Source organism: Homo sapiens, chromosome 13 (assembly GCF_000001405.40).
Source record: "Homo sapiens chromosome 13, GRCh38.p14 Primary Assembly".
Lineage (NCBI taxonomy): Eukaryota > Metazoa > Chordata > Mammalia > Primates > Hominidae > Homo > Homo sapiens.
This window is the reverse complement of record NC_000013.11, coordinates 37,492,168-37,929,706: the sequence shown is the minus strand read 5'-3', so window position 1 is coordinate 37,929,706 and position 437,539 is coordinate 37,492,168. Positions and strand designations below refer to the sequence as shown.

The 437,539-nt window shown below is 35.4% G+C and overlaps 2 protein-coding genes, 2 long non-coding RNA genes and 1 pseudogene across 27 annotated transcripts, besides 5 other annotated features; 3 read left to right on the top strand and 2 right to left on the bottom strand.

Annotated features, from left to right (window-relative positions):
• Positions 14,487-15,039: an enhancer, noted in NCBI's record as "OCT4-NANOG hESC enhancer chr13:38488805-38489357 (GRCh37/hg19 assembly coordinates)". NCBI's record gives its function as "activates a minimal SCP1, AML or CMV promoter by ChIP-STARR-seq in primed H9 embryonic stem cells {active_cell/tissue: H9 hESC(primed)}" and the evidence as "EXISTENCE:reporter gene assay evidence [ECO:0000049][PMID:30033119]".
• LOC124903160 (uncharacterized) lies at positions 55,808-60,564 on the bottom strand. The gene is made up of 2 exons (XR_007063762.1): positions 59,041-60,564; positions 55,808-57,502 (listed from the first exon to the last, which is right to left on the bottom strand). It is a non-coding gene; the product is annotated as an uncharacterized LOC124903160 (long non-coding RNA).
• Positions 59,935-297,644, top strand: TRPC4 (transient receptor potential cation channel subfamily C member 4). Of its 11 annotated transcripts, NM_001135955.3 has the most exons (12): positions 59,935-60,112; positions 146,347-146,751; positions 183,252-183,770; positions 237,372-237,708; positions 255,340-255,479; positions 265,978-266,291; positions 274,424-274,619; positions 278,248-278,442; positions 290,408-290,449; positions 290,578-290,667; positions 292,082-292,223; positions 292,476-297,644. In NM_001135955.3, exons 2-12 carry the CDS (start codon positions 146,374-146,376, stop codon positions 292,802-292,804), a joined length of 2,682 nt encoding a protein of 893 aa, NP_001129427.1. In that variant the 5' UTR covers positions 59,935-60,112; positions 146,347-146,373; the 3' UTR covers positions 292,805-297,644. The 11 variants fall into 11 exon arrangements, with proteins under 11 accessions (NP_001129427.1, NP_001358984.1, NP_001341728.1 ...); NM_001372055.1 differs by having other exon boundaries at positions 237,372-237,655; positions 292,082-297,644; NM_001354799.2 differs by having other exon boundaries at positions 237,372-237,697; positions 292,082-297,644.
• On the top strand, positions 74,737-74,855 carry RNA5SP26 (RNA, 5S ribosomal pseudogene 26; annotated as a pseudogene).
• Positions 175,601-175,895: a silencer, noted in NCBI's record as "tiled region #929; K562 Repressive non-DNase unmatched - State 24:Quies". NCBI's record gives its function as "represses a minimal TATA promoter and a strong SV40 promoter by Sharpr-MPRA in K562 cells {active_cell/tissue: K562}" and the evidence as "EXISTENCE:reporter gene assay evidence [ECO:0000049][PMID:27701403]".
• Positions 182,121-182,415: a silencer, noted in NCBI's record as "tiled region #14178; HepG2 Repressive non-DNase unmatched - State 24:Quies". NCBI's record gives its function as "represses a minimal TATA promoter and a strong SV40 promoter by Sharpr-MPRA in HepG2 cells {active_cell/tissue: HepG2}" and the evidence as "EXISTENCE:reporter gene assay evidence [ECO:0000049][PMID:27701403]".
• Positions 330,939-367,122, top strand: POSTN (periostin). Of its 14 annotated transcripts, NM_006475.3 has the most exons (23): positions 330,939-331,099; positions 332,425-332,523; positions 337,543-337,607; positions 339,178-339,335; positions 341,721-341,885; positions 342,779-342,925; positions 343,427-343,568; positions 344,779-344,991; positions 345,604-345,738; positions 347,193-347,341; positions 349,010-349,146; positions 349,716-349,846; positions 350,348-350,478; positions 350,586-350,688; positions 350,796-350,863; positions 351,909-351,954; positions 355,055-355,135; positions 358,249-358,338; positions 359,038-359,127; positions 359,886-359,963; positions 360,324-360,407; positions 365,147-365,188; positions 366,337-367,122. In NM_006475.3, the coding sequence occupies exons 1-23, from the start codon at positions 330,981-330,983 to the stop codon at positions 366,372-366,374; spliced, it is 2,511 nt and encodes an 836-aa protein (NP_006466.2). In that variant the 5' UTR covers positions 330,939-330,980; the 3' UTR covers positions 366,375-367,122. The 14 variants fall into 14 exon arrangements, with proteins under 14 accessions (NP_006466.2, NP_001273594.1, NP_001411101.1 ...); NM_001286665.2 differs by lacking the exon at positions 355,055-355,135; NM_001424172.1 differs by lacking the exon at positions 358,249-358,338.
• Positions 334,070-334,719: an enhancer, noted in NCBI's record as "OCT4-NANOG hESC enhancer chr13:38169125-38169774 (GRCh37/hg19 assembly coordinates)". NCBI's record gives its function as "activates a minimal SCP1, AML or CMV promoter by ChIP-STARR-seq in naive and primed H9 embryonic stem cells {active_cell/tissue: H9 hESC(naive and primed)}" and the evidence as "EXISTENCE:reporter gene assay evidence [ECO:0000049][PMID:30033119]".
• An 11,048-nt stretch (positions 367,123-378,170) lies between the features above and the next one.
• LINC00547 (long intergenic non-protein coding RNA 547) lies at positions 378,171-394,767 on the bottom strand. Its single transcript, NR_040244.1, has 5 exons — positions 394,743-394,767; positions 393,856-393,892; positions 381,803-381,873; positions 381,467-381,611; positions 378,171-381,206 (listed from the first exon to the last, which is right to left on the bottom strand). It is a non-coding gene; the product is annotated as a long intergenic non-protein coding RNA 547 (long non-coding RNA).
• Positions 382,937-383,437: an enhancer, noted in NCBI's record as "H3K27ac hESC enhancer chr13:38120407-38120907 (GRCh37/hg19 assembly coordinates)". NCBI's record gives its function as "activates a minimal SCP1, AML or CMV promoter by ChIP-STARR-seq in naive H9 embryonic stem cells {active_cell/tissue: H9 hESC(naive)}" and the evidence as "EXISTENCE:reporter gene assay evidence [ECO:0000049][PMID:30033119]".
• Positions 394,768-437,539: the final 42,772 nt, after the last annotated feature.

Below are 437,539 nucleotides of genomic sequence, written 5' to 3'. Positions count from 1 at the left end.
CCCTGCATGTTCATTTGGCCCTCATATTAGGGGTCAGCAGTTCAGTTCAGAGTGAACAGGATCTGAGAGCTCAAATGAATAGGATACAGCAATAGTCCTTAGGCGGTCATTCTCTAATCTTTGCTGGCAGAGCCTTTACAGACCGCTAGGAGAGTTAATTATGCAAATTAAATTGGTTGAATCTATTTATAGCATGGCAGAACTGGACAGAGCCCTGGGCATAAACATTTGCCTGGCGTCCCCTCCCGCAAGCAACTTGACACCACTACAGACCCTCTGTGATCTGGATATGTTTGTCCTGTAATTAATGAAGGACAAGAAAGTTTATCTGGAATATGAATCACAGATAACTTAAAACACTAGACAGAATCAAAAAGCAGTGAACCTTCTGTGTAATATTTAATGTTCGGTGAATGCCAGAAATATTTCTGAAGCTCTGAAATACTTTCATAAAATATATATACACATAAATGCATGCACAAACACAAAACACAAACACAAACTCACATCTGAGCTCATTAAATACAATTCAAAATATATACATATATTTGTATATGTACATGAACATGTATGCATATGTATATATGTTCTGTAAGCATTTATGATATATGTGTATGTAGAGAAAGAGACAGACCACACATTGTTGGTGCTAGTATAAATTTTTCAGTTATAATGTCTCTAAATTCTTTTTTTGGTGCATAATATTATATCTGTACATATTTTGAGGTACGTATGATAATTTAACACATCCATATAAATTTTAAAGATTGAATCAGTATAACTGGGATGCTCATTACCTTAAATATTTGTCTTTTCTTTATGCTAGAAACATTTGAATTGTTCTCTTCTAGCTATTTTAATATATACACTAGATTACTGCAAACTATAGTCACCCTACTGATCTATCAAACACAGGGTCTTATGTCTTCTATCTAACTGTATATTTATACCCATTTATCAAACTCTCTTCATCCCCCCTCCCAGTGCTAGCATAAATTGATCAACATATCTAGAAAGTGGCATGAAGTCATTCAGAGACTTTTTAAATGCTTATTTATTTTGGTAGTGTGTTCACACTTCTAGAACTCTATCTTAGAGAAACAGATGATCTACAAGGTAGTTATGCATCAATATCCATCATAATCCTATTTAAAAATTTCAATGTAAATGCCCATAATTGGAAAAAGGATAAAGAAGTCATAGTACATCCATAAACATAATAGAATGTAGGGTGTGTGTGTATGTGTGTGTGTGTGATCATGTGGGAAAGTTTTATAGCATATATTAAATAAAAGGTTATAGGAATATTAATTCTCATATATCCCCAGTACACGCATCCACATGTACATACACACAACACATAAATGGGGGAAAAGAATCTTCTTTAAATATTAGCAGTAGATTAATGGTTGCTTTTATTTTCCTACAATTACTTGTGTCTCAATTATTATACAATAAGCATATATCACTGTGTAATCAGAAAAACAACCATTATTTATAAAATAAGACTAAAAACCTAGTATCTTTCTGAAGTATTTGGGGTTTTTTGGATTGTTGGCTTGCTTGTTTCCAACATGAAATATCTTTTAAAGAAGGGTAAAATGGGAAATGTTTCCTTTGAGCTAAGAATGCACATATTAAAGTAAATAAAAGCATGAAGTTTTGAATAGCTATTGGCATTATTTTAGCAATTTAATCATCTTATTTTTTTAGCCAGTTATTTTTTCCTTTGAGATGGCTCAGAAATTAAATGACCTTTCTAACTAAACATACTCAGATATAATCACAGGTAATGATGATATTATGTAAGCTCAGTATCTACAGTATACCTTAAAACGTGCATTCTCTCAACTAGCAATTTTCCCAATCAGCTTTTCATTTTACTGTGCCACAGTCCTTTAAAACCCCAATCATGGAGGTGGCTCTGGAGAAAAAAACTGTTCTGTTTGAACTCAGTAGGTAATGAATGTTCAAGGACTGAATGTGCTTTTTGCTCTCGGGAGCTCAGTGTGATTTCACTGTTTTGCAGTCATTTTCTTCAATTCGATGCAAATACTTGTAATTTCCCCCAGAAATAAATGCTATTAAATACCCTATTTCTCTCTTATATGTCAGAAATATTATATCCCACAATACGCTGTATTTTTGTCAAAATTAAACATCTACATTCTAAGTCACAGATAGGCCCCAGATAACCAAAGTTGTCAGCTAGGAATAAATAAAACTTCCAGCATGCTGCAGGTAAATTAGTAATGACAAGTAGACATTTTTGTATGACAGCTACCATCCCCTTTCATCTCCACTGCTGTACCTGGCTGTTTTAATTTTTTATGTAAATAAATAGCTTACCAGTTATCACCAGAAGGAATCTAATGAAAACAAGTAATATGATCACTTTCTAAATTTTAATCTTGTGTAATTTGTGACAGCTTGTTCTAACCACATATGTGAAGGTAGAAAATACAGCTTCATCTGTAAAGGACTATTGCTCGGATTTCCTCTATTTCAGATTGAGTGAAAATTGCACAGTGATTACAGGAGGCCCTTGAAAATGCCTTGGGATTTTTTTATAGAGTATGAATCTATATTAGTTTAGGTGTTAACTGAATTAATACGTAGAGAAAGTCAAGAAACAACAGATTGAGAAACTGGTCCTAAATTAGAAATAATTACTTTTATAGTTATTTTAAAGTTCTTATTAATCTTCAGAAATGAATGTAGTGTGACATTCTGAGCTTAGGAACGATCATACACGTTTATACACATAACACATACAGGACTGGCAGCTCCAAGGTGAATGATCTTTCTAGGATCCCATCAACCAATGTATAGTAGATTTAGGAATGGCAATCTAGTTAGGAAGTTCCATATCCCAGATAATAAAACCACTATGTTGTTCATACTCCTCATTTCAAGAGACAATACGAATGAATTAAGAAAGACTTTTTCTTAAATGTCACTTTGATAAAACAACTTTAAATGCTTTGCAAATGTTAACTCGTTTAATTTTCATAACAACTTCCTATTAAAGAGGAGGAAACCAAGACATAAGAAGTTTAATAACTTAGGTGGTGTCAGGGACAATTAGAAAATAGCAAAGCTGGAGTTCAAAACCAGGCAATCTAGGTCCACAGAATCTAGCCATTCTCCCCACCTCTGTACCATGCCATGTCCTTCACACTGCCTGATGGTTTTTACATAGTTTCAGGGAGCCCAGCAGATGCCATCTCTGATTCTGTCATGGAATATCGCTTTCATTTGCTTTATATAATGGCTTCATTATATAAAGCACATACAATGATTAAAACATTGAAAATCATTATTTTACAAATTTATTTCTTTTTGAGAAACCCCAAACCCTACATTGCACGCATTAATTTGCACTCTAGCTAGCTATTTATAAGTACTACTAAATACAGGCTTTTGGCTGACTCTAGGAAAAGGGTAGGAGTGACGAATAGTGGAGGGATCCAAAATACCTTTTCATGATAGAATGCTCTTTTGTCCTTTAGATTGTTTTCGCAATTTTTTTATAGTGGTGTGGTTGAGGTATTTAGGGTTAGGAGGACTAAGGGAAGTTGGAAGACATTTGTATTTACTGGCTTTGCAGCCAAATGTCAAGCACTAGGTGTTGAGTCTGTGCAATGTCTCCCAACTGACGCCGACATGAATTTCCATGAAGATAAAACAGGAAGGAGAGGCTGTGTACACTTCATCCTTTTACGTCTGCTCTTGGATTTTCATTTTCACTACTTAATTTCTTTAGGTTTTGGTAGACTACCCATGTTTTACTTTTTGGCTGAATATAGAACTTTCTTAATCTATAGAGTATGTGGATTCAAAGAAAATGTATCTAATGTTTCTGATGTACACAGAAATATTTACATAAAATCTAGCTCTAGACACTTGTGAGGCTTCCCAGTAAGATTTTACCTTAATATATGACATTCTTCATCTAACAACCAGGCCTGAAAGTGGTTCATTTATATTATCATAGTATACGCTGTGTTGGGCATACTACAGAGTTGTCCAAATGGTTGTACAGAGAATGAGTGTTAATTTCGGTAAGAAAAAAAAAAGTTGTTTCAAAATAGCCTGTTTTGTAATTGCATACAAACAGAACTGCAGACTCATTTTCAAGATGTAATACTTTTTTTCTGTCACCAGAATTTCTTAAATAAACCACTAATTTAATATGCAGTTCAAGTTCAAATTATTTATTTTATAGCTAGATAACATAATGTTTCTCTTACAGTGCCCAATTTACTTCTGAAGAATAGATTGCCAGCTAATTTTTATTCCCATCAAGTCTAAAATTTACAAGGATGTTTATAGTTTTGAATCAGTGCTATTCTATCCAGGTTTGTATTTCTGAAAGGATGTTAGTAAAAGAGATCATTGCAAGTTCTTGAGACTACTCCACTATGCCAAATGTCAAAAACATATTGTTCTCTAATTACAGGTAATAACTATTTGGTAAGTAACAAACACATGAATAACCAAGTTAATATGCAATAAAAATATGACCCAGAAAAGAATAGAAGGTTATCACAGAAAAGTATGAATTCAATATTATATTTACAAAACTTAAATTAACAATAAGCTAGTAAATAACATGTACAAAGATAATGCGTGCAGCTGCTTACAGAGATTGCTTATTAAATGTTGAAAATGAAAGTAAGAAATCTTATTTCACTTGAAGTACCAATATATCCATCAGGTACAGAAGGGAAGAATGCCATGAACCACTGCCTAACTATATAAACTTAAACAAAACATAGCTATAGCAAAAGTTAAAGCCCAAGATAGGTAGCTCCTTCTTTCATAGTACTCACTGTCCTTCTGTGAATAGAATTTACCACTGGCAAAGGAAGAACATGCCAGCCACATGTTTCTTAAGCCACAAAACAATTGAAAAGAATCTTAAAATACAGCGGTTACCATTGTCATCCAATGTGTACTTTTGTTGAAAATATTTTTAGCCTACATAGCTTATTATAGCAAGTGCTACAATTAGGATAGCATTAAAATAATAGCTATCTATTTGTGGGAATTGTGTAATGATGCTCAAACTACTAGAACGTGATAACAGTCCTACTGGCTCTTGACCAAGATAGATCATAATATATACTGATAACTGAATACGACCATCTTGGTTTTCCCTGCATTGTGTATTTAAATGCTCAGAGAGAGCAAATAATCATCTCTCTGGCACCACTGGCTAATAAAGTCTTAAACTTAAGCAAGTTTCCCAGATAAGCCATGTATAATTCTTCAAGCCCTGATACTTGTCTGTTTAAAAATTACATTCACTTTTATTAAAATTTTCTCAGGTACATTTCATATTTTCATGAAATTTTTATTATCATATTGTTTCATATTATAGTCACACTTTTGGAAACTACTTATTTGGGGTAAAATAAAAACATTTCAGCCAGACTCTAAGGGCTTCAGTGTATTATAGCATTATAATTAAAATAGTTGGTAATATGATAACTTTGAATTATCAAGAAAATATTAAATTACAACATATGTGATCTTGTTAAGGAGCCATATAGTATGTAATTCATATTAGAAAGGCAAATATGCTTTCAGTAGCCTTTCTGATTTTTTTCTTTCTGCTGGTGGGTATTCAGTCATCACTGCTCCCTGCTGACAGAGCCCCGATATCCAATAGGTCCTCCCATTGTTCTAATCTTCAACTTCAACTCTTCCATGGGTCTAATATAAGACAATTAAAGTTGTTCTAAAAATCTTTCCTATGGAGTAAGTTATACAAACCAGAAAACACTAATTTTGCTTCCATTTTCAGTGGTCTTCTTGTTCCTTTTGGCATGTTAGGAACGGCTGGAAGGCCGAGGTGAGAGGAAGCCTGCACAATTAGGATCACAATTATGAATCCAGGTCATGGTAATGCTTCTGCTTCAGATACTAAGCTAGCTATATAATTAAAGAGGCACTGTACAAGCCAATGAGGATATATGTACAAGGATATATCTAAAAATGTTGATTCTGAGAAGTGTAAATTTGTAGATTGACATGATTATAAGTAAGTTTAAGAGTCAGGATGAGAATTAAAACAGGATTAAAGGACTGTCTAAGTACTTGAATGGCCAGATCAACTGTTCCAGGTCCCTTATATAGCAGAGCCAAGAGTCATTTTGAGAACTTAAATAGAAGCCCTAATTTGCAAAACAAACTATACTACAATTCTCAAAACTTACTATACCATAACATGCACAAAACCATAATAGGCAACAAAATTATCTAAGCTCAGACAGTTTTAACCACAGCTCACACTTTCAGATTCATGTTTTCCAAGATAAGACCAGAGGCAAACCCTGAATGATCTCATGTGCTCCAAAGTAAGACTACTGACTATTCCAACAGCTCACTGAGTTTACAAATTCTGACTTTCATGCCTAGACAGCACTTACTAGTTTCCATTCTGCAAAAGCTTCTGTAATTAATCCCAATTCCCAAACCTTAGGAAGATCCTTTTCTAACTTCCTCTTTTGAGATATATTGACTTCATCAAGATGATGTTCTTCTTACTTATACAGATTTACAGATTTCAGATTTGTGTGATCAGCAGGTCCTTTGGTAGCCTCTAAGGTCTTCGACTCTTCATTCGTTTATTTCTTTATTTAACTCTGTTGTATGAGATAAAGACTGAAAACGACTGTTGGATATAGCCACATAGATCTGATAAAGAAAGTTGACAAGCAGTTTCATTGACTAATGGGGAAATAGCCTCATTTTAACAGACTGAAGAGAGAATAAATAGTGAGAAATTGGAGAAATTGACCACAAATTATTTCAAAAGCTTTGCTACAAAATGAAGTAAAAAAAAAAAAAAATAAACAGAGAGAACTTGGTGGGGATGTAATTTAGCATGTTAGTGTTGTGACAGGAACAATTTAAAAAGAGAAAACAGTAATGCATGGGAGAAAAGGGAAAATCTGAGAAGCAAAGTACTTGAGAAGTTGAGAGAGACAAAGGTCAAATTGAGGTGCTACCGTTACAAAGGAGTATGAATTGTTCCCAGAATATATGGTTGTAAGTGTAGACAGGTTGGTTGCTTTGGTGCATTACTAAAGCAAGAAGTTTCTCTTCCAGAATTTTTTTCTGATTTGTAATATAAATAAAAATTTGTGAGTAAGAAAGGGAGGAAAAATAACTAGAAACAGAATGATGTAGTGGAAAGACTGGGGTTAGAAATTTAGGTTCAAAGCAGTATATCAAGGACATACCTGTACTCCTTGTTCATGTTTATTGCAGCACTATTCACAATAGCAAAGATACAGAATCAACCTAAATGTCCATCAACAGACTAATGGATAAAGAAAATGTACTATATATACACAATGTAATATTATTCAGCCATAAAAAAAATAAAATCCTTTCATTTGCAACAACATGGATGGGACCGGAGGTCATTATGTTAAGTGAAATAAGCCAACCACAGAAAGACAAATATGACTTGTTTTCACTCATATGTGGGAGCTAAAAAAGTTGATGTTGTGGACATAGAGAGTAGAATAACAGATACTAGAGGCTGGGAAACAGGGGTGGGAAGGAGAATGAAGAGAAGTAAATACAAACACACACGTAGATAAAAAGAATAAGTTCTAGTGTTCCACAGCAGAGTAGAATGACTATAGTTAACAATGTTGTATCGTATATTTCAAAGTAGCTGGAAGAAGGCTGGATGTGGTGCCTCACGCCTATAATCCCAGCACTTTGGGAGGCCGAGGTGGGCAGATCACTTGAGGTCAGCAGTTTGAGACAGCCTGGCAAACATAGTGAAACCCATCTCTATTAAAAATACAAGAATTAGGTGGATGTGGTGGACACCTCCTGTAATCCCAGCTACTCAGGAGGCTGAGGCAGGAGAATCGCTTGAACCCAGGAGGCAGAGGTTGCAGTGAGCCGAGATCTAGCCACCGCACTCCAGCCTGGGCAATAGAGTAGGACTCTGCCTCAAAGAAAAAAAAACGTAGCTAGAAGAGAGGACTAGAATTGTTCTCCACACATAGAAATCATAGATACTCAAAGTATCTATTGTTTTGAACAATACCCTGAATCAAATAAATACCTTGACTTTATCATTATACAGTCTATACATAGAACAAAATAGCACATGTACTCCAGAAATGTGTAAAAGATTATGTCAATTTAAAAAACTTTAGGTTCAAGCATCTCCTTTAATACTCAGTGGCTTCAAAAATATATAATCTTTCTAAATTTTAATTTCTCTCTACATAAAATGGAAATAATATTAATATCCATCCTAACTATTCTATCACCATAGTGTGCTACACTTCCTCTTTGCACATCATCTTCTATTTTACTTACCTCTTGGTTTTCTAATTTACTATTAATATATCTAACTCTCCACAATATACTCATTCTTGGAGAGTGATATTATGTGTGGATTATAACCATTTTCCTTTTAATTCTGAGCACTAACATATTAGCACACAGCTGATATCTAATAAATTTTAGTTGACTAATATTAGCAAAATGTATATAATATTTACCTTGTGCCAGGCACTGTTCAAAACATTATATATATATATATATATACGTGTGTGTGTGTGTGTGTGTGTATCACATGTACTCCATAAATGTGTAAAATATTATATTAATTTAAAATATATATATTATATATGTACGTATTCATGCCTCAAAACAAACCTATTGAGCAAGAACTATAAGCATCTTCACTTTAGAAGGAAGAGAACTGGCCGAGCCTGGTGGCTCACATCTGTAATCCCAGCACTTCGAGAGACCAAGACGGGCAGATCATTTGAGGTCAGGAGTTCAAAACCAGCCTGGCTGGTGAAACCCTGTCTCTACTAAAAATACAAAAGTTAGCCAGGCATGGTGATAGGTGCCTGTAATCCCAGCTACTCGGAAGGCTGAGGCAGGAGAATCACTTGAGCCCAGGAGGCAGAGGTTGCAGTGAGCAGAGATCGCACATTGCCCTCCAGCCTGGGCAATACAGCGAGACTCCATCTCATAAAATAAATAAATAAATAAAAGAACTGAGGCAAGAGAAAAGAGTAGTGTGAAAATGTGATATACATATATATACACTGGAATACTACTCGGCCACAAGAAGAATAAAATCATGTCTTTTGCAATAACATAGATGGAACTAGAGGACAGTATGTTAAGTGAAATAACTTAGAAACAGAAAGTTGAGTACCATATATTCTCACCTACAAGTGAGAGCTAAATAATGTGTACATATGGACATCGAGTGTGGAATAATAGACATTGGAGACTTGGAAGGGTGGGAGGGTGGAAGGGAGTGAGGGAGGAGAAATTACAATGTACATTTTTCAGGTGATGGGTACACTAAAAGCCCCGACCTCACCACTATGCAATATATCCATGGGACAAAACTGCACTGCCTTCCCAATTCACTTCTTATTTTGGAAAAAAAAAAAGTAGAGAAAATGATTGTTTTCAATCGTAGAACAGAAAGCAGGCAAAAACTTTACAAAGTTTTAATTTTAGTGTACATGGGGTGGGACATTCTCCTCTTCCTAGTCACTCAGGGACCTAGGCAGATGGAGGATCCACCTTGAGCCAAGCTTCCAGGATGACCACGGCAGGAAATGTGAGTAATCATGCACAGTCTCTCAAATGTGAAGCACCGCACCTCTGTTCACATTTCTTCAGCAAAATCAAATTATATTTTAAAAGGAAGTGAAAGAGCATACGTCTCCCATGTGCCAGGCTGGAGAAGCTGCAGAATATTCGCAAACAGCTGTAAGGACTACAACACCGGGACTGTAACCTGGCTCCAAACCACACAGCTGGCACCCCCTGTCCCACTTGGACTCCAGCATGTCTTTCCCTGATGCTCTGATTATACAAAACCAAGGGAGAGATGACAGCCTGTGGCTTTACCTTCCAAATATTATTTTCTTCATTGGAAAAATCTTAAAACATTTTTCATTTATTTGTTGTAGCTAATATATTTTAGCCCAGTGTTTTTAAAACTGTGGATTCAGCAATAAATAAGATTGAATCCCTGCCTGGTGAGCTTGAAAACTTAGAGGAAGAACACATATTTAACTAATAATTAGATTGAGGAGTCAAAACGTTATCATGGATGAGAGCCTCGCATGTTGGCTGTCACTGCCGCTCTCAGTATCTCTGCACCAGTATCCCTCTAGCCTCCTTTGTGTAGTTTATAATTACTCCTAAGCAACTATGAAATTGAACATCACGTTAAATTTTTATAATGAATCTATAGCTCCTTCAGCTGTGAATGAAAACCTGAGGACCTCCTTGTGCATAAATTTAAACATTCCTTTTTTTTTTTCTTACTTTCTACTTCTTGGTCAATTTTTAGAAGGGCAACGCTACAGAAAAGGGATCTCCCTCAAGAAAGAATTCAGGGCGAGTCCATAAAGTAAAGTGAAAGCAAGTTTATCAGGAAAGCAAAGGAATAAAAGAATGGCTACTCCATAGACAGAGCAGCCCCAAGGGCTGCTGGTTCCCCATTTTTATGGTTATTTCTTGATGATATGCTAAACAAAGGTGGATCATATAGGGTAACTTTCTGATGTTGCCATGGCATTTGTAAAGTGTCATGGCACTGGTGGGGAGTGTAGCAGTGAGGACAACCAGAGGTCACTTTCGTGGCTGTCTTGGCTTTGGTGGATTTTAGCTGGCTTCTTTACTGCAACCTGTTTTATCAGCAAGGTTTTTATGACTTGTATTTTGTGCCGACCTCCTATCTCATCCTGTGACTTAGAGTATCTTAACTACCTGGGAATGCAGCCCAGTAGGTTTCAGCCTGATTTTACCCAGCTCCTACTCAAGGTGGAGTTGTTCTGGTTCACATGCCTCTGACAGCAATATCGTTAATAAAATTTTCTCTGTATAAGAGAAGTATTCGTATTCTGTTTAAATTGTGTCTATTCACTTATGCTTTGTCTATGGAGAATAAAATGCAGACTTGAGGACAAATTAGTTGATTCGATGTTCATAACCAATGGAGTTCATTTATGTCCTAGGACAAAAATGTTTTACTCACATTTTCCACGTTGATTTTCTGCACTGAACAAAGGAGATAACCAAGACATCTCTTTAATTGGTGACAGATGTCTATGCAGTCAGAAATTCATTTAATTCACCAGTTACTGCTGTCAAAGAATATATGTCCAAAAAAAAAGAGGTAAAGCAAGCATTCTGCAGATATTTTTCAGTCATTGCCTGGGTGATTTTCCTTCTCAGCTAATGTGCTATTTATAGTGAGATGAAATTATTCAGTGTCGGTGGTCTGCATTTTCAAACCAGCACTGTTTCTTGCATTAGAAATGGATTGATCCCTTCTCATTGTTTGCTTTCTTCCCCCACCAACCACAGGTTGTGTGGGGGGTAATGTTTTAATCCTGCTAATGTTCTCTTTCAAAAGCAAATTAGTCTCAGTTCAAAAGAAAAAAAACATAAAAGTGAAAGAACTAGAGGCATGGCAGAGGCTTTTACATTTTGATTATACAACAGTTATCAAGTCCAAAATTCCCCTGTGCTTATCCTCATCAGGCTCCTCCTTGCTCCAGTGACCCCTGGAACTGCACTCAGGGTGCCTGAACTGTCTCTGCACTTTTTCTTAACCTTCTTAGAACCCATTCTCTCAAACCAGACTCGGGGGGAAAGGTAATGATATAAGAATTTCTGGAAAACAGATGGCCACAGCATTGGATACAAATTTACAAAATATCACTCCTATTATTCCTTTTTTATATAGCAAGTTTATAAAACAAACCACGGCAACATTTTCAGTAGTGTCTCTGAATGACCATGACACATGACAAGCTCATGAACTCTTAAATGAGTTTTAAATGATGGTGGTGGTAAGGAATTTAGGAGGACTAGGATGACGGTAGTGAAGAAAAAGAGAGTGTAACACCATCAATACTGACCTGACTTATTCATTTATTTGGTTGAACAGTCAATAATTCATTTAAAGAACAATGGATGAAGACATTAGATGCTGGGTGTTCAGTCTAGATTCCTTAACTTTCTCCTTTAACCTATCATCAATACACTTTATTATACAAACTCTATTCACATTATCAAAAGTGATTTGCTATGTGAAGTATATTAATGGATTACAGAAAGTGAAAAGAGATTTTTCTCTCTGTTGAGATTCAAAAGAGAAAAATTAGCTTGCTAGTCTACTTGAAGCTATCCTGGAAATGATAAATGGACTGAATAATAATTCTATATAACTCCTTGTGTTGTTATTCCATGATTTTAAGATAAACATTTTATTTTGTGATACTTGTAGGTTCACATACAGTTGTAAAAAATAATACATTGATAATCAGTTTACAGCGTGACAGTGTGAGGAACTTCCCTGACCTGCTTCCCAGTGAAACTGGTGAAAATCAATTGGAAAAACAACCGTTTTAAAGCTCTTGAAATGGACTTAAGGGCAAACTGCAAATCCAAAAAAAAAAAAAACAAAAGAAAGAAAGAAAAAGAAACTCCATTGGAGAAAATCTATGAAAAGTATTTCAAAAAGGCAAAAGTCTGTGGTATTTGAACAAAGACCACTCCTGCCCTTTCCTTTCCAGTTCAGTGTGACTGAAGCAACCAAGAACACAGGACTCACTAGCCCCTCCAGCTTTCAGTGCTGTGAAATATCTGCCTCTGGCTATCATCTCAAGAGGAATAGGACTTTCACATTTCTCATCCTGCCTTCAACTACTTGTTGCTCCAGCTAATGAAGTCAAAAGTTGAGGGCTGTCTTCTTCCATCCAGCTCCCGTTTGTGAAATGGAGGCTCTGTCTGGTGTCATACACCTTCAGAACACTGGGATCTGAATTAACATTGTCTCAGTTTGGCATGTGGAAGTTCCACACTAAAGGAGGCAACTCAGAGACCTCCGGGTGCTGCCTCTCTCAACATTGAGTGCTGAACCCTTTGAATAGGGGTATCACTCAGACAACACTTGCTATTGTCTTCCCCACCAGCCCCAGAGCCAGCTCATAGATTTTTGCTTTGGGAAAGAAGAAGGTCCTAAAATGGATACCTCTGAATCTCTTCCCCAAGGAAATTACTTTATTTGCAGTAGAGCATGAAGTTTAAACCTAGGAACACACATACAAAAAAGAAACAGTGGAGGTTATAGTGAAAGACAAAAGGAAGGAGATTGGTGGATTTAAAGAAGATATATCTTAGACTATAAGTGGACTATTTGCAAAGGAGCCCTTCTGGGGTCACAACAAATATCAAACACTGACCTTAGAAACAGTTCCTTCAAAGTAGCCACAATTTGATAGGATTTGTTTGTAGAGCTACTCAGGCTTCATGGAATTGTTGAAAATAATACAGCAATCAGCAAGCAATTAGTGGAGTTAAAAAGCTGAATGTAGCTATGAAAAGAGAATAAGAGAGCCTTACCAATGCTATTGTCTTCCCATAGAAACTGTTGACCCACTAAGAATAGTGTCTACCTAAGCAACAACATCAGTGGCCAAACACTGTGTGTATGTTGGGCAGTGGTTGGGGAGGGGGTGGGAAGATACTTTACTAAAATGATCCAGCTGTCACTAAATAAATAAACAAGCAAATGACAGTAACAATTCCTGTAAGAGAGGGAGAAGTAACCATAGTTGCTACAAATATATTGTCTAAGAAGTCTTAGAAAATTATGAGGCATAAAGCAAAATGAAAATATAACCTGTATGCCAGAAGAAGAAAAAATATTAAAAATCAGGCAACAGAAATTGCCTGTGAACATGACCAGATATCAGATTTAACAGAAAAGGACATAAAAATTGCCAATATAAATATGTTTACAGACCTAAAGGAAAGCATAATTAAAGAATAAAAAGAAATGATGATGACAATGCCACATCAAATAGAGAATATCAATAAAGGAATAAACATGATCAAAAAGAACCAAATGAAAATTCTGAAGTTAAAAAATATAATAAATTTAAAAATTACTACTAGATTGAGATCAACAGTAGATGTGAACTAACAGAAGAAAGAATTAACAACTTGAAGGTAGGCACACAGAGATTTTGCAAGCTGAAGGACAGAGAGAAAAATGAATGATGAAAAAGGAACACAGTCTCAGATAACTACGGAACACCAACATACACATAATAGTAAGAAAGAAAGAAGTAGGAAAAATATTTCGAGAAATAATGACTGAAACACTCCTGTATTTATAAAAAAAAAAAGAGTAAGCATCCAGAACACCATAAACTACAAGTGTGATAAATATGAGAGATCTACAATCAGAAAAATAGTAGTCAAAATTTTGATTATCAAAGATGAGAAATTCTTGAATGAAGCAAGAGAAAAATGACTCATACCTTACTGAGAGGGGAAAGGAAGAAACGAGTCAGGCAGGCAGTTAGGGTGGATCCTTGGAAGAATTCTTTCAAACCAAAGAATAGCCAACAGGCACAGATAAGGTAACTTGCACAGGGGGGTTTGCCTAGGATATGCCCACAGCCACAATATAAAAAAGGCTACACAAGTGATTTGCCCAGACATGCCCACTATGGAAAATTCCGTCCCCTGACACATGCACATTAAGAGGAACAAGGCAACATGGAGTAGCTCAAGCTAAGGGCCCACATATTCATTAGGAGGATGGAGTGGAGCTATAAGAAATTTGCACCTTATGCAAATGAGATGCCCAGGCTTCATCCATTTCCTGTAAAAGCTTTGCATTCAACTGTAAAGCAGCAACCCTCTTTCAGGGCCCCCTCTTCACCACAGGGAGCTTTTTTCTTTCACTTATTAAATTTTTGCTCCAGCCTCACCCTTTGTGTTCATGCTCCTTAATACTCTTGGTTGTGAGACAAAGAACTCCTGGTGATATCACACAATAAAAGACTGCTACATTGTGGTGCATTGGCAAGTCTGTAACATTACAAGGGAATCTCAGTAAGATTAACATCTAGCTTCTCAGAAGAAACAATGAAGGCCAGAAGGCAGGAGGATAACATATCAAAAGTGCTCAAATAAAGAAACTTTCCATGAAGAATCCTATATCCAGCAAAGCTTTCTTTTAAAAATGCAGACAGAAAAAAGGCTTTTCCAAATAAACAAAAACTGAGAGAATTGGTTGCTAGAAGATCTACCTTATGAGAAATACTAAAGGAAATTCTATAGGCTGAAAGTATCTGGCCCTGGTCCCAGATGGTAATCTGAATCCAAATGAAAAAATAAAGAATACTGGAAAAGGTAATTATGTAATTATAAAAGAGAGTAGAAATGTACATTTTTCCTCTCTTCATAACAGATTTTAAGAAGCAATTGTAGGTGAGGTGCAGTGGCTCACGCCTGTAATCCCAGCACTTTGGGAGGCCAAGGCAGGTGGATCACTAGAGGTCAAGAGTTTGAGACCAGCGTGACCAACATGGTGAAACACAGTCTCTACTAAAAATACAAAAGTTAGCTAGACGTTGTGGCACACACTTACTCAGGAGGCTAAGGTGGAAGAATTGGTTGAACCCAGAAGGCGAAGATTGCAATAAGCCAAAATCATGCCACTGCACTCAGCCTGGGTGACAGAGAAAGATTCCATCTCAAAAATAATATATGTATATGAGGTATTACTGAGTCCACAACATGTGAAAATGTAACATATGCATAATATTTGCCCCGAACAGCACAATAGATGTGAAAGGGTGTATTGGGCTAAGGAAATGACTGTAGGTGGTAAGTAATAATTATAATAATTTATTACTGAATTTATAACATTTATATATATAATATATATAGCATGTCACAAAAACTGTGGGGAGGGGAACAGAGCTATATAGGAGTAATGCTTCTATATATCATGGGATATAAACTAATATAAATCTGAAGCTAATTTTAATAAGCTAAAGTGTATACATTTATAAATATACATGCATAAAATGTAGAGTAACTCAAAATTTATAGTTAAAACATCATTATAAAATTAAAATGGTATATTAGGGAATATAGACTTAATGAATTAAAAAGAATAAGATGGGTAACAGAGGAAGAAAAAAGACATGAAAAATATAGGGAACAGAAAGGTAAAATGGCAGGTGTAAATCCAAATATATCAGTAATAACATTAAATGTGAAAAGGTTAACAGTCCCAGCCAAAAGGCAGAAACTTCCTAAGTGGTTTAGGAAAAAAAATAATCCAACTATATGCCTTATACAGGGAACATACTTTAGATAGAAAAAATATAAATTGAATGAAAGCAAAAGTATAGAATAATAATACAGTATGTAAAAAGCAACTACAAAAAATGGGAGTGTCTGTACTAATTTATACAAAATGGACTTTAAAACAAAAAATGTTCCTAGAGATAATGAGGGATATTTTATGATTATGAAAGAGTCAATCTATCAGAAAGATATAACAATTATACACATATATGTGCCTAAAAGCAAAGCATATAATACATGAAATAAAACTAATATAGGGGAGAAATTGGCAATTCCACAATAGTAGTTGGAGATTTTAATGCTGCATTGTCAATAGTAGAACAATAGAGAGAAGATAAGCAAGAAAACGATTCTTGAGCAACTCTATAAAACACCAAATTATATAACTTAGATGAAATGGACAAAATCCTACAGGCACAAACTACTGACTGCCTTAAAAAGAAATAAATACTCTGAATAGAGCTGTAACAAGTGAAGAGATTAAAATAGTAATTTAAAAAACTCACTAAGAAAAGCCTAATTCAGAGATCTTCATGAATAAATTCTACCAAGCATTTGAAATAATTAACACCAAATTTTCTCAAACTTTTCCTAAAAACAGAAGAGGAAAAAACACCTTAATTTATTTTATGAGATCAGTATTACTCTGTTACCAAAACCAGACAACACATCACAGTAAGAGAAAACTACAAACCAATATATCTTATGAATATGTACACAAAAATCCTCAACAAAATACTAGCAATCTAAATCCAATGACATATAAAAATAATTGTACAACATGACTAGGCTATGAAGTCAAATTTATCTAATATCAGTACTACCACTCCTGCTTGTTTTGACTAATGTTTGCATGCTATATCTTTTTCCTTTTCAATGTACCTTTATATTTGAGGTGAGTTTCTTGCAGACAACATAGAGTTTGGGGCTTTTAAAAATCCATTCTCCCAATCACTATATTTTAATATATGTATAAACTATTTATATAATATACTTTTTGATATAGGGCTTAAGTCTTCCATTTTATTTTTTGTCTTCTGTTTGTTTTCTTGTTTTGTTGTTGTTGTTGTTGTTGTCATCTCCCTGTTTTCCTTTCTCTACTTTCCTGTGTGTTTCTTGAAGATATTGTAGAATGCCATTTTGAGTTATCAAAAGTGTTTTTGAGTGTATGTTTTTGTCTAGTTTTTTTGGAGGGGGGGCATTTAGAACCAAGTCAGACTATATTATATATTTTTTTTGCTTCAAACATCAAAAATTATTTAGAAAATTCAGGAAGAGAAAAATTATACTGTATTTACCCATATTTTTACTATTTCTGTTGTTCTTTCTTTCCAATGTTCAAAGAATCTTTATGGTGTCCTTTTTGTTTAGAGGAGTTCCATTAACTAATCTTTTAGAGTAGATATGTTGGTGATAAGTTTTTCTTCATTTCTTTTCATCTGAGCATATCTTAACTTTTCCTTTATTCCTCAAGGATACAAGGGAAGGTGGAACAACCTTGGTAACTGCCTAGTAGTGATAGGGGTTCAGTTCCTCCACCCAGCATCCCCTAGTACTCAAAGATGATCTTATTACTGGTTGGATGTAGAGGTTTGGGGGAGTACCTTATTATCTCTTGGTGATGGTGAAAGCCTCATATTTCTGGCATCGCCACAGCCAAATATGGAGGGTGGTACCTTTTACAGCAGAGTAAGAGAATGGAAGTCCAGGCTTCCCTCCATGTGGTATCAACTGACAAAAGGATATCCTGGAAAGTTACTGCCATCCAGGGATGAAAGACCTTTCCCTTGCTCAGCAACAGGTATACTGGAGTGCCTTGGTACAGCTTCACTACGCTAGGAATCTAAGCTCCCCACTCGGCTTTTGCTGGCAGTGTTGGTAGTAAGGCTAGTTTTTCCCAAGATATTTGACTGAAGTAGAGTAGTTATCGTCTAAACGTTTTCTGTTTCGTTAGGCTACCCCTTTCCTGGTCCTTTTGCTAGAGGGAGCAGGCTTGTGTTAGGACTATTTTTGTCTGTACCTGTTGGCTTTTTCAGATTGCTGGCTTCTTCAGCTCCAAGTCTGGAATATATAAGACAAGAGGTAAACCCAAAAAACTCACAGTCATTTTATTCCTTGAGTACTGAAGTCCCTAGCTGATCTACCATATTCTTTCATCATCTTCTTACGTTTATTTTTCTTAATGTCCAGGTTTTTTAGTTATGCTTAGTGGAAGCAGAAGTCTACTTTATACTTTGTAAAAAAAATCACTTTACTACCTTGCTTAAATACCCTTAATGTCTTTAGAGTTTTCTTAAAATAAAGTCCAATGAAGTTGAATGATTTCTAGATCTGGCCATTACTTAATTTTACAGTCACATTTCTTCACTGTACCCTTTTATATTCTATGCTCCAAGTAACACTGTGCTCTCTTTTTCCCTTAGGCTGGTTCCTCTCTCTGAAATGTTTCTCTTACCCACTCTTAACCTGAAGATTATCTTTCTGGTTTCTGCTTAGTCACAGATCTTCCTTGACACATCAACCCAACCCCTCCAGCAAGCTTCCATAACGTCCTGTTCTTACTTTTCTCAAAGGCCTTTGCACTTACTGTGTTCCCTATTCAAAGTACTCTTTCCATAGCATTCTTGTTTGTGTCATTCAAGGATCAGCTAAAAAATAACCTTTTAGTGAGTTCTTGTCTGAATTTTAAAACTAACACAGACACCCAAACAGCCAGTTGTTAGTACATCAAACCAGTTTTTTACCTTAGTTAAAAAACCTAAAATTTTTAGATTTTATTTTATTATTGAAGACTACCTGAGGCACTGTTGACCTCAGTCTCTAGAATGTCAATTGCGTGAGGAAAGAGTCCATTATGTTCATTTCTGTGTTTCTAGTGACTATAAAAATGCTTGGCTCTCCATAGTAGACACATTTTTATTTATTAATGTCATATTAACTGACTTTTCATTATATGATAGGTGCTTGGGATGTATCAGTTAACAAAAACAGACAAATCTACCTGCTAATGTTGAGTTTACAGTCTGATTTTATATTTGAAGATGTTATATTCATAACATTCTTACATTTTACTATGAGAAGTAAGTAAATTATATTGTATATTAAACGATGGTAAATGCTTTGCAAAAAGTAGAGCAGATGACGTCAGGTGATATTAAAGATGGAGAATGTCTGTTTGTGCTGCTATAACAAAATATCACAGACTTGGTAAATTATAAATAATATAAATTTATTTCTCACAGTTCTGGAGGCTGGAAGGCCCAAGATCAAGATGCCAGCAGGTTCAGTTGTCTGGTGAGCACTGTTCTTTGCTTGCATCCAAGATGGCACCTCATTTCTGCAGCCTTCAAGGGAACAAACGTTGTATCTTCACATGGCAGAAGGGACAGAAAGGAGTACTTACTCCCTTATGCCCGTTATAAGGGCATTAATCCCATTCAAGAGGATTCTGCCCTCATGACTTATTCACTTCCTAAAGCCTCACCTCAATATTAACACACTGGCCATTAAGATTCTACAGATGAATTTTGGGGAACACATTCAGACTATAATAGAGAGCAATGTTTAATAAAAATATTTTCATTTAACTTTGTCACTTAAAGTATTTCATTCCAACAAAATAATTTAACCATCCAGAGTTGAATAAATGTAGACTAATTAATAATGTGAAACATCTTTTATTTGTATTTGATACAGATTTATTTTTCAACTTATTTAAATAAATTCTATTATAATTGTTTCCAAATTCCTTTTCCATTTATAAATAACTTCTCATATCGGTTCAAAATAAATCAATTTGATTTAATTGGCTATATAACACACTAAGACACTAATATTGACTCTTTGAACAATAATCATAATATCCAGAAAAACTATTTTCCAATATAAATACCTTATTATATTCTATTAAATTATTTTTTTCTTCTGTTATTATTCAATTCTCATCTCAGTGAGAGAATCTGACAGCATAGGTCAGAAACAATTACTCAAGAAACCTGACTTCATTTTTTTTTAATTATGAAAGTGAAAAATAAAAACACAAAGAAAAATTATCATTTGGGCACAGATGTCTCAGTCCTTTTTTCTTATATGATTACAGAGGCAGAGAAAAAAAAGATACGACACAGGAATTTTTAAATAATTGCTATGTAGATTTTAAAAAGTGCTTCTGTGGAAATTATCAGATTATTGGTATTAAATTATAAAAATCAGTGGTAAAGTTCTTTAACAGAAGCTGAGAAGAAACCACTGAAGGAACTTCCAAAAGGAATAGTGTTGGCCCAGGAGCATCTGGAAAAGCTCTTAAAACAATAAATTTTTTCATAAGACATAGGACTATGTTAAAACTTATAGTAATGCAGTAATCTAAAAATGTGGATACAATTGAGGAGACTCTGGGAGTAATCATAAAGGCAGAATATAAAATTTAATCTAGAAACCTTAATAATGATAGGATCAAGAGCCACAAGAATCATGAACTGTTATGATAAGAGGTAATCTAGGAAAGATATTGTGAAACTTCAAAATTATGATTAGTGTAAGCAGCAAATCAGCAATTGGCACCTTTCTTTAAAGCCATGTCCTTTAAAAAGGGACAATGAAGGGGGGATCTATTATTATAAAAAAAATTGCATGAATTAACAGTAACATTATATTTCAGTAAACATGTAGCTGCTAAAATCATAAATATATAGGAGAAAATAAAAAAGCAATAAGTAAACAAATGCACCACAGAAGTAACATTTTTATCAATGGGAAACTAGAATGAAGAAAAGACTGACTTTGAGATTGCCTTTGTTTCTAAACTTTATGTACAAATAAAAATAACTCACAAATTCAATCGATGTACGCCCAGTGGTTAATAAAACATACTGAGTTTATTCTATTTCCTAAGGCAATACAAACTGATTGTAGAACTTTTGAAAAAATATAAATGGCATGAAAAAGTTATCCCATCAAGCAGAATTAACAACTTTTCATATTAAGATTGGATTATGTTTACTGTATTAGTTTCCTATTGCTACTATAAAAAGTTACCACAAACTTAGTGACTTAAAACAACACAAATTTACTCCCTTATAGTTCTGGGGGTCAGAAGTCTGAAATCAGTTTCACTGGGCAAAAGTCAAGGTGTCAGTTTGGCTGGGTCCTTCTAGAGGCCCCAAGGGGTGAATCCATTTACTTACTTTTTTCAGCTTCTCGTAGATGCCCGTATTCCTTGACTGTGGCCCCCTTTTCACCTTCAAAGCATATCACCCCAATTTCCACTTCTGCCAACACATCACCTTCTTCTGACTCTGACCCTTCATGAGTCCTTCTTATAAAGATCTTTATAATTATATTGAGCCCATCTCAATAATCCAAGATAATCTTTCTATCTCAAAATCCTTCATTTGATCACAGTTATAACATCCTTTTTGCCATGTAAGGTAACCAGGGATTAGAACGTGGTCATATTTGAGGGCCATATCCAGCCTACCTCACTGACAATAATACTCTATAATATTTTACCTTGTAATGATATATCAGGAATGGTGAATTCCAGAAAATTTTATCTGCCAACAAAATAACACTAAGAACCATTAATATCCAAGAAATGAAGACATGCTTATATGTTTACTATAGTACTTGCATTTCTGAAAGAAGTAGGCAGATAATAAGTAACAGCTAAGAGGCTTTGTAAAGCCTTTTCAACCTGGGAAGTTTGCTCCATTTCTGTCATTTTTCAGTCTTGTACCTTTGTGTGTGTGTGTGTGTGTGTGTGTGTGTGTGTGTGTGTGTGTGCAAATTCTTTTACTATTCTTTTAATGAATTCAGTGTTACTGAATTTGTAGTGGGCATTTTGTTTTCTTAAGTATTTTAGAGAGAAAGTACGAGTGTTTGCTTCAGGGATCATTTGCTAAATGATAATTTACCCCGTATTTTTCAACTCCTAAATAATTGGGTTTGTTCTGACCTCTATAGTTTGAAAATTATTTCCTTTAAGAGCAATGTTGAAAAAAATGGTAGCTGTGCATTATCATCTTTCCTTTTTGTCATTAACTTATACTAGTTTGCTTAAGCAGTGGACATATCACAACCCAGTTTGTTTCTTTTCTGTTTGTTTTGTTTTTCTCCAAATACAACTGAAGACAGCTTTTGATTTTTACAAATCCTCAGGAGCCAAAATGCCAATGACTATACCTAAAAGGTCATAATCCATATCTACCTGTAAACAGAGCAGATAACTAAAGTGAATCTGTGGCTGTAGCCTTCTTCATAGTCCTTTGTTATATGTTTTAATTTGCTATTACTTTTAATATAATTAATATTGACTACTTAGTAATTGCTTGGAGCATTGCCATGTTTTGTGGAGTCTATAAAATTAACTCTACTTCCCACAAATCCTTTTGAAACTCATGCTTATCAGAGCTCTCCTTTTGCTGACATAATGGATTTATGTGTGTACGTATTTATGTTTATTTACTGAACACAATATACATCTTTTGAGCCTTATGACTGGGAGTTCTTACATTTCTTTTTTCTTAAATTCTTGTTGGGTGATATTATTTAGAGCCTGGCCATGAGCTTATTATATTTTCCAATAGCATATTTTTAAAGCCTTTTTTTATGAGGATTAGCCTCTATATATAACATTGCTTTCTCTTTCTAATTCTACTAACAAGATGGCACAGTCATTCCACTTGACCATCATGAACCTAAAAAAATACAAGCCTGTCTGTTTATTTATTTTTTCTGATTTGTGTGAGAAAAATTACCAAGACAAGTTCACAATTAATCAAATGTTTTCTTTTTAGTGGAATGACCTTTCCAACCGATGTGCAAATTTTCGAAAGTCAAAACAAAGCCTGATATGCTCCTTAAGGAGGTCAATTATAGTCTAAACCAGGGTGCTTCCTTCAAAGTTTTTATTTGGATCAACGGTCTATAGAACACTTCCATTATAATATTGATACCAAATCCCTTCCCCCAACTAGTCCTTTCCTTTTGAGTTCTGATGTTGAAATTGTAACTTGGAATCCAAGAGTCCATAAATATGTATGTTCTCCTTAAATACAGTATCCCTGGAAGCTCAATGCTCATCTGCATCTTCCTTCTGCTTGTCATGAGTTATCTTGTTGCTCTACTGAATTGTTGAGACCCCCTCTTATTTGCAAAATCTAGACTCTTACTTGATTTTGGATGTATTCTAGTTTGTGATCATTCCTTGCTCCATTCCTGCCACTGCTTGATCCAGGTTTCAAAGAATGATAGAATATGAGATTTCATTGGAACCAGGAATTATCAGATGCAACCGCAGTAGCCCATGCAAACTGTTTCCAATGTTTAGAAAAAAAAATCTTATAACACAAACAATTTTAACATAGAGCTAAGATTCTAAATGCTTTCATAATCAGAAAAATTTCCCTGCCTCACAGCCCAAAGAAATAGTGTAGAAATGGCTTATAAAAAGATGAGGAGTGGGTGATTCCATTGAAACCTTCCTCTCTTGTTCGTCTTAACTGCTTGCTTCTGACACTTTCTTTTGATGCCAACCACTGCTGCAGAAGGCAACAGTCAACTCCAGAAATATCCTGTGGTCTGAATTCCATCCAAAAGCAGACTTTGCCACTTCCTTTCTTTAAGTTTGTAGTGGGAAAAACTATTATTTCACATTTTTATGCTGAACTCTAAGCAATAAGAAATGACCAGCCTGAGTAGAATTGCTCCCTGCATATATGTCTTTGACTTTATCTCTTACTACTTTTCTTTCTCATGCGTTGCACCCTAGACGCATTGCCCTTCTTTTTTTCACTCAAATATTCAGAATTTTTTTCCTGGCTTAGAGCATTTGTTCTAATTCTTCCTGTTTCTGGAGTGCAATGCCTGTTTCATACTATTATACAGGCTCAAACTCACATCTTCAGACAGGCCTTCTCAGGCGTACCCTGTCTAAAGTAGTCTTTCACCACCTTGGTGACCCCCAATTTCAAGGCCCATTGTTAAAATAATTTTAAGCCTGTGTTTGCTTGCATATTCTGTCTATGGCTGTGAGCAAGTAAGTGCAATGAAGGCATGAATCTTATCTGGTTTGTCTAACATTTTTGACTGTAGTGCTAGAATAGCACTTGGTACAAAGTTACCTACTCAGTAAATGTTTGTAGAAGAAATTTGTAGCCACCAGCCCATACAGGACCATAAACAGGTATGAAGGTCTTTCATATAAATTTTTAATGCCATTGGTTTTCTTTCTTGCCAAAGTATAAATTGTAGGAATGTTTTTCATCATTTCTCCCTCAAAAACAAAAAGTATGAGATTTATGTGGTGGGTTGCCTGTGTGTTTCTTTCATTTTGTTTTACTTATCACAGTTTCTTCTGAGAAAAGAGCAAATTTCCTTCTACCATGCTGTCCATGTTTGATCTGACTCTATTATTTCAAGTCTTCACTGTTTAATTTCTTTTTCCTAAGGCAACAGGCTATCTGCTGGATCCAGTAACAATAATATCAGCTGTGACTTCTTTTTGTTTAAGCACACTGAGTGCACACCAGGTTTATAGCACGAACTTCAAATGTTACAGCTGGAGCTCAAAATGTTGATTTAATTGAGTCTCAGTGCTATGTGCTGGGAAGCCAATGCCTACAGATATAAGTGTTAGTGTCTGCTGTACCAAGAGGCAGGATACTACCCAAGGTCATGGAAAAGAGATGCCCTGCAGTGAATTGCTAATTGATGGTTTGCGTTCAGCTACACTATTAATTTGTTCTTTAGGAGTCCAAAAAAGAGCAGAATTCAGACATATGAAGATTTCCTAGGCTCAGCAACAAGGACCTCATCTTGTGGTTTGGAAGAAAATGGAATTGTTAAGAGAAACGAAGCAAAGTCTTAGTTATTGCATTTTTTAAAAGCATTTTATTCTTCTATGAATAAATTTTAATTATGAATTTAAGCCTTCATAATTAAAAATCAGTGCTAACACACTTATTTGTCTTACATAACCCACATTTGCCTATTTATTTATTTATTTATTTATTTATTTATTTTGAGGCGGAGTTTCGCTCTTGTTGCCCAGGCTGGAGTGCAGTGGCGCACTCTTGGCTCACGCAACTTCTGCCTCCAAGTTCAAGTGATTCTCCTGCCTCAGCCTCCCGAGTAGCTGGGTTTACAGGCATGTGCCACCACGCCTGGCTAATTTTGTATTTTTAGTAGAGACGGGGTTTCTCCATGTTGGTCAGGCTGGTCTCGAACTCCCAATCTCTGGTGATCTGCCCACCTCAGCCTCCCAAAGTGCTGGGATTACAGGCGTGAGCCACCGCACTCAGCCCACATTTGCCTATTTAACCCACATTTAAACTAATCCAGGTAGGGTGTCATCTTCCCACAGAACTCCTTCTACATCAACGTTCATTTCTACTCAGATGCCCATATATTGCCCTAATACCTACTCTTTTCTACAGCAACGCTTGTTGGCATAATGCTCCCATGGGATGCTTATACATTACAGATAATAATCAAAAAGCTAAAAGTGGCACTCTTATATTAATGACAGATTATTATTAAATATGTTACGATTTCCATAAAGCTTAAGGGCATTTTGGCAAAGACATTTAATGTGTCTTAATTCAAACCCTTAATCACTGTGACCATATAAGACTGGTCGGGAAGATGCTCTGGAGAAGAAAGACATTCCTCTCCTACTCCTCAAGTCACACAATGGCAGGATCATCAGCATTTTACTAAATTACTTGAAGAGAACAGGGAACCCTATCATTACTTAATTTTAAATATTTCACATATTGACGTAATATCTAGCACACTCTCTCTCCCTACCTCCCACTATCCACTTTACAAGTAGCAGTTAAGTAATATTAAAAATATACTCACACCATATCAAGTTTCCTACAGTCTTTCTTCATGACTTTCCTTCTGCCCATAAATCACTTTGTATACCCTTTCCAAGGCCCTTTCTTTTGGATCCACTCAGTTTAACAGCTGAGTCATCTCATCCAGGTCTTCTCCTTCAGGTGTCCTATGTCAAACTGCACAGATATTGACCATAACAGTTATCAGGTTGATTAAAATGATGCCTTTACACATCTTTACACAAGACGGGAAGCAATTGCATACGAGAGTATCCTTACTTTATCCATTGCTATAGCCTTTACAATTTGAAGAGCGTTGGGCAGATATAGTCTGTAGATATTTTTGAAACGTCTTTGGGTTTGTCCCATTTGGGGTTTGCTCAGCTTCTTGAATCTGTAGGTTTTGGGGATCCCCCACCCTGCAAATTTGGTGATATTTTAGCTCTTATTTCTTCAAGTGAACTTGAAATCCCACCCTGTTGGTTTTCTCCTTCTAAGACTCTGATGACGTGTATGTTAGCCTGTAGGTGTAGTCTCACGGGTCCCCAAGATTTTCGTTTCTGCTCTGTCTTTTCTCTGTTGCTCAAGTTGGGTAATTTCTATTTTTCTTTTTCTTTCTTTCTTTTTCTTTTTCTTTTTTTTTCTGAGATGGAGTCCCACTCTTTCAGCCAGGCTGGAGTGCAGTGGTGCCAGTCTTGGCCCACTGCAACCTCTGCTTCCCAGGTTCAAGCGATTCTTGTGCCTCAGCCTCCTGAGTAACTGAAATTACAGGCGTGTGCCGCTATGTCCAGCTAATTTTTGTATTTGTAGTAGAGACGGTATTTCACCATGTTGGCCAGGCTGTTCTCAAACTCTTGACCTCAAGTGATCTGCCCATCTCAGCTTCCCAAAGTGCCAGGATTACAGGTGTGAGCCACCAGGCCAGGCCAACTTCTATTTTTTTTTTTTTTTTGAAGTACAATAAGTACGATTTATTTCTTTTCTCTTTTTTTTGTATTTTTAAATTATACTTTAAGTTCTAGGGTATATGTGCAGAATGTGCAGGTTTCTTACGTAGGTATACATGTGACATGGTGGTTTGCTACACCCATCAAATTGTCATTTACATTAGGTGTTTCTCCTAATGCTATCCCTTCCCCAGCCCCCCACCCCACAACAGGCCCCGGTGTGTGATGTTCCCTACCCTGTGTCCAAGTGTTCTCACTGTTCAATTCTCACATATGAGTGAGAGCATGCAGTGTTTGATTTTCTGTCTTTGTGATAGTTTGCTCAGAATGATAGTTTCCAGTTTCATCCATGTCCCTGCAAAGGACATGAATTCATCCTTTTTTATGGCTGCATAGTATGCCATGGTGTATATGTGCCATATTTTCTTAATCCAGTCTATCACTGATGGACATTTCGGTTGGTTCCAAGTCTTTGCAATCATGAATAGTGCCACAATAAACATACATGTGCATGTGTCTTTATAGTAGCATGATTTATAATCCTTTGGGTATATATCTAGTAATGGGATCTCTGGGTCAAATAGTGTTTCTAGTTCTAGATCCTTGAGGAATCACCACACTGTCTTCCACAATGGTTGAACTAATTTACAATCCCACTAACAGTGTAAAAGCATTCCTATTTCTCCACATCCTCTCCAGCATCTGTTGTTTCCGGACTTTTTAATGATCACTATTCTAACAGGTGTGAGATGGTATCTCATTGTGGTTTTGATTTGCATTTCTCTGATGACCAGTGATGATGAGCATTTTTTCATGTGTCTGTTGGCTGCAGAAATGTCTTCTTTTGAGAAATGTCTATTCACATACTTTGCCCACTTTTTGTTGGGGTTGTTTGTTTTTTTCTTGTAAATTTGTTTAAGTTCTTTGTAGATTCTGGATATTAGGCCTCTGTCAGATGAGTAGATTGTGAAAATTTTCTCCCATTCTGTAGGTTGCCTGTTCACTCTGGTGGTAGTTTCTTTCACTATGCAGAAGCTCTTTAGTTTAATTAGATCCCATTTGTCAATTTTGGCTTTTGTTGCCATTGCTTTTGATGTTTTAGTCATGAAGTCCTTGCCCATGCCTATGTCCTGAATGGTATTGCCTTGGTTTTCTTCTAGGGTTGTTATGGTTTTAGGTCTAACATTTAAGTCTTTAATCCATCTTGAATTAATTTTTGTATAAGGTGTAAGGAAGAGATCCAGTTTCAGCTTTCTACATATGGCTAGCCAGTTTTCCTAGCACCATTTATTAAATAGGGAATCCTTTCCCCATTTCTTGTTTTTGTCAGGTTTGTCAAAGATCACATGGTTGTAGATGTGTGGTGTTATTTCTGAGATCTCTGTTCTGATCCATTGGTCTATATATCTATTTTGGTACCAGTACCGTGCTGTTTTGGTTACTGTAGCCTTGTAGTATAGTTCAAAGCCAGGTAGCGTGATGCCTCCAGCTTTGTTCTTTTTGCATAGGATTGCCTTGGCAATGTGGGCTCTTTTTTAGTTCCATATGAACTTTAAAGTAGTTTTTTCCAATTCTGTGAAGAAAGTCATTGGTAGCTTGATGGGAATGGCATTGAAGCTATAAATTACCTTGGGTAGTATGGCCATTTTCATGATATTGATTCTTCCTATCCATGAGCATGGAATGTTCTTCCATCTGTTTGTGTCCTCTTTTATTTCCTTGAGCAGTGGCTATAGTTCTCCATGAAGAGGTCCTTCACATCCCTTCTAAGTTGGATTCCTAGGTATTTTATTCTCTTTGTGGCAATTGTGAATGGGAGTTAACTCATGATTTGGCTCTGTGTTTGTCTATTATTGGTGTATAGGAATGCTTGTGATTTTTGCACATTGACTTTGTATCCTGAGACTTTGCTGAAGTTGCTTATCAGCTTAAGGAGATTTCAGGCTGAGATGATGGAGTTTTCTAAATATACAATCATGTCATCTGCAAACAGAGACAATTTGACTTCCTCTTTTCCAAATTGAATACCCTTTATTTCTTTCTCTTGCCTGATTGCCCTGGCCAGAACTTCCAACACTATGTTGAATAGGAGTGGTGAGACATGATATATGTGTGCCAATGGTGACAATAACAGCCAGCTCTTTTCTAGATAGAAGTCCTTTTGGACATAGTTTTATACTTGTGTGTAAAGTATAAATAAGTTATCATAAAGTAATAAGCATTTATCATGGCTGTATTAATTACTAGTGTACAAAAAGTGCTGCAGAAATAGTTTAGATAACAATATGTTTCTTGGAGGGGATTAAATGTTCCTTCAGCAAATGTGTTCACTTTCTAAATTGGTTAGTAAACTGTTTTATAGATACCAAGGTATACTTAATGCTGGTCATGGATTAGAGGGTCAAAATTGATAAGTTTGAAAAATTAAAAGACAAAAACAAATAAGGAAATCATGATGTTTTATCGTGGTGATTGTTTCTGGACTAACAGTGGTGAGAGAGGGCATCCCTGTCTTGTGCCAGTTTTCAAAGGAAATGCTTCCAGTTTGTGCCCATTCAATGATATTGGCTGTGGGTTTGTCATAAATAGCTCTTATTATTTTGAGATACGTTCCATCAATACCTAGTTTTTGAGAGGTTTGAGCATGAAGGGCTGTTGAATTTTGTCAGAGGCCTTTTCTGCCTCTATTGAGATCATCATGTGGTTTCTGTCTTCGGTTCTGTTTATGTGATGGATTACCCTGGTGGGAGGAGTCATCACCGTGGTACAGCCCCAAAGGGCAAAAGTCTAGGCTGTCTGCTCAGTCAGTGCTGACATTGTGGAGGAAGTGCTGCAGGTTTTTTCATTGGCAAATATTTGAAGCAGAAGGTTAATGTCTAAAAGTTTTATGTGTTGCTAGGCTACTTTTTCCTGGTCCTTTATCTAGAGACAGCGGAATTTTATTGATTTTGTTGTTGTTGTTAGATCTGCATCCATTGGCCTTTTTGGGTTTCTGGCTTCTTCTGCCCCAAGTGTGGGATATAAGAGGCAAAAATAAAACCCAAGGAAATGACCACTATGTTGTTTCACAGATCCTGTAACCACGGACCACTCTAGCTTTTTCCATTTTCTTATGTTTGTTTAAATATAATATCCATGGATTTTAGTTGTTCTGAATGGGAAAAATAGAGAAAAGTATGTCTCCTTTATGTTCCCAGAAGCAGGCTTTCCTGGTTTTTACAAATAAATGAAACACTTTAATTCTCAATATTACTAAAGTTTTAGATTATAATTTATTAAAAAATACCTGTTAATTTTTATTTCCCTCTGCATTTATAATGACAATAAGAAAGTTTTTAATGTACTGACAACAATTTTTAAAGGTCAGGGGACATTAATGATAATTAAGAGTGCTTTGCAGGGTGTTAGCATACAAAGACATTTTTACGGTTCCACATAACATTGCAAAATGAGTACTGCCAGTGTATATTGCTGGAATAAAATTTGCCTGAAATCAATCAATCAATTTTTTAAAATTTATGTTACCTTCTTATATACTTCTCATTTACACAATAATAAAGAATTGAAATTATTTCAGGGAAAATTATTCACACTTGGATTAAGTAACTCAAAAGTCAAATTAAGTTGTCCTGACATGAGTCTTTGAATAATTCCTTGTGATGTTGAAATCTTATTTCTCAAGTTTTCTGCATTTTCTTGCAAATAGTTTTGCAAGAAACAATTACTTAGATGACAAGAATTACTCATTATTTGGTAGAAATCAATTTGCACTCCTTACATTTCATAAGGAGATGCTTCAGACAGCCAAAAATACTAAATATGAATAGTTAAAGCTATTCCTGAAGTTGACTATTTTCTGAAGAAAACATTTTTATCAGCATATAATCTAAAATATCAAATACAATAATTCTGAAGTCATAATTTCCCGATTTTCCTGTCTACATTTACAAATTAACTTTATTTTCAATTTTATTTTGCAGTCTCAGACTGAATGTCCTCATCATGGATGAATTTATAATTTTAATGAGTTTTTCCCATAAATGCAAATTATAATGTTTTGTACTTCCTCTGGCCTGTAGTAAATAATTACTTTAGGAAAAGGAAAACAAAAAAAACAGGAAAAGAAAACATGATTGAGAAGTTAATCAGATGGATGGCTTAGAAGTGTTTTTATTTCGGGACAGAGGTTATACAGTAACAAGATCCAGTGTGACATATTAATACTTTTCTAGGAGGTGGGTTGGAAGAACAGGCTTAGGTACAGAAGAGTGAATGACCCTATACTAGGGGGGGAATGGGTTTGCATGAGTGGAGTGAAAGTAAAAATGATGGAATGGAATTAGTAATAATTATTAATCCATTTAATTCTCTCAAGATCACATGACGTAGGTACCACAGATGCTTTTGCAGTTGAGGAAACCTAGTCATGCAAAGGTCAAGCAAATTGCCAAAAAACATTCATTTAGTAAGGAGGGAAATCTAGATTTGAACAGAAACCTCTCAATTACAGTCCTTATGCTCAACTGCCTGATTTTCTGTGTTAAATTATATCTCTCTAACATCTTGCTGCAGGTTACACACCTAGTAGGTGACAGAGCAGGGGTTTAAATCAAAGCTGTCTGACTGAAGGGTCCATGCTACCAACATTTACATTGTTTGTTGCTGAAGTAGATATTATTCTACAATTTATTAGACATTATAGAATTTTCTAACAAATAAATATGAGGAATGATTTGAATATGGCAATTTTTTAAAAGTCTAACATTTTGGATTTTCAAAATTATGCACTAAGTGGCTCTTAGAACATATATTTGCCTGGGTGTGGTGCCTCATATCTGTAATGCCAGCGCTTTGGGAGGCCGAGGTGGGCAGGAGAATTGCTTGAACTCGGGAGGCGGAGGTTGCAGTGAGCCGAGATCTTGCCATTGCACTCCAGCCTGGGTGACAGAGTGGGACTCTGTCTCAATAAATAAATAAATAAATACAAACACGTATGTTCCACTAATTTGGTAGTCACAATATATCTACATGTCATAGATTTAGTTTTAATTGTGTACAGAATTAAGCAGGGTCTTCAGTTAATTAGAGAAAAGAAGTGTAACAATCTCATTGTTATCTTAATCCTGGACTAATATGAGTTTTTGCATGTGATGCTAATTTCACCTAGAAGGTACATTTTTAAAGGAATAAATGTGTTTCCTAGATCTAATAATGAACCGACCTCATTTTATGGCAGTCACTTAAGTTGATGAAAAGCTTATTCATGAGAAAGCGACATGGTCTGTTGCTTTAAAACTGATTGAGGAAAGATGGCTGTTTAGGCTTTAAGTGGCCTACAGCTCCTTCCTGGAGCATGCTACCACTCAAGCTCTTTAAACTTGCATGACCAGATTGTAACTCACATATCAAGTGCCCCTGAAGATCCCCTAATGCCTGCTTGCTTCCCTGGGTACCAGGAGAATCGCAGTGAGTCCAGTCTTCAGAATTTGGTCTTGCTTTGTTGTTCCCTAGTGGGAGTCATGTCATTATTTCTGTGCAAACTCTAGTCAAAAACAAAATGCATCACATTTAGTACATTTCCCTGATGTCTCATCATGAAATTTTCATTCCTAAAGAAATTAGAATATCTTGTAACTTCTTTTACTCAAGTATATCTTATAATCTATGACAGTAAAGATAGAGAGGCATGTCCACAGGTCCCTGCTGAACTCCCTCAAAAGGCTTCTTAAAAAATAATTTTTATAAAGCAGGGTTTTGAAAGTTAATCTTTAAAAGTCCTCATTTGTCTTTATCTCAGAATGAGATGTGAATTTGCAGTTGCTTTGCGGCACTGAGATTTACTTACAAGCCTGCATGCCAGCAAAAGTTACTATGAATGATTTATCTGTTGTTTACTCATTACAAAATATGATTTACATCACCTAAAATATTTATTATATTATATGTATATTAAAGAATTTAAGCTTGGCAATGCATTTGGGGAATTCGTTAAATAATATGTATTTTGAAAATTTTGTTCTATGAGATAAAATGATCCTCAGGATTTAGTTAAACATGAGATCTCTTAGTCCATTTGGGCTGCTGTAACAGAACCATAGACTGGGTATCTTATAAACAACAGAAATTTATTTCTTACAGTTCCGGAGGCCGGGAAGTCCAAAAGCAAGACAGCTTTCAGATTTGATGTCTAGTGAAGACCCACTTCCTAGCTCATAGACAGCTGTCTTCTTGCTATAACCTCACAAATCAGAAAAGAGGGAGGGAGTTCTCTAGGGTCTCTTTTTTAAGGGCACCAATCTCATCATGACTTAATCACCTCCCAAAAGTCCCCACCTCCTCATACCATCACATACAAGTTTTGGGGGCACATAAATATTTCATCTACAGCACTTATTTTGTAACTTAAGTTTAGAATAGGTAGTTCACTCAGGGATTCAAAGATCAAAAAGTACAAAAAGAGAAATTATGAAACGCTTTTTCCCATCCTTAACCCCAAGCGTCCAGTCCTTACATTGCCCCCAACCCAAACACATGTAACAACTGCTCTTGGTCTTTCTGTGTTCTTGAAGTTTATCTTGTAGTATTTCAGGGTTTCTCTATGCATATTCCCCCAAATATGGTTACATAGCTTCTCATGTTTTCCTCTTTCATATCTAACAATTTTCTTCCTATAGGTTTTGGTAATTTCTTTTCAGTTTATTCCTATTCTATCCTTTTCATTAATGTTTAAAATGAGTTTCCTCTTCCGTCATATCTTCTACTCAGATGTTATTTTATACATGAATGCTGCTCATTTCTGTACATCAATTCCATACCTTACTAATTCAATTCTGTTTTTTAAAATAGTTCTTTTAAGTGATTTTCTTTACTGTTCCTTGTACAATGACCATATCCTATACAAACAACATTTTGCCTTTTTAAAATTCTCTATACCCTTAATTTTTTCTTCTGCCAAATAGCACTGTTATCAATATCTATAAAACATGAAATAGTGAGATTCTGATCTTGTTGCTTATTTAAGTGTAACTATAATGTTTCTCTTAAAAACATAATTCTAGAACTTGGGGTGACTCTGGTGTGTTTTTATCATGTTTAGGTGTTACTTTTTGAAGTATGAGTATTTTATTTTTTCAAATGTTTTTAAATTCATAGGTCTATTAATATAGTGAATTAGTTTATTATGTTTTCTAATATTAAATAATTCATACGATACTAGAATAAACCCTATTTTATAACTTAAATTTTGTCCCTCCAAATTCCTATGTTGATGTCCTAACTTCCAGTACCTCTGACTGTGACATAATTTGGAAATAGGGTCATTTCATATATAATTAGTTAATATAAGGTCATACAGTAAGTAGGGTGAACCCCTAATCCAATGTGACTGGTGTCCTTATAAAAAGGGGAAATTTGAACACAGATATTCCCAAAGAGAGAGCAGCATGTGAAAGTAAAGTCAGAGATTAGAGTCATGCATTGACAAACCAAAGGAGGCCACAGATTGTCAGCAACCCACCGGAAGCTAGGACAGAGGCATAGAGTAGATTCTCCATGAGAGCTTCAGAAGGAACCCACCTTTGTCACACCTTGATCTCAAACTTCTAACCTCTAAAGCCATAAGACCATAAATTTCTGTTGATTAAGCCACTCAGTTTCTGATACTTTGTTATAGCAGTCTTAGGAAACTAACATTCAATAATTGATTATTGTATGATTAGTACGGTATTTGGATTATGTTGCCTGATATTTTATTTAGGAGTTTTCATCAATATTCTTGCACACATTTAGTGTGCTATTTGCTTGATTTATTTTGCTGTTTTTCGCTTCACAATCTCACTATATCCTGGTGTATATGTGTCCCGTGGTACCTTTTCATTTCTGCCTCCTCTGGGTCAATGCTGTGTCCATTCTCCCCAGAGCAGCTTCTGTGCTGGTCTTTGCCATGTTGGCCATCGTATGTCACAGAAGATATTTATCTCCTAGATTTGCTGAATAGTGAGGTTTTTTAAATATTAATTTAAAAGAAATGATATCTGAGAGAAAGAGGAAATTGCCGCCTTATATAGTCATTTTCATTCTGGTAATACTGGCCCAAACTTTTAAGCTTTTAGAATAATTTTTTTCCTGATAGAAAAAAACTTCCTAATCTCCATATGTACCACATAATTATGCTAGTGGGCCATATAACATGATAGCTAACAGTGTAGACCCTAATGTCAAATTGCCTTGATTCTATCGTTTATGTGTCTTGTGACTTTGAACAAGTTATTTAAGCTCTCTTAACAAATTTTCTCCTTCTAAGGAAAAAAAAAAAGTTTCCCCATCTGACAAATGGGCATGATCACCTACACTCTTCATCAGATAGTTGTGAGGAACAAAGTACATAAGGTGGGTGAGAAGTTTAGAATAGTGCCTGGCCAAAGGTGTGTGCTTCATAATTAATACTTGTCATTGTCATCCTTTGTCTGTGTTACTGTGTTATGGGACGGGTTACTGCTCCTGGAGCTTACTATGCTCTCATGTCACAAGAGAAGACTGGGATCTGGTGTGCATGGGACCTGGGCATGTTTCTGAAATTTCTAAACCTTTTTCTTGATCTTTAAAGTAGAGTCAGATGACTGACATGAGGGCTCAATTAAGAAACTGACTTGGGTATGTTGCATATAGGGGTGCTCCATTTACTTTCATTATTATGATGATTCATTATAATTTTATGTTGATTACTCTGCATGGAATACTTATATAGTTGCAACATTTTTACTTTTCAGGACCCAACTCAAATAGCACCTTCAATGTGAAACCCACTTTTATACAGAGTCACAATGTGCCACAGTAGTGGTCTCTTGGTATTTCAGCTGCATCACTGTTAATAGCATACTGAGTTGTCCATATGACTGCCCTTCCCACCAAAAAGTACATTGCTTGTGGGACAGGGCTAAGCTTACTGGATCAATTTCCGCGATCAGTTTTGAATGAGTGAAGCAGGGTGATAGCAACCTAGAGTTGCATTATATTCAATGTTGTTTGAAAGCTTGTTTTTTTTAGCTTCAGTTTAAAAAAATTTAAACAGAAAACATGTTTGCTATCAAGTCCACAGAATCTGTTAGGGAGGGCCAGTGAGTGGAAGTTTGTAAACTAAACAAAAATTAAATAGTTGCTAAGATTTATGTTACATATTTTATGACCATGGCAAAACATTGCATAAAACATTGGGTGAGTCTATTTTCCTGAAAGTTGTACTCAAATAGTAAATGTAACAGATTAAGTATTCCTCATATAACACTTTTAGTGGTTCTTCAATGTAGATGGCAAGTTGATGGCCAAGTTTTCAAAACACAGTCTGGCCTAGTTATAATGTGTAAAACAGCCAAATAGGAAAAATAAAATCTCCAAGGCAGTTTTTCTCAGTTTGTTCTATGAAAAACCATGATCTTGTGATTTCTTCAGTAGAACAGGTGGTCTTTGGAGGTTAACAACACACATTTATGTGTTAATTATAGCGTGAAGCCCTGACATAATGCAACTGGTCTAATTTTGTTTAACTTAAAATTTTCCAGACTTGTTTAACTATGAAACTTATTTTCCTGGTGGCACCTCATATTGTCCCACAGAAGTAGAATTTTAGGAAAATCACTTTGGGAAACATTCTACAGTGGGGTTGATTACAGCATCTTGACACTAGGAGCACCACAGCTTGATGATGGTTGCAAGCAAGATCTACCCAGTTCATTTATTTTTCTTTTATAAAGATAATATGAAGGATCAGTAGAGAACTCTTAAATTCACAATATGTAATAAACTACCCCAAACCAGTACATAAGTAGTGAACTGAAGCATTTATACACACACCGGCATATAAATGCTGTGTACATGAGAATAGGCAACATGGCGAAACAAAGAATACGAAACATTGGCCGGGCATGGTGGTATGCACCTGTGGTCCCAGCTACTCAGGAGGCTGAGGTGGAAGGATTGCTTGAGCCTAAAAGAGGGAGGTTGCAGCGAACCAAGATCATGCCACTGCAACTCCAGCCTGGATAACAGAGCCAGAGCCTGTCTTAAAAATAAATAAATAAATAAACTATACCCATGCAACAAGTATATGCACAGGCATATACAAAGCTTCAAAAACTACACATAATTACTCTTACTTCTGATTTTTCCTCACCATACAGATGGTTTTTCAACACCTCCCCCTATTAGGAAAACAGACTGTTCTTATCCTTTTGAGGTTATTCTTTTTGTAGGCAGCAGTGTAGTGAAAACTTCCTGAAGCCAGACTTTCTGAATTAAAATTCCAGCTCTGACAATTGCATGTTGTATGACCTCAGACCAGTCACTGTGCCTGAAGTCTCTGATCTAATGTAATAGTGCTTATAACAGAGATTTTTTGACAGATTTGGATACATTTACATTTATAATTTCACATGGCACGTAGTAAGTGTTATAAGAGTTTGCTGTTATTATTTTCTTTCTCTATAGTTTGCTTGTATATCGTCTGCTAGTCACCTTCAGTATCATCCATACAGGATTTGCTCTTCCTTCTTATCAAGATTTTTACTTTATTTGTAGAAAATTATCAGTATCTCCTTGGAATTGTTAATTTAATGCCTGCTATGTACCAGTCACTATGGTTAGTTCTTGGGATACACATTATGGTGAACATAAATGACCTTAAAAGAATGTGCAGTCTGGCAAAGGATACAAACAGGCACACAGATAACTGTCTTATGAAAGTCTTCATCAACGATGTGTATAGCTCTGGCCATCCATGTTCTTCATTAAATACTGGACAAATCAATGTATTTCTAAAAACACAGGAGTTTCGCTCTCTTTCATCTGCAAATTCCTTGCTGCCACAGCCTATTTCCTGAGAATGCCCTTGCAGAGGGGATGACATATGTAAACTGACTTAGTTTTGGAGAAGTACAGCTTCCAGGTTGTCATATCTGAAAAGGTCTTTCCACCTCTGAAGGAACTGTCACTTTGCTGGCTACTCCATGAAGTGTAGCAGAATGAGGTTTTATGATAAAAAGGATTTTAACCATTTGATGCCCACATAGTAATAGACATTACTGGCACATGGAGTATTCAGTAGTGCACCTTACATTTTGTCTTTATGGACTCCTTTCTGTGCCTCAATAACAGCACACCAGCCTATCTATTATATCTTAAAATTGAATAATCTTTAAAAACCTCTATTTTTTTATTTTCCTAGTTGGTGACTGCATTATTCTGCTTTCCATTTTATGTTTTTATCCCCACTAGGATATGGGTAAACCTAAATTTCTTTCTTTTTACTAAATCACTCAGAATAAAAGTAAAACCTGGTTTAAAATGAGATCTACATCCACTGGAATAAGGTAGCCCTTACATCTTTAAACGGGAAAAAAAACCTCATAGCTTTCCTATTAAATAGCATTAGGGCAAAGAAAAATACGTTGATTATCATCTCCACGATTCAAATGCAAATTTCCAAATGTAAAAAATGTCTTGCTTCTTTTTTGGTGATTAGTGGGAAATTAAATTCTGAAACTGGGGCAGGGGAAGGCATGTTTTTATATTCATAGGAGACAGCAATTTTTCCAGCAGAGAAGCAGAAGACAACAACTGCAACGAAGGTGCTACTACCACAATCAGGTAGTTCAAAGCTGCCATGACAGAGGAGCACTTAGAATGTTCCTGTGGTCCAAAGGCATGTTTTAGGCGTATATTCATAGAAAGGAAAACATGGCTCGGGGGCTAAAAATTGAGGCTGTGAGGTTAAGACGTCTGTGCAAAATAATGACGATGAAACAGATGCTGATTGACCAGGTTTGTTAATTTTACAAAGGAAAATTGGACATCAAGTAAAATATTGACCAGGATCACCAACTTCCTTTGTATTTATCTTTACCTTTTGTGAGGGATTCACTTGTAGGTTCATTGTTTGATGAGGGACAACTCAGTGAGAGTTTCATTTGGGAATATGAAATTATAGAACAAGGGAGAGACTGTGGCAGAAAGAGGTGTTTATGCACAGATTTGGGAACCATATGCTTGTTGGTGATAGATGAAGAATGCTATTCTCCAAGGAGTGAAGACATTGCGAGCTAAACCTTCAGAAACTGATGATGATCAAGGAAAAGAAAAGATAAATAAAAGAAGAAATCAGCAGAAGACAGATTTTTTTATTAGTTCTGTTTCTGCTCTTAATTTAGGATGTACATGAAAATAAGTCTTTTTGGTTTGTCATATAATTCTTCTCTAGTATGCTTCTATTAGTTAGTGTCTTGAATAATCTAGCACAATAGAACTACATAAACTAATTTCCTAATTATTTTACCACTTAACAAACCTGGGTAGAGACTTGTGGAATGTGCTAAAAGACATACATTTTTCTTAGCATTACTTTGTATAGAATTATGTTTTCAATTGAGTTAATTAGCTTTTATGATTGGAAAGAAACTTGAATTAAATATGTCTTTAAACACTTTTTATAAAGCTATATATTCAGGAAGTTCTCTATAATCTATGGTACAAAAGAAAAGCTCATTTGCTTCTATGTTAATTTAGTGGTGTAAACTATAAGCTGGGAAATTTAAAAAGACTCAACTGAATGAATACCCCAGGGTTTCTTTTAAATGTACATAAGTACACAATAAATCTTGACCATCTAAATGTTCTGACGTTTTTATTCAAAATAGTTTGCTGTAAGTCTTACGTTACGAAGCTTACTTATAGTGAGTTAGATAATCTCAAGACAATTATACTGGTCCAATTACTGCTGTGTGTATTGCTTCTGAATTGTTATTTAGAGACTGGCGATCAGACAAGGACCATTGCTTTATATGACAAGAACTAAGCCATTATCCAATAAAAATTTATCTCCTTATTTCCTATTTACTTTGCCTAGAATTGTTATTTATACCAAACCACTCTTCTCTTTTTTGAGTGTAAATGTAATTAGGTGACTATTAAAATATATAAAGAAGGGTTCATAGGTCTATTTATCTTAGCTGAAAATTCAGATCTATAAACTAGGAAGAAAGACAATTCGAAAATTCAGAGAGTAAATGATGTATACTACTGGACAAAGCAAAGTTAGGCTGGGCATGTGGCTATCACCAGCCCAGAAAGCTGTTTCACAATGAAAAGATTATTTAAGCTTTTGGTTTCTGTTTTTGAAAAATAACCACTTTTCTTTTATCCACCGTATAGAACTATAGCAATTATTTTAAGTGAAAAAATGAGTGACAGTCTGTAAAACAGACAAGGAAAAACAACCTTGAGTGGATCCATCTTACAAATTCTCCATGTATCCTTTGCGCAACACTCCATAGGAAGCCCAGTGGAGATACAGAGTTAAATGAAATAGTCCTTACTGTTAGACTTAAAAATCGAAACCAAAATTTAATTTGAGTCACACAGAGAGCAAAAACACTGACTCATTGGTCCAGGACAAACTTAGATTATGTTTCTTGTCCCTGCTTTGTTATTAGGACCACCCCCATTACACTCTCTCCTGTGTCCTGGTTTGGCTGGTTTGGCTGATAAATCAGGTGGCCACCCAAACACTTCTATGGCAATGGGGAATGCCTCTCAGGCTCCTTCCTTTCCCCAGCAAATGCTTCTGCTGATTATCTTCTAGATTATCTTCTAGATAAGATTTGCAAACCTGGGTGCGCACTGGCATCATCTACTGAGGTTTTGTGCTCAGACTCCAGCAACCAAGATTCCCATTGAATTGGTTGTAGGTGGGGACTTGTGAGAAGTGACTTTTTTCTTCTTCTTATGTTAAGCTCAGCAAGTGATTCAGATGTGCAGTCAGGACTGAGATCCACTCTTTGTGTTGAAGTAGCCCAGACAGATGGACAAGCAGAAGCTTCAGAATTAGAAAATCTGTACCAAGCACTAAGAGCTTCCACTGGGCTGCTCTGTGGCTTCAAGCTGATTCTGGAACTCTGAGCCTCAGTTGTCTGAACTGTCTGTAAAGTGAGAATGGGAGTATCCCTCCTCAGGACTATTCTTAGGTTTAAAGTAATGTGTGTATGATTGATGGGAAATAGGAGACATCAGTAAATCCCAGAACCATCCCAGATGGGAGCCTGGCCCCGTGCAGGAAAGGGGTAAAGCTCCTGTGGTCACAGAGTACTTCCAGAAGTGTGACTCCCATGTCCCTAATATGCAAAAAAAAAAAAGTCTTCTTTTTCCTGTACGATGACTTTTCTTGATATTCTTGACCTGGAAAGTGAGTTTGCATATATCTGACTGCCTCAGTTATTCAGGACTTCAGAGGAAAGGGAGTGTATTAGTCTGTTCTCATGCTGCTAATACAGACATACCAAAGACTGGTAATTTATAAAGGAAAGAATTCTAATGGACTCACAGTTCCACATGGCTTAGGAGGCCTCACAATCATGGCAGAAGATGAAGGAAGAACAAAGGGACATCTTACATGGTGGCAGGCAAGAGAGAGCTTGAGTACAGGAACTCCCGTTTATAAAACCATCAGATCTTGTGAGACTCATTCACTATCACAAGAATGGCACAGGAAAGACCTGCCCCTGTGATTCAATTACTCCCCACTGGGTCCCTCCTGCGACACATGGGAATTATGGGAGCTACAATTCAAGTTGAGATTTGGATGGGGACACAACCAAACCATATCAAGGAGATTTATTTAGGTTTTCCAGATATAAAGACTAGTAGAATTAGCATCACTTATCAACAATTGCTGAGGATGAGTGCATGATTAGATGTTAAGAGAAATTTTATCACTAACAAGTGGTGTAACTTAGAGACATTTAACTCTTCTCTGTCTGAGTTTCCTCATCAAACTTAGAGCCATATATTTTTTTTCCTTCTGGTGCTATATTTAAGTTTTTCTGTGTATTCATTGCTATGAACTAAGAAGAAAAATAGGACATAATACCCTCTGCAGACAAGAAATTTAAAACTAAAAAACCTTAAGTAGTTATAACAATAGGTAAAATAACAATAGTAGTAATAGAAATATACTCTAGAAGGATTAACAACATAGAATTGGTCTTTAGGGAAAATGACAAGTCCACACTGGTTTGGATGGATTTCCAGTTTCAGCTACTGGATGAGCTACAATCACTTATTTCGACATTTATTGTGATTTTGGGGGTATACTTTGTTGCCTATGGCAATTTGCTTTAGTCTTTAGACTATCAAACAAGTAACTCGCTGCAGAGTATAGAAAATTCATTTGCTGTTACCCAGTGTAGACAATTTCTTATTCATCGAAATTCCACCTATCTTGTTTTTAAAAGTCTTCTCTTTCTTGATTAACTTATACAAGGGTTTCACAAACAAGCTGCATTTGAGAAAGTAATATGGTGAGAGATAATTCATCTAGAATGACTCATTTTAGAAATATAACCTTAGGATCATATTAGCATGCTTCCTCATTTAATCACATTTTGTCTTTTACCTGTTGATATTGTACTTCGGGACATTTAGAGGGGACTAGAAGGGAGACTGAAAAGATGAAGAACATTAAATCCAGAATAGGGAATCTGATGAGGGGAATCCCTGTTAGAAACCTTGTCCCACACTTCCTCTCCCACTGTTCTGTGCTGTTTCCACACAATCAGATTGAAAAAGCAAAACAATCGCCTCTTCTCGAAAGTGTAGAGCACATAAACAGGAAGGAGAGCCAAGCTGACGCAAAGGCTGCTGTTTATTGCAGTTCTGTTTTATTGCAGTTATTAAACCATTAACAATTAGATAAATATTATAAGTGAAATATCATTCCTAAGTGTCACAGCTATCATTTACTCTAGGTTCACAAAATAGACTAATATTTCATTTATTGCATACATCTAGAAACATACCACAAACAACTATCCATTTTATTCACTTTTGACAGTGAACCTAATAGAAACCATTAGTAACAGTAACAACAAAAATTCTTGTTGAAATAAATAGAAGAATCCTTTTATAGTCTATAATAAATGTCACTAAATGGTGGGGATCAGAATACAAAAGGAAACGAATGAAAAAGCCAGGCTTTCTTAAGAGTCATAAAAGTGGGTCTCAAAGGCTCATTTTCTTAAAAGACATAAAGAGATCAAAACATCCAAAAAATAAAAATTATTGAGAAAAATATATTGTAGGCTTGTTGATTTTAAAAGATGGGCAGGATTATGAAAAGAATGAAATTATTTGGGGGGAAACTGGGCTTCACTTCTGCAAAAGATACTATAGATAGTTATTCTGTATGGAAGGGCTTTCTATTGCAAAGAATAACCGTTCTTCAAAAGCCTATCTATACCAAACCATGAAGCATTCTCACCAGGGTGGCCAGTAGCATCTCAGCAATCAATTCGTTCTTTCTTCGTCCTCCACAGCTCCTCCATTTTGAGCTCAGTATCGTGTCATAATGGGCTGAGGTAGGCTTTACAGTTTAGTTCAGAACAACTAGATACTCCTTCCCTCCTGCAAATTATATTGATTTTCTCAGAAAATATGTGAGAAAAAGTTTATCTCCATTTGGCTGATAAATGGACTGACATTGAGACAGAATAAATCACTCCTCCAACATCCATGCCAAAATGTACTAGAAGTGACAGTAGAACTGATATACTAATGGGTTTAGAGTCCTCATACGCCTTCTATTCCCTCTTTTTGTTCCTTGGTTAATCAGCACCCTATTTCTTTCAAGTGGTGAGACCCAACTCACAGTGGTTTAACAGAGGACAAAACCGAAATAAATCAACCAACACAAGGGCAATGCATTGAATTACCATCCCCGGAGAAAGGGCAGATGTGGAGCGGCTCTCAGGCTCAGCTGGTTCCAGGAACTCAGCTCCTGTCTCCAGCTCTCTCTTACTCTTCATCTTGATCTCTATCATACGTCTCTACCTCTGTTCATCTCTCTCCATCTCTTCTTCTTTGTATGCTGTTCCCAGTCTCTTCACTGATTATGGAGACAATTTCTTCTACTAAAGGGTCCATTGTTTTCTCTATAAAGTAGGAAATAGGGCTATCTGCAGCTTTAAGTGTAAATAATCTGAACCTGGAAGCTTCGAAGGACAGGGAGGTCACTTTTATGACCTATAAATCACAGGGAACAACTTTCCCAACTTGGGTCAGGGGTTACCTACTATTCTCTGTGTTGATACTCGTGGGTTTGGGTGAGTTTCTAGAGCTTGAAATGGGGAAGGGTGGCTTTCTTTGTAAGAAAAAGATAAATTGAGAAGGTAGAAAGAACAGTTGTTGACCTCAGCCCTTGATTTTCTTTTTAACTTAGTGATTTTAAACACTAAAACTAAAGACAGAATTTGTTTTTAAAAGTGACTGTTAGATATACTTTCTAAGCCCAAGAACCATGTTCTTGTTTTTCACTGGCACAATCAAATATATAGCAATAATCCAGAGAATGCAGTAAAATAAATGTACCGAATGGCATCCCACTCCACAATAAAACTAGAGTTTTGCTGAAACTCTGCCAAGTAGGAATTCTTCTTTACCGCTGTATAGCAATTTTATTTTCCAGACCTGTGTCCAGAATGCAAAAATTATTTACCAGAGGTTGAAATTCCTACTATAAAAAGGGAACATTTGGTTACTTGCAGTAAGTACAGGAGTAGGAGTGAGTGGAGAGTGATGTACCTACCGTTTCAGATAAAGAGGTTTGGTTAATGACGATATTAACCACTTTTTTTGCTCATTATCCCATTTATTCATCATTCCCATTCCTCATTCCCATTGTACCCTCTGTCCTTTTCTATTTCCCTGGATATATTTTTTCTCCGCTCACCAAATATTCTGTTCTTTTCTTTATCCTATGACATCTAAATTCCTTTACCCAGCTCATGTGCTTATCCTGGCTAAGTGACAATCAAGAAAGTCTGTGCCACTATGGATGATGTCATAGACTTTCACTGGAATGGAAATCTAGATTTCAAAAGAAAGCTTTATAATTATCAGACTTCTAAGAAGGAACAAAAGTGTATGTTGAAAAATGCATGTAGAAAAATGCTGATTTGTTGTATTTTTTTGTTTTGATACTTTTGACATTGAAAGGGGCTATTTAAAACAAGGAAAACAAGTAATGAAATAATTTTGGAAAACAGTAAAAGTCTGGACACTGTAGAGAAGGATCAAGCCTAGTGTTTTCTTAAAGGGAAAAGAACAGAAGTTAATAGACATGTCTCCTGCAGGAGAACCTCAACCGTATGTACTCATGAATCACCATGCTGATTCAAAAATAGAATAGATCGTGTTTGTCATAAATGGAAAACAACAAATGTAATAAGGAAAATGTAATTTTGTAAATAAGCAAATTAGTATCACTGAATTGTTTGTTAGTCGCATGTATTATTCTATAAAGCCAATGTTTCTCTCTTAAAATATTTCTAAAAGCCACTGGTAGTGGTGGGGGAAGTAGGCAGGCAGGGAGCAACTTATAATTATCCCAGGGAGCATACTAGATTCCTTTCATTTTTCTGGTTCTTATTCAAAATACACTCTTATTAAGGGGGTCATGATAATCCACCCTGGCTGCAGAATGGTTCTCTGTATCTCAGCAACATCCAACTTTCTCTTAATTGTGTTTTTTGATCTAGTATTCCCCAACAATAACTCACCAACTTAGTCTATTTGTTGCTACTTTTGCTCATGTATGCCCTTCCATTCAACATTTGCCAGCTGCTTTGTTTTTTTCAGTTACAGCAATGGCATCTGGGCCAACAAGTTTAATAATATAATCCTTAATGAGTGATTTCTTCTCAGTTTCTTCCCGGTAAAATCTAGAGATAAGGTTAATATTATAGAGCTGTTTCTAGCTGATAGATTATTCCAACTTAGTAATCTTAGTAATGTCTATCACTTTTTTTATGCCAGTGTGGAAAAATGGTGTTGGGACATAAAGATGGAAATTCGTGCCTTTTCTCCATAGCATCACATATGTCCATTGAGTCAATTATCATACTAGGCATTTCCACTACTTTCTTTCAGTGTTGGTTCACAATAAGGAACATTTTCTGTGGCCATTAATATTTTCTTATGTTTAACTCTGAAAATTAATAAGCAATTGACCTCAATAATAATGGCATGGATTGAACTTCTGAAATTAGAAAATTGTGACCTATTACTCTAGAACTTTCTTAAAAGAGAGCCAGGTATACAAAAATGTGCTTTTTATAAACAATGCAAAATAGTATCCCCAAATACTGTCTCTTTATAAACAGTGCTAAAGATTTTAAAATAAAATTACTTAGTTATAAAATCAAAATAATGTTAGTTCTTAAAACTAAATTGATTTACTCTTGATCATTCTCTTTTTTTCTGCCTTTTGGGGTTTAATTTGTGCTAAGTGATTAAATAGTAATCTCTCTTTTCTTGATATCAGTTATAATTTACAATGTTTTTTAACAGTTTCCACTTTCAAGAACATCTTAACATTTAGTGTAAAAATAAACAGATTTTTATATCTGTATTTTGTAATCCGATTCAGTAACTTTCCATTAGAAATTACTTTGCTTGACTAATGTGTATGTGTGTGTGTGTGTGTGTGTGTGTGTATTTCCAAATAACTCCTCAAATATTGCAATTTCAGTGAAGACAATTGAAAGCATTATATCTGACACTTCAGCAAATTCTCAATATTAAAAGCATTTTAATAGCATTAGTTTCCATATTTTCATGTTATCTATGAAAAGACAGCTCAGAGCTGAGAAAGAAAGAAGTTTTAGGTCACACTGGAAAGAGGCACTGAAAATTATTGAAACAGAAGAAAGGGGTTCTGGAATTTGGTACAGAGTGCAAGTTACATGCCCCATACGAAGTCATTAATAGCTGAGTGATTGCACCACACAGCTGGTATGCTAGATACTAATGTCACATTTACATGGATTGTTCTATTTGGAGCTGTTGAGGTTTGTTGCTTTTAGTCCTCAGGGCTAGCAATTTCGCCTAATCTTTTCTTACTTCAGTCTGTAACCTAATGAAGCACATATGCTTTCCACCTGAGAAATTGGAGGGCTCCATGAAGTAGGTACATATAACTTCCCTTCATTTCACAGCCTTTATAGCCTTGATCTCTATATAAACCATTGCTAGGTTTAATCACCTGCTCTCTTCCCTCATATAATTGATTTAAAAGATGTTTATAAATATTTGCCTACTGTGAATCCTTAAATATAAATCTTATGCTTCCTTTTCTTGTTGTCATGAATAAGAATTAATTAGTACTACTATAGGAGATATCTCATCTGAAAAAAACAAGCTTTTATCCACAAGTAGGGATTTTAGTATAAAAGCCTTTTAAGTTAGTTTTACTACAAATAATTTGAAAACTTTGAAATAAAATTTGATACAGTAAAAAAATCATGTGTTTAAATGAGATGTAAACATTTTAATGTAATATAGCTATGACATAATACATTAATGTATATCTTATAAGAATGTTTCACTTAAATAATCAAAATTTTGTTAGATGCTATTACTCCCAAGTTGTAGATGAGAAACCCAAGGGGGAGTAAATTTAGCAAACAGAACACTACCATATAGGTTTACTATACATGCCATAAACCAGACTTTGTCCATGCCAACTGACTTTATGGAAATAAACCCTTGGTGTCTTGATGATCATATTTTTTTCGGTTATTTAACAGACATTGGCACCCTGTTGAAAATCAACTGTTTTCCTGAAAGTCAAAACATCTCATCAGGTAAAGTAATCGTAACATCCTTATGCATAATGACATTAAATCCATCTCCAGAAAGACACAATTTCTCCTTTTGGAGATCAACTCTTTTGGCTATTCAAACATGTACTCCACCTCCTTCCAAACAGAACCAGCAAATTCTGCCTTTTAATGTATATAACCAAATTTATATTTTCTCATAAAAGGAAAAGATGCTTCAAAAGAAACACATACAAAAATATAACATTTTTCTTTCTAGAGAAGCTGAGGTGCTTTATTACATTGTGCTATGTCAAAAATTTACATCTTGGCAACAAGTAATTCCCTGATGGCACCAGGCTGTGACAAGACATGGCAGAGGTAATGTTTATTACAGCCAACTTGAACTTAACTCAAGGGACTTCTTGTTGAAAAGTGACACCATTGATCTGGAACCACTGTTACAGGGCCAAAGAATAAAAAAAAATGCATTAATTCATTGAGAAATGAGAATAGATTTTATCTGTTATATTCTTAAAGAGTTTCAGAGAGCTGGACTTACTAGGCAGGAGTAACTAATTCTAGGATACATACAGAGCAGGCATTTTCCTTCATCCTGTTCTCCCCGTCCTCTCTCTCTCTCTCCTTTTCTTTTTTCATAAGAACCAGGACTATTTGTTGCTGTATTTTCTATATTTTCTCCAAAATGAATATGAAAACTGGTGCAATCAGAATAACTCAAACTACCACTAAAAAGCACAACTTTGGCATTTAACCACTTTCATGTAACCCAACTAAATCTTTGTTTTGTTCCCATTAGTATCCCTAAATTACAACTCAGAAAAGATATAAATTTGTCAGTCAGAGTTCTTAAGTAGCTTTTTATATCATACAATGGAGGTACTATGCTCTGAATATGTCCCCCAGAATTCATGTGTTGAAAATGTAATCCCCAATGCCACAGTGTTGGAAAGTGGGACCTCATGGGAGGTGTTTAGCTGATGAAAGCTGTGCCCTGAATGGATTAATGTTGCAGGGTTCAAGTCACCACCTTGGAAGCAGAAACTCCAGGTTGTAACCTTCTAGCATCTAAATCTTGGATTTCCCAGCCTCCAGAGCTGTGAGAAATATATTTTCGTTATTTATATGTCACTCAGTATCAGGTATTCTGTTATGGCTGCACGAAACAAAGACGAGTGAGATTGGAGATTTTCTTAATAACCTCATTTTGATGAAAAATAGTGAAAAGTAACATTTAGCAGATGAAAATTCATCTTAAATAATCTCAATCAATGCAGCTCATGAATGCTGTAGAACTCACCAAGTTAAAGAGTCATCAGTGAGACCAGGCATGGTGGCTCATGCTTGCAATCCCAATACTTTGTAAGGCCAAGGTGGGAGGATTGCTTAAGCCCAAGAGTTTGAGACGAGCCTAGGTGACAAAGTACACCCCATCTCTACAAAAATTTAAGAAAGAATTAGCGAGGTGTGCTGGTGTGTACCTGTGGTCATAGCTACTTGGGAGGCTGAGGCAGGAGGATCACTTGATTCTCGGAGTTTGAGGCTGCAGTGAGACATGATCATGCCCCTGCACTGAAGGTTGGGTGACAGAATAAGTCCCTGTCTCAAGAAACAAAGAAATAAAAACAAATAGAAAACCAGAAGAAAAGGAGTTATCAGTGAAACAAAAAGACAAGAAATACAATACAGATGTGGTACTTATTTCTAGGAATATGGCTCATAATTTAAGTGCTCGATAACATTGTAAGTGTTAGCCTTGCATAATTAAAAAGCCTAATATATTTTTGTTTGTTTTGTGGAGATTAAGAGTATGGGATAAAAAGAATAAGAGAAAAAATCTTCCAATGCTATGTGATGGATTCTTGAGGCATAAGATAGACCTATTAATGATGGCATTATACACAGAATGCGTCGTGTTCAAAAATATATCTCCAAGAGTATGAATAAAAATAAAAATAAGGTTTTCTGTAAGCTATTTGATGATTCAAATAAAGGTTCCAATGACAACCAAGAAACTTATTTTGAAATTGCAAGTGAAGAGTTTGAAACAAGTTATTTCACAAAATATGAGACCAGAAGAAAGTGGCATTTCTAAATATTTTATATTATATGATTTGTAAATTTATTGACAGGTAAATTTATAAATTGAATATCATAAGTGAATACTTTTCAATTTTATCTATGTGGTTTACATTCTAGTTGACCAAAACAATTATTTTCTAACAGAAAAATCGAGTTTCAGATTGTATTTAAGATTGTGCACATGTACCCTAGAACTTAAAGTATAATAAAAAAAAAAATATATATATATATAAAATTGTCATGTATTTGGATCTCTATAATATTCTGGTCATATGTTTTTGAATACCTTTTTTTGCTAAATTGAGTTGGTAGACTGAGAATAATACTTGCTATAGTAGATATTCTTTTATAAATGAAAGACTAAATTTAAAGAACAATTAATTAAAATTCTTAAGCTGATGTAATTAGCAAGATTTGAATTTAGCACTACTGGCTTTAGCGTTCATGTAAAATAATTAATACATGTTTTCTTGACTTCTTGAAAAATTAACATCTATTGAGATGGTAAAACAATGACAAAATATGAACTCAGTAAATATCAAATGGATGGAAAAAGCTAAGCCTATTACATGGAAATTCAGAAGCAAAAGAAGCTATTTTAGTTTGGGGTCTGCCAACATGAACTAAATACATGGAGAGACAAATCTCCAAGCAAAGGGTTTAATTGGAATAATATATAAAAATTGCAATTCGGGACATACACACACAGAGACCAGAGTGGCTGCTGATGTGTCTGAAGAACAAAGGTAAATGCTGGCTTTTTATAGGAGAGGAGCGGATGGTTGTGCAAGCTAAGTTGTTTTGACAGAAAGTTTATTGGTGCCAGTAGTGTCTGGCAGGAGGTAGAGAGTTCTAATTGGTGAGTGGCAGCAGTTACTAGGTAAAACTTGCAATCTGAAAGTCATAGCAGGCCATTGTGATTTCCGATTGGGCTTGCATGACAGCTGCTGGAGTAGGTATTTGTACTTCAGTGCTTTTCCCTATGCCCCCACAACTCTATTTTAGTTGAGTAGGAGAAAAAAAATGATTCCATTTTGTATAATCAGTTTTCAAGGCTGTCAACAAAGATGTAAGAGGTCCAACTGTCCTGATTTACCCAGGACCCAGAAGTTTCCCCCATGCAGAAATTTCAGCCCTAACACCAGGAATCTGTTGGGAAAACTGGGATGAGATGTTGACTCTACAAAGAGGTGGAATCTTCATAATAATCATCATACAGCAGGGTGATGATTAAGTCAACAAGAATTTGAACATCTTTTTAAGGGAAAGAGCAGAGAAGTCTGTGTTGTAATTGGGATACTGAGAAGAGGATTTCATTCTTTGATGGTGTGTGTAATTGTCAGGAGGAATTTCATTGCTTTTGGGTCAGAAAGAATAAAACAACTGAGGACACTTAGATTTCACCATGGGAAGCAGGGTTGATACACACACATAAATAACACACATTATCGGGCCAGATACCAGGGTTGGCTTTAATGACAAATATTTGATGATTGCTTTAGAAACACTGTGAGCAGTTAACCTCCATAGCGTTATCATATGTTACAGAGAAATACTTAAATGTCCCTTTTATAAATAGAGCTTTTATTTTGCTTTGATTGGTTTTCTCTATTTTTAAAAAAAACATTTATGTTCACAGGAAAACTATACCAGTTGGGCTTATACATTGTGCTGTGGATATTGTCCTTTCAGAAGCTCTTAAAGCAAGTTTCCTGCACTGAGAAGAAGGAATAAAATTTATCTTTATTGAACTCTTATATTGTGTTTTATAAATACTACCAAGTGCAATGCTCATAACAATGAAAGAAATAAAATACTATAAATATGTCAATTTGCTAAACTAAGAATCTGAGTCACAGAATGGTTAAGTTACTCTTGCCCAAGGCCATTTTCATAGAAAGGGGTAAAGACAGGATTTGAACCCAGCTATTCCAATTATAGAGACCACGAATGTGGACACCATATAATGTCAAGTACCTGGGGAAAAAATGAATTAATTTAAAACACTACATGAGAAATAACTAGTAAAAGATATGGAAGTGTGTTACTTCTGAGGACAAATGTATATCTGTGTGTTAAAACCTCAAAATTATTTCTTGAATTAATTAAAAATTCAAAGCTCATTCTATGACATGATTTTCCCTGGTTGTGTGCTGCTGCCTACACAGTGGGAGAAGGCTTTCCAGGATAGTTTGGAAGAATAGACAATCCAGACAATCCAGGGCTGAATTGCTCTTGCAGCTCTGAGCTCTTTAAATTTGCTCTTTTCTCTGCTTAAATTCATGGATAAATTGCAGATCTCTATTCTACTTTGTTCTGCACTGATACATTGCAAAGATTCAACCAAAATAAGCTGTAACCTTCTTGAATAGACCACATTTTTATTAACATTTTGGGAAACATCCTTACCCTCTGTGAAAAATCAGAGTATGAACATATTTTGATGTAAAAGTAAAAATCAAAGGAACATATAGTCTTACCTTTATTTACACAGATTTCTATACCAATCCTATGAAGAAGGTACTATTATTATATTTTCCATTTTAGAAATGAATAAATTGAGGTATAGGGATAAAGCTTTGTGGCCAAAACCATATACCCCCAATAAGTGGCAAAAGTTGAATTCAAACCTAGGAAGTCTGGCTGTAGAATTTTTGTCCTTATCACTCTACTATAGTGCCCCATATCAGCTACTTTGAAAGTCATTTGATCAGTCAGATTTCATTTCCTGAAATACCATTTTATTTGATACTGTATGTAGATGAGAATCATTTCATTTAACATTTATTTATTTCCTTAGAAACTTATATAATCATTGTTTAAAAAATGCAGACCCAGATAAATAAAGACCTGCAATTGGTAAGAAGAAGGACTTTCTCTAAATAATAACATTATGCTTTTTTCTTTTTTGAGAATGGCCTGATTTTAAAAATTAGGTAACATGTTCCAGCCTAAAATGGCATCTGACTAGCAGCAGTTTTTCAAGTCCTCTTAAATTTCCACAAAATTCATGTCAGAAAAAAAGAGATTTCATAAAAAATGTTGCTATTTTGTAGATGTAACTGTTGCTGTATCACCAGAATATAGAAGGATTTCCACTAAGTTCAAATATAATGCAACATGGATTGTAAAATAAAATTGATGTTACACTAGTGGATTGCTTTAGGAATCACGCAAACCTGTCCTCCTATAATCAATAGGAAGGTCTGGTGACCATCTTCATTATCTACTTCCTTTTTCAAAATTAGTATGCGTCTACATTAGTATATATTCAAATCCACTGGGAAAGTGGTCTTCTGCACGTATACTAATTCTACCTTTAGAGGCAACTGAATATCTTTCTTTGGTCTTCTGATGGTACTTACTTCCACTTTAGATCTAGGAAGATATCACAACTTGTGGAAGACAGTAGTTAAAAGAAAGTAAATTGTATGCTATGAAATGTCTCCAGGTTGGAATGGAGAAGATATATGTTAAGATAAGTAGTCTGTATTCGGCATAGAAGTCTTCCTGTTGTACCTGACTGAGTTAGAGAAAATGCCACACTTTGAGACGAATTAAGAGTCAGTTTATTTAGCCGGCGGCCAAGAGATGGCTAATGCTCAAAGTTCTCTCGGCCCAGAAGAAGGGGCTAGATTTTCTTTTATACTTTGGTTTAGAATGGGGAAGGGGGGTCTAGTTAAAACAATTTTACAGAAGTAAAGTAGGCAAAAAAGTTAAAAGGATAAATGGTTACAGGAAAGTAAACAGTTCCAGGTGCAGGGGCTTTAAGACTATTACAAGGTGATAGACGCAGGGCTTTGTGCGTTATCAATCAGATGAATTCCTGGGAACTGCGGATATTGCTCACCACAGTATTTTATAAGTTAATTGCATTCTTGGATGTGCTGGGAGTCAGCTTGCATAAGTTAAGTCCTTGAGGAAGGGGCTGCCAGTGAAAGAGCCAAGATGGAGTCTGTCTGGCTCTCTTAGCGAAGGGAGGGTCAACTCAGGCGAAAACAAGGCTAGGTGATTAAAAGAAAGGGAGAGTTTGAGAACAGGGTTAGTAAAAACAAGGTTGGCCATTATATTCCTATAGCATGGATCACGAGAATGGGGTGAGTGGGTAAACAATTTTTCTATCCTGGGGCCAGCAGACCCTCATTCAACGTTAAGTACATATAATACTGACAGCAGGTAACATTTATTGAGCATAAATATGTGCTCATCCTTGTTGCAAGCACTTTACATGCATTAGCTCATTTCATCTTTGCAATAATGGCTCTCACTAGCTGTATCCAGTTAGACATTGGGAATTGACAAAGGTGCTGCCCAACCCCAGCCTTCCAGCTGTAGTGATTAGTAACTGGCCAACACCTAAAAGGACAGAGAAGGAAACAAATGCAATTTGGGGCCAATTCATAAAAATAAAGGAAGGTATCAGAGGTAAAGAATAGATAGCTTGCAAAGAGGCATTGGCAGAAGAATGTGGTTTATAATAAAGACATGATATCATCAATCAGTATGAAAATGAAGAATTAATTCATTATTTTCCAGTTGTAATAAACCGTACTGGTTTCCTATTTTGTAAAAGAGAAACAGTTAGATCATCACTAAATAATGCATGCTTAAGTTAGTTCCAAATATGTTGGAATTATATCTAATAATAATAATGAGGCAAAACTTACACATTGCGTATTTTGTTTTAATCACTTTTGTAAATGCTTTACCTACAAAAATGCTTTGGTCCTCATAACAAGCCTATGAGGTAGGAACAATTACTTCACTCTTTTACAGATGAGAAAACCAAGTCATGTGGAAGTTCAGTGATATTATCCAAGGTCACACAGCTTTTAAGTGTTCTTATAGCCATCTCAGACTTAATATGTCCGCACGTGAATTCCTAATCTTCTCCCTAAAACCAGTCCTAACTCCTATCTTCTCCATCTTACAATATCCTTTACTCAGAATCATCTGCGTGCTCAAGCCAAAAATCTCATAGCTATGCTTAACTCTTCTTATAGCCTGCATACAAACATTTTGGAAAATTCGGTTCAATCTATCTTCAGACTAGATCTTCAATCCACCTCTACTTTGCACAAATTGGTCAACACCGTATTTCCTGGTTTGTTTCAGTAGGTTCTTAACTGTTCTCCCTGCTTCCACCTTTGCTTCCCCAAGTCTATCCTCACTATAGCGGCAAGAAAAATACTTTACAACATAAATCAGCTCAGCCTACTCCTCAACCTGGAACACTGTTCACCAGGGAATCCCTACAGCCAGTTCTCTAACCTACAGATTGTTACTTAAATGTCTCCAGATTAAAGAAGACTCCCCTGACAACTGGTTAAAATTGCAACCCACCACCAATATCTGTCACCATCAGCATTTTTAGTCCCCATATCCTGTTCTTTTTTTTTTTTTTTTTTTTTTTTTTGGGACAAAGTCTCGCTATGTCGCCCAGGCTGGAGTACAGCGGCGCAATCTCGGCTCAGTGCAAGCTTCACCTCCCGGGTTCATGCCATTCTCCTGCCTCAGCCTCCAGAGTAGCTGGGATTACAGGCGCCCGCCACCACGCCCGGCTAATTTTTCTGTATTTTTAGTAGAGACAGGGTTTCACGGTGTTAGCCAGGATGTTCTCGATTCCTGACCTCGTGATCCACCCACCTAGGCCTCCCAAAGTGCTGGATTACAGGCTTGAGCCACCGTGCCCAGCCCCCATACCCTGTTCTTTTAATTGCCTTCTAATATAGTATGTAATTAACTTATTTAATATATTTATTATTTTTGTCTGTCCTCTTCAAAATATCAGTTCAGCAACGGCAGTATCTTATCTGTTTTGCTCACAGATGTATGGGAAGCACCTAGTACAATGCTTTGCACTCCATAAAATATTTAAACATAGACTCTGTAAATATTCGTTGAATGAATGTTGAGACTGGGATTTTAAATTTAGATAACATGATTCCAGGGTCTATGAAGTTAATGACTAAGCAATTGCCTTAAACATGAAATCATTTTTTAAAAGCTTGAAAAAATAAGTGAATATGAGAGGAAAAAGATATTAGGAGCATTAAAGCACTAAAATAAATTATCAGGGAAAATTTGATAGTTTAATGTTTGTAAGAATGAAACATCTTTAAAATAAATAACATTACCTCCAAATTTAACAAAGAATTAAAAACTGAGAAATATCTTCCATAAATATGGGAATGTACTAATGTTCAAATATTAAGAGTTATTATAAACCAAATGGGGGAATAGCAACAAAACCCCGTAAGTATTGAAAAAGTATGTAAACTCACAAAAAGAAACAAGTAGCAAAGTACACAAAATATAAAAGTCACCGTTTCTAGTTAACACAACTCATTGAGATACCATTTTCTTTCAAGTAGGAAATCAGTCAAAATAAAAAAAGAAAAGAAGAAAAAGGACCTTAAGGATGCCCCGTATTGATGAGGGTTCAATGCAACAAGCTCCCTTATAACATACAGCATGTACTTTAAAATATTTCTGCATCATGACACAGGGCTGTATTACTAGGAATCTATTCTGAGGACATAATTAGAGATACAGACAAAAATGCTTGTGTAACGGCTTTCAACAAAAGTATACCAGTAGGGAATAATAGTATAAAAACAATTACACTTTCAAGACCTGAAAAATACTTAAGTATTTCATAGAAATAAGTAGTGATTCATTAAAATTAACATTTTTGAATAACATTTTGATAACTTAGAAAATGTTAATTTTTTTAAAAAATAGGCAGGTAAAAGCTGTGTGTATAGCATGGCCATGTAGGTTAGATTGAAGCCTCATTACATTGATGACAGAACAGAGGATTCTAAAACCTGGAGCAGGAGCCAAATCCAAAAGTTAAGCTGAGGTGGAGCCCCTTCAGTGAGTTTGGGTGAGCCCTTGTGCAGTAGGAGGTAAAGGCCTGGTCACAAAGGTGGAAGACAGGTCACATGGGCATCAAAGACAATGATAACCTATTTCTTAATTTATCTTAGCATCAGAAAGGCCAATATCATATACTTCATGATGGCATCATACACAGATGCATTACTGGCACATAAAAATGCTGATGGTGACACATGTGCATGAATAAATTCTCCAAATACTTGTCTCTGTGACTTTGTCTCTATGTCTGAGGTATAACAGCTTTGAAACAGTGTTTCATACATGTTACATGTCAGCTCCTAAACAGAACAATAACCTTTAGGAGTAAAGTGAAAATTGTATTCCTAAAACAATTGTGATCCCAATTCTACAATATACTTTAGCTATAAATAGACATTACAGAGAATTGTTTTACTGCTATCATTTCTTGGGTCACTTGTCTCTTGCTAATTTGGAAACATGAGTGCTTTCTTGTTCTGTTTAATAAGGTACTAAAATAAATTCTAGATAGCATATAACATTTTATTGTAAATTTCTTTGACTTCAATGAATTGCATTTTATGTGGAGTGCAGGTTCGTAGAATGCTGCCAAACTCATATGTTTAAATTGTTAAAAATAAACTCTTTGGATTGCTAATGACTGTAGTATATGCAATTCACCAGATTGTTTAAACAGATTTCAAATAATTTTCCTGTAATTGCTAATCATTTTGTAGGAGACCTGAGACCAGCAATCAATAATCACATGAAACTGTTGAAAAGGAGGCTCAGTGATCAATACAAATTCTTCTTTCCGTGGGAATACAGCCTGCTCAGATGGTTGACATATATAGTGCTCTCCTTGGTGTTCTCTTCTGTTATGTATTTATTGCAGTTTCATAGGCACCTTTTTATGGAAAGAAATAACAAATTAGAAAAAATTGGTATAATATCTCTTTGCTGACATCATGACAGAGATAACATTTGCTACAAAGAACAAATCCTTAGAGGGCAGGAGCATCTAACTTGGTACAGATGCTAAGGTTGCAAAGTAAAGTTCATCACTTCTAAACAATGGACAAGTTTGTCACTGATCAGCTTTTCTCTTGCATGTATTTTAATATGCATTATAAAGACCTATACTCATTTCAGTATGTGGAATTCTATCTACCACGGGTTGATCTCAAAGATATAAACTCAAACACAGTATGTAGAATTTTGTTTTTCAGGCTAAGAAGAAACATTGTCAATAAATGTCACAAAAATACTTACAGTTCCATTAAATAAAATAGATTTCCATATATATGTTTACAGTCTCCCCTCCCTTGTTAGAAAGTGGACTTGAATTTATTATAAAGTTATTACCTTGTCTACTGATAGATACATTTTGCATATTTTTAAAAGCCTTCATTTAATGTTAAGAAAAGTAAAGAACTGTTTAAACATGTCAATATATTCTTCTTGTAGTAAAGAGTAAAAAGAGATTCAAGGAAGGAGAAAAGCCTTTTGTCGTTCTCTCCTTTGTTTACTGCAGTAGCATTGTAGAAACCAGGTTTATCTCAATGTATCTTAGTATTTTGGGAAGGACTTAGTATCTCAGAAATTTAGAATAGGGGTCTAGCTGAGCTGGGAACAAACCCATAGAGGAGCAGTTAGGCAGGGAGAAAGATAAATTAACAAATAAGAAAAGTGACTTAAAAAAAAAAAGCAGCATGCACAGTTACCCCAGCGTGATCTCTGGTAATATCCTCTTTACTCATGTGAAAACTATTTACAAAAACCTCAACTCATGTGAACTCTGAAGTGGGTAGGAAAGATAAAAAAGGAAATTCTTTAATTTTGTGCTTTAGAGTCTGAATATGGATGCCAGTTTGTCAGTTTATATTCCTTGGGAATATTCCATGGGAAGAAACTGGTCCGCCTTGCAGTCGGCACAGCACAGCTTCCCAGGTGTAACAACTTGGTTGGGATAGGAGAAAACGGTTGCTCCTAAGCTTTTGCGCAGACTGGAAGCTGAATCAGGCGTCTGCTGGGATACAATCAGAGACCAGCAGCTAACCTCAGGGCTTTCAGAAAATAACGGCAATCAGGTAGAAACAGAGTCTCGAGGAGGGTAATTGCCAGCTAGGATTCCTCAAGGGCTCCACTCTCTATCTTACACGTGAACTCTATCTTTCTCTGGGTCATGGGGTCACAACCAATTAAGACTTTCCGAGTGACAAGCTGGGAATCACCGTGTTGCAGTTACAGCAAGTGTTATTGCCAACTTTGCCAATAGTGTGTGTGTGGTTTGTGTGTGTGTGTATTCCTCTCTGTACTTTAATCTTATTTTCATATGTGAACACTAAAGAGATTGGACAAGAGATAACGTTTATCTTGAAATCTCACTCTCAGTAAGATGGTACCAGTATCGCACACACACACACTCGCACACACGCACATCACCTGCAGCCGCAGAACCTTGCACCCTTGGGCTGGCTCGCGTCTTAGGGTTTTGGTATATTTGGTGGAAACTTGCTGATTTCCTATGCCTTTTGGAAAGACCAAGCTGGATGAGGGTGGTTGGAACGCTGTGGCTCATCATTTATTCATTGCGACTGTTTTGATTGTTGACACTAGTGGCAAGCCGCATCCTCCAGCTCTTGCAAGGGAAGTCTGACACCTTGAGGACAGGAGAGGGGGTGCCAGTCGCCCAGAGAAGCGGGAGTGGGAGAAGCTTTGAGAGTTGCAGGGGACTACTTTTTTCCGGTCGGGCGGCGGGCCTCATGGGTGCTTGTTTACCGGGCTGGGAGCAGGGCATTCAAAAGCTGGGTGTCGGAGCGCACTGAAGTCCAACACGCCTGCAGAGACCGCCCTAAGCCTGGAGGTGTGTCTGGCTTGCATCCAGAACCACAGGGTGGATTCTCGCCACCGACTTGGCTGGATGACGGCTGGCTGGTGGTGAGCTCCCCTGCCCACTGGCTGACCTCAAGCAGTTGGCCCCGGTAGGTGGAGGCTATTCGAGGGGGACAAGCTGGGGACGCAGCGTCAGCTCCTGCCAGCGCGCGGGTCTCCTCCACCTCCAAGCAGTGTGGTGCGTGGGACGCGCATCTTCCCGGACTATCCCTTTCCAGCGCGGTCTGTGCGGACCCCGAGCCCGGCAGCCACCAGGGACGGAGGGCGGGGTGCCTTTCTCTGGGCTCATCCGCTGTCAGCCGTGGGAACTCTTAACTTTATCCAGAGGGATCTGTGCAGGCGGGGGTGGGAGAGGTTCTCCTCCCCTGGCGGTTACCTCCCCCTCCCGGGCCGCCCCTCCCCCGCCTCCCATGGCTTCGCTTTCAGAGCATCCTCACTCCGCCCAGTTCGGTGCCAGCTGCGTGGGCTCCAGCTTCGATCGTTTTCCTTGGAATGCTCCAAAACTCAGCAGCGACTAAGGGAATTCCATTGGAATTTGCCGGGCGTGCTCTCACCCCGCACGGCACCCGCGCCGTCAGTCCTCGGATCCCATCACTTCAGCCCGAAGATTGCAACTTTGCAGGTAAAGAGGATGTCGCCTCGGGGCTCCGTTCGACCGGAGCTACACCTCGCCTTCTTTCTGGGATCTCGGTTAAGTTTCCTAAGCTGCCTGGGAAGCCGGCTCTCTTCTGGGAGGCGGACATCCCTGCGGGGTTAGGAGTTCAAAAGGTTCTGGCTATGTGGTTTCTCTTCAAGGCTCAGGAAAAAAACCTGTGAAGCTTTCGGTGCTTGACTCGGGCTGAGCAGGAGTTTGGGGGTGCTCCTCAGTCTTCCGCCGCACTCGGCTTTAAAGCAGGGGAGAGGGCGAGGAGTGAACCCCCGGTGTGACTTATATGGTAAACAAAGGAGCTGCAGCCACGCCGTGGTGCTGGGGAATGTGGCCGTTTTTAGCCTTTTATGCATTTGGGGAAAATGGAGATCTCGGGGGCATCTGGGTGCATATAAGTGAGGCCTTAGCTCTCCGGCACTTAAAGTAGGGTAACGAAGGAAGGAGAGTGATCAATGTTCTACCGATCGATTACATTCTGCGTCGTTTTCATTCTCTGTCAAGAAACAGAAACACTTTTATCCGTGTTGCCCGACCCAGGCTAGTGATTCCTAGTTCGCCTGGCAACCGAGATTCCAATGAAGCCAATGAAGCCAATGACCCGGTTTGCTACTTGGTTAAATCACTGGGATTCACTGCACAACTTGTTGTTCCAGCTGTGAAGTCAGCTGTCTTTTGCGACTAGAGACAAGAGAATACTGGAAAGGCATCGAGGGTTTAGGAGAGCTGAGGAAAGGGATCTCTTATCTTGTCTGCCTGCATTCACTATGGTGTATCCACTATGGTGTATCCCTGTTCACATGGCTTCTTAGAGAGGCCCTTCCCAGTGAAATTCCATAGCTATAAAATGCAGCAAGTTGCTTAAGGAGTAAGCACCAAGCCAAAGGAGTAGGAAGAGACAGAAGGAAGCTTTAGTTGTTTTATTAAAAAAAAAAATAGACAGACTTGTAAAACTTTTTCAGTTTTAATAAAACACCGCCTCTCAGAGCTCATATAATTTCTGCCTTTCCTTTCACAGTACATAATCACAGCACAAAGAATATTACAAATTCTTTAAGCAAAAGGTTTACTGGAGGGTTTTTTGGTTTGGGGTGTTTTTGGTAAAACTCTAAATTAGACATTGAGAGTAAGAGTGGGTGGAGATGTTAAAATGTTGAAATCTTCATCATTGTGTTGGGTTTGCTATTTAAAGTTACATTTGTAGCGCCTACTTTCTTATTCACCTGGACACTATTGTCCAGAAAACATCCTCCTTAAATGTTTAAGGGGGGAAAAAAAACAATAAGATCAATTTCAATTTACTTGCTCACTGGTCATTCTGAAAGATATATGAGTTGGAATAGATTTTCATTACTTATAACCTTTAAAATTTTGTAATGGTTATATTATTTATTTTTCTGTTGCACTTATTTCCAAAAGGTCAAGATAAAACTGCATTAAAAAGTCTATGACAGAGTTAAAGTTCTCTTTGAATTTTATAGCTATTTTAATTATTAGACCAGTAAGAGACCAAATAACTTTTCATATAAAATAACCTTAATCGATTCATACTGTGTATTAATAGGAAATAACAGAAGCAATCTTTATATTCTTTCTCATTAGAGGAAATTTTAATGTCTTATTCTATACACACATTTCAAACTAACTTTCTAACTTATGCTCCATGGAGAACTACAGCCATCTATAGGACTGAAAAGTTACCTGTTTCAACATCCTCATTTAGGAATCCAAAGCTAAATAAATATTAAAAAACAACAACTTATGTTTATAAACTATTACATCATTTTAATTGGTAAGGAATCTGGAAGTTAGATTGGCTATTTTTCAATATTTGGATGGCTGTGTCTATCAATATTTTTGTGAACTAGATGTTGTTATAAACTTCACTGTAATAACTAAGCTTAGAAAAATTGCTGTTTCTGAACTGTAGATGAAAGATAGAAACAATGACAATCATTATTTTTAATTTTTCTTTTATGATTTCAAAGTTATAAACATCTGATCATCTAGTCAAATGCTATCAGCATACCCTGTGATAAAGACAATTACATTTGTATTGAAATATAATAACCCCCTTTAAGATGCACTGATTTTAACCCCACTGAATTAAAACTACTTTTAAGTGTATATTTTTGGAAATAGTCTGTTTTATTTTTATACCTGCATGTTTAATTGCCAGGATTATTTATAGCAATTCAGATGATCAGCATTATATTTAGCAGCTGAAAACTGAAATAATTTCTCTTTTCTGATCGATGCATATATTGGAACAAAAATAAAAATATGCACACATTTGTTCAATAGTAAGTATTGTAACTATCAGTGCTTAAAGTTAGTATAGATATATAAGTAAAGATAGATATATGAGAAATACTAAGCAGTAGCTAGAACTATAAAATTAGGGACTGAATATTTTATGAAAATATGATTGTTGTATTTTTGAAAATAATGTCAGGTAAAGGGAAAATACAATAAACTATTAAATTTTCCTTTTTCCAAAACCATCATTGCCATATAGCTTATGAAATCAAATTCTAATGTGCACTTTGACTTTAGAAATTGAATTGCCTAGACTCAATTGGAACCAGTGTTATTGACCTCTTTAATGCCTATGGAAACCCCACCATGATTATTTGGTTCTCATTAAAAATGAGGTTGAGGAGACAGCTCAAAATAAAAACTTTGCCTTTTCACCTAATTTATACCCTATACCCGCCCCCCCCCACAAAAAATAAACATTAAAACTGGTTCGACTCAACCCAAATTTAATTGGGAATTTGTTTCTATCTAGTTATAATGAAGAGTTGATTTAGAACTATCTCACTACTCATGTTTTCTATTTCTCACCCTTCCAGAGGCATTGACCCCGCAATATTTTAAGAGATTTGAGAATATTTTGATCAGGGATATAATATCATGGCTGTGTCTTTTTAATCAGCACAAATATAGACCTAATTTTTGAGAACATTAGTATTACCAAAATAACTTTATGATGCAAAAAATGCATTTAGGGAAAGACACCATTTGTTTGGGAAACTGAAAATTAAAGGCATGCGCATTGAAAATGTATTAATTCAAAACCTTGTGGTTTCATGAACTATTTAGCAAATTAAGTGCTGTATTTAAATGTTTAAAAAATATAAGTGACCCTCCTGAAAGTTGTTTAATTTTAATAGAATAAGAAAGAAATAGTTTCAGAACTTGATCTACTATTGTAACTAAACTGTATGTAATATCCTATTAATATTAGTGTATGTTTTATCTCTCTTTTTAAAAATATAGCAGTGTCATAGAATAATGACTTCTTGAGAGACACTAAGTGACACATGGACACAGTGTTACATATAAAATTAGAAATGTTAATTAAAACATTAATTTAAAAATATGCCTTGATAGCTTTATCTAGCACACTGCATTCTTTTTGAGAAATGACAGTGAAATTAAATGAATCAGATATTCATTAATTATATTCTGTCTGTGGTTTGCTGTTAGATTTTGAAATATGTTGAAAAATTACTTCAAGCAAATACTATCAAGAGTTCAAATTTACCTGAAACAGGACCTATTGTGAAAAAAGAAAAGAGGGAAAATGGGCCAATATTTATGAGAATTTAATGTACACTTGGCACTATGTGAGAAACTTTGAAAAAGAAAGCTATTTTTCATTGTTATCTTAACATCTACCTTGAAACTGAAGTATTATCACATTTTAACAACCTGAGAAAGATGAAATTTATGAAAATCACAAAATTGCTTTGTGGGAAGGCAGGATTTGAAGTATATCAAATTTTACTATCAGGTACTACGTCTACCTGATGGTAAAGACTACACTCTTTTTACTTAATTCCTGTGGTTTCTAAAATACAATCAATAATCTTTTAACAAGTTTCATAAATTCATTTTTTCAGCTATTTGTTTCTTGAATTTTAAAAATATTATAACATTGGAATATAAACAACTGTCCCCATCATGGGGATAGAATTTGAAACAATAGTCTGTTAAAGTTCCATCAGTTTTGAAGCAGAGCAAGAGATAAGCTACTTATCTTGAGCAGGATGATCTCAAAATGACTTCCTTTCTTATTCTTAAATATAAATCTAATACATGTAAAAAGAAAAAAAAAGTTTGTTTTTATGAACAAAGTTCAAGATTATAATTTTTTAGAAATACTCATGAGCTTATAATTTATAAATAAAAAGTTATCATGCTAACCTTTTGACCATCTGTAAGCTGGTAATAAAATGTCTTTATTAAAAAAAAGGTCATGCTAGGCCATGTTAGGTTTATACTACATCTTATCAATGTTATGTAAAATTTCTAGACAAGTGTATTTGTTTTAGTTTTCCCTGAAATTTTAATTTTCCAATTATTTTAATGTCCCTTGGTATTTGAGAGGAGCTCTCATTCATGCATCCCAAAAGACATCGATTAGCTGAATTTGTCATGATATTTACTAAACATATATATGCATTTGCGCTGACAGGATTGTGTCCAAAACCTATTGACATTGAGGTTGAAGGAATACTTTCTTTGAATATATGTACTACCATTACAAAAGTTATCACTAAAATCTTATCCATTCAGTAGATATTTGTTGAATATTAGTAAATGAATAATTGAATCAATAGATGAATGGCACATGCGTAAGCTTTTCATTTTTGTTGCATTTCCTGGCAAAGCTCCCTCTGTCTAGAATAACTTCTACCTTTTTGTTTCTGTAAAAATATTCTGCAGGCACTAAAGCCTAGTTAGTGCCTAGTTAGTGCCTAGTTTGTGCCTAGTTAAATCCAATATGACCGTATCCTTGAAAGTTTCCTTCATTTCTCCAGATGTCCCAAGTATAAATACAAGCAAAGAGCTTGTTATATTCTGTCTTGCAGGCTGGCAAAGATCTGTCTCCAGATCTAGACAGTAAACTTTTTAAAGAAAACCGGAGGATTTTCAAAACTGTGTGAGTTTGTAACTGAATTAGAGTGCCATAAATACTATGCTTCATAATTGACATAATTAATGTATTTTATACTTTCATAATATTGTACTTGGCTAAACTTTTAGCATATTTTTATATAATGATGCCAATTGTGATAATGTTGCACTTATACAATATATTGAGTACCATATTATTTCTTATGTTACAAAAATAATTTACCCACCATTATTCAATAAACTTAACTTTCAGTCAGCTACTTACTCTATAATGCTCATTTTTATAGGATTTATATAACCAGTTATTAATGTGTTTCAGTTTAAGTGGTACTGTGCCAGAATTCTTAAAGGAGGGCTTTTGTTCCATTACACTATGAGAGGAGTAGTTAGAGTTGAAAGAGGACAGATACAAGTGTTTCTCAGGAATGCTTACTGAACTAAAGAAAGCCAGAGACTTCTTTGGAGTGATATTTGGAAAGTAAGTTGAGAGTGCATTTCAAAGACTTGACAATACATGATGTTCCATTGTGGGTGGCATGAGGGATTTGTTTTAAATTATTTTCATTCTACTTCATTGACAATAGAGTTTTTACAAATCAGATTATGAAAAGTGTTCAGATACTCTGCCACATTTTTAATGCATTTCATCTCTAAATGATAGTGGAGAAGTAACACAATTTGCATACCGGGATCATAGTTCATAACACATTGTAATTTTTATTTTCACAGAATTAGTATAATAGTGCTGACTATGTGCTTTTTGAATAGATGAGTGAAATAAATGAATGCATAGATGATTGAATTGGTCTGTCATCAGCTGCTATGCTCAACCTCTTTAACACACTGTTCATTCAAGTAGCTGATCATACACCAATATGAATCTCCAAAAACACAATGGAGGGATGAGAGGACAGGCATAGTGTACATGGAGTGAAGAACAGAGAATCTATCATGATTTATGTACAATCATCTCCATCATTTATGACAGCATGAGTTTCTTTTTATGTAAAGATCCCTTTCATTCTAAGGTAAAGTGAAGCTGCATGCCCTGAATCACACTGAGGTCACACTTTAAATGAATGCTCTTTTGTGGTAGTTGCAGTTTGACAAGCAGAGTTGGGTCTTCTTTAATTTTATCTAGAGCCCAATATGTACAGGAATATAATATATATGTGTATACAACATACATATAAGTATATATGTGTAAACACACAAACATATATGTAATAACAGTAAATAACAAGTAATAAAGAGTGGGAGACTGCTTGAGTGTGAGACACAAATTATTATCAAATAGTATAGAGTAACCCATAAAGGACCACAGTATTTGTTTTTGAATATGTCAGTGTCCCTATAAAATGGTTAGATTTGCAATGAATGACTTGGAAGATCATCTTATTTAAAAGTATGTTTGTAAGTAGGCCCCCTAAATCTTTCTATATGATCATGCAGTCATACATCAAATACGTCCTGAGAAAGGCATCATTAGGCAATTTCATCATTGCACGAACATCATGGAGTGTACTTACACAAACCTAGATGGTAGAGCTTACTACATACCTAGGCTATATGGAATAGCCTATTTCTCCTAGGCTACAAACCTGTGTAGCATGCTACTGTAGTGAATACTGTGGGCAATTGTAAATATACAATGGTAGGTATTTGTGTATTTAAACATAGAAAAAGTACAGTAAAAATACAGTATTATAATCTTATGGGCCCACCGTCATGTATATAGTTCATTGTTGCCCAAAATGTTGTTATGTGATGCGTGACTGTGTATTTCTCTGTCTACACATACGCACACATACACACACACACGAGCACACACTTTACTGAGGTCTTAATACATAACAGTCACTCTGCTAGATTCTGAGGATACAGAGATGAACAAGACATATTTTCCTTTTTCTTTAATATTTTAAGCAAAGTTTGTTCATAAGCCTCTTATCACACTCCAGTGTCCTGTATTATCTAAAACATATTTGGCAACCTTATTTTCTCCTGATCCTTTCCCATGACAACTCTGAACTCATTAAATAAATAACATAAATTATATTACAATGAGTAGAGTCTATACTTGACATTTAAAAGACAAAACAAAACAAAACAAAAACTTTGGGCCATGGTGGAATCAATCTAAATATATCCTTTTTGCCACTAATTACTGTTTTCCGTAAGAGTAGGACTTAAGTTTTTTTACTGTAAATCCGTGTTAAATTTAAATAGCATTATTGACACTATTAAAAACAGTGTTTTCCTTTTATACATAGATATTACCAAATTACCATTCACAGGCTATGTATTGTAAGAGGTAAGTTGTTTTCCAAAGTCTGGTTGGATTTTTGGTGTTACAGTCACATGTTACCCTACCCCACATGGAACCAATGAAGCAAACCTAAGAAGGCACTTTTATAGTTAGGGATATAATGACCTGGATTCTCACCACCCTACCCCTTTCTCTAGAGACAGTAGAGACCTTGGCTTAAGAGATTCTTAGAAGGTCAGATCAAATTTAGAGAAATCTAGGAGTACTCAGGGCCCACTGTTAGTGTTTTCTTGTGGGCTCCTCTGTCTACAGCTACGTCTATCGAAAGCCTAGAAATAGACTACCTTTCTCATGGCCTTTAATCTTGAAAATGAAGAAGGGACTGGACTAGATACATTCCTCCTTTTTAAAAAAAACCATTATTGGAACCTGCATTCCTAGGTCTACCAATGGTACCAGAATGTTTTGCTTTCTGAGGGTTATCATGCAAAATAATTAGAGTGCCTACCTCTAAGCATCTGAGAGCCTCTAAAATAAAGGATAAAGAACATTTAAAGATATGTCCCTCTGCATGTGCTGTATAAAAAGAGATGCTGGCACTGGGGAAAGCGTTATTTGCTTATCTGGTTCATTTTAACCTCACAGCTTAACATTTTGATTTGTAATGTGCAAGCTACTTGGAGCTGAACTGCACATTTTTATTTAGCACTCCAGCACGTTCTTGGAACAAAGTGAACCAGCAAATGATTTTGCCCTTTCATGAATAAAAGAAGCTTTAATAAATAACATTTCATTATAACAGTATTTATGATAAATATTTTTCCATCATATAAAAATGTCAACAATTTTAACCTGAAGAATAAGAACTGCTTTGCATTCTATTGTATTTAGCAATGAACCACTAAAACCAGAACTTAAAGCAGAACTTGCTGGTATACTTAAGTACTTTCTTATCAGTTACTACATTGCTGTAATTGAAATATTGTATATAATTAAAAAATGAAAATTGCCCATTTTTAGATTAATAGTTAATGGCAATAATTATTGGCAACATCAAATGCAGAAGATCTGTTTTTAAATTAAACATTTTAGCCTCTGATTTTTTTAAAAATGTAAATATCTACAAAGTAAATATACAACCCAATTGAGAAAAAGTAAACAAATTGAACACTTGCAATGATCAATTTTTGAATAACTTAGTATATCTGAAGCATATAACCTAAATCATTTCAGTTTATCTAAATGAAGTTTTTTAAAAGATAATCTACTTTCTTATAATGCTTCTGGTTTTGAGAGTCACAATGAGATCTTTTCATCTTTGATATATAAAAGGATTATTGTCAAATATTTAATGTGATTAATGAGACTCTACTCATAAAATACACTGGAATTCAATTTATTTTAGAAGTGTTTCAGGTTCTGCCTGAAATTCATCTGGATTACTTTAAATATAATGAAATAGATACATAAGTAAACCGAAGACAGCGACTGCTCAAAGCGTTTCACATACCCTTTGTTTCTTCAATATTATACTCTGCTAGCACTCCATCAGTCCTACAAATGGGAATTTTCAATTGTCTAATTGGATCTAGGATTGGAGGCTTATGACAGAGGAGCTGCCGTATATGAATTCACATTCCCTGCTGCCTCAACCATAGTAGGGTACTTCCATATGTAGGTGGTGCATATGGTGAAAATCCATATTTATGCACATTTATAAAATTGTGGTAAGATTATGTTTTCATAGTGAGATGGAATTATAACCTTGATTGAATTATGCCTTCTGATGAAATCCAATTACTGATTTATTTGTTCTCCATAGGTTGGACATAGACATTTCTTCCTAGTCTATGTAAGAAAATTTTATATGAAGAAAGGCTTAAACAAAAAGGTTTTAAGAAAGGAGATTTCAGGTTATTACATTGTTCCTTTGTGTACAGAAAAGGCACATTGAATTTAGTCTGTTGTGCTTCAGAAAAATGATCTATTGTTCTCTCTATGGCATTATGAAGATAATATCATTACATGATTCGTGGTGGGTTTGAGTGTTTTACACTAAAATGAGTGCTCAATATAATCCTAAAGAAAAATATTAAAAATATTCACCATATGAATATTTTCAAATGTCCTGTCTAAAATAACAAAATACTTGATATATTACTGATGTTGTTAATCATTGTTAATAGTTTATTTTAAAAACAGTTTAACATTTTAATTTTAATTTATGCAATAAGTACTTTCAGTTCATTTTCCTAAACTCTTACCAGTATGGTATTTTGAAAGTGTTTGCTAGTTACCAGAAATATAAGTGTAACACAAAACAATGCAAAATATTTATCCATATGTTTGATGAGCTATTTTTGTCTTCTTACCCTAAAGTAAGTTGAAATACATCGGAGGATGGTATGTTTATCTTTTAAAATATATAATTTCTATGCACCAACACATGTGCATGGAGGTGGGGGTGGGGAGCCTGAGCTGGATAGATGATTTTTTATTTTTTCAGAAGTAATGATTAGTATGTTTTATTTTCTATTTTAGTTTTATTTTTAATTTTTATAATCACAGATATCACAGATGTTTTTCTAGATGACATCTATTCCTTCTAGTACCAACATGTATCTTGACAGATTAAGAGTTCTCTTTAGTACACATTTCATTGTATGTTGACTATGAATTTTTTATTTTTGTGTGATTGAAATGTTTTTGTTTTAACCTCACTTTTAAAGTTACTTTCATTAGCTAGAGTATTCTAGGTTGGAAATTCATTTCATTTCGGTACTTTCAAAATGCTGTTAAATTGACTTTCAACTTCTACCATTTCTGTTGAAAAGTCAGCTGTGAGTCTGATGATGCTCTTTGAGGTTAATGTGTGTTTTCTTTTTGCTGTTTTTATGTTTTCTCTTACTCTTTTATTATCAGCAGTCATCCAATTATGTGTCTAGATGGTGTCCTTTTATTTCTACTGTTTGACATTTGGACCATTTTCAAAGCATGGCTTCCTGTCTTTCATTACTTTCAGAAAAATTTTGGTCACTATCTCTTTAGATATAGCTTTGACCTTCATTTTTTCCTTCTTAAGACCTCCAAATAAAGATGTATGTAGCTTTTCACACTATGTCATGTTCTAGTAAACTGTACTTTTTCTTTTAATGCTTTTTCCATTTATTTTTGTTCTCTGTGTTGTAATCTGTATATTTTATTTACAGCTCTCTTCCCATTTATGAATCCTCTTTTTTCACCATGTCCTATCTGTAAACTGATTTATTTATTCATTTTGTATATTTTTTATTTTTAATTTTTTGTGTACATAGTAGGTGTATGTATTTATGGGGTACAAGAGATATTTTGATGCAGGCACGCAGTCAGTAATAATCACATCATGGAAAATGGGGTATCTGTTCACTTGACCATTTATCTTTTATGTTACAAACCATCCATTTATGCCCTTTTAGTTATTTTTAAATGTAAAGTTAAATGAGTTTGACTTTAGTCACAGTTGTGATATCAAATACTACATATTATTCATTCTTTCAAACTATTTTTTGTGCTCATTAACTGTCCCCACTCCCTCTCAACCCCCATTACCCATACCAGCCTCTGGTAATCATCCTTCTACTCTTTATCTCCATGTGTTCAATTGTTTTGATTTTTATATCCCACAAATAAGTAAGAACATATAATACTTGTCTTTCTGTGCTGTCTCTCTGTGTGTTCACTTAACATAATACCTCCAGTTCCATCCATGTTGTTGTAAGTAACAGGATCTCATTCTTTTTTATAGCTGAATAGTACTTCATTGTTTATATGTACCACATTTTCTTTATCCATTCATCTGTTGACGGATACTTAGGTTGCTTACAAATTTTGACTATTGTGAAAAGTACTAAGACAAACATGGGAGTGTAGATATCCCTTCGATATACTGATACGTTTTATTTTGGGTATATACCCTGCAGTGGGATTGCTGGAATTGCTGGATCATACAGCAGCTCCATTTTTAGTTGTTTGAGGCATCTCCAAACTGTTTTTCATTGTGGTTGTATTAATGTACATTCCCACCCACAATGTATGAGGGTTCCCCTTTCTCCATATCTTCTCTAGCATTTGTTATTGTCTGCCTTTTGAATAGAAGCCATTTTAACTGGGGTGAGGAGATATCTCATTGTAGTTTTGATTTGCATTTCTCTTATGGTCAATAATGTTGGGCACCTTCTTGTGTGCCTATTTTCCATTTGTATGTCTTCTTCTGAGAAATATCTATTCAAATCTTTTGCCTGTTTTTGATCAGATTATTAGATTTTTACCTATAGAGTTGTTTGAACTTCTTATATATACTAATTATTGAACCCTTGTCAGATGGGTAGTTTGAAGATATTTTCTCCCATTCTATGGGTTGCCTTTTTACTTTGTTGATTGTTTCTTTTGCTGTGCAGAAACTTTTTAACTTGATGTGATCCCATTTGTCCATTTCTGCTTTGGTTGTCTATGCTTGCGGGGTATTACTCAAAACCTTTTTTCCCAGACCAGTGTTCTGAAGCGTTTCTCCAAAGTTTTCTTGCAGTGGTTTTATAGTTTGAGGTCTCAGATTTAAATTTTTAAGCCACTTTGATTTGATTTTTGTATATGATGAGATTTAAAGATCTAGTTTCATTATTCTGCATATGGATATCCAGTTTCCCAGTATCATTATTGAAAAGACTGTCCTTTCTCCAGTGTGTGTTTTTGGCATCTTTGTTAGAAATTAGTTCACTGTGGGTGTGTAGATTTGTTACTGTGATCTCTATTCTATTCCATTTGTTTAAGTGTCTGTTTTTATGCCAAAATCATGTTGTTTTGGTTACTATAGCATTATAGTATAATTCAAAGTCAGTAATATGATTCCTCCAGTTCTGTTATTTTTGCTTAGGATAGCTTTGGCGATTCTGGGTCTTTGTGGTTGCATATACATTTTAGAATATTTTTTCAGTTTCTGTGAAGAATGTCATTGGTATTTTGAAAGAGATTGCATTGAATTTTTAGATTTCTTTGGGTAGTATGAACATTTTACCAGTATTGATTCTTCCAATCCATGAAAATGAAATATCTGTCCATTTTTGGTGTCCTTTTTAATTTTTTTCATCAGTGTTTTATAGTCTAAATTGTAGAGATCTTTCATTTCCTTGGTTATTTCATAGGTATTTATTTTTATGTGTGGCTATTGTAAATGGGATTACTTTTTATTTCTTTGTCAGATTGTTTACTGTTGGCATATAGAAATGCTACCAATTTTTGTACATTAATTTTGTATCTTGCAAGTTTATTGAATTTGTTTATCAATTCTAATAGTTTTATGGTGGAATCTTTAGGTACTATGTTGAATAAGAGTTATGAAAGCGGGCATCCTTGTCATGTTCCAGATCTTAGTAGAAACACTTTCAATTCTTCCCCATTTCTATGATACTAGATGTGGGTTTGTCATATATTGCTTTTATCATGTGAAGGTATATTGTTTCTATATGCAGTTTTTTGAGAGTTTTTATCATGAAGGATGTTGAATTTTATTAAATACTTTTTCAGAATCAATTGAAGTGATCATATGGTTTTTACCCTTTAGCATGGTTTAACCCTTTAGTTTATATGATGTATCACACTGATTGATTTGTGTATGTTGAACCATCCTTGCATTGCAGGGATAAATCCAACATGGTCATGATGAATGACCTTTCTAATGTATCATTTAATTCAGTTTGCTCATATTTTGTTGGGGATTTTTGTCTCAATATTCATCAGAGATATTGGCCTGCAGTTTTCTTTTTTTTTAATGTGTCTTTGTCTGGTCTTGGTATCAGGGTAATACTAGCCTTGTAGAATGAGTTTGGAGTTATTCCCTCCTCCTCAGTTTTTTGGAATAGTCTGAGTAGTATGGGTATCAGTTCTTCTTTAAATGTTTGGTAGAATTCAACAGCGAAGGCATCAGATCCTGGGCTTTTTTTTTTTTTTTTTACTAGGAGACTTTATTATTACAGCTTTGATCTCATTACTTATTATTGGTATAGTCAGGTTTTGGATTTGTTCATGGTTCAATTTTAGTAGGTTATATGTGTCCAGGAATTTGTCCATTTCTTCTAGATTTTAGAATTTATTGGCATGTAGTTGCTCATAACAGCCACTGATGATCCTTGGGATTTCTGCAATATCAATTGTAATGTCTTCTTTTCCATTTCTAAATACATTTATTTGGATCTTCTCTCTTAGTCAGGCCAGAGGTTTGTCAGTTTTGTATATCTTTTCAAAAAACAAACTTTTTGTTTCATTGATCTTTTGTATTTTTCTCTTAATTTCAATTTCATTTATCTTGTCTGATCTTTATTATTTCTTTTTTTCTACTAATTTTGGGTTTAGCTTGCTATTGCTTTTCTAGTTCTGTAAGAAGCATCCTTAAATCATTTATTTGAAGTTTTTCCTCTTTCTGATGTAGGCACTTACAGCTATAAACTTTCCTCTTAGTACTGCTTTAGCTGTATCCCATATGTTTTGGTATATTGTGTTTCCATTGTAATTTGTCTCAAGATATCTTTCAATTTCCTTCTTAATTACTTTATTGATGCACTGGTCATTGAGGAGCATATTATTTAATTTCCATGTGTTTGAATAGTTTCCAAAATTCCTCCTGTTATTGATTTGTAGTTTTATTCCATTGTGATGAAAGAAGATGCTTGCTATTACCTCAATTTTTTGAATGTTTTAAGACTTGTTTTGTGACTTAACTTATGGCCTGTTCCTGAGAATGATCCATGGGCTGAAGCAAGGAATGTATATTCTGCAGATTTTGGGTAAAATGTTCTATAAATATCTATTAAGCCTATTTGTCCTATAGCACAAGTTAAGTCTGATGTTTCTTTGTTGATATTCTGTCTGGGAGGTCTGTCCAGTGCCAAAAGTGGGATGTTGAAATCTCCAGCTGTGATTGTATTGAGGTCTATCTATCTCTTTAATAACATATGTTTTTCTATCTGGGTGCTTTAGAATTAGGTGCATATATATATATATATATATCTACATTGTATATATCTACATGTGTATATATATATATATATCTACATTGTATCCTGTTGCTGGATTGACTCCTTTGATATTATATAGTGACCTTCTTTATCTCTTCTTACAGTTTTTGTCTTGAAATCTATTTTGTTAGATATATGTGTAGCTACTCCTGCTTGCTTTTTTAAAATTTCCATTGGCATGTAATATCTTTTTCCAACCCTTTATTTTCAGTCTATGTGTATCTTTATAGTAGTGTGTTTCTTGTAGGCAAATAGAACATGGGGCTTTATTTTTTTATCCATTCAGCCATACTGTGTCTTTTGATTGAAAAGCTTATTCTATTTACATTCAAGGTTGTTATTGATAAATAGAGACTTACTCTACAGCCATGTGACCCTGAATTCACCCAATCTCATCTGATCTTGGAAGCTAAACAGGGTCAGGCTTGGTTAATACTTGGATGGGAGACTTACTCCTACCATTTTGTTGTTTTCTGATTGCTTTGTGGCCTTCTCTTCCTTTTTTACTGTCTTCTTTCCATGAAGGTAGTTTTCTATGGTGTTATGATTTAAGTTTTTGGTTTGTATTTTCAGGGTATCTGTTGTGTGATTTTCAATTCGAAGTTACCATGAGGCTTGCAAATATTATCTTATAATCTGGTATTTTAAATTGATGACAATACTGATTGCATAAACAAACACACAAAAGGAAAATTAATAAAAACTCCACACTTAGCTTTATTCCTCTGCTTTTTAACTTTCTATTGTTTCCCTTTATGTCATATTATACTGTCTACATAACAATTGCAGTGTTATGGTATTCTGTGTTTTACTGTGTGCTTACTATTACCAGTGAGTTTTTATCTTTAGATGATTCTTTTCTTGATCATCAACACCATTTTCTTTTAGATTGAAGAACTTTCTTTAACATTTCTTGTAGAACAGGTCTGGTATTGATGAAATCCCTCAGCTTTTGTTTGTCTGGGAAAGTCTTTACTTATCCTTCATGTTTGAAGGATAGTTTTGCTGGATATACTATTCTAGGATAATTTTATTTTTCGTTCGGCACTGTAAATATGTCATGCCACTCTCTCAGCCTGTAAGGTTTTCACTGAAAAGTCTGCTGCCAGACATACTGGGACTCACATGTATGTTATTTGTTTCTTTTCTCTTGCTGCTTTTAGGATAATTTCTTTATCCTTGACCTTTGGGAATTCAATATTAAATGTTTCAAGGTAGTTGTCTTTGGCTTAAATCTGCTAGGTGTTCTATAACCTTTTACTTGAATGTTGATATCTTTCTCTAGGATTGGGAAATTCTTGGATATTACCCCTTTGAATATACTTTCTATCCCTATCTCTTTCTCTACTTCCTCTTTAAGGCCAATATCCATTAGATTTACCCTTTTGAGGCTATTTTTTACATCTTATAAGCATACTTCATTTTTTTATTATTTTTTCTTCTGTCTCCTTTGACTGTGTATTTTCAAATAGCCTGTCTTTAACCTCACCAATTCTTCTGCTTGAGCAATTCTGCTATTAAGTTACTCTGATGCATTCTTCAACATGTGAATTACATTTTTCAACTCTAGAATTTCTGCTTGATTCTTTTCAGTTATTTTAATCTCTTTGTTAAATTTATATGATTGGATTCTGAACTCCTTCCCTGTGTTATCTGCAATTTCTTTGAGTTTCCTTAAAACAGCTATTTTGAGTTCTCTGTATGAAAGGTCACATGTCTCTGTTTCTCCAAGATTGGTCCCCAGTGACTTATTTATTTCATTTGTTGAAGTCATATATTTTCCTGCATATTCTTGATGCTTATAGGTGTTCTTTGCTGTCTGACCATTGAACAGTTAGGTGTTTATTGTAGTCTTCACAGTCCAGACTTGTTTTTGCCTATCCTTCTTGAGAAGGCTTTCCAGCTATTCACAGGGACTTGGGCCGCAAGCCCAATATCACTGAAATTTTTGCAGACTTGTAGGGGTCCTGCCTTGGTGGTCTTTAATAAGATCTGTAGTAATTCTCTGGATTACCAGGAAGAGACTGTTATTCATTTACCTCACTTTCAGGTAAACAAATAAGAGTCTCTTTCTTTCTGGGCTGACCCAGCTGGAACTAAGGGTATGGTTATGCAGGCACTTCTGTGGCCAGCAGCACTAGACTTTGTTGGGACTGACCTAAAGCCAGCACAGCACTGGGTCTTGCCCAAGGCCTGCTGTAACTGCCACCTGGCTACCACCTATGTTCACTCAAAGTCCTAGGCCTCCGCAATCGGCAGGCCAGGTTTTTATTCTTTTCCCCAGGGCAGTGAGATTCCCCAGGCTCTCGGTGACTCCAGAGATGGTTTCTGAAAGTCAGGGATTAGAGTCAAAAGTCTTAGGAATTTGCCTGATGTTCCATTCTACTGCAGCTAAGGTGAAAGTCAGACCACAATAGGAAGTCCTTCCCACTCTTCCTTCTCCTTTTCACAGGCAAAGGAGCTTCATCTGGTGGGCATCACCACCACTGGCCCATGGTGGAGTTCTGCCAGGCCACTGCTAGTGTTCACTTAATGCCCAAGAGTTCTTCAGACAGCTTGTGGTAAACGCTGCACAGCCTGGGACTCACCCTTCAAGGTAGCGGGCTCCCTTCTGGCCCAGGACAGGCCTAGAAATGCTAGGAGCCCGGGCCTGGACTCAGGGACCCCAAGTGCCTGCTTATTGCTCTGCCCCACTGTGTGCAAGCTGGTACCTAAGGTGCAAGAAAATTTCCCCTTTACTTTTCCCTCTGCTTTTCTCAAATGGAAGTCTTTTATAATAGCCACCATTGCTGGGAATCTTCTGGGTCACATCTGAAGCCAGCATGTCTCAGGGCCCAAGGCCCATTGTGTACTCTCTGGGGATCGTTGCAGGTTATTCAGTGCCCAAGAGCTCTTTAGACAGCAGGTGATGAATCTTGCCAGAACTGGATTGTTTCATAAAAGCAATGGATTTCCTTTTGGCCCAGAGTGTGTCTAGAAATGTTATCTGGAGCTAGGGCCTTGAATGCCTCTGCCCAGTACCCTCTCCTACTGTGGCTGAGTAGGTATCCACAATACAAGACAGAGTCGTCTTTACTCTTTACTCTCCACCCCCTAAGCAGAAGGAAGGGGACACTTTTGTTCCTGTGAGTTGCACTGCCTTGGGTTGGGGGAGGATGGCATAAGCTCTTCTTCAGCTGCCCCAGCTGATGTCTCCCCAGGTCACATGTCACCTTAGTCCTCTGGTTCTGAGTCCAGCCTAGCACTAGGAATTGTAGTCCTTGCATTCTAGACTGCCTTTCACATTTACCTAGGACCCCAGAGCACTTTGGCCCATGATGGCAAGACTTGTCCAGAAACTTGAGTTCTGACCACTGGGATAGGCAATTCCCACCTGGCTAGGTCTAGTTCAAATGCTCCCTCTGTGCACAGGCACTGGCTGAGTCCAGCAAGGCTTACTCTCCACTATTGCAGGGCAGCACTGAGTTCAAAGTAATGTCCACCTGTTGCTGTGCTCTCCCTCCTCCAAGTGCACAGACTTTCCTCATGTTTAGCCACTGCCATAGGATAGGGGAGGGGTGGTATCAGCAATTAAGACTGTCTCTCAGACCCTCCTCAATGCCTCTTTCAATGATATAACATTAAAACCAGGTACTGTGATTGCTCACCTGATTTTTGTGTCTTGTGATGGTACTTTTCTGTGTGCAGATAATTGTTATAATTTGGTGTTAGGAATATGAATGGTGTAGGCTTCTATTCCATCACCTTACTCCACCCTCTTAAACCAATTTATTGAATTAATAATTTCAGTTATTGAAATTTCCACTTCTAGTATTTCCATTTGATTTATTTTCTTATATTTTAGGTCTCATAAAATTTTTAAAATTTCTCATCTAATTTCTCAATATTCTTGAATATCATATTTAGTAGAAAGTCTGAGGCTGATAACTCCAATAACAGGGTTATGTGCTGGTCTGTTTGTTAAGAATTTTTAAATTAAAATGTCTCATACTTTTTTATTTAAAAGTGAAAAATGTGTATCAAGAATTGTAGAAGTTTTGTTATCTTCCTTTAGAGAGGATACATCCTGTCTACTGGAAAGCAAATAGGGTAAGAGTAAATCATCTAATCCAATCACAGGCTGGAATGACTGGAGACTAATTTTAAAATTTTACAAGACTCTATGTATTCCTTGTATGACCCTGTTCCTATGTTGTAGGACCTGTGGGGCCTGTGGGCCTTGACTTTTTAATAAGGTCTTTTCTTCCTGCAGAGTCCAGAATAATAAATTTTATCTTCTCATTTGTGTGTGTGAGATTGCTGAATATTCTGCCCTAATTTTCAGCAGCTTTCTGATAAGCATTTTACTTCTCTCTCTGCAAACAATAAGATTTTAACAAATGCCTTGGTGTGGCACATACTTTTATCTGTATGCCTTTTCACCAGGACGTGGGAATTACGTGTTCTTGTTGCCTTGACAAATGCCTTGAGAGCAAATATGGCTTGTACAAGGTCAATTCATTTCTGTGTGGTTTCCCTCTATCTGGGATGTTGGCTCCACAAGTCCTAGCTAGCTCTGCAACTCTTCTTTAAGAAAAGTTAATTTATTTTCATATTTATTTATATTTACTCAGCTTGTCTAATTGTTTTCAGAAGGAGTGTTAATTCACTACATATAATTTAATCACAGTCAAAAGCATAAGCTCTTCTTTTATATCTTAATTTTTATGTTGAAACATTTAGTCAAAATGTTTAAAAGAAAAAAATTATATTCTTATGGCACAGTAGAGATATATAATTGTACCCATAGAGAGATGAATATAGCAAAACAAAAATGTTTTAGAATCTTTAGCCAGTGCTTTTTTATTGTCACAGAAGTAATATTATTCTTGCCAAATTACCATCTTTCACATCAGGAATTAAACAACCATTTAAATCTATTTTGTATAAAATAACAAATTGTAGATAAAACTATTAATCTGGCACAAATTACTTGTAACTGAGTTCCAACTAAGAGCTCTTTCTTATTTAATAGCAAAAACATTATTAACTGAACAAGAAGTAGAGGCAGTAGCAATTTGACCTCTGCTTCATTGAGGTGACATTTTTCAGGCCTATGGTTTTCTGAGTAATCCCCATTTCTATTATTTCATGTCCATTATAAAAGGATTGGAAGGTGCTACAGCTCACTACTGCATGTGTTACAGTTTTCACTGTTTTCACTAAAATTGCCTATAAATCTTGATAGAATATATTTTATTAAAGATGCTCTGCAGATGTGGGAAACACTGTATTAGACCAGATCACATGATTTTAAGATATCATTCAAAACTGCCTGTGAGACATTGTTTCTGATTTAACCATCAGTATTGTTGCAGCTTATGGTTAATATATCGGGTAGTTTTCATATAATCCAAATTAGACACTATTTACTCTGTGAGATGTGGATTATTTGTCTTCTGTGTTGTTTCTAATGTGCACTGTAATTTTAATCTGTGCCAGATGATGCAGGAGTGAATGAGAGAAATGCCATCTTCCCAACACCGATGACCATGATTGGCTCCCAACACAGCACGGTCTCAGCTCCAGCCTGATCAAGTAAAAGTTAGGTTGTCAGTGCTGAACATTCTGAGGCTGGAGAATCCAAGTTTGTGTTTTTTGTTTTTGTTTTTGTTTTCCACAATCCCTTCCAGTTTAAGATCTGTTTTAGGCACAATGAGATCCTGTTGGACGGTCTGAGTGAAAATTCATTTAGGTTTGTTCAGAAGTTAGCGTGGATTTAGATAAAATTCTAGACTCAGTGGCTGCTTGGTCATGTCCAAGAAGGGAGGTTTCCATTTGTATTTTGGGCTGACATCCTTAATCTGTCCCTCAACCCAAAGTCTGATGACTTGGTTTTGACTTTGTTCCTCAACACTACATCTACCACCATGGGAAGGAGTTTATTGCATGGTCAAAAACAAGCTTCAGGAGAACGCACCTCACAGCCAGTCATCCTTTCCATTGGAATATCTTAGTCACAAGCACCTAGATTCATCCAAGTTGTTTTTTTGTATCAATAACTTATTATTGTTTATTGCTCAGTAGTATTTGATGGTATAGATGAATCACAGTTTCCATGTCAGTTGGGACAATGACATAATAAGCTAGATGGCATAGTAATCCAGAATCACATTTCACCTCTGAGATACCCTTCTATGAAGGGCGTGAGCCTCCATGGATGCATACCCAGCCTCCTTCCCAGGAAGCTCATAGATTTCATCTGACTGTGGGAATCTAGGTCCTGGCAATGGGCTGTAGTGGGACCTCAGCAAGTCTCTTGTCACATCTGGAGAAAAAGATAATCAAGCCTGCTTAACAGCTGTAGGGTACCATCTGCAGGACTTTAGGCATATTATCTATACTCAAGATAGTTTTGAAGGAAGAGAAGATGTTGAGAATCTCTTAAACTCAGCCCCAAAAGATCACCTCATTTCTACTTCATAGACCTACAAAAGCATGTTAGTTCTTAATTCTTTCAAACTTCAGTGCTTTCTTTACTCCCCACATACCTTTTATATTTGACAGAAAGGCATTATTCCACTTTTTCTTCATGAGTACTGATGACCAGGACCACCTTCTCACAGATTTCCCTGGTCTGCTTGAAGTTGTTCTTGATAATAATTTCAGTAACCTTTTGATCATCTCCTAACTAGGCTTGCGTTTCTCCAGATGATGGGATGAGGGTGTGTGTGTGTCATATTGGAGAGACCTACTTTGCTCCGATTCTGGTCTTCTCAGTGGAAACTTCAAGCTCACTTCTGTCTGCAACTTGATTTTCCCTCTATCTATGTGCTCTTACAAGCATCAAAAATGATTATGAATGAAGAAATAAGTCAGGAATCGGAATTCCTTCCCCTCCAGTTTTCCTTCACTGCCTGCTATCTCTTTTTGTCATAATGTTCTATGGATGGTGCTGTGATAGCAGTTGGTATACAATGGTTTTTATATTAAAGTTTTTTGATGGACAAAAAGATATACTGTACATTTTTACTATTGATATTATTTTTGATTGATAAATCATAATTTTATGCATTTAAGATATTTAATGTGATGTCTTGATATATGTATACAATGTATAATGTCTATGTTAAACTAATTAATATATTAATCACCTTATTTATCTATTTTCTTTATGGTGAAACATTTGAAATGTACTCTATTACAGATGCTCCTCAGCTTATGATGGGCTTATGTCCTGACAAACTCATTTAAGTTGAAAATATTGTAAATCTAAAAGGCAAACTCATGTAAAGTTGAAAAATCATAACTTGAACCATTGTAAGTTGTAGGCCATCTGTACTTTGAAATGTAGCATACATTATTATTAAGTATAATCACTCTTATGTGCAATAGATCCCAAAACCTTATCTCCTATCTATCTGAAACTTTGTACTGTTTGGTCACCACCTCCCCATTTCCTTCAGCTTCCCTGCTTATCCTCTGGTAACCATCATTCTACTCTATTTCTGTGAGTTCAACTTTATGAGTCCACTGTATATATTTGTGGACTTCATAAGGTCCACTTTATCCATCTATAAATGAGATCGTACAGTATTTGTCTTTCTTTGCTTGGCTTATTTCACTTAGCATAATGTTCTCCATGTTGTTGCAAATCTCCACTTCCCCTTTTTAAATATTTATTTTATTTTCATTAATCATTGAGGCAGAATTGTACATATTCATGGGGTGCATTGTGATGTTCTGATACATCTATAAATTTTATAATGATCAAATTAGGGAAATTAGGATATTCATCAACTTAGGACTGCCTTTGCTCCATTCCATAGGTTTAGCATGTTGTGTTTCCATTTTAATTTGTCTCAAGGTATTTTTAAATTTCCTTTTTGATTTACACTATGACCTGTTGGTTATTTAGGAGCATGTTGTCCAATTTCCACATGCTTGTGTATTTTCCTAGATTTTTTCCTATTATTGATTTCTAATTTTATATCATTGTGCTCTGAAAAACCGCTTGATATGATTTCAGTTCTCTTAAATTTGTTAAGATTTGTTTTGTGGCATAATATGTGATCTATCCTGGAGAATGTTCCATATGCACTTGAGAAGAATGTGAATCCTGTTGCTGTTGAGTAGAATATTGTAGATATTTCTGTCAGGTACGTGTGATCTAAAGTATAATTCAAGTCCATGTTCCCTTATTTATTTTCTGTCTAGATGCTCTATTTTTAAAAGTGGAGTATCGAGGCCCCCTATTATTATAGTATCTTTCTTTAGATAATTTAATAATTGCTTTATGTATTTATGTTCTCAGATGTTGGGTGCATATATATTTACAATTGTTATCTCTTCTTGGTGAATCAATTCCTTTATTATTATGTAATAACCTTTTTGTCTTTTAAAAATAACATTTGACTTAAAGTCTATTTTGTCTAAGTGTAACTACTCTTATTCTCTTAATTTCCATTTGTGGGAAATACTTTTTTCCAATCATTTCACTTTTAATCTGTGTGTATCTGTACTAGTAAAGTGAGTCTCTTATAAGAAAATATGGTTGGATCTTGTTTTTTAATCCATTCAGCCAATCTATGTCTTTTTATTGAAGAATTTAATCCATTTACACTTGAGGTAATTACTGGTACATAAAAACTTGTTGCTGGCATTTTTTAATTTGTTTTTTGATTATTTTATATGTTTTTTTTTCTTCCTCTCTTTCTGTCTTCATTTGTGGTTTGATGGTTTTCTGTGGCGGTATGCTTTGAACCCTTTCTTTGCATATTTTGTGCAACTACTGGGGGTTTTTGCTAAGTGGGTTACCAGGAAATATCCTGTAACAGACTACTTTAAGCTGGTAACAACTTGCTTTTAATTCCATATAAAGACTCTACACTTTCACAACCCCACACATACTTTTTATTAATTTAATGCCAAAATTTACATTCATTTTTGTAATTTGTATTTCTTAGCAATTTATTGTTGCTGCAATTATTTTTAATAATTTTGTCTTTTAATTCTCCTAGTAGAGATAAAGTTGCTTTACACACCACCCTTACAATATTAGAGAATTCTGAGTATGACCACATATTACTTCTACCATTGGGATTTATTTTTAATTTTAAAATGTTATTTTAATTATTCATTAGTAGCCTTTCATCTCACCTTAAAGAACTACTTTTAGCAATTCCTATAAATCACGCCTAGTGGTGATGTATGCTCTTAGCTTTTGTTTGTCTGGGAAAGTTTTTATTTCTTTCTCATTTCTGAAACATAGCTTTATTTGGTAAAGTATTCTTGGTTGGCCATTTCTTTTTATTCCTTCAGCACTATTAATATAGAATTTGCCTCTCTTCTGGCCTGAAGTGTTTCTGCTGACAAATCTGCCAAAAGCCATATTGTGCCTCCACTGAATGTGATGTTTCTTATCTTTTGCTGCTTTCAGTATTATTTCTTTGTATTTGATTTTTGATAATTTGATTATAATGTATCTTGGTGATGTCCTCTATGGGTTGAATTTGATTGGCAACCTGTGACTGAGATGCCTGTACCTGGATGTTGTTGTCTTTCCCCAGATTTGGGATATTTTTAGCTATTATTTTCTCAAATATGCTTTCTAGGCTTTTTTCTCTTTCTTTTTCTTCATGAATTCCTACTATGCAAAAGTTAGTTTGCTTTATGGTGTTCCATAATTCCTATAGACCCTCTTCATTCTTTTTCATTCTTATTTATTTATTTATTTATTTTTGCTCCTCTGATCGATTGGATAATTTCAAATGTCCTCTGAGCTCACTGATCTACTTGATCAAGTCTGCTATTGAAACTTTCTATTTAATTTTTTAGTTCACTTTTTGTATTCTTTAGCTCCAGAATTTATGGCTTCATAATTTTTTATTATTTATGTTTCTTTGCAAGCTTCTCATTTTGTTTATAACTTTTTCCCAAATTTTACTTGATTTTCTATCTATATTTTCTTGGAATTTCCTGAACTTCTTTGAGTAGTGTTCTGAATTTTTTGTTAGTCATTTTATAGATCTCCATTTCTTCTGGGTCCATCAGTAGAGCTTTATTAACTTCTTTTGGTGGTGCCATATTTCCCTAATTTTTCATCATCCTCATGTACTTACATTAATGCCTCCACATTTGAGGAGATGGCTATTTCTTCTAGCCTAGTCTAGCTTAAAAATTCTAGATGAGACAGCTTGTAGCGACCCCAAACAGACCTTAAGGTTGGGTTCTCTAATTAGACTGGGTGGATTCTTGTGCTCTGAATTTGAATGGTATTTCTAACTGTTCTCCATGGTTCAGTGAGGCTACTATCTGGACTCTGCCATCAAGTAGAGCTGCTGGCTGGGCTCTGCAGTCATCTCTGATCAGACAGGTTTGCAGGTTGTCTTCCATGGCTGGGTGGCACTGCTATTTGAAATCTGCAGTTGGGAAGGGCCATTTGCTGGGATCCAAGGCTGGTGAAGTACCTAGGATTGCTGCTTGGTCACAGAAGTAGGCAGAGCCAGAGGCTATGCTTTACAGATGTGCATGGACTTAGACTTGCCTGCTGGCTTAATGTGAGCTGAAGAAGAGTATCACGGTTTTGTGGAGTTACTGGTTTACATGCAGTTGCTGGTTTTTGGCAGTACTAGATGATCTATTCACGGGTACTCACTGACCTGCATTTGCCTCTCACCTAGAAAAAGCTTAACGAGAGCATCTGGGCTGGGTGGAAAAGCTGGCTAGGGATTCAAGCCTGAAAGATCCATGAACTGGCGTGGAGCAGTGGCTCACACCTGTAATCCCAGCACTTTGGGAGGCTGAGACAGGTGAATCGCCTGAGGTCAGGAGTTCGAGACCAGCCTGACCAACATGGCAAAACCCTGCCTATACTAAACATACAAAAATTAGCTGGGCATGGTGGTGCATGCCTGTAATCCCAGCTACTTGGGAGGCTGAGGCAGGATAATTGCTTGAACCTGGGAGATGGAGGTTGCAGTGAGCCGAGATTGTGCCATTGCACTCCAGCCTGGGCAACAAGAGTGAAACTCTGTCTCAAAAAATAAAGAAAGAAAAAAAAAAAGAAAGACCTGTGAACCATGTTTCCTGTAGTGTGATGCTGTCAGCTAGTCTCTCTGGTTTGACACCATTATCAGCCCAAATATAGAGTAACTACCAAGGTCTGCAAGCTGGTCACTATTAGCTCTATCTCTGTTCTTTGTTTCTAACTAAACTCAGGTAATCTAGCCATGCTGGCATTTCCAATGTTTCCCATGGGATGAGACAGATATCAGTCTCCTGAAAGGGTTCCAAAATTGTAGGGAAACTTAATGTTTGCTTCCAACTTATTTTTCCTACTGTAGAAACTGTGGGTTCAGGAAAAATCTTAGTGTGTGTTCCTGTGCCAGCTTGGGAGAGGGGTGGCACAATCAAGGAGAATCATTCATCTTACCATTGGGATCAAAATTTTCTCAGTGCTTTGGTCCAAAGAAAGGAGTGTCCTTGACTCACTTCCAAGGTGTGGGATATTCAGAATTATCTTCTTGCCTGCGGATAGTTGCTGGTTAGATTTCTGTGGTAGGTAGGAGAGAGTGAAGCTGGAGAACTCCTATTCTGCTGTCTTGCTAACACACTACTCTGTGTGTGCATGTGTGTATGTGTGCGTGTGTGTGTGTGTGTGTGTGTGTCACCAAACATCAGTTGAAGACATAGTTCTGTAACACTATACCTGGACACCCTCAGGACTGAAATCATTTTTGTGCCATTAAGCAGTTGATATATTAACACTACTGGGTTCAATTTTCTTGAGTATTTTGTAAAGAATCACATACTAAATGTAATATCTTTTCTGCAAACCTTCTTCTAGTCTCTAGTTTTGTGTTACTGCATTGAAACTTAAAGTCACATTACAATCCCCAAAATACATAATTGTCATGCTAAGTTGCTAACTGACTTTTAATGATTCTGTAATTCCAAATAGCTAAAAGCATGTGAAGTTTAAGGAGCTCCAATAATGGCTATAACTAGGTTTTCCAACTTTCTTCTGAAAATGGTAGCAAAGTAACAAAGTTAACATTTGATGAGTGACTAGTCTGTGGTTGGCCCTATGCTGAATGATTTACTTGCATTATTTTATATTATTACCCTCATAAAACATCATCATTCCTACTATACAGATGACAAAACTAGTTCTAGAATGGTTAAATAACTTTCTAAGGTCACACAATTAGTATGTAGTACAACCATAAATTCAACCCAAACTTCACAAATTCCAAAGCCAAGTTTATTAACCATTGTGCTATAATGCAAGTTTGAAGTCTGGAACATCTTCATGTACTCATATTAATCACTGAGCAGCCTTTGTTTTTCTTATCAGCCTTAGCAGGTATGATATCTTGTTTCCAAGCTTTTAAAAGCTTTATAGCATTTGCTAAAGTGTTCATTTTTGAAGGACTAGATTTAATTACAGCTGTACAGCGTCTAGGAAAATATAGCATCCTTACTCTTTTCGTTCCATTTCTCATCCTTATTTATCAATGTCTGGTTTCAAAAAGCTCTATGACCTGAATATTTCCCTCTAAAAATTTATATGCTGAAATCTTAACCCTGAAAGTGATGGTATTAGGAGGTGAGGCCTTTGGAAAGTTATTGGGTCATGAGGGGTCTACCCTTATGTGATTAGTGCCATTACAAAAGTTCCCTAGAGAGCTACCTGCTCCTTTCACCATGTGGGAACACAGCAAGAAGGTGCCATCTATGAACTAGAAAGTTGGGCCTCACCAGACTTGCCGCTACCTTAATCTTGAACTTCCCAGCTTTCATAGCTATGAGATAAAAATTTTGTGCCTTATAAGCCACTCAGTCTATAGTACCTATTTCAATACAACAGCTACAGAAACAAAGATAGGAAGAATCACCAACTCTTTCTTTTTCTTTTTAAGAATATTTGAATTGTGTTTATTCTAAGATCTGCCCCCGATTTATACTTTTCCTTTTCCTTTTTTTTTTTTTTTTTTTTTTTTTTTGGCTAGACGCTATCATTAATTGCTAGAAACCACTAATGTGTTTTCCATCTGTATAAGGTTTTTTTTTTTTTTTTGAGATTGAGTCTTGCTCTGTTGCCTAGGCTGGAGTGCAGTGGCGAGATCTCCACTAACTGCAACCTCTGCCTCCTGGGTTCATGCATTTCTCCTGCATCAGCCTCCCGAGTATCTGGGATTACAGGTGTATGCCACCACACCCAGCTAATTTTTGTATTTTTAGTGGTGATGGGGTTTCACCGTGTTGGCCAGGCTGGTCTCAAACCCCTGACCTCAAGTGATCCACCCACCTTGGCCTCCCAAAGTGCTGGGGTTACAGGCATGAGCCACTGTGCCTGGCCATAAGTTTTCTTTTTCTTTTTGAGACTGTAATATAAATAAAATTTTATGATTTTAAGATGTCTGTTTGAATGTAAGTCTTCATTTATCTGGGATACCTGTCCAGAGTATAATTTAATTGTTGAGTCACATGATAGTGGCATGCTTCATTTTTAAAGAAACTGTTTTTTAGAGCAGTTAGTTGTAACATTTTGCATACCTGCTAACAATGCATGAATGATTTAGTCTGTTCACCTCCTCACCAGCATTTAGTGTCATTACTATATCTTATTTTAGCCATTTTTATAGTAGTGATATCTCATTGTGGCATTATTTTGTATTTCTACAATGGCTAATGATGTTAAACATCTTTTCATGTGCTTATTTGTCATCTATAGATCACCTTTCAGTAAAGCTTCTCTTTCTGTTTTTTGAATATTTTCTAATTGTTTTTATTTAGTGTTAAAGTTTTATATTTCTTTATGCATCCTAGATATTAGCTATTTATTAGATATGGGATTTGTACATGTTTTCAAGTCTGTAGCTTGTCATTTCATCCTCTTAACTAGAAATGTTTAAATTTTAATGAAATCTAACATTGATATTTGTTCTTTTACACCACTTTTATTTTTAAAAAGGAAAAGGTAAGGAACCGAGAAAACAAGGATTTACCCAAATTTTTGCAGGAAAGAAAATCAGGTTTTTGCTTCATTAATTGCTTATAGTGAGGTGTTCAATAGATGGGTATGCCAACCATCTTTTCCCTATTAGCTTATCCCTAGACTATTCTTATTTCTGTTGATATACAGATTTAGCATAAAATATTTTCTTGTATAATCTTGATTAAATCCTTACTTGCTCATTGTGATCCTCTGTAAATCACCTGTTATTATTATAAACAAGCACAATTTCAACTACTTTTAAATTTTATTTTATATTATTACAAAAGTATTGAGAATGCATCAGTTTTAACCAATAATATAAAATTTTTGGCTTTGTGCTGATTAGAATTAGGTGGGTTTGTGTTGAATTCTATATTCAAAGTGAATTAATTACTTGAATAGCAAAAATAATACCATTAGGAATGACACTGAATTTGTAGAGAAGGAAATTGATTCCTAGACCAGAACTTGGCTCTGCAATGAACAATATTAATATGGTTATTTTAGTGTAATAAAATTTATTGTTTTCCGATGATAGACTCAAATCAACAAAAGATGGAAGGCCAACTTTTGGTGGCTGAACATGCTGGGAATGTTATAAACTTGAAAATGTAAAAATAAATTTATAGTTCACTAATGTTAGAAAGTAGCTGTTAAAATGAGACTAGAACATTAAACAGGAATTTATTAATCTTTTTAAATAATAATATTATAACATATATAACAGTTTGGAACATATAAAACTGCCTATATTTGATAATTTTGCCTATAAAAATGTTGACTTCATATGATTAAAGTTAATACTAAAATAATTATCAACATTAGAGGGAGGAGATAGAGAATGATGAGAAGGGATGGTATAAGTGAATGAAGTCTTCATGATTCTGGCAGGACATTGATATAAAAGGGTCTAAGGAATCATATTAAAAGAGTTTTCCTACAAAGATTATCCTTTATAGTTATTACATTTATTATACCAATTAAATTCAGTTTGTAACTGTCTAAATACTTTTAAACAAACTCTTTCAAACACATCTTTGAATAATAATTGTACTAAAGATTTTTCATTTTTTTATTACCCTCCTCATTTGCAGCATTGCCTTTCTACAGCCCATTGGCTGAAAAACCTAGAAAGTTGTGCCAGATACCTAACAAGAGAAACACTAAAGAAGGAGAATTAAATAATTGATGTGATTTATTCTGTAATCAACCTCTATTATATTCAATTTGATATATCTTCCTGGAGTTTCCACTGACATAACCAGTAAACAAATTTTCAGAGGAAAACACAAAAAATGCATATTATTTTCTGCTTGCAAAAATTCTGTTTAGAGTAAAATTTGTGTCTGAAAATTAATTATTGATGATCCAATAAAAGGATCATGTTTCAGACCCAAATGTGATTGTTTTTACAGTAAATTATGGCAGGAGGATAGAATACTTGGTTGATGGAATATTAGGGTTAACAGCATTTGAGAAAAATAATAGCATGATAATTTTTCTGTGACAGACACTTTCACAATGTCTTTCATTTGACTTGTCTGAAGCCACCCCAATTTTTCTAGGGGAGTTGATTAAAAGCCTCAGATTTGATGCTACATAGATTCCAGTTTGAATCTTGATCCTCATATTCAGGAGCTGAGTAACCTAGTATAAGTTACCTAATATCTGTAATCCCCAGGTTTCTCATCTATAAACTGAAACTAAGAATATCTATCTGACAGTGCAGTTGGTAAGATATAGAAAATAAATCACAATGCTTGGTACATAATGATCCCTCATTAAATGACAGGATAATATCTAATGATTTATTATTGAAACCGAATTATTAAAATTGAGTTAAAGCTCTCAGGTGGTTTCCAAATTGATTGACTGTAACTTTTTCATTGATATCATGTTCTCTTTAATGACTAGAGACATAGATTAACCCTGGATGTGCCTGTATTATAAAACAAGTAATGTCCTTGACTCTGACGATGGTATCTAAGCTTTAAAGAAAGAGATGTAATTAGAGTGCAAATTTGGAGGCCAGGAACTCATCACCTTTACTATAGTCCTTACTACCTGGTTTTCGGTAGAGCAAGGACTCCACAAAGGGGGAGAACAGAGGAAAAGCAGGCACATGATGGCTCTAGGAGGGAATGCGAATAGCTACAAGGTATCAAGGCATCCTGTTGGTAGAAATCCCTGGGAATTCCTCTTGGTACTGCCCTAGCAGTAATAAAATATCAATACTACTACTTGTCAATATTGATGGAGCATATACTATGTAGTCACTACGTTGAAATCTTTCTGAATATTATTTAATTCTCAGACTAACTTTATAAGATATATATAAGAGCATGATATCAGATGTACCAGAGTCCATCTCAGCTCTATCTCTTAGTAGCTGTGTCACCTTGGTAGATTATGTAACTCCTTGAGGACTCTTTTCTTCTTCTGTAAATGGGGAACTTTTCTTGATAATTATAATCGTGGACAGAAGTACTGAGGCTTAAGAAAGACTCAAGACCTCCCAGCAAAGCAAGTATATGCAAATGTAGAATATGGTTTTAGGTGTATATATATTCTTAACTTTCCTTTAATGCTTCTCTCTATACAAGAGTAAGAATATACCTAAAATATGGTACATAGAGAAGTGAATATTGTGTATATATTGATTAGAGTCAGGGCAAGTAAAAGGTAAATTTAGTACAATGGAATCATTTTGATACTTTTGATTTTAAAATAGGTAAAAGTTCTAAATTTTTACTTACTAAAAAAGAAATCATCTGAGTTATTTCATTCAAATGACATATTTTAGTAATTATTAAGTGCAAGACAGTATTTATATGGACTGTGTGAACAAGATCACTTATGAAAAAAAAATATCCTGTGGTCGACTTTAACTCTGCCTTTGTGACTTGTACTTCAGTGTGTCTGTTTTTATAAAAAGGTCTAGAATCAAAATCTGTTACTGTCAAACTAGAGTTCATCAGATTGCTAGGCTATGCCCCAAAGTGTTGGATTAGTGGGTGAGAGGTAGAGCATGTGAATTTGCATTCCTAATAAGTTCCCAGGTGACACAGATACTGCTGATCTGGAGACCACACACTAAGAACAGCTGGCTCAGATCAATGGTTCTCTATTTTAATGTTGCAGTATTTCCATGTGGTTGGATAAGAAGTTTGGAATATGTGTTAGTCCATTTTCACACTGCTGGTAAAGACATATCTGAGACTGGGCAATTTACAAAAGAAGTAGGTTTAATGGACTTACGGTTCCATGTGGCTGGGGAAGCCTCAAAATCATGGTGGAAGGCAAGGAGGAACAAGTCACGTCTTACATGGATGGCATCAGGCAAAGAGAGAGAATTCACTCAGGGAAACTCCTCCTTCTGAAACCATCAGCCCTCGTGAGACTTATCCACTGTCACAAGAATAGCATGGGAAAAATTTGCCCCCATGATTCAATTATCTCCCACTGGGTCCCTCCCACAACATGTGGGAATTCAAGATGAGATTTGAGTGGGGACACAGCCAAACCATATCATGCCACCCCTGGCTCGTCCCACATCTTATGACCTCACATTTCAAAACCAATCATGCCTTCCCAACAGTCCCCCAAAATCTTAACTCATTTCAGCATTAACTCAAAAGTCCACAGTGCAAAGTCTCATCCAAGATAAGACAAGTCCCTTCCACCTATGAGCCTGTAAAATCAAAAGCAGCTTAGTTATTTCCTAAATACAGTGGGAGTACAGACACTGGGTAAATACAGCCATTCCAAATGGGAGAAGTTGGCCAAAAAGAGGCTACAGGCCCCATGCAAGTCTGAAATCCAGTGGAGCAGTCAAATCTTAAAGCTCCAAAATGATCTCCTTTGACTCCAAGTCTCACATCCAGGTCATGCTGAGGTAAGAGGTGGGTTCCCATGGTCTTGGGCAGCCAAGCCTTTGCAGGGCACAGCTTCCCTCCTGGCTGCTTTCATGGGCTGGCATTGAGTATCCACAGCTTTTCCAGGCACATGGTGCAAGCTGTTGGTGGATACACCATTCTAGGGTCTGGAGGAAGGTGGCCCTCTTCTCACAGATCCACTAGGTGGTGCCCTGGTAGGGACTCTGTGTGGGGGATCTCACCCTACATTTTCCTTTTGCACTGCCCTAGCAGAGGTTCTCTATGAGGGCCCTGCCCCTGTAACAAACTTCTGCCTGGGCATCTGGGTGTTTCTATACATCTTCTGAAATCTAGGTGGAGATTTCCAAACCCCAATTCTTGACTTCTGTGCACTGGAAAGCTCAACACCATGTGGGAGCTGCCAAGGCTTGAGGCTTGCACCCTGTGAAGCCATGGCCTGAGCTCTATGTTGGCCCCATTCAGTCATGGCTGGAGTGGCTGGAACTAAAGTCACCAAGTCCCTAGGCTGCACACAGCACAGCGACTCTGGGCCTGGCCCATTAAACCACTTTTTCCTCCTAGGTCTCTGGGCCTGTGATGGGAGGGGCTGCCATGAAGACCTCTCACATGTGCTGGAGACATTTTCCGCATTGTCTTGGGGATTAACATTTGGCTCCTTGTTACTTATGCAAATTTCTGTAGCCAGCTTGAATTCCTCCCCAAACAATGGGATTTTCTTTTCTAACACATTGTCAGGCTACACATTTTCCAAACTTTTAGGCTCCATTTTCCTTTTAAAACTGAATGCCTTTAACAGCACCCAGTGCTTTGCTGCTTAGAAATTTCTTCCAGCAGATACCCTAAATCATCTCTCTCAAGTTCAAAGTTCCATAAATCTCTAGGGCAGGGGCTAAATGCCACCAGTCTCTTTGCTAAAACATAACAACGGTCACCTTTACTCCAGTTCCCAAAAATTTTCTCATCTCCATCTGAAACCACCTCAACCTGGATTTCATTGTCCATATCACTATCAGCATTTTGGGCAAAGCCATTCAACGAGCCTCTAGGGAGTTCCAAACTTTCCCATATTTTCCTGTATTCTGAGCCCCCCAAACTGTCCCAACCTCTTCCTGTTACCCAGTTCCAAAGTTGCTTCCACATTTTCAAGTACGTTTTCAGCAGTGTCTCATTCTTGGTACCAACTTACTGTATTATTTTGTTTTCATGCTGCTGATAAAAATATACCCGAGACTGGGCAATTTACAAAAGAAAGAGGTTTAATGGACTTACAGTTCCACATGGCTGGGGAAGCCTCACAATCAGGCAGAAGGCAAGGAGGAGGAAGTCACATCTTACATGGATGGCAGCAGGCAAAGAGAGAGAACTCGTGCAGGAGAACTCCTCTTTATGAAACCATCAGATCTCTTGAGACTTATTCACTATCATGAGAACAGCATGGGAAAGACTTGCCCCCATGATTCAATTACCTCCCACTGGGACCCTCCCACAATATGCAGGAATTTAAGATGAGATTTGTGTGGGGGCAGAGCCAAACCATTTCAGTACAAATAATTCATTATTAAATATAAACTAGAAATTTTGAGAAAAGAAGTAATTAAATGTTAGAGCATATTTGTATTTACCCTTGTTATATTGTTCCTGATGTATTAACCAATATATTGGGAATTGTGCATACGAGTATGCTGTACATACTAATGTCATGCACCTTATGTGTTGAATCTAAAAATAAGCTTGAGAATAGCTAGGATACAAAACATTTGTTATCTTCCTCTTTTTTTGGCTACTCACTTATACCTTTTATCTTTCTTTGTCACTGTCATGTCAAAGTTTCCAGTGACTTCTGCTACGTCACTGTCTGCACACGTCTTCCTTTCTCTACTACTCCTGTCAGTATCTTGGGTGTTCTCAGTAGCTAGTAAGACAGAGAAGGAGGAAAGACATGTGACAGGATATGCAAGAATAAAGAAACCCATGGTGTTTGTACAGCATCATAAAGATGCAAGAGCAAGAAAGATGCAAGTAGCAAGATGTTGGACAAGAGTGCAGGTAAAGCGTGTTGCCTTTAGCAGAAACAAGCATACATGAACCATTAATACCAGAGAGAGAAATGGCTGTGAATGGAGGACACTGGACATTCATAGGTCATATTTTACAATGAACGCCCTCAGAAGGAGGAAGTAGTAATTTTTTGAAGGCATGAAGTTAAAATGAAAAGTTATTAAGAGCCACCGAAGAGAATGAAACAGTCAGCCGACTGAAGCAAGTAAAACTGACTACCAACTTTGAAAGGATAATTGTTGCTAGAAAACAGGTTTCATATTGGCAAACATTCCAATGTGCTTTTATTTTGTTTTGTTTTGTTTTTCTTCCATCGACAATATGCAGGATTTAAAAAAAAAATTAAAAAAAAAAACAGGCTGGGCCTGCTGGTGGTTCATGCCTGTAATCCCAGCACTTTGGGAGGCCAATACAGGCAGATCACTTGAGGCCAGGAGTTCAAGACCAGCCTGGCCAACTTGGTGAAAACCCATCTCTACTCAAAATACAAAAGTTAGCCAGGCATGGTGGCACATGCCTGTACCCCCAGTTACTTGGGAGGCTGAGGCAGGAGACTCAAGAATCACTTGAACCCAGGAGGCAGAGATTACAGTGAGCCGAGATTGTGCTGCTGCACTCCAGCCTGGGGTGACAGAGCGAGACTCTGTCTCAAAAAAATGTAATAAATAAATAAATAAATGGAGAGTGAGATAAACTCAAGATTGATCCAAGTATGTTGGAGAAACCAGAGTGCATCTCATTTACTGTACTCATCTAAAGGTTCTGTCATGGAAACTATGTCAATGAGAAAACATAACACAATAAGTATGGCAAGAACATATTCTTGCATGTCAGAATTTAGTTGGGAATTTATGAGGAAAGTAATCTTTTTCAATGTGACAAGTGTTTGTGGTTTAGAGTTCATAGAAAATAATTTTGAAATAGCTTGATCATTTTTGACCCACTTTCAGTAATATAATTCACACGTAAACAAAAACCCAGTGGGCAAAGTTTTGATTCTTTAATGTATTAAGTAGGAACTTTCCTTAACTAAAAACATAAAATAGTCAAAATCAATTGAAAGTACATGTGACTTAAAGTATTCAAAAACAACACATAATTTAGGTTAGGAAACAATTAGAATTTGGAAGGATGCATAAGAGTGAAAAAATTAAATGTTTTGTCAATATTGTACTCAGAGTCTTGAAAAGAAGATAGCTATGTAGAACATTTATAAACAGTGTTTATGTTTTAAGTGAAATATGTGCCGAAATTTATGTAATATCTGGGACAGATAGACTATTGGCATGAACTCATATTGCAGTTTCTGAATATGTCACCTGATGAACTAAATTTATGTGAAAAATGCAAATATAGCATGAAGATAAATAGTATTCCAATGAATAAAAAATATTAAGGTATCATGATTTATTAGCTCAGTTATAGAAAATGCAAGTATAACCGCTACACTTGATAGCAGTTTCTTGTTTGAAGATAAAACTGTACTGTCAGACTACTCTTCTTAGCTAAAATACAAAGACAATAAAAAAATTTAAAAACTATATCCTCCATTTTTTTGTTAAAATTAGAAAACAGCTAAGATCCTGGAAAGCCAAATGGGTGGATGGTTTTGTGAAGGCTGAATGAAGACTGAGTAGGATGCATTGAGAAAAGGCCCCACAACCACAGATCTCCTAAGAGTCCAGCTAAATTATTCTTCTGACAGTTGAGGCGCAAAACCCCGAGATGCCAGAAATATCTTACTTCTTACCATAAAATTAGGTTTGCAGGTGCATCTGCAGGTGGCAGCTGATGTTCTAGACCCAAAGGCAAGGCTAAGTAAAGAACCACTCACAGGAAGCACAGTCTGTCTCTTTGACAGAGCAGGAGGAGAGTATCTTTTCATTTTTAAGATCGTCAGCTGCCCATCTTCACTAGTAGGAAAGACGTTAACAGCTAAGTGAATTAATGGGCAAAACTCTGTATCCTAAGAATATGCCCAGATGGTTGTGAAAGTCGTTGTGGTACTTTTCAATCAGGTGAATGCCGTATCAAATAGCTTGTCCAAGCAAAACTTCTTTTAGATAATTTTTTTTTCTATAACTGAGCTCATAAATCATGAGTTCAATGATGAGTTAAGAAAGAAAAAGTACAGAAGCTTTAGAAATATAATGCAGGAAAATAATCAGAAAAAATTGGCAGAAAATAAAATAGGAGATGAAGAATGCATGCCAGAAACATAGAATGAGAAGCAGAAGAAAATGGCATTTTACTATGAATTTTTAAAAATCTCTGTGAAGCAAAAGCACCAAATCAATAATGAAGGAGCTTAGGAAGAGATAAACAAGAAAAAAGAACTATGAACTGGCAGAGTGCAGCAAGGAAATGAAATAAATAAAATGAATCCAGGAAAAGAGAGAAATTATAAGAAGCAGGACTCGATACTGCTGAAAACAAAGTAATAGACATAGTAGGATAAATAAAAACACATCTAACATGAAAATAGTTTAGCATAAAGTTTTTAAAGGGTTTAGAGGTTAATCAATAGATACATACTGTAGTTTTCTATTGACTAGAGTTAGCATGGTGTGCCCTTTCCACCTTTTTACTTTTAACTGTTATCTTTACATTTAAAGCATATATTTTGTAAACAGTATATAGTTTGATCTTATTTTTTATTCAATATAAACATCTCTATCTTTTCCTTGGGTGTTTATAATTTTAAATTTTTGTAATTATTGATTTTAATATGTCCTGTTCGTTAGATTTAATTGAATCATCTAACTATTCGATTCCTATTTGTTTCATGTGTTCTTTATTTACTTGTTTTGGTCTTCTTTCAGATAAATTGAGTTTTTGTTGTTGTTGTTGTTGTTTTTGACGGAGTCTTGCTCTGTCACCTAGGCTGGAGTGCAGTGGCATGATCTCAGCTCACTGCAACCTCTGTCTCCCGGGTTCAAGAGATTCTACTGCCTCAGCCTCCTGAGTAGCTGGGGCTACAGGTGCACCGCCCAGCTAATTTTCTTTTTTATTTTTAGTAGAGTCAGGGTTTCACCATGTTGGTCAGGCTGGTCTTAAACTCCTGACCTCAAATGATCTGCCCGCCTCAGCCTCCCAAAGTGCTGGGATTACAGGCTACAGCGCGTGGCCAAATTGAGTATTTTTTAGTGATCTAATTTTCTCTCATTTGTTGGCTTAAAAACAACAATATCGTGTCATTTAAAAAATTATTTTACTGTAATTTACAAATAATGATTGCATATATTTGTGGGGTACAATGTAATGTTGTGTTACAAATATACCTTGCGGAATGTTTGAGCAGGCTAATCAATATATTTATTACCTCACCTACTTATCATTTCTTTTTGGTAAGACCATTTAAAATATATTCTTTTATTGATTTTGAAATATACAACACATTGTAAAATATAGTCAACATGTTATGCAATAGATCACTATAATCTATTCCTCCTGCCTTAACTGAAACCTTGAATCCTTTAGGTAACATCTCCCCTTTCCCCACTCCACCCTCCTGCCAGACTCTGGTAACCACCATTCTACTCTCTACTTCTCTGAGCTTGACTTTTTCAGGTTCCAGCTATAAGTCAGATCATGCAAGTATTTGTCTCTCTGTGCTCGGATTATTTCATTTAGCATAATGTCCTTCATATACATCTATGTTGTCACAAATGACAAGATTTACCTTTTTATAATGCTGAATGGTATTCTATTGTGTATGTATACAGCATTTTTTTCTTTATCCATTCATCCATTTATATACACTTAGGTTGATTCCATACCTTGACTATTGTGAATAATTCTGTAATGAACATGGGAAGGCAGGTGTCTCCTTGAAATACTGATTTCAGTTCCTTTGAGTGTATACCCAGGAGCAGTACTGCTGGATCTTATGGTGATTCCATTTTGTTTTTTCGAACCTCCATACTATATTCCAAAATGACTGTACCTATTTATATTCCCAACAACAGCGTATGAGGATTTCCTTTTCTCTACATCCTTGCCAATACTAGTTATCTTTCATCATTTTGATAATTGATATTCTAACAGATGGGAGGTGATACCTCATTGTAATTTTAATTTGCATTTCCCTGATATTAGTGATATTGAGCATTTTTCATACATCTACTGTTTATTTGTATGTCTTCTTTTGAGAAATGTCTATTCAAGCCTTTTGCCCAATTTTTATTAGGGTTGTTTGTTTTCCTATTATTGAATGTCTGGGCAATGATTTCTTGAATATGACCCCAAAAGCACAGGCAACAAAAGCAAAAATAGATGCATCAAATGTGAAAAAAAAATTCTTCTGTACAGCAAAAGAAACAACTAACAGAGCGAAGAGACAAGGCAAAATTGGGAGAAAATATTTGCAAATCTTATATCTAATAAGAGAAGAACATCTAAAATAGATAAGAAACTCAAACTATGATTTCATTTTTAAATTTTTACTTTAGTTTATATACTTTAACTTTTCACAGTCTGCCTTCATATGATATGATACTACTTCCTATATAGTAAAAGAAAGTTAAAACATTACGCTTACTTTTCTCCCCTTCTACACTTTATACTATTATATTATATATATATATATATACAAAAAATATATACTATATATTATATAAATGTTATTTATACCACCATAGATTTTTAAAATTATTTTTGCTTAAGCAGACTTTTTTTTTTTTAAAACGGAATTTCGCTCTGGTTGTCCTGGCTGGAATGCAATGGCATGATCTCGGCTCACTGCCACCTCTGCCTCCCAGGTTCAAGTGATTCTTGTGCCTCAGCCTCCTGAGTATCTGGGATTACAGGCATGCACCACCATGCCAGGCTAATTTTGTATTTTTAGTAGAGACGGGGTTTCACCATGTTGGTCAGGCTGGTCTTGATTGAACTCCTGACCTTAGGTTATCCGCCTGCCTCAGCCTCCCAAAATGCTGGGATTACAGGCGTCAGCCATCATGTCCAGCAAGCAATTCTCTTTAAAAAGAATTTAAATAATATTAAATAATAAATAATAACAACATGTTTATATTCATTCATGTACTTAACCATTTTAATGTTTTATTTATTTTTTCCTATAGATACATATTTCTGTGTGTTTTCTTTTTCTGTGTAAAAAACTTCCTTTAATATTTTTAATGGTGCAGCCAGCTGGAGGGAAATTTTACCACATTTATGTGCTGAAGCATGCTTATCTCAACTTTTTAAAAAATTAACATATCATTTTTAAATGATCAAAATATAATTCACATACCATAAGACTCACCCTTTTAAAATACACAATTTAATAGTTTTTAATATAGTCATCATGTTGCACAGACCTCTAATTTCAGAGCATTTTTGTCACCACAAGAAGAAACCCCATAGTCATTAGCAGTCACTCCCAATTCTTACCCACTGCACTCAGCCCCATCCAACCCCTGGCAATCACTGATCTACTTTCTTTTCCCATGGATTTACCTATTTTGTGTATTTCATATAAATGGAATAACATAACATGTGGTCTTTTGTGTCTGACTTCCCTAACTTAGAATAATGTCTTCAAGGTTCATCTGTGTTGTAGTACGAACTAGTGCTTCAAATTTTTATTGCTGAATGACAGTCTATTATATATATATATTTGATTTTACCATTCATCTGTTGATGGACTTTATGTTGGTTCCAACTTTTGGCTATTATGAACAGTGCTACTATAAACATTCACGTACAAATTTCTGTGTGACATATATTTTCATTTAATTTGAGTGTATATCTAGAAGTAGAATTGCTGGGTCATGTGGTAATTCTATGTTTAATTTTTTTGAGGAACCACTGAAGTGTTTCCCAAAGTGGCTGATCCAACTGGTTTTATTGGTTCCCAATCCAACCAGCAATGCACAAAGATTCCCATTTCGCCTCGTCCTTACCAACACTTGCTATTTTCTGGGTTGTTTTCTTTTTGTTTTTGTTTTAATTGAAGCTATCCCAGTGGGTGCAAAGTGGTATCTCATTGTGGTTTTGATTTATATTTCACTAATGACTTATGATATGGAGCATGTTTGCATGTGCTTAATAGCCATTTATAATCTTTAGAGAAATGTCTGTTTATATTCTTTGCACATTTTTTAAAAAATCTGAATATTTGCCTTTTTATATTTGAGGCTTAGTTGTTCTTTTTATATTCTGGACACAAGACCTTTGGTAGACATGATTTGCAAATTATTTTTCATTCTGTGTGTTGTCTTTTACTTTCTTGATAGTGTCCTTTTAAGGAAAAGCGTTTTAATTTTGATAACATCCAGCTTATCTATTTTTTCTTTGGTTGCTTGTGATTTATTGTCATATGTAAGAAATCATGGCAAAATCCAAGGTCTTCGGGATTTATACCTATGTTTTCAATAAGAATTGTATAGTTTTTAGCTCTTTTTAAATTTTTTTCTTAACTTTTATTTTAGTTTCAGGGGTACATGTGCAGATTGTTTATATAGGTAATTGTGTGTTGTGTGAGTCTGATGTACAGGTAATAAGCACAGCACCTGATAGGTAGTTTTTCAATCCTCACCCTAGTCCCACCAAACACCATCAAGTAGGCCCCAGTGTCTGTTTTTCCCTTCTTTGTTTCTGTATGTACTCCATGCTTAGCTCCCACTTACAAGGGAGAAGATGTGGTATTTGGTTTTCTGTTCCTGTGTTAGTTTGCTTAGGATAATGGCCTCCAGGCCTAACCATGTTGCTGCAAAGAACATAATCTCATTCTTTTTCATAGATATGTAGTATTCCATGGTGAATATGTACCACATTTTCTTTATCCAATCTATCATTATTGGGCATTTGTGTTGATTTCATGTTTTTGCTATTATGAATAGTGGTGTGATGAACATACACATGCATGTCTTTATGGTAGAATAATTTATATTCCTTTGGGTGTATGCCCAATAATGGAATGGGTGTGTTAAATGGTATTTTGATTTTAAGTTCTTTGAAAAATCTCCAAACTGCTTTCCACAATGCCGGAACTAATTATCATTCCAAACAACACCGTATAAGCATTCCCTTTTCTCCACAACCTCGCCAGCATCTGTTATTTTTTGGCTTTTTAAAAATAACCATTCTGGAGGGGGAGGAGCCAAGATGGCCGAATAGGAACAGCTCCGGTCTACAGCTCCCAGCGTGAGCAACGCAGAAGACGGGTGATTTCTGCATTTCCATCTGAGGTACCGGGTTCATCTCACTAGGGAGTGCCAGACAGTGGGTGCAGGTCAGTGGGTGCTCGCACCATGCGCCAGCCGAAGCAGGGCGAGGCATTGCCTCACTCGGGAAGCTCAAGGGGTCAGGGAGTTCCCTTTCCTAGTCAAAGAAAGGGGTGACGGACGGCACCTGGAAAATCGGGTCACTCCCACCCGAGTACTGCACTTTTCCGACGGGCTTAAAAAACGGCCCACCACGAGATTATATCCCGCACCTGGCTCGGAGGGTCCTACGCCCATGGAGTCTCGCTGATTGCTAGCACAGCAGTCTGAGATCAAACTGCAAGGCAGCAGCGAGGCTAGGGGAGGGGCACCCGCCATTGCCCAGGCTTGCTTAGGTAAACAAAGCAGCTGGGAAGCTGGAACTGGGTGGAGCCCACCACAGCTCAAGGAGGCCTGCCTGCCTCTGTAGGCTCCACCTCTGGGGGCAGGGCACAGACAAACAAAAAGACAGCAGTAACCTCTGCAGACTTAAATGTCCCTGTCTGACAGCTTTGAAGAGAGCAGTGGTTCTCCCAGTACGCAGCTGGAGATCTGAGAATGGGCAGACTGCCTCCTCAAGTGGGTCCCTGACCCCTGACCCCCGAGCAGCCTAACTGGGAGGCACCCCCCAGCAGGGGCACACTGACACCTCACACCGCAGGGTACTCCAACAGACCTGCAGCTGAGGGTCCTGTCTGTTAGAAGGAAAACTAACAAACAGAAAGGACACCCACACCAAAAACCCATCTGTACATCACCATCATCAAAGACCAAAAGTAGATAAAACCACAAGATAGGGAAAAAACAGAGCAGAAAAACTGGAAACTCTAAAAAGCAGAGCGCCTCTCCACCTCGAAAGGAATGCAGTTCCTCACCAGCAATGGAACAAAGCTGGATGGAGAATGACTTTGATGAGCTGAGAGAAGAAGGCTTCAGACGATCAAATTCCTCTGAGCTATGGGAGGACATTGAAACCAAAGTCAAAGAAGTTGAGAACTTTGAAAAAAAATTAGAAGAATGTATAACTAGAATAACCAATACAGAGAAGTGTTTAAAGGAGGTGATGGAGCTGAAAACCAAGGCTGGAGAACTACGTGAAGAATGCAGAAGCCTCAGGAGCCGATGCGATCAACTGGAAGAAAGGGTATCAGCAATGGAAGATGAAACGAATGAAATGAAGTGAGAAGGGAAGTTTAGAGAAAAAAGAATAAAAAGAAACAAGCAAAGCCTCCAAGAAATATGGGACTATGTGAAAAGACCAAATCTACGTCTGATTGGTGTACCTGAAAGTGGTGGAGAGAATGGAACCAAGTTGGAAAACACTCTGCAAGATATTATCCAGGAGAACTTCCCCAATCTAGCAAGGCAGGGCAACATTCAGATTCAGGAAATACAGAGAATGCCACAAAGATACTCCTCGAGAAGAGCAACTCCAAGACACATAATTGTCAGATTCAGTAAAGTTGAATGAAGGAAAAAATGTTAAGGGCAGCCAGAGAGAAAGGTCGGGTTACCCTCAAAGGGAAGCCCATCAGACTAACAGCGGATCTCTTGGCAGAAACCCTATAAGCCAGAAGAGAGTGGGGACCAATATTCAACATTCTTAAAGAGAAGAATTTTCAACCCAGAATTTCATATCCAGCCAAACTAAGCTTCATAAGTGAAGGAGAAATAAAATCCTTTACAGACAAGCAAATGCTGAGAGATTTTGTCACCACCAGGCCTGCCCTAAAAGAGCTCCTGAAGGAAGCGCTAAACATGGAAAGGAACAACCGGTACCAGCCGCTGCAAAATCATGCCAAAATGTAAAGACCATCGAGACTAGGAAGAAACTGCATCAACTAACGAGCAAAATCACCAGCTAACATCATAATGACAGGATCAAATTCACACATAACAATATTAACTTTAAATGTAAATGGACTAAATGCTCCAATTAAAAGACACAGACTGGCAAATTGGATAAAGAGTCAAGACCCATCAGTGTGCTGTATTCAGGAAACCCATCTCATGTGCAGAGACACACATAGGCTCAAAATAAAAGGATGGAGGAAGATCTACCAAGCAAACGGAAAACAAAAAAAGGCAGGGGTTGCAATCCTAGTCTCTGATAAAACAGACTTTAAGCCAACAAAGATCAAAAGAGACAAAGAAGGCCATTACATAATGGTAAAGGGATCAATTCAACAAGAAGAGCTAACTATCCTAAATATATATGCACCCAATACAGGAGCACCCAGATTCATAAAGCAAGTCCTGAGTGACCTACAAAGAGACTTTGACTCCCACACATTAATAATGGGAGACTTTAACACCCCACTGTCAACATTAGACAGATCAATGAGACAGAAAGTCAACAAGGATACCCAGGAATTAAACTCAGCTCTGCACCAAGTGGACCTAATAGACATCTACAGAACTCTCCACCCCAAATCAACAGAATATACATTTTTTTCAGCACCACACCACACCTATTCCAAAATTGACCACATACTTGGAAGTAAAGCTCTCCTCAGCAAATGTAAAAGAACAGAAATTATAACAAACTATCTCTCAGACCACAGTGCAATCAAACTAGAACTCAGGATTAAGAATCTCACTCAAAACCGCTGGACTACATGGAAACTGAACAACCTGCTCCTGAATGACTACTGGGTACATAACAAAATGAAGGCAGAAATAAAGATGTTCTTTGAAACCAATGAGAACAAAGACACAATATAACAGAATCTCTGGAACACATTCAAAGCAGTGTGTAGAGGGAAATTTATAGCACTAAATGCCCACAAGAGAAAGCAGGAAAGATCCAAAATTGACACCCTAACATCACAATTAAAAGAACTAGAAAAGCAAGAGCAAACACATTCAAAAGCTAGCAGAAGGCAAGAAATAACTAAAATCAGAGCAGACCTGAAGGAAATAGAGACACAAAAAACCCTTCAAAAAATTAATGAATCCAGGAGCTGGTTTTTTGAAAGGATCAACAAAATAGATAGACCACTAGCAAGACTACTAAAGAAAAAAAGAGAGAAGAATCAAATAGATGCAATAAAAAATGATAAAGGGGATATCACCACTGATCCCACAGAAATACAAACTACCATCAGAGAATACTACAAACACCTCTATGCAAATAAACTAGAAAATCTAGAAGAAATGGATAAATTCCCCGACACATACACTCTCCCAAGACTAAACCAGGAAGAAGTTGAATCTCTGAATAGACCAATAACAGGATCAGAAATTGTGGCAATAATCAATAGCTTACCAACCAAAAAGAGTCCAGGACCAGATGGATTCACAGCCGAATTCTGCCAGAGGTACAAGGAGGAACTGGTACCATTCCTTCTGAAACTATTCCAATCAATAGAAAAAGAGGGAATCCTCCCTAACTCATTTTATGAGGCCAGCATCATTCTGATACCAAAGCCTGGCAGAGACACAACCAAAAAGAGAATTTTAGACCAATATCCTCGATGAACATTGATGCAAAAATCCTCAATAAAATAATGGCAAACCGAATCCAGCAGCACATCAAAAAGCTTATCCACCATGGTCAAGTGGGCTTCATCCCTGGGATGCAAGGCTGGTTCAATATACGCAAATCAATAAATGTAATCCAGCATATAAACAGAACCAAAGACAAAAACCACATGATTATCTCAATAGATTCAGAAAAGGCCTTTGACAAAATTCAACAACCCTTCATGCTAAAAACTCTCAATAAATTAGGTATTGATGGGAAGTATTTCAAAACAATAAGAGCTATCTATGACAAACCCACAGCCAATATCATACTGAATGGGCAAAAACTGGAAGCATTCCCTTTGAAAACTGGCACAAGACAGGGATGCCCTCTCTCACCACTCCTATTCAACATAGTGTTGGAAGTTCTGGCCAGGGCAATTAGGCAGGAGAAGGAAATAAAGGGTATTCAATTAGGAAAAGAGGAAGTCAAATTGTCCCTGTTTGCAGATGACATGATTTTATATCTAGAAAACCCCATTGTCTCAGCCCAAAATCTCCTTAAGCTGATAAGCAACTTCAGCAAAGTCTCAGGATACAAAATCAATGTACAAAAATCACAAGCATTCTTATACACCAACAACAGACAAACAGAGAGCCAAATCATGAGGGAACTCCCATTCACAATTGCTTCAAAGAGAATAAAATACCTAGGAATCCAACTTACAAACGATGTGAAGGACCTCTTCAAGGAGAACTACAAACCACTGCTCAATGAAATAAAAGAGGATACAAACAAATGGAAGAACATTCCATGCTCATGAGTAGGAAGAATCAATATCATGAAAATGGCCATACTGCCCAAGGTAATTTACAGATTCAATGCCATCCCCATCAAGCTACCAATGACTTTCTTCACAGAATTGGAAAAAAACTACTTTAAAGTTCATATGGAACAAAAAAGAGCCCGCATCGCCAAGTCAATCCTAAGCCAAAAGAACAAAGCTGGAGGCATCACACTACCTGACTTCAAACTATACTACAAGGCTACAGTAACCAAAACAGCATGGTACTGGTACCAAAACAGAGATATAGATCAATGGAACAGAACAGAGCCCTCAGAAATAACGCCACATATCTACAAGTATTTGATCTTTGACAAACCTGAGAAAAACAAGCAATGGGGAAAGGATTCCCTATTTAATAAATGGTGCTGGGAAAACTGGCTAGCCATATGTAGAAAGCTGAAACTGGATCCCTTCCTTACACCTTATACAAAAATCAATTCAAGATGGATTAAAGACTTCAACGTTAGACCTAAAACCATAAAAACCCTAGAAGAAAACCTAGGCATTACCATTCAGGACATAGGCATGGGCAAGGACTTCATATCTAAAACACCAAAAGCAATGGCAACAAAAGCCAAAAATGACAAATGGGATCTAATTAAACTAAAGAGCTTCTGCACAGCAAAAGAAACTACCATCAGAGTGAACAGGCAACCTACAAAATGGGAGAAAATTTTCGCAACCTACTCATCTGACAAAGGGCTAATATCCAGAATCTACAATGAACTCCAACAAATTTACAAGAAAAAAACAAACAACCCCATCAAAAAGTGGGTGAAGGATATGAACAGACACTTCTCAAAAGAAGACATTTATGCAGCCAAAAAACACATGAAAAAATGCTCATCATCACTGGCCATCAGAGAAATGCAAATCAAAACCACAATGAGATACCATCTCACACCAGTTAGAATGGCAATCATTAAAAAGTCAGGAAACAACAGGTGCTGGAGAGGATGTGGAGAAATAGGAACACTTTTACACTGTTGGTGGGACTGTAAACTAGTTCAACAATTGTGGAAGTCAGTGTGGCGATTCCTCAGGGATCTAGAACTAGAAATACCATTTGACCCAGCCATCCCATTACTGGGTATATACCCAAAGTACTATAAATCATGCTGCTATAAAGACACATGCACACGTATGTTCATTGCGGCATTATTCACAATAGCAAAGACTTGGAACCAACCCAAATGTCCAACAATGATAGACTGGATGAAGAAAATGTGGCACATATACACCATGGAATACTATGCAGCCATAAAAAATGATGAGTTCATGTCCTTTGTAGGGACATGGATGAAATTGGAAATCATCATTCTTAGTAAACTATCACAAGAACAAAAAACCAAACACCGCATATTCTCACTCATAGATGGGAATCAAACAATGAGATCACATGGACACAGGAGGGGGAACATCACACTGTGGGGACTGTTGTGGGGTGGGGGGGGAGGGATAGCATTAGGAGATATACCTAATGCTAGATGACGAGTTAGTGGGTGCAGCGCACCAGCATGGCACATGTATACATATGTAACTAACCTGCACATTGTGCACATGTACCCTAAAACTTAAAGTATAATAATAAAAAAAAAACCATTCTGATTAATTTGAGATGGTATCTCATTGTGGTTTTGATTTGCATTTCTCTAATAATCTGTGATGTTGAGCCTTCTTTCACATGCCTATTGGCTTTGTGTATGTCTTCTTTGGAAAAGTGTCTGTTCATGTCCACTTTTTAATGGGGTTGTTTGTTTATTTCTTATAAATTTAAGTTACTTATATATTCTGGATATTAGACCTTTGTCAAATGCATTTTTTTCAAATATTTTCCCCATTCTGTAGGTTGTCTGTTTAATCTGTTAATAGTTTCTTTTCCTGTGTGAAGTTCTTTGGTTTAATTAGGTTTCATTTGTCAATTTTGTTTTTATTGTAATTGCTTTTGGCATCTTCATCACGAAATCTTTGCCAGGGCCTGTGTCTGGAATGGTATTTCCTAGGTTATCTTCCAGGATTTTTACAGTTTTGGGTTTTACATTTAAGTCTTTAATCTATCTTGAGCTGATTTTTGTATATTGTGTAAGGAAAGACCCAGTTTCAATCTTCCACGTATGACTAGCCAGTTATCCCAGCATCATTTATTGAATAGAGAGACCTTTCCCCATTGCTTGCTGTTGTTAACTTTATCAATGACCAGATGAATGTAGGCATGTGGCTTTATTTCTAGGCTTTCTATTTTGTTCCATTGCTCTATGTGTCTCTTTTTCTACCAGTTCAATGCTGTTTCAGTTACTGTAGCCTTGTAGTATAGTTTGAAGTCAAGCAATGTGATGCCTTCAGTTTTGTTCTTTTTGCTTAGGATTTCCTTGGCTATTTGGACTCTTCTTTGGTTCTATATGAATTTTAAAATAGTTTTTCTAATTCTTTGAAGAATGTCATTGGTAATTTGATAGGAATAGCATTGAATCTATAAATTGCTTTGGGCAGTATCCTATTTTAACAATATTGATTATTCCTATTCATGAACTTGGACTATTTTTCCATTCATTTGTGTCATCTCTGATTTCTTTGAGCAGTGTTTTGTAATTCTTATTGTAGAGATCTTTCACCTCCCTGGTCAGCTGTATTCCTAGGTATTTGTGTGTGTGTGTGTGTGTGTGTGTGTGTGTGTGTGTGTGTGGCTATTGTGAATGTGATTTCATTCATGATTTGGCTTTCAGTTTGGATGTTGCTTGTGTATAGGAATGCTATTGGTTTTTGTACAATAATTTAATATCCCAAAACTTTGCTGAAGTTGTTTATCAGATCAAGGAGCTTTTGTGCAGAGACTATGGGGCTTTCTACATATAGAATCATGTAATCTGCAAACAGAAATAGTTTGACTTTATCTTTTCCTATTTGGATTCATTTTATTTCTTTCTGTTGCCTGATTGCTTGGGCTAGGTCTTCCAGTACTATCTTCAGTAGGAGTGGTGAGAGAGGACATCCTTGTTTTGTTGCAGTTTTTAAGGGGAATGCTTCTAGCTTTTGCCCATTCAGTATAATGTTTGCTGTGAGTCTTTTTAGATGGCTGTTATTATTTTGAAGTATGTTCCTTCAATGCCTAGTTTGTTGAGGGTTCTGACTATGAAAGATGTTGAATTTCTTTGAAAGCCTTTTCTTCATCTATGGAGATAATCATGTGATTTTTATTTTTAGTTCCATTTATGTGGTGAAACACATTTGTTGATTTGAGCATGTTGAACCAATCTTGCATTGCAGGGATAAAGCCTACTTGATCATTTTGGATTTACGTTTTTATGTGCTGCTGGATTCAGTTGGCTAGTATTTGTTGACAATTTTTGCATCTATATTTGACAAGGATATTGAACTGAAGTTTTATTTTTTGGTTGTGTCTCCGTAAGGTTTGGGTGTCAGGAGGATTCTGGCGTCATAGAATGAGTAAGGGGGAGTCTCCTCTTCAATTATTGGGAATAGTTTTAGTAGGAATGGTACTATTTCTTTATATCTCTGGTAGAATTTCACTGTGAATTCATCATATCCTAGACATGTTCTGGTTGGTAGGATTTTTATTACTGATTCAATTTCCAAACTTGTTATTGGTCTGTTCAGGAATTCCATATCCTCCTGGTTCAATCTTGGGAGGTTGCGTGTTTCCAGGAATGTATCCATTTCTTCTAGGGTTTCTAGTTTGTATGCATAAAGCTGTTTAAAATAGACTCTAAGGAATTTTTTGTATTTCTGTGAGGTTGGTGGTAATATATCCTTTGTCATTTCTGATTGAGTTTATTTGGATCTTCTCTCTTTTATATCTTTGTCTAGCTAGTAGTCTATCAATCTTATTTTTTCTTTAAAAAACAAACTCCTGGATTTGTTGATCTTTTGTGTGGTTTTTTACATCTCAATTTCCTTTGGTTCATCTCTGATTTTGGTTGTTTATTGCCTTCTACTAGATTTGGGGTTGGCTGGCCCTTGTTTTTTTAGTTCCTCTAGGTGTGATGTTAGGTTGTTAATTTGACATCTTTTTTTGTTTTTTTTTTTAACTTTCATTTTAAGTTCAGAGGTACATGTGCAGGTTTACTATATAGGTAAATTTGTGTAATGAGGGTTCGTTGTACAGATTATTTTGTCACCCAAGTATTAAGCCTAGTACCCATTCATTGTTTTCCTGATCCTCTCCCTCTTCCAATCTTCCCCAATTTGATAGGTCTTAGTATGTGTTGTTCCCCTCTATGTGCCCATGTGTTCTTATCATTTGGCTCCCACTTATAAATGAGAACATGCAAAATTTGATTTCCTGTTCCTGCGTTAGTTTGCTAAAGATAATGGCCTCCAGCCCCATCCATGTCCCTGCAAGGGACATGATCTTGTTCTTTTCATGGCTACATAGTATTCCATGGTGTATCACATTTTCTTTATTTGGTCTATCATTGATGGGCATTTATGTTGATGCCATGTCTTTCCTATTATACATAGTGCTACAATAAACATACACATTCATGTGTCTTTTATTAGAATAATATGTATTCCTTTGAGTATATACCCAGTAATGGGATTGTTGGGTCAAATGGTGTTTCTGTCTTTAGATCTTTGAGAAATAGCCACACTGCTTTCCACAATGCATGAACTAATTTGCACTCCAACCAACAGTATATAAGCATTTCTTTTTCTCTACAACCTCACCAGCATCTGTAATTTTTTTGCTTTTTAATAATAGCCATTCTGATGGTGTAAGATGGTATCTCATTGTAGTTTTCATTTGCATGTCTCTAATGATCAGTGATATTAAGCTTTTTTTCATATGCCTCCTGGCCACAATTATGTCTTTTTTGAAAAGTGTCTGTTCATAACCTTTTCCTATTATTAATGGTTTTTAAAAATTTTTTTTCATATGCTTGTTGGCCACATGTATTTTTTTTAATTGTACTTTAAGTTTTGGGATATATATGCAGAACGTGCAGGTTTGTTACATAGGTATACGCGTGCCATGGTGGTTTGCTGCACCTATCAACCCATCATCTACATTAGGTATTTCTCCTAATGCTATCTCTTCAATGGCCCCCAATCCCCTGACAGGCCCTGGTATGTGATGTTCCCCTCCCTGTGTCCATGTGTTCTCATTGTTCAACTCCCACTTATGAGTGAGAACAAACAATGTTTGGTTTTCTGTTCCTGCATTAGTTTACTGAGAATGATGGTTTCCAGCTTCATCCATGTCCCTGCAAAGAACATGAACTCACCCCTTTTTATGGCTGCATAGTATTCCATGGTGTATATGTGCCATATTTTCTTTATCCAGTCTATCATTGATGAGCATTTGGGTTGGTTCCAAGTATTTGCTATTGTGAATAGTGCTGCAATAAACATACATGTGCATGTATCTTTATAGTAGTATGATTTATAATCCTTTGGGTGTATACCCAGTAATGGGATTGCGGGGTCAAATGGTATTTCTGGTTCTAGATCTTTGAGGAATCATCACACTGTCTTCCCCAATGGTTGAACTAATTTACACTCCCACCAACAGTGTAAAAGCATTCCTATTTCTCCACATCCTCTCCAGCATCTGTCATTTCCTGACTTTTTAATGATTGCCATTCTAACTGGTGTGAGATGGTATCTCATTGTAATTTTGATTTGCATTTTTTTAAAGTGCCTGTTTACATCCTTTGTGCACTTTTGGGGTTTTTATTTTTTTTCTTGAAATTTATTTAAGTTTCTTACAGATGCTGGATACTAGACTTTGTCTAGTATTCTCCCATTCTGTAGGCTGTCTGTTCACGCTATTAATCATTTTCTTTGCTATGCAAAAGCGCTTTAGTTTAATTAGGTCCCATTTGTCCATTTTTGCTTTTGTTGCAGTTGCTTTTGACATCTTCATCATAAAATCTTTGTACGTTCCTGTGTCCTAAATAGTATTACCTAGGTTGTCTTCCAGGGTTTTTACAGTTTTGATTATTACATTTAAGCCTTTAATTCATCATGAGTTGATTTTTCTATATGGTGTAAGGAAGGGGTCCAATGTCAATCTTCTGCATATGGCTAGCCTATTATCCTAGTGCCATTTATCAAATAGGACATTGTTCCCAATTGCATGTTTTTGTCTGATTTGTCAAAGATTGAATAGTTGTAGGTGTGCAGCCTTTTTTTTTGGTTCTTTATTCTGTTCCATTGTTCTATGTGTCTGCTTTTGTAGCAGTACTATGCTGTTTTGATTACCGTAACCCTGTAATATAGTTTGAAGTTAGGTAGCATGATGCCTCCTGCTTTGTTTGTTTGTTTGTTTGTTTTCCTTAGTATTGCCTTGGTTATTCATGCTCTTTTTTGGTCCCATGTAAATTTTAAAATAGTTCTCTCTACTACCCTGAAGAATCTCAATGGTAGTATAATAGGAATAGCATTGAATCTATAACTTGCTTTGGGCAATATCACCATTTTTAGGATATTGATTCTTCCTATCCATGAACATGGAATGTTTTTCCATTTGTTTGTGTCATCTGTGATTCCTTTGAGCTTTGTGCTTTGTAGCTCTCCTTGTAGAGGTCTTTCACCTCCATGGTTAGCTATATTCCTAGATATTTTATTCTTTTTGTGGCAATTGTGAATGGGATTACATTCCTGATTTTGCTCTCAGCTTGACTGTTGTTTGTTTATGGGAATGTTAGCAAATTTTGCCCATTGATTTTGTATCCTGAGACTTTGCGGAAGTTGTGTATCAGCTTAAGAAGCTTTTGTGCTGAGACTATGGAGTTTTCTAGTTAAAGGCTTATGTTGTCTGCAAACAGGGATAGTTTGACTTCCTCTCTTCCTATTTGGATGCCTTTTATTTCTTTCTCTTGCCTGATTGCTCTGTCCAGGATTTCCAATACTGTGTTGAATAAGAGTGGTGAGAGAAGGCATCCTTGTCTTGTGCTGGTTTTCAAGGGGCATGTTTCCAGCTTGTGCCATTTAGTAATATGTGGGTTATGGGTTTGTCAGAGATGGCTCTTTAATTTCGAGGTATTTTCCTTCAATATCTAGTTTATTGAGCATATTTAATATGAATGAGTGTTTAATTGTATTGAAAGCCTTTTCTGTGTCTATTGAGATAATTATGTGGTTTTTGTCTTTAGTTCTGTTTATGTGATGGATCATATTTATTGATTTGCATATGTACCAATCTTGCATCCTAGGGATAAAGCCTACTTGATCATGGTGGATTAGCTTTTTTTATGTGCTACTTTATTCTGTTTGTGACTATTTTCTTGAGGATTTTTGCATCAATGTTCTTCAAGGATATTGGCCTGAAATTGTTGTTGCTGTATTTCTGCCAGATTTTGGTATCAGGATGATGCTGGCCTCATTGAATGAGTTAGGGAGGAGTCTTTTCTCCTCAAATATTTGGAATAGTTTCAGCAGAAATGGCAGCATATGTGCCATGTCACGATGAGAAGAATGTATATCCTGTTGTTTTGGCTGGAGAGTTCTGTAGATATCTATCAGGTCCACTTGAATCAGTGCTGAGTTTGGGTCCTGAATATCTTTGTTAATTTTCTGCCTCAGTGATCTGTCTAATATTGTCAGTGTGTGTATCTAAGTCTCTTTGAAGGTCTCCAAGAACTTGCTTTATGAGTCTGGGTGCTCCTGTGTTGTGTGACTATTTAGGATAGTTAGCTCTTTTTGTTGACTTGAATCCTTTACTATTATATAATGCCCTTCCATGAATTCGACATATTTCTAACGTTTTGATGTGTGCTTTTAGTGCTGTAAATGTCTCTCTTAACAGTGTTTTATCTGTGTCCCAGAAATTCTGATATGTTGTATTTTGTTCTCATTAATTTCAAAGAATTTCTTGATTTCTGCCTTAATTTTACTGTTTATCCAAAAGTCATTCTTGAGTAGGTTGTTTAACTTGTATGTAATTGTATGATTTTATTACTATTGTTTTATATTTTTATTGTGCTGTGTTCTGAGAGTGTGTTTGGTATGATTTGATTTTTTTTTAATTTACTGAGATTGTTTCAGGTACAATTGGATTGTCAGTTTTAGAGTATGTATCACATGCATATGAGAAGAATGTATATTCTTTTGTTTTAGGGTAGAAAGTTCTGTAGATGTTTGTCAGGCCTGTTTGATCAACTGTCAAGTTCAGGTTCTGAATATCTTTGTTAGTTTTGTGCCTCAATGACCTGTCTAATACTGCCAGTGGGGTCTTGAAGTCTTCCACTTTTATTGCGTGGTTATCTAAGTCTCTTTGTAGGTTTCTAAGAACTCGTTTTATGAATCTGAGTGCCTCTTGTTAGGTGCATATATATTTAGAATAGTTAGGTCTTCTTATTGAATACATCCTTTACTATCATGTAATGCCCTTCTTTGTCTTTTTTGATCACTGTCGTTTAAAGTCTGTTTTGTCTGAAATTGAACTATCAATCCTTGCTTTTTTCAGTTTTCTGTTTGTTTGGTAGATTTTTCTCCATCTCTTTACTTAGAACCTATGGGTGTCATTGCATGTGAGATGGGTATCTTGTAGACAGCATACAGCTGGGTCTTTCTTCTTTATCTAACTTACCCCTCTTTGCCTTTTGAGTGAGACATTTAGCCTATTTAGTTTCAAGGTTAATATTGATATGTGCAGGTTTGATTGTATCAGTGTGTCATTAGCTAGTTATTATGTATAGTTTGAGCTCTTAACATTTAGATCTTTGATCCTTTTTGAATTGAATTTTCCATATTGTATGAAGTTTGGGTCCAACTTCATTCTTTTTCATGTTGATATATAGTCATCTCAGCACTGTTTATTGAAAGATCTTTTTTCCATTAAATTTTTCTTGACACCTTTGTAAAAAAAATCAACTGATCATAAGCATAAGGGTTTATTTTCTGACCCTCAAATCAATTTTATTGACCTTTATGTCTAATATTCCAGCACTACACATTCTTGATTACTGTAGTTTCTTAGTAAGTTTAGAAATCAGATAATGCAAGTCCTCCAAATTTTTTTCTGTTTTATCAGATTGTTTTGGCTTGTCTGGTTCCCTTGGATTAACTATACATTTGAGAATCAGCTTGTCAATTTCTTTTAAAAAGTAAGTTGGAATTTTGATAAGGATGGCATTAAATTTATAGATCAATTTGATGATTAGTGTCATTTTTACATTAAGATTTCCAATACATGAATACAAAATGCCATTCCATTTATTTGATCTCCTATAATTTCCTTCAATGACATTCTGCAGTTTTTGTGTACAAGTCATTCACTACAAGTGAAAGAATGCAAGACTACAAGTCTTTCACTTAAACATATACCTAAATATTTTAATCTTTTTGATGTTGTTTTACATGGAACTGTTTCTATAGTTTTGTTTTGGAATTATTCCTTATTTTATAAACATATAATTAATTTTATGTTCATGTTATATCCTATAAATTTACTGAATCCATTCATTAGTCTTTAATAGAATTTTTATGGATTACTTATTTTTGAAGATCATGTCATCTTGAAATAGATATAGTTATATTCATTTCTTTTCTACTTTGATACCTTTTTTTTCCCTTACCTAATTGCCCTGGTCAAAACCTCTAGTATATTGTTGACAAGAAATGGTGAGAGTGGGCATCTTTGTCTTGTTCACCATCTCAGGGATGAAATGCTCAGTATTTTCCAGTAAGTATGATTTTAGCTGTGTGTTTTCCTAGATGTCCTTTACAAGATTGAGGAAATCCCATTTGATTCCTAGATTTTGAGGATTTCTATAGTGAAATGATGTTGAATTTCTTTGAGAAATGTTGTTTCTGTGTCTATTGTTGTGATGATGTGGGTTTTTTTATTGTATTGATTTGTTGTATTATATTGGTTTTTCATCTGTTGAACTAAATTTGCAATCTAGAGTAACTCCACTAGGTCATAATATACAGTCATTTTTTAATACTGCTGGATTTGGTGTCTTTTTATTATCCTTAGGACTTTTTTTATTTCTATTCATAGATATACTGGCTTGTAGATTTTTCTTGTAATGTCTTTGTATTTGGTGTCAGGATAATTCTGCCTTCATAGAATGAGTTGTAAAGTGTTCCTTCTGTTTTTTGCTAGAGTTTGTGAATGATTGAAACATTTGGTAGAATTTATCTATGAAGACTTTTCTTGGTGAAGTTATTTTAAAAAATAATTTACTAATTTGATCTCTTTGTTACAAGTCTATGAAGAATTTCTATTTCTTCTTCAGTCTGTTTGGTAGCTTGTTTATTCCTAAAAATTTGTCTACTCATCTAGTTCATCTAATTTGTTGGCATACAGTTGTACACTTTTAATGTTTTTTAATTCTGTAACATCAGTAGTAGTGTTCCCTGTTTAAGTCTTAATTTTCATAATTTGCATCTTCTCTTTTTTTTCCCCTTGGTCTGTTTAGCTAAAGTTTCATCAGTTATATGGATTGCTTAAAATAATTGGTTTTGTTGATTCTTCCTATTGTTTCTCTGTTCTCTATTTTACTTATATCCACTGTAATATATATTATTTCTTCTGCTTGCTTTGATTTAATATTTTTACATTTATAATTTCTTAAGATAGAAGTTTATGATATTAATTTAAGATATATATCAAACAGGCATTCACAAATATAAATTTCCTTGTAAGCACTGCTTTTACATCCCATGAATTTTGGTATGCTATATTTTCACTTGTATTTATCTCATAAAATTAACTAATTTCTCTTATGATTTCTTCTTTGATTTATTGATTATTTTAGAGAATATCATTTAATTTCTAACTATTTGTGACTTTCCCAGATTTCTTCTTGTTATTGATTTATAATTTTATGCCTTTGTGGTTGGTTAGCCTTTGTTTGGAAAGATATTTTGGGTGGGTATAAAATTCTAGATTGACTTTTTTTTCAATATTTTAGAGTTGCTGTTCCACTGCTTTTTTCACTAGTGTTTTTCCAATGAGAAGTTAGTTGTCGTTGCTTATCTTTGTTTCTCTTTACGTGGCATGTCATTTTTTGTTTTCCAAGGGAAGGAGCAATTGTTGGCTGATTTAAGATTTGTTTCTTTGTCTATGATTTTAAGAAATTTGATTATCACATGACTTGCTGTAGTTTTCTTTATGTTTCTCGTGCTTGGGATTTATTAAACTTCTTGTATTTGTTAGTTAACAATTATTATCAAATTTGGAAAACATCTTTTTCATTATTTTTCAAATATTTTTAACCTTCTCTCTCTCAAGAGGCACTAATTAAATATATATTAGGGTGACTGACTGTGTTCCACAGCTTAATAATGCTCTTTTAATTTTTTCTCTTCATGTGTTCCATTTGGATACTTTCTATTGCTATGTCTTTAGGCTCAGTAATCTTTTTGGCAATATCTAATCTGCCATTGAGCATATCCAATGATCCAATATATTTTACTTCTCACATACTGTAGTTATCATTAATAAACTTTTAAGAACTGTCATAATGTAGCTTTTCTTGCTAATTTTAATATCTTTGTGAGTTCTAGGTGAGTTTAGATTCATTAAATTTTCTCCTCATAATGGTTTGTATTTTTTTTCATACTTATATGCTTGATAGTCTTTGATTAGATGATAGATACTATAAATTTTACTTTGTTGAGTGCTAGAAATGTTTGCATTTTTATAAATAATCTTGAGTTATGTTCTATCGCTCAGTTAATTTACTTGAAGCAATTAGATCTCCTGGTTTTTTTTTTTTTTTTTTTGATAGAGTCTCAGTCTGTTGCCTAGGCTGGAGTACAGTGGTGCTGTGTCAGCTCACTGCAACCTCTGCCTCCTGGGTTCAAGCAATGCTCCTGCCTCAGCCTCCCAAGTAGTTGGGACTACAGGTCCCAACTACAACTCCCAAGCACCATCACACCTGGATATTTTTTGTATTTTTAGTAGAGACGGTGTTTTGCCATGTTGGCCTGGCTGGTCTTGACCTCCTCACCTCAACTGATCTTCCTGCCTTGGCCTCCCAAAATGTTGGGATTACAGGCGTGAGCCACCACACCTGGCCAGGGTCTTGAATTAAATATTTATTTTCAGAACTAGAGCAGCAGTTTTTCCACAGCTAAGTATTTCTTACCACCAAAGCAGGACCCTCTGTGTAGTCTACCTAAAAGCTTCATAAATTATTTGGTTTTTCCGTTTTGGAAAGTGGGAATAGACTGTCCCTGACCCTGTGTATGTGCTAAGCATTCTTCCCTGTTATCTTCACAGATGATTTTCCCCTGGCCTCTGGTAATTCCTTATATGTATGTGGTAATGAGTACTCTGCTGAATACTAGACGAGAACATTCTAAGAATGTCTGAACCTTTGCACACTTCTCTCCTCTCTGGTACTTTGTCCTGTGAAGTCTAGCTGTGTTGCCTCTCCCCAGATTCTTAGTTCTGTATCCCCAAGTGAGGGAGTTTGAAAGGCTCCACCTGAATTTTCCCTCCCTGTATCACAACCTGCAAACTCTCTCAAGGCAGTATTTGGGATAATCATGTCTGTCTTTTTCCCTCTGTTGCTCAGGATCACTGTCCTGGGCTGATAATGTCCAGTGACTTTAAATCTGTTGTTTCATTTATTTTCCTATTTGTTGTTGTTTTTGTTATTTTAAGTGGGAGTGTATTCTCTTGGCTGGAATCATAGTTCTACAAACATATATTGATTTGTATTTTGGCATATGTTGCCAATTTTGTTATTGAGATTTTTGTTGTTATAAAATAGAGTTTTGATTTTATTATTAGCTTCTAAGATATCTTATTAAACCAAATAGTTAAATATCTATTAATAATTCAGTGCAACTAAAAAACTTTGTCACAGTAATGTAAGTAGAATAGATATAGGAATTTTAGATGACATTAACAATGTATTTGAAAGAAGATCTGGGAATATTAAATCTATTGTGCCTAAGAAAGCATGCGATTATAATAGTGTGAAAAAAGAGGAATGAGATAATATGTAGAATATTTTCAATAGAACATGTGCTATAACTAAAATACATAGAGTACAAAAAATTTCGAGATCAGTTTGTTGGAGAGATAAACTAGAGTAATATGTTTATGCTTTTTATAAAAACAACCAAGGTATATATTCATAGGCAAGTAAGATGGGTATAAGAAATAGGAATTAATTAAATATGTATGAATGTAAAAAATTTGAAAAGATATGGAAATATTACCAAAGAGCATCCCACAAATCAAAAGTATAAAGTTTAATTCATTTGTATGAGGATTTTAATTTTCAATTGTTGTCACTTATTCTTTAAAATCATTTGTTAACTAACTTCACAGTTCAAGATTTAGAGCAGAAAGTTGTCTTATGGAGCAACATATATATTTGTGTTTAACAAGAGTGAACTCTTCCATCCTGCCACACATGAGAATTTTGATTAAACCTTTGAACGATGGGTGTCTAATTGTTTTGATCTATAGCTGTTATCAGTTTTTAAATAGGTTATAATATAATATTTAGTATAGTATCAAGACAGTGAGAGATTTATCTTTTATGTCATAATGATATATGCCTATTAGCAATATGAAAAATCTACCAATTCTAAAATATCTTTAAAAACATTATAGAAAAGGATTATTAAAATACACAACTTCAATATAATTTTGGCTGTGTAATGGGAATAATAATAATCAAATAACATTGTATCTTAATTTATGAAATGTTTTTAAAGCATTTGGTTTTATCAAAATAGACTCAGGTGTAATAATATGGAATTCTGTATTTTTAACTTATCAAAGCAGAAATACTTCTAGCATGATTTAAATTTTACAAACCATCATTGTAAAATCCAGAATGAACATACTATTAACCTCAAGTAATTAATTGGATTTGTTTCTATTGTGCCATGTTTCCTTTGCAAGTCATGTCAAGAGACTGATAAGAAAACTCTTGAATTCATATGAATTCCAAAAGTTGTTAATTAATGCCCAATCATAGTCATTTTTTAGTTGTAAATCTAGAAGCCCTTGCTCAGAAATTGATATAGCCCTGAATATAAGGGCTGGAAGGTTTAGAACGAAAGGCCTGAATCTGATATACCAGGGTGAACCTTCAGAGTCTAACTTCATTCAGGCTATATAATAACATCAGTGCTCTAGGTTCTCATTTTCATTCCAGATTCATAGTGGACCCACAGTTCTGAATTTTTATTCATGAGTTTGGAGCCACAGGATCCTGCCTACATCTTTGTAATTGCTTTTATTTAGAGTTGTACTTACCTTTTGTTACCTTAATCTTTTAATGAGGTTCTGTTCAAATTATGAATTGGATCAGCATATAACCCCTGTCTTGAACATTCTGTGTCTACACTCTCTTGAGACATGTTATTTTTCCTGTCATCTTATGCCTGCAGTTTGAGATAGGTGGAATTACTCTGGTAGTATATTTTTTTAATAGCTTATAAGTCAGTTATTTAAAAAAAAAAAAACACAAAACCCGGGGACTTTGTTATGAAGGAAGCCTTTTGGTAATGATTTCCATCAAAATAAGATATCCAAAAGAGTCACTGCAAAAAAGTAAAACAACAACAACAACTACGGGATAAGGATATAAAATTAGAAAAGTAACAACTTAGGGAAAGAAAGTTTTCTATTTCTATTAGCTGTGTTAAGGACTCTAAACTCTTTATTTTGCTTATTCTAATTTTGATATTCACTGAAGTCAGTAAGGGTACACTCTCAACCTTCCAAGGATTGGAAGAGCATCCTACATTGACCTAATTTCCAACCCTACACACTGCTGGTGTGATTCTATTAGTTTACCACTTAGAGTTTGAGGAAAGTTGTCATTAAAATATTAAAACTTTTGCCAAAGATTCCTATTATATTTATTTAGTTGCATTTGGATAAACCTGTTTGCTGGTAACAGAAACAAATTATATAAATTGTAACACAGAAGTCAATCCCCTTTTGAAAGAAAAACTGAATGATATCCTTTTGTGAGTCTTACCACTATGATGTAGGAATTTCATGCCACTTAGATGGCGGTTTCAGGGGGCTTTCAGGCGGTTTCTCTATTGTACATACGGTGAGATGGAAGTTAGCATGCTGGGTATTTATTAAGGAATGCCTTTGGAATCTACATCTGTGGAAGGGAGAGAAAGGTAACAGGACTGGTAAGAGCAAGAGATTGAATTCTTGGTGATCATGATCCCAGAATAGAGTAACCTTGGCTGATCTCATACCATGCTTAGGTGCTAGCAGAGCCCTTTGTATTTCCCTTACTTGGAGCACAATGACTGGACTTTATATTCCTGCATCAACTAGTCATCGGATGTGCCCTACCCCAACTGGTGTAGCTTTGGATGGAGTTCCTGTAGTTCTACAAGACAATACCTGAAGGACTGGCAACTGAAGGATGTCTCTTGTCTGCACTCCTAATAGTTGAAGCAATCAAGTGTTTATGGAAGGGGGAGCTGGGTGGTACATCACAGTTCCATCAAAATGTATTTCCCAAACTTTTAGCTACAATTCTAAGGAGGTCTCCAGAATTACTTAATCATTAACGTGGGATACCCCTCTTTTTTCTACATTAGCCATTGCAGTAGGTACCACATCATCTACTCCCCCAAATTTAAAAATAAACATATACTAATGTACTTTTCTGAAACAGACCTGCCAAGACTATCATTTTCTTTTCAATTTCATTCCTTTTCAACTTCACTAAAGACCTTCTAAAGAACCATGGCTTTTTTTTGCTTCAGTGAACCATTTGAACATATCATAGGATAATAATTGGAAGCATACCTTTGAATGCACAGGCCATTATTTCCTTCATAGTTATGTTCATTTCTTTCTTTAAATTCTGAAGAAAGAGAGCAGGATCTTAGAAAAGTTCTGCTAAATAAGATATAGGAAAACAAAGGAAATAAATGTGAGAGGAACAAGGCCTTTTAGTACCTGTCAGACTGAAAGAGGTCCATAACTAGGAATGTCTGACATCTCCTATGACCACAAGGGTGTCAGAACCTGCTTTTGAAAATAAGTAAAATCACACTTAAAATTAACAATTTGCAAACCTAAATTTATATCTTTAATGGAAGATCTCAAAATATGACTACAGAGGATTTTCATTAATCACCTTTGGCTCGGTGCTTTTGTCTACTGTAAAACAATTTGTCATTTATTTCATCAGAATTGACACAAATTCTGGAAGGATGGAAACATTTTTAAGTCTGTGTTAGTTTCTCTTTGGAGAAACATGTCAGTGCAGTGGACTTCCATAGGTTAATTTATTCCCTTTATGCTTTAGAGTGGGTCCAGAGCACAGCCTTTTCTATAGCGAGGTGGAGGTGACAGAGGAACAGGAATTGAATGCCTTGCCCTCAACGAGTTTGTAATGTTTCATACTGCTGATTTATTTCTGTTAAAAAGATACTAAAATTCATGATTATGATTATGACCCAGATGTAATATGCTGGGGCTCTTGATTTTCAACTAAATTAAGCAACAATACTATTAATATCATTGTTTATTATTATTACTTTGCTGACAGGGACAGAGGCTAAAAGTGAATTCTGACACTTGTAAATATCCATATTTTAGGATACTGTTTAATTATGATCTATTTCTAATCCAAATGCTCCAGTGGAATGTTTGAATAAGAATCAGCAGCTCTTTATGGATATAAAGATCTAGTTATGAGCATTGATTGCAAGCAAGGGTTTTGAGGCCTGGTAAGAACTATTATATCATATCATAAACATATATGAGAGAGAAGAGAGAGAAAAAGAAATGTGTGCATCTGGCTCAATTTGAAGTCCTTATCAAATATAGAGAGAGGGCAGGGAAAGAAGTTGGCCATATAGTAAGTTCAATTTTTTAAGATGCCCCAGAAATCATTTTTCTATGTATTGATTCAAGCAATTTTCTAAAGATTTCTTCATGGACAGTATAATAGTTGGAGTTTTCATTAGACAGTTCTCTGGGAATAGAGATTAAAGTCCAGCCCTCTTGAAGAATAAAGTAGTAAATCTGAGTCACAGGAGGCTAACAGTGCAATACAGAGGCCAGGAGACAGCGCCCACTGTGGAGCAGTGTGTGAAGAGGCACTACAGCTTATGTTTGGACGTGACACTAGTAGAATGTGATCTTTCTTCCCCTCCTCCAATTATTCAGGTAAAACTGGAAGAGCAATAATTGTAATTATCCTGTTGACCTCTCAGTTTTGCTTCGAAGACTACTCAACCTAACTTAATTATGTTTACTTCCAAGCACAAAATCTTTCATGCCCCAACTTGAGGTCTTAATAAGGACAAAAGGAATATTTTTTCAGGTGCACTAATGTCATTGCAGTTGTCCATGGAGTTAGTGATTATTTGAGTTCTACATGCCCAGCATATATGGTTGCAACTGTATTTCTGGGCTTCTGTGGTATCGATAAGGGTTTGGTGAGATGCTAAAAGGTCCTTGGGAAATAGTAACATCAACAACAGCAAATGCATTTTAGCTAAGTTTTTCTTTTGTCTTTACCTAGACTCAGTAATTACCTTGTTCTGTACAGTACTATCAAGAGGCTACCTTTTTATTTGTTCCAAAATAGATATTAACAGATGGAACTCACACTGTGTAAAATAATTCTATTGACAATAGTTCGATGTATCAAAGATGAAGGTAAAGAAAAAAAGTGCACTGATGAACTCTGAGAGGTGATATTGTTAATTGTTTGATAGTCTTATATACTAGCAACTTTGTATGACTGACACCTCTGGTACTTTCTCCCGAATATTCCTGTATTTTGTTTTGAGAAGGTCTTTTGTCCAGAAAACATGTCCCTTGGGTTTGTAGCTGAACTCATCAAACTCAATAAAGGCATGCTTCTTTCTATTGAAATTCCTTTTCCCCAATGTTATGCTATGAACTTACTCCTCTTTCTCTGGGTTTATTTTGTTCTTACTTTATCCTGATTTTAATGACATCTCTGATTCTTCCCAATTCTGTTTAGAAACACATTACCTTAATCTCAAGAAAAATGTGTTTCTTTTTTTTCTCAATAAGACATTGTATAAACAGTGGAATTTTTCACAAGTAAAGACATCAAGAAAAACTCTTTACATAGAAACTAATTGAAATATTTTATCCTAAGGGAATTTTAGTTGACATTAGATCAGTTAATATTACTGACTTGCTATCATGATGTTCATTGTAAAATCTAAAGTACAAGGCCCTTGACAATAAATTTTAAGTCATAGGTTTTATAATTATGGGTGTATTTAGTAATGTCCAGAGTAGTTTACATCCAAGACAAAAAAGCATATTCTTCCAAATAGTGTGAAACATACCCTACAAAAGAAGAAAACCTCAGAGTCAGATAACATCAAGAGAAGAGTCCCTGTCCAATCAGGCACAAAGACATTGGGCCTTCTGAAGTCATTCTATGTGTTAGCATTCTTACTGTAAGTGGAAAAGAAAACATGGACTTATATCATGGAAAAGAAAATTATGAACTTATATTTAAAAGAGTAGGTTACTAATTCAAGACTTCCCCAGTGAAGGCATCACAGAAAGGAGACAGGGTATATATACAATGTGGAAACAGCAGTAAAGACATACTTTCTTTACTGTATAAGCAGTCATGTAATTTGTCATTGATAGAAATAAGTTGTCTGTGGCGTATTTGCATTGCAAAAATTCATATCATTAAATTATACACCATCCCAAAATAATAGATACTGCCTGTAAAACAGAAAGTATTCCTCTCTAATATTCATTACCTTATATAAAAAAATAGTATAAAACATTTTCAGCAGGAGATATGTTGGGAATCTGAGTTCTTTCACACAAAGAGAATTCCAAGGAGGTTAAAGAAAGAGGTCAATGTGTTACCTTCCACATCTGAAATTTTATCACCGATTTATGACATATTTATAATAATCTATGCCATATAAAAATAAAATATCAACCATTTGAGAATATCATGGCAATTTTGTTAATTAAGTATTAGATATAATTAACTTCTCATTCACAGTTTGTGAATACAATTATTAGTTGTTAAGACACATCCTTATGGAAATATTTTAATTATCTTTTATGTGTCTTTAAGTGTGGGATTACTTGGACATATTACTCCCCAATCTTTCCTCACCTCCAAAATGGATATCCTATACTTCCTCCTGGTGTTATAAGAAACAGTCACACATTTGAAAACACTTTAAAACAGTAACGCATTATGTACATGTTAGAATTATGTATGCATTTGTTATTGACCTTGTCTGTGATTAGCTTCTTAAAATTACCAAATTAATCTTATTTACTTCTAAGTACTTAAAAACACTTTGTTGTTATTATAGATTCACAAAGTGAGACATGAAAATAATACTTTCCAATCTATAAAATACAATAAAAACCTTTGTAGTTGAAACTATTTCTCTATAAAAGTAACACCTCTTTATAAATCAGTCATAATTTCTGTTTTTCTTCTTTTTATAAGAGCTGATATCCTCTTTCCATAGTTCTTCTCATTTCAGATTAAAAATCAAAACAGGGCAGGAAGGAAGCATGTGGAGTCTGGCGCCAGATTGCCTTGGTTCATATCACTTACTAGTTGTCTGACTTCAGGAAAATATCTTACTCTGTCAGTGCTTCAGTTTCCTCATCTATAAAGTACTTACAATAATGTTATGTCCTCCTGGAGCTGTGAGAATAAAATGAGATAACATAGACGAAGAACATGGCAGTGTGCCTAGGACATACCACCTACCCAGGGAATGTCAGCTTTCATTACGCTGATCCTTCTCTGGAAGTTTTGAACCAATTCCCATCTCCAATATTGTGCCTACTGTCTAACATATAAAGCGTTACTTAAAGATCCGGACCATCAAAAGACTTATTATCTGTATTTAACCTTCCAGACAGTTTTGATTTTGTGGCTTCTAGGCTGTCATCCTCCAGAGCCACAATTCAATTAGGTAGAAAATCTTAAATCTAACATTAACAGGGTGTATATATTGAGGGACTTTTTAATGCCTCACAATATACATACTCAGGTATTTCTCCCAGTGCTCCAGCAACACTGATCTTTATTCTGAACCTAGAATGGATCAAGCCAAGTTCCTTCCAGCCTTGGAGCCTTGGCTCTGCCTCTTTCCTTTGCCTGCATTGCTGTTCCTTCACATCTTTTCATGGCTCACTCATTTCAGCATTCAGATCCCTGTTAACCAGCCCCCTACCTCCAACACATTAATGGATCTTCATAGTTATCTATTTAAATTTCTTCTGTTTTTATGTCCCATCATGAGCTATTAATATAAGTTTAATAAAAGCAGTGGCCATATCTGACTTAGTCCCTAACTACAGCATTCTCAGTATACTACAGTGTCTGATATCTACTAACTATTCAATACATATTTATTGAATGGAGAAATGAAAACATGAATTGTTTATATGTTTACTCTTCACCCTGTAGTGATAGACTGGAGTTTTAAATATCAGAATGATTTTGTGTGTGTAAGGATGTGTGTGTGCACAAATAGATGGGAAAAAAAATAATGTGTCTCTATATGTGGGTGAGTTTACATGTATGTTTTTCTTAGCTCAGCCACTGTCTGCCTAGTCAGTGACATTCCAGTAGTAGCAAGCACACTTAGTATCCAGATATTGATTCCTAAACACCATGCTTCATTAAAAGGAAATTTGGCTCCCTTGAAAAAAGATTGCTTCCAGGGCTGGAGCAGGGAAAATGCAAGATGAGCCTGAAGCCTCTTGTAGTGACAGAAAGTGAATAAGTTCTCAATAAAATAAAAAATAAAAAGGATGAAAGCATGTCAAAAGAACACTCGTGCCAACCTGAAAAAGCTCCCAATGGACAAAGATGAGACAGTTTGGGCAATAAAAGAAACAATAATAGTATCAGGTTATAACTCAAAAATAAAATAAATATATATAAGTCCATAATGACATAAATAAATGATATGGATAAATAAATAAATGGACATAGAAGGGGACAATTTTTCCTTAAGAAATCAAAGTAATAATTGTAGAAGGAATGAGGGAAATAGAAAATCACCCTTAGAATACAACAGTAAGAAATGCTGCAGGCAAGATCCCCTGATGTATACCGAAATCAGTGGGCAAAACTGTAAGGAGAAAAAGGACTATTTATATCTTCCCAAAACATTTATTAATTATTTTGGTGGTTCTGACATATGTCTAAAAACTTTTTAATAAATTTCTCACTAGTAAGTTAGTTAATTTCTCTCATCTTGAGTATGAGCTGGACTTACTGACTTGCTTCTATTAGATAGAAGACCATGAACAAAGCTGGCAGACATGACCTTAACCAAGTGATCAAGGTTAATATCACCAGTATTAAGTCATGTTGGTATCATGCAGCAATACACTGAAATGGCCACATCACTTCTGTGGGACTGTCTCCAAATCCATAACCTCAGTTTAATCATGAGAAAAGTCAGGCAGACCTAAGTTGAGGGACATTCTATAGAATATCTGACCAGTAATCCTCAAAAGTACCAAGGTCATCAAAGACGAGGAACAACTCCGACATTGTCACAAAATTGGAGAATATTAAGGAGACATGATGACTAATGCAATGTGGTATCCTGAGATGGATCCTGAAAGAGAATAAAAATATTAGACAAAAATAAGGTGAAATCCTAATCAAGTCTGTGGTTCAGTTAGCAGTATTTACCAAAACTAATTTCCTAATTTTTTTAAAGAAACATGTTTATGTAAGATACTAGCATTAGCAGAAGCTAAAAGGCATAAGGAAACTCTCTGTATGGTTTTTGCAACAGTTCTGTAAGTTTGAAATCATTTTAAAATAAAAAGTTAAAGAAAACAGTGAAAGTATTTTAAACCCAGTTTCTAGTACAGATTAAGCATTCAACAAAGCTTTTTAAAATTAATTAGTGTGTTTGATAGTATTTTTTTACATAACTATAGAATTATCTTCATTGATTTATATGTAAGTCTAGAACTTCCCTCTAGTCAAACCATCTCCATTAAGTGTGCATGCAGTTTTCAAGGTTCTATTCTTTTGTTGATTCTCTCTTCCAAAAATGACCTTCGATTTTTGTTCCCTAGCTACATATTTTTCATCCTTCAAAATCCAGCTCAAATGTTACCTATCTGTGAGCCTTTTTGAGTGTCTATAAATCTTTCTAAATATCCTTACTTTAGTATTGATGATATTATGCTCGATGTCTTCTATGCCTTCCTTGCAACCTGAAAATAGGAACATTTCAGAAGGAAAAGCAGTATCTCTACAATTCGTAATACCCACTTAGTGCCCAAAGACAGTAGACATTCAATAAAGTGTTCATAGATTAATAAATGACAGAATGAATTACTAATTATTCTGTTTTAAGTATTTGGCTTGGTCATCATATTCAGTTATGTGATATTAGAATAAAAGATTTATAACCTTTTTTTATTTCTTAACTCTCCCAAACCCATAACAAAGGTTTATTTCATATATGCAAGCGACTGCCCTCACACCCAATTTAAACAGTTTGTTTAATGCTGCACAGTTATGATTCCCAGCTGTACCTAGAGTAGAGTGAAGAAGTGGAGTGAAGGATGATGCAGGAGAACATTGTTTATTTCATTCATTCTGGCTGTTTTGTGAGTAATGTTACACTGTCTTTCAAGATCACTTACATAGATTCTCTGCCAGAGGAGAGGGATGCTGACTTTTAAAAATATTTGCCATAATGAAATTATCTTCCTTATTTAGGAAAAACAATTTTAGAAAACTTTTATGTTACATTCCACAGTAACAATAAAATATGTTCACATTTTGGACATATTTTTTTATTTATGGCAAAAATAAGATGTAGACTGACTTCATGCTTTGATAAATATTCATTCAAATATTTCCTGTCAAAAGAAGCACAACAAAATGCTTGATTATTTTAAAATTAATGCCTTACAATTGTCTAGGTGATTTGTTAGTATTTATTACTCTTCATAAATTTGAAATATCGAAAATGTTTATTTTCTTTAAAATATTTTACTGATTTTCAGCTTAAAAACCGAAACCATTAAATATAAGGGAAATACTCTTGTGGGACTTTTTACTTGAAATATTTACTATAATAAAATTCATATTAATTTGTATCATAAAGTCTATAGCATCAATATTGTATTCATAATTTTATGGTTTATATCAGTTTATATTTTAGCTATTATTTTTATTTAGTGTCCTGTTAGTCCTATTCTATTCATATGATTGGTGATTGGTAAAAATGCATTTCTATACACATGTATATATTTTATCTTTAGTAGCTCATACAGCTATCTACATATACCTATATATTACATTTGGAGAATATTTCTAGTATCAGTAATACATTCATATTTTCATTAATTTTATAAAAAATCATACTTTTTCAATTTTATAAAACTAAAGCTGAAACAACTAAATACTAAATGCATACTATGGGAGTAGATTATTAGAAATTAGTCCTCTTGTAAACTATGAACCTAGCTGATCACTACCTCTCCAATAGTTTGGAAACTAATTTTATAAAATAAATGTAGATATTTCTTGCATTAACAATAAAACCGTCAGTCAGATGCAGTGGTGTGCACCTTTATTTCTAGCTACTCAGGAGGCTGAGGCAGGAGGATCACTTGAGCCCAGGAGTTCAAGACTGTGGAGGACCATGATTAATCATGTGAATAGCCACTGCACTCTAGCCTGGACAACATAGTAAGACCTATCTCTAAATAAATAAATAATACTGTCAATAATCATTACATTTTAATTATATCTGCCACAGAATATGTGCCAGTTTACATTCATCTAAATCACTTGACTTAAACAACATTTTAACAAATTATTCATATGCGCTTATATCTGGAAATGCACTGAGAGGTAATCAAAGTATCACCATTGATTGAATACCTATATATTAGCCACTTTGTAGATATTATATCGCATTTGCACTGCAACAACCCCGCCTATGGACATAATTATCTACTTTGACACACAGAGAGAGACTTAGAGGAAATGACCAGCCTAGGCTAAGTAGCAGAAGATTTCAAAAACACAATAATTTTGGCTCCAAAACCAACACATTTTTTCATTGTCAGTTTTGATGCTAGGAATGGTAAACATTTAGTATTGTATCCTTACATAGTATAAAATCACCTGAAGTCTTCAGATCGAACCTTCTTGGGTTGTGCATTTAGTTTTTGGATTACAATGTGATTGCAGTAAACCCCTGAACTTCCAAAATTACAGGAGTCAAAAGTCAGGGCTTTTAAAATAAAATAGTATTTGCTTTATGTCTTCTAGGACACAAACACCATGGTCCATTTAACAAATTGCATCTTAATTCTTTCACACAAGATTCTGAGATAGTCAGTGTTATCCCTTTTTTACATATGAGAAATCAGCTCTGAGTTAAGTAATTCTGCCCAAACCACAAAGGTATCAAAGTTGGGGTTCAAATAAGTTTTTGCTGACTACAAGTCTTGTGTTCCTTAAAAATAAAAAATGTAGACAGTCAAGAGGGTTTCTAGAATTTGACAAAAGAAGAGGCAGTAGAAGGAACAGAAAACAAAAAAAGAATTATCTAGTAGAAAAATCAGATCAGTCTTGAGGAAATTAGTAACGGGCAAGTTGGGCTCTACATGCATTGCTAGAGGCTAAGGGCACAGCATTGACCAGGTGTTGGTGTTAAAGATTACTTCCCTTTAGGCCGGGCGCAGTGGCTCACGCCTGTAATCCCAGCACTTTGGGAGGCCAAGGTGGGTGGATCATGAGGTCAGGAGATCGAGACCAACCTGGCTAGCACAGTGAAACCCTGTCTCTACTAAAAATACAAAAAAAAATTAGCTGGGCAAGGCGGTGGGCACCTTTAGTCCCAGCTACTTGGGAGGCTGAGGCAGGAGAATGGCGTGAACCCAGGAGGCAGAGGTTGCAGTGAGCGGAGATCACGCCACTGTATTCCAGCCTGGGCAACAGAGCCAGACTCTGTCTCAAAAAAAAAAAAAAAAGATTACCTCCCTTTATTGAGATGGTCTCTCACTATAATCACTCATTACAAAATACTAAAGAAGATAGCTATTAAAAATAATGTTTCACTAAAATATATTTCTAGTATAATATTTGTTACCTTCAGGACATAGAAAATAGATATAGAAAATGTGGAATTTGCATAACAATCATGATTTTACTTCCAAACACTTATATAGTTGGTTTCAGCAGGTTGTAATGAGAATACGTAATGAGATCTGGTTTAAAGTAAGAAAATAAAATATTTATAGACATCTCAGTGTCTGATACTATGTAGACAAAATATTTGATTGATATTTGGAAGTATTTTTTTCACTTTTCATCTAAATGTTCCATCATTGCATACCATGAGCCTATGAGGTTTTTAGTATCATGACACTTTGAGATTCTAATTTTGAATGGAAACTGGAAAACTCACTTGTAAAATATCAACCGTCAGCTTCCCCTGAGGAATAAATAATTTTATGATAATTTTGATGAATCAGTAATTGTTTATGAAGTTAATAAACCATTTTTTTTCTGAAGTGGTGTAGGATAATAACTGTTAGAGTAGATTTGGGTAATTTAATTCCTCAATTTTTAAGAAGGCAGCTGGATCATCAAGAAGCAGAGAAATAGCCGAGCTCTAGGAGCCAGAGTGAGAAAGGATGATTCTACTATGTAGTTCATAGCTCTTTCTTATATCTTAAATCAACACTTTAAATTACTTTATGCCACCTCCTAGAATGAGAGGAAACTTGAATTAAAGAACATACTTTCATTTAGTTAAAGCTTAAATGAAGATTTGATGGAAAATACACTATGCTATTTATGTGAATAATCTTATCATATCTGCTAAACACCCCAAGGCCTAGAGGTAATTGAATTTTAGAAAAATGCTAACGTGTCTGCTGATAAAAACTGCTTTAAGTGTAGTCTTCACTATCTAAGTGCCAATATGCTAAAGAAATAAACCTCTGGGATGAGTATTTAAGAGTCATAATGCAGCTTTATGTCATTAAAAAATGATCACAATGTCATAGGGTTGATGACTGTGCAGAATAACAAAATTCTCTAGACGGCAATCCATCATAAACTTGGAAAATAACCGAGTAACTTGTCAAAATTCCTTTGCCCAAAAAGTCTAGTCTTTTAAGTTGCTACGGTAATTACTACATTTGTTGGAGGTATTTAGGAGATGACAAATTCCTTGTGCATAATGAACCTTTATAAAGAGTATTCTAAGCATTCTAATTTTTTTAAGTTGCCTTTGATTTGCATAACTGATGTCTGAGTTCAGTGTAGAAATAAACTTGACTGGTAAATTCAAAGGACATGAGAAGACTGAGGAAAAAATTAAAAGTTCAAGACAAAAGGAAAGAATTGCCTTTTATAATATTTATATCTTCTACTTTTTTCGCTACTGTTTTCAGGATGTTAAATACTTAGTCTGAATTGCTATTCAGAGAACAGCAAAGGGAGTGAGAATCGTCATGTAGAACAATCCCACTGAGTTTAAACCTCCTGGTTTTAATTTATCATTGGGAATGAAACCATATTTAATTATTTATCATTGCGACATGTCATATGAGCAAAGGAATAAATTGTGCTACCATTTCTTAGTTGCATCCATAGTCAGTTGAACTAGATTCATTCACTGTCTGTAACTGGGGAGTTGTGGTGAGAACAGATTAGATACCTCTAACATGCCATGAGTCTATTTTATTTTATTTTTATTTTTAATTAATTTATTTTTTAAGACAGGTCTTGCTGTGTCACCCAGGCTGGAGTGCAGTGGTACGATCACAGCTTACTGTAGTCTGGACCTCCTGGGCTAAAGCAATCCTCCTGTGTCAGTCTCTCGAAGTGCTGGGATTACAAGCGTGAGCCACCATGCCCAGCTAATTCTTACTTGTATTTTATTTTATTTTACTTTACTTTACTTTACTTTACTTTACTTTACTTTATTTTATTTTATTTTATTTTATTTTATTTTATTTTATTTTTGTAGAGAGGAGTTTTGCTATGTTGTCCAGACTGGTCTCGAACTCCTGGGCTCAAGGAATCCTATTGCCTTGGCCTCTCAAAGTACTGGGATTACAGGCATGAGCCACTGACCCAGCCCTTAAGTCTTTTTTAGACACAAGTGAGCAGACAATTATGAGCCTGGAAATATTCCTTAATGAGGAGGAGAGCCAATGGGACAGTGACAAATAGGGCTAAGTCCATTACCTTGAGTATTACAGATCAACACTGCAGCCAGGATTCAATTTTCAAACAAGCTTCAGATCTGAGGTACTAATATTTAGGGGAGCTCCAGGAGTATTGGTGAGGACTCAAAAGAACTCCCTGAGAGCTGGTGATGAGAAAACAGGTTCAGAATCAGAAGACCCACTGCATGGGTGATCCCATCACTAGAGAATTGCAGAACATAATAAAAACCTAGCCACTGGGAAACTGAATGGCCATTCAGTAACAGAATAAAAGTCTAAATGTGTAATACAGGGTAATAAGGAAAACTGAGCATCAGGTAGCGAACATATTTACAAAGCCCACATGACCTTCGTCAAATAAATTAACCTCTGTATTCATTGCATGGGACACTAATAATAGTACTTACCCAAGAAGGTTTTCCTGAAGATTCATTGAGTTCATACAGGTGAAACTTAGAACAGTCCTTGTAAGTTTTCCGGAATTTTTGTTGTTGTTGTTGCTATTGTTATTATGTTGTTCTTGTTACAGGTGCCTGAAGTTAAAGTTGAGTCTTAAACTCTGGTTGTTTAAGCAATAAAGGCAAGAACAAAATTCTGAGACCAGCCTCACTCAGGAGCATCTCTGCTAGAACTCTTGCTCCTGCCTGCCATGACCAAAAATCGTCAGGAAATGTGGGGTCGAATTTAGCCTGAAGGTTTTTACCACATCTGACCCTGATTTCTCACTGAAACCATCAGCATTTTCATTGCTAATATTTTGCTGCATCTTCTGGATGCAACATTTAGTAGCTGTATGACCGTGAGGGAGTTATTAAACTTATCTGAGCCACAGAAATGTATTGCCTTCTCCTGTGACTTTGAATAGTGCTTTCATATTCCCAAATGTCTATAATCAGTAGAAAGTTCACCATTTGGTAAAAATAATAAGAGTCACTAAGTAAATTAGAAGAGGATTAAATGAAGTAACAAAAATTTTGAAAAGGTACAGCAGCAAAGTTGTTGTGTAATGGTAGGACTGGTTATGAAAAACAAAGGCAGTTATTTTAGGAGCAGAAACTAGCATAAAATGGGAATCTCTTTTGCATCTCCATTACTTTAAGAATCCTGCTTCCTCCTCCTAGAATTCCTTGCTTCTGTATAGTCATTGGGAAAATATCTGCTTATAGTTAAATACTTAGGTGAAGCTCCACCTCCTCCAGCAAGCATTTCTTACCCCCCTGATAGAGCTTGCTGCTTTCTCCTCTGAATCCTCCAAAAACATTGCTCATGTCTAAACTGAAGACCTTGCCACAAAGTGTCTACCATTGACTGTCAACAAGGCTCCTCCTCCACCTCATAATGTCCTCTCTTTGGTCAGGGTTTGGTGGTGGTGGTTGTCTTAACAGCTTTATTTGAGGTATAATTTACATATACACAAAATTTACCTGTTGGGATTGTATTTTATGTGACTTTACATCCTCAGCCTGCAAAATCATCCTGATCCAACACAGAATATGCCAGAACAAACCATTTTTGATGAATTATTTTATAACAAAGAAAAATACATGTGTGAATTTGTAAAACTGTATTCCTAGTAAGAAATTCTAAATCCAGCTTAATTGAACATATGTGTTTAATTCTTTTAAAAAATACATATTATCTAAAGAAAGATCATATTTTATATAACAGTAGTTATTTTTAGAAGTAAAAAATAGCCAAATTAATTGCATCTTATAAAACATGTTTAGACTGAAGGCTACATTAGAAAATTCTAACTGTATGATGTTCAAAAACTTCTTTTTTTAGTTATCATAAAATAAATACATTTGAAACTATGTCTCTTAATTGTGTTTATCTGAACAGTTACAGAATTCTGGAGATAGTTTCTTTGGAAACCTCATGGTATATACTGATGGGACACCCAGTCTATGAGGAAGAGCAGAAAAATCATGTATCAAAGCAGAACAATAGTACTTTTTTAATTAAGTAAAAAGTTATAGCTTGATTGAAGCATGGAGATCATTTAATATAACTAATGGAAAAGTAAAAGAGTGACAAAGTTAGTAAAGTGTTCAAGGTCACATGGTTTGTTGGCAGCGACAATGTTAAAAGCAGAGACGAATAGAATCACAGTGTTAATATTCACTGAAGATTATCCAGTTTAGCTACCCATCTGGTTATTGAATCCTCTCTCCCACATTCCTTTCAAGTTGTTGCTTCTATGTTTGAATACTGCCGGTAACAGGGAGTCATCTAGCCTCTGAGATAAAGTATTTAATCTTTGGATAAGTATTATACTATTAAAAGTTCACCTTTTGTTGAGAAGCAAGCTTTTCTTTGTAATTTCTACCTACTAGTCTTGATGTTAGCTTTCGAAGTCATCAAAAACAAGTCAAATATCTTTTAAATCGGAGAGACTTTGCTAGTTATTAAGGACAGATGATTGTTCCTTTTAACAAAATAAACTTTTATTTTGTGATGAATGTTTATTTTTTATCAAGATATATTATGTTCTCATTATTAAACAACAAAAAAAACCACCAATTACCCATATGTAACCTTTCTTAATTATAACTGTAGTTACCTCCTTTTTAGTGTAAGTTTTTTCATTGTTACAGATGCATTCTTACATTTAAAATTTTAACCATGACTACCACTTATCATAGTATGATTATTTTCCTGTGACAGTAAAATGCAATATGCATTATTTTAATACCTGAACATTTTTGTTAAATAAATATTCAGAACTTCATTGAATTACTTGACCATTATTAGCTTTTGAGTCTCTCTATTTTTTCCCAACAATTAATAGCAGAATTGTGTTTACTTTTATGCACATATTACCTGCCTTTTACCACACAACTCTAGCGTAAGTTCCTGGAAGGAGGTATTTCTAGGGTGAACAACTTGAACCTTTCAAAAGAGTGATACGCATATTTCCAATTTCCCTTCAGTTTAAGCCACCACCAGCAATTTATGAAGAAATTCCTTAACTGCATCATTTCTAGTATTGGGTTTTCTTTTGTCTGTAATCTGATCACATGGCACACAATAACTTTTATCTTATTGGTAGATTTCTAAGCTTTTAGAGGTCAGCAAAGTTGAATGCTTTGTCAAACATTTTCTACTTATATTTCCTTTTCTCCAAAGGGACTGTTCATTATACTCTTGGAATCTTAGTGGTTTTTCTTTTCTACTTAATAAACTCTTCTTTGTCATATGTATTTTGAATAATTTCCCTAGTTATTTTGTATTTTAATTTTGTGTGTTAGGTTGTAGTACTAAGCCCTGTTGTGGGGTAGGGGGAGGGGGGAGGGATAGCATTAGGAGATATACCTAATGTTAAATGACGAGTTAATAGGTGCAGCACACCAACATGGCACATGTATATATATGTAACAAACCTGCACATTGTGCACGTGTACCCTAAAACTTAAAGTATAATTTAAAAAAAGAATTTTTAAATGCTATGTATGCACAGGGTGCCTTCCACAGTCATTTCTCCAGTTTTTACTCTTCTCCATCAAAAGGATAGACTAATATTTATTTATATTTTCCTATCATTTTACGTGCTTTAATATTTAACTTTAAAATCTATTTAGAAAACATTCTCATGGTGCTACAAAATATTATTTTCAAAACTTCTAACCAGACGTCTCAACGTCACTTATTATTTTTCCATTCCTGACTCTAATTTGTCACGCTTCCCTGTTAATACACTACTCTGCAGTTTGTGTCTAATTACTTCTCTCGTCTCTGGCTTTTTCCCTCACACAGACACACAACACTACCACCACCACTGCAACAACAGCAAAAACAACGGCAATGCCTAAGCCACATAGTTTCTTTTCTTACATTTGCAATAATCTCCTAATTGGTATCAGTGATTTTATTAAAATAGAAGGATCACATATTTATCAAAAATTCTATATATGCATCCAAATTTAAGCATTTTGTCTTTTTTTTTGTTTGCACATCCACGTACACACACACACACACACACACACACACACACACACAAATTTAGAAGCCAGAGGTCAGTTACGGGCCACAGGATCTGATTGTGGTGGGAAACACTGAACATATTTTGCTGTTAAATAAGTCATTTGTGAAACAGGTGATTTTCCTTTCTTTGTCTAATCTTGTTAATGCTTATTTGTAAAATGTATTGCCACCCTCACCCACATTTCTTCTTAATATTGTTTTTCTTATGACAAGTTATGCCTTCATTGTAAACAAGACAAGTAGTGAGTCTTTAACACAGTGAAAGAAGTACAAGTGTTTCTGATGTAGTAATAACATTTATGCACGCGTTCTTGTTTTTACATCGTATATACATCTAAATATATTCCTAAAAACCTTCTAATTCTACAAATTATGCCAAATAATAGGGGCTAGGGGAAATAAGGATTAGAGCAAGATTACTCAAAATATGTTAAATCAGAGCACTAGTAAAAACATTAATAAACTAAAAAATGTGACATTTAAATTCCCATGAATATTGTGCTAGCATCAGAGTCTGTCATTATGGCATCTTAATCTTAGGGGTTAATATGTTAATGTGTCCACTTTCCTTGTAAACCCTTGATGAAACTCACTGGTTTATTGGCAGATGGTCTCTTAGTTTCCATGCTTGTATAATTGCTAATTAATCAGCAGTGAGAGTGATCTTTAAAATCAGAAATCAGATTATGTTATTACCTCACACAAAGCCCTTCTGTAACTTCCTATTATGCCTAGAATGAATTTCAAAGTCCTTGTCCTGAATCCTTTGGCTACAGTCTAGCTCTGCAGACTCATCTCTTCCGCTTTTTCCTTTAGTCATCGCACTCCTGCCAACTGGCCCTCTGTCATTCCCTAGATTGCATCCTGTTCCTCCTGCCTCAAAATTTTCTGGTTCCTTTAACATCATGATTTTTTCTGCACCTTTTCACATAGCTAGCATTTTATCATTTCTCATGTTTCAGGGAGACTATCCCTGTTCATCTGACCTCATGCAGGTCTTCATCTCTTCTCCTCCTGCAAATTTCTCCATCTCATCTTAAAACTTGTTTCCCTCATAGGATTTATAGAAATTTATAATTATTATGTTTGCTAATTTTCATTGGTTCCTTCCACTGGATCATAAACTCTGTGAGTGCAGGACATTGGTACTCATTCACCATGGTATTGCCAATGTTTGAAACACAAATCTTGACATACAGATATGTTCATTAAACATTTTACTCTATTACCCTTTCCTGAGCACCATGTATATTTCAGTGAGCAAAACAGACAAAAAAATCTCTTGACTATTTAAATAAGAGAAAACTTTTTCGTTTATCCTTTTTTTTTTTTTTTTTTTTATTGAGACAGAGTCTTGCTGTGTTGCCCAGGCTGGAGTGTAGTGGCACGATATCGGCTCACTGCAACCTCCACCTCCCAGGTTCAAGCGATTCTCCTGCCTCAGCCTCCCAAGTAGCTGGGACTACAGGTGCATGCCACTATGCCCGGCTAATTTTTTTTCATATTTTTAGTAGAGACAGGGTTTCACTATTTTGGCCAGGCTGGTCTTGAACTCCTGACCTTGTGATCTGCCCACCTAGGCCTCCCAAAGTGCTGGGATTACAGGTGTGAGCCACCATGACAGGCCTGTTTCATCTTCATACTTTCCTTATAGTGTACTTCTATGTCTAAACATGGTCTATAAGTAAAAAACTGAGGTCATATGCACTAGACTAATGTTATTCCTTCCTGCATTTAAATAATTTTAATAAGATATAAAATTACAGCTTCTGTTTTTTCTTCCCTATTTTTAAAGCAATACCTCTTTATATTATTGCCTCCAAATTTACTGTTATGAGGTATGATGTTAACCTGATTCTTTATATATTGAACTCACCAAATATGTCACCATACAAACTCCTACTAAAGCAAAGCTAAGTTCAATAGAACTTGCAACGGTAAAGAAGAGTGTCACCTGGACTGAATTTTACCATGTCACCAAAGGGGGGAGGATAATATACCGAGTTTTCTGGCCTGTGCTCAGTTGGTTTCAGGTTGATCTTTCAAGGCGGGAAAATGATTAGGATGAGGCAATTTTTGTGACCTAATAGTTTATGATTGGTGGATTTAGCAAAAAGAGACTTCTGAAGAGAGTCCTGATAAGTAACCTTATTTAATAAGGGAGCTGCTTGCCCAGGTAGGCAAATATTATCTCAGCTAAACAGACATGCAGAAATTTATTGATGTAAATAGTGATTATTTATATGCAAATAGTGGTTATTGGTTTACAATCTTATCTTTTCTGAGCAAAACTTTTAGGGAATAAACAACTAATTAATGTTGACATAGCTATTAATAAGTTGTGTGGTTGCAGTCTCATGGGGGATGTGCTATTTTCCCTCCTCCTTTAGAATATTTTCTGTCCCTAAGGGAGTTATTCTTACATGTCCAGTGTGACACTGTGAATTCTTTCTGATGTCTTATGCATCTTTTTATAACTATTAAAGTTGTTGGTCATTACTAATAAAAATAGTCCTTATACTCTATTATTTCATTTTTACTTTCTGCAACTACTATTTTATAGATATTGGCCCTTGTGTTTCTATTCTCTATTTCTATTAACTTTTATATTTTACAAACTGAGAGAGTTTCATGACCAGTTCACTGGTTAATTCTAGTGTTGTTCTACCAGCATCTGTGATTATTCTTAATGTTTTCTTATTCCTAAGTTTTTCTCCTATCCCTTTTTATAATTTTGTAGAGATTAATATGCATGTTTTATTCTCCTGTTATCTGGTACACTAATTCTACTTCTTCTGTTATAAGATACTCAAATTGCTTTCTAAGATGTCTTAATTTTTTCCCTCTGTGTTTATATTCCCCTGTAAACATCAGCAAATTACTAAAGTCTTGTGCCATTCTGAAGATTTTAGGAAGTAAAGATGAGAAACATGTTTCTGAGCCATGAGCTAGCCATGTGTTGATTTATACATTACAGTTATATTTCCTCATACAGCTGCCAAAAGCTTAGTAGTAAAGATGTGCAGAAAAGAAAAACAGGCAAAAAAAAAAAAGAAATAAAGTATTTTGCACAGGTGATTTGATAGCTTAACAGCTATTGACTGGAATTGCTAAAACAATTTTAGGCAAGTGGTTAAGACAATTTGACCCTATTTATTTAATCTAAAATGGCAGAGTAAAACTCTAAGAGTATAATCATTAATTCCTTGATTCACCTACAAATTTTGAATGCTGATGCAGAACTGTTTACTTCACAATCTCTTATATACACACCAGTAAGAAATGTTCTAAATCTAAGAGATCCACAGGGTTTATAAAGATGCATAAAAAAGGCTACATAACTGTGCATTGAGAGGAAGAAAAGAAACATCATCAGGGGCTATGATGCTTCAGAAAGATTTTAAAACCCGGCAGGAGTTGCTAAGTGCCCAAGGGAAGGAAAAGCACTCAGACTGTAAAGAGCAGTATAAGAGGCTTAGAGTTACAGTAGCCAAGTAGTTTGGTATTTTGGGCAGTGTAAAATAAACTTGCCTGGGACAGTCTTGGAAGCCAGATCATGGAGTAATCAGTATTCCATAATAAGTTTGTGTTTTACCTGTGAATGGTTATCAGCCTTTTAGAGACTATCAGTAAGAAAGTGATTTGATGAGATTTGCGTCTTAGAAAGATTAGGTATGTGGCACTGGGGAGGATAAACAGGAAGTATGCATGACTAAAATCAGTAACATCGTTTGGAAAGATATTGCTGTAGCTCGTGTAAAAGATGATGAACATCAACATTTTAGTGAGGGAATGCTACTGAGCCGTTGAAATCTTCCCAGTAAGACATAGAAATGATTGTTAATATTATTTAACTATAGTTAATTTACATTTAAATAGGCACATGTGACTAATGGCTACCATCTTGGATAGCAGAAGTCCAGATCTTAAGGGAGATGTGTGGTCTGGCAACGTAGATTTTATAGGATATTTTAAAACATATGTATGTTTTTCAGGGAACATTTTAAACAGCAAGTGATGATAAGAATAGGGAGAGTGATAGATAAAGGAAAGAGCCACAAGCAGGACCCTGGTCATATCAATATTTCAGCTTTAGACTGAAGAAAAGGAGTCTGTGGAAACCACTGAGAGAAGGGTCATGTTGAGGTAGGAGGTGGAGCATTAGGGAAGACTGGCAGGGAGCCCAAGGCAGGACCAGTTTCATTTCAGCAGGCTTGTCACCAGAACCTACTGAAAACTCGTAAGACTTGAAAAGAGCCAAATGTATTTGGCAACTAGGAGGACATGATTAAGAAAAATAAAATTTATCCATGATGAGGATAAACACCATGTTAGAGAGAATAAATGAGTAAATGGAAGATGAGCTTAAAGTTTATAAAATACAGAAAATCTGAGCTAGGACAGAAAGAATTACCAAAGATAATTACAATTTAAAAATAACAATGAGAATTAAGTAGATTTGTGACATGAAGGGAAGAAGGTTTGCAGAAAGGCTTTAGGTATGAAAGAGAGTGAAGGTTGGTATGAAATATTAGAGAAATGGGAATGGATGAAAGCTCAGACAGCAAGATTAGTAGCTAGAATGAGGAAAGAACATCTTTTCTTTTGAAATCAGAGGGAAAGAGTAATAGATTGATGCGTATTTTCTAACTCTCAGGGTGGAGTTTCAAACTTTGACTATTACACATTATTTTCTAAAAGATATGTTTTCTCAATCCCATGAGGTAAAAATCCAGCACAATAACATTGTTTGCCCTGCCTATACCATTCCCCTCGATATGTGTGTTTTAAAAATGGGAATATACCATTGCAAAGAAGATGAGAAAATAAAATTAAAAGGAAATTAAAATGGAGATAGCGCTTAGTTTTTTATGTGGTACTTGTTCAATCTAAGGGGCTTGAATTTTGAAAATAAGTATAATCTTGATTTCCATCTTTAAAATCCTAGGATAAAATGTCAAAATATTTTAGTAAAGTAGTTTTTGTTGTTGTTGTTGAGTAATGTAATCTTATCTTCATGGTTTACAGAAATGTCCCTACAACTTCTCAAAGAAATTTAGTAGTTCATTGCACTTTGACATCATGAAAACAAGAGAAAATTCATGTTAATTTTTGACTGGACTAAGTCACAAAACAGTTCAGTCATATGCAATATTTTTTATGTAACACTTGCAGCTACTGAAACGTATGTATTGTTTCTTGCCTAAGGAAATTAGAAAAAGATCTGGAATTCAGAGTGATAGCAAAAATCAGACCATTATGCTTTTATGTGGAGTATATGTTATGTGAAAGATTATTGAGATAATATATTAGAACAATATCAAGAAAAAATTCTAATCGGATTGCGTGTGAATGCACTATTTGGGGAAAAGTTATTTCATATTAGATTCCAGACAAAGTACAAATGCAACTTACATATGTGTGATAGTATCTTAATAACAAATAGGAGTTGTTTCTTACTGTGTCATGAGATTACATCCGTAAACATGTATCTTTTCACAGTCAACTAGGGAAGAAAATAAAATGTTGTTCAGGGAAATTCATTTCCTCTTTAGTAATACATACTAAAGAATGGAGATCTCTCTATATTAAATATTCCTTTCCTTTGTGTTCCTTGGAACTCAAATTCACTGTTCTTTCCACTATATAACTAAACTTATCCTTTAGGCAATATGCCTTCAGATACATATAAATATCTAAAATTTTTGGTTGTATATCTTTATGTTGCTTAGAAAACTGTAGTTTTCATACTTAGTGACGATTTTAATTTCTCTTTGGATCAATGTCAAGTTGTAGCTCTCTCTACCTTCTTGTTTCTTTTTAATCCTCAACACATTTAGGGGAAATAATTTTTATTTTTCATAAAAAATAACATCTCAGAAGTTGAATTATTTCCCCATCACTCCTCATCTCTTCCAAATCTTCTAAATATAATTTGACCAATCAGTCATTCCACTTCTGGTGTTATACAGGAGACATTGAAATGAAAGCATTCTTAAAATTCTGCAGTCTCATGGGGGAAGAAATCATTTCCCCTCCAAAGTTTATTCTAAAAGTGGAGGACCAGGAGCAATGTTTTATTTTGACATTATAGGTCAACATATTTGCAATACTGGGTCTCCTGTTCTTTAATAGCCTTTCTATCCAGTAGCAATTCCATAGATGATAAGTGTGTCAGCTCAGAGATTTCATCAGCCTTATCAGTGCCTGCTACTTGCTATTGCATTTATGTAGCACAGTTTTAAAATGTTAAACTTTATTGTTTTTGTCCTCCAGTTAGTATCCCCGCATCTCAAGTAATCAAGGACAAGCCCATGTGCTGAAAAATTATATGATCTTCCTTACTCCCTTATGTTAAGGTTTTAGCCATCAAAGTTGTTCTCTCTCTCTCTCTTTCTTCTCTACGTGTGTGTGTGTGTGTGTGTGTGTGTGTGTGTGTGTGTGTGTGTCTTTCTCCCTGTGAGTGTTTTTAGATTCCATTGTAAATATTTAAATTTTATTTATTAAATCTATTTACATTTTAAACATATTTAAAATCTGTCTAGACTTCCTAACATAAATTCTTATATACTTATTTCAAATCCAAGAGATTGAAAGAGGTCATAAAAGTTAACAAAAGATCTTTCTCAGCACCAATGCTTTCATTCTTAACTTCTCAGCCATTCCTTGGTAAGTGTTGATTTCATCACTTTGTGGATAGAGAAATAGATTACCTAATGCAAATATCCCTTACCTCCTCCATCTCTTAATTACAGTGCTGACTAAAATATGTCTCTTTTTTTGTGTAGTGTAACTCTTTTTAAAATGAACTTCTGTGGTTTACATTTGTGGAAGTTATCTGGATTAAATGAAATAGATATTAGTAAGCTTAATTTATTTTTATCTTCCCTCTTCCTCAAAGTTCTCCAGTAGCTTCTGTTTTGTCCACTAATCCCTATTGTCACTGACGTTCTGTACTTTGACAATGAGAAATAAAATGCTGTTCTCTACCTAATTCTTTATTTGATAGTATTATTAATAAAATTAACTAAATGAAAAAATAAAATAAATTAGTTTTTTCATTCTCTATCGTGAGTCTTAACCTTGATTGAATCATAATTCACCTGCAGAACTGATGTGTGCATGCATGTGTGTAAGTGCGTGTGTATTTTCATTTTAGCCTGTATTTTGGGTGAGCTACATTCAAACACCAGTCTCAAGCTAAAAATATTATTGGTAGGAAAACTTAAATTCAACTCTAAAATAAAAATTCATGTATTTTTCCAAGAATCATGGATAAGAAAGAACTGAGATAATAAAGGGTATGCATAATGCTGAAATTGAATATAAATACCAGTCATTATTATTATGAAACTTTTGGATGTCAGTCCTGATAAAATTACACTGTGAAGGTCATGGCATTGATCCCACACACTGTTATAGACTCTGACCTGGGAATGAGAAAAAAGGTGCCAAGGAAGGGAGTGTCAACCACCTTTCCAAGGCCAACATTGAATTGGCATCACTGATGCAAAAAATGGGGGCAATCAGGATCAGATAACTACAATGACATAGATAGAATCATAATCATCTTGCTTTAACTCAAGTTTTAGTGATATTGGGGGAATATTAAATTCTCCTTGATATTCTATAATATAAATGCTATTCCTGTTATTCTAGAGTGAGTTAAAGCATCCCCACAATACTAAAGTTATAATCAGCCCTCAAGCAAGTAAGTAATTTGCACGTCTAAAATTAATACATATTGAACACTCACTTTTTGCTTAGTCTGTGAAGGTAGCTTTACAAAATACTATGTTTAATATGCCAGAGAGATACCAGTTGTGAAATAATAGTTTTTCATATTAGCTCTTAAACACCTAGATACTTTAGAAATCATGATGAATTATCTGGATGTCAAAGGGTAAAAATTAATTCCTTGATAATTAAAATAATAAATTGAGGTAATATGCAAACAATGTAAAATTTCCCAAAATAAAAATATTATTAAATATAATCATATTTGTTAATGTAATTTATGTTTAATCTATGGTTAAAACATTATACAAATCAAATTCATTTACTCATAAAATGATTAGGGTTGAAAAGATCATTTAAAAAGAATATGCATGTTTAAGTACCTAGAACACCCTATTCATTTTAATTTTGCAGAGCAAACATATCCAAATAAATATGTGAGTTCAATTTCAATAACATAGAAAAGTAAAATAGGTTAGATAATAAGTATGCAAGAGGAACTAACAGCAACAAAGAAATCATACTCAAGATGTAATACTTTTTTTCTATGAATCTCTATCACTAGGACGATACCAGATCAATATAGCTTCCAGTACCTTTGTGAATTTATTGTAAGATGAGCTTTCATTTACTTGAATTAATTTTCTCATATTCAACTATATCCTTACTTTAACTTCTAAATAAAAAAATTATAATGAATACATTCCTGCCTTGTGGTTTATTGTTATTTTTTAAAGGCAGTAGAATGAAGAAAATAACATTTTTATAATAAATTCTCTCTCCATTTAATCCTTTCCAAATCTTCTTCTGGAAATTGAATTGCTTAGACTCATCTTGATGATTAATATTCTCAGTACATGTCTTTCCCCCTCAATGAACTCACAGAGAGAAAAAAATATAATTATGTTCATTGGGCTCAGTATATTTTATTGACATTAATGTTGTTAATTTACATTAACTTTGATGTCACTACTTACTAGCATTAAGTATAGAGGGCAGGGCACAGTGGCTCATGCCTGTAATTCCGGCACTTTGGGAGGCCAAGGCAGGTGGATCTCTTGAGCCCAGGAGTTCGAGACCAGCCTGGGCAACATGGCAAAACCCTGTCTCTACCAAAAAAAACAAAACAAAACAAAACAAAACAAAAAACAAATATATGACAAATTAACAATATTTTGCAAACATAATGGTATTACATAATCTCAATAGCGTTTCCACAATTAGAAAAATTGACAATGAATTATATATTTGAATATCCTTGGTCTAGTTTTGAGATCTCAAAAATATGGCCTCTGATACTCAAAGTGATTGAAAACTATATATAATTACGATAAACTTTGTAAATAATTTCCAAAACTATAAATGCATTCTCTGATAAAATTCACTTTCAGAGTAACTTTTTAAATAGTTTACCAAATGTTAATCTCTTTTTATTTATTTTAAAAGAAAACTTTGTTTCCACATAATTGAACAACTATTTAGTATTTATATTGTTGAAGAAAAAAAAAAACCTTAACTCTTAATAGTTACTAATAATGGTATTGTTGTTATTGATATCACTGTGAGTTGGAGAAGTATGATGCTTAACAATTTTAAAAGCATATTAACACTAATCTTTGTGTTTTTTGTTTCTACTTTCAGAGACGAAGAAATAGCATGGCATGAAACATGGCTCAGTTCTATTACAAAAGAAATGTTAATGCTCCCTATAGAGACCGCATCCCTCTAAGGATAGTAAGAGCAGAATCAGAACTCTCGCCATCAGAAAAAGCCTACTTGAATGCTGTGGAAAAGGGAGATTATGCCAGTGTCAAGAAATCCCTAGAGGAAGCTGAAATTTATTTTAAAATCAATATTAATTGCATTGATCCTCTCGGAAGAACTGCTCTCCTCATTGCAATTGAAAATGAGAACTTGGAGCTCATCGAACTACTCTTAAGCTTTAATGTCTATGTTGGAGATGCTCTATTACATGCTATCAGAAAAGAAGTCGTCGGAGCTGTTGAGCTGTTATTGAACCACAAAAAACCTAGTGGAGAAAAACAGGTACCTGCAAAAATACAGTTTTTAATTTATTTTACCTGCAGAAGGTTTTTTGTTTTTTCTTTTCTTTCTTTTTTTTTTTTTAGATTTTCAAATGCCCTGAAAATTTAAGAAATATAAGCTTCAAAATCTGAACTATATTATAACAGAAAACTACTATTAGGTACACCCTTCATGTCCTATGATAGTTACGTCCACTTGCATTTCCTGCCCTGGAAAATCATAAGTAATTGTGAAAGCTAAAGCAAAATAAAGTAATTTAAGTAGACTGCTCATAAATTGGAAACATTTCTATGTAATGCTCAACATAGGTTGCTCGTAACTTTATGTGTATGTGTGGGTGTTTTTCCTCTTGCCTTTCATTTTCTTAATTCTACCTTATCAGAGGGTGAATTATTTTGTTATTTTCCTATTTAACCTGCTTGCCTGTTCTGGGCTTCTGCAGCTTACTGCAAAAGTGAGTTGCACCATCTAATTTTGATATTATCCTTTAACAAACTCTAGTAGATTCTTTTAAATTGAGACTTAAAGAAAGAAACAAAAAGGATTACTATGAGATAGCTGAACTCTGACTGTGGGCTTAACTACATCAACTTTACTGATGGTGCAAATGTAGCTATACCTTATAGGTATCAACAGAAAATAAACTAAAATGGCACACAATTATAAATACAATGTGTGTTTTTCTCTTTCTCTCTGTCTTTTTCCACTAAGGAAGTGGAGACATCATAGACAGGAATGAATAAGGAGTCTGTTTTTGTCTGTCTGGACTCTTCCCTTTGTAACTGCCTTGTGTCTGAATTATCTATTTGATCCTTTTTCCTTTCACACTGTACTCGTCACTTCCTTGCATCAAGGCTAATTGACTAACTGCAAAGACACTGCAGATTCTGCAGCGGTTCAAAAATCTGTCTTTTAAAGTAAAATCTTATAAAATGGATGTTATTTTAGCTCTAGCAAATTCTAGCCTATTTGATAATATACACATCTCGGTCTCTGCAAACGCTAGACTGTTAGGAGGTGTGACATTTTTTTTACAAGCAAGCTCTCTTTGCTTTCCTAGAGGACTTTTATCAGAATCTTTGCCATTATTAGGAAAAGAACTTTATAGCTGAGTGTCCCTGTCTGCTGGGAAAAGCCTGTGTTTTTATGGTCCCTTTTTTATGTTTCATCCCCATTCAACCCTTCCCCTTACTTGAACTAAGACTTTGATAAAACAGCACTCCACAGCAACAATACTTTTCTGCTTGTTGCTTTGCTGGCATTTTGTTGTTTCTTTCATAAACGGTTGTTTGTGGATTACTCTCATTATATTGGTAAAAGTTTACTGCTACAAAAATTTGCTTGTTTCTTGTATTCTTTCAAACGTGAACAAGCCTTGATTGGGGTAGACAACTAATAGTAATATCCAAAGACACATTTCATGTTATATACCAGTCTTTCACCACTAAGGAGATACAGAACACAGACAGGAATGAGTAAGAGTCTGTTTTTAATCTGTGTAAGTTTAGGTGCTACTACTTAAGTCTCCTTGTGGTACTGAAATTCTTTCCACAGCTGTACCTCTCAAGTATTTGCATTTTCTAATAGCAATGATATTATATTGTACACTCTCTTATTTTATGTCTATATAGGCAACCATAAGACAGATGTTTTGGCTGTGATGTAAATCATTTTAGATTGCAGCAAGACTATAGAATGAAACTGCCATGGAACATGTTTTTGATGTTTATTACTAAAGAACCTTCTTAGTTCTATTTTCTAGAGAACACTGGCCATAAATTTCAGTGTCTCTTTAGTCAATGACATTTGTACTGACCAGAATAATTTTGTGTCTGGAGAAGATGTCTGCTATTATGAGAGTGTTTGTTGGAAGATGTTCAACTTCTGAACTAAACTCTAGCCTCACAAGTAGGTCCTGGCTCCTTATAGGCATTTGATCTGGATCCTGATTATTAATAAAAGGCAGTCAAGGTTTGCCATCTGCCAGGAGTCTGAAATTTCCCAGGCCATGTGTTTCTGGAAGATTTCTCTTATATCAGTCTGCTGGCCAAGAATTCCTTTTCTATTTGTACATTCTAGAATTCCTCTTCAGTGAAGGCACCGAGAATAAACAAAAATTGTATTATTTTGTTTGAACTTTATAATTTTGAAAGAGTAATTTCAATCTCCCTCAGAATTCTTGGTATCTTGCACAATGAAAACTGAAGTTTCAGCAACATGAAACGTGCATAGCACACAAAGATGGCCTCAGTGCTTGGGCCGTATCAAATCCCATTAGAGCCTGGCTGTTTATTTGTGATTTTCTTTGGTAATTCATTTCCTAAGGAAGGTCAACATCTTTTGGAATGACAGTTTTCATAAATCACTGTGTTGTAAGTAGCAAATATGTCCTTGATAGGACTTTTTTCTCTCATAAGGTGTAATTCCTCATTCTTGTGATCATTGAAAGCCATTTGTGTTTTATTTTAATTCACCTAATTTTCATACTCATGGTATGCCCAAAGATTCTGGGACACGTCATCATTCATTTTATTGAGGTCATTGAGGCCAAATGATAAAACCTGAAAACAACAATATCCAACTGAACAAAATAAATGTAACATCCTAAAATGAGTTAAGAAAGAGGTTCTAATAAAAAGAAAAAAAATCCAAATCTGATTTTTAGAACACTTAGTAGTTTTTAAATGTGAGAAATGCATATTCAAAATATACTCTTTCAGAAATTTGTCACATATTAACTTATTTCTCTGGAAAAAGAAAGATTTCATAGTCATCCTCAGGTCATGGGAGCTGTGAGATTTCAGATGAATTTGTCTACACTTAAAGGCTTTCACAGGGGAACAATTTCCAGATGCCTGCTCTGCCAGGCCTCGTCCTGGGCCCTGAGGAGGAGACACCGTTCCTTTTCTCGAGAGTCCTAAGGTCCGATTGTGAATACAGAAAAGAAAAGTATCATGGGAATATGAATAAAGGCTGTCAGAACTGAAGAGATGAAAATGAATCCTCAGAAAATGATGAAGTTAAATCATCTGGATTTGGCAAACACAAAATGTTAGTGGGTAGAGGGCTGGAGAAGGGCTTGAAGGAAAAAGGGGAAGAATGTTGATAGGTTTATACCTTGAAAAAATTAACACCATTAACTGAGATAAAGCCTATAAGAAAAGACTTATGAGACCAAATTGGACATGCGTAGTTTTTTGATTTGTTAGTATTAATACCTAGGAGTTAGTTAGAAATGTTGGATTTAAGAATGGGGTCTGGGATTGTTATGTAGATGATAAGGAGGACATTGAAGCAAATAAAATCACCTTATCTTCCTGCAGTTCTGACATTGGTTTTCTTTTTGACCTTATACATGTTTTACAGATTTGTGATTTTTAGTATATTAAATGATTTTCTCAATGCAGCATGTAATGAAAAGATGCAGGTCTTTCCAGATAAATAGATGGGTATAGATCATTAAATATTTTCTTTCATATTTAAGGTAGTCCTTCATAAATCAGGGTATTGAATTTAGTTGGGTTTTTTTTTTTAATGAGAAGAGTAATAGCTTATTTCTTTCCCATAGGAGACAGCACAGAGAGCCTCTGATTCTCTACACTAAGCAGGAATCATTGCACTGATAGTCTCTGATGAATTTACTGAACTTGGCTTTAACCTTCTTGATACCTTATTTCTCTAGAGGGAATAACTGAGAATGACTTCTTAACCCTCATTTCAGTCCATTGATTGGTAACTTGACTTTTCATTATTTTTAGCAGAGCTTAGATGTCTTCTAAGTCCAGATTTAATTTCAGTTTCAGCTGCTTCAGTAAATGTTTATCAGAAGCAGACCTTGCTTTTCAATTTTTTTGTTAGATCAGTGGTTGTCAATCTTTAGCATCGTCACTGGAAAGGCTTGTTACAACACAGACTACTAGGACCTACCTGCAGAGGTTCTGACACAGCAGGTCTGAAGTGAGGCCTTGGGATTTGTATTTCTAGTGAGTACCCCAGGTAATGCTAATGCTGCCAGTCTAGCAACAGTGCTTTGAGAACCACTGATTCAGAGGATGTTGCAGGTTGTAGAGAACCTACAGCTGTATATTTTATGTTAGATGTCTCATACTATACTATGCTAACCTGGTTTTCAGGAAATTTTGACTCATTCCCTTAAGTACTAGCTGTTAAGTGGTATTTAATATATGAGAGTTTCCCAATTTCAGTAACATCCTTATTATGTATTCCCACTTTGGAAAAAAAGACTTTGCTATACATTATAAACAGTGAAGATTCCAGAGTGATTAGCTGAAGAAATTTTGGTTTTAAAGTTCTACTAAAAATAATGCAGGGTATTTTATAATTGGGAGGATTCTTGGAGATCAACCTAATCAATCACCTCATTTTACAAAGGAGGGACAGGAAAGGGGACTCAATTGTGCAGTGGGTTGGCCAGACTGAAAAGACCTATAAATTAATAGCTAGCAACCAACCTTGATATAGTCTGGATAATAATAAAAATTGTATGACAAAAAATAACAACAATATTAATACTAGATGATATTCACTGAGTTTGTCACCATGCCAGTAACTGTGATTAGAATTTTACTTGTTTTATCTCACTTAATCTTTATATTATCCTATGAAAGTAGGTCCTATTGCTATCTCCACTTACAAATGGGGAAATGAAAGTATTAAAAGGCTTAAGTGACGTAATAATATGTCCCAGATCACAAAGCAAGGAAATACCAGTGCTGGAACTCAAGAGTCTCTGAAGACATATGCTGGTCTGGCTTTAGCCACTGCATCGATTTGAATGGGTGTCATTTAAATCATTAATTACTTATTTGAATTCAGGATATGAATTAGACAAATTTTAAGAAGTCTCTGGATGTACACATTCAGACTGTCTCTATCATGAATATTATAATGCCATTTATAATTTTGTTGCCCAATAAATATTAATTGTGACCCCAGACACTCCTTACCATGGTGTTGCACTAAGAAATAACAAAGTCATTAGAAGCTGTGAAGTGCTGGGAAAGAGCACAGAGTGAAGTGAAGTGACAGCAATGCTGGCTTCCAGTCCAGTTCACCACTTACTAATTGGACAAGTGTCTGAATCTCTCTGAGCCTTGGTTTTTTCTTGGCTGTTAATCAGGCCTGTGGTCTGAATCTTACCTACTTCTCAAAGTCTAGTGATGTTCAAATTCTGTAAAAGTGTTTTTATAAGGTATCATGTAATAATAGTGTTGGCATTATTACTGTGTTATGCCATTATCTCTGTCTTCCTATTGACAAACAAATGTACAAATAACACAAATATGTGAAAAGATTAAGCATCAGCAATTTACCCTCTAGAGTTCAAGACCTCTTTTTTCATTTGAAAAATGCCACCATTGTTGATATGGTGTGGCTCTGTGTCCCCACCCAAATCTCATGTTGAATTTAATCCCCAATATTAGAGGTGGGAGCTGGTGAAAAGTGATTGAATCATGGGGTGATTTCTAATGGTTTAGTACCATCTCCCTAGTGCTGTCCTGTGATAGACTTCTCACAAGATCTGGTTGTTTGAAAGTGTGTAGTAGCTCCCCCTTCACTCTCTTTCTCTCTCCCGCTGCCGTGTGAAGACATGCTTGCTTCCCCTTCACTCTTCTGCCATGATTGTAAGTTTTCTGAGCCCTCCCAGCCATGCCTCCTGTATAGCCTGTGGAACTGTGAGTCAATTAAACCTCTCTTCCTTATAAATTACCCAGTCTCAGGTAGTTCTTTATATCAATGTGAGAATGGACTAATACAATTGGAAACAGAAACCCAATTCAGGGAGAGCAAAAGAAAGTATATTTCAGTTTACTTATTTTCTTTCCACCTCAGTGCATATAGGAGATTTTTTTTGACATATGTAGTTTCAGTAGATTTGTTAATACAATTGTGTCTTTAGAAACATTGCCTGTTATGTGATCAGAAAATCAAACAGTCTGAAGTAAGATATTGGTACTAGCATGTTAATGCAAATATATAACCCAAAATATACACTGCTGAATAAAAATATAGAAGATTCTTAGTCGATATGGATTCCAGTAAATATATTACTGTCTACTGGACATAGAAATATGTTCTTTAGACAAATCTAAATTTTTTGGAATGAATCCACTTACTGGCTGTTTCAAGATTCAGTTACCCTGAAAAACTTCACTTTTAACTCTTGTATTCATTGGGTTTTCCACATTGGGCTTTGGAACAAGTCTGCAATCGCATGAACTTTATATGGTAATTATTAAATGACATTGTATACCAAGACAGTCTATAAACTAACTCATAGAGCCACCCTCTAAAGAATGAAAACATTTTAACTTCTTTGTGGTTAACCCAATTGAAATTACTCCTTTCTATTTGTTTTTATTATACCCTGTTTGAGGTCAAATCCTGGATATTGACAGTAAGTGAGCCTCAAGTGAGCCTCAATATATGTGTAACCATAACTTAGGTAACATCAAAATTCAGAGAGAGAGAGAGCTAAAGAGAGCAAAAGAATAAGAGTTATAGTATAGTATTAAAGACGCTCATTTCTCCCCATAAAATACTTATCCCATATTGAGACATAGCTAGATGAGTTATCAATTATGTTTCTTTATATATCGATTTATCAATAGGAAAGTTTCTTAGACTATTTTCTTATTCTGCCGTTAAGATTAAAAAGCTGAAAAGGATCCCCAAATTTGATATTTTCAATGTAGTCAATATAAACAAATACTTTGAATGTCTAAAAATTAAATTGAATCTTATTAGTCCACAGCAGGGAGTTTAAAGGCTGTTACAGAATAGAGCATAGATTGTGTTTAGTCAGCTGGCAAATGGCAGTCATAAGAGACCTGAAAAATTCTCTCCTGAAAGAAAGAATTCTTAAAAGATGGATCATGCTGCACTATTAGTATGATAAAGTGGTTTAAGCTACTTGGCTATTCTGACTCATATATTAATACATCATTTAACCTCCTTAGTCTCATTGACATGGTTTTTGTCTTGAAGACCAGCAAATTATAGGTAAATAATCGCTTTGAAACATGTTCTGTTGCTTTTTCCTCTCAGCACAACATACTATAAAAGCAAAAATATTAGATATATTTGGAACACACAGGAGTGAAAGGCATTTACCACTCTCAAAAAAAAAATCAGATAACACAAAACAAAAAAGCCACAAGTAATAAAACAAACCTCTAAGTGTTTAGGGATTTTTATTCCACAATATGAAAATACAGGATGAGGCTCTTCTTCTCTATGTTTAGGTAGAGAAACTGAGTCATGTAGTCTCTTTAGGTTGGCAGGAGTGAGAGAGAGAGAAAATGTTTAGAGAGAGAGTTTAGAGAGAGAAATATTTAGATATTAATCTTGTCTTATAATCTCAGAAAAATTATTTAGTCCTTTGAGCCTTGACTTTATCATCATGGATGCTGGGCTAATACCTAGGTGATGGGGTGATCTGTGTAGCAAACCACCGTGACACACGTTTACCTGTGTAACAAACCTGCACATGTACCCTTTAACTTAAAAGTTGGAAATTAAAAAAAAACAAATAAATAAAATAAATAGCAAAAAAATCTAAACAAAAGAAAAAGAAGGGGATTACGGCTGCCAGTCACCAGGTTCTATGCCTAGCATTGAAAGAGCATGGTAAATAGAAAACTCTGATACCATTTGAAAGTGATTATATTCTTACCCTAAAGCACTTTATATTATTATATTTGATTAAATTAATAATGCATGTGTGCATTGAAGAGGCTAAATATTCCTCAAAGCAAATACCCTGTGAAGTTTTAGTGCTAGTATAAAGAATGAGTTTACATTAAAATAAGAAAGAGACAAATGAATCTTTCATACGTGGGTTTTGTCGAAAAGATTTTGTGGGGTCATTTTATTAGAGCCCTCTAATCCATTATTAACATGATTAAATCTAAAGTTAATAGCATTATGTTTCAGTGAGCAGTATATTAATTGAATTTCATTAACCATAATACTGAAATATTAATCATTTAGGAATAATAGTAAGTCATATAAACACTGTAATTACTTGAATACATAACATGTTAATATAATTGGGAATTATGAAAATACATATTATGATTAGAAGGCTCAGTAACTGTTTTCAACATACCCTTTCTTTCTGCCTGCTATATTCACTTATTCCCTGATTACAGGCAAAATGAGTATCATTTTGTTATCAAAACACAAGCAAACAAGGATACAGGTAATGCAGAATTTTAAATGTTCTTTTTCTCATAGAGTAGAACGACACACACTGGGAAATATCGAAAAGTAGAGGGTGAGAGGAGGGACAGGATCAGGGAAAATAACCAATAGGTACTTGGTGTAATACATGGGTAATAAAATAATCTGCACAATAAACTCCCATGACACAAGTTTACCTATGTAATTATCTCCACTTGTACCCCAGAACATAAAAGTTTAAAAAATAAATAAATAAATGTTCTTTTCAAGAATGAGTTCTTCAAGCACCTAAAAAGAGTGTTCTTATTTTCATTATCACAATTTATGTTTTATACACTCGTTTTTTAATCAATTTCTAAATATGTCAAAGTTCCAAGTCTCTATTGTTTGAGTCATTTATTAGAATCCTTTGACAATAATTTTGTACTGTAAGCTTTGAGTATGTGAGAACTGACTTACAGAATACAGCTTTCTGAAGGAATGCTAAAACCCACCCAGAAGGAGTGGGTAAGAGAAATTTATAGTTGTAAATTTGTCAACTGGATGTATAATCTCTCTTCCCTTAAAAAAGGTGATAATACGTAAGTGGAGTGGGCTTAACTTTGCCTAATACTCATCTCCTTAATTGCAACATCCCTTTTTGATTTCTGGAGTCCCTGAGGGAAATTATATACATTCATTTGACTTGGAGATATAAGTTTAATCACTAAGCAACACTAGTACCATTATATATAAATGTGAATTTTTGACACATTAATATTTGGATGAGTAAAGTAAAAATTAGAAATAATTACACATTTATTTGGACTTTATATGTTATGTATTTCCCACTCTCCAAAATATCAGAGAATTCTCAATTAGCAATATATTGAATAATTTTCTTCAAAACATAATACATAATTTCAAAAAGCAAACAGACCAAAGTGAATTGTAAATATATTTCAATATTTTACCCTAGTCACCTTAGGTCACAATAATAAAAATTGCTACCAAAAAATTCAGTATTACAATTTATCAAGCATTCTCTTAAGATCATTCTAGATTGTTATCTTATTTAAACCTCATAACAACCCTTGTGGTAAGTTCTTTCATTATTGTCATTTTAAAAAGAGAGGTGGACTTCCCCAATGCCACTATAAGTAACTAAGTACTTCAACTGCCATTTTTCTCCCTCCAGCACCATGTGGGTACTGCTAAGGAGTTGCAGAGTTCATTCTTGTTGACCCTAGTAGCAGCCTTCGAATCTTTGTTGAACACTTGTTTAAGCAGTCACTACTAAGTAACAGGGGTTCAGTAAGTGAGGAATAAATGCATGTGCATGAGTGGGGAATACAGAAAATGTTTTCTTTGACTGTTTGGTATGTATTTTCACATTTATTTGGTAGATTCCTTCCACGTATATTGAACTGTTATGGATAAAAAAATTGCGGCTCAGAGAGATTAACTTGCTCAAGTGAGATTTGAGTGTAGGTTTCTCTGTTTTCCTGGCTTTTATTCTTATTTTGCCAAATTGCCTGGATATTTTGACCCTGACATGTCTAGAAACCTAAGCTCTTTTGAACAGGTCTAGAAGTAAAACTTGGCCACCAAGCAGTATAGAGAGTTCTTTCCATGCTTTTGATGGAGCAAGTGTCCTGAAATTCCTTCAGCCAGAGGCCCCTGACTGAATCTTTGCCCCTGACTGAAGCTTGAGTGCATTAAGTTACTGATTTAACAAAACTGGTTATCTGATTTTCTCAATTCCTCTTAGATTGTTGTAGGAAGAGACTGGCAGTAATAAGGGAGACACTGCTGGCACATTGAGAAATTTCTGGGAAGGGGGAGGCGAGAACAGCACATTCACGAGAGTGTAGGAGATTTAATGTCAAGCAATGCACATTTCAATATTACCCTGTTGGGCGGCCTGATGCAGCAAGTTGACAGACTCTGGGAGGGGCCCATTTCTAAACTGAAACCTGACAGCTGAGACTCTGCAGAAATAGATCCCGCCATCCATGTTGGAGGCAGTTATTTGGCAGATAACGTGAACCCTTTTTTGATATAAATTATAAAATATGACGTGATATGATATAAATGATGAAGTTAAACGTCCCTCTTCTTTACTACCATTATAATCATATCCTATACGCCTCCTCATACTCTTAGAATATTATGTTGAAAATATGTTTTACTTTCCTCCACTTTGTGAGCTTCACAATACCAGAGGGTATGTGTATATATGCATATACATACACAAATATATTTATATATATATACACATGCAGACACACATGAATATGTATGTATCTTACTGATTTATCCATCTGCAATGACATAGACTTGATTTATAGTAAAATTGCAATTCTTCATTTCCCTCCCTCTCCTCTCTTTAACGTTTGTTCATTGGGGTAGTCCTCTTAGGCTTTGCTTGGGCATGCTTTCCCCCAACTCTTTTTGACATTTGTTTATTGGGGTGGTCCTCTTAGGCTTTGTTTGGACATATTTTCCCTCCCACTCTTAGGTAATAGATGTAGTAGCCCCAATTCAAAGTTTTATCTTTTCCTTTCCATACACTAACTGTGTGTGTGAGAGAGAAAGATTTGGGAAGTGAAGAGAATCCAGTGAGAAGTTTAGGGGAAATGAGAATCCGTCAAGCATAGAGTTTCCAATTGCTGTTGTAGCTTTCAGGAAGTCCATGGTCCTGGTAAACCTCTCAGGCTTGATTTGACGTGCCTGGGCAGACAGTAATTTCTCTCTCCTCCTTGGGAACACAGCTGCCCCCTAGTCCAACTTCAGTTGTCTACAAAGAAATCCTCCTCACAAGTCCACCCTTACCTCTATTGTCTCCATGCTATATACTCTTGAAGCATTGTGAACTCTGGAATCTGTCATCAATTGTATCTGGTACCTGTAAAAATTTCAACTTTCATACTCTGTTATCTATATAAGGAGCTCTCACCTCTTTAACAAATGTTGGATTCCTTTTTTTCTTCTACATATACCCAACAGATTTCCTAATACATGGTATGTGCTCAGTAAATGTTGGCTAAATTTAATAACAAGGACTCGAGACTCCACAAAGACTTGCTGATGGTCTATTATTAATTTTTCTATTTCTTAGGTTATAAAATGAATCTTACCAATCAAAACTTGTTCTTTATATCTGCTTTCTTTCTGTAGCTCACACACACACACACACACACACACACACACTCATGCACACTATACCTTCATAAAAATAATGAAAAAATGAACTGCTTTTCTTAAAATCATAGATAGTTTCTTAGGTTTGGAGGAGATTCTAAAGGTTATCTGGAACAATCACACATACAGTGTCTATTATTCATGCTCAGCATTCTTGATATATTAATAGAATCACTCTCTTCTGCTCCCTCTTCAATTTTGCTATAGCAGAGCAGCAAGGGAACAACCTAAGATGAGAGAAGTAGGAAAGTGAGGACAAGGGTTTTGGTTAGCAAAGTTTCAATAAAGGATCATGTATTTTCTCATTTCTTCTTATAACTTTAAAATTTCCTTGGTTGCCTACTGTGATCAAAATCTTGTTAAAACATACTTACAAATGAGCTCCTGACCTCAAGGAATCTAATTAGCAATCAACTGCAGTTTTAGGGTAAATATAAGTAATTATGCTTAACATGCACCCTCACTTTTTTCTGTTTTCTATACAATATTGGTTTCCCAATTGTATTCACATCTATCTTTTGTGAGAGTAGGCTAATAGCACCTAATACCTAATAAATAGCCATATCAAATTTTGTAAGACACAGAAATTAAAGTAATTCAACATCAATAAAAGAAGATATAGACAAGTACCATTGTGTTTCTGTGAAGATGGTAAAATTGTATTAAAAATAAACTATTTCGTGGTTTGGGGAAAAGTGTAGTAGATTGTCATATTAGGCGGATAGTCCATTGCAGAATACGATACACGCTTCATCCTGAATGGAATCAATACGAAATATTTTATTATGCACATATATAACTATTAATTCTATCAATAAAATGCTTAAACTTTAAAAATGTGTATTCGATAAATTAATGTTAAATGTTGCTAATTCATATTTCTCTTGCATACTTTATCCTAGAACATCTGAACTCATTAATCCTTTATCATCTGAAGAGCTTTTGATTCCCCTGACCTCAACTTAAATTACCAGCCTTAAGAAAGTATAGATCTAGCTTATTCCATTTGGTGCTTTTATGCTAAATTTAATGCTTGGCTTGGTGGTAATATGCATTAAATCAAGGGTTTCAGAAGCACCTGTTTTGGATGAATTTTCTCTTTACTGTATCATGTTCTATTTATTCCCAACTTAGTCTGCCTGATTCTCTCAATCAAAAAGCAGAATCAATGTCTAACCTTAAAATCAGAGATAATTAAAGTGCATTTTGACATCACCTTTAATGTGATGTCACCCCATTCTCCTAATACAAAGTAACTCCTGGAGTCATCACCTTTTACAGATATGTGGAAAGTGAAGCTTAGAGAAGTTGAGGAAATTTACCAAGGACTACTGAGATTATTAGTCCTTGAGTCAGGCCTGAAATTCAGTCATATTTATCATATAAATTTTCAGTCATATTTGTCATATTTATCACTTTAGCCTCAATCATAAAGACTTTATGAAACAGGAAAAAATATAAATAAAACTAAATATTTTGAGGTTTGTTTTATATAAAAGGAAATATTTCAGGGTTGAAAATGATCAGGTTTGGAATCTAGAAAAATATGGATTCAAATCCTGGCTCCACGACTTACTATTTGTGTAACCTATTTAACCTGAAACAGAAAATGGCTATATTCCACAATTATTGTGAGTATTAGAAATTAGAAAAAATTCATGTAAAGTGCCTAGTATATTTAGATCTGGTTTAATGTTATTATCGTCATGATTATTAATTTCAGAACGAAGTACACCAGTTTGATCTATGTCTAAAGATTCACATTTGTGTCATGCTTTCAGGTTGTTAGGATCAGACTTAAAATATGCTGATGCAGAATATAAGAGACAAACTTGTTGCATTCTGGTGATGAAATCTCTGAGGATAGGCTTCTAGATACCTGCATAGTGGTTAGGAGGGTGTAAATCTGTGAATGATTCCCTGGAGCCAGGAAGCATGACCCTGAGCTAAAAGTTGTCTAAAAGTCAGGAAAAAGGAAATGCACCAGGATTATAAGACAGCAAAGTTTGAATAAACATAATCTAAACATATTATAAATCACCAAACAAAATGTAGCCTTTCTCTGAATAGAGAAAGAGAAGGAAAAAATCATGATAAAGGGAAATAATCAGAGTTAATCCCATAGAATAATATACAGGTTCCCTTAGGGATATTTTAGGAAGGATGTTTTCACCAAAGACAGAGCATTGAAATTCAGTATTGTCAATGTAAGTGTGGGATCGATGTTCACCTGTTGTCCTATCTTTTTTTAATAAATGAGGTAAAGCAGATAGCTTCCTTTGACCACAGTTAAGGAAAAGACTGCCACCTGGTGAATATTTGAGGCTTTCAAAAATATATGTATAGTTTCAAACATCTGGCTGGCAAAAACTTAAAAGTAATAAAAAATATTTTAAATTATTTTTCTTTACTTTTCAGTGGATTATAGTTTTTTCACTATGCAACACTAGCAGAGGTTTCGTTAAAATGCTATCAATAAAATTACAAGTTTCCATGAATTTTTGCACCATTTTATTAACTGCATCTTTTATAGGTCACTTAATTCATATTAAAAGTTACCCAAAAAATGTGAACCACCATGATCTATATTTCTTTGGGTTTCTTTTTGCTTAATTGTCTAGCAAAATGAATTTTAAAATTACATTGTAGGATGAAAATAATACTAATCAATTCCACTCACTGTATACCTGATCCAAAAAGCAGAAAGTAGGCAAAGGTTGTTTTTCAATGTACTGGCACTCTACTGGGAGTCTTTGCTTCTTCCTAGGATTTAGCTCCTTCAGTATATTTTCTGTGGGGCATGAGAGGTGAGAAATCAGTCCCTAATTTTTTTTCTTCTAGTAAAATGTTGCCCCCGACCACCTATCCTGATGTGTGTGTGTGTGTGTGTGTGTGCGTGTGTGTTCGTATGTGTGTATTTGCACATTAAAATAGAAGTTAAGAAGTCTCTTAATGTCTTAGCTGGTTGCTACAGAACTTGTAAATTGCTAAAATATTTCATTCTTGACTCTAAACACTTGAGTTCAATAGAGAAAAAAGTCCTTTTTCTTTCTCCTCCCATGAATTTATCAACATCAGTTCAAAAATCTGTATGATATTTTCTTTAGTTGTGAAAAAGGAAAGCCATCATTCCATCAGGAAGAGTAAGAATGTCCCTCCAACAGTTTTCTTTTGCCTGGAAAGCCCTGCTACATGGTAACATGGCTCTCCGCGTGTCTTTTTTAATTCCCTTCACACTGTCAATTCCTAGAATTTTTCCAAGTGTTATTTCTGTTATTTTTGTGCAATCTCAGAAGAGAAGAAATTTTTAAGACAATTTATTTTGGTAGCATTCCTTAGTTTTATAGCCATATTTTTAAACCTGAAGACTAAGTTTTTGTGGCTGCACCTTCCCTGAGATGCTTACCGATCAATACATCATGTGATATTGGTAGTTCACATTATTATCCTCATTTACCTTAATTTGTTAATTCTTCTTTATGGAGTTTTTCTCACTTTAGTTTGTTCCCTCCTATGATTACTTATATCTAAAATAATAAAACTCTTATTAGCTCTTGATGTTGCATTTGGGTCTTTTGAAATAAAACTATTTTTCAGTCCATTGAACTGTGATGGTCTTTTTAGATACTATTTATTTGCAAACTTAAGAATACCAGTCTATTCATTAGGCATAAATTACACTGTAAACAAAATCTTAGTCTTTTCTGTTTTCTTCCACTAGCTACATAATTCTATGTACATCCTAGGTACTAAGTAATAGTTTTGGGAGTGGAAAGGTAGATGGATGAATATGGTAGATTTAAAAAACCTTATAATTATTCATGAAAGTAAAATCTGGCAAAGTACAATCTGGCAAGATTAAGTCAAACATCAAAGGTCTTACAGGCTTTAGTTAAGGTAACAATTCTGATTTGGATCACTTCCAGAATGAAACCAAGATTATTAACACCTTTGTTAAGAAATTATGTGGGAATATATATATTTTTCTTCAATTTGACCTCTACTACAAGACAATGCTGCCTAATATTTTAAGTGGAGTACGGGGTTCTGAGGAGCCTTCCACACCTCGAAAAGTTAGTCCCATGTATAGCATGCAGTCTTCTTTGCAGAGATTGCAATATTCTATACAAGTCTGTATTTGCTAAAAATATATGTATATAAAGACTTGCTCCCAATTTTCTCTACAAAATACAGATATCTGTGTATATATAGATATATATATATATATATGCTGAATCTATATCTCTGGGGAGTGTGTTTTAGAGTGAATTTTATTTTCTCCTTTTTTCTTTTGACATTTTAAAAATCTTTAAGCAATAGAATATACAGCTTTTTTAGCAGGATAAAGTCAGTGCTGTCTCAAGGACTATACTGCTTGGACATACCACAAAAACAAAAGGCAATGAATGAGAAGGAAATTATTAAATACACTGGCAGTTTAAACATAAATATAGATATGTTTCTCAGAAAATCATTAATTATGCAGTGTTCAACTAAAGAGTCATAAAATGTAGAAATCTTACACCCACTCAATAGACTAGTTCTTTCAGTATTCATAATCTAAAATTTTATCTAATATTCTGAAATTTACTTTCTCATTAATAGAAAAATAAAAACAATCACAACCATTTTCTGTATCTTTATTTTTAATATCATTAGAGTAAAATTACTTTCTCCTCCTTACATTTATAAATCACTCTGCCACTGCCTAAGCACTTTCATCATATTAAGGTCACTTAGTCCTGTGAGTAGACAGTCAGTGACGTTTTCTCTAAAAGTGAAGCTAGCGAATGATGTGGTCAAGGCCATGTGGCTAGTTCGTGGATGAACCAAGATCATCTAATTCCTCAGTTTTATCTCAATTCCTTTTGAAATAAAAGACCCAGCCACATGTCTACTGTTAGCCAATCATAATAGCCAGGCATTCAGACTTCCTACCCTACACATGTATCTCTGACTTTGCTATTCCTCATTCATGAATCATTCTAGTTCCCATCCTAGCATTTTGGACCAGCACATTTTTTCACCAGGATATATTATCCATGTATTTCCTCTGCATTTCTTACTCCCAAAAAGGATCCATAGGAAGTTTTTGATTATTTTCTAAAATAATCAAATTTGGGAAAATCCCTGAGAGCCAATTTTCCCGGTTTAGCATAGATTTGTTTTTAAAAGTTTGCGTTAATTTCGTTGCAACAGTCTATTACCATAAAGAATTGCTGAGGCCTCATTCTCTATACATCCACATGCTCCATATTCTGCGTGTTCTACATTCAAAGTGGGTTAAGATGTGAGGATCCATGTAAATCTTTCCTACTTTCCTGCTGCATCCAATTTAGAGAATTCTCTTGTAATGTATTGTCAACAATTCTAGGAGTCTCAGGCCATTTGAAAATTACAGGAAAGCTTGATAGTATTTGTTTAAAATTAACATATACTAAGATGTATTTCACTGCATGTAGGCTTCATTAGAACCTTCAATCATAGGACTTAATTATATCAACTTTCATTCATTAATGTAAATCTACATTAATTCATGTGCTGCATGCTTTAAACAAACCTAATGAAGAAAAATGGAAAGTGGAAAAAAAATGATTCATCTTGGTGTGGTTTTAATCTCTAAAGGACTTGTTTTTATTTCAAAGTAAACTATGGAATTATTTGAGTACATGTTCGTTTGTGCATTTAAAAAAACATCAAATATATCTAGAAAAGAGAAATTTACAAAGCATATGATAAAATTAATCAAAATAATTCTATTTAACACTGAACAATAAATCAGCAAAAGACAATAAAGCACTTATGCAATCTTCTATATTTAATACAGATCAACAAACGCCCTTCATTTATATTGGAACTGAATCCTTTTGGAAAGCAATTTAGCAATGTTTAGTGAAAGGAAAACCAAAGAAAAAATTTATTCATATTCATACACTCATTCTCTCATACAGTCAAAATACAGGAGATTTTAATATACACTCTAAAATTCTAGGTGGTAACTAGCTAAATTACTGTGTATTTTAATTAAAATATTGTGTAACTATTATAATGATGTTCAAAAGACTTTAAAATCTATCAGGGGAGAAATACATGTCAAATAACAGCTGAATTCCACATGGATTAAAAGAGATCACACTGTAATCAATTTAACATATTGATGAACATTAAATCTTTTGCCAGTGTTACTGGTTTGGTTGCACATGAACAAGACTATAAAGCTTAAAGTAAGCAGATATTTAGCCTATTAAAAAACCCTGTGGACATGCTTTTAAGCCTAGTGTTCATTCTCATAGGTTGGTGCCCTATTTTAATGAATTAATACCTGGTCTACACTGAACAATATTGGGGGAAAAGACACTGATAGATTTGATAATCAAGATGAAAGTAATATTAACAATCTTTATAGTAAAACTCCACACAGAAATTAGAACCTGGCTAAAATATTTGAAATGAATATGATAGATCAAAAATATTAACATATTTAAGACATAATAAAAAATAGATAAGCCCTACCATTCAAGGAACATACTATTTCAATCTTTCACAAATATTTATAATGTTATAAATATGCCTTACCATCAAAGCCTGAAGAGGACAACATGAGAAAGAAAAAAAATATGCTCATCTCACTCAAAAATATAAGTGTAAAAATCTTAAGCAAAAATTAGAAAAATATAGTAATTTATTTCACTGCCTTAACAGATAAAGGTGAAAGAAACACATGATTCTCACTAGATGCAAAAAAAAAAAAAAAGCATTTGATAAAATTTATATCTATCAATGATAGGGGAAAACAAAACAAAACAAAAAAAACTTTAGCAAACCAAGAATGGAATAGACAAAAGATATTCCTTAACTTGATTAAAAGAATGTAACAAAAAATCTACAGTTTATATCATTCTGAAAAGTGAAATATTAAAAACATTCATGTTAATATCCGTAAAATGAGCTTTCTCATTATTACTTTTTATGCAACTCTACCGGAGGCCCTGGTTTGAACAAAACCAAACAAACAAAAAAGATATGAAGACTGAAAAAGCTTAAAAGTATGTTCAGATAATTTGTCTACATAAAAACAAAACATCATCTACAAATTATTGTAACCAATATGAAAGTTTATGAGTCATAACATAAAATATTAATATATAAAATTCAAATGAATTTTAGACACTAATCAAAGTTGGTCTATACATTATAAACACTAGCATCAGGAAATTATAATTTAAAATTATATACAAATGTATAATTATAGAAAAATGTATATAATATATACTTATAAAAAGAGAGTATTTCAACAGTAACAAACATTTGAGTTGTCTAACTGAACATTGTGTGGGAGTTTCAAGAGGAAAAATAGAAAACTTTATTGAAAGCCCCTTCATTTCTAGCTGAAATCTGAGTCTCCCTTGCAGGCATCCGTCACACCACTGGGCCTTGTTCATACTCAGCTGTTGCTTCTTTTTAATGTCTCCACCCCAGTAGTAATATTCTATGGAATCTCATTGCTTGGGGATTTTAGCATCAGATTTACTGTCATGCTCCTCAACAATGGTGTTATCCAGATTCTCTGGCTGTACACCTGGACAATGCTAGAATTACACTGGCCTCCTTAACCTACTTTCCTTCTTCCCAGACATTTATCTTTAACTTCATCATGCGTTAGTCACCTCCTACTATGGCCATACTTGGATTCGGTGTTATCATTAACTGTTCTACCTCCAACGTCAAAATTTCTTCCCTGCTCACTCTATCTAGCACCCACGCATACTCCAATATGTTCTGACCCTCATCCTTTGTGATGTTACTTCCCTGATTTAAAATTCAATGGTTCATCCTTGTGGTTTCCCACCTGAAGACAAGTTTGCCTCACTCATTTTGTAATATTATCTGGTAAAATTACATTTTTGGTTTAGTCCAATCTCTGCCTATTGTATGCTTGTACTCAGGTGGCCAGAGAGGGCTGAGGAAAGCATATAACCATTTCAGCTAGTTTTACTCTAAAGGCATGACCACTAATTTCAAGTGGGTGCTCAGTGGTGCCCAGCAATCTTACTACATTTCCTGGGTACCCTTCCACTTGCCTAGGGGATTCATTCATTTTTTTTCTATCTATCTTTTCTTCAACAAGCTCCCCAATTCTTTTCTCCTCTTCCTCAGGTGATGCCTCGTTTTCTATTTTACTAAGAAAATAGAACCAATCAGGGGAAAACTCCCATATGCTTCCACCACCATAGCTACCAACCTGCCTCAATATATGCCTTAGTACTTCCGGATTTCACACTCTCCTTCTTTTTTGCCTACTTTACCATCTATTTTCTCAATATCTTTTACTGGTCCTTCCTCATCTTCTCCATCTCTAAATTTCGAAATGTCAGACAGTTCAAATTTTCAACAAACAACATTTTATTTAAATGTCATTTAGTAGATTCCCCTTCAGTGTAATATATATACGTATATATTATATAGGTTTTTTTTAACCATTCATTAGCCTTTACTATTGCACAAAAATCCTGTTCAAGGCCAAATTTTACCCTTGCATTACTTTATTAATGTTAATCCAAATTTATTTAAATGAAACCTTATAAAGGATTCCATCTAATCTTAACCAATTTGACCATAAGGTGAAATCTTTACAAATCCTTTATAACCCCTTTTGCTAAAGGGCAGATTAGTGTCTTTTTTTTATTTTATTTTATTATTATTATACTTTAAGTTTTAGGGTACATGTGCACAATGTGCAGGTTAGTTACATATGTATACATGTGCCATGCTGGTGTGCTGCACCCATTAACTCATCATTTAGCATTAGGTATATCTCCTAATGCTATCCCTCCCCCCTCCCCCCACCCCACAACAGTCCCCAGAGTGTGATGTTCCCCTTCCTGTGTCCATGTGTTCTCATTGTTCAATTCCCACATGTGAGTGAGAATATGCGGTGTTTGGTTTTTTGTTCTTGCTATAGTTTACTGAGAATGATGATTTCCAATTTCATCCATGTCCATACAAAGGACATGAACTCATCATTTTTTATGGCTGCATAGTATTCCATGGTGTATATGTGCCACATTTTCTTAATCCAGTCTATCATTGTTGGACATTTGGGTTGGTTCCAAGTCTTCGCTATTGTGAATAGTGCCGCAATAAACATACGTGTGCATGTGTCTTTATAGCAGCATGATTTATAGTCCTTTGGGTATATAACCAGTAACGGGATGGCTGGGTCAAATGGTATTTCTAGTTCTAGATCCCTGAGGAATCGCCACACTGACTTCCACAATGGTTGAACAAAAAGTCAGGAAACAACAGGTGCTGGAGAGGATGTGGAGAAATAGGAACACTTTTACACTGTTGGTGGGACTGTAAACTAGTTCAACCATTGTAGAAGTCAGTATTATATAGTTTTGAAAAAGAAAAGTGAAGTCTGTCAACTAAACAATCTAAGAGTTAGTGATAATAACCCTCAAGTTCCTTTAGTGATTCATCCTAGTCCAACCTGCTGGTGATTTAAAGTTGCTATTTGTTTGATGTCTCCTTAAGAGTTGTAATATATTTCTCCAGTATTTACCTAAAATACAAATAATATTTAATTGTTATTCCTGATGTATATATAGCAGTACACAATAAAGAAGCAGATGCCATTTCAGGAGATACACAGCTTAAATTTTCAGCAACAAAAAGCATGCATTCTAAACCTTGACATCTACACTTACAAAATCGGCCCGCCAGGAAATTATTGTTCTACCTTTCAGATGAATCAAGCACTATAATTGGGACTGTGTTTATGTGAGGAGAAACAAATGAATCTGGTCAAACTGAACAAGACAGTTTTCTGGTCTTGCTCCTAACAATCCTAGTACTGTCACATAACACTAGTACCTCCATGTTATTTAGTGATTTATAGATTACAACATGCTTTCACATTTAATCTTCACCACAGCCCTATGGGAACTAACTTTGAGAAGGCTTTGATATATGTTTCTTCAGTTCTTGTTCCTTAATGAGAAATATTTTGAATAAATGACTACATTTGGAAATGAGAAAATAAAAAAGTGGGGAAGTTAACTGGCTTTGTCACAGCTAGAAATGGTTGAGGCAGGATTTAACGGACATTTTCCTACTCTCGCTACCTGAGCTGTTCCCACGATGTCGCAACTGCCTTACCTAGAAGACATAACATCTATTGGTGAAGAATTTAGACTCTGGAGTCAGGCTGCATGGATTTCTGTATGACCATGAGGAAGTTACTGAACTTCTCTGAGGCCTGTCATTCTCTTTTGTATAAAAAGGGTAATAATAATAGTACATGTAAACATTATTTTGAGGATTGACTGAGATGAGGTATAACAAGCTCCCCACACAGGGCATGGCACATGGCAAGTGTTTCATACAGGTTAGCTATTGCTTATGTTATCATCATTAGACTCCAAGTATATTTGCACTTACAACATCAATTAATTGAAGTAGTTTTAGCCAGATCCTTGTTCATTTGTATCAACACGTGTCCTTTTTCTAAGATAAATCTGTCATTCAATCATAGGATTGTATTTACTGTGTGCCCTATATACCTTTTCAAGTCAACTCTATAAGTCTTTGCTGGTATTTTTAATTCAAAGTAGACAGAAAATAGGCTTCCAATAAAGAATAGTCTGTGCAATTTCAAATGAATATTTGCTTTACAGGAAGTAAAAGTAGTTATTGATATTAAGTTATCATTATTTATACTGGATGCATCACTAACTAAAGCAGGATGTCTAATTGTTTGGCTTCCTTTGACCACATTGGAAGAAGAATGTCTTGGGCCACATATAAAATACACTAACACTCACAATAGCTGATGAGATTATTTTTAATTGCAAAAAAATCTCATAATGTTTTAGGAAAGTTTGCGAATTTGTGTTGGGCTGCATTCAAAGCTGTCCTGGGCCACATACAGCCTGTGGGCCATGGACTTGTACTAAAGCTTGGGTAAAGTTAGATGTATCTTGTAATAAGAGCCTTTGATGGGAAATAAGGGAATCTGCAATTGTGGAGTATGCACTCATCCTCCTTACTATTCTTAGAAACTCCTTTTCTGAAAATGGGTTCCTCTTGACTTGTAGGAAAGTTATAATAACTTCCCTTCCCCCTTCCTCCATTAAAGGCAAAAAAGCAGCCCAATGACAGTTCAATTTTACAAAAGGACGTTATAAAAATTATAATACTTAAGATGGGTTCTGAGTGGCAGAACTGGATAGGTGAGAGGGAAAAGGCAAACACCAATTTAAAAAGCTGTATGGAAAGTTTAATGGTGAAATGCTCAGACCATGGGAAGCATACTGAAGTGTAGTGCACAGTAGATTTTAATATAGAGATTGACCTAATTATAGAGGATTTTGCACATCAAATAAAGTAGTTCAGATAGAGATAATACTAAGGACAATGTCTGATAGAAAGTAGAATCTCAACTAATGTTTAAAGAGCCTAAAATAAGGAATCTTTATATAAATAATTATTCTACAACTCTCTAGCATGACAAAATGAAACTTCAGGAGCATCTCTCTGGAATGATACATACAACATTACTGCTAATTCAAATATTCAATGGCATCACAATATTTCACACAAGAATATGTTTCTACAATTTGTTCAAACTTTTCTCTTTTGAAAAACATTGAGGTGATGTCCAAATTTCCATCAGGACACAAATTGATGAAATAAATATAAGAAATATTCTCATTGTCCCTGCTTTTCTGTAGGAAGCATTTCCTGAGGTAAGACTTCTCGAAATTTGTATAAATACTGCATACTCTCCCATAAAGCTGTAATAATTTTATCCCTCTAGCTTTCAATGAATGGGGGAGCCTGTCTCCATAGCTTTTCAAACTTGACCATATGATGGACAAATATTTGTATTTCATTATTGTTTTTATTTGTTTTTCCTTGACTATTGAGAAAAATCATCATTTCTTATATTTCTGGCCCTTTGATTTTCTTCTTCTGTAAAATATCTGCTTATAACTGTTGATCCATTGGATTGCTTATAAGATTTTTTATTTACATTTTTTCTGTGTGTGATGTTAAGTATGTCTCATATGTTGCAAATGCATTTTATTGTAGTTTAGTAGCTTATTTTTTTAACTTTATGTATGTATGGTATCCTTGGCCATTCCACTCAAGAATTGTATAACAAAATATGTGGTTTTTCATTCTGTGTTTACAATCTTGCTTTAAGAGCTCTCAATCTCAGGGCAGACAATCTCAGGGCAGACAAAAAAAATTTTGTTGCCTTTTGTTTTTTACATTTAAATATTTACCCCATCTCAAATTTGTTGTTATGACAGGAGATGAATAGCCTAACTTTGCTTGGGTAGAAGATTGTTTTAGTGCCAGTTAGTAAATGAACTGCTTTTTCAAATAAATAAAAATTTAACTTTTCACATATAAACTTTAAATACATAATCAAAAGTAATTCTGGTCAAAATTCTGTTCAAGTGATTCATATCTCTCACTATATTCTTGAATTATAGTCTCAATTTTATAATTTTTTAGCCATTCTTGGATATATATTCCTTCATATCAATTAATATAACAATGTTATTAAGTTATAAATAAAACAATATAAACAAAAATATTCTAATGAAATGGTACTAAATGCATATATTTATTGTAAGAAAAATCAACATAATTCTGATATGAAGTCTTCTTTTCCACTAACGGAATAATTTTTCTATATTTCTGATTTTATTTTATGCCCTATAAGGTTTTATTTTTTCTATAATCTATTCACACTTATTATATCCATTGTCACTTAATAATGTCCAACTTTTTTCTTTCTGTATGTAATCAGCTCTGTTAATAACTTGTATTACTAATGTTAAGAAAAGTATAGATTTTTGTACTGCATACACATGTCGAATTAAGCTTTATTAATACTTCTAAACTTGAAGTCTCTTAGTTTTTCAAAATATATGACCATGTAATTTGCCAAACAGGAACAGGTTGTCTTGTTTCTTAATATTTTATTTTCTAATCTTATTGCATTATATAGAAACTCCAAAATAATGATGAGTAAGATAATAAGAATAAACATTTCCATCTTATTTCTAATTTTAATGAAAAAAGTTTTCACTCTTTATTGTGAGTTTTGCTACTGGTTTTGGTAAATAATCCTTATCATTTCTAGGAATAGTGATGAAATTCTTCAAACTCTGTTTCACATACAATATCATCACATTGAAAAATATTATTTACCATAATGAATGATAGCTAAAAATATCATAATTCCTTTGATACACTGTTGGATTCAACATACTAACAATTATTTTAGTGGTGTCCTTACCAGAAAATTTTACATTTTATTTTCTTTTTTGTTTGATCTTTGTTTATGTAGAATAGGATTTCTTACTTTGTTAGCAAACAAGCCTTTTGTTTATTACTCATTTAAAATACAAAACTAAAGCAGAGAACTGCAACAAATAAAAGTTGTTATATATACAATGATTTTAAAATAATATGGAAGCCAAAAGTCAGTAACTTACGTGAATACGCCAATTACCCCTAACTGAAATATACAGGCCCACATGTCAAGTAAATTAAGGAAGATCTATGTTGTACCTAAGAGACTCAGTAAAATAAAGTGCTATTTTTTAGAAAATTTCCAACCTTGAACCCTACCCACCAATTTGGGATTTCCCCAGAATATATTTAATCATACATAATTGTTTTCATTACTTTAACCAAATACCTGGTGAATACTATCAGTGCACAGACTCATCATTTGCTTAGAATAAGAAATTTCTCTGGTTGTTTATGCCTCACTTTTGACTTTTCTCCAGGTGTTCTTTATCTTTCAGTAACTTTTATTTACATTTTAGATCTTCTGGATCTTTCCCCAGATCTCCAGAATTTTTCTGCATGAAGTAAATATTTGTGTGTGTGTGTGTGTGTTGTGATTTATTTCTTCAACCTGATACTCTAGGACATCTATGATAATAGAACATTCTGGTTTCTTAATAAATATAAATGTAATTTTTTAAAAATTTCAAATATCATACATTCCTTTCCAGAAAGTCCTCCGAATTTTCCAATTACTTCTCCTAAAAAACAACTATCTGCTTTGTGCTTTCCAGTTAAAAATTGTATTTGTCTTCCAAGTCTAATTTACTTAGACTTAAGAGCTTCTTAACTTAGGGATGTGCTAGATAGAATTCAAAGATGTCTGTGAACTAAGATGGGAAAAATTATATCTTTAGTTTTACTGACTTCTAAATGGAATATGTAATTTCCTTCAATTATGAATGTAGGCCAAAAGTCAGTTTCCATAGCAGTGACTGTGTCTTTGTCAATAGTAGAAATCATAGATATTTTCCTATCGTATCACTATTACACTATATATCTGATATATGTTTATTATTTCAAAAGTAGTCTAATTATCTTCCAGTGTAACTTTTTATTTAATGTACTAATAGGCATTCATGTTACCACATTGCATATTTTTTAATGTATTTTACATATATTTAAATATATTTTTATGTATAATACTATGGATTTTGTTTAGAAATAGTATTCTTTCTGAATTAGGGTCCACAGGATGCTTCAGATCTCCAAAGAAATCCATGGCACACAAAAATTTAAAATCTCCTGATTTAGAGCCATATGTATGTAATCGTGCCGAATTTCTTTTAAGGTGTTTATTATAATTATTTTCTGGATCAATGTTTCATCAGACATCAAATCAAACTATTAGTGTATTTAGGCCAGTCACGGTGGCTCACGCCTGTAATCCCAGCACTTTGGGAGGCTGAGGCGGGTAGGTCTCCTGAGTTCAGGAGTTCAAGACCAGCCTGGCCAACATGGTGAAACCCCATATCTGCTAAGAATCCAAAAAATTAAGCCAGGTGTGGTGGTGCCTGCCTGTAATCCCAGCTACTCGGGAGGCTGAGGCAGGAGAATCGATTGAACCTGGGAGGCGGAGATTGCAGTGAGCCAAGATCATGCCATTACACTCCAACCTGGGTGACAGGGCAAGACTCTACCTCAGAAAAAAAAAAAAAGAAAAAAAAAAGCTATTAGTGTATTTAAAGTTGCAACCACTCTGAAGAAGTAAAAAGCACAAGTCTTTTCTCTTATCCACCAGTCTTCATAAACATTCTGGTAAATTATTAGCCCTAGGCTTAGACTAACAAATAATTTTTTGTCTGTATAAGTGCAAATTTGAATTCTGTTTAGTCTTTTAAAGCAGAAGTTTGAGCCTAAAATAATACTTTCGAGTTTGTTTAGATAAGATTGTAACCTAACTTATTCATCCATCCATCCATTCATCCATTCATCTATAGATTTCTTCATTCATATGACAACCACTTGCTTTTGTATAAGTAGTTTGTGTTCATGTGTGTGTATGTATGTGTGTGTGCACACATGTACATACATATACACACATATGTATATAAATTTAGGTTCTAAATTACTGTTGTCAAATAAATTTTTAAATATAACTCTATATAAAATTTTAAATATAACTAAGTTGAAATTTCTTGTGTTGATTTGAATTAGAAATCAAACAGTCTCTGTGTATGAAAGAGATAAATTTTATACTTATAATCCTGAGGGGTTTTTTTAAGTGTTGCTTTTGACTATGTTAGAGTAAAACAATGATGCTAAACACAAGGGGAAGCTAAAGAACTTAGCACATTTTTATTGAAGCCCTTGAAAAAACAAACACCTTTTTCATAAAGTTTCTATTATTTTACTATCAACCAGAACTTTAAAAAGGCATTTGAGTCACAGAAGTTTCGTGTTACAAGGGATATTCCTTTGCATATAACAAATGCCCCTTACTATCTTTAAGAGACTTTCACAAGATTATATAGCTAATTAAACATAGAGCCAGGTGGGTGCAGTGGCTCACGCCTGTAATCCCAGCACATTGGGAGGCTGAGGTAGGAGGATCATTTGAGCCTAGGAGTTTAAGACCAGCCTGGCCAATATAGTGAGATGCTGTCCCTACAAAAATATGATCTAGGCGTGGTGGTGCTATGCTTGTAGTCCGGCTACTTGGGAGGCTGAGGGGAGGTGGGATCACTTGAGCCTAGGAGTTTGAGACCAGCCTGGGCAATACAGTGAGACCCTGTCTCTACTAAAAATAAAAAAATAAAAAATAAAAAAATTATCCAGGTATGGTGGTGCTATGCCTGTAGTCCCAATTATTTGGGAGGCTGAGGGAGAGGATTGTTTGAGCCCAGGAAGGAGGTGATTGGTGTTCATGTCACTTTAGTTCAGCCTAGGCCACAGAGTGAGACCCTATTTCTTCTTTTTTTTTTTTTAAAGAGCCAGGTTAGGACATGTATCCATTTATTCTTAAAATCTAGTGTATGCCAAACAGTATTATGTCAGTAAATTGTTTTTACTCAATATAACTATTTTATAAAAACTGAATTTAATAGAATGAATACCCTTAAATTGTATGAATGTCACTTCAGAATGTATTTCTCTCCAAAAAATTTGACTTCAGTATTAATAATGGTTCAAACATGTATATTTTAGTGACAGAGATAAATTTCTATGAGGTTTTTGCCATTACTTTTAACGGCAAAAAACACAATTACTTTTGCACTAACTTAATACATTTGGGTAAAACATCAGGCTCTGGATTTTAAAATAGGTGCTTCACATTGGTGCTGAGTCACTTCAAGGTGAAATATGTAGATACATTTTAAGAATAGCAATCAGTTATAAGTTAATGGTTGCTTGTATATGTCAATAACATTTAATGCTGTGTGTTATCAAAATAATTCAGTTATTAATGTAACTAATCTTGCAGTAAAATTGAGAAAAATATTGAAGAGATACATTTATAAAGTTTGGACAGAATAAAAGCCAAAGCAACCTTATGGTTAGTTACACAATACAAAAAACAGGGGGATTTATTTGGTTTAATTTCAGGGTCTTCTTTTAATTGCCTCTTCTACTTTTGTTTTGGATTGCTGAGTGAAATTTGTGATTCAATAACTTGGAATTTATTTTTAAAAAGTAGTTTGTTTGGAGTATGTGGTTTGCTTCTTAGCAATGTGAGTATATAATTTAATGCCAATATGTTTTCCTGGGTGTAATGCCTTTATGTCTATAGATTTTACTTGAGCAAAATAAGTAAAACACAGTGTGATTTTCATCTGCAGGGTTATGTCCTTAAATATGCTAGATGGAAAACTTTATAAATTTGAGAAGAAAAGTTAATGGAAAAGTAGTAGTTATTGAGTGCCTACAATGACCTATTTATTTTATGTGTTAGGAAAATGTCCTCTTCACTTGTAACAATGGAACCACAAAAGGAAGGAGGAAGAGTTGCGTATGGGAGACATTGAATAAAGCAAAGGAGAGGGATTGAGATATAAAATAGACTGCGTTGAGAACGAAGCGTGAAAAGGGGCAGCAAGCCCATTTTCTGGGTTTTCTAAATGTTTGTGAGGTCAAATGACTTATATTTTAGACTTCCTTAAATTATTGAAACAGGTAGTAAAGTTGATAATTAACTGATAATTGCCTCAGCTGCAGTCAACCAGAGTCCCTGAGTCATAGCTTTTCGCTGCCCTCTCCATAGCTTCAGTATCGCCCATTCTCCATAGCGGGGGTGCTTTGAGGTGGCAGGCTCGGCTTCCCTGGAAAACCAGTAAGAAAAGCCTCTTTATCAACCCTTACTCATAGTCAGCTGAAAGACAGAAGAGAGAGGGAAGGGCCATTGGCCCTAATTGGATGCAAGGGTTCTCTGAAAGTGCCTTTCCAGTGCTAGAACGTGCAAATTTGCATTAGCAGCTTCTGCAATGCACTTGTGTTCACCTTTCCATCCCAGACAAGTGAACATTAGGGAAACAGAAATCTGAATTCAGAGGACTCTCAGGGCATCATCTGGATGAGATCTCTTCTTCTCTGATATGTTTGCTTTAAATTAATTCTACCTCATGTTTCTGTGTTCTCTTTCTTTCTTTCTCTCTCTCTCTCTCTCTCTCTCTCTCTCTCTTTCTCTCTCTCTCTCTTTCTTTCTCTGTCTCTCATCTTTCCTGTCTGGCAGGGTGCAATCATATCCTTTCCTTTTCCATGGCTACAAGTCTAATCCAAAATGTAATAGCTATCAGCCTTCTTTACCTGCCTCCAACCATTTCAATTTTAATGTATTCTTCAAAATATACTAGAATAATGTTACTACTTAGAAATTATTCCATTATTCTCCTGGCTAAATTCTTCTATAATGTCACCAATATTTATAAAATAATGCTATTCAAAAGCATCTCTAATCTTGCCCTAATCTACATTGAAGCATTTTAAAATTATTTAGCTTTCTTGACTTATACTATACTCTAAAGAAAGTATTTTTATAAATGTATCTCTCATGTCTTCTCTTTGATGCTGTCATTTTCTTATAACTGTTTTACATTGCTAGTTCCAACCAGTGTAAATATAAACACCTCCTCAAATCCTTTTCTGATTAAAAAAATCTCTAAATTAATTTCCCCTTTGTTTTATTCATACTCTTCTTAGAGCATTTACTGAGTTCTTACATTAAAATCATTTCTATAGTATTATACTGTGTGTGTGTGTGTGTGCGTGTGTGTGTGTGTGGAGGGAGAAAGAGAGGAATTTTCTGCTATGCTTCTAGAGGACAAAACACCTTTTTCCACCCAGCACATTGCCTTGCACATTGCTCATGTATAGTAATTATTTGTTGATTAAATGAAAGCCATTAAAGTGACTTGATTTATTGTTATAAGATTTAGTGAAGTTATCTTCTTTATTTTTTTTGTTTGTTTGAGCACCTGCGAATCTGTAATCCTAGGACATAACATCTGAAATAAGCTAAATGTACCAGCCATCTAGGGAAAAGGGGAATTTAAGTCTCTGTATACCCCAAAGACCATTTGTGTACAAATGAAAGGCTGTAACATTAGGACATTCTGAAAGAAGAGCTAGGAAAACTTAGCAAAGAAAAAGGGTGTGGGAGGGGGAGGGGGGCAGAAGTGGTATTTTGGTCTTTCTAGAGAGAGATTAGGTCCTGAGAGCAAAATCTTGAGGGGGTCACTTTAGCTTGCATTGTTTCACTATCTGTGACCGGCTCTTCCTTGTCGTCTGAGATTGACTCAGTCTCTAGTTGGAAGGCTTGGAACTCTGATTTAATGGCTTCGCCCTACAGAAATGGCAGTCACCTGTGTGCAGAATAAATCGATGTGTCATGTGTGGAATACCAACTATCCGCTAGGCACTTTGCCAAGTAGAAAAAGAATGGCAGCCGAATGTTCTAACGCTTCCAAAAGAACAGTTTGCATCTGCAGTTTTCTGCTCCAAGTATGTCAATTATTCGCTTCTTGCTAAGGAAAGTAAAATGTTGCACAGTACCGTATTCTTGTTAATACTGAACAAAAAAATTATAGTTAGCAAATAATTTTTATGTTCTAGGGCTCATAGCAGATTTTACAGTTATTATTGTATTCTAACTCTACCAGTCATATATATATATATATATATAGTTTTCTGCTTTATCAGGTTTTGGTATCAATGTGAAGCTTTCTGCTATATATAGCAGAAAAACTACCCTGAGATTTTGGAAAGTACTTGGCAAATTTTTAGAACTGAAAGTTTCAGATTAAAATTTGGTTATCATCTGATGTGACGCTGCAAATATTCATTTCTTATTTTTCTGTGTATTTCTCATGATAACTACCATGATGTTGGATTTGAAGTAAATGAACATTTGATTCACTTTGCTTGGGAGATACAGGAAATCTGTGCTCCAGTTTTCTGTCAAATACACAGTCATCTCTGTGAGGATATGAATTGCTTTATCTTCATTTTTCTTAATTCTCTACATCTAATGCAGTGCCAGACAATAGACTCAGTAAATATTTGTTGATTCAATATATGAATAAATTATTGAATCAATCAAAGTAATTATAAGCCGTTTTAAGAAAGGGAATTGCCTGAAGCTGTTGCTATATTAGAAAAATCGCATTTGCAGTAGTGGAGGGAAAGAACTGAAGATCCCGAAGACCCGTCCTTTTCTTTAGAATGGCTTACATTTTATATTAATAATTTTCTAGTAACCATAGGGTCCCCTTTTCCTTTATTAAAGCTTCTATTCTATTAGCTGGTTAACCATACAGTCTTTTGTCAGACCCTTCTCTCTCTTTCTTTCTCTCTCTCTCTCTCATTCTTTTCTCATTTCAAAACAAAAATAAAAGGTACATTTTCCTACATTTGTGTATATTTTGAATAGCATCTTCGAAAGTAAAAGCAAAAGAAGCAGGATTGGGAAGCGGAAGCCGTTAGACCCTGATGCAGAGCTGATGAATGTTCCCGCCACTGTAAACAGGAGCTCCGGAGGATACGGCTGCCTAGCAAGCCATGTCGTATGCTGAGTAGAAATAGCTGGGCCCTGTCCATCCTCTCTGCTTGCTCTTCCATTGTCCTGCATTTTAAAACTGAGGAAGAACCTGAACCGGTTAGCAGGTGGAGGCTGCTGGTAGACTACACTCTTGGTAGCCGGACAGCAAGTCCATTCTTGAAGGGGTTATGAATGCCACATCTCCATTTTCTATAGGAAGAAAGCATTCTTATTCTTTTAACGAAGAAAACTTCACATTGATACCAGAATCTGATAAAGACAGCACAGTGAAGATTAGAAATCCATCTCCCGTAGGAAAATCGATTCCAAAATATTTCTCATAAGTGGGAGTTGAACAATGAGAACACGTGGACACAGGGAGGGGTACATCACACACCGGGGCCTGTCGGAGGGTTGGGGGCTAGGGGAGGGATAGCATTAGGAAAAATACTTAATGTAGATGACGGGTTGATGGGTGCAGCAAACCACCATGGCACGTGTATACCTATGTAACAAACCTGCACATTCTGCACATGTACTCCAGAACTTAAAGTACAATAATAATTTTTTTAAAAATTGCCAAAGTAAAAACATTATGCATTTGACCACGTGGAATTCATTTCAGGAAAGTCAGAATGTTTCAATATTCCGAAACTTATTAATATAATTTGCCATACTTTTAGGACTAAGGAGGATAATTATATGATTATATCCATTGAAACAGAAAAGGCATTAGACAAAATTCAACACTCATTTTTGATAATAAATAAAAAAGTTATTTGCAAATGGCATAAATATAATAAATAAAACCAACGTAATTGCAGTGGGCAGACAAGTTGGTATCAGTGCTTAAGAAAACTGTGTGACACAAAAACTCTGTACCTAGAAACAAAATCAACATACATGTACGTTATTCCTTCATGTTCAAAACAGAAATAAAATCTTCATAAGAGCAATATTCTTAATGGCCCCAGACTGGAAACCATAAAAATGTCATTAACAATGAAATGAAATAAAATAGAAATTGAAATATTTCGCAGAATTGAAGCAACAGTTTTTGCTACTAACAAAGGAATATATTTCAAAGAGCTAAAGTTGAACAAAGAAAGCTAGACATAAAGAGTACATATTTTGTGATTCTATTTATATAAAATTTTCAAAGTGTGTGAAAGTTACTTATACTGATAACCATTAAATCTGTGAGTATATCTGAGAAAAGTAATAACTGAGAAGAGTAACAAGTGGGAGGCTTGTGAGGTGCAGGCACTCTCAGGTTTTAATCTGGGTTGTGTTACCTAAGCATGTTCAGATTTTTAAAAGTCATCAAGCTGTATATTAATATTTATGCATTTTACTATATGTATGTTATACTTTAATAACAAGTATAAAACGAATAGTGATAGCAATGAATCACAATATATTAAATAAAAGAAAGAATTCATGGGGTCATAGCAATATCCAACAACAAAAAGGAGAAGATGGAGAACTTTCATACACAGAAGAATGCAATATAATAAATGTAGAAGTGATGAGAGAATAAGAAAACCTCAGACTTTCAAAAACCATGTAATAATTGATGTAGGCATATAGTTAGTACTCCGTAACAGGCAATTATTTTCTTAAAACACTTTTGTTCTGTTTTTATTGTCTTCATGCAATCGGAGAGGACCCAAACCTGTCCCCTGAGACCTAGATAAACACTAATATTTTGCCTGCCTGGCTGAGTCAGGGTCCCAGCAGAGTCCCCCACGGAGTCCAGCTAAGACAATCAGTTCCTGATGTCTAACAATCTATGACCAGCTGGGTGCCAGGCAATTAATGGTAAAGACAACATATAATGTTAAATTTCGAATACATTTTAGAGTAAGAGTAAGCTCTAAAATAATTATAATTATGTAATTTAAAAATAGTTATTTACTGTATTAGTCCGTTTTCACTGTTCTATAAAGACACTACCTGAGACTGGGTAATTTATAAAGGAAAGAGGCTTAATTGACTCACAGTTCCATATAGCTGGGGAGCCCTCAAGAAACTTATAATCGTGGCAGAAGGCAAAATGGAAGCAAGGCACATCTTACATGGCAGCAGGAGAGAGAGAGAGCAAGAAAGGGGAAGTGCCAGACACTTATCAAACAGCCAGATATTGTGAGAACTCTCTATTACAAGAACAGCATGGGAGAAACCATCCCCATGATCCAGTCGCTGCTCACCAACTATATCCCTGTATACATGAGGAGTACAATTCAAGATGAGATTTGGGTGAGGACACAAAGCCAAACCATATCATTACTGACCAACCAATTGACCATTCAACAAACCAGTGCAATGGTTTATTGAGTATTAAAACTCAAACAGCAGATTTATTCTTGGTATATTCTCACATATTTTAATAAACTTACTGTATCTCTCTTTAATACTTTTACACTGTTATTTTTTGAAAAAAATGTATGCTATTCAGTATGGATATACTATACTTATTTTTAAAATAAAATTTTCTGCAATATTCTACAAAGATATATTTTATGGTTAATGAATTTGAAATTCTTAATGAGATTTGGGTGGAGACATAAAGCCAAGCCATATCATTACTGACCAATCAATTGACCATTCAACAAACCAATGCAATGGTTTATTGAGTATTAAAACTCAAACAGCAGATTTATTCTTGGTATATTCTCACATATTTTAATAAACTTACTATATCTCTCTTTAATACTTTCACACTGTTATTTTTTTGAAAAAAAATGTATGCCATTCTGTATGGATATATTATACTTATTTTTAAAATAAAATTTTCTGCAATATTCTATAAAGATATATTTTATGGTTAATAAATTTGAAATTCTTAACAGCTTAAAAAGCATAGAAATCCAAGATGAAATTGTACTGAATCCAGAAATTGCCTTCAAATTACATGTCACTTAAACATACATCTAATATAGGAAATTATTTAGTTACATTGTTTTGTCTTCCCTCATTGTCTGCCACAGAAAACACTAAAAGTACAGTAGTCTCCTCATATCCAAGGTTTTGCTTTCATCAGTTTCAGTTACCAATGCTTAACTGTGGTCCAAAAACATTAAATTGAAAATTCCAGAAATAATACATAAGTTGTAAATTTTGCACCATTCTGAACAGCACGATGAAATCTCACGTTGTCCCACTCCATCTCACCTGGGACGTAAATTCTCACTTTGTCAGGCAAATGCACACTGAAACCATTTCCCAAACCTTAGTCACTTAAGAGCCATCTTGGTTATCAGATTTACTGACACGAGATTGCAGTACTTGTGACCAAGGAAACTTTATTTACCTTCACAGTGGCCTCAAAGTGCACAAAAGTAAAACACTATCTTAACAGGCAGTGTGGTCACCCTAGTACTCATAAGCACATTTCAAAAAGTGTTTATTACCATCTTCACTATTAAATAATTGCATACCTCTGTAAAGGATATTTTAAATCGATAATTTCATTCCTATTATCTTTAGTGTTTCTCATGAAACCAATGGATATCCTATATGGCCAGATGACTTTAAAATGTGTGTAATTGTCCACATATAAAAATGTACCTATATTTAAAAGTAGCATTAATGAAGTGTCATCATGAGTGTCGTTTTTCTCCATATGGTTTTCCTCTGATCCTTTTGTGGTTTCCTTCATTTTTCCAGCAGCATATTTCAATGTGACGTGAGTCATCATTTTTTTTTGCCATGCCTGTTTAACTGCCCTTATGTAGCATTAACTTTTCATAAATGCCTCTATGGCTTTGTGCCAGCAAAAATAAATAAACTAAAAGTGCTAAAGCAACATAGTGCAGTGCAATTCACTCAGGGTTGGGTGTCAGACAGGTGAACCTGTGTTTATTATATAAGGTCTTTAAAGTATGTGGAAATTGCAGATCAGATTGTAGACCTTCCACTTACTCACTGAGGAACTACATCCATAAAATGTGAATAATAAAGGGTGAGGGTTAATGTACCTGGCAGATGCTTACTAAATGGCGGCTATTATTATTTTCATCATTACCATCCCTAGAGTATAACCCAAAGGAAATCGTGCATAAACACATTGGTGACCTGATTCAGTGGAATTCACACTGCTGACTCGACTCAATGCTTGCTTATTTCTAATAAAACAGTAATGCTAGTTATGGAGCACCTCTTGTCATCTGGAAAATATACCAGAAAAGCACAGATGAAAAGAGGAAGCATGAGGCCAGCCCACTTATTTTTGCTGCCACATTTAGTCACTAGGCTGAATGATAGGAAAGCAGAAGCTAAAACACAGTAAAAACAAACAAAAGACAAAACCTAATTGAGGAATTAAAGGACTTCTACTGCAGAGAAAGAGCTTGGGTTTAAAACAAATCATTAGCTGTTTTTGAGTGTATTTCTTGATTATTTTGGACCTCAACATCTCTGAGAAAGCAAAGAAAATAGTGTCAGCTGGAAAATAAGTTGGGCTTATTTAAAAGAAATAAAGACATTCATCAAGTAAAGAGTTTCCATAACCACCTATTTTAAGATGCTGTAAAATGTCATAATTCAGATTAAAAAAAGAATAATGCATCATATTGGAAAGTTTTTTTTTCCAATTTTGTCTGGTCTTTTTGTAGGGGAAAAGACCATATCTCTCCTACAAAAAAAAAAAAACCCGGCCAAGGACATATAAACCCTGTTCCATATTGCTATAGCATGGTGTATGAAATTCACAGACTTGAACAAAAGAATAAATATTCATCACCTCTGCCTTTTTTTTTTTTAGGTGCCTCCTATACTCCTTGATAAGCAGTTCTCTGAATTCACTCCAGACATTACACCAATCATTTTGGCAGCCCATACAAATAATTATGAGATAATAAAACTCTTGGTTCAGAAAGGAGTCTCAGTGCCTCGACCCCACGAGGTCCGCTGTAACTGTGTGGAATGCGTGTCCAGTTCAGATGTGGACAGCCTCCGTCACTCACGCTCCAGACTCAACATCTACAAGGCCTTGGCCAGTCCCTCTCTCATTGCACTGTCAAGCGAAGATCCTTTTCTCACAGCCTTTCAGTTAAGTTGGGAACTTCAGGAACTGAGCAAGGTGGAAAATGAATTCAAGTCGGAGTATGAAGAGCTGTCACGGCAGTGCAAACAATTTGCTAAGGACCTACTGGATCAGACGAGAAGTTCCAGAGAACTGGAAATCATTCTTAATTACCGAGATGACAATAGTCTCATAGAAGAACAAAGTGGAAATGATCTTGCAAGACTAAAATTGGCCATTAAGTACCGTCAAAAAGAGGTGAGTGTTGCCAGACTTGATCCATCAAAATGCCATAGAGTTTAATCACAGTGAAGCAAACTGCTACTCACAAAATTAGTTTTGGGTTTTAGAGCATTTTCTATTCAGCTGTAAGTGGATGACATTTATTGTCTACCGGATTAATAATTATGAATCACATTGAAGAGTGGTAATAAATGGTTTAATAATTGATGTTTTTGGCCTCTGTCTTAAAATGTACACATTGACTGTGGTATAATGGAAAAACTAATGAATTTTAGTATGTCCAGACTGAGATTTCTGGCTCTGCTATTTATAAGTCTTGTAACTTTAGGGGGTCACAGATAGATTTCCTTAAGCTTCAGTATTCTCACCTGCTGAATGGATTTAATATTTGAAATTATATATATATATATATACGTATATATACATATATACGTATATATATACATATATACGTATATATAAGTGTGTGTGTGTGTGTATATATATATATATATATATATATATATATATATATACGCATATATATATATAAATAATCAGCCTTCTGTATCTGCAGGTTCCGCATCCTTGGATTCAACCAAATGTGGATGGAAAATGCAGCATTCATAGGATGTGGAACATTCAGATATGGAAGGCTGATTTTTTCCTATCCATGGGTCCCGTAGGGCCAACTGCTGCAGGGCTAGAGCAGCCATGGATTTTGGTATCCACATGAGGTCCTGGAACCAATCCCCCACAGATGCTTGGGGACAACTGTATATATAGACAACATTTTCCTCACAGGTTTTTAGGAAGTGTAAAATATGTGGATGTGTGAAGACTCTTAGTAAATTATATGGTATTGTTTTATTTATATCAGTAAATACTTATTATAAAGTGTTAATAAAATAAAAGACTTTAGTACAATAGCAGATGTAAGTACTAAAACTTTTCTCATATCTTGCTCATTTTTTTGATTTGTCAGGAATAAGAAACCAAGTAAGTTCATCGCAAGGGAGTAATAAATTTCTTGTAAAATTTCCATATATTAAAAATGCTGTATTAAATAACAGAATCTCATACTTCTTACCCTTAATCAGCCAGCATAATTGCTTTGTGTTTGAGTGAGTTCTCAAAAGACTGTTTACATCTATCTGAAGAAAATATTGGTTCTCTGTTCACTCTTAAATGATAGTAATTATCTATTCCAGAACAATACTTGGAAATGCTATGTAAGATGAAAAGAGAAAGAGAAAAAGTGAAAGACTTCTGAATTGTAAAATGTACTCAGTTTCTTTTGAATTTGGCCTTAATGATCCCATATAAGCCCTGGCTGCTTTGTCTGTTGCTACTCACTAAATACTCAAGGTTCAAGATACCTGAACTTGCTTTCTCAATTTTTTCCTCTAGTTGTGTGATTAGTTAAGCTAATCTGGTTGTCATGGAAGCCTGAAACAAGGTGAAATGAACTTTTCCCTTAATACTGAAGTGAACAGCTTCTTTTGTGTCCATTCCCTCTAACTCTAAAATCACATTTGCTATTTTGAGTCCTTGTCAGCAGTATTAACTCATTTTCTTAGGTTTTTATGTTTTGGACTCAGAGATCTAATATTTTAAAGAAACTAGAGTAATTTTACTACACAATGATAAGATACATTGATGAAAGATGTTCAAAGTGGTAAATGGGAAGATAAGAAGTCATTGCAGGCTTTAGACTTGAAAGATATTGAAATATTGATATGGCCTAAATCTTCTTAAAGATCCATATTAGCACAGTAGTATGCTTTGCTTTCTTTAGTTTTTCTTTGGAGAAGGGGGTTTAAAGAATCGACACGATGATTGCAAAGATTTTCTCTTATGCCATAGCTGTTCACTGTTAATATTATCCTACAAATGTTGAATGGAGTAAAGTTCCCAAGATGTACAATTCATGAAATGAAACAGAGAATGCAGAAGCAGCCTGCTCTGCTCACCTGTTGCTCTTTAGGTCTCTCTGCAGCCAGTGAATGAACTCAGATTTATTTTTTGCCTGCACTCATTTTGGTCATGGCATTGAAGCTGATTTAACGTCATCTTTGGCCACAATAACTTTTGTGAAAGCCTGGGAACAAAGTACTCATAAACTCCTTTACCATATCCTCATAACAGAATGCTGTCAATGATATTGCATTAACTGAAGCTGCCAAATTCCTGTCAAAGAGTTGTTCGAGATAGAAATTGTAATTTGAATTTCTTGCATATTTATATTTATATTTTTACCTGCAAAGTAATTAATACACTTTGGTCATGCATTAATTTCCTTAATAACTGTTTCAACATATATTTCATAGAACACATTCCAGGAAATGCACGGGGCACTTGGGATTCCCAGGTGTCAGGTCTCTGCTCTCATAGAGCTTATAGCCTATTAGGAGAGACAATGAAACATTGAATATATATTCTCCATTTTGTTCCTGAACCACTAAAAATGTTCTTCCTTACTGAACGTGTTTTCTTTGCTTATGTTCTTCTGTATATGTTATAAATATAAAAAGTGGTTTCAATGTCAAAACCTATGAAAAAGCCATAACTCTAATCCCATCTTCAGTATCTAAGAAGCAAAGCAATGGAAGGCATTTAATAATTTCCAACACTTCTCTCAAGATGTTTGTATTCTTGCTAATATGAAGTTATGGAAGGGTGATAAAGCCTAATAATACAAGATAAAACATAACAAAAAACATATAGCATGTAACAAAAAAATAAGAATTGGTGCTATTTTTTAAAAGACACTTTTCTTGTAGATATGGGGTCTTGCTATGTTGCCCAGGCTGATCTCAAACTCCTGGGTTCAAGCAATCCTCCCCAAAAGATACAATTTTAAAAGACATTGTATTGGGATTTTTTTCCTTTCAAAATGTTTTGAGATTTCAATGGAGAAAAAAATGAAAACGAAATTCTTACAGAGTTGTTCTGGAGTATCTTGCATTTACTATCAAAGAGAATATTTTTCTCTGATTGAAGATTTTCCCAAAGCAAAATAACATTGGATAACTGATAGCATTATTTAAAAAATTCAGGAATAACATTTTACTTTCATATATACCTTTTAAAATCATAAGTTGTGTTTTACCGCATGTATTCTTAGGTTATTCAGAAATTATTAAATTCAAATATTAAAGGTTTTCTAGTAAGATCATGTGCCTTAAAGAAAATTCTGCTTTAGCATGTCTTGCTTCATATCTTTCTTACCAAAAGTTTTCCTTGGTTTGGTCTAAATAAGTCTGAGATTTATCTTTAGTCCATCTCTCAGGATTTGGAATGCTTTCTCATTAACCTTCATTCACATAGCTAAGTCCTGCACACTCTTTAAAGGTCATCTCACGTCTTGTCTCACCGCAGGAGCATTCTATGAAGCAAACCCCTCCATAGACTCTCTTGGATAAATGTCCTCATTATACACACCCTATATTGCATTGTGTTATTACTTTTCCATCTCCTCCTCTAGGCAGTGTCAGGAACACATCCATCTTACTCACCAGTCATACTGTAGCCCCTGACATACAGAAGGTGCTCAGTAATGAATGCACCTGAATGAAGTCACAGATGCTCTTAGATCTGGATGGTTCCCTGCATGTTTCTTTGCCTGAATAAATTGCACTATTTGGGTTAATCTCCTAATAACAGATTCCTTATGAATCAACATATTAAAACAATTAATGTTGGCAGGATTTGATTGCAGACTTGTTCTGGTACTTCTCTAATCTCATCCAAAGAGAAAGCTCTGTGTTAATTTCATGCCATAGATATTTTTACATTTTCATTTTATATATTCTTTCTAAGCAGCAGCATCATAGAAAGAAGAATTGTATTACTTCTATTAATTCTAGGCTAATGATGCTGCAATTGTACTGATCATATATTAGCAGAACAAACATCTTCTATCAATTCAAATGAATGTATTTTAGCAACTGGGTTAAGTTGTTTACATGGTTTATTATATTAAACCTCCAAATACACTTCTGAAGTATGAACTATTTGTTGCTGTTTTTTTTTTTTCATGAAAAAATCGGAGTCACAGAGGGTTATATAATGTGCAGTGTTACTCTGTTAAATATTGGGGCCAGATTGCAAATCCAGATCTTAACTACAAAAACTTGGCTCTAACCATCACACCATATTGCCTCCACCCAGACATCATCCTGCTGAACACTGGGTAAACCTGAGAAAACTGACGCTGCTAGCCTAGTTTTGTTGAGCACATGAATTTATTTCATGACTCAGCTCGCCCGTAATGAAAGCCTTGCATTTTGACATGAAGTTTTCTTTGCTTTCACGTTGTGATGAAGCACTTGATTTCTCCAAAGAGTGTGAAGCCTACTTTCCCTTTCTTTCTTACTCCACTTTTACGTTTCTGTGTCAAACAATAATCTTTCAAGTACCATTCTGCGATGGGACAGGTTTAAGGTTTAAGGTTGCTCCCTTGACCAAGCACTCCCATCCCGATGCCAATCATCTAAATGAATAATAACAAAGGAAACTGGAAACAAAAAGCATGTAGTCATACCCTTAAAACTGATTCTTGCCCTGTGTGTAACATAAAGGCGAGGACGACTGAGGACATGTCTTAGACAAAAAACTTGTCCCTTGGTTTCTGGCATGATTTTTGCAGATGCAGAGTCTGTGGCAGTTAAAATTACTTCCATGTAGTCATTCCTCTTGCCTAATATTTGTAAGATTACTAAATGTGAATTGGAAGCTTAATACATTTCTTAACTATTTTTTACAGCAAAGACCTTCCGTAGTTTTTGTTACATGATTGACAATATTGTGAAGTAAGTAATTAAAAGGTAGAGTAGCCTAGATGTCAAATAAAAATAAAAAGCAAGGAAATAGATTATTTGTCTAAAAACATTACAATTCAAACTCTCTATAGCTTTTCAATATATTTAATTTGCCTTTCCCTTTCATGAAGGTATTTCAGCAGCTTTGCAACATTAGCTTAAATTTTGGAACTAATTTGGGTTTCGTCCTACACATTAATGGGATTGTTAAAGGAGAAAAATCAACATTTGAACAGCCCGCTGCTCATGACCTCCTAACCTTCTGTTTATCCAGTCTTGGGGGAATGGAGAAAATGTGAAGAGATTCATGTCAATCAGACACTATCCATGGCATGGTAAACTAAATTGATTCAAAATGTTCCACAATTACAGCTCTTTAAAGCTCTCTTAATCTCAAGATTGTTGGTTCTGTTTCTTGATTTATTTCAAACCCCTTGATATGGAAGCAAGAAACAAGACTGCTGTGAGCAAGGAGACAGGGGAGGTGGGGAGAATGTAGGGACAGAGGAAACACATAGGGTGTAGCCTTAGTACAACCAAGGGACACCTCGGGTGAGAGTTACAGTGCATAGCAAGAGTGCTAAAGCAGTTAAATAACAAATAGAGCAGACACTGTGGATTGTGTCTTCTTAAAACTGCCTAGAACCCTACTTGTCTGTATATCATGGCCTTTATTTTATAAACTCTTTTTTGATAAGTGTATCACTCCAACAGGTTTTTAATTCAAATGTTATTTGAAAAAGGCAATAAATAATCATTTAAATCCAATCTTACTACAATATGAACTTCATGTTAAAAATCAATCAACAAACAAATTAAAAACACCACTCATGTTCTTGATTTACCTGATATCTGCATATCTGAGATCTATAGCAAGATGCCATTTTGTGCTTCTGTTAGTAGTTGAGGGACAGTAACATCTCTCTCTACATATTTTTTATTCTGAAATTACTAACCCTCAAGGTTGTACCCTACCCATCTTTAAAAAAAATCACACAGGTAAGTTAATGATAATGTTGCATCCTTGCTGTCTCATAAGGACCTTGGGTTGGTGTTGGGAAACAATGACTTTCTCCTCTTAGATCCAGTGGATTTTGGTGTCTGGTCAGCAGCCATGCTAGACCTTTGCACTTGCTACAAATTTGACGGCATAGCTGACCATTGTTAACCACTGACTGTCTTAGAATCTTTTGTTTTTCTCCATTACTCTTCTTTAATCTGGGATGTCTAAAATATACCTTTCCTATTTTATTATGCCTGTAAATGACATACCGGAGTATATAATTTGGGGAAAAATATTTCATGCTATGAAAATTTTTAAAAAATAAGTTTGAAAATCTCATGCTGGCCAGCTGCAGTGGCTCACACCTGTAATCCCAGCACTTTGGGAGGCCGAGGCAGGCAGGTCACAAGGTCAGGAGTTTGAGAGCAGCCTGTCCAACAAAGCGAAACCCTGTCTCTACTAAAAATACAAAAATTAGCTGGGCATGGTGGTGGGTGCCTGTAATCCCAGTTACTCAGGAGGCTGAGGCAGGAGAATTGCTTGAACCCAGGAAGCGGAGGTGGCAGTGAGCCGAGATCATACCACTGTACTCCAGCCTGGGCAACAGAAAGAGACTCCATCTCAAAAAAAAAAAAAAAAAAATCTCATGCTTTGGAGACTTTTTCTCATGGACATCAAATAACTCTTAGAGAAGGAGAGCAAAGAGATTACTGAGAGAAACATGAGAGAAAACACCATAGTCCTTATGGTGTTCCCCGTCATAACTGAGTCATTTATGTAAGTAAAGTTGGTAATGCCTTTTCCTTAGTTTGGTTTTCTTATTTAACACACTGGGTTATCTGAATGAGATTCAATTACCATGTCCTTTTCCCTTATGCTTCTTCTATGTTTAAACTGCTTTGAAAAGATTCATGTCCTCCAATGTCCCCTCAAATACCACTTTCTCTGAAAAACCTTCCCTTATATTATACCCAGGTTAAAATTAGTTATTGTTTTCTCTTTTGTATGGTAGAAACATTCCTTTATTGCAAATGTCGGTTTTTCTTTTCATTATTTGTTTTCACATTTTGCTTCTCCAGTTGAACACCTTGCCTCTAATATTAACCTCCTCCAAAACATTACTCACAACACTACTAAAGGTTTTTTGTTTTGTTTTATTTTTTGGAAAGGCAGATCTAGGAAAAACTTTCCCAGTTATACAATTGAAAATCCCAAGCCCGGGGAAACCCTCAGTTTGGGTCATCATAAATCTGAGCACAACTGTTAAGCATTGTAATGTCTATCACATAAAGTCCAACTGCCACAACAGTCTTATGTGGATTCTGCCTAAATTTTCAGTTTTACCTTTCTTAATGCCCACCGTCACTGCTTAGAGTCTGTATTTCAGCCAGGTGGGAACATTCATAACATTGTTGCAATATTTCCCCTTCTAGGCCTTTATATCAGGCATCTCTTGACGTTGGCCCTATTCCTTTGTTCATCTATTGCAATGGGTTTTATCTGGATCATATTAGAATCACCTGGGAAGTTTGTAAACACTACATTGCTGCATATATCCCACTTTCAAACTAGTTAAATCAGAACATCTGGGATGTTCACCACATCTTTGAAACTTTTTAAGTTTCAAACTCTCCAGAAAATTCTAATGTGCAATCAAGGCTGAGCACTACTTAAAATTATCGGTTAGGGTTTCACCTGTGACTTCAAGCTTCTGTAGATTTCCTTGACTCTCTCAGGGAGAGAAGACAATGGGTCCCAAATGTATCTGATTATCAAACTCGCCTGGACAGCTTTTAAACATAGCACTTTGCATGAAGAAATTTGGCTTCAATAAGTCCTTGCATTCATGACATCCCATGAAACTTATTTCAAATTTTTCCCATCTTTCTCCATGCCTCACTATCCACCCTGCCATTTCCTTATTCTATTATGGCTTCCCAGAACCAGAAGCCATCCTCTCTACCTACTGTACATCCTGCTCATTTCTCAGGACTCTCAGAGCTTTTATTTCTTTATTTCCCCTATCTTCAAAACAGAAGAGTCTGGTAGGAAATCAATATCCTATTTAAAATGGAGGAGTAGACCTGGGGAATGGAAAGACAACCAGGCAAGGAATTATCGATGGCTGTTGATCAGCACATAGAAGGAAAGGGATCATGCATTAACATTTTCCCTGCCCTGGAATAAGTAGCTTAGGGCATAGAGAAAGAAAACCTTTCCATTCCTAATACATATACCATAGACATATCTTCTTCCATGTAAATTTCTGATCATCTAAGGGTATAAGAACTGTGGGGAAAATGTTTTATTGGTATCAAGTAACTCATCTCTCTACCATTGAAATAAAATATTATATTAAAAGTAAAAGAACAAATTGGTTGTGGTGGCTCCTTCTTGAAATCACAACACTTTGGGAGGCCGAGGCAAGGCAGATCACTTGAGCCTTGGAGTTGGAGACCAGCTTGGGCAACATAGCAAAATTCTGTCTCTACAAAGAAAAGAAAATTTAGCTGGGCATGGTGGCATGTGCCTGTAGTCCCAGCTACTTGTGAAGCTGAGGTGGGAGGGTCACCTGAAGCCAGGCAGGTTGAGGCTGCAGTGAGCCAAGATTGTACCAGTGCATTCCAGCCTGCGGAACAGAATGAGACCCTGTCAAATTAATAAAATAAAATAGAATAAATAAATAAGTAAATAAGGTCTATGAATTGGATATAGTGCTCTTTTCTGCCCCTAACCAAGGATGTAGTGTTGGACAACTTATCCTTTGCATTTCTATTTTCTCTTCTCTAAAATATGTTGCCTTGTGAAGATGAAATGTAATAATGCAAGTACAGAACTTAGCATATTTCCTGGCATATTTGCTCATGAAAGAGTGGCTATCTATTATTATCAGCTATTATTATTATTATTATTATTATTACTATTTTTTGTCTGTTCCTGGGTCCCCAATATAAAAGGATAAGCATATGCAGAAAAATACAAGATTCCACTATATACTATGCAGCAGAAAGTGTAGGAAGTGTTAGCTTCATCATTTAACATTTTAATACTTGTTATAAACACTCATCTGTTTCTTGTGGGTTACATTACTATTTTGAATATCAAAAAGAAGTTGGCTGGGCGTGCTGGCTTACATCTGTAATCCCAGCACTTTGGGAGGCCAAGGCAGGCAGATCGCTTGAGTTCAGGAGTTTGAGACCAGCCTGGGCAACACGGTGCAACCTTGTCTCTACAAAAAAAAAAAAAAAAAATTAGCCAGGCATAGTGGTGTGTGTCTGTACTCGCAGCTACTTGGGAGCCTGAGATGGGAGGATCAATTGAGCCCAGGAGGTTGAGGCTGCAGTGAGCCATGATTGCGCCAGTACACTTCAGCCTGGGTGACAGAGTGAGACCCTGTCTCAAAAAGAAAAAGAAAAAAGTTTGTTTTTCTTAAGTCTATTGGTATAATCAGTACTCCAAACTATTTATATTAAGATATATATTGTCACCAAAAAAGTATAATATATACATTCATCCCAGCCCCTAATAACTCTTCCCATTATAGGCTTTCAAAACAACTTACATTGTATAGTACATACTTGGTATTAACTTGCCCATCTGAATTGCATTTTAAAATATATTTTAGGCGTTGGTTATGTATGCCCTTTGAACCTGACTGCTACACCTCAGAATCTTAGCTATACTCATAGAAAGGATTTTCATACGTGAGACTACACTGAGCGATGTGAATTGTGAAATCTGTAGAAAAAAGATATAAGGCAGAATTCCTGTAGCTAAGTTTTCTCTCCTGCTGTTCTGTAGAGCATGCTCAATGACCGATTGCTGAGCATCTGCCTCTCTTTTCTCCATGGTTGTGCACACACTTGCTGTTGCTAGGCAGAGGCAATATGGATCACAGAATCCCTAATGCTCTACCCCAGCCCCCTCCTAGGGACCAAACCTTTCAGTGCCTGCCACTCTGTAATGGCAGAAGCAAATGCCTATTCAGTACTTTTCAGACTGGCTCAGGAACCTATGACAAGTCATTAGGCATTTAATTTAACACTAGGCTTTTAGACCCTGGAATTCAATCCCCATGAGTTTCTTTACAGCTAATTAAGTTACATGTAATAACTGTCTTCTAATTCCTAACTGAAAGTGTTTTTTTCCCCCACAGTTAAATTTGAAATTGTGTGTGTCCAAAACATCGTATAAATTTGTCCTTTTAAACAACACTGTTCAAGAAGTAACAAGTGTGTCTTATAAAACATAAAACAGCAAATTGTAGTTTCAAATTAGATATAAAAACTTGTATTTGATACTGCTTTAAATAAATATTTTTAAATTTTATTTTCAAGGAAGTGTACTCTTCTAATTCACCTGAGAAAATGTACATAAGCAGCTCTTTATGATGCAGCTTTCATTTGGCAAAAACAAGAATCAAAAACATTAGGCTAATGATAATATCTTTGATAAACTACATTGTGTATTGGATACCTTCCCTTGGCCCTCAAATGAATTGTTTTTCAGCATAAAACGGGTACTTCTGACTCTGATGATTGACAAGAAAGTGCTAGCAATAAGATCATCAGGTTTCCATTATTCAGATACAATCATGTAGTTTGTCAATGATGGAGAAGGCTTTCTCTTGTTTCTGTTGTACAAATGTTCACATTTATACTTCAAGGTTATTTTCTCTTAGGCCATTATTTAGTGACTGATATTTTCTCTGTCATTCATCACAAAACACCAGAATTGCCAGCTTTTAGAGTTGCGGCCTTAACAGCTTATTCCATTCAATATATTTCCTGGAAAAATACAGAAAGCCAATAGATTGTCTTTTGGAAGTTTATGAAACTGAAACGTTATAGTTCGCAAGAAACTTTTGTTGATTTTGAGATATAAACTTCTGCTTGAGTTCTCATAAATTATGCATGTGAGAGGGAATGTTTTTACTTATTCCTCACCCTGTTAGACATAGTCATAATTTTTCTAAATAGAGGTTAATTATTTTATGTTTGAATTTTTAGAAACAAAAGACACACAGTAAAACTCTCTAGGATTGATAATGCCTGTGCTATAATTTGGCAGTTCATGATGCTGAAGCTGAATTGTGAAGCTGTGTGTTTACAAATGGCTTCTAGGTGGCATAGAACAGGGAAAGCGATCACATAGCTCTGTGGTTTTTGTTTCACACCCTATTCCCTTTCTCCTTTGGAGTGTTAGGGAACACGGAGTGGCATGCCCTCTGCATGCACAGAAGGAGCAAACTAAGCCCATCCTCCATGGTTCCTTGCTAGCTCCCTTCTTGTCTGTAAATGCTTGCTGGAAAAAAAAATTCTACACAACACTGATACAGTGTTAAATGATGGACATTGTTGTTATTTTTCTCCATGCCCTTATCTATGAACAGTGATTTTCCCAGGCAGCTCCGGGACATGTAGCCCTGAAACCTCTTTTTACCCTTTTCTTGATTCTCCTCTTTTTATCTTATTAATTGCCAATTAATAACTGTACTTATTCCTGGGGCACATAGTGATGTTTTGATACATAGAATGTATAGTGATCAGCTCAGGCTAATTAGCATATCCATCATCTCAAACACGTGGTCCTTCTCTTTGACCACTGGGGTGAAGCTGGAAATCTTGCTGGCAGCTAAGACAGAGAGCACATGAGGAGGCTAGCAGAGGGGATTGGAGCTCCCACCACAGAGATCTTCTCTCTGTCTCTAAACGCAATTCCATAAAAGGTGAATTTTTGGTGCCAAAGACTAAGAATGGCAAAATGAGAACACAGCAAGCCCTAGGCCAAGTTCAAATTTCTTTCAGAAGTTTCCTAAAACCTGGAATTTTGCTCTTGCTTAGATAATAAAATGAGATTTCCAAGAGCCACCTTATTGAAGCCCAGGAAAATATTTCTAACTTTGAGATTTTATGGGAGACTTTCCTAAAAATAAAACACCTTAATTGAGTTTCAGTGGAAAAATAGGATTTATTCAGACAAAGAAGTTAGAAAAGGTATATGGGGAAGAAATACTCTGTGCAGATTCATGGAGGCAAAGAAGAGCATGGAACATGGAGGCACATTCAGTGACCTTTCTGTCCTCATTCCAAACCCGTGGCCTCTACCCTCATTTTATCTCTGCTGGGCAAGTGTGAATGGCTCCTCTGTTGGGTCTCAGCTCATATTATCACCTTCTCAGTGAAGACTTCCAGAACACTTGATCTCATTGGTATCCTTTTCTCCTACCTATTATTCCCTTTTATATCACAATTTTATTATCTTTGCAACCTTTATAAAAATCCAAAATAATTTTATTTGTGTGTTTATTTATTGTCTATCGTCCTCCACCCGTATCTAAGTGTCACCTTATCTGATTTGATTATTAGTGCAGTTTCAATCCCTGAAACAGTGCTTAGAATATAGTAAGTGCAAAATAAATGATCATAAATCCGGGTGGGCAGAAGCTGAAATTAGGAAAAAACACAAAGACTAGGTCATAAAGACCTAGGATCGTCAATACCAAGGAACCTAGTTGTTATAAAATGCTGTGATATTTAATCATGATTAAATATGTAGATCAATATTATCTTTATTATTTTTTGAAACTCCTATTCTTCAAAGAAGAACTCATTGTCTTTCTCTTTAAGTCTGGTCCTTCTATCATCTCTGTTAAAGTAGGAGGCACTCCCGGTTATTCATGTTAGAAATCTGAGTCATCCTTGATTATTTTATATCCATCATCTCCAAAAGCTTGATGGGATAGATTAGAGATAAATGCAAATTGAGAGGTGCTGGCTAATTTCCCTTCTCTTGAATCAGAGCCTGCCTTGGCTACCTGCATGACCCATAGAATGCAACAGAAGTGACTTTATTCTTAGGCTCGCTGTGTTTTGGGACTGGGTCTCACTCTGTCATGCAAGCTGGAGCGCATTGGTGCTGTCTTGGTTCATTACAACCTCTGTCTCCTGGGCTCAAGTGATCTTCCCACCTCAGCCTCCCAGGTAGCTGGAACCACAGGTACATGCAACCACACGGGGCTAATTTTTGAATCTTTTGTAAAGACAAGGTTTTGCCATGTTGCCCAGGCTGGCCTGAAACTCCTGAGCTCAAGCAATCCACCCACCTTGGCATCCCAAAATGTTGGGATTACAGGATTGCTTTGATTATTTGGGCATTTTGTTTTGTTTTGTTTTGTTTTTCATTTCCTATGAATTTTACAATTGCTTTTTCTAATTTTGTGAAAAATGACATTGGTAGTTGAATCCGTAGTTGCTTCAGGCAGTAAGATCATTTTTAATTATATTAATTTTGATCTGTGAGCATGGCACGTTTCTCCATTTGTTTATGTCATCTACTATTTCTTTCATCAGTGCTTGGTAGTTTTCCTTGTAAAGATCTTTCACCTCCATGGTTAAATATATTCTTAGGTATTTTTTCTTGTACCTTTTGTAAATGAAATTGCCTTCTTGATTTTGTTCTCAGCTAGATTGTTATCAGCATGTAGAAGCGCTACTGATTTTTGTACATTGGCTTTGTATATACTGAAACTTTGTTGAATTCATTTATTCAAATCTAAGAGTTTTTTGTGAAGCCTTTATGGTTTTCTAGCTGTAAGACATGTCGTCGTTGAACAGGGTTAATTTTACTTCTTCTTTTCCAGTTTGGATACTTTTTATTTTTTTCTTTTGCCTAATTGCTCTTACTAGTACTTCCAGTACTGTGTTGAATAGGAGGGGTAAAAGTGGCACCCTTGTCTTGTTTTAGTTCTTAACAGGAATGCTGTCAACTTTTCCCAACTTATTATCTCATTGTTTCATTGGTTTGAAATAAAACAATTACCTCTGACTAGATCCTACTCTTTCTTCATGATGTTAAAACTGGGTCTTAATAAATTTCCCCTCATTTATCAGGTTAGACTGGTTCTCTCTCTTCTATATATAGAGCATGTACATTTACCACATTATGTTATAATTAATTGTTTTAGGTCTCTCCCCTTCATGAGACTCTGAGCTCCTTGAATCCAAGAACTGAAATCTTTATTTATTTTGCTATCTTTAGCAACTACAATGGCACTGGTACATTAGGTATGAGCTCAATACATGTTTGTGGAATTAATGCTACATTGTTTTTTCTTCAAGTCAAACAACCCATTTGTATAATACCTTGATGGCAGTTCTTCTAAGAGATTTTATGTTGAGGAATAACTTGACCATTGGTGAGGAAAAAATAACAAAGCTTCACATATAATTTTTGTTGACTGCCTTCTATGCATACAATGAAGGTAAATGCTATATGGGGAAAGAAAAAAGAAATAGTAGCTAGCTCCTTTGGAGGTGGGGAAAGGGACGTACTACTTCGATAATATTTAGGCAAACATATACAAAATAAAATCATTTTGTTTGATTTTAACTATTTTAATGAAAGGAATATTTGACATAAAACTTGATAAAACAATTTAAATAATATTGATTGATTGCATTTCATTTTTATCTCTTATACAGTTTGACATTCATCTGGTCCAACAAATATTTCCAAAAATATTATTCACATAGCACTGATTGTGTGATTAAAGTTCAAATGCCTAGGAAGCTGTACTAGTTATTAAAATATAATAGATATTGTTGTATTGAAGCATTTTAATTTTTTTAATGTATTTTTTCATCTTTTATCATTTTGGTTTTACTTATGTTTTATCATTTCTTCATTGACTATTGTTGCCAATATGTCTCTGTCTAGCACTTTAAACTCTAGAGGAAGAGTTTTAATTTTCACAGCTTCTTGTGTTAAGAAAAAATTATTAATATCTCAGGAAATAAAAGCAGCATCAGTCTTTGATGCCTCTGTGTGCTGACTGTGTGAATTGAGTGTTTTAGAATCTTGGCCATCCGTTTTCAGAAAAGACAATGAATGAATATGTAAGAAAGTCTGTCATCCAAGGAGATTGGGGATAAAATTAGTGCTAATAATAGATTATTTCGAACAGCTAAATTGTAAGTGCCAACATTTTCTTGCTTGTAATGTAATAAATTCTGATGAAAATCATTTGGCTAAAAATCTAACATGTTGTGTATTATCTCATTTTTATACAAAATATAATATATAGAATTTTTTTTCTTAATAACTCAGAACTTCAGAATAGACCCCAGTTATTATACTTTGACATCTGGTTGTAAGTTTAGGATTTTTAAACACTCATATTAATAGCATTTTTGGCCTGTATGAAAATTATGGCAGAAATCTTTTTATAGTTTTGAAGTCTTGTCCCTCACTATTTGCCTCTACTTGCTAATGTCAAAGAAGCTGCCATTTTATAGGTACTTATTCTGATCAATTTTCGACTGGGCAACCTGAAAACTACTCCAGGCTGAAGTGTGGGAAAATCAAAGTAAAAATTCTCTAAGTAAGAATGTGGGAATTCGTTTAGAAATACAATGCATATTTAATGCCTGAATACTGTGGCGTTTATTTTAATATCTTGGAGACCTTGTTTTACTTTCTTAAGCTTCAGAGAGATCAAGGTTGCCTACCAACTTATATGTGAGTATTTAAAATGAATCTGTGTGTGTGTGTGTATGTGTGTACAAAGAGCTTTGATAATATAAATGGAAATGTTCAGACTCTTGAAAATTAAAGTATAATTAATATAAACAATGAAGAACTACTTCTCTGGAGTTATAGGAAATTTACAGAAAAGACAGTTAATTTAACCAAACATTTAATTTTTTTGGAAATTATCAACATAGGAATTCATGAGGGAAGTGCTGCTAACATTTACTGAATAATTTAATTATAAACAAAACATAACAGCAGGGTTTTCAAGCTCTTGAAAAAGTATTATTATGTGATACTTATCATATATAAAAGAAAATACGTGATATATATATATGTAAGTAATAAAGCATAATAATAAACAACCTCCCCATCCCTGAAACTACCTCCTGAGGTAAAAATATACTAATGTGTTTTTTAAAATAGGCCTAATCTGCTACATTTTTAGAGATCCATTGCATTTTCAAAATATAAGACCTTTCTCACTTTAATGTTTTCGCTGGAAACCTGAATAGTCACAGGGGATTAGCCAGCTGTCTTTCTCTGTCGTAGTCTTTCTGAGTGGCCAGCCTCTGACTACTGTGCTTTGTTTTGTTCTGTTTTTAATTTTTCTATTCTGGTGAAATACAAATATAAAATTTACTATCTTAACCATTTTGTGTGTGTAGTTGAGTGGCATTAATTGCATTCATACCGTGCAACCATCACTACGATCCACTCTAGAACTGCTTCCATCTTCCAAAACTGGAAGGAAGGGGAAATGAGGAGTTAGTGTTTAATGAATATAGATATTCAGTCTCTGGCATCCACCATTCCAGTTTCTGCCTTTATAATTTTGACTAATTACCTCATAAAAATGGAATTATATATTTGCCTTTGTCTGATTGGCTTATTTCACTTAGCCTAATGTCCTCAAAGTTCATCTGTGTTGTTACAAATGCCAGATTTTTCCTTCCTTTTTAATGCTAAACAATATTCCATTGTATGTATTTACCACATTTGCCTATCCAGTCATCCACTGAAGGACACTTGGGTTGGTTACTTCCATATTTCAGCTATGGTGATCGTACTGCTATAGAAATGAGAATACAAATATTCTTCAACACCCTACTTTCAATTCTTTTGGGCATACCCCCAGAAGTGGAACTTCTGAATCATATAGTAATTGTATTTTTTTTAATTTTTGAGAAACCTCCACAAGTGTTTTTCACAGTGGCTTTACCATTTTACATTCCCACCAACACTGCATGAGGGTACCCATTTCTCCACATCCTCACCTACAATTGTTATCATCTGTTTTTGTAAACAGTGGCCATCCTAACGAGTGTGAGGGTGCATCTCATTGTAGTTTTGATATGCATTTCCCTCATGAGCAATGATGTCGAGCCTCTTTGCAAGTGCTTATTGGCTGTTGGTATATCTTCTTTGGAAAAACATCTACACAGGTTCTTTGCCCATTTTCTTTTTTCACCTGTGTGTTTGGTGTTAGATCTAAAAATTATTGCCAAGTCCAATATCGTGAAGTTTATGTTCTACTTATTTTTCTAAGAGTTGGAGAGTTTTAGGTCTATGTTTAGGTCTTTGATTCATTTTGAGTTAATTTTTGGTATGGCAAGGGTCCAACTTCATTCTTATTTATGTGTATATTCAGTTTTCCCAGCACCATTTGTTGAAAAAACTTTCTTTTCCCCTATTGAATGGTCTTGGCACCATCATCAGAAACAATTTGATCACATATGTGAGGGCTCATTTCTAGGCTCTCAACTATTTCACTGGTGATTATGTCTGGTTTTTTTTGCCAGTGCTAATGTTTTCATTACAGTAACTTAGCAATAAGTTTTGAAATCAGGAAGTATGAGACCTCAAGCTTTGTTCTTCTTTATCAAGATTATTTTGGCTCTCAGGGTCCCTTGAGATTCCATATGGATTTTAGGATAGATTTTCTATTTCTACAAAAAATATCACTGGGCTTTGTATAGGGATTGTGTTGAGTCTGTAAATTGCTTTGGGTAGTATTGACCTCTTAATACTATTAAGTCTTCCAATCCATGAATGTGGGACATCTTTCAATTTATGCATGTCTTCTTTAATTTCCTCCACCAATGTTTCATAGTTTTCATTGTATAGGTTTTTACATCCATGGTTAAGGTAATTCCTACATATTTTATACTTTTTGATTTTTTTATAAATTGAATTTCCTTAATTTCCTTTTAAAATTACTCTTTGATTATATATAGAAATGTAACTTATTTTTGTGAGTTGACTTTGTACTCTGCTACCTTGCTGATTTTGTTTATTAATTCTAACTATTCTTTTGTGGAATCTTCAGGGTTTTCTGCATATAAGACTACAACATATGTAAACAGATAATTTTACTTTTTTCTTCCTGGTGTTGACTTTTTTTTTTCTTTTTCACATAATTGCTCTGTCTAGAACTTCCAATACTATGTTGAATAGAAGCAGTGACAGCAGGCACCTCGCTTTGTTCCTAATCTTAGAGAAAAAGCTTTTAGTCTTTCACCATTGAGTATGATGTCCATTGTTGATTTTTCATATGTGGATTTACTTTGTTGCAAGAATTTCCTTCCATGCCTAATTTGCTGAGTGTTTTTATCATGAAAGGGTATTGAATTTTGTCAAATAATTTTCCTGAATCAATTGAGAAAATAGTATGATTTTTTAAATTCATTCAGTTAATATAGTATATTACATTGATTGATTTTATATGTTGAAAAATCAGCCCATTCCAAAAATAAATGCCATTTGATAATGATAGTCTTGGTAGGTTTTGTGTTTCCAAAAATTTGCTCATTTTATTTAAGTTATCCAATCTGTTGGCATGTGACTGTTCATATTCCTCTCCTATAATCCTTTTTCTTTCTTTAGAATTAGTAGTAGTGTTTTCATTTCTGATTTTAGTAAATTGAGTCTTCTCTATTTATTTTAGTCAGTCTCACTGAAAGTTTGTCAATTTTATTGATCATTTTGAAGAACCAGCTTTTTGGTCTCATTGATTGTCTCTGTTTTCTATTCTCTATTTTGTTTATCTCTGCTTTCATCTTATTTCCTTTCTTCTGTTAGCTTTGTGCTTGTCTTTTCCAATTTATTAAGTTGTAAAAATAAACTTTCAACTTGAGATCTTTCTGTTCTTTAATGTAAGTATTTATAGGCATAAATTTCCCCCTTAGCTCTGCTATCCTTGTGTCTCATAAATTTTGGTATGTTGTATTTTTATTTTCATTAATATTTATTTTCTAATTTTTCTTGTCTTTCTTCTTTGATCCGTTGGTTAAAAGTACGTTGTTTAATTTTCACAAATTTGTGATTTTTCCATTTTGCTTTTCATATTGACTTCCAACTTCATCCTCTTGTGTTCAGAAAAGATACTTTGTATGATATCAATATTTTTAAATTTATTAAGAATTAATTTGTGACCTAACACGTGGTCTACCCTGAAAATGTCCCATGTTCACTGGAGAAAAATGTGTATTCTGTTATTGTTGGGTAGAGTGCTCTGCATATGTCTGTTAGATCTAATTGGCTTATTGTGTTGCCCAGGTCCTCTATTTCATTACTTAAAGGAAGATTATTCTGTCTGCTCTTGAGAGAGGGTATTGAAGTCTCTAAATATTATTGTAGAATTTTTTACTTCTACCTGGAATTCTGTCAAAATTGATATATTTTCATGAACTATCATCAGGTGTGTCAATGTTTATAATAATTATATCTTCTTGTAATAAACCTTTTATTAATATATAATGTTCTTTTTTCACCTTTTTTATTTAAAATCTATTTTGTCTGATATTAGTATTGCCACTCTTTCTCCCTTTTGTTACTATTTTCATGTCATTGCCTTTTTTATTCTTTCACTTTCAAACTATTTACGTGTTTGAATTTAAGGTGAGTCTCTTGTAGAAAGCATATAGTTGAGCCATGTCTTATTCATTCCGTCAATTCCTGTCCGTTGAGTTGGAGAGTTTCATTCATTTACATTTAAAGTTATTGCTAATAAAGGATACTTACTTCTGTCATTTTGCCATTTGTTTTTGTTTACTTCCTGCATTACTATCTTCTTTCATGTATAGCTGTTTTTTGTAATTACCTTCTCATTTTCTTTTGTGTATATTCCATAGCTATTTTCTTTGTGGTTACCATGGGGATTACATTTAATGTTCTAATGTTATAACTTTCTAATTTAAATTCATACCATCTTAACTTCAATAACACACAAAAATACAGTTTCTTTTTAGCTCCATCTCCATGCTTTTCAGTGGTTGATATCACAAAATTATCTTTATACATTATATATGAAATATAATCTAATGATTTTTAAAATGCATTTGTCTCTTAAATTATGTAGAAAACAAAATGTGGAATTGTAAAACAAAGTAATAATAATACTAACTTTTTTTTTTGGGGGGGGACGGTGTCTCACTCTGTCGCCCAGGCTGGAGTGCAGTGGTACGATCTCGGCTCACTGCAACCTCCGCCTCCTGGGTTCAAGTGATTCTCCTACCTCAGCCTTCCGAGTAGCTGGGACAACAGGTGCCCACCACCAAGCCTGGTGAATTTTTATATTTTTAGTAGAGAAGGGGTTTCACCATATTGGCCATGCTGGTCTCCAACTCCTGACCTTGTGATCCGCCTGCCTCAGCCTCCCAAAGTGCTGGAATTACAGGTGTGAGCTGCCAATACTAACTTTTTAGTTATCTACATACTCACTTTTGCTGTGATCTTTATTTTCTCATACAGCTTTGTGCTACTGTCTAATGTCCTTTCATTTCAAACTGCAGAACTCAATTTAGCATTTCTTGCAGAGCTGGTCTAGAATGTATTTCTCCCTCACTTTGGAAGTACAGTTTTGCCAGATATAGGAATCTTTTTTATCCAAACTGCTTTCTTGAGGTATGATTGACATGGACAAAGCTATATATACTTAATGTATATAACTCAATGATTGTTGGTTGAGTTTTTTATTTCAGCTCCAGAATTTCTTTTTTGTTTCTTTTTTAATTTTGTAGTACATTAACTATATCAGCTTACTGCCTTCTGGTATCTAAAGTTTCTGATGAGAAATCTGTTGATAATCTTATTCAGGATTCCTTGTATGTAATGAGTGTCTTCTTTCATACTGCTTTCAAGATTCTCTCTTTGCCTTTGTCTTTTGATAATTGTATTATAATGTGTCTTGGTGTGGATCTCTTTGAGATTATAATACTTGGAGCTCATTGAGCTTCTTAGATGTTTATAGTCATGCTTTTCATCAAATTTGGGGAAATGTTGGCCATTATTTCCTCAAATATTCTCTCTGCCTCTTTCTCTCTTCTTCTGAGCCTCCACAATGTATATATTGGTCCACTTGATGGTGTCTCACAGGTTCTTTAGACTCTGTTCATCTTCTTTCATTTTTTCCCTCTGTTCCTCAAACTAGACAATTTCAATTGTCTTATCTTCAAGTTCACTAATTTTTTCTTCAGTCCGCCCAAATCTGCTTTCGAATCGACTGTTTTTTCACTTCAGCTCTAGAATTTATTTTTTGTTTCTTTTTTTAAAAAATTCTTTATTGATACTTCCTTTCTGTTCATACATAGTTTTTGTGATTTCTCCTTTAGTTCTTTAAGCACCTTCAAGACAGATGTTTTAAAGTCTTTGTTTAAAGTCTTTGTTATCAAGTATTTCTCAGAAACAACTTCTATTGATTTACAGTTAACGTTTTCTCCATCTATAATTCATTCATTCAGGCATTCACCAATTCAGCCTTTCAAGTACTCATTAAATAACAAATTATTTAACAAGAGATTATTGACTGCTTCCTATATTCTAGAGATTCTCAAATTAACTTGTTTGAAAAAGTGAAGCCACAGTTGGAATCTTGGGCCTTGCCAAAAAGATGTGAAAGGACCTTTTGGAACAAATAGACCAACACTTTTTACTCACAATAATGTTACCAACTACTTAGATTGTTTTACCTAATATCCTTATTATGGATGTGGAAGATTAAAGCAAACAAAAAAAACCGCTTATATAGTGTCTTTCTGATTTCAGGAAATATTTGCTAATCCTTCTTCCCTAGAACTTCATAATTATAATAACAATTCATCATAATATGATAATGTAAATAATTTAGAATTACAGAATACCTAACTACAAGCTCAATATACACAATTAAAATGATTTAAAGGCATGAAATAATAAAAGTTATAGACCCTTTTTACCATTTCTAATTCATTGCTCAAAGTTGGGAATTATTGTTGAATGTATTAGGGGAAATAGTCCCAGATGTTTTCCTGTGTACATCTCCAAAACCAGATATCTGCATCCACGTGCACACAAAACATACCTACACACTTATGGGCCTACACATTCACTGACACACCCACAGTTTTAAATTGTATATATAAATGGGATTATGTTATGTGTATGGCTGTGTTATTTATTTTTTCCTTTGAAAAATATGTCTTAGAGATTTTTAAAATATCAATAATTACATATTTACTTTATTATTTTGAAGTGATATATGGAATTCATAAATAATGAATGAATCATTATTTATAAAATTAATCCCTAATTTGCGGACATTTAAGTTTTCCCAATTTTTCCTATCATAAATGAGGCTTCAGTTAACTTTCTTGTAAAAGAATCTTTGCATTTATAAGCCAGTTTGTCTGCAGGATAGATTTTTAGAAAGGAATAGTTCCATCAATATAGGTATGTTTTATAAAATTTTATAGTTCTAATTTTTTCCGTATTAAAAAGATAACAGCCAGGTGTGGTGGCTCACACCTGTAATCCCAGTGCTTTGGGAGCCCGAGACAGGAGGATCACTTGAGTTTAGGAGTTCAAGACCAGCCTGGGCAACACAGCAAGACCTCATCTTCTCTACAAAGGAATTTTTAAAAATTAGCTGGGCATCGTAGTGTGTGCCTGTAGTTCCAGCTACTCAGAAGGCTGAGGCAGAGGATTGCTTAAGCTCAAGAAGTCAAAGCTGCAGTGAGCTGTGATAGCACCACTGTACTCCATCTGGGCAACAGAGTGACTCTGTCAAAAAAACAAAACAAAAAAACAATAATTTGCATCTCCACCAACAGTGGGTATCAATAGTATCAATTTTTCTTCACATCTGTCAGCATAGTACCATTCTTTTTAAATTTTACCAATCTAATAAGGGGAACAAAATATTAGCTTAATGAATAACATATATATTTTTTTCATTAGCCATTTGGAGTTTTGCGTTTTTTGTATGATTATATCTTGTCTATTTTTCTATTGGATTAGGTGTTTATTCTCATTGTTTTGTAGACAACCCTTATAGAGTATGAATATCAATGCTTTGTTTACATATTGTAGATTTTTTGTATGTTTTTTGTCTGGGCGTACAACATTTTACACTTTTCTGTGTTAATCATATGCTTTTGTTATTTTAAAATATCTCCCTTTTTTATAAAGGGCCTCCCTAAGGACAAGATTATAAAGATGTTCTCCTATATTTCCCCATGTGTGTGCATGTGTGCATTTGCGTGTTTATATGTTTGAAGAGAGAGAGAATCTGGCCACTGTGTATTTTTATGGGACTCATTTGGTACTAACTCAGTGTCGTAGCTCCCATTAAGTACTAGTCAACACTTCCTCCCCACCCGCTGTATGAGCTATCCCTTCTGTGTACACCTATATTACCTTGTGCTTATCCTTGTGATTCCCCATCCAAATATTTCACATATACTGATTTGGATTTTTACTCCCTCAGTGTGAGATTCTCGAGTATTGGGATTCTATCTTAGTCATGTTCATCTTTTTTTTTTCATGCAATAATTGCAATAATAGTAAGTGTTTATTTACTAATTAACATTAGAGCTGATAAAAATAAAATTGAAACAATAGTTGTTACTTGATCTTAATTAATGTATTTATCGCTTATGTGTAGAAATAAACTACATATTTTGAAACCTAAATGCTACTTCCCTATTTCCTTGGTTACTTTCTGAAACAAATAGAAACATCTTGTGTATGAAAACATTATAGAAAACAAGGTATTTGATGGCCCTGAGAGTTAAAACTTAAAAATAATCCAAGTGTTTGTTCTTCTAGTGTGATGTTAAAAAGACTGACCATTCAACAACTGTTTGGATTAAGTGGACCTTTCAAATACCTCATAAGGGATGTTTACCAGTACGGAGTCAGTGAGCACAAGAAATTTGAATGCTCTGATTACATCCAATTTAACCTAATCAAGCCTTTTTTGCCCTGCCAAATTATGTAATTAATCGAGCCAGTGGTGGAAGAAGGTTATTTTAAAAACTTTTCATATGTGATTGATTTGACTCCAGTGTGTCCAAGCATTGAACACCCAGGCTGATTGGGCTGATGTGGCTAGATAGTCGGGGAAGAGTAAAATATAATAGAGAGAATCCCAACAGCAAAACTCACCTGGGTCTAAATCACTTATCTGAGAGTTACTACTGTGTAACTTTAAACAAAGTATTTAACCTTCCTCAGTCTCTAGTTCCTTACCTGTGAAATAGACATTTTATTCTTACCTTTTACATATCTCCATATACTCCTTCTGAAATTGTTATATCAAAGAAGTTAATCCATAATCTTCTACAATATCTGAATAAATGCTAATAATGGTAATTCTTGAATAAGATTTTTTGTGCCTGAGGAGGGATGAATTAAAATAGGCCACAGGTGTGGTGGCTCACACCTGTCATCTCAGCATTTTGGGAGGCCAAGGTGGGAGGATCACATGAGCCCAGGATTTCAAGACCAGTCTGAGTAGCATAGCGAAACTCCATGTGTATACCCATAAAAATATTTTTAAAGTAAAAAAATAAATAAAATCGCCTATAAATCACCTTACTCTTACAGTAGGAGATTGAAATATAAAATGAGAAAATAAAATTTATTTAAATAAAATTCACTGGAAAAGTCTGTATTCTAAGTTATTTATAAATGAATCAGTTTAAAGATAAAGTTAAACAATCTTCGAACATTTAGTTTCACTTTTCAAAGGCAAAATTACAAGGTTTGCAATGTTCAGCCAAATCTACCTATCTGATTGGCTCCTCATTCTAAACTGCTTTATAATGTTCATGGATACATAGTAGGGCCAAGAGCAATGGGTAGAAACACCTTTGCAATATTCTACTAAAAATGGCATAGTATAAACCCTAAGATAGCCTCTTTGAAAGCCCTAAATTTTAACATTAGTGCTGAAATATATTTTGAATGCCACTTCACAACATCCCTTGGGAATAATTTTATTAACAATCTTTTGCATTTCAATAAATGACTTACTGGACAAGTGTTTTGAAATTAAAAATATAATAAATAATAAAATAAATTGAGCTTACTACTATATTTGCTAACTTTTCCAAGACATTATTGAAGGAAATAAAGAAACTAGAGGGTTTCTTTTTTCAATGTTCTTTAGCAGTGGACAACTATTTTCTAAATAAGCACTTATGAAAAATGGGAAGATGCAGCCTGTAAATGAACAAGGTCCTTCTCCTTTCTTTTCTAACTATTCATAGGCTGACTTTTGGGAAGCTTTGTGTATAGTCTGTGAGGTTATGAAGAAGCAGCTATTTGTTTGGAATGTGTCTCCTAATAGTTCTTTTCTTCAAATTCTTCCAAGTACTCATAATAAATATTTTGCCAGGCAGTGGCAAACATTTTTACACCAGCCTATGAGTCTGTTGTGTAAATCACTGACACACCATGTGTTTAGAGATTAGACTGCACCAATTGTTAAGTTGCATAAATATCCTGAGCTGTGTCTCTGTATATTATTAAATAAGTGTATCCCTAAAGAATTGAAAATGAAGTATATTCAGAATGTACCCAAGTGAAACTCCTGTTAACAAAATAGGAAATAGGTGTTCAAATGAAAAATGAAAAATAAATATACTCCTGAGTAAAACTTGTATAACAGTACAAGTGCAAAAGATTAGTTTTGCCAATATTTAGGTGTATCTGTCATTATCTGAGGTATTGAGAAATAAATATTTATTTGTAAAACACTTAAATACTGATTATTTTAGTATAAAATAAAATGACTATTTAAATCCATCCTCACTAGATAATTCAGAACACCAGAAACACAGAAAAGTTCAGAACGCAGAAAAAATGATTCTAGGAAAAAGCAAAATAATACTACTACTACTAATAATAACCTCATTGCTCGGTTTCTCATGTCCAAAACAACGGACAGACTTAGGCGTCCCATTACTAGGAATGGCAAGTATCTGGCATTCTCTTTCGTTCTAGGATCTGCCCTAGATAGCTATACCTTTTCACCTTATATTTTAGTGGTTGCTTTCAGAATTTCAATGTATACATTAATTAGTTTTCTCTTGCTGCTGTAACAGATTTTTGCATAGTGGCTCAAAGCAACACAACTTTATTATTTTATAGGGCAATATGTCAAAAATACGATGCAAGTCTCACTGAGCTAAAATTGAGATCTTGGCGTGGTTGCATTCCTTCTGGAAGCTCAGAGGATAATCATTTTCCTTGATCTTCCCATCTTTTCCTCTTCCTCCATCTTTAAAGCCAGCAATAGTAGCAGGTTGAGTCCTTCTCAGCAGCATCACCTTAGCCTCCTGCTGCCTCCTTCTTCCATCTTTTAAGAACACTTCTGACTACACCGAGCCCACTTAGATAATCCAGAATAATTTTTCTGTTAGAAATGTTTTAACATTTCTAAAACAGAATAATGTTTTAACATTAAAACATATTTTAATGTTAGCTGATTAGCAACCTTAATTCCATCTGCAACCTTCATTCCTGCTTGCCATGTAACATAGCATATCCACATGGACATCTTTGGAGGGAGGGCATTATTCTGTCTGCCACAATACCCTCAATTTTTCACAATCTACTTGGAGTTTATATTGTATACCTCATGCAATATGTAGAAGCTTTGCCACAGAAAAGGCCCATTTACCCCACATTGCTGTTCTTTATGCTGTAGTTGACATATACATTCCATACATTATAAACATCACAAGACAGTGTCTTAATTTTTGCTTTACACATTGGTATGCTTATTTTTCAAATAATAGAAAAAATGATCTTTTATATACCTATTTGCCTTTTCTAATGTTCTTCATTCCTTACTGATTTGAGTTTTTTTTCCAGTATCATTTCCTTTAAACCAGAAGAATCCTCTTTAGCATGTCTTGTAGTACATGTCTGTTGGCAACAAATATTTTTAGTGTTCTTTTATCTCATAATGTCTTTGTTTTACCTTCATTTTTTTCTTTTTATAAGACATGGTCTCACTCTGTCACCCAGGCTGGAGTGCAGTGGCATGATCCCGGCTCACTGCAGCCTCAACCTCCCAGACTCAGGTGATTCTCCCACCTCAGCCTCCAACGTAGCTGAGACTATAGGCATGTACCACTTATCTCCATTCTTGAAGAATGTTTTCATTCAGTATAAAATTCTGGATTGACAGTTTTTTGTCTTTCGTAGTCAGCATTTTAAAGATACTGCCCCATTCCCTTCTGGGCTCTATATTTCTGATGAAATGTCAGCAATAATTTTAATTGGTGTTCTCCTGCATATAATATGCCATTTTTCTCAGACTGCTTTTAAGATTTTTTTTTCTTTTTTGTTGTTTTAGAAGTTTGACTATAATGTGTTGTGGCATAGTTTTCTTCATTGTTATTCTGTTTGAGGTTTTCCTGAGCTTCTTGATTCCGTAAATTTATGTATTTCAACAATTTGGAGGAAACTTTATGCCATTATCTCCTCAAATATTCTTTTCCTGACTCATTCTCTTTCTGTTATTCTTCTGAGACTTCAAATACACCTTTTGATATTATCCCATGGATACTTAAGGTTCTATTAGCTTATTTTAATATTTCCTTCTCTTTTTTCCTTAGATTGGATAATTTCTCTTGATTTGTGTTTGGCTTGTCTTACTCTTTCCTCTGTCATATCTATTCTGCTGTTAAGCTCATTCAGTAATATTTTTATATTTTAGGTATTTTATTTTCAGTTCTGAACTTTCCACTTTGCTGTTTTATAATTTCTATTTCTCTGCTGAGATTTCTTATGTTTTCATTTATTATTACCATATTTTTTCATTTGCCATCTTGAGCTTAGTTATAATAACTAAAGTCTATGTCTGCTAAATCCATTATCTGGGTCATCTCAGGGTCAGTCTTCATTGATTGTCTTTTCTCTTGAGAATGGATCACATTTTCCTGCTTCTTTCTAGAAGGAGAAATTTTGCATTGTATCTTGGATGCTGTAAGTTGTTGTGGAGACTCTAGATTCTGTTATAATCATTTCAAGTTTTGTCTGTTTGTGTGTATGTGCGTGTGTGCGTTTTGTAGTTTAAAGTCAGTATACTTAAAATCTCAGTTCAGTACTTCTCTAAATCCCCTTTACCTAGACTGTCTGCAGTCTGCCCTACGTATGCATGGCTCAGGATTCTGCAGAGAATTTGGGAATCTTTTTTCTGACTCCCTCTTTTATGGAATTCTCTCTTCATTTTCTAGCAGTTGTGGTTGCCCTGAATACTGTCATATATTTTTGTAGGCCATTATTATTCATATTTTCAGAGTTCTTGCCACTCCACAATGTACCACAGTGGTAGCCTGCCCTCAGGCTACTAGCTATATACAAGCAAACAAATAAGTAAATAAGAAACTCATTGGCCTGGTCCTTTCTTCCAAGTTTTTACTGTCTTCCAGAATCTGCCTGTTTTTATTCATTTTTATAATTAAAGGTTAGTTTTTCATTGTGTTTTCTTCAAAGTTATAGCTGTTCTTTTCGGGGGGGTTGGTCTATATGTTAGTTCCCTAGGGCTTCCATAAGAAGGTACCCCTTACTGGGTAGCTTAAGCAACAGAAATTTATTTTCTCACAACTCTAGAGGCTAGAAGACTGAGAGCAACACATAGAGAGGGTTGGATTTTCCTGAGACCTCTCTCCTTGGCTTGAATATAACTCTCTTCTTTCTGCATTTACACCTGGTCTTCCCTCTATATTTCATTTTAACTTAATTACCTCTTTAAAGACTTTATCTCTAAATACTGTCACACTCTAAGGTTCTGGGGTTAGGACTTCAACATACTAATCTTGGGTAGAGGACACAATTGAGACCATAACAGCTCATAAAGAAATGTTTCAGCCACACCACAGCTGACAGAGATTCAGACAGGCTACTCCCTTTCAGTATACATTCTAGACCCACGTTGCTAATAAACTCATGTTGGTGTGTAAAATACAACCTATGTCCATTCCTCTTCCTACTATTAAGTAGCCAATAGCATTTAAAATGTAGACTTAAAATCTGTATGTTTCTAATGTAGAAATAGTCCTCTATTCTAAAACTATTTTCTGATATCGTCATCTATTAGCTGTTCACTCTGTGAAAAGCTTCAGTATAAATCTCTAAATCAATATAATTCACTGAGAATTATATCATTAAATTTTTGAAAATTGTTCTTGAAACTGATTTTCTCCCTTATAACTCCCTGTAAAATGTTGTGAATATGAAGTATTGTCATGGAAATAAGTTACTATCTTCTGGGCAGCCTCACTTCTGATGTTTTTGTTTTCCACCTACTTGTGTTATTACACACTTACTCTAGGTCGCCAGATCAAAGAGTGTGCGTTTGGTTATATAAACATGTATTCAGTCTATGATATTTTACCACCGTCCCCACCAGACTTCTCTCTTAGTCTCCTATATCAAACATGATAAAAAAACACTTTAAGAACTCAGACGTACACAAGAGAAGCAGCTATGAGGAAAATAAACTCACAAAGGACAATTTAAAAATAAAAATGTTTTTTTCCAGCTTCCTAGTTTAAAAATACCATGCTCGTTGAGACTTGTAACGATTAAAAATAGCCCTTGAGTAGAGAGAGTGCGTGGTTTTTTTTAAGATCTGTTTATCTGAAATTTTATGTTAAAAATATTTAAGAATCAACATTCATATTTTAGCAGTAATGTCTTTTATGTCCTCAGAATGACCTCCCCTCCCACCACATACACAAAGTACTAACCACTTCCTCAAGATACTATGTAGGTTCAGAGTTCAACTTTATTTTGAAAAAGAATAACTCAGCCTAGAAGTTTTCTTATACAAAACTTGACTAGATACTCAAAGCCAGTGCTCTCTTCATGAGCTACCCCGTATTGGCAAATGTATGGTAAAGAAACCTTTGCTAATGAACAGTTGGTATGAAATAGAAGTGCAAATTCAAGTGAGTAGTTTTAAAATTAATGTACTTATAATTTTAGGATTCAAAATTCTCCTCTAACAGAAGGTACCTCATCTTTAATGAATTTATTCGTCTCCTTACTTGTAATTCCCGTATATTTTAGTACTTAGAATTTTTTTGTACCTTGAAGGGTAAGGTGATTGCCAAAGCATTATTCCATCTAAGAAACTATGCAGGAAGTCACACCAACAACACATAACAAATTAAGATATGTTTTAAACAATATTTTCTCTTGGCTTTTGATTTGCAGCAAGGAGAAAAAAAAGTTTTCATGTTTCTCTTAGTCTGTAAAAATACAAACACTCAAAAACAACATATTACATTCTAACAAAGTTTTATCAGGTCTTGAGGCTCTTAAAAAGGACATGCAAAATGCCTATGTGTACGCCTTGGCTCCTAAAATGGAGTGGGGCACTGAGGCACATTCCCACGGTTCCTCTGAGTCACTTCGCTGTATCTGTCATAGGTTGGCAGGGATAATTCCTAGCAAGCAATTCAAACCTCCATATACAGTTACAAGAGGAGAGAGATAGACAATTTTTAATATAGGCCAATTCTGGATAATGACCAAGATCACATTTCAACTGGTAGATTTCGCAAGTGTCTTATCTGACAAAACAGCCTATGATGTTATGATCTAGTGAGTAATAATTCCTTATGAGGTCGGATGCGGTGTCCAGAAAAAGCAACATATGATTAAAGTTTGTGAACCCACTTATCTCACTGTAGTTGCAAGTAGATACAGCAATATTTCAAATTGTTTTAAGCTGTGTAATGTCCTCAATGCAAATATGTGCATTGGGATGGGACGGCAGGAAGAAGGAAAGAACTAATAATATTTTTGCACCTGGTACTGTAATAAGCTCTTCACATCCTTTATCTCATTTGATTCTTCCCCAAAAGGCAACTATTTTTATAATCTGCATTTTAAAGACAGATCTTTCTGGCTCTGGAGTCTGGACACTTCATATAATACATGCTTTTTCTGTAAAATAGAAAATTCTCTTATTCATTTACTACCATTCAACCTATGCAAAGATGCATTACTTTGTTGATTTCCTTGATTTCCTACAGGTCTATATGTTGACATAGAGATATGCATATCTGGCCTGCAAATGGCATTGTGCTCTTGGCTTTGGCAATATCACGTGGCTCATACTATACCTTCCAGCCATATCCAGCCTAAGATACAAGGAATAAGAAAGGTGGACAAGTCTGGAAGGTGGTCCTAGACAAGTGCTTTCAGCTCTCTTTAGACCATGAAACTCCTGCAAATTATTGGGATCACTCTGAACTATTCTAGGAGAGGTGCAATAAGTATCTCATTGCTTTCATCAATTTATTTATGCACACACATATGCATACATGCCTTTATTCTTCATTAAACAAATATTGTTTGTGTACCTATACGTATTAGGAATTGTTAGGCTTTGGTAATGCTGAGGTGAATAAGTAGAGTTCTTGCCCTTGTGTAACTAGCAGTCTAGTGGGAGAGATTATAAAAAATAATGGCTCAAATTAAAGTACTAGTGCAGTCTTTGAAAAGCATTATGAAGAAGGATATATGGAGCAATGTAACAATGCCAGAGGGAATCTGAACTGACTGAATAGGAGGAAAAAAGAAGTAAAGGAGCGGTGAGGGATTACAAATAGTAGACAAAGGGAGCATCATGTGGGGTGATACTTTGATGGCAGAAATCAGTGTGGCTGGAGCACAGAGAGCAAGGCTAGTGGGTGAGCTAACCCTAAAGAGTAGTAGGCAGAGGTGAGATTGGGCGTGTCCTCTTTAAGAATTTTAGTTTTTATCCTAAATGCTAAAAGCAGCTTTTAAAAGATTTTATGCAGCTATGTGTCATGATTAAATGTGTGATTTTGAAAAGATCAGTTTAGATGTTGTGTTTAGAATAGAGTGGGGCAAGTAACTGAAATATGTCAGATAAGAAATAGGCCCAGCACAGTGGCTTACGCCTGTAATCCCAGCGCTTTGGGAGGCCAAGGTGGATGGATCACCTGAGGTCAGGAGTTCGAGACCAGTCTTGTGAACGTGGTGAAACCCTGTCTCTACTGAAAATACAAAAATTAGCCGGGCATGGTGGCACATGACTGTAGTCCCAGCCGCTCAGGAGGCTGAGGCAGGAGAATCGTTTGAACCCAGGAGGCAGAGGTTGCAGTGAGCCAAGATCACACCACTGCACTCCAGCCTGGGCGACAGAGTAAGACAAAAAAAAGAGAGAGAAAAGAAAGGAAAGAGAGAGAGCGAAAGAGAAAAAAAAGAAAAGAAAAGAAAGGGAGAAAGGGAGGGAGGGAAGGAAGGAAGGAGGGAAGGAAGGAAGGAAGCAAGCTTGGGTGCAGTAATAAAAGCAGAGAGAGAAATGGAGGATTCAGGAAAAGTCGTGGAGTAAAGGAAGGGAATGCATAGGGATAAACCTAGGCAATTCCTATATAAAAGTTGAAATAGAAACAAAGAATGCACAGATTCCTCCTAAAAATATAGCCACTTCTTGGTCACTATGTGTATGACCTCTTCTTCCTGGACTCACCTCTCTTATAGCAGAGAACATTGATTTATTAATCCTTAGGATCAGTAAGTGATTCCTCTACTTGACCCTCTAGAATAAAAACTAAACTGCAAAACAAAACATCCATGGGTTTTTTGAGGGAGGTGGGAGTCCACCTTCTCCTTTTCTTTTCCATTATGTATGTTCAGATCACTATACCTGATCCTATGTAAAATTACTCTTCTTCCTCAGTTTTTTAAGACTGAAACGTTCTTTTAGTCCCTTTATAAAACACCAAGTAAGACATGGAAGACAGACAGTGGAAACAGCTATCTTTCTTTGAAGGGACTATGTTGGTTATTCAGATAATGAGAAACTGTCTACAACAATCCCAGGGACTCCATAAGATTAAAAGAAAGAAAAGAAAAGTTGTTAAATAAAGAGCCAGTACTTTATAACTGAAAGTTTAGCTTTTATTTCAGGCAATCTTTAGAGGTTGATTAAACCAGGATTACTTGTTTAATGCCTTTTATTATCTAGATAAAAGAATGTAAAATGGTACGTGGTCATGTAAGTAATACAGTTCCTTTGCAAATTCTGTAACTACTGACTTGGAATTGTAGTTATATAATCTTTAAATCATTTTGGGGTTGACTTAATCCCAAAACTCTTCTCCCTCACCCAGGAAGGCCCAATCAATACCACATCTATAAGGAGCTAACTCTGCTTCTGCTGCTAGTTTTGTGTCCCTGGAAATTCACCTGGCTTCCATGGTCGTCAGATTCCTGGTTGAAAAAACAAAAGGTTGAAAAATGAAATGCTTGATGATTTTTGAAGTGCCTTATACCTCTAACTTTCTAAGAACAACAAATCTTAGTTAGCCTGACATAGAGGGTGCTTGTGTGAGCATGCATGTGTTTTGTCTGTTCAACTTTTTTCAGTCATGTGCATCTTCAATGTTGGAAGTAAACCTCATGCATTTCTTTCTCTTTTGAGGAACAAATACAAATGCACAATAAGCAACTCATTTGCAGTGTTAAGATCTCAGGCACATGAGATATTTGCTAATATGCAGGTTGTATCTTTGGCCCCCCTGACATCTATTTCAGCCTCTCACCCTTCTCTAGACATGCTTTTTCCAGGTCATTAAGTTTTACAAAGCTCCTTTGGCAGAACCTCTCTCAAGCCAATCCATTAGTGAAATGCTCCCACATAAAAACTGACCAATTCTCCCATGCTCTTGAGGATAATATTAGCAAGGGGCAAAGTAATCTGATTTCCTATTCAAAAATATGCTATACAGAAACGTTACTGACTGATAAGCTGAACTACTTCAGTCCTATCTACTTTTCAAGATAGGAACTATTAACACCAGTGATCGCTCACTGATAGCGTGACAATGAAAAAATGCATGGGACTAGGTATCATTGCCTAGGCAGGGCTATCTGCTTCCAAAGTCCATCCTAGGAACAGAAATCGGTGACTGGACATCCCATTTCTAAAGTCTTGGAGATCTCCGTTATTGAATCTTCTTTTAGCACTATAAAAGGGGCTCTATAAGTGGGAGAGAGGAATGCAAATCCCCTGTACTATGTAGCATTGGGTAATAGTGAAAAGCAGTGTGGGGATCATCAGTTGACTGCCCACTTGTCAATCTTTGGAGAGAAAGGCAATCAAGGACATAACCACAATCCCTATCTTCTGGAATAGACCTGTTGAGGGTTCTTTTGAAATTTCTAAAGATATCCATCATCTATGACTTTAACAACACTTGGACTGCCTTTTCCAATATCGTAGCCACTAGCCACATGAGGCATTTAAGCACTCAAAATATAGTTTGTCAAAATGGAAATATGCTGAAAGCGTAAAATGCACACGAGATTTCAAAGGCTTGGTACAAAAAAGAAAGGAAAAGAATGCAAAATATCTCATTAATAAATGTTTATATTGCTTATATCCTACTATGAAATAATTTTAGATATGTTAAATGCCATTATTAAAATTAATTATTAAAATTAATTTTACCTATTTCTACTTTCTTTTCTGAAATATGTCTATTAGAACATTTTAAATTGCAAATATGGCTCACGTTTTATTTTGGGGGACAGCACTGTACCAGACTTATACATTAAATGTCTATAGTTTACTGGTCAAGGCAAACAAGCCAAGTATTAAAATAAAAAATTATGTAAAGAAATATAGAAAGATATTCACTTTAAATCTCTTTACAGATTACTGTATTTTTTTCTTAGATATCTTTGCTATATCTTACAGAGACTTATATCTTGAATGGTAGTGAAAATAATTAAAGTGAACTTCAAATTTATTCACATTTTGGTGATTCATTTATTCTGGGAGCACAGGGAATAAAACTTTAAATGTAACAGAATTCAGGAATCTTTAAACTGGAATCATGGATTTGTTTATTCCATTATTAATTAATAAATTACTTCACATTGAATACAGTTAAGATCTAATTGTCACAATATTTGTATCATACTTAACAATTTTCAAAGTACTATCATTGCTTATACCATAAACCCTTAGAAAATGTTGCAGAGAAGTTCTGTTTGAAATAACCATTTCTATGATCATCTATTTAATATGATGTTAAAATAATTCATGGAATATATTATCTTTAAACTCTGTTCCAAAAAGTTATTTGTGAATTTGTACAATGCAAACAAAAGGAAGCTTCAAAATGGGCAGCAATAATAGACCTCTAGTATAAAAACACAAATATTTTAAGCAAAAGGTATGTAGTACTATTTTATCTAAACACATTCTGCGTGACCTTTTAGATCATTGACTTAAGAATTAATATATTCACAACAGTAGACTTTGTTTTGTGGTTACTTTGTGAAGAAGATTTTTTAATGAAGTTTCATTTTAAAGTACAAAATCAGCCTTTGCCTGGTATAAGAGAGAATAACTAATTACAAATTATACAGCATCATATAGGCCCCAGAAGCTTATTTCTCAATTACCTTCATATAAAAGCAATAGTCTATCTTTCCATTCAAAAAATAATTGCTTTCATTCACTTTTTTCCCTTTCCTAATTGAAAATCTGTAACTGATAAAATCCATGGCCAGATATCTCTAGTCATACAGATTTTATACCTTAGAGACAAGACAGATTCAAGACCCATAAAGAAGATCATCAGCTAACATTTTTTTGAACAGAATAAGGGACAAATAATGTGTTTGGAAGTAGAAAGTATGTATTTAGTAATGTATTTTGCCAGGAAACAGTCATGTGTTACTTTATATTAATATTCCTAAGCTGTGTCTTTCTCTTTGATGTGAAAACCAATAATTTCCATACCAAACTTACAAAATGCATTCAACCATAGCTGAAAAATAGGAATGAGATAATCTCATGAAGTACTTTTTCTGTGTGGTGTAGGTAATAACACCCTCTTAAAATCTGAAAAATTTAAATAAACAACTCTTTTTAAAAGGAAGGAGTAGCAACCAAAAATAAATAAATAAACAAAGTTTTGTGCATTCCTCTATTTACTTTATCCTTCAAACTCTGTGTATTAAAACAGAGCCACAGCCAACATTTATTTTGTTTATACTTCAAGTCTTATGCTTAAGCCGGGGATCATTGATTAATCTCTTAATGTTTACCTAAACCAAGAGAGTAGAAGTCTGACAATCCATTAAGGGTTAGAAATTAGTAATTAATTTGCAGCAGAATTAAAGCAAACAGTTCTTTTTCTATATTTCATGATCATGTTTATTTGCTGAGAAAATAATATTCTTCCTAATGCTTCAGATAGACTATTTAAGCCAGTACTATAATGTGCTGTATATCTTTGACTTCTTTGACAAAGAATATCTTATTGCTTATTTGTCTTTCTTTTGTCATCTGTCCTATGTATAGGCACAGCCTCTCCTTCCATGATATGCAGCAATCTTAAAGCCATAAAATAACACAGGCACAATTTTGATAACAGTAGGTAAAATTTGTTTCTCTGCTGTTACTATTCATATGTTTATTCATTTATTCTAAAAAAATTTTCAAAAATATTCCTTGTACCAGAAATTCTGAATGGAATTTTAGATGCAGAGATAAATAATATCAAATTGGTATGCGAGTTTGCAGAGATAAATATGTAAATAGCTATAATGTTTTATATTATAGTTGATCCCATGATACATGCACATATAAAGAAAACCCATCACTGTGAAGGGTGTTTCAGGAAGGCTTTTTCAGAATGAGAGCCACTGGACAGAGAATAAAGTAGAGTGGTGATTGGACTGGTTAAATAAGGAAGAGAAAGTGTTGGGGAAAAGGGACTACTGGAGTTTTGAATGTGTGCATGAAGGAGGAAAGGTGAGTAATGAAAGAGGATGTGATTTATCATTCCCTATTTGTTTCAAATATAAAATTGTGCCCTTCCCATTAAATTAGTCATTCTACAATTATTGTTGATTATCAGTACTGTTATTGTTAAATATTAATTCTGTACTCTTCACTATTACAGCAAAATATTTTATGCTTGGTTAATATCCTTCCAATGTGAATTACACTTCCTCATGATGTTTTGGATTTTCTTAAAATCCAGGTATTGAACAGAAATCTGAATGCTGACAACATTTAGTACCAGAAGTTATCATTACCTCTTAGATAATGAGTTCCCATTCCTCAACTCAAAACATATTCTCAGTCTAAATACCAGACTATTTTTAAGGCTGATACTGCAGTGATATAGTGAAGAACTGCCTTAAATGTGACTCCTCAAGTTCATCCCCAGTGTTTTTCTGCCTCCACACTCTCCTAGGGTGGAAAACTTTGTCTTCTACTTAGCTTCAGTTAGAGGTGGATATTTCCTTCTCTGGGAAGACCTATAAATTGTACAGATATGACAGAAGATTATTGTGGTAAAAATAAAATAAAGAGAGTATGTAAATCTCAGGCAAGTATGTCATAAATGATCCTCTAGTCCTTTCTAAATGAGAAACCCATCTTCAACCTGCCGAGAAGGTAGAGATTAGTTAGATGTTGTTTATGTATACGGAGAAGGAAAAAGGAAGTATCTGACACTTTCTGGAACTTTTACTTTTTACTTTCAACTAGTGGAATACATGACTTACTAGAAATTAAGATTTTTAACTTAAATTATATATATACATATATAGTTATATATGTATATATAAACTATATATATAATTTAAGAATATGTGTGTGTATGTGTGTGTGTATATATATACATAATTTTAGACCATTGCCCACTGTTCTTAAATTCTAAGGGTAGATATGAAAACATTCCCTATTGTGACTTTTGAATTCCTTTGCGATCAGGGAACTAGGTGCCTACAGAAATGTCCAAGAATATATATCATTGTCTTCCTGAAATTAGGGAAGGAAAAAATGTTCACATTGTCTTCAACTTTCAACAATGTTTTGGGTAAAGTAAATTTATCCTGACAGAAATATAAGTAAATATTTTGACTACATTTAGCATATGTATGATGCACCAAAAATTGCATTGTAAAGTTTGGAGGTGGTTAAATAGTTACTCACATTTGGCAATAATATGTCTAGATGAAATGAAGCAGATAGGTTCTGCTTGCTATCAAATGGACTTTCCAGCACTAGAGAAGAGCTTAGCAAGAAATTCTTGAGCATTTTTAAATCTCCTTATAGCTTTTACTTATTTCCACAGAAAATCTAGCTACAAAAAGAAAAGAGGCACTTTGTTTAATTAGGATTATGTTTATTATTGCTAAGATTTTAATTCTATTTACTATCAAGTATGGAGGCCTATTTTCTGTTTGAACCAAGAAATACAATCTCTATTTTAGGAGAGAAAGAGTGCTGGCGTTGAAGCTGGAAGACATGAGGACTGTTAACTTTTCCTCCTCCCCCAGTCAGTAAAGGTCAGGAGACTCAGATCAAAGAGGTCCAAGAAGATGTCCAAAGTGAAAAGGCACAGTTCCTTCAGTTTTGGGACCTACATCTCTGGCTTTCACTGTCTTTTATCATTTCTTAAGTGAAAATGAAAGAGTAAGATGAATCAGTTAGCTGTAATTTTGTACGAATTCTTTCATCTCCTAATCACACCATTCCTAGCTAATATAAGGAGTTCTAGAAGCATAGTCTTGGTTCCACTGCAAAGAAAGTAGATATGAAATTTTGGGTATCCCAGAATTGCAAGAGGATTAAGAGTCACTGGATTACTGTCTATAGGACTGCCTGAATCATATTGCAGTAGTTATGGTGGTGGTAGGAAGGAGTTGGAATGGATATTAGTACTGACATAGGAAACTGTAAAACTGAACTTTTTCTATATAAGAGGCTTATTTTTAGAATTTGCCTTGGACTTTGTAATCAGATTGTATATACGTAACTAACTACTAAACACTCTGTTCATGTCTTGTGACTGTGACATTTAAAGATAATTATTGAAAGCCTTTTAGAGACAGTCCCTAAATTACAAACAGATTGTATTACAGAAGTTTATAACTTAGTGAAATGGAGTTTGAGGGTATATTTACATCTTGGAACAGAGTGATACTGAATATTGAAGTTTCCTACTCAAAACATACAAGTTGCTTTAGTCTATTCATATATGTTCTATGGTATATGTTCATGACAGCACAAGAGAATAAAACTTTGAATCTACTTTTGCAATGTTTCAAATTTTATATGAGTAGTGAATAATACTCGATAGAGACTAAGGATTATAAAAATGATAGTTCTTATATGTGTATTTTTAACATCAATATTTTCCTGCACAAGTCGAATGTTGATATTTCTTCCCAATGTTTAGACATCATTAATAGAATTATTCAAGGACACAGATTCTTTAATATTGGCTTGTCCTTTTTTTAGAAACTTCATTTTTTCATTAGACATGCATATGTCTGTTTACACAAGAAAAGCAAGGTGAGGAAAAATATCATTATTATATTTTAAATAGTATCAAGAGAATTGAAGAATATTGAATACCAGATTTGCCACTTCTGGGTCTTGCCCTTCTTTCATCAGTTCCTGTAGAATAAAAACACGTTACTCTGAAATGTATTTCCTTGATGACTATTTAAAATATTCTGACTTTCTGCTCCTTGTAAAGATGTACTTTCCAAGAAAAACTTGATTTCAGCAAACTATCGCAAGAACAAACAAACCAAACACCGCATGTTCTCACTCATAGGTGGGAATTGAACAATGAGAACACATGGACACAGGAAGGGGAACATCGCACACCGGGGCCTGTTGTGGGGTGGGGGTAGGGGGGAGGGGTAGCATTAGGAGATATACCTGATGCTAAATGATGAGTTAATGGGTGCAGCACACCAACATGGCACATGTATACATATGTAACAAACCTGCACATTGTGCACATGTACCCTAAAACTTAAAAGTATAATAATAAAAAAGAATAGCTTCTAAGCACTGACTTCTAACCTGGACTGAGGCAGCCTTCTTACCCTACCCTCAAGCAACCCAGTGATCTCCTGGGAAGCTGCCTAGACTATTTCACATTATGTTAAGAAGAGGCAGAGGAAGCTAATTATATGTGTAACTTCTAGAAATAGGCACAAGAATATAAAGCGTCCTTGTTGTTGAGGTTACTGACTTCAACCAGGGTTTTCTGTGGAACTTACATGAGCAGTTAATGCCTGACTAAATAAACCCATAAGCCTTCTGCTATGTTCAGCGGTTAATCCAATTGAGTAAATAGCCATTGACATCTCAGTGCCAGGCACTAGTGCTAGGGATTAAGTGATGAAAAGTGACAGACCTTCTTCAAATATCTCATTATAATTCCTAATTATAATGCTGGAGATATAGGGGATAGGTGCAATTGTAAATGTATGTTTAAGGTACAAAAACAGTACTTAGAACAATTAACTCTGGAAGTAATGAGGGGAATCTGAAGCGGAGTTGAAAGACCAATAGGAACTCATCATGAAAAATCAGGAGATGGTTAATTCCAGGCAAATGTATCAGTATACTATACACAAACCTGTAACGGTGAGGAAGGCCCAGGCATGGTTAAAGCACTTTGAGTGGTTTGTATGCCTGAAGTGTAACCGTGCAGGGCTAAGGGAAGGCAGAGAAAGTGTCGTACAGGAGCTATCTGGGGCTCTTTCCTGAGGACTATGAAATAGTTCAGAGTTTTAAATGAGAAAGATGCAGGTAAATATGCATGCTGGAAGGCCTACCATCTCAGCAGAATGGTCCATGGGTTAGAAGGAGAGGAACTCAAAGACTGATTTGAGTTAGGCCTAGAGTCATGCATACGATTTTCTTTTTGTAAAAGAGGTTCATTTCTTTTTTTAATTAAATAAAAACTGCATATATTTATTGATTACAATATAATATTTTGAAATGTGCATACATTATGCAATGGCTAAATTGAGCTAATTAACATATGCGTTACTTCATTTCCTTATCTTTTTTTGTGGTGATAACACTTAAAATATACTCTCAATGATCTTCAAGAATATAATACATTGTTATTAGCTATAGTCACCACATTATACAAAAAATGTCTTAAACTTATCTAACTGAAATGATGCGCCCTTTGACCAACATCTTCCTCAACTCCACCCCCACCATCCGGCCCCTGGTAATCATCATTCTACTCTCTGCATCTGTGAATTCAAACTTTTAAGATTCCACATATCAGTGAGATCATGCTGTAATTGCATTGCTATGTCTGGCTTATTTCACTTAACATAATGCCCTTCCGTTTCATCCATGTTGTCTCCAATGACAGAAATTCCATCTTTTCATAAAGCTTAATAATATTCTAGTGTATATCTATACCACAGCTTCTTTATCCTTTGATACATTGATAGACAGTTAGGTTGATTCCATATCTTGATTATTGTGAATACTGCTGCAAAAAACACAGAAGTGCAGATATCTCTTGGACATAATGATTTCACTTCTTATAGATATATGCCTAGTAGTGGGATTGCTGGACCATATGGTAGTTCTATTTTTACTTTTTTAAGACCCTCCATACTATTTTCCATAATGAATGTACTCATTTAAATTCCCATGCATCTGATGTTTTATTATGATGATATGCCATGATAATTAAGGGGGAATATTGAGACAAAATAAGGAGATGAACACAAGAGAAAGTAAAGAGGCTGACTTGATAATATTGGCAACAAATTGGAGGTTGATAATCCTCAATGTGCTTTTCATACCAGCAAAATAGGAACAGACTTGTTTTATTTATTTATTTATTTATTTATTTTTACTTAGAGACAGAGTCTTGCTCTGTTGCCCAGGCTGGAGGGCAGTGGCACGATCTCACCTCACTGCAACCTCTGCCTCCTGGGTTCAAGCAATTTCTGGCTACTTTTTGTATTTTTAGTAGAGATGGGGTCTCACCATATTGGCCAGGCTGGTCTCAAACTCCTGACCTTAAGTGATCTGCCTGCCTTGGCTTCCCAAAGTGCTGGGATTACAGGCATGAGCCACCATGCTCAGCCAGACTTATTTTATAGCAACTTTATTGAAGGAAAATTGACATACAATTAACTGCCCATATTTAAAGTGAGTACTTTGGTAAGTTTTTGTAAAATGTATACACCTGTGAAAACATAAACAAATTAAGATAGAGAACACATCCATCACCATCACAGGTTACCTTCTGCTCTTTTATAATTCTTCCTTGCACCCTCCCCATTCCCCCGTAGGCAACTGTTGATCTGCTGCCTGTCACTAGATTAGTTTTTATTTTCTAGAGTTTATATAAATGGGATTATACAGTATGTGTTCTTTTTTTCCTTTGGCTTCTTTCATTCTGCATAATTTAAAAAATATTCAACCATGTGTGTATATCAATACAACAGTTCATTCCTTTTCATTGCTGACTAATCTTCCATTATATGAATATACCATATTTTGCTTATCCAGTCCTGGGTTGGTGGACATTTGGCTTGTTCCAGTTTGAGGCTATTACAAAAAAGCTACTATGATATTTGTAGTCAAGTGTTTTTATGTATATAAATTTTTATTTTCTATTTTCTTTTTTATTTTCTATTTTATTTTGGATAAATGCCTAGAGTAAGAATGGATGTATCATTGGTAGATGTATATTTAATTTAAAAACAAACCAAACCAAACTGCAAACTCTTTTTAAAAAGCTATTTATATTTTGTTGTTCAATGTATGAAAGTTTAAGTGTCTGCAAACATGTATCAACATATGTTTTAATTAGATATTTTTTTTAATTTTAGTCATTCTAATAGGTATGCAGTGATACTTCATTGTGACTTTGATTTGCATTTCCCTAATGTGCAACAGATGTTGGGCATCTTTTCATGTGTTTATTTGCCATCTATATATCTTTTGATGCTGTCTCTTCAAATTTTAGTCCCCATTTTTTATTTGAGTTTTTTGTTTCCTCATTATTATATTTGGTTAATTATACTTGGTCAGGGAGAAGGTGAGTTACAAAACACTGGTTTTTTTTGGTGGTAGGAACTCTCTAAATCTTAAATTATGCTATGAATGGATGGAGAAGAGTTCATGTTGCATCTAGGTAGACGTTGTACCACTTATCAACACAATAAACATAGATGGGTAAACAGTGTTATGGTCCAAAATGTTAATTAAATTGTGAACTTATTGAATTTTATGTACCTGTGTGGCTTTCAAGTGGCAATTTTCCTAAAGAGGAGCTATGTGGATAATTCAACCTTAGGAACGTGATGAAACCAAGCGCAACTATACTAGTCAAACTTTTTCTTATATTGGAGAGTCCTAGCACATACAACTACCACCTTTCAGATGCTTTCTCTCAGATAATCCTTATACATGTATTTTCTCCTGCATCCCTGGAATTCTTTACTAAGGGTACAGTGCTGGACTACATTAAAGCTTTATGACCCTTCTTTTTTCCAACCTTCAATTTTTTTTCATCCCATTGCATAAAAAGCCCTATCTTCACTAGATGACAACTATGTACTAGTTGCTTAATTCCTCTTTTGTCTAAGCAATGTAATGTTTTATTCCAGCTAAAATATGCAAGTCTTCAGAAAGCTCTTAGGAAGATTTAATTGTAACAGAAGACTGATATGGGAGATGGTTTTATATATATGACCTTTTTCAGACCTTCGAAAATCGCATTATGTATATAGCTGACTGCCTATGTGTAGGGTCCCCTCATTTCATAAGGTTATTGATATTTTTCTCTTCCTTGTTTCTTTTATTTATTGCCATTTATTATCAATCCTTGTGACAAAATAAGAAAATTTTAAAATATGATATAAGAGGTAGAGGAAAACTGTATAGTTGGAAGACAGGGATCTAATGCCACAATTCACCACTGTGATATTTCTTCAATTTTTCCAGAACATTAATTTAGGCTAACAATCATATTTAATAAAACAGTGTTATAAACAAAGTTATCTGGTTTTTAAAATTATTTATGATCTTGAAATATATTTGGAATATTTGAAATATCAATTTTTATGTAAACTATAGAGTCAAAAACTATATACTAGACAACTACTAGAAAATGAGTAACTATGGATGTTATGGTTTAAATTGTATCTGGCAAAAAGACATGCTAATGTCCAAACCCCAAGTGCCTGCCTCAGAACGTGACTTTATTTGGAAACAGATCATTGCACAATAAATTACTGAAGATGAGGTCATTCTGGAGTGGGACAGACTCTTACTCCAATATGACTGGTTATCTTATAAAAAGAGAGAAGATGATGTGAAATGAGGCATACAGGGAGAATGCCACGTGATGGCAGAGGCAGAGATTGGAATGACACAGCTGTCAGGCCAAGGAATGCCTTGAATTCACAGTCGCTTACCAGAAGGTTGCTAAAGTCAAGGAAAGATTCTACCCAGAGTCTCAGAGAAAGCATGGCGCTGCCAACACTCTGGTTTTAGAATTCACATTTTCAGAACTATGAGAAAAAAAAAATATGTTGTTTTAAGCCACCTAATTTATGGTACTTTTTATGGCAGCCCTTAGGAACTAACACAATGAGCAAATAAATTTTAACAAAATCTCAATACCATATGGAGATATAGTTTATGTATAAAACATTTCAATATCCACAATAATAGCAGTACCTTGGGTCAGAAAATAATCAGTGAAGTCCTTATTCATACGCAGATTCTTTGGGTTGCAGTTTGAGTTTCTTTGAACTATTGATGGTTATAGGTCTGTTTTCAGTGACTAATATGCTCACGTACAGTAGTTTGTTCCTTATTTTCAGGTCATCCTTCACCCTGCCTCATGATTTGTCCTTACTTACTGGGATGTGCATTTTCTCAGGAAGCTAGCATGAAGGGCCACAGAGACCAGGATGGGAACAAGCAACACTTGCACGTGTGGCAAGTGGAAATGCTGGAAATGACAATGATGACGGAGAGGAAATGATACATGCCTCATTTTTAGGAACATAACTTAGGCTGTTTAAAAAAAGAATGAGAGAGGGAAGCTGATTACTCAATAATCCTTGTAAAAAATAAAAGACCTAGATGAGAGAGATGGCAGAGGAGCTGGAGAGATGGTGCAGCCGGGGAGGAACATCCCAGATGTTTGATCAGCAGGAATCATTGACAATTAGATGAGCCAATAAAGAATAAAAAATAAAATTACGCCAAAGAATAATTTCCATTCAACAGATACTTTACTCTTTATTCCTGTCTGCTTTGTGAAAATGATATCAAAGACTGACAGAATTATAGGGAACTATAACTCTTTTTGTCCCTTTTTCTCTTTTTTGGCTCTTTTATGTGTTGTTTTTGTGCAGTTGCCAGCTCTGTTGCCATACAAGTTGGAGCAAATAGCACAACCTGAGAGGTCGGTGACTGTGTTGCCTCTGCTGTTTCCAAAACACATAACTTTTTCTCTGTATATTATAGACTAATTTAATTCCAACCTCAATTAACAGATCATTAAAAAACAGAGTATTATTATTGTTATCTTTTTTAAGCCCAGAAAATCTGTCAGCCAAGATAGTCAGCAGAGCTTTTGTCAGGGAGACAGAAAAGAGATTAGAGAGCATAAAAGGAAGTGATCTTATTCTCAACCTTAAGGCTACAGTTTAAAAATTCTGCTTATAGGACCTAACACATTTGAAACAAATATAACCCTTCACATATATTATTTATATGTATAAATTAGATGGGTAGAGAAACAACTCCATTCTGTGATATCAACTTTTGATTCTGGAAAGAAGCTATGAAATGAGTTTCCTATTTTCTAAGGTCTGGAACAATTTAATTTTTTCTAAAACTATAGGTCTTGATATTATGTTAAAAGGAATAGAGAAGGGAAAAGCAAAGTGCGCTTATATCATTTTATTTCATAAGAACAACTAATATTCATTCCCATTCTGTCTCTTTTTTCCTTTCTGAATTCTTGACCTACTGGGAGATAGTAGAGCAGTGTTCATTCTTCAGTAGGAGTCTCTCCAGGAGACTTTGATTAAAAGTGAAACACCCATTCTGAACATGCCACTCCTCTGTGTGGAAAATGTCAGTGGCTCATTAGAGACTGGAGAACCAGCCCATTCATGGAAGGCCAGGATCTGAGCCTTCCTCACTGCTTTCCATCCACCATTTTCATCTATTACTCACCTACATGATTCAAAAGTCAAATGGTGCTTTCTTCAATACTGTATAATTTTCTGCCTCCACACCTCTATTCAAGTTTTAAGAAAGCATCTAGGTAGCTACCTAGAAATAACTAGCATTTTTAATCTATTTTCCATAATAGTTTGGAACAATGTATATGTGCTCTGAGAAGGGTATTGGTGAATAGAGGTAGACTTTGTACCAACTGCTACCCTTTGTGATTTTCAAAGAACGAACATTATTTATTGACTCGACCTTCCTACCACCTAAATTGGGTTTTGTTTGCTTGCTGTTTTGTTTGCTAAGTTCAACGTTGGGTTCATCACCCACACACATGCTTTATTTCCTTTGCCTTTCTCATTTTCAGCTTTCCATTACTGCTCACTCATTGTCTCAGATCAGTTGCCAAACCAATTTTAAATGTAGACTCAGGAATGGTTTCAGAAGTTTAATCAGCCTCTGCCTCACCAACACTATCATCATATGAAATTTAGTTATTGTCTTCCCTTCTGGTTATGTGACATCAAATGTCATGCCCCTGTAATATGCATTTAGCTCTTCCTTGAATCCTGATCTGCAAATCTGAATTTAACATGTATATTTAAGAAAACACTTAGGTGATTTTATGACTGGGTACGAAATTTTTGAACTTGACACTTGTTGGGCAAGAGAGTCTGCAGAGAATAGAATCTGTAGTTTATCAATTAGTCTTCTTCATTATTCTCAAGCATTTTAGCCAATGTTTCTCAGATTTGATTAAATCTCTATTGATTTTTTGCCTTTTAACAAGGCTGAAAAACTTAATTGGGCAACTAGTTATCTTATTGGTATTCCCTTATGCTTCAGTTATTATTATCTTCTGAATGTAATTTCCTTGCATAAATCTTTTAATTATTATTATTATGCTGAAAGTGAACACATATTACATACTTGTGTATATATGTCTATAAGTGATTGTATATGTATATGCACATACGTGTATATACATATATCCTTGTGTGTGTAAACCTGTGTTTATATGCAATAATGGTGATACCTAATATTTATTGAACATATACTATGACCTAGGAACTCATACTTTTCACATATTAATTCATCTAATTTTTCAATAACCCTATGAGATAAGTATTTCTACTATCCCCATTTTACAAATTGGGAAAAAGACACAATAAGAATTTAATAATTTATTAATACTCACACAATCAGGAAGCAGCAGATCCAAGATTCAAATCCCAATGGGATTTCTCTAAGGCTTATGTGCTCTTAATCCCTACAATATCCAAATATATAATACAAAGTACGGTAAATTTGCCATATAACTTTGGAGTCATGATGAAGGCATATGGTGGTGCATAGGGTAAATATCTGTGAGAAACTAGGTATAGGTATTTTCTTCCTTTTTTATCCAGGATCTTTATCACCTACTCATGTTTCTCATGCCCACTGAATCCCAGTCTGTTTAACACTGGTTTAAGTCCCCTATTGGCATCGTGCTTAATGGTGAATTAGCCAGCTAGCATCCTTTGCCTGCGATTACACTGTGTTCGGCTTTTCCACTTGCACAAGAGTTCAGTGATTTGGTGGAGATTATTGTTGAGATTTTTGTGTTTATTCCCGTAATTAGATATTATACTAAAACTACACCATAGAATATCTGCTTGTGTGACTTCTATGCAATTCCTTTTAAAGGAATCTTTACTGAGCTAAATTTGCTTGTTGATAACCTTAATAAGAAGGTTGACTTTAAATGAGGAAAGCAAAAAATAGGAAAATAGAAAACATTAGAAAAACTAGAAGACTGTCCCACATTATTCAAAGGTATTTCTGTAAGGCAGTGGTTATTAAAAGTTAGTCCTCCCAGCACTTTGTGAGGCTGAGGCAGGCGGATCACGAGGTCAGGAGATCGAGACCATCCTGGCTCACACAGTGAAACCCTGACTCTACTAAAAATACAAAAAATTAGTTGGGTGTGGTGGCGGGCACCTGTAGTCCCAGCTACCTCGGGAGGCTGAGACAGGAGAATGGCAAGAACCCGGGAGGCAGAGCTTGCAATGAGCTGAGATTGCGCTGCTGCACTCCAGCCTGGGCAACAGAGTGAGATTCCCACTCAAAAAAAAAAAGGTTAGTCCTTGGAGTAACCTTGAGAACTGGGCAAAAATGCAGAGTTTAGGGCCTCACCTTGTACCTACTGAATCAGATACTGGGGTGGGGCTCATGTGTTTTAACAGCCTCCAGGTGATCCTGCTGCTTGCTCAATTTTGAGAACCACCACTGTATGGCTTGTCCCTATCACTCAAGAACTCATGCACGCTCACACACATACACATATACCCACACAGACATTCCCAGAGTTTCAAGGTCAGCTGTATATTTCTTACTTTATAGACATTGGAATATATATTTACACTGAATTAAAACTACTCTTTGTATATTTATCAGATACAATGGAGCTATAGGTAATTTCGTTAGACATCAAATCCTTTAAACCAGCGTTTATCAAGTTTTAACATTCATAGGAATCATGCTATGCAGATTTTTATTCAGCAGATTTGAAGTGGGGCCTGATATTCTCCATCTCTAACAGCCTTCCTGTTGATTTCAATGTTACTGGACTCAGCCCACAATTTGAGTTGCAACAATTTAGACTCAAGCATGTCCTCAACAAACATTTTCATACATATCCCAAAATATGGCCACAGTTTTCCTTTACATTTCATCTCTACTATAACTACAATTGGTTACAACCTTCTAGCACAAGAGATTTCTCATCTGAGCACACTTATCTCTATCCCTGTGTTTTTAACATGAAATTCTTTTAATCTAACATAAAACACATTCACTTACGAAGCTGTCACTGTCGAAATCTATCTGTTATTTCAGGCTTAACTAACAAATTCCACTTCCTTTCTTAAATTTTCAGTTTATTTCATGTCGGACATACTCTTATATACCCTATACCTCTTTTTAACAAGTTATCTAATGCTCTGTATGAAGTTATCCAGTTACATAATTAGTCCCAATGTATTTTGAGTTCCCAGAAGACAGATTTATGTGGTTCTTACAGATCATGGCACTCCCCTCACTTATCTAGCCACTGTCTGACTCACATATGATGCTGAATGCTATTGGCTTAATTAGTGTTTCACCTGCCCTGGAAAGGCAGGTGAAAATAATGTTTTGATTAATGAAGTAGGTGGGTCTGATTAATCATGTGATATGACTATGCTCAGAGGGGCCAGAAGAATTGTTTAATGAAGAGCACGACCAGAGGTATCACCAGGAAGCAGAGAGAGACAGAGACATTTAAAAGCCATTAGTGACCATGAGGGATGTAGGAGATGAAATAAAAGATTTAAAAAAAAAAAAAAAAAGATGTTTCAGCTATGGAAAAAGTTAATTCCCTGAAGTTCTTCTGCCTGTAAATAATCCTTAGACCCTGCTATCGACATTATAAAATGAGTTTTTGAAAAGTATTCTGGACAGAGGAAATAACTCCTCCCCCATACAGATTATTTTTGAATTGCTGAAGAATACACAGTAATACCCAGAGCATACTGGTATGTATATGAATTTGTGGTCCTTTTAGAGCAAAGGAATCAGATTGCCCTTATGTAAATCACTATGATACAGCCAATCCAAAGTTTCAACTCTCTTTATAATCACCCGGCAGTCAGCTGAGACTTCCTTGTGACTCTCTGACGCAGTCAAGATAGATAAAGTAGCCAGGACGGTTGTTCCTAGAATTTGGATTTTCTTCCTATAGAGAATGACTACAGTCTGAACTTTGGGTACAATTTTTCAAACTAGAAAAATAAGTTGAAAAACTGAAAAGATGAAGACAGTAAATCTGATTCAAAGTTATTTTTGATTTATTTGTTTTATATATTTTAAATTATTTTCTGCTTACTTTGTCCATGTACAATTAATGTTTTAGTTCACTTTTCTAGATAGTTGATATGGTTTGGCTGTGTCCCCACCCAAATCTCATCTTGAATTGTAGCTCCCATAATTCCCACATGTTGTGGGAGAGACCCGGTGGGAGATAATTGAATCATGGGGGCAGGTCTTTCCCATGCTGTTTTCATGATGGTGAATAAGTCTCATGAGATCTGATGGTTTTAAAAAGGGGAGTTTCCCTGCACAAGCGCTCTTCTTTTGTCTGCCATCATGTGAGATGTGCCTCTTACCTACCACCACAACTGTGAGACCTCCCCAGCCACATGGGACTGTGAGTCCATTAAACCTCTTCTGTAAAGTGCCCAGTTTCGGGTATGTCTTTATCAGCGGTATAAAAACTGACTAATACAATGTAGTGAAGTTTCTTGTTTATTTGGTTTTGTTTTGTTTTTATATACTTTCCAGATTTAGCCTCCTTTTTGTAATTCTTTTCTTTGTTGCCATTGTGGCTTGGAGTTTTCATGTTTCGAGTAGTTAATTTTAAATCATTGATACTGGATCTCTCTTATTCTATTTGTAAAAATGAGATTAGATTCAATAGTTTTCATAGTGTCTTCAATATTTGGAATCCCATGACTCAGTGATTCTATAAATAATAATGAGATCAGACTTTTCAAACTTTTTAAAGTTTATTGAAAGAGATGGGACATCTTTAAAATTGTTTTCACAGCGTCTTTTATAAGTGCACAGCACAAATGTGAATTTGAAAGTTTTAGTGTTTTAATATGAATTTTAATGGGATGGCAGGAGTTGTGCTAGAATTGGCCAACAACTCTAGAGAAAGAACGGCTGTAATGAATTGTGTCTAAAAACAAACCTCGCTTCTCCCAGTCCTGGAATGGTGCGGAAGATGGTAGTTCCTCCTATGACTCATGGTGCAGTAGAAAGATGGAGTAGGAGGGGGGCTGTAGGCTCCCAGCACACTGCAGGCAATGTGATGGTCCACCTGGAGAGGGCATTGCTGGAATGTACTGGTGGCCACTGTCAAAGAATCAGGTGGCCCCTCACTGAGGGTGTCCTTCAGAGGGAGTTGGAGTAAAGCTGAGCATTACTCCAAGTAATCTAAGTAAACAGTGAGGGAGGCAACAGAGAGAAAAAGACACAGGGAGAGGAAGGGAGTGAGGGTGGGAGGAAGGAAGGAAGGAAAGAAGGGAAGAAGGAAGAGAGGGAGGTAGTCAGGCAGGGAGGGAAAGAGAGGCAAGAGATAATTGAAGTGATTTAATCTATGTTACAAATTAAAGACTGAAAAATCCCATAATATAAAATTTTAATTATTTCAATCCTTAATTTGATAACTGATTTAACCACCGAACCCATTTTTGCATGGAAAATCTATTAATTACTGGGATACAATTTAGGGAATGCTGGTGTAGACAAGTAAAGAGCATGTTTGGTCGAAAGGAGACATGAAATTACCACGAGAATATGTGGATTTACAATGATTCTCAGAATACTTTTTGGGTTATTTCAATCCTATGATTGGATCAAATACATAGCCAAATAACATCCACATTTGGGGAACTTTGTGTATTACACACACTCACTCCTGCTCTTCTTAGTCCTCTCCATAATTTTTACTTCTGCAAAAACCTCCCTGTGTCTGTGTTTAACGTAAAATTACGTATACTGTTCATTTACTAAGCACAGGTATATACTTTCAATAACTAAAGAAAGAAAAAGTACTTTTAAGAAAAAAAATAAATAAAAAATCATGGCTAACCTAGCACTTTGCAATGGCAACTTTTCTATGAGGATTAAATTCCTTGCTTTTTTTTAGGTAATTTTACAGAGTATATATGTGTGTATCCAGCAACAAAAATATTAATTCAAACAAACCTTAAATTCTCCTAAGAAAGTTCTTTGATTGTCCTCAGGTGCCCCATGCTGTAGTGAGATTTGACCAGGAAGAACAGAGTTTGAATCCAAGACCTCACTTAGACTGTAGTGAACAAAGTACATAACTTTCTTTTACTCGTTCTGCATGCACGGAATGAGTTACTTAGTACTTAGTCCCTTACAGTGTTTTGTCAATGTGTGACTACTGATAAGATGATGGCAACTGCTTGTTATATCTTGCATTTCCCATAGGTTTTCTTAACTCTCTTTTATCAAGACTTTTCAGCTGTCCTAAAGTTTAATACTATTAAAAATATTTTATTCCATGGGGAATTAAAAAAAGGAAAATAGTAGACTATGATTTCTTTATCAAATTCTGATGGGAAGGATTATACGGGGAAAAAATAAAACTCTTAAAGAGAACAGTGCTTGTTAATGATCTAAACCACTGTTTATCAATACTCTACAGTTATATAAGCAAAAACTCTATTTTGACTTTCAAATACCTGGCTTTGTCTAGAATAAAATTTAGCTTGACTGTTCATGGAGCTTGAAATTTCCTTAAGTAAGTGCCGTACAAGATAATGAGGATAGTCCCCCCTACCCCAGCCTTAAAACCATACTATTTTATCTGGTTTTATCTGTATTTACTGAACCCATTATTATAAACTTAATTCAATTGTTTGCATATTTATTTGCCCACTATATATATTGATGAGTAGATATGCAAGACAAGATGAAGAGAAACAGTTGCATGAAAAACCATTGTTCATCTAATCCAAATGGTTGAACACCTCAACTATTGGATTACTCTTTGAATGTCACCTCATCTCTTTCTTCATCCCCAAACACAGCATCCTTTCTGCATATCCAGAGACTGCTTGCTTGCTTACCATCAGAAAAAAGAAAGGAAAAAGTCTTGCTTCAAGGACAGCCATATGGCTTAGAACTAAAGAAGAAAGATGGGAAATGTGGAGTTGGGTGGAGAGTCCTGTAAAAGGAACAAGCACTAAGTTTGCTTATAGAGTAAGCCTATTTTATGATGTCAACAGAACTTCTCCAAGTCTCTTACAAGGAACTTACACTTCTCCTTCAATCAGAACTGTCCATAGGGCATCGTTTAATCCCACTGTACACTTTCTCACCAGGTTATGCTCTTGTTCTCCCAAGGTATCTTGCCGTGGATTACCCTCATCTTCTTTTTCTACTTATACAAATATGTCCCGGTGGAAGCATTCTTGAACTGTTCCATCTGAAAGATACAATTTTCTCTTAATTCATATATTGCTTAACTGACAATCCCAATGAGAAAGGTTGAGAAAAAAAATCTGAGAAATACTGAGAAAAAAAGAGATATTGAGAAAAAAATCCTGGACCAGATATTCAAACATCTCATAATTTGATAGATATGTAACCTTAACATACAGTAAGTAGTGTCCATGCTACATCACAAAAATGTTGTCAGGATAGAATGATGCCATGTCTGTGAAATGTTTTGTATAAGGCAATTAGGTATACTTAGGTAAGGTGTTTGCATTGTTTATACCGAATTAAGCTATGATGATTAACATTCTGGTGAATACTACTTTCTTTCATCTGTTTTTCATATTGCCTCAACCCAATTAAAAGTATATTTAGCTTGTACCTCATAAAGAAAAGTTCATTTGCTTTTCCTGATGATGAAAGTAATAAATATCTATTATAGAAAATTGTTAAAAGTACACACAAATATAAAAATAAAAATTAAGTGTAATGTTGTAACCAAGAGATAACAACTATATCAAAAAAGAGCCACACTTATATATTCTTATATATGTGTATATAGGTGTGTATCTTTATAAACTGCTTTGTTCACTTATCAGCGTATCTTTTGCATATTCGTATTCCCCAGTTCTATTTTTGCTTCCTCAAGTGCAGCCACAGTATTTTGACTTCAGTTATGTCTCACTAAGCATGTCATACTGTGCCTTGGGTAGAATAAATATTCAATACATTGGCTTTATTCACAGAATGACTTAAAGCCTTTTGATTGTTTAAATGTAAAATTATGTGAAACAGAATTTCTGTCTTTAAAGATCACAATTGTGTTCTTATTGATGAATTGAGGCCACTCCATGTAACTGTGACTTATTTTTCCTTTTCCTTTCCCTTCTGTTTAGTTTGTTGCCCAGCCCAATTGTCAACAGCTGCTGGCATCTCGCTGGTACGATGAGTTTCCAGGCTGGAGGAGAAGACACTGGGCAGTGAAGATGGTGACATGTTTCATAATAGGACTTCTTTTTCCTGTCTTCTCTGTGTGCTACCTGATAGCTCCCAAAAGCCCACTTGGACTGTTCATCAGGAAGCCATTTATCAAGTTTATCTGCCACACAGCCTCCTATTTGACTTTTTTGTTCCTGCTGCTGCTTGCCTCTCAGCACATCGACAGGTCAGACTTGAACAGGCAAGGTCCACCACCAACCATCGTCGAGTGGATGATATTACCGTGGGTCCTGGGTAAATGTGTTACTATAGAAAATATAATAAAAACATGTTACTGCCACGGAATTTCGTTGCTCAGAAAATATTCATTAATGTTTGGGACCTAGGAATGTTTAGAATAGGTTCTGACTATTGTAGCTCCAAGAACCTCACCCCCAAAGCCAAACAACTATTTTACAAGCTGCGGTGGACCCGCTTACAAAATCAGCTTAAGAAACGTAACCTTAAATTTTAGAATTACAGATTTTAATGACTTCATATTCCACGACTGACCCTCTGAGTTTTTTGTTTATTAAAACTTTTCAACATATCTCATTGACTATATGTAAATAATCATTCTAATATTCCTAATAGATAAGTCTTCTAAAAGTACATGCAGATTACTCTGAAGAATTAGTGATTCTATACATAAAGTAACTGAAACCTTTTGAAAAAATCAATCCATTCAAATTTATCTTTGAAATCTATATTAATTTAAAATAACAGGAAATTAAACAACAGGATATCCGCCACTCTCTTTTTGTTCTTGTCATAGAAAGTTGTATTGGGTCTGAAGCAAATCACTGTGAAGTAGAAAACCTTAAAGTAGCTAGTGAAAATCTTGTTTTCCCGCCGGGTGCAGTGGCTCATGCCTGTAATCCCAGCACTTTGGGAGGCCGAGGCGGGCGGATCACGAGGTCAGGAGATCGTAGCCATCCTAGCTAACACGGTGAAACCCCGTCTCTACTAAAAATTCAAAAAGAAATTAGCCGGGCGTGGTGGCGGGCGCCTGTAGTCCCAGCTACTCGGGAGGCTGAGGCAGGAGAATGACGTGAACCCGGGAGGCGGAGCTTGCAGTGATCCCAGATCACGCCACTGTAGTCCAGCCTGGGCGACAGAGTGAGACTCTGTCTCAAAAAAAAAGAAAGGAAAAAAATGTAGCTAGTGAAAACCTTGTTTTCCTTTCTCCTTGTTATTATAGCCATGGTTAAAATTTGCATTTTAATTATCCTTTTCTCTATCATACTATGGTTTGCTGAGAAATCACATTTTCTCAATTTAGCTCATTATTTTAAACCTCTCTGCTATAATATCTATCTCATCATTTGGCTATTAGAAAATATGTGACAAATTTCATGATTCAAAATCTCAGAATATCAGTTTGGGTTAACTCTCAAAACTGCTGAAGAAACTAAAATGACATCAAGGCAGAAAAAAAAAAGACAGCCTATTTGAGATAAATATGTTTTTCAGTTTTAAAAATTATAAAAACCATACTTTAAGTATTGTCAATAAGAAAAGTTAATAGGGACAAGATTTGATGTTTTACTTATATAACTAAACAAAATCCTCAGGTGAACTTTAAAATAGAGTAGGTTCTCATTAATCTAAAGTGGGTAAAATGTGATCTTGTTTAAATTAGAAAAAAGGGTCAGGCCGGGCAGGACACAGTGACTCATGCCTGTAATCCCAGCACTTTGGGAAGCCAAAGCGGGCGGATCGCTTGAGATCAGGAGTTGGAGTATCACCCATCTCTACTAAAAATGTGAAAATTAGCTGGGCATGGTGGCCACAGCCTGTAATCCCAGCTACCTGGGATGCTGAGGCAGGAGAATAGTTTGAGCCTGGGAGGCAGAGGTTGCGGTGAACCAAGATTACACCACTGCACTCCAGCCTGGGTGACAAAGTGAGACTCTGCCTCAAAAAATGAAAGAAAAGAAGAAAAATTAAAAAGGCTCACATAATCTATAAGTGTCCGAAGTGTCCTTTGGAATAAAATAATTTTCACATTGCAGTTGGTATTAAAGGTAAAATAACCCCCCCTGTTTCATTTAAATTAAATATATCTCATTAAGAATGTTTTTAAAGGAATTTTCTTCTTAGAAAATGTCTTTGGAACAATTCTTACAGAAGAGTTTAGGATGTTACATTTTCCATAATGGCTAACTTATATTGAATGTCTAAAAATTCTAGTTTCCCAAACGCAGAACATTTCATTTTGAAAAATACTATAGATACAATAAAATGTAAGCAGATAGAGTAGTCCTAATCTTTCCTTGATACCATCAATGAAAATGTGTCAAATACTTTCCAGGCAGAATGCACAGTGAAGGATGATAGTGATACAAAAGTAAGGCAACAAAGAGCCCTTCTGCTAATGAAGCTTAAATTTTACTGGGATAAATGGGTAATAAACAAATAGATTTGTGATATAATGTCATAAAATGGTAAATAATATTTAAAAAATAGGAGGTCCAACCTTCTAATTACTTGTCCAGTGAAAACAGTCATTGGCTGCCTGCTACACACCAAGCTTCTAACAGAATATTTCATGGAAGTTGGCTGGAAGAAACTAGACCCAACCACAGCTAAATGATTACATGAGGTATAGATTTATTTGTGAGTATTATAATTCCAGCTTAGAAAAATATCTGCTATAGGCAACATTGTCTCAAGATTTCCTGACTGTAGGGAGTTAATTTTTCTGAGAATTTTAGGATGAAAAGAGATTTCCTAGAATTAAAAAATGCGTGCAAATGATCATCTTGCTGAAATAATGGGGCATGAGGAAAAATGTTTATATATCAAAGAGATCTGTCAAACCATTATATTGTTCACCAAGTCTGGTGAATTGTGAGTGCCTCATATCCGAGACTGAGTTCTCAGTGCCTTGCTAGATCCATGATTATAAGGGGTGTGTGCTATGTTGTTGGGCTGTTCTGCAAAAGGCACTGGACTTAAATCCATGCCCAGGTTCTACCACTAGGAGACTATTAAATTATGGGTGGTCACAAGCTCTCAGGATTTTCAGTGTCTTCATCTACAAAATGAAAGATTTAGAGTGAATGACATCTAAAGTCCCCCTGTATCCTATCATCCTGTCTGCTAAGCTACCATTATTAAGGCAGAGAAAACTGATCCTTTCGGGGGAGGTATAGTGTTGAAGGGGAGAGCCAGGCTAAAGACATCAGAGTAGGAATGCGTTAATCTTTAACCAGAAGCGTAATATATATAAAAATGCACAGTCTGATTTGATGACTATATTAATGAATCCTCTATTCTCTTGTCCTGTCCTGCTGTCTGATAAAGTAAGTGGCCATGAGTCCCTTAGCAGAACATTTCATAGTTCATTGTTTGCAAGGTTCTAGATTTATAACATCAAGACTGAATGACTTACGGAAATGATGTGGCTTATAAGTGTGTCCCCTCATCATGTTAATTGTCTCAGTGGTAGACTGGAACTCTGTTTATGGTTTTTTCTCAAGTCTTCTTGAACTGACTTAGATTTTCAAACCAGATCACCTCTGTGAGCTGCTTGTTGTATAAAGTAATACTTTTTTATTTGTACTAAATTCACTTTTCTTCCGTTTTCAAAAGATCTTCCTCGCATTCATAATTTCTTGATGTATGAGAAATGATCACTTTATACCTCTCATTTGTTTATCCTAGCAAAACACTTTTGACTTATTTGTTTTATATATTTATATCATAAATGTCCATGTTTATCTAGGTAGGAAAGTTCTCTAACTTTAAAGCCTAACCTTTCAAACCAATTTCTTTTTCTTCTTAAGAATTATGGTTTTGCTTGGGAATTTCCATTATTTTATATATCTTGCAGTGTTTCAGCAATAAGAACTGTATTCAGCCTCATAGAACCAGTTGTCTTGTGTTTCAGTACAATGGCAGAATAAGGTTTCTGTTATTTCAGTATCTTTCTTGTTGAAGTTCAACATTGTTGACTATTTAAATCTATTGTGTTTTACATCTTTAGAAAGCAGTTCATAATCGCTCTTCTATCCCTCTGCCACGGTGTCAGCAATAAGTTGGAACTCACCGCCCAACAAAGCTTTCAGAATTATTTTTACTTCAGACTTGCTTGTATTTGAAGGTTATCGACTTTTCCTTTCTGCCATCAAACAGCCTCAAGAGATCTTCTTGCACATATTTGCTGTCAGGATGAACTTTATTATATAAGAAAGAAAGCCAAAAAGCTTTACAGGGACCAAACTTATGATGCTTGTCATTGTGATACAGTTCTAACTAATGCAGAAAACTAATCATGGATAATTCTGTTAGAACTCTCAATAGATGAGTAAATTCCAGACAGATGGACACCAATATCCTTCTCAGGCTGTCAAATTACCCACTTAAACTAGAGTAAAAAGTAAAACAGTTGTTTGATCAAGCATTCCTATGGGCCTGATAACAGAGCTATACTTTTCGGGTGTCTGGAGAAAAAGTTTCATTGGAAAGACTGAATGATGGATTAGAAAGAGCTCGAGGCTAGAAGATCAGAGACTTGGGTACTTTTACGTTCTCCATGACTCTGAGGCTCTTAACTTATTTAGGGTTTGATTTTTAATATACTGGGAATATGCAATGAATAGAATATGATAAATTTATTTTTATTAAAAAATTACATGAAAACTAGAGCATGTTATATGTGTAATGTGCATTATGAGAATTCATCAAAATTATGGCAAGAGTTTTATCTCAAAGAGAGGCATTTGTTTCTGAAGATAATACGTAGTAAGATATGGGAAAAACAAACTTTTGAATGCTGGTTGTCAGGCCTTCCTGAAACCCAGTTTGAATTTTCCCTCAGAATTCATTCTAACTCCGATTGTAACAAACAAATTTTGCTATAAATTATCCCTTTGCACAAAAAAGTATGGACATCTGTAAAATTTCCAGATGTAGACTTATGTAATTAGCTTAGTAAAATAAATTATAAAATGGATAACACTTTTCATGAAAGAAGTAGAACTTTGGGCTGGGTGTGGTGGCTCACACCTATAATCCCAGCACTTTGGGAGGCTGAGGTGGGTGGATCACGAGGTCAGGGGTTCGAGACCATACTGGCCAACATAGTGAAACCCTGTCTCTACTAAAAATACAAAAATCAGCCAGGCATGGTGGCAGGCACATGTAGTCCCAGCTACTCGGGAGGCTGAGACAGGAGAATCGCTTGAACCTGGGAGGCAGAGGTTGCAGTGAGCCGAGATTGTGCCACTGCACTCCAGTGTAGGTGACAGAGCAAGACTCCATCTCAAAAAAAAAAGAAAAGAAAAGAAAGAAAGAACTTTAATGAAGGCTATCATATGAATACAGCAGGAAATACTTTGCTCCTATGAGAAAACAAAATGGCTGCTGAAGCGACGTGACATTGTGAGCATGCCCCAGATTATGCCACAATTAAACAGTATGCAAATCTATGCACACTGAGCATGAGGAGAAAGGTGAACTGAGGAAAAGATGTAACATAGGAGGAGGTCTAAGCTCTGTTAAAAATAGCTTCTATTGAATTCCTAGGCATAAAGTAAGAATTGCTCATAATAGCCAGATTATGCAACTTGCCTATAACACTTTATTTAGCAAATTTTTAAACAAGATTGGTTTCTCATTTCCATAATTTATTTTACATTTTTATGTTTTAAAAGGTGGATATTAACAAATCTGAACATTTCAACAAGGCCTACCAAATTGAAGATGTAGAATGAAAAGTTGGTGATAACATTTTCATCTAGATAAATATTCATAGAGTCAAATAATACTATATGGATGTATATATATGTATATATATGTGTGTGTATACACACACACACACACACGTATACGTATAACCAGTTATGGTTTTTACACATATATGTATAATCAGTTATGTGTATATAGGTACATACAGACACATATATACACATACATATATATGTATGTATACATATAGACACATATACACACGTGTGTATATATACGTGTGTGTGCGTATATATATAATTCTTCCTGTCTTGTGACCATTTTTTCATCTTTTGTCTAAAGTCATTAAGATCAAATGGCTTCATATTTTCAGCCTCACCGCTGAATTTCCCATCCCCTCAAGCAGCTCCAAACAATATTCTCACAATTATAAGAAATATTCGTATTACTTTCCCCAGCTCCTCCCTTGTCGTGGTGCTCAAATAATCTTAGCAAACTAGCTTCAGACACACACAGACCCTCAAACACAAGCTGCAGACTACCCATTTATTAATTTAAAATGGATATTTTAATTTTTGAGGAAATCAGATAGTACAGTGCGACATATGACCCTCATTTTACTATTTATCAGTGGGAAAAAATATTTTAACATCATCTTCATGGAATTATAAAGACTAATGCAGTAATATCTCAAACAATGAGATATTAATGAAGATTTCAGTTATTGTGTGTGCCCCTATTAATGCTGAACACATGATTTCTTTATTGGAGGGAAATGAACTCTTTTTAGGCCATGACAGTGCAATATAAATTTGATACACAAAAATTGAAATTTACAGGCCTTCAGAGAATGTTTGAAAACATGGTTTAGATGGTTCAAGGGAAGAGGGGAAAAGACAGGAAAAGAGGAGTAGATACCAAGAAAGAAAGAGTCAAAGTTAAAAAAAAAAATGAGATTCTTGAATTAGTCTTCATTAGCACAGAGTAACAATAGTAGTAGTAGTAATCGTAGTAATAATAGTAGAAACTGAAAAAATTAGGCACTGTGCTGAGTAATTTAAATGCATTCTTTTGTTCGAACTTCACAGTAACTCTGTTCCACTTAATCATAATAAATGATGTTAATGTCTCATTTCACAGAGAGGAAACAGGCTTAGAGAATTTACATTCCTTGCAGGGATCAAGGGATCAAGGAGCTAACAAGTGATACTAGATTCAAATTCCAGTCAATGTAAGTCTAGATCTAGATTCTTTATCCTTTCTGAGACACTCACCCAAAAGTGTGAGAGGTAGAATTTGAAAAGGCAAAAACAGCTCAGAACGTGTGTCCGTACTTAAGACTTCTTCGCTTCTATTTGCCGGCTTAGATTTTTACACAGGTGAAATTTGAATGGACCATGTTTCTGCTTCATTAAAGGTGTAATGCTCTTTAAGATGCACATTTGATATGATTTACTATTGAATATTATGTTTACCAACATACCAAACTCACCACTACCACCACCCTCACATCACCACCAGTATCATCACTGCCTTTTTTCTAATCTAAAACATATTATGTGTGACTTTCTAGCACTAAAAGAAGCAATCCATTCCAAGAAAGAAAGAATAAGTCCTTTGATATGACCTAGAGATGTTTCCTTTTTTGCTTTCCATGTATTAGTTGCTATGTTCTAAAGTTAAATTTATTTTCTTCAAGGACATTATTATTTTTTAAATTTCTGTGTGTGTGTGTGTGTGTGTGTGTGTGTGTGTGTGTGTGTGTAAGGGGTACTCAGGAAAATCGAAAGAAATAAATATATTTCTTTGTGCATATTTATTTTTAAAATGTTCAGAAGTTTGTATTAAGTGGAAGGTGGTAATTTTCATAGTGAAAATATTAATATTCACTTATTCGAAACTATATATTAGGCAACTTCTGCTGCTTATTGAAAAGGTAATGAACAAGGAATTGGAGAAATATTTATTCCTTGTCTTCCTATCTACATAAGCATTCTACTTCTTAGTTTTCATGGAAAATTTTAAATTAAATTAGAATCCTATAAAAAGAATGCTCCTACACTGATAAAATGTCTCACTTGATTTTTAAGTAACTATTTTTAGGTGATAAGCTATCAGATGATCTGGAATTCTAAAGTTCTACACTTCACTCTTACTCTGAAACTAACATGGCATCCTTTCTTGGTAAACTTAAAAATGTGTACTTCCTTAATTATATATTCCTAGTTTTTTTTCTCAAAATGTTAAAATAATGGTGTCAAAACCCATAGTGGTTTAAGCATTTTTAGATGCCTTCCAACTAAGAATATTTAACATTCACTGTCTCTTTATGTCAGTGTTTTTTGAAGTATGGTCTGCTGACTAAAATTATGGTTACTGTAGATTCTTATGACAAATTCAGATTATGGTTGGCTGATTTAGAAATTCCAAAAGTATTTTAAACATTAAAGACTGAGAAACAATTCTGGAAGTCAAATTTCATAATCATATAATGGTTTTATTAAGGATCTTCAACATATTTGAATCTAGACATGAAATGGTTTTACTTCTTTCTATCACTCTCCTTGGCCACCTTATATCAAATATCCTTTCCTTGTTCCCGAATGATATCACTATCGGTTATCATAAATTTTCTGAAATTTCAAGTTATTTAAAAGTAGGCTATGTTCAGTTTAAAACTCAAATTTTATAAGCTTAAAGATCTTCTCTTCCCAATAAAGGCCTGACCCATGGCTTGAAGGATCTGGAATTGTCCATCTCTTACACATCCTTTAACTCCAACACTGGAATTCAAGGTGGGATATAGGCTCTTCATGCTTCCTCACTCCTGTTGCTTTAGGGACGATGGGGAATGGGAGAAGCTAAATGTCCTGACTTACCTGGCACCCTGGTCAGAGCTCTTTCTTGGTTGGTTGTCCTGCCTCTCTGGCTATTACTGAGCCACCTGTGTGATGCTGACCCTCCTGAGGGGTGCACGGCTGTTCTTTGAGAGCCCTGTTGTGCCTCCACACTGCATAGTTCTCTGAGTCAGAGATTCAACTCTTCCAGGAGTCTTCCAGTCCCTCCACTCCTGTAACCAGCAGTCAATCCCTAACGAGGTCCTGGAACCCTAACAAATCCCTCTTGAGTCCTGGCAAGAAGGCTCAAACCCAGCCTTTTCTTCTAATATGCACTTACCTCACAACAGCATCACAGAACCTTACCACATTAAAAGACAGAAGGCCAGACTGCCATGGGCTACCCTATGGCCAAACCTCACTGTTTTCCATTTTCTGTGATGAGCTGAACCCAGGGGGAGATGAGCAAGCCACCTGCCCAAACAGATGCCCCAGCAGGGGTGAGGTAGTAGTTCCTCCTTGTAGAAACTCCCAGACTTTATGAGGGATTTTCTTGGAGTCTCCCTTAGACTTGACTTAGGGAGGCAGTAGTATTGGTGAGGAAACACCCTTACCTGTCCTTCTGGTATTCCCTTTTAGCACAAAAACTGCACTGTCCTGGCTGGGCTGCCGACGCCTGTAATCCAAGCTCCCTCCTTGGAAGGCCAAGGTGGGGAGATTGCTTGATGCCAGGAGTTCAAGACCAGCCTGGCCAACATAGAGAGATTTCTTTTCTACCAAAAAAAAAAAAAAAAAAAAAAGATAGCTGGGCATGGTAACATGTGCCTCTAGTCCTTGCTCCTCTACCCAGGAGGCTGAGGTGGGAGCATTGCATGAGCTCAGGAGTTTGAGGATGCAGTGAGATATAATGCACCACTACACTGCAGCCTGGGAAACAGGGTGAGACTCTGTCTCTAAAAAATAACAACAACGACAAAAACAAAACAGAAACCTTGCACTCCCTGACCTCATGGCTCTCTCGCTATCTGTCTCCCCAGGTCTACCTCTGTTACAGATTACGGAAGGAGAGGGCTAGGTGGTTGGGAACAGATAGGGTCCTGATGCCTCCTAGTAGGCCCTGGAAGGAAAAGTTTGGCTACAATTTTCTGTAAACTCTTTTCAGAACATGGATGCTTGGGGTCCTTGTCCTCATCTTTGTTTGAGTTTTAAGTATACTGCTGAGAACAGGAGCTGCCCCTTAACTGAGTGCCTCTTAGAGGTCCAGAACAAGTGGGTTTCTACTGAATAAAAGACTTCCTTTAAATTTATCTTTGAACAGAAGCAGATTTTTGATGAGAGACTACTTTTATATTCCCTGATTTGAAAATCAAAAAACAAAACAATACAAAACTCCAGCAGGGAGGAAATTTTTGTGTTCTTTTATCTTCATTGATTTGATACCACAACATAAAGCTCAGTGTTCTGTGAAGAGACTTCCAAGGTCAGGCCCCCGACAGCTTTGCGGCTTAAATAAGAGACCCCTGGAGGTTGCCATAGGTGAAAAGGTGACTTGCTTTTTGTTTGGGGTTGTTTACTATTGGTGTAAGTACGGACAGTAAGAAAGGGAATGACAGGAGATCTATTTGCAGAGTTACACATTTGTCACATGTAATTGGTGCTGTTAAATGTGGCATCTGAGCATTGCCTACCCCATCACATCCTCACAGCCAGCTTCGCAGGACATAATAGAACATTCAAATAGCCCTGAGTGAAAACTGTTATGGGAAAGGTAGAAAAAAATAGTAAAAACTTCCAGACATCTACAAATATTTTTAAAAGGAAGTTCTCTGACTCATTTGCACTGTGATCTTTCCTTTGTTGGTCCCCACAGTCTTGACATCAATGCTTGTAATTAGGCCTCCATCACGACTCTGAGAAATCATGTCTTCTGTTTATAAACAGCAAAGAGCAATTTCGAAATGTTCCCATTGCGGGAACAGGATAAACATTTTGTGACAGAAGCTGTCTTAATCTTTGTTCTCTTCAGGCTTTTTAGTTACCATGGATAATTTACTAGCTGAATTCGTTTTTTATTTAGTTAATAGCACCCTCTGGTTTTTCTAAAGGCTTGTTTCTTCAAAAATTCAGTAAATGTTGCCAGAATAAATGAAACTGGCCATTTCGCTACCATGCTTATAACAAACATAAATCCACAGTCATCTGACAGGTATGTGGTGACTAGAACTATAAAAAGTGATATTCAATCTGGAACAATAACAAAAAAAAAAGATACCAACACATTACCACATTAGCCAACAGACATTGATTGGCAATCTTATCTATAGCTCAAGTTTAAACAAAATGATGACATGAGTTTCCAGTTTTATCAGGATCTCTGTTTTTCCCACACATTTGTGCCTTTCAAAGGTCAGAAGTGAAGTAAGATTTTGGGTGGTCAAGAAAATCAGATTTAATGTCTCCTCCTTGATCTCCAGAGGAATTGTAATATATCAGCATTGTGAGTTTTGCTTAGAGGTCATCTAGTCTAAACTTACAGTTGAAGTTTCATCTCCTTTAACCCATCGGACGAGAACAGAGTCTGCTCAGCTATGAAGGAAGTCGAAATAAAATGTTGACTTGTACTGAGCTCATAACTTCTTCTTTATACCTCCTTCCCAAAGCCTTTCTTCCTTTATGTAAATCCTCACAAAATATTTGAATTTCGCTATTTCGATGACTGTTAATAATCACATTTGACTTTCCAGTTTAGTAGCAGCAGGTATAAAGATAATAAAGTTTATCTGTCAGACATAATGAAATATAAATGCTCTGGTTAGCAAGTACTTTAAAATATATTTTATTTCATGATACATACAAATCTGAAAGCAACCGAATTATAAATTCATTAAGTTGGAATGAACTTTAAAGATTACGTAGATCAGTCTCCACTCGCTGCTAGAATTTCTCTGGCTTAAAGACAGCCTCTGGATTGGAATCTCTATGTCACAGGGTAATCCATTCCAGTTTTAGAGCAACTCTAATTGCCAGAATATTCTTCCTTACATTTGGCAAGAAGCTGCCTTTCTATGCTTTTCTTATCAAAGATCCAATTTCTGCTTTGTGGGGCAGACCAGAGCAAGTCTGTGCCCTCTTGTACAGGGCAGTTTTTCATCTCTCATGGCAGCGATTGTGATGACTGCTTTTGGTAAAATTGTCACAATCCTAATAGGAAGAAGCAATCGTTGGCAATTTATGCAGTTAGGATAAAATCATACTTTGTAAAAGCCATGTAATCCAAACCTCTGTTTTTTGAAGTGAACGGAAACCTAGAGAGGCTAAGCTAAGATTCTAAAGCTGATTGCTCGTTGAGTTGAGCCTGGCCGCTTGATCACCTAACGTAGACTAGCTCTTATCACTATGCCTTCTGGTGAAAAATTAACTTGAAATGCATTTGCTAAATCAATGATTGCATGCACATATCTAATATCTGGGAATTGGCAGTGTCAAGCAAGACAAAACAAATAAGCAACATTGTACCAAGCTCATAACTTCTTCTTTATACCTCCTTCCCAAAGTCCTCATTCTGTCTTCTGAAGCACATAACTCTGTGCCTTGTAAACTCTCAGGAATAAGAAAATGTTGTCCAAGTGCACTGCATTTAGGAGATTCTGATCCAGTCGTGCTTTCTTCATTAACTGGTGGCATCACATTCTTGTTTACGCTGCCTCTTTGGGCCTTAGTTTTCTCATGCAGGCTGTGGTTGTCTATTGAATTCTGCGTCTGTAGCCAGGTTAGTAGGAGAAAGCACCATAGGTATGGAAAAAAATGTGTGCCAAGCATTTTTTCGCACTGGATATTTTAAATTCTAAGTTTCCCACCAGCTCTAAAATGCAGTGCAGGCATCATATCTTACTTAGTTCTGATATACTCCTTTCTCCAATATGGAGGTAGTAAATATTATTATCATTTTCCCAATTATGTCCCAATTCTATCTGACCTCTCATGAGAGATTTATTTATGAAAGATGACTAAAACGGGAAACTAGGATGTAAATGCCGAATTTAGAATAAAGCAGTTGTCTACAGCCAACTTTAAAAATACACTATAATTAATTTATCTGAAATCAGCTCTCATGTGAGTTATAAATTTGAATATAACAAAATATAAAAACAAAACTTTATCAATAATTTTAAATAGTCATTGTTTATTTTCACTAATTAATGATAGACCATCATGTCTACTATGCTTTTATTTCATTCAACATTTTATTATGAAAAATTTCAAACATACAGAAAATGTAAAAAATTTATAGTTACTCATATATTACCTGTAATCAATGTATTACCATAATATTTTTAATTATTTTTTCTATCACTGTATTCATTCCTCAATATCAATTTTGTAATTTTGGCTACATTCAAATTAAGTTATAACACTAACTTTTTGGAGTTGAATGCAGAGATATAAAATGTTAAAACGCATACAGTCATGTAATAACCACCACAGGAGGCAGCAAACTACGGCCCTGATATCAGATTGTTTGCCAGTTTTTTTAATAGTTTCATTGGAACACATTCATGCCCATTTATTGCAAAGCCTAAATTATTTGTTCTCTGGCCCTTTACAGAAAAGTAGTTATAAATTTTTATAAATGCCCTTGATCAAATTAATAAATTTCCCTTTTATTCACACTTTACTGAAAGTTTTTATCATGAATGCATGTTAAATTTTGTCAAATGTTTATACTGCATCTATTGAAATGATCACATTTTTTCAAAAAGCTGTTGATGGGATAAATTATGCTGATTGATTTTTAAATATTGAAACAACCTTTCATTACCTGGAAAAACATTACTTGGCCATGATTTATTATTATTTTTATATATTGCTAACTTTTATTCACTACTATTTATTGAGGATTTTTGTGCATATTTATAAGGGCTATTGGTGTGTAGTTTTAAAGAGTTTTGTCTGATTGTTTATCAGTGTAATACTTGCCTCTTAAATGTTTCTTACTGTTGTTATCTTTGCAAGAGTGTGATTAGCACTAGTATTATTTTTTCTTGAAATGTTTGGGTGAATGCACCATGAAATCAACTGGACCTGAATTTTTTTGTTGTTGGAAGGATATTAACTACCAGTTCATTTCCTTTAATAACTATAGGACTATTCAGGTTGCTTTATGTCCTCTTGAGTGAGTTTTAAAGTTTATGTCTCAGGGAAAAAAGCTCATTTAAGTTGTGAAATGTATGAGCATCCAGGTATTCATTCTAGTTGCTTATTATTCTTATAATATCTATAAGATCTATATTGATGTTCCTTCTTTAATTTCTGATATTGATTATTTATATCATCTTTTTTTGTTAATCATTCTGGCTAGCGTTTTATCAATTTTATTGACCACTTAAGAAAACTAGATTTTGTTTTCATTGATTTATCTTTCATTTTATGTTTCAGATTTTATTGATTTTTGTTACCTTTGTTATTTTCTTCTTTCTGCTTGTTTTGGTTTAAACTTGCTCTTCTTTTTATACTGTCTTAATTGAAGGTGAAATCACTGAGATGAACCCCTCATTCTTTTTTGATAAAGCATTCAGAGCTGTATATTTCCTCTAAGCACTACTCTAGATGCCTCACAAAGAGTTTTTGGTTGTATCTTCATTTTCAATCATTTCAAAATATTTTTAACTCTTCTCATGTATTCCTATTTGAGCCGAAAGATAATAGAACTGTATTGTTTAGTTGAAAAATATTTGGGGATTTTCTAGGTACATTTAATTATTGATTGGTTGTTTATTTGTGTTGTAGTCATAGAACTTACTTAGTATGATTTCAACCTAAATAAATGTGCTGAGGTTTGTTTCATGGTCCACACTATGGCCTATCTTGGTGAATGTTCCATGTGCACGAGCAAGAAATGTGTATTCTGCTGTTCTCATGTTGTTGGTAGTGTTGTTCAGGTCTTCTATATCATTACTAAATTTCTGTCTACTGGTTCTGTTGGTTACAGAGAGAGGAATGCTGAAACCTCCACTTATAATTCTACTTTTCTTTGTTTCTTGTTTCAGTTTTAATAGTTATGACATCTTGTATTATAGGGTTCTTTTGTTAACTGCAAGCACACATAGAATTTTTATATCTTCTCAGCAAATTCGCCTTTTTATCTTTATGTTATATCCCTCTATATACCTAGTAACATTGCTTCTTCTGAAATACATCTACTTTTATATTAATGTAGCCACGGGAGCTTTCTTTTCATTATTGTTTTATGTTATATTTTTATTTTTCCTTTACTTCTATGGATGAATTGTGATAGAGTTATGCCTGTACTTTTTTCATATATGATCATCTCTTTATTTTCATTAGTGTGTTTAGATCATACATTTCATTGAGTATAATTATGATATGGGTAAACTGGAAACCTACCCCCATTGCTATCTGTTCTTCGTTGCGTTTTTCCTTTTATGCCTGTTATTGGATTAAATATTTGTATAACCCTAATTATTTACATGTATAGCTCTCTACTCATATATTTTAAAATATTTAAAAGGATGCCATAGTATTTACAATATAAAATATTAATTTATTACATTCTAACTTCAAAAATATTATTCTGCTTTATGTGTAGTATAAGAACCTTATGACGGGAGGCTTGTAATTCTCATCTTCTGTGCTAATGTCATTATACCTTTTACTTTTACCTATGTTGACAATTACAATATATTGCTACAGTTTTTACTTAGGCAGTCAATTATATGTTAGAAAACTTTTAAATAAAAATAAATATATGTATTTTATATGTATAACATATATATATATACACACACATTTCTGGACATAAATCTTCATTTTTAAAAATAAATCTAACTTTCTGTCCAATATTATACACCTTCTGCCTTAAAAATATCCTTTTAGTATGTCTTTTAGTGTAGATCTGACAGGAATAAATCGTCTCAGATTTTGATTGAAGAAAAAGTCTTTAGTAAGTATTTCTTAGAGCTATTTGTGTTGTATATAGAATCCTGGGTTAACTCTTATTCTTTTTCTTTCAGCACTTTAAAGATGTTACTCCAGGCCGGGCGCGGTGGCTCCTGCCTGTAATCCCAGCACTTTGGGAGGCCGAGGCGGGCGGATCACGAGGTTAGGAGATCGAGACCATCCTGGCCAACATGATGACACCCCGTCTCTACTAAAATACAAAAAATTAGCCGGATGGGGTAGTGCGTGCCTGTAGTCCCAGCTACTAGGGAGGCTGAGGCAGGGAAATCGCTTTAACCCAGGAGGCGGAGATTGTAGTGGGCGGAGATTGCGCTACTGCACTCCAGCCTGGCAACAAAGTGAGACTCCAACTAAAAAAAAAAAAAAGATGTTACTCCATTGCCTTGTATATATTTTTTACACCCAGAAGTTTGCTGTCAGTCTTACTTTTCTTCCTTTGTATGCAAAATGTCTCTCTTTTTTCCTTTTTTTTTTTTTCTTGGCTGCTTTCGGTATTTTTTCTTTATCTTTTGTTTTTGACGGTTTGAATATGATGCATCACGGTTTGGTGTGTGTGGGTACGTATGTGTACGTGTGTTTTGGAAAGTTATTCATTCCACCTATGCAGAAGACTAGCCACAGACGTACACAGCCTTTATGCCTGAAAGTGTACATGCCTCTTCTCTTCTAAGTTAGTGTAGAGGTTTGAGGCAATAAGTCAGGAGCTGAGTTGGGTTTGGGTTTTGTTGTTGCCACCGTCAGTTTCAGTGCATCATATGCCACAGCTTAGGGTGGAAAAGAAGATTATTCTCAGTGTTCCTTCTCCACCTACAGCTTTTGATCTTCCCTGTACATCTATGCCTCAGAGGCCCTTCCTCCAGTGGTTGTCAATTGCTGATTGTTCCCTGGTGTTTGTTGGCCTCGTGATGGAGGGCAGGAAAACTCTCTGATGTCCTCATCCAGGGTCAGACTTAGGCAGGCCTATATCTGACTGCTAGGGATGGAACTTTCTCCATGATCGATGCCCTCCTTTTCATGGCAAACATGGCAGCTTATGTACAGGAAAGTTTTTCCTGTCCCTGCTCTAATGGTATTGCTGTAAACCTGAGGCTCAGGAGTGCTTTCTGTCTCTTCCACAAGGCTAAAGTGTTTTGCTCCTTAGGTGAGAGGAGCCTGGAGAGGACACTGTGCCTCTCCCACAGAAGCAGCCTCTTTTCTCCCCAGGCTTGAACTATAATATTTCTCTTGAGCTGTGGATAGGGTCCATGAAGAAGAGCATGCAAGAGGGTAGAAATTTTCCTTGTAACTGTGGCTCCCAGGGATTCTAGTCTCTCCTGCTACCTCACAGTCAGCCGAGTCTCTTGGATGGTGCCAGTGTCTCTTCCTTGCATACTCTGCCGCAGGTGAGCTAAGTCTCACAACATGGTTGCTTTAGAGGAACGTGCATATATTTTAAAGTTTAGATTCCTTGATTTCTCGTCTCTCTGATGCATGCTTGGAAAATTATGATTTTTATAGTTAATTTCACTTTTTCTTGAGTCAGTGTAGGGATAATACTTTTCCAACTTTCTACATCCTAGGAAGATCTTCAACTCTAAATTTCATGTTTCAGAGTATTATCCTAAAAAATTCTCACTGTTTGCTTGTGTTAATGTAGTTATGACATCATATTTACCCTTTTAATATTTACTGAATCTAGATATTTTGACATCTCTCTCATCATTAGGCTCTAAATACGAAATTATAAAATTTTAATAAGATAATGGAAATAAAATAATAACCTACACTAATATTTTGTAAGTACTTCATAGAATTTGAAAATAAAGCATTTCCTATTAAAAATTAAAAATACATTTTTTCTGGATATAAAGTATTTTAATGAATTATCATGAATGCTATAACCATCATTTCTCAAGATTGAAGTCCGGTCTCTGAAGGCACTAACTGCTTAAAGAAACACAACAAGATACTCCACTAATTGTCTGAAACCAGTTATGATTGCTAGATACACTGATTTTCATGATCTTTGAGTAATTTTGACTTGGGAGAAAAATATATGTCAAGACATTTGCTTTTAAGAAAATGTTATTTTCCAAGGGAAATATATAGTTATAAAGGAGCTACAGTATAATTTAAAAACTACTTATCCTTATGAATTTATCGAATGGATAAAAGAAAGTGAGGCTGTCCTAACAACATCTTCCAGAATTAGCTTAGTATCTGAAAGTCTTAAAGTATGGCTGGGACTCAGTGTTATTACCTGTAAAAAATAGATGTTGCATTTAGTGTAACAATGTGGTCTCTTGTAGCTTCGAGATCTATAATTGTTAAATTGTATATTGCTTTTTTAGTGATTCTATTGAAATCATACTTACAATGAATCTTTCTATAATTGCAGGCTTCATATGGGGAGAAATTAAACAGATGTGGGATGGCGGACTTCAGGACTACATCCATGATTGGTGGAATCTAATGGACTTTGTAATGAACTCCTTATATTTAGCAACAATCTCCTTGAAAATTGTTGCATTTGTAAAGGTAACTATTATTTATGTTGTTGGTAAAGCATATGTTCTGATTATTAATGATATACTTTCAACTGATATTAATTTTATTAATAAAGTTACCTAGAGCTTTTTCCGGATGTCGTATTCATCAGCTCATGGTTTTATTGATAGATATATAGGGATAAAAATACATAAATAAATGCATAGCCTTTAATCACAAAACAAGTTTTTATAAGTAGAAGTTATCACCCAATTCCCTTGCATCTACTAAGTAGAATGATGTCTCAAAACTATTCACAGTAACTGCTCTAGTTTCTAATCCTTTCTATTTCTAATGAAATTGTGCTTCAAACACTGTTTAAATTTTGGCAACCCAAATCTATTTTCTTCAGTTATAACTAATAGATAAAATTTCATAGACAGATCAAAATATTACTCTTTCAAAGCATTGAAATTATTATTTCAGTATAAACTAATACAATTTGATATAATTAGAGCAGAATATAATTTCTTTCTCCTCATCCCATTCAACATGACAGTGCCTGAAATCTCACACACTCATTACTCCCCCAGATTTTGTACACCATCAATCTTATCCCAACCTCATAATTTGCATAAAACATTTTTGTTCTGTCATGACAATTGGGATTATTTTGTACTTTGTTGGGTTTCTTTCAACCCAGAGGATTATCTTCTCTCCTTCACTGATTTTCCTTTTCCCCCTTTCCTTTTCTCTTTAAAAAAATAAAAGTTTCAAAATAACTAGTTAATTGGTAAAAAAAAAAAAATAAAGAATATCTAATTGGGTGTGACATAAATAATGCATTCAATTTAATAATCTGAACTAGAAAATTCTAACATGTAGATAAACTTTTATTCATTTAGCCTAGTTCTTAAAATAATGCCTTCTGCTTCTGTGGGCAACCTTCAGGTATGACAGAAGCAAAATTGTCTGAAGTTGGATGCAGCCATAGAAAAGGATGAGTTCATGTCCTTTGTAGGGACATGGATGAAGCTGGAAACCATCATTCTGAGCAAACTATTGCAAGGACAGAAAACCAAACACCGCATGTTCTCACTCATAGGTGGGAATTGAACAATGAGAACACGTGGACACAGGGTGGGGAACATCACACACTGGGGCCTGTCGCGGGGTGGGGGGAGGGGGGAGGGATAGCACTAGGAGATATACCTCATGTAAATGATGAGTTAACGGGTGCAGCACACCAACACAGCACATGTATACCTATGTAACAAACCTGCACGTTGTGCACATGTACCCTAGAACTTAAAGTATAATAATAAAAAAAATTGTCTGAAGTTGGAAAGGCCATAGTTTTCTGTTAAAATGCTACCAGTGCTCACCGAAATACTAGGGGAAAGCAATTTCTATCAATTTTATGGAAAGCAAGTATATTTCAAAATGAAAACATAATTTGGTAATTTTATTAATGCATTGAGGTTAATGACCTTGAAAAGTTTAAGACAGCAGAAGGTACTCTTTTAACCAAAGGAGATTATGCATTTCTGTAAGAGGTAGGCAGTCTGTGATTAAGCGCCTAGCTCTCCAGTCCCCTTCTTCTGTCATGATTCTTAGATGTATACATAAAATTGTTTAGACCTACTTCTAAAAGTAATATATGTAGTTTTTTGTGGTTTTGTGCTGTCATGAAATTCTGGGATTATATCACAATACCAGTTCTTCTCAAATTTCTAAGTGGATAGGAATCATAAGGAGGGCTTGCCAAAACTCAGGTTCATTTTCTCCATCACCAGATTTAAGTTACATGTACTAAGACAAAGTCCAAATTTGCATTTCTAACAAACTCCCAGTTGATACTGATACAGTTGACCTAAGGAAGACACTGTGAAGAACATTGCATTGTATAGACCTGTTCTACAGCTCAGAGAACTGTGAGATTGGGTCCCAAAGAAACTGCTGTTATACATCTATTTAGACAATATTTAAACTAAGCTATATCATGTTTGTATTTATTACATTTGTGTGATGTTTATGTATAGTACATGTATTTTTTCATATATAAGAACTCTGGTACGTAGTGAGTATGCTTACATAGATTAATGGATATTTGTGGATGTTTTGCCTCAAGACTTTTAGATGTGGGATTTTAATTTAGTTAAAAAGTTGTAAATTCTACACTGGCAAAATCTATTTTACCATTAAAATCTAAACATTGTTCTTCATGTTTAGAATTAAACTCACTCACCCCAGTGATGAAAAGGAGGGGGCAGAGGGAGAAACGGTATGTGGAGCAGTACACAGTAATTACTGCAGATGAAGATGACCTAAGGAATGTGAAGTCTTCAAAAAATACATAGTTTGTTAATATATGGTCATAGGAGTTCAGCTACAATTGGAAATATAAACTACAACATGTCCTTTCTGAAGGATTTGCATTTAGCACAATGTATGTTTTTGAGTTGGGTTCATGTATTCATTGGCATGCACTGTGGAGTCACATTTTTGGTGCTCCTTTCCTCCATCACTTACTAGTTGGGTGACCTTGAGCCTGTTTCTTCACCTCTATTTGTCTCATCCATAAAATAAGAAAAATAATAATTTCTACCTTATGCTGTTGGCATGAGAAGTAAATGAGTTGATGTATTTAAAGTGCCTATTACAGAATAAGCACACTAAATTAGTTTTTTCTTTTTTTTTTTACTTTTGTCTTTGCTTTCTTTCTCATGTACTATGAGTCTACTAGACTTGCCTTTTGTAAGATCTTTAATGTGTCTCCTCATTTGTTTTATTTTAGTTTTAAAAGAGTTTGAGCTCTAGGTCCACACTTGCCTTCACCATGTTCAATCTGTATGGTATGGGACAAGTTATTGAATGTAGGTCTCAATTTTATTATCTGTAAGTTGATGATAATAATCAAAAGAGTACTCACTCTGGGGGCCTGTGATGTCACTCTGATTTTCTGATTTGTCCTTCCTTACCTTACATTTGTTCTATCATTCAATTTTTTTCAGGCTAATTTGTAATAACTTATAAATTATTATTTTAAGAGCAGGTAGGTAATTTGCATGAAAAAATAGAGGCTGATGTAGATAAAGCAAACAGCTATTATGTGAATCAAGAAGCTAATCAAATCAATAAGCATTTATTGGAGCACACTAAGAAACAGCTTTTGATCTGGTTGCTGAAAATGCAAATCTGCCCAAGAGGTAGCTCTTGCCTTCAAGTGGGTCACGGTCAGGTAGATGAAAGAGAAATGCATGTAAACAAGGATCTTACAATGTAATAAGGTCTATAAGAGGGGCTACTGTAACATGAGAGAAGGAACTGAACTTTTCTGTAATGACATGGAATTATACAGAGGACAGTACAAGTGGATATCTATCATGATCATGAACATGCATGAGCATTCAAGACAGAAAAGGCACAATATGCAAAAGTCAGAGTGTTTAACAAGCAGAGTTCACTATCTATTTTGGATGATCCTAAAAATGTGGGCAGGGAGAAGGTGAGAAGGACTTTCCACATCTTGCTATCGGGCTTTTATTTTACCCTATAAATTATAAGGATCCATTTAGGTCATTTATGCAGGGAATGGTTCAAATGATGATGATTGCCTGAAATAGAGCAGTGAACATAGGAGAAGATGATAGAAGATTGGACTTGAACAAATTTAGGTAGTAACATCTGGAAGATATGTGATTTAGTAATTATGAAATATGAGGTAGATTAAATCATGCTAATAATTCTCCGTAGTAAATAATAGATTCACCTCTTTTGCTTCAGACGGGATTACCGGTGTTATGACTAGGACCTCTGCTAGGATTGTATAGGTTCTACCTCCTATCTGAGGATTCCTGAACAGGAACAAAGTCCATTCATAGGTCCTTTTGGTTAAGTCATGGAACTGGACCAAAAAAAACTGTATCATCCTACAAAAAAAGAAAATCTTGTTATAATTGTTCTTTTCAGAAAAAGAACCTTTTAGAAACATCTGTCATAGGGGCCAGCCTTGTTTAATTTCTCCATTGTATTAGTCACCTCGGCTTGTCACAATAGAATACCATAGATTGGGTGGCTTAAACAACAGAAATTTATTTCTTGCAGTTACAGAGGCTGGAAGCCTGAGATCAAGGTTCCAGCATGGTTGGTTTCTGGTGAGGTCTCTCTCACTGACTTATAGAAGGTTGGTCACATTCACCTGGTGGGGGTGGGGCATAAGGGGTTGGGAGAGAATGCAAACTTTGGTGTGTCTCCTTATAAGGACACTAATCTCATCATGAAAGCCCACCCTCATGACCTCATATAAACCTAATTACCTCCCAAAAATACCATCTCCAAATACCATCACACTGGGGGGCTCAATCTGGGGAGATGCAATTCAGTTCATGACATTCATACTTTTGAAATCCATCTACTTGCAAGAAAGATCTTTATTTAAAATGCACACAAAACAGCCCTTCTAACCAAGGCCATGGAATTGCTGTGACTATGACTTATATCACTTCCTACCTATGTGATTTGGAGCAAGTTACTGAACCTGTGCCTCAAATTTCTCTGCTGTAAAACAATAATAACAATCAAACATAATAGAATGTTTCTGAAGATTAAATCAATAAACATTTAATTCCATAGAATAGAACCTAATATAAAAACGCAGTATTTGCTCTCAATTTTTATATACAATGCAACAGTATTATAATGTGCAAAGACAGAGCATAAAAATATGTATGACTTCAAGATTATCCATTTTACATGCAAAGTTTTGTGGTGTTTTCTTGAGTATCTTGATTTATTAGCATTTAAAGCTCATGGGTTATAAACTTTTAAAAAATTGCTCCTAACCCTCTAGAGGAAAGTTTGTCAATCATTTTCTCTTTTCACTGTGTATGAAGTATTAGTTAATCTGGAGTTTGTTGATGCCTGGGGACCACAGTTATAAAACGTTACTTCAGTTTCATTAGGGCTGGTTTATTTCTAAATATTATCCAGCCCCTTTTCTGTATGTAACACTTCTCATATTTATCTTCAACAGTTTGGCAGAAATGATTAGATTTTAATTCCTTTTTCGCTGTGTAATTTAAATAATATTTTCAAAAATCAAAATTTTTATTAATAAGAAGATTTGTTTTAACCATCATTGTGGCTTTTCTTTATAGCACCATTCTTCTAAATAGTTCTAACTGCATGTCTCATAGATCCCATTTCTTATTAACTAGAAAAGGGCCAAGTGTTTTTCCTATTTTATAAATGATGTAACTTTAGTCTGCTCCCCAAAGTGTGGGATTGTCTAAGGTATTCTTTAGTTTTATGGCAGAAAGCTATAAAGATTTGAATCTTAGTTGTTTAATCAGAATTATGTACTTGAAGAGAAAATAATATGCCAGTATAAACACTGGTCTTTTTGGTCTTTCACTACTTAATTATCTGATAAATTTCTAGAAAGGGAAAAGATTTCACCATGTAAAGCACACATTAAAACCAATATATGTTTCTTATTTAATCTCACTGACCAATATTTTTATTTCATATTAATTTAATTTTTACTCATTTCTATTTATTACTTGACATTCACAAGTATGCATCAGAGACTACAGAGGATATAAAGATAGCCTAACATATTTTCCTACATTCAATAAACTTCTGATCCAATATTATGATTCAGTTCATCTTTCTCTCTTAACACTGCTGCTAAACTCTTCATGACTTGGCTCCAACTCATCTCATCCTCTCATACTCATCTCACTGTTCCCAAATCCTCTGTGTTACATCTGTGTCAAGATACATTTATAAAAATGATCCATATTCTCTAACCACTTTGTTTTTTAATATGTCTATAATTCTTCTCCCCAGAGTGCTTTTTGAGTTCCTATCATATATAAAGCACTCTACTAGATGTCCAGCACCTAAAAATGCCTTAGACAAAGCTCCCTGCATAAGAATCTGACAAGTAATCCAAAAGTACCTCTCTATTATATAGGTCTGCAAAATAAGCAATTCTCTTTCAAAGGAATCTGAATAGAAATAAAGGCTTGGGGAAAAACCAAACTAGGGTACATACAGACTGAAAACAAATAATTGAGAGAAGGAGGAATACAGGAATTAATGATCCTAGAAAACCTATGTGTGTTTAAAGTAGTTCTTGATTTCTTCCTAAAGGATTACTTTACAACACGGAGCTGTCAGCTCTGATCAGCAGGATCCTAATGTCCATGCATCTGCAGTCGGGGTAAAGGATTAGCATGGCTTGATTAATGTATGACTTCACCATGTTGTAAACCCGTATGGCATCTTCCTTGATCAGTACCATGAACCCCGAAGACAGTGCCTGACACAGAGCAGGCACACTCATGTATACTTGATGAATGAATAACAAAATAATTGGAATTTAAATTCATTCTAGAGAAATGGTACAATGTTCATGGAAAAGCATTTTGGTAAGAATGTGTGACTAATTTGAGGAATTACCAGTAGTGAAAGTTTGAGCCAAAACATTAGGTGTCTAATTAGAGCCAAATGGCAGTTAAATCTTTAAAAGGAGTCAGAACATAGAGGCTTTATGTAGCAAGTTGAAAAATCAGAAGGTCATCTCAAGGACAATGTTGTGATTGAAGAACATTAAATAATATGTGACATGGGCTGGTTGGGTTCTTTAAAAGATTCTGGAGGAGGGCTGGGTGCCGTGGCTAATGCCTGTAATCCCAGCACTTTGTGAGGCCCAGGCGGGCAGACCACCTGAGATCAGGAGTTCAAGACCAGCCTGGCCAATTGTGGTGAAAGCCCGTCTCTACTAAAAATGTAAAAATTAGCTGGGCATGGTGGTGGGTGCCTGTAATCCCAGCTACTCAGGAGGCTGAGGTAGGAGAAGTGCTTGAACCCAAGAGATGGAGGTTGCAGTGAGCCGAGATTGCGGCACTGTACTCCAGCCTGGGCGACAGAGCAAGACTACGTCTCAAAAAACAAGATTCCTGAGGAGATACATAGATGATGGAGGACATAAGACTTAAGGCAGGGAGAGCAGTGAGGAAGGTGCTGCAGTTATATCTGAGAAATAAGAGGTACTATTTTAAAACAGTGAGGGTAGTGATGAAGAGAAGGAAGCAACCTACATAAGATTTGGGTTTAGATGCTGGGATTTTAGACAAAAAGATTCTAGGAGGAACCTCAAATTCTGACTTGGTGACCTGTTGCCATTCATAAGATCAGAAGGGGTAAATGGAGAAAGAGTTTCAGGATGCAAAGGTGGTGAGTTACACTTTCGATCTGTGAGTTTGAGATGCCTGTGAGACATCCCAGTGGAAAAGTCAACCAGACAGTACAATGCAGAATAGGGCTGTTAGGTGAGAAGTCTCAGCTGGAGATGTATAGTTGAGAATAGTCATTGAGAGTTGAAATCCTGGAAAACACCCAGGGAGAATTGGTAGAATGAGAAGAGAGGAAGCTTGAAAAATGAACTCAACTTTTAAGGGGCAGGTGAGATTGAGGAACTTCCCAAGGAGACTGAGAAGAGGCCACTCAAAGACAAACATGCGAAGATGAAAAGGGAAGGTAGGTTTTGTAAATTGCTCCTAAATAGCAGAGGCAAAGAAATTTTTTAAAATTCAAATTAATATTTTAATTCCTAAGAATAGGTGTGGAAAATTCATCGACTGATTGAAGAATTAAAATTATTCGCTACAAATTCAAAGAATATTACAATTTGTAATTATAAAAATCACTTTGTTAAATGATGACTATAGTTAAAAACTTAAGAAAATATCTATGTGAAGGATGGGATAAAAATTCAGCAAAATTTAAGAAGAATAAAATCAAGAGATAATTACTTCATATTTATATCTCTTAATCCGTGACAGGAAATGAGGTTTTTTGGATCAGAGAACAGACAAATTATTTACTTACATAGCAAACTTAGCACTGGTTCCCCATGCCCCAGTCCCCAGTGGGGGACCTAATAGCCAGATGTACCCTGTGTATACAGGGGTTTGTACCACAGGAGAGGAGCTTGGAAAATATGTGTCTCAGAACTCATACCGTGCAGCTGAGCCAGCTGCCTGTCTTTCCCCTGGAGAAGAAAAGAGAAAGACTTCAACTTTCTAAAGTAAATAAATTGTCTCTGGGGAGACAAAGGTCCCTAGGTTTATTATTCTGAGAGTGTAAGCACAATAGCTTCTGGGAAGAAGATCCTAAGTTTCTCAGGAGGTCTCCATCTTTAACTTCCAATGGTTGTTTCCCATTCAAACATCCTTTAACCCAGATGCCAGCAATGTTTTGCCTAAAGCCTTGACCTTGCATAAAGTGAATATATTCATGCAGCATTTTTTCCTGGCCATGACTAGAAGTGCTAGACTCTGAAATCAGCTTAAATAATCACACTGGGGCAGAATCTGTAAAAATGGAAAACCTTCCTCTTATGTATTTTTTTTTTTTTTTTTTTTTTTGTCTCAGCTGAGATAATTTACCAAGAAGGGCTCTTTTCAGAGTAGGTCCATAATAGAACTTGACCTAGTCATAATGTGATGATGGATCCACATCCAGCTGACCTGGATGTTAAACCTAAAGCAATGCATAGCATCTTTCCTAGATTTGAAGGATTTTTAAAGCTTTGACAATACATCATCTCTCACCATTCCTAGCCTCAGAAGCCCCAGACAGAATTAATCACTTCCTCTTCCCTATTCCCACCCCACTTTGTGTTAATCTCTTAGAGCATTTTTATTGTAATTAGTTGTGCCTGTCTGCCTCACCGGGCTATGAATACTTGACAGGAGAAAATATTTCTTGAGCACCCACGATATTCAGGGCATTTTGCTAAATGTTCTAAGAAGTTCAAGAAAATGATTGCATTATTAAGAATACTTCTTGTTTCATTTTTTGTGTATTTTAAAATATAGTCCTGAGCTATATTAGGTTAAATGAAGAGGAATTTAATTAGCTACCAACATAGGGGGATATTTCTCAAGTATAAATATTTATGAGCTAATTGTATCGCTGATAGAATTAGCTATCAATTATAGGGGGACAGCTATCAATAGTTACGGACTTAAATATGTGTGTCTTTTAAGAGAGAAGTGAGGAAAGGAAGGACAATGTGATCTTGGTCTTTGAAGGAAAAGGTGGCATCATACATAGCGAGACTAAGAGCAGAGAATTAGGTAATGTTTAGTATCCAAGTTTCACTCTGACACTTGTCATAATGAAAGAGAAAAACATCTTAACTTTTTTTTTTATATCTTCAGTAATTAGCTATTTTATGCGGAAGCTATGTGTGGGAATGTTCAAGAACATTTATCAAGATTTAAAGATAGAAAATAATTTTCTTCTAGTTCAAACTTGATTGTTTTACACTGCCAGTCAAGCAAGAGTCTGAGTGTTGAATAAGATCAGGAGCCTATAATACATTGTCTCCCCAGAGAGATTAAAAAATACTATCTATTAGTTTCAAGGAGAATTAATTGATTCACATTTGTAAAGCTCTTGGATGTAAAATGTGCTATAAAAAGAATAAAAAACATTATGTGGGACTCAGACAGAGTAGCACTAACTTTCTTTTCATTGGAAAAACATCTTGGTTGTCTAGATATATTTTTCAGTGATGTGTATGAAGCAAATAATTCAATTTATTATTCAGTTCTAATACAGATTTAATTACAGATTTTCATACTGCAATATCTAAAAGAGCATATTTGACCCTTTTTTTTTCTTTTGAGATGGAGTTTCACTCTTATTGCCCAGGATGGAGTGCAATGGCGTGATCTCAGCTCACCACAACCTCAGTCTCCCAAGTTCAAGTGATTCTCCTGCCTCAGCCTCCCTAATAGCTGGGATTACAGGTGCCCGCCACCACACCTGGCTATTTTTTGTATTTTTAGTAGAGACGGGGTTTCTCCATGTTGGTCAGGCTGGTCGCGAACTCCCAACCTCAGGTAATTCGCCAGCTTCGGCCTCCCAAAGTGCTGGGATTACAGGCATCAGCCACCGCGCCAGGCCTTGACCCTTTTTTAAAAGGGATACAAATTTACCTCGATAGTACACAGTTAAATTTTATTTTGCTTTTTATATGTTTTAATAGCAGGATAATTCAAATCTGACATTTTAATTAACCTGCTTACTTTTTAAATAATTGCTGGTCAAAGTTTACAGTAGCAATTTTTTTCTCAAATCATGTATTTTACCTACTTAAGGAGCATTCAGATAAATGTTATATTTCCTGCATATTAAATGTAAAAAGTTAGCAATTCAGCAACTGCCGGGACGATTTGTAAGTTAGGTTGTATTTACATTTAGGACATAGCAGAGAGGAAGCACTGATGGTTTTTGCCCATATTGGTCATTTCTGTTTCCATAGCAACAGACCACTACTTCTACTCATTTATATGTAATTTGTATCCTACATGTGTTCCTCTAGAATTGGCAAGTGTGTTCAAAAATCGAAAACAAAGTCATCAATTATTTTGTTCAAAATTTAATAGTTTTCCTTCTGGGTCTGACCTTGATCTATTTATATGCGTGTGTTTGTTTTACTTTCCCTTTGTTTCTCTGTTTTTTCCAGTACAGTGCCCTTAATCCACGAGAATCATGGGACATGTGGCATCCCACTCTGGTGGCAGAGGCTTTATTTGCTATTGCAAACATCTTCAGTTCTCTGCGTCTGATCTCACTGTTTACTGCAAATTCTCACCTGGGACCTCTGCAAATATCTCTGGGAAGAATGCTCCTGGACATTTTGAAGTTTCTATTCATATACTGCCTTGTGTTGCTAGCATTTGCAAATGGCCTAAATCAATTGTACTTCTATTATGAAGAAACGAAAGGGTTAACCTGCAAAGGCATAAGATGTGAAAAGCAGAATAATGCATTTTCAACGTAAGTCTAATAGACATTTCTACTGGTAATGTTGTACAGCATTTAGAGTGCACCACATCACAAACTTGAAAAACCTATGACAAATGGTTGTAAAGAAAATGGGGAACTAAAATTGTGCTTAATGCAGAAAACAGAATTAACATGGCTTTGAATAGAAATGAAAACTTCCGACAGGAAAAAGAATACCTGACACATTTATTTTAAATTTTAGTAAAATCATCTTTTCTTCTAAATGACTTCATGAAAAAGAAAGCAATAGATACTATTTTTTTGATGTAGAATTTAAAAAGGTAGCCTATATACTACAAAAGCTTACAAGTACATTAAAAGATAGAACATGTGTAAAACCACTCATGTTGGAAAATTCAAGTAGATTTCAATATTTCCTCATGTGTTTTCCAGGTACTAAAGTCCGTTTATGTATCTCTTTCATTCTCTAGTTTCCTACACAAAAACTTAACCATCTAAAAATAGTGCAAATGGAAATCTAAGACTAATCTAGCCATTACTGTCATGCACACAAAACTCTCTGTGCCCTTATGGCTGGATGAGCAATAGACAGTGTCTATTGTCAGCTCTCTCAGTTATTCTCATAATGGGCTTTGCTAACAGCACACAGCTTCATGGGCACTGTGTCTGATGGTCACACAGCTCTCATAGGCTATTCCTCTATATATCTGTCCCATTTCCTTCCCACTGTGACAAACAGACGGTTAACCAGTAGCTGAATTAATAAGTGAAGTGATTTTCCTCCATACAGTAACCACGTTTGAAGACACAGTCATTTTGTAGGTGACTTTAAAAGTCATACCTTATTCATGAGCCATCATAGAATCTTGTATACTATAAGAGAGGATGGTAATTTCTCAAGTAACAAAAAAGTCAATAATATCACATGAACAAAATCACTTACAGCTAAAATGCTCTTGTTGGTCTAATTCTACATCTGTTTTATCTTAGCTCCAATATTTAAAACTTCATTTTAGTTATTCATCATCTTTTTATTTGCACATAATTTTTAAATGTCAGCCATTGATACCTCATTTTTTTCAGAAATAGATTTGATACATCCATGGATCTTAAAGAAAACATAATTTTTTTTTTTTAAGGCAGAGTTTTGCTCAGTCGCCCAGGCTGGAGTGCAGTGGTGTGATCTTGGCTCACTGCAACCTCTGCCTCCAGGGTTCAAGTGATTCTCCTGCTTCAGCCTCCCGAGTAGCTGGGGCTACAGGCACCCACCACCACGCCCGGCTAATTTTTGTATTTTTAGTAGAGATAGGGTTTCAACATGTTGGCCAGGCTGAGTCTTGAACTCCTAACCTCAAGGGATCTACCCACCACAGCCTCCCAAAGTGTTGGGATTACAGGCATGAGCCACTTCGCCGGCCTTCCAGCTCCTTCTTGATCCTGTATTCCTAAGCAGCAGTTTCTTGGCCTGACCGGTTCACTCAGTCTTGACATCTTCCCACTGCTCTCTTCTGACCCTGGGCAGGAGGAATTCAATGAAATCCCTTGCAAAAACATCCTCATAACTAGCATGGCCTAGGATGGCATCTCAATTTTGATATCTGAACTTCTCTTCCTCCCCCGCCCACCCCCTACCCTCTGGCTCCCGTCTTATTTGTGGTTCTTGACTTGCAACTTGGCCAGGGAAACGGATTAGAGATTTACAATGGTCAGACCCCACCAACCTCTTCCTTCATAAATGAGAGTTCTGCTCTAACAATCTTTGTCTGTCTGCCAGCTGGTCTCCTGGATTTCTGATGGAGAACCCTTGTGAATGCTCTTTCACAACTTTCTTCTTACTTTATGCTGCATAACCTGGTGCAAACTGCTTGCCAAGACCACCCCATCTGTTCCTGTTGCCATATCCTTCTGACTTCCTCCTTTGCCTTCCAGAAAGAACTTCCACGTAGCATTTAAAACTGTGTTAACTCCCAGGTCCTCTTTATTTCAGGGAAAAGCTCTGGTTCCCAGACCCAACCCTTCTCACCTATCTGATTCCTCTGCAATCAATAGGTTATACATAACACTGTCATGATTTATGATCCCCTAAAATTCCTAGGAATTTCTTTGTCCCTATATTGGTTTCTTTGTAAGTAATAACATATTACAAACTAATTATAACATAAATCAAAGGAGATTAAGGCCAGACAAGCATGATGTAAAATGCTTAATATAAATTTTATTCCAAAATCAAATATACTGGATTATTGGGATTATGTATTACTTTCGTTTGTCTCTACCAGTGATTTCCTCTATTGTCATGAAAAGCAACATATAATTACATATCTTAAATACTATAGGCCTATATCATTCAACCCAAATAAATCAGTTATTGCACTTGAATTATTTTTTCTAAATAATATAAATGTGCAAGCCACAAATTATTTTTTGCTTCAAGATATTGAAAAACTAAAGTATATATCAATAGCCCTTAACATTAGGAAGCAGGAGGTCCTAGGCTTAAGTCACCTGTCTCTTGATGACTCTGTTTAAGCAAAACGGACACCAGTCATTGTCACAGGGTATATAGTGATACCCTTGGGGCCCCTGCTCTACATCTTACTTCTGTGCTTTCTTTGGTTTTTAATTTTCTTTTTGTAATTCTGTACATTTCATAAATTCAGGCTCTTTTTTACTGCCCACTATTTCCGAGACCTTATTCTATGTGAAGGTTAAAAATACACTAATTCATATAAAGTACCTAACACAGTTCATGTCATAGAATGTCATCAAAAATGGTAGCTACTCTTATTATCTTCATGATTGGCAATGGTAGAGGATTATCTCTCACATATCTCTCATAAGGTTTCATCTCTATTATTCCTTCCACTCAGTTTCAAACTTTGTTAAAATTTTGAACCCAATATTTCCCATTAGCTACCACTCCTGTTTCATTCCTTTCATCCAAGTAAACCTAAAAGAAGCCTATACAAGATATCTTATTTTCTCACCTCTCACTCAAACTTCATCCAATTATAATTTGGCTTCTGCTTCCATCATTCCACTAAAACTGCTCTAAAAATTATCACCTGGAGCCTTCTTATCACCATTAACTATGGATATTTATCTGCTCACATTTTACTTAATGTGTCTGCTTCATTTGACCCTGTTTAACACTTCCATTTCTGGAAATCTTGCCCCTTTTAACTTCTATATTATTACCTTTTTCACTTCAAATCTTACTTCTCTAGCCTTTCTCACTTTACTCTAACCCTAACCTTAAGTATACTCTGATAATTTTTTATTTTCATTACTGCTTTTAAATAGTGGTATGTCTTAGCATGCTAACCTGAGACCCTTTTAACAGTACCCCTATGAAAACTCATCTGTGCTTTTGGAATTGGCTCTATATGTCTAAGTCATGACTTCCATATTTATATTACTAGCACCAATTTCTATCCTCGGGTTGCACAATATATTCAGCTGTCTAGTGGACACCTCTCTCTACATGCCTCCTGAAGACTTAAATTCAATCAAAGGGAATTTATCAGAGTCTCTCTAAAACATATTCTTCCTCCTGCTTAATTCCTTTTCTTAGTCAACATCACCACAATCCACCCAGAAACTTACATCAAAAACATTTATCTTATTCTAGATCCTACCTTCTTCTCATCCCTTCCATGTGTAGTCGGTCAATAAATATCTGTTCCTGCTCCTATTATCTTGGCACTGTCTTCCCCTTGCTCTCCACTGATGCCCAAATCTAAGTACCCCTGCCCCTGGTCTCTGCCTTGTTTCTTATGTCTTCCATTTTGCTTCCTGAATTATATTTCTAAACTAATATCTGAGGCTACCCTGTTTAAAGTGCCAAAATGGTTTCCCATTTCTTACAGGATACTGCCACATTCTTTAGCTTGACATTTTAGATCATTCATTGATCTGCTTGTCCCCTGCCTCCTGTCTTAGTCCATTTTTGTTGCAATGAAGAAATATCTGAGACTAGGTAATTTATAAAGAAAAGAGGTTTATTTGGTTTATGGTTCTGCACACTCTATAAGAAGCACAGCATCAACATCTGCTTCTGGTGAGGGCCTCAGGAAGCTTCCATTCATGGCAAAAGAGTGAAGGGAAGCAGGCATCACAGGGGGAAAGAGGAAGGAAGCGAGGGAGGGAGGTGCAGGGGTCCTTTCAACAATCAGCTCTTGTGAGAACTGATAGTGTGAGAACTCACTAATTACTCCTAGGATGACACTAAGCCTTTTGTGAGCAACCCACAATCCACCCTCATCACTCAAACACATCCCTCTAAGCCCCACTTTCAACATCAGGGATTACATTTCAACATGCTATTTGAAAGAGACGAACATCCTCTGTATCACTTCCTTTTCTTGTCTCATCTTTCAATCCCCCATTAACACTTTACTCTTCAATATTTCCTGATGGATTATAAATACAAATCCCCAAATACGTTATTTTCTTCTCTTATTCGAGAATGGCCTTATTCTGCCCTTCCATGTGGCAATTTTTTTTTCCAAATCCTACCTCAGATATACCTTTTGCAGGAGGCCTTTTCTGGTCTTCTCCCTGACTGAATGCCCAGTGTCAGGCTGTGATCCATGTCTTCTATGCATCTTCATGCCGTTTCCCACCAGTGAATACATACTTCCTCCTGCTCCTTTCCAGGTTATTTTCTCATTACCCTGAGAAGAACTACATGTTACCAAAAAACACAAAATATTTAGTTGTTGAAACTATTCTATGTGCAATTTTAAGCTATTAGCCCCTGGTAAGGTACTTTCTTATGAAGAGAGGGGCACAGGCTTTGTGACAGGTATTGTCTCATTAAGCAAAGCCCTTTTATATTTGTTGGAGCTGTATTCCTAATGGTTGTAACTGGCCAGTTGGAGTCATACATTATTTTAATATTTCATTTTTGCTTATAAACTAAAGATAAAATATTCAGATGAATTTTTTATTAATTTATGTTTGCTCATTGTTTTAGTCCCATGGGATAGAGGAAAATTTCAACAATGGAATACATTACTTTTTTACACGTTCAATTCTTCTGGCTGTAAATATATAATCAGGGAAACAAGCTAATTGTATAAAGCATATGTTGAGCAATATATTCAAAGCAAGAGATAAAATGCTATCATTAGGAAGGCAGGACCTAAGTCCACCCATACAGACTGTTAGGATTTAGTCTTCAACCCAAGTTTTATACTAAATGTCACTTAATTAAATTGTAGCATTATCTTGGAGAGTTTTCAGTTCATATCTTACCACAGAACAAGAAAAATATTAGTCACGTAAAGGCATTCTGAGATGTGATACTTTAAGTAATGATCCTTCAATGTATGGGCAATGTTGGTCTCAATAGATTTGGGAATTACTAATGACAAAAACATTTCTGAAAGCAGTGGCTTTGAAATGTTAACTTAGACTGATTTTTTAAAAATCCACCTGTTATCTGAACAATTCATTGAGAAACACTAAGGCCAGGGTCTTAATTCCTCTGAGAAATAAATATATTTTAGTTAAGTGGAACTAGTCTTTAAATCTCACCACTGACTTATTCCACTAAAAGAAGGAAAATAAAAGAAAGAAATAATCTATAAGTAATCATGAAATGTCACTTTATTTAGAATTTTCCCCTTTAAATTTTTTTAAACATCAATAAATATTTTGCAAAAGTATTTATTAATGTTTCCTAAAATTAGTAGTTACTATGTAGACAGGAGCAAATGTGTACTATTCAAAATAATAAGTGGTTTATTCTGCATCATTGTTTTTATTTGAAAAAGAACCTGTAATGGGGTTTATGTGGTAACATTTTACACTATATATTGTATAACTTATAATATTTAACTTACAACTTTCCTTAAATTGCTATTCATGTCAGGAAAACCAGCTGATTTTTATGTGTATACTCACAGTGAGAACATAAACTATTTGGAAAGAAAGAATACAATTCTTTCACATTAAATCCAAAGGACACTATGATTAATTTTAGAAGTTGTCTTTAAAGTTACTAAAAATAAAGAATTCATGGCCATGGGCCAAATTTACTTTTTCCTGAGAAATTTTCAAAGAGTAGCTTTAGTGGCCTTTGTCTAGGGCCAATGAGTCAGATTGAATTCTCTCTATTATTGTTGGAATCTGGCACCTGGGTTTTCCTCTAAGAATATGTGATCACCTCCTCGTAGAATGCACAGCATTCCATTTAAGAATCACAGTCTGGCTAAAGTTGATCAGATCAGTGCCCTTTCTCCTTCACAATAATCTGTTGTTCCGTCATTTTACAGGTCTAGAAAATAAATAGTTAAATTTTCTGTCTTAAAATTAGTTGCTCAATTAAAAATATGAAATTTTTTACCTTTTTAAAAAAGCAATTTCCATCCTGAATGCCAATTAGGCATATTTAGCTGGAATCTCCTGGTTATATGCACTAGAATTCACAGCTTATTTCAAGTAACAGGCATTTAGTTATAAAAAAACATGCAAAGAATTATAGCCCTTCAGTCTTCTGAGTAAGGGTTTATCTTTGCAAGGGCAGAACCTAGAGCAAGCCCCAGCTTTGGGAAGAGCCGGAGTTGACGTAGTGCTGGGCCATGGGATTGTTACTCTGTGTGTCAGCATTAAAATGAGTCAGCTACTTCATCCTTATTCCGAGTTTACTTATTGCCTGGCTTATTCATCCTCAATTCTCTGCTTCTTAGTTTGTGCTGTCTCAAACCTTTGGCATCCCGTCATTCCAGTGACTCTGACTCCACATCATAACCCCTGTCATCCCAACCCCTTTGGGCAATTATCTTGATATTTTTAAGGCAAACTTCTCTAGAGGGGAATTCTGATCTTTTTTGCCTTAATGCATGCCACAGGCCACTGGCCTTATATGAATTTTCTCTCCTTGGGTCACTTGACCATGATTGACTTAGTCCATGGAGGTATTGGGTGAGAAGCTCCAGAGTCTTACACAAGGACTACCTTTCCATAAAAGGGCATACAGGGGACAATGCCACTGGGGCTGGGAGTTGCCAGAAGCCATAATTGACTTGGTTCTGCAACACCATTCCAATCTAATGCTAATCTCCCAATAGACAGAAATCCTACCTCCTTAGTCATCATGCCGTGTATGAGAAGGTTTTCATTTTATTTTTGTAATTTAAATATAGTCTCATTTTAACGATTTACCAAGAAGTATGAAATCTCTATCATCGTTTTATTACACTATATTAATGTATTATTATGGTCCCTTTGAAACAAACAATTCTCCATTTGAGTTCAGATAGTCCTCAGCTTATTTCATTTTTTGGAGTAAGTTAAAGGGACATTATTTTCAATAAAATAGCCAGAGTTCATTCATTGGCTAGAATAAATAAAATGTTCCTTGAAATACCAAAAAAACCAAAAACCCATCAAATTTTATTACGTAAGCATTCTGAGACTCTTTACCATCTTACAAGATGCATTATGTCCAATTTTAGTTGTAAACATAGAAATCTGTAGTAATTATAATGTTCTCAATTCTCCTACAACCAAAGCAAAATCAGTAAAAGAGCAAACTTTTTAAAGCCTAAAATTTGGGATCTATCATTTATTAGTGATGACTTAGTGCCCTAGGACAGAGATTGACAAATGTTCTATGAAAAGGAGCAGATAGTAAATATTTTAGGTTTTCTGAGCCATATGTTCTCTGCTATAACTACTTTCTTCTGCCATTGTAGCACAAAAGAAGCTATAGAAAATGCATAAATGAATGAGAATGGATGTGTTTCAATAAAATTTTATTTATGGATATAGAGATGTGAATTTTACATAATTTTCATGTCATAAAATATCACTCTTTTGATTTTTTTCCCAACCATTTTAGAAAGTGAAAACCATTCTTAACTCAGTACCCATGCCACATTTGCCTCTCTCTGCCCTAGGAAACTAAATTTAGCTTTCAAAGCTCTTGGGAAATTTAAGTACACCATTTCTACTAGTTTGAGGAAAACAGTTTTATTTCACTCTTTTTATCGTTTAATTTTATAATTGTCCTAAAAGGTTATTTTACTGTTGATATTAATGTTTAAGTTAATTATATATATATATATATATAATCATGCCAAGCTTTATTGTTTTATCCCATGTATAATGATTCCATTAATATAGCTATTAGTATCATTTTATCTTTATTACAGGTTATTTGAGACACTGCAGTCCCTGTTTTGGTCAATATTTGGGCTCATCAATTTATATGTGACCAATGTCAAAGCACAGCATGAATTTACTGAGTTTGTTGGTGCCACCATGTTTGGGACATACAATGTCATCTCTCTGGTTGTTCTACTCAACATGTTAATAGCTATGATGAATAATTCTTACCAACTGATTGCTGTAAGTTGACCAGCTTTATTTTAATTCAATGTTTCCTCTAGAATGTGTTGTTCTTAGCTATACTCCATCTTCTTATCATCGTAAATAAAATCTATAATTAGCTATTGATTAGACAGATAAGAATTATAAATGGTTAATTTGAAATTTCTGAGCAGTAGCACACTATATGTAGCTATAAATTAATCTGATTTTGTCATGTTACACATGATTACAAAGATAAACCAAATCCATTTTGCCAGGCAGCCATTGGCTATGGGAAGTAGTAGCTGAGGTCTGACTAATAAACAAGCAGCTCATCTCTGCGCCGTGTACAATAGGTTTTGCCTCCTGTCGGTCCATTTAACCTACCACTCTCATATAAGCGAAGTCATCCCTACAGGGGAAGATACAAAAGATAACCCAGAGAGGAGTCTGGGAAGGGGAGAAGCCACAGGATTTTCAATTTCTTAAAGCTCAGGGAAAGCAATGTATTAAGAGAAGTAATATTAACTTCTGTAGGATAATACACGATACAATACATGTTTTTTTGAAACTCTGGAATCTAAACAACGTAGCACAAGTTATTTATTTATTCATTCAATACATAATTACTGGGTACATACTGTGTTTTCCAGTACTGTTCTGGGCACCAGAAATACAGCAATGCACAAGAAAGACAAAGTTGAACTTATCTGCTTGAACTTATATACTAGTGATATACGTCTAGGACCACTAGCAATAGCAGCAAAACAGAACTCTTAGTGGAATGAAATATAGTTAAGTCTTTCATATTTATACCTTAGACAAGTAGCATTTTATAATCGTAATTATAGTTTTCCCATTTTCTTCATAAATAATTACATTCCATTACACCTTTGAATCTATGGTTAAATCTCTGAAGTGTTATTACTGTTTTTTTGTCAAGCAAAACTCTGAATTTTACTTCAACCATCCTTAGGGAGGCAATTTTTCTCATAAGACACTCATCACTGATGAAAAACTGCATAGAACATGAGAATAGATGGTTTTTATTTATTGATTCACAGACTAAAGTATTCCAAATGCATAAAAAATTCCTCTGGAAATAGGTAGGTCCTAGGATTTGGAGGTTAATACCCGAATTTGTGGATACTTTGAATTTCATTTAAGCATCTTACGATCTGAAATTTTTATAAATAGACTCTAAATTTTTGTGTCAGAAGTTCTATATTCTCCTAATCAACATATTTCCAAAATGTGCGTTCTGTTTTCCAGAACGTCAGCAACAACAACAAATTAGAAGGCCTTTAATTATCAAGCTAGATACAAGGAAGCTGCCAGCAATTTGGATCTTTTAAAACATTAAATGTCCCAATTTCATCAAGGAGAAAACACTATTTAAGAATATTATGACATTTTCTTATTGCTTCTTTGTGAGGTGTGCTTTTCTAGGTAACTTCATTACAGAGATAAGAATCATCTTCAACTCTCTATTTAGACTTAGCCCAAACCCTAAGACTATGGAGAACCAAAGAGTCACTGAGAACCTGAGACAGGTGTGATTCCCAGGACTCCATGCATGAAGTCTCCTTGGGGGCACGAACATGCCAAGCATTTGCTTACACCTGTCCCAGAATAGCAGAATTTTCTCTTTTTCTTTCTTCCTTCCTTCCTTCCTTTCTTTTTCTTTCTTTCTTCTTTCTTCTTTCTTTCTTTCTTCCTCTTTCTTTCTTTTTCTTGTTAACTGTAACTCAGAGCCATCGGTAAACCATGAAAAAGAGGAAAATTTAACTGTTGAAAGGCAGAAGCACTTATGTAGGCCCCAACTAAAGACTGCTTTCCATTCACTCATTTGTTAATTGATTGAATATTTATTGTGCACCTACTATATGCCATAAACATGCTTAATTTTCGGGATACAAAGAATTAAAAAGTCCCTGTTTTCAACAAAAAAATGATATAGTAGAGATAAAAAGCAATAAATAATTTCAATATTGAGAAAAGAAATTTGAGGATGTCATGAAAGTATGGAAGAGGGGACCTTGACTGGGGTTGGAGATAGGAGGCAGCTCAGGACTGATGGGAGGCAGAACAGGCTTCTAAGGAGAGAGGATTCTTAAGCCAAGTTTCAAATGTTGACTAGGAGTTAGAAGGTGAGTAGTGGAAGGTGGATCTAGTCATCACCAGCTTAGAGCTTTTTATCTCCAGATTTTCTAAGCACCATAGACTATGTTATAGACCCTCTTAAAATCCTAAATCATGAACAAAGAAACCACTTGCTTAGTGATTGCAATAAGATAACATAATTTCTGACTCACCGAGAGTCAGAGAATCAGAAGGAGCTATCCACAGGCCAATGCTTTATCTAAGTGATTGCCTTTTTATTTCCTTGAGCCAAATCTGCTGAGTCCCATTCTCCATGCCTGCAGGAAACAATATGTACAATTCTCTTCACCAATGCAGCATAATCAGCCAGAACCTATAAACTTGTCTAGAAAGAAAGAGAAAGGAAAGGAGGGAGAAATAAGAAAGGAAAGGAAGAGGAGGGAAAAAGGGAGGGAAACTGCAGCTTCTGTGTTCCGATTTATGTGGATCAATCCATATTACCAAACATTTGCTTAGCAGCAATAAGGCCATGCATTCTCTAGGTATGGCGATTCTTGTTCAAAGCACAGTCTGTCCAATATCTGGATTAAACCCATGTTGCGCAGAATAAAAAAGTATGCATAACTTATTCATCCGCACACAGCAATTTAGGAATATCAAAATGAAGCCTAGTTGAAGATTATTCTCCTACTCTAAAATATGAGTTCGTGTTTATGATATTAACTGGTTACAATGAACTATTCTGAATTCTTAAAATGAATGTATGCCCAGTCTCTACCACCTCCTACTTCTCAGATTTTCTGCTTAAATCAGATTTATGGCTAAATTAAGAAGAGACTGGCTGTCCCAAATCTAATTGCCACAAATGTACCAAAGTTTCCTCAGGAGGTTAATAAAGTGGAGTGAGTAATACATGATGAAGGGGATAGCCTCAGGATTGTGGGCAACCACTGGCCATACTCCTCTTTGGTGAAATCTGTACAAAGTTAGGTCAAGATTCAATGGTGTGTCAGAGAGGCCCAATTCTACATTTGTTAATGGAACTTCTTTCTGAGTTTATCTCTATTGGCCGAAGGTGGGCAATAATATTCACATGAAAACATATCCAATAAGACTTTTCCTGGCAACATTGAAGGCTAAGCCATGAGCATCTGTGGAGGTAGCATTAATCTAAGCAGGAATACAAGGCTTTGGTTAAGACAGAAAGTCTATTTCTGGCCTGAATCAAATGAAACTGCACTAACATGAGTCTACAGTGCAGAAGATGCAGGCTAATCTTCAAGTCATAACTAATTACTGCAGTCTTTTTAACATGGAATTATTTTAGATGTCTGTTTCACTGAAGAAGGAAGGATGAGAAGTGACACGAGAGCTGTGACTACCCTAGGTTAAGCCACCCTCTGAAATGTTTAGATGACTGTCTCTGGGAGTCAGTGGTGGTTTTAGAAGCAATTTAATTAATGTTCCAAGAGCCGCTTGAAGTCAGGTTACAGGATCTCTGTGAGATTTATGGTACCTTGTTAATTAAGGAACCTATCATCAGTTGTCATGTTCTCCTGTTCAGGACCATGCAGATATAGAATGGAAATTTGCACGAACAAAGCTTTGGATGAGTTATTTTGAAGAAGGAGGTACTCTGCCTACTCCCTTCAATGTCATCCCGAGCCCCAAGTCTCTCTGGTACCTGATCAAATGGATCTGGACACACTTGTGCAAGAAAAAGATGAGAAGAAAGCCAGAAAGTTTTGGAACAATAGGGGTAAGAACACAGCATGTTAGTATTACTCTTTTTTTAAATTGTGTATTTGAATATATTTGTATTCTTTATTGTACATGTTCAGGTCTTTAGCCTTTTTGTTCTTACTGATTGCATGTCATGAACATTTATAACACATCTCCCATGACTAAGGCAGTGTCTGATTAACTAGGATTTCTTCACAAGTGAATTTCCTGCATCGAGGGCAGTCACTACTATTTTAATAGAAGTCCCGCTCTTCACACAGCCCTCCTTGAGTTCTGCTAGTCAAGGCTGGGGAACTAGCATACTCTGTCTTAATACCTTGACTTCTAGGTCTTTTCAGAATGTGACAGCAGGTTATTTGTGGCATTTCTTCCTCATTGTCTGTTTCCCCCTCTGGATCGTATGCTCCATGAGGGAAGGGCACGTGCTTTGGTGACCTCAAATTCTTCATGCCTAACAAAGTCCCTGCACAAAGCATTTTATGCTTGATAAGAATTCTCAATTAAATGATTGACTGAATATTATAACTTAAATATGCTGTGCCAACTGTTAAGTGTGATTCCAGAATATGTGTAATTACTCAACATGTTGCATCTACTCCCTATCATATTAGATGCCAAGAATTTAGGCATCTAAATATATATATATGTGTGTGTGTGTGTGTGTGTGTATAGAGAGAGAGAGAGAGAGACAGAGAGAGACAGAAGAGAGAGAGAGAAAGGTGAGGGGGCGGGGACTGCCCAGAGCCATGCTCCTGGTAAACTGGAAGATGGTATTTCCCTTTCATCATTTTGGAAATCAGGGTTTCAAGCAATTCCAGCAGAAGATACACCACGTGAAGCTTTTGGTGCAGCCATACCATTGACATAAGACAAATCATTCTTCACGCCTTCCTCACTTTGTGTTCTAATTTTGAAAGTTCTCATAGTAATGTTTTGGAAATTAACACTCATATTCATTAGTCACTTGGATCTTCTCAGTAAAATTGCTTTGGAAGTATTTTTAAATGTTATCATATTAGGATTAGCAAGTAATATTAGAGATTAATTAAAAATAAAAAAATATTAATTTGTTTTCAATTTTATTTTACATGGTTTGTGACTGCGATGCCCTAAGAGATCCTTACCACTCTAACTTCATTGCCCACCAGGCATTGTCATCAGCACCAAATGGAGCTTTCTCCTACTGGCAGTGGCATTGATTTTCCTCTCATCTCAGTAACAACTCTAATTCCAAAGAGAAATTGACTGGCAAGTGAATGTTACAAAGAGGTGATTAGGAGATGCAGTTCTATTCTTTCCCATAAACTATTACCCATAGATTTGGGGGACTACAGTTTGAGAATGTATCTGACCTTAGAAACCAAAGTCAGATTACAACAAAGCCTTATCCTGCCATCCTCATACTAATTTATGAACTTTATCACTGACCTTAGAAGGGAGTGAAATTATTTTACTCCAGATATTTGACTTTTGTGTTAAAAGTTTTAGAATAAATGTAATAGCTTAGTTCTTTGTTGTTGTTTTTTTTTTTTTTTTTTTTTTTTTTTTTGAGACGGAGTCTCGCTCAGTTGCCCAGGCTGAAGTGCAGTGGCATGATCGCGACTCTGCAAGCTCCGCCTTCCGGGTTCACGCCATTCTCCTGCCTCAGCCTCCCGAGTAGCTGGGACTACAGGCGCCTGCCACCACTCTCGGCTAATTTTTTGTATTTTTAGTAGAGACGGGGTTTCATCATGTTAGCCAGGTTGGTCTCGATCTCCTGACCTCGTAATCTGCCCACCTCAGCCTCCCAAAGTGCTGGGATTACAGGCGTGAGCCACCGCGCCCGGCCAATAGCTTAGATTTAATAAGCAATTACTGCATGTGTCCCCCTTGCCGTAACTGAACTAGAATTTGAGGAGTGGGAAGAGGTACGAAGGCATGGGTTCCATCTTTGAGGGCACCAATTTTAATGAGAGAGATACAGAAATAAAAACAGATATGTTATGTAGTATATTTAACATTATAATACAGTCACATGAAAGAGGTTATGGGAAAAATGCAAGAAATAATTAATGCTTCCCTTGAGGTAAACAGGACAAGATTTCAAGGAAGCCAGACTTCAGCTTACTCCTTTCCAGATCAAATATACTTATCCTTTATACCATCTCATTCTTAAATTTATAAGCATTTTTAATTGATCTCTGATAAGATAGTGATGATTAATGCTGTCATAATATACTACCTTTCATAAGAGTATTTTGATTTAGAAAGAGCTTCTGGGCCAAAAAAAAAAAATACCTACTCACCAAAGAAATATGTATTTCATATTTTAATTTTAGGCAATGGCAGAGAGAATCTTGGTTTTTAAGATAACAGGAAACTTGTAACAAAACACAGGGTCCTGCTCTGATGTTTTAAGAGATCCATCTGTACTGCCAACAAAAAGAATGGAGAACCAGACCAAAAACTTGGCTTCCAACCCTCCCTCCTATCCTCTCACTGTTGACTCATGGGTAGGATTATGTTGCCATCATTTTTTAGAAGCAAAGAGGAGCTCTCAGTCAATTGGCTTTTCTATTAAAGTAGTGATTCATTCTCAGAGTTAAACAGTTTTATTTGCTATATATTACTGGTCTCAAAAGGAACCCACACATTTCTTTTATGTGTTTATATTTGAATTTTTTGCTCCAAGCTGATGCACAGCAAGGTAATTTGAAACTAATCAGAATCTCAAACCATTCCTTTTTTTTTTTTAACCATTAATATTTTACTAACATTCAACAATGGCTATTTGGATGCTTTGGGAATTTATGCCAAACTAAAAAATATTCTGAGTTTTGTCTGTCTTTTCCACCAATCTAGAGCCCTGGGCAAGCACCAGCCCAATCAATATCAATGCTGTCTAAATTTACTCTTTCTCCATACTGCATTTCCAAAATGAAAAGGACATATTGTTTTCAGATGCCTACTCTTAGTTGAGCTTTATACATTTTTTGTTTATATGAAAATAAATGATAGGTATAATTTATAAGGAAGTTCTTGCTTATAAAAGTATAAGAAACGCTGGGTGCGGCGGCTCACACCTGTAATCCCAGCACTTTGGGAGGCCTAGGTGGGTGGATCACAAGGTCAAGAGATAGAGACCATCCTGGCCAACACGGTGAAACCCTGTCTCTACCAAAAATACAAAAATTAGCTGCGCGTGGTGGCACGTGCCTGTAGTCCCAGCTACTCAGGAGGCTGAGGAAGAAGAATCGCTTGAACCCGGGAGGCAGAGGTTGCAGTGAGCCGAGATCGCACCACTGCACTCCAGCCTGGTGACAGAGCGAGACTCCATCTCAATAAATAAATAAATAAATAAATGTATAAGATAAATGAGATATAAATTAAGATGGTTGTATTATTAAAAGAGGGGTTAACTGAGAAAGTAATATCAAAAGTAATTAATTTTTCTGTGAATTTATTTCAACTTGGTTAATCCTCCTGATAGTTTATTATGTGGACATACAAAGACAATGAGATACACAAACAACTATTAATTAAAAGGTGACATTTAAGGAACAGTGACACTCACTTTGTGAAACTAGCACATGGCTTAGAATATACCATTATACCCCAAAGGGATCTTAGATATCATTTAGCTCAACCATTTCTTTTAAAAGATAACCTGTTTACTTTGCCCATTGTCTCATGCTCTCTTAGAGACAGAGCAGGGGGAAATTGCTGGGTCTTCCATTGTTTCCCAGTTCAAACTGCTTTCCATCACCCTCTCTTATTTCCCTGAGAAGTCTGGTGAACATGCAGCAACACCTTCCCTGTTGTGTCTTTTGATTGTTCTCAGCAGCCTTTGCAGATCCTATCATTGTTTTCAGCTGCCTCTTAGACTCCTGTGTCCCGAATCCCTTGTTTACCAGGCTGGTTTACCTTCTGCCCTTATCCTCAACTTGCTTATCTTTATGCTGCATTTTTGAAGCAGAAAATTCAAGCTACACTGGAAGTGACTTCATTCTTTGAAGTATTTTTCTGTAACCTTCCCATTTGTAGTTCACTTACTGACACTCGTCACCCAGCCTTTGAGTAAATGTCACCCTGCTGCTCATTCCATTCACGTTCCCAGGAAATGCCTGGGAAACCAGTACTCTTCAGGGTTGCTACATTGGCCACTCTCTAGGAGCCCATTATTGATGATCTTATCGTGCTATTTATGGCTTCCCAGTAATACTGATACAACTAGCTCTGAAAACTCATTAATTCGTATTTCTTTGTAACTCTGGACTTCATTTAATGGTTGATTGGGAGTTCCAGGTAAATTAATCTTTCACTTGACTGCTTTATGGGAGAAAGCATAAATGAAGCAGAAATGCTGTATTATTGAGCACAACATTTGTGATAGAAAGCAAACCCATTATTGAGAGATGCTTCCTCTCTGGGCTATTATAAAAATCCCACGAAAAAGGCAGCCTATCCAAATAAGAAACATACTCTTAACTTGTGTTTTTGACATTGCTTCCTGTCAAATGTTTTGTTTAACCTCATTTTATCAGCAAATACCCTTCTTATCATTACAGCATTTGTTCTCAAATATTTTAGCATACAAGAATTGTCAGGAGTCTCCATTTTAACAAGCATTTCCAGTTTACAACTTTAACTAGACATTTCTATTCAAGACAGCATTGGTATCTACCACAATTTTTTTGAAGTTTTTTAATCTTTAATTCGTGTGAGTACATAGTAGATCTGAGCTTTTTAAGCTAAAACGAAGCCAGGCTTCATGCTGTTGCTCAAAAGGTCCCGATCCATTTAATTCAAGTACGAAGATGCTATTATAATACAATACTTCCCCAAAGCATTTCATTAATGTGAGACATATTTAATGTCACAGACTAGGTTTCTAAATGAAATGTTTACATTTATATGTTACCATACCGAACCAAAAAAAAATACTAGTTCTTTTGATAAAATCATAAAAAATGTTTTTAACTTCCTTAGTTTTATGTTTTCCGCTTTTTGGTTTTCTCTCAAGCACATGGTGAGAAGAACAGGAGGCAGGATGGTCTCTGGAAGATCACTCTGAGCATCACACAGCTCTGAGATACAGGTGGAATATTCAAGCCTGACTAGCTGCCCCAGAAATATGCCCAGTTAAGTCACTACAAATGAAATTAGAAACTGTGAATAGATTAGCAACAGCTATCATCACTAAAGAAAAAATGCTCATAGTACATGCCTCTCAGACTTCATTTATAGTGGCGATTTGTCAAAATGTATCGCTCCCTAATCTTTAGGACGCTTAGTAGGCCTAATGACAAATCTTACAGATATGACAGTTTTCATCCGTGAGTGTCTCCGGATTCCTAAATTACTGCTGCAAGATTTGTTGGCAGGGCCTTTTGATGAAACTTTATTTCCCCAGCGGGGATATATAGAAATTAATTGCTTGATATTCTTGGTATTTCAAGAGTGAGTTCCTGAATATTTGGTTTGACAATACAACATTCAGGCATTTCACGTGAATTATTTTGATATGCTTAGAAAATGTGTTCATGAAAAGCAGTAAGCAGATGTATGCTATAAGGGTGCAGAAAGACTGTTTATAGAGAACAATATGTAGATCCATCTGCAAAGAAGCCAAACTGCAATTTTTTTGTAAAGGGATCACATCCCGGAATGCCCTCTTGCCTTTTTAGTTTTCGTGAAAGGAGAAGAACACAGCAAGCTGCATGGCTTAAGGAATTCAAGGAGCAAAGCAAAGACTAAAAGGCATAATTCATGGGCTTAAAATTCACTGCTAGACCAAAACCAGAGTGGAAATGAGAGAAAACGGCATTGAAAATTGACAGCAGGGACTAGCTACATGAAATGAGCGTGACATTCCACATAGTGGACCTGGAGAGAACCGGAGATAAGAGTGACAAAATGTCACAGCTCACTCTCCAGAGACCTCTCTTTTCTAGCTGCAAAATCTTCCCTGCTCTAAAGAAACCTGAAACTTCTATTGAAATTCCGGAGTTTCCTTGCAGCAGCAGCAGTTTCTCACTAGATGGTCTTTCTCTTTAACATGAGTTCTCTGATCCAAACGCTGCCATTGTCCTGCCCTAACAAATTAGGAGGAACCTGCAAACTGTGAATTATGCTAATGTGGCAACAGGTATGCCCTCATCTTCTCCTTGAAAGCTACTTTGCCAAGGAATATTCCACACACAGTCTAGTGACTTCTGATGTAGTTTGCGAAGAAAAGTGCCAACCTAAGGAGAACTTCTTCCAAAATATTTTTCCTAGACACTCAGTTAAGGAAGAAAAGCCCTTGATTTGTCACAAAATCCATTTTTTCTGTCTTAAACACAACTCACAACCAATCTAGTTTAACAAAAAAAAAAGCTGCAAAATGCAAGTTCCAGAAATTTCTTTCTTTTTTTTTTTTTTTTTTTTGAGATGGAGTCTCGCTCTGTTGCCCAGGCTGGAGTGCAGTGGCGCGATCTGCACTCACCACAGGCTCCACCTCCCGGGTTCACGCCATTCTCCCACCTTAGCCTCCTGAGTAGCTGGGACTACAGGCGCTTGCCACCACACCTGGCAAATTTTTTTGTGTATTTTTAGTAGAGACGGAGTTTCACCGTGTTAGCCAGGATGGTCTTGAGCTCCTGACCTCGTGATCCACCCTCTTCGGCCTCCCAGAGTGCTGGAATTACAGGCGTGAACCACCGCGCCCGGCCACAAGTTCCAGAAATTTCTATGTGATATTGTACACTTGAGCTCATTCACTGAGAAATCCTTTATTCCTAACACAGGTCTACCATGCTATAATTCTACCTAAGTTATTATTTTTAGTAAAATTAAAAAACACAGTTAATGCAGATTACTCTGTCAAAGTTTAACATGCAAATGGCTTGAAAGAAAATTAAATACCCATTTTCTTAGGTATTAAAGCTAAATACCCACTTAGGTATTTTTAAATGAAATGGCTTTCATTATATTACTTTGAATCACAAATTGTTCATTTCTCCTGTTCTCGGTCATTTCCAGTGATAATTATAAGAAAAAGATATCTTCTCTTAAGGTAACAAATCCCTTTGAAGTTCAGCTGATCTTTACTCAACAAAAAAGGATATGAATGTCCTAAATATAACTGATGGTAGTTCTATTGTGTAATATTCAATGGTGTCACTAATTGCCAAAAATTATTGTGATGTTTATTGCAAAGAGTACATATATTATGAGTTGAATTGTATGCCCCTTCAAAAAAGATAGGTTGAAGTCCTAATCCCCTATACATAGATTGTGACCTTATTTGGAAATAGGATCATTGCAGACATACTTAGTTAAGGCGAGATTATACTAGAATAGGGTCCTTGTAAGAACATGGCCATGTGAAGACCGAGACCCAAGAAAAACACCATATGAGATTGCAGATGGGCACCTGCAAGCCAAAGAACTCCAAGAATTAACAGCCACCACCAGAAGCTAGGAAGTCTCATTCCCACTTGGTGCTACTGCTAAATGACTATCAATGAAATTACACTTTCATCACATGTCACTCAACTAGTCAAAATCCCCAGGTGCCTAGTAACCACTGGATTCATGTGCCATCTGAAATTCTACATTAAGAGTCCACGCTAATTTCCCACTACAATCTAATCTGTATATTCCCAGTAGCAAAGACTTTGCAACTATCCTGCCAGAAGTCTCCATAATGTGCCTCTCACTTTCTAACCCTAGCATATTTGCTCATCCTACTCCAATCATCTAGAACACCTGTGCACCTCCCCTTGTCCTAATCCTGTGATTCCTTCATGACCCATCTAATACTGCATTCTCTATAAGAGGGCTGTTACGGCTTCTTTCCTTCACACAGTATTACCTCCTTCTCCCCTGTACTCAAATATCACACTTACAGCACTTCCCGTGTTTTCTTTTGTATTTGCCTTCATGTGTAGTCTTTCATGATCTTGGCAATCCACCTTTTGGACTATCAGCCATTTAAGGGCAAAAGTGTGCTTTATTCATCTCTGGTTTCTTGCACTCCACTGCCATACACATGTAGTCATTTAATAAATATACCTTAAATTAGCCCTACAAGTTAAGAGAGTTCTAATTCCAAAATGGAGCCTTGAGACAAGCTGGCTTTACTCCCTGCCATGGAAAACCAAACCCAAATATACAGTGCCAGGATTATCACCAGAAATATCCCAGGACTCAGATAGGAGGCAAAGCCCATCTAGGGGTCACAGAGAAATGAAAAACTCCTAGCACATGGTAAAAGAATCGTATTTCTGGCCAGGCACTGTGGCTCACACCTGTAATCTCAGCACTTTGGGAGATTGAGGCAGGCAGATCTCAAGGTCAGGAGTTCGAGATCAGCCTGACCAACATGGTGAAACCCCCGTCTCTATTAAAAATACAAAAGTTAGCCAGGCGTGGTGCCATGCACCTGTAATCCTAGCTACTCAGGAGGCTGAGGCAGGGGAATGGCTTGAATCTGGGAGACAGAGGTTGCAGTGTGCCGAGATCATTGCACTCCACACTGGTGACAGAGTGAGATTCTATCTCAAAAAAAAAAAAAAAAAAGAAAAAGAAAGAATCATATTTCCATATCCAGGATGCCCTTCTCTTCAATCTGCCTGGCACCAAGAGTGTAAATAATTTCTCCCAACTCAAGGTTCCTACACTGAAAAAACTGAGATCTGAGGTAGACAACCAGCTTTCCCAATATCTTGCATTCCCTAGAAGTAGGCTTCTCCTTGCCTCAACCCATGAAAATCATCCTGAGTCCCTGAAGAGAAATATCCCTGAGCTCAGCCAGAGACAAAGGCAAAGATGGAACTCCCATCCCCAGGCCTGGAGACTCTGCTCTGTAACTCGACCAAATGAGATGCCAAATCAGAGTGGCTTCTCAGTAGCGACATGTTGTAGGAGGTACATTCCACAGCTCCACTAGGCTGGAACCCCTAGCCAGCCTTCTCTTTTGCTATGACCTCTGAATTTTCCTCAGAGTTTCTATATCAACGCTCACATATGGCTGTCTCATTAGGGTCATAGCAAAAATTCAATGTCATGCCGAAAAGTTCATAAAACTTTTGGGCTCCTCCAAAGATGACTGCCTACAGAGTCTGGGTCACATCTATCCAAATTTACCAGAAGTATTCTCTTACTCTATCACTTACATGCAAGTTTCCTACCTCTAAACCTCTCTACTGCCAAAGCTGAAGGCATCTAACGATTTAGCTGAAGGAAATGCTCCACAAGCATGAATTACCATCAAAATCATGCAAAGGGACACAGTTAAATGTAAGTATATTATTTTACTTTCTCAGAGGTAATCATAATATGTGTCCTACTATGCACAAGCTTTGAGAATCAGATTTTTAAAAGGCTATTAAGTCACATTATCAATCAAAAAGGAAAAAAATGCAAAGAGGACAAGAACTAACATTAGTTAGCAACAGATGCCATAAATCTCTTAGCTCATTTAATCTTCAGAATTACCCATGGAGTTTATCTTCACCCTGCAAAATAAAAAATCAGGGAAGAGGTAGGGTGTCAGAGTTAAACTCCCTGACTAGGCACAGTCAGCTTCAAACCCAGGTGTAACCCCTGGGACCATATTCTTAATATCACACCACACTTTCTCCTAGAAAGTAGGAACTGGAAGGGCATAATGGTGATCACTAAACAGCCTATTCTGTCATGCTAATCAGGGAAACAGAGATTAAACAGATGAGAGCTCTATCAGCCGCATAATTTAGCATTAATTATTTGGTGAGCGCACTGCATTCATTTTGAGTTTTAGGTTCAGAAGACAGTTAACCTCATCCATTCTTTTTTTCTAGCTAGAATGTTGAAGTTCATTGCCTGATAAAATTTTGTGAAACTAAAAAATAGTTTTGTGGTATTACCACATAATTGTGGAATATAATTGGTTGGCAAAAACAATGAATCGCATTAACTTAGTCTTAAACCTGGACTATATAAACTGAATAACGCCTGAAAGGTACCATAGTGAACATTTTTAGTGTTCCTCTCTCTTTTTGACAATCCATTTTGATTTTTTAAGTTTTTTCCCAAGAAAATTAACCTAGAATTACCATTTAAAATGTAGTCTTTGACCTTTTTATATTTGTATTAAAATTTTTTGACGTTGGATGAGTAAGATTCTACTGAAGGAAAGACAGTTTGTACTCATTTTAATACTAAAATGTATCATGATAATTTTCACTTATTACTCATAATTTTCTGATTCTGTCATCCTCAATTGTAGTTTGATGTTAAAGAAATTTAAAGTTAAATCCTGACTTCTAATTGCTCTCTGTTGAAAATTTCCTCATTGGATTTTAGAAGGATAGGATTCTAAAACACAGTAGTGAAATGTTATAGAATCCCAAAACAATAAAAATTAAGTAGACTAAATTCTTTCTATATTAAATTAAGAGTTTCTAGCTACTTAAATAATGAAAATCAGATCTCTGTTATAATATTTATGGTGAGAATGTTAAAGAAATTGATGTACGACTCACTTTAGTATTTTAGTTTAAGTAAATTTAAGGAGATCTAGAAGACTGTGTGTTTCCTTTTAGAAGTGCAGTTTGTCTTAGGTTTCAGCTGAGCTATGTCTCAATATGAGTCAGACACCTCCATCTGGTGGCCCAGCCGTAAAATTCCCATGCCATACTTTTTCAAGCTGCTCTCTACATTTGTGTTGTTTCAAATTTCTGAGTTTTTAAATTAATAACTTAATCCTATTTTAAATGTTTTTCTCAAAATGTATTTCTCATGCAAAAGTGAATGATAGTCAAAATAATTAGTGACCTTTAGGAACCTAAGCATTGTCTCATCTGTTTCTACAAGTCACTACTAATCATGAAAGACAGATGCATCCTTATGGCCAGTGAAAATAGCATTTTCTTCTATTTCTCTGAAGAGAAGAAAAGAGTTTCTTTTAAATTGTTTAATATTTAAATTATCATTTCACAGTGATGTAGGCACAGCTCTTTTCAATATTCTGTTTTATCAGCCTATGATTATTTATTAAGGAACAAGAGCAAAAGCCTCATTTTAAAACCAAGGTATATCATCCCTTTTGCTTTCTCACAATTTACCAAATTAATTCTTTTATTATAGAGATATTTTTATTTTATATTATTTTGCCCAATATTCTTCCTGAAGAATCAGTGCTGATGTTTATTCAACATACATAAAATTGGGATTATGTAGGGTTTTTTTCTAATATCTTTAGAATACTTGAGAATCTGCAAATATATAACTTTAATGTCATTTATTATTTCACTCAACTCATAATGGGATTTTTTCAATCATTAAACAATCCATCTCTCTATTCTACAATCCCAAATCACTGCCCTGTGCTTACCCCACCTCTGCTCTCAAACCATTCTGATGCCTTCAAAATATGAGCTGGGACTCACATTTAATTTTTTAAATGAGTTAATAAATGCTGTGTTTCAACAGAATCCTTTATTTATTTATTCCGTTAAATCCAGCCATCTATTTAAACAGGAATCTCCTCTTACTGTATATATGATTGATATTATATATATATATATATGATTGGAGAGTTCAGTGACTAATGAGGCTTCTGATTACCTGGTACATAACATAACTAACTTCTTAATCTTGCCATGTTAATATTTATGAAAACTTTTAAATTTTTATTTGATATGTCCTATCTCTTTCTCTTAGCATCATTCCGTCAATGTTGAGTGCATATTAACTGTAATTAACTAATTTTCCTTCATCCTGTGTCCTGTATGAGAACAACAGTTCTGTCATTGTTAACTTATTCTGTGTTTCAAATGTCATATAGATTATACACTCTTGTTCACTCATTCTTTTGATTCATGTGCAGCACTCTTTAGCCATTGTCCATTGACTAGTAAAACTCCCACTTTGAAGAAATAAGAATAAAAACATTATCGATTAAAAAAATAAATTATTTTTTAGAATAGTAATATAACAGTATAACCAGAAAGGAATGTCCTTTTCCTTTTCAGAGGCGAGCTGCTGATAACTTGAGAAGACATCACCAATACCAAGTAAGTTGTCCTTGTACTATGTCTTGAAATTTTCACTAAAATAAAATGCAGTCCCCCCTTCAGAACTGACTCAGGAGGAAATTTATTTACTCATTGAGTATCAATACTCTTGTTCTAAAATGCCTCAGGAAGTTATGAGGAACCTGGTGAAGCGATACGTTGCTGCAATGATTAGAGATGCTAAAACTGAAGAAGGCCTGACCGAAGAGAACTTTAAGGTAACCATTTTCATCTTCATCACAAGAGGCAGATTGTGCAGAATATGGATCCAGATAGAGCACATTTAAAATCAGAGCTGGAAATGCAGCTGTGTGTTCCAGCAAGCCTGTGTGGCTTCTGATTTTTCAGCTGAAACCCTACAGAACTGTAAAAAGAAAAGAAAAGCAAGTGGTGAAATTTCTTCTCAAAATAAATTGTTTTCAAACATACAGAGAAAAGCCTAGTGCTTAATGGCATTCTGACTTACCTGATCCCAGAGTGAGCTTCTGTTTCTGAAATTTCAGCCTGATTTTTAAATCCGAAACATTTACTAACTAACACACTGACAACAAAAACTTTGTGTGTTCTGAAAAACTTTGATAGCAGTGAATTTAAGGTTTGCATTTAATTGTAACTAATACACTTATAAACTTTCTCCTTGATAGTTTTTAAATTGTGTAAGAGGAAATAAGTAAAATGTGTGAAATATTATATGCTTGAATCACATGTTTAAAATAATTTAGTTTAAAATTATTGAGTGATTGTTTAGAGATTTTGGAAGAATGATTAAGGTCAATAAGATCTTACAGGCCAAAACAAACAAACAAATTTAAAAAAATCTATAGGAGATATTTAACATAGAAAATAGCAGGTTTGAACATGAGAATGAAGTAGTGAATTAGGTAAGAAGATAGAGAAATTACAAAACTTAAAGTGCAGGTGGAAAACTAGCTAGAAGCCCAGATTTTCTTCACAGCCATAAAGTTCAAATTGTAATATTAAATGATTCATGTTGCTTTAGGAGATAGGTTGGGGCAGGAAGCCACCAAGAAGGTTGCCATCAGGGTAAGAGTGAGAATTCAGTTGTCCCAAAAGACAAGGGAAAAGGATGAGTCTAAGAAATGCTGTTAGATCCGAAGAAATTCCCAGGATGTAGAGGCTGACCCAGATGTAGGGGGAAGGTCCTCTTTAAGACAGTAAACAACTGCAAGTAACTACCAACTCTTAAATTAGTCTCCACTTAATTTTCAGACATCCCTTTGGACAGAAAAATGGGCCAATATTAAAAATCTTATAAAATACACCCCAGAGACAGTGAGGTAACTTGGCAGCAGATGAATAATTTGGAGAGAAACTGTAGTCCCAGGGAAACCCAATATACTCAGCTGCACGTTGGTGGCAAAGATAACTCACGTTTCTTTTTGCATCAGCCTTAGGAAGTGTCCTTCCCAATTCCAATAAGGAAATTAGTCGACATCAAAATGACATCAAGTATCCGTGAGAGAACTGGGAATTCTAAATAGAACCACAGTAGAGTAGAATCCTTGTTTTTAAAAAGGAGTGAAAACATTTCTGACCCATATATGAGACGAGAAAATGATGTTTCCAAATGTTTAAGTCATAACCGAATTTTTCATTTTAAATTCTACGTAGGAACTAAAGCAAGACATTTCTAGTTTCCGCTTTGAAGTCCTGGGATTACTAAGAGGAAGCAAACTTTCCACAATACAATCTGCGAATGCCTCGAAGGAGTCTTCAAATTCGGCAGACTCAGATGAAAAGAGTGATAGCGAAGGTAATAGCAAGGACAAGAAAAAGAATTTCAGCCTTTTTGATTTAACCACCCTGATTCATCCGAGATCAGCAGCAATTGCCTCTGAAAGACATAACATAAGCAATGGCTCTGCCCTGGTGGTTCAGGAGCCGCCCAGGGAGAAGCAGAGAAAAGTGAATTTTGTGACCGATATCAAAAACTTTGGGTTATTTCATAGACGATCAAAACAAAATGCTGCTGAGCAAAATGCAAACCAAATCTTCTCTGTTTCAGAAGAAGTTGCTCGTCAACAGGCTGCAGGACCACTTGAGAGAAATATTCAACTGGAATCTCGAGGATTAGCTTCACGGGGTGACCTGAGCATTCCCGGTCTCAGTGAACAATGTGTGTTAGTAGACCATAGAGAAAGGAATACGGACACACTGGGGTTACAGGTAGGAAAGAGAGTGTGTCCATTCAAGTCAGAGAAGGTGGTGGTGGAGGACACGGTTCCTATAATACCAAAGGAGAAACATGCAAAAGAAGAGGACTCTAGTATAGACTATGATCTAAACCTCCCAGACACAGTCACCCACGAAGATTACGTGACCACAAGATTGTGATACTTGAAGGAGGAAGCGTTTACCATACACATACGTATTTTCCGTAGTGCTCTGGGTGGGGGAAAATGTTTAAATTGTATTAGCAAATGCTAACTTACACTTTATAGCGTTTATCAGCTGTGGCATATTACCTGTAACATGTTTAAATAAGGCAAAGGCAATCAAAAACCTTTTTGTTTTGTAGCCTGCTTTTGCTTTCACAATTTGTCTTACAATTGTTTTTGTTAATAAATAAATGCACCTTGTATTCTTGTACTGTTGCAATAACCCACAGAAACATTTTAGCTATCTTTTTCAATTAAAACAAATGCAATTTATTTCATGTGGTAGTTGACTCCTAAAATAGATATTTTTATATTCAAAAACCAATGTGGCTGAAATATTATAGCTTTTCATAATTTTTTAGGGTCTTTAGAGAGGGTTACTCACCAAGGACTTTTCACCTAGTCCTACAGTTTGGCTTTAAAACACAAATATTACCAAATTATTTCTTAACGACATGTAAATAATTATTGTACACAAAGCAAACAAGTCTTCTTCTCATGGAGTCATATCTAAACTCCCTCAAATTCAGAAAAACTTTGTAGTGTTTTAGGTTGTTCCAGGGTTTCCTTTCAGTAAGTAAAAGAAGTGTTTGTCTTAATACATTTTGATGACTGATGATTTTTAACGACATTTTGTCAGGAAAAAAACTCGCCCCTCCAGTTTTTTTAATTACCTATTTCAGATTCAACTGCTTATCAGTATAAATATGAGTCTTTATGAATAACTGAATTTCAAAAATATGGCAAGATTTCTGTTATAAAAAAATAATAAACCATAATATTGTAAGTATCTTAAACAAGCAAGATGATTACATACTAATAATATCCAAATGAAAATGAATTTATTCTAACAATCTAAATCTAAGTAAAGTTGAATTCCAGTATTTTCAATCAACGCAATATTGTAATCAATTCAAAAGAAGTACAAAAAAACTAGCAGTCTCCTCTTTTCACCAGTAATCTTTATATATTTCTTTAAAATTAAATCACTCAAAAATCATTATTAATTTTATCAGCAGATATAGATATATAGTTTTGCCTATAGGAAAAACATTCTTATTTCTTGTTTTTCTTTCTATTGTTTGCAAGGTAATTTAGCTTATAACAATTCACTGAACTATTACAAGGAAAGTGTTCGCAACTTACATAAAATTGATACTAGAAACTTAAAGCTTAAATTTTACATTGCTTGTGTCTATTTAAGCCACTACGGGAAGTTTCTTCACCACATAAAATTAGCATTTATTTCAAATCAATAGAAAAATGCTAAGTTCATTTTATTTCAAAAATTACTCTGCGAACCTCAGAAATTGCATGTGATTTATCATTGGCCCCAAACTGAATAATGTTATGGCACTCAGTTTCTCATTACCAAACATCAAAAATAAGGAATAACAGCAATAACAATGCCAGCCTCTGTTCTATTCCTATACACCTGTTAACATTTATGTACTGCTCTTTACAGCCCTCTGAAGTAGCTCCTGTTTTTATCCCCATTTCACATATGATGAAACTGAGACCAGCACTAACTGGCTAAGGTAATACAGCTCATGATGGAGCTGTGATGTGTCCATCAGAGCCATTCCCTTCACCACTGCATTGTAACTGCCTTTCAGAACATAAAAAGAGCAAGTTATAAAACATGCATATACAGGGGTTACAATTGCCACTTCTGAAGTCCTATACCTTGAGAGAGAATGAGTTTGGTATGCTTCATAAGAGTCCCTTCTTCTAAAGCAAGAGAAGTGTGCAAAATATAAAATGTGCTGTATTTGATTCTTTAGACTAAATTACATTAAAGTTAGTAGATTTTAAAAACATATTTATTATGTGATCTCAGAACTCAATTTGAAATACTAGATTTTAATTTTCAGAAAAGCCAGGAGCACTAAGCCCCTGTTCACTCCTAAACCTGGTTTTTGGGAATTTAGGAATGGGCCAGATAGATTTGGAGAAACACAAGCCTAAATGAATGCATTTACTGTTTCAAGAACACCTTTATCTCAAGTATATTAGGACTCAGAGCAAATCCTGGGGCTACTGAAATACTCATTTTTTTCTAAATCATACCTACAGTAGTAGAGAAATTGTAGGCCTATTGTTAATATTTGGGATATTTTCTATTAATTTCTTTTTGCCTCTCTTGTGCGTTGTTGTTTTATTTTGTTTTTTCCCAAAGTAAGGACACTATACATAACCATTTTACATACTTTACCAGAATTTAATTTCAAATTCTCTCTGTTCCGTCAAGCAACACCAATAACAGTACAAGCAACAAAACCTTTTTTCCCCCAGTAGCTTATTTATATCAGGGGTTAAGGTGCTGACATTTTATAGGGGGACATGATGGTAATAGAGGAATGTATTTGGAGCAAGTAAGACCCTCCTTTTCAGTGCCCTAGAAAGGATGATTCTAACAACCCCCAGATGTTGCTGACAGATGTGTTTATGAGTATGAACAAAGTGCTGGATATTATTAGTACCCGATGTTACTAATATCACTAGAATTGAATGCTATTCTAAATACGTAGTGACATTATGTAGCATTAATGAAGATGAGGAGTAGGGATAAAATAAGAAAAGTCAAACAACAGCAGGATAGCAAGCAAAGAAATACTGTTTCTTTGAGGTTTGTAAGTGCGTACTTCAGGGTGTTCGTTTCTATTCATATTTCTATCCACAGAAATTTCTAAATGCTACAGAGAACTTTGAAATTACCTTCATTTACATAAATAATGTTTCTCATTTTTCGTACTCTCTTAATCTTAAAAAATCTGTTTTTCTTAAATTTTGTGTCTGAGTTAGGTGAAGGAGTGTGTTGAAAATTCAGTTTAATAGACTAGCAGGTAAGTTTAAAACACTTTGTTTATCACAATTGTATTTTGGAAGTCCCATTTATAAGAAAGTATGCTATAAAGATGTACCTCATTATTCGTAATAAAGGTTTTCCTTAAAATTTCTGTGCAAATAAATCTATATTAACTTCAGTAAGGAAATTGGCTATATTTTTTAAAATGGGGTGAATTATTTTATAAAATCATGAGTAATTTTTCAAAGTGCTAAACATCCTCAAAATGTATCTGTTTCATGAATTGAATATTTGTATATCAAATTTTCTTAAATTAGTTACTCTATTTACTGGATGGCAATTAAACTAATGCAAAAACATACTCACTTTCTTGCCTTGACGTAGACAGCAACTTGAAATACTTTAGTGATGAAACAAATTGATGAAAAGTCAAGGATAGTAGACTCACCATGCTGTTCTCAAAGAAGCAAAGTCAATTTTCTAGCAAAGGTGGAGGAAACATAAGTAACAATAGCATAAGAATATATTCTTCTAACATTCAATAATCCTTAATAACTCTGGGATTTAGCTGAGTAAATGACTATCCAGTCTCACAGCTCTTTATTGAAGAGAGGCCACCAAGTTTTGAAATCTGTCCATTCTTAGTCCTCATGCATTGTATTTTTAGCTGTCTTCTATGGTGTATACAGCTGCCTTCCATGCTCAGTGTCCTTAAAACTCAACCTAGTAAGAACCATCCATTGTGGCCCTGTAAATATGCTTACAATATATTTTTCTTTCTCTGTATTATCTGAAATTCTGACTTAAAACTAACCATAGAATTTAGAAATTTAATATTACTGGCATTCCTCTTAACTTCAAAACCATTATTCTGATTTTACAATGTCTGAAAAGACATTTTATTTATACAGTGTTATCACATGCCTTTTTTAATTTGAATTTTAGAATCATGTTAAATAAGTTCACTGTAGATAACTGGGGAAAGTAAAGCCCAGGGAATTTATGGAAATTATCTAAATTTACCCATGTGTTTGGTGGTCAAGTTGGGGCTTAAACAAAAACCTCCTCATCTAGATATTTGGATGAGGCATCACATTATAAATGCCTTGACCACTGACTTTTTATTTGGGGAACATTTTGTCTTCTTTGCCCTTGTAGAAAATATAGTTGTCCAAACATTCAAGTTAAAATTCAGAATTAATACCATATTATCTTTTGTTTTTCTACAAAGTTGTGTTAAGAGAATTTTTAAAAAGCTGGTTTCTTACTGTTTTCAGAAAATACACTGTTCATTTTCACTGGAAGTGTAGATTTTATGATAACCTGTATGCATACTGGTAATAATAAAATGTATTAAATTATATCAAAGCTTCTCAACTGAAAAACATTAGAGATGGACAATGTACAGTTGAACTAAGATTGGGACAATGGGACCAAGCCTGGATACAGTCACACCGTTACTAGGCTGACAGTGAAGACGTCTCTGCAAGTCAAATTCACCAGTAGCAAAACCGTTAATTTCCTCTAGAGCTGCACTGTTCAGTAACGTAGCTCCTATACTCATACGGCTATTAATCACTTGTAAGTGTGACAAGTCTGAATTAAGATGTGCTGTAAGTGTGAAACACACACCAGATTTCTAGGACAGTATGAAAATAATGTAAACTAGCTCATAAATATTTTATGTTGGCTACATATTGAACTGATAGTATTTATGAAGTATTGATTTAAAATATACTAAGTAAATGAGTTTGATGTTTCTTTTTCCTTTTACAATGTGGCTACTAGAAAACTGAAAAATACGTATGTGGCTTGCATTTGTGCCTTGCAATACATTTCTATTGGACAGTGCTGCTCAGGAACATTTGTATTTGTTTCAGTCAGCTCATGTATCTCCATCATCTGAATTGCAAAGGTAGAAAATTCTATCTTTAATTACTCAAAAAAGTTTTGTGTAGCTCTATTAAAGTTTGCAGTCTCTCCTTGATTCCTAATCTCCTAATGGACTCACTGGTAATAATTTGCTGTTTTTCCCTGTTTTTCCTTTGCCTTTGCAAATGTATTAATATATAAATATACATGCAGCTATATAGGTTATGGTTTTGTTATCATTTTTATCAAGAATTTCATCACACTATACCTATAACTTAGCAAATGTTTTTATCTAACAGTGTATCACGGAAACCTTTTCTAAAATAATTAAATATAGTGGAGCCATTTGAATCTATTTAAATAAATTCCTTGACTAGTTATTTTACCTAGTGAAATATTATCGCATGCTATTTTTAAAACCATGATAGAAGAGCTACTTATTGGAGAAAACACAAGGTTTTGTTTGTTTCTTTGTTTGTCTTTTGAGACAGAGTCTCTCTCTGTTGCCCAGGCTGGAGTCTAGTGGCACAATCTCAGCTCACTGCAACCTCTGTCTCCTGGGTTCAAGCAATTCTCCTGCCTTAGCCTCCTGAGTAGCTGGGATTACAGGAGCTTGCCACACATCTGGCTAATTTTTGTATTTTTAGTAGAGAGGGGATTTCACCATGTTAGCCAGGCTGGTCTTGAACTCCTGACCTCGTGATCTGCCCGCCTCAGCCTCCCAAAGTGCTGGGATTACAGGTCTGAGCCACCGCACCCAGCCCACAAGGTTTTTAAGTGATGAGAAATGCCTGATAGACAACAAGGTGTGTCTGAAAGGCAAATAAGCTCATTTGTCTCTTTCGTTTACAATCTTGCAGGGCTGGGTTTCTGGTACCAGCATCGCTTCTCAGCTTCATTCTCTCACACACTATACTTCAGCCATTCTAAACTTCTTTCAGCTCCTTGCGAGTTAGTATTGTTCTTTTCTCTAACATTTGCAAACATTGTTTTTCCATGCTTGAGTAAGAATTGTACCAAAATTTTATTACTTTAAATAATTTTAATAAAGGATTTTAATTAATTCTAATCGACTTATTTTATGATTTCCTTTAGATCTAATCAAATTTTTTTACCAAATTTCTTTTTTTTTTTTTTTTTTTTTTTTTTTTAAGAAAACCTTTTCCTGAGGCTGCACATAAAGAGCCACGTTACCTCTCTGGAAACGAAGTGTGATCCACATTGACATGCTTTCAGGGCACCAATGTACTTTGAGAGGTTTAATCACACCCAGCAGACAACTCACTGTGCTGTCTTGGCATTCAGAATGCAAAATGCCCTGTACTTTGGGGGAAGGCAGGAAACTGATATTTTTTTTCATAGCTGCTGTGGAGTGACTGCAAGTCAGGCCCTTCATCTCTTTAGACCTCAGTTGCTGATATTTGAAATTTCTGGATGAAAATGTCTTATGTATCTCAAAAACATGAAACTATACTAAGTCATCTTTCTAAAGTTAGAAGTACCAAATATGAAATTAGAAAAAAAGGTTTTTTAGATTATCATAGATTCATATTCAATTGTAAGAAATAACGCAAGCATATCTCATGTACCATCTACCCATTTTCCCCCAATGGAAACATCTTTCAAACTGTAATGCAAATATTGCAGGATTTTGACATGTGTTTCATTATCCACTGATCTTATGCTGATTTCCAAAGATTTACATGTACTTACTTGTGTGTGTGTGTGTGCGTGTGTGTATTTGTGTTTAGTTCTATACAGTTTTACCACACATACAGGTCTGTGTATCCACAACCATAGACAAAATACAGAAAATTTCCGTCACCACAAGAATCCTGGAATTGTTCTTTTACAGGAATACCTCAGAAATATTGTAGGTTCAGTTCCAGACCACTGCAATAAAGCAAATATCACAATAAAGCAAGTTTCACAAACTTTTTCATTTCCCAGTGCATATAAAAGTTACATTTATACTATACTGTAGTCCATTAAGTATGTGATAGCACTGTTTCTAAAAAGCAATGTACATATCAAAAGCAATGTACATATCTTAACTAAAAAGGATTTGTTGCTAAAAATTTCAAACAATAACCTGAACCTTCAGTGAGCTGTGATCGTTTTGCTGGTGAAGGGCCTTGTCTCTATGTTGATGGCTGCTGATTTATCAGAGTGGTTGTGGCTGACTTTTGGGGTTGCTGTGGCAATTTTTTCACATAATACAACATTGAAGTTCGGTGCATTCATTGACTCTTCCTTTCACAAAAAAGTTTTCTTTGTAGCATCTGATGCTGTTTGATAGCATTTTACTCATAGAACTTCTTTCACAATTGGAGTCAGTCATTTCAAAAACCTACGCAGCTTCAGCAACTAAGTTTAAATAATCATCTAAATCCTTTGTAGTTATTTTAACAATCCTCACAGCATCTTCACCAGGAGTAGATTCTGTCTAAAAAAAAAAAAAAGTCACATCTTTCCTCATCCGTCAGAAGTAATTCCTCATCTGTATTAGTTTTATCATGAGATTACAGCAATTCAATTATATCTTCAGGCTCCACTTCCAATTCTAATTCTTTTGCTATTTCTACCCCATCTTCAGTGACTTCCTCCACTAAAATATTAAAACTTTCAAAGTCATCCATGAAAGCTGGAATCAGCTGTGTCCAAAAACTGGTTCATGTTGATACTTTGACCTCTCCTCATGAATCACAAGTGTTATTAATGATATCTACAATGGTAAATTCTTTCCAGAAATATTTCAACATACTTCACCCAGATCCATCAGAGGAATCACTATCTATGGCAGCTACAGCCTAACAAAATGTATTTTTTAAATAGTATGACTAGAAAGTCAAAAATTGTCCTTGATCCATGGGCTGTAGAATGGATGTAGTGTTAGCCCACATAGAAACATCTCTTCGTATCTCTCCATCAGAGTTCTTAGGTGACCAGGCCCACTGTAAATGAACAGTAGTATTTTAAAAAATGAAAGAAAACTCTTGTTCTGAGCAGCAGTTCTCAACAGTGGGCTTAAAATATTCAGTAAACCGTGCAGTAAACAGATGTGCTGTCATCTTAGCTTTGTTGTACCATCAATTGAGCATAGGCAGAGTAGATTTAGCATAGCTCTTAAGGGCCCTAGGATTTTCGGAATGGTAAATGAGCACTGGCTTCAGTCAATAGCTGCATTATACCCTAACAAGAGAATCAGCCTATTCTTTGAAGCTTTGAAGCCAACCATTGACTTCTCCGCTCTAGCTAGAAAGTCCTAGACAGTATCTTCTTCCAGTAGACGAGTAGAAGGCTGTTTTGTCTTCTGGACACTTCACTGCATCTTCTACATTAGCACTTGCTGCTTTACTGTCCACTTTTATGTTATGAAGATTGCTTATTTTCTAAACCTTGTGAAACAATCTCTGCCAGCTCCAAACTTTTATTTTCCAGCTTCCTCACCTATCTCAGTCATCATAGAATTGAAGAGAGTTAGGGTTTTCCTCTGGATTAGACTTTGGCTTAAGGGTACATTGTGGCTGGTTTGATCTTCTATCCAGACCACTCAAACTTTCTTCATATTAGCAATAAGGCTGTTCTGCTTTAACATTTGTGTGTTCACTGGAGTCAAACTTTTAATTTCCTTCAAGAACTTTGTCTTTACATTCACAATTTGGCTGTTTGGCGTGAGAGGCCTAGCTTTCACCCTATCTTGATTTTAACAAGTTTTCCTCACTAAACTTCATTATATCTATAGCTTTTCATTTCAAGTGAGAGATATGCAGCTCTTTCTTTCACTTGCACACTTAGAAGACCTTGCAAGTTTATTAATTGGCCTATTTTCAATATAGTTGTGTCCAGGGCATAGGGAGGCCAAAGGAAAGGAAGAGAGATGGGTAATATTCAGTCGGTGGAACTGTCAGAACAGAAAACATTTATGAATTCAGTTGACCATCTTAAATGGGCACAGTTTGTGTTGCCCCCAAACAATGACAATAGTAATGTCAAGGATCACAGGTCACTGTAACAGATATAATAATAATGAAAAAGTTTACAATATTGTGGAATTACCAAAATGTGACACAAAGGCACAAAGTGAACACATACTGTTAAAAAGATGGCATCCATAGACTCGCAGGTTCCATTTGTAAAACAATGCAATATCTGTGAAGCACAATGGAGAAAAGTGCAGTAAAACAAGGTATACCTGTATAATACTTCCATTTCCTCTCCTCCACCCCCACACCCATCCCTAACCCCTGACAACCACTAATTTGTTATCCATTTTTTATCATTTTGTCATTTCAAGTCAAAACATTATCAGTGTTATATAAATGGAATTATGTAGCATATAACCTTTGAAGGTTAGGGCTTTTCACTCAGCATAATTCTCTGAAAATTTATTCAAGTTGTTTGTTTATGTCTATCAAATTTTGATTCTTTTTTATTGCTCAGTTAAATTCCCTGGTGTGGATATAACAACATTTGTTTAGCACTTCACCCATGGAAGGATAGCTAGGCTGTTCCCAGTGTTTGGCTAATACAAATAAAAATGCTATGAACATTTATGTACAGGTTCTGGTGTGAACATAATTTTTATTTGTCTGGGATAGACGCCCGGAACTACAATTGCTAGGTAGTATGGCAGTTGCATACTTAGTTTTATAAACGACATGTCAGTGTACTGTACCTTTTACACACTCGCCAACAATATATGAGTGATTCTGTTTCTCTTTTTTTGCTAGCATTTTATGTGGGTAACAATTTGTATTTTACTTGTTCTGATTTCTATGTAACAATATCTCATTGTGATATTAATTTGGATTTTCCTAATGGATAATGATTTTAAACACCATTTATTGTGTTTACTCCCCATCTGTATGCCATCATGGTGACATGTCTGCTCATGTCATTTGTACATTTTCTAATTAGACTGTTTGTATGTTTGTTTTTATTGTTGACTTTTTGAGTGTCCTTTTTATATTCGAGATACCAGTCATCTGTCGGATGTGTTTTGCAAATATTTTCTCCCAGTCTGTAACTTGTCTTTTCATCTTCTTGACAGAGTTTTCAACAAAGCATGATTTTAAGATTTTAAGTCCAATTTTTCCATCTTACTTTGTATGAAAATTTGAAGAGCACTTTGCCTAGATCATGAGGATTTCATTCTATGTGTTTTTTTCTAAAGGTTGTATTCTTTTGTGTTTTATATATAATCATACTGTCTTTCCCATTTTTTCAAGTACATTAAGTAGCATACCATATTAGTTCATTTTGCATTGCTATAAAGGAATACCTTAGGCTGGGTAATTTATAAAGAAAAGAGGTTTGGCTCAGGGTTCTGCAGGCTGCGCAAGCATGGTGCTGGCATCTGACCAGCTTCTGTTGAACAAGAAGCTTTTATTCTTGGCAGAAGGCAAAGAGGTATCAGGTGTGTCCCATAGTGAGAGAGAGCACAAGAGAGAATTGCTATACTCTTTTAAACAACCAACTGTCACGTGAACTCATTACAATGGGGAGGGCACCAAGCCACTCATGAGGGAACTGTCCCAATGACCCAAACACCTCTCACTAAGCCCCAGCTCCATCATTGGGATCACAATTAAACATAAGATTTGGAGGAGACAAATAAGTAAACCATATCACATACATACAGATTTACAGAAGAAAAGTAAACTTCAGGAATAGAATCACACATGTAACGTAGAGGAAATGATGAGGGGAATGCTGACTGGCAAACATGCAGTTATTAATAGCAGTGAAATGGGGAGACAACACGAAAGAAAAATTATTTTTATGAGATAAAAACTAACCCAGTTACCCTGAAGTTGTAGCCAGACTTTTCTGAAGTTTGAAAAAAAATAAAACTCAAGTAATTTTTCAATTCTATTACATTTCTCACAACTTCTTGAACCAGATGGAGAAGCAATAAAGATGAGAAAAATTGCTCTGATGAGACTGGAAACCAGAAATAAACAAATAAATTAAAAAAGTTCAAATGCAAGCCACTTCATGAAATTCAATGGCTGTTTGAAAAAGCATGAGATTGCAGAAATATGGCATGACACCCTGTGTTTTAAAGAATATTCACTAAATTTGAAGCTTGTTAGTAGCTACCATTGAAACCACCAATCATGTATTCCGCTTTAGCTTTGACAGTGAATAATGACAACAAAAGAAAATAACCTGGGTAAAAAAAATTAATGTAATTCATTAGTATAAACTAAATCATATTAGAATAATGAAATTATAATTTTATGAGACTGTGTATAAACCATTAAACATTACAATTTAGTGTCCAGCAAAAATATAGCCATTTAATGATAAAGAGTGTGGCATGAAATTCCCATGTTAATTAAAATCATTTGTGAGGCTTGCATTAGAAGGATAATTATTTTTAATAAATAACCATAAAAATATAGACTAGAGTTTTGGCTAAGTCATTATGATATATAATACCATAATATTTTTATTCTCTGATGAAAATACAGCAAGCAATTAAATTGCTTAATCAATGGAAACAATTGGAATTCTTCTCTTATAAAATTTGAAGTTGCCACTTTTTACAAAACTCAAAGTTGGAAATTGTAATTTAATGTATGAGATAATCTGGATCTCTAATTTGGCTTTCACTTTCTATTATTTTCCATTTTTCCCCCAAATCAGAGTTTTGACTCTGTGTCAAAAAATGGAAGTAAAAAGATGAAGAATGCTTTCTATAGGAACTCACAATGTCAAGTCAGGAAAAATCTCACTTATGTTTTACATTGTAAGATCAGAAACATAGTGTTAGTCTCTGTATAGATGGTGCTTAACAGTCAGGGTTTGCAGACCACTTTTTTTTTTCTCCATCATTCATTAATGTGAAAAGAGATTACTTTTTTAAATTAGGTATGTATTTTCATTTTCTTTCAGACAGAAATATAGTAAGAAATACAGAAAAGGCACCATTTTTCATCTGACACATAGAATAAATTTATTAAATTGATGATATATTGATTATTTAGCGCCTTCATATTTTTACTCACCCACATGGTAAATTGCTGTTTGAAATAATTATTACCTCCTTTATTAACATTGATTAAGCATACACTTTGTGACACACATTGTAATACTTGCTGAGGATAAAATAATAAAACAAAAAGTTATTGAACTAAAAGTTCAATCCTATGGAAATAACAATTAAGTGTGATAACTATGGTGTCCCCGGGGAGAATCTAGGAGGGGAATCTAACCCAGTATTAGGAACAGAGAATAAGGGATGTCTGTGTTATTTCCTAAAGATAAGTAATAGTCATTCGGTAGTTGATCTTTATCCTGGGAATAATTGGGTGTCATTAAATAATTTATTACAGGAGTTTGTCATGACAAAATTCTATTTAACTACAGACAGAATGAGATGAGGAAATAATCCTCACATTTGCATGTCAAAATGAAAGAGAAGTGAGTTCTTTTAATTCTGAAAAGGAGCTTTTTGGGGATTTCACTCAATGGTGTGGAATAACCTGATTTCCAGTCTGTAGATGATAAATGGGGAATAAATTTTTCTAAAGCAAAACAAGTGACTACAATTCTAACAAGTTTTATATGTTATGTTTAAAAACTAAGTATGTTTTATACTCAATTGTAGTGAATTTTCTGGCCATTCTTAAGCATCTAAAGATTAAACATCATTTTAAACAGCTTCATTGAGATATAATCCACATACTATACAATTTCCCTACTTAAAGTGTATAATTCAATGGTTTTAGTATATTCATAGATATATGTAATCATCACCACAGTCCATTTTACATTTTCATTGCCTCAAAAAGAAACCCTGTACTTTTCATCTATCACCACCCTGTGCTCCCACTCCCACCCACCTCCATCCCCAAGAAAACACTAACTTTTCTGTCTCTATAGATTTCCTGTTCTGAATTTTTATATGAATAGAATCATATATGTGGTATTTTGTGACTGGCTTCTTTCAGAACATAATGTTTTCAAGTTTCATTCATGTCGTAACCTGTATTAGTATTTCCTTTCTCTTTATGTCCAAGTAATATTCCATTTATGGATTTATTACCCATTTCAGCACAGCATAATGTATACACAAACTTCCCAGGGGTTCTTTTTTTTCTTTTTTTTTTTTGGGTGAGACAGACTCTCGCTGTTTCGTCCAGGCGGGAGTGAAGTGGTGCGATCTCAACTCACTGTAAACTCTGCCCCTGGGTTCAAGCGATTCTCCTGCCTCAGCCTCCTGAGTAGCTGGGATTACAGGCACCCACCACCATGCCTGGATAATTTTTGTATTTTTAGTAGAGATGTGGTTTCGCCATGTTGGCCAGGCTGGTCTCGAACTCCTGACCTCAGATGAGAAGAAACTTTTAAACTGTTTTGGATTTTCTGTATATATATGCTCTAGGTTGTTATACATTAAGTAACCAATATAAGATACCTCACTTATAAATATCTACTGATAATTTCACTGATTAATGAGCAATGAGGCATAGGAAGTAGATTTAAATACGTGTTGCTATTTTTCTTATTCATAATTTTAATCTACTTAGTCATGGATTTTTTTTTACTGACATGGAACTATGCCCCCAAATTTCACCAGCTTTTAAAATCAATGCACTTCATCACTCTTATATGTGACAGTAGAAAGAACAAATGTAGCCACTTTGGAGGATTCGTGTTCAAATTACTTCCTTAAACTAGACCATAGCCAGACTAATTGGTTACATTAGTTGAAAGCGTGAGAGGAAAAGGCAAAGATGGGCTGGCCTGTGTGGAAAAACTAGGTTCATGATATTTGAAGATTAAGATTTCACTATGGATGAGAAAAAAAAAATTGAGTAGGAAGATGGTAATGAGCACAACTCTACATCCACAACCATTAGGGGAAAAAGGATAAGAATTGAGCTCCTGACAAGGCCTTACTCATTTTTTTTTTTCTTTTTTGAGATGGACTCTCCCTCTGTCACCAGGCTGAAGTACAGTGGTGTGATCTCAGCTCACTGTAACCTCCGCCTCCCGGGTTCAAGCAATTCTCCCGCCTCAGCCTCCTGAGTAGCTGGGACTACAGGCACGCACCACCATGCCCAGCTAATTTTTGTATTTTTAGTAGAGAGGGGATTTCACTATGTTGACCAGGATGGTCTCAATCTCCTGACCTTGTGATCCACCAGCCTTGGCCTCCCAAAGTGCTGGGGCCACAGGTGTGACCCACTGCACCCGGCCTCATTTGCTGTTTCTTGTCCCTATCAACAGCAATTTAAAGATAAATAAATGTTTTTGAAGAAGTCAGGCTAATCATGGATACAAATATTCCAAATACGTATAATCTCACTAAATTGGGAAGGAACTTGGCTGTAATCATGTTTAATGAGTGAAACTAGCCAAAGGCATCCCTAAGCCCAAATATTTTGGCCAGAATTTTTTGCTTTGACTATTGGACTTGGAAGCAAAAACTTCAATTTCTATCTTTATCCTAATGTCTCTACTGGCTCATTTATATAATGGGAAAATAGCTACTTACTATTCTGGACCAAGAAGCTCAGTTATCATTATGATTTAAAACATGAAGAAATAAAATTATTGTGTTAAGTATAAAGAATTATGTGTGCATGATTTTTTTTCATTATATTAGGATAACACTAAGGAATGCCAAAGATTTTAGGATTAAGTCATATATGAGTTTCTTCTCATACAACTGGGATCACATAAAATGGCAAGTCACCTTAAAGAAGCTGGAGGAGCCACAGGCTCAATCTGGCCTAATGTGTCAATGTAGCTAAACAATGAAAGTCTGTCAGGATGGAGGGATAACCACAATTGGTAAAAATGCCATTAGAAAAAGGGAAAGGAATGTTAGAGAAGCCGATGGCATTGTCCACTCAAATACTTCCTTGGAAGCATTCTTAGCCAATAGACTTAAATCATTCAGGTCCTATGGTTGTAGCTGACGCAGTTGTGGAAATAAATGAAGATATATTAGCTGGATGCCACTGATACCATGACTAAAAACTAATTTTCTGATTCTAAGTACCGATTATAGCCTTACTCATGGAACAAATGCACTGGTGATGTTGAACATGTAGTCTGGTTTGTGTGCTAGCAATAACTAGGGAAATAAGAAGTGGTCATCCTGACTGCAGAAAACAGCCTCCTGCATTTAACAAACTTGAGTCTGTAAGAGATGAGGCCATACTACAGATGCTGACAAAGTTAGATTTCAGAGCCTGCAGGCAAAGAGCCAGACCCTGAATTAAGGGTCATTCATCAAGGGAGGCCAGCTTGTGAGACCTCCTGGCATGCAACCAGCTGGTATTTCTCAACCAGTACACATGTGTGCATCCCTAGGCAAGTTTGCTAGTCTAAGAGCCACAGATATTAGTATTATTGCCAAATCTCATTGTACACATTATATTGCAGACCTACCAAAGTTTATTATCTCAGTCCATTTTATGCTACTTATAGTAGAATACCTGAAACTGTGTAATTTATAAGTAAAATGAATTTATTTCTTACAATTATGGAAGCTGAGAAGTCCAAGGTCAAGGGGTTGCATCTGGCGAGAGCCTTTTTGCTGGTGGGGATTCTGAGACAGCGCAAGGTATCACATGGTGAGAGGGCTGTGTGTGCTAGCTCAGGTTGCTCTCCCCCTTCTTATGTAGCCACCAGTTTCATTCCCATGATAACCCATTAACCTATTGATTCATAAATGGATTAACCCATTCATGAGGGCAAAGTCCTCATGATCCAATCACCTCTTAAGGGCCCCATCCCTAAATACTGCCACACGTGGGATTAAGTTTCAACATGAGTCTTTGGAGAGGACTGTCAGTTCAAGTAGTTACTAAACACACACAAAATTAAGAGGATCACAAATAATATCAAGTAAGCTTATATACAATTCTGAAGTTTACATGTGCCAATTAAACTTATGTATATCCTAGTGCTTGATTTGAAAGACCAACTCAAGCTGATGGTTAGCTAAGAAAAATGGAGAAGTCAAGTAGAATACTCAGGTCTGTAGCCTGGGTGGATGTGTAGTTCAAGGAATAAACAATGTGAAAGGAAATAACCAAACAATCTAGGTAACTGTAGCCAGTGAGATAGTAGAAAATATTGAAATGCAAGAAAGAAAACTCTCTCAAGAGAAAGTAGCTTACATTGACAGAGCTTCAAGAGGTCAAATAATATAAAGATAGAATTTCTTGGGGAACAGCAGAAATAAAGAAGAACAACATAGATTAGAGTAAGTTAACATTAGATTTACAGGGTAGAAGAGCAATACGGTGAAAGGCATATTGAAAATATAAAAAGATTCAGCTTCCATCTTCCTGCTCTCCAGATACGTGGAATCTGGACAATAAACCACAACCACAAGTCAGGGCTACATGGGGAGGTGGTTTTCTCAGGAGAGAACCAAGGTTTCAGGTATGGAAAACTGTTCAAAATTATTTTCAAAGTAGAAGGTGATTATTTAAAACTAATAGTTTTTACCATGAAATAAGCAAATAAATAGTTGTTCCAGAATTTAAAATGGAAAGATTTTGAAAAGAAATCATAGGAGAGGGCCGGCACGGTGCCTCATGCCTATAATCCCAGCACTTTGGGAGACTGAGGTGGGCAGATCATGAGGTCAAGAGTTCAGGACCAGCCTGGCCAACCATGGTAAAACCCTGTCTCTACTAAAAATATAAAAATTAGCCAGGCATGGTGGTGGGTGCCTGTAATCCCAGCTGTCTGGGAGGCTAAGACATGAGAATAGCTTGAACTCGGGAAGCAGAGGTTGAAGTGAGCCAAGATCACGCAATCGCACTCTAGCCTGGGACAGAGCGAGATTCCGTCTCAGAAAAAAAAAAAAAAAGAAAGAAAGAAATCACAGGAAAAATAGATGACTGGAAAAATAACATTAAGGGTAATTAACCATATAACAAAGATATAAAACAGAGTAGTCTGGTGTGTTTCAAGGTTTACCAAAATACTTGGTTTGTCACATTCTTGGTGCACTTGGGGAGAAAGTGGAAACATTATTTTTATTACTTTTCTGTCTGGGAAAAATCAATCTCAATTTTGATTGTGTTTCCGAGGGAATCTTAACCCAGGTGAGATGGCATGTGATGGGTTTTTAATTAGAGATTATGATTCTAACCAGGAGTCCTAAGTAGCGATAGATTTATTCATTTGTTGAATAAAAACAGTAAGTGAAATCAACAGTAGCTTGAGAATTATTGCTTAAAACTAAGAAAGAAAAAATCGAGATTTGCTAAAGTATGACAAAAGTTTATTCAGGAGAAGATAAGGAATCCACTGTAATTTTTATACAAGGTTGTTTTTTTTTTTTTTTTTTTTTTTTTTTTTTTTTTTTTGAGACGGAGTCTCGCTCTGTCACCCAGGCTGGAGTGCAGTGGCGGGATCTCGGCTCACTGCAAGCTCCGCCTCCCGGGTTCACGCCATTCTCCTGCCTCAGCCTCCCAAGTAGCTGGGACTACAGGCGCCCGCCACTAAGCCCGGCTAATTTTTTGTATTTTTAGTAGAGACGGGGTTTCACCATTTTAGCCGGGATGGTCTCGATCTCCTGACCTCGTGATCCGCCCGCCTCGGCCTCCCAAAGTGCTGGGATTACAGGCGTGAGCCACCGCGCCCGGCCTACAAGGTTGTTAAAGGTAATTTCCAGCTCTCAATTTTTATGACAGTATTTAAAAATCATCAGACTATCTAACATTTTTCTTAACCAGAAACTTATGTGTTGCTTCTCTGTGTATTTTCTGCCTCTCTCTCTGAAATATTCTCTAGAAGGGCAGGAGATTTACCCATCTTGTTTATGATTATATTTGCAGTGTCTATAAAAGTCCTGGGGTTTTAGTGTATACCTAACAAATATTTTTGAATAAAGTTTTTGAAATTTTTCTCATACTACCATTTCACCTGCCATTCTGATTTCCTCTATCAAGTCAAAGAAATAGGAATAATAAAATGTCTATAAACTCAGTGGTTACCTAAAATTATAAATTTCATAGAAAATTTAACAAAGAAGTACTTTTTTGAACATTCATTTGAGAGATTTTCAGACATATTTTATTTAATGTAACTCATAAAGTTTATTAATAGTTTACAGTTTCACAGTTTTCTCAGTGAAGAAAAAAGATTGAGAAAAGTTAGTATTATACCCAAAGTCAAATGACATGTTTGTGGAATGTGATAGATTTTAACATTAAGTATCTCACTTCAAAAGGAAGGAGGAAAAGAAGATAAAAGTCAAAAGGTAATGGGGGGTAGGAGGATGAAGACAGAAGAAAAATTAACTCCTCTTAGAATAAACACTTTACCTCAGCATAATTTTCATAAGAATTCAATCTGATAAACTTCATTCCCATTTCACTTAAAAGAGAGTTTACGTAATTTCTGCAAGTGACTCACAGCTAAAAGCTAGTGGAGCTGGCATTTGAACTTGGATATTTTAAATTCTGAAGCTCATGTTGTTTTGGTTATATCATAGTCTTTGACAGTAAGAGAGAAAAGAAAGGCAGAATACACTGAGCTTCATTTATAATGCAAGCTGACTTTCTGAACAATCTATTTGGGCTGGTTCTTTCAGTCATGGTAAATTGAGAGATACGGTGTTCTTTCTTTTTTACAGATCCTCATGTTTCAGCTAGCTGGAGTTACATTGTTTGCACTTACCTATTATATTATACTAAAAATAAAATTACGAGGAAATTAGAAATACTAAGCTATTGTCTCTTAAACATACAATTACTATCATAATTAATTGTTTCCTCTCACATTAGAGAACCTGTCAGAGAACCATTGTTTGTTTATAAAAACAAACAAAAAAGATTTTTCTTTTATTGCTTTCTGCCTTTACAGAGCATCTACGTGTACAGACACCATAAAAGTCTAAAGAAATCCATCCTGAAATTAGCTTAGGTAGTTATCTACGAAATAAAACTGGAATATGATGTGACAGTATGTGCATTTTTTATTAAAGATGTTTTTGAATCTTGTGTTTTCAGCTGATAAAGGCAGAACAGTCTTAACCAGCTGTGCCTACCCTAATTTTTCACATCTGTCTGTCTGTCTTTCTTATCTGTGCTGTATTCCATTGATTCATGTCCCCACCAACAATAATCATTGTAGACTCTGATAAAGGTTTCTATCATTTGATTATTGGGTCAGTGATGTATATAATTGCATCAAGTAAAAAGTCAAAAACTATGGAAGCCAAAATTAGCTTTGCGTGCAGGGAAAAAAGAAGCAATTACAGCAATATAGAGTCAAAGCAGATTCTATTGTCATAATGTGATGTTTTACAAAGGTTAGTTGCATACAGTTTAGCTGAGAGCAAACATAAATGTTGTTTTTCCAAGTACCACATTTTTAAGATTTGCTATGAAATTTTTGATACACAGTCCTTTGCCTGCCTCTAAAATAAGATGAATATTGTATCTTGCAACATCCTGGGATGGGTGATTTTAGCTGTTGAACAGAATTGGCTATTGGCTGGTAAAAAGAGAACAAATAGGGACACTACTCTCTGCTGTTATCCTCTCACCCACGTGGGTCACTAGTTCTCAGGAGCAATGCTGGCTTTTTCCTCGTATCAGAATGCTCTTTTGACTTGACTCAAGTAGAAAAATAATGGCAATTGACACAGTTTTAACTCTTCTAGCATAAGCTATTGCAACAGCAATCTATTTATTTCCAACCTCTCACCCTCTGTTAAGAAGCAGATGACATCTGTGAAGGAATTGCTCTACAGAAGAGACCAGGAGACTTGAAAAAATGTGAGGAATGCAAGTTCCAAGCCCTTTACTCATGAGTATAGGAGGAAGAATTATGAGTTTCAATCAGGAACAGAGTGGCAGAAGGATAACTTCAAACTGATTTTGACCTTTGAAAACATAGCTATGTGTGAGTTTGTGCACTGGTGCGTGTGAGACTATGTCATAGGCAGGAAGTAACCACAGTCTGGTTCCAAATCCAGAGGCAACTATCTAAGGTATTTTTTCCCAATGGGGGAAATTTCTACGTTGGCAACTATATTAGTCCATTTTCACACTACTGTAAAGAACTGCCTGAGACTAGGAAATTTATAAAGGGAAGAGGTTTAATTGACTGACAGTTCAGCATGGCTGGGAGACCTCAGGAAACTTACAATCATGGCAGAAGACAAAGCAGAACCAAGGCACCTTCTTTACAAGGTGGCAGGTAGGAGAAGTGCTGAGCAAAAGGGGAACAGCACTTTATAAAACCATCAGATCTCCTGAGAACTCAGTCACTATCAGGAGAACAGCATGGGGGAAAATGCCCCCAATGGTCCAATTACTTCCACCTGGTCTCTCCTTTGACACATGGGGATTATAAGGATTATGAGGATTATAATTTATGATGAGATTTGAGTGGGGATACAAAGCCTAACCACATCAACAACAAACTCAGCTGATAGTATAAACATACTCTAATGCACTTAAGAGTTTCTACTCTCCCTGTTTATTAATTCCCTATAGCAGACATTAACACTAAATATAAGAAAAGCTACAAAATATTATTCAGGTACTGTAGATTTTTTACAAATACTGACTCTAATACTTTCTAAATAATATGTTATTATTCCCATCATAAAGATGATGAAACTGATTTTCACAATGGTTAAAAAGTTGCCAACATCACAGAGCCAGTAGAACTATGCGGAGACACAAATTCTTTGTTTCAATAACAAATGCTTGAATGTTATAGAAGAAGATCACATACTGTATGCTATTAAAAACAAACTCTTTGCCATTTTTCTTCTACATATTTCATGCTTTGAGTTTTTCAGTTCTGCCCTCTTCTGTCCATGATTGTTCATGAGAACCCAGGGTTTACATTTGAGAATGCCCCTATTGAAAGGAATCTCAGAAATGTATAAATGATTAGATGATTCTTCTTCCACTGCAGCTTCAGTGGAGACAGGCCACTTTCACTCTTACAACTAGTTCAATGAATCTCACCTAATAGATGCTAAGTCAATATCAATCTTGTTTGTTCCTCCCATATGGAGACTTCTGTGAAACTGCTTAGCTAGTAACTTTCTGTTTGTTTTCTGTTATCATAAAACTTGTTCCCTGCATCAGAAATTGTTTCTTTAACCCAGAGAGAAGTAATAGTGATAAATTTTAGAATTTATCATCTCTAAAAATGCTGTCATCATAATTGATTATCTTACTTAATATATTATTATGCAGTCATAATATTTTAATTGGTATACATCTAAAAGGCATAATCATTTATAAAAATATTTATCCAAAAATAACCATTGGTACTTTCATCTTGTACCATCATGAATGAAGATATAAACAATTTTTTACATTCCTTATTCAGAGGAATATTTGAGAGTTGTTATTTTATTTAAATTAACAGTGTGTTATAAACATAGAATTTCAAGTTGGAGGGCATCTTTAAAATAATCTATTCTAGCAGTCTAATTTCAAATGAGGTTCAGTGAAGTAAAACTATATTTAAAAGGCTGCATCGCAAGTTAGAGATAAAAGCAACACAGGAATCTAAACTTCTGGATTCCTAAGCCAGCATCACAAGTTATATCACAGCACCAGCCTTGAGGAATTGTGCTACTGAATGGCATCTACTACTGATTAAATGCTATATTTTAGAGAATCCTCTATAGGCCTATCATACTACATGAGATTTAATTGGCATTCTTCAGAACATGATGTCATCCTGTGGTAGGGCAACACCTTTTAGCTGTATTTAAACCATGTGTATAGACTATGTAGTGGTATAATAGGCACGGCATTCATGCCAAGTCAAGTTCAGAGAGTTTGAAAGTGAATTTGTAATAATAATTTATAGTATTCAGTCTCTTCGTAGAACTTCTTCAGGGTGCTACTAAGCACTAGTGACTGTAATAAAAAATTGAGCTGAATTTGTCACAATTCAGTTGTTAAAGACTTATTTTGACTAAGGTAATGCACTGTAAGAGGTCCTAAGAGTTTAGTTTTACTTCACAATTCATCACATAGGATTTGCTGTAACTTACTTTCACCAAGAGTTTAGTTGCCTTATCAATAAAATGTAGTTAATGAAATGAAATTAAGTGTTTCACAGTGCGTTGAGATACAAAAAACTATAATAAACAAACCTGGGCTAGTGGCTCTCTTACCTAAACTCAACTTACAGATGCCACATAAGCAAGAGAGAGGTTGAAGGATGCTAGAATGTAGTGCATGCACACACACACACACACACACACGATCCTTGGAGAAAAAAATGCGTTTACTTTTAAGTGGAGGATTGGGGACATAATGGTAGTTCAGGACATTATAGAAAGAGCACAGGATACAGAACAGATTTCTAGCCATCTATCACTAAGGGATCGGATATCTACAATGTTCCGAAAGCATATATTTGGATGTTATGCAGCAGTCTGACATATTAAACAATCTGCATATAGCTACATGGATAAATTTTAATGTGTAATATTGAGTAAAATATGCATTATCTATAGCAAAATATTATTTGTGTAAACTCATAATATGCACACAGAAAAATACATTTTTTTCTACCACACACATGTATTTACAATCAACTGAGTTTCTATAGGAAGAAGAGAAACGCCTTGTGCAGTGAGTTTTATAGAAAAAAGAAAATAATAATGAAATAGAACAAGTGAGGAGGCTTAACTTTTCTATACTGATAATATTCCATGAACTAAAGAATATCATTACCTCCCATCCACAAATTCCACTAAGAAAAAGGAAGGAGGGGCAGGAAAAAGAGTAGGAAAGGAGGACGTGCTGCTCAAAATTAGGTTATTCCTCACCTGTCTTCACTATTGCTATAGAAGAGTATCCCAGGACAGCTCCATAGTAACCATTCCAATGATGCATGGGACCTCTAGCGAGTAAAAGTTGTCATTTTATTTTATTGATATCTGAATTCACATGTATACATAAACACACCTGTACATATTTGTATGTATATTTGTATACAAAAATTTCACTCATGTCTTTACAATCTGCTTCGATAATAAAGGTGTTATTAAAAAATGGTGAGTGGTCTATTTTCGATATCTGACCTCTAACAGCTTTCAAGCCCCACTCCTTTTCCTCTCTCACCTCACATCTAGACAAGCCATTAGGAAAGCCCACACACACTCCCTTTTTCAGCACTGGTGGGAAGCTCAAACCAAGCAAACCCACACTCTTGTGCAAGACCCCTCACCTAGACCAAGGACTTTAACTCCTATAAAAGCCTAAGTCAGTCCCTCTCCTCCTGATCTGTCAAGCCACATTTGAACCTTCCTGGGAGCCCATCCTGCTCTCTAGAGAAGGCGTTATTAAGAGAGTAGTAAATCTCTAGACTTTCTTTACATATGCCTGGCATCATCAGTCTTGAAATTCATTCCAAATTTTGAGGAGTGGAGTTGATCCTCCTCCTTTGCAGAAAAACCACAAATCAAAAGGGAAAATAAAATAAACACAGAAACTAATTTCCATTCTCCTCATCATTCACATCATAACGCTGGCCTGAGAAGCCAGCACATAGATAAAAGAAAGTTGCTAAACAGATATGCATTGATTACTCTTTATCCTTCTGCTTGAAATCGGCATTAAATCTAAGGGCAACAGAAAAACCTTTTTATGATTTTATCTCTACTTCATTTTGAATAAAATAAAAATAGCACTTAAGCAAAATAAGTCTTTTCTAAGCCTCAGGGAATATATTACTATGGTAACATGATCCCCAACAGGAATAGCAACACTGATCTTGACATAGTCATAGGATTACTTTTCTCTCTATAAGCCCCAGTAGCATATAGATAAGATGTGCAAAGACTATAAGCAGAAACCCTAAGCTATAATTTCGCGCAACCTCATAATGAAGTTATGTAAAGGTTTACCCTTGAAGTCACTATGCAAAAGAATCCAAAACTCCTTTTTGGACAGTGCATTTGTACATGGTAATAAGGGTACAAAGCCATAGTTGCTTTTTCAGGACATATCAGCAGAACTGAAACTCTGTAAGATGCTCTTTACTTTTGTCGGTAGCAACTTTCTGTGTCTTCTGGCAGCCAAACATAAACAATCAAAAAACAAAAATAACAACAAAAGATCTTGCACCTTTCTAGAGAAAATACTAAAAAGGGATTTTGAAAGTTCAATTTAAGGCCAGGTATAATGGCTCACACCTGTAATCCCAGCACTATAGGAGGCCAAGGCAGGTGGATCATTTGAGGCCAAGAGTTTGATATATGGAAAGTTATTGTATATCATCCTTATACATTTGAGTAATATTTTAGATATGTCCTTTTTCATTTTAATTTAGAGAAGTTCCATTATCTCCCCAGAGTTCATTTTCTGAATAGTTTGAGCAGGTACCTCTACATGGTTTTCTCCCCACAGAGGTGTCTTAATCCTATAACTTTATATTTCCTTCCTCTCTCCGCTTTGTAGTTTAAAACACAGTTTTGCACACAGCCCACTCCATCTTCAACAAAAAATAACTCTGGGTGTTAGCACTGTTATTTTTGGTGTTATCGTACAACAGTTTCTTGAGGTCAATCATTATTCCTATAAAGACTGAAAAGTGGGTATTGCTTAGTGACTTTTAAAGGCCTAACTTGACATAAATCAATACAAATTTTGTAATTTCTATAGTGATACTCAGTTCTGTCAACTTTGACAAGATATGAGATTTATTCCATTTGGACATTTACTTAAAACCTCTCTCCTCCTTCATAAATAAGTCTTAAAACATGTCTGAGGAATTGAACGGACAGATATTGTTAGCTGATTATTCAGCTAAGGAAATTGAGGCAAGGGGAAGTCAAGCTATTTCCCAATGATCTCACAGCTGATGACTGGAAAGTTCAGGGTTCAGCCCAAGCCGTCTGATTGCCAAAGTAACAGCCTCTTTAAAATATACAGCACTGTCTCTCTCTTGGCCTCATGTCTTTAATTGTTAATTTTTTTAAGTCTTTTTACTTTTGCTAAGATCCAAACTTCCCTTTAAACGTTAATGGGAATGTATAAGTATCTGTGAAAGAATGATCAGATAGAAAGATCATAGAGAAAAATGAAAGAAGAGAATTAAGGATAAAATAATCTTTGCTAAGGGAAAGACCCCATGGTACAAACTTTAAAACAAGTTTGCTCAGGGTTTTCCGTAGCTTTTTCTAGCAGAATCTGATCTCAGACAGGAGGACCATAAACTCATTTTAACCTTAAAAAATAAACAGCTGATGACAGATTAAAGAGTTACTACTACTTTTCAGGAAAGGTGTACCTTAACAGATGAAATTCTTTAAAATAATGTCTTCCATAGAGTGGAATTTCAGCCATCATCAAGTAGTTGGAAGATGTTAGAAGGATGAAGAAGAGTGTCTCTGCTGGTCTCTGAGAATCTACTCAGTAGGAATTTTTCAACCCAGGCTTTTACCCTTTCTATGCTGTAGATTTGATGACTTGGAGGAACACCATTCCATAGGCTAACTCCAAACATTGTCCATCTCACTTTCATACGTTTCAGTTGTGTGAAATTAGAAAACACTGCTTGAATTGAAAAAAAAAAAGATCCTAAGAATAATCTAATCTAATTGCTTCATTTTGAATTAACCTTTAAAAACACAGTCTTTATCTTGAGTTCTAAATATTTTATCTCCTCCGGAGATTTTTACGTGCTAAAAAAAAAACAGTAGCTGAAAGCATTTGTTTGGAGAAATGAATAGAAATAAGTGAAAAGAAACAACAAACTCCAACTGATACACTTTTTGTCATGATTACCTAAACCAATGGTTCCAAGTCCTGTCTGGTTTTTGTTTCCTGGGGAAGTACTGATTTTTTTCTTGATTGATGGCCTTGCATGGCTATCTGTATTTTTAAAAGCTCTTTCCGACCATCCTAATGTGCAGTTAGATTTGACAACCAGTGATGTAGACAATTCCTATAACAATACATTAGAGTCCAAATTAGCTGGATGATGGTAAAAAACATTTTCTTCCCTATGTAAGTATAAAGTCCCTACAATTATTAAGTTTAATCAATAGTAAACATCCATTAATCCTACATCATTTGTGATGTCTGTAATTTTACTTTTACTTATAGTCATCAATTCTAAATATTGTGATTAATGGTGGTTTGTCTTTGAAACTGTTTAAGAAAAGGAATAAGCAGTATTTTATAAACACCTACTATTAGATGGGTGTGGTGGCTCTCACCTGTAATCCCAGCACTTTGGGAAAGGCATACTGAAAGTATAAAAAGATTCAGCTTCCATCCTCCCCTCTTGCTCTCCAGATACATGGAATCTGGACAGTAAACCACAACCACAAGTCAGGGCTACATGGAGACGTGGTTTTCTCAGGAGAGAACCAAGGTTTCAGGTATGGAAAACTGTTCATAATTATTTTCAAAGTAGAAGGTGATTATTTAAAACTAATACTTTTTACCATGAAATAAGTAAATAAATAGTTGTTCCAGAATTTAAAATGGAAGGATTTTGAAAATAAATCACAGGAGAGGCCGAGCACGGTGCCACATGCCTATAATCCCAGCACTTTAGGAGGCTGAGGCGGGCAGATCACGAGGTCAGGAGATCAAGACCATCCTGGCCAACATGGTGAAACCCCGTCTCTACTAAAATACAAAAAAATTAGCCAGGTGTTGTGACGCGTGCCTATAGTCCCAGCTACTCAGGAGGCTGAGGCAGGGGAATTGCTTGAACACAGGAGGCAGAGGTTGCAGTGAGCCAAGATTGCACCACTGCACTCCAGCCTGGGCGACAGAGCAAGACTCCATCTCAAAAAACAAAAAACAAACAAAATAAAAAACAAAAAAACCTACTATTTACCATTTCTGTGCTTTCCACTCTTACTAGTAAGTCCAGATTTCCTGTTGTCATTTTGCTGAGTCTGAAGAATTTCCGTTAGTCACTAATGATGCATTCTCTCAGTTTTTATTTATTTTTGCTTCATCTAATTTTTAGAAGAATCTTTTCTATTCAAGAAAAATTCTAGGTTGACTCTTTTACTTATCAGTAGTTATTATAGATGTTGGAAGAGCCACTGACATGTACACAACAGAATTTATTAGTGATAATTCCTATGTAATTAATTATTTACTCCATCTTTTCATATCAAATTTTCTCTAGTTTAGGCTGTTTGATTTTTCTGATTGTCAATGGCCTTTTTGAGTTCCACATCAGGGCATGGACATGGACAAATTAAATTAGTATACTTGGTGTCATGGTTAATTTTCCCAGCCCTCAGACTTAAAGTGAGTGCTCTAGTTTTGGTTTTTGTAAGACCAGGGAATGAAGTTCTTTTCCTTTTTTTTTTCCCCATGGCGATTTAGATCAAAACAAAGAAAACTGGGTCCCTATGTCTTTTTGAGTGTGGTTGATATTCAAATTGAAAGTCGACTCTTAGTTTAGTCCCTCAAATTGCTTTCACAACTGGCTCTGGTTTTAAATCACCTGAAACTTAAAAAACAATCTCCAGCCGCTTTTACATGAATACCCATTTCACAAGAAAAAGTCACATCTCTGTAAATTCCTTGACCTGTACACACCCTGTCAGGGCCTTGAAAAGCCTGTAAATGCCATTGTAGTATCACTATTATTTTTCTCTGAGAAATTACAGAGTACAAAAGCCCCAAGGTTTGAAGCCAGGGAAATGTATTTGTAATTTTCATGACATCAGTTTATGTAATAGTTCCAAGAATCTCCACAAGTCCCAATCAAGATAAATATGAAGAGATCCATATCTCAGCACACCACAGACAAACTGCCCAAACCAGAGATGGAAAAGAAATCCATAGGAATAAAGATACATTGTATTCAGAGGAAAATGACAAGAGAGTCAACTTTTATCAGAAACATTGCAATCCAGAAAATAAAAGAAAAAAACTTATAATAACTGCCAACAAGAAAAAGTCAACCTAGAATTTTCTTGAATAGAAAATATTCTTCTAAAAATTAGATGAAACAAAAATAAGTAAAAGCTGAGAAAATGTGTCACTAGAAACTCTCTTTGTAAGAAATGCAAAAGGAAATTCTTCAAGCTGAGCAAAATGATACCAAGAAATCTGGATCTACTAGAAGGAATGGAAAGCACACAAATGGTAAGTGGCGTTTATAAATATTACTTATCCCTTTTCTTAAATAGTTTAACTGACAATTAACTTAAACATTATCAATCACAATATTTTGAGTTCACAGTTGCAAAAAGAAGTTGCAACCACTAGAGGTCAGACATTTAAATCTGCAATGTGATACTTCATATTACTAAATGCTAAAATCATCCAGTTTTTCTAAATTATTTTCTAATATTTTCTAAATTTTCTTTATTACTAAAAGTCCTTTCTTCTCTAAGAGCTCAAAGAATGTCCTGCCTTGGTAGATAGATATTTTACCCTGTATTTAATTGAACACAAAATCCCAAAGGGAAATGTAATCCAGGAATACAGAAAGATGGAACACCATCAGCAGGGTGATTTTCTGATGATTTTCTAAAAATAAAATATAAATAAGGTAACCATTTGATGTATAGCAGTTGGCATATTTCACAGTACTTTCACATACATGATCTAGTTTAACCACAGGTTAGAGAACTCTGTAAGCATTTCTAGGTCTACCAGGAGTCTTGGGGTTTGAACACCATTTCCCAATGGACACAATTTTTTTTATTTTTCTTATTACACTTTAAGTTCTGGGACACACGCGCAGAACATGCAGGTTTGTTACATAGGTATACATGTGCTGTGGTGGTTTGCTGCACCCATCAACCCATCATCTACATTAGGTATTTCTCCTAATATTATCCCTCCCCTTGCCCCTCAACCCCCGACAGGGCCCAGTGTGTGATGTTCCCCTCCCTGTGCCCATATGTTCTTATTGTTCAACTTCCACTTATGAATGAGAACATGCGGTGTTTGGTTTTCTGCTCCTGTGTAAGTTTGCTGAGAATGATGGCGTCCAGCTTCATCCATGTCCCTGCAAAAGACACGAACTTTTTCTTTTTATGGCTGCATAGTATTCCATGGTGCATATGTGCCACATTTCCTTTATTCAGTCTAATATTGATGGGCATTTGGGTTGGTTCCAAGTCTTTGCTATTGTGAATAGTGCTGCAATAAACATATGTGTGCATGTGTCTTTATAGTAGAATGATTTATAATCCTTTGAGTATATACCCAGTAATGGGATGGCTGGGTCAAATGCTATTTCTAGTTCTAGATCTTTGAGGAATTTCCACACTGTCTTCCACAATGGTTGAACTAATTTACACTCCCACCAAAAGTGTAAAAGCGTTCCTATGTCTCCACATCCTCTCCAGCACCTGTTGTTTCCTGACTTTTTAACAATCGCCATTCTAACTGGCCTGAGATGGTATCTCATTGTGGTTTTGATTTGCGTTTCTCTAATGAGCAGTGATGATGGGCTTTTTTTCATATGTTTGTTGGCCGCATAAATGTCTTCTTTTGAAAAGTGTCTGTTCATATCCTTCACCCACTTTTTGATGGGGTTGTTTGTTTTTTTCTTGTTAATTTGTTTAAGTTCCTTGTAGGTTCTAAATATTAGCCCTTTGTCAGATGGATAGATGGCAAAACTTTTTTCCCATTCTGTAGGTTGCCTGTTCACTCTGATGATAGTTTCTTTTGCTGTGCAGAAGCTCTTTAGTTTAATTAGATCCCATTTGTCAATTTTGGCTTTTGTTGCCATTGCTTTTGGTGCTTTAGTCATGAGGTCTTTGCCCATATCTATGTCCTGAATGGTATTGCCTAGGTTTTCTTCCATGGTTTTTATGACTTTAGGTCTTACATTTAAGTCTTTAATCCATCTTGAGTTAATTTTTGTATAAGGTGTAAGGAAGGTTCCAGTTTCTGTTTTCTGCATATGGCTAGCCAGTTTTTCCCAACACCATTTATTAAATAGGGAATCCTTTCCCCATTGCTTGTTTTTGTCAGGTTTGTCAAAGATCAGGTGGATGTAAATGTGTGCTGTTATTTCTGAGGTCTCTGTTCTGTTCCATTGGTCTATATGTCTGTTTTGGTACAATTGCTATGCTGTTTTGGTTACTGTAGCCTTGTAGTATAGTTTGAAGTCAGGTAGCGTGATGCTTCCAGCTTTGTTCTTTTTTGCTTAGGATTGTCTTGGCTATACAGGCTCTTTTTTGGTTCCATATGAAATTTAAGGTAGTTTCTTTCTAATTCTGTGAAGAAAGTCAATGGTAGCTTGATGGAGATAGCATTGAATCTAGAAATTACTTTGGGCGGTATGGCCATATTCACAATATTGATTCTTCCTATCCATGAGCATGGAATGTTTTTCAATTTGTTTGTGTCCTCTCTTATTTCCTTGAGCAGTGTTTCGTAGTTCTCCTTGAAGAGGTCCTTCACATTCCTTGTAAGTTGTATTCCTGGGTATTTTATTCTGTTTGTAGCAATTGTGAATGGGAGTTTGTTCATGATTTGGCTCTCTGTTTGTCTATTATTGGTGTATAGAAATGCTTGTGATTTTTTCACATTGATTTTGTATCCTGAGACTTTGCTGAAGTTGCTTATCAGCTTGAGGAGTTTTTGGGCTGAGACGATGGGGTTTTCTAAATATACAGTCATGTCACCTGCAAATAGAGATAATTTGACTTCCTCTCTTCCTATTTGAATACCTTTATTTCTTTCTCTTGCCTCATTGTCCTGGCCACAACTTCCAATACTATGTTGAATAGGAGTGAAGAGAGAGGGTATCCTTGTCTTGTGCCTGTTTTCAAAGGGAATGCTTCCAACTTTTGCCCATTCAATATGATATTGGCTGTGGGTTTGTCATAAACAGCTCTCATTATTTTGAGATATGTCCCATCAATACCTAGTTTATTGAGTGTTTTTAGAATGAAGAGGTGTTGAATTTTATCGAAGGCCTCTTCTGCATCTATTGAGATAATCATGTGGTTTTTGTCATTGGTTCTGTTTATGTGATGGATTACATTTATTGATTTGCATATTTTGAACCAGCCTTACACCCAAGGGGTGAAGCCAACTTGGTCATAATGGATAAGCTTTTTAATGTGCTGCTGGATTCGGTTTGCCGGTATTTTATTGAGGATTTTCACATCGATCATCAGGGATACTCCTGAAATTTTCTTTTTTTGTTGCGTTTCTGCCAAGTTTTGGTATCAGGATGATGCTGGTCTCATAAAATGGTTAGGGAGGAGGCCCTCTTTTTCTATTGCTTGGAATAGTTTCAGAAGGAATGGTACCAGCTCTTCTTTGTACCTCTGGTAGAATTAGGCTGTGAATCCGCCTGGTCCTGGGCTTTATTTGATTGTTAGGCTATTAATTACTGCCTCAATTTCAGAACTTATGATTGGTCTATTCAGGGATTCGACTTCTTCCTGGTTTAGTCTTGGGAGGGTGTATGGGACACAAATATTTTGAGTCTCCTGTCATCAAGTGAGAGTCTATATGCTCTCTTCACCTTTTTGCGTTCATTTTTGGTGGCTTCAACCATTAGCATATGTGGCAGAAGATGATGGCCGTGGGTACTCTGACATCAGCTCATAAAAGACCATGCATATTCTGCTTTGTTTGCTGGATCACTGAGCTGTCATATGTCTAACTCCTCTGAGGCCACTGTGTTGAAGAAGCCACATGTAGGTGCTCTGGCTGAGAATCCCAGTAGAGCTCAGCCTTTCAAACATCCTTGTCAATCTGGGGACACGTGACTGAATAAGCCATCTTGGCAGTGGATCTTGCACTGCAAGGGGTCCTAATTGACCACTGGCAGTTATTGAAATCACCCCAGCTATTCCAGTCTTCCCAGCTTAAGCCACAGACATCGTGGAATGGTATGGCTAACTTGCAAGTTATTCCCATTCGGCACTATCTGAATCTTTGATCAACTGATACTTGAAGCGTATCAAGTTGGTTGCTACTTTATGGCACTAAGTTTGGAGTGATGTATCAGGTAGCAATAGATAACTGGAACATCCAGGGAAATTAACTGAGTTTCCCTACCTTCCTTTCTGCTTTGTCAAAGCTGACATGTGTAAAATGTGGGTCAACTTGGGCAAATGATTTATTCATCTCAATTATCCCCTGTGTAATAATCTTGTAAGGGTAGAGGAAAAAAAAACTATAAAAGATTATCTGCCACATGGTGAAAACACATCTTGATAGATGTTTAAATGCAACTGAAAAATTGACAAATCTGTTTCTAAATTGAGGTTCCCCAAATAATCTATCTTGCTGAAGAATTATTAATTCACCACCTCTATGGTTTTATACTGTTTGGATATGAAGTCAGTTTCTCATTTTAGCGGAACTATCAACTCACATCCAAGCAAATGATTTCCTTCGCACACTGTACTTTGTATATGAATTTCAAACAGTGCTAGTATGCATTTAAGCCATTATAATGAATATGCTGCTCTTGTTTTTATTCACCTAACGCCTGCATACTTGTGTTTGTTTTACTTAAAGTGAAAATAATTTGCTAAAGGTAAAAATGCACTTCTGGGTGCATGTGTTCCTATGAAACCTAAAAGCAGACTGGAAAAATCAAAGATTCTTTTTCCATTTAAAGCCCAAAGCTTCCATCATTACCACAGACCTTTTTTTCTGAAAAAGAAACAAAGAATTAGTTTCTGTGTCCAATGAAATAGTTTCTTTTCCACCCGCCACCCCAACCTCTACCCTTTAACTTTCTCTAATGATATCACTCTTTTTGTTGTTCATTATGTACTGAGAAGCTATGACATCCAAACCCCTGTTCAGGTCCCACATGGCCTGAAATCCTGTAACTCATATAATTCCACTTTAACTTATCTAATTCCACTTTCTCTACAAGTATGTGTCCTTGGGAACAATAATAAAGATATAAAGAGTGTTGCACATTTGTTAGCATAAAAAGAAGAGCAGGTCTTTTCCATTTTTCCCCACAGCACTAACAGAGTATCCCAAGATTGTTTTGCATATAGGACAACAGAAGTGAATAAAAACCTTCATCAGATGCATGCCTCTTAGAGAGGAAAGCAGAAACCCTCATGATATATGGAGAGAACAAGAAGAAGAAATATGGGGATAACAAGAAGAAGAAATTTTGTAACTATTCGATTTCTGCAATTGGAAATTCATCACATAATATCATTATCTGGTGAAGTGAAGCAACAAAAGTTATTTTAGATCAAAATATATTCAATGTGTCTGAGAATAGCTGGAAGATTATGATTGAAAAATGAGGAATAACTCAACTTTGGTTGGCACTTTTCCTAGGAAGAAATCTGAAAAGCTTTTCAGACGTAGAGAGGAAGCATATATAGACCCTGTACTAAAAACACTGGAAATAGACAAAGGGATTTTGAGGACAGTGTCGGACATAGACAAATCAGCAGAGAGGATATATCAGTGGAGAAATGCAGGTCTAAGCATGGGACCTGAGAGTATTTCTATTTCAGAGGGAAAGGATCCAAGGAAAGTGATAAATGGTTGATTACAAATTATGGAGTTACCATAATTTAGTCCATTCTTTCAGCAGACCAAATGCTCCAGATGGGATGTTGAAATTTTAGCACTATGAAAGATAGATGGCTACAGAGTTCTTTTAATTGCAGCAATTATCCATCCCTTCATCTTACAGTCTAATCTGGAAGAATATTAAAAGTTATTTGTGGGCAGGAGACAGATGATGAGTAGGGTCTTAATTACATCTCAAACAAAATCATCCAGAACCAAATGAGAGAGAAGATGCAAGCCATGTCAACAGTATCAGGGGGTCAGAAGTAAGGGGTGTATAAATGTGAGAAGGAACCAAAGAATGAAATCAGACTGCAGAAGTGATTATTTCCAATCATTTGTTTGAAGTAGAAAAATTCAGTCATAATTTCTAACCACATGTCACTCTTTTATGTCAGTGTAGAAAAAAACCACAGAAACCCAGATTAAAAAAAAATGAAGCTATTTATGTCTCGGCCACATACACAAAAAAACGGGACTAGATTTTTCAACTTTTATCCAGATTTGGCATCGCTTATTGTGGCCAATATGTATTGGCTGTAGAATATTTTATGTAAGAGTGCATCATGAATCTTCAGTTGACTGGCATTTTGAAACACAGGTAAAATGCCTAAGATTTTTATGTAAGTTTTATATTGATTATTAATTTAATCAAAATATGGTATCTGTGCTTCTAGAAACATTGTATACTATACTTTCTCCACTAGATGTCTCCAGAGAAATGCAAGTAAATACTGCTAATAAAGATACTGTTAATAAGCACCCAGTTTTAAAATTGCAAAAGTACCCAGTTCAATTAGGATTAAATAGTTACAAGGATTGACTATTTAATATGAGAGTGGACCTGACACTTGATAGGCTTTTAAATGATGTGAGAGCTTAAAGTTATACCGGAAAGATGGCATACTACTCGCATTTATTTCAGAAAGCCTTTTGTCTTGCTGCTAAATGAGTTAACATTAAAGAAACATCACCTCATGTCTACTTTGCACTGCAGTTAATCATCTCTTTCTCTGAATATGATTTCATTATTTTAGAAATGTTGGCCAGAAGATGAAGATTTATGGAATATACAGAGGAAATCCGTTGAAGTATTATGTCAAAAGGATGGCGTGAGAGTGCCTACAGTTCTTGTAGACTATACAATGTGTCCAGCCACAAATATCTGAGCCTATATATTTCTTCTTTGGCCTCTTCAAGTTGTTCATTGATGTTCAATTTTATTTGGGCTGTATGCATAGTTTAAAAAGGGAAAAAAACCATGAAATCTAACTTTTGTTTAATTTGAATTCCTGCTCCTGTAGGCTTAGTTCAGCCTAACCTAGTCATTTTAAGAAAACATTTTCCCTAGCTCAAAAGAAACAAAGATCACTGGGTCTTTGCCAGAACTTCAATTTATAGAGCTGTTAACCTAGCTGTCCAGGAAGCCTGGGAACCTCACTAGACAAGATAGTTGGACATGGAAGTGCTACCCCCAGGAAAGTGGGGCACTAACTTCAAGACCTTATTATGTTTTACAAGTAAGTTGCAAACTACATGTAGATTGCAAATAGGCCAGAAAGAAAGCAAAGTGATGCTCAAGAAATGTTTTCACGATCCTGTAACCTATATGTTAAAAAGCAGGGGCTTAGAAATAATTTGGCACAAATAGCTACTCTGGATCATGCAAAACCAAGGAAATTTTTACTTTTAAAAAATCTGCACTTGGCTTGAGTATCCAGGTTTGTTGAATCCACAGTCTATGTCCAATCTTAGACAGTATAGGGCAAGTTTAAGGTTAGTTACATGCTGGCGGCAGTAAGCATGATATTACAATGAGTTCATAGTCTCCAGAGGCTACAAGTCTTGTTACAAAGATCCACTAGATAATTTGCAAACTGACAATACATTAGCATCCCGACAGCTAGAAACAAATGATCCTCTCTTTCAGTCACATTATTTTTCTTCAGTTACATAGTAAACCATTTAGTTTTCATGAATGACTTATATTTCTGGGTCACATTTTGCAACCCTGAAAGTCAGACTTAATTATCATCATTTCAATTTTCCTCCCATCTCCCAGGAAAATTACATGGACAACCCCAGGGTCACTGTCTTTTTCTGATGCAGAAGAATAAGGGTCCTGTGTGAAGAGAGACGGTGGGGGGCAGGGAAGAGAGAGAGAAAATTTGACCCTTGATGAGTGCTCAGAAAGGGAAGAATTATGTTCCTTGCAAGATTCTCAATATCTTCTCTAAAACTTGGACTACTCTTTCTTCCATTATCTTTCTTACAACTGTTTCCTTCCCTTATCCTACCGAAAACTTGCTGAGACTTCCTCCCACTATTAGGCATATAATATCACACTTCTGGCCTGGCCTTAGCTTTTTAAGTTCCAGTGCTATAATCTTTTTATGTTTACCCTAATTTTTTCCTTCTCTTGGGATATTCCCCAACATCTAAATTTGCAGGTAGTTTGTATGCACACCTGGCTTGCATTGTCAAGATCTTTCGTGATGTCATTACTAATCCTAACTTTAAATACTGAGGGCTGCTATTTGTTGATTTTCATGGGACTTACACAAGTTCCAGAAATAATGCTCAGGATGGATAGACTTATGGTCTCTATTATTTGAAGTGTGAAAAGAAAGATTTAAGACCTCTCTTTTAATTGTATGAGCATATATCATGCTTTCCACAAAAAAGCATAAATTAATCTCACCTGTCAGAAGGGAGAAGTAATCTTTTGAAATATGACTGCATTTCCATCTTCACTACTCATTTCATGTAATTATTTGTCAATTTAGACAACTGCAAGAGCCACGATGAATGGAAGCCATTAATACTAGTGCATAAAACTGGTTGCAAAGAACGACTAGGTTAAAATTGTTCTTGAAAATAATCAATAAAATTTTAATTCGTTCCAGGCAATATTAAGAAAGCAGGCAACATGGCAGGAAATTTTGATTCTTCCTTCACTCCTTGTATTCACAATCAGGTCTATCAGTTATCATTCCGGACTGTATTTAAAAATATATATTTTTTTACCCTTGATACTTATTACACAAGTCTATATCTCTTTCTCTGAGTACCTCATCCTTCACCTCCAGTCAAACCCTATTGGATTTGAGCAGATATCAGCTTCATTACAAAAAGGTCTGTAAGTAGTTACATCAGTCTAAAGATGAAAAGTGTGGCATTAGTAGCAGTGTAATCTATATTATAATGTCTAACTGGTCTAGAGTTGAAGACTTTTATATATCCATTTAACCAGGAATGTCCTAACAGCTAATTTAATAATATTGATAGTTTATCCGTCCTAATCAATAAGCAGTTACTGACCACCTGCCATTTGCACAACATAAGAGTAATAGAAAGCTATAATATAAAGCAAAAGATGACTTCATAAAGTCAGAATGATTCCATTCAGAGAAATGTAAATGATAGACTAAACTCTTCCTTCCACAAAGGACCAGGGTCAGAATATAATTTAACTTTTATGCTATCTCCTCTCCAGCTCTTCTTTTGAATTGCCCCTTCATTTTCTATAACTTAATCCCAAGATTTTCATATTGAAATGGCCTCTCGATCATATTTCAGCATTTGTGGTTTCACTGTGTGCTTTCTTAATAAACTAAGCAGCAAGTTGTAGAATATTTTAATATCCCATAGTGAGTTTAAGCATAACTCAGGATACTCAGAATCCTCTCTAGTTCAGTCCAGTTCCCCTAAAGCCTTCCCAATAGAACAACAAGGAGAATTCTGACAAAATCTCTCTACCTCACCAGTGGGAAAAGAACATGGATATGACATTACAGAGGGAGCATCTTGTAGCAAAATGGATTGGAATTACACTTTAGGATGGTGTGCAGCTTGTTTATTCAAGGAAGCTGATTGTGGTTACCATTTCAGCTCATTGTTTCCCTCTGATATTCAGATTTCTTTTATCCAAAGTTTTCTGAACATTTGACATATGCATGGAGTAGTAAGAACGCACATTCCTTTGGCTAGGGATTGCATAGTGTAACATTGAAAGGCTTTAGTTATTCTTGATAAAATCAGAAGAATCATTTTGGCAATGTCCATGTTTCCTAATATGTATTTAATTGTTCTAGTTATCTCTAGATTCGTAACACTTGCTTCCAATATTGGCTGCTTTTCACCAGTGGTTATCAGTAGATGTGCTGCATAGACATGTTCAACATCACATAAAGTGTGTCATGAAAAACAATAAAGCACAAATGTTTTTCCTTTCTGCTTCATTTCAAACCTTAGAGAAATTTGTCAGAGTAGATTTATGTTAACTCTATATGTTCCTTGATATTTGAAAAAGAAAGGAAATGAGAGGTAGCTCTCCTTTTTGTACGATAGCAAGGAAAATATGGACTCTCCTACATGGTTCTTCAGCAAGTTAGAATTCTTATTTCATATCTTACACAAGTTTTAAATCTATCCAGAGTTTGTTTTTAATCAACAGCCTTTACCCCCTTGTGATTGTCAGACTCGCATCTACCTTTGTTTTCTGGTAAAAATAATAATAATAATAATCTTTCAGTTCTGATGTGAACTGCAATAACACCTAACAATAATCTTGAGCACACAGACATTATACATTCTACTCTGGAAAGGATTGCAGAATATCTCTTAAAACTCAACAAAAGAATTTTTCTTAAAAACCCTCTAAGATACAAAGGAATAAAACTGAGACTTAAACATGCAGTGAGTCAATTGTTCATATGATTAAAAATAAGTACCTTCTTTATAATGAAAAGGAAAAGTAGCTCAATGTGTTCCTTAAATATAACTAACCAAAACAAATCTTAGCTGGCAATTTGAAGTTGCCGATGCTTCCTGGAAAGAGTTCAGACTCTCAGGTTGATGCAGTGTTCCCTCCCACAACTCTGACATGTATATAAATTCTGAGCTCTCCAAAGCCCACTGCCAGTTCTCTTCGGGGACTAACTGCAACGGAGAGACTCAAGATGATTCCCTTTTTACCCATGTTTTCTCTACTATTGCTGCTTATTGTTAACCCTATAAACGCCAACAATCATTATGACAAGATCTTGGCTCATAGTCGTATCAGGGGTCGGGACCAAGGGTAAGTGAGTGGTTTGGTTTTATAAACCATTTTTCTTTTTCCTCAGCTTGTTAGATGTTCAAGTATGCATAAAGTTTCTCATATATGCCTCAGGGTTTTTTTTCCTAATTATTATAAAGTAATAGGAAAAAAAGGAAAATGTGAGTATTCTGTGATTTATCTATGCACTTTTAAGCTTTAAGACTTAATTGCTCTCTAAATACCTTGAATATAATTGCTTTCTTATGAAATGTTATATAATTCTAATCTAATTAACACAATTTAGCTGGGCATTCTTTTATAATTCCATTTATTTATGTTTTTATTTTCTTCCAAAAATCTGAAATTGAGTTTTCAAAATTAAAAAATCTATTGTTAGGAACTATCATATGTATGCAAACAGCATTGAAATATCTCACATGATGTTAGAGAAAATTTTATTTAAATTACATATGAAGGTTAAATACTGGGTAATGTAACTAGTTCTCTGAATTCTTTGAAGCATTTAAGTTACTTTTAAACTCTGAATTCTGTAAAATTTGCAAAGGTAATTTATATTTTATAGAACTAATGCAACTACAACTAAGCATTTTTAAAATTACACATAATTTTGTAACTTATCCAACCATTTATAATTTTTTAAGCGGATCTTGGCACTTCTTCCTATGCCTCACAGGAATTTTCATAATGTTCACAAGCTTCTTTGACTTACAGTGAAAAAAGACTTCTGTCCCTTTAAGAGGGGAAGGGGAACCTTAAAATTGTGACAGAGGATGTTCTGATCTGTTACTTCCATTCAAAAAGATAAATTCTCCTTTGTGCAACCATATTGTTTCAAAGTTAATTTTAGCACATTTACTTCTGTGATTACTTACCTAGAAAATTACAGAGTATAGTGTCTGTGTACATAATAAACCTTGTCTCTTTTGCTCTCTGACCTCTCATTGTTCCAGAGAGCCCTGAAGTTATGGCCATCCTCCAAATGAGCACATGCTTGGTTTAAAAAGGGTCAGTAGATTATCTACCATTAAAAGTAATAAGGCACATAGAAATAAAATTACGTTCATACTGTTTGAATAGTCCTAGTTGGTTAACTTTTTGAAAAGCTTGTATTTTACTCTCAGAAATGTATAATTTTTCTCTCTCTCCCTGCCACCTCCTGTAGACTTTCGGTTTTTCAACAATTCAGTAGGATTGTGTCAATAATTAGATTTGTGCAAGGCTAGAATCATGTCTTTGGATATCAAATCCACATCTCAACATTTTCTTCTATCAACCAATCTTTAGATACGAAAAACTAGTCATTATTAGGACATTAACTTTTTTCCTTTCCCTCTATCCTCCAGCCCAAATGTCTGTGCCCTTCAACAGATTTTGGGCACCAAAAAGAAATACTTCAGCACTTGTAAGAACTGGTATAAAAAGTCCATCTGTGGACAGAAAACGTAAGTCTCTTTTTTTTTTCATAATATGTCAGTTCCAAAAACAACATCATGATGTATATGCCTTCCCCTGGGTGTACACACCATTCTTCTTGAAAATACTGACCAAAATTGTGAGAGTTATTTAAAGAAAAGAAAGGAATACATACGTGAATAAAGAAGTTCTCCCTGCATCTCCAATATTACTATTAGAACTCAGATTTCTTCCTGAATCCATGTGACATGGAGGCCAGAAGGAAGCAGATCACATGGCTCAGGATTGGGTATAGAATCCGTGTGAGTAAATGATGTTGTTTCTACTCCTGGTTTGGCCCTCTTTTATCTTAGGCAAGTCACTTAACCTCTGTGACTTAGTTTCCTCATTTTATAAAAAAGTGGGCCAGAAAAACAAACTGATTTAAAATATCAGAGTTTCTGAGGCAAAAAGTTAATGTTTGTCTCTAGTCATTTGGAAATTGTCTAAAGTATTCCAGTTTACCGGAGAGTTTTCATCAAAGTTTAAAGTTAAAAAATACTTGAGTTTTATCTCTTTATTTAATCCAGTGATTCTCCGTTCAAGATGCTCCATCCCCAGAGGTCCACAAGGTGATAACGGAAGCTCATCATTATAGTTAATATCTCAATAGCCCAAAGGATGATTATGTTTTAACATATGTTTCACTGATTAGCTTAAAATTTGAAAGCATTATTTATTACTTAATAGACATGCCTTCTGGTTTATTTTACCAATAAATATTGGTGGAAAAAAGTAATAAACACTCTGGACTTATTAAGGTCAAGAACCACTCCTGTGATCCAAAGTCTTTATTTTACAATGAGGGAGACCAGTCATAAATAGGGCAAGTAATGCAATCAGAAAGGTTTAGGTGTCATCCCCAGTCAAGAAAACAGTGCAAGTGGCTCCTTCCTGCTTCCTATTAATTTGAAGTCCACCCTCAGTGAAGGATCCCTTGAGAATCAAAAGACCCCAGGAAGAACCTGCTTAATACATCAGCATTAAAATTCAGTTACCCTAAGTTCGGGTGGAATAATTTATTAGAAACTTATTTCTAAGTTAATAATATTGGTATAAATCCTAAACATGGGCCAGGAGTGGTGGCTCACACCTGTAATCCCAGCACTTTGGGGGGGCTGAGACAGGTGGATCACTTGTGGCCAGGAGTTCGAGACCAGCCTGGCCAACATGGTGAACCCCATCTCTAGTAAAAAAAAATACAAAAATTAGCCGGATGTGGTGGCAGGCACCTATTTGGGAGGCTGAGGCAGGAGAATCGCTTGAACCTAGGAGGTGGAGGTTGCAGTGAGCCGAGATGGCACCACTGCACTCCCGAGTGGGCAACAGAGTGAGACTCTGTCTCAAAAAAAAAAAAAAAAAGATACTAAATATGGAATCACTTAACTTCTTGTAGACTTACCTGTAAAACATGGATTTAATAGCTATATTATAGAGTTTCTGAGAAAATAAAATGAATTGATAAATGTGAAATTACTAAGTAACCATAATGCATAATATCAATTGTTCTTAAAATTAAACTCTTTTAAACAAATGCATAGATGTAGACAGGAAAGGAAGTTGTGACCAGATGCCTATTTGAAATGCACAAGATTGTCTTTATTTCTAAGTAAGAACCATGTATACAAGGCATTTAAGCTTAGCTGGGTTGCATCTCCACATGGTAACCAAGTCTAGGGCACCAGAGGACTTTGCTGACCATCTCCTGCTCATTGGCTTAATAGAGTTTCAACATGATGTTATCTTTTGACCTGAACATTATTCCTATTATTGTGCAGACTTCTGCTAGACTTGTGAGTCATTCACACAATTATAATGCAATCAGTTGTTACAATGATCTCTGCCATGCTGCAAGCTAGGCCCCAGTAGGGACTCTAAGGCTCTGAGTTTTCCTCTTTGTTATTTATATTCTTGGATACCATGAAGCATATTTGAAATGCACACTTAACTAGATAAGAAAGGACCTTCACCCTGAAATGTTAGGGAGAATGCTTATTACATCCTTCCTAGAAGATAGAGAAGAATGCCATAAATTTACTTTAACCATCTAAATATATGAGAGATGTCAAGGCTTGTACAGAGGCTATGCCAAAATTCTTTCTTGCTTTCCATTAAAAAAAAAAAAATCACTACTTTGAAGCCTGGCTTTTTTTTTTTTTAACCAGAAATGTAACAGTGTCTCCTTTGTTCAATTGTATTAGCTTATTTTTCTAAAGTAGATTCATTTTCAAAAACATAGTTACGTCTGGGCACTGAAATAAATGTAAATGCTAATTTCAAATAACCAAAGAAATCAATACTATTGACAGGAAGACTGACTGGTCTGCCATCTGCTTGCTTCTGCTGAAATTTCCAGAGATATCATCAGGACTTTATGATCAGATGACAGAAATGTTTGCCTTTCAGCTGACAGTTGCTCTGGGGATTTGAGAAAAGTAAACTGAGCAGGCCTAATGAAAAACGTGAAGCTTCCTAGGGTCAAGATATTGTCCAAAATATATATTGGTCTAGTAATATAGTATTCTGGAAACTTCCTCTAGAGAATGTCTGTGATATTTTTAGCTGGCATCTCATGAAATGTTAGATACTATTCTGAAAACAAAAATAAATTTCTCATGTTTAGAGCTATGTATAGCAATATTTTTTTTACTCTTGTTTTGCCCTACTGACCATATGGGAACATTGAGTTTTGGGTAGCATAAATGTTCTTCTGAAAAAAACTGCTTTTTTTTTCTTTTCAAAATATCCGCTCAGAGATAACCACATTGTTCAATTATCTGATGATATTACAATGAACTGCTGGAATTTTATCTCATCTACTGCATTAATTCTCTACATTATGACTGACCCTTGTCATATTAGCATTTGCTAATAATAATTTTTTGTTAAATTTCCTTTTCTATTCACTATTTTACTTCAAGTAAGTATTATCAATCTATGGACTAAGCACATTTGTATCTCATTTTTTAAATTGTTTACAACATATGCTAAAGCTAATATATAAGCAATTGTTAATCAATCTTTTGACATCCAATAATTAGATTTATTTACAAGAGCTCATGTAAATAAAATTATTTAGAGGCTCTATTATGATTTGCATAAGGCTCCTATATACCTTTTATATGTTTCCAATACCAACTATTCTTCAAACTATATTAAAATTAGAGAATAACTTGAAGTGGGTATTTCCCATTTAATTTTGTCTGTATTTTTAGCTATCTATTATTCTTAAGCCAATATTTCATGCCAGGAATTTTTTATTAACAAATAAAGAATGAGGATCCAAGGTTATAAACCAGACTACAAATCCTAGATAATTACTTAGTGTAGCAGGGTTCAATTTGAAAACATTTATTTACTTTTATTCAACTCTATAAAATCATCTTTTATATCATTAAAATTTTTGCTTCTTGATAGTTTGCTTTTATCATTTTTATCATACTAAAAAAAGATTTTATTCTTATACTTGGCGATCTCTTTCATGTCTAAATTATTTTATTCATTCATACTTCTTGAATACAATTAAGACAACTGGATAAAAAGCCAGAAAAGAAATAGCATTTGAATAAGCTGATTCATGTTTAATTAGTGAATTGCAAAATAATTAATCTATAATTGTCATAATCTGTTTGACATGATATTTATCAATTAAAAATTACAAAACGATGTGCATTTATTTTTTACTTGTAATAATCCCCCTATTTCTAATTGTTTGGTACATGTACCTTTATATTTCTTTTGAAAGGAAACATAAGTAACTATGTAAAATTTGAGTTAAAATAGGCTACCTATGTTAGATGATGAAGTCCAGAAAATATTCTATGAAATGCGAAAAAATAAAAATTAGGATTATATTATAATATTAATAATATAATTATACATTAATATAATCAGTTTTTATTTTGTAAGCAATTATATATAATTTTAAATTATTATTTTCCCTCAAAATATAGTAAATTAGATAAACTTATTTTTTGTATATCGTGATATCTTGAATTTTCTGGTCTGTTACCTTAATTATTGCCTATAGAACTTAACACACTTCGTTAACTTTAAACAGGATGCCACTTTCTTGAATACTAAACTCTAATATTAAAATAAACTTACTTAGATTATTTTTATCAAATTTTACAAAAATAAAAAGATTTTAAAGTTTATATATAATATAATACAATTAATAATCCTACCAACAATTCAAACCAAATATGGCATTATTTTATCTAGCAATGAGATAGCATGTTACGGACTCCAATGGGTCAATGTATTTTCTTATGTTTCCAATTATATTAAAGCAGATTTCTAGCCATTTTTAGTTTACAAAATGATTTCAAAAGCATTATTTCATTTGAGATTCACAATTACTCTGTGAGTAGATATTATAGCTACTATATTCATGTTAAATGCTTGGGGAAACAGGGACTCCTATTGATTAAATGACTTGCTCAAGGTTCACATGTCAACCAAGTAGTAGAACTAGGACCCAAATGTCGTTCTTCTGGATCAACATTATGGAACTTTTCTATAGTAACATGAGACTGTAGTGAGAAATCAAACTCATAGAAATATAGAAAAAATCGGCCGGGCGCAGTGGCTCATGCCTGTAATCCCAACACTTTGGGAGGCCCAGGTGGGCGGATCATGAGGTCAGGAAATTGAGACCATCCTGGCTAGCACGGCGAAACCCCATCTCTACTAAAAATACAAAAAATTAGCCAGGCGTGGTGGTAGGCGCCTGTAGTCCCAGCTACTCGGGAGGTTGAGGCAGGAGAATGGCGTGAACCCGAGAGGCGGAGCTTGCAGTGAACCCAGATCGCGCCACTGCACTCCAGCCTGGGCGACAGAGCGAGACTCCGTCTCAAAAGAAAAAAGAAAAAATCAGGGGGGAAAAAAAACCTGATTTTTAGAACCTCAACAAATCAAGTCAATAAGTGAAATATTTTGTCAAATTTATGTAAAAATGTATCCTATTTAGTTTCTCATTTTAATATTAATTTTCTTCCTATGTACAGGACTGTGTTATATGAATGTTGCCCTGGTTATATGAGAATGGAAGGAATGAAAGGCTGCCCAGCAGGTAAAATCTCAATTTTTTGAATTAAATAAGGAATTATATGCAAAGAAAGGGTTGAGGTGGCTTGTGGAGAAGCCAATTGTGTATGTGTGTATTCAGCACCATCCTAAATCCAAGATATATCCCTCCTATTTTTGTGTTAATCATGAATTTATGAATGATAAAATATAAGAGCATATTTCTCATGCACTGGATGCTGGGCAATACAACAGAAACTTAGTCACAAATTTAAATTAGTTCAGCTTCCCTTCAGGAACAAAACTCTTTACAAAATCCTGTTCTTTGAACTTGTCTAGGAACATGGAACTCAACTACTTGGCAAAACTTCATCTTCTCTAGTTGAACAGCTCTGATTTTATAATATTCTTTATATTGAAATTTGGTTTCCTCTACTTCTGCCAACTAGAGAAAAAAAAAATAGCTCATCTATTTCCTCTTTGAAATGGCAGCCATTCAGATATTTCATGCCAATCACCACACCTTTCCTCCAGCTACCTTCTCTTCTTGAATAAAGTCTTCTATTCTCTGGCTAACCATCCCCAATTCTTTTAATATGACACAGACTTTGAAGCCCTCCCCATTATAACACCAACCCACAGAAAGTCTCTAGTCCAGTAATCTTTCTTCTGAATACAAACCTAGACTGATATTTAAAGTCCATCCATGTGGGTCTGAGCATTTAAGACAATACCAAGATAAGTACCTGATTTGGGGACACCTTGCACTTTGGATAATGTCATTGGTAACCATGTTACATCATTAGCTTATATTGAATTTAGAATCAATTAAAATTGATTACAGTTTTTTTTACATACACTATTAAGTCAGGTCTCTAGGATTTGTTTTTCTCAATTTAGGCATAGGAATTACATGGAACCTTGTTAAATTTAACCTTGTTCATTTTGACTCAATTTCTCCATCTTTTTAGGGTCTTTTAAAATCCTGGTTTTATACTTAATAGTTGTGTCACCAAATCTAAGGATATTCACAAATTTAATAACCATTGATTCTATGCTATTAATCAAATTATACTAATTTTCAAATAAATAGGGTCAGAAAAAATAAGTTGACTGCACATTACCAGATAAATCCCTTCAGGCTGACATTCATTCATGAATCTTTCTTCTGACGTTCGGGAGAAATAATCTGGAAGGATTGAATATTTTAAATCATTTGCTCCCAGAAATTGTAATGAAAACAAGCAGGCCTACATATTTTTAGGGACCCAAATCTATAAAAATGATAGATTTAAATAACAGATAATATTGAATTATAATTGAATTATTATTGACATAGCAGGATTGAGATCTAAATAGGTTAAATGTTAAACCAGGATGACAGTTTAAATTTTTTTTTCCTCAACACAAAGGATATGTAAAATAATGTTTTTCAGTAGCATTTTATTATTTAGCACTCAAAAGATAACTTTTATATAAAAATGATTATTCATATAATTGTATTGCTAAAATTATTAGCTAAATGTCTTGGGAAACACAGCATAAAGTTTAAATGATTATGAATAATATCCTGAGAATATTATCCCCAGTACTGATTCATTTCTTGATTATTTCAGTTTTGCCCATTGACCATGTTTATGGCACTCTGGGCATCGTGGGAGCCACCACAACGCAGCGCTATTCTGACGCCTCAAAACTGAGGGAGGAGATCGAGGGAAAGGGATCCTTCACTTACTTTGCACCGAGTAATGAGGCTTGGGACAACTTGGATTCTGTAATTCATTATTTTTATCAATATATTTATTTTTTGCTGTTATTGTTATTTCATTTTAACTGACTTATTAACTTGGATATTAGTAGAAATTTTATATCTTTCTATTGTACATATATGAGAATACCTAAAGGGATGAGTTATTAAGGGAAGTAAAATATCTTAATACATCCGTAAATAGAATAAATCTCCAGGAGACTTATACTTTAATTTTTTTAAGAAGGGGAATCAAGAATCAGCTAAAAGGGCACTTACTATTCTATTTTACTCCTTTCCTCTTTCCTGTTTGTTTGTGAGGATATGTATGTAATTTCAGATAACATGTCTAACAGAAAGGTAAGTTAAGAAGCCTACTGAAATTTAAAATTATCATAAGCAGTATTATACAGCAATATTTTATTACGTATGTTTAATTATATGTATATATATGGATGTTCAGGTTGTCAAATTTGTATACATGTATGTGGATAGTTAAATGAAATGTGAAAATACATTTGATTTTCAGACTTTTGTGCACAGTCTAATTTACAATGCCTTAAATTATTACTCAATTTCCGAATCTATAAAACTGATATAAAAATACATTCCTACTTTCTACTAGATATGGAGATGAATTGATAATTATTACTAGAGTGAAATATACATAATAAAATGTAGGTATATATCTGTAGGCATTATCTTGCTACACTAGCTGTGTGGTTAATTGCTTGATTATAGAAATCGCTCCTCTGGTTGTCTTTCACCGCATCTCTAACCACCTCTCCAGTTCCTTTTGCTGACTCATCTTCTTCCTTGCCTTAAAGAATTGAGCAATGAGAACACATGGACACAGCAAGGGGAATATCACACACCAGGGACTGTTGTGGGGTGGGAGGAGGGGGGAGGGATAGCATTAGGAGATATACCTAATGCTAAATGACGAGTTAATGGGTGCAGCACACCAACATGGCACATGTATACATATGTAACAAACCTTCACGTTGTGCACATGTACCCTAAAACTTAAAGTATAATAATAAAAAGTAAAAATAAAAATAAAAAGAATGGAACTTATAAGAATTTCTTCCAGCACTTGACTCTGCTCTTTAAATGCACTTATCATGGTTTCAACTATCACTTTAGTGCATACAAACAGTAAACCTACGCTTGTTGTTTGGACTTGTTTCTTCTTGGAACCTCAGTAGAATATTTCTATTGTTTATCTTAGCATTTATCCTTGGATATACCATCTGCATCTTTAAACAAAAGTTATCTAAAACATATGCAATTTTCTTTCCCCCCAATAAATAATTGGTTTTTTTTGTTGTCTTTTCCCCACAATTGGCAGTACCAGTGTCAATGTTCAGACTTGAAATTTGTAAGCCATCCTTACCTCCCCTTTCTCCAATTCTTAAAAACTGCTGTTAGCCTCATCTCATGTTTCATCTAAAGTGATCCCCCTAATACTCTAATTTCTGCTGTACATTACCACTCAACCTTCCTGAAGCCTGGTTCTAATCATTAAATTCCAATGCCACAAAATCTTCAGTGGTTCCTTATGGCCAGTTTATTTCACTCCTCTTAGGGCATTAAAGTTATCCACGTTATTGTCCCACATACCCTTCTAAATTTCTTAGTATTATCTGAGAAACATAAAAGTGTGTATTAACCAAACTGGACAACTTTTGCTCTCTTGGCATTCACCCTATCTCAGCACTGGATTTAAAAGACCACCACACCATTCCTATTCATTTAAATCTCATGGTCTATCTCCAAACTACTTCCGAATAGCTGTTCTTTCTTATTGGAGCCCTGAAAGCATTTTTCCCCTCTGTCCTATATCTTACTCTGTCTACTTTTACCTGCTGCTATATGATAAACAGTTGTGACTTTTTGCTTTACTTATCATTATATTTCCCATAGCATTGAGTAAAGCATAATATGACACATAGTGTTGGATAGATAAAAAGGTACAGGACAGTTGAATTCTTGAATTTGTTATGGAATAAACATGAAACCCTTGTTAAAACTTAAGTGTTGCATACAAATATAATGTCATTTTTGTTTTCTTTTGTTTGCCATTTAAAGTATTTTAAATATGTGATAATTTCATATCTCCCTTTCTTATCATTTTATTATTTATATCAAGATTGTCTCTTCATCAACATATTCACTTTAAAAATTGTGTTCTAAGTACTGTATCACATTCAGGATCCTTAAGTAAGTATCTGAACTTACAAAATCCCTTAACCAATTAGAATAATATAATTTTAAGTTATTTATGTCAATTTTGTATGACCATCTGATAATGAAATGAGAAAATAGCAAGAGAGTAGAAATAGGGTGATCGTAAGACTTTTACTAATGTTCCACAATAAATTGAATTTCTATCATTGCAATTTTTCCTAGGATATCCGTAGAGGTTTGGAGAGCAACGTGAATGTTGAATTACTGAATGCTTTACATAGTCACATGATTAATAAGAGAATGTTGACCAAGGACTTAAAAAATGGCATGATTATTCCTTCAATGTATAACAATTTGGGGCTTTTCATTAACCATTATCCTAATGGGGTAAGTTTTATCAGTAAAAAGTACACTTATGAAAAATACCTTCTTTAATTTTGTCTATACTTTTTATATAATGCTCACAAAAATAATAAAATGTTAGTGAGAATAAGGTAAGTGCTATATTATGACTTTACCCCCAAATCTAGGGCATGTAAATTTCCAATCTGGTTATTAATTTCTACTAAAGAGTGATTGTAAAGGACAAATTACATGAACAGTTCATTGACAGTAGACAGGTATTCTAGAAAAGGAAATTTTAGTAGTTGATATGTTTGAAATAATTTATCGTAGTAGCAAAAAGAATAATCAAAGAATGAGTGTTCTTTTACTCCCCCTCTAGCTACTGTACTAACTGAAGTACTTGTGTGTTTGGATCAGATTTTGTGGGAAACTGCCAACAGGGTCATAGGACTTTTTCCACAGCCAGCCAAATTCTCAGGGACGAAAGAGGTCAATGAAGAAACAATTTTTAGGAAGTTCTTGTAATGTAACTAATTATATCTATACAATAATTATTTGTTTCTCCCTCTCAAAACTTAAATTTTAGGACTGATTAGACTTCTTTACCTAATTCATTGACCCACATTAAAAAGTTTATGACTATTTGCATAAAAGAGAAAAGCAATAATTTAAATGAAAAAAACACCTTTGCCTTATGTTGCTAGATATGTTAAGTATGACTTGACTTGGGTTCTCAACTGGTTCCCTTTTCTCTTACAGTTTCTTTTTTAGATATAACAACATGTAAATCTTCATCCACAGCGTTTACATTTACAATGTAGTTTCCTGTATGTTACATTTACTAGTATAAATGAAAAACTGGGAATGGGCTTGCAGTCTCAGTGGTCAATGGGTATCTCTGGTTTCAGCACTTTGATTTTTCCAAATAATTATAGGTTGTCACTGTTAATTGTGCTCGAATCATCCATGGGAACCAGATTGCAACAAATGGTGTTGTCCATGTCATTGACCGTGTGCTTACACAAATTGGTACCTCAATTCAAGACTTCATTGAAGCAGAAGATGACCTTTCATCTTTTAGAGTAAGTCCAAGAGCAGATTGTCTTGAGTCATTGAAATCCCTCTTCTTCTCCTGTCAAAATCTAAAAACAATAAAAATGCTATTAAATCTGGCAAAAATGTAACACATATTTTTTGAAAGGACTACTATTTTCATTTTACACAGAAGAAACCATCTCATATGAAATAATAATATTTCTGTGGACATGATAGAGTAAGAATGGTTAGTCACATGACTGGCGTGTATTTAGCTCATTTAGAACGTGTTCATCTGTTATTATATGTACTGCTGGATATTGCTACAGTCCCATAAACATGGGCAGAATTCCCATTCTTGCAAACACAATTTGAAGAAAGTTGGAAAAGACATGGTTGTGTCAAAAAGTAATATTTTGAAGATTTAACAACAACAAACCTCTATAGTGTAGGAATCAGCTCCTTCATGTCAGCCTAGGCTAAGTGTGTTGCAATCTTTTTCTGGATTTACAATGTGAAAGTCTCTGAAAAGCACATTTGTGTTTCAGGCAGCTGCCATCACATCGGACATATTGGAGGCCCTTGGAAGAGACGGTCACTTCACACTCTTTGCTCCCACCAATGAGGCTTTTGAGAAACTTCCACGAGGTGTCCTAGAAAGGATCATGGGAGACAAAGTGGCTTCCGAAGGTAGTTTAATGTCTTCATCTCTAAGGAGTCTCCCAGCATTCTGAGAAGGGAATAAAAAAGAGGCTAGTCCTTACCAATAATATTAGTTTTAATAAGCAAAGGCAGGGAAAAATTTTTATTCTGAGATGTACTATGTCTTCCAAAAGTCCTTAAAAGAGTAGGCAGAGTATAATTCTTAAATAATAAGAATACTCTCAAGATCACATTCTTTCATACTGCTTTCAAGTAAATAAGTAGTAGATATTCAGAAGGATTAGCAGGTGTTGGAAAGAAATATTAGATCATCAAATTTTAATATTGTATGCACGTTATGCAATGCTTTTAATTCTGTATTTATGCCAAAAGATATTGAGTTGTGAGAACTGTATGGTTCTCTTGGGCCTCTAATTACTGATACACATAAGAATTTGGTGGCTTTCCAAGCTTCTTTGCTGTTGTCAGATAGGTTTTACATTGTGCTTGCATACTTCACTTACTCAGCCTATCCCAAAATACATTTAACCAATTTAAGATGAGAAAATTTTAGGATGCAGGATAGATATAATGTAGTTGAGGCATAGATCCCTCCAGAGGTCCTTCAATGAATCATCTTTATTTGGTTACTTTCTAGAAGTTGCCTTCCGGAAATAATTTGTCTTATCCTCAGCCTCTATCGACCTCATTACATGTTATATACAAATATTCTGCTATGAGCAGCTATTACAAGATACTGCTCTTGGGTATTTTGGAATTTCACAGGCCTTCCTTTTCTTTCTCTTTTGGTAGAGAGGGATCTTGCTGTGTTTCTCATCATGGTCTTGAACTCCCGGCCTCAAACAATCCTCTCACCTAGGCCTCCCAAAGTGTTGGGATTACAGGTGTGAGCCCTTGTGCCAGTCAAAGTTCCTCTGAAAGGAACAATTCTTGCTTTCACATCAGGAGTTACTTTTTTATGATAGCTGGAACTTAACCTACCACGTTTTCTAATACTGCACCAATCATTTCCTGAAGCTGATCTCCTCTTATTATTCCTACGAAGCTGAGCTGTTTCTATTTTATAGTTGATAGGAAAAAACTTTTAGAACATAAATAGGATTTTAAAGCTGTTAGTGAATCCTTAGGTTTTACTACATTTTAAGGAATACTTAGTTCCACAGTGAAACACATCTTTTCAGGGTCAAATGTTATTTCCCTTGATCTGAAAGCTACCTGTTTTTATTGTGTTCTCCAGCTCTTATGAAGTACCACATCTTAAATACTCTCCAGTGTTCTGAGTCTATTATGGGAGGAGCAGTCTTTGAGACGCTGGAAGGAAATACAATTGAGATAGGATGTGACGGTGACAGTATAACAGTAAATGGAATCAAAATGGTGAACAAAAAGGATATTGTGACAAATAATGGTGTGATCCATTTGATTGATCAGGTCCTAATTCCTGATTCTGGTAAGCAACTTTTTTTGTTTTTGTTTTTGTTTTTTTACTTACTGTAATTTACTAATTATGCTGTCTCAAAGAGTAAGTCCATGAAAAATGAATGTGCAGTATAAAGAATGGCATGCAAAGCACTAACACAATAAATAGTGAGCTACTTGAGCACTCCATAGATAGGCAGTGTAGTGATGGGAACTCCATGCATGAATCTTTGGCTTTCTAGGGTTTCTGACATCTAATATTTATAACCGTTTTCACAGTGCCAGAGTTTTTCTTGGAAAGAGAAGGAAAGATCTAACCAAATGGTCAGCTTTGGATAAATGGAAAAGCTATGGAACTCACAGTATAGAGAGAAAGATGAGAGATGAACAATAGAGAATTAAAGAAACATGTAGTAGGAAGACAGAAAAATATTTTCCTTCTGAAATTTATCGTGATTATCAACTCCCACCAAAAAATGGAAGTGGAACTCTCTTATTAGGGAGGAGGAGGATGTCTTATCACACTGACATTGCAGTAAATAGCTTACAATATTAGAAAAGAGTCAGGAATTGATTTACTAGTTTCATGATGGAGATAATAGCAATGATGACATTGTTGTGATGGTGATGGTTTATTTTTCAGCCAAACAAGTTATTGAGCTGGCTGGAAAACAGCAAACCACCTTCACGGATCTTGTGGCCCAATTAGGCTTGGCATCTGCTCTGAGGCCAGATGGAGAATACACTTTGCTGGCACCTGTGAATAATGCATTTTCTGGTATGTGCTGGACACTGTTGTTCCTGCTCTCTGCCTACACACCTTTTTTTCTTTATGATGATTGTTTGCAATAAGAAACAATAAATGTTTTAGGAGGTGTTGATTAGTTTCTGCATTGGCTACACATACAATGTGTTAACACTACATGGTCTCTACTAAAATGTTCTTCATTTCTAAACATTTCATTATAATGGATAATAGCCTACAGAGAGTGAAATTTGTAATTTGTAATTAAGACTATTCAGGCCAGGCGTGGTGGCTCACACCTGTAATCCCAGCACTTCGGGAGGCCAAGACAGGCAGATCACTTGAGATCAGGAGTTTGAGACCAGCCTGGCCAGCATGGTGAGAACCCATCTCTACTAAAAATACAAAAATTAGCCAGGTGTGGTGGTGCACTCCTGTAATCCCAGCTACTCGGGAGGCTGAGGCAGGAGAATTGAACTGAACCCAGGAAGCAGATGGCACCACTGCACTCTAGCCTGGGCGACAGAGTGAGACTCCGTCTCAAAAAAAAAAAAAAAACGAAACTTAAAAAAAAGCATATTTAGTTTCTCTGTGAATCTAATATTTCCAGCACAATAAGGATGCATTGACAGATCTCTAAAAAAATAAAACTGATTTCTTTATTTGATACCAACATAATAATATTTAGAAATAAATAGGTGTGTTTTGCATCTCAAAATTTGGACAGTAAGGGTGTCAAATTATAAATAAATAAAATGAAGAGACTTATACACTTCCATATCATGATGTAAAATAGTATATATAAATATTTCACCTAGTAGTTGCTATTCACAGACCATGTTCAGATTCATGCAACCTTCGACCTTTCTCAGGAAAATGATTTCACAGACATATTTAAATTGTTAGGCAACATTTATTAATTAAAAATAGGTAACACAATTTTTTGTTTTTCCAAATGCTAAATTGTGATATAAAAACTATTAATCAAAAAAATTGAATTCCTAGATATCCTGACTTTCTTCTTTGTAATAATCCTGCCCATGTGTTTTGACAATAACCCATATTTAAGAGGTTGTTTGCTTTGATTCTCTTTCCAGTAATCAAGATTAATTTACAAAGGATTCATCAGTAGTTCTTTCATGTGACTAACAGATATCTAATTATCAGACAAAGCCTTGGCCACCATTAAGGTTTAGCATTTGCCAGTGACCACTATAAAACTATGTAGCCCTTACAGAGGTGAAACTCATTGATTGAACTGGTTGGAACTGTATTATTGTCATTTAATACAATAGGTCACAGAGTTTCTACTTGGTGAATTGAATTGTTAGTTTTTAGCATTTGGTTGATTCATGTATTATATGAGTGCAAAATCCATGATATCAATAATGTCAGGGATTATCTGTTTATATGATTCTGTCTTACCGGGAGAAACTTCAATGTTTTCTAAATAAAATAATGCTCTTTCTTAATGAATTTATTTACAGATGATACTCTCAGCATGGATCAGCGCCTCCTTAAATTAATTCTGCAGAATCACATATTGAAAGTAAAAGTTGGCCTTAATGAGCTTTACAACGGGCAAATACTGGAAACCATCGGAGGCAAACAGCTCAGAGTCTTCGTATATCGTACAGTAAGTGAATCACAACAAAATAAAAAGTCTGTCAAATGACATGTCAAATAATGCTGTTTCAATGAATATTTCACAGAATTTTATGAGTGTGGTTCTAATAGTAAATATTCATAGAAGCATCAGGGAACTGGGTAGCTTGGGTGAAAAGACTGTGAGCAAAGTCCACAACAAGTGCTATGTATTCAAAACTCAGATAGATATTTTGCATGTGTTTCATTATGAATAACTTTCTATTCTAGAGCATCAATTATTTTAAATTCCAGAAAGCAGTAAATTTTTTAAAATAAACTTTTCCTTTGCAGAGTACTTTACAATTTTCAAGGTAATTCTGTTCTCTGCCTACACACCATTTTTCTTTATGATGATTGTTTGCAATAAGAAATAATAAATGTTTTACAAGGTGTTGATTAGTTTCTGCATTGACTACACATACAATGTGTTAGCACTATGCTGTCTCTACTAAAATGTTTTTCATTTCAAAACATTTCATTATAATGAATCAAATATGCAAGGTGATCTTATACTGTAAAATAACCAGTCAGCATCTGAATATCTTTTGAATGGCTTTCAAGATAAACCTTTATTGGCACATAGAGATTTCTGGACTCTAAAAAAGGGTTTTAATGTACTTTTTTTTTTTAAGGGACAGAATTTCACTCTGTCACCCAGGCTGGAGTGCAGTGGCACAATCATAGCTCACTGTAACCTTAAACTCCTTGGCTCCAGGGGACCCTCCCACCTCGGTCTTCTGAGTAGCTAGGACTATAGGTGCACAACATCACCCTAGTTAATTTTTTAATTTAATTTTTCTTGAGACAGGGTCTTGCTACATTTCCCAGGCTGGTCTCAAACTTTCAGCCTCCAGTGAACCTCCTACTTTGGCCTCCCAATGTGCTGGGATTACAGGCATGAGCCGCTGCACCCAGCCCTAACATACATTTTGCTGCAGGAAAATTTATAGAAATATTGCTTATCAAAATTACAGTTCAACTAATGATACGTTCAGTATTTGTCCAGATAACACGTACAGCTACAACTAAAAGACTTCACAGGAAGTCAGGCATTACCTAGAACTGAATCTGGCACATGTCAGCAGCTCCCTGCAGCTACAAAATTCCAAACATTTTTAAGTATGCATTAAATGTGCTGCACTTTAAATTTTGTATATACAAATATATGTGTGTATATATATATCACGTTCGTTCAAAAAGCTATGAATATGTCAATGATTTGACTTACAATGATGAATAGGGTCTTACAGTCAAGAAAATAAAGTAAATATTTGTGAAGATCACTAAAAGCACTAAAGTGAGGAAACCTTACAGATAGTGTTGGCCAAAAGAGGGTCTAGAGAAATAGTTCAAATCTGAATAGAAATTATAAAAAATGTAGAAGTGGGATTCCATGGAACTTTTGTAATTTATTGACAAAATTACCTGCCTGATCCATAAGGTAGCTTGACTTTTAATAAAAAACCCGGCTAGATAAGAAGTGTCTTGTGAGTTTGTGTGAGCCATTGAAAACAGAGGAAAGAAGCTGTTCCCGTGGCCTCAGACACCAGGCAACCTCTCAGAAGGGCCGATCCGGAAACTTAATTATGTAGTTACATCTATACGGGAAATTTCAAGCAAGGAAAATGACACCCCATACCTTTCTTTCCTTTCCTAGGCTGTCTGCATTGAAAATTCATGCATGGAGAAAGGGAGTAAGCAAGGGAGAAACGGTGCGATTCACATATTCCGCGAGATCATCAAGCCAGCAGAGAAATCCCTCCATGAAAAGTTAAAACAAGATAAGCGCTTTAGGTAAGCCTATTAGTGGCACCTCCACAGAGAATGAGAGCTATTGGCATATTTTTGTTTCATAGGCGGTATCCCAAAAGGCATTCAGTCTCCTATGTGGTTGAAAATGGAATTTAGAATAAAATGTTCATACAAGTGTTTTCAAAATTGATATATGTTTTCGCTGCTACTTTCTGGTACACCGTTATATGATTTCATGTGTGAAAACAAATCTAACAGACTAAACTACTTCTTGACATTTTTCTTATAGTTTTTAGAAATTGATGGTATATATAGCAAAGACTATCTTGTAGAGTATTACATGATAAAAATGCTTCTTTTTTGTTATGTGTGACCTTGTCAAGTTTTATAGGATGAAATCAGATGAAAAAAATTAAAAATTGTATTGTATATTTCAGTCATTTTTCATGATAAAACTTTTAACAGGTAAATTGTATTCGAAACATATGAAAATGTATGAGCAGTTCTCTCATGCTTTCCACAATACATGGATTCTATTCTATTACATGCACTGTAGGTGAACATACCTAAATCTAAATCTGACAAAATACATATACATTCTTCCCACTTAGCACCTTCCTCAGCCTACTTGAAGCTGCAGACTTGAAAGAGCTCCTGACACAACCTGGAGACTGGACATTATTTGTGCCAACCAATGATGCTTTTAAGGGAATGACTAGTGAAGAAAAAGAAATTCTGATACGTAAGTGGAAGTGAATTCCAGATATTTTCCCTTTCATTTCAGGATCTCACTTCTTTCTCAAGCTTTCCTGTCCAGATGTCTGCCTTAAAAATGCCCCCTCTCTGGTATTCATGGTTAGCTTTAGTTTCCTTTTATTTCGTCCACTTGGGATGTGTGGAGGGTCACTCAGTAATGTTCTTAAACTGTGAACTGTTATGTTGTTGGGCTAGATGTTCACTTATGTGGTTTCTATTAAAGACCATGTAATCAGGGGACAAAGAAGAAAACAGTTATAATTTAGAAAATAAATAGATTTTTTTCTCCCAGTAAGTTGGGTTCTATTTTGATTAGGCTAATTGAAATAACTATGTTTTGAAATAGCATCGATATCTACTTGAGAGAATAATGATATTATGAGAAAGTACAATATGGAAAAAGATAAAGACTAATAAGTGTTTTGTTTCTTAGTCCTTATCAAAAAGTCATATTATTCAATAAAAATAAACATATATTTTCCCCTAGGGGACAAAAATGCTCTTCAAAACATCATTCTTTATCACCTGACACCAGGAGTTTTCATTGGAAAAGGATTTGAACCTGGTGTTACTAACATTTTAAAGACCACACAAGGAAGCAAAATCTTTCTGAAAGAAGTAAGTTGTCTAGAATGAATTTATGATAGTGTTCATCCATCATTAAGTTATCTAAATATTCATCCTTAATGAAATTTCCTCATTGAAATTGCCTCCTATTTTGATAGGTAAATGATACACTTCTGGTGAATGAATTGAAATCAAAAGAATCTGACATCATGACAACAAATGGTGTAATTCATGTTGTAGATAAACTCCTCTATCCAGCAGGTTTGTAATTATTGAACTCATTGATAGGCTAAGTCTTTTTTTAATATGAACCTCGATTTTTATTTTATGCTTTCTTACCAATATTCATTTAATATTTCTCTTCATAGACACACCTGTTGGAAATGATCAACTGCTGGAAATACTTAATAAATTAATCAAATACATCCAAATTAAGGTACTAAAAGTTACTTGATTTATTTCTTTTTTTTTTTTTTTTTTTGAGATGGAGTCTCGCTTTGTCGCCCAGGCTGTAGTGCAGTGGCATGATCTCAGCTCACTGCAAGCTCCGCCTCCCATGTTCACTCCATTCTCCTGCCTCAGCCTCCCGAGTAGCTGGGACTACAGGCGCCCACCACCACACCCAGCTAATTTTTTTTGTATTTTTAGGAGAGATGGGGTTTCACTGTGTTCGCCAGGATGGTCTCGATCTCCTGACCTCGTGATCCACCCGCCTCAGCCTCCTAAAGTGCCAGGATTACAGGCGTGAGCCACCGCGCCTAGCCTAAAAGTTACTTGATTTATTTCTAATATGTAGAACATATATTACAGGTTTAACATAACAGGCTAGAAATGTACGCATTAATAAGTAAGTATGTACTGGGCTTGGATTACTCTTTGTTGTTTATGTACCACTGACCCACCTGTAAAGAAATGGCATCATTTCTTCATGGTTTTGTTCAACAAATATCTATTAAAAGCTACTCAGGACCAAGTATTGTGTAAAGTGTTATGAAAAATATGTATTTAAATTGGACATGTCTTTATTCAAAAAGTTTACAGTCCAATTTAGAAAAATAAAATGGTACATAAATGACTAAAATCGTTGTATCATTCAATACTTTCACTGCAGAATATAAAGGAAAGAACATTCACTTATAAAAAATTGTCACTCATCACAGATTAAAGGGAACGGAATATTTTTCTTCTTTTTCAATGTAGGGTAAAAGTAGCAGGAAACATAAAATTGTGTTTCATAAATATATTTAACTTTGGATTAATTATTATATAATTTTTAAATCTCTGAGTAATGAATCCAATGATTTTTATGCCCTCTGACCTGATAGCATTGAATTGGAAGATGATTTATATGAGGACTTCACTTCTATTAAGTGTAATAATAGCTTCACTATTTTTACTTTAATAAGAATTAAAGTGGTGCCATGGTTTTGTTAACACAACTATCACCTTTCATGTTACTAAATATAAACATTTATTTTCAGTTTGTTCGTGGTAGCACCTTCAAAGAAATCCCCGTGACTGTCTATAGTAAGTATATAATAAATATTGGCCACCTGGGTGGCAAGGTATGAAAAAAGAAAACAATACATTTCTTTGTATTTACAGAGATTATTGATAATCTGGTATTTAGAATTCCAAACTATGGCCAATCTCATTTCACTTGAAAAAAGGATTGAGGTCTCAGATAACCTTCAACTCCAATGAACTTCTTCCCCACTCATTGGAAAAACAGAAATGATATGACATGAGAAAGACAGCAAAATATAATATTAGCGTGGCAAAGAGCCAGGAAAATAAAAAGACATATAAAGGGAAGAGATGGCGAAAAGACCCTCTAGAAATATCTAAAAATTCAGATGTGTGGACACAGAAATGACCTTAGCCAAGACTTGTTGTTCACGCCACCCTCAAGCCCTGAGCTATCTAAGGGCAGGCTGAGAAGCACGTGTTGAAGAATACCAATGTTTATAAGGTGGCAGTTCAAAAACTCTCCCATCCAAAATTGGACAAAGGAACAAAAAAATCTGCCATGTGACAAATTTAAAGTTTCCAAATTCCAGGGTTCTTTGATCTCTGACACAACCAGATTATCAAAATTAAACCTCTACTACTTAACAATGATAAAGGGTATTTCATTCTCATAAGTGTAGCTAGTAGTATATCTTTTCCATCATGGCTTTTTCTCTGTTTATCTTTTCTCTCTTTCTTTATTTCACTGTAGCTTTCAAGCAGAAATTCTTTTCATTTTGTTTTGGCTCTGTAATTAAACACTCAAAGTGTATCAGTAGCTAAAACATTACTTCAATACCCACATTTATTCTGGCTAGAAAATCATTCCATTTTATACCATGAGCATCCAGTTATTTAATTAAGAAAATTTCCCTTAAGATTTATACTAGATATGGAAAAGGAGTAAAGCCAATGTAAGGAGCAAAACAAAATGTCTGCTGCTGTTGTTGATTTCAATTATGCAATAATAACATGCAATTCCAGGATCAGGCCAGCTCAGCACTGTATTAAAGATTTAATTGGAATAGTTATGATTCACCATGGGAATACAATCTTGTAAAAAATATGTTTTCTGAAAATTAAGCAATCCTTATGGGCTCTATTCATCAGACATGTTATGTCATCTTTCTTCATCAAAGGTATAAATATATACATATGCATATATATATATACACATTCCCACTACATTTCTTTAGCTTCCCTTCTTTATCCATCTTAGTTTCACTACTTTCTATATATGTGAATGCAATATCTTGATTACAATGAGCAAAAATATAATTATTTTCTCCTACTAAATTACATCCTCACTCACAGAGCATAAGCTACATTTTATTAAGACACACATGTTCAATGGTCCTTCCCTACCTACCCAGAGGCCTTGAAACAGCTCTAACATTTACATTCCAATGTAAGATGTTTCTTTTACTCCTCCTTAGACGGTATGCTGTTATTAAGAAGTATTTTAAAGTAGAAGTAAAGATAAATTAAACCAAATTTTCTATTTTTATATTTCGTTGTTGACTTGTTTCTAAAATTCCTATAATTTTTTGCTGCATATTATCCTCATCCCCAAAATAACATCCATTTTAAAGTGTATAGTTGAGGGGAAGGATGCTGTTTTTGGTATAAGTTGTCAAATATGGAACATTTGACCTGGAGAGGGCTAAAATCAATATTTAATCCTCAGAGCTTCACCTGTCAAAACTATTTAAGTCTGCAGAAAATCAAGATTGAAATGAAAACTACCAACCAGCTGAACATCCAAAACGTCAAATTCCTTAACATGATGTAAAAAATGTAAGCTAAAAGGAATTAGTCCATTTTGATAGCAGCAATAGAGAGCCCTGTGTATTCGTATTCGACTTTCATGGAAAGGTTCTTCTGTGGCAAGACCACCTGTGGAACTAGTACCTAAACACACAGATTTGTTTTATTTTAGAGCTTCACAATTTGAGATCTCAAAATACAAAACCTAATAAGGCTGAAACACAGGGTCTATGAAGGCTAAGAACCCACATTAATTCAAAAAGTTGACACAGCTAAACATCTTACAAGCATGAGGTGAGAACTGCAGAAACCAAAGCTGTGCTAACATCTCACCTCTACTGCTTTGATGTGATCTAGATGCACAGTTAGCTTCAGTGTGGCCCGTTATCTAATAGAACCATCTTTCAAGGCTTTTCATTAGAAATGACAAAAAGCCAGTTGCTCTGGCTGTGTGGCTTCAGAGGCACATTTCCAGTTAATCAGTACAACCAAAGTCAACCAAATAGTTGACTGGTATTTAATTTATTTTAATTTACTTTTATTATAGATCTAGGGGGGTACACACGTAGGTTTGATAGATGGATATATTGAGTAATGCTGGGGTTTAGGCTTCTAGTGAACCCATCACCCAAACAGCAAACATAGTACCTAGTTCAAAGACTATTATCTTACTTAGGTAGACGACACACGTTTAAAATATATACCTTTAAATTAAAAAAAAAAAAGGATAGTGATAACAAAGCTGAAAATTAAAGACATTTTAGCCTATAACTTAAATACTGATCATATCATGTTTGTTGAATAGAGCTCATGTCTGGCTGGCTGAAATTTATTCTTACTTTTAAGTATTCTGAACTATGTTTCATTTTTTCCTTTCTATGTCACTGTTATCAGATGCATGAAAAACATTTTAAAAGCCTTTTTCTTTCATTTTTTCTTTTAATTGAGAAAGAATCCAGCAATGCAATTTAAGATATTATGAATTGCATGACATTAATCATATTTGTCTTCTGTTGCAATGCAGCCAGTATTTTCAAGAAGTACAAAAGAAGGTAAAGCGCTTTAGCGGTACAATTAAAAATTACAGATTTCTAGATATAATTCCTCACTTTGTGAGTATATATTTCACTAGATCAAATTCAAGTCACTAGACTTCAGAGTTCAACACCTGGACATGAGAAGATATTATATTATGTACCATAAATATTTCCTGTATCTGACTGCCTGAACATATTACCACATCCTGTGCCTTAGTATCCTACAGAGACAAAAAAGAAAAGGAAAAAAAAAAAAAACCTTTGTTCAGGTTTTTATGTAAATATTTTTCATGTTCCACTTTCTATACTTTCAGCAACTAAAATTATAACCAAAGTTGTGGAACCAAAAATTAAAGTGATTGAAGGCAGTCTTCAGCCTATTATCAAAACTGAAGGTAAAAATCAATGTTATACATGGTTCCTTTTATAGTAAAAACATCTGTAAAAATACTGATCTCTATGAATGTATCTACATTCTTTTAAAAACTAACATGTTAAATGTTATATAACCAATATTATACCAATGGCATGCTCATGTAATTGCAGAATGCGGAGTGCAAATTATTTAGCAAAGTAGATGATGCATTCCTAATACTTTCAGTACATTTGCTTGTACTTGATTTAATTTGAATCTAATTGGCATTGCATTAACTTAGTATACAGATACTCACTAAACAAAGACATGAGTTTTTTTTACTTTAGTCAGACTCCTACAGGCTGTATACTCTTTATGTTGCTTTGTTTGCAATCTCCCACATGTTCTTTCTTATAACAGTGCAAGAAGCTCTTCCAAAAAAAAAAAGTATAGGCATTTTTCATTGTGTAACATAAGATAGCATAGAAGCTATGTTTACTGAAAGCTTTTAAAATTACAACCACGCATGAGATATTTTTTAATTAGACCATCAGAATTATAAAACAAAATGAGTAGTTTATGCAGTGAATTGATTTTTAAAATACTTAATTCCAGCCCTGAACATATTATTACATACAGACGTATATATTATACATGAGATATATATAATACAGACACACACACACATTCTCTCCTGATGTTTCAGACTAGAACATTAAATAAGCAGTTACTTTTCTCTCTACTCCCACTATGTATGTTAGCCAACTTCAACATCTTTGATGTTACTTTCATTTCATGTATTTTAATTATGTCCAAGGATCACAATTTAAATTTTTTAAGATTTCCATGTATAAGCATCTTAATGTAGCAACTTACCCAGAGAAAAGAACTAGTTATCTCCTTTGTGCTATAAGAAAGCTAGAAACAGTCTTCCAAAAAGAGAACAGATTATATCTTTGATGGAATCTTTGGGAAACTGTAATTATACTTATGTTTGGTTTTGCTATTTCTTTTGGTGGTTTGAGAAGGTAACTTCTTGAATACTTTTATCTATATTTTTTAAAGTAAGTCATTAATTTAAATTTATACACTGAAAATACATAGGTAAAAACTTATTTCCTAGCTAATTAGTTATCTATATTAGTATTTATTCTTGAGACTTAAAATTGAGTTATTCTTTGAAATCTATCCTTGTTTTTTTCTTGAAAAAAATACTATAATTATAATTATTTAATCGACTTTCTATAGTGATGAAGACAATTCGGTATTTTAAGAAGAAATTAAATCAGAAAGTTTTGTTGAAAAAATGTTCCTTGATCATTGTAATAAAACATGACACAATGATCTTTGATAATACAATTGATTTTAAAATCAAATCTTGTCCTGTTTTTAAAAATCAGATTCCCTAAAATTTTGCACTATAATTGTGCACAGCTTCTTTACCTGAAATTATTTACATGTGCCAATGTTCTTATTTTCAAAGATTCTTCTCCTTTGAAGCTTCTTTATTCAACTTATTTATCTCCTCAATCTTTGTCAGTAGGATTCTATCCTACTAATCTTTATTCAGTTAAGATCATACTGGCGGGTCATCTCTACATGGCTTCTTCTTATAAAGGGAACATGGATGAAAAATGGAGTTGTGTCACCTACTCATTAATAACTTGAGTTCAGAAATTACACTCCTGTGTAGCATAATGAAGGAAACAAATATTTATCTTAGTAGTAATTTACAATGGTCCAGCTTCCAGGATTGCTACTGGCATTTCCTTCTTACTATTTGAACAATTACAGATTTATTGATGACTTTTAAATTCTTACTAAATGAATTAAACTCCAGGACACAATTTTAAGGTGTCTCTTATAAAAGATACATAACAGCATTTTGGAATTAAGAATAAATCAGCTAAAATTCAATTCAACAAATAGTTATTGAGCAGCTATTCTGCTGGGTACTTTCTGAGGTGTTGGGAGTAAATAGGAAAACAATTTTGAGAAAATCTCTTCTTTTATAGAGCTTAACTATAAAGGATGTTTCCAAAATTTCAGTTTGGCTTTTCTAAAGAAATATTGATTTAGATATTTTATTAACGCATTTTTGGTTCTTAAATTCCTTAGGCGTCCTTTCTTTTGAAGTTACCGCACCTTAAAAACCTGGCTTTATGTTTTGTGCTCAATATCCCTTGGCCTTATATATCAAATATTATGGCATGAAATACTTATGGTTTCAAAAAACTTTACTTTTATTTTCATTATTTTGGATTGTTCTAGGCTGGTTTCGTTTTGGTAATCATGTACATTGACAATTTCTGAACAAGCAAAAAAAAATGCTCTCAAAGATAAGCAAGCAACAGTTGCATTCCACTATTGAAGGCTATTACAGTATGAGTTAAATGTACTGAACTTATTTTTCTTACTCCTCTGTGAAACAGTCTTAATTAACTAATGTAGTAAGCAGCTTTCTAACCTTCAAAATGATTTTCTGTGGTAGCAAAATCATTTTGCAAGTCAAATGCAACACTAGTTTATCTTTTGCATTTGAAGGACTGTTTAACTATTAACTGGTTAATTGTGTATCATTCCCATACAGAAGGTAAGTACTCAAATTATTTTCCTCATAAAACCTGACATTCAGCATCTTAAAGGTAGGTATACATTTGGTACTTTCTTATGTTCACTCCTATACCCACTAGATCAAAAATATAAGGTACTGAGTGATTTTAAAACTTAAATGAAAAATTTTAATAAGGAAAAAGTAATAGACAATATCAGTATGATAAAGTGGGATCTACACCAGTTATCAGAGAAACACAAATGTGTACATACTGCATGATCTGCAAAGTGTAGCCACATATAATATTTTGCATAATCATACTTTATAACTACGAATAAACAGATGGATTTATCCATCTGTTTAAAAGCTAAAGCAGATGAAAGTAATTTTAGTAGCACACAAACAGACTAAATCATTTGTTCTCATAACTCTTGTCTAATTTGAAGACAATGGGAAATATTTAAAAGTGATTTCATAGAGCCTGAAACCACTTTGACATTTGAGTTGAGTCACACCGAATGTTGAAATAAATGTCCTATTCCGGTAAATTTAAAGGACTGTTTTAACATGATAATTTGTCTCCTAAAATAATGTCCCAGGACCCACACTAACAAAAGTCAAAATTGAAGGTGAACCTGAATTCAGACTGATTAAAGAAGGTGAAACAATAACTGAAGTGATCCATGGAGGTGCGTTCCTTATGTTACCTGGGGCCGACTACCTTCGCTGTGATTATTTTGAAATAGTGTTGGTTTAGAAATATTGAACATCTGATATTTTCTCTTAGTTCTTATTTTATAAAAATTGTGGGAATTATTTCCTCAGCTATGAGTTCTTATTAGCTGGTCAGAAATAAAACATAGTTAGCTTTTAATGGATCTAGTTGGAATTAATTTATCTATTAAGTCACTGGGCCCAACAAAATGTCATGATTTTTGCATATACAAGTGAGGATTGTGGAATAAAATTGTAACATTAATGTCAGTATAAAAGGAAATATTAGAAACAGTAGGAAAAAATGACCATTGTATAAGTCTCTGTCTAATAAGCCACTCCACTACTAGGATTTATGATAGGGCTCCCATTCCAATGATATAGAACTCCCTGGATTCTCACTAAGTATTTATTCCACATCCAGAAAACAAGTATGACATGGAGAGTTAGGATGTCAAATGGCCCTCTCTCTCAACCAAGATTCAGGACATAGCTATTACCTTTTAGATCCCTATTGATATGATTTTTGGGGGATATGTTCTAAAAATGTTTATGATTGAATCTTAAATGGTAATATTTGTAGAAATATAGTTAATCATTACAATGTCTAGCTTATGGATGTATAGTCACAATATGAGGGTAAATCAAATGCATTTGTATTCCCCTGCTTTTAGAGCCAATTATTAAAAAATACACCAAAATCATTGATGGAGTGCCTGTGGAAATAACTGAAAAAGAGACACGAGAAGAACGAATCATTACAGGTAGCCATTAATTCCATACATGGATCTATGCCTAGATTATAAAGATCAAATTATAGTTAATCCCCAAATATAAGAATCATTAAAGAAACAAGTCATTTTCATAGTGATTACTAAAGTTACTTCATATTTTGGCAGATATAATATTATTCTAAATATGTAATCTATGTTTTACTCTGAATTGAAAATTTGTAGACAAATCTAAAAGCATTTGTTTTTATTACATGTATGCATACATACATGTAATATGATATACCATTGATATGATATTCCATTTTCACTTTACTGTTTGTTAATGAGTTAGAGGACCCTAGAAGAAAAGCCATTTCCTCATTTGAGCTTCCATTAATCTTAAGGTCTGTACATCTACCTGCCAAAATAGAAGCAAGTTTATACAAAGCAATTGATCAATATTTTCAGTAAACCTCATATCAGACTTCCAAACTAGCGTCCAGTTGGTCCAAATTAGCCTAAAATTCGCCGAAAATCCTTAATTCAGCTATTCTTTAAGTATTTGTTTAAACAATTAGTGAGCAAGTGTGGCTTGTGCCACCCATTTATGGAAATAAAGTTTTATCGGAACACAGTCTTTCCCATCCATTTATATAATACCTAAGGCTGCTTTCACACTGAAGTATCAGAGTTGAACAATGGCAACACAGACTACATGGCCCACAAGTGTAAAATACTTACTCTCTGTCACTTCGCAGAAGAAGTTTGCCTACTTCTGTTTTAGACCTTTTTCATTGTCCTTCTCATAGGTCCTGAAATAAAATACACTAGGATTTCTACTGGAGGTGGAGAAACAGAAGAAACTCTGAAGAAATTGTTACAAGAAGGTCAGCATTTCTAGGAAAATAAGAATGTGACTTTACCTAAGCTATCCATATACAAGTCTAAAATAACATTCTACATGTTTTCTACTCTATCTCAATCTATTGTTCATTTCCATACCAACAAGAAAAAAGCACAAGAATAAGGAATTAAGCATAAATGGCAGTCATATTTTTTATACAGTATTTTGTTCAACAACTTTATAAGAATATTAGTATGTCAGAAAACAGCACTAAAATTTGTGAAAGAATCGAGTGTTGGGCTGGAATTCATTATTGGGCAGATGCCATTATTTATGACATAAAGTCTGCTGTCTTTATTTTGTTATATAAACCAATTTCTGCTATAAACATGTATCCTCTCAGAGGTCACCAAGGTCACCAAATTCATTGAAGGTGGTGATGGTCATTTATTTGAAGATGAAGAAATTAAAAGACTGCTTCAGGGAGGTTAGTAAAAGGACAACAACTAACCCCCTTAACAGGTTCTAGTGACTGAGTTCAACTTTTTAAAGACTGAGCAAGCAGATTTTTTCTTTTAATTGGGTTAAAAAAAAAAAAGACAACATCCACTGTTGTCTTAATAGATGGATTGGTTCAATGGTAGTTAATAGTTATGAAGAAATGATTACTAGTTTAAACAGTCTTTAAAAAGTTCTATGGTATAAAGTTTGGGGAGCAATGAATATTTTTTTTGCTTTGATTCAGATAATTTTAAGGGCCTTTTAAGTATGCAAAAGGGAAATAATTGTTAAATTGCTAGCTGTTAAACAAGCCCAAATTTGATATACTTTTTATATTTAAAAAATTATATTCACTGCCCCCATAAGAGCAATCAAGGCATGTCTTTAAATTCTATACATAGATATAGCCAAAAATAGTGCATTTAGTAACATTCTTTTCCAAAACTATATTCTTGGGAATGAATATCTGTTTCTTCTAACAGTTTGAGTGATAATCTATACCTGTAGATATAAGTTATTTTGCATATAAAATTAATCTTAATCTTTTATGGAATGTTCTCTGTCTGTGGCATTAAATGAACCTTAAGAACAAAAAAAAAAGAATTCAAAATCTTACACAAACCCTACATAGTAATTATTCAAAGATGTTGTTTATATAGATACATAATTTGTATCATTGGCATTTGAATAAACAAATTTCTACTTCATTTTTTAACAAGGAAAGAATTAAGCTGAAAAATTATTTTTTGTGAAACATGTATTTATATTCTTTAGAAAAACCAAATAGGCACTTTGAAATATACTATTAATTGAGAAACATAACTGAAGTTTGATGTTTATCCAAAACACAGTCCAGATGGCTTTTCAGCTTATACTTTTTAAAACTGTATCACTATGTCCAAGAAAATGTAAATTATCTTGGGACTTTCTATATTTTTAGCAATTATTATTTCTATATTCTGTAGTTTAATAAACGTAAAATCTCTTAAATAGTATTTAGAAACTTGTCAGTGATAGTTTAAAAATTTTTAATTCAACCAATGATTGAATTTTCCCTCAATAGAAATATATATGTCTGAAAAATACAAGTTTCCTCCCAGAATTCTAAGAGTACATAGCACAACAGAGCCATAACGGAACCAAAGATTCCTGTAGGATCTAACAAAGAATTCACTATCTACCCCTAAATGCTCAACTGTCTGCTAGGAAAAAAATCTAAGGATTTGAGGGAAGAGACAAACACATTATGAAGATTAAATTGAATTCTTTTTTTTTTCTTTCAGTCCTTGCCATAGTAAGCAGCTTTGTAGAATGGTAGTGCTTTTTAGGGAATCAATAAATTAGTAGCTGCATCAGTTTATATTGCTTTAATTCATTTAGGATTAAATTTCAGGTAAGTATATTTTCTTCCCCTTTGATAAGCCCCTGTTATTGAGGCCACTATGAAAAATCCAGTTAAATACTAAAGAATTGCTTCAGCCAAGAAAACATATAACTGCTACAAGTTAAGTATATGACATTCAATTTTTAGTTAATGAACTCCTTTCTTAGCTCTTGCCTCTGATCATCCCAGAAGTTTATTCCTTTAGTTCCCAGTGTATGATCTCTCTACATATCTGTAAGGCATCGGTTTTCACAATGCCACGTCAACTATTATAGCATTGTGAAAAAACAAAAAAAATTAAAAGTTTTTATCAAATCATTTCTCCAAGGTTTTGCTTTTTGTAGGAAAAACACTATATGCGGTAGAATTACTAGTACCAGCATTAATTGGACATGCTTGTTTTCTTTTTTCCAGCTATCTAAAACCATCAGGTCATTACTGAGTCACAAGTATCCCCTTGTCTAGATCCTAAAAGGCATTGATAAAAGAAGCTAGTAAAGATTACACTATGTAAGACTTTTTTTTTTTCCAAGGTCTGGCCAATTAATACATATCTGAACCATGCTCTTCAACTCAATAAGTTCTACCTAAAACTGAATTTTCTATCTAAACAGTTCATATCGTATACATTGTGGTACATGTAGTACATTTTTTTTTTTTTTTTTTGAGACGGAGTCTCGCTCTGTCGCCCAGGCTGGAGTGCAGTGGCGGGATCTCGGCTCACTGCAAGCTCCGCCTCCCGGGTTCACGCCATTCTCCTGCCTCAGCCTCCCAAGTAGCTGGGACTACAGGCGCCCGCCACTACGCCCGGCTAATGTTTTGTATTTTTAGTAGAGACGGGGTTTCACCGTTTTAGCCGGGATGGTCTCGATCTCCTGACCTCGTGATCCGCCCGCCTCGGCCTCCCAAAGTGCTGGGATTACAGGCGTGAGCCACCGCGCCCGGCCATGTAGTACATTTTTTGTACTTTTGGTAATTTGAGTATATTTCTCAATCATTTAAGTCATGACTATTAACATGGCTAACTGGTACTTTGAGTACTGATGTTGTGATTTGTCACTGATACACTTCCAAGACCTTAACTGAAAAAATTTCTCATTAAATGCATAAAATTTTTGGGCTTACCTTAGAATTATGCATTCTGAAACGACTCAAGCAATTAAAGGAGAATAACAGACTATGTCGAAAGGAACAACAACAAAAAGTCATTTTTGAAGGTTTTCGCAAATCTGCCAACATAAGAGGTTAAGATTTGTAACCTCTATAGAGAATAGTAGATCGAGTTGTAGGTCTGCATTCAGTCTGAGCCCCAACTCAATCCCAAATTAGTTGACTCTTTTCTTGCTTGTTTCCTTCATCTGAAAGTGAGGATAGTAGTGATACCTACAGTCTAAATAAGTTAATATATGACAAGCTCTTAGAACAATGTTCAGCACAAAGTAAGCTGTCATCAAATGTTACTGTCAATCATCAATTGACATTAACATGGTCAATTAAGTAATGTTTCTCACCCAACTTTAAATTTCCATAGTCATAACCATGGAAACATACAAAAAACAAACATGCAAATAAAATGTCAAAATAATTGAGCTGAGTACTTTGCATGCTTTAGGAAATAAGATGTAGGGTGGTTCTTTGTGCCAATATATTCAAGTAATTGGTTTATCTTCCCATGTTTTGCTGCTCTAAACATGATCTAATATAACTCTCATTCATGTTGACATAGCAGAGAGCTGCTAGGAGTAAACCTGTTTTCTACACATTAATCAAGCTGTTCTTTCAAAGTATTTGTTTGACACATTGAATGTTTTTTATTCTGGAATATTATCACAGCAAAACCTCATTAATTGGATGCTATCAAAATTATGAAAGGAAATCTGAGTGAGCACACTTGTTTTGAAAAGAAATTGGTAAATACTTCTATGATGCAGTTTTAAGTTATACAATTAACTGCTATTTGGAATTTAATAAGTCCACTATAAGCAATGTGCCTGCACACCAATTAAAGGTTGGATCTGTCTCTTCTTGACAATTTTTTAGAAGCCATTATTTCGTTACCAAATAAACCTGAAGTTAAGAAATATTTATATTTACATCTATTTATATCTGTTGGAGAATATTTCATAACTCAGACTTGGTTGTTTTACACAGACTTCTCCCCATTATCCAACATAGTGAGATTTTTCTATAGTTCTATATTTTACTCTAGTATTAATGTGGTTTTATAAATGATTATATGCCTTATATTCTGGGGGGAAAGAAATGTGAAAATGTGCTAAGTAGACAGAAACAGAATATATAAGTTGTTTTGAATGTTATTTCTTTTTTAAAAAATTTGCTTGGTGTCATATAGCCAAAACTATTCATGGTGACAGTTTCATTGCTTACTTTTTATATGATTTCAGCGAATTGAAAACATGTATATAATAGAAAAAACTGGACTTCATGCTGAGTATAGATGATACATATAAAAGAAGTCAAAATTTGGAGAAAAAATTTAAAAAGATAAGTAGAAAAATGAAGTAACTGTAGAAACCATACTTACTCTTTGATCTCAAATGCCCAAAAACTGAATGAAAATGTGAATTTAGGCCGACCAGGTAGTCTTGTCAATAAACTAAAAGAAAAACAGGAAAATTGAGAAATATGTTACAACTATAACAACACAAAACAGCATAGTTTTGAAACACTTGCAGTTCTTAAATATAAAAGCTTTTATTAGTTAATTTTTTAAAAGGATCTCATAGGATTGACACTGAATCAGGTTGGGAGGTGGAACAAGGGTGATGGCATATTCTTTCTGAATTACTTATTATAACATTTCTAGAATCATTAGGTCAGTGCTACTTTGTTGTCGTCAATGTACAATAAAGGAATCACAAATTGATCTTAGTGATAATTTTACAGAGGCAGACATTGCACATAGGTATGACTGCAAAAATGGGTGGCTAACTCTGGGAAGATACTTGTGTTAAACTTTATATGACATTTAATAACCCTTCATCATAAGGCAATGTTTTTTACAAAAAGATTGAAAAAATCATGTAAGTCATTTACTCTGCAAAAATGGCACATTAGGTGGGGTTCCAAAATCCATAATGAAACAATGTGTTTTGCAACTAAGAAACATTCATTATGATATATGGAAAACACTGTCTGTCTACTTGTCCTTTACGAAAAAATGTAAAACTCTGAGGATCATAAAATTTAACTACTAAAAATAATCTTCGTGTTTAAGTGATACTTATTTAAGACTTTACACTGTTCTGTTTAACCATGGTCTCCTGTCTGATTTTAGCCATAATTGCGAAGTATTTCTAACTACAACAATTTAATTTTAGACACACCCGTGAGGAAGTTGCAAGCCAACAAAAAAGTTCAAGGTAAGTGTATTGGCTATAGTAATGTGTGTATATGGCCTCTTTTGTTACATGAAGAGAAATCAAACAATAGGAAAGATTTTAAAGTATTTTATTGAAACTTGTTATCGATCAGAGAGAAAAGCTAGCCAGTTTTGATGAAAACAATTTTGATAACAATCAGAAAATAAATTTCTCATGTTCTATACTATCAGAATCTAATAACAAATATTAAGGGAAAGGTCAACATACTCATGTAAACTGCTAGGCATATTGAACCCTTGAGATAGACTCAAGTGTATATTCTCCATACATATATATATATATATATATATATATATATATATATATATATATATATGTAATGTTTTGTATATACAAGTATACATATAATTTTGTGTATATAAGAGTTAAGTCAAAAAGAAATTGTTGAATATCAGAGATAAACAAATGTAGATTGCAGGTGGACCTGAATCCTTAAAAATGTTATTATGTGAGACAATGCTACAGTTTGAGACATAAGTAAATAAGAAATGTATATATGCAAAAAACCATTAATATAGCTATTTACAAAATGTTCATTTAAATATGTAGATTATATATGTATATATCACATGTGCATTACAATTTATTTCATAATTACACTATGTGCATTTGCTAATTCCTCCACTTAAGTTATCTTACATTCCAATACATTGAGAGAGCAAGAATTTCCCTTGTGGAAGCTAGAGTAAATTGCAAGTTTGGAATTGCAAGTTTGGAATTTCTGGGTTAATTAGATACTAGTAGTGAAAAGGAGACACAAGGCTTATCAATGCGCTATAGGAACTTCTTACTTTAAACCAATCCAATATACAGACCTTTGAAAGTAAAAGATCAACTGCACAGATATTTTTTAACTAAAGAATGTGTCAGTAAATCTATGTAAATATCCAAATTGACACAAATTTTCTAAAGAGTTAAAATTATTAAATTTCAAATTATTATTTTATATACTTTTGATCAAAATATAATATTTGCTTCACCATAAGTTGAAGATATTAAGAAAACATAATCTAAGGTTTATTACAAAAAATAATGGCCTCTGATAGATATACAGAGAATAATATATTCTTAAATTTTAAAATTTCCTAACATTTACAGTCTATACATTCTCCTTTCTTTCTAATTAGGATCTAGAAGACGATTAAGGGAAGGTCGTTCTCAGTGAAAATCCAAAAACCAGAAAAAAATGTTTATACAACCCTAAGTCAATAACCTGACCTTAGAAAATTGTGAGAGCCAAGTTGACTTCAGGAACTGAAACATCAGCACAAAGAAGCAATCATCAAATAATTCTGAACACAAATTTAATATTTTTTTTTCTGAATGAGAAACATGAGGGAAATTGTGGAGTTAGCCTCCTGTGGTAAAGGAATTGAAGAAAATATAACACCTTACACCCTTTTTCATCTTGACATTAAAAGTTCTGGCTAACTTTGGAATCCATTAGAGAAAAATCCTTGTCACCAGATTCATTACAATTCAAATCGAAGAGTTGTGAACTGTTATCCCATTGAAAAGACCGAGCCTTGTATGTATGTTATGGATACATAAAATGCACGCAAGCCATTATCTCTCCATGGGAAGCTAAGTTATAAAAATAGGTGCTTGGTGTACAAAACTTTTTATATCAAAAGGCTTTGCACATTTCTATATGAGTGGGTTTACTGGTAAATTATGTTATTTTTTACAACTAATTTTGTACTCTCAGAATGTTTGTCATATGCTTCTTGCAATGCATATTTTTTAATCTCAAACGTTTCAATAAAACCATTTTTCAGATATAAAGAGAATTACTTCAAATTGAGTAATTCAGAAAAACTCAAGATTTAAGTTAAAAAGTGGTTTGGACTTGGGAACAGGACTTTATACCTCTTTTACTGTAACAAGTACTCATTAAAGGAAATTGAATGAAATTAGTGTTTCTTGAGTTTTTCTCTTTTTAACTTTTAAGCTCAGGGGTGTGCAGGCATGTGCAGGACGTGCAGGTTTGTTATATAGGTGAACATGTGTCATGGGGGTTTTTGTACAGATTAAGTTATATAAAGAATCATTAGACGGCCGGGTACAGTGGCTCACACCTGTAATCCCAGCACTTTGGGAGGCTGAGGCAGGTGGATCATGAGGTCAGGAGATGGAGACCATCCTGGCTAACATGGTGAAAACCCGTCTCTACTAAAAATACAAAAAATTAGCTGGGCGTGGTGGTGGTCACCTGTAGTCCCAGCTACTCAGGAGGCTGAGGCAGGAGAATGGCGTGAACCTGGGAGGCAGAGCTTGCAGTGAGCCAAGATTGCACCACTGCACTCTAGCCTGGGCAACAGAGCCAGACACTGTCTCAAAAAAAAAAAAAAAAGAATCATTAGATAATGAAGCAATCATTAAACATCAGCTGAATACTGAATATAACCCTAGGACTCTGCTAAGCTGTGAGGATTCAAAGGATGAATCAGGCACATTTACTGTCCTCCAAAGGTAAGGAGACATGTAACCAATTAACCTCAATACACCATTGGCTATAATAGTATCATAAATGGCACTACACAAGCAGGGATGCATCAATTCATTATTCCTGGGCTAGGCATGGGGGAGCCACAGAGATGTCCTTAACTTATTTGATGTAACAGAGTCCATTGCATGCCAAAGAAGAAGAAGAAATTTTTTTGCTGGGAATGATGAAAAGATTGACTTGATCAACTCAGACCTCAACAGGTGTCATTCTAACTTAGACTGACTGACATAAGAACCTTCTGGAAACAAAATCCATACTGATGAGAAACTGAATGGTGAGGGTGAAATAGAATTATACCATGCATTATAGGGCACTCACTGGGAGACTGTAAAACCTAGGAAGGCCGAACTGAAGATAACAGGCTTAGCCATAAATTGCCCACCTGAGATCAGAGAAAATCGGGCTCAGCACAAAGGACCTAGAAAGGGGCTTGGATAACTGAAAGGTTCTTGTTTGATTAGTGATTAGGGTGAGGAAGTTAGGTATAAAATTCTGAGAGTGCCATTTGCTAAAGAAGTGCTGCATAGCTTTGGTTTTTGAGAATGCCTTCTCATCTGGGAGAGTGGAGAGATTTATTTCTAACATTTAGAGACCCGCCATTTAGAGTAGAGAGATTTATTTCTACCATTTAGAAAATACCCTACTAACTCTGTGCCAATGGAGAGAATCTCAGCTGGAAAGGGTGTGGCTGTGATCTTCCCAAGATGATTCAGAAGAGGTGGTTACATAAGGTGGTACTGGTAGAATAGACTAAAATATCATCAGCATTGATGGCATGTCCCTATGTTAGTAAATCTACTGAAACAGAAGCAAAAGCCTTTATGGATGTAGCCGCAAGGCATGCCACTCCCAAAGTGACTGCTCTACAAGCTGCAACTCAGCCTCTGCCTCTTTGGTTAATTGCCATGGGGTAAAACTTTCCACTGATAATGAGAAACAGGATTTTTCTGATTAACAGGAGGCACAGAGAAAGCAAATCGAGGCTTATCCTTCTCGTACAACAATATAGCAAAAAAGCAATCCTTAAACCTTCCATTTGCACTGTATAGGTGGGTCCGCTAGATGCTATGGGTTGTGATACATAAATCTCTCTCCTAGTTGTACTTCCAAATCCCCGACCTCCTCATTTCTCCTTATGTAGAGAAGGGTGCAATTTACAGGGAATAAGCAACAGTTGCACAATATATTCTCCTGGTTCAAAACCCAAAGATCTTGTGACATTACCACTACCTGAATTTCTCCTTCATAATCCAAATCAACAACTCCTAGGCCTGTAAGTTAAGACAGCTTTTGCCCAAAATTAATCCCATGTATCCTGTTGGTAAAGGTCCTCAAATGTCAGTGTGAATCTTGGTGGGTTTGTCTCCTCCAACTAATGCAACCCGTTCTCTGACTGGGAGATCTAATTCTGTGCTTCTAGGTGTTCCTGGGGAGAGGGAATCAATGAGCCTCCGGAAACTCACCCCTGAAATGGAGTTGTGGCCTGGACGTGGACTGCCCTCATTGAAGTGTCCGGGTCCAGGCCCCCTTCTCGTTTCCCAATAGGAGGGTGCCATTTTGATGAAATTTTGAATGGCATTGATTAGCCCAATGATTTCTTTTATTGCAATGAGAGAAAAGTCATTGCAAACTCATTATTGCAATGAGAGCAAAGTCCTGGCATTTTTTCTGTTGAGAAGAGTGTTATAAGATCCCTTCTGCCCAGAGGTCTGACGGCATTCTCTTTTGAAATGTCCAATTTTTCTACACTTATAACGCTTTCCCACTTTATGGCTTAACCTTTGGCTTCTTTTAGATCTGTCAGCTACCAAATTAGCCATTGCCTGAGTCAACACCGTAGAGCGATGAAGCTCAGCTCCCACATCTTGACAAGCTGTGAGAAAACCTCCCAAGTCCTCTGCACATCTCACAGGTGCCAGTGCATGTTTACAATCCATGAAAGCCAAAGCTAAAGTTAGCCTTTCTGTAGCCACAAAAGAAGATGGTACAAGCCTCTCCTGTTCACCACTTTCTATAGGTGCTGTAAGTGGGGCAAAAAAAATTCTCTCAAGCCCTGAAATAATGACAGAAAGATGGTACATACCAAACTCCAAACAAAAAAGAGAAAAGAAATAACCAAATTCTTCCCCATATTATCCTGATTCAAAAACTTCCCATTCTTTGCACCTGTAGGGCACTGACCAGTACCTTTTTAGAGCACTGACCTTATGTTGCTGCTGACAGACTTGTAACGGGGTTTCTTATTCATCTGGTTGGTTTTAGATTTTTCTGTTCCAGCAGACCTTCCTCGTTCAAGTCCCTATAGGACCTTATCTGTCCCTATCTTTCCCTGTCTGTCCCTGCAAGTTTCTGCTAGTCTTTGCTAGTCTCTGCCAGTCTTTTACTAGTCTTTATCCCTATCTATCCCTGTCTGTCCCTATGGCCCCTGTTAGTACCTGCAAGTCTCTGTCTTTCCCTGCCTATCTCTATTTGTCTCTATTTATTTCTATTTTATCTCTATTTATGTCTATTTATCCCTACTTATCTCTATTTGTCCCTGCAGGCCTTTTCAGGTCTCTGTTTGTCCCTGATTGTCCCTGTTCAGGTGCCACTTGTGGCAGACCATCATGGTTACTACTTGAGACCATTACTACAACAGTTACCACTGTTACTACTTGAGACCGTTCATTACAACAGTTACTACTTGAGACTGTCATTACAAGACTGAACAAAGGGATGAACATAGAAATAAAAACTTAAGACAAAAGTAACTATTTCAAAGGAAGGGGCCAGGGGAAGAAGAAGAGGGCTCCCTGCTTCCAGTGAGCAAAGGCAGCTGCAGCCCCCCTGAGCTTCCACAGCCCTTTGTATTTATTGGGTAGAATGAGCAGGGAGGAGGAGGTAACGATTGGTCAGCTGCTTAATTGATCACAGGTTCCTATTATTACTAACAGGCTTCAGATGTGCCTAATCACAAGAAACACTGCGCTTGGGGCGTGACTGCCCTCAGCATTCCTTCTGAGCGGCAGACAGACAGAGTTTGTCAGTTTGCCAACATTCTGCATTTATGAGAACAGTTTGCTGTTTGCTCATATAGCCCCCAGTGGTATACTGAGTTGATCATGACCCTCAATCTTTTGGCCTCCAACACCTCCCCTGTGATTTGTTTTTAACTTTTATTTTGGATTTGAGGGTACATGTAAAGGTTGGTTATACAGATAAACTCATGTCACGGGGCTTTGTTGTAAAAATTATTTCATCACCCACGTATTAAACCTGGTACCCAATAGATACTTTTTCTGCTGCTCTGTCTCCCATCCTCCCACTTAAAGTGGATCCCAGTGTCTGTTGCTCCCTTCTTTGTATCCATGAGTTCTCATCATTTAGCTCCCACTTATGAGTGAGAACATGTGGTATTTGGTTTTCTGTTCCTTTGTTAGTTTGCTAAGGATAATAGCTTCCAGCTCCATCCATGGTCCCGCAAAATACATGCTCTTATTCTTTTTTATGGCTGCATAATATTCCATGGTGTATATGTACCACATTTTCTTTATCCAATCTATCTTTGATAGGTATTTAGGCTTATTCCATGTCTTTGCTATAGTGAATAGTGCTGCAATGAACATTCACATACACATATGTGTCTTTACAGTAGAATCATTTATATTCCTCTGGTTATATACTCAGTAATGAGAATGTTGGGTCAAATGGTAGTTCTGTTTTTAGTTCTTTGAGGAATCATCATACTGCTTTCCACAATGGCTGAACTAATATACACTTCTACCAACAGTGTATCAGTGTTCCCTTTTCTCCACAACCTCTCCAGCATCTGTTATTGTTTGACTTTTTTATAGTAGCCATTCTGACTGGTGTGAGATGGTATATCATTGTGGTTTTGATTTGTATTTCTCTAATGATCATTGCTATTGAGCTGTTTTTATATACTTGTTGGCCACCTGTATGTTTTCTTTTGAAAAGTACCTGTTCACATACTTTGCCCACTTTTTTATGGGATTGTTTTTCTCTTGTAAATTTGCTTAAGTTCCTTATAGATGCTAAATATTAGACCTTTGTCAGATGAATAGTTTGCAAATATTTTCTCCCATTCTGTAAGTTGTCTGTTTACTCTGTTGATAGTTTCTTTTGCTATGCAGCTCTTAATTTTAATCTTTGCCCATTCCTATGTCCAGGATGGTATCAGTAGGTTGTCTTCCAGGGTTTTTATAGTTTCTGGGTTTGTTTGTTTTTCTGTTTTGTTTTGTTTTGTTTTGTTTTGTTTTGTTTTGTTTTTGACAGAGTCTCACTCTGTCACCCAGGCTGGAGTACAGTGGTGCAATCTCGGCTCACCGCAAGCTCCGCCTCCCAGGTTCACACCATTCTCCTGCCTCAGACTCCTGAGTAGCTGGGACTACAGGTGCCCACCACCACACTTGGCTAATTTTTTGTATTTTTAGCAGAGACAGGGTTTCACCGTGTTAGCCAGTATGGTCTAGATCTCCTACATTTAAGTCTTTAATGCATCTTGAGTTGATGTTTGTATATGGTATAAGGAAAGGGTCCAGCTTCAGTCTTCTGCTAGCCAGTTATCCCAGCACCACTTACTGAATACAGAGTCTTTTCCCCATTACCTGTTTTTGTCCCACAACCAACATCATACTGAATGGGCAAAAGCTGGAAGCATTTCCCTTGAGAACTGGCACAAGAAAAGGATGCCTTCTCTCACCACTCCTTTTCAAAATAGTATTGAGTTCTAGCCAGAGCAATCAGACAAGAGAAAGAAATAAAGGACATCCAAATAGAAAGAAAGGAAGTCAAACTATCCCTGTTAGCAGATGAAATGATTTTATATCTAGAAAACACCATAGTCTCAGTCCAAAAGCTCCTTCAGCTTATAATTTCAGCAAAGTTTCAAGATACAAAATTAACATACAAAAATCAGGAGCATTCCTATACAGCAACAATAGCCAAGCTGAGAGCCAAGTCAAGAAGGTAATCCCATTAATGATTGACAGAAAAAGAATAAAATAATTAGGAATACAGCTAACCAGAAAGTTGAAAGATCTTACAATAAGAATTACAAAACACTGCTCAAAAAAATCAGAGATGACACAAACAAATAGAAAAAAACATCCCATGCTCATGGATAGAAGGAAACAATGGCTCACACCTGTAATCCCAGCATTCTGGGAGGCCAAGGCAGGCAGATCACCTGAGGTCGGGAGTATGAGACCAGCCTGACCAACATGGAGAAACCCTGTCTCTACTAAAAACACAAAATTAGGCTGACATCTAATTTTGGGATTACGGTGGCTCACACCTGTAATCCCAGCACTTTGGGAGGCCAAGGCGGGTGGATCACAAGGTCAGGAGATCGAGACCATCCTAACACAGTGAAACCCTGTCTCTACTAAAAATACAAAAAATTAACTGGGCATGGTGGTGGGCACCTGTAGTCCCAGCTACTCGGAAGGCTGAGGCAGGAGAATGGCATGAACCCAGGAGGCAGAGCTTGCAGTGAGCCGAGATCATGCCACTGCACTGCAGCCTGGGTGACAGAGCGAGACTCCATCTCAAAAAAAAAAAAAAAAAAAAAGAAAAATTAACCAGGCGTGGTGGCGCATGCCTGTAATCCCAGCTACTCTGGAGGCTGAGGCAGGAGAATTGCTTGAACCCAGGAGGTGGAGGGTGTGGTGAGCCAAGATCATGCCATTGCACTCAAGCCTAGGTAACAGAGTGAGACTTCTTATTTAAAAAAAAAAAAAAAAAAAAAAGGGCTTACTGCCCAAAGCAATTTGCAGATTCAATACTATTTCTATTAAACTCCCAATGGCATGCTTCACTGAACCAGAAAAAAAACTATTTTAAAATTTATATGAAACCAAAAGAGAACCTGAATAGCCAAGGCCATCCTAAGCAAAATAAATAAATAAATAAATAATTTTTAAAAAAACCAATGCTGGGAGAACCACATTACTAACATCAAACTATAGTAGAGGGTTACAATAACCAAAACAACATGGTACTGATACAGAAACAGGCACATAGATCAATGGAACAGAATAAGGAGTTCAGAAATAAGATCACACACCTATGACCATCTGATCTTCACCAAAGCCCCTGTGATTCTTATAAACACTAAAGCTTTTGTTTTATTGTCTGTTTGAATAGCTATTTTAAAGTATAATTACATTACAATGAATTGAAAATATTTGTGTGCAATTTGATAAGTTTGGGCATACTATACACCTGTGAAAACCATCACTACACTCAGGCTTGTAAATATATTCATCATCACCAAAAGTTTGCTTATGCCCTTTTTAATTTCTACCTTCCTACTTCTTCGTGCCCCAGCTCCAGGCAACCACAGATCTACCTTCTATCACTAGAGATAATTACATTTTCCAACTTCTATACAAATTGAATCACACAGTATGCATAGTTTATTTTTTGTCTGATTCTACTTTCTCTTGAGTTAACATGTAATAGTGGAATGACTGGATCATATAAAATGTATATCACAAACATTTTTGGAAACTACCAGGTGATACTCCAAAGTAATTCTACTATTTTGCATTCCCACCAGAAATATGTTAGAGTTCCAATTCCTTTTACCAACACTTAACATGGTCAGTCTTTCTAATTTAACTATTCTAATAGGTATGTAATAGAATCTCATTGTGGTTTTAATTTGCATTTCACTGATGCATGTTTTCCATGTGCTTATTTGACGTTTGTGTATCTTTTATTTGTATTAATTTATTGTACAAGTGCAATTTTGTGACATGCATAGATTGCATAGGAGTCAAGTTAGGGCTTTTAGGGCATTCATCACCCCAATAACACACATTGTATCCATTAAGTAATTTCTCATCATCCTCCCCCCAATCTTCACCCTTCCAAGTGTCCATTATCTATCATTACACTCTCCATGTCCGTGTGTACAAATTATTTAGCTCCCACATGAATGAGAACACCAATATTTGCCTTTGTGCATCTGACTTGTTTCACTTAAGATAATGGCCTTCAGTTTCATCCATGTTTCTGCAAAAGACATGATTTCATTTTTATGGAATAAATAGTATTCCATTGAGTAGAAGTATTGCCTTTTCTTTATCCAATCATCTGTGGATGGACACTCAGTTGATTCCATATCTTTGATATTGTTGATTGATAGGGTTGCAATAAACATACAAGTGCAGGTACCTTTTTAATATATTGATTTATTTTCCTTTGGGTAAATACACCATAGAGGGATGGCTGGATTGAATGATAACTTTATTTTTAGTTCTTTGAGAAATTTCCATATCGTTTCCCATAGAGGTTGTAATAATTAACATTCCTGTCAATAGTGTATTAGAGTCTTCTTTCCTCTGCATCTTTAGTGATCTGTTCAAATATTTTGCCAAATATTAATTAGATTCATTTTTTAAAATTAGTATTATTGAATTTTGAGTTTCTTCTACATTTTGAATACAAATTTTTTATCAGATATGTAAGGTGAAATGTTTTCTCCAAGCATGTGAACTTTCTTTTCATTCTCTTAACAGTATTTTCAAAACACTGAAGTCAAATTTATCTCTTTTTTTTTCATGGGTTGTGTTTTTCGTGTCATTAAAGAAATACTATGTTCACTGAAAGTCACAAAAATGTTCTAATACACTTTCTCTTATAAGATTTATTAGTTTTTTCTACATTAAGTGTAATGTTAAAAAAAAGTGTTCATGGTTAAAGGAATGGTTCTTTTTTTTCTATAGGTTACCAGTTATTCCAATTCCATTTTCTGAAAAAACGATTCTTTCTCTACTGATTTGCCTTTGCATATTTATAAAAAGGGCCACATTTTTTGGGTCTATTTCTGTTACTTTATTTCTATTCTTTCTTTTTGTTCAATTCATCTATTTGTGTTTCTTATTGCAAATACCACACTGACTTGATTACTGTAGGTTTAAAATAAGTCATAAAATCAAAAAGGGTAAATCCCCAATTTCATTCATCCTTTTCAAAGTTGTTTTGGCTATTTTAAGTTATTTGCATTTCCAGGGAATTTTTACATCAGCTTGGCAATTTTCTATTTAAAAAAATAAAAATATCTGCTGGGTTAGTAATTGGGACTGTGTTGAATCTACAGATCAATTTGGCGTTAATTGAAATCTTTATAATAGTTAGTCTCCAAACCATGAACAAAACATATCTGTTAGTTTACTTAGGGTCTTCCTTATTTTCTCACCAATGCTTTATCATTCTAAGTTTACAGGTCTTCCACATCTTTAAATACTTAGGGAGAACTTGACAAAAGATGTGGAAGACCTGTAAACTTAAAATGACAAAGCATTGGTGAGAAAATATTATAAAGATTTCAATTTTTTGATGGAATTATAAATGGCATTGTTTTTATTTAAATTTCTGATTGTTTACTTTCTGTACTTTCATCTTGTATTCTGTAACCTTGTTAAATTCAAGGTTTAATTCTAGTATTAAATTAATTCTAGTATTTTTAAGATTATACAGTATTTTATACATAGATAATTATGCTGTTTGCAAATAAAGATAATTTTACCTCTGTCTCTGTGATCTGGATGCTGTTTATATTTTCCTTTCTTATCTCACAGGTTGATGTTGAATAGTGGAACAATATCGAGTAGAAGTGGTAAGAGTAGACATGTTTAATCTTTGTGATCTTAGAAAAAAGCATTCAGTCTTTCAACTTTAAGTCTGTTGTTTTCTTCCTTAAACATTTGGTAGAATTCACCAGTGAAGTTATCTAGGCCTGCAATTGTCTTTGAGGGAAGGTTTCTAAATACAAATTCTCTTTATTTAATAAATAAAGGGTTATGCTGATTACCTATTTTTTCTTGAGTGATATTTTGTAGTTTGTGTCTTTCAAGGAATGAAACTTGTCTATTTCACACAATTGTCAAATTTATTGTATTGTTCAAAATATTCCGTTATAATCCTTCAAATATCTTAGCAATGTTACCTCTCTCATTCCTGAAACTGGTAATTTGTGTCCTCTCTTATTTCCCTAACCAATCTACTAAGCCTTCAATCAATTTGTTGATTTTGTTCAAAAAACAATCGTTTGGTTTCATTAATTTTCTGCGTCATGTTCCTGTTTTCTGCTTTGCTGATTTCCACCATAATATGTGTCATGGCCTTTCGTCTACTTAATTTGACTTCAATTTGATCGTTATTTTTTAGTTTCTAAACTGTGTGTGTTTGTGTCTCATGTCTCTACATAACTTTTTGAACATATGGACTATAATTATAGTAACTGTTTAATGTCTTCTGCTAATTCTAATAATTGCGCCAGATCTGGGTAAGTTTAGTTGGTTATTTTTTTTCCCTCATTTTGCACCGTATTTTCCTGTTTCTTTTCATGCCTGGTAATCTCTGGTTGCCAAACATTGTAAATTGCCTTGCTGGGTGCTGGACATTTTTGTACTTCTATAAATATTCCTGCACTTTGTTCTAAGATTATAGTTTGGTTATGGAAACAGTTTAATTCACTGGGGTCTTGTTTTTAAGATTTATTAAGCAGAGTCAGATCTGTGTATAATCTGGAGTTAATTATTCCCTCCAATTTAGGCACGACTCTTCTTAGAACTATTCCCAATGTCCAGTGAATTATGAAGTTTCAAAATCTAGATGGTGGGAATAGGTGCTATTTAAGGCTTTATGTGAGAAATTGTTTTCTCTAATTTTTCAGATGGTTCTTTCTCTGACCTTTATTGGTTTTCTCATATGCATGTGTTGATCAGTATTCTGCTGAATACTTAGGTGAACCCTCTATGGATCTCCAGAGTTCTCTGTCTCTACAGCTCTGTCCTCTCTGGTCCTCGGTACTATGAACTCTATTTTCTTGGCCTCCTTCAATACTCAGCTCCATCTTGTCTGCCAAGATTCACCTGGATTTCCCATTCCTGCACTGCAGCCTAGGAAAAGACAGAAAGCTGGGGGCAATCACAGGGCTCATCTCACTTTTCTTTTTATATCCAAAGAATCACTGTGATTCATTGTCTGATACCCAGCATTTTGAAAACTGTTCTTTATTTTTTTTCCGGGTTCAAGCAATTCTTGTGTCTCAGCCACCTGAGCAGTTGGGAATTCAGGCACATGCCACCATGCCTGGCTAATTATTGTATTTTTAGTAGAGATGGGATTTTGCCATGTTGGCTAGGCTGGTCTCAAACCCCTGACCTCAAGTGATCCGCCCACCTCAGCATCCCAAAGTGCTGGAATTATAGGTGTGAGCCACTGCTCCCAGCCCTGTGTTTTAAATTTATTTTTGTTTTTTAAAAATGGTTTTACTCAGAAGAGAAAATATGGTCCCTGTTATTCCATTTTTCAAAAGTGCAACATCCTCTGCCATAGCATTTAGTTATATTAACTCCACTTTATAATCGTAAACTTCACCTTTACATAGGAGCAGCCAACTAGAAAATGCTAAATATAAGACGAACCAGACTGGAAAGTGTTGTAAGACACTCACAAATCTATTATAGGTAGCAGAAAAAGAACCCAATATGAGCTATCTTACAGCCAGTATCATTGTTACACAATATGCACACATAATCCAACATATACCAATTAATTATTCAAAAATGGCAGCTGAATTTAATTTATTGAGATTTATTTTTATATTCATCCAAACAGCTATTTATTTTCAATTATTGGAAAAACATTTCTTGAAGTTTCAGTACTTTTTAGTTTGTCTTGTTTTGTTTTTTGTTTTTGTTATCAATTTGTTTTTTTACATATAGGATTATTGCCTTTACTTCTGTGGGGTCTTTGTAAGGTCTTATACAACATCTGATAATACTCACTGATGAAATTTCTACAATATAATGAGAAAAGACTGGTGATTTTCTAGCCAACCTAAGTTCTGAAAAACTCTTGAAAAACTAGGCCATATGTGAATAAGAATGCTAGATGACTTTCACTTTTAGCAATAACACAATTCACTAATGCATTTTCTAAACTTTTATGAAGTCTCACAAAAAGTTATAAAAATATAGAAAAGTCTGAAAGATAAAGAGTGTATTAGTCTATTTTTTTACTCCTATGAAGAAATACCCAAGACTGGGTAATTTATAGAGAAAAAGAGGTTTAATGGACTCACAGTCCCCATGGCTAGGGAGGCCTCAAAATTATCACAGAAGGTGAAGGAGTAGCAAAGGCACATCTTACATGGTGGCAGGGAAGAGAACATGTTTAGAGGAACTACTCTTTATAAAACCATCAGGTCTCATGAGACTTATTCAGTATCATGAGGACAGGAGGGGAAAACCCACTCCTATGATTCAATTACCTCCCATCGGGTCCCTCCTAGGATACATGGGAACTGTGGGAGCTACAATTCAAGATGAGATTTGGGTTGGGACACAGTCAAACCATATCATTCCACCCCCAGCCCCTCCCACATCTCATGTCCTCACATTTCAAAACCAACCATGCCTTCCCAACAGTCCCCCAAAGTGTTATCTCATTTCAGCATTTACTCAAAAGTCTATATCCAAAGTCTCATCTGAGACAAGGCAAGTTCCTTCTGCCGATGAGCCTGTTAAATCAAGAGCAAGTTAGTTACTTCCTAGATAAAATAGGGGTACAGGCATTGGGTAAATACAGCCATTCTAAACAGGAGAAATTAATTAAAACAAAGGGGCTGCAGGACCCATGCAAGTCCAAAATCCAGTGGGGCAGTCAAATCTTAAAGCTCCAAAATGATCTCCTTTGACTCCATGTTTCACATCCAGGTCATGCTGATACAGGAGGTGGGCTCCCACAGCCTCGGACAGCTCTGCCCCTGTGGCTTTGCAGGGTACAGCCTCCCTCCTGGCCGCTTTCCTGGGCTGGCATTGAGTGTCTGTGGCTTCTTTAGGTGCACAGTTCAAGCTTTCAATGGATCTACCATTCCGGGATCTGGAGGATGGTGGCCTTCTTCTCACAGCTCCACAAGGAAGTACCCCAATAGGGACACTGTGTGGAGGCTCCCACCCTACATTTCCCTTCTGCACTGCCCTAGCAGAGGTTCTCCATGAGGGCTCCACCCCTGCAGTACACCTCTGCCTCGACATCCAGGTATTTCCATACATCCTCTGAAAACTAGGCAGAGGTTCCCAAAACTCAGTTCTCAACTTCTGTGCGCTCACAGAACCAACACCATGTGGAAGCTGTCAAGACTTTGGGACTCGCACTTTCTGAAGCAATGACCTGAGCTGTACTTTGGTCACTTTTAGCCATGACTGGAGCATTTGGGACACAGGGCACCAAGTCCCTAGGCTGCACACAGGAAGGAAGCCCTGAACCAGGCCCACAAAACCATTTTTTCCTCCCAGGTCCCTGAGCCTGTGATGGGAGGGGCTGCTGTGAAGGTCTCTCATATGCCCTGGAGACATTTTACCCATTGTCTTGGGGATTACCCTTTGGTTCCTCATTACTTGTGCAAATTTCTGCAGTGGCTTGAATTTCTCCCCAGAAAATGGGCTTTTTGTTCTACCACATTGTCAAGCTGCATATTTTCCAAACTTTTATGCACTGTTACTTCTTGAACACTTTGCTGCTTAGAAATTTCTTCTACCAGATACCCTAAATCATCTCTCTCAAGTTCAAAGTTCCACAGATCTCTAGGGTGGGGGTAAAATGCAGTACATCTCTTTGCATAGCAAGAGTGACCTTTACTCCAGTTTCCAACAAATTCCTCATCTCAATCTGAGACCACCTTAGCCTGGATTTTATTGTCCATATTACTATCAGCATTATAGTGAAAGCAATTCAACAAGTCTCTAGGAAGTTCCAAACTTTCCCACATCTTCCTATCTTCTTCTGAGCCCTCCAAATTGTTCTAACCTCTGCCTGTTACCCAGTTCCAATGTTGCTTCCACATTTTCAGATATCTTAATAGCAGTACCCCACTCTACCAGTACCAATTTACTGTATTAATCCATTTTTATACTGCTATGAAGAAATACCCAAGGCTGGGTAATTTATAAAGAAAAAGAGGTTTAATGGCACAGTCCCCATGGCTAAGGAGGCCCCATAATCATCCCAGAAGGTGAAGGAGGAACAAAGGCACATTTACATGGCAGCAAGCAAGAGAGTATGTGCAGGGGAACTGCCCTTTATAAAACCATCAGATCTCATGAGACTTATTCACTATCACAAGAACATAGGAAAACCCACCCATATAATTCAATTACCTCCCATCAGGTCCCTCCCACAACACGTGGGGATTATGAGAGCTACAATTCAAGATGAGACTTGGGTGAGTACACAGCCAAACTGTATCAAAAGGTAACTAAGAGACTTCATAAACGATAAACAATTTTATATTACATTCTTCAAGTAATTAGTGGTTGACCATAACAACAATAAACTTGGGATTATAAGAAATATTCCATATGAATTTTTAAAAAATACTTAAAGAGAAACAGAATCTACAAACAAGTATGTAAATTAAGGATCCAGCACAGTGGAAGAAATTTTAATAAGTGCTTCTTGAATAAATTTTTCCTGAAAAGTAATTTAAACATTTGGTTAACTTTAGAAACTGTTCATTAGGCCATTTTTATTACCAAAAAAAACCCAGAATTTTTTTCTTAATATGACAGAAAAATACATCATTTGATTAAAATATTAAGTCACTAACTTATTTTGCTCTAACAGAGTTCAATTAAATTTTTCCTGAAGTTCATTAATATTGCCAAAACTTGAGTTGCAATCATTTGAACTATGATTTCTGTTTGCTTCTCTTAATACAATAAAGCAATTACCTCTCACATCCTTTGTAATGATGACATCCATGTACACTCCTTGCAAAGATGGCAAATGACCTGCCAGAAACATACATTCCTGTGTAATCTCTGCAAACCCAAAGCTGCTCCTTTATTCGTGATCTTAGCTCTGGTGTAAAGAGACCTTCAAAAAATTAACATAAAGAGAAAAATAAAATCAGTGGATTTTCTTCTACTATTTCTCTAACTATATTTCTCTATCCAATTTTCTTGCCAAGCATAGGAGAAGCATTAGAACAATTAATTTATAGAGTCTTGAAAGGCTGAGGCAGAAATTAATAGTTTATACTACAATATTCATTGAATAACAAATACCTTTAATTACTAGATCTTCAACTGGAACATCTCGGTAGACACATTGGGATTCATCAAGGAAACAACTCGACCTAAGGAGAATGGAGAGGAGCAAGACAGGATGACCACCCACCTGAGAGTATCACAAAGTCAGGGGAGTCTTCCTCACCATGGGAAAATGATGAATGAGTAAGAGTCCCTGGAGACCCACAATTCTTCCATGGACCTTTGCAACCCTGAACTCAGGAGATGCCCAGTGAGCTCCCAACCAGGGGCTCCAGACCAACACAGAGAGCTATGGGGAGTCTGGGCAGAGCTGCCGCTCAGGCACATGCAGAGTCCCTGGAGCCTTGATTCCCTGGACATCCCAGAATTAGCAGCAGCAGCTCTGGCTGTGGAGGAGGACAGGTTCTCTCCCATGCCCACAGGAAAGGAACTAAATCCAGGGTCCTGAGCAGCAATGGACTGCAAGCCTCACCTCCACTGCATCTCACAGGCTAAGTCCCACCTGCCTGGGTCTCCAGCCACCAACCCTCTGGACTCTAAGCAACTAACAGCTCTGTAATTCTCTGGGATAAAGCTCCCAGAAAGAGAGGCTGGCCAGCATTTTTGCTGTCTTGCAGCCCCCGCCTCCATAGCCTTCAGGCTTGAGTAGTGATTAGGGAGAGGCGCGGATCTCCATTGCAGTGTAGCCATCCCATCGAAAAGAAGTCAGGCTATTTTTTATGTGGCTCCCAGATGGCTCCTGCTTTTCCTCATGGGGCAAGACCCACCAAACTGGGACTCCAGCCACATCCCACCAAAGATCTTGGGCCAGTAGCAGCTCTGCACTTTCCTGGGACAGAGCTCTAAGAGTGAGAGGCCAGATGCCATTCTTGCTGTCTCACAGCCCTTGCCACTATACCCTGTGAGTTCTGGGGAGTATGTGGTGATTAGGCAGTGGTGTGGCTCCCAGCACAGTGCAGCCATCCCACAGAAAAGTGGCCAGACTCTTCTCCATGTGGGTTTCTGTCCTTGCTTCTCTTCACTGGGTGGGACCTTCCAACTCCAGCACAATTCCCTTACTCCGCCTTGAACACTTCAGTCAGAAGCAGCTCTGCATTTCTCTAAGAAATTCCCAGAGAGAATCCACAACCCTTCTGCCATTGCAGCTGCAGAGGTACTGCCCTAATCACCCTTGGATGAGAGAAGAAATAAAGAGTCTAATTGTTATTCTGGCACCACCAGTATACTGCAGCCCATTCGAAGAGAAGTCCGGTCTCTCTTCCCTGTGAGCCCTCACCTTCTCCCCTCACCAAGCAGGGCCCCTGGCTTGGTACCAAGAACAACCACCCCATCCCTGGCTGAACATTCCCACTGCTAGTGGCTCTGTGTTTCCTGAGAAGAGGCTCCCAGAGGCAAGTGACAGCCCCCCTACTACTGCCAAAACAATGGTCCTGCCCCTGCTGCCCTTGATCTAAGAAGAAACAAAGACTTTGAGGGGTTCACCTGAGCTTCCAGCACACTACAGTCAGCATATGGAGAGGAGCCCAGTCTCTTCTCCCTGTGAGCCCTCGTTCCCTGACTCTTCACCAAGCAGAGCCTGTAGCTTGGGCCAGCAGAGCAATTGCCCCACCCCTTGGCCGAATATTTCCAGCAGCAGCAACTCTTTGTTTCTCTGAGGTGGAGCTCCCAGAGGCAACTGAAAGCCCCACTACAACTGCCACTGCAGTGGTACTGCCCTTGCTGCCCTCAGACCAGGGAAGAAGCAAAGACCCTGAGTGCTTTACACACAGATTCAGCAAGATGCAGCCACCCTAATGAGGAGAGGAAGTCTGTCTTTCCCAGGTCTCCCCCCGCGCTCCACCCCACTGCTGCTAGTCACCAGGCAAGTCTCTCCCAGCTTGGGCCTATAGCACAGATGCTCCATCCTGGGCCAATCACACTGATTGATAGTGGCTCCACATCTGTCTGTGGTGGACCCCCAAGAGACAAATGACCACACTAGTTCTCCAGCAAGGGTGGTTCTAGGGCTGAAATAGCTGAAATGACAGAAATATAATTCAGAATAAGGATAAAAACAAAGATCATCAACATTCATGAGAACATAGAAACCCAATCCAAGGAAGCAGAGCATCACAATAAAATGTTACAGGAGCTGAATGATTTAAAAAAAAAAAAAAAAAAAGCCATCATGTAAAAGAACTAAACTGACCTGATAGAGCTGTAAAACAAAGTAAAAGAATTACATAATCCCAGCACTTTGGGAGGCCAAGGCAGGCGGATCACGAGGTCAGGAGATCGAGACCATCCTGGCTAACACGGTGAAACCCTGTCTCTACTAAAAATACAAAAAAATTAGCTTTGCATGGTGGCGGGCTCCTGTAGTCCCAGCTACTAGGGAGGCTGAGGCAGGAGAATGGTGTGAACCTGGGAGGTGGAGCTTGCAGTGAGCAGAGATCACGCCACTGCACTCCAGCCTAGGCGACAGAGTGAGACTCCGTCTCAAAAAAAAAAAAAAAAAAAAAGAATTACATAATGAAATTGTAAGTGTTAACAGCAGAATAGACCAAGCTGAGGAAAGAATCTCAGAGCTTGAAGACTGACTCTCTGAAATAGTCAGAAAAAAATGAAGAAAAAAGGATAAAAAAGAATGAACAAAACCTCTGAGAAACATGGGATTATGTAAAGAGAGCAAACCTGTGACTCACTGGCATTCCTGAAAGAGATGCGGAGAAAGCAAGCAACTTGGAAAACATTTTTCAGGATATCGTCCATGAAAACTTCCCCACCCTTGCTAGACAGACCAATATTCAAATTCAGAAAATGCAGAGAACCCCTGTGAGAACCATCTCCAAGACACAATAATCAGATTTTATAAGGTCAAAATGAGAGAACAAAATGTTAAAGGAAGCTAGAGAGAAGGGGCGGGTCACCTACAAAGGGAAGCCCATCGGGCTAACAGCTGGCCTTTCAGGAGAAACACTGCAAGCCAGAAAGAGATTCAGAGCTTATATTCAGCATTCTTGAAGAAAATAATTTCCAACCAGGAATTTTGTATCCTGCCAAACTGAGCTCCATAAGTGAAGGAGAAATAAGATCCTTTACAGACAAGCAAATGCTAAGCAAAAGCAAATGCTCACCAAACCTGCCTTACAAGAGGTCCTGAAAAGTGCACTAAATATGAAAAGAAAGGATGATTACCAGTCACTAAAAAAACATACATAAGTACACAGACCAATGACACCGTAAAGCAACCACACAAACCAGTCAACCTAGTAACAATACAATGATGGGATCAAATCTGCACATACCAATATTAACCTTGTATGTAAACAGGCTAAATGCCCCCAATTAAAAGACACAGAGTGGCATGCTGGATAAAGAAGCAAAACCCAATCTTACACGCAGTGACAGCATAGCCTCAGAATAAAGGGATGGAGAAAAATCTACCAAGCAAATGGAAAACAGAAAAAGCAGGGACTGGTATCCTAATTTTAGATAAAACAGACTTTAAACCGACAAAGGTTTTTTAAAAAGATAAAGAAGAGCGTTATATTGGGTGAGTGCAAAAGTAATTGCTGTTTTTGCATTGTTGGAATTTGCCATTTGGTATTGGGATATATTGCCAAATAAATGTGGTTATGTTATACATCATTTTAATGGGCATTTCTCGCTTTATGGTTTTTTGCTAATGACTTATTACTTGCTCTTTATGTTATGTTTATTTTAGGCTATGGAAATGATGTTAGACTAAAAGAAAATGTGAGCGATTTTCTTATTCAAGTTCAAGATGGGTCATAAAGCGATGGAGACAACCTGCAACATCAACAACACATTTGGCCCAGGAACTGCTAACAAATTTACAGTGCAGTGGTGGTTCAAGAAGTTTTTCAAAGGATATGGGAGTTGACAATGACAAATTGAGAGTGATCATCAAAGCTGATCCTCTTACAACTGCACAAGAAGTTGCTGAAGAACTCAATATTGACCATCCTATGGTGATTTGGTATTTGAAGCAAATTGGAAAGGTGAAAAAGCTCCATAAGTACCTGCTTATTGATGCCTCATGAGCTGAACAAAAATAAAAAAACTTGTCGTTTTGAAATGTCATCTTCTCTTATTCTACACAGCAACAATGAGCCATTTCTCAATTGGATTGTGATGTGTGACAAAAAGTGGACTTTATACAATAACCAGCAATGACCAGCTCAGTGGTTGGACGGATAAGAAGCTCCAAAGAAAGAACTTCCCAAAGCCAAGCTTGCACCAAAAAGAGGTCATGGTCACTGTTTGGTGGTCTGCTGCCAGTCTGATCTTCTACAGCTTTCTGAATCCCATTGAAACCATTACATCTGTGAAGTATGCTCAGTAAATCGATGAGATGCACTGAAAACTCTATCGCCTGCAGCCAGCACTGGTCAACAGAAAGGGGCTGATTCTTTTCCATGACAACATCTGAATGCACATTGCCCAACCAACACTTTGAAAGTTGAACAAATTGAGCTATGAAATTTGCTTCTCACCAACCAACTACCACTTCTTCAAGCATCCCGACAACTTTTTGCAGGGAAAATGCTTCCACAACAAGCAAGATGCAGAAAATGCTTTCCAAGAGTTTGTCAAATCCCAAAGCACAGATTTTTACACTACAGGAATAAACAAACTTATTTCTCATTGGCAAAAATGTGTTTATTATAATGGTTCCTGTTTTGATTAATAAAGATGTGTTTGAGCCTAGTTATACTGATTTAAAATTCATGGTCTGAAACCACAATGACCATTGCACCAGTAATGGTAAACGATTCAATTCAAAAAGAATACCTAACTATCCTGAGTATATACACACCAAACATAGCACCACCCAGATTCATAAAGCAAATTCTTAGAGATTTATGAAGCGACTTACATTCCCACACAATAATAGTGAGAGATTTCAACACGCTACTGACAGTATTAGACACGTAATAGAAGCAGAAAATTAACAAACATCCAGTACCTGAACTGAACACTTGACCAAATAGACCTAATAGACATCTATAAAACTCTCTACCCCAAAACAACAGAATATACATTCTTCTCATGGCTACATGACACATACTGTAATATAGACCACACAAAAGGACATAAAACAATCTTTTGCAAATGCCAAAGAACCAAAATGATACCAACCATGTTCTTGGACCACAGCACAATAAAAATAGAAATCAATACAAAGAAAGTCACTCAAAACCATACAATTGTATGGAAATTAACCTGCTCTGGAATGGTTTTTTGATAAATAATGAAATTAAGGCAGAAATCAAGAAATTATTTGAAACTAATGAGAACAAAGATACAATACACCAGAATCTCTGGGACACAGGTAAGGCAGTACTAACAGGGTAATTTACAGCACTAAATGCCCCCGTCAAAAAGTTGGACAGATTCCAAGTTAACAACCTAACATCACAACTAGAAGAACTGTAGAAGCAAGAATAAACTAACCCCAAAGCTAGCAGAAGACAAGAACTAACCAAAATTAGAGCTGAAGTGAAGGAAAGTGAGATGTGAAAAACCATACAAAAGATCAATGAATGCAGGAATTGGTTCTTTAAAAAATTAGTAAGATATACAGACTGCTAGCTAGACTAATAAAAAAGAGAGAAGATCCGAATAACACAATTAGAAATCAAAAGGGGGACATTACCACTGACCCCACAGAAATACAAAAAAAAAATATTAACAGAGACTACTCTGAACAGCTCTTTGCAGACACACTAGAAAATCTAGAAGAAATGGATAAATTCCTGGACACATGCAACTTTCCAAAGCTGAATCAGGAAGAAATTGAATCATTGAACAGACCAATAACGAGTTCTAAAGTTGAATCAGTAATAAAAAGTCTACAAACCAAAAAAGCCCAGGACCAGACAGATTCACAGCCAAATTCTACCAGATGTAAAAGAATAAATAACTGGTACCATTTTTACTGAAACTATGCCAAAAATTGGGGAGGATTAATTTTTCACCAGCTCGTTCTATGAGGCCAGCATCATCCTGATACACATCAATTAAAAAAAAACTTCAGACCAATATCCTTGATGAACATTGATGCATAAATCTTCAACAAAATGCTAGCAAACTTAATCCAGCATCACATCAAAAGCTAATGCATCATGATCAAGTAGGCTTTCTTCCTGGGATACTAGGTTGCTTCAACATACGCAAATCATTAAATGTGATTTGTCACATAAACAAAATAAAAACAAAAACCACATAATTATTTCAATAGATGCAGAAAAGACTTTCAATAAAATTCAACATTCCTTCATCTTAAAACCCCTCAACAAACTAGGCATTAAGGGAACGTATTTTAAAATTATAAGAGCTACCTATGAAAAACCCACAGCCAATATCAAACTGAATGGGAAAAAGCTGGAAGAATTCTCTTGAAAACAGGCACAAGACAAGGATGAAAAGTCCAGTGGTATCAGGAACACATGGGCATATACATGAAGACTTTAAGAGTGTCTTAGTGAAGAGCCTGCCTTCTAGTCCTATTCTCCTGTTTGCTGTATTTCTTTTATTTTTCCGTTTTCCCTGAATCTGGCCTTTGCTCCCATTACTATCCTTTGGATCCTTATGATTTGCTTTTTAGACTATGGCAAGTTTCCCAATTGGACTTCCTACTTAAAGTGTCTCTTGGTCTTATTTCATTTGTAAAAATTCAATTCATTTTTATTTCTAAAACTCAGTTCTGATAATGTCACTCCATTGCTCAGTGACTTTGAACACTTTCACTTAACTATAGAAGAATGTCTACACTTCTATTCAGACATTTAAAATGCCCTTGGAAAATTAATATTAACTTAACCTCATTCTAAGAGTTGACAAATACTGTGTATGCTGACATAAATTTTATTACTCCCCATTTCCTAGATGAGCTTGGTATAATATTTCCGATGTTTCTTTCCTCTTTATGTTGAAGACTCCACTCAAGTCCCACGTCGTCCCAGGCACCCATGTGGATATGCCCAGACAAACCACCCCATCCTCTTCTGATCTCACAGAGTGCTTTGGTGAAACCTCTCTTTTGTCACATATCTTAGCCAATCTTGTCTCTCTCCAGAATTAGTTTGTTCAGCAAACATGAAGCTGTATTATCATGCCATCTTTCCTAAAAAATTTTAGACTTTAGATAAAATGCCACATTTTCTTCTCATCCTTGTATCCCCATGGCTCCTAACGTTTCATATGGATTACATTTAATGAATGACTAAAACAAATTTATTTTAAAATTTTATTAAAGGCCTTTCAAATATTTCTCCTGAATCAGAATTGTAGTGTTTCCAATTGTGGCTCCGTCCAATTTCTCTCCATTTGTAATAAACATTCCTAGACAACAAAGCTGTAAACAACACATTCAGAGGAAAAAAAAAAAGTGGTCTCAGAATCTTTTCAAGCTGTTGTCAACTGTACACATCTGGTGGTGGTTATTAGTCACAGGAAAATGCCTAAGAGTTTACAAGTTGTATTTTAGTTAGTTCTCCTTCAAAGTCTCTCCATGTTAGCCAACCATTATTAGTCCCTGACTGTACCAGCCCACTCCATGTACACACACGTCGCTTCCTACTTCAAATCTTCCTGCTTGTTCTTTATACTGGTAAAGTGAGAAACTATAATCAATCCCAGGTTGAACACACTCTGAGAACTCCAGAACTGTATTTTCCCTTCACATGGACATATTGCTTTAAATTCACACCAGATTTTTGTTTTGTTTTGTTAAGGATTATTTGGCTCTTAATAATGTGTTGTTAATTAACTGTTATTGCATTTGGCAAAATGATAGCCCCATTATGAAACTGATCTCCCTAGTGCAGATCCAACTCTAAATACAAGTTACTGATAACTCATGAACTTGTAGAGTTTTACTCTTCAAATACTGCAATTAATACCTATTCTTAAGCATAATAATAGATTCTTGTCACATATATGCACAGAGTACACCAAAGTGCTTGGACACAGAATTCAGAATTATTCCAAATTTATTGTGGTATGTTATTTCTCTCAATTTCATGAGTCATGACATATAGGAGATAGAAAAAGTTAATTTAAATGTTATGTTCTCACATCATCTAATTGGATATGACATATTACTATTTTTAGCTGCATTTCTCAGCTTTTATATTAATGTATTTATTAGGATCCATTAGCTTGCAAACAACAGAAAATCAACCCATAATAAATTGAGCAAGACAATAAAGTGTTAGTTTATATACAACTAAATACACTCAAATAGCTGATAGATGTCAAGGAAGAGCTGCACACCACAAATTTAGGAATTGGGACTGGGGATTCTATCTCTTTCTAGTTAGATTTTTGTTTTTTTATTTTGTTTTGTTTTGTCTCTGTATGTTCCTAGGGTATGGAACATGGCTACTGATAATCTCAGTCCATAAACCCTAGATGAAAATATTGTTTTATATGTCAATGCCAAAAAAAGGGAGAGCAATTGATCTTCCACCAGTTACGTGTTCACTCTTTGGACCAGTCATTCTGGCAAGAGAATGTGGTGATAAGAATGCACATAACTTACCAAGACCCAGATGTCTCACATAAAACAGCTACTGCAGTGCACAACAATCTGTAACATGTTGAGGACTTCTGTGTTAATGTCATGAGAGGCGGTGCATGATAATATAGGGAAGTAATTAGGAGAGTCCATTGTTTCATGGAGATAGTCAGGTTTGGATGAGCAACAGGGAAGCTTAATAGTGTGATAGTATTTTAACATATATGGTTAGGTAAAACTCAGTTCTTAGGTATCAAGTGGGTTAATAATAGTTCAGATATTCTCTCAAGAGGTGAAATGTAGCTGCCTCCTCATCTGTCACTGTAGATGTGTTCCCCTCCTATGCAGCAATAACCTCTTTACCTAATGCCCCTTGTATCTGCCTTCCCTGCTTTTTTAAACAGTTTTCCTTGATCCAGGGAAGGAAATGTAAGTCATAAAATTATTCTAATTTCTTACTCTCTTATCTTTTTTTTCTTTTTTTGGCTGGGACAGAGTCTTACTCTATCACCCAGGCTGGAGTACTGTGGCACAATCTCAGCTCACTGCAAATTCAACCTCCCAGGGTTCAAGTGATTCTCCCACCTCAGCCTCCAGAGTGGCTGGGACTAAAGACACATGTCACCAAGTATTTTTGTAGAGACAGAGTTTCACCATGTTGCCCAATCTAGTCTTGAACTCCTGGGCTCAAATTATCCTCCCACCTAGGCCTCCTAGTGCTGAGATTACAGGCGTGAGCTACTGCACCCAGTCATATTCTCAAATCTTTTAAACCAAAATTTATTCTCTTAGAACACAGCACTCCTGAAAATACAAGTAGCATATGAAGTAATGAAAATACAAGTAGCATACATCAATTATGAAAAATCATCAAGTCCTTGTTTAGTCATTTTTATAGCTGAGTATCCTTTATTTATGCCTGGGTGATCTAAAAAGCTCATTGTTATCTATTTCTTTTATTTTTTCAGCTCTAAAATGTTTTAATGGAATATATAATTCAAAGGGGAATTATCTCTCCTAATTTAGAAAGTACTTGGAATTTATTTTTAGCAACAGTCACCCAAAACATAAGATTTAACTTCTTATCCAAAGACAAATTTCTGAAGAACTGCTACATCTATATTAAGTCACAAACTGAGGTGTATACAAGCTATTACCTGCTTAGTAGATTACTATTGTTTCTTGCTATACTCCAAATGTTCGTGTCCTTCTAAAATTCATGTATTGAAATCCAATCCCCAATGTGATAGTATTAAGTGGTGGGACATTTGGAAGGTGAGTAGATCATAGGGATAGGGCCCTTGTAAATAGGATTAGTGCCTCTGTAAACTCTTGAGATCTTTACAACCAATCAAATGGATATATCAAATAAGTTTTTGAACACAAGAATTTACAATTCAAATAAGAAAATTTAACTAGAATAGCTATAATCTGTTCATGTATAGCCACACTGATATTTTTTGGAATTATAAAATTAATTAGATTAGGCCGGGCACGGTGGCTCACGCCTGTAATCCCAGCACTTTTGGAGGCCAAGGCAGGCAGATGACGAGGTCAGGAGATAGAAACCATCCTGGCTAACATGGTGAAACCCCATCTCTACTAAAAAAAAAAAAAAATACAAAAAAATTAGCTGGGCGTGGTGGCAGGCACCTGTAGTCCCAGCTACTGGGGAGGCTAAGGAAGGAGAATCACTTGAACCCTGGAGGCAGAGCTTGCAGTGAACTGAGATCGTGCCACTGCACTCCAGTCTGGGCGACAGAGCAGGACTCCATCTCAAAAAAAAAATTAATTAGATTAGGAGACAAATTAGAGAGAAGAAAGAAGATATATGGATACCCTGAAGAACTTCAGTAGCTGGAGATTAGTAAGAAGAGGAACATCTAGGACAAGAGATTGAGACAGAGAAGCAAAAGAGATGGGTAAAAAACCAAGGTCATAGTTTCAAGGGAAGCAAATGTTTCCAGAACAGAGTGAGCCAATGATGGCCGAAGTACATCCACTGATTATTCCAATGTAGATGTCATTATGGGCCTTGGCAAGGGAAATATTGGGAGCAGAATCCAAGAGTGGATTAACAGATAAAGGAAAAGCAAGACAATCACAGCAGTGTAAATTTTGAGAAATTTGCCTTTGAAGGGAACAGAAAATGGGAAGTACTTGGAGAGGGCTAAGGAATCATGAGAGGTGCTTTCTTAAAGAAAAACATATGAATATTTTTATTGAAATAATTCATTAAAATATATAAATTATAAGTATTACATGAAGCAAGATACTTCATGTTATAAACTGTTCAGGAAAATTTTCTGGGTGGTAGAGTAAAAATATATCTAAAATATCTTATTAAAATCTTCCACACATCCAGATGAGGCAAATATGGACTCAATATTTTGTTTCCATAATCTTTTCTTCATTAACACTCTCATGATTTTTTTTTACCATAATTTCTCACCTGGATTACTGCATGCTATGGTTTGAATGTGCCTTCTCCAAAATTCAGGTGTTGCTAATGTGAAAGTATTAAGAAGTGGGGACCGTAAGAGTTGATTAGGCCTTGAGGGTTCCTTCCTCAGGAATGAGATTAAAGATCTTATAAAAGAAAGAGACTTTATACAATGTTCAGCTAGCTTGCTCTTCCACCTTCCATCATGCGAGGTCACAGCAACAAGGCACCTTGGAAGCAGAGAGCAGCTCTCACCAGACAACTGAATTTGTTGGCACCTTGATCTTGAACTCTGCAGACTCCAACATGGTGGGAAAATAGTTTTCTGCTCTTTATGAACTACTCACTTTCAGGTATTTTCTAAGACACTACATTAGTGTCTAATTGCCTCCAGCCTCTTGCTTCTTTGCTATCAATAATTTTTCAAAATCACAAATATGATGTCTCTTATTTAAAGTGTTCACTTTATCTTTTCGGGATAAAGGGTGAACTCCTTCCTCCAGCTCTTTATAATCAGCCTCAATCTCCTAAATATCTTCTCTCACTTCATTAATCATGCACCATTTTTCCAAACTACAATAATGTATTCAATATATCCTGACTCTTTCCTTCATACTTTTGCATATTCTTAGAATACACATTTGCTTAAAATGTTCTTTGCAACAATCTTCAAACTCAAACCACACTCCTAAATACATACACCCTCAAACATAAAATCCCCTTTTATAACTAGTTAACTTACAGTCATCTTTCAACCCTCAACTTAGATTTCACTTCTTCTGATAAGTTGTCTTAACCCACAAATTTGTTTTAGAGGCTGTCTTCATAAAGTTCATTTTACCATAATAGCACTTATCCCACTGTATCATGTCATTTATTTTTTTATCAGAATTGAAAGAAACTAGAAGTCTTTGAGGCAAGTGTAATAGTTCATGGACCTTGTAGCTCCAGAACATACTGCAATGGCTGGCAATTGTGCTGAACATGAGATATAGCAAAATACCTGGAAGAAACTTGGAAAGAGTGTTGGAGAGAGAAAGGAAAAGATTTACAATTTATAGAAGTTTCCCAAGTGAACTTCAATTCTAATATGCTCACCTGTTTGAGAACTACTGGTCTTGGTGAACATCTATTCCTGGGAAGCAAAAGGAAAAAAATACTTCATTATTTTGTTTATGAGCCTGAAATCATACCCAATTAAAATAATACTTTGTTTTTCTTAACATAGCGTCTGCTAAGAATTGCAGATGTCAAATTTTGGCACATTTGCAATAAACTTACTAAACAGAAATTTAAAATTCATTACTTGAATCAGATAGGAGATTGGAAGAAAATAAAAAGTAACATTAATGATAACCATATTTTCTTCAAAATAAATTCCATGGTTTTTAAAAACAAAAACAAAAAAAAACAAGAAAAAAAAACGTTATTCTATATGGTTTGGCTAATCCAGCTAGAATTGTGACTGCAAGTTTTGAAGTGGTATATTTTTACTGTTAAAGAAAAAAAAAGTCTACGGCCGGGCGCAGTGGCTCGCACCTGTAATTCCAGCACTTTGGGAGGCTGAGGCGGTCAGATCACGCGGTCGGGAGATCGAGACCATCCTGGCTAACGCGGTGAAACCCCATCTCTACTAAAATACAAAACAATTAGCCAGGCGTGGTGGTGGGCACCTGTAGTCCCAGGTACTCGGGAGGCTGAGGCAGGAGAATGGCGTGAACCCGGGAGGCGGAACTTGCAGTGAGCCGAGATCGCGCCACTGCACTCCAGCCTGGGAGACAGAGTGAGACTCCATCTCAAAAAAAAAAAAAAAAAAAAAAAAAGTCTACAGCCTTCAACCATTAAATAATACAGGAAAAAACTAGAGAAATTCTTTTGCACAATTTTATATATACATTTTCAAAACTGATTTGGCTTAAAAAAATCTGCATTCTATTCATGTCGGCTTAGTAAAGTGTTTTCCTTCTCCAGTCACCTATCTATACCTTCTTCTATTCTTTCCAAACTAACAGTAGGCAACAGAACCATCTGCCTGCTATAAATACATTCAGAAGTTATTCCTCAAACTCAGATTACCATTTAAGGGCAAGGGAAAACAAGGAGTATATTTAAACTTCTCATTCTGATTTGTTTATAGGTCATGAACTTACAGAACTTGATTACTTGATTGTCATTTTCAGAATTATTTGTCATAATGCTATGCTTACTAAATAGTTGGTTTTTGAGAGAACATACCATCTTTTTATAGAAAAACAGAATAAAACCACAGTAAAATATTTAGAATTTTTAACATCTTTTGAATAATATAATTCTAGAGCTACGATTTTTAAAATGAAGCAAATTGAATTTCATTTTCTCCTGCCTTTCCACTTTTGAAATGCATCAATGAATTCGTCTGTAATCCACATCTCAGCTTGAGGCCACCTCATTTATTTACCCAACTCTGTCCTTCTCTCAGTCCCCTTCCATATCTAAGCCTTCCTGAATCTCAGCCCATACTCACATCACATACTCGGATCTGAGCCTATTCCTAAGCCAAGCTCAGACATAATGAGAAATGAATTGAGGGATATCATGTTTGATACTCTTTAAAACAGATGTGTCATAATGAGTCAGATCCAAATCACAGAACTCTCAACTGCCGCCATGATGAGATTGCATTATTCCACAAATGACAACAAATGAAGCTTTCCCCCAAGAATGTAATTGAATATAAAAAAAAATAGTAACCATATGGAAAATAGTTTTCTCATTACTGGAAGGAAATTAAGGAAAATTGAAATTATTAAAATTAAATTCATAAAATAATTTTCCTAAAACAATTTCCTCTGGCTAGATACGTATTTTTGAAATACTTGTTTTGGATTGTGATTTGCTTTTATTTCTCCTTTTATATGTTTGATATTTATTTTTTAACATTATTTATGGTCAGGCTTATTTGAGACATGTAAGATCTTCATTTGGAATATTTAGGCAAACACAAGCACTTTTAAACTAAGTTATTCAAACACCCTGGTTTTTTTAAATCCTATTTTTTTGATCAAAATTATACTACATCTTTATCTGTGACACTTAATGAAGTAAAATGGACAATTGGAATAATTATATTAAAAAGTCGAGACTAAATCCAGTTTTCTGTTTCATTGGTACTAAAAGAGCAAGAAAAAAGAGTGAAAAACAAAAAGCAGAAGAAAATGCATTAGAAAATAGCACATTGATCTCCCTATAAATAACTATTGGGTAAGTTCTGCAAAGTGTTTTCTAACCGTGGTTTGTTTTTTTTTTTCAGTATGCAAGGACAACATGTAGACAGGTTTGAATCCCTTTTTCAGTTATCTGAAAAAATAACCATATTGCTTTTGAACATCCACAAATTAAATGAACCATTTTAAAAAAAGCCATTCCATTCTGAGATCTTTGCTTTGGGATCAAGACAATCTAAACATTAGTTGATACTATCTGTACAGGGTTACAAATTAACCACTTTCAAGTTTCAGAGGATATGAACTAGTATACTTAAGCCAAACCTTGAGAAGATGTGAAAGACTATATCGATAGCCATCGATGTTTTCATAATACACACATGAGAAAGACAAAAAGCAAAAAGTCTAGAAACTATATCAAGAAAGCCAATACCAATTGAGGAAGTGTCTGGCTTTAATACAGAATAAAGAAAAAGAACCCGCTAAGAGTTTACAATGCAATGGCACATCATAAGTTACTGCAGTATAAATAATGCATCTCTACCATATTCCATTTCTGAAGAAAAACAGATTTTTTTGGTAATAATCTGTCTTAGTCTGTTTTTTGCAACTATAACAGAAGACCACAGGCTGAGTAATTTATAATGAAAAAAATGTATTGCTTCACAGTTCTGGAAGCTGGGAAGTTCAATAAAAAGGTGTTGGCATTTTGCGAAGACTTTCTTGCTGTATCATCTCATGGTGCAAAGGCAAAGATAGGGCAAGAGAGAAAGCCAAAAGAGATTGAACTCCCCCTTTTTATAACAAACTCACTCTTGCAATAATGGCCTTAATCCATTCATTCTGGCCTCCTGACATAATTGTTTCTCAGTAGGCCCTAACTCTTAACACTGTTGCATTAGGGATTAAGTTTCCAATGCATGCTTTTTGGGGACATATTCAAACTATACATAGTCTGCAATTTAATTGTAGCTATAAAAGTGGAAGCAGCAAAATAATCTTTGTTAATAGAAAGCAAGTTCATCTATTGGAATGGGGTTAAGAGTCATCTATTGTCACGTAAAAGGCATTGGGCAGACTGTCAGAAAACAGTAATGGGTATTTAGAAGAATCACAGAGATAATGGCAAAGAAAGCTGCCAATTTCTTGAAACAGCTAAAAACTTAGAAGCTGTAAGCCTTATTTTCCCAAACTTTGACCTCTTGCAATATAGTTGTCAGTCATTTAAATTCTACATATAATTTAGGCATAACAGTAATATTTTATAGTTAATATTCATTTATATCAACCAACGTATTTACTTTTTTTTTTTTTTTGAGATGGAGTCTTGCTCTGTCACCCAGGCAGGAGTGCAGTGGCGTGATCTCTGCTCACTGCAACATCTGCCTCCCAGGTTCAAGTCATTCTCCTGTCTCAGCCTCCCAAATAGCTGGGACTACAGGTGTGTGCTACCATGCCCAATTAATTTTTGTATTTTTAGTAGAGATGGGGTTTCACCATGTTGGCCAGGCTGATCTCGAACTCCTGACCTCAGGGGATCTGCCTGCCTCAGACTCCCAAAGTGCTGGGATTACAGGAATTTACTCTCATTTTTTCTTTATTCTCTCCCGCTCTTCTGTGTTTTGAACATTTTTTTTTTGCCTAAAAATATCCCTTCATTTATTTTTTTTAGTTCAAGCTGAATGCTGATAAACTCTCTTCATTTTTGTTTGTCTGAAAATGCTTTATTTCACCTACAGTTTTGAAAGATAACTTCACAGTATATTAAATTATAATTTGGTAATTATTTTCTTTCAACACCTAGCAATGTCATTATATTATCTTCTGGTTTTCAATGTTTCTCTTGAGAAATTAATAATTTTTGTTTCTTTAATAGAAATACATCTTGCCTTCAGACTGCTTTTAAGATTTTTCTCAGCCTTTGGTTTTCATTGATTTAATCACTTTATATGCAGGTGTGGTTATCTTGTTTAAATACTCTGGGTTTCCAGAGCTTTGGATATAAAGGTCGATATCTTTCAATGGTTTGGAGAAATTCTTGGATGTTTACTCCTCAATGTTATTTATGATTTATTCTCTCTTTTTTTCCTGGCACATCAGTAAGATGTATGTTACATTATTCTAATAGTAGAATAATGTAATGTCTGATATTTTAGCTCTGCTCTGTGGTTTCCATGCTTTTTACTCTCTCTGCTTATATTCGGTTATGTTTTATTGTTCACTTTTCCACTTTACTAATCTTGTCTTCTCATGCACCCAATTATTACAGGACCAACAATTTCCTATGTCTGCTGTGTAGTAACATACCAATACACTGAGACAGCAGAGTTTACAGCAGAGAAAGAGTTTAGGTATCCAAGGGCAACTAAGCAAGGAAATGGGAGGAGATCCTCAACTCCATGTCCCTGAGGAGTTCTGGGGTCAGATTTTTAAGGGGATTGTGTAGAGTGAGAGGCTGGAAAATCGGGTTCATTGATCAGTCAGGGTAAGGGGGATAAAATCTTCAGCATGTGGAAACTACATTCTTTGGTGAGTCAGCTTCTCACGGCATCCTTCAGACCAGCTTATCTCAATAGTTTCACTGGTATTCAGGACTTGAAAGAATAACTGAAATGGAAAACTTTACATTTCACAATATTCAAGTTGTTGTCTATAGGGCAGTTAAGGTGATCTATGACCTTGTGACAAGGTTTTCATGCTTCTGGGACAGTAGGAAAACAACTATGAGGAAGTGGGTCCAAGAGCAAGCTGACCTAATAATTAATGGTGAGTCTGCTGTAAGCTTGGCTTATCTTCATTTATCTCCCTCCCTTCCTCCCTAAGTTTATAAAGTTTACAGAGGTAATTTCACAATCTACTGATAAACTCATCTATTTACTTGATAATTTTAGATTTTTTTACTTGCGGAGTATCAATTTGATTCATTCCATCAATAAACATCTAATGATATTTTATACTCTCATTTATTTTATACAACTTCTTCTCCATTTTCTTGAATAACTTTCAAACATATTTCTTAAATATATTTAAACATTTATTTCAAAGTCATTGACTGCTAACTACAACATCTCTATTACCTGTGTCTTTACTATTGTAATTTTTTTTATTTGTTATTTATTTTTTCCCCCACTGGTAATCACACTTTTGTAACTATCTGATTATTATAGATATTTGTTCACAGGACAAACACTGTATATAAAAAAAAAAACCTCAGAGACTCCATATGATGTTATATTCCACCAGAGGATTTCTCTTTTTATTTGTTAGGCAATAACTTGAGTTGCTGATTACATCAATTAAATCCAAGGATAAACTATCTCCAGATTGGCTTAGAGATTTAGTTCGGATCTATCTACTTCCAAGTCAACACTATTGTTCTAGCATATACCGCCTTTGTTTTAGAAAAATAAATTAGCAAGTAGCTATCTCATCAGTCTCCAAATTCTGCAGAAGATTAAGCTCTGAATAACAGATTTCCAGCTCAGCTTTCCAACTTCTTACCAATATGGCTTCAAAATCTGGCAAATATTTTGAGGGGAAAATTGGCAGTGAGATTCAGGCTGTCCTCCTCTCCTGTAAGGTTGGCTTCCTAAACTATGTGAAATTGCCAGAGATCTCACTCTGCTTTTTTAGAAGGCTAATCCCAACTCCCTCACCTTCCACAGAGACCCAGATTCAGCAAATGACCCTTGGGTAATATCAGCCTCAGGTTTCCAAATTATTATTCTAGTTGAACATGACCACTAAAATTGCTACTTTAGCTTCCTCTCCTCCCAACAGAAGCTGTCTGTCAGAACTAAGCTCAACCATTAGCTTACCCACTAAATCAGCAAATAACCCCTGGGGTGGGGGTGGGGCAGGTGGGGTTGAAAATCCATTAGAGCACAGACAGTTCTTCACTCTCTGGAACACTAGGTCATCCCGTGATCATTCTTTATAAAGTTCTCTGTGGAAAATTATTTATGTAATTTATTTAGGGTTTTGTGTGTGTGTGTGTTTTAATAGAAATATTGCTCTGATGTCAGCTGTTTCATCTTACCAAGAAGTAGAAATTATCTTTCCAAATGTTTTAAGCTTTGAAATTTTTTGATCCTGACTCTGTGATTTGTATTATCAAACCAAGCTAGTAAAAATTTATAATTTTTAGTGTTCTGAATATTTAATTACATTTTATCAAATATGCCACATCAGCCTTCAAGATCCGTATCCATCCTCCTTCTAAGGGTGCCTCCACATGCCCTCTGCTGTTGGTAATCCTTTCCAGTTTAAAACATGTATTTATCCTGGAAACAGTTCCAAAGCTTTCGGGATGTTCTCATTAGCTCATAACAGCCAGGAGGAGGGAGGAAGGTTTATTGTATAATTTGGGTGATTAAGATAGCAGAAACAAGAGAAAATGTCGGAGTTTGAGAGTTAACAGTGCTAGAAAAGCAGATTAAAGCCTCTGTGGAATTGATAAAAAGCTAAGAGCTAAATGAGAAACGAGATAAAGAGGTCTTACTGGCATAGAAAAATAAGATTCACAAGAGTAAGCAAGTGGAAAGACAGAAACCTTGATTTTAATTATTTTGTTTGTATTAGGTAATTTATATTTTATTAAATCTTTTTTAGATGATACACACACAATCTAGAAATAGTAAATAAAATGTTTGGTGGAAATAAGTTTCATTGTTTGAAATAGGGTCTAAAAAGCAGAATACTAAACACCAAACAATACCAAAGTTTTTACCATGGAATAATGCAGAACAAAGCCTATAGGACATGGAAATACTGACCATTTCTTTGCGCAGTATAATATGAATGGAAAAGATTATAAAGTTGTTAAGTAATTGGTTATTGACTTTTGTATGTAGCCTCTGACATCAATTGGGATAAAATAAAAAACTACTGTGCGTCCAAATCTCTTTCATTAATTGGGCCCATTGCCTTTCCATATGCCTGATTCTATCATGGGTGATTGGTCATAGACAATAATTAACATGTATTCGAAAAACACTTGGGAAGAAACAAGTAAAAATGGTTTCTGAAAGGCCTGTGGCCCAGAGTGACAGTGTGATGAAATGGAAAGACGATAATTTCATCAGGAAGCAAGGTTTAAATATTTGAATCAAGGTGTTAAGGAATCCCCGCTTATCAGGTCTCTGTTTTAATAAAACTTGACCAGAGTGACTCCATCTTGAAGTGAGGAACTAGGTACTCACAAGGCATCTGTAAGGTTAATACTTATAGTCTGAAAATAGCCATATCTCAAGCTAACCACCAATTGTAATTACAGAATATACATGGCCATACAGGACATCTCCCACAACCATGCAGAATGTCCAGATGTCCTAAAACTACTGCCCACTTTACTTGAAACTAATGTTAGTGAGCAAGCTTAGGTTGAAGAATTAATGGTCATCAGTAACACTAATAGCCACTACCTTTAATGAGTACATTCACACATTTAAGTTTGATTATAGCTCCTTATAGTTCCTTATCAATAGAGACACTTGTAACAAAGAACGGCACATCCCTCCTGCTTTCTGAGGACATTGTACCTTTAACAGAGTAGTTGCTAATAAACTTGCTTATTTCACTGTGCTCTGCAACTCACCTCAAATTCTTTCCTGCATGAGATCCAAGAACCCACTCTTGGAGTCTGGATCGGGACTCTCTTTTCTGGCAACTAAGGGGTTATCAATTTGGTTTTGAGCTTAAAGTCCTATGTTGTATAGCACAGAGCACTCTTTTCTTTTTTTTTAATACAATTTTGTAGAGGCAATGAATAAACATGGTATAGAATACAGAGAACAGATTAACATATGGTTAAAACATAAATCTGCTCTCTATCCCTACCCATTCTTTCTAAGTTTCGGTATTGTTTTCAACAAATATACAATGCATATGTGGGCCTATTTATCAATCGATTGATTAATTCATCCTATACATAAAAGGTAGGATATCAAACCTATTTTTCATGCCAATCTTTTTTAACAGTAATACATTATGAAGATCTTTTATATCAGTATATACAGAGCTACTTCATTCTTTTTTAATCCTCCTAAGCTCTGTAGAGGATCTCTTCTTTTTCACAATTTGGTCTCATAGTTTGTCCATTAAACTTTTTTATCAAAGAGGGAAATTTAAAAATGCACTTGTTTAGCTACTGGTTAGTATCTTCCATAGTCCCGTAACTGACTTCCTTTCATGTTTACCATATATAATAATTTAATACTTTTCCAAAATTGGCAAAATTTACTTTTGTTTCCTTTATTAATTCAAAGTTTGAGAACCAGGATTTCAAATAATGTATGGCTGTCATCCAGTTTTGAAAATGCTCTGCCTTTAGAGAAATGGGGAGAAATATGGAGAAGTAATTACTAGGTTAAAACTGACATCCATCCAGAAAGCTAGTTACCCAGCTGAGAGACTGCTGTGGATTTCATGTCCATTAACTCTGAGAGCCTCTACAAATATCATTTGCATGTGTGCATAGTCTCTTGGGGATTTGGTCTGACTTGACCGGTTTGGGAAGCTGACAGGCACAGATTCTTTAATAAAAGAGCATCCAAACTAAACTGTAATCCTTCCAGGCTAGTAAACCACTTGGACAAAAATGGCCAAATGTGGTCACTGAGTTGGAACAGAGAAAAACCATCATGTGAGGAGCCTTGAGCTACACATTCTGGTAGGTTCTGTGAGCTATACGAATAAGTTGAGATTATTTGAAATATATTTCAGTCAACTACAAAAGAAAGAAAAAGAAAGAAAGGAAGAAAGAAATAAAGGAAGAAAGAAAGAACAAAAGAAAGAGAAAAAGAGAAAGAGAAAGGAAGGAAGGAAGGAAGGGGAAAGAAGAGAGAGAAGAAAAGGGAGAAAGAGAGAGAAAGGGAGAGAGAGTAAGGGAGGGAGGGAGAGAGAAAGGAGTGAGGAAAGAAATCATAAATAAAGACAGTTAATGGGCTTTGCGTACCAGGTCACAGAAGTTTAAAATAATAATTACTAGCATTTGTATTTGTATGATGTATTTTAGGTCTTACAAAATACATTCACAAATACTTATTCAATTAAATATTTGAAATTTTGTGAACTCCATATGTATGAGAATAACCACAAAGGGAATTTAGTGATTTGCACACAAACATAATACCACATGTTCACATAAGACATCTACCTAAGACTGATGTTAAAACCTTTAATAAAACTATTACAGGACAGTCAATTGCAAGGGGTCAGGGATGAGGAGGGAGTTGCCTCTGAGGTGCTGATAAAGTCTGTTTCCTGATTTGGGTGTTGAGTACTTTGGTATAGTTAATTCTTAAAAAGCCACTGATCTATACATTTATGATTTATGCACTTTTGTAAATTTTTATTATAGTTCAATTAAAACATTTACATGATAAAAGATTACAAAAGTAATACAGGCTTCAAAAATTTTAAAATATCAAGCACAAATGTATTGAACTCTTCAGTGCTAACACACATTTTTTAGTGTATATATTTTCCATTTTTTTCTATTCATATGTGTATGCACATATTTCAACAAAATATGCAATCACAATGTGGCACTTTTTAATAATTCCTTTTTCACTTTATGACATATTGTAAACAAACATTTTTTCACTGATAATACTTCTAAAATGGCATTTTATTGATTTTCTGTATATAGTCGTATTATCGTTTATTTTAGGTTGCCATTTTCTTCTTCATAGAACACTGAAATATATCAAAATGAATTGGCACTTTTTCCTGTTCTGTTAGTGCCCTTGTGCCCTTCTCTGGAAGGCTATTTTGGCCCTTCTTACTCCAAAGCATCTAATCAGTTCTTTCTAAAATCTTGCTTCATCATTTAAGTTACCTAGCAATATCTGAATGTAGGACTCCTCCATGGATTATTTCTGTTTTAAAAGAGATTTTATAGAAAGAGAAGACATTGAGGTCCTGAAAGAATGGAACAATAATCATGAAAAAATAGATGCTGCTGTGGATATCTCAGGGCAGTGGAATTGGTCTAGACCATTAGTACTTCCCTAATGCAAGGACTGGCCTTGTTCCTATTTAAAGTAAGTTCTTGTAGACTGTAAAACTTTTCATGACAGTAAACATGATATTTGAATTTCAATTTAGAATCATTTAAACTGAAGCATAGGAAATTGAAGTATATACACTTCTTATATATTTCCAGACCCACATTAAAGAAAAAACATGGAGTTGCAGATTTACATCTTTGCTATAATTATGACTCCACTCTTCTTTTTCTATAATTTAAAAATGGATTTCAATATTATGTTTCAAGATTTTGGTGTATACTCTTCTTAACACTAGATAGTTTGTGCTGTCTTTTGTGGGAGTTGATCATCACTCTTTTAGCCATGTCTATTAATTGTTTTTTAAATGAGCCCAATATTGAACTGTAACCTCATATAAATGTATGCATGTTAATATCTGAATTTTATTGTTAGGTTTCGGGGGGTGTAATATTTATTTCTTCTCCCTTCAGCCAATAAAAAATAATACTAATAAAAAATAAATGCATAATTTAACATAATTAAATATATAACTAAATATAAATATATAATAAAACACAAAGTTAATAAAATAAAATATAATAAAACTTACTATAAGAATCCATAATTTTAAATTACAAGCAATTTTTAAAAATTCCATTTATTTACTTTTACAGTATAAATATAGCAACTAATTATTCTGATGATTTAACTTCTTAAAAATTCCAAGATACTTGAAAAATTCAAACATGTAAATATTAAAACAGAAGTTACTAACTTGAATTTTAACACAATTTAACTACACTTTTTATTGCTAGTCATTTTTCTTATATTTCATAATAGATTGTGATTGACAGTTAACAAGCAGAGCCTTAATTCAGCCAACTTTGTTTGAGCAAGATGGATATTAGAAGACACAATATTTCCTTCCACTCCCTTCAGTCTCTCCTCAGTCTTCCACTGTCTTGATAAAATCCTTGGGAAGAAGCTTTTATTCCATCTCCACCACTCATTCATCCTTTTCCATAAAAGTGTGACCTAAGGAAATGGACAATATTAGTGTCTGACAGAACCCCTTGGTTCTACAAGGAACTTGCCATCTCTTCCTCGCCCACCCCCTTGCATTTTATTGGCTCCCATTGTCATGAAGAACTCTCCAGTTGTATGGCCTAGGACGGGACGGGTCACAGTATACAGCCCATTTTTACTACTAGTAGCTGAATTTTCACCCTAATCTGATTGCTTGTCTGTTTCCCACTTTGTTGGAACCTGAAAAGAAGGGATATGACTAATTAGCCTCCTCCATCCATAACCCTTAACACATGCAATGACACAAATATAGCCTAAATATGGCTGGGCACGTTGGCTCAGCCTGTACTCCCAGCACTTTGGGAAGCCAAGACAGCGGGTCACTTGAGGTCAGGAGTCTGAAACCAGCCTAGCCAACATGGTGAAACTCTGTCTCTACAAAAAATACAAAAATTAGCTTGATGTAGTGACGTATACCTGTAATCCCAGCTACTTGGGAGGCTGAGGGGGAGAATTGCTTGAACCCAGGAGGTAGAGGTGGCAGTAGGCTGAGGTCGCGCCACTGCACTCCAAGCTGGGTGACAGGGTGAGACCCTGTCTCTAAAAAACTGAACAAGAAAAAAATATATATATATAGCCTAAACATGCTGTCATAGGGTAACTCTATGTTCCATCAAATGATTTGGAAACATTGGATTTGTAAAGAGATAGACAATTAAAGGAGAGCTATAAAAACTATGAAAAATAATCATATAGAAATGTTATAACTCAGTATACAATGTTTAAAGTCAAAATTTTGACAGATGAAATTACAAGGGACTATGCAGCGAACAAGATTCAAAAATTAGAATGGAGTATCTTTGAATCTGCATTAAATACCCACCCAGGTATGTATAGCTTAAACTCCATAAGACCAAGAAAATTACGATTAAGGTGCAAATTTTCAGAGGTAGAAAAGGGCAAGGAGACATTTGAACTCCCACTAACCAGAGCGAGAGGTCTCATGGGTTACCCAGCATAGTTAGTAAAAGCCCCAAAAACATTGCACCATAGTCATGGGGTTTAAGTATCTCTAGAATAAGCTTATTATAGACCTGTCTTGTAAAAACTTAACATCAAGATGCAGAAAGATAAAACTTATCTGTAAGTAACTTATCCTTCGACCAGATCAAAGTCTAACATTCTTTTTAAAAAGGTAAAAATTCAGACACTGAAATGCATGACATTTACAATATATAGTACCAAATCAAAAATTGCTAGATATACCACGAAGCAGGAAAAGGTAACTTGCCAGTAGGAAAATAATCAGTCAACAGAATCAACCCCAAAGTGAAAGTTGTTAAAGTATTAGCCAAAATACCCTTAAGGATTTAAAAGAAAAATGTTACGAGGAAATGCAAGCTATTTAAAAATAAAAGAATGAAAACAAATGTCCACAATGGAAAATTCCTAGATGGGATAAATTGTAGATTAGATATTATGGAAGAATAGATCATTGAATTTGAAGACATAACAGTAGAAACTAACAAAAGTAAAACAAGGGGAGAAAACAATGGGAAAAAATGGGCAGAGCTTCAGTGACCAGTGGGAAAATAAGTGACCTAACATGCATGTAGTTGGCACCTCAGAAAATCTGTATGTGTCAATGACAGAGAGGTAGGCAAAAATTATCTGAATTAATAATAATAATAATAATTTTAAAAATATGTTTAAACTATCAACCTATAGATCAAATAAGATCAACCACAGCAGAATAAAGACAAAATAATTCACACCAGGATACATTACAATTAAACTGCTGGAAATCAGTGGTAATGAAAAAAGCCTTACATCAGTCAAAACCATTAAAAAAAAAAAACCGGTTATAGGAATTATCACAGAATCTGGCACATATACACCATGGAATACTATGCAGCCATAAAAAGGAATGAGATTATGTCCTTTGCAGGGACATGGATGGAGCTGGAAGCCATTATCCTCAGCAAACTAACACAGGCTCAGAAAACCAAATACCACTTGTTCTCACTTATAAATAGGAGCTGAATGATGAAAACACATGGATACATGGAGAGGGGCAACACAGACTGGTGTCTTCTGGGGAGGGTTGGGGGAGAGAGAGCATCAGGAAGAATAATTAATGGATGCCGGACTTAATACTTAGGTGATGGGATGATCTGTGCAGCAAACCTTGGCACGCGTTTGCCTGTGTAACAAACCTGCACTTCCTGCACATGTACCCCTGAACTTAAAAGTTGAATATTTTTTTAAAAACTACCACTGAGTCTTCATGAGAAACTTTGTAAGTAGAAAGAAAATGAGAAAGCAAAGCTAGAATTGTGTAGCCAAAAACAATATCCTTCAAAACTGAATACTATATAAAGACACTTTCAGACTGATGAAAGCTGGGATTATTTGTTGCCGGATTTACACTACAATAAATCATAAATCAGTTATACAGCCAAGAGCAAAATGACTCTTAATAGAAACTTGGATCTATATAAAGAAATTAAAAGTGCTGGAAATGGTGCATACATGGATAAATGCAATAGACTTATCTTCTTGCTTTTTAAATCCTTTAATATATGATTAACTGCTTAAAAGTTAGAAACATTGTATTGTGTCATTTTTATAAAGAGGTAAAATACATGACGACAACAGCAAAAAGGAAGAGAGGGAGAAACAGGAGACTGCTGTTACAAGGTTCTTACCATATATGTGAAATGGTACATTCTTATGTGGAGATATACAGTGATAATTTAAAGATGCAAATTGTAAAGTCTGGAACATCAGTCAGGTCATAAAAGCAAGGCCTCAGTATTTGCTGTAATATAAATTTAAACTCTGCACACGTGTGTGCATGCATACACACACACACATAGACCTAGGTGAAAACACAGGGATATAATCAGCTCCAACATGTAAACATTAATAATAAGAGAGCTGTAGCAGCTATATTAATACCAAGCAAAAGCTTAAATATGCACTATAAAATTTATTTTAAAAAAATACTAAACAAAGAAGATACTAGAATAGAAAATATTACCAGGGATGAAAGGGAACATTTCATAATGATATAATAAAGATATCAAATCATCAAGATGTATCAAGCATAAATGAATGTTCACCCAACAACACAAATATAGACAACCGATTTTTGACAAAGTTGCAAAGTTAGTTCAATAGAAAAAGAAGTCTTTTCAACAAAGTTAGAACCATTACTAGAAGGAAACATAAGAGAAAAATTATGATGCATATACAACACCAAAAACATGATGCATAAAAGAAAAAAAATAACAGTAGGTTGGACTTTGTCAAAAGACATCAAATTACATGCTAAAATTAGTGCATTTTAATGCAGGCAGTGATATCTAAAGTTAATGTGTATGACAGTCTAGGTGCAAACAAGACAAATATGAAAGTCTACTAAATAATAGGAGAGGTCATAATGAAACTCCAAAACATTCATTAGCTACCTAAGTAAGAATAGGAAAGAATGAGAAAAAGCAATTTTGGCTACCATTATCAGGATGAGTTACATGAAAGATTTAGTCAGAAAGGAGAAGATATTCCCCATGAGAAAACAGCAAAACTAAAGGAGGAAACCCCTGCAGAAAGTTTGTGCAAAGAGACTTGAGTTCTAGTTTTTGTTCAGTAATGAGCAAAGCTTAATAGCTTTGCCACTTGATCTCACTTTCCTAAAAATAAAACAAAACAGAACACATAACATTCTAAAACTAGTCTCCAGGGCAAGGTTGACTTATACCTCTGCAAGAAATGACAATATCCCGGGTATAAAATGTTCTAACATGTCTGTTCAGTGTTCTTACACCCATGAAGCTGACATCAATGTCCTAAAATGGGAAACCATCTAAGACAAAGAATAACTTGATAAGGGTCATGGGAATCGTTCATATGTGACAGGATACTGTGACAGAATAAAGAATGCATTTTAGATTGTTCCATGGAGGTTCTATTCAAAAAATAAAAATGTTTTAAAGCCTCATTGAATCGTGAAATGAATTGGATATTGAAACCCGATTACCTGATTTCAATCCTGGATCCTATGTGTCTATTTCTTAGTTTCTCTAATTTTAATCACCTTCTATGGGCTGGGTCTTTTTTTGTTGTTGTTCTTAATATAATTAGACTCATAAACTAGGAGAGATGAATTAAATCGTAGAGAAAGTGGGAATTAGACAATTGTCATCATCTTTTCCAGTGCTAGGATAGCTAATAATTCATTCATTTCTCTTGATATTCAGTGTCGCCCTTTCATTGCTAATAATTTTTCCATATCCTTAGTAATTCAGACTAATACAACAACATCTTTGCAAGTTTTCTAACCTTACATTCTTCCACTTTAAGGCATCCTACATACTACTGATATAGTCATTTTTAAAGCAACAAAATTATGCCTGCTAGGTCCCACATAAAAAATTTTATCAGATTTTTATTTTTTGACAAACCAAAACCAGAAACTAAAAACTAGACTTTTAAAAAAATCAAAGACAAAATTGTTTAAACATAGCAACAGCATAGCAGGGAATCTAAAACATTCCCAAGGCAATCAGAGAGAAGCCTGTAGCTCCAGGATCAGGTGACAGCTTAGAAACTTTTCTGATTTAGAGTTATAATAGTCTTTTAATGTCTTGCTTTGAGGCATCAGATACAAATAACCCCCATATGCACACATACATACACACACACTGTGACATACATAGTATTAATAGATGGCATCTTTAAAAGTAAAGAGATATAAATACGATTTAAAATACAATAAATATAATCATGACAACAAATTGAATAAACATTTAAGATGGTAGGCAGGGCTGCATCCATGTCTGCTGAGGTCAATTCTAGGTCTGAAGGCAGGAGAAGCTGCCAGAAATTCATTTTCTATGGATAACAGTACTAAAATTGCAGTGAGAATCAGGCCCAGTGTTTAATACTAGGGACTGAAGTAAAGCTTCCTTCTTCATAAGAAGTTGCTAAACCAACTGGCCATATTATTTCTAGGCTATGGCATAAGTAAATCTACGTCTATAAACTAGAAGAAGCAGAAGTAACTTCACAACATACACCTGAGCCAACCTACCCACTGGTTCAGTGCCTAGGTCTACAATACTGTTATCACTTTCAGATGGGGCATGAAGCTGGCAATCAAAACGTAACTTCTAAGACCAACAGAGACATGAGAATGAGCTCAAAGAAAAAGGGAGAGGGAAGAACAAACTTTAAGACAACATAGTCCCGCACTCACCCGTATCTCAAAACATGTGATGAAAACTAATGCTAAGAAAGCCAACAAAATTAACAATGAGAAGACTCGCTCCTCTCAAATGGACAAGAAATGTCAATCAGAGTGTAGGGTCCTCAAATAGCTATTTTTTAAATTTAAGCAACAAATTATAAAATGAAAATAGGCAAAATAAAACAAGTGTGTATGTAAATAAAACAAATTAAAATATTTAAATAAAATAGTCATTAAATCTGGGAGAGAAAGGGAAAGGGAGAGCAATTGCTAATGGATACGAGGTTTTTTTGATGGATAATAAAAATATTCTAAAATTATATTATGATGATGCTTGCACAAGCCTGTAAATGAGCTAAAAATGATTAAATCATAAATATTTAAGTGAGCTTTATGAGTTGAAAATTATATCTCAATGAAGCTCTAAAAAAATCATTAAAACTTAAAAGTTTCAATAGAAAAGTCAAACTATAAATCCAACACAAAAGAATTATCATATTTCATCAATTCTAACTTGTACATATTCTTCAATATTTTAACATCCCTGAAATCAGGAAGCATCTCATAACCAATGATGACTATAATCACTATCACCTAGGCAGCTCTTATGGTGAAATTGTCACTGTCTCACATCTCACATGTGTGAACTTGCTTATATCTATGCCATTATTTATGTGATCCGTTAGTCCCACACATACTTGATATAATTGCGTCTAAAATATCTTCAAAATATTACACTTATTGTTATTTTGTTCTTAGAGTCACTGAAAAAACAGCAGGGAGTAAATTTGATATTAATAAAGCAAATAACATTGTAGGAAGAAAAGCCACAATTCAATATTTTCTTGCAAAGCAAAACAAAATCCTTTCAGAATTCTAAGTGAGGAAAATGCCCATATATAAGAATCTTCATTTCATTCTGATTGCAGGAAAAAACAAGATAAAATGCAAATCCCAGGAAGAGGCATATTTGCTGCAAAGTTAATAAAATTTAAGCTTTAAGACATCTCATTTGTGCAGACTTCTAAGACCCTGTCCTTACTACAAAGGATCACTCCATATTATGAAACTGTAAGCCCTACAAAACCAGAATCCATCCCTGTCCTCAGAATGGGTGAAAACAATTTTTCTTAGTTGGCTGGTGTGACAGATTTGTGTTGAGCAGGGCTGTTATAAATGTGGCAAAAATCAATATCTCAGAAATATACACTTAATCTCTCATATCATGTAGTTCAATTGGAGGAAAAGTACAATTATACATTTTATTAATTTCTTTTTTTTTGTGATGGAGTTTCACTCTTATTGCCTAGGCTAGAGTGCAATGGTGCGATCTCGGCTAACTGCAACATCCGCCTGCCGTGTTCAAGCGATTCTCCTGCCTCAGCCTCCCAAGTAGCTGGGATTACAGGCGCTAGCCATCACACCCAGCTAACTTTTGTATTTTTAGTAGACATGGGATTTCACCATATTAGTCAGGCTGGTCTCGAACTCCTGACCTCAGGTGATCTGCCTGCCTCGGCCTCCCAAAGTGCTGGGATTACAGGCATGAGGCACCATGCTTGTCCTAATTTTTAAAAAATTGATAAAATCCCATTTCCTTCAACATGGCTCAAAATTATACTGCCAAAGCTAAAGGTGCTAATGAGATCAGGTTCAATAAGCAGTGTATCACTGTGATTCCATTCGTAATTGATGGTCAAAAGTTGTTACTATACTTAATTTTAAAAAGAAAAACAGTTCCTAAGAATGAGAACTTCCCCCCAAAGATGTAATTGTATATGCCCCTTAAAGAGAAAAAAAAGAAAAAGAAAAAGAAAGAGAGCTGGGCGCAGTATTTCATGCCTGTAATCCCAGCACTTTGGGAGGCCGAGGTGGGCCAGGAGTTCAAGGTCAGCCTGGCCAATATGGTGAAACCCCGTCTCTACTAAAAATACAAAAATTAGCCAAGTGTGGTGGCGCATGCCTGTAGTCCCAGCTACTCAGGAGGCTGAGGCAGGAGAATCGCTTGAACTCGGGAGGTGGAGATTACAGTCAGCTGAGATCTTACCACTGCACTCCAACCTGGGTGACACAGCGAGACTCTGCCTCAAAAAAAAAAAGAAAGAAAGAGAAAAAGAGGGAAAAGAATGATGGCTGAGCTAATAGAGGACTGGCTGACAGTCGTCTATCTATCCCTGGAATAGATATCAGGGATCTCCATAGTACCCACCAAACATGTGAGTTATTACATTTCCTCTCTCTATACCTAAGCAATGAAAGAATAGACTCACCAAAGTTGAGCGATTTAGTTGTTATCCCTGGTGGCATGAGTGAAAAATTGCAACCAACCCCATGGTGACATCATCAGAACTTACGTTCATACTGAGGAAGAGGAAATTAATTTTATTCCTAATCTACCTTATAGAACAAGTTGACCTCCAAATTCCTGGTTTTGCCCAGATGGATCACATGTTTTCACAGCCCAGGACTCTAAACCAGTTAAGCGGCAGAATAAATGTGCATTTCCTTCTCAAATAATCTGAGATGATCAGTCCCTCATGGTGCTTAAGCCTAGTACAAATTGTGAAGTGGATCATCTTATTGCTATTTTTGGTGATCTCGTAGTTTCTTCTTGGTGCCAAAGACTCCATAGTATATTCACCCATCTACTTATTCACTCATACTCTTGATCTCATCCCTTTTTCAAAGATCAGCATCTTAATAGTCAACCTTAACTGCAGAGTTTATTGAAGTTGAAAGAGACTCTAAATTCTCCAAGGTGTCCATTGAGACATTGTCATCCTGGGACTTGAAGTAAAAGGACAGAGGTCACTTGAATTTTCACTGAGGTTTCTAAGTTACTTGAATTTTCACTCAGATTAATCAACTATCCCAAGGGAGATTGTCAAATTACCAGTTGCTTCTGCAACTACAGTCTAAAAAAATTTTTTAGCTTAAAATTAATATTATAATTTCATTTTTATACCTTTAATATGTTCCTTATTTAATGTATAATTTGTAGTCTCCATATTTTCTGATCAAGCCACCATTTTGGATTACAACATTCAAGATTTCAATAGTATCTGTTGTGTGGTTTGCACAAATCATTTTTTCCCCGATTTTCTCCCTGCATGCATGAATTAATCGTGTTTTGGGGGGTTTTAAAAAAAAATTCATACAAATGTTTCCAGTAATTTTTTTTCTGGAGTAGATTATAGGTAATTTTCTTTTTTCTTATTTGAGATCAGATTTTTTTGTGTGGAGTGGGGTCCACCAAAGGGGGGAAAAAAAAATCAGGCACAGAACAGCTATATCACGAGAAAGAGGCCAAAAGCTATATTCTATCAGTTGACTTATATGTAATCTATCTTTATATCCAGTGGAAATTGCATTTTATTTTCCCTACTAATATCATGGTGAAAAAATGCCACAACAGAAGGAAAATCAGAATATACCTTACCAAATAATCAATATATTAGAAGTAAAACTCAGACACGTCCTGTCATTCAACAACGTAGTGAAATTAAAATTTTTAGACTTTCTTTGCCTAAAATATCATGCAGGAAGAGAATAAAACAACACAAAATTAATACATACTACATATTTATTGGTGATTATGTTTTTAGTGCAAACCTTTTGCTTATGGATTTTGCTGCTTGTAGAGTCACTGGAAAATTGTGGAACAGAACTTGAAACCTGAAAGAGAATCAAAAGTTAGGCATAAACCCCGAAGAATCCCACCCAGCAATGAAACACATTCTGTCCAGCCACAAGTGTTTACCAGGTGACTACGTGTGTCTGATGACAGTCTGTGGTTGGACTATCACACAGTTTATAGATTTTTTTTTTTCCATTGATGAGTCCTATACACAATGAATGAACTTTTCCCAACTTCTCCACCTATAATGAAGAATTTTTTTTTCTTTATTTCTCAGATGTCATCTTTACTCTGAATTAAGGATGTGGTTTCTGCTGCCTTGCTCTTCTGATGTTCTTACATTTTGTGATTTTTTTTCCCTGTTTCATAAAAGGTTTCTCTGAGAAACATCACACTGCTGATGGCTGCTAATGGGAATGTAGATTCATATCCAGTATTGGGAAAGAGTACGAAAATGTTGTAACATATTATCCAATAGACACATTCCCAAACCTCACCACTACTGGTGCCATAGAAAATTATTACTGTAGTAAAGAAAAAAATAAACTTACAAGGATTTTTCTAAAGAAGATTCTGTGCTACCTTAAGAAGTCTATACAATAGACATGTGTCTAGTCTATGAAACTGACAAAAAAAAATACCTTGTGTCAAAAAGCTTTCAATCACCTGGAACAATGGATAAAGGTGCAAAAATCCCTGTTGTATTGGTCAGAACACATGTGAGCCATGACTAGACAGAGCAGAGTTAGGACTTCATCTCTGTGCTCTAGACATTGTATTTTTATTTAGACCAAGGATCTTTTATTCTAGTCTTTGGGGAAAAGAATCCGCATCCAATTTCTGGCATTTTATTTCTTACAGTAAATTGATAAATCTCTCTGAGCACCTGTATCTTACATTAAAATTATTGGAGAGACTAAATAAAATTACATATGTGAACAACCCAGCATATGGGTATTCAAAAAAGTGTTAGCTTTTCTTCTCTTAAGAAACTTGACAGACTTATAGCACCAAAGTTGCATTTTAGGCTCAGGGAAGATCCTTTCTTTCCTGAAAAATTCAACATTCTTTCCTCTTTGTGGTTTCTATACTGTTTCTTCAATCCATCTTGTCCTTGCAGATTGATGCCTTTGTGGAAGAGGCATGAGATCACAGGCAATAGGAGAAGACCTCTCAGCAACTGTTGGAAGCTGTGAAACCATTCAACAGTGGTGTTCGGCTTATCCTATCAGAGAATGCCAAATGCCATCAATTAGGGAAGCCTAGAAGCAGGCTGATTGGGTCACGAAAGCCCAGAAAAACTTGGGTAATGAGAGCACAGATTTGAATTTCCCGAAAAGAATATTAAGATTTAAAAGACAATGGACCAGTGTTTCCACAATCACTTTAAATGTCTTTCAACCCAAAAAGCTATATCCTGACAAACCACCCATCAATTGCAAGGGAAAACAATGACATTTAGGAGCATGCAAATGCTCAAAATATTTTCCTTCCATGTACCCCTTGTCTGGAAGTTACTAGATGATATATTACATCATACAAGGAAATTATCCAAGGAAGAGGAAGACATGGCATTAGGGGATAACAAGATGCACAGAGAAAGGTAAGAAATGCACCAGGTAATGGTGAAGGAAATTCAGAGTGGAGAGGAATCAAGAGACTATTATTTTCGATGAAAAGTCTTGTAGAACAATTTGCCTTTTTAATTCTTTGCATGTAACTTTGATAATAAAAATTATACTTATATAAATTAAACTCAAATCTCAAAATTCTTATGACAATTCTTATATATATGTTTGCAGAATAAGACAGATTAGTCTACGGAATTCTTCAAAGCAGCATTGGATTACTCTAGTTAACCCAAATGTCTTCTTTTAAGTACAGGGCTTGAAATTATATTCTCCATGCAGATAGTCTTTCTCTCAATTAGAGAGATTTTACTTGTAAATATTTCCCAGAATAAAATCACCATAGATTACCTGGAAAGCAGTTTACTCTAACTCTTCCTGCTTCAGAACACGAAGTTGTTTGAACAAAACTGGATTCCAGTGTTACCAGATGTGGAAAGTCTAGACCCTGCCATGCAGAAAGTGTAAGGAGAAAGTTCTTCCTGTCAAAGAGCTACATGAATGATTTGCTATCCACAGAGAGTCCTCTAGAAATGGCTCTGCATACACACCAGACACCTGCATGGTTTCAGTCAGAGTTAGATTCCACACTAACATTCAGCTAAGACCCACTTTGCAATCCTAAATATGCTTGAGCTAAAATAAATATTGTTCTACTTTGAAAATTCTGGCAATGTCATATCTCAAGGTCTAGTCATTAGATTTAAAAACATTTTATTCATAGGATTTTTAAAAATTCTGTTTTCTTCTGTAGAAAATGAACTATTTGTTTTAATACGTGACAATATTTGCCTTAGCAAACAAAAAATAAACATATCTTTAATGGAAAGGCCCATGAAACAAGAAATCAAATAATGTTAACTAAAGGCAAAGGATTTAAGAGAGATAAAATGAAATGTCTTTTTTCATTTATTCACAAACAAAAATACATTTGAAGTTAAAACTAGACTTTCACACTATCAAATGCCAACTATAGACCAAATATACTGCTAACCATAGTGTATAAAAACAGAAGCATTAGACTAAAATCAATGTTTGGTACAGTATTGCCAATTTACAGAAGCATCTCAGTAAGTCCTTAAAGTAAAACCATTTTACTAATGAGGAAATTATAGCTGAGGGAAGTTAAATCATTTGTCCAGGTAACATATATTATTAATTGTGGAAGCAGGACTTGAATCCACGTCTGCCTGATAACAAAGTCCATACTCTTCATCCCCAAAGAAGAAAGGCAAAAGTTAGCACTGCTATTGAAGGCTGACTTCCGCTCTTCTGAGACAGGAGGGGAGGAACTGAAAACAGGTGAAGAAACAGTTGTGCTTTGGATATAAAAGAAGAAAAATTGAAATGTACTTTTGAAAATAAGAGAAAAATTTAATGTTTTTGGTTAGCCAACTTTTGAAGTATAGCATGATCAAAATATTTTTCTACTGAACCACAATATTCTGTGAACAAGTGATTTTTTGAATCCATAACTGTAACAACTGCCAAAAGGTCAGGATTCAAGTTCAACTAAATGTTCGTGCTTTCCATTAAAAGAGTTAGAAATAAGTTGTCATACCAGAGTGTTCAGGTTGAGTCTAAATCAAAATAAACAGCATTTCTAATGAGTTTCAAAAGCACAAGCTATTTCCACACATCTTTAAGTGATAGATTTTAGTGAATATGAGAAAGTCCAACCTACTTTGCAGATCATGTTATAGACTGACTTATGTGAATGGTACTTTGTGCTTCTAATGTGGAAAGCTTCTTGGTTAGCAATTTTTCTGCATCCGAGAAAGGAAAAGAGACTGCAACAAGAATTGAGTTAGTACAAAGAATCAGTCATTAATATTCAAATATTTTCACTAATAATTTTTTAATGTTTAATATATAGAGTTTCTTAAAGATCCATAGATCATTTAAAAATTTTAAACAACTAGTTTAAATTCATTCAACAAGTCTAAAATTGTTGGATTTGGACTTAAGTTTGTCAGACTGCTTAAAATGCAAATACATGACAAAGAGGAGGTAAGTTGAGAAATACTTCAAATGAGTGGGCCATAGAATTACATACATTCTATGTATGTAATTAATACATAGAATTAATAAGATAAATCTAGAATTTCAAAGACTATTATATAACTATAGTTCCTGTGGGAAAATAGAACATATAATCCTTATAGAACCATTGAACCAGAAACAACAATCAAAGATATAATGAAGAAAACATTGCTGAGTTAAAAAAAAAATTCCCAGAGCTTATGAAGATATTTTATTACATTCAGGGTGGGGGGCAATGAAAAAGACCCCCAAATTAGACACATCCTGTAAGTATTGCTGATCTAATAAGATTATAATTATACCTCCAAGCATCTACGCAGAAACTGAATGCGCAAAAAATGTTAAAATTTATCAAAAAACAAAACTCATGTTCTCCCTAGACAGCTTTTCAAAATTCCAGACATCAATAGAGAAAGTTTTAGTAGACTCCTGGAGTTTAGAATATGCACATAATTTTGGTCACCCAGCCAAATTGCATTTTATCAAAGATAGCAAATTTCAGGTATTAAAGGACTCTTAAAATAAATCACTTCTGTGTACTTCTTGAATAAAATATACCAAAAGACAAACTCCAGCCAAACAAGAGTAGAATCACTGTCTTGTACATCCTTGTTTAGTCCTCCTTGAAATAGCCTGTATTTTTGGATATTTTCTTCACTCATTATTCATCCTCAAACAAGAAGAGCTATATTCATATGAGGAGTTAGTTCACAAACAGTATGCGATCACCACTGATTCTTCATTATTATCTGCTGGCAAGCAGGGAATTGCTTGCTCAGATTTGTTTTTGAAGGACATTTCATTTTTGGCCTCACATGGAGCTCTCTTCATGTGAAGTGTTTTCATTTCTTTTCTTACTATCTGGCTCTCTGACACTCCAGTCTTATTCTGGCCGTAGGTTTCCTGCTGATATTAGAGTCAAGGTTGAATCTGTGGTGATGGTGATGGGGTGGGTTTTAATGTATATTAAGATTTTAGGAAGTCCTCGTGCTCCTATAGCACCTGTATCCCTCATTCAAAGGATCTGTAATACTGCAATTGCTTGCTAAATGTTTCCTATTTCTCCTACTAAACTCATATAATCCCTTTAAACCAGTGTCCAGCAGAGTGCTTGAGATAAAGTATATACTTAACAATTTTGAATAAATGAAAGAAAAGGAATTTGTTAGCCAAACTTTGTATTAAATTTTTTTTAGTAAGCAAATCTTCACTAGTTTATATGTAATATTACAGAATTGTGCATCTATTTTTCCTAATATATTAATCAATGCTATGGTTTGATGGCCTAATTGTGGCATATTTGTGACTATTGTTTACTTATGCAAAGATTTTTTTCCCTTTTATTAAAAATATTATATCACTAATGTAACTAGGTTCCACTATGTCTGTTATATGCAGCATTCAAGCAGTTAAGCATGTAGTTTAAACGTTTTACTAACTTAATCCATTCTGAACATGTTAAATCTAAAGCTTAGGTGCACACTTGTCATTGCATAACTGGTGAAAAACAGAAAGTACACATGGCACAGGGGCATGCTGAAACTAGTTTGTAGCAGCTCAGGAGAGCCAGTTGCCACATTTTCAGGAATTTTGAGAGCTGGTGGTTAAACACAGGCATTAATAACAAATAAATTATCTAAATCTACAATTAACTTATATTAATAACAAAGGTAATAAATACAAAAAATTCATTACTTTCTAGTTATTTTACTACATTTTACTGTTTGCTATGCTCCTGAGTTTATTCACATTCATTGTAACAGTAGGGTGGACCTGCTACAACATAGGGTGCTGCTGAGCATATCTTTCTTCCTCTTCATTGCAGCTCATTCTCATCTTGGTTCACATATTCAGCACTCATATACTGGATTTCACCATATTATTTTGAAGTTTTCCATTTTTTTCAGTCAATGTGGTTATTCAAAATAAGATTTTAATTCTCTAGAGAGCAAGACTGCAACTTCTCTTTCCTTTGTATCTTTTACACTGCACGGAGCAAACAACAAATGCTGTGAGAGTCAGAATGCTACAGCTATCATTAAAGATTTAAAAGTTTAGAGTCCCTTTTCAGCCAAGAAGATCAAATTTCCTACTCCTCATAAAGAACCTGAAAGTGCGAACTTCTCATTCTTAATCTTAGGGGCTGCTCAAACCACTGGCATATTCTGGACATCTGATTCTGCCGTGGTCTGAGACTTCCGAGTTCGCTGGAGGATAACAGATGGAAGAATCACAGTGAAGAACAGAGAACAATGCAAAGAAGGGAGCAGCACTAGGAGAGATACAGTGGGGGTGTGCCCAGGTTATTTAAACCAAGAACAGCAAATTAGAATCCTTAAAGGAAAAAGCACAGGAGATTAAGAAACATAAAATTTCTTAAGTACACACATACCTCCAGACAAATCATTGAAATTTAATCGTAAGGCCATGGATTTCCACAAAAGGAAAGAGTGTTAGGTTCACCTTTTCTATTTAAGCCATTGTTTACTCCCTCTGAAGTTTAAGCATGTTGCAGGAGGTTGTTCCTTATCTCTTGTTTTTGGTGAAAATAAAACACTCCTTAGATAATATCCTTCTTTTTATCTAAAGTTTCATATATCTAACTTATCTTATCTCCTGTGCTCAAAATTTTTTTCCTTCAAATTCCAGGCTTCTTCCCAGAGCTTTCTAATGCATCACACAGACTCCTGTTTAAATTTGTCTAAGGTCTGGATAATCTTTCTCCTCCCCTCCTTGTTCATCATAGAATTAATGAAAATATTATTTCACTATTTCTAGTAATCTGATTAGGAGACATTGAAATTAGGTCAAACTGGGTAAGAAGAAAGGAATAAAATGTCACAGGTACATTTATAACTTCTAACTTTAACTTATGATTTTTGAGAAAAGGTTGTAATAGTATCTGTCCTGGAGTTCCAAGCAGGTGGTGGGCTATAGGCATTTTCGCATACCCAAAAAGTCAGGAATAAATTTTCTGTATAACTTAGACTGAAGTCATTTTATAAGATTCTCCCATTTGTCATCTTTCCACAAGAATATTTATGTACACTCAAGTTAATGCTAATGGATACGTTTTATATTATGGATATTTCCCTCCCCTCAACTTCTGCTTGCTACATCCTGTACATAGAATATTGCTTTGCCATGTGTAATTCCATAGACAACAGGCTGATAAATGGAGGATACTGCCAAGATTGTCTTTCATCCTTAATTAAATTTTAATTTACTGAGAACCAACTATACATTGGGTATCAGGCCTTTCAGATAATATTAATAAGATATGGTCTTTACTCTTAAGGTGATTAAATTTATTTACTTTTAAAATTATTTTTTAAATTTTTCCATAAGTTATTGGGGTGCAGGTGGTACTTGGTTACAAAAGTAAGTTCTTTAGTGGTGATTTGTGAGATTTGGGTGCACCCATCACCCGAGCAGTATCCACTGCAGCACATTTGTAATCTTTTATCCCTCACCCCCTCCCACTCTTCCCCTCAAGTTCCCAAAGTCCATTGTATCATTCCTATGCCTTTGCGTCCTCATGGCTTAGCTCCTACATATCAGTGAGAACATATGATGTTTGGTTTTCCATTCCTGAGTTACATCACTTAGAATAATAGTCTCCAATCTCATCCAGGTCCCTGCAAATGCCGTTAATTCATTCCTTTTTATGGCTGCATAGTATTCCATCAGTTTCTTTATCCACTCATTGATTAATGGGCATTTGGGTTGGTTCGACAGTTTTGCAGTTGTGAATTGTGCTGCTATAAATATGTGTGTGCAAGTATCTATTTTGAATAATGGCGTCTTTTCCTCTGGGTAGATACCCAGTAGTGGGGTTGCTGGATCAAATGGTAGTTCTATTTTTAGTTCTATAAGGAATCTCCACACTGCTTTCCATAGCAGCTGTACTAGTTTACATTCCCACCAGCAGTGCAGAAGTGTTCCCTCTTCACCACATCCACACAAACATCTACTGTTTTTTTTAATTTTTTTTTATTATGGCCATTCTTGCAGGAGTAGGGTGGTATCACATTGTGATTTTGATTTGCATTTCCCTGATCATTAATGATATCGAGCATTTTTTCATATGTTTGCTGGCCATTTGTGTATCTTCTTTTGAGAATTGTCTATTCATGTCCTTAGTCCACTTTTTGATGGGATTGTTTGTTTTTTTCTTACTGATTTGTTTGAGTTCATTGTAGATTCTGGATATTATTAATCCCTTGTCAGATGTATAGATTGTGAAAATTTTCTCCCACCCTATGAGTTGTCTGTTTACTCTGCTGATTGTTCTTTTTGCTGTGCAAAAGCTCTTTAGTTTAATTAGGTCCCAGCTATTTATCTTTGTTTTTATTGCCTTTGCTTTTGGGTTCTTGGTCATGAAATCCTTGCCTAAGCCAATGTCTAGAAGGGTTTTTCTAGAATTTTTATACTTTTATATAAAAAAATTATATATATAGTTTTATATATATAATATAAAAATATATATACAGTTTTTTATATAGTTTATATAAATATTTATGTGTTAGGTGAGTCTCCTGAAGGCAGCAGTTAGTTGGTTGGTGAGTTCTTATCCATTCTGCGGTTCTGTATCTTTTAAGTGGAGCATTTAGGCCATTTACATTCAGTGTTAGTATTGAAATGTGAGGTACTGTTGCTTTCATCATGCTCTTTGTTGCCTGTGTATTTTGGCTTTTTGTTTTGTTTTGTTTTTCCTTTTTAACTTGTATTTAGTTTTATAGGTCCTTCGTGATTTATGCTTTAAAGAGGTTCTGTTTTGCTATGTTTCCAGAATTTGTTTCAAGATTTAGAGCTCCTTTTAGCAGTTCTTGTAGTGGTGGTTTGGTAATGGTGAATTCTCTCAGCATTTTTTTGTCTGAAAATGACTGAATCTTTCCTTCATATATAATGCTTAGTTTCGCTGGATACAAAATTCTTGGATGATATTTTGTTGGAGGAGGCTGAAGATAGGTCCCCTTCTAGCTTGTAGGGTTTCTGCTGAGAAATCTGCTGTTAATCTGATAGATTTTTCTTTATAGTTTACCTGGTGCTGCTGTCTCAGAGCTCTTAAGATTCTTTCCTTTGTCTTAACTTTGAATAACCTGATGACACTGTGCCTAGGTGAAGATTTTTTGCAATGAATTTCCCAGGTGTTCTTCGTGCTTATTGTATTTGGATGTCTAGGTCTCTCGCAAGGCCAGGGAAGTGTTCCTTGATTATTCCCCCAAATATGTTTTCCAGGCTTTTAGAATTCTCTTCTTCCTCAGGTATACTGATTATTCTTAGGTTTGGTCATTTAACATAATCCCAAGCTTCTTGGAGGCTTTGTTCATATTTTCTTATTCTTTTTTCTTTGTCTTTGTTGGATTGGGTTAATTCAAAGACCTTGTCTTCGAGTTCTGAAGTTCTTCCTTCTACTTGTTCAATTCTATTTGCTGAGACTTTTCAGAGTATTTCACATTTCTAAAAGTGTGTCCAAAGTTTCCTGAATTTTTTATTTTTTTCTTTAAGCTATCTATTTTCATGAATATTTCTTCCTTCACTTCTTGTATCAATTTTTTTTTTTAATTTCTTTGCATTGGGCTTTGCCTTTCTCTGGTCCCTCCCTGATTAGCTTAATAACTAACCTCCTGAATTCTTTTTCAGGTAAATCAGGAATTTTTTCTTGGTTTGGATCCATTGCTGGTGAACCAGTGTGATTCTGGGGGAGGAGGGGTGCGAGGGGGATGTTGAAGAGCTTGTTTTGTCATATTACCAGGATTAGTTTTCTGGTTCTTTCTCATTTGGGTAGGCTCTGTCAGAGGGAAGGTCTAGGGCTAACGGCTGTTGTTCAGATTATTTTGTCCCACGGGATGTCCCCTTGATGACTCTCCCTCTTCTCCTATGGATGTGGCTTCCTGTGAGCCAAACTGCAATGATTATTGTCTGTATTCTGGATCTAGCCACCCAGCGAGTCTACCTGGCTCCAGGCTGGTATTGGGGGTTGTCTGCACAGAGTCCTGTGATGTGAACCATCTATGGGTCTCTCAGCCATGGATACCAGTGCCTGTTCTGGTGGAGGTGGCAGAGAATTCTGTGAGGGTCCTTAGCTTTGGTGGTCTAATGCTCTATTTTTGTATTGGTTGGCCTCCTGCCAGGAGGTGGCACTTTCCAGAAAGCATTAGCTGTACTAGTGTGGATAGGGACTGGTGGTGGGTGGGGCCCTAGAAAACCCTAGATTATATGCCCTTTGTCTTCCGCTATCAGGGCAGGAGGAAAGGACCATTAGGTGGGGGCAGAGCTAGGCGTGTCTGAGCTCAGACTCTTTTTGGACAGGACATGCTGCAGCTGCTGCAGGGGTTGGGGGAGAGATTCCCAGGTCACTAGAGTTGTCTACCTAGGAGGATTATGGCTGCCTTTGCTGAGTCATGCAGGTTGTCAGGGAAGTGAGGAAAGCTGGAAGTCACAGGCCTCATCCAGCTCCCATGCAAACTGAAGGGCCAGTCTCACTCCCACCATGCCCCACCCTAACAGCCCCAAGTCTGTTTCCAGGCAGAGGACAAGAGGGGCTTGAAAACTTGCCCAAGGCTATCCGTCTCCCAGCTGCGAAAGAAAAGGGCTTTAGTTCTCCCTCTGCCTGTGAAGTCTGCAGGCCTGGTTTGCACCCTCCTCTTAGTTTTGACCAGGAGACTTCTCACTTTGTTATAAATTGTCATGAAGTTCAGGAGAGAATTTTTTCTCCCTGTGGAGTTTTATCCCCTGCTCCTCTGGCCACCCTCCTGAAGGATCCCTGCAGTGCTAGGCAGGAATGGGGTGCTTGGGGACCCAGCGAGCTCCCAGGGTGTTTCTGCTGCTTCCTCTCCCCTGTATTTCTCTTGGCTCTCTAATTTGACTCAGTTCCAGGTAAAGTTGGAAACTTCTCCCAGAAACTGACCTTCAGCTTCTCCAGTGGGGGTGTGTGTTTGGGAGAGGACAGGTCTCCCTTTCCCACTTCCGCAGTTGGGGCACTCACAGTATTTGGTGTGTCTCCCGGGTCCTGCAGGAGCAGTTCACTTCCTTCAGAGGGTCTGTGGTTCTCTTAGGATTACTGGCGTTGGCCTTCCAAAGTCAAGGTAATTAAATTTATATTAGGGAAGAGAAAACTGCCTGCAAAACAGAATACTTTATATGAAGTTGAAATTTGGTAAAGAATGTAAGTCTTTTTTTTTTCTTTTTTTTTTTCTTTTTTTGAGACGGAGTCTTGCTCTGTCACCCAGGATGGAGTGCAGTGGCGCAATCTGGGCTCACTGCAAGCTCCGCCTCCTGGGTTCCCGCCATTCTCCTGCCTCAGCCTCCCAAGTAGCTGGGACTACAGGAGCCCACCACCAGGCCCGGCTAATTTTTTGTATTTTTAGTAGAGACGGGGTTTCACTGTGTTAGCTAGGATAGTCTCGATCTCCTGACCTCGTAATCTGCCCACCTCTGCCTCCCAAAGTGCTGGGATTACAGGCGTGAGCCACTGTGCCTGGCAAAGGAAGGTAAGTCTTTATGGATCTTAAAATCAATGCAAAATTGTGTATATAAAGAGTTTTCCACTACAACACATGAGAAATGAGAGAATGGAGGGAATAACAAAAAAAATTAAATATGAAGACAGACATCAGTATTTAGTTGCAGGAGGCTATGAGTCCTCTGCTCCATGTGTTAAAATGATGTATAAAAGCAAACATTTGGAAATAATCCTTCCCAAGTACTTCTGGCTGCCAAATGTGAACTGTGTCAAATGTCCAAAACTGAAGAAGTCACACCAAATAGAAAGGGACATGAGAAATAATAAGACAACATTTCCATGCCTCAATATTCTTTCCTGGGAAAAATTCGGATTAGGTAAACATGTCTGGAAAACAAGGTACATGGAGAAGCATTTCCATGTCATCAAAGGCTATTTTATTTTTCATGAGTATTAACAGAAACTAAACTATTTAAATACTACCTCTTTAGACCTTGGCAATCCCATCTTTTTAAAGTAAGAAGAAAGGCCAGTGGGCTGGAAATCTAATCCTTGTCTTTTCGTCTTCAGGGTCTATGGTTCCTTTGGTGTTCTTTGCAAAGGAAAATTTACTCTGATCACTTTTCAAAATGGTAACATTCACTAAAGAAGTTACTTCTTAATGTCCCAGAACAAATCAGAATCTTAAGCCAAAATATAGATATATGCGCTCACAGCATTTGATTAAAGTTTTACAAACTTAAATATAAGTAGGCATGGGAAACTTTAACATAAAAATACCCAAAAATAGGGTAAAGAATTTGTGTGCATGTAAATGAAGTAATTAAAATGCAAAATAAAAAGAAGCCATTCTGAAATTATGTTAGTGTTAACTTCATTTATGTGCATCTGGAATTATGTTATTTTCAACATATTCTTAATTAATTAGTCGGTGAATATAAAACAAGTTTTATATTTACAATTGGTGTATTTGGGACTATTTCTGTTTCTAAATAAAGTATAGTTACCTTCCAAAAAAAACCTGTGTACACCATAGGTTTTATTGATCACCACCTTTTTATAAGTGCCCAGATTTCAGAAATTAACATAGAAGTAGCAACAATAATAATAGATACTGCTTATTTTTGAGCATTCACTATGAGCTAAATATACTGCTCATTTAAGGATCTTGATAACCTTTTGATGAAGCTATTATTAGTGCACTTCATACATAGGAAAATTCTAAGTTGCTCAAAGTCATATCCAGTAAATAACAGAGCCAAAGTTAAGAACCAGGTCTCTGACTTGCTGCTCTTAAGCAATCTACTTAAGGTAAAAATGGATTTAGTCCTTTCTGTCTTTTGAAAAATTCTCATAGAATCAGTCAGCTATTTTGATTTATTTGTTAAGTATGAATTGTGTTTATTTCCTTAGAGTAAGAAAAACAAGTCATGAAATCATTGCAATACCAGCATTTGGTAAGCCGTACTCTAGAATTTTTTTTTGACTTTAAGATCTAAGATACATGTGCAGAATGTACAGGTTTGTTACACAGGTATACATGTGCCATGGTGGTTTGCCACACCTATCAACCTGTCATCTAGGTTTTTAAGCCCCACATGCCTTAGGTATTTGTCCTAATGCTCTCCCTCCCCTTGCCCCCCAGCCCCTGACAGGCCCCGGTGTGTGTTGTTCCCCTCCCTGTGTCCATGTGTTCTCATTTTTCAACTCCCACTTATGAGTGAGAACATGCAGTGTTTGGTTTTCTGTTCCTGTGTTAGTTTGCTGAGAATGATGGCTTCCAGCTTCATCCATGTCCCTGTAAAGGACATGATCTCATTCTTTTTATGCATAGTATTCCATGGTGTATATGCGCCACATTTCTTTATCCACTCTATCATTGATGGGAATTTGGATTGGTTCCAAGTCTTTGCTATTGCATATAGTGCTGCAATAAACATACTTGTGCATGTGTTTTTATACTAGTATGATTTCTAATCCTTTGGGTATATACCCAGTAATGGGATTGCTGGGTCAAACAGTGTTTCTGGTTCTAGATCCTTGAGGAATCACCACACTGTCTTCTGCAATGGTTGAACTAATTTACACTCCCACCAACAGTGTAAAAGCATTCCTATTTCTCTACATCATCTATTCTTTACTGACTTGTTAATAATCATCATACTCAGTGGCTTGAGATGGTATCTCACTGTGGTTTTGATTTGCATTTCTCTAATGACCAGTGATGATGAGCTGTTTTTCATAATGTTTGTTGGCCACATAAATGTCTTCTTTTGAGAAGTGTCTGTTCATATCCTTTGCCCACTTTTTGATGGGGTTATTTTTTTCTTGTGAATTTGTTTAAATTCTTTCTAGATTTTGGATATTAGCCCTTTGTCAGATGGATAGATTGCAAAAATTTTCTCCCATTCTGCGGGTTGCCTGTGCACTATGATGCTAGTTTCTTTTGCTGTGCAAAAGCTCTTTAGTTTAATTAGATCCCATTTGTCAATTTTGGCTTTTGTTGCAATTTTTTTTGTAGCAGGCTGGCTAACATCACTGACAGCAATATCAAAGTCTTCAGGTTTCAATACATTGCTCTTGCACTAAATAAAATATGTTTTTAAAAAATTAATTGTGCATTGGGGTTTTGCAAGTTTTGTTTTGTCAATTCTAATATAATTTTAGAGAATTTGGATTTAACTAATTTTAAAGAATCAGAGGAAATTTAAGAAATTGTAAAAGAAAATGTTAACATGTCTACATCATTAGAAACATTTTTATTAAAAATGAAGATTAAAAACTTGACATTATCCCTTATCTATCCCTAAACATACTAAGATAAAAACATAAGGTGTTACTATATATAAATTATTATTATTATTTTAGTTAGACCTCCAGTGATGGGAAGGACTACTGATTGTTTTTTATGATGTTTAATTACTCAAAAGTCAAGTGTTACTGAGAATTGTATCTGTATTAACATGTCTATAACTTTAGGTAGAAGATAATTTGGACTTTGAAAGTGAAAACAAGATTCACAATGAATAAAACTTTTTCTGTATGTTCAATGTCTGACTATAACATGCCGCAGGAATAAGAGAAAAAATGAATAACCATTAACAACTTGTTTGTTCTTAATAAATAAATAGTAAACTCCATGAAAAGAATTTCATCAGGACATTTGTTTTATGCAGTTTTTGCATGTTCATTAGCTAACAAGTAAAAAATGCTTGAAACTAGAAACATTAAAATTTATACTTTCATTCAGTAAACAGACTCTAATCTAGATATGAAGATCTTTTGTTAGTCATTTCCCGCTTTCAAAGATGTGGGCGATATTTGGAAAGTTAGCTATCAAAATTTTCTGGAAAAATGTGTGATTCACAGAGGAATTTTCATAAATCATAATTTTCTCACATACTTTAAAATGAAAAAAAAATCAGTTCAATAACCCTATTATGTTTCAAGCTAAATCAGATTAATGGAAGAGATAGTAGAGAAAATCAACATTAAATATGGCTTTTTTTCCTAAGTGATTGCAAGAGAAAAGAGAATACTATGATAAATAATAGGACAATAACAAAAGTATTCGAATACTTTTCAGATGCTTTGAAAATGTATGCCAGATACTCCATTTAAAATATAGGGAAAATAAGTCTTTTGTCTCTTGGCTGTAATAGCTGTGTCTACATAGTAGAAAGTAGGGGTATGATTTGTTCTAACACTATAGAAATCCAAAAGAAATAATTCAGATACAAGATTAGATATGAAAAAATTAGGTATAAATCTAACAAAATGTATATATAGGACTTGTATACTGAGAACTACAATACTGATGAAAGAAATTAAAGAAGACACAAATAAATGGAAAAGACATCTCATGTTCATGGAGTGAAAGGCTCAACACAGTAAAGATGACAATTCTCCCTAAATTGATATCTGGGTTTAATGCAATTTTCAAACAGTTTTTCAAAATTCCCACAAGATTTTTTGTATACGTATTACTTTTGTTCAAAAGTGATTAAATATAAATATATGATTATTCTAAAATTCATATGGACAGGCGTAGAAATGAGAATACCTAAATAGTTTTAACAAAAGGAAGAATTAAGGGAAGACATCAGTCTACCCAATTTGAAGAGATATTACATAGCTATAGTAATCAAGAATGTGTGCTATTGGTGGGATAATTGACATATAGATCAATGGAGTAAAATAGAGAACCTACAAATAGATCCACAAAAATATGGCCAGCTGATTTTTGACAAACGTTCAAAAGTAATTAAATAAATAAAAATAATATTTTCAATAAATGGTACTAAAATAAATGGATATCCAGAGGGAAAAAAGTGAACCTCAATCTAAACCTCATACTTTATACAAAATTAACTCAAAATTAAGTATGGAACTAAATGTAAAATATAATACTATAGAACTTCTAGGAAAAATCTTCAGAAGAAAAATCTTCTGAATTTAGGAGTAGATGAAAAATTATTAGACTGGACAACAAAACCCTGATCCATAAGATGAAAAATTGATAAACTGGTCTTTACAAGATTGAAAACTTTTGCTCTAAGAAAGAGCCTGTTGGGAGGATGAAAAGACAAGATACAGACAGAGATAAAATATTTACAAACCACGTATCTGACAAAAGACCAGTACCTAAAATATATAAAAATCTCTCAGAACTCAATAGTGAAAAAACAATCAATCCAATTAGAAAATGGGCAAAAGACATGAAGGGACATTTCATTCACTAAAGAAGATACACAGAAAAAATAAACACTCAAAAGATGTCCAGGGAGTAGAATGTTGGTTACCAGGACCTGGAGGATGAGGGGCTGGGCAAGGTTGGGGAGATGTTAAAGAACACAAAATTTCAGTTAGACAGGAGGATAAGTTTAAAATATCTATTGCATAACATGGTGACTACAGTTTAAAACAATGTATTGCATTATTCAAAATTGCTGAGAGTAGATTTTAGGTATTCCCATCACAAAAACTGACAAGAATGTGAGATAACACATTAATTAGGTTAATTAGCTCAATTAAGCTATTCTACAATATATACCTATTTCAACACATCATGTTGTACACAAACAACATATATAATTTTATTTGTCAATTTAAAAAACTAATAAATAAAAGACCCAGAACATAAAAAAAATGTTCAACACTATTGGCCATTAGAGAAATGCAAATTAAAACTGCAGTGAGGTATCACTACACACCTATGAGAATGACTAAAATTAAAAACAAACAAACAAAAAACAGTGAAACACCAAACTCTGGCAAGATGGCAGAAAACTGGATTTATCATACATTGCTGGTAGGATATAGAATTGTAAAGCTGCTCTGGAAACTCATTTGGTGGTTGCTTTAAAAACTTAGTATGCAACTATCATATGTTCAGAAAATTGCCATTCTGATTATTTATCCCAAAGAAATGAAAATTTATATTCACACAAAAACCTGTTCATAAATGTTCATTGCAACTTTGCTGACAATAGTGAAAAACTATAAATAATCTAATCCTTCAACAGAGAATGTTTAAACAATTTTAGGACATCCGTGCCATAGAACACTACACAGCAATAAAAAGAAACTGTTGATACGTGCAACACTTTGAATGGATCTCCAGGGAATATGCTGGGTGAAATAGAAAATCACAAATGGTTACAATTTGCCATGGTTATCATTGGCAATATTATAGAAGTGAAGAACAAATTAGTAGTTGTCAAGGTTTAAAGATGGGGTAGACAGTGATAGAGGGAAAGGAGAAAAGTGGATGTGGTTATAAGAGGACAACATGAGGAACCCTTGTGGTGAGAAAATTATTCTGTAACTTGATAAATCTATGTCAGTATGATGGTTGTGAAGTTGTACTCTGTATATATGCTAACATTGAGGGAAACTGAGATCTGTCTGTATTTTTCTTACAACTGCATGAGAATCAACAATTATCTCAAAATTCAAAGTTTAAATAAAAGCAAGTAAACCAATTATGCTTGAATATAAAAATAAAACCATAAATTTGGAAATTTAAAGCAATTGTACTTCTAAATAACATATGCATTAAAAAAGAAACCATAGTGAAAATTAGAAAATATGTCAATAATAAGAATAATACTGGGGCCGGGCGCAGTGGCTCATGCCTGTAATCCCAGCACTTTGGGAGGCCGAGGTGGGCGGATCATGAGGTCAGGAGATCGAGACCATCCTGGCAAACATGGTGAAACCCCGTCTCTACTAAAAAAGATACAAAAAATTAGCCTGGCATGGTGGCGGGCACCTGTAGTCCCAGCTACTCGGGAGGCTGAGGCAGGAGAATGGCGTGAACCCGGGAGGCGGAGCTTGCAGTGAGCCGAGATTGTGCCACTGCACTCCAGCCTGGGCAGGCGACAGAGTGAGACTCCGTTAAAAAAGAAAAAGAATAATACTAATTATCAATACTTGGCATGTAAATAGAGATATAATTAAAGTGCAAATTATAATCTTAAACTCTTATGTACTAATAAATTCTGGAGATCTTATGCACAACAGGGTGACTATAATTATTAATAATGTATTTCATTCTTGAAATTTTCTAGAAGAGTAGCTTGTAAATATTCTCGTCACACACATGCACAGCAACTATGTGAAGTGATGGATATGTTAACTAGTGTGATTGTAGTAATTATTTCACCATATATACATATTTCAAAACATCATGTACACTTTAAATATATACAATTTTTATTTGCCAATTATACCTCAATAAACCTGAAAAAAAATATTACGTTACTAAAGAAAAAAAGGCAGAAAAATAAGAGCTGATCTTCCACTCTATGGTTGTTTTCTTTTTTTTTCCCGGACATAGTCTTACTCTGTTGCCCCCAAGCTGGAGTGCAGTGGTGCAATCTTGGCTCACCGCAACCTCCACCTCCTGAGTTCAAGTGATTCTCCTGCCTCAGCCTCCAAGTAGCTGGGATTACAGGTGTGCACCACTGTGCCCAGCCAATGTTTGTATTTTTTTATTTTTTTTTAGTAGAGACGGGGTTTCACCGTGTTGGCCAGGCTGGTCTTGAACTCCACTGTAAGATTTTTAATACTGAATAACCTATAAGAAGATAATTACAATAATAGCAGAGGTTAATAAAATATAAAACAAAATAAAAATAAATAGAAGTCTATTTTTAATACCAATTAAAAATGGATAAATTTCTTAAATGACTTGTCAAAACTTAAAGACCAAAGTAATAATTAATAATAAAGATAATGAAAACGGCATGCTCAAAGATACGTAGATAAAACCACAAGCAATAGCTATGAACAATAGTTTACCAATACATTTGAAGTCTTAGATGAAATGATGAATTTTATAGAAAAAGGTAACTATCTAATTTGATGTCTAGAAATATAACAATTGTATAATTTGAATCACATGGTAAAAATTCTATCTTCATAACATCCCCACCCTCGAACTGATGCAGAGACCTGGAATACCACTGTGGTCTCTCTAGTTACAAATGGACTTAAGAAGATTACAGCCTTATCCTGAATCCATCTCATAGCAGCTCCAGTGTGGTTATTTCCCCAGTCCCAGGGTCCAACATCTGATTGTCCACTTTGTGTTTATTGGAATAATCACACTTAGTAACTAACAGAATGCCCATATGAAATAATCAGAATAAAAATGCTGTACTGTGGCAAAGGCAATAAACCTCTAATGCCTTTCCTTAGGGTTATATGGATGCTCCTGCTTTCTATTACAATATAGTCTAGAAGAACTTTGGTCATCACAATACCGCACAGAGCATTAAATGACCATTACATCAAAGACATTTTACTAATTGATCCTAGTGTGCAAGAAATAACAGGAATCTTAGGTACTTTATTGAGTACAATCACACAGGCTAGAGAGGGAGATAAACTCTGTGAAAGTTCGAGGGCTGCTACATCTGAGGTTTCTGGGAGTCTAGCAGTCTGAAAGGAGGTTGGACTATCTACTCCAACATGAAAGATAAGTTGCCACACCTTGAGTCACGCATCCTGAAGAAAATGGTACAATGCTTGGTAGACCTCTTATGATATGGGAGGCAAGACATTCATTTTAGAGTGTGCGGTTCCAATCCATTTTCTCGGTACCCCATGAGGCTTCCAGACTTCAGTGGGGTCTGTGAGGGTGGGTAGGGATATATGAGTATCGTATGTGTATGATATATATCGGAGAGAGTTACAACCAGAAGACCCAATGGTTTTGGAAGAGCCTATGATTGACAGACAGGTTGTACAGAGCCTTAGGCAAACCTCACTAGGAAAATAATGACACATGCCTTGAAGTTTTGGAATAAAGTCACGCCTTTTTTTTTTTTTTGCTAACAAGTATTCTCTAAACACCTGACTCTAGGACATGCAACACAGACCGCCCATTCTAAATAAGATGTTATAACATTTACCAAATTTCAAAATTGGACATGCACAGTAGAATTCCATTGTCAAATGGAAACAGTAGCCTGGGGCTGTGCCTCACACCTGTAATCCCAGCACTTTGGGGGCCCGAGGCAGGCAGATCACTTGAGACCATGAGTTTGAGAACAGTCTTGCCAACATGGCAAAACCCCATCTTTACTAAAAATACAAAAATTAGTTGGATGTGGTGGCACATACCTGTAGTCCCAGCTACTGGGGAGGCTGAGGCACAAGAATCACTTGAACCCAGGAGGCAGAGGTTGCAGTGAGCCAAGACTGCGCCACTGCACTCCAGCTTGGGTGACAGAGTGAGACACTGTCTCAAAAACAAAACAACAACAAAAAAGAAAGAATATATATAAAACTAGGCTCAAGCAGATTCAGAAGTCACTAGTAAACTCCAAAAGCAGGGGGCTCACATTTCCATATTACCTATTCCTACCACTTTTTCATCTCTTTCTCAAAATACCTCTATGGCCTCCGGGAAAACTCCCCAAAACAAGTTTAAAAAGACAGGGTGCCTTGGTTTGCTATAGATTTGTATGGCATGTTGACACCCGGCAAAAATGTATGGCCACCACATTACAGCCCACTACCATGCCCCCAAAAGACAGTAATGAAGGGAAAATTCCAGGGTCCAATATCTGATTGTCCACTTTGCGTGAAAGGAAAGATTGTCTTTCTTTTCACAAGACAATGAACCAATCCTGTTTCAGGGTCAAGGACTTGGAAAGAACCAGATTAAAATATTGGTGATAAGAAATACATAGTGTACCTTTCCCATACATGCAGATAAAACATCCTTGTGTCCATTGCAAAGGAGATTCTCCATTACAATGAGAAGATGGCTCATATTATGAACCATGCTTCTTCTGCTAAATGAGCCTGTGTAAAGAGGCTCATTTGGTAGCAGGGATTCAGTTATGCATGATCTCAGCAATGTGGACTTTATCTCATCAAAGCTGATCTGGCTGCTACTACTGCTTTGTGCCCAATTTGCCAAGGAACAGAGGCCAATGCTGAGTCACTATTCCCTCAGGGGAACAGTTGGTCACCTGGTGACAGTTTGATGTTGGTTCACTTCTATTATACCACAAACAGCAATTTGTCCTCGTAGAAGCACACAAATGATTTGGCAACAGGTTTTCTTTTCTTTCCTGTAGTTTTCTGCCAGCTTGACCATCTGTGAACATATCAAATGTCTTAACTATTTTTCACCAAGTTATTCCATATGATGAGAATATTTGAACAAAGGTTTATAGTAAAGGATAAGAGACAATGGACTCAAGCTCATTGAATTTACTAGTCTTACCACCAGTTCCATCTCCCAGAAGATGTCAGGATTATTGATCCTAATTGCACTTGAGATATTTGGTTGGGAGGCAAAATAAAAGACTGTATCAGAAACCCAGGGAATTTGCTTGGCACCCCTTAGTACTTCCTTCATCAGTAGTCATAATCAAAGAAAAACGGAGACAACACAAGGAAGAGAGGATCAGTAAGCACTGAAATCTGACATAAATGAAGTTTTGGTGCACAACGTTAGGTAAATAACTCCGAACAGCCAAGGTGTTGACAGACATTAAGGGGAACATGGTGATGGAAGAAGGAAGTGTAAGTCTCAATTCAGATCTCACAGAGAACTGTAGAAGCAGGTATAGAACAACTCTGTGTTCTACAATTTAACCATTGGATTTTTTTTCTCTTCCTTTCTTCCCCTGCTAATCCATATGCTAAACATCAAGGATATGTAGCATTTCAGATCTCAGGTTGGAGTGTTCTGGAATATATCCACACTGGCATCACCCAGTGAAGTTAGCATAACAGTTAAGACTGTGTCCCCTGTCTTCTACCTAGCTCCTAGCAGGCACTCATAGCTCCTACCCTCCCTCGTTGGTTTTTCTAACCTGTCCATATCTTTATAAATGGTCCTCCTATTAAGCTGCCCTAAGAGAGCTGATTTGAGTGGACATCTCTTTCCTGCCAGGACCCTAATTGGCAAAAGAAAAAAAATACATGGTTTGCATCTGAAATCAAGTGAGTTTCTTAATATTTCATCTTTTATTAGAATTAGCCATATGATACTGACACAGCTGGACAAATATGGGTCTCTCCTACAAGGGCAGGGTCCTTGCTCCATGGCACAGAGCAGACCTATGCGCTTGTCCTGTATTCTTCCTGTTTCCAAGAAAAGAGTAGCTCAGAAAGAGCCGCACAGGACATGCTCAGATACTCCTAATCTTAACAGTGAAATAATTCATTTGGAGAAAGGAATAAGAGGTGGGCAAGAGACCAAGAGCGTCAACTCTGGGGACAATTCACTGCATGGAAAAATGAAACCAGAGAAGTGGAGACTTTCCCCTAATAAGCCAAGTACACAAGAAATCCTATAAACCAATGAGAAAAAGATAACATGAAATGAAACTTCCCCAAGGATATGAAAGGCAGTTGACAGAAGAGCAAATTTGAATTATCAGTTATGTAATTCCTAGTTCAACATGCTCATTCACTATTCCACTTATTTTTATGAGATCATATTATTAATGAAAGTTAGTTTTCTATTTGGTGTCATACTAAATTTTTTTTAATTGCCCAATGCAGTCACAGGTAACATACAAGTCAGTTCCAAACTTTAACCTATTCTGTCATGGCTTAAACTTTTATCTTCTTAATTTAGCAATGACCTTCCCCTATCCCTGACTATAATCTTACTCCTAATAATGAAAGTAATATAGGGCTTTCTATATGCCAAGCAATGTTCTATGTGCTTCACATGTAACAGCTAATTTAACCTTCACAACAATTCTGTGAAGGGGATGGTATTACTCTCATTGATAGAGGAGCAAATTGTGTGTCCAAAGTCAGCTGGGATTTAAACCAAGGCAGCACGGCCCCTGAGCCATGATCTTAACTATGACATCATATTGCCTCTAATTTACAACTCATTCTTGGCTTGAGCAGCATCCAACCTGTTTTAATAATTTTTCCCCATGACTTGAGCAGCATAAACACTACTTCAAGTACAAAGAAAAATACAAAGTCTCTGATGATAAATTTAAACTATGGTCTAACCCAATGTAAATACTATGAAGAAAAATTGTAGGCATTGGATATTTAATTGTAAGACAACAGATACTATGATGTAGAGCCAACATTTGCCTCTATCTTTGAGTTCTCCCAGTGTTTGGGAAAGATTTAGAAACACTTCGTGGCTATGGGAAGGGGAATTCCAGACTGGAAATTGAGTTTGGACCCAGCAGCCTATTTAAGGAGACAGAAGTTATGGCCTCTACAAGATTGCCCAGGGAGATAAGTAATGCAGACCAAAAAAGGAGCACTAGCTCTCAATGCTGGACACCACCAAACCTGTGAAAGCATTTCAGCAGTCAACCAAGACCACAGGAATGTGGTGCTTCTTCCCACGACAAAAGATGATTATGTCTTAAGCAAAAAAGTCAGAGGTCCTCAATATTAGTACTTAACTTAAAAATCACCTTTCTCTCTCTTAAATATATTTACAAATTGCATTAAAATTGGCGAGAGAGAGAGAAAAAAATATTGAAAGAAGAAAAGAAATAGAAAATGTAGATTGCCACTACTTTTTAGAGATATTTGGGGGAATTTTCAGCAAAGATGATAAAAAATCCTCTTGTAAAATGTAAATTTTAATTTACATTTTAATTTTACATTTAATTTTCAAGACAAATTAGGTTCTTATTAGTCTTGTTCATTATTCTGAGTGTCCTTATTGCATGGAAGAGTGCCTGGCATAGAGACACTCCATACGATTTGTTGAATGAATGAACAAATGAACCAGGTTTGGCAGACCAGGATCCACAAAGTAGTTCTATTTTTTTCTTAAACATAAACCTTACCCCTTTTTGGCTAAAATTTTTAGGATTTTGTGGGTGAAGATGGTATTTTGAACCTAAAAATCAGCCTGATCTCAGCTGATCAAAATGTTTTCATAGATGCAAGACTTCTGTTTTCTTGCCAAGAATTATTGTTTCTTTCTGTAAGTCCAGTGCACATACCTTCTTTTTGCATCAACACCCTTAGGCCTATTTTAGTTTAACAATGAGAGCTTCACCAGTAGAACACA

Coding starts and splice junctions, on each gene's coding strand:
- POSTN (NM_006475.3), top strand. CDS start 330,981: ATGATTCCCTTTTTACCCATGTTTTCTCTACTATTGCTGCTTATTGTT. Junction 350,864..351,908: donor TCAAATACATCCAAATTAAG/GTACTAAAAGTT, acceptor ATTTATTTTCAG/TTTGTTCGTGGTAGCACCTT. Junction 359,964..360,323: donor GAAGAAATTGTTACAAGAAG/GTCAGCATTTCT, acceptor GTATCCTCTCAG/AGGTCACCAAGGTCACCAAA.
- TRPC4 (NM_003306.3), top strand. CDS start 146,374: ATGGCTCAGTTCTATTACAAAAGAAATGTTAATGCTCCCTATAGAGAC. Junction 255,480..265,977: donor AAATTGTTGCATTTGTAAAG/GTAACTATTATT, acceptor TGTTTTTTCCAG/TACAGTGCCCTTAATCCACG. Junction 266,292..274,423: donor CAGAATAATGCATTTTCAAC/GTAAGTCTAATA, acceptor TCTTTATTACAG/GTTATTTGAGACACTGCAGT.